The sequence below is a fragment of the Leptodactylus fuscus genome, chromosome 4 (genome assembly GCF_031893055.1).
Source record: "Leptodactylus fuscus isolate aLepFus1 chromosome 4, aLepFus1.hap2, whole genome shotgun sequence".
Classification (NCBI taxonomy): Eukaryota; Metazoa; Chordata; class Amphibia; order Anura; family Leptodactylidae; genus Leptodactylus; species Leptodactylus fuscus.
Window position 1 is genome coordinate 146,833,655 of NC_134268.1, and position 526,158 is coordinate 147,359,812.

Here is a 526,158-nt window from a genome sequence, read left to right on the forward strand (position 1 = left end):
TTCTGCACTCTACTCATTCTATCTTAGTGCTAGCTTTCCCTCCAGGCCACACAGATAGCAGTGACTGGTATCAGGACACTTACTATAAATTTAGGGGATCCAGTGGCCCACTAAGTAAATAGTATTGCTGTATTTCTCTGGATCACCCCCTCCTGGTAATCTATAGTGTTACTCAGAATGCGTCCTCATTCACACCTAACACGTATCAATATCAAGAGGGGCCAATGAGAATTGCATGTATAGAGGAGAAGAGTTTGTTAAGGAAGTAACAGTCTTCTCAGACAATTGATACCCCAAGGCACTCAGTAGTATATCTATATATTTGCCTGTAAGAGTCACCCAGTACATGCAAGAAGCTTAATATAGCTCATTTTATTTTTAATAAACTCAATAAAGATATGTTTCTAAAAAGAGCTGCACATGGCTTCTAGGTCTAGCTAACCACATACCCGGATCAAGAAAGATGCCCTATAGTTCATTAAGTAAATCAGTGTTGTCACACATATAAGAAGGTAAGGATACTTTTTAATATAACCTCCCCCAAAATTTAGCATTTAATTTTATTTAATTTTATTTATTTGAAGTTGCTGTGTGTGTTGGATCTGAAGAAGGGGTTCACTGTAATCAGTGTAAAAAAAAACAAAAAAAAAAACACGTTATCCATTTCATCTTTTATTTCAATAAACATTGCCTAGTGCCAACTTGAGTCTTGTATCCTGGTCTTTTTTAGAGTCTCAGCAAACTCCAAGACATATATGCACATTATTTACAACACCGATATATTCAGTTTGCCGAACGACAATGGTCGCTGCCCTCTACGTCTCTTGACATTGCTTTATAGTCACACGTTGTGACTCATTTTAATAGGAACAAGGAGCGCATCTTTCCTGTTTTTTTGTTTTGTTTGGAAATACCTACAAAAATTGAAAATGGTCATTTTTTGACTTTACAGCATTAAGGTATCACACTTACTGAAAACAAAAGCTATTACAATGAAAAACATCTTAACAGGCCAAGTTACATGTTAACATAGGACCTCTTCTTTGCTATCAGCTTCAAAATTCTGACATCGACTGAACTTGTGAGTTTTTTGATAATTTCTGCTTGCATTTCTTTGCCAGAATAGCCTAGCAGAGCTCTTGTTTTGACTCCCACTCTCAGATCTTTTACTTGAGGATACTTCAAAGCTTCTCAATATGGTAGCCACATTGTGAGTTTCTCTCCTTTTATGCCCATAGCAGTTGGTGGCTCAGAGGTATTCTTTGATGCATCAGATGGTGCATTGTCATGCATGTAGATGATTTTGCTATGGAAAGTACTGTTCTTCCTTTTGTACCATGGAAGAAAGTGGTCAGAGGTAATTTTGACACCTTGAAGAACCCTAAGGGCTAGTTCACACGTAAAAACCGTCCTGCCAGTTTGGTCCGGAAAAAAAACATTTCCTAATTAGGAAGCAGTTTTTTTACCTTGAGGCATTTTGTGGAGTGTTTTCTGGTGCAGTTTTTGGTAAAAACCGCTTCAGAAAATGCCAGGCGGTTTTCCCCTCCCCAGGTGAATGGTCTGTGATTGAATGTGAACCTGCACTAACAATCACTAGGATGCCCTGAGGCTTCTTTTCATATTTTCATATGCATGTATACCCTCCTGGTGTGTCGATTAGGGTGGGTGTGAATAGATGCCAGTGTATTGTTCCTGCAGTTCAGTGGCCGCAAGAAGCAAACACTTCTAGCTCCCACACCTCCAGCCTCATAGATAGTGAATACTCAGTAGTGTATACTAGTAGTAGTAATACTCAGTAGTAGAAAGTGGATAATCTTCTGTCAGATAGAGTTGGAATTACTGCAGCCTGTCTTAGCATTATCTAGAGCTGAGTGTTCACTATCTATGAGGCTGGAGGTGTCAGAGCTAGATAAGAGTGTTTGCTTATGTGGCCACTGAACTGCAGGAACAATACACTGGCGTCTATTCACACCCAGCCTAATCGACACACCAGGAGGGTAAAATACGAGCATATGAAAAGAAGCCTTAGGGAATCCTAGTGATTGTTAGTGCAGGTTCACATTCAATCACAGACTAAAAGTGAATGGACTGTAAAAAACGCTAGGCGTTTTCGGTCGCAGTTTTATGCAATAAAACGCTAGGCTTTTTTTTTACAACAAAACGCTAGGCGTTTTTCACCTCCCATTCACTTCTATTGCTTTCCTCAGGTGGAATCCGCGTGAAGAAAGGTGATATCGCTTCTTTTTTCTGCTATCAGCAAAAAACTGCTAGCAGAAAATTGTACGCTAGCAATTCACATAGGGCTCCATTGTATGGAGGCGTATTTTGAGGCAAAATCCGCTCCATTGGCCCCATGTGAACTAGGCCTAAAGGTTCCTATTAGCTCTCTCCCCATGATTCTGCCCCAAAACAAGACTCTGCCACCTCCTTGATAACGTTGCAGCCTTGTTGGGACATGATGCCCACCCACCAACCATCACCTACTCTATCCATCTGTACCATCCAGGGTTGTGTGGCACTCATCAGTAAAAAAGAGTATATCGATAGAAAGTTATGTGTACAGACCTGATCAGCTCACAAAATAAAATAATAAATTCTAGACTAAAAATTAATTTTCATTAATATGATCACTAAAAGTTACCTAATAAAAAGCTACTCTAAATTCCTGAGTGCTTTATATCATTGTGGGTCATGGGAGATGGAGACATACAAAATGTGTGGACCTAGGTAGTATCTGTGTGATTATTGATATAATGAATACAGTATAATAAGCAGTGTTGTAATTAGGTTCGACTTAGGGTACAATTCACACTGCAGTGCATACTACACCAGGATTTTAGCTGGCACACAAACACTCAAAGCTGGCTAAGGTCAGAAAAGGATGAATGCTAGATTTCTAGCTAGCTACTAACTTGAGTTAGTGTCTGACCATCACAAACACGCACGTATATATTGCCACATCTGTGACACACACATATACAAGTCCCCAGTTTAGTCTGACACATTTCAACTGAACATAGGCCAGTGCATCAGAGACTATTATGACTATAGCAGGGTATACAGGTGATATATATTCCTGCCGGTATTTTTTGGAGCATAACATGCTATGCAGCCCAGTCGGCTGTGATAAAAAAGCTGTGAGTGGCACCGCAAACCACTGGGGTTGATGTCTCTATGTTTTATTTTCAGTCTTGCTATTATTGCCTTATTGCCTTATACCCACTACTGTCTGATCGATAGCGTCCATTACAATTGTGGGAATTAGTGTTAGCTGTTAAATAGACTAACTCTAATAACCCATTGTTACCCTGGTAACCACCAACACCACCATGGGTGTTGGGGAGAGCTGGGTTTGGTGCAGTAGTAGCAACCATCTAGTGATCGTCAGGTACTGAGGTGGCTTGTGTTATTGGACCGGAAATACCCAAAAATTTAGGTTTTCCCACCCTGATATTGCCAAGCTTCTTCTGCTTTATAATATCTGGATGATTATGAGACCCCGCTATTTTTTCAATGGTTAATTTATTTATTTTAAAAAACATGTGTGCCACTTCATCTTGTATGTAAAAGAGAAAAAGAGAGACACCGAGTGCACTAAGTGCAGTATTACACTTTCGGGATAGAGCAGGTCTTGAATTGAATGAAAACGACCGATTGGCCTCTCACCTGATTGGGCCGTGACAGATCACAACACCCAAAATCTTGATTATATAATAGGTGGTACAGGCAAGAGTGGCAACGGCTCCTTCAGCAGACACCGGAGAACCGGGAAGCAGTCATGACAACAGGAGAAGAGGATCCGTGCTCAGAGGTCGTACAAAAAAGTTGGAGAGCAATCATGTAGATAAAAGAAGCTTTATTGAAGTGAACACAGTACATCCTCTTCTCCTCCTGTTGTCATGTCTTCATCCTGTATAACCAACAAGCAGTCTGGTATAGCGTGGACAGGAAGGCCCGTGGTTAATGGACTTAATAACACTACACAGTAGCTTACCATTACTAGATGGTTGGGTATGCCCAGCTCTTCCCAGCACCCCTGATAGCAGTGGGTACCAGAGTACTTATGGGGGTTAGAATTAGCCAATATAACAGCCAGTACTAAGCTGCACAAGTTCCACTTTAGTAAGTGGATGCTGATAGTTTGGTAGCAGCTACTACTAAGGCATATTGAAACAAAACACCCACAAACACAACCCTTGTTCACCAATTTATTAAAAATGTAATTAAAAAATCAGAAAAAAAACAAAGAAAAAACCCCAATAGTAAAACATATTCAATACCATTATCACACTTACCCAGCCTGGCCCAGTGTTCCGTCCTTTAATGAAGTAAACTAACCAGTCACATCTCTTTGGCAGGTGCACATTATGTGTTGTGGTTAACTAAAGTTCATTGGTCAATGAACTCTAGTAACCTCTTTTTGGTGCATGGACTCCTGAGTCTCTGCACTCAAGGGGGGTAATCAGCAGGAGTCCTGGAAAGAAGTAGTAGATACTGTTCACTGTTGGTCTATGGCCACAGTGGTTGGTGTCAGTGGGTTATGTATACACTTAAAAATAACAGTAAAATAACACAGACATTTATGGTATTCCCATAACGATTACAAAACACATAATGAATGTATTAAATTATTTATGGTGGTAGGTAAATGGTATACAAAATTGTCTGAAATGCTATTTTTTCTGCATTTTTTTCTTTACTAAAACTTATTCAAAATTAATCATTTAATTGTATGCAAAATGGTACCTCAAAAAATTTCCACTCGTCTCATACAAAGTAAGAACCTTTAAAGTTAATTTGATGTAAAACAGTTAAAGTGCATAAAACATTTATTTCTTTTTTCATAAATCAATAGTGCAGCTGAGAGGAAGAGACTTTGCAATATATTTAACTAAAGAAAAGTGCCTGTGATTATGTAGGTATTTCTTCTGTCTTTACATTTTATCTGATTCATTCTCTCCATACTTTGTACTCAAGCAGTCTCATTTTACAATGGAGGGGGAAGGTGGAAGAGGAGGCAAAACACAGAGATATGAGGCATCTTCAACATTAATTCAGTCATTTCTATCTGGCTGGCTATTAATTCATGACATCCCAGTGGTGTTATGAAAAAGAATTATCTCTCTGCATGAGGAGTTTTCTTCTTCCTCACCCTCCCATCTCCCGAGAGTTTTATTGTACAGATTTAGGATAAATTTATCTTCCCCTAAACTATTTAGCTGTGCATTGCAATCTCATGTGTATAAGTAATTGCTCTATAAATATTGCTTGTATAGTATGTTGTAAAGTATAGACAAAACTCAAAACTATAGGGGTAGACATCACAATAAACCCTGGTGCGTGAAGGGATTCAGAAGCCAGACTTATAAATTTAAAGATTCCAGTACGAAAAAATAGCTCACTGTAGATTTGGTACTTTTTCATTTTTGCATAGGGACCCTCAAGCTTCAGGTTATGTTTCCCTCAGACTGCCTACCTAACTATAATGTACATGTTTCCTGCATTTGACACTTGATGAAATAAATGATAAAGAATTGTTTTATTGCAATGTAAAAAACGTAAGTTATATTAAGTTCTATTTTTCAGACACTAGATGGCGAATATGAGTGTTGTAGAACATATAATTTATTGCACAATCTTCACTCAATGAAAAGCATATTGAAACATAAATACTATTTTACAGTTCATATATTAAATTAACTTACATAAATTATGTTTACAGACTGTATCGTAGCCCAGAGCTGTTTTGACAATTCTGATAGAATCTTATTCTTCCTTTTTGGTTCCATATTTGTACAAAGCTTGAAGTGGGAACTTGTATTCTGTGAAATGAAGCCATTTTATCAGGAACTTTACAGTAATCTGAGAAACCAACTGTCCAACTGCAATATGGGGTCTAGGAAAAAAGTAAAGCATGAAGGATAGGTGCCAAGTGATGGGGAAGATTTACTTTAAGGGTGGACTCATGTACACTTTTTGCTGAGCCTGAATGTCTCCCTTAGCACAGAGCTGTACATCTCCTGTACACTACTGTAATGATTTCATCAAGCTACAAGTAATGCTATCAATGGGGACTATCTCCATACTTGTACAGTCTAATAGGGCATGCAATAATATTTTTAGTTTTATTTGTACAAGTGCACCACTATGGCAGCCTTATTTCACCTCTGTGCAAATCAGAATTGTAAAAAAAAACCTGAGTCCTATTGGGAGGCTTTTTTTTGGAGACTGATTTTGAGGCGGATTCAGCGTCAAAATCTGTGCCAAATAACTCTGTGTGCACTGACCATTAAAGTTTATGTCCTTAGTCAAAACGAATTATTTTTCTGCCATATATGTAACAATTTTAATTGAATAAAATGTTAAAAAATATTTTAATACTACTTTAACCTCAAAAAGTTTACAATAAGTATTCCACGGGAATACGGCATGAAGGACATGCTTAGTTTCATTTCGTACAAAATGATAGAAATTTAAACACTTTTTGATAGTAAGTTTTTACTGCAAAGAAAAGGAAATCTAAACAAGTGAGCGCAGTGATGCTCAAACAAATTTCATTGAGATAGAAGCATTCGGTTGCATGGTGCACGTAGTAGAATTTAAACATATGGAAAGGAAAAAAACACATTATCATTATCAAGATAAAGAAGAGACTTTTAAGTTGGACCCAAATTTCCTGATAGGCAAGAATAGGTCTTTGGACTTGTTTTATGACCTTGACAATTATAAACATCTGTACAGCCAAAAGACAAGAAACCACTGTGAATATGATGCTAGAGAAGATATAGTTCACAATAACTACTGCGTTGTTCTTAAATACATCTTGAAATTGAAAACACTCTGTTTCATTGAGGTTTGCAGATTTTCCGTATTCGGTGAAAACCACGGGTAGGATTATAATGGATGTAAAACTCCACGTTGCCCCACTGACTGCCAATGAATGTAGTGTTCTGTAGAATTCAATCTTGTCCTTTTTCTTAAAGAAACTAACGTATCTCATGGACAACATGATGACATAAAATATGAAAGAGACATATATATGGATGTGTGTCAAGGCACTTACAGTTTTGCAAAATAAAGGTCCATAGCTCCAACTCCTTTGGACATAATATGCAATGCGAAAGGGTACAAAAATAAGAAAGATGCCATGGACCACCAGCAGGTTGATGACCGATGTTGTTGTCACTGACAGTTTGTTTGTACCAATTATCAAGTAGGTCATAAGACTTATTCCTGTCACTCCTCCAATGAAGATGATAATATACAATGTAATCAGAATGGGATGTGCAACACTGGGGTCTACAAAGCAAGACCCCAAGTTTTCCATATGGTCTTTTTCCGAAATCATCTAAAGAAAGAAAAAAAACAATGTACTGTAATAAATCAGGGCGAGAAGTAGGCTGGGTGAATTTTATTCTAAAGAACATTTCATTTGTTTTTCATATAATAAATTTGGGTTACTCACTGTTAGGTGACCCCTCTTCTACTGTTTGTAGGTTAGCAAGACAATAAGGCAGTGGGAATGGAGTAACACGTAATTCTCTGTTGTTGGATCATAAGTACTTTTGTCTGTCTTTTGTCCTGGGGTTATAGCAGATTTTTTTTCTTGGGTGTCTGCCCACTACTCCTTCTGTAAAGATAGTGCGTATTAAGTAGTTACGGTATATACCGCAGACTGAAAAAAGAAACCTGCACTACAAGGTCCTTCACAGGACCACCATCCAGGAGACCAGGTGAGCACCCATCCTCAGTGTAATGCCAGCACTCATAACCTATTGGCTACTTCTCTGCTGTCTCTTTCAGTAGAGTAGAGCAGAGTAGAGGTATATTTTATATGGCAGAGGGACTTTTGGGCCCCCCTCGGGGTCCAGTACCAGGTAAAGATTGAAACGTCTGCACACCCTATAGCTATACACCTGGTTATTTTCACAAAGTTGCTGACACAATAAAATATAGTGTCACATGGGGAAGCACGGTGGCTCAGTGGTCAGTCTTGCAGCGCTGGAGTCCTGGGTTCGACTCTCGCCAGGAACAACATACAAAGGAGTTTGTATGTTCTCCCTGTGTTTGCGTGGATCTCCTCCCATTCTACGAAAGACATACTGATAGGGGAAAAAAATGTACATTGTGATCCCTATATGGGGCTCCCAATCTACATTAAATAATATATATATATATATATATATATATATATATATATATATATGTCCCATCATTTCAACTAACATATTACATACAAATGAAAGAAAAAAGTTTATTCACCTACAGGCTTTAGCTTTATTGATGTCTCCAACTTGGTCCTCATCGCACCTCCTTAACGCAGATATTATCAGCCAAAGCTGGAATGGTGGAGTGAGGAGCTGACACCTCCATGCTGCACCATTGTTTTCAAGCTTTATCTAAGGAGGCAGATTGAGTTGAAATCGCTACCTGTTGCCTGATACAGTGAGACAGCACCTGAAAGGTAGGTACACCACTACCACAAGGCCCAGGGTGGATGCACCATTTAACTTATGGTTAAAGTGGTCCTGGACAACAGTCAGAGTTCTTTAAATTTTGGCACATAAAAAAATGTCAAAACCAAATCATACGAATGATTTCACAAATGTAGTAACGTTCAGCTTGACACTTAGCAGTCCATCTTAAATAAATAGTTGCAGAAAACTTTACCATATATATATATATATATATATATATATATATATATATATATATATATATATAGTATAGTGCACAACTTATGTAATCCACACTTGACTATTTCAATCACTTTTATAAAAACCTTGACCACATGAATGATATATTTGGTATGATATAAAATAGCATTTCATGGTACTTAATATTCTACAACCATAAATGTTGACACGTCTAGTTACCAAAATAAAAATTAATTTGGCCACAAAAAACAGACGTGCAGTTATTTATTATGAACAATGGAAAGTTTTGAGTAGTTCTAACTATTACAGATCTCATTTATGTTAGTTTAATAGGTGTCTCAGCCTTACCGTCCCAATGCGGAATAGTCTCTTGAGAATGCACTTATACAAAATCCTTAGGTCGGTATTATACTTCCTGAAGCAATGTAGTGATCCGTAGTCAACCACTCCAAGAAACAGATTTGTTTAAGTCAACAAAGCCAGTTCTACCAGTACTACCACATAGCTCTATATTTGATACAGATAAGCCCAGCGACAGCTAAAGAATACCAATTCCTATAGTGAATATCCACTAACACATAACGCAAAGAAACATAGCCAATAAATATATGATTAAAAGTAACTCAAGCATGAGAAACAAGATACTGTATAAGGGGCAGAGATCGCTGTACTCCAAGACAGTAAATGGATTCCAAAGTAAGCCAATAATCACAATTGTATCCAAAATTTATGATAGACTTTGTAAAAAATATCGTAAACATATATCGTATTGTAAACAATCGTAAAAAATATATAAACATATATGTATATAGAGTGACTCAATAAAGTAAAGTAAATGTAACCAGACACTAGTAATTCATAATAAGTAAATAAGAAATACCAAATAAATAGTTATTGTATATATCCAAGTATATCCAGTGCAGTTTATACACAAACAAAAAATTCCATGAGTATATAGTGGTCAGCTTAGTAACCGCTCCATAGACATCCCTGACTCAATAGGGCAGGTTAACACTAATAATACAAGGAGATAAAGCAGAGTATTGTAGAGATATAATGCAGTATCCATACACATAGAAGAATAAGGTGCCTGGATAGGGAAATTGTATCCAGAGGAGGAAAACGCGACCTCTACCTCCAGCCCCAACGCGCGTTTTGCCCCTGCTTCCTCAGAGGGCTGCGGTCCATCTCAGTGCAGTAAAGTCTTTGTGCTTATAAAAAATACCCAAGTCACTATTATACTTCCTGAAGCAATGTAGAAATCCATGTTCAACCACTCTAATAGACAAATTTACCGATAAACAGTCAACAAAGCCAGTTCTACCGCATAACTCTATATTTGATACAGATAAGCCCAGAGATAACTATCCACCAGACAACACCCCATTCCTCCTCTCTTTGGATCTATGGATTGTGAGTGTCACTTTGCGGCATATACTGGTTATTTGTGATTTTATATTAAAAGTTAAAGGATTTTTCCAGGATTTACAAAATTGAACCCAGAGCAGGGAATGACGTGAAATAAACAAGAAGCCTATATTTACCTCGCTGCTCCAGGGCTACTGTTCATTGGTACCTACTTATCTCTGTATGACTAGAGCCAATCAGGGGCACTAAACTGACTGCAAGATGGTGGAGAAAACTAGAACAGTGGATTACAGAGGTGAATAAGGTTGACTTTTTTTTTTTACTTTTTTTTATTTCATCCCATTTCCTACTCTGGACTATGTTTTGTAGATCCAGGTAACCCTTTCACAAAATGTTTCACATTTAGGCAAATGATGATACATTCAGTTCCATGCCGTAACGTTGTAAAAAGTTTCAATTTGCATAATATGTTTACTTTTTTATACTTTACTTTATACTTTATACTTTTTTACTTTCTGCACATTTTTTTTATATCAGGAGCTTAGACTTCAACACAGAGGATTCCCCCAAAATGAATATGTCTATATATTAGTAAATCAAAAAACAAAGCCGTTCAATAAATATAGTTTCAGGGACAACATAGTGGCTCAGTGGTAAATCTTGCAGCACTGGAGTCCTGGGTTTGAATCCTGCCAGAGACAACATCTGCAAGGAGTTTGTATGTTCTCCCCGTGTTTGTGTGGATTTTCTCCTATATTCCAAAGACATACTGATATGGGAAAATGTACATTGTGAGCCCTATATGGGGCTCACAATCTACATGAAAAAAAATATATATATATTTCTTAGCAACTGATAATGGACAACAGAATTCCCTTTTAGGCAAAGGTCCCATTTTCTCTTCTTCTATTAAATATATGGAAAAAATAAAAAAGAGCTAAAATTAACATACAGCTTTTTTAAAAATGCAGGCGTTTATGATAATGCAGATTTTCTGTTGCTCTTTGTCTCTGCAATGTGTGGATTAGACTAATGAAATCTCATTCATTTTGTTGATACTGTAAAACACTTTGGCATTTCCACCTTAGGCTGAGGTCCCACGTTGCAGAAACGCTGTGTTTTTTTCTAATGCAGATTTTGCTGCGTTTTTTTTAAGTCATAGTGGAGTGGCTTCAAAAGGAATTTAATATAAAGGAAGTGCTTAGATTTTCTCTTCTGTTAAATCCACTGCTGACTTTAGTTTTAAAAAATGCAGCAAAATCTGCAACAATATAAGCTGCATTTCTGTAACATGAGGCCTTAGCCTTAGCGAATCCCATCCACACATTGCAGAAAAATACCTGCAACGGAAATGCTGTGATTTTTAGAACCATTTCATTTTGGGAAATCGCTGAATGTCAGTTATGGCTATGGAAATGATGATGGTTTCCCTATAGGTATAATTGAAGCAGAAAGTTTATAGAGGAAAACTCAGCAGACTTTTCATGAAAAGCTTTGCAGGAAGAACTATGATGCACTTTTTCACTGCGGCCCACTATGTGGGGCCTTAATCTGTTTCTCATGTTGTTACAGGTGATAAACATATTCATTTTTTATGTACGGTAATGTGGTGATGTGAGATAAAGTAGTGACTATCGGGGCAGACCTTTGAAGCACACTTCATTGGCTATGTACAGCAATTCCTTACTCTTCTGTAAAGATCTGTCATTTCAGAGAAATTTTTCCCTATTGTAATGACTGTGCATCTTTCATGTTCCTTGGTCATCACTAAAGAAAGCATTCTTAATGCCGTGTTTGCATAACATTTAATAGCAATACATTTGTGTTTAGACTGTTTGTTCAGTTGCTTAGTAACTACATATTGATACAGTGTTAGAAGAAAGTGTTGTGTATTTTTTTTTATTATTCTTTTGATAGGAATAATATCTTGCCCTTTAACCAGAAGTGGTATTAAAAAAATGTTCTAATATGCAATGCTATTAACCCCTTGACGATCAATGACATACACCAATCACAGCTGTTAACGCTTTAAAGGGGCAAAATTATGTTGATAGAGCCCCACATATGCGTGAATAGCCTTTGAAAAAGCCTATTCAGGCAATGGTAAAGTTATATTAAACTAAAAACCCTAAAACGGAATATGTTCAACTTACCGAATGGGGGGCGGGCATTCAGGGTCCGACGTCATCTTCAGCCACGCCATCCTCTTCCAAATATTTATCCCATACAGTAAACATCTTAGTGGGGGGAAAAAAATCTAAATACTGAAATAGTGATTTTTTTTCAACACTTTGAGTCCTAAAAAATTGAATAAAAAGTGATAAAAGCACCAGACCTTCCCCCAAATAGCATCAGTAAAAACTGCATCTTATCCCACATACAAAGACACCTTAATCAGCACCATACACATAAATATGATTTAAAGGGGTATTCCCAACTGGCTTGTTCACCACCATGCAGGCTGTGTGATCTGTTCACTTCCTGGTTTTCTCGGTAAATTGGTGGGCGGGGTTCCACTTGCTGTCTCCCAGGCAAAGCCAGCTCTACTAGCTCTCTTTATAGCAGTACATGTTTGCGGTCAGTAATGAGGGATGGTTGTAAATAAATTAGCACAGTATCACTGGAAAATGCACAATATGAAGCTGATGTAGCAGAGCCGGATTTGTTAGGTAATGAGAATTCCAAACTTACATGCTACAGGACCACGAGTCAGCTTGCAATAAACTCACATTTAGGTCTGTGTGAGCTCTTTGTGAGCTTTACAAGGTTCAGGAGATTCTCCTGAAAATTATTCACCAAAATCTGATAGAGCTGCTTGTGCAGAAAGTTTCGACAAAAGAATCTCATTAATATACCAGTGGCTTTGGCACACGGGAGGGGAAGACAAATACAAGTCCATCATGTATCACATAATCCATGTATTGTGTCCCAAGCCGAAGATTCAATACTTCCTGTAGTAAACCAGAAGTAGGGTAGTGTCACATGAACAGTCATGTAATACATGCTTATAAAGAACAGTATTTACAAAAAAATCTAGTTACTAGCCAGATCGTCTTCATCGTGATAAGACAAGAAGATAATGGCATGTATAATCATGTAGCATATGTTCATAAAGACATAAGAAATCAATTAGGTTTGGATCCTGACTTAGTATTTTGTCAAGATCACAAGTTGCTCAAAGTATAAAAAAATTACTGAACAGTGACAGAATTGAACCATCCTGCTATTATAAATGTGAACGTTTGTGTGTTTGGATGTTTGTTACTCAGTCTCGCAAAAACGGCTGAACCAATTTGAATGAGTTTGGCACATAGATAATTTGCAACCTCAATTAAAACATAGGCTACTTTTTATCCCAGTAGATGGCATGGCTTCATGACTGTTATGAATTTATGTTCACATACTATGCAGGACAATGCTATTTGCACTTTGCCTGTTCTGTTATCTCTCTATGTAAACACAAAGATAACACTGATCATTCTCTGATCTGCAGAAGTCTTCTGTGTCCTGTTCAGCCAGAAGGAGGGGGGGGGACAAATACAGGAGGCGAGAAGCAGACACTCAAGGCAGTGTGTTCAGACACTGACCTGGAAAAACCCCTTTCATCCAAATTGCTAGTTCCTCAATTTTAAACATAGCGGGAAAACGAAAATCAAGTTTGTCGCTACATTTGCAAAAAACTACAGCTATGAAAGTAGCCAAAAGTCAAAGACTTCTCCTCAAGCAGATCTGAAGAGAATTGAGCAAGCTAGGTGTCAAGCAGCTCTTAGAGCTGACGGAACACTGGAGCAGACGCTAACAACACACTCATTATATGGTGTCCCAGTGAGCTGCTGAGATGCTGGAACAATGAAAGGCACGGCGCAAGGAACAAGTTCAGCAGCAGGCCAGCTTGAGAGCTGCCAAAATACCGGAGCAGGTGGATCTTTGATGCCAACAACAGGCTCTTCATTATATGGTGTCCCAGTGAGCTGCCGAGATGCCAAAACAATCATAGGCACAGCGCCAGATACAAGTTATGTGGCAAGCCAGTTTCAGAACAGACGAAATGCCAGAGTAGGCAGATCATCGACTCCAACAAGGCGCTCACTATATAGTGTCCCAGCGAGTTGCTGAGATGCCGGAACAATCACAGGCACAGCGCCCCAACTGTCACACACAGCTATACTCCAGGTTTCCATCACAACCCTGCTATTTTTATACACTACACCCATAGTAGAGCCGTGTGGGTATGCAGAGATATAGCAGGACAGTTGATACAATTTTTATCTTAGGGAACTTGTGCAAGATGATATAGTCATGCAGGTTACAACTAGAGATGAGCAGATTTTTCAAAAATTCGATTCAGCCTATTTGACGAATTTTCAGTATTGATTCGATCCAAATTAATTTGTGGTCAATCACATTAACCCCTTCACAACATCTGCCCTAATAGTACGGCACTTCCGGGAAGGACTTCCCACAAACCACAGCGGAAGCATGGTGCGGGAAGTCAGACACTGTGTGCGCACCCTGTTTTGCAGATGTAAGCCATATGTAGCTGCTAACACTGTCTGCTAACAACCCCGGTCACAGCTGAGCTACAATCACAAGTGTTAACCCCTGAGATGCTGTGGGCAAACATGATCGCAGCATTTCAGGGGTTTTATTATATATTGGGGTCTCGGTGAACTCCCCCGCGACCTTTTCGTCTGGTTCCGCTGCTCCTATTTGGCAGCCCAGGGTGTGACCAGTGACCCCAGGTCTGCCCCATTGCTGTCCCTCTGCAAATCTGGTTGATCCTGTCTTGAATAGAGACTGTCAGCCTATGCGTCAGCAATGCATGGGCTGACAGCCTCCTATACACTGTATTACACGGATGCCCAGGAAAGGTGAGTATAAGTGTTTGTTATTTTTAATAATTTCTCCTGGGCCACCGATTATCATACACTGGGGTCTGTGATTTTTGCCTGTTACATGTATGTCTTATTGGATCATTTGCTTCTGTAAATAAATGACCATGTCTAATATTTTGGACTCATTTGTTTATCTACTTAAGGGACTTGTGTGAACATGTAATGTAAATTTAGGTAAAATTTATGCAGAAATATAGAACATTTTCAAGGGTTCACAAACTTTCAAGCACCATTGTAAAGTCTATCAAAATAGATGTACTTTCTTCAGTCCTATCCTACTAATATTATAAATGTGAAAGTTTGTTTGTTTGTTTGTTTGGATATTTGTTCTTCAATCACGTAAAAACGGCTGAACGGAATGATATTTGGCACATAGATAGTTTGTAAACTCAATTAAAACATAGGCTACTTTTTATCCCGGTAAATGACATGGCTTCATGACTGTTATGAATTTATGTTCACATACTATATTAAACTGCTCTTGCAGCGGCTTATCTCAGGTTCTGATAAAGCCAAGTCTGTTATCTCTCTATGTAAACACTTAGCTAACCCTCAGTCCATTCTGTACATGTATTTGCATATTACCTGATCTGCTCCAGACAGTGCTGACACACTGGATGGGAAAACACCTTTAATCCAAATTGGCAGTTTGCTACTTTTAAACATGCCTGGAAAAAGAAAATTTTATTTGTTGCAAAATTCTACACAACGACAGCTATGAGGGTAGCCAGAAGTCAACAGAGTTCTCTTCAAGCGGAGCTGAGCGGGATCATCGACGCCAACAACACACTCATTAAATGGAACAATCACGGGCCCAGCGCGAGGAATAAGTTCAGTGGCAGGCCAGCTTAACAGCTGCTGAAACGCCGGAGCAGGCGGATCATTGACGCCAACAACACACTCATTATATGGCTATCTAGTTAGCTGCTGACATGTCGTAACAATCACGGGCACAGCGCGAGAAATGAGTTCAGCGGCAGGCCAGCTTGACAGCTTCCAAAATGCCGGAGCAGGCGGATCATCAACGCCAACAATACACTCAATAAATGGCGTCCCAGCGAGCTGCTGAGATGTCGGAACAATCACAAGCACAGCATGAAGAACAAGTTCAGCAGCAGGACAGCTTAAGAGCTGCTGGAGCAGGCAAACCATCGACAGTAGCAATTTGCTGAATATAGGCAGATCCTTGTTTCCAACAACACGCAGATGAAGTCGTGGGCAGAAGCTAGTAAAACATAAAGATATTAAAAATTTTCTCAATTCAGAAGAGGAGACTAGACTCAGCCCTTCAGATCACACACAATTCTCTCTACTATACAAGGCAGTTTGTCTCCTATTAATTTAATTAGGAGCTCCCTAATTAAAATCCTGAGTGAAATCTTGGAGTGTTTTACAGGATTTAGTATTCTACCTACATTCAAGTCATTATCAAATCCTGGACCCTAAAATCTTGTTCCTCCAGGATATATATCACTGAGAGTAGCAATCATAGAGGCACATCAACCATCCAGAAGTTTCCCTGTTGGCTACTGCAGTACTTCACATTTTTTTTGTACTTCTTATGTTCACTGACCTAGAATTTTTCCTCTATCTTCCACCATCCCTGAACAATAAGTGATGTTAGTTGGTGCCTGATATGCTATTTAGACTGACAGCTGGGTGGAGTCAGGCAGGCCTTGCAGTTAAGGGGTGTGGTTCTGATTTCTGACATTGTCCACCTCTGATTGGATCCTGCCCTGTTTCCTGCTCCTGCCTGACAGTGCCCACCTGACAGTAAAGAGCCTAAGTAGCATAGCAGTCACCAAAACTAGCAGCATGTATTGTTCAGGAACACTGCACGCTAGAGAAAGCATTCTAACTGCACAGGACTCAGTGGAGCAGAGCCTATTAACTCATGCTAATGTTGGGGACATTAAGGGGTCCCCATGATAGTGTATGTTGCTGAGTTCCAAATTAAATATCAGGCCTGAAGTAATTACGCCCATTATCAGGTCTGGAGAAGCCACACACACACAACTGATGGTGTATCAAGTGAGTTCTAATTTAATGGTGCACAAAGGTGGTTTAAATACAATACAGACAAGAGCAGGTTGGACTATTCTAATAACATAACATGGTTGGCATAAAATGATTGGTTATAAGATAAACCTGGCACATGACTATTGGCTGAGGCCTTATGTATTTTGCATATCATTACAGCTTAATGGACTTTGTACTTTGTCCTTAAACAAAGAAAGCTTCAAAAACACTTATGTGTGAACTAGCAGCTCACACTATGTCTATATGCATATATCATGGAAACAGAGATAAGATGTCATGTTGGTGCTAAATGAGTCTCAGTGACCTCCATATACCATGAAGATAAGATATACAAATAGCCAGCTGCGACTTACTTACACAGTTTATGTGTGAAAGGTTACAAGATGACTGACAAAATACAAAGATGGAGGATTTGACTCTAACATTCCCCCATTTTGAGATGGTTGAATACAGGAATTCATATTTAGGTACTTCAGTGACCTAATGTCTACTGCCGGACTTTACCAGATTCCCCTCATATGTTCCTGTATTCTAACCTAATCTCAATCATAGTTCTGGCCTTTTATATCTTGGTCTGCTCATCCTTTTGTATATGTTTTGTATTAAACAAACAAAATGAAGATAAGATTTTTACTACAACTTGCTGATATTTACTTGTTTATACTATGTATTGTTCCTAAAATATGAGGTGGTATCTTCTTAACTATATACTTCAAACATTTCCTGTTGCGTCAAAGAAACAGCTATATATGACATGACTTAGGCTAATATGGGGTTATGAGGACATATCCTACAATCTGACACATTCAGATCTTCGATCAAAATCATATGATGTTTAAGAAACTTATTGTCCCACTTCATTGTCAAATGTTCTATGCAGGCTTATCGTCAGGACCATCTGTAACAGCATTATCAGGAGAATCTTCATCGCTTTGTGTGTAGAGACTTTCTTGCAATATGAAGCATGGATACAATTAGGCTCTCCTTCAAATATCACAGAAGTACTGGTTATCATCAGCATTTGGAATGGACCATCAAATCTTGGCTCCAAGGTTTTTCTCACGTGTCTCTTTATCACCATCAATCTCTTGGTTCAAATGAATAGGTCCCGCCCACTAACTTAAAATCTGAGAAGGAGAGAAAACTCAAAACTATACATTAGTCAAATGTTTTTGCCAAGACATCACATAGTCAGTCAGTACACCATACCACATCTGTAGGAGTTGCCAAGAATACAACCCCCAAAGAAAGTTTGACATGGGCTAAAGCCAATTCTTCTCTTAGGAGGGTACCTTACAGAAAATACCAATACAAGTGACACACTACTTCTTCAGTAGCCATCTATCTGCAGCCCCGTTTGTGATGGCTTTCTTCACCAGATATGCCCCAGGCCATCCTGAAGATAGATAACTATACACACAAGCACGTACTTATACCGTCTCACCTTTAGTAACTGCATATAGTTAACCTGCAATCTCTGGAACGGGTACAAGGGCTCTGGGCCTGGCTCTGAGAAACTTTTCACTTTTTGGCCCACTTTGCATTTAACACATGCCATGCAGTGTCTGTAGTGATGTTAAATCCTGCAGCCGCCCATCCTCTGCTCACCAGGTCACACATGGCTACTTCTAAACACTGCTTTATGCCATCAGTGGGGACAATGCACTCAGTAAATATATTCTCTTACCACCAGAGATCAGGACTTGTACATCCTCTTTTACTGTAGTCCTGGACCATTTTTGGTGCCTCAGTGTTGTAAAACCTGAAAAGAGAACTAAAAGGGGGGTTTGGGCCTAGTATAGTGACCAATTATCAGTAAGGCATATCCCCTAGGCCTCTGCAACTGGGTTAGTGGCAGTGTCTGCCCACAAGTTACCTCTACTTTCTTTCATATCAGCCTTGATGTGTGCCTTCACTTCTGACTATACCCACCTGTGTGGAGGCAGCAGCATCACTACCTGAACAGCATGGAAATCCTTTTAGGCTTAACATTAACCCTACAGAAAGCTCTCGCTCTCCAGATTGGACCATTGTCTCACTATATCAAACACCTACCCTCAGACATTGTACCCTGTCTCAGTGATGGCTTCTAGTTCAACTTCATGAGCTGAGACCCATACAGTTCCATAATGGTTCTACTTTGTGCTTGGTTTTACCCTTGGTTTACCTCATATTCAGTGACCATGACATATCTGGTGCAGAATCCACCATCATTCCCAAATCGAGAATCATCTAAAATAAAAGAACTCTCATCAGAGTTAACAATAGATTCATCATTTACATAACCAAATCAGCAAAAGTAAAATTAATTTTAAGTTATCTGACTCTCCTTACTCCTCCCCTGAAACTATTGTTAACAGGTTAGAAGGGACTTGTAGTGCAGCACGGAATGCAAAGCTTACATTTAGAAGACATAGATAAGACACACTGCAGCCTGAGATATCCAGCCATTGTCATCTTTGTTTCCAATGCAAGATTTATTACCCCTTGTCTTATCATGGAAGCAGCTGCGCTGGCTCTCCCCACACTTGTCATAGCTGTAGTACTACATATCCCAGCAGACTTATTTATACAATCCCAAGTAAATTCAGTTCTCTAAAACTTCTAAACACTCCAAAAATTCATTAAGGTAAGTAAATACTCAACATATATCAGCAGAGAAGGCGGAAACCTTAAATTACAGAGCAGATATGTGAGTGACTTCTGATCTACTTACACAGCTATCTAACACCTTGTAGCAAACAATGACCCAGAAACACCACTTTAACTTTGTAGAACTGCAATTTATCTTTACCTGCGTGTACATGTTAGGGGCGTTCTGTGCCCCTTGTGGCAAGATAGTTCACATGTATTGCCTACCCCTATGGGGCCTAATCCCATATCAGAAGGAACATCTGAATAACTTTTTCACACAATAAATCCCGACTGTTAACATTCATGGATTTATAGTATAAACCCATAACAAATATTTATGTTACAAGTGTAAAGCCCATGTGATACATTTGATACACATACGCACCATTACACACTGAGTACATAATACATGTACATGGTATATCAAGTACATCTCATTTACACCAAAACACACATATATATTCAACAATGGAAAGAACTTTTATGCCTCCCTCTCATATCTACTTGTCACCACCCTCTGTGGTTATCAGCATTCAATATCTGCTTGCTGTGGAGACTGAAAATGTAACAATACAGACATGGACAAACAGAACATGTACACATAGCAGACACATGTAACATGTACATATAACTGACACACATATATGGGCCCATTCACTTTTCTGAACCTTCCATACAAACATGCAACGTCACACTGGAGCTCCAGACAAAACAAAACAAATGTCAATTAAATCAAAAAGAACTTGTCTGAACTAAAATAAAAATATTCATATATTTTGTACCGTGATATCACTTATTGTCTTGGGACGGCTTATTCCTACAAATAGGCACAGAGTTAGTTATAATTCCCGCACAGCTAAATATTGAGGAGAAAACAAACCAAAACATGTAAATAGTTGCCTTCATCTTCTTACCTCTTATTTGCATATTACTATAAAATAAACATAATAATGTTGATCTCATATTTATGCCATTTATCCATTTTTAAAAACATTACCATGAGGGGAGCATTCTCAAAATGGGAAACCTTTCCTGAATAAAAGGACACTATAGACATTCTAGAAATAACTTAATGTCCACCCCCAAGCCTATATACACACATATGTGTATACACATACCTACACTTAACCTGCAGTATCCTCACTACAAAACATATCATGTTTCCACTTTCCACTAACCAACAAACTAACAACACTAAGTGCCAAGCACATTAACCCTTTAGCTGGACTGTCAATGGATGCTCACTATACATTTCCTTACACTCAAAGCCTTTGTCCTTCGCTTAGGACACCAGCAATCTCTAGCCAAGTGTCCCTGGTTTCCACAATTAAAACACTTCCTGGTTACCCTCTATCCCTGTATCTGTCCTGCCTATTCTCCATTGGTAACTCCTGCTCTTTCTTTTTTTTTTTTTTTTTTTTTTTTTCTTGAGCGGCATCTTCTTCTCTCTCTCTCATTCCTATTAGTTCATATGGGGGTATACCCTACCTCAGAGGGTCCCTCCCCCATAATAGCTGATGGCCAGTCAGCCATGAGCATCCCACTCCTCTAGGGCAATTAAGACAATAGAGGGTCACTTTTGACTCACCTAGTGGGACCTCCCAAACAGTCACTCTGTTTTCATTGAACTAATCTCTAATGTGCATGTTCTGGCGTAGTGCTCAGGGCAAAACCCTCATTTGGTTTCCACAGACTCCACTTTGTCTGTGTCCCTCTATCGAACACCCCTGAATCATTGCATGTACTTACTCAGATTCTACTCAGTCCTTAGTGTCCAAAACAAGGACTTTTCAATCACTCAGTACTTCCACTCTCGCAACTCTAGGGATTAAGGATGAAGAATAACTCTCTATTCTGCACCGCTTTTTACACTCTATAACAGATGCAGCAACCAAATGACAGCATGGACAGTAGACAAAGAATGAGGTATAACATTTCCCACCCCACTACAGACAACATACTATTCAGGTTCTTGCACACTATATAATATGGCATCGATTGTTATAACATATGCAGCACTAATCTTCACTCACCGACACACAGGATCCGGAACACGTAGGAACTCAGATTAGTTATTTGGCAAGAAAAGGACTTACTGTTACAGCGCCGTTTTATTCATCTGAGGTCCTCCGGGCCCGTCTCCAAATCGGTTGGTGAGTGGATCAGTACACTATCGGCTGCACATTAAACGATTATCGATGCCCCACGTTGGGCGCCAGGTTCTGTTGGGGACATTAAGGGGTCCCCATGATAGTGTATGTTGCTGAGTTCCAAATTAAATATCAGGCCTGAAGTAATTACGCCCATTATCAGGTCTGGAGAAGCCACACACACACAACTGATGGTGTATCAAGTGAGTTCTAATTTAATGGTGCACAAAGGTGGTTTAAATACAATACAGACAAGAGCAGGTTGGACTATTCTAATAACATAACATGGTTGGCATAAAATGATTGGTTATAAGATAAACCTGGCACATGACTATTGGCTGAGGCCTTATGTATTTTGCATATCATTACAGCTTAATGGACTTTGTACTTTGTCCTTAAACAAAGAAAGCTTCAAAAACACTTATGTGTGAACTAGCAGCTCACACTATGTCTATATGCATATATCATGGAAACAGAGATAAGATGTCATGTTGGTGCTAAATGAGTCTCAGTGACCTCCATATACCATGAAGATAAGATATACAAATAGCCAGCTGCGACTTACTTACACAGTTTATGTGTGAAAGGTTACAAGATGACTGACAAAATACAAAGATGGAGGATTTGACTCTAACACTAAGAACTGGAGTTGGTGGAGGTGGTGAAAGGTCCTCATTAAATAAGTATAATAAGTATCAAAATGATGTTTGTATCTAGATGTTTACAGTAAGATGGCTGATATGTTAGTTTGAATGAAAATGAATGACTACATAACCTTCTACAGAATTTACATTTTTTTTATCGCAACCTCACACATGTTGCAGAGGAGGTGAGGAGGTGGTATTCTATTACAAAAATACATTTTGGCATATCATGAACCAGGTTTGCATATTTTACTTACCATATTTATAGTTTTAGAACACAGACCAAACACGTTACCCCCTCCACGATTAATAAATGTAACTTGGTACAAAAACCAGCGAAGGTATTTCTTCTAAATGTAGTGTATGTTCGCTAAATAATTATTATAGTCTTACTCTACATAGAAATTAGTCGTAAAATGGATTTCCAGTCAAAAATAATTACAGAGTTAGTGAAAAGTCTAGAAATACAGTAGGTAGAATGAAACACAAGTTCTAATAAATATATTGTGTTTAAAACAAATGGTACAGTCCTATGAAAAAGTTTAGGCACCCCTATTAATCTTAATCATTTTTAGTTCTAAATATTTTGGTGTTTGCAGCAGCCATTTCAGTTTGATATATCTAATAACTGATGGACACAGTAATATTTCAGGAGTGAAATGAGGTTTATTGTACTAACAGAAATTGTGCAACATGCATTAAACCAAAATTTGACCGGTGCAAAAGTATGGGCACCCTTATCATTTTATTGATTTGAATACTCCTAACTACTTTTTACTGACTTACTGAAGCACAAAATTGTTTTTGTAACCTCACTGAGCTTTGAACTTCATAGCCAGATCTATCCAATAATGAGAAAAGGTATTTAAGGTGGCCAATTGCAAGTTGTTCTCCTATTTGAATCTCCTCTGAAGAGTGGCATCATGGGCTACTTAAAACAGCTCTCAAATGATCTGAAAACAAAGATTGTTCAACATAGTTGTTCAGGGGAAGGATACAAAAAGTTGTCTCAGAGATTTAACCTGTCAGTTTCCACTGTGAGGAACATAGTAAGGAAATGGAAGACCACAGGGACAGTTCTTGTTAAGCCCAGAATTGGCAGGCCAAGAAAAATATCAGAAAGGCAGAGAAGGAGAATGGTGAGAACAGTGAAGGACAATCCACAGACCACCTCCAAAGAGCTGCAGCATCATCTTGCTGCAGATGGTGTCACTGTGCATCGGTCAACAATACAGCACACTTTGCACAAGGAGAAGCTGTATGGTTGAGTGATGAGAAAGAAGCCGTTTCTGCAAGCATGCCACAAACAGAGTCGCCTGAGGTATGCAAAAGCACATTTGGATAAGCCAGCTTCATTTTGGAAGAAGGTCCTGTGGACTGATGAAAGATTGAGTTGTTTGGTCATACAAAAAGGCGTTATGCATGGAGTCCAAAAAAAACAGCATTCCAAGAAAAACACTTGCTACCCACTGTAATATTTGGTGGAGGTTCCATCATGCTTTGGGGCTGTGTGGCCAATGCTGGCACCGGGAATCTTGTTAAAGTTGAGGGTCACATGGATTCCACTCAGTATCAGCAGATTCTTGAGAATAATGTTCAAGAATCAGTGACGAAGTTGAAGTTACGCCGGAGATGGATATGTCAGCAAGACAATAATCCAAAACACCGCTCCAAATCGACTCAGGCATTCATGCAGAGGAACAATTACAATGTTCTGGAATGGCCATCTCAGTCCCCAGACCTGAATATCATTGAACATCTGTGGGATGATTTGAAGCGGGCTGTCCATGCTCGGCCACCATCAAACTTAACTGAACTTGAATTGTTTTGTAAAGAGGAATGGTCCAAAATACCTTCATCCAGGATCCAGGAACTGATTAAAAGCTACAGGAAGCGACTAGAGGCTGTTATCTTTGCAAAAGGAAGATCTACTAAATATTAATGTCACTTTTCTGTTGAGGTGCCCATATTTTTGCACTGGTCAAATTTTGGTTTATTGCATAGTGCACATTTTCTGTTCCCTGTCGTCCCTACCAGCGGCACAATGTGGGGTATTTCGTGCCCCTGTGTGCTGGTAGGACAGGCGGAATTTTAATTAGCCATGTATTAATTTCACATGGCTTGTTCCCTTTAAGAGGGCACAGATACCTCCCCCCTGTGCGTTTTTTTCTGTCCTGTGTAAAGGATCGGACAGGTGGGGAGGACTCTGTGTCCTCCTAAAGAGAAAGAGTAAGAAGAAGTTTCAGGTACTTACCTGCTCAGACCTGTTCAGGTGTCTTCAATCATGCACTCTGCCCCTTTGGACTTCTGTCGGTCCTGCAAAGAGAATAGGTAAGATTAAAGTTACCTATTTTGCCCACCTCCCTCACGCAATCCTACCTCCTGTTCCCCGGCATCCAGTCCTGCTGGGCTTCGGAGCCGCGCGCAGCCAGCCGGCGTGTTCGCGCGGCTCCATGAGGGGAACTTCCGGTTTTCGCGGAACCTTTCCTCTGCGTAGGAGGGTTCCGGCCGGTCGTTTAGAAGTGTAACACCGGCAACTTCCGGTTTTTCGGCATTCGCCGCTCCGGGACCACGCGAACAGCAGCGTTGGACACTGGAGGTCCTCAGGAGATTAAGGTACGTGCCAATGTAGTTGGCTCAAGGGGGGAGCGTGACTTGAAGGGCTAGGAGTGTTATGAAGGGCAAAGGAACGGAGCTTTTGACTAAGGCCACGCCCCCTTCCGGATATGGGGCTGTAAAAAGGGGGCAGGTTGCATCCCTCATTGCCTGCTAGTCTAATCCCTAGCTGGTTTCTGCGCTGTGGCTTGTGGTTACCGCTTCAAACTGCATTTATTCTACTGCAAACTCTGCTGAAGGTTGGTAAGTGGTCTGCAGAAGCTGGGTGAGTCTCCTCATATGGTTCCTTGAATGTACTCCTCTGATGTTTCATATTCCATGCTTAGGTATCGCTGAAAGCTAGCTTCTATTTGTCATGTCTTCCTCTTCTACCCCTCCCGGGGATCAAGTAAGACGGAAGAAGTCTTCTAAAAGGAGACACCTGGCTTGCATTGATTGTGACGTTCCACTACCTGATGGTAGGTGCGTTTTTTTCGTCTGCTAATTCTCCCAATGGTGGGAGTATCCTGAATGTCATTGTTTTGCCTTTAGGCTATGACTGGTCACGCTGCCAGCAATGCAGGGGACCTCTGCGGGAGGAACCCGTTACCAGTGATATGGTAGCATGGGTCAAGGAGTACATGGTGAGTACGGTTGCCGCAAAGAGGGGAAGGGTCCCCTCCGGCTTCTAAGTATCCTTGTGTTTTTTGCAGGATGATTCTTTAAAGGATATCCGTACTTCACTGGCTCAGCTCACCAAGAAGCAGCGCGTGGAAAGGCGTTCTGCTTCACTGCCCTCCCTGGAGCGCCTCCAGGTGGAGGAGGTGTCCATATCATCGGACGATCAGTCCTCCTGTACCAGCAGACCAATTTTCCATCGGGAAAAGACTAATAAACTGCTGAAGGCCATCCGGTCGTGGGACCAGGTTGGCGAGGGGGAAGCCTCTGCGTCCACCTCTGGGAAGCGGAGGGTTTTCCAAGTGGACGCCTCCATGGCCAGCCTAATGGAACAAGAATGGAAGCAGCCGGAGAAGGCTTACGTCACCACCAGAGCTTTCAAAGCAGTGTATCCGATTGATCCCTCCCAGCTGGATCGCTGGGGTCCACCACCCAAGGTGGATTTAGCCATCTCTAAGCTTTCCCGTCGCACTGTCGTGCCCATCGATGACGGGTCAAATCTTCAGGATTTGCTTGATAGAAGAGTGGATTCAACGCTCAAGAAGGCGTATTCGTCTGCTTCAGCCCAGGTGACGGTGGGCATCGCCTCAACGGAAGTAGCTGATAAGCTTCAAGCCCGGCTGGACCGCCTGGAACGGGATATCGACTCCGGGGTTAACAGGGACGACATCCTGGCATCCATGGGGGAGATCCGTCTCGCTACGGATTTCCTGAGAGAATCGGCAAGACAGCAGGTGAAGCTGGCTTCCAAGGCCATGGCCCTCAATACCGCCGCCAGGAGGCCCTTGTGGCTCAAACCTTGGCGGGCTGATGTCGCCTCCAAGTTTTCTTTGTGTCCCCTCCCCTTTCAACCTGGGAAGGTTTTCGGCCAAGGGCTGGACGATCTGATGGAGGGATTGGCTGATGGTAGAGGGAGATCACTACCACAAGCAACCAGAGGAGGAAGGCCTCCCCCTTCTAGGGGTCGAGGCTCCACGTCTCAATACAGGCCTCAACAAGGAAGCCAGAGACGCCCCAGATACCGTCCGAAAGGGGCGGGTCGCGGGATCCCCAAGGAGGACCCTAAGAAGAAGGGGTTTTGAGGAGACGCCGCTCTCTGTGACCAGCTCTCCCGTAGGAGGGCGCCTTTCGAATTTCCTTGTGGCATGGCATCTTCGCATTCTGGACCCATGGGTCTTTCAAGTTGTTCAGCGAGGATACGCAATAGAGTTCTCCCATCCTCCGGTGGATCGTTTCATCACTACGCGGGTCTTACCAGCCCTACAACAAGACTGCCTGGAGGCTTCCGTCGCAGAATATCTCTTAAAGGGGGCCCTGGAAAGGGTCCCTCCTCCCGATGTGGGTCAAGGAGTTTATTCACCCGTGTTCTTGGTTCCAAAGTCCACAGGAGGGTGGCGGATGATTATAGATCTTCGGTTCCTCAACCTCTTCATAAAGAAAAAACCTTTCAGGATGGAGTTCATAGACTCAGTAACCAGTTTCCTATTGCGCAACGAGGTCATGGTCACCCTGGACCTGAAGGATGCCTACTTACATATCCCCATCTTCCCGCCACACAGGAAATATCTACGTATAGCCGTTCTTATGGCTGGTCACAGAGAGCACCTACAGTTCACTGCTCTGCCATTCGGCATATCGTCAGCTCCGTATGTATCCACCAAGATGGTCGCACCAGTTGCCGCCGCTCTTAGACTTCAAGGCCTCTTCGTGGTTCCCTACCTCGACGTCTGGCTTATAAAAGCTCAGTCTACTTCAATTCTCCATCACCACCTCCAGATAGCCATCGCCTTCCTCCAGGAGTTAGGTTGGCTGATCAATTGGGAGAAGTCAGAAATAGTGCCATCCACCCGGAAGGAATTCCTAGGGTTTGTTCTGGATTCCCAGAGCATGCAGATTTTCCTATCTCGTCCAAGGCGAGCAAAAATAGAAGCTTCGGTTCGGGGCCTCCTCAGGTCCCGATGGATCACCATTCGCACCGCCATGCGGGTCCTAGGCCTGATGTCTTCTTCAGCCAAGGCGGTCCCTTGGGCTTTATGGCACTTGCGTCCCCTTCAGATGGAAGTGTTGAGAGCCTGGAACGGATCTCCACGGGGACTGCACAGGAAGATCTGCCTTTCTCCCGGTACCCGTCTTTCCCTCAGATGGTGGAGACACCTGAAAGACGGAAGGTCCTCGGTTCAACCTCGTTGGACCCTGTTGACAACAGATGCGTCCCATTCGGGATGGGGAGCCCACCTGGACGGCAGGACTGTCCAGGGTCTGTGGAGGAATCCAGAGGTAGGAACCTCCAACCTGAAGGAGCTAAAAGCAGTGTATCTGGCGCTGAAGTACTCGCCCCCTTTCTCGAAGGGAAGGCAGTCAAGGTCCGGTCAGACAATATGACGACGGTAATATACTTGAACAAACAGGGCGGCACCAGGGTTCCAGCCCTACTGAGAGAGGCGAACTTGATCTTCACGTGGGCAGAGAAGAATCTGACCCACCTATCCGCTGTTCACATCAAGGGCTCCCTGAACATAGTAGCGGATCAGTTGAGTCGGGGTATCCCTGTATCAGGAGAATGGTCTCTCAATCAAGACATATTCCATCAGATTGTCCAAACATGGGGCCTTCCGGATGTCGACCTCATGGCAACCCGACTCAACGCCAAGGTGGAAACCTTCTGCTCTCTGTACCAGGAGGACAATGCCTTGGCAGTGGATGCCCTGTCCATCCCATGGAGGTTCAGGCTGATATACATTTTCCCTCCAGTTTCCATCATACCCAAGGTATTGATGAAAATCAGACAGGACCAAGTCTCGGGAATTGCCATAATCCCGTTCTGGCCGAAAAGGACTTGGTTTGCCCAGCTCATGTGGATGAGTCAAGGCAGGTATTGGAGGCTTCCCCCCCTCCCAGATCTGGTGACACAAGGAGAGCTGAGACACCACGATCTGAGGAGATTCAATCTGACAGCCTGGAGGTTGACCAGTCCCTATTAAGGAATAGAGGACTGTCTCAAGGCGTCCTAAGGACTTTAGCCAGCGCCAGAGCCACCTCGACCAATAAGAATTACCGTAGGATCGGTAATATTTTCCAGGCCTGGTGCACGGAACACGAAGTGGACTCCTCCGATCCCCCTGTGAGGGCGATCCTGGATTTCCTTCAGGACGGCCTAGACAGAGGGCTTGCAGCTTCTACCCTGAAGGTACATGTAGCCGCTTTGTCCGCCTATCTGGGGAGGCGGTTGTCTCAGGATCCTTTAGTGAGCACCTTTATCAAAGGGGCAACTAGGCTGAGACCAGCAGTTTCTGCTCCTGTCCACCAATGGGACCTCAGCAAGGTCCTAACGGCACTTTGTGTTGCTCCATTCGAACCTCTGGAGGAGGTGGATCTAAAGTGGCTGACCTATAAGGTATCTTTTCTCCTCGCTATCACCTCGGCAAAAAGAGTAGGGGAGCTTCAAGCACTCTCATCGGAAGCTCCTTACATTGCCTTCTTTGAAGACCGTGTTCAGTTGAGATTTCTGCCAGGATTCAGGCCGAAAGTTTCTTCTAGGGCGAATGTGAGTCAGCTCATTTGCTTGCCAACCTTTTTTCCCGTGCCCACTTCCCCTGAGGAGGAGAAGTGGCATACCCTAGATTTAGTCCGGAACCTGCAGATTTACCTTCAGCGCACACGCGCTTTCAGGAGATCTGAGAACTTGTTAATAAATTATGTAGGGGGCCATAAAGGCCGCAAGGCTTCTAAGACCACCATCTCTCGCTGGGTGAAGGAAGCAATCAAGTTGGCGTTTGTGAGTCAGAACTTACCTCCGCCGACCGTCCTAAGGGCCCATTCGACGCGGGCAGTATCGACCTCTTGGGCAGAGGTCAAGGCTCTCACCTTGGACCAGATTTGTGCAGCAGCATCCTGGTCTTCAGAATTGACCTTTGTGAAGCACTACCGACTTGATCGGTATGGCTCAGAAGCTACTGCCTTCGGGCGTACTGTATTACATTCTGCTTGTGTTTAATCTCCCACCCTTATGGGGATTACTTGCTATTTCCCCACATTGTGCCGCTGGTAGGGACGACAGGGAACAAGGGATTATGTAGATAATCTTGTTTCCCTTAGTCCTAACAGCGGCACAAGGATTCCCCCCCTATTGTTGTTTATTTTGGAATGTATGTATTATTACTTGTTATTTACGCACAGGGGGGAGGTATCTGTGCCCTCTTAAAGGGAACAAGCCATGTGAAATTAATACATGGCTAATTAAAATTCCGCCTGTCCTACCAGCACACAGGGGCACGAAATACCCCACATTGTGCCGCTGTTAGGACTAAGGGAAACAAGATTATCTACATAATCCCTTGTTAGTACAATAAACCTCATTTCAATCCTGAAATATTACTGTGTCCATCAGTTATTAGATATATCAAACTGAAATGGCTGCTGCAAACACCAAAATATTTAGAACTAAAAATGATTAAGATTAATAGGGGTGCCCAAACTTTTTCATAGGACTGTATATTATATGTATTAAAAAAAATACAGTTTAGAATGATCAGCTGCTCGACCCTAATATATACTTGAGTCTCAACACGTAGTCACAGGGTCCACTGATATATCTCTCAGTGGATATAAATTGCCCACAGCGCTGAAGCATTCAAAGCATTAGCCAGGAAGTTAACCCCAGTATAAATTTATGTCACTACGTGCTTCAGCACATTAAAGGGATCCTATCACTCACACACAATTTTTTCTAGGTACCACGTCGGAATAGCCTTAAGAAAAGCTATTTATACCTTTCGTCGTTTTCTCCGGGCCGCCATTCGCCTACAATCCCGGTTTCTCTCGGTTTGCTGCGAGAGAACTCTCTCCAGCGCCGCCTCCATCTTCGTCAGCAGTGTCATGTTCATCATCTTCATCTGGCGGTGGCTTGTAACTTCTAGGCCTCAGGCCTTGGGCAGAGTAGGCTGCGCATGCCCACAGGCCACGAGAAAATGGCCGCTTGCACAGTATTGTAAATGGCCATTTTCTTGTGACCATTTTCTCGTGCACAGGGAACATGAGCAGCCACCATCCAGTAACACTGCTCTATATTAGCTGCTGCTGCATCAGTATTTACACAGTCCAGTCATATAAATGTGACCACCGCCAACTTTTGACATCAACATTAAATAACCAATCACGGAAGGCACGTGTCATCAGCCATCTTGGTGCACTCATCATTGTGGGAGGCACGATGGATGAACACAAGTATGCATCTATCCTTGCGGACCATGGTCACCACTACATGTGAATTGTTTTTCCTCAGGATGATGGCATCTACCAGCAGGACCATGAGACGTGTCATAAAGCTCGCAGTGTACGTGCGTGCGAGGAGCACCAGGATGAGTTTACCGTACTCCCTTGGCCAGCAAATTCCCCAAACTTGAACCCAATCGAGAATCTGTGGGACCACCTCGATCGGGTTGTTCGCTCTATGAATGCTGAACCACGTAACCTAGCGCAGCTGGCCACGGCACTGGAGTCGGCATGCCTCAACATCCCAGTGAACATCATCACAACATCCCTTCTCTTTCTGCACGTCTCGCAGCGGTTCGCTCTGCGAGAGTGGTTATTCTGAATTTTGACAGGTGGTCACATTAATGTGTCTGGACTGTGTATGTGGCTGTATATGGCTAGCACCCTGCAACTCCTTATATCATCCTACAATGCGACCCCAGCTGCTTGAGTAGCTGGCAAATTCATATGTGTGGCATGTAAGTAATGCCCATCATTCGTCAACCAGAAGGGAGTGGTGGGACTCATTAGCTACTTGGGTTGTGAAGGAGAACCAAAGGCAACCCTAGACCCTTGTGCTAGCTGGCAAGGGAACAAGAACTGGCAGAATGGCCATACATGAGCAGAAGTGCAAGGGGGTGGAAAAATAACTAGCAAGCAATGCCAATTGAAGATCGGGTAAATACAAAGGCAGTGTTGCCGAGTGCAATAGCACAGAGTGGTCAGAATGGTGACTATTGCTGCCGTATACATATAAAGCCAAGGTAGTAGCGGTGTAACCCGGAAAGGGCAAATATTAAATGATGGCCTAGCATGGTGGTATTGGTATACACCAAGCTGGTAGGAAAAGAAAAATATTGGCCACAATCAGGGCTAGATGTGTAAATGACCCCTCAATATATGAGATGTATGATAAATGTAACCCTCCATGGAGACAAATATCGATGTCCTGTGGGAGTAACTAGTCCCCAGGAATTAGTTGCAAACCTTAATAAATAAAGAGCCTATGCGGTATATATATTTGATTGATGTGAATATAAAAATATATATGAAACTGGAGATCAAGTGCATTAAAATGGTCAGCAAAAAACAAGAAGATAAGGAAAGCACATAATCCCCCTTTAGTCCAGTGAAGACCACTCCTAAATAAGGGATTATAACAATTTAAAGGATAGCTTTTCATCCAGACCATAGTGTGTAGTGGTTTGAAGCCAAAAAATCCATATAGTCTCCTTCTGCAACTTTTTTTGTGAAAGTTTCCAACTCTCAGAGTGACAATGACCTGGAAGCTAATACACGAAGTGTCAGTGTCACCATTATGACAATCATTGCAATGATGCACCACCGGTGTGTCTTCATGTCTATTAATACCCCAATGTGCTCTAAGATCTGTCTACAGAATTCCCTTACCATCTTTCCAATATATTGCATACCAGATATGCATATCATGAGATAAATGACACTTTTACAGCAGCAGGAGGCCTTGGTGCACATTTGATATGTTTGTCTAGTTTGTCAATTATGGAACATATTACCGATGTGGTTAAAAGTTTATGGCTCACTTTACTTGAAGAGATATTTCCACAATAATAATCATATTTCATATAAAATATCACTGTCTGTCACTCATTGAAAGCAATTAGCAAAAGTGTACATTTCACTAGAAAAAGTCAATGAAATCCCCTTACCCCTATTACTGTTTTAGGGTGCTTTCACACTTGCACTCGTGCAGTTTGTGCTTTCCGCCGGGTTTCCATCTTCTGCCCCAGCGAAACTGGACAGGGGACGGAAACCCGGGGGTCAGTTTTCAAACCCATTCACTTGAATGGGTTTGCAAAGGTGACCACCCGTGTGCATCTTCTGTCTGTCTGCGGGGAAACCAGGTTTTTTAGCCGGACACAAAGTGCTGCATGTCCGACTTTGTGTCCGGCTGAAAATAACAGTTTCCCTGCGGACAGGCGGAAGATGTACACAGGCGGTCATCTTTGCAAACCCATTGAAGTGAATGGGTTGAAAACTGACCGCCGTGTTTCCATCCCTGGTCCAGTTTCGCTGGGGCAGAAGACGGAAACCAGGTGAAATGTACAAACTGGACAACGAGCACAGGTATGAAAGCACTCTAAGCATTGATGTCAATGGATTCGAACTGTAGTCCATCTTCATTCAGGACGAGCATGCTCAGTTTATGTCTTTAGGAAGGGCATGAGAGGATGTAACATTATCCGTATTCAGCTAAAGAGAGACATACCATGTAGTTATTAAGTAAAAGGAGCTTAAATTCACTTATAAAGTATATCAGACAATATATTAGAAGTGTTACACATCACCCTATGCATAACAATGATAAGGTCATAGTCTCACTTATGACTAATTGACCAATAATCTCGGGTAACTGTCGTCGTCCTAATTGATAAGGCTGAGGGCCGGCAGTCAAGAAATCACACCACTCTACAGTATGTTGGTATTCATTCTTCTCTCAACCAAAGAATGTATGCTGACACACTTTTTATTGAGACCACAGAGTTAAATAGTATCAGAGAAAGGAAGTGATATAACAACAATGTAAGTTTTCATATTCATTCCTGATTGGTATGGTACATCTCGATCAAATAGAAAAAGTTTAAGCAGTGCCATATATAGCCAGCTGTTCCCGGTCCTGCGTGGTCACCTTGGGGCGCTGTTTGTGGCAGCAAGCCAAGCATTTGTTTTTCTTGCACCCATCTTGGATACAGGCGCCATCTTATGATTTAACATTATACTAATTTTAAGCATAAGAAACTATATCTAACATTCAGCTTTAAAGTATAACAATGTTTTTTCATACATTACATAATTATAAACTTCACAGTCCCCCCTAAAAACATTGTTATACTTTCCCTAAGTCCCTGGGGCCTATCTCCAATTTGGACCCAGACAGATTTGGGGCAGGGGATTTCTTTATCAGGTTAAGACAAGCGACCCCTAATGGGCCACCCCCTTTATACTTATTCATGGTTCAGAAGCCTCCACTAACTGTTCCCTCCTACCTAATCACCCTTATATATTATAATCCCGGTAGTGTGTTGTGGTTCTAATAGGAGGAATTGTCCTGATAATCACAACATCCATTCTTCTCTCACTACTGGACTGTAAGCAGTGGCATAACTACCGCCATAGCAGCGGAGGCAGCTGCCCAGGGCCCAGGACATTGGGGGGCCCGGTGACAGCCGCTACCACTGCTATCATTATACTCGGGGGTCTTTTCGGACCCCCGAGTATAATGATTGGCGGACTGGGAGAGGTAAGAAACATAAAAAACATGTCACTTACCTCTCCACGATCCTGCCAGGCCTCCTTCCTGACGTCTCTGACGTCACATGAACCCGGTCTGCAGCCTGAAAAGACCCCAGAGTATAATAATTGTTTATGGGTGTCCACAGTGGGACATAATATTGTGTGCAGGGGCAACTATGGGGGATAATATTGTGTGCAGGGTCCACTAAGGGACATAATACTGTGTGCAGGGGCCACTATGGGACATAATACTGTGTGCAGGGGCCACTATGTTTATAGGTCTATGTTGCAGGGGCCACTAAGGGACATAATACTGTATGGAACGGGCCACTATGGGGATAATACTGTGTGTAGGGGCCACTGAGGGACATAATACTGTGTGCAGTGGCCACTATGGGGGATAATACTGTGTTAAGGGGCCACTATGGGGCATAATAGAACGCACAGAAATGCGTAGGAGGAGGTCGGTCGAGGTCTTCGGCATCAGTCGGGGGGGGGCCCATGTCAATCGTTCGCCACGGGGCCCCGCCATTCATAGTTACGCCGCTGACTGTAAGAAAATGCCCTTCTGATCTTACAATAAGCATATATATTGACTATTGTCAGACCAATAAACAGTATGAATGTAATAACTATAGACTGGAACATAAAATTTATAATCTATTTTGCTGAAGGAGAAAATCCAGAAAACATATCCTAGTACTGATGTGCAGTGAGACTCTATATGTCTGAGGCTAAATGTATCAGTCGTCTTTGGCCTATAACAGCTTGTTGTTTTACTCTTTGTAGTGTAGCCCTTAAATGCTTAATTGAATATATATTTCCTCATATTCACTTATTTCTCCTTCTCACAAATAGTACATTTCTCTACAATACATATGATCAGTCTGTACATTGTATAAAAGCATAACAGGAATAGGAGTGTAAATTGATCCAACAGTCCAACAGTCTTTTAGGTTTCTCCTCTCAGGATCCATATCCTCTAACAGTTTATTGTCCAGTTTGTCTTTAAGAACATTATCGAGTGGGCAAAGGTTTAAAGTTTTCCTTATAATCTCACAGCTGAACTGGTTATCAACAGGAACTGGAACTGACCATCAAATCTCATATATTTCTTTATAAGTTCCTTTCACTGACTTAGAATCTGGAGGGAAGGAGAAAAACTTGAGAATATACATTAATCACATGTTTTTGACAATTCATCACATAGTCAGTCAGCACACCATATTACCGTATTTTTCGGACTATAAGACGCACCCAGGTTTTAGAGGAGAAAAATAGGGAAAAAAAAATTTCAGGCAAAAAATGGTAAAATATTTAATATATGGGAGTTGTAGTTTTGGAACAGCTGCAAGACCACATTGACAGGTGACCCTGCAGCTGTATGGGGATGTATAGGGCGTTTTTTTGTGGGGCCAGGTGTACTTTTTAGATATACCATTTTGGGAAATGTTTATTGCTTAGATCACCTTTTATTTAATTCAGAGGCAAAACAGAGAGAAAAACCCGGCGGTTTAGCACTTTTGATTTTGACGTTCACTGTACATAAAAATATTAGTAGACATGGCATTTTCAGACACAGGGATACCTAATGTATATGTTTCACAGTAATGTTATACTTTTATATGTATTCTAGGGAAAGGAGGTGAACTTTTATTTATTTTATTTTTTATTATATTTTTTTAAAGTGTTTTTTTTTTTTTTTTACTATTTTATTATCCCCCGCCTAGGGGGCTTGAACCTGCAATCATTTGATTGCAAGTCCCATAGACGGCAATGCAAGTGTATTGCCGTCTATGGGAGATTCTATACATTACTATCGCGGAGGGTCATAGACCAGCCGCGATAGTAATATATATCTATGACAAGCCTCGGAGCCTTCATTAGGCTCCCGGCTGTCATCGGAACAGGTCGGCTCCTGCGGCCTCGCCGTGCAGGAGCCGGCCTGCATCACTAAAGGTATGGGGCCGGTGGGGGGGGCTAACTGACTGCCGGGACCTGCGGAGGAGGAGCAGATTTGCAGCATGGCCGCGCTACTGCCACCGCTGGTTTTCTTCAGCGGCAGTAGCGCGGCAATCTGCAGGCCCCGGCAGCTAAGACACTCCCCGGCATCCACCGGTCTATTACAGCAGATGCCGGGGACTGTCTTAGCTGCCGGGGCCTGCAGATTGCCGCGCTACTGCCACTGAAGAAAACCAGCGGTGGCAGTAGCGCAGCCATGCTGCAAACCCACATTCAGACTATAAGACGCACCCTCATTTTCCTCCGAAATTTGGGGGAAAAAAAGTGCGTCTTATAGTCCGAAAAATACGGTACTTCTAAAACAATTGTGAAAAATACAAACCAAATCTAGGGCTAAGGCTAATTTTCCTGTCTTTTAAGTACTTTACAGAAAATACAAATACAAGTGACCACTGATAAATACTTTCAATACTTTGGTGATGGTGTGGAGTAAAAACACTTGTTATATCCCCATGGTCTCCATTATTTCTCATTACCTGTCCTGTTTATGGTGGCTTTCTTCACCAGATATGCCCCAGGCCATCCTGATAAAAGGATATCAATACACACAAGCATGTACTTATACCGTCTCACCTTTGGTAACTGTATATAGTTAACCTGCAATCTCTGGAACAGGTACAAGGGCTCCGGGCATGGCTCTGTGAAACTTCTCACTTTTTGGCCTACATTGTGTTTAACACATGCCAAGCAGGCTCACATATATCTGACTGTAGTGATGCTAAATCCTGCAGCTGCCCATCCTCCGCTCACTAGGTCACACATGGCTACTTCTAAACAGTGCACTTAGGAATGAGCTGCTTATGCCATCAGTGGGGACAATGCTCTCAGTAATACTCTCTCACCACCGGCCATCAGGACTCGTACATCCTCTTTTGATCATTACCGTTTCCAAGTCTTGACCATTTTGGTTTTGCAATGTTTTAGAACCTGAAAAGAGAGCTAAAAGCTTTGGGACTAGTATGGAGACCATTTGTCAGTAAGGCAATGTCCCCTAGGCCTCTGCAGCTGGGTTAGTGGCAGTGTCTGCCCACATGTTACCTCTATTTTCTTTTGTATCAGCCTTGGTGTGTATCATGACTTTTGACTATACCCACCTATGTGGGGAGCAGCAGCAAGGTCTCTACCTTCCCAGAATAGCTTGGAAATCCTTTTGGGCTTAACATTAAACATACAGGAAGTTCTTGCTCTCTAGATCAGACCATAGTCCTACTATATCAAACACCTACCCTCACGCATTGTACCTTGTTTCAGCGATGGCTCTACTTGTGCTTGGATTAGCTCATATTCAATAACCGTGGCATATCTGTTGCAGAATCCGCCGTTGAATCAAAATCTTTCTCTCAGATGTCTCTTTAACTATAGGGAGTCACCATATAAAAAACTACTAACCACACATGCATTGGGATGTGTGACACATACTCAACGGTGTGTGTGCGTCTTGCATCTCGGGTCTCCCTTATCGATCATGCCCAATCCCACAGACAGTTAGCCAATTGCGACTTACAAACAAATCAGGTTCTTGGAACTACACAGTGGGGGCATCCCAGTCACTCAGGAAGACCCCAGGGGGTCGACAGAACTGTCCCCAGACTCACACAGGATTGTCCAATACACAGGTAAGCCACAGATTCATAGAATCAGCAGACTTACCGTGTTTCAGTGGAGGTGATCAGGCTCCTTAATTGGATCATCCAGGGTCATCCAAGTGGGCTTGGCGTCGGCCAGGGTGGTCTCTCGCCCCCTCGAGTGTAGCCCCACGTTGGGCTCGCCAGCTGATAAGGTCATATTCGCGTTTATGACTAATTGACCAATAATCTCAGGTAACTGTCGTTGTCCTAATTGATAAGGCTGAGGGCTGTCGGTCAAGAAATCATACTCCTCTATGTATTGGTATTGATTCTTCTCTCAACCAAAGAATGTATGCTGACGCACTTTTATTGAGACCACAGAGTTAAATAGTATCAGAGAAAGGAAGTGATATAACAACAATGTAAGTTTTCATATTCATTCCTGATTGGTATGGTACATCTCAATCAAACAGAAAAAGTTTAAGCAGTGCCATATATAGCCAGCTGTTCCCACTTCTGCGTGGTGACCTTGAGGCGCTGTCTTCTGGTAGCAAGCCAAGCATTTGTTTTTCTTGTACCCATCTTGGATACAGGCGCCATCTTATGATTTAACATTATACCAGTTTCAAGCACATACAACTATATCTAGCGTTCAGCTTTAAAGGATAATAATGTTTTTTTCATACATTACACAATTATAACCTTCACATCAACAGTTACTTTAAGGGCTAGTTCACACAGAGTTTTTTTGCAGGTGAATTTTGACGCGGAATCCGCCTCAAAATCCGCCTGCAAAAACGGCTCCCATTGACTTCAATGGGAGTCACATGCTTTTTTTCTGCTAGCTAATAGTGGAAAAAAGAAGTGAGATGCCTTATCTTTCCACGGATTCTGCGACTGATTTAGCCGCGTCGTCCACGGTTCGTGACACGCTCCTGTTAAGGTCCATTCATTCGGTCCTAATCAGGAGCAGAATGCCACGATGGAATGCCTATGTGGCATCGGCATCCCATCACGGCTAGCTGCGCGGAAAGATCACACAGCGGAAAAGGTTTGCGCAACCTTTTCCGCCGTGTGAACATACCCTTATACTTCACTTTAATGGAAAAAGAATTGTTCACAATAATAAGATGTGAATCACTAAAGATTTAATAATGTATAGAATCCTTTGTAATGGAAGAAAAGCAGTGTTCTTAACTTACTGTAAACAAAAAGGGTGGATTAAAGATCCATATATTATAAGATTGTATAGGATTCAGGAAGGGAGTTTAAAGGGGTTGTCCAGGGAATTGGATTGACTTACCTGGACTGGAGATGCTGATTATGTTACAGCCTTGTCAAAACCCCCTAACCATGTGATTGGAAGCCCTCCAACGTGTTGCTCCCTGGGTTTCTCCACTCCCACCTAATTTCCCCAATCACAAAAGTAATTAATTACATGTGCTATGAGGATTGGCTGACAATAGTAAAGGCAGCTACCATGGCACAGGAGAGGAGAGGGAAGAGCAACCCATGGATGGAGCTACTTGGGGGCAGTAGAACACATTGGTCCCCCTATCATCAGCAGAAGTCAATTTCAACTCCCTGAATAACTCCTTTAAGAAATATCTCTGATGTTTGTATCTTACTTCTCTCTGCAGGAAAAGATCACAAGTCGCCCTCAAACTGCCGAAGCAAGTATAGTCAGGGCAGGTTAAATACATTTTGCTTGGAAGTGCACAATAGAGTTGTGGTTAGACCTTTATGATAAAAGACAACAGCTTTTCTGTGAGTTTTTATTTAGCTTTCATGGCATTTCTATCATAGTAAATACTTGCAATAAAATACAATAAACTTTTCCCTCTTGTCCTACCAGCTGCACAATATGGGGTATTTCTGCCCCTGTGTGCTGGTAGAAATTTTAATTAGCCAATCAATTAACATGACTTGCCCTATAAGAGGGCACAAGGACCTCCCTCCTGTGTGTTTTTTTCTGTCCTGTGTGACCTGACAGGTGGTGGAGGCCCTGTGGCCTCCTCTAGGGGTTGGAAGAAAGTGTCTGTTAACCCTTCTTCTTTCCCTTTTCTTTCCCTTTTTCTTTCCCTCTTCTTTCTTTCTTAGAGAAAGATTTAGGTTTTGTCTTACCTGCTCTGCAGGGTGTTCTGATTTGTTCAGCTGTGCACAGCTCATTCACTGCCCAGTAAGGTAAGCTGAGTCCTTTCTAGCTTTCCTCTGTGTTTAGTGCAAACTAAAAGCACTGATATCCATTGATATGAGCACTCTGTCAACTTCCTTTCTGTTGTGTTTCTCAGCGCCTATGCACACTTATCCGTGCCACAGTGCAGCGTGGAATGTCTATTGCTATGGCCTGTGCATGCCTGTCTTTGTACAGGTATGGAAATTTTGGGAGCTTTCAGCTTTCTCTTTATGTCAGTGCAGAGTCTAAAAGCACTCATATCTGTTGCTGTAGCCTGTGGCCACCTGCCTGTGTTGCAGTCAGTTGTGGAAGTTGTGGGAGCTTTCAGCTTCCCTTTATGTTCAGTTCTGAGTCTAAAAACACTAATGTCTATTGCTATGTCCTGTGTGATTGCTTTGGCTTGTGCGCACCTGTCTGGCTGGGCTTCGCCCGCTGCCTTAAAGTGCATCTAATGTGAACAGCAATAAGGGCGATCTTGGATTTTCTTCAAAATGGACTCAACAGCAGGCTCGTTGCTGCCACCATAAAGGTACATGTAGCCGCTCTGTCCGCCTATCTGGGGAGGCGTTTGTCTCAAGATCCTTTAGTAAGCATCTTTATCAAAGGGGCAACTAGTCTGAGACCTGTGGTTACCAATCCTGTCCACCAGTGGGACCTCAATACGGTCCTTTTGGTACTATTCACAAAACCTTTTAAGCCTCTGGAGGAGGTCGAACTAAAGTTCCTGACCTACAAAACAGCCCTTCTTTTGGCTATAACATCAGCCAAAAGGGTCAGTGAACTGCAAGCTCTGTCTACGGAGGAGCCATATACCTCCTTTTTTCCGGATCGTGTTCAGCTTAGATTCCTTCCGGGCTTTAGGCCCAAAATTCCTTCCACCACAAACAAAAACCAGCTGATCACCTTACCGGCTTTTTTTTCCATCTCCTTCCTCGGTTGACAAGGAAAAATTTCATACACTGGACCTCGTGAGATGCCTGAAGATCTACCTCCAGCGTACACATTGCTTCAGGAAGTCCGAAAACCTCCTCATCAACTTCTTGGGGAGATACAAAGGACTTAAGGCTTCTAAAGCCTCAATTTCACGCTGGATCAGGGAGACAATTAAGATCTCTTATTCAGCCCAGGATTTATCATCTCCGCTTCTTCCAAGGGCACATTCCACGAGGTCGGTTTCCACCTCCTGGACAGAGATAAAAGCCTTGTCTCTGAGTCAAATTTGCTCTGCTGCATCCTGGTCCTCGGAGTCAATCTTTGTGTCCCACTATCGCCTGAACACTCGGGCTTCAGAAGCTACTGCTTTTGGTCGCACAGTTTTAAGTGCAGTTTGTGGTGAGGACCCGCCCTAGGGGAATACTCGCTAACTCCCCATATTGTGCTGCTGGTAGGACGACAGGGAACGAAGGATTATGAAGATAATCTTGTTTTCCTCAGTCCTAACAGCAGCACAAGACTTCCCGCTCAAAGAAATTTTGTCATTATAATTATTATATTGTATTACCTATGTATATTTGTATTACTCTTGTATATACTCGCCGGGGGAGGTCCTTGTCCCCTCTTATAGGGCAAGTCATGTTAATTAATTGACTAATTAAAATTTCTGCCTGTCCTACCAGCACATAGGGGCAGAAATACCCCATATTGTGCTGCTGTTAGGACTGAGATTATCTTCATAATCCTTCGTTTTGGTTTATGTTGTCTTGTCTCCTGTTATTCCTCCTAAAAGTGTATCAAAAAATTAATAACTGAAATTTATATGTGCTGGCATGGGGATAAGAACCCGCAAAGCTGCTCTGTCAATACTGTTACTGGTTTGGCCTTAATTTTTTTTTCGACCCTATGAATAAAATAAGACTCAATCTCCACCATAAATTTAATTCACACCCTCAAAGTTCATTCAGACAGCAGACCCCAAAAGATTATGAACTCAGAATGAATCTTAAAATCAATACACGATTCATAACAGGCTCAAAATCAGACTCAATAATCCTAATTCAGTAATCCAGACTCTAAAATTATTGAAACCCTAAACAGACCCTAAAATGAATACAGACTTCAGATTTCTAAAGGAATTCAGACCCCAGACCAAATTTTCTTGATACCCCAGACCAGATCAAGAACAAGAAAGATCTCAGACTATAGCTGAATTTAGATCACAATGTGTGTATATCTTCAGTTTGTTTAGTTATCTTATGTATCTTATCTAATTAAGAGTTCTAGAACATCTTGTGATTTAATGGCTTTTAGTCATAAGCAGTTGTTGTTAAAAGCTGTCCATCATTACTATTAATATTGGTATCAATATTAATATTTTTATTCCTTTATACTGTGTAGCAGCCACATGTTCTGCATCACTGTGAGGAGATTGCAGAGTTTGTCAATATTGCTTAATACTGCTTAATTGCTTAAACGGCTCCAATTGGCCTGTCTATTCAAATGTAGGTCAATAACCGCATGAAACCCATCCTGTGCCTGTCTAGCAGGGAGAGAGATGGCCGTGTTCAGTGCAGTAGCTACAGGTAGTGCCCTATACCTCCATTTTCTTGCCCACTAATCACCCAGGATCTGCTGCAATTATTAATAATTGGGGTGAATCTCCGGTGATCCATGCACAATTAATATGGTTCGGAATGAGTTACTCACACTGATGACTGTGAATTATCCGAACAATGTGATCTAAACCAGTCAATGACAGCTTAGGGTGCATTCACACTGAGTATACGCTCAGCTTATTCTGAACGTAAAACACGTTCAGAACGAGCGCGTACAAAGCAGATCCCATTCATTTCTATGGGAGCCGGCATACGTGTGCTCCTCATTGAAATGAATGGGAGGCTTTTTCGCCCTATTGCTTTCAATGTGATACGCGATCTGAGGCACACTTACAGCGTTATTGGCTGGTTTTATGTAATGTACAAGGAGTTTGCCAAGCATCAGAATTCCAGGGCGACTCCTGCGCCAGTCTGAGGCACATTAAGTATGAAAATTGGTGTTTATATGTTTACTATTGTCTTTTTGTGTGTCTTATTTTACAGGTTTTCATGAACTTGCTGGAAATATATAGAAAAGCATTGGCATGTACTAATTTGATTAAAGTTCTTTGGTTGTGATAGAAAGACTTTAATTCTCCTCCAGTAACCGTCTTAGCCTGGGTTTTTTTTCTACTTAAATCTTCAGTATTTCCCGTTACCCTGTCCCTTCTCCATAGACATACACAAGTCATCTGAGTCATGTGATCTGCAGATCTTAACCGGTTAAGGACCGCCGTACGTAAAATTACGGCCTGCGGTCCAGGTACCTAAAGACCGGACTATTGTAAAAATACGTCCTGTCTTTAGGTACCTATTTCGCGGGGGGATGGGTGCGGGGAGGACGGGGGTTAGGTGTTACTAACACCTAACCCCTTCCTCAATAACGTCCAGTCGGAACTGAGTCCGACTGGACGTTTTAACCCTTTCGATCGCGCCGTGAAACATCACGGCGCGATCGAAAGGCATCCACCGACAATTAAATCAGATCGGCACCCCCCGCGGCGAGATCGGAGGGTGCCGATAGCAGTAAAAGGTAGTCTGGGGTCTGGCCAGTGACCCCAGACTGCCCGAAGCCCCCACATACCTGGTGATCCTGCCAGGACCTTCTGATGTCAGGCTGTGCGTCTACACAGCCTGACATCCTGCTACGGAATGCCATGTGGGACACCTGCAGGCTGTGTCTCACATGGCATTCTATATCAGCAAAGTATTGCTGATTGAAGTGTCCTAAATGGACACATGAAAAAGTAAAAAAAAATGTAAAAAAAATAAAATGAAGTGTATGAAAAAAATTAATAAAGTTATAAAGCCCAAAAATCCCTTTTTCTCAATAGAAAATGAATTATATAAAAAAAGAACTAAAAAGTAATAAAAACAATGCATATTTGGTATTGTCGCGTCCGTAACAATCTGTACAATAAAACTGAAATAATATTTAATGTACACGGCGAACGCCGGAAAAAAAAAACGGAAAAAACTCGCCGGAAGTAATGATTTTTCGCCATCTCACCATACAAAATATGCTATAAAAAGTGATCAAAAAGTCATATGCATCCGACAACAGTACCAATAAAAAGCGCAGGTTGTCCCGCAAAAAATAAGCCCTCAACCAACTCTGTCAACCGAAAAATAAAAATGTTACGCCTCTTAGAAGATGCGATGCAAAAAACATTGATTTATGTCCCCAAATGTGTTTTTCCTCTGCAGAACTAGTAACACATAAAAAAATACTATAAATGAGGTATCGCCGTAACCGTACCGACTCGCAGAATAAAGGGAACATGTTACTTATACTGTACGCTGCATGGCGCAAAATTAAAAAAGTAAAACTCAATGCCAGGATTGATTTTTTTTTTTTAAATCCAGCAAAAAAGGGTTAATAAAATGTATTCAATAAGATGTAGACACCCAAAAATGGTGTCATTACGAAATGCATCTCATCCCGCAAAGAATAAGCCCTTATATGGCCGCGTCACCAGAAACATAAAGAAAATATAGCATCTCACAATGTGAAGACAAAAACCCTCAAAAATCGCCAAATTATTAGAACACAACTGGGTGCGTCATGTAGGGAATATATAAGCTGTGTGAGCGGATATCAGGGGACACCCCAGATTTACAGCTTATGAGGGAACAGACACCAGAAGTGACCCCTAAAGTGACCCCCAGAGTGACTCCCCCAATCATAGGAGCTACGGGGACATAGTAGGGAATTTGGTGTTTGCAATGTCCTCCGCACAGCTTATACATTCCCTCTTCGCCATCCGCTGTGCAGTCACGTCCGGGATACTAATACTCACTACACCCCCTGATAAATTCTTTGAGGGGTGCAGTTTTCAAAATGGGGTCACTCCTGGTACCCCATGGAATCCACTTTTCTGGTACCTTACAGGCTCTACAAACATGACATGGCGTCCAGATACCAAACATCTGAATCTGTGCTCCAAAAGCCGCATAGCGCTCCTTCCCTTCTGCACCCTGCTGTACGTCCAAACTGCAGTTTATGACACATGTATGACACATGTATGACACTGGTGTACCCCCGGATAACGGACATAATGTCATATGTGGGTATAAACTGATACTAGGGCACAGCCGGACACAGAAGGGAAGAAGGGTCATTTGGTTTTTGGAGCACAGACGGTTTGGTTTTTGGATGCCATGACACTTTTGTAGAGCTGAAACGCCAGTAATTTGGAATCCCCTGATAAATTACCTTATTTTGGAAACTACACCCCTGAAGGATTTATCCAGGGGTACAGACAGCATTTTTAACCCCCAAGTGTTGCTATAACTTTATATATATAACTATAACTGTAGTGGATTGTGAGAGGTGAAAATGACCATTTTTCCAGGAATACGTCCTTTCAGTGCCTAATATATTGTGCCCGACTTGTATCAGAGATGAACGCTCTAAAAGCTGTTGTGCCTGGGATACCCGTTTAACAGTTTTTGGAGTGTCTCTGCTGACATAAGTCGGGCACAACATGTTGCACACTGAAATGGCAAATCTGTAAAATTTTCATTTTTAACTTCTCTATCAGTTGCGATTTCATTTCTGGAAACTAAATAAATGCAACACTCAAGGGTTAAAAATTCTCGCTACACCACTTGATAAATCCCATCAGTGGGGTAGTGTCCAAAATAGGGTGACATGTCTGCGGATTCCACTTTATTGGCAATTCAGGGGCTTTGCAAAAGTGGCAAAAAAAACCAAACTGTGCTCCAAAAACCAAAATAGCGCTCCTTCCCTTCTGTCCCCGGTTGTGCCCAAACAGCCGATTCTACCCACATATGGCATTAAGTACGTTATCCGGGGTACACCAGTGTCATACATGTGGGCATACACTGCTATTTGGGTACCCAGCAGGGTGCAGATGTGAAGGAGCAATATGTGCTTTTGGAGTGCAGATTTAGATTCTTCGTTTTTGGACACCACGTCACATTTGCAGAGACCCTAAAATTGCCCCTACAAAATGGGGTCACTTCTTGGTGAATTCCAGTTTACTGGAACCTCCAGGGCTCTGCAAAAACATCATGGCGCCCAGAGGGTCCCTCTAAATCTGTATCCCAAAAGCTAAAACGCACAGTGGTCCTTCCCTTCTGAGCCCTGCTGTGTGCCCAAGCAGCAGTTTACACCCACATATATAATTTTTTGACCCCCGGGATGGCCCACTTAATAGTTTTAGGAGTGCAGGTCTCTGACAACACAAAGTGGGTGCAACGTATTGGGCACCGAAATGGCATATTTTTAAAAATTTCAATTTTCATTTTGTACATTAATTTTTGGGAAGCATTTTAGGCTCAAAATGATAATACCCCTTGATACATTCCTTGACAGGTGTAGTTTCTAAAATGGGGTCACTTTTGAGGGGTTTCCATTGTGTTGATACTTTAGGGGCTCTGCAAATGCGACATGGCACCTGAAAACTATTCCAGCAACATCTGCCCTCCAAAATCCAAATAGCGCTCTTTCCATTCTGAGCCCCAGCATGTACCCATACAGCAGATTTTGGCCACATATGGGGTATTGCCGTGTTCAGAAGAAATTGTGTAACAAACTGTGGGGGGCTTTTAATTCTTAAACTATTTGCAAAATTAAAACTATGGCGCTAAATGGACAATTTATTGGGAAAAAAAGTAATTTTTCATTTTCACGTCCCAATGTTAATAAAATCTGTGAAACACCTGTGAGGCCAAAATACTCACTCTACCCCTAGACAAATTCTATGAGGGGTGTAGTTTCCAAAATGGGGTCACTTATAGGGGGTTTCCACTGTATTGGTACTTTAGGGGCTCTGCAAATGCGACATGGGACCTGAAAAATATTCCAGCAAAATCTGCCCTCCAAAAGCCAAATAGCCCTCTTTCCATTCTGAGCCCCGCCATGTTCCCATACAGCAGATTATGACCACATATGGGGCATTTCTGTGTTCAGCAGAATTTGTGTAACGAACTTTATGGAGCTTTTTCTCCTTTATCCTCTTGTGAAAATTAAAAATTTGGGGCTAAATTGACAGTTTGTTGAAAAAAAAGTAATTTTTCATTTTCATGGCCCAATGTTAATAAAATCTGTGAAACAGCTGTAGGGTCAAAATGCTCACTCTACCCTTTAATATGTTCTGTGGGGGGTGTAGTTTCCCAAATGGGGTCACTTTTAGGGGGTTTCCACTGTATTGGTACTCTAGGGGCTCTGCTAATGCGACATGGCACCTAAAATTATTCCAGCAAAATCTGCCATCCAAAAGCCAAATAGCGCTCCTTCCATTCTGAGCCCCGCCATGTTCCCATACAGCAGATTATAGCCACATATGGGGTATTGCCGTGTTCAGGAGAAATTGTTTAACAAACTGTGGGGGGCTTTTACTCCTTTAACCCTTTGTGAAAATGAAAACTTTGGAGATAAAGTGACATTTTAGTAATTTTTCATTTACACATCCCAATGTTAGTAAAATCTGTGAAACAACTGTAGGGTCTAAATGCTGACTATACCCCTTGATGAATTCTGTGAGGGGTGTGGATTCTAAAATGGGGTCACTTTTGGGGGGTTTCCATTGTTTTGGTACTCTAGGGTCTCTGCAAATAAGGCATGGCGCTGAAAATTATTCCAGCAAAATCTGCTGTTCAAACACCCAGTGTCGCTCCTTCCCTTCCATGCACTGCCGTGTGCCCAAAAATCAGTTTACACCCACATGTGGGGTATTTCTGTGCACGGGAGAAATTGCACAATAAACTGTCAGATGCATTTTCTCCTTCAACCCTTTGTGAATGTGTTAATTTTGGGTCTAAATGAATGTATTAGTGAAAAAAAATGAAATGTCTAAATTTCACTGCCATATTATTTTTATTCTTATGAAATGCTTAAAGGGTTAACAAACATCCCAAATGCTGTTTTGAATAATTTGAGGGGTGCAGTTTTGAAAATGGGGTAATTTATGGGGGTTTCTATTATACAGGCCTTTATAATTACTTTCAGAACTGAAGTGGTCCCTAAAAAATTGGTTTGGAGAATTTTCTTGTAAATCTGGAAAATTGCTGTTACACTTGTAAGCCTTGTGACGTCCAAAATAAATTAAAATACAATCAAAAGATGATGCCAATATAAAGCAGAGATATGGGAGATAATATTTATTCATGTATTTGGATGGTATGACTATCCGCCTGAAAAGCAGAGAATTTCACATTTTGAAAATTGCAATTTTTTTCAAATTTCCATCAAATTTCCTAGTTTTTTTATAAATAAATGCAAAAATATTGATTAGTGTTTACCACTAACATGAAGTATAATGTGTTACGAGAAAACCATCTCAAATTCATTTGTGTAAGTTAAAGCGTCTCAAAGTTATTGCCATTTAAAGTGACACATGTCAGTTTTGAAAAAAGAGGCCTGGTCTTTAACATACTTTTGGGCCTGGTCCTTAACCGGTTAAGAGTGAAAGCTATTTTAGCAGAGGAACAGAAAAGAGGGAAAGAGCTTGATAAGAACAAAAGGAATTTTTATCTTCAATTAGATATATTACAAAGTTTCTTACAACCACTTCTACTATTCATTTAGTTTTGTTGAAATGGCAGGTCCTAATAACATATTAAGTTACTTTTTTGCTTCATAAATAAGTAGCATGAAAATATGTTTTCTTATGCTGAAGATGCAAAGTAGAGGAGAAGAAGGGGAATGGATGTAAGGATGTAGCTTCTCATTTTGTGAAATTGCAATTAGTAATGGGGAACAATAGTGTGTTAGGGTGTGTTAGCTTGTTTACACAAAAATATGGGATGTGTGGACAGTAACTCATTACAGCAATCTGTTAAATCTGAAAAATAGGCCCCTAACAATTCTATTTTCAGGGCCCTATGCTATGAATAAGAGCTCAAACATCAAGGCTAAGGTCTCATGTTGTGGAAACACTGTATTTTTTAGGTAGGGTGATTAGCCTGCAGGCTAGATAGGGAAACAGGTAAGAGGTGTGAGAAAGAGAGGGAGGGGGAGGGAGTGAGAGGGAGAGCTGAGTAAAGAACAATGCATCATGGAAATTGTAGGATTATCCTAGGCTTACACCTGCATTTGGGTCTCGATTCAGGAGTCCGCATGTGGACCTCTCATACAGAAACCTAATCGGCTTAAATTAGCGGTTACCTACGGAAAAAAAGCAAAAAATGCAGAGAGGAAAGCCCTGCTAAATGGCTAAATGTATTTGGGTGCCCACTAACCCACTAATAGTACTCACAGATTTAAAAAAAATTAAATAAATAAATAAACAAAATAAAAAACAAACATTTTTTTCCTGGAAAACCCCTTTAATTTTAGCTGAAGAATCACAAGTCTTTTGCCTCTGAATTTAATAGGGTAAGAAAAACACAGCAAAAACTCTAGGAAAAACGCTACAAAAAACATACCAAGTTTTTGCTGCATTTTTCTGCAGCATTTTGTAGCTGCTATTATGCTAAGTGGGACCTTAGCCTAAAAAAGTACATTTCGAAATAGTTAAGGGACTGTGTAAATGGAAATACACTTATTTTTTTCATACTTTATGCGTTTTGCTTTTTTATATTGGACTTACTAAGTTATCTTAATTGAAAGGTTTAAACAATGGTTAACCACAAACAGTAAATCTTTAAGAGTTAACTGGCAAACTCAGTGCTACATCCATACATAACCGAATAAACTGCAACTGCCAGCTATATATGAACATTTTATATTATGTTTTTCAAGTGTGTTCGCTTGCATTAGTACTTTCTGTTCACCACACCCAGGTATGACTCAATCTGAGTTTAGATTCTAGCTATAACTATGCAGCCAAATTCGGTTTTTGTGACATCTTCTAACAGCTGACTACTAAGGGAAGCAGTAACTATCAGACAACAATCCAGGCATGTAATCCCACTGATATCAACTCTATTGATCCATGATAAAAACAACAGATGACATCAGAGTGTCATCCATTTATCACGGACCCAGTTTAGAAAAAGAAGCAAGAAAAAAAAGTTAATGTGTTTTTCACAAACAGATCAACCACAGATAGCACACAAATCCGCATATAAGTAGGATGGAAAGTCACCCAGATGCGGATGTGTGAATGAGGCCTAAGGCTGGGCTCACACCAGCGTCCATCTCCGTTCTCAGGTTTCCGTCTTCTGCAGGCAGAAGACAGAAACCAGTCAGACCGCGCCGGTGTGCGTTTTGTGCTCTCCGCGGCACAAAAAATCCTGCATGTCTAGGGGCCACACAGTGGCTCAGTGGTTAGCACTGCAGCCTTGCAGAGCTGGAGTCCTGGTGTTCAAATCCCGCCAAGGGCAAAAAACCATCTGTAAGGAGTTTGTATGTTCTCCCCGTGTTTGCATGGATTTCCATCCCATACACAAAAGACATACTGATAGGGAAAAATGTACATTGTGAGCTCCCTGTGGGGCTCACAATCTACAAAAAAAAAAAAATCCTGCATGTCTGACTTTGTGTCCAGTTAAAAAAAAAACGGTTTCGCCGTGGAGAGCACAAAACCGGTGCTCACGGCCAGACACTTTTCAAACCCATTCAAATAAAAGGGTTTGAAAAATGCCTGCAGGTTTCCGTCTCTTGCCCAGTTTTGGGCAGGAAATGGAGACCTGAAAGCGGAGACCCTGAGTGCAGATGTGAAGGAGCCCTATCTCTGACATTAGTATTCACACAGTTTACTCAGTACTTAGTTCAAAAACCTTTAGGCTGAGGCTCCGCGTTACGGAAACGCAGCTCTTTCTGCTGTAGGTTATGTTGCGGTTCTTTTTAGCCAAAGCCAAAAAGGAATGGGAAATATATAGAAAGTAAATACACTTCTACCTTCTGTTCAATCCACTCCTGGCTTTGGCTCAAAATATATCAAAATCTGTAACAAAAAAAGCTGTGTGTCCGCAATGTGGGTCTTTAGCTTTAAAAGCAGCTATATCCTCCAGTCTTCTTGATTATGATGCCCCAAGGATTACACATTTGAATTTGGGGATTTTCTATTATTCTTCTCTGCAGATCCTCCCAAACACTGACAGATAGGATGGAGACAACGAGAAGTCGTTTTCAGGTTTGTCCAGAGATGTTCTATTGGGTTCATATCAAGGAAGATCATACATTCAGAGTACTCCAAATATATAGGCGTTTATTGCAACTCAGTACCGGGTAGTACTGTCATATACCTCATATCCAAATCTACCCAGATGTCCCAATAGTTGGACAACCAGGCACTAACAATGACAATGTATCTGGGTAAGCAAAAGAGTGACCCTATGTTCTCGTGAAAAAATATCAATAATACCTGGTTACACTTGTTCAGTTCATCAATGTATATAGGAACAATAGAATGGTAAATCAGAGCAACTCATGTTAGAATGTGAGTCGAAAAACAGTAGACACCCCAATATACTAAATAAAACCCCATCGCGTTTCCACCCCCTTCGAATTAAAAGTGAGGTTTATCTGGAGGTAAATGAATAATGCTGCAGAGAGTAGATACACCCTTCCTAACAGTAGCGCAGCGAAAACTGCACTTCCTGACTCCCTCATGGTGGGAGCCGGTGCTTAGTTTGGATACAAGTATGACAGTGTATGACAGTATTACCCAGTGCTGAGTTGCAATACAGCCCTTGAATATATACTCTTCCTACATTTTTTATATACTTGGGTACTTTCTTTTAGATTATTATTAAAAGTTAAGGTTTACACTTCCATGGTTTTACAATGATATGTTTTTGCGGGTGTGGAAGTATTTAGTGAGTCAATTTATGATCCAGCTGGAAAAATGTGCCAAACCAGTCCTGCACTTTATAATTCTGGAGAAACAAAGTTGCAAAATAGATTTGTCGTGACTTTTTGAGCTGATGTGCAAAAAATATTTCAACTTTTGAGTCACACTACATTTATGAGATGTAATTTTATAAAAAGTAAGTTTATAGCAATCATGTATATGTGTGTGATGGGGGGATTATGGAACCAGTAACATGAGTAACATCTCAGGACAGAAGTGCCAAACGTTTTGCAGGTTTTCCCATTTTTATGACACTCACTGTGCTTTTTAGAGTTGGGTTGGAAAGAGAGTATGGTTAGCTGGTCAAGAGAGTTAAGTGAAAATTTTTCAAAAGTAGCAAAAATTTGTAGTAATCTCACTCCAGAAGGGGGTGGCATAGAACATGGAGTAACATCTCAGGACTGAAATGCAACATTTAATAAAGTTGGTGCAGATTATGGCAACAGAGTAAAAAATTGCATATATGATTTTGTCACACATAGCTGTTTTTGGAAATATGCCAATGCAGTTTTTTGAGTAATGTTGAAATGAAGAGAAATGTAGTTTCTAGAGATGAGCGAACAGTGTTCTATCGAACACATGTTCGATCGGATATCAGGGTGTTCGCCATGTTCGAATCGAATCGAACACCACGTGGTAAAGTGCGCCAAAATTCGATTCCCCTCCCACCTTCCCTGGCGCCTTTTTTGCACCAATAACAGCGCAGGGGAGGTGGGACAGGAACTACGACACTGGGGGCATTGAAAAAAATTGGAAAAAGTCATTGGCTGCCGAAATCAGGTGACCTCCATTTTAGACGAATAGTGGATTTCAAATCCGGGTCATATGAGAATGTGAACTTTGTGACTATGAGACAGGGATAGCTGTACAGGCAGGGATAGCTAGGGATAACCTTTATTTAGGGGGGAATGTTATTAAAAATAACTTTTTGGGGCTCTATCGGGTGTTTAATTGTGATTTTTGTGAGATAAACTTTTTCCCATAGGGATGCATTGGCCAGCGCTGATTGGCCGAATTCCGTACTCTGGCCAATCAGTGCTGGCCAATGCATTCTATTAGCTTGATGAAGCAGAGTGTGCACAAGGGTTCAAGCGCACCCTCGGCTCTGATGTAGCAGAGCCGAGGCTGCACAAGGGTTCAAGCGCACCCTCGGCTCTGATGTAGGAGAGCCGAGGGTGCACTTGAACCCTTGTGCACCCTCAGCTCTGCTACATCAGAGCCGAGGGTGCGCTTGAACCCTTGTGCACACTCTGCTTCATCAAGCTAATAGAATGCATTGGCCAGCGCTGATTGGCCAATGTATTCTATTAGCCTGATGAAGTAGAGCTGAATGTGTGTGCTAAGCACACACATTCAGCTCTACTTCATCGGGCTAATAGAATGCATTGGCCAGCGCTGATTGGCCAGAGTACGGAACTCGACCAATCAGCGCTGGCTCTGCTGGAGGAGGCGGAGTCTAAGATCGCTCCACACCAGTCTCCATTCAGGTCCGACCTTAGACTCCGCCTCCTCCGGCAGAGCCAGCGCTGATTGGCCGAAGGCTGGCCAATGCATTCCTATGCGAATGCAGAGACTTAGCAGTGCTGAGTCAGTTTTGCTCAACTACACATCTGATGCACACTCGGCACTGCTACATCAGATGTAGCAATCTGATGTAGCAGAGCCGAGGGTGCACTAGAACCCCTGTGCAAACTCAGTTCACGCTAATAGAATGCATTGGCCAGCGCTGATTGGCCAATGCATTCTATTAGCCCGATGAAGTAGAGCTGAATGTGTGTGCTAAGCACACACATTCAGCACTGCTTCATCAAGCCAATACAATGCATTAGCCAGTGCTGATTGGCCAGAGTACGGAATTCGGCCAATCAGCGCTGGCTCTGCTGGAGGAGGCGGAGTCTAAGGTCGCTCCACACCAGTCTCCATTCAGGTCCGACCTTAGACTCCGCCTCCTCCGGCAGAGCCAGCGCTGATTGGCCGAAGGCTGGCCAATGCATTCCTATGCGAATGCATACTTAGCAGTGCTGAGTCAGTTTTGCTCAACTACACATCTGATGCACACTCGGCACTGCTACATCAGATGTAGCAATCTGATGTAGCAGAGCCGAGGGTGCACTAGAACCCCTGTGCAAACTCAGTTCACGCTAATAGAATGCATTGGCCAGCGCTGATTGGCCAATGCATTCTATTAGCCCGATGAAGTAGAGCTGAATGTGTGTGCTAAGCACACACATTCAGCACTGCTTCATCAAGCCAATACAATGCATTAGCCAGTGCTGATTGGCCAGAGTACGGAATTCGGCCAATCAGCGCTGGCTCTGCTGGAGGAGGCGGAGTCTAAGGTCGGACCTGAATGGAGACTGGTGTGGAGCGATCTTAGACTCCGCCTCCTCCAGCAGAGCCAGCGCTGATTGGTCGAGTTCCGTACTCTGGCCAATCAGCGCTGGCCAATGCATTCTATTAGCCCGATGAAGTAGAGCTGAATGTGTGTGCTTAGCACACACATTCAGCTCTACTTCATCAGGCTAATAGAATACATTGGCCAATCAGCGCTGGCCAATGCATTCTATTAGCTTGATGAAGCAGAGTGTGCACAAGGGTTCAAGCGCACCCTCGGCTCTGATGTAGCAGAGCTGAGGGTGCACAAGGGTTCAAGTGCACCCTCGGCTCTCCTACATCAGAGCCGAGGGTGCGCTTGAACCCTTGTGCACACTCTGCTTCATCAAGCTAATAGAATGCATTGGCCAGCACTGATTGGCCAGAGTACGGAATTCGGCCAATCAGCGCTGGCCAATGCATTCTATTAGCCCGATGAAGTAGAGCTGAATGTGTGTGCTAAGCACACACATTCAGCACTGCTTCATCACGCCAATACAATGCATTAGCCAGTGCTGATTGGCCAGAGTACGGAATTCGGCCAATCAGCGCTGGCTCTGCTGGAGGAGGCGGAGTCTAAGATCGCTCCACACCAGTCTCCATTCAGGTCCGACCTTAGACTCCGCCTCCTCCAGCAGAGCCAGCGCTGATTGGTCGAGTTCCGTACTCTGGCCAATCAGCGCTGGCCAATGCATTCTATTAGCCCGATGAAGTAGAGCTGAATGTGTGTGCTTAGCACACACATTCAGCTCTACTTCATCGGGCTAATAGAATGCATTGGCCAGCGCTGATTGGCCGAATTCCGTACTCTGGCCAATCAGCACTGGCTAATGCATTGTATTGGCTTGATGAAGCAGTGCTGAATGTGTGTGCTTAGCACACACATTCAGCTCTACTTCATCGGGCTAATAGAATGCATTGGCCAATCAGCGCTGGCCAATGCATTCTATTAGCGTGAACTGAGTTTGCACAGGGGTTCTAGTGCACCCTCGGCTCTGCTACATCAGATTGCTACATCTGATGTAGCAGTGCCGAGTGTGCATCAGATGTGTAGTTGAGCAAAACTGACTCAGCACTGCTAAGTCTGCATTCGCATAGGAATGCATTGGCCAGCCTTCGGCCAATCAGCGCTGGCTCTGCCGGAGGAGGCGGAGTCTAAGGTCGGACCTGAATGGAGACTGGTGTGGAGCGACCTTAGACTCCGCCTCCTCCAGCAGAGCCAGCGCTGATTGGCCGAATTCCGTACTCTGGCCAATCAGCACTGGCTAATGCATTGTATTGGCTTGATGAAGCAGTGCTGAATGTGTGTGCTTAGCACACACATTCAGCTCTACTTCATCGGGCTAATAGAATGCATTGGCCAGCGCTGATTGGCCGAATTCCGTACTCTGGCCAATCAGCACTGGCTAATGCATTGTATTGGCTTGATGAAGCAGTGCTGAATGTGTGTGCTTAGCACACACATTCAGCTCTACTTCATCGGGCTAATAGAATGCATTGGCCAATCAGCGCTGGCCAATGCATTCTATTAGCGTGAACTGAGTTTGCACAGGGGTTCTAGTGCACCCTCGGCTCTGCTACATCAGATTGCTACATCTGATGTAGCAGTGCCGAGTGTGCATCAGATGTGTAGTTGAGCAAAACTGACTCAGCACTGCTAAGTCTGCATTCGCATAGGAATGCATTGGCCAGCCTTCGGCCAATCAGCGCTGGCTCTGCCGGAGGAGGCGGAGTCTAAGGTCGGACCTGAATGGAGACTGGTGTGGAGCTATCTTAGACTCCGCCTCCTCCAGCAGAGCCAGCGCTGATTGGTCGAGTTCCGTACTCTGGCCAATCAGCACTGGCCAATGCATTTCTATGGGGAAAAGTTAGCTTGCAAAAATCGCAAACTGACAGGGATTTCCATGAAATAAAGTGACTTTTATGCCCCCAGACATGCTTCCCCTGCTGTCCCAGTGTCATTCCAGGGTGTTGGTATCATTTCCTGGGGTGTCATAGTGGACTTGGTGACCCTCCAGACACGAATTTGGGTTTCCCCCTTAACGAGTTTATGTTCCCCATAGACTATAATGGGGTTCGAAACCCATTCGAACACTCGAACAGTGAGCGGCTGTTCGAATCGAATTTCGAACCTCGAACATTTTAGTGTTCGCTCATCTCTAGTAGTTTCTGCTTTGACATTTCCCATCCCTTTTGATCATCTTCACTTTGGTTCAAAAAACTGAATGTAAATTTGCAACAAAAACTAATGTTTTTGTTTTTTTTTTTTTTTTTTTAAATGTTGTGTGCTTGAAACTACCCTAAGGCCAAAGCCCAGCATTGCGAAAATACAGTGTTTTACATTACCTGCATAGTGAATGGGATTCTGGCTAATTCCATCCTCACATTGCAGCATGTCAATTATACCTGAGGAAATGTGACGTGTTTCTGCCTTGTTTTTTTCAGCAACTTTTTTTTTTTGGCTGCGTTTCCCTACATAGGGCCTTAGCCTAAAAGTTACCCTCATGATTCACTACTCCATTTACAAGTAGGGAGGATTTATCACTCACTCAACACAGTTTACTGGCAGTAAGTTTTGTGGAAGAACCCCTTTTCACACTTGTGCTTTGCTATCACTTTTGGGAGGAACGTAGGCAGGGAGAAATATAGGAGCACAACTATAGCCATGGCAGCTGCTTAGGGCTTGTGACCTTAAGGGGCCAGGACACCCTCTGTTTTTTGGGTTTTTTTTTTAATAGGCCATTACCCACTAGAATACTCCAGCGGTAAATTTTCACTTACTTATCCCTGCTCCTGTCCATAACCTCTGCTGCTTTGACCACCATGGAGTGTTGCATATTACATCTTGGACATGTCGCAGCAAGATTTGAAAAAAAAAAAAAAACGCAACTTTTTTCAACATGGCGCCTTAGCTTTAAGCTGGCCATACAAATTCGATTTTAGACTGCCATTGAGTGTATGAAATGAACTGTTGTTGGTTGGTCATACAGCCAAATGTCCCAAACACATGAAAAACCATGAACTTTCCAATGAGGGCTCAACTACTCCAGACACTTGGAAAATTAATATATGAAAACTGTTGAATGCTAATGAAGTGCTGAAAACAGGAATGATGAATACTTTGTGGGTTTGTGTTAGTTGTACAAACACATGCCTACAATCAAAAATCATCCACCAGTCTGCCAGTCTAGCCCATACACAACAGATCATAGCAGACGGACAGCAGAAGAAAATCGAGCAGAACAGATTTCACACTCCCGTTGACTGAAATTTTTTACACGTGTAAAAAAACAACGCGTAACACGTCACGTTTTTGGCCCGTATTTTGATGCGTTTTTTTACACGTGTATTATGCTAAAGTATGCTCGGGTTAACTCCATGTGCACAAGCCCTTAGACTTCAGAAATGTAAAATCTAATGTGTTTTAGCTTTGACTTACAAATACTGATGCAAAATACTGACCAGAATACTGCCATGTGAATATGACATTTGGCAGCAGGAAGTGCTAGGATACTTCAGATAAGCTTGCAGGATTGTCACAAAACTGTTCTACATTTCAGAAAACAATGTAGTAATATATTATACAATCCTAATTTTTAGATTAGGATAGGGTTATACATTGCATATTTTTTATATTTTGTAAAGATTCTTGTCAGTTTTACTTTGTTGCTTTAGGGACCAAAATTTGAATGACTTAACATAGTACTATGCCAGGTTTAACAAAGGAACCATTGAATCATGAAGAATAATCTAGTTCTTCATTATATATCTGTCATGCAAGATATAATCATTACCCATGGGTATATTTAGTACAAAAATAGGTAATGCTGCACTGGAAACATGGAATTGTAGGCTGCTGTTTTAAATTATCATACATCTCCTGAACCAGTGGCAGTGTCAAGTGTTTTATATTCACAAGGTTGAATATATATATTATATATATCATTTATACATTAACCAGTAAAACCTGTTTTTCCTCTTCTTATATCACTTTATCAAAACTCAAAATTCTTTAACAAAAAATTCTCCGGCATTTATAAAACATCTGTTGATAATTCTGATGAGATTTTAGCTGCAAATTTTCCATTTACCTGCAATTTTTTTATTTTCGTTATTCATGCCCGACCTCCCAAACCCCATAACTTTGTTATATTTCCATTCACAGAACCATATGAGGGCTTACTGTTTGTGGGACAAATTGTTCTTTATCATAGTATCATATATTATTTTGTACAATGTACTGGGAAAAAAATTCAGAACAGGTTGAAATTGGAGAAAAAATGCATTTATGCGACTTCCTTATGTGCTCCGTTTTTACAGTTTTCACTATGTAGCCACAATTACATGTCACCTGTATTCTATGTTTCGGTATGATTCCAGGAATACCAAATTTATATAGTTTTATTTACATTTTAACCCCTTGACAAAAATCTCGCAAAAAAAATGTTTTTACTAAAAGTAGCCAGATTCTGAAACCCATAACTTTTTTTTATATTTCCATGTCCGGGCATTTTCGGACACAGGGATATCTATATGTGTTACAAAATTTTGTTACCTTAAGGCTGGGTTCACACTAGCGTAGGTGTCCGACAGCAGCTATTGTCCGCGCAAGATTTTAGCATCGGACACTAGCTGTGTCAGTTTACAATTTCCATTATGGGATATTATGTTGTGTCCTTTAGTGTCCATGTGTTTCCTTACGTGTCCGTTTACAACCATGTCTGATTTTTCAAGCAGACAGCAAAATCCTAAAATCTTGTGCAGACATTAGGTACAGACACTAGCTGTCAGACACCTATGCTAGTGTGAACCCAGCCTTATGTGTTACAGTTTTTATATGTTCTAGGGAAAGGGGGGTGATTTGAACTTAATACTTTTTTATTTTTTAATTGCATTTATTAGACTTCTTTGGGTTCTTGAACCCCAGGGGGTCTGATCACTAACGTAATGCATTGAAAATATCGGCATTTGTATAACAGGCTGCATGAAGCAACCTGCTGTAAGTGAATTGCTAGGACCACAATTTCCCAGTAACTATTTGAACCCTGGGACGGGACACAACAGACAGTGAGCCCTAAGCTGAAGCCCCCAACTTTCTTTTCCTATTGCCAGGCCCTAGCCTATGTAATAGGCGGCAACCACGATGACAGTCCCTTCCTGTATATGTGAGACACAAAACGCAGACAAGACAGACAACAACAAAGGGAGGTCAGCTAGCCAAGGGTCAGTAACAGTCGAGCGATGCAGTGCCAAATCGGAATCCAGAGAATAGTCAGTGAGGAAAGCCAAAGGTCAAGGATAAGAAAGTAAGCAAAATAGTGACAGTACGGAGCGAGTATGCACAAGGCAATAGCAAGCACTGGTGTGAATGAGAGCCAAGGTTAAATAGGGAGGAAGAACCTGCCCATGGAGTTGACAGGAAGGCAGTTGTCAATCACAGGGCAAGGCCAGAATAACCATTAGAGGAGCAGAGACAAACAAGGGCAGAAGACGGGTGTGGTGCAAATACAATCACAGCAGTAGAGCCGTATTCACACAGTGCGACCAAAAACTTTAAGCCATGAACCAAACTGCACCCGCCTCCTGTGCCGCAGCACGCGAGCACAGGGTGGTGCAGAGACCCGAACAGGCAGAGATGTTACACCTGCTATGAAAATGAATGACAAGTCTGGGAGCCTTCAATATGTAAATAAAATGCCAGCCCTGGATTTTGCTCCGGGTACTGGAGATGCCCAGCAAATGGCGGTGTGCAAGACACCGATTGTGAGCATTAGCGTCCAAGTGAGCATGAACGTTCAAGTGATTGGATATAAGGGGTAAATTGAAGGTCTGAATTAAGTATATCTACAAGACAGCATGCATGCACACTGAAATGGAAATATCAGGGTTAGGTCAGTTAGTAGATTGTGGAAAGAACAATCCTTAAAAGGTTAAGTTTTAGATAGAGATAAAGCATGACGTTAGAGACAGCAGAAAGACACTGGTGTTTTGAAGTCGTTCAAGGGTGATGGGGTTTATAGCGGGTGCCATCAGCATAAAGGTGGTACCAAAAATCAAATCCGCAAATTGTTTGTCCAATATGGGCTGTGCAGCGCTGTGCAGAATTTTAAAACAAAAGCTTTGGGAAAACTGTCATTGTGAGTGCCAGTTGAAAAATGATTTAAAAAAATGACTGTATAAAAAAAAATCCACCAAAAAATCATCCCTTTAGGGGAGCAGATGTCACATCTCCTTGATGCCACAGCAAAAAATTTGAAGAAAAATTTAAGGGCACACTGTCTGCGTGCATGGTCTGTCAGCTGAAAAAGCTAGAATCTCTTCCAAATTGGAATGGATTCTATAAGTGTGAGAACAGCTTGGGGTCGGTTTTATTTTTCAGGCACAGAATCTTTTCTGATTCACTCCAGGCAATCTTGTATAATGGTTACCCTTCTTTACGCCAAGGGGAAGGTGCTGTAGTGCAGCGGCTACCTCTGTGGGAGTAGGCATGCACTGTAGGTAGCCAAGTCGAGAGCATAGTGGCGACGAGGAGGTGGTAGGAGGTAGCAGGGCACTTGTCCCTGGTTCGGAGCTACGGTATGCCTATTTTCTGTCTCAGTGATGTCATCACATCATGTGACATAACCTATCGCTGGAGGCACGTACTGTAACTAAGGGCTTATTTTTTAAGTAGGGGTTATATTTCAGGCCTACACCACATACCCTGTATAATCAAGCTAGGGATTATTTTCAGGGAAGGCCTTATTTTGGGAGAAACAGGATATAATTTATTTATATATTTGATATTGTATATCAGAGGGATGACATCAATGATGCTGCAGTTGTCTGTGATGCTGACACATTTGGCGGCTGGAGACTTCTGAAAGGGCTTCAGGAGGTGACACACTTCCCTCATGAGGTTCCAATGGATTTTCTTATAAATAACATATTGTACCTGAGGCTTGCTGTATGCAGTCATTATTCACCACTTTCTGATGCTCAAACTGACATTCTAGCATGTGTCACAGTGTCATGCAATTTGCCCTTCACCTTACAGCCATGAAATGTGAGGGGGGTAGTAGAAGCAATGGCTTGCTCTGTTGAAATTAGGGGTGGGAAATACCCAGTGAGAAGGTACTGGAGGAGGCGGATGGGTCCCGCCTGGTGTAGAACCTGGGCCTGCACTGACGGGGTGGTGTAAGTACTTCTACCTGACCTTACTGTTAGAGATGAGCGAACACTGTTCAGATCAGCCGATCTGAACAGCACGCTCCCATAGAAATGAATGGAAGCACCATGTGACGCCGTCCGGCCGCCGGCAAAGTCAGCGTCACAGGTGCTTCCATTCATTTCTATGGGAGCGTGCTGTTCGGATTGGCTGATCTGAACAGTGTTCGCTCATCTCTACTTACTGTGTTTCTGGAGTTTGGAAAATTCAGGTTGAGGACAGGACCCCACATGGCATAAACGCCACAAATCCCATCCCCCTTTGCGGAAAAATATGCGCAGCGGACATGCTGCCATTTCCAAAAATGGTTTTGGAAATCGCACAATGTCAATTAAACCAATGGAAACGCCACCGATTTCCCTATAGTGGGAAGAACCATGCTACATTGCTGCTTTTCTGCTGCGGGACGCTACAGAGGGCCTTAGTCTGAAACTGGGTTGTTACAAATTGTTTTGCTCATCTCTAATAGCTGGTGGTCCACGTGTGTTTTTATAGTTGCTGCACATTACATACAGATATTGCCCTAAAGCTGCTGACTGGAGGTTTCAGCAGAATATGTGGTACTTATTTTATATATGGTATATTCCTGTGTACATGCTTGATGTTTATGGAGCATACAGTCTACTGTATGTACTAATGATGTGGAATATTTTGGTGCAGTAGAAACAAAGATAATATCTAAAATTCCATTTCTTTCTCCAGGTAACTAATAGCTTTCAATATTTACTTAAAACAAATAAAGTTCCCACTTCAAATGAATGAAACTCAAAATCAGATCTCTGTTTTACATTCCTTCAGACAATGCAAATAGCATCTTTATTTACTCCAAGGAGTTTCTGTAACATTGCAAGCCTTTGGACTGAATCCAGTCTTTTGACAGTTAAGTAGTGGTATTTCCCATTCTGATTCACTACAGCAACATCCTATCTGTAATTCTGTTATTTCAGTGATTAGAACAAATCCCCATTTAATAGGGTCAGGAAAGCACAGGATGCCCTGTCACAAAACAGACTGCTGTAGTTGCTTCAATGAAGGATTAAGGCCAAGTGTAAGCTTAACCTAAGGGCACAAAGCAACAGTCACTTCTTTCACTAGGGAGGCTGGAATATTCAGCCAAAACTTGTTCATTTAAATGGTGGAATAAAAACCCACATTGCTTTTATTTTGTGCCTGCACACTGCACTATCACTGGCAAGTACGTCCTATATGAAGTAGTATAGATGAAAGCAAACTAGATTGCTTCAGAAGAGGAAACAAAACAATACTTATATTGAATGGCTTGGCAACATTTACACAACTTTCACAAATTTGCTGGAAACAACATAATAATCCATTTACTAATATACACATTTATTTCAGCTCCAGAACTGACGTTACTATCTGAGCATGCCACCTCCCTTCTAACCCCTCGTTCACATCAGCGTTTGGATTCCGTCCGGGAGAGTCCGCATGAGGACCTCCCCAAATGGAATACCAAATGCAATTGCAGGTGCTGATGCAGTAAAAGCACAAGGACCCCATAGGCTATAATGGGGTCCGTGGGCTTACTGACAGATCTCTGCAGGAATCTTGTGGACAGGAAAGTAGTTCACAAGTATCTCCTGTCCGCATGATTCGTGCGGGCAGCGTGCAGCAAGCAAACGGACCCCATTATAGTTCATGAGGTCCGTGTGCTTTCACTGCACAGCACTTGCAATTGCGTTTGTATTCCGTTCGGGGGGTCCCATGCGGAATCCAAATGCTGATGTGGGCTTACAGAGGATCAAGTACAAAATGCTAAATGGCGTATATCTTTTGATTCTCGCTGTGACCCGGATCAGTTTGGTGCTCTTTTTATTACATCCATCCACATATTGATAAGATATGGCCCCTGGAAAATTATATGTAAAGTAGCTCTGATTGTCCATGTGGGTGGAAACATTTTTAGTCACATGCTGTACAATAGTGAAATGAGTCTCTCTAACTACAATTCATAGAGCTAGACTTCACTTGTTTTGAAAATATGTGCGACAGAGAATTAACATATGTAGGGGCCACACGGTGGCTCAGTGGTTAGCACTTCAGCCCTGGGGTCCTGGGTTCAAATCCCGCCAAGGGCAAAAAACCATCTGCAAGGAGTTTGTATGTTCTCCCCATGTTTGCATGGATTTCCATCCCGTAATCCAAAGACATACTTATAGGGAAAAATGTACATTGTGAACCCTATATGGGGCTCACCATGTACATTTAAAAAAAAAAGAGAATTAACGTATGTATAGTCATTTATAGACCAGGTTTCAGAGTCAGCCAGAATACATAATAAATAGTCCTCAGGTATTTTTGGCAGTAACGTAAATGCCACATGATTATTTTTCCCCTAGATCTTGTGAGCCTGTTTTGTAAGTCAGGAGCAGTATGTGGGAATGATGAGTCTGTTGATGGGGTTAACTGGCCCGGGTCCCCTTTTGTACCTGCAAAGTGGAATGAATTCTGACTAATCCTATACACATGTTGCAGAAAAAAATCAGCAGTTGAAATGCTGCGATTTTAAAAATGCTTTCATTTTTGTAAATCACAGCATGGAAATGCTCACGTTTTCCATATAGGTATAAAAGAGGCAGAAAGTCTGCAGAAAAAACTTTTTGGCTTTTGGCTGTAGCTCTCTAAGTGGGGCCTTAGCCTTAGTTTGTTTTTGATTACAGGTTTACAAATGCAGGCAGTTAAATAAACCGAGGGGGGGGGGAGAGAAAGGATGTGGAGAAGAACCAGATTTGGAGAGCATATTGCATCAAGGAAGACACAGAACCAGTCATAAAGTCCTTTATTTTGGCCAGGAAACAAGGACATGCATACGCAACTTCTGAGTCAGCCTACTAGCAGTAGGTTGTATAAGAGCACAAATGCAATAAGGTACACCCAGAGGTCTAGCATTCCTGATTCTACATGATTCCTAGTCATGAAAAAGAAGGAAATAATGTATATTAGTGTTACTAACTAGTCCACTAAGTCTCATAAGTAAAAGCTATGCAGAACGCTACTCTAAACGTATGTATTTGTTGGGTATGTGTGTGTGTGTTGAGAATACAATATGGCAGTAACATTAGGTCTTGATTCTCACTCATTGCCACTATTAGATTACAGATGGACTATTCCAGTGGTCCATTCTGAAGCTTTAACTATCAACTATGTTGATACTGGCAAATCAACCATAGGCATTTGCATGGTTTATAGCAAATCAAATCAAACAGGCTTTATTGGCACGTCCGAATAGATATTCGGCATTGCCAAAGCTAGTAAAGTGTAGGGGGGAGTTGGAGTCGGGGGGGGGGGGGGGGGGGTTATCTGGGGTATAACAGTCCGTGGCTGTCAGAAGAAATAAGCATAAAGATGCAGCTAGCGGCACAGTGACCAGTCCCATAGGTTACAGGGGCCAACGGGTCACTCTCACCACACTGTCTTAATAGATATCTTTGATCTCTTTTCTGATTTCCTCTGATGGATGGCAGCTTGTGCATGGGGAATTTATTACCCTCTGCTCTCTGGTGCACTGGAGTGAGACTTGGAGAGAAAATGTATCATATACAGCCTTTCACTGTCAGAATGCAGAAGGTAGCAGTTCTGTAGGGGGCACTGACAGGGAAAGGGGATTATAGGAAGCTTGTGTGAACAGACGTGTGGTCTGGTTCAGAAGGAGAAGGAAAGGGAAATGTAACTTCTGCTAAAATATATGGATGGGAATACAGCTGGTGTTTGTAAGGAGAAAATGAGCAAGGGGTTCCAAGCTCAGCATTAGTATTAGGGCCTGTGAGTTTTCAGTTACTCCTCTGGATCACAGCAGCAATGTGCGGGTACTCAGTCATCTAATATTAAAAAATATTTTAAATTGTACATGTGCATTAATCAAACATATTCATATCCCATTCATCCGACAGACTGAATGAGTGCCTTTATTATACATCAGTACACTTTTTTTGTTTTATGAAATAACAACGCAGACTGCACTATTCATTACAAAGGCATCCAGGAAAAAAAGGTTTGTTGCGCAGAATCCCATGGGTGACAGATGTCAGGGTATGACTATATAGTGGCAACCACTGGAGGTGTACATTAGGGAAAACATCCCCAATGGACAATGCAAATGTAGTGTAAAAGTAACCATATATGGATGATTTATATAATAAATGTCACATAGATACAACACAGCACACTCCCTGTAGGGCAAGGCCTCTAAAACACACTCACAAAAATTAGGGACCACCCACAGGCCTGAAACTAGGCATAATAATGCACTGGTACTCAGTGTGTGACTTTAACCATACCACCATGGGCCAGCTTCTAATATGTGTTATACATGTATCCATGTCTGAAACTAATGTACCAATCTTAAGTTTTTGAAATCAGAGTAACAGAAACACTTTTCTTCTGGGAGGACCATAAAAAAATGTCTACATTAAATATCAGCCATTAGTAATAGTAATAAATAAATAAAGACATTTTACAATGCCAGGTTATTAATTTATTGTATTACTAATAATACAATATTTGCTCTAAACACCTTTAATCATTTTATGACAAAATATGCATTTCAGTGCAAAATCTGTTTCCTTCTCCAATTATTAGGCTACCTTCCTCCTTCTTATCATGCTGTTTGTTTGCATAGAGTCTGTATCCAGCTATGGATGGGGGAAACAGAAGCTGTGCAGTGGTAGATTGTGGTCCTGAAATGTAGCAGTGTTCAAAGCATTCCCTGTTTTGCCAAGTTCTATAAATACGTTCTTGATATGTCTTTAAAGAAGGTCAGTCAATTAGGATATAACGCAATTTTAGTTACACTAGTATAATGAGAAGTCAATTATGGCAAAATGATCCTTCCTACTATTATAAATGTGAAAGTTTGTATGTTTGTATGTTTGTTCCTCAATCACGCAAAAACGGCTGAACGGATTTAGATGAAAATTGGCACCTAGATAGATTGTAACCTTGATTAACACATAGGCTATTATCCCGATAAATGACATGGCTTCACAACTGTTATGAATTTATGTTCATATACTATATAAAACTACTCTTGCAGCAGCTTATCTCAAGTTCTGATAAAGCCAGGTTGTCAAGATTTGAACCTACATCCTGGTGTATTGCTCTGTGTCTCCTTGCTTACTGAGCTATTCAGCTTGTTGAACAGTTGTCTGCTGGACTATTGTGTTGAACCTACTCCTTAGGCTCATCATCTGTTTATACTGATTAGAACCCACCCTGAATTAACCCTGATTGGACTGCCTATATATATGTGGCTCTGACACTTCCTGCTTTGTGTTGGTATTGTGTTCAGGCATCTGAATTCAAGCTGGACACCCAGGAGATCTCCTTGATGGTGATCTTCTCTAGTTCTTTGGAACTTCCCTCTGCTGGCTGCAAGCTCACTGTAGCTTTACTACAGATCCTGAGATACTACAGACTTCCACCTTGTCTTACGTACCTGCTCCTGGACTACTATCTCACCCCCCTGTGGGCTATCCATGTGCTGTCCCCAGCCTCCCCAGCCTTACCCGACTACTGGACTCCTGCTCCTGTATCACTAGTATTGTGACACAGGTCTGTTATCTCTAAACACACAGCTAACCCTGAGTCCATTCTGTCCAGCATTTGCATATTATCTTACCTGCGCCAAGCAGTGCTGACACACTGGATGGGAAAACACCTTTAATCCAAATTGGCAGTTTGCCAATTTTAAAAATGCTGGGAAAAAGAAAATCTAATTTGTTGCAAAATCCTAAAACAGCAAGAGCTATGAAGGTAGCCAGAAGTCAACAGACTTCTCCTGAAGCGGAGATCAGGGGGATCATCGATGCCAACAACACGCTCATTATATGGTATCCCAGTGAGCTTCTGAGATGATGGAACAATCATGCACATGATGCAAGGAATGAGTTCAGCAGTACGACAGCTTGAGAGCTGCCGAAACGCTGGAGCAGGTGAACCATCGACAGCAGCAATTTGCTGAATATAGGCGGATCATCGAAGCCAAAAACACGCAGATGAAGTCGCGGGCAGAGGCTAATAGTATATAAGTGATATAATAAATGAATTACAATTAATAGTGTGATATTGCATACAGCATCACCAGGAACTTATTATCATTATCTACCTAGAAAATCATCAGCCGTAGAAGCAACACCGTGAAGAGTATCCTCTTGAGCCCTCCTCAACTTCTTATACCCAGATATAAAATGGCTGATACATACTACTGTCACATAAGCTTGTACTGTGCAGGTGTTGTTTGTATACCTCATTCTGTATCATGGCCTGTTCCAAAACCTCAGATAAGGGAGACAAAATAACCTCCAATTAAAATGATAATAGGCTCCAGTGTAATAAACTGGGTGAGAAAGATCACATACATTTATTCACATAGATCTGTGAAAAAACAAAACAAAATAACTAAGTTATTGAATGTATGCAAGCCTGGGCAATTGTGTTGAATAACAAAATTCTTACAGCAAAGAAAAATTCTGCTTAAGACACAAATTGAAGTCATACAGTGATACAAAATGGAGACTATAATATACAGTGTTGGCCAAAAGTTTTGGCACCCCAGCAGTGTGCTGGCTTTCAGTCGCGGCTACCTGGTTTTTGGATCGGAAGCTGAGGTGGCCTCTATTGGGAGGCTTTTTTGGAGGCTGATTTTGAGGAGGATTCCTGACCAAATAACTCCGTGTGAACTCAGCCTTAGGCTAAAGCCCCATGTAGCAAGCTGTAGCAAAAAGCGCTGTGGGAAAATCCCTGGCGGGGCAACACATCAGTTTTTCCTGCAGCGCTCATTGCAGAAACTCCACAGAGGTTTCCTCTGAGGACTTTCTGTTTCCTTTAGGGTAAGTTCACACGGGGTTTTGTTTTTGTTTTTTTAAATGTAGATTGTGAGCCCCACAATGTACATTTTTTTTCCCCTATCAGTATGTTTTTTTGGAATACGGGATGGAAATCCATGCAAACACAGGGAGAACATACAAACTCCTTGCAGATGTTTTTTTTGCCCTTGGCAGGATTTGAACACCAGGACCCAGTGCTGCAAAGCTGCAGTGCTAAGCACTGAGCCACCGTGTGGCCCCTCACAGGGTTTTTTGTCATCAGGATTTTGAGGCCGTATCCACCTCAAAATCCTGACCAAAAAGACGACTCCTGTTGAAATCTATGGGAGCCAGCTTGTTCCGGCTCCTGGAAAAAGAAGCGAGATGCTCATTCTTCAGGCCATTTCGCCTCGCGATTCGGCCTGATGACAATCCCTCCTCCCAACTAGACCCATTCATTGGGCTTAATCCGGAGCGGAGTGCGCGACTGGATGCCGATGCACTGCACCTGCTTTCAGTCATGGCTACCTGGTTTTTGGATTGGAACCTTAGGCAGCCTCCGCCTCAGGTTCCGATCCAAAAAACCCTGTGTGAACTTAGCCTTATACCTATAGGGAAACTCCAGGTGTTTCTGTAGGTATAAGTGACATGCTGTGATTTCCAAAACCGCAACGGTTTAGGAAATTGCAGTGTTTCCGCCATGTGTGCTTTTCTGCAATGTGTGGATGGGATTGCGCTCACTATATACCTACACGCTCAGGCCTGGTTCACATCTGCATTCAGTAATCCATTCAGGGAGTCCGTATGGAGACCCCACCCAAACAGAGTGCCAAACACATTAGCAAGCGGTGTGCAGGGAAAGCACACAGACTCCATAGACTATAATGGGGTCCATGTGCTTTCCGCGCGGTGTCCGCATAGAACATGTGGAGAGAAAAGTACTTCATGATCTACTTTCCTGTCCGCATGACTTGTGCAGACTTTGCGAGGAAAGCACATAGACATCATTATAGTCTATTGGGTCCATGTGCTTTCACTGCTTGCTAATGCGTTCGGCAGTCCATTCGGGGGGAAGGGTTCCCATGCAGACTCCCTGAACGGATTACCGAACGCAGATGTGAACCAGGCCTTATACATATACCATATATACTCACACATATACATTATTATAGCATACATACTCACACATATACATTTATATACATTCACATACCATATATAAATCATATTACTTATATGAATGTATGAATACTATATATACTGAAATATATACATACGCTCACACATTATAGAATACTGTATATACTCACACATACCTGTATACTAACATACAGTATACAAGACACATACTTTACACAAATGTACTCATATATACATATTAAACATGCATATTTTACCAAAAGAATATACTCACATATTCCAGCAGTGAGGCATTGCAGCAGACTACTGTCTTCCCCACACGCTACGATGTGAGAGACAAGAGGGAGGGAGGAAGTCCGGGCAGCAGGGATGAGACTTCATAGGAAAGTGAAGAAAGCGTCCAGATAAGATAAGTGAACGAAGCGGCCATTAGTTGATGCTGAAGCTGCACATGGTGTCCTCCGATATGTACAGCTTCAGCATCAGCTAATGGAGGCCCCTGTGTGTTGAGGCAAATGCATTGGTGAGGTGACCGATTGGGCCCCGACCAAGGTGTTTGCATTGGTAAAATGAAAACTTTCAGTCAGGGCTTGGGGCCCACTGGAGGATTCACCGGTTCCCCTGTGGGCCAGTCCAACCCTGTACAGAAGACCTCTCTGACTCATTGCTCACATTTCCCGTCTCTTCCCTTTGGACCGCCATGACCACTTCTTCCAGCTGCGACTTGTCTTTGTAAAGTTTGCAAAACAGATATCTTTGACTCCTCACTTCTCCATGCACCGACCCACACAAACACACATATCTATCTATCTATCTATCTATCTATCTATCTATCTATCTATCTATCTATCTATCTATATCCTTCTAGTCATTTTAGTCCTTCTAGTTTAATTAACGCTTTTATAAATGTCCCTTGCATGTGGAATTATGCCCCACGGCTGCCCTTGAAGCCTCTATTAGGCCCCACAGCTGCTTCTGCAACCTCTATTATGCACCATAGTTGCATAATAGACTGTGGAGCATAATAGAGGTTGCAGGGGCCGCTGTGGAGCATAACAGAGATTGCAGGGGCAGTTGTGGGGCATAATCGAGGTTTCAGGGGCCACTGTGGGAGATAATAGATGTTGCAGGGGCCACTGTAGGACATAATAGTGGTTGCAAGGGCCACAGTGGCCCCTGCAAACTCTATTATGGCCTACCCAATCTCTATTATGCTCCACAGTTGTCCATCCAACCCCATTATGGCTAAGTCCCCATGTAGTGGGCTACAGAGAAAAAGTGCTGGGGAAACACATTGTGTTTTTTTCCCCCACGTTTTCTACAGAAAGGCTGTAGAGTTTTCCACTGAGGACTTTCTGCTTCAATTACACTTATGGTAAAACTGCTGGCATTTCTGTAGCTATAATTGACATGCTGCAATTTCCAAAACCATTGCAGTTTTGGAAATCGCAGTATTTTCGCTGTGGGTATTTTTCAGCAATGTGGACGGGATTCACTAAAATCCTATCCAACTTAAAGGGACTGTAAAACACTGTGGCCAAACTGCGGCATTTATGCCATGTGGGGCCCCAGCCTTAATTATTTATTCAGAATAGTATATATGATTACATTACTAAATAGGTTTGGTGGGATGATGTGCATACATTCACTGCTTTTATTATGTTTTTTTTTAAGTAATAAACTATCCAACATTTGTTTAAAGCTGGCCCACAGATGTGTTGTCTGAGAGTGTTTAACCCTTGGCATACTGGTGAGCTGTCTAAATAAAAGCATATGATGTCCCCTTGATGTTACCTTTGATGAGAGGTGAAAAAATTGTTGAAAGGCATGATGACAATCCATTCTAGGTGAAATATAACACTATATATTCCTGATAGAAATGCAGTAACTCTGGGGGTTGACTAAATGAGTTATATTTCTATATTTAGATTCTTTAGAACTATACATCTCCAAGCAGCCCAGATGGCAAAATATAAAGTATTTTGGGTGAATTATAAGCATAAAAAAATATATATAATATTTTAGTAATGTAGCAATAATAACAACATTTCATATATTAAGCACCAAATATCTCAATATATATTTTAGCTCACAATTTTACAATATTGCTATGCATGTATATACAGTCATAAAGACAGATCCAATTATGAGGGGTGGGTGGAAAGAGATGGTGTCATAGGCATTATATAAGATTATGAACGGAGTAGAGCCATTTTATGGAGATGAAAGCAAGGAAACAACAAGCACCAAGAGTGTGATGCAGCCGATTCTGCCCAGTTCTTCCAATCTGGTTGTTAAAAACACAGCAAGATCACAGAACCGGGGAGAAAAGAAGCCCCAGCCCGGATCTGATACTTGTAGGAAAGAAAGTCATAGGCTTCCTTCCCTGCCATTTCCCAGCTTTTAGGTCAGAGGTTACATTAGGCTTACAGCCACCAAAATGTGGAGCACGAGATGTAAATATCGGTGCAGTAAATACCTCTTCAGTACCTCCCCCTCCTTCCTGCTCCAGATACACATCACAGCAAAGTGGCTGAAGCAGTGAAAGAGTGGGACTGGAGAGATAAATACTAAGCTAATAACCATGTGTGATATACCTGTTACTGCAGTAAGCACGGCAGATTCAAAATCTACCTCCATAAACTTCTCTCTAAGTTCCAACACAGGGTCCATTCACACAGAGTAAACGTGCGCTCATTTTGGCAAGATACATGTGTAAAAATAAGACCCCTATTGACTTCAATGACTTTTTTTACACGTGTAAAAAAAACCAAAAAAACGTCAAAATACACATGTAAAATGTCATTGAAGTCAATGAGAGTCTTATTTTTACACGTGTATTTTGCCAAAATGAGTGCGCATTTACTCCGTGTGAATGGACCCTCAGATAGGTATGCCTTTCAGGAATCTGGGAAGGCTGAGTAATTTGCACAAAAGTAGATGAAAACAACAAGCAATCCTTCCCTTTCCCTGGTGTAATTCATGCTCTGGAGCTGCACTGTTTCCATTACACTCAACGGCACCACATTACATCATTATACTGATTGGAAACTAAGCCCACCCTCTACAATAAGCCCTGCCCCTTACAAACTTACTTTTAAGTCATGCTAACTTTATGACCAGAAACAGCTCTGTACCTATTCATATGAATGGGAGTGGGCCTGTAGTTTCCCAGTGCCATAACGACAATGTGAGATCACACCTTGGCCTAGGAGCCATGGGAGTTCGGTAAGGAGTCTCTTCCCAATATTTGGAGATTGCAAAGAGAAGCAAGCAAGAAGAGGGGAACCAAAGGATCAGACAACAGTTACAAAGTTAGCCGTCAAGGCCTCAATGGACACCCACTGGATAGCTGCTCCAGGCTAGTTGCTTGATAATATTGTGCAATATGAGTTATTCCCAACCTTCCTCTATGACATGCTAGATCCCTCCCATCTTCCCTTTGCTGACCATATAATCTTAAGTATTTATTTTTGCACATGCTTCAGTGTTGGCATAAGGACACGACTAAACATATAGAATGCATAGAGTAGTTGCAGTAATATATTCATCTTGAATGCGTGTGTGTGTGTGCACGTAAATATCTATCTATCTATCTATCTATCTATCTATCTATCTATCTATCTATCTATCTATAGACAGAGTGGTTGAGCATCCTGTGCTGTTGGTTGTCCAGGTTCGGTGACAAACTTAGAGGGTTATTCAACTCCTAGAAATGTGATCTAATTTGGTTAACTTGCTAAATATTACAAGCTGTAAGGCCTGACATGCCTTATCTTTTTCTATTAAAATAGACATTGATAGAACTATATGAATAGACTCATAGACACATGGCGGCTAGAGATGAGCGAACAGTGTTCTATCGAACTCATGTTCGATCGGATATTAGGCTGTTCGGCATGTTCGAATCGAATCGAACACCGCGTGGTAAAGTGCGCCATTACTCGATTCCCCTCCCACCTTCCCTGGCGCCTTTTTTGCTCCAATAACAGCGCAGGGTAGGTGGGACAGGAACTACGACACCGGTGACGTTGAAAAAAGTAGGCAAAACCCATTGGCTGCCGAAAACATGTGACCTCTAATTTAAAAGAACAGCGCCGCCCAGCTTCGCGTCATTCTGAGCTTGCAATTCACCGAGGACGGAGGTTTCCGTCCAGCTAGCTAGGGCTTAGATTCTGGGTAGGCAGGGACAGGCTAGGATAGGAAGGAGAAGACAACCAACAGCTCTTGTAAGAGCTAAATTCCAGGGAGAAGCTTGTCAGTGTAACGTGGCACTGACGGGCTCAATCGCCGCAACCCAGCTTTCCCAGGATCCTGAATGGAATACACTGTCAGTGTATTCCCGTATACCCGATATATACCCCGATACCCGTTCCAACGGTGTGCCCCCCCACCTTCACCCCAGAAATACCCTGCAAGTCCCCTAGCAATAGAATTGGGGCTATATACACCCACAATTTTTACTACTGGTATACAGTGCCATTGTCTGACTGGGAATTCAAAGAATATATTGGGAATACAAATACCCTCATTTCTTGCTACTGCCATATAGTGCCAGTTTCTGACTGGTAATTCAAAGAATATATTGGGGTTACGTGCACCCACAATTTTTACTACTGGTATACAGTGCCATTGTCTGACTGGGAATTCAAAGAGTATATTGGGAATACAAATACCCTCATTTCTTGCTACTGCCATATAGTGCCAGTTTCTGACTGGGAATTCAAAGAATATATTGGGGTTACGTGCACCCACAATTTTTACTACTGGTATACAGTGCCATTGTCTGACTGGGAATTCAAAGAATATATTGGGGTTATAAATACCCTCATTTCTTGCTACTGCCATATAGTGCCAGTTTCTGACTGGTAATTCAAAGAATATATTGGGGTTACGTGCACCCACAATTTTTACTACTGGTATACAGTGCCATTGTCTGACTGGGAATTCAAAGAATATATTGGGAATACAAATACCCTCATTTCTTGCTACTGCCATATAGTGCCAGTTTCTGACTGGGAATTCAAAGAATATATTGGGGTTACGTGCACCCACAATTTTTACTACTGGTATACAGTGCCATTGTCTGACTGGGAATTCAAAGAATATATTGGGGTTATAAATACCCTCATTTCTTGCTACTGCCATATAGTGCCAGTTTCTGACTGGTAATTCAAAGAATATATTGGGGTTACGTGCACCCACAATTTTTACTACTGGTATACAGTGCCATTGTCTGACTGGGAATTCAAAGAGTATATTGGGAATACAAATACCCTCATTTCTTGCTACTGCCATATAGTGCCAGTTTCTGACTGGGAATTCAAAGAATATATTGGGGTTACGTGCACCCACAATTTTTACTACTGGTATACAGTGCCATTGTCTGACTGGGAATTCAAAGAATATATTGGGGTTATAAATACCCTCATTTCTTGCTACTGCCATATAGTGCCAGTTTCTGACTGGTAATTCAAAGAATATATTGGGGTTACGTGCACCCACAATTTTTACTACTGGTATACAGTGCCATTGTCTGACTGGGAATTCAAAGAGTATATTGGGAATACAAATACCCTCATTTCTTGCTACTGCCATATAGTGCCAGTTTCTGACTGGTAATTCAAAGAATATATTGGGGTTACGTGCACCCACAATTTTTACTACTGGTATACAGTGCCATTGTCTGACTGGGAATTCAAAGAATATATTGGGGTTATAAATACCCTCATTTCTTGCTACTGCCATATAGTGCCAGTTTCTGACTGGTAATTCAAAGAATATATTGGGGTTACGTGCACCCACAATTTTTACTACTGGTATACAGTGCCATTGTCTGACTGGGAATTCAAAGAGTATATTGGGAATACAAATACCCTCATTTCTTGCTACTGCCATATAGTGCCAGTGTCTGACTGGGAATTCAAAGAATATATTGGGGTTACGTGCACCCACAATTTTTACTACTGGTATACAGTGCCATTGTCTGACTGGGAATTCAAAGAATATATTGGGGTTATAAATACCCTCATTTCTTGCTACTGCCATATAGTGCCAGTTTCTGACTGGTAATTCAAAGAATATATTGGGGTTACGTGCACCCACAATTTTTACTACTGGTATACAGTGCCATTGTCTGACTGGGAATTCAAAGAGTATATTGGGAATACAAATACCCTCATTTCTTGCTACTGCCATATAGTGCCAGTTTCTGACTGGGAATTCAAAGAATATATTGGGGTTACGTGCACCCACAATTTTTACTACTGGTATACAGTGCCATTGTCTGACTGGGAATTCAAAGAATATATTGGGGTTATAAATACCCTCATTTCTTGCTACTGCCATATAGTGCCAGTTTCTGACTGGTAATTCAAAGAATATATTGGGGTTACGTGCACCCACAATTTTTACTACTGGTATACAGTGCCATTGTCTGACTGGGAATTCAAAGAGTATATTGGGAATACAAATACCCTCATTTCTTGCTACTGCCATATAGTGCCAGTTTCTGACTGGTAATTCAAAGAATATATTGGGGTTACGTGCACCCACAATTTTTACTACTGGTATACAGTGCCATTGTCTGACTGGGAATTCAAAGAATATATTGGGGTTATAAATACCCTCATTTCTTGCTACTGCCATATAGTGCCAGTTTCTGACTGGTAATTCAAAGAATATATTGGGGTTACGTGCACCCACAATTTTTACTACTGGTATACAGTGCCATTGTCTGACTGGGAATTCAAAGAGTATATTGGGAATACAAATACCCTCATTTCTTGCTACTGCCATATAGTGCCAGTGTCTGACTGGGAATTCAAAGAATATATTGGGGTTACGTGCACCCACAATTTTTACTACTGGTAAACAGTGCCATTGTCTGACTGGGAATTCAAAGAATATATTGGGGTTATAAATACCCTCATTTCTTGCTACTGCCATATAGTGCCAGTTTCTGACTGGTAATTCAAAGAATATATTGGGGTTACGTGCACCCACAATTTTTACTACTGGTATACAGTGCCATTGTCTGACTGGGAATTCAAAGAATATATTGGGAATACAAATACCCTCATTTCTTGCTACTGCCATATAGTGCCAGTTTCTGACTGGGAATTCAAAGAATATATTGGGGTTACGTGCACCCACAATTTTTACTACTGGTATACAGTGCCATTGTCTGACTGGGAATTCAAAGAATATATTGGGGTTATAAATACCCTCATTTCTTGCTACTGCCATATAGTGCCAGTTTCTGACTGGTAATTCAAAGAATATATTGGGGTTACGTGCACCCACAATTTTTACTACTGGTATACAGTGCCATTGTCTGACTGGGAATTCAAAGAGTATATTGGGAATACAAATACCCTCATTTCTTGCTACTGCCATATAGTGCCAGTTTCTGACTGGGAATTCAAAGAATATATTGGGGTTACGTGCACCCACAATTTTTACTACTGGTATACAGTGCCATTGTCTGACTGGGAATTCAAAGAATATATTGGGGTTATAAATACCCTCATTTCTTGCTACTGCCATATAGTGCCAGTTTCTGACTGGTAATTCAAAGAATATATTGGGGTTACGTGCACCCACAATTTTTACTACTGGTATACAGTGCCATTGTCTGACTGGGAATTCAAAGAGTATATTGGGAATACAAATACCCTCATTTCTTGCTACTGCCATATAGTGCCAGTTTCTGACTGGTAATTCAAAGAATATATTGGGGTTACGTGCACCCACAATTTTTACTACTGGTATACAGTGCCATTGTCTGACTGGGAATTCAAAGAATATATTGGGGTTATAAATACCCTCATTTCTTGCTACTGCCATATAGTGCCAGTTTCTGACTGGTAATTCAAAGAATATATTGGGGTTACGTGCACCCACAATTTTTACTACTGGTATACAGTGCCATTGTCTGACTGGGAATTCAAAGAGTATATTGGGAATACAAATACCCTCATTTCTTGCTACTGCCATATAGTGCCAGTGTCTGACTGGGAATTCAAAGAATATATTGGGGTTACGTGCACCCACAATTTTTACTACTGGTATACAGTGCCATTGTCTGACTGGGAATTCAAAGAGTATATTGGGAATACAAATACCCTCATTTCTTGCTACTGCCATATAGTGCCAGTGTCTGACTGGGAATTCAAAGAATATATTGGGGTTACGTGCACCCACAATTTTTACTACTGGTATACAGTGCCAATTTCTAACTAGGAATTCAAAATGCGCAAGGCTCCCGGAAAGGGACGTGGACGAGGCCGTGGGCGAGGTCGGGGGAATGGTTCTGGGGAGCAAGGTAGCAGTGAAGCCACAGGGCGTCCCGTGCCTACTCCTGTGGGGCAGCAAGCATTGCGCCACTCCACAGTGCCAGGGTTGCTTGCCACATTAACTAAACTGCAGGGTACAAACCTTAGTAGGCCCGAGAACCAGGAACAGGTCTTGCAATGGCTGTCAGAGAACGCTTACAGCACATTGTCCAGCAGCCAGTCAGACTCTGCCTCCTCTCCTCCTATTACCCAACAGTCTTGTCTTCCTTCCTCCCAAAATTCCGAAGCTTTACAGAACAATAACCCAAACTGTCCCTGCTCCCCAGAGCTGTTCTCCGCTCCTTTCATTGTCCCTCAACCTGCCTCTCCACGTCACGATTCCACGAACCTAACAGAGGAGCATCTGTGTCCAGATGCTCAAACACTAGAGTCTCCTCCATCTCCGTTCGATTTGGTGGTGGATGACCAGCAACCCACCCTCATCGACGATGATGTGACGCAGTTGCCGTCAGGGCATCCAGTTGACTGGCGCATTGTGCGGGAGGAGGAGATGAGACAGGAGTTGGAAGAGGAAGTGGTGGATGATGAGGACACTGACCCGACCTGGACAGGGGGGATGTCAAGCGGGGAAAGTAGTGTGGATGTTGAGGCAGGTGCAGCACCAAAAAGGGTAGCTAGAGGCAGAGGCAGAGGTCAGCAGCTTAGGCGAAGCCAGGCCACACCCGGAATCTCCCAAGATGTTCCAGTTCGTACCCAGCCCCGAAAAACTCCCACCTCGAGGGCACGTTTCTCGAAGGTGTGGAGTTTTTTCAAGGAATGCGCCGAGGACAGATATAGTGTTGTCTGCACAATTTGCCTCTCGAAATTGATTAGGGGCTCTGAGAAGAGCAACCTGTCCACCACTTCAATGCGCCGTCATTTGGAATCCAAGCACTGGAATCAGTGGCAGGCAGCAACGGCAGGACAAAGGCCGCCTGCCGTTCACGCCACTGCCACTGCCTCTGCCTCTGCCTCTGCCACTGCCACTGCTGACTGTGCTGGCGATGCACTCCAGAGGACGAGCCAGGACACCACTTCATCTGCCTCCGCCACTTTGTTGACTTCTACCTCATCCTCCCCTGGTCCTGTCTTATCTCCTTCTCCTGCACCATCAAAGGCACCATCAGGCGTTTCTTTACAACAACCCACCATCTCTCAGACATTGGAGCGGCGGCAGAAATACACTGCTAACCACCCACACGCGCAAGCCTTGAACGCCAACATCGCTAAACTGCTGGCCCAGGAGATGTTGGCGTTCCGGCTTGTTGAAACTCCCGCCTTCCTGGACCTGATGGCAACTGCGGCACCTCGCTATGCCGTCCCTAGCCGTCACTACTTCTCCCGGTGTGCCGTCCCCGCCTTGCACCAGCACGTGTCACTCAACATCAGGCGGGCCCTTAGTTCCGCGCTTTGCACAAAGGTCCACTTGACCACCGACGCGTGGACAAGTGCATGCGGACAGGGACGCTACATTTCACTGACGGCACACTGGGTAAATGTAGTTGAGGCTGGGACTGCTTCCCAAACTGGCCCGGTGTACCTCGTCTCCCCGCCTAACATTCCTGGCAGGGACACGAGAAGAACACCCCCCTCCTCCTCCTCCTCTACCGCCTCCTCCTCCGCCTCCTCCTCCGCCACCGCCTCCTCCTCCGCTGTTAGATTGACCCCAGCTACGAGTTGGAAACGTTGCAGCACTGGCGTTGGTAGACGTCAGCAGGCTGTGCTGAAGCTGATCAGCTTGGGGGACAGACAGCACACTGCCTCCGAGGTGAGGGATGCCCTCCTCGATGAGACGGCAATATGGTTTGAGCCGCTGCACCTGGGCCCAGGCATGGTCGTTTGTGATAACGGCCGGAACCTGGTAGCAGCTCTGGAGCTTGCCGGACTCCAACATGTTCCATGCCTGGCCCACGTCTTCAACCTAGTGGTGCAACGTTTCCTAAAGAGCTACCCCAATGTTCCAGAGCTACTGGTGAAAGTGCGGCGCATGTGCGCCCACTTTCGCAAGTCGACAGTAGCCGCTGCTAGCTTAAAATCTCTCCAGCAACGCCTGCATGTGCCACAACACCGGCTTTTGTGCGACGTCCCCACACGCTGGAACTCAACGTTTCAGATGTTGAATAGAGTGGTTGAGCAGCAGAGACCTTTGATGGAATACCAGCTACAAAACCCTAGGGTGCCACAAAGTCAGCTGCCTCAGTTTCACATCCATGAGTGGCCATGGATGAGAGACCTTTGTGACATCCTACGGGTCTTTGAGGAGTCCACAAGGAGGGTGAGCTCTGAGGATGCGATGGTGAGCCTTACAATCCCGCTCTTGTGTGTTCTGAGAGAATCCCTGATTGACATCAGGGATAACTCAGATCACACAGAGGAGTTAGGGATAGCATCCGATCCGTCACAGCTGGAGAGTAGGTCCACACATCTGTCCGCTTCACTGCGTTTAATGGAGGAGGAGGAGGAGGAGGAGGAAGAAGAGTTGTCCGATGATGTGATGGTGATACAGGAGGCTTCCGGGCAACTTCGAATCGTCCCATTGTTGCAGCGCGGATGGGTAGACATGGAGGATGAGGAGGAAATGGAGATTGAACTTTCCGGTGGGGCCAGAGGAGTCATGCCAACTAACACTGTGGCAGACATGGCTGAGTTCATGTTGGGGTGCTTTACAACCGACAAGCGTATTGTCAAAATCATGGAGGACAACCAGTACTGGATCTTTGCTATCCTTGACCCCCGGTATAAAAACAACATCTCGTCTTTTATTCCGGTAGAGGGGAGGGCCAATCGCATCAATGCTTGCCACAGGCAATTGGTGCAGAATATGATGGAGATGTTTCCAGCATGTGACAGTGGCGGCAGGGAGGGCAGTTCCTCCAGTAGGCAACCAAGTTCTCACCGGTCCACACAAACGAGGGGCACACTGTCTAAGGTCTGGGACACCTTGATGGCACCCCCTCGCCAAAGTGCCGCCACGGAGGGTCCTAGTGTCACCAGGCGTGAGAAGTATAGGCGCATGTTGCGGGAATACCTTTCCGACCACAGCCCTGTCCTCTCCGACCCCTCTGCGCCCTACACGTATTGGGTGTCGAAGTTGGACCTGTGGCTTGAACTTGCCCTATATGCCTTGGAGGTGCTGTCCTGTCCTGCCGCCAGCGTCCTATCTGAGAGGGTGTTCAGTGCAGCCGGTGGCATCATCACTGACAAGCGCACCCGTCTGTCAGCTGAGAGTGCCGACCGGCTCACTTTGATAAAAATGAACCACCACTGGATAGAGCCTTCATTTTTGTGCCCACCTGTGTAAAGCACCCCAACATGAAACTCCATGTCTGTACTCAACCTCTCCAATTCCTCCGCATCCTCATACTCATCCACCATAAGCGTTGCACAATTCTGCTAATACTAGGCTCCCTCCAACATGATTTCCCCCAACTCTGCTGGTTAGAGGCTCCCTCCACCCTGATTTCCACCAACTCTGCTGGTTAGAGGCTCCCTCCACCCTGCTTTCCCACAACTCTGCTGGTTAGAGGCTCCTTCCACCATGAATTTGCCCAAACTGGGCTGTTTAGAGGCTCCCTCCACCATGAATTGGTCCAAACTGGGCTGGTTAGAGGCTCCCTCCACCATTAATTGGTCCAAACTGGGCTGGTTAGAGGCTCCCTCCACCATGAATTTGCCCAAACTGGGCTGTTTAGAGGCTCCCTCCACCATGAATTTGCCCAAACTGGGCTGTTTAGAGGCTCCCTCCACCATGAATTGGTCCAAACTGGGTTTTTTAGAGGCTCCCTCCACCATGAATTGGTCCAAACTGGGGTGGTTAGAGGCTCCCTCCACCATTAATTGGTCCAAACTGGGCTGGTTAGAGGCTCCCTCCACCATGAATTGGTCCAAACTGGGCTGGTTAGAGGCTCCCTCCACCATGAATTGGTCCAAACTGGGGTGGTTAGAGGCTCCCTCCACCATTAATTGGTCCAAACTGGGCTGGTTAGAGGCTCCCTCCACCATGAATTGGTCCAAACTGGGGTTTTTAGAGGCTCCCTCCACCATGAATTGGTCCAAACTTGGCTGTTTAGAGGCTCCCTCCACCATTAATTGGTCCAAACTGGGCTGGTTAGAGGCTCCCTCCACCATGAATTGGTCCAAACTGGGTTTTTTAGAGGCTCCCTCCACCATGAATTTGCCCAAACTGGGCTGTTTAGAGGCTCCCTCCACCATGAATTGGTCCAAACTGGGCTGGTTAGAGGCTCCCTCCACCATGAATTTCCCAAAACTTGGCTGTTTAGAGGCTCCCTCCACCATTAATTGGTCCAAACTGGGCTGGTTAGAGGCTCCCTCCACCATGAATTGGTCCAAACTGGGGTTTTTAGAGGCTCCCTCCACCATGAATTGGTCCAAACTTGGCTGTTTAGAGGCTCCCTCCACCATGAATTGGTCCAAACTGGGGTGGTTAGAGGCTCCCTCCACCATTAATTGGTCCAAACTGGGCTGGTTAGAGGCTCCCTCCACCATTAATTGGTCCAAACTGGGCTGGTTAGAGGCTCCCTCCACCATGAATTTGCCCAAACTGGGCTGTTTAGAGGCTCCCTCCACCATGAATTTGCCCAAACTGGGCTGGTTAGAGGCTCCCTCCACCATGAATTGGTCCAAACGGGTTTTTAGAGGCTCCCTTCACCATGAATTGGTCCAAACTTGGCTGTTTAGAGGCTCCCTCCACCATGAATTGGTCCAAACTGGGGTGGTTAGAGGCTCCCTCCACCATTAATTGGTCCAAACTGGGCTGGTTAGAGGCTCCCTCCACCATTAATTGGTCCAAACTGGGCTGGTTAGAGGCTCCCTCCACCATGAATTGGTCCAAACTGGGGTTTTTAGAGGCTCCCTCCACCATGAATTGGTCCAAACTTGGCTGTTTAGAGGCTCCCTCCACCATTAATTGGTCCAAACTGGGCTGGTTAGAGGCTCCCTCCACCATGAATTGGTCCAAACTGGGTTTTTTAGAGGCTCCCTCCACCATGAATTTGCCCAAACTGGGCTGTTTAGAGGCTCCCTCCACCATGAATTGGTCCAAACTGGGTTTTTTAGAGGCTCCCTCCACCATGAATTGGTCCAAACTGGGCTGGTTAGAGGCTCCCTCCACCATGAATTGGTCCAAACTGGGGTGGTTAGAGGCTCCCTCCACCATTAATTGGTCCAAACTGGGCTGGTTAGAGGCTCCCTCCACCATTAATTGGTCCAAACTGGGCTGGTTAGAGGCTCCCTCCACCATGAATTTGCCCAAACTGGGCTGTTTAGAGGCTCCCTCCACCATTAATTGGTCCAAACTGGGCTGGTTAGAGGCTCCCTCCACAATTAATTGGTCCAAACTGGGCTAATTAGAGGCTCCCTCCACCATGAATTGGTCCAAACTGGGTTTTTTAGAGGCTCCCTCCACCATGAATTTGCCCAAACTGGGCTGTTTAGAGGCTCCCTCCACCATGAATATGTCCAAACTGGGCTGGTTAGAGGCTCCCTCCACCATGAATTTCCCAAAACTTGGCTGTTTAGAGGCTCCCTCCACCATTAATTGGTCCAAACTGGGCTGGTTAGAGGCTCCCTCCACCATGAATTGGTCCAAACTGGGCTGGTTAGAGGCTCCCTCCACCATTAATTGGTCCAAACTGGGCTGGTTAGAGGCTCCCTCCACCATGAATTTGCCCAAACTGGGCTGGTTAGAGGCTCCCTCCACCATGAATTGGTCCAAACTGGGTTTTTTAGAGGCTCCCTCCACCATGAATTTGCCCAAACTGGGCTGGTTAGAGGCTCCCTCCACCATGAATTGGTCCAAACTGGGCTGGTTAGAGGCTCCCTCCACCATGAATTTGCCCAAACTGGGCTGTTTAGAGGCTCCCTCCACCATTAATTGGTCCAAACTGGGCTGGTTAGAGGCTCCCTCCACCATGAATTTGCCCAAACTGGGCTGTTTAGAGGCTCCCTCCACCATGAATTGGTCCAAACTGGGTTTTTTAGAGGCTCCCTCCACCATGAATTGGTCCAAACTGGGCTGGTTAGAGGCTCCCTCCACCATGAATTTCCCAAAACTTGGCTGTTTAGAGGCTCCCTCCACCATGAATTGGTCCAAACTGGGCTGGTTAGAGGCTCCCTCCACCATGAATTTCCCAAAACTTGGCTGTTTAGAGGCTCCCTCCACCATGAATTGGTCCAAACTGGGCTGGTTAGAGGCTCCCTCCACCATTAATTGGTCCAAACTGGGCTGGTTAGAGGCTCCCTCCACCATGAATTGGTCCAAACTGGGTTTTTTAGAGGCTCCCTCCACCATGAATTTGCCCAAACTGGGCTGTTTAGAGGCTCCCTCCACCATGAATTGGTTCAAACTGGGCTGGTTAGAGGCTCCCTCCACCATTAATTGGTCCAAACTGGGCTGGTTAGAGGCTCCCTCCACCATTAATTGGTCCAAACTGGGCTGGTTAGAGGCTCCCTCCACCATGAATTTGCCCAAACTGGGCTGGTTAGAGGCTCCCTCCACCATGAATTGGTCCAAACTGGGTTTTTTAGAGGCTCCCTCCACCATGAATTTGCCCAAACTGGGCTGGTTAGAGGCTCCCTCCACCATGAATTGGTCCAAACTGGGGTTTTTAGAGGCTCCCTCCACCATGAATTTGCCCAAACTGGGCTGTTTAGAGGCTCCCTCCACCATGAATTTGCCCAAACTCTGCTGGTTAGAGGCTCAATCCACCCTGATTTTCAAAACAAATGTTGGTGCCAACCTCAACTTACTACAAGGGCCAAATTCACTGCTGGTGACAAGCTCTCCTCACTGCAAGTGCCAAATACACATGTTTCAAGGTGTTTTCCTACTGTCAGAGAGGTGGTATTGAGTGTGTAAAGTGTGTAGTTGTTAGGCTGTGATGTTGGGGTAATAGAGGGTCTTTGGTGTGTTAGATGCCCCCAGACATGCTTCCCCTGCTGTCCCAGTGTCATTCCAGAGGTGTTGGCATCATTTCCTGGGGTGTCATAGTGGACTTGGTGACCCTCCAGACACGGATTTGGGTTTCCCCCTTAACGAGTATCTGTTCCCCATAGACTATAATGGGGTTCGAAACCCGTTCGAACACACGAACATTGAGCGGCTGTTCGAATCGAATTTCGAACCTCGAACATTTTAGTGTTCGCTCATCTCTAATGGCGGCTATTCACTGTCATCTGAAGAAGTCCCTTCCTTGGACTTGAATGGATGACACAACCCTGTCATGTGTCAAGTTCATTCCTGTCATATCAGTACTATGGAACCTCCTGTGATTTTTTTTTATATCACCAACATAAAGAGTTCATGGTTTCATGACCAAACTTGGGACAAGGGTTAGCCGCAAAACGAAGTTTCTAAGGGTATTATTGGGGGGCAGACTCAATGATAAACAAAATTGTGAATTATAAATATTATTTCATGTGAAAGGCAGGAATATATATTCATCCTTAATAGTACTATGGAAAATCAACACCCCCCATGTCCTGCAGCAATCGCTGACTAAAAAACGTTTTATATAGAAATGATGAGTTAGCCATATTCACAAAATATTTCCATATGTCTGTCCCCTCCAATAGCCAGAAAGAAAAGTATACGTGGAACTTACAGCAGCCAGGAGATTATTGACTTATTTTTGTGAGGTTTAGAGATTTCCAATTGGGGCGCCCCTTTTACGATAGTCATGATGTACCAGACTTTTGGTAAGAAAATCAGTTCACAAACTAGTTTTCCACACATACATTTAATGTAAAGTGTAAATGTAATTGTTTCCTCTTATTTGTGCTACTGTAGGCTCAGTTATGTGGTCTGCGCTGTGTTTTTTGTAGTCCCTTGAGTGTACTCTACCCAGTTTTGTAATAACTTCCCTTTGTTCCTTTTATAGGATTTCTAATTTTAGTAATTTGGAAGATTTGGAATTTCACTGCATTCCAGTAACAAATGGGTTCATGATGGATTTCATTCTGAGTAATGAATGTTAGTGCCTGTGACATAAGTGCTTTTAGTCTGAGACGCGTTGTACACATACAGTTAACACATGTCCATAAGAAGAAAGTCATCTGTTTATCATTGAGGTTAGCATACAATAAGACTTCCAGGAAATTTAAGTAGCGCCTTTCTAACCAAAATTACTGGAGAATAGCACTTTAACCAATCTATTGGAAAACAATGACACATACCTATTTATGTTTATAGAATTTCCAGTAATCTTGGAACTAGAATAGATGCAATGGAATATTCAGCTCTTATAAATGTTTTATCAAGCATTTTATCAATGTTTTTAGTTATTTATTACAATTGAAATGGACTCTTTCATTATGGACAAGGAATAAATGTCCGATCGTTGAGGGCTCAATTGCTCAAGTCCTCTATTCATCAGGGAATCAGGGGACCAAGAGTTCCCCTAAGGCCTCCTTGTGAATGGGCGCTTGTGCCTGGGTACTTGCGTGACATTATACCATGTGAAGGTGACCACTATGGAACATTATATGATGTGGAAGGGACGCCATTCTCCTGTGGTCTCTCCCATTCGGCCACTCCTTAAAATGGCTGATGGACACGCGCAGTTAGCGCTTTGGAACAACGAGAAGAGGAGCGCGTGAGAAGAAGGTGGAGGCGGAGAAGAAAACAGAGGCTGTCACTGGAGAGTTTTCAAGAAGCACTGGGGACGCACCAAGAGCTGCAAGGAAACTCATTTACATAAGGAAAAAAGAAGATATTTCTAAGGAACGGCGGCAGATCAGAATAATAGAGGTAAGAGAAGAATAGCCTTTCTTAAGGTTATTCCTACGTGTATTTAGTTTAAAAAGGGATTCTAATGATAGAATCGCTTTAAGACCTGCACTCCAAGGATGGGGTTTACATAATGAAGAGCAATTTTTTTTTCACAATTATAGTACTAGTGGCAAAACAAGCTCCTGCATTTTACCAAAAGACCACAGCCTGAATTTTCTATTTTGTTTTTATTTTTTGGATTATTCCAAGAAATCCACTCTAGCAGAAAAATGAACCCCTTGAAGTCAATGGGAGGCTTTTTTTTCAGCGCTGAAATTCTACACCAAATTCCTCACCATTTCCCTCTGTGTGAATGGACCCTAACACCTTCCCACCGCAGGCATTTAGAACTCTCCACGTTCAAAAAAACATTATTTTTTTTATTTTTCAATTCACAGAGCCATAGGACAGATTATTCTTCATAGTATAATTTAATATTCCTTTCGATGTACTGAGAAGCTGGAAAACATTTATGATAGGGTGGAATTGGAGAAAACTGTGTATGTGCAAGTTTCCTACAGGCTATGTATTTCCGGAATCCACTGTGCAGCCAAAATGACACCTCGCCTGTATTCTATTGGTCAGTACAATTATGACAAAACACATATACTGTTTTTTCACATTTTAGTCCCTTAAAATGTAAAAGAAAAAGCAAAACTTTGCAAAAAGAAAATTCTTGGGGAGTCACTATGTTCTAAAACCCATACCATTTATGCCTCCCTGAACGTGAAAAAAGTGATTTTTTTTTTTTAAATGTTTTTTTTTTTTTGCAGGGCCAGATGTGCTTTTTATTTATACCAATTTGTGGAATGTCGATGGTTTTGATCACGTTTTATCCAAGTTTTTATGAGAGGTGAAGCAGCGAAAAACAGCGGTTAGGCGCTTTTGATTTTTCTTTTCTCACTAGCGTGTTCACTGTTGGGAAAAATATTTTTTATAAGTGATACATAATATGACCCTAGGGGTCTTGATCACCAATACAATGCATTGTAAAATAAAAGCACTTGATTTACTTCATAGAGCAGTTTTTATTACAATTCTATGCTGGGCAAGCCTGGGAGCCTTCAGTAGGCTCCCAGCAGTCAAGGCAATGGTTTGCCAACCCCATATTTTCTTTTTGGAGCTGATGATCATCCCAAAATAGCTTTGGTCAGTGTTGATTTAGGTATCATAAGGGTTACTGCCTGCATAATACAGTGGATATCTGGCAGCTGTGGCGGCTGCTCAGCTCCTTTTTAAACACCCAACAACCGCCATACAATTACGGTGCATGTTGGGAAAGGGTTATTCCTGTTACGGCTACAGGTATAGGATATGCCATAAATGCCTGAGGTCCACCTCTGGGATCAGCATCTATCTCATAAACGGGGCTCCATTGGCAGTCGCAAGTGAATGGAAGGAGGCCGTACCTGCACAAATGTATAAAGAGACTTATACATACACAATCCTATCTCTATTTTCAAGACCTGTATCTACTAAGTATTTATGGCATATCCTATGGATATAGCCATAAATGCCAAAATGGAAGTACACCTTAAAGATTTATAAGAATAGCTATTTTAACAAGAGCATGCATTCTTACTATTTACGTACGATACATGAAACCTCTAAGAAAAACATAAAAACCATGTTGTCTCCATTGTCTGCAATTGAAACTTTCAAAGAAACATATTTCTATCATATGCCAGACAGCATGCATACATTCATCAGGCTAAGGGAAATGAATTAGTTCCTCAGTTTATCTCAAGTGACAATAACTTTTGAAGCTATGAAGAGCCAAAGCAGCTGAGTTAACAGGTAACAGGACTTAAATGAATCATGCTCAGTTCCTTAATCCTTTCCATATGTTTAAATGATCTTTTTGGTCAATTAGATGTTCTCATCATACAGCCATCCCCCCTCGCTGGCCTGTGCTGTAACGCTGCAGAAGATCATTTATCAGGATTCTGTATTTCTCGCTCCAGTTCCTTCATTAGAGATAGTAAAATTCCACTAATATAGTCTTTTGCTACTGAGTGTTTTTATTGTTCATGTTATTACTTACACTTGTGGTTTATGATTTTTCTCGGATCTTAAGAGATGTCATGGGGCTAGTATGTTAAATCTTGAGAGAGTTTCTGCAGGCATCTGGACTTCATATCCTCATTAGCATATATGCTAGTAGAACAATGATCTAGGCTTTGGCTCATCAGTACATTCATGTTTTCTTTTAGCTCATAGAATACTTTCGAGTAACTCCACATTGTAATCTCTGAGGACTCCATTGTTATATTTAAGAAGTGGCTTTCCTGGGTGGTATTCTAGAGAAATCTTTGGTGATTTGGCTTGGTTGCGAATATGCATCACCAAAAAATGTTGTGTATTACAATGCCTGCAATATGGATGAAATTTTGGCTATCCCATCCACACATGCGTTTTTGTAAATTGCAGCATGTCAATTATACCTGCGGAAATGCTGGCAGTTTCCATATAGGTATAATAGAGACAGAAAATCCACAGAGAAAACCTTTTGCGCAGCATTTTTTTGGCTACGGCTCACTGTGTGGGGACTTAGCCTAAAGGGGTTTTCTCATGTCAGACTTTTATAGCATATCCATAGGACACCCCATCCCACAGCCACTGAGAACAGAGAATGAATGGCCTTGAATGAACAGCTTTTTCAATTCACTTCTATCAGAGTTCAGAAAACAGACAAGCACGCTTATTGTGTTCTCAGAATCTGTTCTCTGTCTGCTGACTGTCTGCAGTATCCACTGGGGGAATTCTCTTCATATCTTAGGATAGGGATACATGGCAGCTTTGGCCAGGACTCCAGTCAAGCAAGAACAAAAACTTTTCCTCATTCTAATTGTTCATCATTCTAGGTCATATCACTGAAATAGAGGCCACAATTACTCAATGTTAGGTGAAGGATTGGTTCACTCCAGGACACAGAGAGGCCCAAGTGCTCTGTATATGATATACACTCACCGGCCACTTTATTAGGTACACCATGCTAGTAACGGGTTGGACCCCCTTTTGCCTTCAGAACTGCCTCAATTCTTCGTGGCATAGATTCAACAAGGTGCTGGAAGCATTCCTCAGAGATTTTGGTCCATATTGACATGATGGCATCACACAGTTGCCGCAAATTTGTCGGCTGCACATCCATGATGCGAATCTCCCATTCCACCACATCCCAAAGATGCTCTATTGGATTGAGATCTGGTGACTGTGGAGGCCATTGGAGTACAGTGAACTCATTGTCATGTTCAAGAAACCAGTCTGAGATGATTCCAGCTTTATGACATGGCGCATTATCCTGCTGAAAGTAGCCATCAGATGTTGGGTACATTGTGGTCATAAAGGGATGGACATGGTCAGCAACAATACTCAGGTAGGCTTTAGCGTTGCAACGATACTCAATTGGTACCAAGGGGCCCAAAGAGTGCCAAGAAAATATTCCCCACACCATGACACCACCACCACCAGCCTGAACCGTTGATACAAGGCAGGATGGATCCATGCTTTCATGTTGTTGACGCCAAATTCTGACCCTACCATCCGAATGTCGCAGCAGAAATCGAGACTCATCAGACCAGGCAACGTTTTTCCAATCTTCAATTGTCCAATTTCGATGAGCTTGTGCAAATTGTAGCCTCAGTTTCCTGTTCTTAGCTGAAAGGAGTGGCACCCGGTGTGGTCTTCTGCTGCTGTAGCCCATCTGCCTCAAAGTTCGACGTACTGTGCGTTCAGAGATGCTCTTCTGGCTACCTTGGTTGTAACAGGTGGCTATTTGAGTCACTGTTGCCTTTCTATCAGCTCGAACCAGTCTGGCCATTCTCCTCTGACCTCTGGCATCAACAACGCATTTCCACCCACAGAACTGCCGCTCACTGGATGTTTTATCTTTTTCGGACCATTCTCTGTAAACCCTAGAGATGGTTGTGTGTGAAAATCCCAGTTGATCAGCAGTTTCTGAAATACTCAGACCAGCCCTTCTGGCACCAACAACCATGCCACGTTCAAAGGCACTCAAATCACCTTTCTTCCCCATACTGATGCTCGGTTTGAACTGCAGGAGATTGTCTTGACCATGTCTACATGCCTAAATGCACTGAGTTGCCGCCATGTGATTGGCTGATTAGAAATTAAGTGTTAACGAGCAGTTGGACAGGTGTACCTAACAAAGTGGCCGGTGAGTGTATATACTGTATATGATGCAGTGCAGTTCGAAATACTAATAAGGGCGGGTTGACACCTGCGCCCGGTCTCCACTTTCAGGTTTCCATCTTATGTCCGAGAAACTGGACAGGAGACGGAAATCGGTAGTCAGTTTTCAAACTGTGTCCGCCAAGTCATCAAGTGTTCGCCCGTGAGTGTCTTCTGGTCTCCGTGGAGAAACTGATTTTTTTTAACTGAACACAAAGTCGGACATGAAGGACTTTGTATCTGGTTAAAAAAAAACGGTTTCGCTGCGGACACTAGCAGTCACTCACGAGCGGACACTGACTGCCGGGATTCCGTCTCCTGTCGGCAGGAGTTGGAAACCCACAAAGTGGAGATTGGGCGCAGATGTGAACCCGCCCTTAGCATCAAACATCTACAGTCCATGAGGGCTGTGGATGCCTAGTATTCCAAATGTACACAGATGTGCCAGTCACATAGTAAATGTGAGCTGCACTATACTGGCTTACAGGCTATTAGAGAAATCCATACTTTTAGGGGAGGAGTGCTGTCCCTTACCTGTATACAGTATGAGCACCCCACAAGCAAAAGCATGCCATTTTCCCTCGACCAACATAATAAGGCTGTATCCTTCAACAAAAAAAAAGGGTTAATAACCTTGAGGTATTAGGGTTAGTTCACACGACAGAAACCTTTTCTGCCGTGTAGCTTTTTTGCACAGCTAGTCGCGACGGGTTGCTGAGGAAGTCTTGTTCCACGGATGCCGCAGTTGACTCAGCCGCAGAATTCACATGAAGATAGGGCATGTTGCTTTTTTTCCCACTAGTTGAAAAAAAACACACTAGTGGAAAAAAACTGCAAGTGGCTCCCACTGAAATTAATGGTAGGCGTTTTTGCAAATGAATTTTGAGTCGGATTCAACGTCAAAATCCACCTGTAAAAAAAACTCTGTGCAAACATACCCTTAGTAAATATTTTGGCCTTGCATAATTTGCCAAAATATGGCACTTCATATAAGCCCGCAGGCTCCATCATATACCACTTGCTTCACCTAAAATCAGATAAAGATGGTGTCTCTTTCTTACTGTGAATAAAGGTGTTAATTCCTTTTATTTCTGAAAGGCACTAAAGCTTCATTTCTGTAAATCTTCAACTTGTTTTAGTCTTTTTATCAGCTTTAATGTTTGGTTTAATGTCCTTTCAAGGATTTTTGTACATAGGGAAACACAAGATTGCATACAATTTCTGAGTCATCTAGTTTGCTTCCCATTCCCTTCCTTCCTCCTTTTAATATGACCTTAGATGAAACGTAAGGACAGTAAATAAGATATTCTTAAATCTCTGAGAATCACACTTAAGCCAACTGCAGAATATCAAACCAAGGTCACTGTGCTCCTACTATCTGATGTAGTAATAGTAAACACCGTGTAAGTATACAGAGCATTACGCAGTGCATCACTTAGCCCCTTCCCACTGTGCGTCTTACAGGGGGTGACAGCTGTGTCTATTTCTTGACCACAGGTAATTTACCTTTCAGAACCTACTGATTGTACTTCTATACACCTTTCTAAAAAGATAATAATAAAGGGAAAAAAAAATCTAACTGGTCGTAATAAATCTCACAGACCGCTTCTCCATAGAAAGTCCCCCAAACCAGTGTTGTTCTTATTAGGGAGGATCTCGATCCTTGCAGTAAGTCCATCACCAATCTAGTGGATAGATGATTATTGTTAACAGTTGTAACATACCATTAAATATACAACAGCCATCTGTCAGGCATAAATACATTAGAATAAAACATGACTTTTAGTAGTAAATAGTATTACCCTCATTGTCATATCTAAAGGGATATCCAACTTCATGAACTTTTTTGAAATTGTCATTATTAGAGATAAGCGAGTACTATTCGAAACTCCCATTTCGAATAGCATGCACCCATTAGGAATGAATGAATGCAGCCGGCACGCAGGGGGTTAAGCGGCTGGCCGCGGGCAAAGTCTGTGTGCTGGCCGCTTCCATTCATACTTATGGGTGTGTGCTATTCGAAACAGCCATTTCGAATAGTACTCGCTCATCTCTAGTCATTATGCATCGCGACGTCGGCCTGGCTCACATGATGTCTGTACCAACAATAATGAGGGCTGAAAGCAGTGCGGAGTGCACTAGAGTCCAGGAGAGGTAAGGAACAATGTTTTTTATGTTTGTAACCTCCCCTGGGTCTCCAATCATTATACTCTGGGGTCTGACTTTTCACCCTGGTATACATAATAATGGTGGAAAGAGTGTTTGGAGCAGTAGCAAACACTGAGCCTGGTATACACATGGTGGGTGTTGAGTCATCGCATGTCCCTTGGGGGAAGTAAATACAGTGAAACAAATTCAATAAAGTTTTTACAAATATAAAGGGGTGACAGGCTATGGGCACCACCAATTGTGCGCTGCTCTAAAGCATCTTAAAACCTTAAGCAAATTTACAAATAGTAGTCTTATTGTCTATATTGTACCATCTTGTGTCTAAAGCTGTTATGCAAACTACATGTGTCTCCATCATTACAGACTACAAAGGAACACTGTGAAATGTGACCCTGCAGTAAAACTCCCTTCCATCTGTCCGCTACTTTCTAACATGCACATGACTACAGGTTCAGACTGTGTGTAACCATGGAGAGACACATAGCTGTGCAAATGAACTGTTCAGGCAAAATGTAACACATTTACATGCAAGACTATTTGCAAAGTAGCTTTATCATTTACTTTATTGCATCAATAAAAATACTAAATAATGAATGGAATGATCTCTCTGACTATCCAGTTGTTATCCAGAAGAATAACATATACTGTAAGCCAAAAAGTGCTTCCACCTTTAGCAATCTTCATTTCTCATAGAACGTTATTGGCACACAGTTTCCTTACATAGTAAAATGGACAGCCGGTCGTGGACCCACTCTGCTACCTAACTAGTCGCTCTTGTTACTCAATCAATCAATCAATATATATATATATATATATATATATATATATATATATATATACTGTATATATCGCTCCAAAAAAATAAAGAGAACACTCAAACAACACATCCTAGATCTGAATGAATGAAATATTCTCATTGAATACTTTGTTCTGTACAAAGTTGAATGTGATGACAACACAAATCACGCAAAAATCATCAATGAAAATCAAATTTATTAACCAATGGAGGCCTGGATTTGGAGTCGGCCCCAAAATTAAAGTGGAAAAACTCACTACAGGCTGATCCAACTTTGATGTGATGCCCTTACAATATGTCAAAATGAGGCTCAGTAGTGTGTGTGGCCTCCACATGCCTGTATGACCTCAGTTTGAGAGATCCTCAAACCCCTTGTGAGACCACCTTTATTGGTGGTTCATTAAAAATAGGTGCACAAACACAGAATACGGCCCCGATGCATAAAGCAGCGGGTATATACAGTCCTATGAAAAAGTTTGGGCACCCCTATTAATCTTAATCATTTTTAGTTCTAAATATTTTGGTGTTTGCAACAGCCATTTCAGTTTGATATATCTAATAACTGATGGACACAGTAATATTTCAGGATTGAAATGAGGTTTATTGTACTAACAGAAAATGCGCAATATGCATTAAACCAAAATTTGACCGGTGCAAAAATATGGGCACCTCAACAGAAAAGTGACATTAATATTTAGTACATCCTCCTTTTGCAAAGATAACAGCCTCTAGTCGCTTCCTGTAGCTTTTAATCAGTTCCTGGATCCTGGATGAAGGTATTTTGGACCATTTCTTTCTACAAAACAATTCAAGCTCAGTTAAGTTTGATGGTCGCCGAACATGGACAGCCCGCTCTCAAATGATCTGAAAACAAAGATTGTTCAACATAGTTGTTCAGGGGAAGGATACAAAATGTTGTCTCAGAGATTTAACCTGTCAGTTTCCACTGTGAGGAACATAGTAAGGAAATGGAAGACCACAGGGACAGTTCTTGTTAAGCCCAGAAGTGGCAGGCCAAGAAAAATATCAGAAAGGCAGAGAAGAAGAATGGTGAGAACAGTCAAGGACAATCCACAGACCACCTCCAAAGAGCTGCAGCATCATCTTGCTGCAGATGGTGTCACTGTGCATCGGTCAACTATACAGCGCACTTTGCACAAATAGAAGCTGTATGGGAGAGTGATGAGAAAGAAGCCGTTTCTGCACGTACGCCACAAATAGAGTTGCCTGAGGTATGCAAAAGCACATTTGGACAAGGCAGCTTCATTTTGGAAACAAAAATTGAGTTGTTTGGTTATAAAAAAAGGCGTTATGCATGGCGTCCAAAAAGAAACAGCATTCCAAGAAAAACACATGCTACCCACTGTAAAATTTGGTGGAGGTTCCATCATGCTTTGGGGCTTTGTGGCCAATGCCGGCATCGGGAATCTTGTTAAAGTTGAGAGTCGCATGGATTCCACTCAGTATCAGCAGATTCTTGAGAATAATGTTCAAGAATCAGTGACGAAGTTGAAGTTACGCCGGGGATGGATATTTCAGCAAGACAATGATCCAAAACACCGCTCCAAATCCTCAGGCATTCATGCAGAGGAACAATTACAATGTTCTGGAATGGCCATCCCAGTCCCCAGACCTGAATATCATTGAACATCTGTGGGATGATTTGAAGCAGGCTGTCCATGCTCGGCGACCATCTAACTTAACTGAACTTGAATTGTTTGTCCAAAATACCTTTATCCAGGATCCAGGAACTGATTAAAAGCTACAGGAAGCGACTAGAGGCTGTTATCTTTGCAAAAGGAGGATCTACTAAATATTAATGTCACTTTTCTGTTGAGGTGCCCATACTTTTGCACCGGTCAAATTTTGGTTTAATGCATATTGCACATTTTCTGTTAGTACAATAAACCTCATTTCAATCCTGAAATATTACTGTGTCCATCAGTTATTAGATATATCAAACTGAAATGGCTGTTGCAAATACCAAAATATTTAGAACTAAAAATGATTAAGATTAATAGGGGTGCCCAAACTTTTTCATAGGACTGTATATGTGTAAAATTGTCCAGTCCCGAGTAGTGTTAGGTATTTGCTTACTCCCCTCCCTATTCCACAACAAGGAGATTACTATAGGTAGTAAATAGAGTGTTTTAAGCCAAGATGTTAACATCTTGGCTTAAAACACTCTGTTTACTACTTATAGTTGCTTAAAACACTTTGTTTACTACCTATAGTAATCTCCTTGTTGTGGAATAGGGAGGGGAGTAAGTAAATACCTAACACTACTCGGGACTGGACAATTTTACACACATATATACCCGCTGCTTTATGCATGGGGGCCGTATTCTGTGTTTGTGCACCTATTTTTAATGAACTACAAATAAAGGTTAAGTTTTAATAATTTTTTCTAGTGGGGTTGCCCCTTTTCGTTGTTTACACGATAAAAGGATGTAGGGCAAACTCTCAATAACCACTTTATTAAGAATAGAGATTGAGTCTAGGTGCTCGCAATATGAATGGGCCTAGTCCTGTTTGCCTTTAAGGCAGGGTTCTGATTTAATCTATGGGACTCTGATTAGATGTCTTGGTATTGAAGGAACCTTGGAGTTTTTGTATTGAGGCTTTTATTTGATGTGCGGTTGGGCAGAGACCTGTGGGAGGATTTAAAGTGGTGTATATTTAGACCACACACACTATTGAAAGGTCCAGCCACCCACATTTTGGTGTTTTTAGGACATAATTTATCCTTGAATAAACTGTTTTAACATATCCAATAAAAGTTAAATTTTAGTTACTCCTTCAGTGAACTACTTTCTATAGAGTGGCAATCCCTCAGTGATATTCAATAGCCTAAAATACATTAAAATAAGTGACGGTTTTACTTGTGAGCTACTTTACAAGCATGACCTAAAATTATTTAGGCTTTCTTATTAATAGTAATTTTTATAGCATAATCAACATGTTCTTTCCAAAGCAATAATTCCCACTTTACATATGTTTTACTGTGTCAATGAGAGACGAAGATTTTTCCTTCATTTAGTTATATTAAATAGCATTCTATGTCAGTTATCTATAGGATTTCTTAAGGAGATTTTACTCTTAAAATTAGAAAAGCAATACCATTTTTAAAGGGGCTCTATCATTGGGAAAAGTCATTTTTAGCTAAGCACATCCTTGCATAGCCTTTAGAAGGGCTATTCCACGCATACCTTTTTATGTAAATCGCCTCAGTAGTTTTTGAATGAGCTCATTTTTATTCACATGATAATTAGCCTCCACCATGCACCCCAGAAGTATCTGTGTGCACCGTCTGCTATTCTCTATGTGTGAGAGAGCAGTGAGGCTGCTGATGACTCATCTCTCTGCTCTCACACAGACACTTCTGGGGTGCACGGTGGAGGCTAATTAGCATATGAATAAAAACATCTCATTCAAAAACTACTGAGGGGATTTACATACAAAAGGTATGTGTGGAATAACCTTTCTAAAGGGTATGCAAGTATTTGCTTAGCTAAAAATGACTTTGCCCAATGATAGAGCCCCTTTAAGAACCCTAGTGCCTAAAATAAGCTAGTGAATGTTAACCTGTAAGGTTTCCGATCTAAAATAACTGCCAGTTTTCTTCTATCATTTGTAAATATGTGAAAATATAGGCAGCACTTTGCTATTATAAAGAATATTTTACTGGGAAATCAGTCTGCCAAGAAGTAGAACAGCAGCTAGGAAAGGTATTGCAAGGTTACCTCCATTGACTTGAATAAAGGCATATAGACACCACATAGAGGAGACTCCCATTTGAAACCTCCCTACTAGAGATGAGCGAACACTGTTCGGAACAGCCGTTCCGAACAGCACGCTCACAGCACGCTCCTATAGAAATGAATGGAAGCGGTCGGCACGCGGTGGGTTAAGCGGCCGGCCGCCGGCAAAGTCTGCGTGCCAGGTGCTTCCATTTATTTCTATGGGAGCGTGCTGTTCGGATCGGCTGATGCGAACAGTGTTCGCTCATCTCTACTCCTTACCCCTTTATGGGTAAGCAAAGAAGGAGCTCTGTATAAACAACTGTTCTTACAGGCATGTATTGCCTTGTATTATAAGGACAGGCATTAACCCTTAAGTACTATCATGGTGTCTATCATACACCACTATCATACAAATAACATTATGATAGATACCATGATAATAATATTAATAATAATAATAATAATAATAATAAATTTTATTTATATAGCGCCAACATATTCCACAGCGCTGTATAATTTGTAGGGTTCAAATACAGACAGAGAGATACATTACAAAGAAAGTCATTTCACACAATGGGACTGAGGGCCCTGCTCACAAGAGCTTACAATCTATGAGGTAGAGGGGGGGACACAAGAGGTAGCAGGGGTGGTGTTGCTTATACAGGGTGTCAGATAATTCTGTAATAGAGGTGACTGTCATTACACAAATCATGATAGTACTTAAGGGTTAATCTCAATGGCCACCATGCAATACTACATTTCTCCTGTAGCTGGTCACTTCTTTGCCTAGGTGCATTTTGAAATGGCTTGTCTCTAATGAGAAAACCTGGTCAAGGCAAAATTAAGAATAAAGAGACAAAATACCAATTAGACAAGTGTGGTAAACGAAGGCAGATATGTACATAATAATAAGACAAGACCAAGCCAGGCTAAGGAGTAGTCAATCGGAAACAAATGGGCAAATCCAGCACCAAAGGTCTACACTGGAGAATTGTCAGAAATCAATGCTTTAGAATGGATACAGACTAGGAGTCTAGCTGGCACCAGACACATGTAATTAGCACATTTAATAAATGCAGGATTAATACTAATAGGCCGAGCAGCCGTTTCCAGTGCCCACACGTTGCCTGGCACTCTCTGAGTAGTAGCGTTGGTTACATCTAGAAGGTAAAACAAGCGAGGTGAGTTTCTTATGCTATGAAGTAGTGTAACAAATGTGGAAATGGAAAAATCACGACAAAGCCAAAAGTAGTTTTTTAAGAGTGATGTAAGCTTTGGAATTTCTTACTGTGGTGGAGTTTTCCTCATATCAAGCTCTTGTAAATGTCAAAGCTATTTTGTACAGAACTTTATAAAGTTTGCATCACATCACATTACATAAAGCACACTACGCTATAGTTCTAATGTAGATCATTTTTCATTTGTAGCACTGAGAAAAGCATGTATAAAGGAAGCCTGAATCCTCTATGCACCTAAAGAGGTATCATTTAGTTGGATCCTACAGTTCTATTGCTAGAGTTTTGGGCTCTAGATGATTAAATTGGTGTTGCAAATAAAGGGCTAAAATCCTAGAGAAAAATAAATATTAAATTGATATATTAAGATGATGTTAATGGTACAGAATAGCATCCAGAGCACAAATCATTTTCACACTGTGTCCCCAAAGAAGGCAACATTTCCAGAAGAAAGTATAATATTTTATTTGTATAAAATAATACAATTCTATGTAACTGGCCTAATACAAAGACTGCTATTGGACCCACCCATCTAGATGAAAGTAAACTCAACTGTGGACAGACATATATCAGTATTATTATTTTTTCAAACTATGACCCTTAAAATACCACCAAAGTTATAATCCACAGCCCTCTGACCTTATCTAATGTATGAGCTCATTTGTACAGTGCTTTCTCCTCTGCTTGTCATGTTTCATATCAATTAGTATCTATAGTCATTACACACTTAACTATCGGCTACATCTATTAAAGGATTTCCAACATGGTCATACGCCAAAAATAATGGATGGGTTCTCACTTTATTCAGTTGTGATAATGGTCACAACTACCTGCATGCAGAGAGCAAAATATTCCTTCCTGTGCAGGAGACAGCAGCTGGATCTGCACCATCCAAGGACGCCCTGTAGTGAACAAATCGGGAACCGTTTGCCATACAGGTAAAAGAAAAGAATCCATGCTTTCTCCTAGGATGTCAAGCAGAATTTTTTTTTATTAAGTCCAATACACATACAATACATGTTTTCAGGGTACTCAGGCTCCTTTCTCAAGTGCAATTTGGATGACAGATATAAAACATACGTACACTTTGACTTTTTATAGCAAATGGGGGAAGAGGAAGAAACACCTATGATGGGAGAGTTCCTCACCTCTCATACAAACACATCAAAGAATACTGACCTTGATATAGACAGTAGAGATGAGCGAACAGTGAAACATTCGAGATTCGATATTTGTTTCGAGTAGAGCCTCAATATTCGACTACTTGATTGAATATTGAATCCCATTTTTGTCTATAGGAAAAAATGCTCATTTCAGGGGAAACCACTATTCGACTAAAGGAGAGTCACCAAGTCCACGAGTAACAGGAGGAGAGTGTTTAGGAGGAGCGCTGTGCAGTTAAAGTGCACGGACCCCATTATAGTCTATGGGGTCCGTGCACTTTAACTGCACAGTGCTTGCAGTTGCGCTGATAAAAAGTAAGCTCCCTTGTAACCGCAAGCTGCCAGCTCTCCCGACTAACAAAGACGAGCCTGAGGCAAATCAACGCTGGTTCTGCAGCAGGCTCGTCCTTGCTAGTCGGGAGAGCTGGCAGCTTGCTGTTACGAGGGAGCTTACTTTTTCTCATAGGAATGAATTGACCAGCGTTGATTGGCCAGTGTACAGCATTCGGCCAATCAACACTAGTTCTGCCGGAGGCTCATCTGTGAGGAGGCGGAGTCTAAGATCGGACCACAATGGAGACTGCAGTATGGGAAACGTATCCTGATTTATTATCTAGTTCAGTTATATCAGACTGAATGGACATACCGCAACCGTTCCTCTATGTAGCGGTGACTCCTCCAATATATCCATATATATGTAACTGTGAGAAGGTGACAGGCAGAGTTTTGGAGAATTTGGATAGAGAAGGTGCAGCATCCAAATTCGTGCATATGCATCCTTCTCCCCAGCCATACACAGTGAAGTCAGGTGTACTAGCATAAGATTTCATATGTTGTGCCTCTGAAGGGAGACCTTCTGCCCCATGTAAGTATTACAATAATGGGCGTGATTAAAGCTGTGATTTCATCACTGTGTGATACCTGCCCCAATGACTAGATGGGGAATTTGATTATTGAATAAAAGTCGATAAAAGCATTACTAAGAGGTTGTTGAAGGGCATGTGTCACCAAAAAAAAAATATATGAAGAAGAGTATTACTTTTAGGAGTATTGGCATTTTTATTTTTGCATATTTATGGAAATTGTATAAACTATAAAGTAAATGTTAATATTTCCCATTGTTGGCCACTAGAGGGAAGCATCATGTATATAGTGTGTCAATTGATTAATAGTTGGTTTAGGACCACTGATGACATCATGATTAGGTAGGAGCAAAAGTCCTTGTCTAGTAAACTGAGGTGTGTGTGCTTATGTCGGCTGCATACACAACTCAGCTACAAGCATGAAATATACACAGCTCATCTACAAGATCTGATTATGGGGTGGTCTGACACCAGGGCCCCTGTCTAATCAGCTCTTTAGCTGTCTCAGAGCACCAGAAGCTTTATACATGGTATACGGACAGAAACAAGTTGGCTGCTGTACAAGTGAATGGGAGCAGAGCTGCAGTTCCCTGGGACAACCAGTACTGAATCATAAACTGTAGTGATGGCCAGTGGCGTAACTTCCGGGATAGCAGCTGCCACATGGCCCGGGACATTAGGGGCCCGGCGACAGCTGCTACCACTGTGGGTTTTTTTCCCTGTTACCAGCTGGAGTTACTCCAGCCAGTAACGGGCCCTATTTACTTATCGATCCTGGCAGTGGCCGGGATCGGTAAGTGATGCTACGGGCCCCACAAACATCATTATTATACTCTGGGGTCTTTTCAGACCCTCGAGTATAATGATAGGAGGTCCAGGAAACGTAAGAGGACATAAAAAAAAATGTTACTTACCTTTCCATGCTCTGGGCAAGTTCGGGCCTACTTCTGGACGTTCCCTGACTTCACATGACCTGGGATACAGGTCTCGATCAAGTGACGTCCTGTACATCATTGAAGAAGGCCAACACCACTGAGGACTGCGGACCCAGAGATAGGTATCCCCTCTTGGTCTCCGATTATTATACTGTGGTGTCTGAAAAGACCCCAGAGTATAATAAATGTTCATAGGTGTCCACAGTGGGGCATAATACTGTGTGCAGGGGCCACAATTGGGTATTATACTGTGTGCAGGGGCCACCATGGGGCATAATAGTGTGTTCAGGGGCCACTATGGGGCATAATACTGTGTGCAGGGGCCACTATGGGGCATAATAGAGCGCGCAGGAATGCGGGGGGTAGGTCGGTCGGGGTCTTCAGTGGGCATCGGTCGGGGGGGGGGGGGGGCATGCCAAAAGTTCACCACAGGGCCCCGCCGTTCCTAATTATGCCACTGGTGGTGGCACTGGGAAAATGCAGCTCTGCTGCCATTCACTTGAATAGTAGAGCTGGTCTGGCCTCTATACCATGCAGTGGTGCAAGGATCGTGGTCACAGGAGTGCGACCGTGCTTGAAGGGGTACGGGGCCCGTGGCCAGTTGGAAATGCTCACTTGTTCAGGCATGAACATCTGCTATGGGCCTCCTCCTCCTAAATCCTAGTGAGATAAGGGACCTTTGATGACATCATCAAAGGTCCTTTAGCCCACTAGGATATGATCAGATATGATCAGCAAAGCTATCTGGATTGTACAGGACAGAGCGCAAGTAAGGAATGAGACTGATGGAAGCTAAGGAAGAAGAGAACATGTGTGAGCAAGAGGAGGACATGGGGATGCAGACTGTGTGTAACCAAGAGGGGGAAATGAGGATGCAGGCTGTATGTGAGCAAGAGGGAGACATTGTGGAACAGTCTGTGTATGAGCAAAGGGAGGAATGGGGGCGCAGGCTATGTGTGAGCAAGAGGGGGGATGGGGGTTCAGGCTCTGTTGGAAAGTGGGAACTGAAAGCACATAATACTGTGTGGGGCCACTGTGAGCATATAATACTGTGTGCAGGCCACTGTGGAGCACGTAATACTGTTTGGGGTCCAGTGCGGAGCAAGTAATACTGTCCCAGTACTTTTACATGCCAGGCACTGCGTGGCTCACTCACCGTATTCTTGATAACTGCAGTTGTGGGTACTACAGCTGTACCCCTTTCAAGTATCAGAGATATCACTTCATTGCCTGTAACCGTAGCCACTATCAAGAATTCGCTCTAGGAAGGGGGTAAGGGGCCCTGGACAAAAGTTTGCTCCCGAGCCCACAAGGCCCACAATTGTTTATACTTCAATAGAATTTTTCGTGTACTGGGGCCAATGCTCTTCATGATGTCATTGCTAGAAGAGTCCCTTGTATAATCCAAAGACAAACAGAAGAATAAAATAGCTGATTTATCCAGATGTTGAGATTTTAGTTCTAACGCTACACAAACATAGACATCTACCAGATCACAATGTTGTGAAACATATTCAACTCTCTAAAGTGAAGAGTTGTTCCTGGCTGAAGGTGCTGTTGAAAATGACAGAGATTGCATTAAGTATTTCATTGTGGCTGTTGCATGATTTATATACTCTTCGCTCGCATATTAACCAAAAAGAACAGTCTGTTTCCTAGGGGGTTTTCATCTTATAATAAAGAATAGTTAAATAGTTAAATTTCTGGATAATTTCTGTTATGAATATTGAATTTATCTATGTCATTAGAATTCCAACAGAAAATATAACATGGATCATTTCATAGGTCAGTTACCATCTACTAAGTTCAGACATATGCAAAGAAATTAAGACAGCTAAATGTACAATATATTACCATTCAGTATATTGAATACATCTATACTATCTATGTAAACCATGTACCTTGCAAGGATGTCGAAACACTAAGTAATACCTAATTCGTGATAAATTTACAATACTAAGGGGCTAGCAAATTATACTGTGAAGAAAATGTTGCATTCCATATAAGATTCCAAAGGAAAATTATTAGGACGTTCCCTCAGAAAGGACAGCATGAGACTATAATGATAGGTTTCAGTATTTTATACTGCCCAGTCAGCACTTTCAATAAGACATCTTAAAGTTGGACATATTTATAAAGATTTGCATAGACCAAATGAAGATATCTTCTCATCCCTCAAGAATTGTTGGCTTGGAACTTCTTTCGTTATAAATTGGTTGGTACAAGTCTCTGGTTTCAGGTTTAATAATATGCAACTTGTATGGCCTTTGAAATATTTGTTATACCATATACAGTGAATTCTCCATAAGACATTCAGTTGTCATTTGTGGGGGTGGTCAATGATTAGATTGCTTACACCATACAATGCAATGCTACAATATTGCAATCTAAGGCAAAAAAAAACAAAAAAAAAAACATATTAATACTGAGTCCTGTCAGGCAAAGCTCTATAGTAAAGCTTTGATGGAAAGCCTGGAAAAATTCAGGCTCATTAGTGTCATAGCAGTCAGATAGCTTTCGCCATCTTGTCACAGGGGAACCATTCAGTGCAGCAGAAAAGAAGTAAAAGTGAGCCTGCAAATGCCACAGTAGCCAAGGCATTTGGGTTGGATTAAATGCCTTTGATCAAACATCTTTGACTGCACACATTGCTGCTGACTCTCTGCCGTGTAAGACATCAGAGACCCAATGGATATGGCACCATCTCTGACAAGTGCCTTGCAGCTGTTCATAATCTATGTAACCATATGAAACGTACATTTACACATGGCCAAACACTCCCTTTCTACAATGCTATAATTCCTTTCTGAGGATGTAAGTTTTCAACTCAAGTAAGTGACAGGATATTCTTCACCTTCAATTATTTGTGTAAGAATTGTGCCTAATCTTACATAAGAGGTGTCAGTCTGTACCACAAACTCTTTGGCATAATCGGGAGTAATCAAACTGGTTGTTTACAGCAGTCCAATTTCAACTCCTGGAAATCCTTTCAGCCCCTTCACTCCATTTGATCAGAGTAGATTTTCCTCCCTTGGTAAGGTCAGTGAAGGGAGCTGCACTAGAAGCAAAATTTGGAATTTACGATAGTACCTCATAATTTCCAGGAAAGCCCTCACTTTCTTTTTACTCACGGGAGAGGGCCAATGCTGAATAGCCTCTACTTTATTAACTTGGGGTTTTCTTATCCCACTTCCTATAGTGTACCCCAAATACTGGGCTTCTTCAAGTTAACTCGGCTGCCCAAAGGGAATTAAGGACAGCTTACACTTTCAGCAAGTGACTTTCCCAATCTGGACTGAAAATGACAATATCATCAAGATGGGCTGAAGAGTACCTGCGATGTGGCCTAAGAATTGTGTCCATCAATTGCTGGAAGGTTGCGAGAGCATCATAAAACCCAAAAGGCATAGTCATATATTGAAACACATTATCTGGGGAGACAAACACTGTTTTTTCTCTAGTGCTCTCTGTGCAAGGTATCTGCCAGTACCCTTTTGTTAAGTGAAGAATAGAGAAATACCTTAGCCTTGAGCCAACTGGGCTTTCGCCATATGCTCTTTTACAATTGGCATTACCAGCAAAATTCAGTCTTGCATTTGGGTGATGTAACAATAACACTTCGATAAGGAGTTTGTTCCTATTCCCAAGTTTCTTTAGCAATATCTAAGAGTCCCCATGGGTGTCTCCCATACACTAATTAGAACGGAGAGAAACCTGTGGAGGACTGAGGTACCTCTCGGATTAGATATGGCAGCAGACAATCCCAATACTTGCCATCTTTGCTAACCACCCATTTTAACATTCCATTAAGTGTTTTATTAAACCGCTTGATCAGGCCGTCTGTCTGGAGGTGATACACAGAGCTTCTCAGTTGTTAGATACTCAGGAGCTTACCCATCTCTTTCATAACTTTGGATATAAAGGGGTCCCCTTGATAGGTAAGGATCTCTTTAGGTATACCTGTCTGAGAAAATATTAAAAAAAGTTATTTTACAATGAACTTTGCTGAAGGATGTCTGAGGGGCACAGCTTCAGGGTATCAGGTACCGTAGTTTAATACACCTGGTATGTACTGATGTCCCCAGCCAGATTTTACAAGAGGACCCACTAAATCAGTGGCTATTTGTTCAAACAGCACCTCCATAATAGGCAGACAGCTGAAGTGTGTCAGTGGAGCAGGTAGTTGGCACACAGCTACAATACTCTCGTACATGTGTATCACCTCCTGGTCAATAAAAACTGTGTAATGTGTGTTCTTTGGTTTTCTAACAACCCAAGTGTCCCCCAGAACATGCTTATAGGCTAATTCCATAACCACTTTTTGAAAGAGCTGGGGTACCTCTAATTGTTCAATAACTTCACCTCTTACTTTGTTTACTCTTTACAATAATTCTTGATTCAAAGCAAAATAAGAAAACTGTCAGTCAGCCCCGGATATTGGGACTTACCATATATCGCTTTTACATTTTACTTTGCATGAGACAAGTTTGGATCTCTGAGTTGAGCTGTTCCAAAATTGTCATGGGACACCTCAACTCAGGCATCTTGGGACTTTGGTGTTGCCAGTTAACAACATCTTTTATACAATAAAGGGAGGTAAAACATTGAAAAAAGGCAGCTTGACTCTTATTTTTTACTGCAACAGCATTCACCATATGGGATATTTTTATATTTTTAAATATATTTTTATAGCTTAAAGCTTGAAATATCTTCCCAAAACACACTAATGTGCTGGTCATTCCCTGTTCCCAGGAAAATTCTATCTTTAGAAACCAGGATCAAGACAGGAGCAATAGTAGTTTACAAAACAGTGGTTACGGTGTCTTGTAGACTCAACCAACTTCTCCAGCTATTCTCCTGGTCTGATTCTCTAATTCTTCAACCCTCTTGAGTCAATTGGAAGTTGGAGTTCTATATACTTGTGACTAACTACTGTTGTTATTCCTGAAGATATGTTAGCAGGGGAGAATTAAAGGGGTTATCTGGTTTCAAACCTATCCGAGTGGTGAACCTGGGGCATGTGACATAAGCCTGAAGAGGATGCCTAGGGACCACCAGATGCTGCAAGTATGCCCAGGAGAGATGAGGCAAGGTGAATATAAGTGTTTGTTATTTCTCCTCAATTTCACTGGGCCTCCACTTATACTCTGAGGTCGGATAATAGCACTTCCAGTTCTATTGTCGAAACAAATCTCATGAGGTTTGCCCATCTCTAACTGTCAACTTTATTGTGAGGTAAAAAAAACATAACATTCTTAACTACAAAAACCAGCTTGTAAATTTATGTCTTATATACATTATACAATCAGTTTGTGTGACTTGAAGCTCCTGAGCCCTACTGCAAGGTCTGAACTAGTGTGCCCCAATGGTCATAGGCTAACATATACTTTACAGTCTTCTTATGAATCTGCATACGTGTGAAAAATGCAAGTTGTGGCACAAAATTTGCAGGTGTCTAAAAGGAGTTTGTCACTATATTAACAAAATGTAGCTCCTTCTGCTTGTTATGTTACAGCAAGGAAGCCCTTGATTTTCCTCAAATCTAGGGGGAACTTGCTATGCCCATATGGGATGTAGGATTGCAATTTATGAGATTAACGTGTAGGTCAGGGCTGCATCCGCCTGGACTGACTGACCGCGTGTAATAAGAAATTTTCTTTTTTTTTTAAATGTAGATTGTGAGCCCCACATGGGGCTCACAATGTACATTTTTTCCTATCAGTATGTCTTTTTTGGAATATGGGATGGAAATCCACGCAAACACGGGGAGAACATACAAACTCCTTGCAGATGGTTTTCTGCCCTTGGTGGGATTTGAACACCAGGACTCCAGCGCTGCAAGGCTGCAGTGCTAACCACTGAGCCACCGTGTGGCCCCCACGTAATAAGGAATTTTCGTAAGCCTTTAGCTCGCAAGTCTCAGGAATGATGTGCTCCTCTTGGATAAAACCGATCAACGCCTTGGGATGTATTAAACCAGGCTTTAATTCAAACAGTGTTTCGGGGTTTTACATGCGAATACAAAGTGTGCACCCCTTCTTCAGGTCTTATTAATTAAGCAGCGATGGTTAGGACAATGTGAAAATCAGCGGTAGTTCAGTTCAAATTGATGTCACTTTGAATCAAATTGAACGGAGCTACCGCTAATTTTGACATAGACCTAACCATCGCTGCTTAATTAAAACCCCGAAACGCGTTATCTGTTTGAATTATAGCCTGGTTTAATACATCCCGAGGCGTTGATCGGTTTTATCTAAGAGGAGCACATCATTCCTGGGACTTGCGAGCCAAAGGCTCACGAAAATTCTATATTAACAAATGTCATAGAACCCGATTATGGGATAATTTACTAATACATACTTGTTAGAAGACCCTTTATCTTTCTCAATGTACATGGCCTTCAAAGCTTGTACAGTATAATGTTCCTAAGCATGGCTAGTGATGGAGGGACCTGTTACCATATTAATCCATCACCCCTTTCTATTATAAAAAAAAAAAAGTGTTGAGCTTTAGCGTAAGTCCAAAATATATAGGTTCCAGTAGTTTGCATGACCCCTGCGCCGGAAGGCCGCTGGGGAGGTTTCCCGGCCCACCTTCTTAAAAATGCAGAAGGAGAGGGCTGCGGACAGAGAGAGGAGAAGGCCGGCAACCCCTGCATGTCGCCGCGGAGGTTCCAGCCCAACTCCTAACATGTCCATACCACTGGCTGTAGGACTGATGTGACATTCAATAGTGTAGACTTTTTCATGGTGTTGACCATTTGGTCTCCAGACCAATCTCCAGCTATCATTGCGCCTGAGACAAAAGTGAGACTTATTACTGAAGAAGAAGATAGACCTCCGCTCCAGCTTCCACTGCTATCTTGTAGTGCGCCATGGTAGCCTTTGAGAGCAGTAGGATGAGGTCTGCGGAACATCTGAAGCTGGATATCTGGATCATAGCCCTGTGTCATGTAAATGCGACCAATTTCATTTTAGTTCTTTGGTTAGAACTGCAGCCTTGCAGCGCTTGAGTCCTGGGTTCGAATCCCCCCAGGAGAAATATCTGCAAGGAGTTTGTATGTTCTACCCGTGTTTGTGTGGATTTCCTCCCATTCTACAAAGACATACCTAGATAAAAAGGGAAAAAAAATACATAGGGCTGACAATCTACATTTAATTAAAAAAAAAGAATGGGTCACAACAGATCTTAGCAGCACCTGCTACTTCCTGGATTTGCATAACCGTACAGTTTGTTCCTCTTGGTGTTGCAATATCAGTGTTTGGGGGTGTAGCTTGCATTGCATGAAACGTCATAGAACCTAGTGCTGTTGTAGAATGTGATCCCACACAACCCATCTATCTACATCTAGTGTATACAGTGGCACACAGATGTATTATTTGCACAGTGTAAGCATGAATAAATATAATTAGCAGTATAAAGACCTCCGTAAATAATTCATTGTAATAAAACAGAGAATTACACTTCCAGAAGTCTTATTTAACCAACCAAAAATGACACCAGTTTTATTCCAGTAAATGAATTACTGATGAGCTTAATAAAACATATGTAAATACATTGGCGGCACAGCTGGCGGGGAAAGGTCTTACACTAATGATGTTGGAATAGTTTTAAGCAAGGATTACTCCTTATCCTCTTGAATAACTGAGGAACCTCTAACTCTATTTAAAGAGAGCAGTTTGTGAACGTGACTCACAGTATGGAGCCTTTATGCAAATAATAGTATTAATATGTTACTTCAGTGTTCTGTACATCTGGTCTCAAGACCTCAACACAGCAGAGGTAATACATTTATTCCAAGTCTATGATCCTTTCTTCTGCTGTTTATCCTTTTGATCTGTGCAACAGATTGAAACATTATATAATGGAATGAAACAAGGCACAGTTAGATTAGTGTACTCCCTGGAAGACAGCATCAAAAGCTCTAACAAGTTTTTTTTATCTTTACCCTGATATTTCTTTAAATGTCAATTCACTGGGGAAAGGGCATCATTAATACCTCCAGCTAATTTACAGAAAACCTTCAAAGTGATGGAAAAAAATATGGAGAAAAATTCTAGAGATTGTAACAAAATGCGTAGGTATTTGTAACTTTTTGAGCTTGCTTGTACAAATATTTTGTAACAATTAACATATTTACACCACTCACTGTACTTTGAAATGTATGTGAGGAAGTGGCCATGGTCAGCCTGTCCTAATTTATCACCAGATGTAAAAAAAAAAATCATTAAAAAATGTTGCAATTTCATTCCAGTATGGTGTAGAAAAGAGATGGGCGAATTGGTTTGTACAGAGCCTTGCCCATCCCAAGCAGCCCACATTTTTTGCTTTTTTTAAAAAACCAAACAGAGGTTCATCTTGGATGAACTAAAATGGTTGCTGCATTTATAATTGGTGGAGTCCCAGGGCAGGTGAAAAAAAAAAAAAAAAACCCACATTCATAGTCATCTTCTTTTACCTGTTTTGGGCCTCCTTGAGGTGTTCAGTGCTCTCCTGGCGACGTCCATTTATATGTCATCAGCCCAGGATCAGTGCTGAGCCCTGGGCCGATGACTTCACAGAACAGCACCAGATGTGGTGAGGAGGCTCAAAAGAGGTAACGGAAGGTGAGTATGAATGTTTTGTTTTTTTACACCTTTCCTGGACCTCCATCTATTATTATATTCTGGGTCTCTTCAGATCCCAAGGTATAATGTCACTGCACCAATTTAACAAAAATCCATTTAACCACGCTAGCAATTTTCAATCACAGGGGATAACACATTGCACATTATATATGCACTGCATGGATGTTACAAACCTAGTGCAATATATAATGGACAGTTAGTCCTGGCAACCAGACTCCCCTGCACACCGAGGCAAAATAGCACTGAGCATTCAACGCTCTCCAAACCAGAACATGACCAGGCCCCAGAGGTCTTGAGTAGAGCTTCTGATGTTGGAGATGAACTGGTAAATTCTGGGAACCAGAACCACAGTCGCCTAGAGAGTGTCACATGCACAGCGCACCCCAAGTTACAGTGGAAAAAGAAAAACCAAAAACCACTCACCTAGAAGGGTGAAGAAACAGATGAAGCTGGTAAGCAGAGTTGAGTGCAGAAACGAACAATCGCCAGAAGATGGCGGAAGCAGGGTAGTCGTACAGGCTGGGTCGGTATTCAGGAGGTCCCGCAGTTTCCAGGAATAGTTGAACAAGTCAGGTCATACACTGGAGGTCACGTGGTATCAGAGGGTACAGCAGAAGGGTAATCAGACAAGCTGGGTCATACACTGGAGGACATGAGCTACAGAGTCGCAGGTCAAGGAGAGGTGGTCTAGAAAGCAGGCAGGGTCATACATGGAGGCCAAATAGCAGGAACAAAGTAGGAGGCAGGAAAAGCAGGTCAGGAAGGGACAGAAGCAAGGGTGAGCTGATCCCAGAAGAACTGAATAACCAGTGGCGGGCCGGAGCCAGAATCAGGCCTAAATAGCCTCTGGTCCACCGCCAACTCCCTGACCTCACAAGTCCTGGTTACAGTCCAATGAGGAGACTGGCAACCCATGCAGACTATTGCGGAGGTTTTAGTCCTCCCCCTGAAGGGACCGAAAGTGCCGGATACGGCGCAGTAAGCACAGCGGACCAGCAGACCAGCAGCCTCCATGCATCGTAGCAGAGACTCTGACCTGGGACCTAACAATGGGTTTCCAAATTTTTATTATTAAAAAGTAAATATAACTAAAAAAAAAAAAAAAAAAAAAAGAATAAATGATCTATTGTTTATTTATTTCCTATCAGTATGTCTTTTTGGAATATAGGATGGAAATCCATGCAAACACGGGGAGAACATACAAACTCTTTGCAGATGTTTTTTTTTTGCCCTTGGTGAGATTTGAACACCAGGACTCCAGTGCTGCAAGGCTGCAGTGCTAACCACTGAGCCACTGTGTGACCCCTTGATCTATTATTATTTTAAAAGAATGTCATCGGAACATGGAGGTTTTTTTTTTACAATTGAGTATTAGCATTGCATACCTTATTGGCAGCAGTACCAGACATCACATGACTGAAAAATTGGCCTCTCGGTTTGGAGCCAGTAAGTGTTTTTCCACTCTCAATGCAAAATGTGCCGCTTTGTTAAATTGATGTATTGATCTCTTGACATACACATTTAGAATTCAGTCTAAATAGCTGTCATTTCCTATAATGTAGGAAAACAAAGATAAGCCAGAAAATCTAAAGCTAAAAGCAGGTAATAACATTCATAGCTGAGAGAGGCACCATACATATTCTAATAATGCCACATTTCAAGACACAATAGATTGGAACTAAAACAGCATAAAAATCTCCAACAAAAGAATGGTAATTTAATTAAGGTTGGAGAGAGGAACAGGCATCTGCTCCTCATATCAGACATGGTGTGGTTGGTCCGGTCTATGCTACCACTCCCTTTATTTGAGTGTTGCTGTGCAGGAGTGCAGCTGCTATGTACCATGTTCATGTCTTCTGTTGCTTTGTATCATATATAATAAAGTACTCACTCACCCGAATGAGCTTTATTATGCACAGGGCAGGGGAGCAGGAGGCGAGGATATAACACAAAGCCAATTCAGGCTGCTTAATATTACTAACAGGACTGACTTGGCCTCATGAGCAGCACCCACCGGCCACCCTGATTCTAAGGCACAATGTAAAACAATTGTATTAACCTACATAGGAAATGTTAATGAGGAGTGATGTTTCTGTACTTGCCTGTCAGTGAATATTGTGAATAGTTTCTTAGATTTGGTTCTTTAATAAGTAAAGATAAATGGTGGTGGTGGTCTTGATTGATAGTGATTTTTCTCTTTGAAGATATATGGTGATGTTTGGCTATTCTCATTAATGAAGCTACTTGTCACAATGTCAGATAGTGTTGTCACTTATTTGTAGATCCAGAGATTATATATATATATATATATATATATATATATATATATATATATATATATATATATATATATGTAGTTGTATGTGTATGCCTCACAAACTAATCTAATTATTTAGCTCTACCCTGCTTGACCTCTCCCATCTATTTTTTGCTCTCGGTTAAGCTTCTTTACACCACTTTCACGCCACATTACGTTTTCTTTCAATTGCATGCGTGTCATTTAACCTCAATGACCTTTGTGTTCTTTTAACTCTGCCACCTACATTGCATTGTTGAGTTAGCATGTGTGCCATCTAATGATATCAGACTAATATAAAAAAAACTCCCATTATTTACATTGTGTAGATTTAAAGATGAAAACAAATTACAATAAAATACTACTGTTCGGTCCTGTTTCAAGAAATTGGAATTTGACAGTAATATCCTATAAATCAAAGTGTCATTAACTATGTGCATAACATTTATTCAATGAAATTAGTACCTTTATTGTGTCCCCATCTGCCACATATGCTGTGTGAATTGGAGCCTGTTGGGTGAATAGTATTGTCAGTGGACATGATGATCTGATACACGATCTCTCACGAGAGTCTATTTGCTATACTCCAGCTTTTTCTGTTCTATTCAACTACAGGATTTTACTATTATTTCCTGTTAAAAAAAAAAAGATGTCAACTTACAACAACCAGAGAACCATGTCCCAGACATATACTATCCTACAGTATTTATACTCTCAAATATTTGGGCTTGCTCCTTGTGGCCCCGCATTGCAGAAATACCGCTTTTTTTGTTGCAGATTTTGCTGCAGTTTTTTTAGGCAAAGTCAAGAATGAGTATAAGGGTGAATTCACATGGAGTTTTGTGGTGCTGATTTTGCCACAATAACTCGAGTAAAGAATCAGCTCTGAAAAAAAGACTCCCATTGACTTCAATGGGTTCCATTTTACGCGCGTATTGGTGCATTAAAAAGCTAAAGATGCTTTTTAACCCCTTACCGCCGATGGCACTTTTTGACTTCCTGACCAAACTCGATTTTTCAAAACTGACGTGTCACTTTATGTGGCAATAACTTTGGAACGCTTTAACTTACCAAAGTGATTTTGAGATTGTTTTTTCGTAACACATTGTACTACATGTTAGTAGTAAATTTTGGTTGATATGTTTTGTGTTTAATTATGAAAAAATAGGAAATTTAGTGGAAATTTTAAAAAATATGCATTTTATAAAGTTTGAAATGATGTGCATTGCATACAGATAGTCAGACCGCCAAAATTATATCATAAATCTCATGTCCCTGATCTCTGCTTTATGTCAGCATCAAACTTTAGTCATCCTTTTATTTTTTACGGACATTAGAAGGTTTACAAGTGAAACAACAATATTCAAAATTTTCAAGAAATTTCCAAATTTCCATTTTTTAAGGGACTAATCCAGTTATGAAGGGGTTTTGAAAGACCCTTGTATTAAACCCCCCATAAATCACCCCATTTTCAAAACTGCACCCCTTAAATAAGCCAAAACAACATATACCAAGTAATTTAACCCTATAAGTGCTTAACAGGAATTAATACAAAACGGAGGTGAAATTTTCAAATTTGATTTTATTTTACTAATATTTTCGTTTAGCCCTAGAATTTGCACATTCACAAGGGATTAAAGGAGAAAACGCATCTCACAATTATCAAAAAAGTATGATAGCAAACACGTGTTTTGTGACATTAACATTACATATTGATGAAATCATCACTACTTATAACTGATTAAGACACCAAAAACAACTATCAATACACAATTAGGATGCTATTCCTTCGTGTTAGTCACAAAAATTGCATTTTAATGATAAGATCCCTTTAAATCCTGAACATAATAATGCCTCTTAATTTCTCTTATACAGTATAAAAGATGTCCTTTTAAATTCTTACTGCTTCTTGATTATTACTGCCCATCTTATTTTAATAAGCTTCCCTTAAATCAGTATTGTCCCTGTATTAAGAAATAATAATAATAATAATAATAATAATGTCCCCAGAAGTGTGGGGAAAAAAAAATAAAATTATACTCACCTATCTCCGATCCCCTGATGTAAGGAGCTGGAGCTGCAGCTGTCCATGTCATCACTTCTCTTTCAGACCACAAGCCTACAAGGCCCCATGGTCATACGTCCACGTCCCAACACAGTGACTTCATCATGCGGGCATGTAACTGTGTAGTAGCTATGGTGTCTTTTAGGCTGCAGACCTGAAGCGGCCTGCAGTTTACAAGTTAACAGTGATAGAGGAGGAAACCGCTAATCCTTTTTCATCACTGGACAAGGAGGTGAGTCCCATGAATATTAATTGTTCCTGTTGTTTAATTCACCTCCTGTATGGGATGGGGTTGAAAAGTTTATTTGTCGGTTTATAACCCCCATATATGTGTTGTGCTGGCTTCAATGGAATGTCATGCATAAACCAGAAGTGACAAATCCAAAGGAATCCTACTAAGTGACCACAATTCTAACATTAGAGAAGTCAGCCCAGATGAATATTAATATTTTCTTCATAAAAATCCACAATGCAATCGCGCTGACAAGTACATACAGGTAGGGACTTTCACACATCACAGTGTTCAATTCCTTGGTAGTGTTACACGGGTGTCTCCACAGGGTCTCTTCATGGGAGGTAATACTTTGGGCTGCAGTCCAAACTTTTTGTGCAGCTCTGAGCATGGGTAGGAGTTTAGTTTGTACTTTTTAGAGTTGCTCCAACAGAGTCTGTTGGCAGGAGTTAGCAATAGGAAGGCCTTAGGCAACATGATAAACTTGTATATCTTCAACAGTAGCTTGAATCTACAAGCTGTACAATGAATATATGAAAATATTATGGGTGGATGTAAATAGTGTGCCCAACACGGAGTGACTTTTATGAATGACAGAAAAGGTGGTGCATTGATGAATCAGATGAGCAAGTAGGCTGCAGACTGATGGCCTTACTCAACATGTTGTTTATTGAAGAACGTTCATTGTAATGTGACAAGTATTATCTGTTCACCCTTAGCCAAGCAACTTTGCTCTCCTCTGTCAGATTTGTAGTATAAGCTGTTTCTGTTGTGGAGCAAGAGGTAGCCATATCTGACTCTGTCCCGCTCAATTTTCTCTTCAAATATGAGATAAAAGATTGTAGGCAGCCATACAGGTATGCTTTGAGTGCATCTCAGTAAGAAGAGTGGCCTTGGTTTTTGTCATTCTTCATGAGTTATACCTTTAGTTGATCTGGGATATTATCCATGGAAGAGATGAGAGTCAATCCCGATTGCATGTATCTTCCTTTGGGGGCAGTGTGGAGTTACATTTCCAAAGTAAAATCTAAAACCATTAGCAAGTGATGGGTGTCATTATTGATGGTGGTCACTGATAGGTAGTTTTTAACAGTGCCACATATGTAGTCAATTAGTGACAATGTATTAATGCCAGGGTTGTAGCAAGTGTATTCTTGGGTGGTAAAATGGTGCATTCTCTTGAAGCCTATCTCTTGAAGGAATTGAGCTAGAGAAATGGGATGTGACACAGATAGTGTGGATTGTGCACATTTTTAAACCCCATAGTATAATGGAGGTCCAGGGGATGCCTGACCAACGTGATGTCTGTGACATTACTACAGAGGCTGAAGATAGGATGGAGTCATTCTATAGAGGTAAGTAACACTGGTTTTTATGTTTACTCACCTCCTCTGGGCCTCCAATCATTATACGCTGTGATGGAACCTCCAGCAACTGATGAATCTTCTGCTGATCCCTCTACTTTTGTTTGCACAGTAAGTCAGGAGCAAACAACTCCCCTGCCTGGGGTTTCCCACTCAGAAACCCCTAGAAAGGCTATCTATTCCTCTTTTCATAGGTTGCTGAGGAGAGAGAGAGCAAACAGGAGATATCCAGCGAGGACGTAGCAGGAATCTGTCAAAATTCCTTACTGTGTTTGGATGAGCAGATGAATAGGAATAGGAGCAAGTAAGATTCTTTAGGAAATACTCAAATTCGAGAAATGTAGGGGGTTGGGTCATTGGATACTTCAACTATTTCTCAGTTCCTTCAGACTGGATGGATCCATCCCTCTGGATGGATCAATGGAGTCCTACCAATACGTACGTGTGTAGGGTCACTCTCATTCATGTGGTGTGAGAGACAAAATCCCAAGGTAGAGGGAGTTGGACATAAGGAGTTTGCATGTGCAATCCTTTACCCCAGCCTCTCCTGCTTCCTATGATGTGCAGAGAATTGACAGTACATCTGGGCAACAACAGAGGCTGGGTAAAGGAGCCACAGTCAACATTGCAGTGTAGTGAGAGTTGGGCATAAGGAGTTTGCATCTGCAGCCATGTGACCTCTGGGGCCCAATTACATGCCCCAGCAGTGATGTCTGGGGTGTGTTACCTCAGTCACAGGCAGGAAGAGTCCTGGAGAGGATGTCAGAAATCATCCGCGGCCCAGGATAGGAGAGTATAAGTTTTTCTTGTTTTTAGTCACCTCTCCTGGGCTGGCATCTTTTATTTGGCGAACCAGGCTTTCCCTAACCGTTATCATGGTGGTCTACGGCCTCGGCCATTTCCAGCTGGCTGTGGTACTCCGTACCCCTCTGGGTGCAGTTGTGGTCCGAGGCTGTGAGACCAGGAGTGACGTTATCCCCACAATCTGGTCTCACAGCCTCTCACTTAAACCAAATCAGTTCTCTCTGTGCTGCGCTGATGACGTCCAAAGAGACAGAAATGGTGCCGTCCGTAGCTGAGAAACTGATTTGGTTATAACCTCGCATCATGCAGCAAAGGCTTCTGGGAAGTCGGGCATGTTGTTCAGGGTTGCTTGCTATAGAGGGCAGCAAACAGAGGCACTGTCTCCCTGTTTACATCTTGGGAGACAGATTTGCATATTCTTCCCATGTTCCTTTGCAGTGGAGCAACTATGGCTATAAGTTTCCACACACCTGAGAAGGTGGTCTCTCCCTAAGGAGTGACGTTATCCCCACAATCTAACTACATCAGGGAAGACAGGATTGCACATTCCAGTGAGCGCCCTCTATTGGTTTGCAACACTGAGGCAGCAGCTGACTTCCTAATTACATCATGGAAGACAGATTTGCATATTCTTCCCATGGTCCCTTGCGAAGTGGAGTGCTAAAGGCTTAATAAGTCTCCACACACCTATATGGTGGTCTCCCCCCAAGGAGTGACGGTATCCCCTTAGCCCAGTGGAACAATGTAAAACAACTCCAGAGTCTGCTAAATCTTCCTGAAGGTCTTTGCCACTCTGGCAATCCTATGGGCTGATGTCTCTGAACTTTTTCTTGGTCTTCCAGATTTTATCTTGACCTCCACTGTTCTTGGTAATGAGCATTTCTTTGTTACATTTCGAACTGAGGAAAGGGCAACTTGAAAACGCATTGCTTCTTATAGCCTTTTCCTGCTTTGTGGGCCTCCTCCATTTTCATTTTCAGAATGTTAGGCAGCTGCTTAGAAGAACTCATGGCTGCTGATTTTTGGCACAAGGTTAGAGGAGACTGGGTATTTATAAAGCTGTAAAAATTTGCATCACTTGACCTTTCCTAGCAATAATAGTGAACAAGCCATAACCCTAATTAAGGTCTGAGAGCTTGGTCAATGTTATCTACAAGGGTTCCCAAACTTTTGCAAGGTACTCTTTTCCTTTTTCACTCTGTAAATTGTACTCAAAGATAATAATACACTGATACTGCTTAAAAATATAGGCAAGTGTGTTTAATCTTTAACTTTATGCCTTTTGAAGATTGTTTCATCTTCAACTTGCTTAACTTTTCACAATAGCAGTCACTTTAACCAATGGTGTCAAAACATTTACATGCCACTGTAGTATTCATATAAAAAGTAAAGATGAGGATAGGCATTTGTGTGACAATCCACTTTTTTCCATGAACTGCTTCATGCTATTTTACAGGGAAGTGAAAAAGTCACAAGACTTTTCCATTCATAAAAAAAAAAAAAAAAAAAAAATCACATGAACGTGAGACATTCAAGACATTTTTTCGTTTTTTTTTTTTATTCTGTTAGAAAAAAGTAGTTTAAAAAAGTGAAGTGACTAACTGTTACTGTATAGCAAGATGTTAGGGTCCATTCACACTGAGTTTTTTGATGAGGATTTTCGTGCTGAATCCGTGTCAGAATTCACGTGGAAAAATTGCCTCCCCATAGAGTTCTATGGGTTCCGCTAGCTTTTTTCCCGCTAGCGGAGAAAAGCTTCCTTCAGGCGGATACTGCCTGCAAAATCCAACGCATTCAATGGAAGGCGGAAAATCCACATGGACATGGCAAAAACCATGTGGGAAAAGGCTAGCGTTTTTTTTAAGGTCCATAAATTGTGCTGGAGGAAAAAAACATTTCCGAATTCCTGAAGCGGATTTTTTCCTCACCGAAAACAAAAAATGGTGAGGAATTTGGTGTGAAATTTTCCACACTGAAAAAAAAAGCCTCTCACTGATTTCCATGGGTTCTGCTAGCTTTTATTTCTGCTAGAGTAAAAAAAAAAAAGCTAGCAGAACCCATTGAAATCAATGGGAGGCTTTTTTTTCAGCATGGAAAATTCCACACCAAATTCCTCGACATTTTCCTCCGTGTGAATAGACCCTTAAAGGGAGTCTGTCACCAGTAAAAATAAATTCAAAGTAAGCAGAGTTCCTTGAAGGGCTCAAGGCACTGATCATAATGCTACACTTTGCAGGCAAATACTTTGGTTAATTTAGTAGGGATTCCATCTTTTATCCAATGCAAATCAGTCAAGAGTGCATGGGGGGTGTTTACAGCAATGGTGCACCCACGCTAAGCCAATTAACGACTCACTTACCCTCCCATTTAGCATGATGTCTGCTGTCTGTTCCTGATACTGCAAGTCTCCAAAGAGTAAGGCATGGTATGCTGCATGTGTGACTCACAACATCATATACCCCCCAAAAAAGCACTACAGGTTCATCGTGCTTGCTTTGAATTAGTTTTTCTTTAACCTACCTACTCAAGTTAATAAAATTATTAGTTTTTTTGTTCAAACAAAAAAGTACTGGTCATTAATGTGTTAATTACAGTTCCACAAAGTACCCACATACTGCATACCTCCCAACCGTCCCGATTTCCGCGGGACAGTCACGATTTGGGTGACATGTCCCGCGGTCCCAGATGGAGGGAGGCATGTCCCGATTTCAACTCAGATCTGCGTCCAGAGGACGCAGATCTGAGTTGAACACACATGCGGCTGAAGCGAGAAGCTGACACAGGTCAGCTCCTCGCTTCGCCGCTGCGCGCCTCTCTCGCTGACACATATGCGGCTGAAGCGAGGAGCTGACCTGTGTCAGCTCCTCGCTTCGCCGCTGCCGCTGGCTCCTGGCTTGTAGACGCGATGTGATGGGTCATGTGACACATCGCGTCTACAAGCCAGTAGCCGGCGGCGAAGCGAGGAGCTGACCTGTGTCAGCTTCTCGCTTCAGCCGCATGTGTCAGCGAGAGAGGTGCACAGAGAGCAGCGAGGGAGCGGAGGAGAAGGTAAGTTTAATGTGGAGGTGGAACGTGAAACTGAGGGCAGATGAAGGAGAGTACGGCATGACACTGGGGGCAGAGATGGAGAGGACGGCATGACACTTGGGGCAGAGATGTGGGGACATGAATCTGGGGGCAGAGATGTGGAGACATGAATCTGGGGGCAGAGATGGGGGACATGAATCTGGGGGCAGAGATGGAAGGGGACATGAAACTGGGGTCAGATGAAGGGTGTATATGAAACTGGGGGAGAGATAGAGGGGGGACATATAATTTACGGGTGACTGTAGGAGGATTATACTGTGTGCGGGCACATGAAAAATTAACGAGTGGGCGGAGTCAACACAAAAGTGGATGGGGCTAAATTTATGCACGCCGCACATTTTGTCCCTCTTTCGATTCTTCAAAAGTTGGGAGGTATGCATACTGTACAGTATGCATGTGCAGATACTCCATTTTAATTAGGTTGTATACTATGAGAAGAAGGGTAGTTACATGGTGTGTGCCACATGCAACAGCTGAACTCCTAGATTTGTGCCATTCCCCCTAAATACACATGCTTAGCATACAGATATAGAATAAGATTTATAGGGGTATTTAAGTGGATAGATGATAACTGATAGATCACTAGGGGTCCAACTGCTAGGACCCCGAACAAAGACAACAACAGGGGTCTCATGTTCCCAATTTCTGAACAGCATCTGACTATGTTTGTTAGTACCTTAGACTTTGAATGGAGTGGCAGTACGTGTGTGACCATAGCTCGGTTCAAAGATGGGATGTAGATAGGTAATCAATTCTTATTACAGGAATACCCCGTTAAGTTTCAATACATAGATATGCTGCTAAACCAAGCCTAGTGCATTGATAAAGTCATAAAAACAAACTCAGTTATGCTAAGTTCACACAGAGTTGCATCTCCATTGTTCGGGTCTGTCAGGGGACCCGAACAACAGAGAAGCAGACCACTAAAACAGCAGTTGAACACAGAGCATGGCAGACCCATTTGACTATAGTGGAGTCCATTGGGTGTCCAACTAGCAGAGGAAAAAGTCCTCCATGCAGGACTTTTTAAAGTACATTTTATCATGACAGGGCTCTTCAAATACATAACAACTTGCTGCAGCTTGATATCTTATCAAGTAATCACAAGTAACAATATACAAAGCATAGGCTAATAGGCCCAGCAAAGCCTAGCACAGCAAGTACAATCAGACCATGGGTACATATGAAGAGAAAAGTACGAGTATGAGAAATAGAGACATATGGTGTAATGGATCAATTGAGGATGTTCGAACTCAATAATGGTGTTAGGACCCATTTCCACATTATAGTAGTGAGTACCTGCGAATACAAACATGCGGAGTGGCTGATGTCTGCAGCTTGATGGGGAAACAAGAAAGGAGTAAAAATAGGCCCAGGACAGCAAGAAGACAAACAAACACACTGACATTACGGAGAAGTAAGGGAAGGAGATAGAAGAATGGAGGAAAGGAAAGAGCATGGCAACAACGGAAAGGGGCATGCATTCCAGTGGGTTATCCTGGAGTGAGCATGAAAATTCATGAGAGAAGATTAGAGAACTCCACGGACTCCGGAATTGACACCAACGGACTCAGAGAGCCTCGAACTTAGGTATGAGCTGGGTCCTCCGCCACCAGGGTTTCATGCAGAGAATCTCCTGGAGTTACTCCATAAACTTGCAAGTAATAGTGCTATGCCAATGTCTCGGAATGACTGATCTGTCATAAGGAAATGATGCAGAAGGTCACCCTTTATTTTGGAAATTTTTCTACGGATATGTGAGAAGAGGCAGAATCAGAGGAAGGCAATAGCAAGCGGCCACTAACCCTGATATACAAGTCAAATAGTGAGTTCCAGAAGGGTTTTATCAACCCGCAGTCCCACCAGATATGAAAGAGAGTCCCCCTCTCAGAGCCACAGTGTCAAAAGAGATCAGAGACACCAGGGTAGAACCTGTGGAGGAGGTCTGGACAGCGATACCAACAAGTCATTATCTTAAACTTCTTTTCCTGAGCACTGCATGGCATTGGCAACTTGTGAGCAAACAAAAATACCCTATCCTACTCACCCGGAGAAAGGAGTAACTGAAGGTTATCCTCCCAGGAGAGAACATATGGAGGACTACCTGGAGCCACTGCTTGGAGGAGTATATTGTAGGGTAGTGAAAGAACCCATGTAGGGTTCTGTACTTGCGAGAGAGGACCCTCTAGTTCAGTGGAGAGTAACTGAGGCTGGGTGAATTTGCAGAGGAGACTGAGCATTTGGTGTTATTCCATCAAGGACAGAGGGACGTTGGGTTTAGAAAGAGAAGGAAGAGAAATAAGAAGCAGGTTCCCTATTACTTGACCTAGCTGAATTTTGTCGTGGCTAGACCACCATAAAAATCTGTTAGCAGAGTATCCTGTACACATGTTAGTATAGATGCCACTGTTAAGGCCATGTGCGAATTGCCCCTTTTTTGTTCAAAAAAATGCAGAAAAAGTGCAATTGCCCCTTTTTATTGCTTTCTAACCTGACAGGATCTTTTACCCTGCCCAATGTGTTGTCAAAACATTTGCGCTTTTTTTGTGCCAAAAAGCAAAAGTGGCGAGAGCAGCATTACAGCCTGAAAAAAGGTGCAAATGTTTCATAAATGAAGTGCAGAGCAGAAAAAGACCTCAAAAAGGCGCAGTGTATGCAAAATAAAACATGTCAAGTGACATGGTAAGAAACTCTAGGAAGATGAAGATTCATGTCTGATGCAGAAATGAAAATGATATACAGTCCTATGAAAAAGTTTGGGCACCCCTATTAATCTTAATCATTTTTAGTTCTAAATATTTTGGTGTTTGCAACAGCCATTTCAGTTTGATATATCTAATAACTGATGGACACAGTAATATTTCAGGATTGAAATGAGGTTTATTGTACTAACAGAAAATGCGCAATATGCATTAAACCAAAATTTGACCGGTGCTAAAGTATGGGCACCCTTATCATTTTATTGATTTGAATACTCCTAACTACTTTTTACTGACTTACTGAAGCACAAAATTGGTTTTGTAACCTCAGTGAGCTTTGAACTTCATAGCCAGATGTATCCAATCATAAGAAAAGGTATTTAAGGTGGCCAATTGCAAGTTGTTCTACTATTTGAATCTCCTCTGAAGAGTGGCATCATGGCTACTCAAAACAACTCTCAAATGATCTGAAAACAAAGATTGTTCAACATAGTTGTTCAGCGGAAGGATACAAAAAGCTGTCTCAGAGATTTAACCTGTCAGTTTCCACTGTGAGGAACATAGTAAGGAAATGGAAGACCACAGGGACAGTTCTTGTTAAGCCCAGAAGTGGCAGGCCAAGAAAAATATCAGAAAGGCAGAGAAGAAGAATGGTGAGAACAGTCAAGGACAATCCACAGACCACCTCCAAAGAGCTGCAGCATCATCTTGCTGCAGATGGTGTCACTGTGCATCGGTCAACTATACAGCGCACTTTGCACAAATAGAAGCTGTATGGGAGAGTGATGAGAAAGAAGCCGTTTCTGCACGTACGCCACAAATAGAGTTGCCTGAGGTATGAAAAAGCACATTTGGACAAGGCAGCTTCATTTTGGAAACAAAAATTGAGTTGTTTGGTTATAAAAAAAGGCGTTATGCATGGCGTCCAAAAAGAAACAGCATTCAAAGAAAAACACATGCTACCCACTGTAAAATTTGGTGGAGGTTCCATCATGCTTTGGGGCTGTGTGGCCAATGCCGGCATCAGGAATCTTGTTAAAGTTGAGGGTCGCATGGATTCCACTCAGTATCAGCAGATTCTTGAGATTCTTGAGAATTCTTGAGAATCAAGAATCAGTGACGAAGTTGAAGTTACGCCGGGGATGGATATTTCAGCAAGACAATGATCCAAAACACCGCTCCAAATCCTCAGGCATTCATGCAGAGGAACAATTACAATGTTCTGGAATGGCCATCCCAGTCCCCAGACCTGAATATCATTGAACATCTGTGGGATGATTTGAAGCGGGCTGTCCATGCTCGGCGACCATCTAACTTAACTGAACTTGAATTGTTTGTCCAAAATACCTTTATCCAGGATCCAGGAACTGATTAAAAGCTACAGGAAGCGACTAGAGGCTGTTATCTTTGCAAAAGGAGGATGTACTAAATATTAATGTCACTTTTCTGTTGAGGTGCCCATACTTTTGCACAGGTCAAATTTTGGTTTAATGCATATTGTGCATTTTCTGTTAGTACAATAAACCTCATTTCAATCCTGAAATATTTCTGTGTCCATCAGTTATTAGATATATCAAACTGAAATGGCTGTTGCAAATACCAAAATATTTAGAACTAAAAATGATTAAGATTAATAGGGGTGCCCAAACTTTTTCATAGGACTGTATTTGTGGCTAAGGCCCCATATAGCAAAATGTTTTGCCAGAGTTTTCCTTTGCCCTTATTATGCCTATAGGGAAAACGCTGACGCTTCTACCGGTATACGAAAGCTTGTTGATAGATGGACAAGGTGAAAAAGCAAAGGAATACTGAAGACATTGAATATGTTGAAATATTATGCATTCCTCTTTACTGAAAGTTGATGAAAATAAATTCTACTGCCTGAATATAGAATAAGATATAGATTACATAAAATATGTAACTGTGATGCAAATAAAACAGGCTTAGTATGGAGAGAACAGAGGGATTTTTTTATTATATAAATGGTATTGCAAAACCCTCTTCAAGGCTAAAATGACTAAACCACTTCACATTCATATATTTCTACATCTGTAACAAGTATTTATTCAACCACCAAAAAATGGCATTTATGTCAAGCATTTTTCTGAAAATATGTGACTGTGAAGTGGTTAAGAGATTCCAGCAAGAGCATGTGACAGACTGAGACACGGGCTAATGTTAGAGGATACATAGTACTACAGTGAAATCTTTGACGCAACCACCCAAAATCGTCATTAAAAATGAGGGGTTAAACATGTCTAGAATGCTTAGTATAACATGGACGGAGGTATTTGGATCTAGAAAAAGGAAGGGATGGACTCCCACAGAGGTAGTCTTTTGGAGAGGTTTCACCACATTTGCTTTAATTTAAAAAAGTTTTATTTTATGTTTGCAAAACTCATTCATTACTATTAACTTGGGAGTTTAACTCCTTAATAACCAAGCCTAAACAAGCCTTAAAGGGGTTGACCACTTTCAAACCAATATTGAAAGACAAATGTTATGGTTTGTATAATAAAAAGTTATACAATTTTCCAATATACTTTCTGTGTCAATTCCTCATGGTTTTTGAGATCTCTGCTTATTGTCATTCATTCTGTTACTTCTAGTGGATAAAAATCTGACCATGGTCATGTGATATAAAGTCCATGGTCATGTGATGAGTACACAGGTGCTGCTCGTTATAGACACAGCACAGTAATCAGACATCTGCCTGGTAATTAGTTATGTACCTACGTGTTCATCACATGACCATGGTCAGACTTTTATCCATTAGAAGTAATAGAATGAATGACAGCAAGCAGAGATCTAGAGAACTGTGAGGAATTGATACAGAAAGTATATTGGAAAATTGTATATCTTTTTATAGTACAAACAGTAATATTTGTTTCTCAATATTGGTCTAAAAAGTGGTTACCTGGGAAACCCACTGACCCAACAGACTATAATGGGGTCCATGTGGTTTCTTCTCGAGGTCTCGGTACAAGCAGCACTTTTCTCTCCGCATGTTTTGTGTAGAAACCAAGCCGAAACAAAGGGACCTCATTATAGTCTATAGGGTCCGTGTGGTTTCCTTAGGTAGCCGCATTTTAATGCGTATAGGTTTCCCTTCACCAGGTCCCCAACTGATGAATATTGGGCCTAATTTTTGTTTCATGTTTTGCAACTTTTCATTAACACCTTTTGTAGAATTTTTGTTTTGTTTTTTCCAGGTCAACTATACCAAAAGTAAATATAAAACGTATATGTAGATAGATCTATGTAAACGTTTGTGGATGCAAACTGTCACAATAACATTCATCCAAGACTATACATAAAATGTATCAAAATATTTGTAATACAATAGGGAATCAGTTTGAATACACTAGTGTCAATTTGCGCTATATATATATATATATATATATATATATATATATATATGTTATTTTTTTAGTAATATTTTTTGGTTTTTGCAAATTGACAATAAGGACGGAGCCACACATTGCAAAAGCCGTTGCGGTTTTGAAAATTGCAATATGTCAATTTTACCTAAGCTGGTGTTTTCTGTATAGGTATAATATAAGGTATAATAGAAGCTAAAAGATTGCAGAGGAAAACTCTGCAGACTTTCTGTGAAAAGAGCTGCGAGGAAAACCACAAAGCTGCAACGTTTTTTTCCCAAAGCACTTTTTTGCTGAGGCCTGCTACGTGGGCCCATAACCTTAAATAGTGTATTTAAATAAGTTTCCTATTGTATTATGAATGTTTTGATATATTATACATAGTCTTGGATGAATGTTATGGTGACAGTTTACAACAACAGGGTCTTTTTAATACAATTTAGGTTTTTTTTATTTTTTTTACTTTTTTATATGTATTTGTATATGTAATATTTTTACATACATAACCTATGACATTTGGGAGACATCCACACTTTAAGGTTTATTTTAATTGCATTTTTCCATTGCAACTGGGACATCCATAAGAGCCCCAGTTTCAGGGCAAAATCTTTCATAACTAGTAGCCACTTTATGTTAGGTTATGCTCTAGCTTTACCCATTTTAGGCTAAGAGCCCACATCCAAGTTTTCCACTGCAGACTTTCTGCTTTTATTATACTTATAGCGTACTCATTTTTGCTGCAGATTATTTTTTGCAATGTGTGGATGGGATTAGCCATTATCCCAACCGCTTTGCAGGTAGTGTAATATGCAGCGTTTGTTTTTATCCACAACATGGGGCTACGACCGTTGTGGTTTTAGTGTCCACAAACACTGATGCAACATCAGAAGAAAACATTTCCAGATGCATCCAGAAAAAAGATATGCATGATCCCATACACTTCTATGTGCTGCAAATGTTGGCAAAAATAGGACATAAAAGTTGTGGCCCTTGTATTTGGCATGGACATAAGGTTGCCAAAAATTCAGTTGTGTCTGGACCCATGTACCCGTACTTTGATCTGCAAATGTGGAAGGGCTAAGCATCAGGAAGGGACAGATGAAGAGAGAGAATAGATAAAAATGTCAGGAAACAGGAAAAGGGGGTAGAGAACTTCATTGACTCCTGGAACACCACCCACGGCCACTAGAGAGCATCAATCTTAAAGGAGTCTTCAGAGTTCTCTTCAACCAAATTCTCCATTCTTCGTATACGTAGGAACTCCTGGAGCCACTCCATTAGTGAGGGAGAAGACATATTATTCCAATGTTGTGAAATAACTGCTCTGGTGACCGTGGGGAAGTGCTGCAGGAGATTTTAGTTAGTCGCATACACACATTGTGGAAAAAAAAGCTGCGGAAAAGCTGCTCTATAAAAAATGTGTGCATAAAAAAAAAAACAACAAAACTGTTCACATACTATACAGCTGGTCTTAAAAACATACACTTGTATTAGTGTATTTAGTAAAAAAAAATAAATAAAAATGATATGTTCCTGTGGAGCAATTATTTAAATGCTTTACTCAGCCTTATGCTCAAGCATCCCTTGCCTAAACCTAAACTCAACCTGTGCCAATAACGGTTAATAACAATCTTTGACAATTGTATATTGTTGTACACAGGATGGTACTTTACATTTTGCCTTCAAGGATTCTTTCTGGTAATCTTTGTAGCTGTTTTTAGAAGTTATGCAGACTACAAAGAACACTTGGAATGTGGCATGAATCTAGAACAGCTGATTCTTTGTATTCTGACGCTTCACTGAGTTTTGACATCTTTTTATCCATTACTGCACTCAATCTATTAACTCCTTAGCAACATGTGCCATACTGCTATTGCGCAGCCTCCAAGGTCTTAGTGCAAACCACCGAAATAGTAAGGCAGTACAATAAGCAGTCACCACTGTCCAATAACATGGTGACCAAAAGAAAATTACTGACAATCTTTGCAAATAGACTAGGGAGAAATTCTTCCCCTCATGTAACAGTGATCGCTACTTCTGGCCTATCGGTCTGATTGGTCAATAACAGCATTGTGGGCATAGATCCAATGGTCTGCACCCACAAGTTTGGTGTCCTCTGGCAATGAGCACCAATCACTATAGAGTATCAGAGTGGTGTACAGTGGTATTGATTGCCATCATTGCTCAGTCTGTCTAATTTAGCAGTAATCTCTCTGCCCACCAATTGGGAATGCGAACAGAGTGCTTCCTGACATGTTTTTTGCGTATTGTGGTCAGTATGTGCAGACAAAAAACTATTACAGATCTGTGCAGAAGGTCTTAGGGCAAGTTCACACGTACTTTTTTGGTCAGGCTTTTGAGGCCGTATCCACCTCAAAATCCTGACCAAAAAGACGGCTCCCATTGAAATCAATGGGAGCCGCTTAGGAGCGACATGCTCATTCTTCAGGCCGAGTCGCTTCGCGATTTGGCTTGAAGACACTCCTTCCTCCGGACTAGGCCCATTCATTGGGCCTAATTGGAAGCAGAGTGCGCGGCTGGATGCTGGTGCAATGCACTGGCTGCCGCGGCTACCCGGCTTTTGGACCGGAATCTGTTGTTTTCTACTCAATACATTTTTACATCTATATATAGATATGTTCAAGCATACAGATATGTTCACGCCAGACTTTCTAAGATAAAGTTTCAATACATGTGTGGGTCATTCCATGTCAAGTGGACCAGAGCTCCCCACTCGACCATCTCCGATTTTGCTGAAAATTTATAAGGATGTACATGTATGTTTGAAACGAGGTTCTGTAAATTTTTAGGGCCAGATATCAAATACCTGGGGCACTGTTGACCTTTCACTGGAGGTTCCACCAAGACCGCGGCTTCAGCTAAGACGATTTTGCAAACTTTGGCACATAGCCATTAGAGTTCTATACTGGCTATGATGCTGAAATTTGACATACTAGCTCAACTTTTGCTGCTAAACACGATAAAATTATTACCGGCTATAACAAAACAATATATCGGCCGCAATTTTGTGTCAAAGTAGCTTGAAAATCACGCCGCATGACATTTATGCCAAACTTTGCCCAAATATAACTCAAGACCAAAAACCAATAGTAACTGGTGCTTTGCCCTGTACACCAAACATCTAAGTGGTCTGGAATTGTTGCTGAATTTGCAACATAATCGGTTCAGAGAAGCTGTATTGTCGTCCCATTGCTGTTGCAGCTGGTGTTGGAAGTATTGCAATGATTGACTGCTCGGGAATCCAGCAGGTATCATTTCTCACCGGTTTGTGCCAATTGCAAACCTCCAGTCAGGGCAATACATTGCCTGCATTTACTATAGCAACTGGTGGATTGGAAATATTTCTGAAATTTCCAGCAAAATCGGAGATGGTCGAGTGGGGACGATTTTAAAAACTGGTTCACTTGATGTCGAATGGCCCGTGTAAAAACTCGACTCAAATAAAAAATGTCCTGTAGTCCCCAAAAATCCCAGAGCTCCTGAACAAAATGCCATCTCCTCAGATGTGTCCTCAGCTTGTGTCCTGAGATGTAAATGAAACAGAGATGAAGATATTTTGAAGTCTTGGGCTGCATATGGGCATTATGAGGAGACCAAAAATTAAACAGTATTGGAGTACATATGTTTTATGTATCACTCCAATCTATTGAATGGCAATGACCAAGACACGCTTTCAAGCAATCCTGAAGTTTCTGCATTACAACAAAAATACACAGTACCCGGCCTGAGATTCCCCCAATTCTGACACTTCAATGCCAAATTTACTGCAGCATACCAGAGGAGAACGTTTCTATAGATGAGTCTGTCATCAGTTTGAAAGGAAACCTTAATTTTCACCTGTCCAGTAAGATGGCAAGGTGTGGCATTAAAATGTATAAACTATATGAGAGCAGCCCAAGGTGCACGCACTAGTTTAGGGTTTATGAAAGAAGGGACACCAGAATTGAGCCCTCAGAATATTGAAAAGTCTTCTTTAAAGGGAGTCTGCCACAAAAACCCAGCATATTAATCCAACCCTGCAAATCAATGGGTTAGGGTCACCTAAATCAAATGATGTTTTCGGTGCCTCCATTGCTAAGAAATCACCTCTGTTGTCAATAAACAAATCAGCATTGCCACTTGTCTCTTTGGAGCAAAGACAACGTCCTTGTTGCTCCAAAGAACTTAATTGCCTATTAACATGAGAGGTGATAATTCAACAACTTAGGCACCAATTCACAAGGGGGAAACACTGTTTGACTCAGGTGACTGTAGCCTATCCATCTGCAGGGATGGGTTTGGGAAAGACTCCTTTTCAATTATTAAAAGCTATATGTTTAAAATAATTGAAGTAGGGTGGAGGCCAATGGGGCCCTTAGCAACAGGGGCCACATAGGAGAATGGCGCTATAATATATTTATTTAATTAATGTTCCACCCGCCACCCCCACCAAAAGGTCATGTGCCAAATTTATGTTGACAGGTCTCCCATGAAATTTTAATGTGATACTCCACATTTGGAAAGAAAATATAACTCATGTGAGCAGCTTTCCAAAGAAATCAATACAACCGGTTGCCAAGAAGTCTTGTCCAGCTTTTGTGCAGCCATTTTTCTTTCTGGGTAAGCACAATAAAATTTTCTTCTTTGCAATTAAGTGGTCACACTGAATTTCCAGTGATACAAGGGCTGTTACCTATTTTGTCCTGCATTGCCTGCTCAGTTTATGTAATGAACAAGTATATTGAATTTACAACAAAATCTGTTATTTCATGCAGCCATCATTGATTCTTGCAGTTGACATTACGATTCATCACAACATCCACTAAAAATTATAGTTTCCTCACAAAAAGCAAAACTGTACATCAAAATATTGATTAGAATAAAATTATATTGCATATTATTATTATCATTTTACTAATAATGCTGAGATTTTATTGATCTAATTATAACATGGCAAGTTAGCCCCTATCGATAGGGTAGGAGACAACTGTATTTAGTATCTGTATATTCATAGATACCAAGTGGTGATGGACTCATACAGTTTTAGTTATATGACCTCATTTATTAAAAGATGGCTGGACCATTGTACCAAACAAGCGCTCTTACCCCTTGTATCTCCCTATCTCCTCACAGATTGTAAGCTCACAATATATTGGTGCTATGTAAAATCATCATCATTATTATTGCTGTTGGTCTAACCACACAAACCCCCACCGATCCAGAGAGTGGAGTCTGATATATCCACTCCATTTATATCTCCAGAACTCCCATAGAAAATGAATAGAGCACCATGATCGGCTTGCCGCTTCATCAGGAAGGGGGTACCAGACTCCCGTTTTCTGAATTTGTGTACCTTACCGTTTTGATAGGGGATATCTTTAATGTTGGTGTAACACCTTTATTAATCATAGTGGGTGCAATTCACTACTTAGGGTAGTGTTTACCAATCTTTTCAGACTCAGGGCAACCCTGGATGAAAAAAATTCCCCTGGGCACCCCTACCAAATAATTTTTACCAAAAGACTAAAAACTACAGTTTTTATGTTTTGCTTTGTAGCTCAGTAATAAATTCCTACAGTGGCCCTTAGGCAAGTAATAATGTCCCCCAGTGGCCCCTTTAACCCAATAATGCTTCCCAGTGGCTCCCAGGCAACTAATAATGCTCCCCAGTGACCCTCACACAACTAATAATGCTTTCCAGTGGCCCCCACACACAACTAATAATTCCTTCCCGTGGTCCCCAGACACCTAATAATGCTCCCCAGTGGCCCCCAGGCAAGTAGTAATGCTCCCCAGTGACCCCAGACAAGTAATAATGTAGCCCAGTGGCCGCCAGACAAGTAATAATGTCCCCCAAGGGTTCCAAGGCAATCAATAATGTCCCCTAGTGGCCCCCTGACAACTAATAACTTCCCCCAGTAGCCCCTTGACATGTAATAATGTTCTCCAGCCAAGTGAGAATGTCCCCAGGGGCCCCATGAAAACTAATACCATCCACCAGTAGCCCCTTGACATGTAATAATGTCCCACAGTGGCCCCCTGATAACTAACAATGTCCCTCAGTGGCCTCACACTGTAAATGTGATGTGTAAAAAAAAAAAAAAAAAACACAAGCAAACAGCACTTATCCTTCGTCAGTCCCTGGAGCCCTGTGGATTCCCTTTCTCTGCAGATCGATGCAGCAGGTCTTCAGCAGACATCACTAGCTGATGCCTGGGTAATAGAGAAGGAAGCTTTTTCTATTCAACTACATCCTAAGTAAGCCAATGTAGTTAAAGGGATTGTCCAGGATAACTAGAAATCCCTGCACTAATCTAAACATCCTCCCCCCTCATAGTTTCTAAATAACATAATTTATCAAAAATGCTTAGTTACCCATATCCCCAGTGCGGTCACATGACCGCTCCAGGGACATTTTCTATTTATCCAGTGACGATCCGTTTCCATATTTCTGAAAACTGATCATCATTACTACTCCCTCCATCCTCCCCATTATACTTACCATCCAGTCTTCTTCCCGTGAGGCAGCTCCTCCCTCTGTAATGATTCTACAGGGTGCGCGCTCTTCTCCACTGGAGGAGGAGGGGCTGTCTCACAGGAAGAAGCATGAAGAGTAAGTATACAATATGGGTCAGGGTTTGGGCTGATTAGGTAGGGAAGTGCAAGATAGCTAGAGAGACAGGGAGGTGGTGTATGGGGGGAGTGAGAAAGGAGGAGGAAGAAAGGTGAGAGTGGTTAGTGAGGAAGTTACATAGCAGGAAGCTGAATCATGTAAATAAAAGCAGGAGATACCAGCAGCTCCAAGAGACACCCAGAAATTACTCAAAACACTGATAAAGGTACAGTCCTATGAAAAAGTTTGGGCACCCCTATTAATCTTAATCATTTTTTGTTCTAAATATTTTGGTGTTTATAACAGCCATTTCAGTTTGATATATCTAATAACTGATGGACACAGTAATATTTCAGGATTGAAATGAGGTTTATTGTACTAACAGAAAATGTGCAATATGCATTAAACCAAAATTTGACCGGTGCAAAAGTATGGGCACCTCAACAGAAAAGTGACATTAATATTTAGTAGATCCTCCTTTTGCAAAGATAACAGCCTCTAGTCGCTTCCTGTAGCTTTTAATCAGTTCCTGGATCCTGGATAAAGGTATTTTGGACAAACAATTCAAGTTCAGTTAAGTTAGATGGTCGCCGAGCATGGACAGCCCGCTTCAAATCATCCCACAGATGTTCAATGATATTCAGGTCTGGGGACTGGGATGGCCATTCCAGAACATTGTAATTGTTCCTCTGCATGAATGCCTGAGGATTTGGAGCGGTGTTTTGGATCATTGTCTTGCTGAAATATCCATCCCCGGCGTAACTTCAACTTCGTCACTGATTCTTGAACATTATTCTCAAGAATCTGCTGATACTGAGTGGAATCCATGCGACCCTCAACTTTAACAAGATTCCCGATGCCGGCATTGGCCACACAGCCCCAAAGCATGATGGAACCTCCACCAAATTTTACAGTGGGTAGCATGTGTTTTTCTTGGAATGCTGTTTCTTTTTGGACGCCATGCATAACGCCTTTTTTTATAACCAAACAACTCAATTTTTGTTTCCAAAATGAAGCTGCCTTGTCCAAATGTGCTTTTTCATACCTCAGGCAACTCTATTTGTGGCGTACGTGCAGAAACGGCTTCTTTCTCATCACTCTCCCATACAGCTTCTATTTGTGCAAAGTGCGCTGTATAGTTGACCGATGCACAGTGACACCATCTGCAGCAAGATGATGCTGCAGCTCTTTGGAGGTGGTCTGTGGATTGTCCTTGACTGTTCTCACCATTCTTCTTCTCTGCCTTTCTGATATTTTTCTTGGCCTGCCACTTCTGGGCTTAACAAGAACTGTCCCTGTGGTCTTCCATTTCCTTACTATGTTCCTCACAGTGGAAACTGACAGGTTAAATCTCTGAGACAACTTTTTGTATCCTTCCCCTGAACAACTATGTTGAACCATCTTTGTTTTCAGATCATTTGAGAGTTGTTTTGAGTAGCCCATGATGCCACTCTTCAGAGGAGATTCAAATAGGAGATCAACTTGCAATTGGCCACCTTAAATACCTTTTCTTATGATTGGATACATCTGGCTATGAAGTTCAAAGCTCACTGAGGTTACAAAACCAATTTTGTGCTTCAGTAAGTCAGTAAAAAGTAGTTAGGGGAATTCAAATCAATAAAATGATAAGGGTGCCCATACTTTTGCACCGGTCAAATTTTGGTTTAATGCATATTGCACATTTTCTGTTAGTACAATAAACCTCATTTCAATCCTGAAATATTACTGTGTCCATCAGTTATTAGATATATCAAACTGAAATGGCTGTTGCAAACACCAAAATGTTTAGAACAAAAAATGATTAAGATTAATAGGGGTGCCCAAACTTTTTCATAGGACTGTATATGGGGGCATTTATTAACCCATTAGTAGCACTAGCAGACTTTAAAAAAATTAAATAAAATTGCCCAGAAAACCCCTCATTCAGCTATTTCTCCACTATATTGTCACAGCAACCCAGTTGGGAATCACTGATTTTGGGTAACAGTAGCAGATGACATATACTCCTTTTTTTATTCTTCTCTCTAATGTAGAATGTAAGCCCCATATAGAGCTCACAATCTACATTTTTCCCAATCAGTATGTCTTTGTAGTATGGGAGGAAATCCACTCAAACAAGGGGAGAACATACAAACTACTTGCAGATGTTGTCCTTGGCAGGATTCGAACCCAGGACTTCAGTGCTGCAAGGCTGTAGTGCTAAGCACTGAGTCACCATGTTGCCCTTTTTAATCTCCTTTTCTTATATGAAAACATCAGAATTTTCTAAACAAGGATGACATTTTGAAAGTTCCATGTATTGATTTCTGGTTATTGTAACTAGTTTGCATTATGCTACCATTCAGGGGTATAAACATATGGTATTACCCTCCTGTATATGAATGAGGGTTGGCGTGACATAAAGCAGCAATGGGGGAAGGGGGGGAGTTGGAACCCTATATTGATTAATGCAATGGGACTCCCTTTCCTGTATATACATCCCTGTTAAAATATGGATTCACTACATCTTTGTCCTCTGCAAATGAGAAAGGCCAGGCAGATCTTCTAAAGGTCAAAATTATTTTGCACAAAACTTGTGCCTTTTGACACGTTGATCCAGGGTTTTTATAGTCACTGCCAGATTGGAGTTGAGCCTCATGGGGGTTTTTTTGCCTTCCCCTGGATCAACACTGTAGGGATTGTAGGGTTATAGGTTGGACTTGATGGACTGATGTCTTCATCCAACCTCATCTTCTATGTAACTATGGTATGTTTTCCTAGCATACATGGCATAATAAATCTGTCCCAGTGTTTTCCATATATAGGTAAATGATCAGCAAAATATAAAATAATATAAATATAGTGTTGAGCTAATAAAACCAGGGCAGTTTGAAAACAAGTATTTGTCATGTAAAAGAGAACTTGACAAGTGTATTTCTAGTCCTTGTAAACTGACTGTGAACAAATAAGTGTGCGATAATAATTATATAGAAACAAAGATTATTTGAGCGGTATACTAGAGCAGTGGGTGTTCTTTCATGCAGTGGAATACTGACGACAACATGGAATAAAAGTTTTCTCACAATAAGATCTTTCAAGGTCAGGAGCCTACACACATGAATTACACATTGTCATAGGAAGATACATTTTCATAAATTATACTGGATTAAAGTGAACATTACAGCAAAAAAATGTAAACCAATTCTGCAAAACATATTTCTTTGCAAAATGCCTTTCTTTAGTATCACTGTCATACAAGGTTTTGGTATCCCACTAGATAGCTTTAGCATTCTTAATAGAAAGGAGGGAAAGGGACTGCCTGCAACCTCATGTCCTACCAAACCAAAAGTGGATTTAGCTCTAAACTGCAGCTTTCTTGAATGTCATTTTTAAAAATGTGTTTTTCTGCTGGTCAAGCTATAAAACATGAGGAGGGTGAGCTAAAGAAGGATCTTTGGCATATATTAAATAATGCAAAAATAAAAGGTAAACAGTCAGGAGAGGGGATGAGAATAATGGAAAGGAGGCAATGCGTGTGTAGAAGGATGTACACTCACCGGCCACTTTATTAGGTACACCATACTAGTAACGGGTTGGACCCCCTTTTGCCTTCAGAACTGCCTCAATTCTTCGTGGCATAGATTCAACAAGGTGCTGGAAGCATTCCTCAGAGATTTTGGTCCATATTGACATGATGGCATCACACAGTTGCCGCAGATTTGTCGGCTGCACATCCATGATGCGAATCTCCCGTTCCACCACATCCCAAAGATGCTCTATTGGATTGAGATCTGGTGACTGTGGAGGCCATTGGAGTACAGTGAACTCATTGTCATGTTCAAGAAACCAGTCTGAGATGATTCCAGCTTTATGACATGGCGCATTATCCTGCTGAAAGTAGCCATCAGATGTTGGGTAAATTGTGGTCATAAAGGGATGGACATGGTCAGCAACAATACTCAGGTAGGCTTTGGCGTTGCAACGATGCTCAATTGGTACCAAGGGGCCCAAAGAGTGCCAAGAAAATATTCCCCGCACCATGACACCACCACCACCAGCCTGAACCGTTGATACAAGGCAGGATGGATCCATGCTTTCATGTTGTTGACGCCAAATTCTGACCCTACCATCCGAATGTCGCAGCAGAAATCGAGACTCATCAGACCAGGCAACGTTTTTCCAATCTTCAATTGTCCAATTTCGATGAGCTTGTGCAAATTGTAGCCTCAGTTTCCTGTTCTTAGCTGAAAGGAGTGGCACCCGGTGTGGTCTTCTGCTGCTGTAGCCCATCTGCCTCAAAGTTCGACGTACTGTGTGTTCAGAGATGCTCTTCTGGCTACCTTGGTTGTAACGGGTGGCTATTTGAGTCACTGTTGCCTTTCTATCAGCTCGAACCAGTCTGGCCATTCTCCTCTGACCTCTGGCATCAACAACGCATTTCCGCCCACAGAACTGCCGCTCACTGGATGTTTTTTCTTTTTCGGACCATTCTCTGTAAACCCTAGAGATGGTTGTGCGTGAAAATCCCAGTAGATCAGCAGTTTCTGAAATACTCAGACCAGCCCTTCTGGCACCAACAACCATACCACGTTCAAAGGCACTCAAATCACCTTTCTTCCCCATACTGATGCTCGGTTTGAACTGCAGGAGATTGTCTTGACCATGTCTACATGCCTAAATGCACTGAGTTGCCGCCATGTGATTGGCTGATTAGAAATTAAGTGTTAACGAGCAGTTGGACAGGTGTACCTAATAAAGTGGCCGGTGAGTGTATATACAGCTATGTACACTGATTCAGACATTCTTGTGATTCAGGAGGAGCCACGTGGTCTATGGTTTTCATTGAAGCTCCTGAGCATAAGTGCAAAATCTGTAATGGGTCCCATACCTACCTTAAAGGGGTCATCTGGGATAAATGGAAATCACTGCACTAATCTAACTACCCTACCCCCAACTGCTTTCTAAATAACATAATTAATCAAAAATGTATATTTACCCATATCCCTGGGGCGGTCATGTGATCACCTCAGGGATATGGGTAAGCCTAGAAGGAAGGAAGAGAGGTAAGTATATAATGGGGTCAGGGGTTGGGTTGAGTAGGTAGAGAAGGGCTAGTAGTGTGAGAGATAGCTAGAGATAAATGGAAGGGGTATATAGGAGGGAGGGAGAGAGGAAGGGGGGGTGAGGTGAGAAGGGTTAGTGCGGAAGTTACATAGCAGGAAGCTGAACCATGGAAACATATGCAGAGGATACCAGGAGTTCCCATAGAGACACCCAGAAATCACTCAAAACACGGCTAAAGGTACAGTATACGGATGGATGTATTAACCCAATAATAGCACTAACAGACATTTAAAAAAACAACAAAAAAACAACTTTTTTTGCCCAGAAAACCCCTTTAAGTCATTTAGAATAGTGGTATATTTTATGTGGCAGAGGTAGCCCCCACATGGTTCAGGAAGCAGTAGTGACTGCTACCGCTGCACCCCCTACAGTCATGGCCAAAAGTTTTGAGAATGACACAAATCTTATATTTTCACATGATCTGCTGCCCTCTGGTTTTTATGTGTGTTTGTCAGATGTTTTTATCACATACAGAAATATAATTGCAATCATATTATGAGTAAAAAAAGCTTATATTGACAGTTAGAATGAGTTAATGCAGCAAGTCAATATTTGCAGTGTTGACCCTTCTTCAGGACCTCTGCAATTCTCCCTGGCATGCTCTCAATCAACTTCTGGACAAAATCCTGACTGATAGCAGTCCATTCTTGCACAATCAATGCTTGCATTTTGTCAGAATTTGTAGGTTTTTGTTTGTCCACCCGTCTCTTGATGATTGACCACAAGTTCTCACTGGGATTAAGATCTGGGGAGTTTCCAGGCCATGGACCCAAAATCTCTGTTTTGTTCCCTGAGTCATTTAGTTATCACCTTTGCTTTATGGCAAGGTGCTCCATCATGCTGGAAAAGGCATTGTTGATCGCCAAACTGCTCTTGGACGGTTGGGAGAAGTTGATCTTGGAGGACATTCTGGTACCATTCTTTATTCATGGCTGTGTTTTTAGGCAAGACTGTGAGAAAGCCGATTCCCTTGGCTGAGAAGCAACCCCTTACGTGAATGGTTTCAGGATGCTTTACAGTTGGCATGAGACAAGACTGGTGGTAGCGCTCACCTCGTCTTCTCCGAATAAGCTGTTTTCCAGATGTCCCAAACAATCGAAAAGGGGATTCATCAGAGAAAATGACTTTACCCCAGTCCTCAGCAGTCCACTCCCTGTACCTTTTGCAGAATATCAGTCTGTCCCTGATGTTTTTTTCTGGAGAGAAGTGGCTTCTTTGCTGCCCTCTTGAGACCAGGCCTTGCTCCAAGAGTCTCCGCCTCACAGTGCGTGCAGATGCACTCACACCTGCCTCCTGCCATTCCTCAGCAAGCTCTGCACTGCTGGTAGCCCGATCCCACAGCTGAAACACTTTTAAGAGACGGTCCTGGCGCTTACTGGTCTTTCTTGGGTGCCCTGGAGCCTTTCTGCCAACAATGGAACCGCTCTCCTTGAAGTTCTTGATGATGCGATAGATTGTTGACTGAGGTGCAATCTTTCTAGCTGCGATACTCTTCCCTGTTAGGCCATTTTTGTGCAAGTGCAATGATGACTGCACGTGTTTATTTAGAGATAACCATGGTTAACAGAAGAGAAACAATGATGCCAAGCACCAGCCTCCTTTTAAAGTGTCCAGTGGTGTCATTCTTACTTAATCATGACAGATTGATCTCCAGCCCTGTCCTCATCAACACCCACACCTGTGTTAATGGAGCAATCACTGAAATGATGTTGGCTGGTCCTTTTAAGGCAGGGCTGCAATGATGTTGAAATGTGTTTTGGGGATAAAGTTCTTTTTCTAGGCAAATATTGACTTTTCAAGTAATTGCTGTTAAGCTGATCACTCTTTATAACATTCTGGAGTATATGCAAATTGCCATTAGAAAAACTGAAGCAGTAGACTTTGTAAAAATTAATATTTGTATCATTCTCAAAACTTTTGGCCATGACTATAGAGCTACACCACTGGTTCTAGTTATCCAATGAAATTCTATTACAATGTAACAGAACTTAACAGGACTTAAACAGGTTAACTGGGGACTTGTTTTAACTTAACAACCAGATTCTTTTCCCCCAAACCTTAGCCTCTGGGCTGCTTTGGAATCAGTCACTGCACCTCCTTCCTCCTCTCCCTTTTAATTTGTATTACGTGTACTATGGTGGGGGAAAAACTATCTCCCTAGGAAGTAAGTTAAAACAAGTCCCTGGATAACCCTATTTAGGTGCCCATACACCTTAACCTGCAGCTGATAGATGAATGCTTATCTGGCCAACCTGTGTTCTTCCAATCATTTCTGTGTTTTCAATAAGGAGAAGGGAGAAAGCTGATGCCAGATGCCTCTCAAGGTGGCTTATTTCCTGAAAGAACAAAGGATCAGGCATAATAAGATTCAACATGTCCGAACTTTCCTTTCCCAACATGTATGCAGGTACAAAGCCAGTTCAGTCATAGTTGGAAAGTTTAGCCATATACAGTAACTGCTGTTTGTGCAGTGGTTATTACTCTTTTAATATAGCTTTACTCAGGACTGTAACTACCATTAAAAAGAGAATTACTACTAAGAAACGTTTATACATGAAAGAAACACAAAAGCATCTTGTATGCAGATGGTGGTATAATGTTATGGAGAAACAAACATAACAGGCTGAGATAGATCAAGAAGAATAAATGGATTCCTGGCATTTTCCTCCTACTACTGACAAATCTGTAAACGATGTGTTTATTAACTAACTCTCCATTCTACATTAATTAGATGTTAACACAAGACTATGCATAAACAGGTTTCTTTTGTTTTATGCAACTTTTTCACAATTTAGATATGTTCTGTACTTTAAAGGTGCTCTGTCATTGGGAAAAGTAATTTTTAACTAAACACATCCTTGTATAGCCTTTAGAAAGGCTATTTCACACCTACCTTTTGTATGTAAAGTGCTTCAGTGGTTTTTGAATGAGTTCATTTTTATTCATATGCCAATTAGCTTCCAGCCAGCACAGGAAGTTCCCAGCAGGCCTCGTCTCTGCTATTATCTCCTATGTGTGTGCAGATAGGAAGCAGGAAGTCATCGACAGCAGCAGCCTGTGCTGAATACATGCATAGGAAAGAATAGCAGAGGGTGCACGATGAGACTTCCGGGGTGCACTGAGAGGCTAATTAGCATATTCAAAAAACACTGAGACGATTTACATACAAAAGGTACATGTGGAATAGCCTTTCTAAAGGCTATGCAAGAATGTGCTTAGTTAAAAATGACTTTTCCCAATGATAGAGCCCCTTTAACATAAATAATGTGTGTAAGGGGGTCAGACCTGAAGGGTAATTTAGCCCTTGACTTTGGGTTTGATGTGGGGGCCACTATAGGATGGAGCATTAACTTATCCCTACACAGCAGCAAATTTATTCAGGGTGAAGGCAATAAACACAGAAGTTATAGTCTCACTCACAGTGGGTTATACTACAACACTTCTTTACAGAAGTACAACACTTGGTGGTTACCCTTCTTGGCAGAACCACTATGCCTCGCGGTACACTGCTTAGCAGAGGCACTATGCTTGATGATACTACAACAACAGCAGTCCCTGTAATGTAGCTGTTTCTGGCAAATAAGTTGTCTCTAAAGAATAAATCGCATGTACTTCCTGTGCAATATGTCCCACATACATCCTCTTTTAGTACAGAGTGTCTCTGGGGGGGAAGGGGGGTTAATAGAGATTGTTCCCCAGAGTAAAGGAGAAGCTTGTATTTGTCATAACTGACAGAGACACTGTTGTTATTTAAACTGCCTCTCTGCATTCCCGCCATGTTATTACATGATAACACTACAGCAACCCATTGGAGCAGCGCCACACCTCTAATGAGGCAAGGTGAGGCAGCGGCCTCAGGCGGCACTACGGATGGGGGTGGCAACCGCAGCAATTTTTTTTTTTTTTTTTTACCTTTTTTCCCAAAATAGCACAGGAGAAGGCTGCTCTGAAAACAACTCGAGCGGCCTCTCTCCTGTGCAGAGACGCAGATATCTTATTGCCAGATGAAGAGGAGGCGTCAGCGGGAGCAGCGGCAAGATTGGTAAGTAACATACCTTTTTTTTTCATTTTATAATAGGCCACTACCTTCTTGAGTATACCCAGCAGGTAGTAGCCTATTTACCTACCTCCCTGGGCTGTGGAGGGCGGCAGTGAGCAGGCCCAGGCTGCGATCCCACTGCCGCTATTATTATACTCAGGAGTCTTTTCAGACCCCCGAGTATAATATTCGGAGCCTCAGAGGAGGTGAGTGAACATAATAAACAGTGTTCCTCACCTCTCCAGGATCCGATGTTAATCCTAGCAGGCTTCAGGTCTGTATGATAATGTCCCAGATGTCACGTGGTCTGGGATATTACCATATAGGCGCAAAGCATGTGATAGCAGTACCACACAGTCCCGAAGCCTGAATGGTACTGCAATTCCTTTACGCCATATTAGTCTATGAAGACAGACTATTATTACTTGCTTTTTTTTTCATTGCTAAGTTGTAGATAACAGGCTGTGAACATACCAAATGAGGCAATAAATCAATTAACAAGCCTGCAGGAGAATCTCAGTCCCTCTTTCCCACTCCATAGAGGTCTACCCTGTTTCCCCGAAAATAAGACAGTGTCTTATATTAAATTTTGGTCCTAAAGATATGCTATGTCTTATTTTCAGGGGATGTCTTATTTTAGTGTGCTGCTGCCACCGCTGTGCTACGCTGAGATGTGCTTGCTGCACAAAGACTGTATGAAGAAAAACATTGCAGCTGGCTGAACAGTGTGCGGTGCTCTGTGTGCACAGGAAAGCCGGCTGCTGCCGCTGCTGTGATACCGTGTGTTGTATCCACTTTTCTGGCTGCTGTGCAATGAGCTGGGAGAGTGGTGCTTAGTGTATACACAGTGGGCATCTCCCAGCTCATCCTACAGCAGCAGGAACAGTGTATACAACGTATCACAGCGGCGTCAGCAGTCAGCATACCTGTGCACACGGAACATCGCACACAGTGTTCAGCTGGCTGCAATGGTTTTTTTCATACAATCTTTGCATAGAAAGATTATTATTATTGGGGATGTCTTACTTTTAGGGGGTGCCTTATATTAGGCAACTCAACAAAACCTCTGCTATGTCTTACTTTCAGGGGATGACTTATTTTCGGGGAAACAGGGTATGTGTGAGGCTAAATAGGGAGAAGGATATAATGTAAATAAAGCAATTAGACTGAAGATAAGGAGCAGAAGAAAAGCTGAATAAGTGAATAAGGAAACAGATCTCCTTAATATGATGTATTATAAAGTATCTTATTGTCACCATGTAACATTCATTTATGAAAGGTTATTTATAACTGGAAGCACACTTTAAGGTTAAGACCCACATAGTGAAATGCAGCTTAAAAATATTGTTTTACAGCGTTCTCTGCTTTTTTTTTTATTACCTAATTTAATATACAGGGCTTCTGCAGCTAAAATTCAAATCCTGCGATTTTCAAGAATGCAAGTTGTTTGGAAAATACAGATTTCCCCCAACTTTATTTTTTCCTACAATGTGTGAATAAGATCAATCTCATTCACTTTGCTGGTACTGTGAAACGTAGCACTTTTTCTCCACTGTGTTTCTGCAGCAGCCAAAAGCACTGCCTTTCCACTACATGGCCTTAGCCTAAATGTGAAGAATGTATAGCAGTTTACTGTTTCTGTCAGCTTCTTCATTACAGTAGAAGAATCATTCTATATTATTTCTAGTGCACATTTCATAATTGCATTCAGTCTTAGTAAGAAAAATCCTCTTTGCACATTACAATAGTTTTTATTTTTATGGGCTTTGTCTTTACCCACAAATGAATCATACTTTGAGTGAGAAGTGAAACTTCAAGACGATATTGTCTGCTTACAGCCTGTACAGTTTATGCAAAACCCCAGGGATAATGCTGATGTCTGCATCCTTTTCAGGTGTATGCACTTTATATTCTTAGTATTATTTACCAATGCTGCTAAGTTGAGGTCAGAACTACATTATTGAAGAAAATAGCAGAAAAATGGATCCAAATGGTCATTGATGCACTAACGGTAATGGACCCCCCAAACTGAAACCTAATCCGCTTAAAAAAGTGGTTACCAGAGTACTATTATGTTGCGCTGAGCATATAGTTAACGCTCAGCACTGTAATAGTACAGCGCTAAAATGCCATAGGCACAGAAGCAATGCCTGTGGCAGTAAGAACACCCCTCACTGCCATGATAAGATCATGGGTTGAGATGGCCACAGCCTTCTGACTGCCTGTGAATAACTTCCATAGGAACTAATGTGAAATGTTCTGTAAACCTATGTCAACTTGTGGGACATGTAAAAAGTAAAAAGAAAATACACAAACACTTAGGCTAGGTTCATATCTGCGTTTGGGTTTCTGTTTGGGGGGTCTGCTTGGGGATCTACCAAACGGAAACCTAATCTGCATGAAAAAGCAATTACCTTAGGAAACCTGTCGACCCCACAGACTACAATGGAGTCTGTATGGTTTCCACTTGGTTTCCGCACGAAAAATGTGGAGAGGAAAGTGCTGCTGGCAGCGCTTTTCTGTCTGCATCTTTCATGCGAAGAAGGGAATGGAATCCCCGAACACAGATGTGATCCGAGCCTTAGTTAAAACACACAAACACAAATAAACAAATAATAAAAAGTTTAAAAAATCCATCTTTATATTTAAAAAATATAGAATGTAAACAAAAATAAATTAAAAATCATGTTAGGTATCCCCAGGTGAGTACAAGTCCACATTATCCAAAAATAGCATTCATTTTCCTGTATGGTGAACGCTGTAAAAAATAAATAAATACCACAATACTTGATCACTTTGCTTTTCCCAAAAAACAACAATAAAAAGTATCCAAAACGTCATACATAACAGACATTAGTACTAGAGATGAACGAGTACTGTTCGGATCAGCCGATCTGAACAGCACGCACGCATTGAAATGAATGGGAGCACCTGGTACTTCCGCTTTGATGCCGGTCGGCCGCTTAACCCCCCGCGTGCCGGCTACGTCCATTAATTTCAATGCGTGCGTGCGGTTCGGATCGGCTGATCCGAACAGTACTCGCTCATCTCTAATTAGTACCAATAGAAAGTAACTTGTCTGTCAAATAAAGAGCCCTGACATATCTCTGTCAACAGTACAGTAAAAAAGTTATAGATTCAGAATACGGTGTCCCCAGGAAAATAGTTCATTTTCAAAAAGTGGTGTTTTATTGGTAAAAGCAGTAAAATGTAATAATAATGAATTTGGTATCACCATAATGGTAATGACCAGCCAGACAAAGTTGCCATGTCATTTATAATGCAGAGTGAACACCTTAAAGTTATCATATCATTAGAATCCCTTTTTTCAGGCCTACCATATCGGAATAGCCTTAAGAAAAGCTATTCTTCCCCCTACCTTTAGAAATCTTCTCTGCGACGCTGTTCCAGTGATATTCCCGTTTTTCACCATATAAAAATAAGTCTCCAGATAGCACAGAGGGCGGTCCCCTGTGCTTCCTGCAGACTCTCCAGCGATGCCCTCAATCTTCTTCTTGAGATTGCCTCTTCTCTGTGTCTTCAACCGAAAGCGCTGACTGCGCATGTGCAGCAGCCATTTTCCTGTGGCCTCTTATGCGATTGTTCATTCGGCCACAGAAAAATGGCCATGTCTTGAACTGAACGTGTCGACTGCGCATGTGTGGCAGCCATTTTCCTGTAGTCTCTTACGCGATTGTCCGTTTGGCCATTACCATGGATCTTGGATTGAATACATATACGGTGAGCTGTATATACTGTTTTTCTAGCTTGTACTTTACTAAAAAGTAAACTTGGCCCCACAAAAAAGACATGGGTTATGCATTCCCGTACACAGAAACCTAAAAAAAAGTTACGAGCGTCAGAATATAGCTACTTTAAAGAAAAAATAATTTTTTTCAAAGATTTAGATTTTTGTTAAGGGGTTAAAATTTAAATAAAACTATATTAAAGGAGTTATCCAGGGTACGCTAAAAATTAATCCCTAAACTAAACTCCCTCCCCCCACCTAACTTCTAATTTACTTCAATTAAAAAAAAAATCTATAATTACCCATATCCATGGAGCAGTCATGTGACCACTCCAGGGACACTTTATGATAACCCAGTGACGTTCCGTTTTGCTGCTTCCGAAACGGAATGTCACCATCACTCTTCCCCCCTTACCTTTCCCCTACAATACTTATCAGCCTTCCTGTGTCTGGAGAATGGGTCTTCCCCCTTTTCCTGTCTTCAACAGTGGGCAGAATATCTTAGCCCAAGAGACAGGAGGATGAGTGGGCATGGCTAGTAGTGGGTGGGATCACTATTCTAAAGAGAGACATGGGATGGTGGGAGGAGTTAGTAATGGGCGTGGTCACTATTCTAATGAGAGACAGAGAGGAGGAGTGTAGGAGTGAGAGAGGAGGGAGGGCTGAGGAAGAAGGAGTTAGTGCAGCAGCTACTCCAGAAAGCAGAAAGCTACAACATGTAAACAAACACAGAGGCTGCAGGAGCAACCAGAGACACCCAGAAATCACTCCAAACCCTGCTAAATGTATATGGGTGCACTTCATAACCCATTACTAGCACTCTCAGACCTTTATAAAAAAAAAAAAAAAATCTAACTGGAAAACTCCTTTAAGGGGTATCTCCAGAATCGTAAAAAAAATTGAATACTGGTGACATGTCGTTTTGGCTGCAGAGTGAACGCTGTAAAAATGAAGCCTATAAGAAAGTTGCACAAATGCACTTTTTCTCCAATTCCATTCTCCCCATTCTGATTTTTTTCCCCAGTTTCCCAGGACATTGTACAGAGTAATAAATAGTACCATTATGAAGAATAATTTTGCCTGCAATCATTAATCATTAAGGCCTCATATGGCTCTGCATTGAAAAATAAAAAAGTTATGGGGTTTGGAAAGCAGGGAGTCAAAAACAAAAATTAAAAAATTCCCCCGCTATGAAAGGGTCAAATTAAATTTCCACCCGGTGACATGTGTGTGCCATCACCCTGTAAGCATATGTCTTTGTATGCTTATCATCTATTTTCTTTTACTTACTTGTGTTTTACATAATGCTAAAACATTAAAGCTCATCTTAATAATTTGTATTTCTACCAAAAGTGTAAATTTCCATGGTTTTCACTAAGATAAAATTGTACATTGGAAATACTTGGAATGAATCCCAGAACGTTTGGCTGGATGCCGTCAAGCTAACGCCTAAGGTGCTTCCTTTATTTTTGACCACTCTGTAGCAAAACAACATTTTTCATATGTCTTTCAAGGTAACTTGCAGCAGGTAGGCATACTTCCGAATCTAGTATAAGATTTTTGTATGAAATTATTTAGTACTTATTCAGAGCTGTAGCTAGGTTTTCCTTCATCGGGGTCAAAGACTCAGTTCACTAACTTTACTCTATGTCTAAATACATAAAGATAGCTTCTTGAGCAACTTTCCAACAACCAACATCATGTGGACATGCCTCATTTGCCCCCCTAGCTATACCCCTAATTTATGTTGATAACCTTGTACTGTTAGAGTGGGCATTCCTTCCCGCCCTGTGATGTCACAGACCTGTAAGGGTGCATTCACACAGAGTAAAGTGGCACTTATTCTGCCACAATAATTCGCGGCAGAATCAGCACTGATAAGAAAGACTCCCATTGATTTTAATATGTTCCGCGCAGAAGACGGAACCCATTGAACTCAATGGGAGTCTTTTTATCAGTGCTGATTCTGCCGTGAGTTATCGTTTCAGAATCAGCGCCACTTTACTCCGTGTGAATGCACCCTAAGAAACGCCTTCCCCCCCGACAATAAAAGGCTGTGAAAGAGTACAGTCGCGGGGTATTCGTCATAGCCCAGTGATGATACTAGGCTATAAGGTCCACCATTCTGACAGTGTGGAGATATCAGTGCTGAAATTAAAGGCACCAATATCTCCAGCAATGGGGCACATATCAGGAGAGCCAATAGTGTGCTGAATTCAGCGCATTTGGCAACTTTCTAGCAGTATATAACACAAAATATCGATGAAGACATGAAAGGTCTTCTTTAACTTGCTCTGTAATTTTTCTTTAACTTGATAGAAGTATCCTTCGGAGCCCAAAGAAAGTTGGGTAACATATCAGTCCACCTATATAAACCTCTTTCTAAGTTATGACACAGCTAGCTATTTTTACCTTTCGTGAATCTGGGAAAAATGAGTGAATTGCACAAAGTAGATGAAAACTATAAACATAGAATCCTCCCCTCTCCCAGGTATAATTCATGCTCTGGAGGTGCACTGTCTCCATTACACTCAAATGCATTCCCTTACATCATTAGAATGAATGATAGTTAAACCCCACCCCTCCAAAGCCCAAACTTCATGTGATACTGGCAGGAAGCACTGTCTGCCCAATCTATGTCTAAGATTTCTGCTAAACTGTTGAGTGCTGCAGTCTAGAAGTTAAAGCTATGGACAAAACTAGAGATTTAGTATATAGTGCATAAGGTTTACATTTTTTGTTTTTGGGTTTTAATGTCCCTTTAATGCAGACATCTGGAGAAAGCAGAACCATTAGAAACCTAAGCTTCACTACCACTGCATTCTAGTGATCAAAAAGAATAACATTAGTTGAACCACTGCCAATGCGACATCGATAAAATATATTAGCTATATGCCACTAATGTAAAATAGGAGCCATGTTGGGAAACGTTTTCAAAGAATTATTTATGTGTGAAATAAATGTGTTTTCAGAAACATTTAGGCAATGTTATAACAGTTGTACTTGTAGAATGAATGTAAAAACACTATCACAGAAAGAGGAAGTGCAGTCATTTTTTATATAGAAATATACGTCTGCGATTATGTGCTATTTTTGATATACAGTGCAAAATATACAGATATGTGCTAGACATACAGTGAAGGAAATAATTATTTGATCCCTTGCTCATTTTGTAAGTTTGACCACTGACAAAGACATGAACAGTCTATAATTTTAAGGGAAGGTTAATTTTAACAGTGAGAGAATATCAAAAATAAAATCCAGAAAATCACATTATATAAATTTATTTGCATTTTGCATAGAGAAATAGGTATTTGATCCCTCTGGCAAACAAGACTTAATACTTGTTGGCAAAACCCTTGTTGGCGCGCACAACAGTCAGACGTTTTTTGTAGTTGATGATGAATGTTTGCGCACATGTCAGGAGGAATTTTGGGCCACTTCTCTTTGTAGATCATCTCTAAATCATTAAGATTTTGAGACTGTCGCTTGGTAACTCAGAGATTCAGCTCCCTCCATACGTTTTCTATGGGATTAAAGGGATTCTACCATTAACACCTCTTTTTTTTGTGGAAAAGACATCGGAATAGCCTTTAGAAAGGCTATTCGTCTCTTACCTTTAGATGTGATCTCCGCCGCGCCGTTCCTTAGAAATACCGGTTTTACCAGTATGCAAATTAGTTCTCTCACTGAGATGGGGGCGTCCCCACTGCAGCTCGAGAACACGATCCTGCGACGCCTCTATCTTTGGCTGGATCCTCCCCTTCTCTGTCGTCTTCCTCCTGCGTCACCTCCGACGCCTGCGCAGTTGGCTTTGTCAGTGAGACACCAGCAGAGCCGAGCGCGAATGCCGGCCGGCGGCCATTTTTGGGAGGCCGCTCCTGCATTGAACTACAAGAGCAAGAGCGGTCTCCCAAAAATGGCCACCAGCTGGCATGCGCAGTCGGCTCTACTAGTGCCTCACTGGCAGAGCCAACTGCGCAGGCGTCGGAGGTGACACAGGAGGAAGACGACAGAGAAGGGGAGGATCCAGTCGAGTAGCAGTGGGGACGCTCCCATCACATTTTCAGGGCTGGGGCCTGCCCCCATCGCTGCCAGAGAACTAATTTGCATATTGGTAAAAAACGGTATTTCTAAGGAACGGCGCGGCAGAGATCACATCTAAAGGTAAGAGACGAATAGCCTTTTTAAAGGCTATTCCGACGTCTTATCCACAAAAAAAGAGGTTTTATGGTAGAATCCCTTTATGGTCTGCAGACTGGCTAGGTCACTCCATTATCTTAAGGTTCTTGACCTTAAGGAGACACTCAAAAAGGTTATATATATGTTACCTTTTAATGTTTGTTTTTCAAGTAAAGTTGTACTATGCTATACATCAGAAGGAGTTTAATTTTTTTTCTACTTTTCAAGTTGAAATGGCATAATTCAGAACTTTGACCCATAAACTCCATCCTGCACCCCACATCTCCTCACACACACAGTCCACCCTGCACCCTACATTTCTCCCCCATTTTATTAAGGAAAGTTGTAATAGCAGGGAACAGAGACTGGAGGAGGTGTGATTGAATATGACCACTTGTGCAAGTAGTAGGGCCACAAGAAAAAAGGAGATGGGAGACTAATCAGGAGCAAGGGAGGGAAGGGGACTGATACTGCTTGGAGATTGGGTAATCTCCTGACAGAGGTTGTTGATTTTGTCTGTGAAGTACATGGCCTAGTCTTCAGCACTGAGGTCTGTGACAGGTACCTGCACCTTCGGCATGAGGAGGCAGTGAAATTCTCAAAGAGTCATTTTGGGTTATTGGAAAGAGAAGAGATGAGAGAGGTGAAGTAGGTTTGTTTGGCGAGGTGAAGGACGCAGTCATAGGCCATGAAGCAAAGTGATCTAAGAACTGGTAGGGTGAGATAGGGGGTGGTAGACATACCTCCCAACTTTTGAAGAACTGAAAGAGGGACAAAATGTGCGGCGCGTGTAGCGCGCCGCGGCAAATTTAGCCCCGCCCACTTTTGTGTTGACTCCGCCCACTCGTTAATTTTTCATGTGCCCGCACACAGTATAATCCTCCTACAGTCACCCGTAAATTATATGTCCCTCCTCTATCTCTCCCCAAGTTTCATATACACCCTTCATCTTCCCCCAGTTTCATGTCCCTCTTCCATCTCTGCCCCCAGATTCATGTCCCTCCATCTCTGCCCCCAGATTCATGTCCCTCCATCTCTGCCCCCAGATTCATGTCCCCACATCTCTGCCCCCAGATTCATGTCCCACATCTCTGCCCCCAGATTCATGTCCCTCCATCTCTGCCCCCAGATTCATGTCCCTCCATCTCTGCCCCCAGATTCATGTCCTCTCCATCTCTGCTCCCAGATTCATGTCCCTCCATCTCTGCCCCCAGATTCATGTCCCTCCATCTCTGCCCCCAGATTCATGTCCCCACATCTCTGCCCCCAGATTCATGTCCCACATCTCTGCCCCCAGATTCATGTCCCTCCATCTCTGCCCCCAGATTCATGTCCTCTCCATCTCTGCCCCCAGATTCATGTCCTCTCCATCTCTGCTCCCAGATTCATGTCCCCCATCTCTGCCCTCAGATTCATGTCCTCTCCATCTCTGCCCCCAGATTCATGTCCCCCATCTCTGCCCCCAGTTTCATGTCCACTCCATCTCTGCCCCCAGATTCATGTCCCTCCATCTCTGCCCCCAGTTTCATGTCCACTCCATCTCTGCCCCCAGTTTCATGTCCACTCCATCTCTGCCCCCAGATTCATGTCCCTCCATATCTGCCCCCAGATTCATGTCCCCACATCTCTGCCCCCAAATTCCTGTCCCTCCATCTCTGCCCCCAGATTCATGTCCCTCCATCTCTGCCCCCAGATTCATGTCCCCCATCTCTGCCCCCAGATTCATGTCCTCTCCATCTCTGCCCCCAGATTCATGTCCTCTCCATCTCTGCCCCCAGATTCATGTCCCCCATCTCTGCCCCCAGATTCATGTCCCCCATCTCTACCCTCAGATTCATGTCCCCCATCTCTGCCCTCAGATTCATGTCCTCTCCATCTCTGCCCCCAGATTCATGTCCCCCATCTCTGCCCCCAGTTTCATGTCCACTCCATCTCTGCCCCCAGATTCATGTCCCTCCATCTCTGCCCCCAGATTCCTGTCCCCCATCTCTGCCCCCAGATTCATGTCCCCCATCTCTGCCCCCAGATTCATGTCCCCCATCTCTGCCCTCAGATTCATGTCCTCTCCATCTCCTCCCCCAGATTCATGTCCCCCATCTCTGCCCTCAGATTCATGTCCTCTCCATCTCTGCCCCCAGATTCATGTCCCCCATCTCTGCCCCCAGTTTCATGTCCACTCCATCTCTGCCCCCAGATTCCTGTCCCTCCATCTCTGCCCCCAGATTCCTGTCCCCCATCTCTGCCCCCAGATTCATGTCCTCTCCATCTCTGCCCCCAGTGTCACTGGGCACAGATCAGGAAAGCCGACAGTGCGCTGAACTCAGCGCACTGTCAGCTTTCCGGCATTATATAGAACTGCCTGTGGGCAAAATGGTGAAAAGTCCTCTTTAATGCATACTCTCTAGAAGTTGTCTTGTTGAATCAAATTGTATAGTGCCAACCCTCTGTAGCCACAATATGGCAGTAAGCGGTTGATATGACAATATTTAGTCGTGGTATAGTGGTCTTATTTGATAACTCCGTGTACATATGTAAATATTTTTGTGTGTAGGAAAAGACGTATGAAGAGATAAAGGTCACAAACAACTAGTTTGAGTATGCAAAAAAAATTCTATACATATGACACATTCCCCCTTGCATTTTTTGAAATCCCAGCCTGTCATTTATACCTATGGGGATGCTTACGGTTTCCTTGTAGGTGTAATTGAAGCAGAAAGCCTTTTCACTTTCAGTGAAAAGTGCTGCAGGAAAATCTGCAATGCGGTCCCACCGCAATTTTTCCTGCAGTGCTTTTTGGCTATGGTTCTGCTACGTGGGACCCTAGCCTAAGCCAGTTTCAACATCATTAAAGGGGCTCTATCTCTGGATTTTCGCTACTTTAGATAAACATATGCCTGAATTGCCTCTAAAATGGCTATTCAAGTCTTGCTAATCATTTGTTAAAAGACACCCCCCCCCCCACCCCGTTTTAATGAATTACCTTTTAAATGTATATGTAAATGCACTGTGGGCATTCCCATGCACCCCTCACTCATACTCTGTTCACACCCTCTTCTCTAGGTTCTTGTATGTAAATCACTCCTCCTGCTTTCGATTCACTGCCTCACAACTGTCTCTTCCCTGCTAGTGGCACAGGACCTGTGATGATGTCACTACTAGAGATGAGCGAACACCGTTCGATCAAATACATATTCAATCGAATATCAGGCCGTTCAAGGTATTCGATTCCAATCGAATACCACGAGGCAAACGCAGTAAAAATTCGTATCCCCTCCCACCTTCCCTGGCGTGTTTTTAGCACCAATAACTGAACCTGCTGCACACTCAGCTCTGCTGCATGGGACTGCTACATCGGACACTGCTACATCGGCCAGCACTGCTACATCGAGCCGTGCGCTCAGCTTGGCTACTCCGGAGTAGCCAGAGTTTGGCTCAAGAGTCTCTGTAGCTTTCAGTATAAAAAATGTCGGAAATCCGGCAGATCCGGGTGACCTCTGCTTTAGCGTAGCGGCTCTCCATTGTTTGGTTTACCTGGTGAACCCAAACAATGGTAAGTGTGACCCTAGCTTTATAGTATGTTTTGCTGTGGCAATTTTACACTGTGTTGCCTTACCCTATACTCACATGACAGTGAATATTAATGGTTATGCAGCCACATTAGTTCCACTTTCTGTAAAGGGGGGCTATTCACAGGACCAATATTCTGATGGTCCATTGTAACGGACCACCAAAATATAGGTCATGCTCTAATTTTGTTGGTGCAGTGTATGAGGGATAAGAGAAAACGGGCACAATCGGTCATCTGAATGTAGGCTAAGGGTGTATTCATATGAGTCATTTTATTGATCATTTTTGCTGATAATTGGTGCCTTAACTCTCTTCTTGACCCCTTACAATTCGGCTTCCGCACTCTGCACTCTACTGAAACGGCCCTCACAAAAGACTCCAATGATCTCCTGGCAGCTAAATCCAATAGTGACTTCTCTCTTCTTATTCTTCTGGATCAGCATTTGACACTGTTGACCATCAACTCCTCACTATGCTCTGCTCAGTCACCCTCAAGAACACCACGCTCTGATGGTTCTCCTCTTATTTCTCAGACCGCTCTTTCAGTGTATCATTTGCAGGCTCTGTATCTTCCCCTTTTCCATTTGCTTTTGGGGTTCAGTCCTAGGCCCCCTGCTCTTCTCTCTCTGCACAGCCCCCATTGGACAAACCATCCCTAGATTTGGCTTCCGGTACCATCTTTATGCTGATAACACTCAATAATAAACATATTCCTGTGACATCACCCCTGCACTAATACAGAACACCAGAGACTGTCTCTCTGCTGTCTCTAATATCATGTCTTTGCTCTGTCTGAAACTGAATCTCTCAAAGACTGAACTACTGCTGTTTCCACCATCTAATAGATCTGTCCCTGATATATCCATTGCTGTCTCCGGCCTTACTATAACTCCTAGGCAGCATGCCCGCTGCTTTGGGGTTGTGTTTGGTTAAGACCTTTCCTTCACCCACCCATATCCAATCACTCGCATGCTTGTGTCATCTCCACCTCGAAAACATCTCCAGAATACGCCCTTTGCTTACCAAAGATACATTATAGAGACTTATTGTTGCTCTGATTCACTCCCTCCTTGACTACTGCAACTCCCTTCTAATTGGTCTTTCCCTTATTAAACTCTCCCCTCTACAATCTATTCTGAATGCAGCAGCCAGACTCTTCTATCAGTCTAGACACCACAGCGATGCCACCAGTCTGAGTTAGTCACTACATTGGCTGCTTATTCAATAAAGAATACAATATAAACTTATCACTCTCATTCACAAGGCTCTCCATAATGCTGCCCCTCCCTACATTTCTTCTGTCTTCTCTGTCTTCACTCAATGACCTAAGACAAACATCCTCTATTATCAGAACTCCCAGACTCGTATACAAGACTTCTTCTGAGTTGCACCACTCCTCTGGAATGCTCTACCCCAGATAATCAGATTAGCTCCAATTTCTACAGCTTCAGGCGCAAAATAAAGACACATCTTTTCAGACAAGCCTATCACAATTCCTAATGTAAACCTTTCCGTACCGCAATTAGAATTCCTGAAACAAACCCTCCTCTGTTCATGCTCCCACATTACCCCACACAATATGATGCCGATTGAGACTAACTTTATATGTCCAGGCACCATCTGCACGTTAAAGGACGCAACTGGTGACGGCTTGTACAGTTTTATGCTTGTGTAATGATAGTAACCTCTATTACAAAATTGTCTGACTATATTTCAGAAAGCCTGTAAAGTGCTGGAAAAATTCAGCACCACATGGGCCCTACCCATCAACCAGAAGAAGACCAAAGTCATGGTATTTCAGAAGAAGGGCCACAACAAAGCCTCCACCCCACAATTCACACTGAACGACTCCACACTGGAGAAAACCAACAGCTACACCTATCTGGGGCTGGAGCTCAGCCAATCAGGAAGCTTTAAAGCAACAATAGAAACCCTGAAAGGAAAAGCCTGCAGAACCTTCTACGCCATCAGAAGACAACTGTACCACCTCAAACCACCGGTGAGGGTCTGGCTGAAGATATTTGACGCTGTCATCTCCCCGATCCTTCTCTATGGCAGTGAGGTTTGGGGCCCAGCCACCTACCCAGACCAGTCAAAGTGAGATTCCAACCCAACAGAGACCTTCCACCTGGAGTTCTGCAAGTACCTGCTCCATGTCCACCGCAGCACCTCCAACATGGCCTGCAGGGCGGAGCTAGGCAGACTCCCCCTATGGCTCACCATGCAGAAGAGGGCGCTATCATTCTGGACACACATACAGGGCAGCAGTCCTGGCTCTTACCACCACCAAGCCTGGCTGAGCCATAGAGCCCCGAGAAAAACTGATACCCCCCAACCAAGCATCAGCTATCTGCCAAGCCAAAATCCCCAACATGCCCTGAACAAGGCTCAAATAAAAGGAGTCATTGAGAGAGACAAAGAGTTGTACATCGAGGAATGGAGAAGCGCAATAAATAACTCCAAGAAACTCACCGTGTACCAGTCACTGCAAAGGGACTACACCATGGCCACCTACCTGGAGAGAATACGCCACCCCAAACACAGACAGACCCTGAGCCGGTACAGACTGAGCGCCCACAACCTGGAGATGGAGACGGGGCGACACAGGCAGACGTACAAGCCACTGAAGAACAGACTGTGCCAGCACTGTGACCAGGGTGCCCTAGAAGACGAGGCCCATTTCCTGCTACACTGTATCAAATACTCAGCTGTGAGGGCCGTCTACTACCAAAGACTCTCTGCCCACATCCCAAACTTCATATCTGCAGACGAGAAGAGGAAACTCTACGCCTACTGGGAGAAAAAGAGGCCACTGTGGAGATCGCTGCCCAATACGTGTCCAGCTGTCACCAAACAAGAAGTAGATGAGACTCCACGGACTGTTATACCTCAAACCACCCGCCCCACCCCACCTCCCCATATAGCGGCCACCAACTAAGAGGAAGATGAGACTCGACGGACTGTTATACCCCAAATCACCCCCACCACACACACACTCCACCCCCCCATATAGCTGTCACCAACTAAGAGGAAGATGAGACTCCACGAACTGTTATATCCCAAATCAGCCACCCTACCCCTCCCCCATACTCTCCCCCTCGACTCCAACTCCCCCCCCCCCCCACTTTACTAGCTTTGGCAATGCCAAATATCCATTCGGACGTGTCAATAATGCCTATTTGATTTGATTATTTTCTCCCATTCTACAAAGACATACTTAAATGAAAAATTAAAAAAAGTACATTGTGCTCCCTATATGGGGCTCACAATCTACAGGGCCCTCAGTCCCATTGTGTGAAGTGACTATTTCTTTGTATTGTATCTTTTTGTCTGTACTTTAATCCTACCAATTGTATAGTGCTGCAGTCTATGTTGGCGCTAGATAAATATATGTATTATTATTATGGTGGTTACCGGGTGACACTATTGGTGTGCGCTGCAGTGTTCGTGCTGGTAGCTAGTGCTCAGTATGCGGAGAATAAAGCCGAATATTTCTTTAGAAGTGGACACACAAATAACTGCGCAGTGTTAGTTTGCACCTCTTGATTTTGATTCAATTACCAACATGTGGCGAATACTCTTCCCATATACAGAAGTGTTTAAAGACTTGGGACTCCTGATAGGGAACGTTTGTTTGATTGCATCCCACTTGAGAAAAGGTAGTAGCCCAAAATGCTATACAGGTGTCATGTGTTGATATTGGTCGAAATAAAGCTTTGTGTGATTATTTATACAATTTGGAGTGAGCGCGGTGCTTCTTCGCTCTGGGCGTTCTTCTGCTGTATATCATCCTTGTGGGATTGGAGGGCTCCAGCTGCTGTTTACTTCAACATCTCATCACTACCCAAGTTATCCAGTGCTCTGGAAGACCTTGTGCTCGGTACCCAAAATTGCTGTGTATTTCTTTGTAATGTATCTTTTTGTCTGTACCCAAGATTGCTGTGTATTTGTTTGTAATGTATCTTTTTTTTTTTTTTAATGTAGATTGTGAGCCCCATATAGGGATCACAATGTCCATTTTTTTGATCATTTACAGTATGTTTTTGTAGAATGGGAGGAATTCCATGCAAACACGAGGAAAACATACAAACTCCTTGCAGATGTTGTCCCTAGCGGGATTTGAACCCAGAGCTCCAGCGCTGCAGTCCTAACCACTGAGCCACCGTGTTGCCCCTGTAATGTATCTTTTTGTTTGTACCTGAACCCTACAAATTGTACATTGCTGCGGAATATTTTGGCGCTAAATAAATATATGTACTATTATAATTCATGTTTACTTTTTGAGCACATTCATTCCATGTCACTTTACATAAACTACAAGTATGGTCCATGTGTGGGCTGTATTTCCCAACTGAACTGGGCTGTGTGCATAGGAGTCACTGCATCATAGTCTGTTATCATGCGGTAAGTTCCCGAATAGCCTGAAAGCTACAGTCATGACCTGATATCCTTATGTCAGTATATTACTGTAGCTATCAGCCCATTCATGATAACTGACTATGATGCAGTGACTCCTGTACACATGGACAGGTGTGAAAGGCCCCCAGCATACAATGGCATACAGGGCCCTGTTCACATGGACTTACCGCAGCAGTTTTCACAATATGGTTGCTGCAATTTCCAAATTTGTGGCAAGCACTACAGCAACCACTACCAAAGAACTTGTGTAGAAACAACCTAAGGATCAATGTATTGCTACATAACAGTCAAGTCAGCCAAAGCTTGTGAACTGCATGCTCAGAACATGTTACTGTGGCCATCTTGACTATCAGCAGCAGCTTTCTCAGATATAAGTTGATATAGGAAGACGTCTGGGGACTTTATTCTGTGAAAAAACATCTGAACTTCTCTTCAGAAAACTTTAGTGTAACAGGGAACAGAGTTTGCAGCGCAGTCTGATGTAATAGGGAAATATAAGAGCTTGCAACACAGAGCGGCAGCAGCAGCAGCAGCACAGGATGTGGGGGGAAGAGATATGTGACATGGGCGGACGTCCCATCACCGTGTGTCGCAGAGGGTATCACACACACAATCTGTGACAGACAGGAGAGCAGTGACCTCCTCACAGCATTAGGCGGGCACCAGCAGGATACTATCTGCAGACTCCGCCCTTCCTCTCTAGCCCCTCACACTCAGTCACAGCACCGAGTCTGCAGCTGCTCAGGCGAGGAGGAGGCAGAGACTAGTGCCCGGGAAGGAGCGCTGCCCTGCGCTGAGGTAGGACACTGCACGTTATCTGGATGCGGAGCCTGCGCTATAGAATGCTGTGGTGGAGAATACAATAACACGCTGCTAGACCTGAGGGGAAGGTTATCGTACTATGACAGTTGTTACACATAGTGCGGTGTGTACGCGGCACCGCTGCGATCTGTGTGATACACTGAGACAACTCCAGGACAAGGACACCGGCTGTGTGTGATGCCTGCACTATGCTGCTGCTGTGGCATGGGGGGCATGGAGGGCACACTGCCTACACTGGCTGCAAACACACTCATGGCAAATCAACTTTGCTGCTCTGTGCGGTCTCCAGGGGGGCAGAAGTTCCTGATCTCCTCACAGCAGCCCAGCGAGGGCACAGCTGTCCTCCAGTGCCAGGCCAGCCCCTACAGCATGCCGGGGCTCTGGTGTCTCCACACTGTAACCTTGTCTGTTCTCCGGCCAGGGCATGCTGGGAGCTGTAGTTCCTCTGCTGCTGCAGTACCACACCATGCACACCATTCTCTTTCTGTTAGGATAATGTGAGACTTTTAGTTGTGCCACAGGTGGAGCATCACTTGTTGGTCTATGGCCATGCTGGGAGATGTGGTTCCTCTGCTGCTGCAGTACCACACCATGCAGACCAGTCTCTTGCTGTTAGGATATGGTGAGACTTGTAGTTGTGTCACAGGTGGACCATTGCTTGTTGGTCTATGGCCATGCTGGGAGATGTGGTTTGCCACAGGTGGAGAGTTGGAGGTTGCAGACCACTCTTATGCTATCACACTATGCTTGCAGTTGTACTGTCGGACCAGCACTAGAGCACAGTTTACATTTTGCAGTTGCCTGCCAGTGTATACTTAGATGTGTCATTTCTCTACAGCTGCAAACCTGCTGGTTACAGACCAGTGTTGTGCTGGGTGATGTAGTTGTATCCCAGCATTACAGCCACATTTGTGACTTTTGGGGTCCTTTAGTTTTCTGGTGAGGTTTTTTGTTGCTGTAATGTAAGAATCCATCTGTATCTATTCATGGCCCCAATGATGGAACCTATTATGGTGTATAATCTGTAAAATGAACTGTAAATTTACCTGAATGCTGCAGTGCATGATAGGGGTTGTAGTTTCTATTATAGCTGGAGACCCTCCATGGTACAGTGCAGGTGCAAGGAAATCTTCCCGTCCATCACTTAGTGCAGTGATGGCGAACCTTATGAGCTCAGTGTGTCAAAATTCATGAAAACAAAACCCAGGTTAACTGGGGCGCCGAGTCACGTCTAGAAATATCCTAGTATAAGTTATATTTTAAATATGTATTTGTAGTTTATATATTTCTGGCCCATCACATGGTGTATGAACTTTTTTTTTTTGTCCTCCCCCCCTTTTTTTTAATTCTTTAATATTTAAGCTAACCCAGAGTATATGACTCTCTTTATTTTTTTCCCTACACAGAGTAGCGGCCGATAATTTTTACTCACCTCTCCATACTCCAGTCTTGGCTGCCCTCCACTGCCGCCTCCAGGGTGCCGATGCTGAAGAACGCAGGGACGTTGTTCTTTAATGTCATGATGTAAGTGTAGCACCTCCTAGAGGAGGCAGCGGAGGGCGACCAGGACAGGAGCGTGGACAGGTGAGTAAAAATATCAGCAGATGCTTATTGCAATAACACAAAAAGTAGCTGCTGATGTGTGTCACGCAAAATGTCTTGGAATGTCACCTTTGACTTGCGTCTCATAGGTTCGCCATCACTGACTTAGCGGATCATGTCTCCCAAATATTGAGCTTGACTCTTAGGCTAGGTTCACATGACTGGGCGGTACCGGCCGCCTGACATCCTCTTTTTTAATGGACATCACATGGCAGCATTAATTTTATGGTAAGTGGATGCGGGCTATTCGCATGACAACTATTTTGACGGTCCATTGAAAGGATCATCAAAATATAGGTCTTGTCCTATTTTTGGCTGATTTCAAAGATCCATCTATGCACTGAATTGTATTGGAGGGATCCATGAAACGGATGCCCCTTGGGTGCAAAATGGCCTTGAAAGATGGATGTTTTTTTCAGCCATTTGGTGCCTCTTTCATGTGAATGTAGCCTAAGGCTAGGGCTACATAGTGATTAAAAAGTTGCACAATGTGATTTTCCTGTTATATGGATGGGTCATATTGATTGCTTATTTTGGTTTTTTACATTTGTTTTCTATATTAAAGATTATAAATAAATCTGTACAAATACACATAAATAATAAGATGGATAGTAAGCAAGATTTCAGTAAAGATTGTAAAGACAGCAGTTGTAGTTGCACGCAACTCTGGATGCAACACAATTGCTGTCTAGGTGAGCGGTGTCACATGCAACATTGACAATTGATATAAAGTTGGACAAGTTTGTAGTTTTTTGGGGCTCTCAGCATGTCGCATGCAGAAACAAACACTCATTTAAAGGTGTAAGCTATCTTGGCATGCTTCTGCTTACATACGTTGCCATCCTGGTATACATCGTGTACTGGTACATCCCAGAGGGTATAGGAGAGTGTTGCAGTGTGTGGGTGAAACTCTTCAGCATTGTTGTTTTTCCTTAGGCTAAGGCAGAGAGTTTGCCTCTCACTTTTGACAGCGTGGGTGGAAGCAGGTGAAGAATTCCTTTAAGTTAAGCTCTAACTATCAACCACATTTTTAATGCCCAGTCTATTGGTACTTTTTTTTTCAATGCTTTCACATTTTAGTTTTTCCATTTTTACTAGGTAGTAATTGTATTTAACTGATACCTGCTACTACATGAGCACCTTTGTCTCCGCTCTGGGGTCATTGCATTGATATTGTTAACTATTCTCCTTCACAGCTGGACACAACATCTGGCTAATGTAGTTAAATACAGTGGTGGCAAAAATGTCACCTGTCACATCAGTCCCAGTTGTTCTGCTTCTCTTATGGTATATTCACATGGCAAAATCTGCCACTGATTCTACCTCCCATTGTTCTATCTTGTGGCAGAGTCCATGGCTGATTCGGCTGCAGGGTTTGAGACATCCGATGATAAGGCCTAATCAGAAGTGGAGAGCCATTTCAAAATGCTGAAGCTCAGTGGGGAGCCAGAGGGCGGGAAAATGAAGAGGCATGGTGGATGTTTGCCTCAAATTCCTCTTCATTTCAGATGTGTGAAGTAGCCCTTAGATAATCACAGAGCTGTCATAGAGCCCTGTAGTGAACTACGCCTTAGTCACATGTGCGCAGTTTTTGAATTTTTTTCGTCTTTCTGAGAATCAGTGACTGCTTGCAAACCTCTGTTCGTTTTTGACCGTAGCAAAAGACTGGAGACATGCTCTATTTTATTTCATTCTGCAAACCATAATACTTTATTAAAGTCTATAGATGTTTTATAGTATAGGAGAGTAATGTAACACCCACAGAGAACATATCACCCACAAATTGGCAAGGTGCAGTGTTGTCCATGATTTTCATGGACCTCATGTGCTGAGCTGTTTTAACACATTGGTGTGCCCAGTGCAAAGGTTTCATGAGTGGAGCCCTCTTCATCACCACCACTCAGAAATACCTGGCCCGCACAAATTATAATGTCCTCTCAGTGGCCCTCGCACTGTATGATGCCTTCCTAGTGGCCCCATAAAATATAATGCCCCTCAGTGGCCAATCACACAGTCATATGCCTGTGCATGCACCACACTTTAACCTGTAAGATGCCCCCCCACTCCAGGTTGCCCCCATTGTTTCATGTAGTCTTCCAACCTGCGTCCCTCAATTTTGAGTCCCTCCTTCAGTGCCCCCACTATATATATATATATATATATATATATATATATATATATATATTCTCAAACAAAGGAAAAAACTTAATACTATACTTTCCCTGTTCTTTTCTATGGTTCTGGAGTCTTCAGGAAACAACAGGCATGATGTAAGTGACGTCACTACACGCGCCTCCTGCTCCCAGGACACCGGCAGCCGAATGGTGAAGCAGGGAGTGGACTCCCCCTGCTTCTTCACTGTCTTCAACTCATCGCCACTGGCCAGGATAGTGGAGAGCAAATGCACGACTGTCCCACTATCCTAAGGGGCCTCCACAAAAATAGGACCCGATGCAAGTCCAAACCTGTGATTAAGGCCCAAGCTTGTTTTAGTAAAGCTATAGTTGAGACCCAGTGGTGTGACTGTAATATTTAATCTGAGATGTCTCATGACCAAGTGGAAATAATGTTTGTTTTATCTGAGGTGGTCATATTACTGTTCTGTGTAGACTCCAAAAATAGGATTGGATTCTGTTAACAGAATGCAGAAAATGATTTATAAAAATAAATGTAATTTAATCTTCTACACAATGTATAGCCCTTGCGTAACTGTGTCAATAAAAAAAAATTAATTTCACTTTTAAAGCAGACCTATCGCTACCTCTACCACTAACTCTAGTTCTTAGCATCTGTTAATAGGCGCCACTCCACTGATAACTGCACAGCTGCAATTTTTTTTCTCTAGCTCCCACCATTCCCGAGCAATATGTGCTGACAGTTTTGGTGCCTGTTAGGCTCTCTACTGTCAGGTGGGCAGTGTCAGTCTGGAGCAGGCATAGGGTGTGTTTCAGAGCTCCAGTCAGATGCAGCCAGTGTCAGAGCTCAGGCTCTCATACCTTACCTGCTCCTACCTGACACTGACCCCCTGACAGCACAGAGTCTAAATAGCATATGAGGATCCAAAACTAACAGCACTTTTTGGGAATGGTGGGGGCTAGAGATAAAATTCCAACTGTGGCAGAGTCAGCATTTCTAAAAGTTGTACAAAGAGCTGAACCTGCTGGATGTGGTGAAAGGTCCTCTTTAGGCTTATTCCCTTCAATCTCATGAATGCAGCTTTTTTATTACAGATTCAATTTGTTCAAATCCTTCAGGCTACATGCACAATGCCCAATATGAATACATTTCATTGACTATGCTGCTACTCTACATCACAGCAGGTTAGCTCCTGGAAGTCCTGTGTGAATCCAGCCTAAGTTTGGGACCACACACGCGGTAATCGCAGAGGCTTAGCTGCTGGTGGAGTCACCGGTGACAAACCCGCTGTGATAGAACTACCAGTGTAGTGGATGGGATGTAAACAAATGCTATAGACTCAATGCTGAAAACACTTTGAACCTGCAGCATATCCATTTCTTGCTTTAGGTTCAGCGTGGTTTTCAGCCTTTTCACTGCAAAAACTGAAAACTGGCCGTGAATGGATAAAACCAGTGACAAAAACCAGCCAATTTAAGCTGCATGATGATGCCCACACTATGTGTGGCCTCAGTCTAAGGCTGGTTGTAGACTACCGTAGCTGTGTTCAGTGTGCTATCTGTGTATTTCATGGCTAGCACACTGACCCATTCATTTCAGTGGGCCTGAACACAGAAGTTTTGTGGTCACGTGTGTGGGTTGTCGGGCCGCAAAATATAGAATAGGCCCTATTACTGTACTATTTTGCAGCCCTTGCTTTCATGGCTCCTATTCAATTAATGAAAGGAGCCGTGGAAATACAACCTGTACACATGCTACATACGGGGACATTCCCGTGTCGCCTGTGCTTTTAATTCATGGCCGTCCGGTTGCGTCATGGTCGTCTGCTGTCGGCCTGAAGTAATATTTCTGCTGCATACATGTTTAGGGTGAAAAAAATGAAAAAGACTTTTAATTTTGTGACTTCAATACAAATACAAAAGATGATACGCCATGCATACAGAGGCTGTAGTACACAAGTGGAGCAGTAGATCAATAGTAGAGAACGTTTCGGTCAGACGACCTTTATCAAGCTAGCGCTAAACGTGTACATAGAAAGGATAACAAGGTGTGCTACCATCTACGTCCTAATATAAAGGTGTTTTTCAAATTTAGGAAAAGATAGTCACAAGAAAGCAAAATAATTCCTGTAGTGATAAATCCCCTGCCTCTTCAGTATCTGTCTTCTACTCACTTGCAGCAATGACATACCTGTATAGCCGTGCGATTGCTGCAGCCAATCACTGACCTCAGCAGCGGAGTCCATGAGACAATGGTTGTTCGCTGCAGTCACATGGATATATGAGTACTTCTTCGCTGCAGCTAAGTAAACGTAGAGCATGGGGGGGGGGGGGTGACAGTATTGAAGTGTGCGGGGGAGGGTGAATGTATCAGTTGAGTAATTGTTCTTTTGTTATTTCACTTCCTACCAATCACCACCTTTTTCCTATACTCTGTAAACCTCTTTAATATGGCCCCATAGTCACACAGTTTCCCATGTTCTGCTGCCTTGTGTTTTAATCTGCATGTTGGATATATTGTCAGCATTCATTGACGCTACGAGCACTCCTGGGATATGGTGCATTCTGGTGAATACAGAAGAAGCAGTTTCCCGAGAGATAAATGATCCCTGCTCTAAATACCCACATTTGTGTCACCTGCTGGGTGAAGGCATCGGTGGTTGTTGACAACTCGGTGACGGCTGCACATTTCTGGCTTGACTTCGGTCAGAACTCAGAATACTTCCTTGAGCGTTTTTTTGTCGTAATCGACAGCATCCATTTGTTCCATGGACATTACATGATACTGATATTTGCAGCAGATGCTCTTTCACTACAGTGTTGCTAGCCCTGTAGTCGGATGTTCACACCCTACACTTTGTCACCACTGCCTTGCCTTCTGCTGCTGACTATTAAGGTTTCCGCTTGAGCACTGTATAGCTGGATGTTTAGCCAGCTACACATGTGGTTTCAGTATTTAGGTTGTCAGTGATGAGCTCCCACATAAGACACAGCAAAAAGGCAAATCAGCAGATCTGTACTTCAGCTGACAAGTTTTCATGAAGAGAGTGTAGGGCGGTTGTATAAGGTTACTATAGTTAAGGCCAGGGGCAGGTGCTCTATAAGGTGAAGCTATGGAAAAGACAGATGAAATAGAAAACTTTTCTTTTATAGGAAGGGGATATACTAAACAAGAAGACGTGATCATCTTTCACTTAGAACCTTGGAGAAAACAAAGTCCCTTATTCAAATATGACTAAATATAGGATTGAAAAAACATGCAGGGCACTATATTTGTTTCATCTATTATTACTACTAAGCACTGTATTGTCTATAAGAATGTTGTATGGCAGGTGAAGTATGTCAGTTTTTATTGTCACTGATTCCATGTAAAAGTGGAAACACTGATATATACGTTATAGGCCTATCATGATCAATAAGCCTCGTATGGGGGATCTCTTCCACTTGCACCCTAATATGATCATATACAAGCATCTCATGGCTGGGTTGACTAGCTATGGCTTTAACGTCTATAGAAAATTTTTGAAAAGATTACATTTTACAGGGCAAAGTACTGCAGAATTTCTATCAGGGAAGTTTTGCAGCATGTTCCTCTGCAAGCTGCCATGGCAAAAAAACCCCTGAAATTAGGTGATTTTTGCTGCAGCTCGCATACAATTTTCTCTGCGGGTCTCCCTCAGCTTTTAGCCTTTGTGTTGAAGTTTTGATAGCCATAGATGAAACCTGCAGCATTAATTGTCATGCTGCAGACGTAACACGCCAAGTGACTAAAGTGCGGCTTGTTCTTATGGCCTTTCTCCAAAAGACTTTGCTGTGGGTCTTGGAAAACATGTTACAAATGTCAAAATGAAAAAAATTCGAAAAATCATTTAGGTACAACACAAAGTTGAAAGAATAGAAGATTCAGGCTGAGGCCCCATGTTGCGGAAATGCAGCTTTTTTTTGTTGTTGCAGATTTTGCGATTTTTGAGCTAACGCCAACGATGGCTACTAAGGGAATGGGAAATATAAAGGAATCTCTTATACTTCTCCCTTCTGCTCAATCCACTCCTAGCTTTGGCTCAAAAAATGCAACAAAATCTGCAACAAAAAAGCAGCTTTTCTGCAACATGGGCCCTAAGGGCTAGTTCACACAGGGCAAGAGGAGCGGATTTTGGCGCGGAATCCACCTCAAAATCCGCCCCCTCACAATAGAGATCTATGTAGACCGCTAGCTTTCTTTTTTCCACTACCGGTTTGTTCTCGCTAGCGGAAAAAAGAAGCGAGCTGCCCTTTCTTCAGGCGGATTCCGTGGCTGATTCAGCCGCGACGTCCGCCTTGCGACAGCACCATCCATTCATTTAGGCCTAATCCGGAGCAGAAAGCCACAACGGGATGCCGTGCACTTCACTGGCATCCCACCGCGGCACCCGTGACGGAATGTGCACACGCGGAATCCCCGTGTGAACTAGCTCTTAGCCTCAAAATTGTTTTACTACGAGGAATACAGGTATTTACTAAAACAGACATGTCAGAAATGGTGACTGGTTCTGAGTATGTTCTTACTGTTCCAAAATAACTGAATTATTTGGGGGTTGAGTCAAACTTCATTATATAATAACCGCCCATGGTCTTGGTAAGTGTCTATTACTGCCTGATAAGGTATTGTATAACAGACTTAAGCAAGGCTAAAAGCATTGGTTTTGTGTGGACCATATATTATGTAGTACATATACACTGTCAGAATGTAATAATGTAAAATGTATGCAATACACCACAGTGACATTTTATTCATTTGGTTGTTATAGGAACCATGTTAGATGACAACTGAAGTGATTTCATATGCATTGTTTAACCCATCATACTGTATACATTTCTGCAGTTAATGGTATATCATTTATATAAGTGATATTGGAAATCTGTACTTTGTATAAATAGCTGAGCATTTCATTAGAAAAAAGTTTGACCTTTCTGAGGTGGGCCATCACTATCTAAATTAGGGCCAAACCGTGGCCTTTACACCACTGGGGCCCCAGCCTTATTCAGGAAAAAAGCCAGTGGTTGTAATAAAAAAGATAGAAGATAGAACAGTCATGGCCTTTGGATGAAATCAGACCAAATCAGAGCAGGAAGAAATAGAAGCTTCTTATGAGAACCTTCAACAACCTTGAAAATGAAGAAAGTTCTGGAATTTGTGGTTGCTTTGACGTATCAGTAATCTATTGGGGCCTTAAATTAATAGAACATAATATATTTATTATTATACCTGACTTAAAGGGGCTCTATCATTGGGAAAAATAGTTTTTAGCTAAGCACATCCTTGCATAACCTTTAGAAAGGCTATTCCACATGTACCTTTTGTATGTAAATTGCCTCAGTAGTTTTTGAATAAGTTTGTTTTTCTTCATATGCTAATTAACCTTCTCTTCTGCACTCAGGAAGTGTCTGCTATTCTCTATGTGTGTGAGAGCAGAGAAATGAGTCATCATCATCATCAGCCTCTCTGCTCGCACACACATAGAGAATAGCAGAGGGTGCACACAGACACTTTGTGAGGTCAAGGAGGAGACTAAATAGCATATGAATAAAAAGGGACTTATTCAAAAACTACTGAGGTGACTTACATACAAAAGGTATGTGCTTAGCTAAAAATGACACTTCCCAATGATAGAGTCCCTTTAAATATAAATATGACATCTATATACTCTGAGTCTGCAAATTATTTCCAACTCCTCTCTGAACCAGGGCTGTGGTGACTTAGTTTGAGTCTGAAAAAAGTTAAAGTCCCCGACTTCAAAATGATTATTGATTATTTTTAATTAGTGATTATTTTTAATTCTATTATACAATTATTTATATTGTATAATTAATTACATACATGGTTTTTTACATATGTATTTTCCTAGGGATATAACTACTGGCTTCTTAATGAACTAGAGGATCCTTATTATCATTTATGAAGGAATTGAAATTGGAGTAGGATTTTTACAGTGTCCTCCGGACTCCACAGCCCTTCCTGAACCTGGTTCTGACTCTAAAGGTAGGTTCACACATAGAAAGTTGCTGCAATTTGGGAGTGGATTCCACCCCTAAATCCATAGCAGATTCTGCTCTGAATTTGCCTCCCATTGTTTTGATTGGGAGGCATAGATTGCAGCAGGACGCTGAGTCAGTCGGAGATTCCGCGCCAAGAGTCCCATGCTGGTGAATGAGTAGGAACGGTATTTTTCCACTAGTTGAAAAAAAAAATCTGCTACTGCCTTCCAATGAAATGAATGGGGGGTACTAAATTTCTGTGTACCCTAACTCTACAACTATGACTTCACAGCCCTGGACTTGTCCTTAAAGGGGTATTCCCACCTCACATACTCATCAGTCTTTACTGCTGTAAAATCTTTTTTTTCTTCCTGGTTTCTTGCATCATTTGGTGGGCGGGGTTTCACATGCAACCTGCCGTTTAGCCCCACCCCCAAATTCACATGTAGCTCCGCCCACCCATATTGGACTATGAAGTACAGGCAGCAGCAACTCCATTCTGTGTTACATACAGAGACTGCCTGTATCTGCCATAATGAACACAATTGAATTAGCTAGCCTGATAACTGGGAGAACAGAAGAAATGAAAGCAGCTCCTCTCCTCTATCTGCTAACAGGAACCTAGGTCACATGGTGTAGACACAGGAATAGCTAGAAACACAGGCTCGCTCCCTGCACTTAGCCCCTCCTCCCTCCCCCCTGAGAGCAGCAGATACATGGCTTGACTTTTGAGCAGATAAGTCAGGGCTGTGGCCACAAAGAATTGAATAAAGTAAGATAGTGGACAAACAAAGCAGTTTTGCTGAAGCAGTGTATTTAGGAAAAGTCTTAAATCCACATAAGCAGTATAGATAGGATCCTTGTGATGGGACAACCCATTTAAGGCTAAGGCTCCACATTGCAGAAACATTGTGGAAGAATGTGCTTTGTTTTAGAGTAATAGCAAAGTATTTAAATACTTAAATGCAGCATTTTCCTTATAGACTTCTATAGGAGGGGACAATTTTTTATTTATTTATTGTTGCTGAGATTTTCTACATGTGTCCTTAGATCTGGTTCTTGGTATCCCTGTCAGACAACAGTCTTGGGGGAGTTACAGTTTCTGCATTATTGACCTAGGGTGCTGGGTTCTGTGGTGCTCAGTCTGCCATTCTTAGCAGCTGTCCCAGTTAGAGTGCATTCATGTCAGCATTGTTTAATTCATTCTTCTGGTGTGTTACAGACCCAGAGGAAAGGATTACACAATAGAGATGATCCTGGGGCACACCATTGACTATGATGGACTTCACCAGGTATTCCTTATCTTTGCACTGTGATAGGCAGACAAAAAAAAACTGGGCTTAGGACAGACGGATACTGACTTAAAGAGGACCATTCATCAGTCTGTCCCGGAACCGTAGCGCTTTACAGTCAGAAGGGCGTTTCTGACAGTCAGTCAGGTACGTCCTTCTCCACAGCAGCGTCTATTGTGCTGTACAGTGTGAGCGGGGAGGAACGTCACCCTCCCTCTGCTCACAGTGCTCGTCCATAGACGAGTATTATCAGGAGTGATCAGAGCCCAGAAGCGTCTGATATTCTGCAGACTGTTGAAACATGAACCAGTAAAGCCAGGTTCTGGTGTATGCCTCAGTTGTGCCATGCAGGAAAGATGTGAGATTTTCCATGCACATTATCTCGTTGACCTTCGAAATCCAGAGGGAGAGAGGAGGGGGTTCCACTCGCTTCCAAAAAAGCAGGGTACTAGCCTGGGCAGCGAGGACCAGGAATATGAGCAGGGAACGTTTAAAGACTTTTACGGAAGACTCACAATGATTGAGGAGGAACAGGGCAGGGCCCAAGTGGTGACAGGTTTCAGTAAGCTGGAGGTTTATCCGCTTGACCCCCTTCCCAGAAGGATGACAGGGCAGGACAGGACCAAAAAACGTGGAGCCTGGTGCCATCTTCCTTGCCATAATGCCATCATAACGGGGGGACCTGAGGAAAAATAGCTTGTACTCTTGTGGGAACCCTATACCATCGGGACAGGATCTTGTAGCTGGCCTCCTGGTAGCGGGAGCTTATAGAAGCAGTATGAGAAAGGCAAAAAATACACCAATGCTGGTCCTGAGAGAGGGAGAGGGATAGACCGTTTGTACTTTTCTAAGATAATAACAGGTTACCGTCCACTTGGACAATCAGAGCAAAGTCACCTATGACTTTCCAGAGGTCATATGTTTCGAACAGGTGGATAGATTTTAAAACACCAAATTGTTCATGGGCACAGCAGCAATGAAATGAGGGATGGGATTTAGCTCTTGGCACTTTGCGACAGGTCCTCTTTAAATGTGAACATAACCTTACTCCAGCCTTCCACAGACTGTTCTTCTGAATGTTTACATCCTATAACTAGTTGCTTCTTCACTGTTCTGGAAATAAACTATTATATTACATCTGCAAACAGCCATTTTATGGAATTAATTTTCTTATTTTAAAATCCTGAAACATTGGCATGGCTACATTCCTTACTGTAGTGTTGAGGACGTTGGAGACCATTTTAATGCTTGTATATGTGATGCACAATGAAAACATAAACTTTGCATCCATCCATACATTATGTGCTGCTTTTTATACACTGTATATCAGATTGTTATGTAAACCAGAGCACAGTATAGTGCCTAAGCATGCAGTGGAAAAGACGATTTGAGTGAAAACAGGGAAACTCTCAGAATGTATGTATTCTTGAAAGGCCAGTGCTATGTTAAACAATTTATATAAACTTTGGATAAGCAAACAACATCTGATGAAAATTTCTGAATGTAGTGCAGGTGCTGCAGTGACTTGTATAGTCAGCTAAAGCGCCCCAAACGAAATGCTCTTCTACATGTGAGAATGGGTTCAGGTTTGTGAGAATGACCTGATGATTGTGTTTGGGCCGAACACATCTGTAGTGGAACTGCTATTTCTATACTCGGGGGGTCTCTTTAGACCCCAGAGTATAATTAACAGAGGCCTAGGGTAGGTTACTCACCTCTCCCCTGATCTTATCCAAATATTGCAGAAAAAGCTGGGGAAAAGGTGCTTTTTCAAAAATTGAGATGTGGAATTGTGAGTGTTATCCCTATTGATTTAATGGTGAAAAGGAAGAGATAAAGTAAAAACTCAAAAATGCTATGGGGGAAAAAAACACAATGTGTTTTCATAAAGTTTTCTTCCTCAACTTTTTATTTGCGGTGTTAGTCTTTTTAATTGCACTGTTAGTCTTACAGTGATCAAATAGTTAAAAAAGGACAGCCATTGAATAGCTGCTTATACTCTTAACACACTCCTCTCAGTAATGTAGTCAGTATGGAAGCTATAAAGACCACGTGTTCTACAACTTTGTCAGGAATGAGCTGAATGCACTATGGAAATGTGACTTTGCATATACAATACTTGTCGTCTTTCTCCAAGGACAGAGTAAAGGATTACTTATAAGACAGTGTAAAACCACCTTGTGATGGTCATGTTTTTAACAGCCATCTCTCTGCCATTTTTAAAACAATGACAGCAAATGTGAGTATTCTTGTGTCATTTTTTTTTGATGGTCAGAAAATAACAGGCCATTAAAAAACGAACGTTCTACATTTGACACTCACCCATTAGAAATGAATGAGGGAGATTTCTGAAGACTGGCGATTTTACCATAGAATCCAGGTCTATTTAATGTGAGATTCTTACATTCCTGTACAGAGAATATCCATTGTTATTGCATTGTTATGTTTCATAGCTCACAGGAAGAGGATGCAAGGACAAATCTCCTGCGTGTCTTGCATAAATAAAGTTGTGCATTGTGTGTGTAGTTAGGCGCGCAGTATTTTTGCCCTTGAGGCTGTAGACCTGATGGTCTTTTATAAAGAATATGTCATGCCTTTGACATCCTTGAATTCATGGAGTCACGCTTTGGTGATCTATGGCTCCTGCGCCCCAGATTATGTCTTTTTGCGATGATTTACCTGTTATTGTTGCTAGTTGCTATCTATATAGCTATAATACTATTGGAAACATAACAAACTTCCAATGAGCATGGATTTATGGAAAAATGTCCTGCACATGTACCAGTGAAAATAGATTTTGCTGCACACACATGCTCACTAGTATATTTGGGTCGAAGGACCTTTTTTTACTAGCACCACATATAATTTTAGAGTGTGCGGTACCATTGACTTTTTTGCTGCACATGTACCAACTCACTTACAAATCCAGGGGTGTCCTAACAGGTTTAATACAATTCTGGTCCCTTGGGTAGATTCCTCTGCCACATCATCTGGAGTTATTGCTCCTTGACTGCACTTTTTTATATGACATATTCACTGTGTATACCTACTTTCCCTCTGGTTAGTCACAATCTGCCTGTTGGGAATCCTCCCTTTTATTAAATACATAAATAGCTGCATGGTTTTCTATACAGTTTATTGCATCACCACATATTTTGTTTATATCATTCCATAATTATGCGTCTGTGTCGTGCTGTACAGTGCTATTGCCTTTATTTTATCTTGTTGCTTGCTGAATAAACGCACTTTAAAAAAAAAAAAGTATAAGCTATGTTCACAAAAAAAAATTCAGCTGCCTTATTGTTGGCTTGTAAATCATGATGAAAAACACTAGAAGTTTATGGAGGTTATTTTTTGTAGTATTTTTGTGGGATTTCTCGTATTTATTACATTTGTAATGAGTATTTCTTCTATGGGAAAAAAATGCCATACACGGGGTATGCATCCAAACAAATGCTATGTCTGTAGTGTATTTCATAAACTTGGTTTTATGAGACTTGGTGATCTGTTAATATAGTAAGGAAGTAAGGTTCCTCTGCTACTTCCTTGTAGCCTGTCAGCAAATACCAGCTGTTTTACAATATCCTATGTCTGCTACATAATAGGCAGAACATGGGCTGCTGGAAGACTCTAAAGCCAGTCATACAAGATATATAGACTGAACTCTTTTTCCGCTGCCTGTGTCTGCCCAAGCTGTACAAACTTATTTCAATAGAGAGAGGAAGTGGCATCTTCCTTCTGAAGATAAGGATGTGGCTTGAGCAAGTCCAACATGCCCAAACCATGTTTGCCTTTACATCTGGAATCTACCAATATTACTCACATGTCAGTGGGCACACAGAGGCCCTGCGTAGGAATGAACTAAGCTGCATGTAGGATTGGGCGATTACGACCTAAATCAAAATGGCGATTAATTGGGTATTTTACCTCTGTTACTATTAATGATGATCTTAGGCCACACCCCCTTTAAAAAAACATGTCTCAGAGGCAGAGCATAATAAAGTGAAAGGTGATTTCATTCAGGAGGCCTGAAGAGGAGGAAGACCCACTCCAGAGCCCAGGGGAGGTGATCAAACATAACGTGTTACCCCCCCTTCCCTAGGCTCTGGAGCCTTGAAGATGCATCGAGTGACAACTTTCAGCACACGTCACTGTGCACTACAGGTTTTAGCATCCGCTTGTGAATAGGATTTGTTTCCTCTTACTTGCTATTCTGCTACTGCAGATTGCAATATGTCAGCTGAGCTCTAGTCGTGTGGCACTGACCTGGTAAATAATCTGAGATATCTACAGTGAGTGTGTATATATATATATATATATATATATATATATATATACACACACACATACTGTGTCTGCCTTATTTATGCTTAGCAAATGTGGGTATTTCTATTCTTTCGGACACCTATGAGTTATACACAACTGAAATTTATAGTGGAGATTAAGCTAGTTTTTGTTAAAAAATAAATAACATCCCATATCCACACACTTCATATTGTAGCAGGTTCTATTCAGAAAAAGTACTGTAATAGCAGCACTGATATGGGAGATCCACAAGATATACGTGTTAAATCCTATCCTCAATAAAAAAAATAAAAAAAAAATAAAAAGTATCAGTACCAATTAAATATTTGGATGCTTATCCTCCTGTGTTGAGGCTGAACCACTAATAAATATAGTGAAAAATATAGATTTAAGCTCACATAAGCAATGTTTCCATCCATGTTTATTAAATCTTTATCAAGACGTGTATGATACAAATGTAGCAGAAATAAATCTATAAGGGTGAATAATACCCCAGTCTGAATTTGTTACCTCTCTGGTAATAATCCGGGTACATCTCTGTGTCCGGAAGGAATTCTAGGACATTCAGGAACTGGCATAAATCTAAGGTGTAACTCCTAGCAGTTTTTTGTCTTAAATTATAGTAGATTCTTTAGAATGAGATGTTCCCACCCCGGCCTGCCTTAGTCTCTGCCTACTTTTTAAAAAAGTAGTAAGGCGACACAGAAAGAGGGGCAGGGCACATCTATGATGTCAAGAAGAGCTGTGCCATAACTATTCCAATCTTCACTAGAGATGAGCGAACACTAAAATGTTCGAGGTTCGAAATTCGATTCGAACAGCCGCTCACTGTTCGAGTGTTCGAATGGGTTTCGAACCCCATTATAGTCTATGGGGAACATAAACTCGTTAAGGGGGAAACCCAAATTCGTGTCTGGAGGGTCACCAAGTCCACTATGACACCCCAGGAAATGATACCAACACCCTGGAATGACACTGGGACAGCAGGGGAAGCATGTCTGGGGGCATAAAAGTCACTTTATTTCATGGAAATCCCTGTCAGTTTGCGATTTTCGCAAGCTAACTTTTCCCCATAGAAATGCATTGGCCAGTGCTGATTGGCCAGAGTACGGAACTCGACCAATCAGCGCTGGCTCTGCTGGAGGAGGCGGAGTCTAAGATCGCTCCACACCAGTCTCCATTCAGGTCCGACCTTAGACTCCGCCTCCTCCGGCAGAGCCAGCGCTGATTGGCCGAAGGCTGGCCAATGCATTCCTATGCGAATGCAGAGACTTAGCAGTGCTGAGTCAGTTTTGCTCAACTACACATCTGATGCACACTCGGCACTGCTACATCAGATGTAGCAATCTGATGTAGCAGAGCCGAGGGTGCACTAGAACCCCTGTGCAAACTCAGTTCACGCTAATAGAATGCATTGGCCAGCGCTGATTGGCCAATGCATTCTATTAGCCCGATGAAGTAGAGCTGAATGTGTGTGCTAAGCACACTCATTCAGCACTGCTTCATCACGCCAATACAATGCATTAGCCAGTGCTGATTGGCCAGAGTACGGAATTCGGCCAATCAGCGCTGGCCAATGCATTCTATTAGCCCGATGAAGTAGAGCTGAATGTGTGTGCTAAGCACACACATTCAGCACTGCTTCATCACGCCAATACAATGCATTAGCCAGTGCTGATTGGCCAGAGTACGGAATTCGGCCAATCAGCGCTGGCCAATGCATTCTATTAGCCCGATGAAGTAGAGCTGAATGTGTGTGCTAAGCACACACATTCAGCACTGCTTCATCACGCCAATACAATGCATTAGCCAGTGCTGATTGGCCAGAGTACGGAATTCGGCCAATCAGCGCTGGCCAATGCATTCTATTAGCCCGATGAAGTAGAGCTGAATGTGTGTGCTAAGCACACACATTCAGCACTGCTTCATCACGCCAATACAATGCATTAGCCAGTGCTGATTGGCCAGAGTACGGAATTCGGCCAATCAGCGCTGGCTCTGCTGGAGGAGGCGGAGTCTAAGATCGCTCCACACCAGTCTCCATTCAGGTCCGACCTTAGACTCCGCCTCCTCCAGCAGAGCCAGCGCTGATTGGCCGAATTCCGTACTCTGGCCAATCAGCACTGGCTAATGCATTGTATTGGCGTGATGAAGCAGTGCTGAATGTGTGTGCTTAGCACACACATTCAGCTCTACTTCATCGGGCTAATAGAATGCATTGGCCAGCGCTGATTGGCCAGAGTACGGAATTCGGCCAATCAGCGCTGGCCAATGCATCCCTATGGGAAAAAGTTTATCTCACAAAAATCGCAATTACACACCCGATAGAGCCCCAAAAAGTTATTTTTAATAACATTCCCCCCTAAATAAAGGTTATCCCTAGCTATCCCTGCCTGTACAGCTATCCCTGTCTCATAGTCACAAAGTTCACATTCTCATATGACCCGGATTTGAAATCCACTATTCGTCTAAAATGGAGGTCACCTGATTTCGGCAGCCAATGACTTTTTCCAATTTTTTTCAATGCCCCCGGTGTCGTAGTTCCTGTGCCACCTCCCCTGCGCTGTTATTGGTGCAAAAAAGGCGCCAGGGAAGGTGGGAGGGGAATCGAATTTTGGCGCACTTTACCACGCGGTGTTCGATTCGATTCGAACATAGCGAACACCCTGATATCCGATCGAACATGTGTTCGATAGAACACTGTTCGCTCATCTCTAATCTTCACCAGTTTTTGCCAGCGTAGAGGGATTAGCAACTCCCCCTATTATTTCCATAAGATAAATGGTGTCACGACTGCTCAGTATTCTATGTAAAGTGCAATATCTATAAGGTACCTCTTCTGCAGATGGTGACAAGGTAATGTGCCCTCGGTGCATATAAAAGCACACGCACCCTTGCCATTACTAAAGGGGTGTGTGTTAACCAGAATGTAAAGGGCAGAGACGAGAGATTCGCCAATACAGAATACAGTGTATAAAGCACCATGACCGTGATTCGGGATCCATGGTGCTGTAAAGAAATCACTATACCTGAGAGGTGTATGCTTCTGTATGAGGAATGCAGAAACTTTGATGGAAATCTTGTTTGAGTAGGGGGACAGACAAATCTGTGTGGCCACATGAGGAGCAGGATGTGACTTCTGGCAGGGTAGTGTCAACAAGTGCAAAAAAAAAAGTTTTAGTTAACAAAGCAGCATTTGGTGCTCTGGCTTTATTGCCTCTCACAGTATGGTTTCTTTCCAGTACTTACTCTGCTGTCTTGTGTAATAATAATTTGTGCTCACAATTTGTTTGAAATGGGGGAAATATTGCCAGTATTCTCTTGCCTGTGTTTTTTTGTAGCTCCCTTGTTAAAATTAACTTTTCATATAAAATTTGGTGTTTGATCTGCAGGCAGCATGTTAGAACATGAGAAGCTGAGCAGATGTAGATCTAGTTATGTAGAACAATTCTGTATACCTTGTTGTTCATTATGCTTTCCTTTAAATTTGTTTGCTTTGGGCATAGTATTACAGCGGATATTCTTATTGGTGATTGATATGCCTATAGAGATGCCTTCTAAGAGATGACTTCTAAGCTCAGTATAATAAATTCAAATAAAAAAAAAAAAGGTTTTTTTGTTAGACCCCCATGTACACGACCGAGTGTGCATCCAATCTGTGGCCAAGTTTGCATCTAGAGTGACATCCAACTGTCATCTTAGTGCATGCCGTCATGCTTTCATGTCTATAAAGGCTCCCATTCCCTTAATTTCCAAAGACAGGTGAGCAGGATAAGACCTGCCCTACCCTGGTCTGTGTCATCTATTTCCACTTCCTATAGCCTTACGAAGAATAATGTCTCTCTTCAGTTTGATCAGGATGGAATGAAGCCGGGCTCCTGCCAACAAGGGCCTTGTAGGAACTGTCAACTATTTCAGTGGCAAAGAATGGGGAGAAGATGGTTTTACCAAAGTCATTCAGCAACCACTGTTCACAGAATTCAGCAATAGCTTTACCTACTGACTTATCCGGGACATCCACAATTCTAAGATTGTTTCTGCAAAGTCTATTTTTTAGGTAACAGGTAAACATTAAGCAAGCATATCATGGCGGATTGATAAAATTTATTCTGATACTACCCACTATATGCGTAGTGGGGTTAGAATTACACAAAGCAATTCTCTTAGCATTTTGGGGTTGTGTGTTTTTTAGCTTTGACATATTTCTGCTGTTTTTCTCCATAGATGCCATACAAAAATTCTTCAAACTGTTGGTGCAGTTTATAAGTATTTTTAAATAGTAAATAAGAAGCTGAGTGAAGAAGGTTTACTCTATAAGCTACTTGTGTTCTCCTTTACAATGACTAGTAATAAAACCTATCAATGATAGGAAAATAAGCAGACAAATAAAATCTAATTTACAAGCCCTATGTTTCCTGAATGGGCTGAGTGTAGTAGCATTTCCTATAACCTGTAACTATGCATAGGCCTACCTACTTGCAGAGCAGTGCTTGTCTACGCAACGTGCAACAGGATTTCCTGACCACCGCTTGCCTTCTTTTTCTGCTGCTCATTTTTAAAGCTACACACATGTTCACAATGGAGTCACATTTGGCTCAGCTCAAATAGAAAATATAGGGTGCGGCTTGTGTTTTTAGCATCAGATTGTCACATTGCGCGCCAAACGACAGAAGGATAATTGCTACTGTGAGCAAAACACTGGCGAAATATAAAGAATTACGGGTTACATATTGAAGCCTAGATGAAAGAGACGGCAGACTACAGATAACAGGGCACAGCTGCATGTTATGCCTTTTCTAATTTACTATAAATAGGAGTGAATTCTTTTCCTTTTTGGTTTGTAGGACATATACAACTTTGTACAGTGGAGTATATTATATTATTACAACTCTGCTTGGGTTCTTTGGGATATTCTTCAGTGGGTCCAGATTCTGATGTAGGTTTTGTCATGAATCTGCAGTAAACTCTGCATGTGCTATATGCTGTTTTGTTACAGATTCGCCGCTGAGTTCATTATATACATTGGACAGGCTGATGTCTATGACACAGGGACTTCAACCCAGATGTGAATTGATCCACAGCAGTCTCATATCTGCTCATAACCAACACTGAAACTAACTGCATTGACTGCTCAGGATAGGTGGCACATAAAGAACAAATCCCAACAGCTTCAGAAACAGTGGAGGGCCCCCATTAAATGATGCAGGACCTCTTTAGTCAGGTTTATGTCGCATTCATGTAAATGTTATACAATATGTCACTGCACCAGACAGTTTGTCAAAAGAATCTGTCATTAGTTTTATACTTCCCTATCTGAGGGCAGTGTAAAGTAGTGACCTATACCCTGATTTCAGAGGCTTGACTACTCCTCCCCCCCCCTCCAGCCACTGTTTGATAACTATAGAGCTATTTCCCAATTTCTGTGCATATAAATACAGCTGTCAGTCTGGTGGACCTGGTTAGCCCCAGCTGATAAATACAGAGAACCCATCAGCATGTACATTGTGAGGACTTGTGACGCAGGCTAGGTTTACACTAGTGTTCGAACTACGTTCAGTATTTCCATCCCCAAATCTGCTTGAAAAATTCAGAGAGAAAAGTCCTGCAAGCATTATAGTCTATAGTCCACAGCTTTCTGTGGGTAACTGCTTTTTAAGCAAATTATGTTTCTGTTCTTCGGGACCCCAAGCGGACCCGATGAACAGAAAACTGAATGCTAGTCTGAACCTAGCGTCTTAGTACTTGGTAAATTGTAAAGTTAGTTGGATCAACCATGGACCGAATACGACAGGATTGAGTGTTGTCTGTGATTTGTACAAGCATGTATCCTGTAAAAGTGCACAAGTGAACAACATGTGTTATTATGCAACAGCCCTAGTGTGATATATAAAGATAAAAAAAGCAAGATCAAGAACAGGTGAGAGACTTACACATGACATATAATAATGAAACATATAGAAAACTTTAGCTTTAGGTGGAGTTTTCCTTTAATATTTGCAATGTAAATATAAAATGTTTTGTTTCCTTTCTGCTTCCTTTGTATCTATACATTGTAGAGATTTATGCAAGGAGATACTTTATGTTGGTGCTATTGTTGACGTTCTAGATGATCCAATTTCTAAACTCGCTGCATCTGGACGCCAGAGTTTATAAATACTTCATTAATGGAGACACAGACAATTTACGTTACATAATAAACGTTCCATTGGATTTATACACATGATATCCCCATTAGGAAAAAATGTGGCAATGTTGTAGTTTCGCTCTAGTATTGTGAAATGATGTCAAAATCTTGTGGTTTTACCGCACAAATAAGTCCCTACACTCTCTGTCCTTTTGCTTTTTAAATATAAAAGCAAGCACCACTCAACCAGCATGATGCTGATGATGCTTCAGGCCTTCTCATAGTGCAGATGTATAATAGGCTTAAAAGGGTTTTTAGCCCAAAATATTGAGTAGTCTGACAGTCAGCGCCCCCATTGATTAGTTCTCAGCAGCTGATACAGAGAAAATAGAAGAGGAAGACAGCTCTGTTCTCTGTATAGTGGTCAGATCGAGTACTGCAGATCAGAGTACTTAAATGTCACTGCATATCCATCCTGGAGATCAGATGCAGTCAATATCAAATTCTTAAATATTAGATTCAGTCTATCACCATTCACAATTCCCCACAGAACTCAGGGATTGGGGGGTGGGGTGGTGTTATACCATCTAGACCAGGGGTGGGCAATTAATTTTCCCATGGGGCCACATAAGAAATTGAAACTATGCTAGAGGGCCGCGCCACGGCAAATTTAACTCCACCCACTTCTATGTTGACTCTGCCCATTCCCAATCATCTTTCCATGTGCCCCCACAAAGTATAATCCTCCTACAGTCACCCGTACATTATATGCCCCCACATTATAATGTTCCCTTCCAACTGCCCCACAGTATTAAGCCCCTCTCCTGGTGCCCTAGTATAAACTGGTGGAAACTAGAGAGGACAAGAAACTGGAGCAGCTGGAGGGGGACATTAAACAGTGGGGGTAGTTGGAGGGGGGCAATAAATTGACAGCTGGAGCGGGACATGAAACTGGGGGCAACTAGAGGGGGACATTAAAATCTGGAAGCTGGAAGCAGACATTAAACCGTAGGGGTAGCTGGAGGGTGACATTAAACTTGGGGGCAACTAGAGACAGACAGGTCCCCCTCCACCTACCGCCACGGTTTAATGGCCCCTCCAGTTGTCCCCAGTTTAATGTCCCCCCAGTTTAAGTGCCCTCTTCATCTACCCCCAGTTTCATTTCCCCCCTCCATTTCTCCCTCAGTTTCATATCCCCCTTTATTTTCCCCGTTTCATGTCCCCCCCCCTTCATCTGCCATCTCTGCCCTAGTATAATATTCCCCTTCCATCTCTGCCCCTAGGTTACTTAGACACACACAGACAGACACATATAGACAGACACACACACACATACAGACAGATAGACAGACACACACACACACACACAGACATACATATACAGACAGACACATATAGACACACATACAGACACAGACAGACAGACACATATAGACACACACACACACACACACACACACACACACTCACTCACTCTCCACCCTGCATCTCACCTTACATTTCTCAGTACCTTATGACACACTCCACATGTCTCCATCTTCTGCCGGCACTAGGACACGCCTCCCTAGTCAAGCTGTGCGGGCCGGTCTGAATCATTCAGAGGGACGGATATGGCCCGGGGGCCGGGCTTTGCCCAGGTCTGATCTAGACCATGGCAATTTGTCTATTTTAGTATTTAGAAAGAGTGCTGCACTTCCTTCTAGTGACATCTCTGGAGAATTTACATTACTCCTACTCAAGTCTTTGGTCATTGGATTCTCGTGTGTAAATACAGTAGAGAATAAGGTATTCAATAGATCTACTTTTTCCTCATCTTCCTTCACCAGAATAATTTTCTTATATATGTAGTTGAAGTTATTTTTACTGTTCTTGGCAATTACCAGTATTCTTTCTGCATCCACCTTTGTCTCCTTTTTCGTCCTTTACATAATTTATTTTTCTCTTAACAATATTTTAATGCCACGTCACTACCTTCTTGTTTTAGTACTTTACATGCTCTCTTTTTATCAGCCATTGCACTACTTTCAGATTTAGTTAGCAACCTTGGTTTTCAATGCTTTATAGTTGTGTTTTACACATATGTGTTTTACACTGGCTCACGTTATGGTGAAAATTGGTGTTACTTATGTTTATTGTTTTTGTACCCCTTTTGGGTTTGGAGTTGAATTTGGAATTGGAAAAAATAACCGACTCCAGCTTTGCCTTCACAATAAAATGATTCATTATTTTAATTTATATTCTATAATTATCAATATTGTATAACTAATTACATGCCTAGTTTGTTGGATATTTACTTTCATAGGAATTCAAATGCTAGCTTTTTTTGTGAATTACAGAAACTTTACTGCTTTCTGACCCTGGCTGTCCACCATTTTGAAAGGAGTTGGGCTGTGGAAAAATAAAGCAATCTAAATTGGTGTTTTGGCCTACCAACTCAACAGTCCAGGATGAGGGCAACTTTCCAGTTTGAGCTCACCCTAACATTACAAACCACCTTTGACTTTGGCTTTAAAAGTTGCATCAAAGAAATTGAATTGAGTGAAAACATCCTAAGTTACATGCAATAAACATCCAGTGGAGTGCCACTATAGCACAAGAGATAAACATGTGAGGTTGCTCTACAAAAATCCCCCATGTTGTTTTAGCCTTGTGCTAGGTTAACACTAGTGTTGGCCTATCTGTTGTTCTCTTTTGTTGGAGGACCAGAACAACGAACAGGCAGACTTCTGTAACAGCAGTTATACACAAAGCCCAGAGGACCCAATGGGCTCAGTCATTTTGAAACTGAAACCGATCCGTGAAGGACATTTTTGTCCACTGATTTCAGCCGGACATTACAAGGTAGTCTCCAATGGAGACTCCGGTGCAGATGGGAACTTAGCCTTAATGGTAGTTTTGCTTCATTTATTAGGTGTAATTATTTCCAGTCTATTTATTTTAACATTGACATACTATAAGTAATGAAACCAAAGCACAATTTATTCAACTATTATGCCTGGTTGCAGGGTTAAATTTTGCTAGAAGTTCTAAGCCAAGAAATTGTTACAAGGAGACAGTAATTACTGTAATTAATGTGATAGGAAATGGGAACAGTAGACCACAGAGCTGCGGAGTTTACTTCATGAAATTGCAGACTGCACAATCCATACTGTATACGTACATGGAATATAGATGTGACATTTAAGTTGCGTCTCTTTGTTTCAGCTCCAAAACTAGGAAAACTCAGAAAATGTTTGGGATGTGTATATATAGACGTGCTGCCTCCAATGAAGCGATGCTATATGGATGTTTGTGGCTAAGGGCACACCTTGCCATTTTAAAAGTACCGTAAGATTTCTGTTTGTCAACTGAACTGCAACAGAAACTAAATTAAAACATTTCACCACTGTAAAACATATTATTCCCCTAACTCTGGGGGCCCACTGCTTGGACCCCCATTAATAAATAGGACATGGGTTCCCAGACCCCCCCCCCCCCCCTTTCTCCTCATCTGCTCAGCCATAGTGAGGAGGAGTTTGAAGAAAGTGGCAGTGGAGCATGCACATTGCTGCTCCAGTCACCTGATATTTATATCCAGGGTACTCAAGGCACAAGGGTACTCCAAAGCAACTGTGTTTTCCAAATTAAAAAGCAAACAAAAAGACATAAACATTAAAGGGGTTGTCCTGGGTATATTATAATATATATTTTTCTTGAAACAACTGAAAATCCTTCAATATAATTACCCAGAGTCAGATATAGATGAGTTTTGGGGCCCCTATATTAGATGGTTAGCAGATTTAGCTAACATTAGCCTGATGTGTAAGCCCAGCTTAAGAAAGTTCTACAGCATAATCAATTGCTTAAAGTGGTTATTGAGCACTATATTTGTTGCTATACAGCACCGCGCTGTACGTTGTATAGTGGCTATGCTTGGTATTATAGCTCAGCGCTATTCATTTGAATGGGACTGTGCTGCTGCATGGTTATGTGACTAATGGATGTGATGTCACTGACCTAAGAAGAGGAAGTGGAAATTAATATCATAGTCCTGGACAACCCTTTAATTTCTTTTTCCTTGTTGTTGTGAAGTTTACGTGTCTGATCTCAGGGATTTCTATTACTGAGAGACCCCCATTGATAATGAGGATGGAGATCCCCGAGTCCCCTGTGTAAGTGGACTGGTAGTGTGTATGTGTGACCATCCTTGTGATTATTTCCAGTCCCCAGTGTAAATGGTGCAGTAGTGTGCCTACATGACCAATGCTACAGGACTAACAGAAAGCTGTGCTTGGCTATCTCTATCAGTCCCATTCAAGTGAATGGTGTGGTGGTCACACATACAAACTAACACTCCATTTACACAGGAGACTCACGGAGCTCCATCCTCATTATCAATGGGAGTCTCTTAGTAGTAGGAAACAACATGGACCCCATAGACTATAATGCAGTCCACGTGGTTTCCTCACGAAACATGCAGAGAGAAAAGTGCTGCTTGCAGTACTTTTCTCTCCGGATGATTCATGCGGACTGAGCCGAAACCACACAGACCCCATTATAGTCTATGGGGTCTGTGTGGTTCTTAGCTAACTGCTTTTTAATGCGTATAGGTTTCCGTTCAGGGGGACCCCAAGCGGACTCCCTGAATGGAATACCAAATGCAGATGTGAACCAGGCCTTAGATGCCTTGTGTGAAAGCCATACGCAACTCAGCAGCCAGTGACATTTGTTAATAGTGTCACACTGATCATTTTTACACCAACATGATAATAAAAACAGTTTTTTTAGGTTCTGACGTCTTAGTGCTTTCATTGTATAGTATATGAAGAATATGCAAATCTGTCTTCCATGATGTTAATTAGGAAGGCACTGACTTCCTAATTAGATCATGGAAGACAAATTTGCATATTCTTTCCATGTTCCCTTGTACAGTGGAGCACTCATGGATTAAGAAGACTCCACACACCTAAATGGTGGTTTCTTCCTATGGAGGGACGATATCCCCCTAACCTTGTATAGTATATGTTATTTGAGAGTACAAGGCAAAGAGATTGGAAGTTTTACTGCAAAACTGTGGTATTCTTAAGTGGTTAATGGAGTAGGAACATCTAGAAGCAATGTGCCTTGTGGGTGCTTGTGGCTTTGTACAGTCAGCACTATGTTTATGATGTCATGGTTTTGGATACAGCATTTTGTGCTTTGTTGGCTGAAAAGCATATCCAATGATATATATTTCACTTGCCTGTTACGGCTTCATCTGAAAGCCATGCAAATTAGCATTACCCAAGTATGTAGAGCTTCAAAGCCATTGTACTGCTTTATTGTTTAGAGCCTTTCAAGTTGTAAATAACCATAGCCTTGTGGAACATGATAAACAATTATGCTGGAAAAAAAATTGTATATTCTAGATCCAGCAGAGCTAGCTAAAGATTACAAATAATAATACATGTATTGTACACACATGATGCCTCCAGTGCAACTATTAACATACGTAAAAGGCAACAAAACTACCTGCACTTTTTGCTTCGAAATTGTGGGGGCTACAGAAAAAAAATCCAACTGTGCCAGAGTCAGTGGAGCCGTGCCTATTAACAGATTCGAAGAACTAGAGTTGGTGGAGGTGGTGAAAGGTCCTCTTTAAAATCAACTGAATTTCTCTACTGTCTGAATTTGTTCCCTAGAGGCTGTATTATATAGCCAGATGACGGCCCCAGGAGTACCAGGCAATGGGAAACCCCTCGATCAGCACTTTATTATACTGGCCGATGTAAACTGATCGGGGGAGGGATGATTTCTGCTGTAATTGTCCTCCCCGGTGTGGATTATAGGCAGCACTGACCAGGTTACATATGGCAATGTACTGCCAATAATCTGCATGTTATCCTGTTTATATGATGCAGTCAGCCGACCAATGAGCACTCACTTGTTGGTCATCTGATTGGCAGCTCCATTAGGGCAATTATTGGCATTGGGCGATCCTTGTCTTACATATGGATCTGGGGAGTTGGTGTCGGGACACTCATCTGAACTTATCTCTGTGGTCAAACTAATGGGGTCTGTTCTGGAGTATGAACTGTTGTGGTCAATTTCCTCACTGTAAAGTCCTTATAGATCAGAATGTAAAGAAAGAATATTGAGAAGAACTTGATAACCTGCCCCATGAAAAGCCACCCCCGATAGACTGTAAACCATTCAGTCAACAGTGCTTGGGGGACACATTTCAGTGCATAGTGTAATGGAAACAACGAGAAGCTGGAGAATGAAGAGATCACTTCCAATTGTCCACAATTTATTTGCCAATTTGCCATTGTTTTTTTCTTTTGTAACTTAATACATTTGACCTATATGAGACCTGAGGATCCTCTTTAGATCAAAACCTTGTAGTAGCCTGAGGCAGTGAACCATGACACATACCCCACTGCTTTGTTAAAGCTTCTATTGCCTTTTCTGTGGTACATGTCATTTATATGGCTACATTATTGACTATACAGTTGCTATACAAATAAAACAACATCTATTGTGCATGTTTCTGAAGCATTTGATATCCTGGGCTGTCTTTACATTCTTTGCTTTTTAAATGTTACGTTCATGTTTCTTTTTTAGAAATTAAAATCCGTTTTATGGGGATATGGGGATTTTCTAGGACCATTGTATTGATTTATTGTGGCCTCTTCACTGCTTACAGCACCGTACAATGTATAATGGTTGTACTTGGTATTGCAAGGTATTTGAATGGGACTGAGCTGCAGCATGGACAATGGACATTATGTCGCTCACCTAAGAAGAGGAATTTATACTCCATATCATAGTCCTCAATAAACCCCCCAAGGCTGGAACCCCACGTGACGAAAACTCTGTGGTTTTATATATATGGTTATATATATGTGTGTAAAACAAACCGGTCCGCCAGCAACCTGCATGGTTACTGGAAAAAGCAGTACAGCACATATCAGTCCTCAACAGAACCTTTCTCAACACTAGAGAAAGGTTCTGTTGAGGACCGATATGTGGTATACTGCTGTTCCATTGGAGGGTCATTTTTCCATCCGTGCAGGTTGCTGGTGGACCTGATTGTTTTTTCTGTTGCGGGCCCTTTTGCCTGAGAGGGGTTTCTGCCGTGCGGTTTGTGGGATGAAGCCCAGATTTGCTGGTGCTTCTATAGTTCTATAGTCTATAGTCTTTAAAATAAATAAATAAATAAATAAATATATATTTTTTTTATCATAACTGGGGTAACTCTGCATTCTGATGTATAGTACATGTGGTTTCTCATGCTGAGCATGCATAGGAATGTATAACTGTATAAATTCTGAACTTCCACTGTTTAGCCCCAAACAGATTGATCTAAATGTGACTCAATGGGGCACATTTATTAAGCTACTTGCTCCTTCTTTTGGCGTCAGTTGTGCCTTTTCTGTGGTATTTTTCTGCCCTGTGCTTTATTTATGATGCATTTGTGCCTTTTTTCCCAGATGTTATGCTATCTTCGCCACTTTTTGTAAGGAAAAGGGAAGAGGCCTAAATGAAGATCCTTTTTACTTCTGTATCTATGACTTGTTTTTGTTTTTTGTTTTTTTTAAAAGGGAAAAAAAAAAAAAAAAAAAAAAAAGGAAAAAAAATGCACTCCAGTATATGAACAGTGTAAAAAAGCCTGTCAGGTCAGACAGTATTTATAAAGGGCAAAGTACACATAGTTTATTAAGGCGTATCTAAACTTACACATGCACAACATTTAACAAGAAGGTGCGTCTACATCATAAATGAACACCACAGGAAAACTAATTTACAAAAAGGTAGACCTGCGAAAAATTTGTCAAAAAAAGGGGCAGATGATAAATAACCCCCATTGTGTCTAATCATTTACACCTGTCATGAGGTAGAAAGGCTCCTATACACATAAGATCAGCAAGTTTAACCAACTTTGAAGTGTATGTCTTTGTGCCTTTTTATAGAATCTATATGTTTTGTTCATTTGTGTTTAGTGGAAAAAAAAAAGGCTCCTGCATAGTAAATAATTTATAGCGAATATAAGTGTCTTTGTGGAAAATCCTGACAGTGTTTGTTCAGTACTAAGAATAGCCTGCATATTCTGGAAGTGAAAGTGGACACATGTACAAAATTTATTTCCATGATTATGTAACCAGGTCTCTAAAGCCAGCCAGAGAATCGCAATTACAGGCCAGACTAAAGTGTCAGTGCTTAATCTGTGTGACACCATATGCATCTGTATACAAAATAATCATTCATTAAAAGCAATTAGAGAAAGTGCCGCTAATTTACATGGCCCTGCTTTATCCTCTGCTTCAGTGATTGGTATCTTCATAGCAAAGCCATGAACATTGTAGTGTAGGAAGAATTTGGTCAGGAAGAAAAATTCTGCTTCAGGAATGTAAGAATGAGGCCCCACATTGCGGAAACGCTGCTTTTTCTGTTGAAGATTTTGTGGTGTTCTTTTTGTGTACCAAATCTAATAGTAGCTACAGAAGGAATGGCAAATATCTAGGAAGCTCTTAAAGGGGCTCTATCATCAGAAAAAGTCTTTTTTTTTAGCTAATCACATACTTGCATAGCCTTTAGAAAGGCTGTTCCACACCTACCTTTTGTATGTAAATCGACTCAGTAGTCTTTGAATAAGTCTGTTTTTATTTATATGCTAATTAGCCTTCTCTGAGCACTCTGGAAGTGTCTGTGTCTGCTATTCTCTGTGTAAGAGAGCAGAGAGGATTCTGTGCTGATAACTCATCTCCCTGCTCTCATACACATAGAGCAGACAGTGCTCACAGACTCTTCTGGACTGCACAGAAAAGGCTAATTAGCATATGAATAAAAACGAACTCATTCAAAAACTACTGAGGCAATTTACATACAAATGGTAAGTGTGAAATAGCCTTCCTAAAGGTTATGCAAGTATGTTCTTAGCTAAAAATGACTTTTCCCATTGATAAAGCCCCTTTAAGGAAGCTGCACGTGACAGTGTTTCACCAGTAAAACTGGGTCATTATGTTAGCCAGATTTACTGGCTTGAACTACATGCTGGGAGCGGGACTCCTAGCAGTATAGATAACTAGGATGTACTTGATACGAGACAGTATGTTGCTGGGAGGTAGTGACTCTTACCATCAAAGATAACTAGTATGGTAGGAGTCCCGTTGTCAAAATGAAGTTGAAGCTGGTAAATCTGGCTAACACACAGACCTCATTTCATGTTTTCCATCCATCGGCTAACCTCAATGGGATTTAGTTGTTGCTTTCTGCTTCGGATTAGTGTCAGACGAATGGGCCTAATTAGCAGGGAGTCCTGAGCTTTGGAATCCGCGGCTGAATCAGTTGCGATAAGATCGAGTAGGGCACTTATTTCTTCATCATCCTGCTGTGATCTCTGCCTTCTATTAAATACAATGGGAGGCAGAATGGGGGCCGGAATCCGACCCTAAATCCGTAGCTAATTCCTCCGTGTGAATTTACCTTTATACTTCTCCCTTCTGCTCAATCCACTCCCGGCTTTGTCTCAGAAAACCCCCACAAAATCTGTCAAAAAAGCGCCACTTTTTCACATTGCGGAAATGCTGCTGCTTTCGTTGTAGATTTCCTATAGCAGCCAGTAAGTCATCTCTGGACTATTGCTGGTCATATGATACTGCCAGTTACTGGACCAAAGAACTGAATAAAGCAAAATAGAACTTGTGTTGAGTTGGGGTATAAAAAACATGTATTGCAATTTATTAACTTGCAAGGAGTTATCCGCATGTGGACAAAGGGCCTTTTACACGGGCTGATAATTTGGTGAATGTTCATGCAAACATTTGTTTCTGACCATTACCCCATGTGAACTTGCTCAAGATCAGCTCAGATACATTCTATTGGTGCATTCACACAGAGGAGAATCGTGCTGAATTTGGTGTGGAATTTCAGTGCTGAAAAAAAAGGCTGAAAGTCTGAAATTCCACACCAAATTCCTCACCATTTTCCTCCATTTGAATTGCTGGTTTATTGGCAGTTTTTTTGTGTGGGCATAAAAATCACTGGATGTTGAGAGCACCTCACCTCATGTAAGCAGGAATGTACTGGCAACAATAATCTAAATGTCAGAACAATTGCACTAATATTCATTTGGTCACATATTGTACAGTAGTGTTTCTCAACCCCTTCAAGGTAGGTACTCCCTAATGTCAAGAAGTTTCTATCTATTTACCCAAAGATGATAATATATTATAAATGTTAACAAAATAGGTCTATGCTCACACTTGCATCATGGGCTCAGTTTGGAGTCTCTGCTGGCAGTTCTTAAACATTTGACAAGAAGCCTATGTTGTAGCGTGCAGCACCATTTTTGCCGCTAAAGCAGCAGACACCAGCCTTATTGTGTGTTAATAGGGTCCATTGCTGGGAATATATTAGTCTCTTATGTGAGAAATCCAGCAATGTTTCATGACATCAAAACAGGGGAATAAAAAGTTTTCCCATATTAGACACAACCTCAACTGTCATCCTTTAAATAGCAGATTGTTCATATGACCCCAGTTAGCAGACCCCAAAATGAATACCGACCACAATATCCCCTTTAGGATATATTCACACTGCGACTGCTTGTCAATTGTTGTGATCTGTCAGACACTAAATGGAACATCTTGAGCATGTATCTGTTAACTTTTCTATCAGCCCTGCTTGACTTCAATGTTAAAATAAAAACTAAAAGTCCCTTCTATGGGGGCGTTCACACTACCGTCGGTGTCCGACAGGTAGTGTCCGCTCGTAGTGTCCGCTCAAAATCTGGCACGGACATTAGGAGCGGACACTAGCTGTGTCCGTGACACCTGTCATTTATTTAAATGGGCATCGGGTGCGTTCTTTTGCACTCCGTGCCCGTCCTTCCCCGTCCACAAGTGAAGATGTCCGACTTCTCAAGCGGACAGAAGAACCCTACATGTAGGGAAGAACACACAAACTCCATGCAGATGTTGTCCTTGATTGGATTTAGACCCAGGACTTCAGTGCTGCAAGGCTGCAGTACTAACCACTGAGCCGCCATTTTATTTTCTAAGAAGACACGTACACACATACATTTGTGCACATACATGATCTGAATAAATCTGCAATAAAGTGCTTAGTAAAGTTCACCGTACACATGAGATGGGTATCGGCCAAATACCTCTTTATTCTTCTTTGCTAAGAGCTAATCCTGTTGACCCTCCCCCATATAGGATGCCATCTCCAGTAGGGAGGAGTGAATGGGTCTGGATACCCCTTCCCTCCATACAGACTACATGGCTGACTGGGTCACCCAATATTAATTTTTTGAGTGTGACCACCCAGAATAAAATCAGAGTATAAATCCATTGAACATGTTTTCCTCATCCCGCAGTCATACCTTTTTCTGCAGATTCCATTACTCCCTGCTCTTTGAGTTCCATAGTGAGAAAAGTGCCTTACAAATGTTTGTCATTGCCATAACTTTGGTAACCATAGTCTTCTATGCGTCGTTTCTGCCTGTTGTGACACTTATCAGATAAACTTTCCATCCACAAAGATAGCAGAAGTTTAGGACAGAATACAGCCGGCAGCTCTGCCTGTCCTGAAGTTTGCGGAGTGAGTGTCATCCATCCTGTAATGTCAGTGACTTTGTGTAGGATGTAATCGGCAGAGAGCGGCAATGTCAGCTCCATTTCTGTCCTTGTTGAGTGACATTTCGTTTGCCATGTGTCAGCTCCAATGCTTTCTGTCACAAGTCTATGTGATTATGGCTTTGCTTATCTCCCATTTCTACCAAGGAGACATAGTAGAGCAGAATACAAATGTGACGATTTCTTGTCTTGTTTAAAGATCTTTAACTGTTAGTGTTGCTAGGAAACAGCGGTGAATAGACCCCATATCTCCATCTTTACTCTCAGCATTTAACCTTGCCATTTAGCTTTGTTAAGGAGGCGAGTACCGCTATTGTGTGAAGAGAGATGTCTGCATTTGTACTATAAGTGCCAGTGAAAGGTCCAGAGCTGTTTTATTTTGTCAAAGTCAATCTCATGACCACCGTGTGGACCACAAATGTTATTTTCTGTTCTGTTTTATTCATTTATCGTAGGGACATACAATAACATTCTGGGAGAAGTATTGGAGATAAAGTAATATTAGCCTTGTCATCACATCAGATGTCAAGATACGAGCAGCAAGGCACCATTGCAGTGTAACAGGGCAGTTTCACAGGACTGTGTTTGGTCCGGATAAAATCAGATGGATGTATCAGACCGGATGTGTCTAGGCTTAACTGGCCAGTAAATTCAGCTGATACATGGACAGGTTTTTTTTATTCATGGCCCTAAACCCCCTTGCAGATGACCGTGCGCTAGGTCATTGTGCTATCTGGGTTTTTCCTGGTAAGCACACTGACCCATTCATGTCTATGCACATAACGGTGAATATACACAGTCCGGTGTGCGGGCCAGCAGTCCAGACCACAAAATATGGAATAGGCCCTATTCATGTCTGATTTTGTGGCCGTGCTTCCACAGCTCCTAATTCATTGAATGAATGGGGCCACGGAAGCATGGCCAGTGCACTGATGGCACACAGATGACATACATTTGCCACCCGTGTGCCAGCCACGTTGTTCATTCATGGCCAGAACAAGGTCGTGGCTAAGGCGGAAACACATTTTTCCCCACAGCTTTGTGGACTTTCTGTCTAAAGTGCTATGGGAAAAAAAGAAATGTAATTCGGCCATGGTCTTTACTGTAGCGCTTCTTGTTTGCTATTCTCCAGCCAAAATTGACATTCTGTGTTTTTCAAAAACATGGCTTTTCCGCATTTTTTATTTTTTTTTGGTGGATGGGATTTGCCAAATTCTGATTCACTTTGCTGGCATTTTTTTCTACTTTGTTTCCCCAGAAGGTAAAAATGCTGCGTGTTTCCATGTATTTTCTCCCTGCCATGAAAACACTCATTGTGAACCGAGCCTTAGCCTTAACATATCAGTGTCTGTTTTGTCTGTAGAAAATTGATGAATGTCCGTATTTTTATCAGTTTTTTGTCCATATGTTGTGAAGGTTTTTTTTTTTTTTTTATCCAGAGACCATGATTTGGTTTTACCTCTGTTTAAAAAAGGAAGGTATAAAACACTGGAAAAAGTCACATGACTGCACAAATGCAATTTTTAGAGAGGCTCCTATCAGTGGTTTATATGTTTTTTGGTGCATTTTAATAAAATTGTTTAACAGGCCGAACCAAAAAAATGTGATTCGGGATGGAGCCTTCTGCATTTTTGGTGTAGTTTTTGTCAATGTTGAGGTCTGTGGGTGCAAAATGGCTTAAAAAATGCCTCACACAGAGCATATAAAAATGCAGCCAGAGACCAGCATGTTGGTAGATGCGGGGCAGTTATTACAGTATATGGTCACTAGCAGTTACATGCCTGTATGGAGAGTCAGTACTTCCAGCTTGTAAACCTAGATTGTCAGCGGATTGAGGTATTGGGAGAAGCTGGAGTACTGTTATTTGTCATTTTAGAGTACTTGCATTTTTTTCACCCAACTCCTAACAGTCCTATTAACTAAATTGTCACCATTCAGGTCTGTTTTAGTAAATAATTGTATTGCTCCTTCCATAGAATTTCTGCTTTTTGCAGTATGGAAAATTGTATTGCTTCCTCGTATCTCTTTCCAGTTAGGTATAAATGGCATTATAATCAATGTATTACTCAGTAACTCTTCCATCTTGCATGAGCATATTCCACTTCACTCTCTTGCAGTGGATACACGTATAATCTTATATGCTGAGCTAATGTTGCTGGGAAGTGCCGAATACTTTCCTCTATTCATCAGCAGACAAGCTATAGTTCAGTACTTGTAGATGAGTCACTTTGCGTATAACTGCAGCTGGTACTATCAGAGATACAAAGGGTGTTCTGTACGGCTTGGACCTAATATCTTTTGGCATAATCAATATCCTTGTATTACACAATGTATTAAACTGCTTTGGTCCATCATGTTCAACCTATAACCCTACAATCCCTACAGTGTTGATCCAGAGGAAGGCAAAAAAAAAACCATGAGGCTCATGCCAATTGCCCCATTTCAGGGGAAAAATTCCTTCCTGACTCCAATCTGGCAGTCAGTATAAAAACCCTGGATCAACGTGTCCTTAAAATCTAGAGTCCATAACCCAGAATAGTGTTCTCTTCAAGAAAGGCATCCAGGCCCTCTTGTTCAAAGAATCCACCATCACCACTTCCTGGGGCAGAGAGTTCCAGAGCCTCGCTCTTCTTACTGTGAAGAATCCCCTTCTATGTTTCTGGTGAAACTTACTCTACTCCAGACATAGAGGATGTCCTCTTGTCACTGTCACTGGCCTAGGAGTAAAAAGATCTTTAGAAAGTTCTTTGTATTGTCCCTTCATGTATTTGTACATTGTTATTAGATCTCCCCGTACACGTCTTTTCTCTAAACTGAATAACCCCAAATGTGTTAATCTATCTAATCATTGTGGTTGCCCTTCTTTGCACGTTTCAAGTTTGACTATGTCTTACTTGTATATTGGGGCCCAAAATTGCACACAATAGTCTAAGTGTGGCCGTACCAATGATTTGTACAGAGGCGTAACTATGTTCTTGTTATGAGAAACTATATTCCTTAGAGTGTCTTTGATAACTACTGAATGATCTGGTCTACATAGACCTGCTGGCAGTGCAATATGGATGGAGGGAGCAGTGTAACTATACCTAGGGTAAATGACCCGAAAATCCAACTCTTCACCACAATTGCAAGCTTCTTCATATGTCATGCCACTGCTCCTTCTACTTTGGATAATAGATTTATTCTGTGTGCTAAGTGCATTGTTAGTGGCAGGGTGAGGAGGGATGGGGTGCAAAGACTTTTAGCACAGAGAGTCTAGGGCAGTGCACATGAAATGGTGGATTCCTAGGCACCTGCAGTCTCAGTGCCAGGACAGTAGCTGTAAATACTCTCTCATGAAACTCATACTCTGAAGTATGTTTATACTGTTCTCCCCATTCTTTATATAGCACTGTCAGCAGTTTTGGTGGGTCAAAACTGGTGACAAACTAATTTAAAGTATTAAAGGGGTTTTCCAGGCAAAATAGACAGGGCAAGAAATGATTTCAGAAATCAAAATGAAGGCTTGCTTGTCTCTTCCCTCATTCAAGCCATTGTCCCCTCTGATCCCCATGTCACACGTGCCTTCTGTGACACCAAAAAGATATGGCAGTTTAGTAAAAGAAAAAAAAAATGTTTGACACATTTTTCACTAGTATGAAAAAACTGACTCAACCATGGCAGAACACAAAACCAATAGCACTGCGTGGTGCTTGTAGAGAACATGGACATCATATGTGCAGTCCCTGACGCCTTGCAGTGATGATATTAGTTAAGCTGCTACCTCCTACTATGGACAGCAAGTGTTTGTCACTGTTCCCTCTCAGCATGTCCTTTATGTATCTTCACATTGTTAGAATTGAAGCCATAGGTCAATTCTCTGAATCAAGTATATATTGTGGAACTCTTTACAAATAGAACAACTTTTCTATTAAGGATATATAAGCAGACTGTTTCTTGTGTGATAAATAGAAGCATTTACCAGTGTCCCGTATTCCTCTTGGAGCAGCATAATGTTGAATACAGCAGAGCCATTATACACATGGTAGATGGAGGCAGCGTCCTGCATTCTGAAACAATGAATCACATCCAATTGTTGTTTGTTATGCAGTTTTACATAAAGCTCAATGAGCTTGTCATGACTCTACGCCGGCACAGAGCCTGTGTGGTACATTGTATATTACCAATAGTATAAAATAATAACTATATAACTAGCTTGGTGTTTTCTTCTGTTTATACCATTACACTGGGATAATTCACTTTGTACAAATTTAGCGGCTGGTTTCATCTATTATATTGTAATTGACAACAATATTCATGTGTTGCTACATGTGGATTTATGTACAGTTTTTGTTGGGGTCCTCCTTAACCTTTTTATTTTTCCAGTGTTTAAAAGTATTATCTGTAGCAAAAATTATCTCCAGAATTTCTTCTGACAAGCTACAGATTCTGTTCTGCCATTTATCTTCTGGTTTGGCTGTTAAGGCCATTTCACACTGCGATTGTAGTCAACATTTACCATTTGTGTGAGACAGTTCCTGGCCCATACGTCAAATGGAGCGGTAGGACTCCTATTATACTGACAGGGCGGGTTCACACCTGCGCCCGGTCTCCGCTTTCAGGTTTCCGTCTTCTGCCTGAGAAACTGGACAGGAGATGGAAACCGGCAGTCACTTTTCATATCCATTTATTTGAATGGGTTTGCAAAGTGTCCGCCCGTGAGCGTTTTGTGGTGTCCGTGGCGAAACAGGTTTTTTTAACCGGACATGCAGAAGTTTGTGTCCAGTTAAAAAAAAACCAAAAAAACTGTTTCACCGCGGAGACTACAAAACGCTCGCGACCTACTCTTCAGACCCCAGATTATAATAAGCAGAGACACAGTTTGACCCTCTACTGTCTTCGGTGCTGTAGCTGATGTCAGGGACCGCTTTCTGGGCCTCAGCGTCACGTAGCATTGTGATGCATAGATGCAAGCTTGGCACCACCACATAACATCAGCTAGTTCCTGATGTCAGCTAGAAGTGCTGAAGACAGAAGGGAGTCATGCTGAAGCCTAGGGGAGGTTCATGGTCGCTCACTTTCCCTGGTCCTCTGCTTATTATAGTCTGGGATCTGAAGAGACCCCAGAGTGATATAGCAGTTTAGTTTTGGACATGAACTGCAAATATTATAATAACCAAATTGAAAATAATTAGTGTTGAGCAAATAGTATTCGTCGAATACCTCGCTGGCATAGGAATGCATGTAATTGGCCGAACACCAACAGGTTAAACGCATCGAATCTTCAAAGTGTTTAACCTGTTGGTGTTCGGCCGATTACATGCATTACTATGCCGGCTAGGTATTCGACAAATACTATTTGCTCAACACTAAAAATAACGGACTTAAACAAATGTCCTTTATCCTAGTTGATGTTCGTTTTCGATTAATCACTCAATCCTATTGCAATATTTATTAAATCATCACTAATATTTTAGACAACTTAGACTCATCATTTAAAAATGTGGCTAGAAAACCTCTAAAGTTGCTGTGACTAGTTGTCTCACGTCTATCAAATTAGCAGTTTGCTCCCTGCGAATTAGAGACGTTCTGTCTGTAGATCCCTTTAGATGGATTCATGAAGACATTCCACTGTGGCCATTATTCACGATTCTCTTCGGAATAAAGCATCACTGTGTTTTGATTTCATGCTATTTCTGACCTATAAACCACAAAATAACTTTAGACAAATGTTTTTATCCCAAAGGAAACATGTAATGTTAGAGCCTGCTGAGTTCATCTAAATTTTCTGCAGGTGCACAAGCCAGTGTAGGATGTAGCAGTTTGGTGCAACCAAGCCGTCCTCCATGCTCCAGTTTTCTCATTTGCATATTCTGAAATACATTAATATCTCAGCAATGGAGGGCTGAATTTTTAAGAGGAGAAAGGCGTTTCATTCAGGTGATCCTGACCTATCTAACTGTGTTGCTGGTTTAATATTCTTCATCCTGGTGACAGACTCCAGTGGAAAGTTCAATAATCTAAGCACTCACCTTGTTGACAGGACTTATATAAATATGAATGGCTTTGTATCAACCTGGGGAGATTGTGATAGACCAGCCGTAGTTGCCTTCCATTTTTCCAGTTACATGTTGCCAATACCACTGATCACTATCACTTATTAGGTAAACATGGCTGCAGATATAGGGTGAGGAGGTTGGAAGTACTTTCTATATGTATATCCATCTATCACTGATGTCATATGGGTCATCATAATGGTAAACCCCCTGATGGCCATGTATATGTGTTCTGTATTTATTAACATGCTCTTTAGGACCTCTATGTTTCTGACATAGTTGCTGGTTCTGGATACTTGATTCCACCCATCAGTTTCTGTAATTCTCACAGATTTTAATGTGGCCACGTGTGTGTGTGTGTGTGTGTGTGTGTGTGTGTGTGTGTATATATATATATATATATATATATATATATATATATATATATATATATATTTTTTTTTTTTTAAATAAAATTTGACTATGTAAATACTTCTATGTACTTAATGCATTCCCATGGTTCTCAATCTGTTTATGGCTTGTTCCTCCTACTTATTCCTAGACAAGGACACTCTATAGTAAGCTGTACAGGCAAGTCCATGGAAATAACATTTTAACCTGCAGTACTTGTTTTCTTTAGGAAGGGTTGATGGGTGATATGAGCTTTAACTGGCACTTTTAGCATATTGGGTCCTTTTACATGTTCTTTCTGTAACTCTCCACCTCTTTGTTTCTAGGTGTGGATGTTCTTGAGGGTGTTCTGAGTTGTGTCCAGCTCTTCTACATATTGTCAGAATGCCGCCTCCCTCAGATACAGTAAAGGTGGCCATTCAATGGCCTGGAGCCTTCCCAAAGTTAATGGAAATTGATCAGGTAGGTCTTGAATTAATATGCATGATAATGAAATAGTAGGTGGTGTCAAAACTGTGCAAAATATTTTCTAGGTTCAAACAACATCACAATATTCTCTTCTAAACCTTTTTATAGTATATGCTGCTGTAGGGGCTGTTAGTGGCATATACCCTACGGAGGGGACAATAACTACAACATGTTATATATTTGACAGGAATAGCGGTACAGGTATGCGCTAAGACACTAAATGACTTAATATCCATATTTTTTTGGTTAACAAGGATATTCATTTTACAATATACTGTAGTTTACATGCAATGAATTGATCTGCCATTTTAAAGGGTTGTACAAGTCACACATCAGATCAATTTGGATCTCAGGAATGAGCTACAACATTAGACAACCTGATGAAATTCCATTGCTGTCTAAAGGAAACAGAAAGTCCATGAATCCTTGTCATCAGGTGTCAACACTTCATGCTGCTGGAAGTACAGTAACGGAGTTTGAAGGAATGTTGTCTTGGCATACCCTGGCTCTCTGATACCGGGGATAATACCGTACTTCTGTGTACCATAATGAATCCCTACAACTTAGAAGACCAAAGAAGGTCCAGCATACAACTATATGGGTGCCTCTGATAAAGTAGCCACATAGTGTGTGTGGGTGTATGTATGTGTATACGCATGTGTGTAATATGTTGTGTCTTTTAGGTTTCTAGGCAAGGGAATTTCCTTCAGTAATCATTATCAGAAACTTCAATAACGAAATAACTATTTCTGACATTGTTCTGTCAAGATATTTTGGGGATTTTCCATAGTGAGAAAGATAATGTTGAATTTTACAACATAAAGAGGAAACCCTGTGAAGAAACCAGTAAACATTGTGTTTTGATATGTCACGCTGAACAGAAGTGCTTTATATAGCACTCCAGAAAAGCACATCTTACACATTATTCTGAGCAAAAGGCAATACATATCAACGACTGTTTGCTGAATAGAATATTACGGCATATTTCTTGAAACCTACTCCTGTTCTAAGTATTTTTTTTTTAAATAGTGTTAACAGTTTTTTTTAAATTACAATTAAATGAATGAACAAAAGAGAAAAGTAAATCAAATGAATATTTGGTGTGGCCACCATTTGGCAGAAAAGTACTGGAAGTGATGATCTGGTCCCCACAGAGCCCTGGTCTCCACATTATCAAGCCTGTTTGGGATACTATGAAGAGACCAAAATATTTGTTACAGCCATAGAAGACCTGCGGTTAGCTTCAAACAAGATGTTAGGAACAACTTTCCTGTTCAGTTCTTCAAAAAAATGCGTGCAAGTATTGTTAGGAGTATTTAGGTTCATTGCTTTCTTTCCTGGTTGATTAGTCTGTCCTCCCATTTGCACCTGGGAGGAGTGGTCTCTACTCTGTATTTAAACCCATGCCTCCCATGGTTCTGTGCTGAGTGTCGCTTTTACAGAGCTAGGCCTTAGCAGGAGGAGTAGGTGGTTATCTTGGATAGAGGAAGTTCCGTGGTTGGTTCTTGGGAGGTTTTGGGTGAACAAGTTGGTTTGTGTTTTCCCTTCTGTGTTCACCAATCCTCCCTCTGTGTATAATTGACTGTGTGAGTGAATTGCCTTATCCTTTGATTTCTACTCAGTTTCCCTGTGTTTGTTTCCTAGTGTAAAGTTCCTTCCCATATTGGTTTGGGGGAATTCTTTCCTACATGTTTCCTGTGTGCTGCTTGTGTTGTTAGTCAGCGCACACCCTTGTCAGTCCCTGTCAGTAGCAGCTTCACTAGTTCGTTAGGGGTGACCCCCTTTAGTCTCCAGTCCCTAGAGATCTTATAGGGCATTCCTTCTCCCACTTTCCTCTAGGCCTACGGTGTCAGTGAGAGAGGAGCTGTCGGGGTCAGGCTTAGCCTGAGAACAGCCGACCTACACCCGTGAGGCAGGGACCGGGTTAGCTAGTGGGAGTAGTGCAGGGCGAGATTCCCTACTGCTATCCCTTAGCCCCGTTGCAGCTACCTGGACTGACATAACAGTACACTCAGCCGGTAAAAAAAAAAAAAAAAAAAAAAAAAGGTTTGTTTGTATTATGACGGACCTGAAACAGTTGTACCAGGCGGTGCAGCAGATCTCCACTGAGATGGAGGGGATCAAGCTACGAATGGATGCCATCCAAGCTTCTGGCGTATCTCAAGTACAGCAGTTGGCTCAACACACAGCCTCTCAGGTGGAGGGCATACAGAGGCAGGTGAGTAGCGCCCCTGTGGGTCGGCCTCTGGAGCCAAAAGTCAGCTTACCTGAACCCTTCCGAGGTAAGAGGTCAGATTTTTTCCGATTTCAAAAGGACTGTCTTTTGTATTTCCGGCTACGGCCGTTTTCCTCCGGTTCTGAGGTACAGAGAGTTGGGATTATTATTACTTTATTGAGAGATGATCCCCTCATCTGGGCACATTCGTTACCAGCCGACTCAGCTTGCTTACTAACTGTAGAGGCGTTTTTCTCCACAATGGGGTTACTGTATGACGACCCAGACAGGGTACGCACGGCTGAGTATAACCTACGACGTGTGGTGCAAGGGGATCACGCTATAGAGAAATATTGCACGGAGTTTCGTAGGTGGGCAGCAGAAGTACATTGGAATGACCCCGCTCTACTTAGTCAGTTTGAGACAGGGCTCTCAGACCAGGTTAAAGACCATCTAGTTTCTCAACCTGTTCCGGGAGATCTAGATGAGGCCATGCAGCTGGCAATTAGAGTTGGACGGCGCCTCCGGGAGCGTGGAGACAAGAGTCCTGGGGGGCTTAACCCTCCTCAATTCTCCGTTTTTAGAGAGGACCCGGGGGACCAACCCATGCAGATTGGGGCCACTGTGCGAAGTGCCAGACCCAAGAGTGAAGGGTCCCGCACAGTACGCTGTTTTGTGTGTGGAGGGATGGGACATGTAGCAAGGGTATGCCCCTCCAGAGAATGGTTCGCCAAGGAGAGTAATAACCCCAGGTCTATTGAGGGTAAAGGGAGAAAACCTACTAAGGAGGGAGGTGTGCATATTTCCTGTACTCAGACTGCCGGGTTGACCCTTGAAGGATGGGTAAATGGGCAGAAGTGCCGGATTTTGGTTGATTGTGGTTCGGCAGTCAACCTTATTGACTCAGAGTTTTGTGAGCAATTAAGGGTGAGTCCTTTGGTCTTGGAGTCTCAGATACCGGTGTGGGCTATTGATAAGACCCCTCTACAGCAAGCTGTCATCTCCAAACAGGTGGAGGGTTTGGAGTTTATTGTGGGTGGCCACAGGGAAGAGATTGACTTGTTCTTGTTGTCTAAATTACCAGCACAAGTAGTGTTGGGGTGGCCCTGGCTGAAGCAGCATAACCCTATTATCAACTGGGAGACCGAGTCAGTAGTTTCTTGGGGGCAGGGGTGTAATGGTCGATGTCTGCCCATATCCGTTATGTCTTTGTCTATAGACAATTTGCCTCAAGAAATATGTGAGTTCAGGGAGGTCTTTGAGGAAAGGGCAGCCAAGACATTACCACCACATCGCACCTATGATTGCTCGATTAAATTTATACCAAATGCAGTGCTACCCAAGACACGATTGTACAATCTCACTATTCCGGAGAGGGAGGCGCTCAAAGAGTATATTGAGGGGAGTCTAGAGGTGGGGCATATTCGCCCATCTAAGTCCCCAGTAGCAGTGGGGTTTTTCTTTGTAAAGAAGAAAGATGGAGGGTTGCGCCCTTGTTTGGATTTTAGGGAGATTAACAAAATCACGGTGCGGAATCCCTATCCCATTCCGTTGATCTCGGATCTATTCAGCCAGATTACGGGAGCCCGCTGGTTTAGTAAAATAGATTTACGTGGGGCATATAACTTGCTGAGAATCAAGAAGGGGGATGAGTGGAAAACAGCGTTTAACACACCCCTAGGACACTTTGAGAATCTAGTGATGCCTTTCGGTCTAACCAATGCGCCTGCGTTTTTTCAGAATTTTATTAATGATGTACTAAGTGCCGTCATAGGGAGGGGGGTTGTGGTCTATCTGGACGATATACTCATTTACACCCCGGATTTGGAGACTCATTGGGAGAGAGTGAGAGAGGTTTTAGATCTCCTGAGGGTTAACCAATTAAGTGCTAAGCTGGAGAAATGTGTGTTCGCGGTCAATAAGTTATGTTTCCTTGGCTATATCCTATCGGACAAGGGGTTCGAGATGGACCCTGAGAAGGTCAGGGCAGTCTTGGAGTGGCCGCGACCCGAGAACCTAAAGGCGGTCCAACGGTTCTTGGGGTTCTCCAACTATTATCGCCAGTTTATCAAGGGATTTTCTGAGGTTGTGAAACCTATCTCGGACTTGACTAAGAAGGGGGCTGACTGTGCTAAGTGGTCGCCAGAGGCGCTGGCTGCGTTTGAAGAACTGAAGAAGCGATTCTCGTCCGCTCCCATTTTGAGACAGCCGGATGAGAGGTTGGCCTTCCGAGTGGAGGTGGATGCCTCCTCGGTGGGGGTGGGAGCAGTACTTTCTCAGGAGTTCGAGGAGGGTATGCATCCCTGTGCCTTCTTTTCTAAGAAATTCTCTGCCTCTGAACGGAATTATGACATCGGGGATAGGGAACTACTGGCAATAAAACTAGCGTTCGAACATTGGCGTCATTTCCTGGAGGGGGCCAGAAGGCCAGTCCAGGTATTTACTGACCACAAGAATTTGGTTTATCTTGGGTCGGCGAAGAGATTAAATGCACGGCAGGCCAGATGGGCTCTATTTTTTGCGCGGTTCCATTTTACCGTGACTTATGTGCCGGGTTCAAAGAATGTCAAGGCTGATGCTTTATCCCGGTATATGTCGACTGAGGAGGAACGAGAGGCGCCTGCCACTATTCTTGGGGATGGAGTGGTGGTAGCAGTATTGGGCGCGAAATTGGAGAAGGCCTTGATCGAAGCGCAACACGCTGCACCTTCCAAGATACCTAGAAACAAGCTTTTTGTCCCAACTACTCTCCGACAAAGTCTCCTGAGGGAGTGTCACGAGTCGGTTCTTGCTGGTCACCCGGGGGTTTCAGAGACCATGAGATTGGTGTCTAGGAATTTTTGGTGGCCAGGGTGGAGTAAGGATGTCTTGCAGTTTGTTCAAAATTGTTCGGTCTGTGCAAGAGCCAAGGCGTCGCATACCCGTCCCCACGGTCTTCTACATCCATTGGAACCTCCTAAGGCACCTTGGACTCATCTGTCTATGGATTTCATCACGGGCCTTCCGGTGTCTAAGGGTTTCACGGTCATTTGGGTAGTCGTTGACCGCTTCACGAAAATGTGCCATTTGATCCCGTTTTCCAGGCTGCCATGTGCCAAGACACTATCTGAAGCGTTTATTAAAGAAATTGTAAGGTTGCATGGTCTTCCTGAGGATATCGTTTCGGACAGGGGACCGCAATTTGTGGCTAAATTCTGGCGGGCTTTTTGCAGCAGGTTGGGAGTTACACTGTCGTTTTCCTCCGGGTTTCACCCAGAGTCTAACGGACAAACAGAGAGGAAGAATCAGGATGTGGAACAGTTTTTGAGGTGTTTTGTTCGAGAGAACCAGAATAATTGGGCTGCCTTTCTCCCCCTGGCAGAATTTTCCCTAAACAACCATGATTCCAATGCCACAGGTACCACACCTTTTTTTTGCTCCGGTGGTAGACATCCTGTTTTCGGAGTATTTTCTTCCATTTCTTCCCCAGTTCCGGAGGAGGAGCTATTTTCTAAAAAGCTGCAAGGGGTATGGTCCCGTATCCGAGAGAATCTGGTGCGGGCGTCGCACCAGGCTAAGGTCCAGGCGGATCGGAAGAGAGGAGAGTTGCAGTTCTTCCCTGGTGAGATGGTTTGGTTGTCCACCAAGAATATCAGGTTGAAGGTTCCTTGCAAGAAGCTGGGTCCCAGGTTTGTGGGTCCTTTTAAGATCATCAAGATGGTAAATGAAGTGGCGGCGCAGCTGCAACTACCTAAAAGGTGGAAGATAAACCGGGTGTTCCATGTCTCCTTGTTAAAGAAGGCCAAGAAGGGAACGTCTCCTGTTAAGGTTCCACCAGTTTCTGAGTCCGGGGAGTATGAGATATCCCGAGTTCTGGATAGCAAATATGTTCGGGGGAAGCTACGGTATCTGGTGGCATGGAAGGGATACGGTCCTGAGGATAATTCTTGGGTTCTGGAGTCGGATATGTCAGCCCCCAGACTCGTGGAGAAATTCCACAAGGAGTTCCCGAAGAAGGATGCTCCTAGAGAATCCGGAGTCTTCTCCTTGAGGGGAGGATCCTGTTAGGAGTATTTAGGTTCATTGCTTTCTTTCCTGGTTGATTAGTCTGTCCTCCCATTTGCACCTGGGAGGAGTGGTCTCTACTCTGTATTTAAACCCATGCCTCCCATGGTTCTGTGCTGAGTGTCGCTTTTACAGAGCTAGGCCTTAGCAGGAGGAGTAGGTGGTTGTCTTGGATAGAGGAAGTTCCGTGGTTGGTTCTTGGGAGGTTTTGGGTGAACAAGTTGGTTTGTGTTTTCCCTTCTGTGTTCACCAATCCTCCCTCTGTGTATAATTGACTGTGTGAGTGAATTGCCTTATCCTTTGATTTCTACTCAGTTTCCCTGTGTTTGTTTCCTAGTGTAAAGTTCCTTCCCATATTGGTTTGGGGGAATTCTTTCCTACATGTTTCCTGTGTGCTGCTTGTGTTGTTAGTCAGCGCACACCCTTGTCAGTCCCTGTCAGTAGCAGCTTCACTAGTTCGTTAGGGGTGACCCCCTTTAGTCTCCAGTCCCTAGAGATCTTATAGGGCATTCCTTCTCCCACTTTCCTCTAGGCCTACGGTGTCAGTGAGAGAGGAGCTGTCGGGGTCAGGCTTAGCCTGAGAACAGCCGACCTACACCCGTGAGGCAGGGACCGGGTTAGCTAGTGGGAGTAGTGCAGGGCGAGATTCCCTACTGCTATCCCTTAGCCCCGTTGCAGCTACCTGGACTGACATAACAAGTATAGGGAAACACGGTGGCTGAGTGGTTTGCACTGCACCCTTGCAGCGCTGGGGTCCTGGGTTTGAATCCCGCCAGGAACAACATCTGCAAGGAGTTTTTATGTTCTCCCTGTGTTTGCGTGGATTTCCTCCCTTTCTACAAAGACATACTGATAGGAAAAAAGGGAAAAAAATTTACATTTTTTGGGGATCACAATCTACATTAAAAAAAAAAAAAAAAAAAGAATAAAAATGTGTGCAAGTGTACCTAAAAGAATTGATGCTAAATTACAATGATATTCCCATCTCAATTATTCTACATTAGTACTGCTAGCTTATGTAAGTTCAAAAGTTTTCCTAAATACATTGCTTTAGCAATGCTGCTCCATTTGCCTGTTGTCCTATCCTTCCTATCCTACTAATATTATCCTATCCTATCCTACTAATATACATCGCGCAAAAAAGGCTGAACGGATTTGAATGAAATTTGGCGCACAGATAGATTGTAACCTCGATTAAAATATAGGCAAACAACGACAGCTATGAAGGTAGTCAGAAATCAACAGCTCTCCACAAGCGCAGCTGAGGGGGTTTATCAATGCCAACAACATACTCATTATATCGCGTCCCAGCAAGCTGCTGAGATACCGAAACAATCACAGGCACAGTGCAAGAAACAAGTTCAGCGGCAGGTCAGCTTGAGAGCTGACGAAATGCCGGAGCATGCGGATCATCAACGCCAACAACACTCTCATTATATGGCTTCCCAGCGAGCTGCTGACATGCTGTAACAATCACAGGCACGGTGTGAGGAACAAGTTCAGCTGCAGGACAGCTTGAGAGCTGCCGAAATGCCGGAGCAGGCAAACCATCGATGGCAACAATTTGCTGAATATAGGCGGATCATCGATGCCAACAACACGCAGACGAAGTCGCGGGCAGAGACACACACACACACAAACGACACACAAAATACACGAGTGCGAAGTCGCGAGCAGAGGCTAATGTGAAATAATTCCTCCCATTTTTTACACATCATTTTCAAAGCACCCATCCTATGTCTGATAAAACAGGTCAGAGGATTACTCCTTGCTCTTTGGGGGTGACTAAATTCTCTCCCTGCTCTGTGGTCTGAACAATCAGGTCAGCAAATTGCAATTTGCTGATAAAGACTCTAACAGTGTCTGTTATCTCTATGTAAAAACAAAGATAACACAGTTTACTGCATGTCCATTGTCAGCATGTTCTACATCCCGGTGTAATATAATATACGTTTACTGGGCATATTTGAGCTGTATTATAGATTTATAGAAATCATAATAAATAATCTCTCATGGTAAAGGCAATGTCTATATCTACTGAGGTACTTTATAGTGATCTGTCCATCAAACCGTCAAAGCCTACCCACCTGCTTATATACAGGAAGTCAAAAGTAGAGACAGCAGGCAAAGCTGATGAGAGAGGGAGATAAGAAAACCACCTCAGGCTAAGGCCCCACATAGTGAGCTGCAGCCAAAAACCTCTGCATGAAAAACTGCGTAGGTGGAATTGACATGCTGCGATTTACAAAAACGTTGTGCAGATTTTTTTTCTGGAATCCCATCCACTTTGCAGATACTGTAAAACATTGTGATTTTTGCTGCAGCCAAATTGTGGCATTTATGCTACATTGGGCCCTAGCCTTAATGTTGCTTAAAACTTTTGAGTTTAATGTGCATGTATTTCTGTGTGTGTGTGTGTGTGTGTCTGTGTCTGTGTGTGTGTGTGTGTGTGTGTGTGGATAGATGGATAGATAGATAGATAGATAGATAGATAGATAGATAGATAGATAGATAGACTGTATGTGGATATATATAATGAGAAGGTGATAAGCAGAGTGTTGGAGACCTGTTATATCAGTGGTCCAGAGTGGGTCTTGAATAGGCCTCAGCCCCAGGTGTGGGTCATACTCTTGTTACTGGGCTATAAACTGCTGCAGAGCCTGCACTTCAGAGCAGATCCTGGGGAGCGAGAGGAGGCGCCTGGGTCTGTCCTGACATTGTCAGGACATTGTCCTGTATTGTATTACTTTGTTTTGTTTGTGTGGTTGGTAGTACGCCACATGCCTATAGTTAGTTTTATATATGTATAAAGTCATGTCCATAAGTGTTGTCTCCCATGGCATTAAGTATTTCTCCCAGAAAATTATTGCAATTACACATATTTTGTTATACACATGTTTATTTCCTTTGCATTTGAAAAATAGTCAAAAATAATATAATTTCACACACAATTCAAGAAATAGGCTGGACAAAATTACTGGCATCTTCAACTTAATATTTTGGGTGCACACCCTTTGAAAACACAAAAAACTGAAAGCAATCACTTCCTATAACCATCAACAAGCTTTTATCACCTCTCAACTGGAATTGTGGACCACTCTTCTATTGCAAACTGCTCCAGGTCTTTAATATCTCAAGGGAAGAGTGCCTTTTCCCAATAGCAATTTTAATATCTCTCCACAGGTGTTCAGTGGGATTTAGATCCGGACTCATTGTTGGCCACTTAAGAACTCTCTAAAGCTTTATCTTGGTCCTATCTGTCCACAAGGCCTTTTCCAGAAGGACTTTGACTTACTCACATACATTTTGGCAAACTGCAGTCTAGCTTTTATATGTCTTTGTGTCAGCAGTGGTATCCTCCTGGGTCTCCTGCCATAGTGTTTCATTTCATTCAAATGTTGATGGATAGTTTGCGCAGACATTGACGCAACCTGAACCTGCAGGACAGCTTGATATTCTTTGGCACTGTATTGGGACTGCTAATCCACCATCTGGACTCTCATCAATATTTCTCTTCTGTCCATATCCAGGGAGATTAGCTATATTACCATGGGTTGTAAATTTCTGGGAGAAATACTTAATTTTCTGGAAAAATGTTTGAGGTGCCAACACTTACGGCCAAGACTGTGTGTATGTGTGTATGTATATATATATATATATATATATATATATATATATATATATATATATATATATATATATATATATACACACATATAGTATTATTTCTAAAGTGCATACTCACATTTCATGACCAAAAATAAAAACAATATATAGGTATGCAAGCAATGAGCTGACTGAGGGAACCCTGTCAGATTTCCTAGATGTCACATCCTTATTTACTGCAGCATCAATGGGAGTTCAATGACCGGGGTCGGAGAAAGCTGTTGTAATTCCACATTTATAGTATGATATAATTATATCTAAACAGACATACTAAAGTTACATTACACTTAGCTACTGAAATGAAACTGTTTCACTGCCCTTCTGTTGGGTGTGATCACAGGGCAGTTTTATCTGATTTACGTCAAGGCCTGCCACTCTCTTTCTCTTTTCCTTTATGCTATGAATGAGTAGCTTTGTTATTGTAAATGTTTTTCTTCTCAATTACCTGTCTTAAAAATTGTCTGTGTTTCTTTTCCTTCTAGAAAAAGCCCTTATCTGCAATAATAAAGGAAGTGAGCGATGGGTAAGCACAGATGACATCTTAAACAAGATGACTGCTATGTATTGTACATAGAAAATTACATCCCATGCATAGTATATGATTACGCTTACTTTCTGCCTCAGTATAAATGTGAATAATAATTGTCTTTGAAATTTATGTTATACTAGCAGGAGGACCCGGTTTCGCACGGGTATATTTCATTTTTTGTTTGTGTAGTGGCCACATAAAAATCACCCAGTTTTGCATCGGTGTATTTTGTATGTCGTTTGTGTGTGTCTGTCCATAAGTGTCATGTGATGACGTGTATCTCAGTTTGGATATCAGTGAAAAACCTGTGATCAGTTGTTATGGATACCTGGAGTAAAGCTATGTGAATGTGACCTTGTATAACAGTGTCATCCACAGCGCACTGCCCCTTTAAAGCTGACATACAGCAGTGAAGAAAAATAGCTGGGTTGCTATGGAAACTGGAGTAAAACTCTAATGCAGTGGTTCTTAACCGGGGTTCGATCGAACCCTAGGCCATATGCACGGTTCATTTTGTGTACCAGTAAAAAAAACATATACCTATGTCTTGAATTTGGAGAAAATCATATTTGATTTATCACTAAAGAGGGTTTGGTGAATGTGCATATCAAACTGGTGGGTTCGGTACCTCAAACAAGGTTAAGAACCACTGCTCTAATGTGTGGTACTTTGTGCAGAGGCGTGTATCTAATCCTCCGGCGTGTGGTACTGTGTGCTGAGGCACGTATCTAATCCTCCGGTATCTGGTTTTGTGTGCAGTGGCATGTATCTAATCATCCAGCGTGTGGTATTGTGTGGAGAGGCACGTATCAAATCCTCTGGCATGTGGTACTGTCTGCAGACACACGTATCTAATCCTCCGGCATGCGGAACCGTGTGCAGACACGCATATATAATCCTCTGGCATGTGGAACTAGGTGCAGACGTGCGTATCTAATACTCCGGGGTGTGGTATTGTGTGCTGAGGCACGAATCTAATCCTCTGGCATGTGGTATTGTGTGCAAACGCACGTATCTAATCCTCTGGCGTGTGGTACTGTGTACAGAGGTGTGTATCTAATCCTCCGGCATGTGGTACTGTGTGTTGACCTGTATAACTACTCCTCTAATGTGTGTATCTCAGTTTGGTTATCAGTGTTGGATTGTGCATGTGGAGTGACCGTGTGTATGGCAGTTGGAATATGAGTGAAAGACTTGCAGGTTTGTATTGGCTAATAGGGAGGTCTTGTTTAGGGATTGCTGTATCTCAGGAACGATACATCCGAGCGAGTTGAGGCCTCATGTTAAACCTTCCTGGGCACCTGAAGTATCTGTGTGCCAAATTTGGTGAAGATCGGTCCAGTCGTTTGGTCGAGCATAAAGAACAGACAGACAGAAATTCACCACAGAAAACCAATTGACCATTTCCAGCCATGTAAATTTAAAGGGTTGGTCCAGAGACTATATTTAACACATATCCACAGTAAGGTGATACGCCCACTTAAATGTGCATCTTTCCACACCAAAAACTGCATTAAAATCCACACCAGATTCGCTAATTCCGTTGCTCTCATTGCAATAGATGAAATTTACACAAATAATTGACTTCTTGTTGATTATATTCATACCATATTCTATATTACACGCAAAAAAATTGTATATGAGATTAAGAAAATCTCATTGATTAAAATGCCATAGTATTATGCTGGAGATTTTCTGGATGCAAGCCTCTTCATAAATGTCTTGTAGATTACTCCCCTTGGGGCTTTTATTAAGACTGCCATATGATACGCCAGTCTTTAATAAATCTGCCTCAGTGTTTTGAATGCATTTTTGAACCATATGCTGAAGAACTAGAAGGATTGTGACGTATATTTCCTGCTTTTTCTATTTTCCTTTCATTTCATTTCTGTTTATGGTTTTCTCTCTAAAAACTGCATGAAAAACTGACACAAAAAATGCTGTGAGTGAAACTGCCCTGATAAAGATAAATGTAACCTGAGTGTATATGGTCTTTGAGAAACAATATCAAAACTCTTTTCTACAGTCCAGGCTTATGCCTTGAAACTTTACAATAGAAAACATTAATCACCACAGTTCTTAAATTCTATTTTATACACGGACTATAAACACACAAAGACTGTTTGTTTCTAAGTGTTGTTTTAGTGATGTCAAAACTGTGTTTTATTCTTGGAACAGTAGTCTGTAACATACAAATCTAATTTGTGAAAATGACATGTGTTTTCGGGTCAAAGTGAAGAAGTTCAGTCCTTTTAGGTCAAGCTAATGTGGGTGTTTTTATGTTACACCCATACATTTTGTTCTACATTCGGTACAGTCATATCAGTCACAAATGTAGTGTAAAAAACCCTTTGGATACTTAAAAGCTGATGCACACTGTTACAATGAGGAGTAATGTCATAAGATAAGTCAAAAAGTGTCACCTTGGTTAACACCAAGCTTTTTACACAGTGTTTTTACTGTGGGGTAATAAGTGCTAAAATATAAAGAAAAAAAAAATCTAAAATAATGGACTATGGATAGGTGTCCACACCACTGCTTGGCTCACAGGCCCTAGTTGCAAAACAAAGGCTTCTTTTTGGAGTATCTGTGCAGTTTTGACATTTGGAAAAACGCTGTCGAGACCTGGAAGTCCTATTAGAGGCACAGTTCTTGTGCCAGACTATTTGAGCGCAGAGCGTTAACTAGTAGCTAACTAGTAGCTTAGCGCAACAAAATAATATGGTGCAGAGCAGGAAGAGGTTAAATCACAACAAATACCGAAGCAGCCCAGCAATCAGCCTTTAAGAGGTTTTCTGGGCAAACAAACGTTTTTTTTTGTTTGTTTGTTTGTTTTTTAAAAGGTCTGTCTGTACTATTAGTGGGTTAATAAGTGCACCAAAATACCTTTAGCTGTGTTTTGAGTGATTTCTAGGTTTTTATGTGGCTCCTGGCATCCTGTTTATATGGGTAGCTTCCTGCTGTCTTAGCCTACAACTACCATGATGCATTGCTGTTCACTCAGATTTCCCTCTCACTCCCTTACCCTCCCTCTTTCACACCACCTCCCTGTTTACATAGCTAGCCTGTGGACTACCGCACCTACCTACCTACCTAACTAACTAACTCAGCCTCCCTCCTCTACCCCATCATACTTACCTGTCTTCCTGTCCTGGAGATCACGTTCTCCTGTGCTACTATTTCCTGTGTTGACTTCTGCCCGCTCATGTGTGGGAGGCCGGATCCTTCTCATATTCTGCCGGCGTTTGTGCAATAGAGCCGAAGTGCACTCTGGCTCTTTTGTGCAGGCACTGGCCCCGCTAAGGGCTAGTTCACACGTGAGTAGAAGGGGAGGTTTTTGACAGCGGATTTCGCGTCCAAAACCTCCCCTTATAATGATGGTCTATGGAGACCGCCGGGCTTCTTTTCTCCGCTAGCGGCGGGCTGCTGCTAGCGGAGAAAAGAAGCGACATGCTCTTTCTTCAGGCGGAAGCCGCGCGGGCTGTGCCGCACGGCTTCCGCCCGGCTGCGTCACCCTCCGTGTTGGCTCATTCATTTGAGCCGACAGCGGAGGTGAAAGCCGCGACCGCGATGTGTCAAAACCCGCGCGGGCAGTTCACGTGTGAACTAGCCCTAAGGGAAGAGACGCTTCTTGCCCAGAAGAAGAGGACATGAAGACAGTTAAGATGGGGTGTGGTGGACGGGGTGATTAATATTAGTGACTCTCTGTTTCTGGTAAAGGGGAAATGTAACATCACCAGAAAATGTGCCTGGGACAGTCACATGACCACCCCAGTGATATAGGTAATTATGCTTTTTTTTTTTAAGAAGTTAGGTGGGAGGCAGGGTGTTTAGTTTAGGGTTAAATTTTCATTTTATCATTTTGTTCAGTTTTTCTAATGCAGTTTTTGAAGACAAAACCAGGAGTAGATTAAAAAAAAGACAAATGGTGCCTGTCTTCTATATGAGGGGTCAGCATCCTTCAGACTCCAGCTATTGTAAAAACTCCCATCATGCTTTATTCACTTCTGTGGGACTTCCAAGAACAACTGTACATGCTGGGAGTTTGCTTCACAATAGCTGCAGAGCCGAAGGTTGCTATCCCTACCATGTACCCCTGCTATGTACTTTCTCTCCTTTTATCATCCATATCTCATTTTGACTTCAAAATATCTAATCAATACCTGCATGTGAAAAAGCCCCCAGAATGTGCAAAGTGATGTACCCCCTGCAGGGGCCAAAGCAATTGAAATTTAGTATTACAATGTGTCCATTTGAATGACAGGCCAACAATGTAAGATGTGCAAAAAGGAGACCACATCTTTAAACTGTTAACATCTTTAAACTATTAAATGGGAATAGTCAACACTATTTTTCAACTAACAATAAATCAATTTACATTTTAGTTGGTCGATTATTCAAAATCATGAAGACCTAGCACTTCAATATGCTGATGGCTCTGGGTTTTATATCACAGAAAAGGTAAGTTTTTGACTTTATACATTTCACAACAGCTTTTGTTAACTTCCACATGATTTTGACCCTAACATACTGAAATTTTTTTTTACTTTTGTTTCTGATATGCTATATTTTTCCCTTTCGTTTACCTCTGTACTTTGCATCCAGGTATATCTAGTTTTAGATAATTTCTTATCTTATTTCTGCCCACAATACCTTATGGTGATTTTAGGCGAGCTCATTTTTTTTCATTCTTTTTGTGGTTTCCTTTCTAGAATTTTTTTCCGTATTTTTCGGACTATAAGACGCACCGGACCATAAAACGCACTAAGGTTTTAGAGGAGGAAAATAGGGAAAAAAAATTTCGACGCAAAAAAAAAAATTGTAAAATATTTAATAATATAATATTTCACCAATGTAAAAAGAACCAGGGGTTTTCGGACACAGGGATACCAAATGTGTATGTGTTTCAACAGTACTGTTTTTGTTTTATATGTATTCTAGGGATATGGGGGTGATTTTCAGTATACTGTGCTGTTACTATTTAGACAGTAAATAATGAAAAGGACAGAAATAATGCAGTGCATTAGCTAAAAAAACCTATTTGCCGTACCCACAAAATTTAGTTCAGAATATTCTCCTATATTAATTTTGCCTAATATGTATTTTTATCTGTACTGTCTGCACTGATTAAACTGTGAAATACATTTTTCCAGCCAACTGGATAAATGTGTTCAAGGTAAACATAGGAAAAAGGAACTTGTGGTCTGGTGCGGTTAGGAAATTTTGTTTTTCCACAGATAATGACAGTAGTAACGTCATCGGTTTCTGGAATTTATAATTCCCTCAGCCTGCGCTGATGTGTTGACTTTTTTAGGACAACTTCAGTCATTGCATTGCATTATTTTCCTAATGTTCTTTTAAGGTGTTAGCTGCAGGAGAGTAACTTTACGCTGCTAATGGCACAATGAATTTAAATAGGGTTGTCCAGCTGGTAAATTAAAAAATAAAATAATAATCAAAAAGGCATTAAAAAAGTGCTGGTCTCCTCACCAATTCCTTGCTGCTCCTCTTGCAACACTGCCTGGGTCTTCACTAGTTTCTACTTGCTGTTCTTTCTCGACACACTGAAAATGGCTGCCCAGTCTAGCACTGGCTGAGGTCCGTCACTGCTACAGCCAGTCACTGACTAATCATTTCCTGTGTTGAGAGGGAGCAGGAAGCTGTTAGAGGGAGGATATTACATTACTTAAATTTTTTCCCATTCTTAAAGAATTTTTACCACCTGCACTCTTTAAATAGTTGCTCCCACATATTACCCAAATCTGTAATACAGTAGGTGTAAAGCCACTGTACAGATTTGGCTTGGGACGACTCCTAAATTTTTTGTCTAAATGGTTCCCTAGTAGTTACTCTTAAACCCCTGTATTGAAACCTGGACTTTGTTTCTACAAAACAACCAGGTTGCTACATCTTGGAGGAGTACTGTCAGCATTTGTTTACCACAGGGGGCAGACAAAGGTCAGGGAAAGCAGCACAGACTCAATATGGTAACCAGCCAGAGGTCAGAACAGTTAGAATAGGTTCAGAGCCAAGAACACAAGCGGAAGTCAATCATGAGTAATTAACAGCTTAGCAGGGGGAAATGTGCCCTATATAGAAAGGGGTGTGTGCTGACTAGTGCACACTGACCCAGATTTATGGAGACTGGTGTTCCTCATGCCAGTCTTTATAGTCACTCCACCAGCGGAGTGTGTTCTTCATTATTGAGGGATCACATTCCTCCTCATAAATGACCCACACCAGGACTGATGGCCTTGCCCGCTATCGCCGCGCCTCCTTTTCGAGGAAGTGTTATGTTCGCAAGTTATAATGGTGGTCTTGAAGCCAATTAATATTGTAAATTGAAGGATCACTGTACTGTCAGAAACTCAACCTAAATCTGGGAACTTCGATTTAGAAGAAGTTAGTTATTATTCTTCTAACTCTAGCGTTTTAACCAATTTTATGTCTTATTTTATGTTGCTATTTTTTGTGAAATTCCAAATTACCCATTTCTCTAGAACTTTCCTATTACAGGCTGAATGTTACCCCATAGGGCCCCACATAGCAACTCACAATCCATTATTTATTTGTCCCTCTCTATATGTGTCATTATGTAAGAAACATCATGGAAGTGACACTTGCAATTACAGTTATTTGACATTGTCTTAAACACTGTTATCTTTATCTATATGATAAAATTGTCTATCATAACTATGCTTGTCAGTTTGTGCAGTCATGTGAATGTGTCATATCAGATGTGTAACAGTGTAAAACACCCAACTTATGGGAAGTATCATTTCTTTTCATCTATCTATTTGGCAGCATTGTGGATCATTGGTTAGCGCTGTTGTCACGCAGCATCGGGGTCTTCATTTTAAATCTAGTCAAGGACATCATCTCCGTGTTCTCCCCATTTTCATGGGTTTCCTCTGAGTACTATGCTTTCCTCCCACACTCCAATCAGTAAGGGAGCGTTCACACTACCGTCGGTGTCCGACATGTAGTGTCCGCTCAAAATCTGTCACGGACATTAGGAGCGGACACTAGCTGTGTCCGTGACACCTGTCATTCATCTCAATGGGCATCGGGTGCGTTCTTTTGCACTCCGTGCCCTTCCTTCCCTGTCCGCAAGTGAAGATGTCCTACTTCTCAAGCGAACAGAAGAACCCTACATGTCTGGTTTTTCTGTCCGCTTGAGAAGTCGGACATCTTCACTTGCGGACAGGGAAGGAAGGGCACGGAGTGCAAAAGAACGCACCCGATGCCCATTGAGATGAATGACAGGTGTCAAGGACACAGCTAGTGTCCGCTCCTAATGTCCGTGACAGTTTTTGAGCGGACACTACCTGTCGGACACCGACGGTAGTGTGAACGCTCCCTTACTGATTAGGACATTTATGAGTCTTACTCAAGACAGTGAGTGACGACAGTGTGCTATATAAGTGAGCAAATATAACATTAAAAAATAAAATAACAGATGATTTGTGTGGGAGTTTGTACAATATGTTTTGGAATGCATCCTCCTTCATTCGTTATTATCTTTGTGCATGTTTTGTTAACAGCCTTCAATCTATTTTACATACAGTGTATGGACAAAAGTCATGGTACACCTATACATTGCACTTTCAGGAGCTTTTATGACAGCCCATTCAATATCGTTAGGCAAGAATATGGAGTTGGTCCCCCATTTACAGCTTCAACAGGTTGGGGTTGAGGTTAGGCCTCTGAGTGAGCCAGTTTAAAGGGAGTCACCAGAACAGAGTATATCACCCCAGCCCCAAAATATATAGATTTATGTTACCTGAATCAAACTGTGTTTTACCCTTGTGAACAGGTGCCTCCAATGCCAATATATACCATTTACCTCTTTGGAGCAATGACAACACACCCTCATTCCTTTAAAGTACTCATCTGCATATCAACAAAAACAGCAATATCTTGGCACTAATTCATCAGGTGACCCTAACAGGGCTTGGTTGATATGCTGGATTCTGTTAATTCAATTTTATACACTTGAAAAAGGGCACTGTTTCGCACGAAACGCGTAGTGTGCTATGCTTTAATAAAGACATTTTTACTGGACCAGCACTGGCCTCCTCCGTTTTTTGTGGGCTTTATCCCATCATTGGATGCTGGATTCTGTTGACAGATGTCCTTTAAACTAATAAAATATATATATTCGGTTCACCATTGGTTTGGGTCCAGCGGAAAGCAGCCGTTTCGGTCCCTAGTCTTTCTTACTTTTGTGCACACACATGAGCGCATCAACCAATCAGTGACTATTGTTGCTCCTTTGGATTGGTGAATTGCTGCTGAACCACTGATTGGCTGTATCCCTCATGTGCGGATCTAAGGTCAGGAACATTGGGAGCTCAAGTAAAGATCCTTCTGCTGAATGCAGAGGTTTTCAGTGGCTTACCCTGTATCTAGTCCTCAATCCTATGAAACCCCTTATAATGAATTGGAACACTAGTTGCAAACTTGGCCCTCACCTTAGTGCCATTCTTCCTGTACTAACATAGATGAAAATCCAGTTTGGAGCTTGTGTAGAAAATGCATATGATGTTGTGAAGCAGACTCTGACCACAATGACATGTGGATTGCATGTGATGCTACTGTGTGTGGTTATTATTTGTATATACAGAGGTATAATAGTAATATGTCTTCATTGTTTTAGAATCGGAATGAGATTAAAAATGGAGCCATTCTACGGTTGACCTTCTCACCGGTAAGTATTTCTTTGCCAGAAATTCTAAAATGTTTAGAATCATTCAATGATTTTGATTCTGATGACTTATTAGGTTTCTTTATATTTAAAGGGGCTCTATCAGCAAAATCATGCTGCTAGAGCCCCACATATGCATGCATAGCCTTTAAAAAGGCTATTCAGGCACCGGTAAAGTTATATTAAACTACCCCCCCCCGTTTTAAAATAATAACCTAAAAAAGAATGTGCTCTACTTACGGATCGTGCACGCTGGGCGGGCATTCAGGGTGCGCCGTCTTTTTCTTCATCCACGCCTCCTCTTCCTCTGTGGTCTTTGGGTCCCGTCCTCCTCCGGCGCTTGCTCGCGGACACTGATAAAAAAAAATAGCCTGGGCGCATGCGCAGTAGCCGTATTAGAAGCCGCGTGCTACTGCGCATGCGCCCAAGCTATTTTTTTTTTTTTTATCAGTGTCCGCGAGCAAGCGCCGGAGGAGGATGGGACCCGAAGACATCGGAGGAAGAAGAGGCGGGGAAGAAGATGAAGACACACCCTGAATGCCCGCCCAGTGTGCATGTTCGGTAAGTAGAGCACATTCTTTTTTAGGTTATTATTTTAAAACGGGGGGGTAGTTTAATATAACATTACCGGTGCCTGAATAGCCTTTTTAAAGGCTATGCACGCATATGTGGAGCTCTATCAGCATGATTTTGCTGATAGAGCCCCTTTAAGTATTATTTTATTTATAAATCTGAGTAAAAATGTAATGTCTGTAAATGTAAGAAATTACTTACTTTCTATTGGTCCTGACTTAGAGCCAGTGCTCTAGCTCACAGTGGCATTAAGGTTTCTCCTGGCACCCATTGGAAACAGCTTGTTAACAGATATTTACCAAATATTTCTAAGCATTAGGATCCTTGGATTTGGAATGGACAGATCACTATACAGTGCCTGTTGAAAATAGTGCAGGACCTGAATGAGATTTCAGCTCATGACTGCAAAACACAACTCAAGTGTAAGGGTATGTTCACACTGAGTTTTTGGACCAGATTTTGACGCAGAATCCGTCTCAAAATCCGGCTCCAAAAACGTCTCCCATTGACTTCAGTGGGAGCTGTTTGCTTCTTTTTTCCACTAGCTACTAGTGGAAAAAAGAAGCGAGCTGCCCTATCTTGCTGCGGATTCCTCAGCGCGAGGCTCCTTCCCAATTCGGCCCATTCTTTGGGCATAATCCGGAGCGGAATGCCACAACAGGATGCCGGTGCATTTAGGATCAGTATAAGCGTATAAGGACTAGTTCACATGGGGCAAGTTGACAATGGATTTTGACGCAGAATCCGCCTCAAAATCTGCTGCGCTTATTGACTGCAATGGGAGCCGCTTGCTTCTTTTTTCCGCTAGCTTTTATCAGAAAAAAGAAGTAAGCTTCCCTATCTTGCCGTGGATTCCGCATCTGAATCAGCTGCGGCAGCTGCGGCGCGAGGCTCCGGCGCATTCATTTGGGCCTAATCCATCGCAGAATGCCGCGACAGAATGTGCACATGCAGAGCCCCATGTCAACTAGCCCTAAGTATTGTAATATGTTTGCAAAGTAAATCTATTTTGGTTTTCATTGTAGTTTCCTATATACATTACTAAAATGGTGACTCTTTCTGCTTCCAAAAATAAATTTATACTTTAAAATGTTTATGGTGGATTATTATTATTCAGTGCTTTAAAGTGGGTATTCCTATCCATTCCCAATAACCTTCACCGATTATGAGAAAGGTGATGCCATGTAGGTAATTGGGGCAAATTATTAAGGTGAGCTGCTCTGGTGTGTTCATAATTGTATGGTATGAGTACCCTAAGGGTATGTTCACACAAAGTTTTTTTTTTTTTTCCAGGCGGATTTTGACGTGGAATCCATCTCATAATCCGCATGAAAAAACACTTCCCATTCATTTCAATGGGAGTCAATAGTAGTTCTTTTTCTTCTAGCGGATTTTGTCAGCTAGCGGGGAAAAAAGCGACATGACCTATCTTCAGGCGGATTCCACCTTGAAAAACCCCTTGAAGTCAGCCAGTGGAAAACACGCGACACAGTTTTTGTCACGGTTTTTGCAAAAACCGCTAGCTTTCTTTTTGAAGAGAAGTTTCCAGGTCCATACTGTGAGCTGGAGCAAAAGAAAACGCTACAAAAAAACTTGACAAAAAAATGCATTATGTAAAAAAAAATGTAAAATGTGTCAAAAACCCATTTCCTTATTCCTGAGGCAGAATTTTTTCAGCATACAAAAAACTCAGTGTGAACATACCCTTACATTTGTACTATTGATTTTCTTCTTTCTTAACTTTTCCATTTTATATACTGGTCTAAAGACTGACCGTACTCACTTTCTCCATTAAAATCACTGAATAACACTTTTGGCCATTGGTTACCTGGCCCCTGTGATATGTTATGTACTGTTGTAAGGTCCCCAGTAAATACATTTATGTGAATAAAGATGTAAAATAACAAGACGTTAGCCATTAAAGGGTCTCTATCACTGGGAAAAGTCATTTTTAACTAATCACATGCTTGCATAGACTTTAGAAATGCTATTTCACACTTGCCTTTAGTATGTAGATTGCCTCAGTGGTTTCTGAATAAGTCAGTTTTATTCATATGCTAATGAGCTTCCAGCCAGCTCAGGAAGTTCCCAGCAGCCTCCTCTCTTCTATTATCTCCTATATGTGTGAGAGCAAACAGGAAGCTGAGTCATCATCATCATCAGCAGTCTCCCATAGGAAACAATAGGAGAGGAGTACACAATGTATCGTGCAACAGTCTAATTAGCATATGAATAAAAATGGACTTATTCAGAAACCACTGAGGCAATCTACATACTATAGGTAGGTGTGAAATAGACTTTCTAAAGGGTATGCAAAGATGTGATTAGTTAAAAATGATTTTTCCTAGTGATAGAGCCCCTTTAAAGAGGACCTTTCACCATTTTGCCCATAGGCAGTTCTATATACTACCGGAAAGCTGACAGTGCGCTGAGTTCAGCACACTGTCGGCTTTCCCGATCTGGGCCCAGTGTGAAGAGCTTACGGTCCGGTACCGTAGCTCTTCTATGGTCAGAAGGACGTTTCTGACACTCAGTCAGAGACGTCCTTCTGCCCAGCAGCGCCTATCGCGCTGTGCTGTGAGAGCCGGGAGGAACGCCCTCTCCATCTGCTCGCAGTATTCGTCCATAGACGAGCATTATCAGGGAAGGAGGGGGGAGTTCCTCCCGGCTCTCACAGCACAGCGCGTTTGGCTGTGCTGTGAAGAAGGACGTCTCTGGCTAAGTGTCAGAAACTCCCTTCTGACCATAGAAGAGCTACGGTACCGGACCGTAAGCTCTTCACACCGGGCCCAGATCTGGAAAGCCGACAGTGCGCTGAACTCAGCGTACTGTCAGCTTTCCGGCAGTATATAGAACTGCCTGTGGGCAAAATGGTGAAAGGTCCTGTTTAAGAGTTATTTTGTGATTACAGGTTTTATACATCAGGTTTTATATGTAATCTATTTATGTATTTGTTAAAAATCACATGCTGATGCACTGCTGTTTGTATCCATAGACTCACACTGCACAGCAGCTCCATGATAGGGTCCAGTCTTCAAGTATGGATGTCAAACTAGAAGCACTAAAGGATTTGGCCAGATTTTCACGCGATATTACTTTTGCTCAAGAGTTCATAAACCTGGATGGTATTTACCTTCTCACACAAATGGTAGAAAGTGGTACAGAGTAAGTTTCCATTGCTTTCCTTACAATCTGATGTTTTGTAAAAAGGACGGTTTTCCTATATACATTCAGTAAGCCTAATGTTTAAGAACTGTTCTAACAGAAAGGTTCATTTCTTGCTGTGATCAACCCCTGACACTTTTTGGTAGAGTAGTTATATGCACAAGGTCTACTAGGTTCAGATAACAGGACCCATAACAATGGTGTGCTGGCCTTGTTTATACTTAATTCTTACCATGTGTTAGTTTGGATTGCATTATATTTACTTGATTTGTAAGGACGATATTTTTTCTTCTCTTATGAAATGATTTTCCCATTTTTTGTATGTCAACAACATATAAAATGTGTTACCTCTGGAACCCACATCTATCTCAAGAATTATGGTTAATTTCTCCGTATTGCTGTGAACGAAGAGCCACGCATACCCACCTATATTTGTTCACTTCTGTGCCCAAAAGCCTACCATGCTTACATGCTGTTATCAGAACTCGCATAGTTAACATTTAGTGTTATCGTGAACTCAGGTCATATCATAACTAAGGACACTTAGACTACATTTCCCATATTACAGGTTCTTCTTAAAGAAAGTATCAACCATTTCATTGAATTTGGTCTCTGATACAATAGATATGATTAAAAAAAGCAAACAAACAAAAAAAAAAATAGAAAACTAGCCACTCTATCCTATAGAAACAATGCCGAGACCTGTCTTGAAAAGGGTTTTATGGAAAAACTGAATAAAATAAAAATACTGTATGTGTGTCTATCTATCTATCTATCTATCTATCTATCTATCTATCTATCTATCTATCTATCTATTCTATTTATTTATATCTTTTACCAGTTTTACCAGTTTAGCATTCACTTCTCTATTTGGTTGAAGTGGCTGCTTGTAGTGACATAAAGTGCGACTAAAATCCTTTTTGAGTTTCAAGTTCCTTTATAAATCAGATTAATCATTTGCATGATCCAGGCTAATGTCAGGCCAGCACTGCAATACACATAGCGTTGATACAGGATTAAAATCCCGCTCTAAGGATTTGTAATTATAGGAAGCGAAGATCAGGGAGCTCGGAGGATATAAATGTGATTACCTGCTAAAAAATAGCAGCACAGTGTTTGCACTGCAGCTTATTGTACAACACAACCATATAGAATTAAAAAGATGAAAGAAATAGGCTTTTAGTGCTGGAGTAAGCAGAGAGTTGTGTCTGACATTATCCCTTTTCCTTTTCTACCAAATTATACCTTTGAGAAAATGTAATTAAATGAAATGTGAACCACAGCCAAATCCCATTTACTGCAAGGATATAAAGGGAATACACAAGAGGCTGTGTCTTCAATTACTCTTTGCTTCTTTACACTGTAAGTTATGAGACTGTGGGGCATTGCTAAGATTGATTGTTTTAAAGTACAGAAAGACACTACGTGTTTAGGACAAAACTGCTAACTTTTTTTCTCCTTGCAAAGATTTGAGTTTCTTAAGACAGTACTACTTTCTTAATATTTGTTACAGTTTAACAGTATGTTTTTTGTAAAGATGATGAAAACTGTATGTTCTGCACGTGAACGCTTAGGATGTGCTTTCAAAAAGAAAAAAAAAAAACTGTAGAAAGAAAAGTGAAAATTCAACAAATTCAATGTGCTACTACATTTCCAGGCTACAAGTCTGAGGCTGACCTGCCTGCTGCTGAAAGTGGTATTGGGGACCTTAAAAAAAAAAAAAAAAAAAAAAAAAAAAAAAAAAAATTCAAACCAGAATTCTAGTTTTCTGTATTAAAGGGGTTTTCCCAACTCACCTGTTCACCAACCTGCAGGCTGTGTGCTCTGTTCACTTCCTGGTTTTCTCAATGAATTGGTGGGCGGGGTTTCACTTGCTGTCTCCCAGACAAAGCCAGCTCTGCTATCTTTCTTTATAGCAGTACATGTTTGCAGTTAGTAATGAGGGATGGTTGTATATAAATTAGCACAGTATTACTGGAAGATGCACAATATGCTGCTGATGTAGCAGAACTGGATTTGATAGGTGATAAGAATCCCAAATTTACATGCTACAGGACCAGGAGTCAGCTTGCAATAAACTCCATTTTAGGTCTGTGTTTTCATACAGAGGTAACAGACTCCCTGTCTCGGCTCTTATCAGCAAAATTTAATTAGCAGACCTGATAACTGGAAGAGGGAGATAATCAGCTCAGAAAAAGCAGCTCACTCCGAGCACTCAGCTCCCCCTCGCTTCCAGAGAGCAGGGAGCTACGTCACTTGTCCTGAGTGTAGAGATAAGATCATCCCCAGGTTATGGAAACGCAGTGTAAACAATGAAGTGAATAATCTCAGATAGCGGCCAAACAAAGCAGTTTTGATGAAGTAATGTATTTAGGACAAGTCTTAAATCCACATAAGCTAGCAGTATAGATGGGATCCTTGAGATAGGACAACCCCTTTAAGGCCTCCCATACATGACCTAGTGTACAGCCCAATGCTCCATTCCCATAATTATAGAGCAGATCTTATTCTGCTCCGTGACCACTCATTGAAATTAATGGAGAAAGGACTGCACTCAGAAGAATGTTATCCAAGTCCTTCCATAAAAAAATCCACTCAGTCAGCCCCTTGTCATGTACATGAGGACTGACAGTACTATCAAGTACACTTTGCCACGTGACAGTCACCACTTTCTTCTAATTGGTAGATGTGATATTGGCTTTAAAAATGGCCATCTAGAGATCACATGGCGGAAAATGAAGAAATATTGGAAGTGCACATCAGCAGCACAAAGCCACAAACTGTGAATTATTTATGATTCAAAACTGAAATAAAAAATAACCACAAAGCAAAGTCTTTAATATGTTCCAAATGGAAAGGAGTTTTATACAATTATGATTCAGGTTTATGTAACATCTTAACATTGCCTTTTTTTTCCCACTTAAAAAATGCAAAATACAATATAATGCAATACCCCCACAATATAGAGTCTTAGGCCGAGGCCCCACAGACCGGAAATGCCGCGATTTGCCCTCAGCGGAGATGCTGCGGGAAAAATCACGGTGTTGTACAGTGCAGGCAAAGTTCGCAGCGTGGGCATGCTGCAATTTGCAAAGCCGTGAACTGTGAATTTTCTCTTAAAAGCGTTGCGGAAAGAATCGCAATGCGTTCACGCAGCGGTTCTTCCAACAGCGTTTTAGTATTGCGGATACGGCCTGTGGGGCCTTAGCCTTAAACAGACTTTTAGTACTGGGTCTGTATGGTAACAGGTACTGTTTTACTGATAGCTTGGCATTGCTATATTAACAGACACTCTTTTACATTTGTAATAAAGAGGACTTATAGACTTACAGATATACAAATGCATGTGCTGAGCTGAAGTCTTAAAGCCCCACACCTAGTTATATTGAACACTGGAGTATATGGGGATATTTAATAACTCGGCAGCACGTGCTCATTTCTGCTGTCAGCTTCTGAGCATTGCCCAAAGGTGAAAGAAAATCAAAAATATGCAGCTGAGTGTAGCAAAGAATCTTGGCTGTCCCAGTGCACTGAATCTACAGGTTGCCAAGCACCCGCATAAATGCCAATATCTGCCAATAAACAGTGCTTTCCTTGGTGAATTACTTGAGCCAGTACACTTTATGTCCTTGGCAGAACCTCGGAGTTCTCTAAATTCAGCATCTATAATTTTCTTGATGGAATACTTATAACAGCTTTAAGAAGGATTTATGCATCTGCTTTTATCTTTTTTTTTTCTATCAGTCACAAGTGTCTTGGATCGTGGCACATATTGTTGAAATAAAGAGTCTAATTTGGGTGAATGTTTTGACGTACAGTGTTGGTTTTCACTATGTAATTTGATAATCTTACAGTTTATACCACAAATCCCAGAATCCTGTGCACTTATTATTATTATTATTAATAATAATAATAATAATTTATTTTTAAATAGGAGTTGTCTCAATAATTTAATTGGAGTCTATTAGTGAAGTGGGAGATTGCACTGTATGTTATATAGCACACTGAGACCCCACCCCAGACAAATTACAGTGTCACTGCCCACTTGACTATTAGGCCCTAATTTGCATAAACAAATACAGGACATTTATCTTTGGACAGGCTGAATGGATTTGTACAAACAAAACAGCAAAATGCTCAGGGTGACAACCTATCAAATTAGGTGTGCAATTGGGTAAATTGTCACCAAAACCGGGCATATCAATCCAGCCCAATATATTATGGTCACCTGAATCAAACAGTGATTCCCCGTTGTGTATCTATCTGCTGAGCTAGGCTAATACGCTGGGTTATGGTGATGGGAAACTCCCTTTAACTTACGGAAACAGGCCAGGCCTGATGATTTGTTTAGGCTCTTGATAGGATGACAACAAATGTATATATTTTATTTTTCAAGTATAATGTATTCCTCACTTCTTACATGTTTGTTTTACAGTAAATATCAAAAATTGCAGAAGATTATGAAGCCTTGGTAAGTATTTTCCTAGATCTCTATTTACTTTGCATGGCAGTCGCCATTTATTCACTATGTGTAGGAAGCCCCATACTAATGTCCCCCTGTTACTAGCTTAGACCCCATCTATGTGCTAGTACACAGAGCCTGCTCTGGCGGGCACAGCATGTCAATGCATTACATAGATGGCCACTTATCTGTACGTCTGGTGTGTAATTCGTCATCTCCTCTGTAGGGTAAAAGTATAACTAGATGCTGCGTGGTTGTGCTTGTCTTTTGGAATTGGATCAAGCAAGGACACTTTTATAAACTAGACTTTTGGGAGGGGTTTCCCTGCTTTGTTCTGTAGGATCTGATAATGATCCTGGGTGTAAATATAGGCTTACTATACAGATCCATAACATGACTGTATGAACATTGCTGCATAAAATCTGTTTGGAGTTTTTATAGATTACTATCTTTGCTGATTCATAGTTGCATTTTATTATTTTTATTTCATTTTATTTTATGTATTTTTTTATTTTTATTTTGTAACTTGCACCTTTTAAATGTTCTGTAAAGTCCATGAATAAAACTGAAATGCAGTGCCGGGCATAGCCACTAACAGGGCCATGGGCTGTGCTTGGTAAGCAATGAAGAGGCTATGAAGCTTGCCACAGTCACACTCCCATTGATCACATATTGATGTCTTTTCCTAAGGATAAGCCATCAGTATTACAGTTTTGGAAACCCCCAATTCGTCATTCAAAACCTACAGCTGCTTCCATTGTACAGTGTGTAAGCTCAGCCTTTGTTACGTATTTTTCATGATAATAAACTTCAGATCACATGTGTAAAACTGGCCCGCAGATGTGGGATCTGTTTGATATTAGCTCTTGGCAAACTGATGAGCTGTGTAAATAAAAGCCAGTGATGCCCCCTTGAAGGTACCTACAATAGGACAGAAAGGAATGACAATAACCCCTTTATTCTCCTAACTGGAACAATTACCAATCATGCATACATTTTTATTCTTTGACAAAGTGAAACATTTTTAAAGGGAATATGGATATATTTTTTAAAACTTTTTTTTTTATGTTAGTCAAACACAATGACTTGAACCTTCAAGAGATGAATTGTTCATATAATACACTGCAGTATTTCTATATTACAGTATATTTTGTCTTTACGTCACAGCCTTTGGCATGGCAGCGATCTGATTTGGGGTTCTAGTACATTTGTCAAGCCCTTATATTGGCGTTTAGGGAGTGAACAGTAGCAATCACATCTCCCACCCTGCTCGCTGCCCGCCACAGTGTCTGCCCTTATTCCAGGTAGTGAATAGAGGGAGAGAGTGGCCGATAAAAGTTTTAGCTCTACCAGAGGGCTTGGGATTGGAAGTTGAAGGGGGAAGCTAATAGGTGTTTTCTTAGCTCTACTTTATATATGAGCAGTGTCAGTGCATATTCACATGGAAGGGGTGCTATCTGGTGAACCTGCTAGGGGTTACAGATAGAATGCCAGTAGTCTGTTATAAATGGTGTATCCACATGTGCACACTTGCTAGAGCACTACCTGCAGTAGTAGTTATAAATGGGGTTTCCTTGCATGTACACTTGCCAAAACTCCAGATCTGAACATAAATGAACCATATATTGCCCTCTCCCGTTATGCTCTCATGGCTACATTATTGCTAGTGTGGTATATGAGTATATGGCATACGATATTCTATATTCTAAAATTTTATTTATTTTTATTGGTTATAAAGAAATTGTGTTTTAACCGTTCTCTTCTTTGGTGGCACTCCAGTAGAAGCCTGGCCTCACTATGCAGTAGGACAGATACATTGCCGTCACACCCCAATGATGAGATCTGAAAAGGCAGGGAGATGACTGGAAGTGATTACAATTACTTAGTTATGTAGTACAATGTCTGTTCTGTCAACACCAACAATGTTAGCAAAAGTCAGCTAAGTACTCCATTTTTTTTCAAGGCTACATTTTCTTTGTGTTTGGGTTGTCTCAAAATTAATATTACTATGTTAGACCACACCGAACATAAACTTTTTAATTGAAAACATTTTATTACCGGTAAATAGACCTTCAGTGGGTAACTATTGCTTAGTGGCGCCCTCTAGTGTTCTTTAGTTTCCCTCTCAGAAAAGGTGAAGATTAGTTATTGAGACCACCGAATGTTATGATTATTGTAGTGAAGTTATTAGTGATTTTCCTTTGTTATGTATAATGTGCTAAGACCAAATGGCAACATAAAATACTTTAATGTTTTGCGTAACAACTTTTAATCTGACAGTGGTTCTCAGATTTGTGCAGACAACGTGACTCTCCCTGGAGGAGCAGTTCTGTTCTGCATTGTACAGGTAACCCATTGGTCTGAATGGGCACTGTGTAATGCTTCATTTCTACTTTGGTGGAGCTGCTTGAATAGTAAATATTTACTGCCAGTTTCCCCGTAATGTATTTGTAGGGAGGGGGTTACAAGAAATATCTTTTGACTAAACACATATGGGAACTTGTATACAGTCATGGCCAAAAGTTTTGAGAATGACACAAATATTATATTTTCACATGACCTACTGCCCTCTGTTTTTTATGTGTGTTTGTCAGATGTTTTTATCACATACAGAAATATAATTTCAATCATATTATGAGTAACAAAAGCTTATATTGACAGAATGAGTTAATGCAGCAAGTCAATATTTGCAGTGTTGACCCTTCTTCTTCAGGACCTCTGCAATTCTCCCTGGCATGCTCTCAATCAACTTCTGGACCAAATCCTGACTGATAGCAGTCCATTCTTGCGCAATCAATGCTTGCATTTTGTCAGAATTTTTAGGGTTTTGTTTGTCCACCCGTCTCTTGATGATTGACCACAAGTTCTCAATGGGATTAAGATCTGGGGAGTTTCCAGGCCATGGACCCAAAATCTCTATGTTTTGTTCCCTGAGCCATTTAGTTCTCACCTTTGCTTTATGGCAAGGTGCTCCATCATGCTGGAAAAGGCATTGTTGATGACCAAATTGCTCTTGGACGGTTGGGAGAAGTTGATCTTGGAGGACATTCTGGTACCATTCTTTATTCATGGCTGTGTTTTTAGGCAAGACTGTGAGAGAGCCGATTCTCTTGGCTGAGAAGTAACCCCACACATGAATGGTTTCAGGATGCTTTACAGTTGGCATGAGACAAGACTGGTGGTAGCGCTCACCTCGTTTTCTCCGAATAAGCTGTTTTCCAGATGTCCCAAACAATCAAAAAGGGGATTCATCAGAGAAAATGACTTTACCCCAGTCCTCAGCAGTCCATTCCCTGTACCTTTTGCAGAATATCAGTCTGTCCCTGATGTTTTTTCTGGGGAGAAGTGGCTTCTTTGCTGCCCTCCTTGAGACCAGGCCTTGCTCCAAGAGTCTCCGCCTCACAGTGAGTGCAGATGCACTCACACCTGCCTGCTGCCATTCCTGAGCAAGCTCTGCACTGCTGGTAGCCCAATCCCGCAGCTGAAACACTTTTAAGAGACGGTCCTGGCACTTGCTGGTCTTTCTTGGGCGCCCTGGAGCCTTTTTGCCAACAATGGAACCTCTCTCCTTGAAGTTCTTGATGATGCGATAGATTGTTGACTGAGGTGCAATCTTTCTAGCTGCGATACTCTTCCCTGTTAGGCCATTTTTGTGCAGTGCAATGATGACTGCACGTGTTTCTTTAGAGATAACCATGGTTAACAGAAGAGAAACAATGATGCCAAGCACCATCCTCCTTTTAAAGTGTCCAGTGGTGTCATTCTTACTTAATCATGACAGATTGATCTCCAGCCCTGTCCTCATCAACACCCACACCTGTGTTAATAGAGCAATCACTGAAACGATGTTAGCTGGTCCTTTTAAGGCAGGGCTGCAATGATATTGAAATGTGTTTTGGGGGATAAAGTTCATTTTCTAGGCAAATATTGACTTTGCAAGTAATTGCTGTTAAGCTGATCACTCTTTATAACATTCTGGAGTATTTGCAAATTGCCATTAGAAAAACTGAAGCAGTAGACTTTGTAAAAATTAATATTTATATCATTCTCAAAACTTTTGGCCATGACTGTACATTCTGACATTAAAACTCCTAGACCTGACACCATTGGGTACCTTGCTTTAAGCTGTTTTTCTTTGCACAGTCAATCTTGTTTAAGTTAACCAGCAACCCCAGTGTCAGCTTACTGGTGACAGTAGGCAATAGCATCACCTGCTACCTCTTAAAGAAGTGTGTGTGTGTGTGTGTGTGTGTGTATATATATATATATATATATATATATATATATATATATATATATATATATGAGATCAAGATGTCCTCTGACTTCTCAGCACTTCATCTCCGTGAGTGGTAAGCCTGAGCTGATCCCATTCTATGAGGCAGAGCTAAATAGGTATTACTTGACAGGTATAGGTATTACAAGTTGTACTTGACATTTCCAGAACAAGTTCATTGCAGCTGCTGAACAATAATACCGTACAGTACACAGATGTAATTCGATGAAGCTTGAGTGTTTTATGTTCTAGTGAGGTTTCTAAGGACAAAAGACTTAATCTAAAGTGTTTTGTGCTGAACATTCTGCATAGAGGGTGGTACAGTAATAGCAGATGTTAGTGCATTGTGGTTCATACTGCTAGGCCCATGTATAGATTACATATATTCCACTGTCAATATCTATAAAACCAGGTCACCAATTAACAATAATGCAAACAACTACAACATCAAAGTCTCATACATACGGGTATATTATATTTTTACAGTGAAATATTTGGGGTGTGGTGCTGTATCCCCACATTCTTCTGGTATTATGTTCCCTATTAAGAACTATATAGAGTATTCAGGCAGTATAAAACTGTATAGAGCGCTTATAGTTCTGTAGGAGGAAGCTGCCAGAGATTTGTGTGCCTGCTTTCTGTTTACTGCTATTTGCCTATTTATATTTAATACGGCATTTGAGAAAAAGACTGTAGACATGGAATGATGCGTATTATTGAGATATATTGTATATATTATACAATTATCTAATAAATGTCACTGTTTCTTTTTTATTTACAGTGCCCTGGTCCATTTACATTTATAGCTGCCATTCTTGGATTTCTAGTGACCCCTAGTGTTAGAAAAATTAAAAGATCCCTAGAAAATTACTTTTCTTGGGTTTAATGTGTCATCCCACAATATTGCAATTTTTCACAGGCAAAATTTAGAATTTATCTTTGAAATTCATGTGGTTTATTCTATTAAGTAACATATTTTTATTTTATGCCTGGTGAATAGCTGTTTATGGGTGGTTGTGTGATAATACAGTCCTATGAAAAAGTTTGGGCACCCCTATTAATCTTAATCATTTTTAGTTCTAAATATTTTGGTGTTTATAACAGCCATTTCAGTTTGATATATCTAATAACTGATGGACACAGTAATATTTCAGGATTGAAATGAGGTTTATTGTACTAACAGAAAATGTGCAATATGCATTAAACCAAAATTTGACCGGTGCAAAAGTATGGGCACCTCAACAGAAAAGTGACATTAATATTTAGTAGATCCTCCTTTTGCAAAGATAACAGCCTCTAGTCGCTTCCTGTAGCTTTTAATCAGTTCCTGGATCCTGGATGAAGGTATTTTGGACAAACAATTCAAGTTCAGTTAAGTTAGATGGTCGCCGAGCATGGACAGCCCGCTTCAAATCATCCCACAGATGTTCAATGATATTCAGGTCTGGGGACTGGGATGGCCATTCCAGAACATTGTAATTGTTCCTCTGCATGAATGTCTGAGGATTTGGAGCGGTGTTTTGGATCATTGTCTTGCTGAAATATCCATCCCCGGCGTAACTTCAACTTCGTCACTGATTCTTGAACATTATTCTCAAGAATCTGCTGATACTGAGTGGAATCCATGCGACTCTCAACTTTAACAAGATTCCCGATGCCGGCATTGGCCACACAGCCCCAAAGCATGATGGAACCTCCACCAAATTTTACAGTGGGTAGCATGTGTTTTTCTTGGAATGCTGTTTCTTTTTGGACGCCATGCATAACGCCTTTTTTTATAACCAAACAACTCAATTTTTGTTTCCAAAATGAAGCTGCCTTGTCCAAATGTGCTTTTTCATACCTCAGGCAACTCTATTTGTGGCGTACGTGCAGAAACGGCTTCTTTCTCATCACTCTCCCATACAGCTTCTATTTGTGCAAAGTGCGCTGTATAGTTGACCGATGCACAGTGACACCATCTGCAGCAAGATGATGCTGCAGCTCTTTGGAGGTGGTCTGTGGATTGTCCTTGACTGTTCTCACCATTCTTCTTCTCTGCCTTTCTGATATTTTTCTTGGCCTGCCACTTCTGGGCTTAACAAGAACTGTCCCTGTGGTCTTCCATTTCCTTACTATGTTCCTCACAGTGGAAACTGACAGGTTAAATCTCTGAGACAACTTTTTGTATCCTTCCCCTGAACAACTATGTTGAACAATCTTTGTTTTCAGATCATTTGAGAGTTGTTTTGAGTAGCCCATGATGCCACTCTTCAGAGGAGATTCAAATAGGAGATCAACTTGCAATTGGCCACCTTAAATACCTTTTCTTATGATTGGATACATCTGGCTATGAAGTTCAAAGCTCACTGAGGTTACAAAACCAATTTTGTGCTTCAGTAAGTCAGTAAAAAGTAGTTAGGGGAATTCAAATCAATGAAATGATAAGGGTGCCCATACTTTTGCACCGGTCAAATTTTGGTTTAATGCATGTTGCACATTTTCTGTTAGTACAATAAACCTCATTTCAATCCTGAAATATTACTGTGTCCATCAGTTATTAGATATATCAAACTGAAATGGCTGTTGCAAACACCAAAATATTTAGAACAAAAAATGATTAAGATTAATAGGGGTGCCCAAACTTTTTCATAGGACTGTATAAAATATTAAATATATTCATATTCATTGCCATAAATAAGCATTTATCACATGTAGAGGCCCTGGCAGTCCTGTCTAGTGATCGCTCTCTGCCTAGGCGAGTAGGAGGGGGTTTCATCTTCAGACCACACACAATAAATAAATGTATGAAGGAGTCTTTCAAAATTGACTTGGATACGTGTGATAAAGCTGAGGCTGAAGTTTTCGGGAATTTTTGTGTTTTTTACACTATTATCAAATGTAAATGATGGAACCTGTCACTTAAGACAGGTACTGATGTTTTCTTATGTGATTGATAAGAGGCAGACAATACATTTTTTTGTAATGAGAGGCTTCATTTTTTTTTAATAGTATCTTAAGATCCATGCTTTTACACAAATTGCAGTATAATGCGAGTCACTGCAAAGCCCTTCTTTTGAATGTGATTTTTTTTTAAAGTAGTTAACTTTTGTATTTTTTTGTATTTTTTTTTTTTTATAGTTTTGGAGAAATGCTTTCCTATACATTGACAGCATTCGTTGAATTGATGGATCATGGTATTGTTTCCTGGGATACTTTCTCTGTGGCATTTATTAAAAAAGTGAGTATATCTATCTGTAATTTGATTCAATTGGATTGATTTCTGTTCTCATGACTTTTAACACCATATATCACAGAATCACATGAATCCTGACAGTAAAATTTCCTTAATGCAATGTCAATGGGACATGTGCTGGAGTATCAGATATTCTGTATTTTTAGACACAAACACTAGTGGTTCAGATCATTCAGAGTAAAAGTTCTGCATTATTTTCTAAAGGGGCACTTGTGGCCATTGTAACTCCTTGAGTAGAGCTTACAACCTCATGAGAATACTTTGAAAGGTTGTTTTCTCAATGCTGTCATCTTTTGGCCATAACAAAAGTACAGTTTTATTCAGTGTGAATGGTCCGACATAGTCATTTATGCCATTTCATATTAAAGGGGTTCTCCAGAATTAAGATTTTTATGGACTATTCTATTGCTAATATCCCCCAATAAAACCCTTTAGTCTCCCTTCCGCAAATTTTGCATAGCTGAAAAGGTTGGTTACAAGTTTAGACTTAGGACAAATCTAGGTGTGATGATGCCACAGTTGAAAATGATGGCACACACCATATTTGTACTAAAATGTGCAACTTTTCTCTTCTCTTTTGAAAAGCTTTGAGAAATGTAGGTGGTACTAACCTGTTGGTGAGGCTAACCTTATGGCCAGCAGCTTTCTAACAGATTTACACTACCAGTCTTAAAGACAAGATGTGGTTAAAATTTTCACACAAATCTACGTCTTCTCATAGCAAGCATAGGTTTAATTTTCTGTCTTTAGGATGGTGTGTGCTTAAGAAATCTGGCTCATTTTACTCCACACAGCAGGCTTCAGTTTAAGACTGTCATATAAACCATTATTCTTAATAAAGTACACCCCTTGGTCCATATAGAGCAGGGGTGCTCACACTTTTTCAGCATGTGAGCTACTTTATAAACTGACCAAGGCAAAAGATCTACTGCCCACTTCTTGTGGGCGGGACCGGGGCGTGTCTGTGGGCGGGGTCAGGCAGAGCGTGAGAGCAGGAGACAGCGGCGTTCTGTGGCCTCCCAGGGATCCCCAGTGTCTGCTTGCTCACAGCGCAGGCTGAGAGTCATCTCTGGACACTGGCAGGCTGGGGCTGCGGCAGCCCCGCCTGCCAGTGTCCGGAGAGGACTCTCAGCCTGCGCTATGAACAAGCAGCCCCCCGGCTCCCTCCATCCCTAAGAGCGGGAAGCGTGTCATCCCCCGGAGCTGCTGCTGCCCGGCCTGCAAGTGTCCGGAGTGCTTGTTCACAGCGCAGGCTGAGAGTGGACTCTCAGCCTGCACTGTGAACAAGCAGACACCGGGGATCCCTGGCTGTATCCCGCAATCGACGCATACGTCCTTTGCGATTGACCAGTAGATCGGATCGACGTATTAGGCACCCCTGATATAGAGATAGCTGTTCTTGTTTTTTTTTTGTTTGTTTGTTTGTTTTTAATTCCCTTAAATCCTATGTAAATGCCATATACTCCTACCTCGAAATAATTTCTAAATAACATGTTCTCTTTCTCAGATTGCAAGCTTTGTGAACAAGTCTGGCATGGATGTCTCTATTTTACAGCGATCTCTTGCTATTCTTGAATCCATGGTTCTCAACAGTCATGATCTGTACCAGAAGGTCGCACAAGAAATCTCAATTGGACAGTTAATTCCACATCTTCAGGGGTAAATAGAAAATATTGTCTTGTCACTAGAGATGAGCGAACACTATTCGAAACGAATGGATGTAGCCGGCATGCGGGGGGTTAAGCTGCCGGCTGCCGCTTCCATTCATTTCTATGGGAGCGTGCTATTCGAAACGGCTGTTTCGAATAGTTTTCTCTTATCTTTACGGTCACCACAGATTTCACCTGTCGCAGTGTTTGTGAAGACTTTGGCACTCTCGGTCATTATTCTAGAAGTTCTGCATCAGAAATACACCATTTGGGGTATTTTTCTTTAAACTGATTTTCTTGCAAGTGACTTTTTATGTACAGTATATGCTTTACCTATGATTGGTAGTGATGCAGTTGTTTTGGTATTGATCCTGAGAAAGGGGCGCTTGGTTTAGAAGAGGAAGAGAAACTCTTAGTGTACCTCTAGGTTTATAAAAAAAATAAAATAAATTAATATATTTAAGTATTTTCCAAAATAATCATTTTTCTATTTACTTTTGTTAGCTACTGGTTTTAAACAAATAAAAGTTATATTGAATCTTTTCCCACAAAACTTGATATAAATCTGCTCAGGTCTATAAAATCCTGCCAGGAGAGTGGACTGAATTTTTATAGTGATAGGTTCTCTTTAAATGTACAGATGTGTCAGCACGTGTGTTGTAGACTTTCCGTTTATTGTATTTTGATGTTTCATGTTTATTTTGCCCCCAGGACAGATCAAGAAATTCAGACGTATGCTATCGCAGTGATCAATGCTCTGTTTCTGAAAGCACCAGATGCAACAAGACAGGTATTTACAAGGAAATACGGGTGAATGTAATTATAAGGTGGGGAGGGGGGATGTAAGATTTAGGCTGAGGCCCCACATTGCAGATTTTGAGCCAAATTTAAAAATGAGAATGAGAAATATATAGTAAGTAATTCTACTTCTACCTTCTGCTCAGTCCACTCCTGGCTTCTGCTCAAAAACCTGCAACAAAATCATAGTGTTTCTTTTGTGTTTTTTTTTTTTATTTTTTATTTGCAACTTGTTCACAGTGAGTGGATTGTAAATATTCTGATTGTTTAATTGCGGTAAATGTATTATTAGACCTCATTGTTACTGCCTGCCGGATACAAAAATGTGAACATGTCCTTGCATATTTGGGGATTGTTTGTAACATCTTTCCTCGCCATTGTTGGCTGGACCAACCAACCATCTAATGTATATAGGGGACCCTTGATTTTGGAGGAGATGAATTTCAAGTGGATAATACTTTTGTCCTTAGGGAGGTAAGCCACCAATCAGCTTCCTGCCATCTTCCTTTACAGTAAACATGGACACTCATGTGAGCTAGGTGTTCGTATGAATGGGGGGATTGGTTTTGAATGAGAGGTATTTTTCTGTTAAATCCCTTCTAAAATGTAACTGCACCCTAATCTTACAGGAAATCTTTAGCTTTGACAGACTGTTTTTTGGTCTGCTCAGGGAACTTGCAGGATTTCAGTATTTAAGTTGCTGCCATGTATTCCTTCATGGCCAATCGGCCATGCAGGACTCTTTATTTGCATAAAAGGGAAAGTTTTCATCAAACACCTTGAATTGAAGCCGCTGTTGCCTTGTTTGTTTTAGTTCATCATTAGGCCTTGAAGCGTACCTCGAGTTCATTTCATAAATGAATAGTGCATTTTAATGTAGGAAACTTTGTAATATTTAATTATTAAGGCGATCTGTATCCTTCTCCATTTAAGTTGTTCTCCTGCTTCTTCAATCTGTGGTGTTTACATAAGATTGTGTTTCGTATCCATCTCTATGAAGAAGAGCGGGGTGGAGTAGGAGACTGTTGTGCCTAGTTAATTGATTTATTGCCTCATTCTGTGCACTGGTAGCCTCTTGAGTGTGGCAGTAGCAATTTTTTTTTTTTTTTTTTAACAGCCTCTTCCTTCACCTCCCCACCCCTCAAAATTGTGATTAATTGGGCATTTTACCTCAGTTATGCTTAACTGTGATTATTTAGGTCACGCTCCCTTGAAACCACATCTTTTTTAGAATACAAGTAAGTCCTGGGTGAGCCTTGCAAGATTTGTCTCACAAGGTGGTTTCATTCAGACTGAACAAATTGCTATTATATTCTGGCGTCTCCTGGACTCCAGCGCAACTCCCTGTCTTCAGCTCTTCTGACTGACATCAGAGACTGCTGAGGCCTGTGTTTGGACCTCAGTGGTCACATGAATCTCAGAGCATTATCACGCTTGTGTCTATACGTCATAATACCATGTGACCTGCTGAGGCTCAATCATAGACTTAACAGTCTCTGATGTCAGGCAGAGGCGCCAATGAGATCAGGGAGCTTCGTCGGAGCCCAGGAGAGGTGAGTAACACTGTTTTTTATGTTGGTCAGGATTATACACCGTTTTGTTAGTACATTCACCCTTTTCCATAATTTGTTAAAATAATATTTATCATTTAACATATTATAGTATGTTTAGATTTATAATAGTTGAACAATTCCTCTCTTTCCCATCCATTCTTAATAGTCTTTTGGACAGGGATTGCCTGTAGTCTGTAACCTTTGAAACACATAGACCTGTATATGAACTACATATATAAATTGTAGGGGATCCATAATCAAGACTATATCCAACATTGCTTAATTTTGTTTTGCTTTTTGATGAAATGGGGGGATAAATAAATTCCTTTTAGGGTACAGTCAGTTATTCTGGAGTGGATAATGTGTAAATACTCCTCAAATCTGTATTTCATTGTTTTCTATGGAAGTCTTATATTCAATGTGTCACACTATCAGATCCTAGAAATTCATATTGCATTGTATGTTCATGTATGAGGCGACACACTATCTTAAGTGTTCTCGCCTTCACTCCACCCTGACTTCTCTGCTATACAAGGAAGTCTTGATCTTTCACTAATGGGCATTTTGCATTGAAAGGGTTGTGCATTAGGGATCTGAAATCTGGCCCCTCTGCCGATTAGCTTTGCGAAGGGCAGCAGTGCAAGTGCCATAATATTTTCACTGTGTACTTTGCATGCTGTTTATTTTGTAATAATCGGGCAAAATATTTACAACCTCATCCCATTCATTTCTATGGGTCAAGCCTGTACCTACATTGCGCATCCAGTGTGAATCAGTTGGGGTGTGATGTAAACAGGGAAGAGGTTTTAGCACTTTCACGGTAGATTATCAGGGGTCCTGGTTGTTGGACTTTTACTGATATCTTATTGATGACCTATCCTGGAAATAGCTCATCAATGAAAATGGACAGCCCCTTTAATGTGGAAATGACGAGTTATAGAGATTTAATGGCTAGTTTATACTGTTACCATAATTTAAAGGGGGACCTTAACTTTGTATACCCAGCACTCTGGGACTTCTAGCTAGTAATGTTACATAGTTCAAATGGATTTTTGTGTCTTTCTATGGAGGATGTAAGCCTTGAAATGATAGACACTGCCCCGTCTCCTCTTAATGCTGCACTTGGCTGTAACCTTCTCAGCATTACATTGAAGACAGCATTGACATTCTTGATTTTCCTCTGAGTGTGAGTCTTTCATATTTTAATATCGAACGTTTTCTATGCATGCCTGTCTTTGGGATATGTGAGTGTTTTTGTATTTGTATCATTTTTATTTCTAGAATAAATTTCTTCACGCTTGCTTGAAAATTTATTGTGAAAATGTTGCCTTTTTTAGTACTATGTCCTGTGCCAGTTATAGTATATATTTATATAGAAGGACTTACAAACCTCATTGTCTGTCCCTAAGCTTGCAATCACTTACTTCAGATGATAATCATTGAACTAAAGTGATTGTCATTCTACTTCCCTACCTATGGTGAGGTAAATTCTGATGTGCATAAAAGAACTACTAAAACTCACCTATCTCCATTTCCTTGTGGTCCTCTCCCACCTACTAACTTTACACATCAGACTAGCACAATCTGACTAATACTTTCCCCTGGCTGTTTAGACCTGAACTGATAGTCAATATGATTATTGGACTGAATAATGGGATAAAATGATAAGTGGGGTTTTATTATTTGAGCCATTATGTTGGCTCAGCAGCGCTGGAGTCCTGGGTTTGAATCCGACCAAAGGCACCATCTGCATGGAGTTTGCTTATTTTCCCCATGTCTGCATGGGTTTCCATACACGGCAAAAAAATATGAATTTCCCATGAACAGTGTGGGTGTTGAGGATGAGTGCCGGTATGGAACCCACTGACTCCTCTCCACAACATTCCCTATGCTTTGAGTCTGTTGCTGCGAGAAAGTGCTTCACAAATGTTTGTCATTGTTTGTCATTGTCATTTGCCTGTCCAATTCCAGCGCTGTATGCTACCCTTTTCTCATCAGATTCAGCAGATTCCCCCAAGAGTCAATCCTGTAGGTATTGCTGCGGTGAGCTCACAATGTCTCCAAGTTTCATTTAGGGTGCATGCACACTACGTAACGCCGGGCATGTATGAGAGCCGTACACGCCGGCGTTACAGCAGACTGCCGAACACTTCCCATTCACTTCAATGGGAGCGCTCGTAACAGCGGCGTTTACGAGCGCTCCCATTGAAGTGAATGGGAAGTGTCCGGCAGCCCTGCTGTAACGCCGGTGTGTACGGCTCTCATACACGCCCGGCGTTACGTAGTGTGCATGCACCCTTACAGTGCAATGACGTCATCAGTAGTGTTGAGCGAGTAGTATTCGATCGAATACCTCGCCGGCATAGGAATGCGTGTAATCAGCCGAACACCAAGGGGTTAAACACATTGAATATTTGATGTGTTTAACCCCTTGGTGTTCAGCCGATTATAGGCATTCATATGGCGGCGAGGTATTCGATTGAATACTACTCGCTCAACACTAGTCATCGACAACATGTGACTGCAGCATTTTTTGATTGGCTGCAACAATTATGTTTATGTAGATGGAATTTTCTCGCTGTGGCCAGGAGAGAGCATGGGTATTTGAAGTTGGCCTGGTTAAACCATAATGAAAATACAGTATACCCAAACAATAAAGTAATATTGTCAATTCAGGTGAAAGTTAAACATAATTTTTTTTTTTTTTTTTAAGTTTTTTTCATTTTTTTTTTATTAAAATAAATACATTTCAACGATTGTACATCCGAAAATATTGTTTACAAATGTGGTCAGCTAAGAAATTGTTTTTAAAAAAATCTGTAAATCTCCTTTATCAAAGTAATGAAAAAAGAACAGCATTTTCACTTGTAGTATTTTTTTTGCATGCTAGCATATTTTTTTGTGCCAATTCCACCTTAATGGGTATAATGTAGATCATCTATTGCAATTAATATAGAATGTTTACACTTCTTTTTCTTTTTTTTTTTTCAAAACAGGAGATGGCAAACATACTAACACAGAAGCAGCTACGTTCTATAATTCTTACAGTAAGTACTGTCAGTAACTAAACATATAATAAAAGGATGTAATAAAGGGGGATCCCTCATTAGTGGCCCCGCTTTTACCCAAAGCAGAGGGTACCTCAGCGGACCACTCTTCCTTTAGAGCAGAGGTTCTCAAACTTATTTTGTCTACCGCCCACTTCGAGAATTATTTTCTAGCGCCCCCCAAATGCGCTTTTATATGAGGCAGCGGGTGAGCCTAGTACTTTCGAGAATGGACTAGAAACTTCTCGCTTCGCATTGGAGCTTACTGCCATCTATGGTACAGTTTGACAACTTTTGGACAGGAAATAGTTACTGTCTAGTCCCCTAGATGGCGTTACACGAGGAAACGCACGTTAAGCGTAAAGGAGCGGTAAAGTTTGTGTTAAAAGCAAAAAAACAATTTTAAAGGGGTAGCCTCATGAAGCTTGATCTGCCTTCTAAGCTGCCTAAAAATCTTCTTTCTTCCTGTTTGCGCGCGTCAATTAGCCCCGCCCCCAAATTAGCATGTGGCTCCGCCCACCACATAGCGTGATCCTATGGGATGACTGAAGGGCCTGTGATGTCATCAAAAGGTCCTGTAGACTTGGATTTACCTTGTACAGAGTTTCCTAAAGGACCTGGCTCCTCTGCCCACTAGCAGCCTGCTCTATATAATAAAGCTTTATCCTAGTGAACAGAGAGACCAGGTCCTTTAGCCCAGTAGGATTTAGACTGCTTTATATAAGAAAGCAGCACTTATTCCACACACCCCCCTCTATCTCACAGCAGGGAGCTAGGTGATGTGTATGTGATGTGTATGTGTGGTGCAGACACAGGCTGGCTCCGTACACTCAGCCCCCCCCCTCTCTCCCCCCACACAGCAGGGAGCTACGTCATGTGGCTCCCTCAGCAATGAGCAGGGGGCCAGGTGCTAGTGTCCATAATGAACTGAATAAAGTAAGATAGTGGACAAACAAAGCAGTTTTGCTGAAGCAGTGTATTTAGGAAAGGTCTTAAATCCACATTAACAAGCAGTATAGATAGAATCATTGTTATGATAACACCCCTTTAAATTAGCCATCGCCCCCCTAAACCACTTCAACGCCCCCCAATCTTCTCTGTGCCCTTTACTGCCCCCCTATAGGCCTCCAGCGCCCACAAGGGGGCGTTATCGCCCACTTTGAGAAAGACTGCTTTAGAGGACCAGGCTCAGACATGCATAACATTCACTATCCTTGATCTAGAGCAGTGTTTCTTAACCAGGTTTCGATCGAACCCTAGGCCCTATGCACCGTTAATTTTGTGTACCAGTAAATAAAACATATACCTATGACTTGAATTTGGAAATAAATCATAATTGATTTATCACTAAAGAAGGGTTCAGTGAATGTGCATATGAAACTGGTGGGTTCGATACTAGAGATGATGATTTCGAATAGCCACTCAATATTTGACTATTCGAACAAATATCGAACCCCATTATAGTCTATGGGGAAAAATGCTTTGTTTCAGGTTATCCCACCATTTGCCTCAGGAGAGTCACCGAGTCTACTATGACACCCCAGAAAATGATGCCAACACCCTGGAATGCAACTGGGACAGCAGGAGAAGCATGTCTGGGGGCATCTAACATGCCCAAGTCACTGTATTACGTCGGGATCCCTGTCAGCTTGCGATATGCGCGAGCTGACTTTTTCCCATAGGAATGCATTGACCAGTGTTGATTGGCCAGTGTACAGCATTCGGCCAATCAACGCTGGTTCTGCCAGAGGATGCGGAGTCTAACATCCGTCCACAGCAGTTTCCATTGTGGTCCGATCTCAGATGTAGCAGTTCTGACACAGCACTGCTACATGGAGAAGCAGCAGAGCTCAGCACACACAGAGATGCAGCAGCGCTGAGTATGCAGCATGGTTCAACGCACACTCAGCACTGCTGCATCTGATGTAGCAGTGCTGAGTGTGTGTTGAACCATGCTGCACACTCAGATCTGCTGCATCTCTGTGTGTGCTGAGCTCTGCCGCTTCTCCATGTAGCAGTGCTGTGTCAGAACTGCTACATCTGAGATCGGACCACAATGGAAACAGCTGTGGACGGAACTTAGACTCCGCCTCCTCTGGCAGAACCAGCGTTGATTGGCCAAATGCTGTACACTGGCCAATCAACTCTGGTCAATGCATTCCTATAGGACAAAGTCAGCTCGCGCATATCGCAAGCTGACAGGGATCCCGACCAGATAGAGCCCCAAAAAGCTGGGTGAGTAACATTCCCCCCTAAATAAAGGTAATCCCTAGCTAACCCTGCCTGTAGATCTGTACCTGTCTCACAGTCACATAGTTCACAGTCTCAAAGTAATCGAATGTTAAATTCACCATTCGTCTAAAGTGGAGGTCCGCAAGAAATGTGGAGGTCACCTGATTTTGGCCACCAATTCCTTTTTCTGATTTTTTTTTTTTTTTTTGATTCCTCCATTGTCGTAGTTCCTGTCCCACCTCCCCTGTGCAGTTATTGGTGCAAAAAAATGCGCCAGGGAAGGTGGGAGGGGATACGAATTTTTACTGCGTTTGGCTCGTGGTATTCGATTGTAATCTAATACCTCGAACGGCCTGATATTCGATCGAATATCTATTCGATCAAACGGTGTTCGCTCATCTCTATTCGATACCTCAAACAAGGTTAAGAACCACTGATCTAGAGAGAAAGTATCACAGTCATTGACACCATTCACAGGACCCGAGTAGAAGGACTTTCTGCAGTTGGTTCATTATTAGTGGGCTTTTGACATGGGTAAAAAGTATCCAACCTGTTCAAACTGTGTTGTGTCAAAAGAACATTATACTAAAAGCCTTCATAAAAACTTTGTTGAAATGTAAACATATTTTATGTAAACTTTCTTATACTTCCCACATATGGAGTATGACAAAAAAACTTTCAGACACAGGGATACCTAATGTGTATGTGTTTCACAGTATTTTCTACTTTTGTATGTATTCTTGGGAAAGGAGGGATTTAGATCTGTACATTACTATTGATTTACTCGAGTATAAGCCGAGGGGGGCTTTTTCAGCACAAAAACTGTGCTGAAAAACTCGGTTTATACTTGAGTATATATGGTAGTAGTTAATGTAGTTACAGTGAATATATAGTATAGCAAACTGTTCATCTCTTTTGTAGAGTGTCCCTTATTGTATTTATTTCTTTTATATAGCATGTAATAAGAGCACAGAATGCTATAAACAATGAGATGGCACACCAGTTGTATGTACTTCAAGTGTTGTACTTCAACTTACTGGAAGATAGGATGATGACCAAAATGGATCCTCAGGACCAAGTAAGTGTTTATGAATTGTACTGTATTGTCTTATTAGTATGCCGCGATCCGTGAATATACTCACAGGTGTGAACATTAGTATACACCTCTCTTCACACCTGTTTTGTCCAGCAAAAATAGTACCAGTACCTGATGATACACTAACTGTGCCAAATGGGCCCAATGGACTGTGATAGTGTCTGTTGGGTTTCCATCATTTCACCTGACAAAAAAAGCTGAACTATTTTAGATGACATCTTCAACAGATATGTAAACACAGCATTAGTTTATTTTACTTCATGTTGAGTGTTTTCTCATATATATATATATATATATATATATATATATATATATATATATATATAAACAAAACGGAAGGAATGGCTGGAAGTTCAGGATAAACCCTCAGTTACTCCACTCTCTGTGGCTCAATACAGTCTAGGTTTCTGCACAGTAAATGCCTACATGAATATAACACGTTTCTAAACCGGGATTACCTAGTGTTTCATCAGAGGTGCCACAACAACATTCAAGATATTTTAGTTTTCTCTGCTTTCCCCTCAGCAGTATTGCATTGCTGTGCGGGGAAACTGAGGTATCAGCCTTAAAAAGTGGAAGACACCCCCCTGAGATTGAAATTTTTTTTAACTAGGTAAGCAAATGTCATTCCCCACTACAAACCAGGCCGAGCGATGTAAGGGTGCATTCACACGGAGTAAACGCTGTGCGCAATGCGCCGCGTTTACAGGACGTTTGCGCCGCGCTTTTGACGGTGCATGTTTGCGATCGTGTTAACGCCGCGTTAACGCGACCGCAAATATGCACCGTCAAAAACGCGGCGCAAATGCACCCTGCAAATGCACCCTAAGAGTCAATGACACGGTCACTCTGCAATGACACAGTAAGGCCACATCATTATGTTGCTTATGGAATTGTATAGAATGTCATGCCCTTTTCCATCTCCTGGGTGAACTTGATGGACGTACGTCTTTTTTGAACTGTATTAACCACTATGTAACTATGTAATATTGATCTAACAAGGATAGGTCATCAATAGTAGAAAGTGTATAACCTCTTTAAATCTAGCTGAGTAAAATGATTTGCTGACCTCAGTGCCTTACACTAATGTGATTCCTGCTTTCTTTGCTGATCTAATTTTAAGTTCCCATCACTGCAGATTTCTGACTTATATTCTTACAAAGTTTAGTGTTTCATAATTTTATGATTTGGTGCATTTATGAATAGGGCACAAAATAATTTTATTTCTTGGTTTAGTAAGCTATACTACGTACTACAGCTTGTTTCTATGTATACAGCATGAATTAATGCTGTTATGCCTTCATGTATCCGTACTAATGATTATAATAGATAGATTCTGACATACTGAAATGTACTTTTATGTCATTGCCATCATCTTCTGTCCGTTTTTGATCCAGGCTCAGAGGGATATTATATTTGAACTACGTAGAATTGCATTTGATGTAGAACCAGACCAAAACAACCTTGGTGGCAGCATTGAAAAACGGAAATCTATGTATACCAGGGATTATAAAAAGCTGGGATTTACTGTGAGTATTTATATATTGGGAGTGTTCTTTTCAGTGAAGCCTATTTTACCATATTTATTTTGGCTTGCATATTATATGTATTTATCTAGTACGGATTATTGTACTTCATGTTTATATTGGCATGTTGCCCCCTAAGCTGATGATAACATAAAGCAGGACACACATAACAATCCTAGGTGCCCATAGCAAAAGTTATAGTGAGAGAGATGATAAATAATGGATTTATTGTGAAATTAGTATTCTCACAAATGTTATAACTGATCTTTATATAGGGAACTCTATTAATACTCTGTTAAGCAAATTATACACATTATGATGATGAATCTATCTCAAATTAAAAAATGCCAGGTCAGATCTTTACTAAGTAAAAAGTGGAGAGTTATCTTGTGTTCTTTGCTGAACATATGGCCTGAATACATCAGTGCATTTGGCCCATACACTTTATAATTCCTGTTTCCTGCAACTACCAGTATGAGGAGATCAGCGCTTATTGGTTTTATAGAGGTAAAATTGAACTCAATGGAAGCTGTAAAACTCTGTGTACTGACTCTCTCCTAGAGGGGTCTGTAAGGAATATTCTGGCTCTACCAAGAGAACAGGAGGGGTTGATAGCCAAACCAACTTGTGACTAAAGGATAGTCTGATTCTTTGCCTATGGGGACGATACATGACATGCTATGTTTAGAGTGCTCCTTTAAAAAACAGGAATGTGTGATTCCTCTCCTTACAGGGATATGCTCATAATAGAAATTCAGTGTGTAGGCAACTTAAAAACATAAAAGATGACTGCTAACTTGGAGAACAAGAACTAAATTACATTCAACCTTCCAGGAACAATACGTTTGGAAGGAGTGGCCGCATTTAAGGAGGGAAAAAAATGCCATATTGTTCAGGGACCCATCTGCAATCAAATGATGTATGTCATTTAGCATTTGTTTCTTGGTGACAGGTCCTCCTTAACAGTGTATACTTTAAAGGGGTATTCCCATAACTCTTGTTCTGCAGCCTGCAGGCTCTGTGCTCACTTCACTTCCTAGTTTTCTCGGCACATTGGTGGGCGGGGTTTCACTTGCTCTGCTGTCTGCTATGTTTGCAGTCAGTAATAAGGGATTGGTTGTAAATGCATTACCACAGTATGAAGCTGAAGTAGAAGCTTATGTAGCAGAGCTGGATTTGAGTCAGTTTGCATTACATAAAGAGGTACTGGACTCTTTATCTCAGCCCTTATCAGCCAAATTCAATAAAACTGGCTGATAAGTGGAAGAGCAGGAGATAATCTCGGAGCTCTCACCTCCCCCTTCCTTTATCTGAGGAGCTCCATTGCTTGTCAGACATACACAGCTCAGAGCTGCTAGTATTCCGTTCGGGGGGGGTTCTCCTGCAGACTTCTTCCAAACAGGAGGCAAGCGCTAATGTGAACTTACTCGTCCTGCAGAACCAGCATTGATTGGCCGAATGCTATACACTGTATAGCATTCAGCCAATCAACGCTGGTTCTGCAGCAGGCTCTTCTTTGCTAGTCAGGAGAGCTGGCACCTTGCGGTTATGCGCGAGCTGACTTTTTCTCATAGTAATGCATTAACCAGCGTTGATTGGCCGAATGCTATACAGTGTACAGCATTCGGCCAATCAACGCCGGTTCCGCTGGAGGCTCGTCTGTGACGAAGCGTAGTCTAAGAATGGTCCACAGTCTCCATTGTGGTCCGATCTTAGACTCCGCCTTGTCACAGACGAGCCTCCGGCAGAGCCAGTGTTAATTGGCCGAATGCTGTACACTGTATAGCATTTGGCCAATCAACACTGTTCAATGTAATCCTATGAGAAAAACTCAGCACCCGCATAACCGAAAGCTGCCAGCTCTCCTGACTAGCAAAGAGGAGCCTGCTGCAGAACCAGCGTTGATTGGCTGAATGCTATACAGTGTATAGCATTCGGCCAATCAATGCTGGCTCTGAATTGAATCTTTACTGCGAATAGGAGTAGTATTCGATCGAGTACGAATATTTCGAATACCGTAGTATTTTATCGAATACCTACTCGATCGAGTACTATTCGCTCATCTCTAATCTTAACCCTTTCCCGACATCTGCCATACTATTACGGTATTTAAATATGATGGCCTCTAAGGAGCTGATTGCCAGGTTTTCTCCAATTTTGCCCCATTCTCATTTTTTTTTCCAGCTTCCTAGTACATTGTATGAAATATTAAATGGTATCATTTTGAAGTACAAATTTGTTCCCTAAAAATTAAGCCCTCTTACGACTCTGTGAACAGTAATGTAAAAAAAACCAAACAATTATTTGAAAGGCAAGGAGTAAAAAATGAAAATTGAAAAATGACTACGGGTAGGAGGGGATAATATATCTTTACTTCAGCCATAGATCCATATTTCTGCATGTAGCCATCACTATAAGGTGTTTTACCCAAATCTGAATGGCGCAGGTGTTCGCACATGTTTCTCTATGCCATTCACTCGTATGGGTCTGTCAGAGATGGCAAAGTACAACAATCAGTTATCTCCAGCTGACTGTCAGAGAGTGAATGGAGCAGCGGTGTGCATGCTTGACCAGTCACTATGTTCTGAAAAGGGCTATATGAACACGTTACACATTTTTGAATGGTTGGTATTACAAATGAAGTGGATCTGAATGTACATTTTTGAAGATTAGAGTAATAGAAATAATACTAATTATAACTTCTGTTTGTAGAGGAAAGGATTCTGGAAATAACTGTGTGAAACAACGGTGCTCATAATCCACATCCCTAGTGTCACAATTCCAATGTCTCAGACTGGAGCTTGCCTTTAATATGTAGTTATTATTGTTATTTCAAGGCTAAAGTAATGAAATATTGTCATTTCTAGACGTCAATTCTAGTATAGAACACTAGGGGGCAGCATGTTTATACTTTTCTGCTATATCTTTTTTGCATTTGCGCTAATATGACTGATTTTAAAATAGTTTTATAATGTCATTTAATAGATGTTCTAGATTTGCATTCAGTAGTTCGCTAAAGTAATATATATTCCAAAAACTCAGATTGTTTTCATAAATTAATATTTTGCTGGTAGTTCAATTACTGTCCTTGTCAGTTTCTGACATGAATCATTACATTGTTGTGCTGTAGCACTTACCTCTGGGTAGATTTATAGTTCTAAATGTGTATTAAATATATTTTCTTGTTTAGTAACAAATAGTTTTGCACCATTAAAAGGGATTGCATTGCAGCGCCTATAGATTAAGATGAGAACGGTAGTAGCCTGTCTATGTAACCCTTTGCCACCGTGAGGGCCACAAGTAGAGCCTCATCCCATTACTGTAGAGTCCCATCCCATTACTGTAGAGTCCCATCCCAATCCTTACATACAAGGCTACAGGAATCAGAATCAACTTCTATCTTGGTTGGTTAACCCCTTAGAGTGCAAAGGGATAGGCAGAAAGATGTTTGCCCGTTCTTTTGTTTTTCTGGAAGGTAAGACTCCTGTTGGCCACTGAGTATTAGTCTTGCTTTCCAATAAGAACATATATACATTTGGCTATTCCAAGTCTGTGTGTGTGTGTGTGTGTATGTATGTATGTACCGTATTTTTCGGACTATAAGACGCACTTTTTTTCCCCCAAATTTGGGGGGAAAAGAAGGGTGCGTCTTATAGGCCGAATGTGGCGCCTGGCACCCGCTGTAATAGAGAGGCGGAAGCCGGCAAGGGATAGACGCCATTACAGGTGCCGGGCCTGCGACATCGCTGCGCTCCTATGCCCTGCATGAAGCCAGCAGCGGGAGGAGTGATGCTTAGATCCTCCGTCCCCCCGCCGCTGGCTTCATGCAGGGCAGGGCAGCGATGTCTCAGGCCCCGGCGTCTATCCCTCCCCGGCATCCGCCTCTCTAGTACAGCGGATGCCGGGTCTGCAGTCTGTCAGCGGCCCCTTCTCCCCCGAACCTGTGCCTCCCCCGTACCTGTAAAGATGCAGGCCGGCTCTTGCGCGGCGATATCGCAGGAGCCGACCTGTTCGGGTGACAGCCGGGAGCCTAATGAGGCTCTCCGGCCTGTCACTGCTGTATTAGTATTGCGGCTGGTCTCTATGACCAGCCGTAATACTAATAGACAGAATGTCCCATAGACGGCAATACAGTTGTAGTAGTAGTAAAAAAAAAAGCTCTAAAATAGTAAAAAAAAAAAAAAAAAAAAAAAAAAAAGCTTTAAAAATATATAATAAAAATATGAAATAAATAAAAGTTCAAAATCACCTCCTGTCCCTAGAATATATATATCTAAAAGTAGAAAATCATATATCATAAACCACCGGGTTTTTTTTCAATAAAAGGTGATCTAAGCAATAGATATTCCCCAAAATGGTAAACTAAAAAGTACTTCTGGCCCCGCAAAAAAAAAAACACTCTATGCATCCCGTACAGCTGCAGGGTCACCTGTCAATGTGGCCTTGCAGCTGTTGCAAAACTACAACTCCCATATATTAAATATTTTACCAGTTTTTGCTTCAAAATTTTTTTTCCCTATTTTCCTCCTCTTAAACCTAGGTGCGTCTTATAATCCAGTGCGTCTTATAGTCCGAAAAATACGGTATGTATGTATAGGGGTTTGGGAGGAATAACTGTTGGCGTCATGAGCATTTGTCTGACAGAGGCGTATGATATGAGTTATTTCTGATCCAGACTGTTCCCTGTTTATACCAGGATGATGGTGTAAGGCTCATCTGAAGTAATGATCTGTCAGATCTTGGTTTTTTTGTTTACCTGATTTCTGCTTGTTCACAACATTTATTTGATTTAAGGCTTATTTTCTAATAATGATCAATTTAAAATCAGAAACCCCGTAGAAGGAAATTTCACTTTCCGCCTTGAATTATTCATTGTGTTATTGATTCTGCCATTGGACACCTGCACAGGTCAGACTATTTAATGTATGTCTCTCTGGGGTTATGTCCATCTGCTTGCCATTCGGTCTTACAGGCCAACAACCTACGCTATCACAAGCTGTATGGATGAACTTATAAATGCCCTAGTGATTCTTTTCAGTGCATGGACTGCTTTGAGAAATATAGAATATTCAGTGATATCCTAATGCAGGGGTGGGCAATTAATTTTCCCATGGAGCCGCATAAGAAATTGAAACTATGCTAGAGGGCCGCGCCATGGCAAATTTAGCTCCACCCACTTCTACGTTGACTCCGCCCATTCCCAATCATCTTTCCATGTACCCCCACACAGTATTATCCTCCTATAGTTACCTGTACATTATATGCCCCCACATTATAATGTTCCCTTCCAACTGTCCCACAGTATTAAGTCCCTCTCCTGGTGCCCCAGTATAAACTGGTGGAAACTAGAGGGGACACAAAACTGGAGTAGCTGGAGGGGGACATTAAACAGTGGGGGTAGTTGGAGGGGGGCAATAAATTGACAGCTGGAGTGGGACATGAAACTGGGGGCAACTAGAGGGGGACATTAAAATCGGGAAGCAGACATTAAACCGTAGGGGTAGCTGGAGGGTGACATTAAACTGGGGGCAACTAGAGGCAGACAGGTCCCCCTACAGCTACCTCCACGATTTAATGCCCCCTCCAGTTGTCCCCAGTTTAATGGCTCCCCAGTTTAAGTGCCCTCTTCATCTACCCCCAGTTTCATGTCCCCCCCCTCCATTTCTCCCTCAGTTTCATATCCCCCTTTATTTTCCCCATTTCATGTCCCTCCATCTCTCCCCCAGTTTCATGTCCCCCCCCCTCCATCTGCTATCTCTGTCCTAGTATAACATTCCCCTTCCATCTCTGCCCCTAGGTTACTGAGATACACACAGACACATATACAGATAGACAGGCACATATAGACACACACATATATAGACACACACACACATATAGACACACACACATATATAGACAGACACACATATATAGACAGACACATAGACAGACAGACAGGCATAGACAGACACACATATCGACACACATATAGACAGACATATATAGACACACTCTCTCTCTCTCCACCCTGCAGCTCACCTTACATCTCTCAGTACTTTATGACACGCTCCACATCTCCATCTTCGGCCGGCACTAAGACACGCCCTCTAGACACGCCCCCTAGACACGCCTCCCTAGTCAAAGCTGTGCAGGCCGGACTGAATCAGTCAGAGGGCCGGATATGGCCCGGGGGCCGGACTTTGCCCAGGCCTGCCCTAATGGATACTAAGAACCCCTCATATTTTATGGTTCGCTAAAAATTGCATCTTTATCATAAGCCAATATATGTGTTCATGTTCCAACTTAATCTTCATAAATGTCCTCAATAGTATGTGCTAGAGAGCCTTTAAGTAGCTTGAATAACACTGGGCTGAAATATCAGTAATAATCCATGGACTGCAGTGATGGTTTTGGTATGTGGCTAACCTAGCTGCTAGGTCAGGATCACATGCTTATGGTAGAATGGCTTTTTTAATTATTGTTTCTTGTGGTAAAGGCAATTGGGTAATTCAGATGCCAAAAGCATCACTACCATCGGGTAAATGGTAGTGATGCAAGGAGGACTTTTCTTTCCACCGATTTCAATATACAACTGACGGAAACCCTGCAGACCCCATTATAGTCTATCAGGCCTGTAGCCTGCCATTTGCACACATATTCTCAGTATGTGTGACTTAAAGGATCCTATCATTAAAACATAATTTTTTCTGGTTGACACGTAGGAATAGCCTTAAGAAAGGCTATTCTTCTCCTACCTTTAGATGTCTTCTCTGTGCCCCAGTTCCGTATAAATCCCAGTTTTTGTCGGTATGCAAATGAGTTCTCTCACAGCACTGGGGGCGGGCCCCAGCGCTCAAACAGCACTGGGGGCGTCCCCAATGCTGCAAGATAACTCTCCAGTACTGCCTCCATCTTCTTCAGGAACGTTCTCTTCACGCGTCTTCTTTCGGCACAGGCTGTCAAACTTGTAGGCCTCGAGCAGAGCCAACTGCGCATGCCCACAGCCACAAGAAAAATGGCCGCGGGCTTTTTCTGTTCCAAATAGGGCCAACATCCTATATTGCATACTGCTCTACAGCAGTCAAATGGTTAACCACACAGTAAGACTATGGATTCTTAGGTCATACAATGGGAACAAGGGTTCTCGGGTATTTCCTATCCTGCAATAAAATCCAATGGACAGTTCAAAGTAAATATTATTACCAAATATGTAGAATCGTAACTTTTTTCATTATACTGCTGAATTGGTGGCACCCCTTGTGGATAAATGCTCAAATATATAAATAAAAACTACAACTTGCCTCACACAGGTCCATGAAAGTTATAGGTGCAAAAAAAGCCTGTGAACAGAAAAATTAAAAAGTTTTGGCTTTTCAGTGGCAGGGAGTGAAAAATGGAAAAGCTAAAGTAATAAATGGCTGCATTGACAGGGGTTAAAATGATGTGAAACAAGCTTAAAGGGTTTATCTGGGGACATTGTTTTACTTACCAGTCCTGGGTTATCGCAGCCATTAAACCCCTGGGGGTTCGGCCATGTCATGACTCCAAGCTCATGGGATCTGAGACAGCCTTCAACCTAAGGGTTGCTCCACCTCCAGGGCTGCTTCGTCACATCCTCCATCCTCACCTCACAGGTAATTATGCGAGATTGGAGGAGGAAGGGGCAGAGTGACCCCACAAATCTAGGTGTTTGTTTGCATCTAGCTATATTCAGACCACTACTAGAGTGGTGAACCCTATTTAGAATATATACAGTAATATGTCCAGTGATCGGCATGATAACATTGAATGTGCTTTGTCAAAGCCTTGAATGTACAAGTCTAGAATCTCCTCCCCATAGACTAATTCAGACATGACAACTCACACTACCATTGGTGTCCGCTTAGCAGTGTCTGTGGCTATTGTCCGTACAAAGTTTTAGTAACGGACACTCGCTGGTCCGTTTGCAATTTCCATTCATTTCAATGGGATTTTATCTTGTGTCCATAAGGGTGCATTCACACGGAGTAACGTGCCGCGTGATTTCAATGGGAGCCTGGATCGTATGCGCCGCGTTATTTTGCGGCTGTGATTTTGCGGCCGCAAAATAACGTGGCGCATAGGAGACTAACTCCCATTGAAATCAATGGGAGCGTATATGGCGCTCAAAATCTCACACGGCGTATACGTGCCAGGTCACCCGGCACGTTGCTCCATGTGAACTCCCCCTTAGTGTCCATTTTCAACCATGTCCGTTTTTTCAAGTGGACAAAAAAATCCTACATGCAGGACTTTTCTGTGCATTTGAAAAAACGGACAGCAAGTGCCCGTTATTTTTTTAACATTGAGGTCTGGGGAACGGATATATAACAGACTGTAACTGATAGCCATTAGTTACTGTCCGTTATTTTGTGTCCGTTTATGTTCTATGCATGCTCATAAAGCATAAACAGAAAAAAAAAAAACACAAAAAAACGGACACTAACTGATTCTAATGCCTGTTATGATACCTTCATAATGGAATCCAACGGTAGTGTGAACCCTGCCTAACTAAAATAGGACCATAAATCCTAAAATAGAGTATATATACTTTGAAGCTATGGTGACAGGATTATATCATGTTTGTTGAGAGCAGGTTGTTCAGTTCTAAACTTTATCCCGCTATTACAAATAACAGAGACTGTTTGTTTATTCTTCAGTAGTGACGAACATTGCTGCATGTGGACCTTGGAGACTCTGGCTTGGCTATGTCAAATAAAAGATGACATTCACTCGAGCTTTAGTAGAGCAGAATATGGACAGCTGTGGCTTGTGTGGCTCAGAACAGAGGATTCATCCAGACGGAAGATAATTTCTCAGATGAAGTAGTCGCAGATCCAGACTTGTTATACCACTAGAGGCTCTTTGTGTGGACAGATATCATCTAACCCTTGCTGGGCAGTTACATAGAACTTCTATAAAACAATATCTGCTCTTACTAAAACAAGGACATTTACATTCAGTATTTGTGTTCTTTAGCTTCCTAAATTCCTAATCTATTTTAGAGGCATTTGCCTCACATTTTTTTGGAGACAATTGGTGGAGATTTACCAAAAACACTTTAAAGGAAAAGTGGGATAGTTGCCCATGGTTCCATTCTTCCAGATGCCCTTCTTAGGGAATGCTGGGAATAATTCCCTGTTTCTATTGGTGTAGAAGAGTAGATTTATGTATAATATTGAAGACTGCATGGCAAAATATTCATATCTATATTTTTATTGAAATCTGATATGGAAATGTTGCCTACTTTAGATACGCATTAACCTGAAAAATATATTCCACTAGCATGCGCTGGAATGCTGCAGCATATAATACTTATTTTTATTTATTTATTATGCTTACTTGTATAGCACCATAATATTCCGCAGCGCTTTAAAGACATAGACGGTCACTGTCACATATAGGGCTGACAATCTACAGTCCCTATCAGTATGTCTTTGGCGTGTGGGAGGAAACCCACGTAAACACGGGGAGGACATACAAACTCTTTGCAGATGTTGTCCTTGGCAGGATTTGAACCCAGGACTCCAGCGCTGCAAGACTGCAGTGCTAACCACTGAGCCACAGTGCTGACAATACTTCACTATATGGTCATATTGTGCCACTTTGGATGATCGTGGTGTGTCTGCAGTGCGGTTTTGGAAATCGTGGCATGTCTTCAGTGAAGGTTTTACCGCAATGTGGGCATAGGATTCTCTAGAATCTCATCCACTTTGCCCATACTGTAAAACACTGCGATTTCTCTCGCAGCATTTCCGCCACGTGGGGCCCCGACCTAACGTATGTTTCTGTATTTTTCTGAATAAAGTAGTGTAATTCATTTATTGCAGCTTCTGCTGTATTGTCTGACCATCTTTGACATTATTTCTAATGTGATTTCTTTCTGGTGCGGTGGTTTGTAGGGAGACTGTTATTTTCCTCTTAATATAAGAGCATTTTAAAAGGCCAGTAGTAGTCATGGCTGAGAAAGCAGGAGTATTCTGCTGTGTCTAACTCTCGCTCAATACTCTGGAAATAATCATTTATCACCTTCATGAGTCTGAACTGAACTTGACTCTGTATAAACATTATCGATTTACAAATTTTACATAGACTGTTGTTCTTTGATGTGAGATCAGCAAGTTTTAAGATGGCATGCAGAACTGGATTTTATGATCTTGAAGGAACTATGCATAAACAATATATTAAGAAGAGTAGTGACGGACAGTAGTTTATCTGTTGTCCTTTCTTACAATACTTGCACATCATTGGCTGTTCCTAATCTTCAAGGATTATCTTGACAAGTACTGTATTGAAAGAATAAATTCTAATTTTTTGCAACCTTGACATTAATTATATGTTACTTTGGTGAGGTTTTTTTTTTTTTTTTTTTTTTTTTATATATTCATTTTGTCTGAAAGACCCGCTCTCAATAATAATTGTTGAGTACTCTCAGAATCTTTCCTTATCTTGTTTTCGCCTACTTAAGGGTGACCTCTTCGAGCATAGGTCTCAGTAAACTTGTCTGTCAGTATCAGCAATGGCAAATTTTGAATCCGTGTCAATGACTACCTTGTATAGCATTAAAGCAAAGATTGGTCTCTTTAAATCTCTAAATATCTGTTGTGCGACACTACATCCTTTTATAAAACATTACTGAAACAGAAGTGTTATCTCCTTTCTGTGCTCAATGTAAAAAATGTCTAAAAACTAATGTTACTAAAGTTACTAAATCGTCCTGTTGTTAAGTATAGGTTCTCTAATTTACAGCTATTCCTGAAATTAATTGGCTAATAATGCCTGTAGATCTCAGCAATTCCAGCACCTTCCCTAGAGTACAGATGCCTATGCCCGTATTACTGTAGCTTGTGAATTCAACAAGCAGGGGAGCTGTGGCAGTGGCTACTCACATAATAACTGTGTAATAAAAAATAAAAAAAAAAATTAAACGTAAAGAAAAAACACTCCGTGTGCTGAAGCCCATTCTTTAGAGCTTGACAGGATTTTCCAGGATGATAATATTGATTGCTGTGGGCTCTTCAGTAATTGCCAAGCACAGTACTGTACATCGTATACTGGCTGTGCTGAGTAGTAAAGCTCAGCTACATATCATAGTGTTGGACAGCCCCTTTAAAAATTATGCCAACACAAAGTATATGTAAAGATAATGCTAGTTTATAATTATGTATCTTGCATGCAGAACAAGTAAGGCCTGGTTCACATCTGTGTTCGGTATGCCGTTCAGGGATTCTGTTCGGGGATTCCCCGAACGGAATACTGAACATATTGACAAGCGGTCAGCAATGAAAGCACACGGACCCCATAGACTGTAATGAAGTACTTTTCTCTCCACATGACTCTCGTGCAGACACTGTGTGGAAAACACACGGTCCCCATTATCCTATCCTACTAATATTATATAGGTCAAAGTATGTGTGTTTGGATGTTTGTTCCTCAATCACACCTACACAGACGAATGGATTTGTCTGAAAATGCGCACATACATACCTTGGGTCCCGGATTGAACAATAGGCTACATAGAATTCCCGTACACCACCGCAATTCACTCCCGTGCCCGGTACTTCTCACGGTTCAATTCGCTGCAGGAACTGGCACGCTGTAGGACCTGGGATGACGTCATCCCAGCCCCTTCAGCAGCTCACCTGATTGGGTGCCGCTTCTCTATGTGGGCGGAGTTATCGTCCGATCGCCGTCCACGCCAACATGGCATCTCTGAGAGGTCCGGAGCGTCCTGCACAAGGGCCTCTACTCTGGGCCAGCGACAAGTCCATACGCTGCCCCACCTATGTGGCCTCACCACGGGACTGCAGTACTCTGCCGCGGCCGGACAGGGGGTCGCCTGTGCCACGCTCTGGAACGCCGATTTAGCCAGCTGTCCTGCAGCGTCTGCCGTCTCTGGACACTACAAGTCGGAATATCGGTGCACAGGAAGCCCAGAGTGTGGTGAGGCCGGGGCCACAGGTTGGTAGGGGGAATGGGGATACACGGTTGGCAGGGTCTGGTGGAGGGAAAAGGGGGCACAGGGTAGGTAAGACGGGGGAAGAGGGCACGGGGTAGGAGGAAGGAGTGACCACATGGGGAAGCTGGTAGGGACAAAGGGGGGTGGCGGGCGACAGGAGGGAGACCAGGTAAAGAGTTCCAGTGGGCCCACAGGGTGGGGGGCACGGGGTATGTAAGACGGGGGAAGGGGGCACGGGCTAGGAGGAAGGAGTGACCACATGGGGAAGCGGGTAGGGACAAAGGGGGGTGGCGGGCGCCAGGAGGGAGACCAGGTAAAGAGTTCCAGTGGGCCCGCAGGGTGGGGGGGCACGGGGTAGGTAAGACGGGAAGGGGGCATGGGGTAAGGGGAAAAAGGGGGCACGGAGCAGGTAACATGGGAGAAGGGAGCATGGGGTTAGGGGGGAAGTGGGCACGTTCCTGGGGGACAAAGAGGCACGGGGTAGGAGGAAGGAGTGACCACATGCGGAAGTGGGTAGGGAGAAAGGGGGGGGTGGCGGGCGCCAGGAGGGAGAGGAGGTAAACAGTTCCAGTGGGCCGCAAGGTGGGCCACGAGGGTCCATGGACCCACAGGTGTAGGAAGGGCCCGCTGCGGACGCAAGGCAAAGGAACAAGCCTGTGCACTGCTCCAGGTGGGTCCCGCAGGGGGTCAGGTTTCCACGGACGAAGTCGCGGGTAAAAGCTAGTAGTCTATGAGATCTTTTTAATCCATTCAGCATGTGAACCAGGCCTAACATTTTATAATTACTAATTTTTCAAAAAATGTTTAAAATTCACATTTTTTTATAAACCAAAAATGTAACAACCCAGGTTTACAACTTACACAAAGTACAAATACATTCATCCAAAACAATGGTTTTGAGAGTATCATCTTTCAAATTCCCCAAGATTGCAAGTTTACTTGTGTTATTTCCTGAGATATCGTCAGTTGAAAACAGCTGATATTGGCATAATTTTACATTCTCAATCCAAACTGTTTTCAACTGATATATTTTTTTCTATGACGCCAGAACCACCGATTCACTGATTCCAGATTGTAAAAGTAGCACAATATGAAAACATTTGTTGAGCACCTTCTGCAGTCACTATAAGTACTGTATATACTTTATAGCCACTCAGATTAGTAACTGTTTCAGACTAATTTAGATTACGAAGTATTTGTTACATTTTCAATGTAATAGAAGCATACAATATAAAAGATTAAATGATTTTGTACGTGAATTTTCATCATCATTTGTCTTCACTGTGGATTAACTTCGAAAATAAATTTACTAAATTGAATTATTATGCGGCAATAATAGTTTCTACAGAAGTCCAATTTAATTACAAAAAGTTACATTGGGTCATCCTTGTGTGTCTTAATTAGTTCTACAAATTTAATTAAAATCAGTATGGTTTGTAAAAAGCCAGCTAAAATTGTCTATTGAAAAAAAAAAAATTAAAAATATTGAGATGTGATCGAAATTAATATACTAGCTTTTCCTACTTTATCCCTTAAAGGTCTAACGCAAACTTAGTTTGTATTGTGCAAGTTGTATTTCTCTGAATAATGTCACCAGTGTAAACAATGGAAGTTTTCACTGCATGCACAGAATTAATACATAACATGAATAAGGGTTATTGCTAACATGCCTCATTTATTTCTTTGTTCACGTACCTACTAATAAATTTGCCGTCACTCAGGCTGCCCTTGTTAGAACATAAGTTATAGTAAAGCTTTCAGATTTCGGAGGCCACACCCCCTCCTTTAGCCTGAACCAATTACAGACAAGTTGTGTGCACAGCAGATAAATGGCCAGTGTGCCAGTATTTGGCATAAAGCCTTAAACTGTTCCTATCTGTGTCTTTATAATAATGTGTTCATAATAATGTCTGTGTGCTTTCTGTGCCAACTTGGAACAGTTCACAGATGGAATACTGAACTAGGATGCCCATTACACAGCGGACAGGCATGCTCTGAGAGAAAATCACATAAAATTCTCACTTAGATGTTAATTTCAATAGAGAAAAAATTGTACGAGAAAACACCTGCTTTATTAACGTTTAATTCTCTTTAATTAACATTTTAATTCTCTTTTCAGGACATATTTAATGAGTAGAAAGGGATCCTATTAAAATAGCTGATGCCTTGATGTGTGCCCAGCAGAGCACTTGCCACTTTTCAGCAACCTTTGTTTCTCTATTGAGAGCAATATCCTGCTTCACATTGTGCTTGTGTGTGATGCAGGGAAAATAAGGTTTTGGGGATCCTTTCAAACAGTTGTACTGGGCATCATAAAATTTAGAGAAGTGATTCTGGTGTTGTATGGAGGAGGAGATTGTCATCTTTCATATTACACCAGAGAAGTTAGATCTACCTGTTGTATTTCCAGAAAATCAGAAGTTTGAAAGGGTTAGATATGCTTTAAGATTAATCAGAAAGAACTGAAAATGACCATTTGTATTACCATTTAATTTCTAATAAGCTATCCAGGAAATATAATAAAATATCTAAATATGCACCTACTAAACATGTTGAAATTCATTTTCAGAACAATGTAAATCCTGCATTGGATTTTACCCATACCCCTCCAGGGATGCTGGCCCTTGATAACATGCTGTACTTTGCTAAACATCATCAGGATGCTTATATACGGGTAAGGATTGTTTCACCTTTTCTGCTCTAGATTTTATTAAACCACTTTTCTTCAGTTTTACATTTTTTTTATACTGTACAGTTTCTAGTGTTTGTTGTTAGTTGTCCGTTATCTTGTTTTACATGACTGCATTATAATGATTCTTTTATCTGAGTTTAGATACATTTTCTGAATTGTAGATCACACTAAGGGTCAATTCACAGAGCTGTGTTCATACTGTGACATCTCTGAGCCAAGTGTGTAAGGCTGCAGGTTTACTCTTCCATATTTCCAGCATCTTTTCAATATGAGACCATCCTTGTGTAACTCACAGCGTCATGCGTCACTTTCAGCCTTTGTCAGATAAGTGAGACCCTGAAACCCTTCTTCCACTGCGTAGTACTCCTCATCTTGACATGGGACCATTCTTGTTGGTTTTTCTGCTGTGAAAACCTAGGTATGAGCTGCCTTTTTAGTACTTGCTTTAACCTCGGTATTAAAGGGGCTCTACCAGCAAAATCATGCTGATAGAGCCCCACATATGCGTGAATAGCCTTTAAAAAGGCTATTCAGGCACCGTAAAAGTTATATTAAACTACCCCCCCCCGTTTTAAAATAAAACCCTAAAACAAATGTGATAAACTTACAGAACGTGCACGTTGGGCGGGGCATTCAGGGTGCGCCGTCTTCTTCATCCACGCCTCCTCTTCCTCCGATGTCCTCGGGTCCCGTCCTCCTCCAGTGCTCGCGAACTGACATTGCTTTAAAAAAATGGCCTGGGCGCATGCGCAGTAGCCGTAGTAGAAGCCGCATGCTACTGCGCATGCGCCCAGGCCATTTTTTTTAAGCAATGTCAGTTCGCAAGCGCCGGAGGAAGACGGGACCGGAGGACATCGGAGGAAGAGGAGGCGTGGATGAAGAAGACGGCGCACCCAGAATGCCCGCCCAGCGTGCATGTTCGGTAAGTTTATCACATTCTGTTTTAGGGTTTTATTTTAAAACGGGAGGGGGGGGGTAGTTTAATATAACTCTTACTGTGCCTGAATAGCCTTTTTAAAGGCTATTCACGCATATGTGGGGCTCTATCAGCATGATTTTGCTGATAGAGCCCCTTTAAGTGAGCCAGAGTGGTAAAAAACAGGTCCGGTCTGAACACTGCTCTCCTTATTGGCAGTCAGTATAGATGACAACGAGCAACATGAGCAGGAGAAAAGAAACTCCACAGTACCCAAACTGACTCAATCTGGTACTACACAGTGGAAAAGCAACTTATGAATATTGTGTCCATGTGCTTTTTATAGCATATATGCCAAACATAGCCTCAAGACTGAATGTGAACAGGGCCTAAATGAGCATTCAAAGAATTACACAAGAAGAGATACTAAGAGAAACTCTACTTACGTACTTAATTTGCTATCCATATATAACCAGCAGCACCGTGCTGTCACCAAAGCCCTATCTGTTTCATCAATGTAGAGGGGATAGTGTGACCCCTGCTCTGGATTGTTTCCAGAAGCCATACTTCACTTGTCTATGAACAATGCCTGATGTTGAACTGTTTTGTAAGTAATCCCTTTAGTTTGTACCCATTGAACTTGCCTGTGCAAAAATATACATGTATTACTTATTTTCCTTAACAGTAGGTGTATGCAGGTCACCTACCGCATGAAGCCAGATTTGTAGTTACCTGCATACAACATATTATTGAAGTTTTTTCACCCCAAGGTACCGGTATATTTTAAGCATTTTATCAGTAGGATTGCAATGCACAGCATTGTTCCTAAAATGCCTGGTGTGAGCAGCATATAAGAACGGAGATATACTATAATGTTTTTTTTTCCTGCTGTAACTGGCATTGAACTCCCGCAGTTACCTTTCAATCTAAGTGAAGCTTTTTGAACTGCGGAAAAGCTTAAGGGTGCATTTATAGCTGAATAGCATCAATAAAAATAGGCTACTTTCTGAGGATGACTGAGGAATGTCACATACAAAAGGTCTTTTTATAATCTAATAATAGCAAGTCTATGAACTGCACCAGAGCTTGTGTATATTTTCATTTAAAGAGGGGGGTGCAGTATATTCTGCATAAGTAATAAGGCTCCAGACACATGCATTTACCATTAACAGGATCACATGTGTACTAGGCCAACGTCTTCCATTATTTTATTTGTTCTTTTATCTTCTGTGTTTTTCCGCTTATCTCCTTTTCCACATTGCGGCAGTTATTGCTCAAAGCGAATTGTATCAGCTACGTAGACTAGCGTGAGCCTAAATCACGTAGCTGGAAGTGTTTTGCCAATTACACACACAGGCTTATACTTCATATCAGGTATGTGAGGTTATTGCATCAAAGGATTTGAGATAGAAGAGTGCTGAATAGTGTTCAGTTTCTAGAAGACTGACAGGGCAGGGACCGTTAGACTGGACTCATCTATAGTTGGCATTTGCAGGACTTGTGTGTATAGTAAGCTGTGATGTTGTGATTCAACACAGTGAGTATTATTAAGGACATCCAAAATCCAAATGTATTGGGATCCTAGTGATTGTTCTTTTGATTGCAGATCGTCCTAGAAAACAGCAGTAGAGAAGACAAGCATGAATGTCCCTTTGGTCGTAGTAGCATTGAACTTACTAAAATGCTTTGTGAAATCCTCAAAGTGGGGGAATTACGTGAGTACTCTTTCTTTTGTGTTACAGTAAATGACTTTTGATTTTGAGAACTTTTGTTTCAGAACTCTAAAACAGAAAACTAAACAGAATCCCCATTATATGTCATTGAGACTGTTTGGACACTGTTTAAGTCTATCTTTTGATGGAGATGGCATGATGGCTACCATTATTAACACAAGCACCCAGGCCTTAGGCCTGATTCACATCTGTGTTTGGCATTCCATTCAGGGAGTCCGCTTGGGGACCCCTCGAACGGAATACTGAATTCATTAAAAAGCAGTGAGCAATGAAAGCACACGGACCCCATAGACTATAATGAGGTCTGTGTGTTTTCCGCGCGGTGTCCGCACGAATGATGCTGAGAGGAAAGTAGTTCTCGAAGTACTTTTCTCTCCGCATGACTGATGCGGACACCGCACGGAAAACACACGGACCCCATTATAGTCTATGGGATCCATGTGCTTTCATTGCTCACCGCTTTTTAATGCGTTTGGTATTCTGTTCGGGGGAGGTCCCCAAGTGGACTCCCCGAACAGAATACCAAATGCAGATATGAACCAGGCCTTAGATATTTAATTAGGGACTAACATTGGGCCAAACAAGGCATCATCTTCATGCATTCAATATGTTATCATTCAGGTGAGTGTACGCCACAATATTCCTTAGACTCACCCGAGAAAACAATTCCTTGAGCTATCTGTACAAAAGATGTTCTTATTTTCTTATTTCATTGCATTATAAGTTTTGTTGTTGTTTTGCACACACAGGTCATCATGTGGTCTAATATCTGTTATTTGTCAAACAGTGCTTGTCTAGTGTCACAAAATAGCCAGCTTTATTTCCCACAGTCACTGAGTTGGAAGGGTTGGGAACGTTATAGGTAATCTCTTCTAATATGTGTAAATTATGTATTTATGTCACTTACTTATATAGCTTTCATTGAAGAAGCGTTCCGTTTTCAGGGGTTTTTTTAAGCGACACCCCCTAATTCAGCCTGCTTGTGTCCCTTCTTCTGCCTCATAATGTTTTCTCCATTAAAACACACTGCATATGCCACTTTTGCATCTGTGGGAATGAAATGCAGTGTGGAAGAGGCATGATTATGAATGTAGTCATGCGTCCCTCCATCTGCAGCCATCTTATGAATGGCAATGCCATCCAGTGGTGACAGAAGCAGGAGAAGCTAGAGGGCTCAAGTATTGGAGAAACCTGAGCACCGCTCCAATAAAGAATATATTAGTAAGTGGCATAAATACATAATTTCCATACATTAATAATGTTTGTAAAGAACTCTCCCCACCCCTTTTATATGAAGAATTTACTGTGAGGAACATAGGAACTATCTGTGTACTACTATATGTTGTTTTTGAGTAATGTTTTGATGAGTAATGTCAAAGTTGAAAGCTGTATGCAGAAGCCTATACATTCTTCCTAGTGCTAGCTGCAGGCTGCCAGAATGTGATTTATTTATTTATTTATTTATTTTTTTACTTTAAATAAGTGCTGTGAGCCTTATATTATTTCAGTTTTTATTTCTGATGCATTGGGACAACAGAAAATCAGCTGAAGTTACTTTGCAGATAGTCTTGACATATCAGAGTATTTTGAGGCTACAGTTCTTTGCAGGCCTATGTATCTTCATGGTAACAAGATACAAACTAATCCAATGATGTACAACTTTCGCCAATCTGTCCTCTTCTTGCTAACCTACTGAATGTACAATCATAAGATAACCTTAGTACACCCTTTTTGAATTTTACTAGTATAGTTTATGTACCAGGATTTAATAAAAACATCCGGTCCTTTAGAAGGTCTTTAAAGGGGTATTCCCACGTCGCATACTCACCAGTCTTCGTTGCTGTAAATTTTTCTTTCTTCCGGCTTTGTTGCGTTATTGGTGGGCGGGGTTACATATGCAAAGCCAGCGGCGAGATGCCGCTGGCCCTGCGTGCATGCTCATAGACCAGTCTAGCCTTCACAATGCGAATATAGACCCGGCATCCACCTCTCTCTATTACAGCGGATGCCGGGTCTGTATTTGCATTGTGAAGGCTAGACTGGTCTCACCATCTATGAGCGTGCACGCAGTGCCAGCGGCATCTCGCCGCTTGGCTTTGCATATATGAATACAGACCCGGCATCCGCTGTAATAGAGAGGCGGATGCCGGGGAGTGTAGACGCCTTCACAGATGCCTGCAACATCGCTATGCTCCTGCCCTGCATGAAGCCAGCAGCGGCAGAAGCGATGCTGTTATTCCGTTCCCCCCCCCCCCCCCCCGAATAGCAGCATCGCTCCTGCCGCTGCTGGCTTCATGCAGGGCAGGAGCGTAGCGATGTTGCAGGCATCTGTGCTGGCGTCTAACTGTCCCTTGGCATCCGCCTCTCTATTACAGCGGATGCCGGGTCTGTATTGGTGGCCCCTTCCCCCCAAAAGTGTAAACTACCTCCCCCCCCCCTCCAGGCTCGCTCCCGTGCACTTAGCCCCTCCTCCCTCCCCCCTCATAGCAGCAGATACATCACTTGACTTATGACCACATAAGGGATGTGTCAAAAAAAAAAAAAAATGAATATAGTGGACAAACAAAGCAGTTTTGCTGAAGCAGTGTATTTAGGAAAAGTCTTACATTCACATTAGCAAGCAGTATAGATAGGATCCTTGTGATGGGACAACCCCTTTAAAATCACTTTTATAGGCGCTGAGTTGTCTCTACATGGAGAACATGGCTATCTGCTTCAGGTTCTGTTCTCTGTACAGAGGCTGCTGGGACCAGCTGATTGACATGGCTCCCCAGTGTCAGACCCCCGCTGTTCTGATATTGATGACCTATCCTAAGTCTAGTTTATCAATATCATTTCCCTGAAAAACTCAAGATCAGCCTCTATTGCTTTCATTATTACTTCTTTAACTCTCAGGGACTGTATGGTACTGATCAATTTACGGTACCATTATATATACTGGGCTTAAACGAACAAGGGAGTGGAGGATACGTCTACTGTGGATTAATAGTGGTTCTATAACTCAAAATCGGCAACATTTCCTCAGCATAAACAGCTTACTCCTTTACATGCTTTAGAAATCATGATCCATGTATATCATATCATATATAGATAGTTTCAGATTTTTGGTGCACTTTCCACACTGAAAATGTGGTGTGATTCAGCATCACTTAATCACAAAGCAAAAGCGTTCAAAATTTTTTGAAATAGCATCTTTTTATAATAAATTACTATATAGCATCTTTTTTTATTATAGAATATTACATGGGATATTTTTTATTATAGATTACTACATAGCATTTTTTTTATTATAGATTACTGCATAGCATCTTTTTATTATAAAATACATGGCATGTTATGAGTTAAATGAGAATTGATTTGATTTTTTCTTAGATTACAAAATCCTTTTTGTGTAGATTGCATTTGCTTTAGGAAGGAGATGAACTTGTTCACAAGGTTGATAGTAGCGACAATTGTTATCATCTAGCGTCTTCAATAATAGTAGCACTGTGCTTGTGCACTTTTTGTTCATTGACTGTGTATATGAATGAATATTCAGTTTCTCCACTCGTAACATGGAGGCTCCAAAATCAATGTTATTCATATCTCTGTGCAGTCATATAATTAATATTCAGACATGTTCGTTAAAACAGCAGCTGCTTTTGTGTATTTTCTTGGGCTCTTTTTGGAAGTCAGCTGTCTGAGACTTCTGTGTTTATGTAGTATAATTACATTTTGTGTTTTCCTCATTTGTTGTGCAGTTTCTGTTTGCTATAATTATGTTGTTGTTTTTTAATATTAATTTGTACCAATTTCTTACATGTTTATTTACTTCATTATATTAAGAATATAAAGTGGCCATGTTACTGCATCTGAAGTGGTGGCCCAGAACAAAGAAAAGAGTCTGCTGTTCTCCCTAGAAACAGTGCGAAGTCTGTTCATCACCTGTGTATGGTATTGCAGCTCGGCTCCTTTCACTTAGAAAGAGCTGCAATACCTAACAAAGCTCATGTATGAAAGTAGTTCAATGTAGTTCACCTTTATTATTGCTTTCAGCAACACTCTCTGCCAAATAGGATATGCAGACGAGCTCTCTTTGTTTGAAACAAGTCACACCATTATAGCACATTTGCTTTCAATTTACAAGCAAGCAAAGATTCACAAATATGACAAATAAAACTTATTTAATAATCATCTAAAATATAATTAACCCTAATGAGTGGATGGTATGAAAACCGTAAAATAATTGGAACCCTCTGACCCGTTCGAGATGAAGGGTGTCATACTCCGCCTTTAGTGCAAGAATGTATCCAAACACAAAGGGAACCAAGGATGGGTGCAGGAGATTGACTGTATAACCCTGTCACCCAAGCATATTAACTCCCGCCCTTACAAGGGTGGTCCCAATGCTGACCCTAAAATTACTCTGTTATTATCTCCTCCTCTCCCAATGCATTTTTGCATCCAAAACACAAATGCTTCTCAAGGGATTGTTAGAAGATCACTTGAAATGACAAAGCATAGCAGAGCCTTGCCCCAAGTGTGGGTGAACTCCTGACAGTCTCACAGTGCTGTTGAGACTAATTCTATGACCAGCCTCAATAGCAGTGAAATGATTGCAGGTTCAAGCCACCAAGGGGACTAATAAAATAGATTAAAATTTTTTTTTTTTGAAAAACATAAAATTCAAATCACCCCCTTTCCCTAGATTTGAAATAAAAGTAAATAAACAGAAGAAATATAAACATATTATGCATCCCTATGTCTGAGATCATCTATTCTACAAACATATAAAAACAAATTCTGTAGCAGGGAAAAAAAATCTAACCGTTTTTTTCAACATTTCATCTTCCGTAAAAATTTTAAGAAAAAGTGATCACATTATCACACATTCTCTGTGCACGGAAATAAAAATAAAAAAAATCCAAAACATTGCAAAAATAAACCAAAAACATATTCTGTCACTGAAGTTTTTATTTTTTTAAATAAGGGGTTAAAACATAAAACAGCTATGTAAATTCGGTATTCCTGGAATCGTACCAAGCCACAGAATACAGGTGATAGGTCATTTCAACTTTATAGTGAGCGCCATAAAAATAAAGCCCATTAGAAAGTCATACAAATTCAGTTTTTCTCCATTTCCACTCCACTCCTACATATTTTCCCAGATACAGTACAACCCCAGTACATGCTGCAGAATATTATATAGTACCATTACAAGGTACAATTTTCCTGATAACATTAAGCCTTCAACTGGATTTGTGAACGAAAAAATATCAAAGTTATGGTGTTTGTAAGGCAGGGAGTCAAAAACGAGAAATGCATGCGGCAGGGCGGAGTTAAAGCCAATGTCCAATTTTTGGGTGTGCAATTTGGAGGTGTCTGCTTTATTTTGGGAGTGTCTTATTTTTTGGGGGGATGTCCAATTTTTTTGATGAAGTGCCTACTCTATCTGTTCTGCTGTATTTTTTCCCCTTTTTTTTTACCTGTTTAGCTGCCTGAACATCACTGTAGCTAGGGCTTATCTACTGAGTAGGGCTTTTATTTCAAGCATACGTTCAAAATCCTGATAAATGATGTACTGTAGTACAGGGCAACATGCACCAAGACTTTTCAATACTTTATGTAGCACACCCTTGGTCTCCTGATGAATCAAATACAGAGGAAGTGCGTAGGAACAGAATCGATAGGCAGGGAGATGCTTGTTTGTGAATTATTATCTTTTCTGTCTATCCCCGGAAAAGCTAGAGAACATATCAGCTGGGAGTGAACTTATGCTCTAATGAATATAGCAACCGCAATACTGACATGGTGGAACTTTGCATAGCAAACTGCCTGCTATAATGAATATAATGCACTAATGAATATAGTAACAGCAATGCTCATATGGTGGATTTTTGCATAGAATACTGTGTAATGTTCTAATGAATATAGCAACAGCAATATTTTTATAGTGGACCTTTGCACAGCAAATTGTCTGCTATAATGAATATAACACTTTAATATTTAAAGCAACAGCAAACAGTAATATTTATATAGTGGATTTTTGTACATCAGACTGTGTTCTATGGGGACTAATGCTCTAATGGACATATCATTAGCAGTACTTATATAGTGGACCCTTGCAGCGTAAACTGTTTGCTACCAGAGATGCAGTGAGGGAGTGTACATATCAGCTGCTCACCCCTCTGGGGCCCACATTTTCCTGTCTCTGGTGAACTGACAACATACTCAACAGCTCATATATATATGTGTGCAGCTCTGGAAAAAATTAAGAATCTACTGCAAAATTTTCAGTTTCTCTGATTTTCCTCTTCATTGGTATATTTTTGAGTAAAATGTACATTGTTCTTCTATTATATAAATTACTGACATGTCTCCGAAATTCAAAGCAAAAAATTTTGTATTTACTTGCAGCAAATGAGAAATCATCAAAATAATAAAAAAGAAGCGGCACTGTCAGACCTCAAATATTGCAAAGAAAACAAGTTCATATTCATTTAGAAGCAATGATACTAATGTTTTAACTCAGGAAGAGTTCAGAAATCAATATTTAGTGGAATAACCACGATTTTTAATCCCGGCTTTCATGCATTTTGGCATGCTTTCCACAAGTCTTTCACACTGCATTTGGGTAACCTTTTGACACTCCTGGCACAGAAATTTAAGCAGTTCTTCTTTGATGGCTTGTGACTATCCATCTTCCTCTTGATTAAATTCCAGAGGTTTTCAATAGTGTTCAGGTCTGGAGATTGGGCTGGCCATGACAGGATCTTGATGTGGTGCTCCTCCACACATTGATTGACCTAGATGTGTGGCATGGCGCATTGTCCTACTGGAAAAACCAGTCCTTAGAGTTGGGGAACATTGCCTGAGCAGAAGGAAGCCTTTCATCAATGAGATGCAAAGGAGAGCCAGGCTGAAGTTTGCCAAAGACCATAAGGATTGGACCATAGAGGACTGGAGTAAGGTCATCTCCTCTGATGAGTCTAATTTTCAGCTTTGCCCAACACCAGGTCATCTAATGGTTAGACTGAGACCTGGAGAGGCGTACAAGTCTTGCAGCCGCTGTGAAATTTGGTGGAGGATCTGTGATGATCTGGGGATGCTTGAGCAAGGCTGGAATTGGACAGGTTAATCTCCCTGAAGGACGTATGAATCAAGTTGCATACAAGGTTCTCATGGAAAAACACTTGCTTCCTTCTGCTCAGGTAATGTTCCCCAACTCTGAAGACTGGATTATCCAGCAGGACAATGCGCCATGCCACACAGCTAGGTCAATCAATGATCAATGTGTGGATGAAGGAGCACCACATCAAGACCCTGCCAGATATATATATATATATATATATATATATATATATATATATATATATATATATATCTGGCAATACACCTAACAGCCCTTGATTTTAATGATATAATTAAAAGTAGTCTGGGTGCCTATTCCTTGTTGGGGAAGTTCTTTTTGAGCAGTTTAGCATACCCTATATCACTGATAGTATGTTTACTATACCAATTACTTGCCCTACGTTAGCATATAAATGGTTTAGAAGGCGTTGGTGGATTCTAAAGTTTAGAAATTTGGCGAGACAGGACAATCTCGGACATAATCCTAATATATAGATTGGTGCTTCAGTACTTTCAACACCATTCAGTCCTTTCTGGTTATTGGTATGGTGCTGCATTATGGAGGTAATTTGTTAATTTTATTTGTATTCATAGAACCTTAGCGCACTGGGACATTCACTGATACAAACATAGTATTACATTGGAGATTCAATAGAAAGCAAGGAAAAAAAATATTACAACTAAATTTGGTGGATCATTTCCATAAGTAGTCACATTATTTTCTCCACACATCTGGTAACTTGCTCATTCAGATAATGGTTTTGCAGTCCCAAAAATGGATGCACAATCCGCTTGTATTGTTTATACATTGACACTTGAACAGCGAAGATCTCATCTGCCAATGTGGTCTGATGGGTTTCCACTGTTTTTGTGCTGAAATTGGTGAAGAGAGAAGTCCTTTGTGCAGGATTTTTCTCTCTGCTGTTTTTCAGTGGAATCTGCAGTGGAGTCTCATACTCAGATGTGAACCTACTCTGCACAGTTTTCTTAACAATACACTCTATTGGTCTGCTGACAGATCTTGCAGTATCGTTTATAAAAACGAGTCCATTGGACATATAGCAATAATGTGATCTGAAACCAGCAATGTTCTTCCACCTTGTGCAGACCAGAAAGAGAAATGCAATATAACATTTCTTTGAATAGCTGGCTTAGTTTAACATTCAAAGTGTTGACATTGCTTATTTTTTTTTCATTTCTGCACATTGAGTAGGTTGTGAAAAGTAATATTCATTTCTGACACCGACTATAACTATATTTTTGCTTTGGAGCAAACTTATGAATATAGAACGTTGCAAAAAATTTGCATACAAGTAAAATGTTGCCTCCTACCAAGCTTTTGCTTTTAATCATCTTACTCTAAAATTTGCATGTTAATCAGGAAGTTGCGAAAGTATTATGCAAATTGGGTCTAGTGCTGAATGCAATATTAATTCTACCAGCCTCAGAGCATAATTACAGGAAGCTGCTATGTAAACTAGGAAGGTGCGATTTTCATCTGATGATTTAAAGGATCATCGTTTCCTTTTACGTGAAATGTTTGCGCTCTATTGCTGAGTAAGGACAGGAGGTTTTAATGAAGTCTCTTGGGCCTTGGTATAAGGCTTTAGTAAGTTGTTGTTTAGAGTGAAAGTGGTAAACAATTGCTGCTCCGTCCTATCCATGCACTGGTTTCTATTAATAGCCAAAGGTATAAGTGCTTGTAATTGTGCAAGTATCTATAGAGATGCTGAGGCAGCACCATTCTGTAAGCTTACATCCAGCACTCACTTATGTGTTCTAGTTAATACTGCAACATAAAAAATATATTTTGTGTTCTGTTTAAATTGAAACTTAGTCACATAAGCAAAACATTTTATACAATTCCTAAGAAATATAAAGTTTTCCAATCTGTCACATAGTTTTAAGGTAAACTACTTCAGCATGGAAACACAATGATCCATGTAAGTCACACGCCGCAACCTGCACAATATCATTTCATAGATATTATAGCAACTTTTGACAAGATGCTGGCTAGCTAAAGTTCTCTAGGCATACCATTTGGATCAGAAAAGGTGTTTTTGTTTTTTTTTTCTGTAAAGAAGAATTCCGATAAAAGACTTTCCATCCCTGCATCCTCCACCTGATTGTCTATTACAGTTTGCACTTCTTTTATGCATACTAGTGTAACTTCTTACAATTCAGCTTCCTGTTTGCTTTTAATCAGACACCAATTTGATTATTACATTTTGGCTGCTTTCATTTCTGCTGTGCTTTGCTGTCAGTGCCACAATGCCTCACGATAACTTCTCATGGACAGCAGCAGAGACAGAATCATTTGTTTCTGTTGGGAGTGTGGTAACTGTGTGACAGAAGCTGTCTAATCATCAGTAGCCGTGAAGAGCCTGTCCAGGTTTGTCATAAATCAAGTTCTGGTGACAGTATGTGTGACTCTCAGGCCTGGTTCACATCTACGTTCAGTATTCCGTTCAGGGAGTCCACTTGGGGACCCCCCCCCCCAAATGGAGTACCGAACGCATTAAAAAGCATTGTGCTAAGAAACTATATGGGGTCCATGTGTTTTCCGCGTGGGGTCCGCAGGAATCTTGCGGAGAAAAAAGGTGCTGCTTACATGAATGGAATACCGAACGCAGATGTGAACCAGGCCATAGATCCCCAAAAATGTTTCACTGAATCCATATTCACACTATTGCTATTCAACAGCCCGAGTATTATCTATAGAGATAGAAGCAGCAACAAAAAAGTTCAGGTGACTGATATGTGGAAGGCATTAAAGGGGTTTCCACTTTCCGCAAATATATGTTACTATTTGTACATTGAAGTTATACAATTCTCCAGTATACTTTCCATATGAATTTCTCACAGTTATCTCTGCTCTGCTGTCATTCTTTTTTTTTTTTTTTTCCTTCAGTGGATACAAATAAGTCCACAGTCATGTAATATACAGTCCATGGTCATGTGATATACAGTCCATGGTCATGTGATATACAGTCCATGGTCATGTGATGAACATACAGGTGCACAGCTCGTGTCTGATTACTAAGCTGTGATTGTAATGAGCTATGCACCTGTGGCTTGCCCATCGCATCACATCACCATGGACTGTTTTAATTTTTTGGGGCATCTATTGGAAGTAAACAAAGAATGATAGAAAGTCTTTGGTTTTGGATAGAGTATCCCTTTAAGGCACAGGTCTCTTAATTTAGACTTTTAATTCATTCGAAGCCAACCCAGCCAACCTTTTCTTTGATCTCATATTATCGTTGATTTACTTGTATCACATGCTGTCAGTTTAGTACAGAATCTTATATCCTACTGTGCAATAGAGATTTTATTATAGACATTTATGATTGTTGTCTAGAATAAGCAGATCATAGCACTTATTTGCATGGAGAGATAATGACACATATAAAAACATTTGCATGCACGACCGTACTAAAACTTTTTTGCTCTCAGCTCCCAGCTCTCAGACTGCTGCTTATGCAGAAGTTAGCTTTTGTTTGTCACAAAACCCAGGGAAAATCAATATCTAACAGTGTGATAAGTTAGAGGATGACATAAATAGAGATCAATGAGCTATGACCATCATCAGTCCTGAGAATGCTGAGGTTATGTGACAAATGTACCAACAATTGAAACAGTTTCTGGTGATGTCAAAGAAACCATCTACTTTTAAATGGTTTTTGGCAAGTAAGGCTAGGTTCACACCAGCGCTTAAACTCCATTCGAGGTTTATGACCCCAACTTGGTCAAAAAATGACCAAAAAACTTGGAGAAAAAAAGTGCTACATGCAGTGCTTTTCTCTCTGCGTTTTTTGCCCTTTTCATGCGGAAGCCCCCCGGGCAGACCCCATTATAGTGTGAGGGGTCTTGGTGTTTCTATGGGTAATCGCATTAAGCAGATTAAGTTTCCATTCAGGGGGTCCCCAAGTGGACCCATCAAACGGAAAGCCGAACGCAGGTGTGAACCTAGTGTAAGATTCTGCTCATGCTAGTTAGGCTTGGTTTCTATTTATTTCAGGCAATCAGAATAGACCCAAAATTTTTATTTGGTAAATAAATTAAATAATTGCTCCATTTTTATTTATACAATTGAAGTGGCGTTCACACTTGCGCCACTGTCCACCCTGTGGGTTTCCATCCTTATCTCCAGAGAAACTGCATCGGGGACAGCTTGCAGGTGGTCAGTTTTAAAACCCATTTATTCGTTTTTGTGTCCATGCAAAAAAAAAAAAAAAAGCAGTTTCACCACGGAGAGGCTTTATACGGACACCGGCGGTTTGCTTTAAAAACCCATTCAATTGATTGGGTTTTAAAGCTGACCTCCAGCAAGCCGGCCCCTATGCAGTTTCTGTGGAGATTAGGATGTAAACGAGTAGGGGCACAGGTCTATACTTTATATATTGTGCTAACTCTTTTGTATGCTTTTTAAAGGGGCTCTATCAGCAAAATCATGCTGATAGAGCCCCACATATGCGTGAATAGCCTTTAAAAAGGCTATTCAGGCACCGTAAAAGTTATATTAAACTACCCCCCAGTTTTAAAATAAAACCCTAAAACAGAATGTGATAAACTTACCGAACGTGCACGCTGGGCGGGCATTCAGGGTGCGCCGTCTTCTTCATCCACGCCTCCTCTTCCCCCGATGTCCTCTGGTCCTGTCCTCCTCCAGCGCTCGCGAACTGACATTGCTTTAAAAAAAATGGCCTGGGCGCATGAGCAGTAGCATGCTGCTTCTACTATGGCTACTGCGCATGCGACCAGACCAATTTTTTTAAGCAATGTCAGTTCGCGAGCGCCGGAGGGGGACGGGACTCGAGGACATCGGAGGAAGAGGAGGCGTGGATGAAGAAGACGGCGCACCCTGAATGCCCGCCCAGCGTGCACGTTCGGTAAGTTTATCACATTCTGTTTTAGGGTTTTATTTTAAAACGGGGGTAGTTTAATATAACTTTTATGGTGCCTGAATAGCCTTTTTAAAGGCTATTCACGTATATGTGGGGCTCTATCAGCATGATTTTGCTGATAGAGCACCTTTAATACCGAGGTTAAAGCCAGTACTAAAAAGGCAGCTCATACCTAGGTTTCCCCCCCCGTTTTAAAATAATAACCTAAAAAAGAATGTGATCTACTTACGGATCATGCACCCTGGGCGGGCATTCAGGGTGTGCCTTCATCTTCATCCACACCTCTTCTTCCTCCGATGTCTTCCGGTCCCGTCCTCCGGCGCTCGCAAACGGACACTGATATAAAAAAATAGCCTGGGCGCATGCGCAGTAGCATGCAGCTTTTACTACGGCTACTGCGCATGCGCCCAGGCTATTTTTTTTTTTTATCAACGTCCGTTCGCGAGCGCCGGAGGAAGACGGGACCGGAGGACATCAGAGGAAGAAGAGGCATGGATGAAGATGAAGACACACCCTGAATGCCCGCCCAGCGTGCACGATCCGTAAGTAGATAACATCCTTTTTTAGAGTTTTATTTTAAAACGGGGGGGGGGGGGGGGGTAGTATAGTATAACTTTTTTGGTGCCTGAATAGCCTTTTTAAAGGCTATTCATGTATATGTGGGGCTCTATCAGCATGATTTTGCTGATAGAACCCCTTTAATGGTTCCAGTGATACCAGATATGTCTGTTACTTATGTTGTGTTTTGTGACGGTTATTTAATAAAGTAAAGATGATGATGTAAGTAAATTGCAGTGGGGATCCCCCGTCTAAGTTCATTCTTCTCTAGGCCTGTCCAGGATCTTCTGTATTGCAGACTCACTCCTTTACAGTTAGGATACAAACTTAATGGTTCTCGCTGACATTTTCTGTGTCTAAAAGCCTCAAAAATTTATTTCTTCTTTACATGCATAATGTCATGACTTATTGAGAGATATCTACCGTATTTTTCGGACTATAAGACGCACTGGACTATAAGACGCACCCAGGTTTTAGAGGAGAAAAATAGGGAAAAAAAATTTTCAGGCAAAAAATGGTAAAATATTTAACATATGGGAGTTGTAGTTTTGGAACAGCTGCAAGGCCACATTGACAGGTGACCCTGCAGCTGTACGGGGATGTATAGGGCGTTTTTTTTGTGGGGCCAGGTGTAGACCGGGCATTTTCAGACACAGGGATACCTAATGTGTATGTTTCACAGTAATGTTATACTTTTATATGTATTCTAGGGAAAGGAGGTGAACTTTTTATTTATTTTATTTTTTATTATATTTTTAAGTGTTTTTTTTTTTTTTTTACTATTTTATTATCCCCCGCCTAGGGGGCTTGAACCTGCAATCATTTGATTGCAAGTCCCATAGACGGCAATACAAGTGTATTGCCGTCTATGGGAGATTCTATACATTACTATCGCGGAGGGTCATAGACCAGCCGCGATAGTAATATATATCTATGACAGGCCTGGGAGCCTTCATTAGGCTCCCGGCTGCCATCGGAACAGGTCGGCTCCTGCGGCCTCGCCGTGCAGGAGCCGGCCTTCATCACCAAAGGTATGGGGCCGGTGGGGGGGGGGGGGGGGGGGGCGCTAACTGACTGCCGGGACCTGTGGTGGAGGAGTGGGTTTGCAGCATGGCCGCGCTACTGCCACCGCTGGTTTTCTTCAGCGGCAGTAGCGCGGCAATCTGCAGGCCCCGGCAGCTAAGACAGTCCCCGGCATCTGCTGTAATAGACCGGCGGATGCCGGGGAGTGTCTTAGCTGCCGGGGCCTGCAGATTGCCACACTTCTGCCGCTGAAGAAAACCAGCGGTGGCAGTAGCGCGGCAATCTGCAGGCCCCGGCAGCTAAGACACTCCCCGGCATCCGCCGGTCTATTACAGCAGATGCCGGGGAGTGTCTTAGCTGCCGGGGCCTGCGGATTGCCGCGCTACTGCCGCTGAAGAAAAACAGCGGTGGCAGTAGCGCGGCCATGCTGCAAACCCACATTCAGACTATAAGACGCACCCTCATTTTCCTCCGAAATTTTGGGGAAAAAAATGCGTCTTATAGTCCGAAAAATACGGTATATATACCAATACACTAAAAAAAAACTACAGCTGAAGCTTTTAGTCAGAGAAATCCTTTCATAGCGAATAGCCTGTGGCTCATGAACAAGACCCCTGATATGAAACCTAGGACAGACCTAATGAAAAGTTAAATAGAATAAGTCAGCCGCCTTGTAGGAGTAGCATAACCTCTTTACTATTTACACCGCACATCATTTGTTTCATAGCTGCCATGCAATGTAATTACAGCCTGGTGCCATTCTTTTCTATGGGATGATGCTGTACTTACATGAGGTGCTTTATGCCGCTATTAAACAGACATTGTGAGAAGTAAACAATAGTCTTCAAATTATATTTTCTCTCAGAATGACACTTTGGCACAACACAAATGTATCAGAAATGTGTTGTAGTTCTGCTACAGGCAAACTTTTAAAGGGGCTCTATCATTGGGAAAAGTCATTTTTAGATAAGCACATCCTTGCACAGCCTTTAGAAAGTCTATTCCACACCTACCTTTTGTATGTAAAATCGCATCAGTGGTTTTTGAATGAGTCCATTTTTATACATATGCTAATTATCCTCTCTGTGCACTCCGGAAGTCTCATCGTGCATTCTCTGCCTATTCTTTCCTATGGGTGTATACAGCACAGACTGCTGCTGCTGACTTCCTGTTTCCTGTTTGCACACACACAGATAGGAGAGAATAGCAGGGAGGAGAGAGGAGGCTGCTGGGAACTTCCTGTACTGGCTGGAAGCTCATTAGCATATGAATAAAAATCGGCTCATTCAAAAACCACTGAGACAATTTACATACAGAAGGTAGGTGTGGAATAGCATTTCTAAGGGCTATGTATGTATGTGCTTAGTTAAAAATGGCTTTTCCCAATGAGAGAGCCCCTTTAAGCAAGTGTGAACACAGCCTTAGTTTTATATTTGGAAGACTTGTAATGTCTTAGCTTTAGGCAGTAAGTAATGTCTGATTATAAGAGCGATGTCTCCTGCTACTGTATTGCAGTACTTACTGATATCACAAGCCTGCTCTTGTTGCATTGTCTTCACTCTGATGATCATCAGTATTTCTGTGTGGTTTTTTTGCTAGGAATGGTGCAGTCATTTGACAGATAAGACTGGGATTTTATCTTCCAAACAAAACATCTAATTTTGCTTTGTGTTAAAGATAAACTGTCAGAACACTGCTTATATATAATACATTATTGTTGAATTCGCATTGAGAGAAATAGAAAAAGTTTAAAGGGCACCTGTAGCCTTTATTTTGTATAGTATAGATTTTGGATAATTATATAACGTATCTACTTTTGCTTATTGTTAACATACATTACTAGAGCCAGTTTCTTAGGTAGCGAGTTAACCTATAAGATTGTGTTTGGATCATAAGAAGAAGCCTGTACAAAAACTAGGAGAACATGCACAACCAATACAGATGCTGCCTTTGGTTAGGTTTGCAACATGACCCCAAACTGAAGCAAGGTGTTACCCACTGAGCCTTCACACTATGCCCTAGCTATAATATAGATAAATAAGTAGATAAATGAACTGAGGCACCCCGTAAATTGTACGAGTCCCGGCGGGGTGCACGACCTTGTCTCCTCCGGGCTTAAAGAGGCATGTTTCTTGCTGAAGATACTTGAAGAAATAAAGCTGGTCCGCGCTTGTCCGAGGCTCAATAAAATTTAACTTTTAATAATCCATTAAAAAGATAGATACCATAAACTACAAAAGAGTGAAAAGTCAGAAAAAAACGCACATGGTGATTAAAATAAACACCAACGCGTTAGTCATGGCCATGACTAGGAGGTAGGGAAACCTCAAAACGCGTTGGCCTTTATTTTAATCACCATGTGACTATTTATGAAGAGTAGCTTTCATTTCCTATAGTGCTTTTGAAAACTGAAAGTCGTGCATGCAGGACTACCAATAACAAGAGGTGAATTTGTACCAAATGATGAATATAAGGTTATCTTGGAGTGTGCTGTGTAAGGTATGATGACGGATTTCATCTGTGAGGCCTATAGGATATTCTGAAGTTACCACATTATAGAAAATTTGCACAGTCCATAGAATGCTTCCTCCTTGCACCATATATTTCATGTTCCCATTTTTAGCTTAATATTCTATTTCCAATGTGTTTGTTGTATTTATATTTGCTGCTTCCCCGCTACATAGTAAATCATTCTGTGTATCATAAGTAAATGACATTACTAATAACATGGTGAATTACTTTATGGGGGTTTTTCATATCTTGTCCTGTCATTATTCATTATAGTGCAGTTGGCCTCCATAAAACCTGTCTAAGGAATGTTTTATCATTCTGTACAGAAACATTAGGTTCTGCAATAACTGTTTGTCATAGCTTCTTACTAAGCAAATTTTCTATATATATTGATTTTACCTTGGAGCTGCACATAAACTTTGTTCTAAAGAAACACTATTGCTTTGATTTTTTGATTTTTGCAGCTGTGTTCAGAGTTAGGCTTTGTTTTTACATTCAGTGTACGTACCAGAAAAGCAGTCCTTTTGGCATATGTTGAACTGTTATTTGTCGGCATATTGTTTTTTTTTTTCATTGTACAGGATAGAATAGTCTGCCCTGCGTTCCTATAAAGTGAGACACAGTAAAAAATAAATTGTATCGCATGCCTTGTTTGTTTGTTTGTTTGTTTTTTCATACAGTGGGGGGCAATGGCTGACATTTGCCACTGTATTAAAGTTGTATACACCTGAGGTATAAGTCAGAGAATATTCACAAATATATATTCCGACAGAAACATAAATAAATTGTTAGACTGCGACTCTAATTCTAATGCTAAAAAAAAAAAGACTGAAGCTGTCTTCCTTTTTTTGTCATGGTTTTAAATGGAAGAAAACTTGTTTTTTAACATTGGATTGAATGTTGATAGATGCAGACAGAGGGTGCATCCTTTATTCTGTATATGACTCATGTTGTGATCCAGCATAGGATCAGAACAACTGACTAAGTTACTGGGGGGTGTTGGGAACAAGGCACATTTTTTCAATTTAGTTGTTTCTGATGAGAGGGCTCCTATAATCATCACATAAAAGGATGCCCCTATCATGGTTATAAAAACACACACATTGATATATTTGTACTTTGATTAGATTTCCCCAACACCATCTTTTTTCAAATAGGGTAAACAAAAGTATGAGAATTTACTATTACATCTTATTTTTACAATTTATTACTTTGGAACTCCGCACTGCAACTATTCTAGCAGCTACCTTGCTCTTGTGACTAAATGTTACTGCTCACCAGTGTCCCCAAACTCTCAGCAGTCATGTGCTGTTTGAGTACAGATAATGGCTGAGGCCAGTGACGATTATATGTGAACAACAAGCCGGAGGAGTAGGAGATGAAAACCTAACCAGGGTCTGACATCTACTCCTGCAGCCGATAGGATGATTATAGAGGCTGCAGTGTTTAGGTGATTGCTGCAAACTCTTCAGTCCTTTTATACAGTGGCTGTGCTTGGTTTCACAGCTCAGACTATTCACTTGAACGGGACCGAGCTGTGATCAGGTCATGTGATCAATGAACGATACGTCACATAATCTGTAAACAAGAAGAAGCTGTTGGTTCAAACAGGTGCTCTATAGTGGTAGCAGGTATTGGATCCCCAAAGATCTTCAATTGATGACCTATTCTAAGGAGAAGTAATCCATCCTTTAGAATATAAGACCAACAATTACATAAATGAAGCCATACCTGAATGTTTTTTGTTCATAAAAAATAAGCAAATGCAAATAAGGAATTGGAGCTGCCCTGTCATTCACCTACTTCCCCCCCTCCCTTCCTTGAATGACAGGGCCAGTGAGCGAAGCTGAAATCTTGCCTGGCCTTACATGCTCGCTTTCACGCCATGTATTTCATCATTGGCATATGCAGAGAACCCCTCTGAACTAAAGCATCCTTCTCCTCTCTCCTCCCTATCTAATATGTCATGAATTTCCCAGAGCACACTTGTTTAGTGATGGACATGCTTTAGACACGTGGACAGGTTTTCTTTTATTTTTCATCATTCTTTAAATTTGAAGCTGAAGCTTGTCACCATAGACTAAGCAATGTTAGAGAAGAACTTATTCACTGCAAAAATCTTTTTCTATATTTATGTAAATATTTAAAATACTTTGTGATATAAATTGGTGAAGAATATACTGAGTGCTGAACTATAGCAAGTAGTTCATGTAGAATATTGCTCAAAGCAATAACTATGTAAACTGTGCTACCGCTTACTAACAATCCTGGTGTGTATCACTGAGTAAAGATGCATGCGTTGTGTACTCCTTGGACAAGTTTCTCAACCTTTTTCTGAGTGTCAGTGTTACTATGTATACTGTATAGTGTTTTATTTATTGTCCACATTTCCTGTTTTAGTTATTAAATAGTTGCCTTAGCTTCCACATATTTCTCTGCACATCCTTCTTTAATCTCTGTCTTTCTAGCTATTGCTTTGATTCCAAATTTCCCAAAGGATTTAACTGCAATGCTCTTATGCTGCTAATAGTAGGTGTTACATCTGTGTTACAAAGATTTTCCAGTATAACTTGATAAATGCTAAGAAAAGTGAACTAAAAAAATAATAAAACAAAGGTTATGCCTGTCACCTTGGTAATTCATCAAGAACTCATAACCATGTAGGCGTTATTTTATCTGGAGGCTTTTTAATAAAAACAGACTTTGGAGCAGAAACCAAAATACTCATGACTTGTAAAATTGTCTAGAAAAAGCCTAAAGGGGTCAGTTATACAGAAACTCGGAGATCAAAAAAGACATGTACATATTTGTCTTCACTGTGAGCATATATATTGAATAGAGGCTAACAAGATCTGCTGTGAAACTGAGATAATGATAGATATAGAAAAAAAATTGTGTTACGGATTAGTAGTGGAAAAAGATAATAGGTTGTGGGATACCCATTTATTATAATAATAATATCTTGCACCATAAACTTGCCTTAAAACTGTTTTGTAAAGTAATCCAGAAAAGGTGGTGTAAAGTTGGACAAAAGTGTCTAAACTGGCATGAGATGTATGATCCATTATGAGCCACTTTGGTTTTTGTGGCTCATCAGGAGACTGCTTGGTATAGGTTTATGATTATGGAAAAACAAAAAGTTGTCTCACTGCAACACCATTTTAGAAAATGTCATCCAAATAACAGCTGTATAAGCCATGAGTAAGGAGCCAGTTTTGCTCTGAAACGCGTAGGCTACTTCTTATTTCCTCTTCTTGGATCCTTGTACTGTATTTTATTTTATTTTTTTAGCTTTTTTTTATATGAATGAAAGGTTGATTATTTTATCGTATTGATGCTGGAATTTTACTTCATTTCTGCAATACGTTTATTAGGTGTAATTATTAGATTGGATAAGAAGATCTTACTGTATGGTTGGCACTTTTTGTCAAGCCCAGTTCACATCTGTGTTCGGGCTATTCCGTTCCCCTCTCCGCATGAAAAATTTGAAGAGAAAAGTCCTACAAGCAGCACTTTTCTCTTTGCATTTTTCGAGTGGAAACCACACAGACCCCATTATAGTCTATAGGGTCTGCGGGTTTCCTAAAGTAAATACTTTTTTATGCAGATTAGGTTTCCGTTCGGGGGTTCCCAAGCAGACTCCCAAACGGAAACCCATGTGCAGATGTGTACCAGGCCTCACTTAGTTTGCGAGTTATATTTTACAAGTTTCGCATTTCAGATCTGTTATAACATGTTGTTAATGTTCTCAACTAATACAAATAAATATGCAACTTCTGCAAAAATTTAACATAAATCTTGTTTGAGTGAAATGGCATCACATTAAAGAGAGTAGTAGCTTATAGTAAATCAATTTTTTGTATTGATTTCTTTATTATGATTAGCTTTAGCCAATGGTACCTGAGAAATAGGTTACAAGCTAGTTTACCTTTTTGGCATTAAACGGTATGGTAACTGCATCCCATGCATGTAAAAGTAAAGTTTATAGAAGTTATATTACCTTATTTTCAGAATAATTCTCATTATTCAGTAATAGTTAGTATTCAGTTATTTAATAATAATTAGTTATTCAGAATATTGACAGAACATGTAATTTGACACAAAAGAAAATTCTGCTAATCTGTACAAATCTGTATTGCCTTTTTACCTTTAGCGCTAATTTAACAATGGGGTAGACTGTATATGTGTGTGTGTGTGTATATATATATATATATATATATATATATATATATATATATATAGAGAGAGAGAGAGAGAGAGAGGTGTGTGTGTATATATGTGTATGTGTGTGTATATATATATATATACACATACAGTGTATATATATATATATATATATATATATATATATATATATTAAACTATAAGATAAATATATAATAGCATATAGTTTATATAGTAAATACATTTTTGTGTTTTTGCAAATTGTGCATTGCAATCTTCTACTCCTGCCTCTGAGAATTATCTATCATAACTCCTTCCTTGGGATGCCAAGTCTTGCTAGATGTATTGTGACAAATTGCCAACATTAATATCTCTATTTGCCTTCCACAGTCCACTTGCCAGAAGGCGTGTTCAAGGTCATGTTCAAAATATGCTCACGTATCTCTTTCAACTTTTTTACCAGTATGGAGGGGACGGCAGTATTATGAGCCACTGTGGGATGAAGTTCTAGCAAGTTATTTTCTTAATAGAAAACCAGATACCTTGCACAACCATGAGAAACGTCACTTAAGAAAATACACATTTTTTGATTTCTTTAGTGCTTAGAAATGTAACGTAATAAACTTTTAAAATAAAGTAATTCTGTTCCTATTATCCCTTTTGTGTAAGACGTATAGGTAATAGAAGAAGGGATGGATTGAAGGCAGTGACACATGACTGCAGGATTGGACCAATATTGTGAAAACGGACATGATAAACAGATGCCACAGTCCATGTTTCATGGCTTCTTTGCATTTATGTGTTACACCCATTTTTTGTGTCACCCATAATTTAAACACATTTTTTGGCCATCTGACAATTTTTCATCCATTTTTAATGGATTATCTGTCCTTTTTTTTTTTTCTTTTTAACTCAACCCACTTAGCTATGTGGCTGTTAAAATTACCAAAAATAGAAAATAGATGCGTGAATCGCCCAATTGAAATCTGTAGGGCAGATTTATAAAGACTGGCATTATTCACTTCAGTCTTCATGGCCCCAGAGCTGACATCCATTTTTTTTTCACATAGGTTGTGACTTCGTGTCTTTTGGTCACTTGGCCATGCAGCAGTTCATCCCCATTCATTTGAAGCAATGTCAAATTCTTCAGTGCTGTAACCAACATTTATTTAAAGGGATTTTCCTGGACTTTATCAATTAGTATATTTTTAGCAATGAAGCAGTAGCAGCATTTTATGTCACAGACTGTGTAAAGTCCTTTTCATCGGTCACACGGCCTGTTCATAGCTCAGTCTCAATCAAGTGAAGACGCCGCCGCATTCACTGAGCAACAGCTCCACTGCAGTCTCTTCAAACAGCTATGTATAGATCATTAATTGATAGGCCTGAAAGCCCCGATAAATCAAATCCCCCACTTAATGTGTTAAGAATGTGCCACCATCATCACCATCTGATATTATTAAATATTTTATACAAGTTCCAGCTATTAGTTACACAAGGTCTATTTTGGCCGCAGTAGAGTATATGGCAAGCATTATATATTTCAATATTTCTATTTCCTTATTGTGTGATTGTCATAGTAAGAGCTATTACACCTGTCAGGAATGTAAAGCTAAGAACTGTTAAGTAGAAATGTAAATTATATATGCCTACAACACACCTACCAAATGCTTTGACAAAAGTGGAGGAATTACAAAAGTGGTTAACAACGTCCTTTTCCAAACCTCTTTGCTCTACATGAGCTTTTTGTTTCTACTATTTTATCTACAATATCATTTACATCTAGAATAAAGGAAAAAGCTTATAGGCCAATTTAATGGGTTATAGCAATTTTATAATTTTATTTAGTTCTCTAACTATATGACTCACAACTTATACAACAGTTTTACTCTATTCATTTTTTGTATTTCACAGTAAAGAAGTTTTAGAGACTTCAGTTTTGATGACTTATTCTTAGATTTTTCATAGGATAAGTCATCAATATCGAAGCCCTAAGGGGTCTGGCTTTCAGCACCCTCCACATTCTGCTGATTGAAGGGGCCGCAGAAGCAGGCACAATCCCTACATTAATACTGACTGAGGTGTACTGCAGCCCAATACTATTCACCTGAATCTGAATGTGCTGCTTAAGCAACACAGCCACTACACAATTCCCAGAGCACCAAAGCCTTACCAATCTGGTGATTGTAGGGTTGTTGGGAGTCAGACCCCTACCAATATTTTATATTGATGGCCTGTACATAAATACAGGAAAACCCATTAAATCCTGTGCTGTTTTAGTGAATTGTTTGATGGAGACTAGAAAATATACCTATGGTACTTTTCTTGGACATAATTGATGCTTTTTGTTTTATAATCTCTGACAACCCTTTTACGAGCCGTACATCTTCTCAGATATTAGGTATTAGAGGTTTTTTTTAAAACTCTTGATGTGTATTTATCATATGCCTGTGATAGTAAAATCTTTCATGGAGGGAAAAAAAATCAAAAGTGCCAAACCATCATTTTTTCTCCTCTGATAAAAATTTTAATAAAAAGAGATCAAAGTAATAGACACTCCCCAAACTGGTATACTAAAAAGTACGCCTGGCCCCACAAAAAAAAAAAAAAAAAAGATGCACTACGCATGCCCGTACACGTAAATATAAAGAAGTTACTGGTGTCAGAAAGTGACGACTTTTAGAAAAAAATCTTTTTTGCAAAGTTTAACATTTTTGTTAAGGGGTTAAAATCATATTGAAACATAGAATCCAGGTGACATGTCATTTTGGCTGCACAGTGAACGCCACAAAAACAAAGCCTGCACGAGTCACAGAAATGCATTTTTTTATCAAATCCACCTCATTCTGAATCTTTTTCCAGCTTCCCAGTACATTGTACTGAACAATAAATGGTACCATTATAAAGAACAATTTGTCCCACAAACATTAAGCCCTCATATGGCTCTGAGAACGGAAAAATAAGTGATAGGGTTTGGAAGGTGGGGCGTCAGAAACAAAAATCAAAAAATGTCACCGGTGGGAAGAGTTTAAAGTGTGGTTTGTACCAAACTTTTTAGTCCCGAAACAAGATCAGCTGCCTAACCCAAACACAAAACAATTCTTGAGAGGTTCACTCATCTCAAGACATGACCTATGTTTTGATGGTCAATGACAAAATAACAGAAAAACAGCTCACCCAACTCAACTTAACTAAGCAGGAGGAAAATACAGCTGACCAAATTTGCATTAAATGTAAAAAGATTATTTCAAACTATTTCTGAAAAGCAGACATTTCCCTGGATCACCATTCTATATTATTAAAAGTAATTCTGTATATTGTGGCACAATACGATAAAAGGTATATAACAGTGGGGGCATGTGCCATAACTTTACAGCTCAGACAGTAAAGTAATGCTTCTGAGCATTGTGATCAAGTCCCACTTTTGTATATCTACATGCACTGACTAAGTATTCACTGTTCTGGTCCTTTATACAGGTTAGTGTACAATTAGTTCAATCCAAAGACACATATCTAATGGGCGTACTACCATCTCTCCTATGAAAGGCAGATACTTTTGAGGGAAAAAACTTCTGCTATGACTACGAGACAACTTGCCTTAAGACGTATAAGCAAGAAATTCACTACTGGCCTCTCTTTTTAGGGTGTTCTGTTTCAGGCATCAGTATTTGCCTGGACTGCTTTATATATTAGCAGGGTTAGCTGTAACTTTTTCATCTTTTTCTCATGTTTTTGGGAGCTCATATGAAGTAAAGTCAGTGGCTGTGCCTGAGTGGAATAGTAATACTTGATAATATCTCTGAAAATGAGGTGTACTCCTGCTGTTTACTGTCTTGCAGCCAATAATCGCATGTTGCAATAACGTTGCTGTTTTAATTTTCTGAATTTACAACAAAAATACAGCAGAATTGGAAAGGCCCCTTCTTTTCTTGTGGATTTTGCTGTGGTTATTTGTGTGAAAGTTAAGAGTGGCTTCAAAATTGAATGTGAACTTAAAAGGAAGCACTTAATGGAGGATACGACCTCAAAATCCTGACCAAAAATCTCCGTATGAACTTACCCTAAGGCTGAGTTCTCACGGTGTTATTTGGTCAGGAATCCGCTTCAAAATCAGCCTCCAAAAAAACCCTCCCAATAGAGTTCTATTGGGAGGCTTTTTTTGGAGAATGATTTATTTTCACTACATAGAAAATAGTGGTACCAGAAAGTAGGCAAATTTTAGTATTCTGTTACTACCCCTTTTTTATTTGTTTAGCTTTTGTTCCTACACATTTTTAATATGTAAAAAAAATTATATTGTTCATCTATTGTACATTATGGAAAGCTTCCAGACTTATTATGCAAATTCCATATTCCAGACTAGACCTAACGTTCCTGTTGTCATCTGCCCAGCTCCACACTACCACATCAAGGTCACTTTTCTTTACAAGGATTTTAATAATGCATATCTGAAATATTCATACTGACTCTGTCAGAGACGAGCTGAACGTTACTTTGCAGGAATTACTGATAAAGTGATTATAGAGATGAAAAGATCAGCCTATCCATTACTGTGAAAGTGATTGCTTTTACCTGGATGTTAAATATTCAGCTGTGTCACATCATTTAACTTTTCATTCATTACTTCTCCATTATCTGCTGTACGTCAGAAGAATGACTTCACTATACCTGCCAGAAGCTAAACGTCAATAGTCATATATGGGGTATATTACTCTTTAGTTATGTAGTATAGGGTTGTAAAAAAACAAACAAAAAAACCCTGGGTAAAAGTCTTCTCATTTATGTTATCATAATCTGATACATCATCCCAATGTATTTTCACCAATCACTGCCATAGGTCTTCAGGGACTTGCAAAACAATTAAATCTTAACTAAGTTAAACTTGATGTATAATTCCAAAATGCATGCTACGGAGGAGGGTAGACAATGATGACTAATATCAGCCATAGCCCAATAATCAAGACCCTTGACACCACAATTTAATAGTGCCATCTATCTCCTAGGTAATGGAAAAATTGCCTAACAAAAACTCAATCTCACTCAGTCCCTACGGTCAGCATTACTAGTATGAAGAATGACAACCTTACCCAGGGATAGTTGTGAAACTGCAAATGTCATTTACACTGGGGTTTAAGGTAATCGCAGGTGGGAAGATCTATACGGGGGATCCGGGTAAGCACAGATGGGAAGGTCTATACTGGGGATTCAGGTAAGCGCAGGTGGGAAGGTCTATACTGGGGATTCGGGTAAGCACAGGTGGGAAGGTCTATACTGGGGATTCAGGTAAGCGCAGATGGGAAGGTCTATACTGGGGATTAAGGTAAGCGCAGGTGGGAAGGTCTATACGGGGGATTCGGGTAAGTGCAGAAGAAGTTCTATACTGGGGATTCAGGTAATCGCAGGTGGGAAGGTCAATACTGGGGATTCAGGTAATCGAAGGTGGGAAGGTCTATACTGGGGATTCAGGTAATCTCTGGTGGGAAGGTCAATACTGGGGATTCAGGTAATCGAAGGTGGGAAGGTCTATACTGGGGATTCAGGTAATCTCTGGTGGGAAGATCTTCTAGGGATTGAACTTTGATATCCATGGATTAGCCTGTGGCCCCTATCAAGGTATGAATTTGCAGATCACCTAATCCCAGTAAGACCAAACCATTTATTGCATAGGTCCTCACATTAATGATTATTGTTGTGAAATTGAACTCATTTATCCTTTGGGTGTTTTTGGTCTTTGGAATAGCACTGTATAAATGGCACAGATAGCACTGGTATAAACTTGTGTTTATAATTCTTGGATAATCATTCTGTATGAGATTTTTAATTGTAAAATAAAGTTACATTTTAATGAGAAAGGTATTGAACTATGAATTCACTGTTTCTCCGTTTAGTCAGGGATACAAGGGACCTCTGTTATCCTGAATGGTAGGGTCCCTGCTCTTAATCAGCCACCAATATACAATGTATCCCCTGTACTTTTGAACTAATTTCTGTTATAAACAATGCAATGATGGGAACACTAAGATAAAAGGCTTCTCCAAACTGCACATACTTTCACAAAAGCAAGAAGCCCAGCAAGCAACCGATCATCACAGGATCAGGTAATACTGTTGGGAGAAGCTGCGGGCAGCCAATAATAGCCATATATAATGTAGGTCACCTACTGAGTATGCCTGGCCAAAGTGTGTGCTGTTCTCTGCTCCAGCTAATGCAATGCTAGTGTACACATCAACAGACGTTGTTCTAGAACATTCCCTGTAGGCCGGATTTACCCTATGCTTTTCTCCACAAAACCTCATGTGTTTTTGTATAAAAACCATACATTTCTGAACGAAGCATGTGCTTTTGAGAAGCTAACGTGGTTTTTCACAAATGTTTGCAGTCTATGTACAAACACACATATATTTTAGTATGCATTTTTGAGCAAAAACACCCGATGTAAATAATAATAATAATAATAATAATACATTTTATTTATATAGCGCCAACATATTACGCAGCGCTGTACAATTTGTAGGGTTAAAATACAGACAGATACATTACAAAGAGAATCATTTCACACAATGGGACTGAGGGCCCTGCTCGCAAGAGCTTACAATCTATGAGGTAGAGGGGGTGACACAAGAGGTAGCAGGGGCGGCATTACTTATACAGGGGTCAGACACTTCTGTAATAGAGGTGACTGTCATTACACAAACATAAAACTTTGAGCCGTCACCAGTCGTGTCCTGTAACATGTGGATGGAGCTTGGACCTATAAAGTTATCCTGAGATGACATCATATCATGTGGGGTAATGTGGGGGCGGGGACAGAGGAGGGTTAAGGGTTTACGTTAGACATTGTGATAGGCTTGTCTGAAAAGATGCGTCTTTAGTTTGCGTTTGAAACTGTAGAAATTGGGAGTTAATCTGATTGTCCGGGGTAGAGCATTCCAGAGAAGTGGTGCAGCTCGGGAGAAGTCTTGTATACGAGCATGGGAGGTTCTGATAATAGAGGATGTAAGTGTTAGGTCATTGAGTGAGCGGAGAGCACGGGTTGGGCGGTAGACAGAGATGAGGGAGGAAATGTAGGGAGGTGCGGCATTATGGAGGGCCTTGTGGATGAGGGTGATAACTTTATATTTTATTCTATATTGAATAGGCAGCCAATGTAGCGACTGGCACAGACCGGAGGCCTCGCTGTAGTGTCTAGCCTGATAGATGAGCCTGGCTGCTGCATTCAGAATAGATTGTAGAGGGGAGAGTTTAGTGAGGGGAAGACCGATTAGTAAGGAGTTACAGTAGTCAAGGCGAGAATGAATCAGAGAGACAATAAGTGTCTTTAGTGTATCTCTGGTAAGGAAAGGGCGTATTCTGGAGATGTTTTTGAGGTGGAGGTGACAAGAACGTGCAAGTGATTCAACATGAGGGGTGAAGGAAAGGTCTGCGTCAAACATAACCCCAAGGCAGCGGGCCTGCTGCCTAGGAGTTATAGTAAGGCCTGAGACTGCAATGGATATATCAGGGACAGATCTATTAGATGGTGGAAACAGTAGTAGTTCAGTCTTGGAGAGATTTAGTTTCAGATAGAGAGAGGACATGATATTTGAGACAGCAGAGAGACAGTCACTGGTGTTCTGTATGAGTGCAGGGGTGATGTCACGGGAACATGTGTATAATTGGGTGTCATCAGCATAAAGATGGTACCTGAAGCCAAATCTGGCAATGGTTTGTCCAATGGGGGCTGTGTAGAGATGTAAACCCATTCTTAGGCTAACCTGTAAAGATTCATTCCTACATCACAGTGCCTACTATGTGTTTTGTTCAGATTTTTGCATATTACATACCGTTAAATGCTTTTGTTATAAATACATGCATTAGTATGAAATCATAGGTTTCAGAACAAACCAGATATGAACATTTCAGCAGTATTTTCATAGTACCGGGGATTTAGATAATTGCCTTAATTGAGCTGAATAAAGAATCCGTATAAATGCCGCATAAAAAGGATGAACTTTTTAGATAATTAATTATTATTATGGATGACTTGCTCTGTAATGGATATTAATGGGTTTCTTGCCCTTAAAACTGACCATTTATGGTTAGCACAGCAATTTCCTTCTTGAGCTGGACTGAGGCCATCTCAGTTATTGAGCAGCTGAACTCCAGTATATTAAAACTACTCCTTTTAGTGTTCCAGATCCCCACAACATTCATAATGTTAAAGGGGTTGTCTGGGATAACTTGCAATCCCTACACTAATCTAAACACCCTCCTACTTTCTAAATAACATTATTAATCAAAAATGTATGGTTACCCATATCCCTGGGGCTGTCACCAGGGACATTTTCTGAATTATACAGTGACGATCCGTTTCCCCATTTCCAGAAACGGATCAACACTGCTACTCCCCCCATCCACCCCATTATACTTAACCTCCATACTTCTTCTGGCGAGACGCCTCCTCTTTTCGTAATGATTCTGCCGGGTGCACGCTTTTCTCCATTATGTGCACTGCTGCCAGTAATTCACCTCTACTGCACATCCTTGCATGCTCAGTAGAGGTATATCATCGCTGGAGAAAAAGAGTGAGCAAAGACTGAATCAGCACAGGAGATGGTGGGGCTGTCTCACAGGAAGAAGTGTGGAGGGTAAGTCTATAATATGGGTCAGGGGTTAGGCTGAGTAGGTAGGGAAGGGTGGGATATCTAGAGAGACAGGGAAGGGGTGTATGGGAGGGGGGATTGAGAAAGGAGCGGTGGAGTGAGGTGAGAAGGGTTAGGGTGGAAGTTACATAGAAGGAATCTGAAGCATGTAAATAAAAGCAGGAGATGCCAGGAGACACCTAGAAATCACTCAAAACACGCTAAAGGTATATGGGTACATTAACCCATTAGTAGCACTAAAGCACATTGTGGAAACATAACTTTTGTTGTTGCAGATTCTGTTGCTGTTTTTTGAGCCAAATCCAGGAGTGGACAGAGCAAAAGTTAGAAGTATAAGAACTTTATATACGGGTATATCTCCCATTCATCTTGTAGCCATTCTTGGCTTTGGCTTAAAAAAAAAAAAAACGCAATAAAATCTGTAATCTGCATTTCCGTGGGACCTTAGCCTAACAGACTTTAAAAAAATAAATAAATTAAAAAAAAAAAAGAAACATTTTTTGCCTGAAAAAACCCTTTAAATCCAGTGTATTCATGAGGGAAGCATTCTCCCTCATTCAGTGTCTTTTCACACTTTGTTGCACAATGTCCATTCCAATGGGAGGCTCTACTAACAGATACCTTGGATGTATAAAGAGTACCTCCAATTATAGATACACAACTTTTTATAAATGTATATTGTACATATCAATATGACACTTTGTATTATATCTTGTTAAAGAAGTCACTTTCTTTCTTCACTTATTATATTATCCTTCTTCTCTTTATCTTCACTCAAACCATTTATTTGTATAGAATTCATCTTCATACTCTGTTCATAAATAGAGATGAGCGAACACTAAAATGTTCGAGGTTCGAAATTCGATTCGAACAGCCGCTCAATGTTCGTGTGTTCGAACGGGTTTCGAACCCCATTATAGTCTATGGGGAACAGATACTCGTTAAGGGGGAAACCCAAATCCGTGTCTGGAGGGTCACCAAGTCCACTATGACACCCCAGGAAATGATGCCAACACCTCTGGAATGACACTGGGACAGCAGGGGAAGCATGTCTGGGGGCATCTAACACACCAAAGACCCTCTATTACCCCAACATCACAGCCTAACAACTACACACTTTACACACTCAATACCACCTCTCTGACAGTAGGAAAACACCTTGAAACATGTGTATTTGGCACTTGCAGTGAGGAGAGCTTGTCACCAGCAGTGAATTTGGCCCTTGTAGTAAGTTGAGGTTGGCACCAACATTTGTTTTGAAAATCAGGGTGGATTGAGCCTCTAACCAGCAGAGTTTGGGCAAATTCATGGTGGACGGAGCCTCTAAACACCCCAGTTTGGGCAAATTCATGGTGGAGGGAGCCTCTAAAAACCCCAGTTTGGACCAATTCATGGTGGAGGGAGCCTCTAACCAGCCCAGTGTGGGCAAATTCATGGTGGAGGGAGCCTCTAAACAGCCCAGTTTGGGCAAATTCATGGTGGAGGGAGCCTCTAACCAGCCCAGTTTGGACCAATTCATGGTGGAGGGAGCCTCTAACCAGCCCAGTTTGGGCAAATTCATGGTGGAGGGAGCCTCTAAACAGCCCAGTTTGGACCAATTCATGGTGGAGGGAGCCTCTAAAAAACCCAGTTTGGACCAATTCATGGTGGAGGGAGCCTCTAAACAGCCCAGTTTGGGCAAATTCATGGTGGAGGGAGCCTCTAACCAGCCCAGTTTGGACCAATTAATGGTGGAGGGAGCCGCTAAACAGCCCAGTTTGGACCAATTCATGGTGGAGGGAGCCTCTAAAAACCCCAGTTTGGACCAATTCATGGTGGAGGGAGCCTCTAAAAAACCCAGTTTGGACCAATTCATGGTGGAGGGAGCCTCTAACCAGCCCAGTTTGGACCAATTAATGGTGGAGGGAGCCTCTAAACAGCCAAGTTTGGACCAATTCATGGTGGAGGGAGCCTCTAAAAACCCCAGTTTGGACCAATTCATGGTGGAGGGAGCCTCTAACCAGCCCAGTTTGGGCAAATTCATGGTGGAGGGAGCCTCTAAACAGCCCAGTTTGGGCACATTCATGGTGGAGGGAGCCTCTAACCAGCCCAGTTTGGACCAATTAATGGTGGAGGGAGCCGCTAAACAGCCCAGTTTGGACCAATTCATGGTGGAGGGAGCCTCTAAAAACCCCAGTTTGGACCAATTCATGGTGGAGGGAGCCTCTAAAAAACCCAGTTTGGACCAATTCATGGTGGAGGGAGCCTCTAACCAGCCCAGTTTGGACCAATTAATGGTGGAGGGAGCCTCTAAACAGCCAAGTTTGGACCAATTCATGGTGGAGGGAGCCTCTAAAACCCCCAGTTTGGACAAATTCATGGTGGAGGGAGCCTCTAACCAGCCCAGTTTGGGCAAATTCATGGTGGAGGGAGCCTCTAAACAGCCCAGTTTGGGCAAATTCATGGTGGAGGGAGCCTCTAACCAGCCCAGTTTGGACCAATTAATGGTGGAGGGAGCCGCTAAACAGCCCAGTTTGGACCAATTCATGGTGGAGGGAGCCTCTAAAAACCCCAGTTTGGACCAATTCATGGTGGAGGGAGCCTCTAAAAAACCCAGTTTGGACCAATTCATGGTGGAGGGAGCCTCTAACCAGCCCAGTTTGGACCAATTAATGGTGGAGGGAGCCTCTAAACAGCCAAGTTTGGACCAATTAATGGTGGAGGGAGCCGCTAAACAGCCCAGTTTGGACCAATTCATGGTGGAGGGAGCCTCTAAAAACCCCAGTTTGTACCAATTCATGGTGGAGGGAGCCTCTAACCAGCCCAGTTTGGGCAAATTCATGGTGGAGGGAGCCTCTAACCAGCCCAGTTTGGACCAATTAATGGTGGAGGGAGCCTCTAAACAGCCAAGTTTGGACCAATTCATGGTGGAGGGAGCCTCTAAAAACCCCAGTTTGGACCAATTCATGGTGGAGGGAGCCTCTAACCAGCCCAGTTTGGGCAAATTCATGGTGGAGGGAGCCTCTAAACAGCCCAGTTTGGACCAATTAATGGTGGAGGGAGCCTCTAACCAGCCCAGTTTGGACCAATTAATGGTGGAGGGAGCCGCTAAACAGCCCAGTTTGGACCAATTCATGGTGGAGGGAGCCTCTAAAAACCCCAGTTTGGACCAATTCATGGTGGAGGGAGCCTCTAACCAGCCCAGTTTGGGCAAATTCATGGTGGAGGGAGCCTCTAACCAGCCCAGTTTGGACCAATTAATGGTGGAGGGAGCCTCTAAACAGCCAAGTTTGGACCAATTCATGGTGGAGGGAGCCTCTAAAAACCCCAGTTTGGACCAATTCATGGTGGAGGGAGCCTCTAACCAGCCCAGTTTGGGCAAATTCATGGTGGAGGGAGCCTCTAACCAGCCCAGTTTGGACCAATTAATGGTGGAGGGAGCCTCTAACCAGCCCAGTTTGGACCAATTAATGGTGGAGGGAGCCGCTAAACAGCCCAGTTTGGACCAATTCATGGTGGAGGGAGCCTCTAAAAACCCCAGTTTGGACCAATTCATGGTGGAGGGAGCCTCTAAAAAACCCAGTTTGGACCAATTCATGGTGGAGGGAGCCTCTAACCAGCCCAGTTTGGACCAATTAATGGTGGAGGGAGCCTCTAAACAGCCAAGTTTGGACCAATTAATGGTGGAGGGAGCCGCTAAACAGCCCAGTTTGGACCAATTCATGGTGGAGGGAGCCTCTAAAAACCCCAGTTTGGACCAATATATGGTGGAGGGAGCCTCTAAACAGCCCAGTTTGGGCAAATTCATGGTGGAGGGAGCCTCTAACCAGCAGAGTTGGTGGAAATCAGGGTGGAGGGAGCCTCTAACCAGCAGAGTTGGGGGAAATCAGGGTGGAGGGAGCCTAGTATTAGCAGAATTGTGCAACGCTTATGGTGGATGAGTATGAGGATGCGGAGGAATTGGAGAGGTTGAGTACAGACATGGAGTTTCATGTTGGGGTGCTTTACACAGGTGGGCACAAAAATGACGGCTCTACCCAGTGGTGGTTCATTTTTATCAAAGTGAGCCGGTCGGCACTCTCAGCTGACAGACGGGTGCGCTTGTCAGTGATGATGCCACCGGCTGCACTGAACACCCTCTCAGATAGGACGCTGGCGGCAGGACAGGACAGCACCTCCAAGGCATATAGGGCAAGTTCAAGCCACAGGTCCAACTTCGACACCCAATACGTGTAGGGCGCAGAGGGGTCGGAGAGGACAGGGCTGTGGTCGGAAAGGTATTCCCGCAACATGCGCCTATACTTCTCACGCCTGGTGACACTAGGACCCTCCGTGGCGGCACTTTGGCGAGGGGGTGCCATCAAGGTGTCCCAGACCTTAGACAGTGTGCCCCTCGTTTGTGTGGACCGGTGAGAACTTGGTTGCCTACTGGAGGAACTGCCCTCCCTGCCGCCAACGTCACATGCTGGAAACATCTCCATCATATTCTGCACCAATTGCCTGTGGCAAGCATTGATGCGATTGGCCCTCCCCTCTACCGGAATAAAAGACAAGATGTTGTTTTTATACCGGGGGTCAAGGATAGCAAAGATCCAGTACTGGTTGTCCTCCATGATTTTGACAATACGCTTGTCGGTTGTAAAGCACCCCAACATGAACTCAGCCATGTCTGCCACAGTGTTAGTTGGCATGACTCCTCTGGCCCCACCGGAAAGTTCAATCTCCATTTCCTCCTCATCCTCCATGTCTACCCATCCGCGCTGCAACAATGGGACGATTCGAAGTTGCCTGGAAGCCTCCTGTATCACCATCACATCATCGGACAACTCTTCTTCCTCCTCCTCCTCCTCCTCCTCCATTAAACGCAGTGAAGCGGACAGATGTGTGGACCTACTCTCCAGCTGTGACGGATCGGATGCTATCCCTAACTCCTCTGTGTGATCTGAGTTATCCCTGATGTCAATCAGGGATTCTCTCAGAACACACAAGAGCGGGATTGTAAGGCTCACCATCGCATCCTCAGAGCTCACCCTCCTTGTGGACTCCTCAAAGACCCGTAGGATGTCACAAAGGTCTCTCATCCATGGCCACTCATGGATGTGAAACTGAGGCAGCTGACTTTGTGGCACCCTAGGGTTTTGTAGCTGGTATTCCATCAAAGGTCTCTGCTGCTCAACCACTCTATTCAACATCTGAAACGTTGAGTTCCAGCGTGTGGGGACGTCGCACAAAAGCCGGTGTTGTGGCACATGCAGGCGTTGCTGGAGAGATTTTAAGCTAGCAGCGGCTACTGTCGACTTGCGAAAGTGGGCGCACATGCGCCGCACTTTCACCAGTAGCTCTGGAACATTGGGGTAGCTCTTTAGGAAACGTTGCACCACTAGGTTGAAGACGTGGGCCAGGCATGGAACATGTTGGAGTCCGGCAAGCTCCAGAGCTGCTACCAGGTTCCGGCCGTTATCACAAACGACCATGCCTGGGCCCAGTTGCAGCGGCTCAAACCATATTGCCGTCTCATCGAGGAGGGCATCCCTCACCTCGGAGGCAGTGTGCTGTCTGTCCCCCAAGCTGATCAGCTTCAGCACAGCCTGCTGACGTCTACCAACGCCAGTGCTGCAACGTTTCCAACTCGTAGCTGGGGTCAATCTAACAGCGGAGGAGGAGGCGGTGGCGGAGGAGGAGGCGGTGGCGGAGGAGGAGGCGGTAGAGGAGGAGGTGGTTGTTCTTCTCGTGTCCCTGCCAGGAATGTTAGGCGGGGAGACGAGGTACACCGGGCCAGTTTGGGAAGCAGTCCCAGCCTCAACTACATTCACCCAGTGTGCCGTCAGTGAAATGTAGCGTCCCTGTCCGCATGCACTTGTCCACGCGTCGGTGGTCAAGTGGACCTTTGTGCAAAGCGCGGAACTAAGGGCCCGCCTGATGTTGAGTGACACGTGCTGGTGCAAGGCGGGGACGGCACACCGGGAGAAGTAGGGACGGCATAGCGAGGTGCCGCAGTTGCCATCAGGTCCAGGAAGGCGGGAGTTTCAACAAGCCGGAACGCCAACATCTCCTGGGCCAGCAGTTTAGCGATGTTGGCGTTCAAGGCTTGCGCGTGTGGGTGGTTAGCAGTGTATTTCTGCCGCCGCTCCAATGTCTGAGAGATGGTGGGTTGTTGTAAAGAAACGCCTGATGGTGCCTTTGATGGTGCAGGAGAAGGAGATAAGACAGGACCAGGGGAGGATGAGGTAGAAGTCAACAAAGTGGCGGAGGCAGATGAAGTGGTGTCCTGGCTCGTCCTCTGGAGTGCATCGCCAGCACAGTCAGCAGTGGCAGTGGCAGAGGCAGTGGCAGAGGCAGTGGCAGTGGCGTGAACGGCAGGCGGCCTTTGTCCTGCCGTTGCTGCCTGCCACTGATTCCAGTGCTTGGATTCCAAATGACGGCGCATTGAAGTGGTGGACAGGTTGCTCTTCTCAGAGCCCCTAATCAATTTCGAGAGGCAAATTGTGCAGACAACACTATATCTGTCCTCGGCGCATTCCTTGAAAAAACTCCACACCTTCGAGAAACGTGCCCTCGAGGTGGGAGTTTTTCGGGGCTGGGTACGAACTGGAACATCTTGGGAGATTCCGGGTGTGGCCTGGCTTCGCCTAAGCTGCTGACCTCTGCCTCTGCCTCTAGCTACCCTTTTTGGTGCTGCACCTGCCTCAACATCCACACTACTTTCCCCGCTTGACATCCCCCCTGTCCAGGTCGGTTCAGTGTCCTCATCATCCACCACTTCCTCTTCCAACTCCTGTCTCATCTCCTCCTCCCGCACAATGCGCCGGTCAACTGGATGCCCTGACGGCAACTGCGTCACATCATCGTCGATGAGGGTGGGTTGCTGGTCATCCACCACCAAATCGAACGGAGATGGAGGAGACTCTAGTGTTTGAGCATCTGGACACAGATGCTCCTCTGTTAGGTTCGTGGAATCGTGACGTGGAGAGGCAGGTTGAGGGACAATGAAAGGAGCGGAGAACAGCTCTGGGGAGCAGGGACAGTTTGGGTTATTGTTCTGTAAAGCTTCGGAATTTTGGGAGGAAGGAAGACAAGACTGTTGGGTAATAGGAGGAGAGGAGGCAGAGTCTGACTGGCTGCTGGACAATGTGCTGTAAGCGTTCTCTGACAGCCATTGCAAGACCTGTTCCTGGTTCTCGGGCCTACTAAGGTTTGTACCCTGCAGTTTAGTTAATGTGGCAAGCAACCCTGGCACTGTGGAGTGGCGCAATGCTTGCTGCCCCACAGGAGTAGGCACGGGACGCCCTGTGGCTTCACTGCTACCTTGCTCCCCAGAACCATTCCCCCGACCTCGCCCACGGCCTCGTCCACGTCCCTTTCCGGGAGCCTTGCGCATTTTGAATTCCTAGTTAGAAATTGGCACTGTATACCAGTAGTAAAAATTGTGGGTGCACGTAACCCCAATATATTCTTTGAATTCCCAGTCAGACACTGGCACTATATGGCAGTAGCAAGAAATGAGGGTATTTGTATTCCCAATATATTCTTTGAATTCCCAGTCAGACAATGGCACTGTATACCAGTAGTAAAAATTGTGGGTGCACGTAACCCCAATATATTCTTTCAATTACCAGTCAGAAACTGGCACTATATGGCAGTAGCAAGAAATGAGGGTATTTGTATTCCCAATATATTCTTTGAATTCCCAGTCAGACAATGGCACTGTATACCAGTAGTAAAAATTGTGGGTGCACGTAACCACAATATATTCTTTGAATTACCAGTCAGAAACTGGCACTATATGGCAGTAGCAAGAAATGAGGGTATTTGTATTCCCAATATATTCTTTGAATTCCCAGTCAGACAATGGCACTGTATACCAGTAGTAAAAATTGTGGGTGCACGTAACCACAATATATTCTTTGAATTACCAGTCAGAAACTGGCACTATATGGCAGTAGCAAGAAATGAGGGTATTTGTATTCCCAATATATTCTTTGAATTCCCAGTCAGACAATGGCACTGTATACCAGTAGTAAAAATTGTGGGTGCACGTAACCACAATATATTCTTTGAATTACCAGTCAGAAACTGGCACTATATGGCAGTAGCAAGAAATGAGGGTATTTGTATTCCCAATATATTCTTTGAATTCCCAGTCAGACAATGGCACTGTATACCAGTAGTAAAAATTGTGGGTGCACGTAACCACAATATATTCTTTGAATTACCAGTCAGAAACTGGCACTATATGGCAGTAGCAAGAAATGAGGGTATTTGTATTCCCAATATATTCTTTGAATTCCCAGTCAGACAATGGCACTGTATACCAGTAGTAAAAATTGTGGGTGCACGTAACCACAATATATTCTTTGAATTACCAGTCAGAAACTGGCACTATATGGCAGTAGCAAGAAATGAGGGTATTTATAACCCCAATATATTCTTTGAATTCCCAGTCAGACAATGGCACTGTATACCAGTAGTAAAAATTGTGGGTGCACGTAACCCCAATATATTCTTTGAATTCCCAGTCAGACGCTGGCACTATATGGCAGTAGCAAGAAATGAGGGTATTTGTATTCCCAATATATTCTTTGAATTCCCAGTCAGACAATGGCACTGTATACCAGTAGTAAAAATTGTGGGTGCACGTAACCACAATATATTCTTTGAATTACCAGTCAGAAACTGGCACTATATGGCAGTAGCAAGAAATGAGGGTATTTGTATTCCCAATATATTCTTTGAATTCCCAGTCAGACAATGGCACTGTATACCAGTAGTAAAAATTGTGGGTGCACGTAACCACAATATATTCTTTGAATTACCAGTCAGAAACTGGCACTATATGGCAGTAGCAAGAAATGAGGGTATTTGTATTCCCAATATATTCTTTGAATTCCCAGTCAGACAATGGCACTGTATACCAGTAGTAAAAATTGTGGGTGCACGTAACCACAATATATTCTTTGAATTACCAGTCAGAAACTGGCACTATATGGCAGTAGCAAGAAATGAGGGTATTTGTATTCCCAATATATTCTTTGAATTCCCAGTCAGACAATGGCACTGTATACCAGTAGTAAAAATTGTGGGTGCACGTAACCACAATATATTCTTTGAATTACCAGTCAGAAACTGGCACTATATGGCAGTAGCAAGAAATGAGGGTATTTGTATTCCCAATATATTCTTTGAATTCCCAGTCAGACAATGGCACTGTATACCAGTAGTAAAAATTGTGGGTGCACGTAACCACAATATATTCTTTGAATTACCAGTCAGAAACTGGCACTATATGGCAGTAGCAAGAAATGAGGGTATTTGTATTCCCAATATATTCTTTGAATTCCCAGTCAGACAATGGCACTGTATACCAGTAGTAAAAATTGTGGGTGCACGTAACCACAATATATTCTTTGAATTACCAGTCAGAAACTGGCACTATATGGCAGTAGCAAGAAATGAGGGTATTTGTATTCCCAATATATTCTTTGAATTCCCAGTCAGACAATGGCACTGTATACCAGTAGTAAAAATTGTGGGTGCACGTAACCACAATATATTCTTTGAATTACCAGTCAGAAACTGGCACTATATGGCAGTAGCAAGAAATGAGGGTATTTGTATTCCCAATATATTCTTTGAATTCCCAGTCAGACAATGGCACTGTATACCAGTAGTAAAAATTGTGGGTGCACGTAACCACAATATATTCTTTGAATTACCAGTCAGAAACTGGCACTATATGGCAGTAGCAAGAAATGAGGGTATTTGTATTCCCAATATATTCTTTGAATTCCCAGTCAGACAATGGCACTGTATACCAGTAGTAAAAATTGTGGGTGCACGTAACCACAATATATTCTTTGAATTACCAGTCAGAAACTGGCACTATATGGCAGTAGCAGGAAATGAGGGTATTTGTATTCCCAATATATTCTTTGAATTCCCAGTCAGACAATGGCACTGTATACCAGTAGTAAAAATTGTGGGTGCACGTAACCACAATATATTCTTTGAATTACCAGTCAGAAACTGGCACTATATGGCAGTAGCAAGAAATGAGGGTATTTGTATTCCCAATATATTCTTTGAATTCCCAGTCAGACAATGGCACTGTATACCAGTAGTAAAAATTGTGGGTGCACGTAACCACAATATATTCTTTGAATTACCAGTCAGAAACTGGCACTATATGGCAGTAGCAAGAAATGAGGGTATTTGTATTCCCAATATATTCTTTGAATTCCCAGTCAGACAATGGCACTGTATACCAGTAGTAAAAATTGTGGGTGCACGTAACCACAATATATTCTTTGAATTACCAGTCAGAAACTGGCACTATATGGCAGTAGCAAGAAATGAGGGTATTTATAACCCCAATATATTCTTTGAATTCCCAGTCAGACAATGGCACTGTATACCAGTAGTAAAAATTGTGGGTGCACGTAACCCCAATATATTCTTTGAATTCCCAGTCAGACACTGGCACTATATGGCAGTAGCAAGAAATGAGGGTATTTGTATTCCCAATATATTCTTTGAATTCCCAGTCAGACAATGGCACTGTATACCAGTAGTAAAAATTGTGGGTGCACGTAACCACAATATATTCTTTGAATTACCAGTCAGAAACTGGCACTATATGGCAGTAGCAAGAAATGAGGGTATTTGTATTCCCAATATATTCTTTGAATTCCCAGTCAGACAATGGCACTGTATACCAGTAGTAAAAATTGTGGGTGCACGTAACCCCAATATATTCTTTGAATTACCAGTCAGAAACTGGCACTATATGGCAGTAGCAAGAAATGAGGGTATTTGTATTCCCAATATATTCTTTGAATTCCCAGTCAGACAATGGCACTGTATACCAGTAGTAAAAATTGTGGGTGCACGTAACCACAATATATTCTTTGAATTACCAGTCAGAAACTGGCACTATATGGCAGTAGCAAGAAATGAGGGTATTTGTATTCCCAATATATTCTTTGAATTCCCAGTCAGACAATGGCACTGTATACCAGTAGTAAAAATTGTGGGTGCACGTAACCACAATATATTCTTTGAATTACCAGTCAGAAACTGGCACTATATGGCAGTAGCAAGAAATGAGGGTATTTATAACCCCAATATATTCTTTGAATTCCCAGTCAGACAATGGCACTGTATACCAGTAGTAAAAATTGTGGGTGTATATAGCCCCAATTCTATTGCTAGGGGACTTGCAGGGTATTTCTGGGGTGAAGGTGGGGGGGCACACCGTTGGAACGGGTATCGGGGTATATATCGGGTATACGGGAATACACTGACAGTGTATTCCATTCAGGATCCTGGGAAAGCTGGGTTGCGGCGATTGAGCCCGTTAGTGCCACGTTACACTGACAAGCTTCTCCCTGGAATTTAGCTCTTATAAGAGCTGTTGGTTGTCTTCTCCTTCCTATCTAGCCTGTCCCTGCCTACCCAGAATCTAACCCCTAGCTAACTGGACGGAAACCTCCGTCCCCGGTGAATTGCAAGCTCAGAATGACGCGAAGCTGGGCGGCGCTGTTCTTTTAAATTAGAGGTCACATGTTTTCGGCAGCCAATGGGTTTTGCCTACTTTTTTCAACGTCACCGGTGTCGTAGTTCCTGTCCCACCTACCCTGCGCTGTTATTGGAGCAAAAAAGGCGCCAGGGAAGGTGGGAGGGGAATCGAGTAATGGCGCACTTTACCACGCGGTGTTCGATTCGATTCGAACATGCCGAACAGCCTAATATCCGATCGAACATGAGTTCGATAGAACACTGTTCGCTCATCTCTATTCATAAACAGAAGTCTATGAAGAGGTGAGGGGAAAATCTGTTAATTGATTTCTTGTATCATTCAGATCATTCAGTGCAGTGGTAAAGCCTTATCTTGAAAGATTTATCATCGTAGCAGAGTTTAGCAGCGGTATCTTTTTCAGCAGCCTCTTCACACTCCAATCTCCTCTTAATAGACTTCTATGTAAAAACTAACTCCGTCTGACACATACGTTGGGAAAGAAACATATTTGTTTAATATACTCTTAAATACTTCTTATATATTCATCAGTATTATTATGAAAAGTTGTATAATTGAAAGTATGTTTCAGCGGATACCACCCATGCTAAAAGATAAAAATTATTATATTAATATAAATGCATACTGTGCACTGTGTACATTCGGTTTACTGAATGCTATGGAAAAAACTAGTGTTAGCCATGAGACCCTATCATATATCTGCCACAGAGGACATCCTTTTAGCCTCCGTTGGTACAGTAAAGTAGGAGCCTATCAGCCCCTTTAAGGAATGCGCCAGGATCTTTCTTATCGTTTATGATAAATGTACACTGCTTACGCCATTTGAAAGGGCGATTATATGCTGTTTTTTTGCCACATATTTTCGCCTTTGCATGTTGCTATAGAAACCTGGTTAAGGCCTAGTATTATGTAAGGCCATAGGTTTCTTTCTGTCTATCAATCCACTTTGTACTTAAATTATTCAACAGGTTGGCAGTAAATCTGGGTGATAATGTAATGGGCGATTGTACTTTGTAGTGAAGAGCAGCCGATTACAATGCAGATGACTTAGAATTGGCATGCTCCCGATCTGATGGCCGAAGGTACTTTGAGGTCTTCTATTTATAGATGTGAATATGAAAGCCTCAGGTTTGTGACTGATGCGTGCACAGAATGTTTCCACTAATAAATCGCTTTGGAGTCACAAGGAAAACCAACAGATTGCACCTTACTGCCTGCAGGCCTTTGCAGGGCCTCATGTTTATTCATTTTTGACATGCTGTTGCAGGCTGGATTTCTGTTCTGAGGAGATTACAGTTAAAAGCTGAAACCCATTGCTGTATGCAAATGCAAATAAATCCCAAATGATGTGCCAATAATACATAACTAATAGCCACACATTCGGTTTTAGATGTTAATGCTTGTACAGTATATATCTTAGTTAAAGCAGACAAAAATATTATTTTAGTGGTTGACAAAATGAAGACATTTGCTATTGGTTTAATTCCAAGACATTATTATTTTCTGCTTGTATGTCTTACAATCTGCTGCTCCTGAGATCCAAAAATAACATGACAGAAAACTATAATCTCATATTTTTGGCATACATGCTTATGGTGTCTAGATGGTTTTATAAGGATTGTCTGACAGGTAAGAACAATTGTATAAAAGGGTCAGAATGGCATAAAAACAAAAGGGATACTGACCTCCAAGGAGTTAAAGATAAATACATGCATACATGAGCAAGACAATCTTTACACTCTTCTGTTTTCTTTACTTTCAGCCAGTGAAACCTGCAATGATTTTCACCCAATGTTCTTCACACATGATCGATCTTTTGAGGAATTCTTTTGTATCTGCATCCAACTTTTGAATAAGACTTGGAAAGAAATGAGGGCAACTTCCGAAGATTTCAACAAGGTAAGAAAAGAATACAAACTTCTACATAGATCAAGAAATATATAATTCTCTTCATTCCATCTAAGGGGGCATTCACACTTAGACAGACTCTATGTAAACTGTCTGATTAAACATAAGGAGGGGGAGAGCAGCCAAATAAATGTAGAAGGAAACATTTATTTAATAAGATATTTTACAAAGTTTCTTCTGCAAAGAATTACTTTTGGAAGTTAGGGGGCGTTCACACTACCGTCATTGTCCAACATGTAGTGTCCGCTGCTAGTGTTCGTTCAAAATCTGGCACGGACATTAGCAGCGGACACTAGCTGTGTCCGTGACATTTTTCATTCATTTAAATGGCGATCGGGTGCGTTCTTTTGCACTCCGTGCCTGTCCTTAAGTGTCCGTTCCTAAAGATGTCTGACTTTTCAAGCGGACAGCAAAACCCGACATGTAGGTTTTTTCTGTCCACTTGAAAAGTCGGACATCTTTAGGAACGGACACTTAAGGACAGGCACGGAGTGCAAAAGAACGCACCCGATCGCCATTTAAATGAATGAAAAATGTCACGGATACAGCTAGTGTCCGCTGCTAATGTCCGTGCAAGATTTTGAATGGACACTAGGAGCGGACACTAGCTGTCGGACAATGACGGTAGTGTGAACACCCCCTAACTTCCAAAAGTAGTTCTTTGCAGAAGAAACTTTATAAAATATCTTATTAAATAAATGTTTCCTTCTACATTTATTTGGCTGCTCTCCCCCTCCTTATGTTTAATCAGACAGTTTACATAGAGTCTGTCTCCATATTCACACATAAAAGTCTATGTAGGGGGGAGGAGGAGGCTGATGAGTGATTTATTGCAGAGTTAGAGTTTTACTTAAGACATAAGGGCTAGTTCACACGTAGTTATTTGGTCCGGATTTTGACGCGGAATCCAGGTCAAAAAACCACTTCCCATTGAATTGCCCAATATTGACGCAAATTCTGCAGCAGAAACCGCCGTGGAATCTGCGTCAAGACAATCCCTCCGGACTAGGCCCATTCATGTTGCAGGCGCATTTTGGTCCGGATTCTGACGTAACTTTCCGCTTCAAAATCCGGACCAAATAACTGTGTGAACTAGCCTTAACATTGTTAGAAGAGTTCCCTCACAGTATAGCTGCTACAGTTATTTGTTTTTTTCCCAACAACCTCCTCCTCCCCTCTCCATAGAAACTTCCTTCTTGGATTCACCTATACTGTTCATTTATGGTACTTTTTTGTTGTTTGTGTTTTTGTTATTTTTTCAAGAGTAGCAACTTCCATAAATGAAAACTTTTCAGTCTATAGTAAAATATTATTGGCTGTTATTGAGATGCTTTAACAGCCAAAATATTCATTAGGGCTGGTGCTTTTCATTTCTTTTGATCAGATGGAAAATGGACACAAAGCAGTGCTGCTGAATTTCTATTCACGTTCATAAATCTCTAGGTGCTGTGCAACGAGAATCTGCATCTCTCAGTAAATCACTCAAACGGCAATGAAATGTAAAATACACTTAATATGAGATGAAAGGTGCTACAAAATGATTACCAGCTCCATTCTGCTTCAGTTATCTCCTTGGGGTACATCTACAATATAAATTAAGGCTAAATTGTAAACCAGTGAAATGCACTTTGGAAGGAGCTGTTAGTATTTTTTTCATTTAAACCTTCTTTCTGCACTTGTGAGGATACCAGATGGTGCTTTTTTATAATTATTAACATTCATTTTCTAATCATGTGTGTGACCTTGAAATAGGGCAGTCCTGGCAATTCAGCAATCTGTAATGGAGATAAAATATTCCCTGTAGACAACTGGAAGATACTGTGAGCCTTAGAGCATGGCTTCTTTTATCTTTTTCTGCAGGAGTCTCACCATCCTGGACGAGGCACTACCTGAGCCTTACTATCTATTGTAGACGGTGGCCAATATTTTTAAAGTTTACCGTTATTTAGTTTGTTCCCTCAATATAGTAGAACATTAATCCTTATGTACTATCATGGTGTCTATCATAATGATATGTGTATGATCGTGGTGTACGATAGACAACATGAAAGTACTTAAGGGTTAAAATAAGCATAAAAATAGACAATATGGTTTACATGGTATGGTTTTGCCAGTTGGTGCACTAGCTGGCAAGCAGAGCAATTAACTACATTGCAAAGGTTAAAATGTAAACTTTCATACAACTTTAGATTTTTTTGAAGGCATTTGTATCATTAATACATTTTTTTTTTTTAACAAAATGTTGTTTCTGCGAAACCATGCTCTTGTTTTTTTCATTGTATCTCTGTTGGGAGGGGAGATTTGTACACTGCTTTTCACTGGAGTAGAGGTGTATGTCTGGATAATGCAGGGAAGCTGAGGCTGGAAGGGGGGGGGCACTTCATACCATGTAGTTGTATCTCAGGCATTATAAAACCTAGAACAGTGCTTTTGGTTTCATATGAAAGATGAGATTCACACCAAGATTGCCATTCTAGCATAACTATTTTGGGATTCGAAGAAGCTGCAGTTGCATATAAATATGCCAGTTCTTACTATGTGTTCAACTGTTGATTCCCCTGGAAACCTCAAAAGTTTAGGAACGGTTTAGGGTGGGTTCACAGCATCCTTATTTAATGTCCATTAATCTCATCCATCAGAGGATGAGAGCAATGGCCATTTAATGACAAATGCAGACTGAGCCCCCTCTGCTGGTATTTGTCTGTATTCACTCTGATGTAAAAAAAACAAACAAAAAAAAACAACATATATTTGATGTTTTCTTCCATCTTGTTTTGCTTTTTTTTTTACTTTTCTGACGGGATGCCTGACGTTTTCCTTTGTTACAAAAGTAAACAAATATGGATGGTAGAAAACATCTGTGATGTGTTTTACATTATAGTCAATGGGAATGGATGCAGAACAAGGGAGCTCCATTGGCATCCATCACTCTACTACCATTAATGTCTATTGTTCTCATCCTATGATGATTGACAGCAATGGACTATATTAACGGTAGTGTGATAATATTTTACAAATTCAGTGCCTGGACGCACTGTCTTGTTGTTCCCCTGTGAACGATTTCACTGCCTGTGCTTGTTTTTGTGAAGTCCTGACATAAGGAAACTGTTGTGCAGTATATTTCTTTTTTTCTTCCAACCTTCTAGCCAGTGAAAACTTATGCCACTGTATGACTGTTCAGTAGCCTACGTCAAACCTCTTGTTTGTGGCATACGTCAGTAAATCTTCACCACATAGTCCTTTGACAAAAGGCTTGAGTACAATGTGAGCAGAAACTTAATGTGATGCTTTCACTTGACTTTATATTTGTCTCAGTTTTTTGCTAAATCGGATGCAAGACTTGGATAAGAATGGTAATAAACAACATTTTTTATTCTTTTAAAAATCTAATCTCAAATTTACTGTAATCTGGTTTCCATTTCCTTTTTTTTTTCCATTTAATGTAAATATGTAATTCACCATTAGAATTAGAACCCTTCCTGGTTTATCTCTTCTATTACAATTGTTTTGTGCTTTAGATATTGTAGTTTAATTCTCTCAATATATTTAAAATGAAAAAATGAGTATGTTAACTTTATTCTAGGTCTTGAGTAAAACAACAGACAAATTCTGAGTGGCCTGACCCTATACTCATGTCCTTTTCTATCTGGCTATCAAATGTACTGTAAGTTAGCTCAAAACAGAGAGAAAATAGAAGAAATTATGAGTCTACAAGGCTGCACAATTATACTGCACAGAATTTTTGTAGACTACCTAAGAGCTGTAGAAAATCAAAATGAGAGGGGGGCAACACGGTGGCTCAGTGGTTAGCACTGCAGCCCTGCAGTGCTGGAGTCCTGGGTTCGAATCTCGCCAGGAACAACATCTGCAAGGAGTTTGTATGTTCTCCCTGTGTTTGCGTGGATTTCCTCCCATTCTACAAAGACATGCTGCAAAAAAAAAAAAGAAAATCAAAATGATAGAAAACATTTATTTTAGACTTACACAAAGTTCCTTCATGTTTCTTTTATATACTGAGGCAGCAAAATGGGTTGCAAAGCTTTATATAACTTGTAAAGATCTTTTACTGTAGCCCCGCCCTTTAAAACACACCAAGATATAAATTTTGACTAAAATTTCCAAAGTATTTAAAGAGGACCTTTCACCAGATTGGGCCCATGCAGTTCTATATACTGCTGGAAAGCTGGCAGTGCACTGAATTCAGCGCACTATCGGCTTTCCCGATCTGTGCCCGGTGTAAAGCGCTATCGGTCCCGGTACCGTAGGGCTTTACAGTCAGAAGGGCGTTTCTGACAGTTAGCCAGGGACGCCCTTCTGCCTAGCAGCGCCTATCGCGCTGTACTGTGGAGCGGGGAGGAACGCCCCCTCCCTCTCCTGATAATACTCGTCTATGGACGAGCACTGTGAGCAGAGGGAGGGGGTGTTCCTCCCCGCTCACACTCTACAGCGCGATAGGCGCTGCTGGGCAGAAGGGTGTCCCTGGCTAACTATCAGAAACGCCCTTCTGACACTATAAAGCGCTATGGTACCGGGATCGATAGCGCTTTACACCGGGCACAGATCGGGAAAGCCGATAGTGTGCTGAATTCAGCGCACTGTCAGCTTTCCAGCAGTATATAAAACTGCATGTGCCCGATCTGATGAAAGGTCCTCTTTAAGTGATCGGTCATACCTTTATAGAATTATTTTGTATATTTGCAAGGCTCGAAACATTGGCAGACATCAGAACCAGACATCACGTATTTTCTGAAGCTTACTGATGCAAAGTCTAGCCTGTCTTTGTAATAAACAACTTCATAGGGATTTTTATTCTCAAAAAATAACATTTCATGAAAAGAAAATGGATGCTTCATAATATGATTGCTGGTGACCTATGGATGATGAGTATTATGGATTTTAACTAGTACTGCCTTCATTTTAAAGGGGGGTTCTGATGGATGATTTCTCTGTCATGACACTACAAATCACTTTATAAATGTAATCTTACTTTTTTTCTTTCTACCTGATCTTCCTTATCCAAAAACTCAGGATTTGAACTAATGCCATGATTCCCATCTGTGTTAGTCCACAAATTACATCAGGTTAGTGGGCAAGATGATCGGGTGGACTCAGGAGGCTAGAGTGAAGAGGAGTGGGCAGGAATAGGACATGTCTGATGGGCCAGAGAAAATAATCATGGGGATTTTGTGTAAACGCACAGGAGATTACCACAACCGGAAGTAAGCAAACCCCATACACATTGTTTGATCAGGAGCCACAAGGGGAAGTCCAAAGTAAAGAATAAGGTATCTAAAGGGTTGAATTTTACCTCAGAAAACCCCTTTAACCCCCTAGCAATTAAGCCTTATATTTTCTTGTACTGACAACTTTAAAGTGAGTCTGTCACCGGGGTAAGCATATTAAAACTTATTTCACAATATGCAAATGAGCAGTTTGCCCCATACTTATGCTAGCCAAGAACACAGGGCCAGGTGAGATTTCAGCTGAGCTCCCTGGCCCCGTCACTTTAAGAAGAGGTGAGGGAAACAAGGAGTATTAATGCATCATGGAGCATGCCAGTTTGTAGAAATAAATCAATATCTCACCAAGGGTAGGAAGAATTTTCATGGGGAAAAATGGTGTTATGTTCAGGTGAGCCTGACCTATCTAGCTGTGGTGCTGGAGCTGGGTGATTATGACCCAAATCAAAATTGCAATTAATTGAATATTGTACCTTGGTTACAATTAATGAGCGATTGTTTTAGGACACTCCCCTTTTTCATGCCACATCCACTATTTATATTCCATGCCACTGAATATTGACTTTGGATATTCGCATATCAGCAGGTCTGATTGGATAACATACCATTAGTGATGTTTCTAGATTGTTTCCAAATATGGCCAAGTTGCATTATTCTGCAGCTCTGTTTCTTCTACAGTGCTTATAGATGCCCACACTACAAAGTAAAGCTATTTCAATGGGCTTTGGTGTTCAAATCCCTTTTGAAGGGGTTTGGCAAATGCAGTAATGAATGTACTGTGCATGACCGCTGACGTTATCCACCATCTGGAAGCTTGTAAAGTGGTGCCTCGCTATGGAGACTGAAGCAGCACTTCCGGATATTGGATGACGTCAGCGAATATGCACACTACATTCAGTACTACACTTGCCGAACCCTTGAAAAGGACTTTGAACACCAATGCCCTTTGAAAAGGTCTTTAGGGGTCTTTCTTCTACAGCGCTTATAGACGCCCACATGGCAAATTATGCCCCTAAAGTCCCTTTTCCACTCATTAGCATAGTTATAAAACAACAAAATTCTCAGGGAATGAGCAGCAGTCAAATACTGTATAACACAGACATATTTGGAAACAGTGTCATAAACCCTATGAAATGCTCTGAGTAGATTCATGACGATTTTAATACTGACAGGCTCCCTTTCACATGATTCACTCTGGTGACAGATTTCCTGCAAAAACATGCCCATATCCGGTAGAAAATTCCACGGCTTTCTTACTAAATTTTGCAGAATTAAACAGGAAATCCACCTTAATAAATAATCTACCAAAAGATTGGTAAAGGTCCAGCAGAAGTCAAAGTCTGGGTGTTTTGACAGCGTGTAAAGCATAGTAAGAGCTCCAGGGCTAGCTGCAGATTTCACTCACTGGAAATATAGCAGAAAGCTGAAACCATGGAAATTCTCTTTTAATATGTCAAGTTTCTATAGGTCTACAGGGTATGCAAGTGACATTTGGAACTTTTATTCCAAAGCCGTGCAAAGAAGACCAAATCATCTGTATCTAAATGACTTTTAGCTGAATACTGTGCAGGTTTTTATATGTAGGTCCAGGCATTGTTTATGCACCAGACTCCGTTTTAATGTTCATTCACCACAAATCCCTGTTGTGAAAGATTCTTATAAAATATACATCATGGTGCAAAATAAATATTTGAACACAACCCTTTAACCTAGATTTTAGATGGACATGGCTTTGACCTATTCTTAACACAAAGAGATGCAAATATTATACAGCTTGGTCTTGTCATCGTGTTGGCATTTCTACTGGGAAAGGCTGGGTACCGTTAGATACGAAATAAGAATGCAGTGCTATAACTAATGTTATGTTCGTAATGTTATATTAGTGTACATATTGCCTTATTATTTAATAATATTGGATGCAGTATATATCAGGGCTCAAAATATGAGATCTGTCTGTGTATGTTAATATAAAAGTCTGAAAATATTAGTGAACTCGGTGGGTTTTCGTGTATTTGGAGAGGCAGCTATTGAATGTTGTCACACATAAACGTTGTTTTTTCCCCACAAACATAGCCTTATTTAAATATGTATCAAAATAATTCTTAAACCCTTTTTGACAATATATAAATGAATAAAAAATTAGCAGATTAGCAGAACAGGTTGCCATTGGATACAACCATGAAAGCAGGAATTTTTTGATGGCCACATGTCAAAAACCCAGCCATGATTTCCTTATTGTGGCTGGGTTATTTTCTCATGCATGTAGTGTTCCTTACTGCTTCTGTGAGGAATAAGGAAATGACTAGATTTTTGATAAGTGTCCAAGCAAAGAAGGAAGGTTCCTGCAGTCCTGGTCATATCCATTGGCCACTGATCAAGACAAAAGGCTTATAGAAAATCTCTAAAATGGCTACATTGTTAATTATTTATATTTGCAGTAATGTTTAACTTTTAATTGTTTACAAACTTAAATATGGTTATGTTCATAGGAAAGCGTATTTCAGCATGTTAAAGATTTTTACTTGCTCTTAGAATTTTATTGTATAGATGTTTAAAGAGATGGCGTATGTAGGGTACCACAAGGTTTGCCACCTCATGCTGAGGAAATTACTCGATTGATGGGAAGTGCTGTGGAGCATACAGAAACAATTGTTCGCAGGTAAAAAGCTTTCGACTCCTTGATCCTTAAAATCCCTTATCATAACATATTCTCAGCAAACACTTAATCTTCATGTGTTTTCATATCAGTCCTTTAATGCACACTTTCCTAATACAGTCTAATCAGATGTGTGCGGCATATTGCTTTGGTTTGCTTGACTTACTGCTGATGAAAATGTCAGTGGGCATAATACCACATGTCCGCTTTGTAAACCTATTCCGTTATGAATTCAGGGATTTATATAGCATATACTGTTCCTAGACTTATGGGAGTTATCACAAAGGCCATGTAACCATGTTAATATTGTAAGGGGGTCCAGCTCACACGGTTGGGGTATGGCAATCGCACGGGTCAGACAGGCAGTAGGTATAAAGTCCAGAGTGTTTTATTTTAGTAGTTTCATTATAAATTATCGTCAGCAAAAAAAATAAACAAAACCTAAGCCTGTCCGGCTCTAACTGAACACCAGCATGCCTTTCTATGCTAAAGCAGGTCCAACATATTATCCAATGCCATGATGAAATGGTACATACCGTCCCATGTGGTGCTTTGTCTCACTCTGGCAGCAAAAGACATTCAGCCCTCCTTTTTACAGGCTTCCTTCCTCAGTAATGGCCATGAGGAAGCTTCACCTGTGAGCACCTGGGACGAAGGGAAAAACCCGTGGTGGAGTAGGGGTGTGGACTGGAAGGCTTCCACTACCAACCTGCTCTCCAGTCCAGAAAAAAACAGCCCATGTTATGGTAACCAAAAAGAGCCCTAGCAGACTGTTCTGCTAAAGCAGCACTTTTCCTGGGTTTCCTTCACCTCGCCTGGCTGAGGAAACCAGGCGAGATATACACCCCATCCACCCAACACTTTACCGTACACTTTACCACAATATATATTATATATTATTATATAAAGGGATTGTCTTTTAAAGAGGACCTTTCACCACTTCTACCAGTTCGTTCTTAGCATCTGTTGATAGGCGATGCTCCAATGATTCCATCACAGCTGAAATTTTCTCTATTTTCTCTATAGCTCCTACTGTTCCCGAACAACTAGAACAGATAATTATGGTGCTGATGTGCTATTTAAGCTCTGTGATGTCAAAAGGGCAGTGTCAGGCAGGAGCGCGTGATTCAGAGCTCCAATCACAGGCAGGCCGTGTCAGAGCGAACTAGACCCCTTGGCTGACACCGCCCTCCTGACAGTATAGAGTCTATATAGCATATAATGCACAAAAACTAACAGCATTGATTGCTCAGCAATGGTGGGAGCTAGAGAAAAAATTCCAACGGTTCCCGAATCAGTGGCGCACTATTAAATCATGTAAATAAGACTTCTTGGAGGTGATGAAAAGGTTCTCTTTTAAAGTCAGTGTCTCTCAAAATTGAAGTCGTGGGGCCATAAGCTGTTACCTCAATGGGAAGTGGAAGTCAGCCATATATTTTTTCCCTTTAGGAGTGACCGGCATGTATTATTAGGATGGGCTGGTTCTGTCGGAGTGATAACTACTCTGTTAACTCTTCTTTGCTCTGGCTAATAAAAGGGCAGAGACTCCCTTTTTTGATGTCTAGTGCCTTAGAGCAGTGATTTTCAACCTTTTTTGAGCCGCGGCACACTTTTTATACTTAAAAAATCCCGGGGCACACCAAAAACCAAAATGGCACAAAATGACACTAAAACAGTACATATTATACATATAGTTAATAATATAGATTCTAAATGGTTGATTCTTTGGTTGAAATAAACTGCAGCAAAATCTGCAACAAAAACGCTGCATTTATGCAACGTGGGGCCTCAGCCTTACGCCTCCTGCATACAAGTGGCACGCATGTGGTTTTCACTGATATAAACATTAAAAATTGACAGGGCCACAAATGCAGACAGATATAGGGTATATATAGGACAGATATAGGGTAGGTATAGGACAGATATAGGGTACGTATAGGACAGATATAGGGTACGTATAGGACAGATATAGGACCTGCTCTATAATTTTCAGCTCTTCAATTTGGCCCAGATACACAGCCACAAAAAGAATGGCTGTATATATGGGTCCTTAGAAATGTATAGGTCTGTACTTTTATCCACAGTTGTGTATAAAAAGTCTGGTCATGTATATTACAGGTTACAACTCAATGTGCCTCATATTAATAGCAGTGAACCCCATCATGTCTCTCACATTAACCCCCTGTGTGCTTTCCATAAGGGCTACTGATATGTGAGACATATGGAGGTAATAATTAAGTAAATATCTTCATTATATAGTACCCCCATATGTCACACATGTTATTAATAGAGATGAGCGAACAGTGTTCTATCGAACACATGTTCGATCGGATATCAGGGTGTTCGCCATGTTCGAATCGAATCGAACACCACGTGGTAAAGTGCGCCAAAATTCGATTCCCCTCCCACCTTCCCTGGCGCCTTTTTTGCACCAATAACAGCGCAGGGGAGGTGGGACAGGAACTACGACACTGGGGGCATTGAAAAAAATTGGAAAAAGTCATTGGCTGCCGAAATCAGGTGACCTCCATTTTAGACGAATAGTGGATTTCAAATCCGGGTCATATGAGAATGTGAACTTTGTGACTATGAGACAGGGATAGCTGTACAGGCAGGGATAGCTAGGGATAACCTTTATTTAGGGGGGAATGTTATTAAAAATAACTTTTTGGGGCTCTATCGGGTGTGTAATTGTGATTTTTGTGAGATAAACTTTTTCCCATAGGGATGCATTGGCCAGCGCTGATTGGCCGAATTCCGTACTCTGGCCAATCAGTGCTGGCCAATGCATTCTATTAGCTTGATGAAGCAGAGTGTGCACAAGGGTTCAAGCGCACCCTCGGCTCTGATGTAGCAGAGCCGAGGCTGCACAAGGGTTCAAGCGCACCCTCGGCTCTGATGTAGGAGAGCCGAGGGTGCACTTGAACCCTTGTGCACCCTCAGCTCTGCTACATCAGAGCCGAGGGTGCGCTTGAACCCTTGTGCACACTCTGCTTCATCAAGCTAATAGAATGCATTGGCCAGCGCTGATTGGCCAATGTATTCTATTAGCCTGATGAAGTAGAGCTGAATGTGTGTGCTAAGCACACACATTCAGCTCTACTTCATCGGGCTAATAGAATGCATTGGCCAGCGCTGATTGGCCAGAGTACGGAACTCGACCAATCAGCGCTGGCTCTGCTGGAGGAGGCGGAGTCTAAGATCGCTCCACACCAGTCTCCATTCAGGTCCGACCTTAGACTCCGCCTCCTCCGGCAGAGCCAGCGCTGATTGGCCGAAGGCTGGCCAATGCATTCCTATGCGAATGCAGAGACTTAGCAGTGCTGAGTCAGTTTTGCTCAACTACACATCTGATGCACACTCGGCACTGCTACATCAGATGTAGCAATCTGATGTAGCAGAGCCGAGGGTGCACTAGAACCCCTGTGCAAACTCAGTTCACGCTAATAGAATGCATTGGCCAGCGCTGATTGGCCAATGCATTCTATTAGCCCGATGAAGTAGAGCTGAATGTGTGTGCTAAGCACACACATTCAGCACTGCTTCATCAAGCCAATACAATGCATTAGCCAGTGCTGATTGGCCAGAGTACGGAATTCGGCCAATCAGCGCTGGCTCTGCTGGAGGAGGCGGAGTCTAAGGTCGCTCCACACCAGTCTCCATTCAGGTCCGACCTTAGACTCCGCCTCCTCCGGCAGAGCCAGCGCTGATTGGCCGAAGGCTGGCCAATGCATTCCTATGCGAATGCATACTTAGCAGTGCTGAGTCAGTTTTGCTCAACTACACATCTGATGCACACTCGGCACTGCTACATCAGATGTAGCAATCTGATGTAGCAGAGCCGAGGGTGCACTAGAACCCCTGTGCAAACTCAGTTCACGCTAATAGAATGCATTGGCCAGCGCTGATTGGCCAATGCATTCTATTAGCCCGATGAAGTAGAGCTGAATGTGTGTGCTAAGCACACACATTCAGCACTGCTTCATCAAGCCAATACAATGCATTAGCCAGTGCTGATTGGCCAGAGTACGGAATTCGGCCAATCAGCGCTGGCTCTGCTGGAGGAGGCGGAGTCTAAGGTCGGACCTGAATGGAGACTGGTGTGGAGCGATCTTAGACTCCGCCTCCTCCAGCAGAGCCAGCGCTGATTGGTCGAGTTCCGTACTCTGGCCAATCAGCGCTGGCCAATGCATTCTATTAGCCCGATGAAGTAGAGCTGAATGTGTGTGCTTAGCACACACATTCAGCTCTACTTCATCAGGCTAATAGAATACATTGGCCAATCAGCGCTGGCCAATGCATTCTATTAGCTTGATGAAGCAGAGTGTGCACAAGGGTTCAAGCGCACCCTCGGCTCTGATGTAGCAGAGCTGAGGGTGCACAAGGGTTCAAGTGCACCCTCGGCTCTCCTACATCAGAGCCGAGGGTGCGCTTGAACCCTTGTGCACACTCTGCTTCATCAAGCTAATAGAATGCATTGGCCAGCACTGATTGGCCAGAGTACGGAATTCGGCCAATCAGCGCTGGCCAATGCATTCTATTAGCCCGATGAAGTAGAGCTGAATGTGTGTGCTAAGCACACACATTCAGCACTGCTTCATCACGCCAATACAATGCATTAGCCAGTGCTGATTGGCCAGAGTACGGAATTCGGCCAATCAGCGCTGGCTCTGCTGGAGGAGGCGGAGTCTAAGATCGCTCCACACCAGTCTCCATTCAGGTCCGACCTTAGACTCCGCCTCCTCCAGCAGAGCCAGCGCTGATTGGTCGAGTTCCGTACTCTGGCCAATCAGCGCTGGCCAATGCATTCTATTAGCCCGATGAAGTAGAGCTGAATGTGTGTGCTTAGCACACACATTCAGCTCTACTTCATCGGGCTAATAGAATGCATTGGCCAGCGCTGATTGGCCGAATTCCGTACTCTGGCCAATCAGCACTGGCTAATGCATTGTATTGGCTTGATGAAGCAGTGCTGAATGTGTGTGCTTAGCACACACATTCAGCTCTACTTCATCGGGCTAATAGAATGCATTGGCCAATCAGCGCTGGCCAATGCATTCTATTAGCGTGAACTGAGTTTGCACAGGGGTTCTAGTGCACCCTCGGCTCTGCTACATCAGATTGCTACATCTGATGTAGCAGTGCCGAGTGTGCATCAGATGTGTAGTTGAGCAAAACTGACTCAGCACTGCTAAGTCTGCATTCGCATAGGAATGCATTGGCCAGCCTTCGGCCAATCAGCGCTGGCTCTGCCGGAGGAGGCGGAGTCTAAGGTCGGACCTGAATGGAGACTGGTGTGGAGCGACCTTAGACTCCGCCTCCTCCAGCAGAGCCAGCGCTGATTGGCCGAATTACGTACTCTGGCCAATCAGCACTGGCTAATGCATTGTATTGGCTTGATGAAGCAGTGCTGAATGTGTGTGCTTAGCACACACATTCAGCTCTACTTCATCGGGCTAATAGAATGCATTGGCCAGCGCTGATTGGCCGAATTCCGTACTCTGGCCAATCAGCACTGGCTAATGCATTGTATTGGCTTGATGAAGCAGTGCTGAATGTGTGTGCTTAGCACACACATTCAGCTCTACTTCATCGGGCTAATAGAATGCATTGGCCAATCAGCGCTGGCCAATGCATTCTATTAGCGTGAACTGAGTTTGCACAGGGGTTCTAGTGCACCCTCGGCTCTGCTACATCAGATTGCTACATCTGATGTAGCAGTGCCGAGTGTGCATCAGATGTGTAGTTGAGCAAAACTGACTCAGCACTGCTAAGTCTGCATTCGCATAGGAATGCATTGGCCAGCCTTCGGCCAATCAGCGCTGGCTCTGCCGGAGGAGGCGGAGTCTAAGGTCGGACCTGAATGGAGACTGGTGTGGAGCGACCTTAGACTCCGCCTCCTCCAGCAGAGCCAGCGCTGATTGGCCGAATTCCGTACTCTGGCCAATCAGCACTGGCTAATGCATTGTATTGGCTTGATGAAGCAGTGCTGAATGTGTGTGCTTAGCACACACATTCAGCTCTACTTCATCGGGCTAATAGAATGCATTGGCCAGCGCTGATTGGCCGAATTCCGTACTCTGGCCAATCAGCACTGGCTAATGCATTGTATTGGCTTGATGAAGCAGTGCTGAATGTGTGTGCTTAGCACACACATTCAGCTCTACTTCATCGGGCTAATAGAATGCATTGGCCAATCAGCGCTGGCCAATGCATTCTATTAGCGTGAACTGAGTTTGCACAGGGGTTCTAGTGCACCCTCGGCTCTGCTACATCAGATTGCTACATCTGATGTAGCAGTGCCGAGTGTGCATCAGATGTGTAGTTGAGCAAAACTGACTCAGCACTGCTAAGTCTGCATTCGCATAGGAATGCATTGGCCAGCCTTCGGCCAATCAGCGCTGGCTCTGCCGGAGGAGGCGGAGTCTAAGGTCGGACCTGAATGGAGACTGGTGTGGAGCTATCTTAGACTCCGCCTCCTCCAGCAGAGCCAGCGCTGATTGGTCGAGTTCCGTACTCTGGCCAATCAGCACTGGCCAATGCATTTCTATGGGGAAAAGTTAGCTTGCGAAAATCGCAAACTGACAGGGATTTCCATGAAATAAAGTGACTTTTATGCCCCCAGACATGCTTCCCCTGCTGTCCCAGTGTCATTCCAGGGTGTTGGTATCATTTCCTGGGGTGTCATAGTGGACTTGGTGACCCTCCAGACACGAATTTGGGTTTCCCCCTTAACGAGTTTATGTTCCCCATAGACTATAATGGGGTTCGAAACCCATTCGAACACTCGAACAGTGAGCGGCTGTTCGAATCGAATTTCGAACCTCGAACATTTTAGTGTTCGCTCATCTCTAGTTATTAACTCTTATGTGAGCCACACAGGGGTTAATGTGAGGGACATGATGGGGTTAATTGCTATTAATGTGAGGCACATGGAGTTACTAAAACTAAAGTAATAACCCCAAATGCCTGACATTAATAAGAATAGTTACTAACCTGGTGTTTTTTCTTACTTTCACTTTGTTCAGCTTCCTCTCCTCCTCTCCTCCTCAGGTCTGCAGACAGCAGGAGCTCCTCACGTGTAGCAGCAGGTCCAGGGAGCCCTTATCCTGTGCAGTGAGAGGCTCACCTCTGATTGGTGGGCAGGGAGAGAAGGGGGCGTGTCCTACACCTGAGCTCTAGCACAGCAGTGAAGGGACGCTCCGTCTACATTTACAAGTACACGATCGTCGGGGACTGGCTGCTGTGCCAGCAAAATAGGAACTTTCCCCAGGCACACCCGACCATGTGTCACGGCACACTAGTGTGCCGCGGCACACTGGTTGAAAATCACTGCCTTAGAGGGCTTATGGAAAGGGGTTGTTTCCATAAGACAGCCCCTATTTTTTGTAGATAATGTTTTATTGAATTTTTTAAATGACAACAATCTACATATATATATATATATGGCATTACAGAGAAAGACAACCCCTTTAATTAGCAAAATGTTTATGCCTGTACGCTTTTGGCACTTCAGGATATGGTACTAGTGGTGTGAGTCTATACAATGCAACATGGGAGGCAATTTAGTGAAAAACATAGTTTACATATCAACCCTGTATATTGTATCAGTGGACATGTTCTCAGTATGTACTCAACATCCTTATTGGGAGAACATTACAGTACTCTTATACTTATGTATATGGCCTACACAAATAATTTCTACCGATTCCTTGGGTTGTAAGACTTTCCCACTGTGACTATGTGTAAGACATTTGTTTAGGGTCTTTACCATGTCTGGAAATAAAAATCCCTAATATGCATCTTGGTAAGATTGGTGAAGAGGTTGTGCCCTTTGGAAAACTAAATGCTGTGTTTATTATACATGTTTTTTCTTCAAAATGTATCCATTCTGTCTGAAAAGTATAGGGCAAAGTATGGATCTTTTATATCAATTGGAAATTAGTGAGCCTGTTCTGTAGTATGTTTAATTTTCACTTTGCATTGCAATGTAAATATGACACAGTCTTGTAGGATATGAGAAGTTAATGCATTTGTATGTGTTAAACCTTCTAAGAGTTGGGCAAGCAAGTGTTTGTAGTGCAATTGCTATGTGTTTGTTGTTTTTTTTAGTTTTTTTTAGTTTTTTTTTTTTTTTCAAGTAAGCAGATGCCTTCAACTTTAGTACAGATAGTGGCAAGAACAGAAAAGCATTTCATTTTGAAATGGATTTTGCAATTACTTGGCTGCCGCTCACAACATATATTTCAAATGTCATAAATCCTCTTGTTTTCTTGAGATAGTGTGGGTGCACAAATCACTTTTGTTTAATTTATTTAAATTTTATGAAGTTATTTTTATCAGTGCATTTTTTATGTAGAAAGAATGAAAAGTTAGGCTAAGTTAATTTTTCAGCTATATTAAAGGGGTTTTTCAGCATCAGTGCCTAAATATGAATGACATCTGTAACTGTTCAATTTACTTGAATTAGACTTTGTTCACCAATTGGCATCTCTCCCCTGCAGTTATGTGATTCCACCTACAAAGAACTTTCCCACTTCCACTAACGTAACATACTTCAGCTTTCAGAGTACTCTTCCAGTCTAGTAAGTCTATGGGATGTCACTACTGATTTCAGGTACTTGGCTTGCTGGACGGGACCAAATACTCTTGCCTATCAAATGAGCATGCACAGTTGAACCACAACAAGTATGTGGCCTTTGTTAGGCCTCCAGGTCCTATAGCAGCCCCTCTGTTTCATATCTAATCTTAAATGCCATAAAGAACGCGAACCACTTAAATGCAGTATGGATCACAATATCTCAGGAGTTATTCTGCCAGAATTGGAGTTACCTTCACTCCAGGAGAGAACTGGAGCCCGCCATGGTACAGGCACAGCTGTATATATACCTCTTATAGGTACTCAAGTAATTGTCTAGTTAGATTCTGCAACCCAGTTAATAAGCATTATGTTCCTTTCCTCTGGCTACTTGATACGTGATACAATTGTGCCTGAATAGTCTAATAATGTCAAAAAAGTATTCTCCCTATTACTTAAATGTGATCTTAAGGGTGTCGACAGCAAACCCCAATCATGCAGAGAATAAAGCTTTCATCTTTCTGCTTGACGTGTTGAGATATGATGAGCTACGAGAAAAGACGAAAGGAGAAGCACAGAGCTGGCAGCCCTTATTATCATGTTATGCATTATCTCTTGTACGCAGCCGGCAAGATTAGAAGCTCCATGCTGGAAAGTTAGAATGCTGTGTGATAAGTGCTGGGGTTATTCTGAGCATGCCTCATAAAATGCTAGCTGCAGAAAATCAGCATCCAGGCAATGAGGATGGAAATGATCTATGCTAGGCCACTTAGATTAAGTCAATTCATTTCAGAATGGTTCTAGAATGATGAAGATGTCCTATTAAATGTACATGTAAATTTAAAATACACATTTTCAGTAGTAGATTCCTGTACATGGAAATATCATTTACCTTGACGTGTCACAATCTAGTGTGATCCATTCGCTATCTCCATTTCTCTATGGTTTTATTTTAAGTCTGTCATAAGAATATTCTGAATCGGCCGCGGAATCCGCCTGAAGAAGGGGCAGCTCGCTACTTTTTTGTTTGTTCCCGCTTGCAGAAGAAGGAAATGACTGGCTCTCATTGATTTCAATGGGAGGCGGCAGGATTTTGACGCGGATTCCACGTCTAAATCCTGACCATTGTGCCCCATGTGAACTAGCCCTTACAGAGATGATCTGCCCTGTTATTAGTTTAGAACGCCTCCCTGTTTAGTTCTGCCTCTTCTCATTGGCCATTGTATAAAAACTGAAAAGAAATGTATATCCACTATTTTTACTTATTTTTATTAAAACTAGATAGTGAAATGTGTAATTTTTTTTTTCAGAACTGCTTTTATTTTCTGATTGTAATTTTTTTTTTTTACATTTTATTTTCTGCATATGATTATGTGGCAGACCTCTTGTCTGACTTTTTCCTTCACAGCATTTATTGATATGTTTTAAAGCATAGTTCTGGTCAAAGGCATCATTAGTCCGCAAAGGATTCATTGACATATATGAGAGAGGTTTTTTTAGGCATGTTCTGTACAGAGAGGGGAGTAGATAAGAGGTGACGTCATCTATTGTCAGTACTGGATGTAATGATGGGTATTATTTAATGGCAACTACAACTACTTGTTATCTTCTATTCTAATGCTCATAGAGGTGTTATCTTGTATTGTAATGCAATCTGTCTTGTCTGTGATGTAAATGAGGTGACTGCTTCAAAGAAAACCAAGACAGAGTTGGCAAGTGTCAGTCTATTTGGATTACTGACAGAAGTATAATACTTTTCAAAATACAGATAGTGACATAAAAAATTGGGGAAAAACTTTATTAAGGAGGAGCCACGACAGTTGCTTTCAGTGCAACATTAATAAAAAAAAATCATATAGTAAAATTAAGTGACTAAGATTGCCTGTCCAAAATAATGTAAATAATGTACAGAGTTTACTGTTTTAGGCTAAGTTTAGCTATGTATACACTAAATAATTCAGTTTTATTATTGATCATAGGAACAGAACACTGAAAAATGACTAGATTGACTATATGACAGACCAGAGACCTCTAATGGACTCCATTGGCTTATAATGGGGCCTGCAGTGATTCTGTCATGGTGTCACTTAATCAGAAAATACAATGATGCAAGCTGTGCTATATTTTTGCTGAAGAAATCTGAGATGGAGTATCCAAATGAAGCCTCTTATGCAGTTGTAAATCTGGACTTGAAGTCCTTACATGTTCTCCAATGTGTTATGTTCCACTCGAAAGCCAACAGTGCCCTGAATTCAGCGCACTGTCAGTTTTGCTGGAATCTGCCCCAGAGATATTAATGCAGTTAGTTTTGGTAGCGATATCACTGCATTGTCAGATGGGGCAGCTTTAGGCCAGGTTCACATGGAGTATTCTGGCTCGTCATTTGGTACGTAGACGCCGTGGGAGGATTTGCGGGCCGTATACGCTCCCATTGTTTTCAATGGGAGCTGGTACCGTACACGCGGTGCTATTTTGCGGCCGCCGCAAAATCACGGCTGCAAAATAGTGCCGCGTGTACGGTATCGGCTCCCATTGAAAACAATGGGAGCGTATACGGCCCGCAAATCCTCCCACGGCATCTACGTACCAAATGACGAGCCAGAATACTCAGTGTGAACCCGGCCTTACAGTTCAGCATTATAGCTGGGTGGTGAGCAACGTCCGCAATTCATTTCAATTAAATTAACACATGGATAATATTTTTCCGTGTACTCTTTTGTTAAACTTAAAAATGGTACGCATTGGAGTTTGAAAAGACATCTATACTCTCATGATCTTTCATTTCATTATTACGACCTGATTTTTTGCTTTTATCTGCACTGAATATATTTAGTGTTGTATCATCAACATATTATTTGTGGACTTGTCCATGATTTGTGATTTATACATTGAATACATTGATCTGGTTCAGAGTGCCAGTATATTTTTCTTAAGTTGATATCCTGTTGGCAAGCTTTCCCCATGTCATTTTGCCAATTGTTTTGTTAAAGGGAATCTATCATTGTCTATAGTGATTTTTAACTAAGCATATATTTGTATAGCCTTTAGAAAGGTTATTCCAGACATACCTTTTATTTAGTAATCCTCTCAGCCGTTTTTGAATTGGCCCGCTTTTATTGATATGCTAATTAACCAGCACGGTGCACTCTGGAAGTTTACTGAGCACTGTCTGCTGTGTTTAAACGGGAGGTGAGAGCAGGGAATGCTGATGAGTCAAAAACCTGCAGCTTTAACACATTGTATTGCGTAGCATCTGTGTACATCTGACATGGAATACAATGATACTTTCCTATTAAATCATTGTCATGTTTTTAGTATCTTGTTGTGATCTAATTAAAGGGGCTCTATCATTGGGATAAGTCATTTTTAGCTAAGCATATCCTTGCATATCCTTTAGAAAGGCTATTCCACACCTACCTTTTGTATGTGAATTGCCTCAGTAGTCTTTGAATAAGTTCATTTTTATTCATATGCTAATGAGCTTTCTCCATGCATCGGAAGTGTCTGTGTCTGCTTTTCTCTGTGTATGTTAGCAGGGAGATGAGTCATCAGCACAACGGCCTCTGCTGTGCATTCACATAGAGAATAGCAGAGAGGAGTGCACAGTAAGACTTCCGGTGCATGAAGAAGGCTAATTAGCATATGAATAAAAATTGACTTATGCAAAGACTACTGAGGCAATTTACATACAAAAGGTAGGTGTGAAATAGCCTTTCTAAAGGCTATGCAAGGCCGTGCTTATCTAAAAATGACTTTTCCCAATGATAGAGCCCCTTTAATTACATTTTTTTTTTTAACAGAAAAAACAAATGTCACATCGTTTTCTAGAACAAAGATTTTTTTAAATTTAATTACATCTTTAGTATAATTTTTTTTAATTTAATTACATCTTTAGTATAATTTGTAGGTAAAAGATGCATGAACATTATTTTAGAAAGATGGCCTGAATCGATTTTTTTTTTATAAATAGGTTTGTCACTTACATTTTATAATGTTTACAATGCTTTGCTGTATGTTGTATTTTAGTAAATAATATTCATATTTTTATAAGTTTGCAGATCTTTCTTTCCTATTCTCCAACACGTGGCAGATTCTATGTAACAGTCATTAAAGTCTACCGTTCAAGGGTCTATAGGGACTGCAATTCTGCTTTCCAACAACCTTTGAATAGCTGAATATTATAGTCACTGCATTGCTTCATAAAGCCTTATATAATACCTTCACTTTTCTCTGTATTATAGCTTTGTGCGCTTTATTCTTCTTCGTTTATTCCTTTTGTATTTCAGGTCAGGGTGAATGATTGTAGTTCCCACAGAACATGCCTTTATTCACAAGCATTGGAAGGTTTTGTTTTGTTATATGAGCACTACTATATTAGTTATGTGACCTTTCGTGCAATATATGCTTAATATCAGATCAAAAACTATTCTGTTTTACTACGCAGTGAGAGGGGAACAGAAAATACTACTTACATCACTAAGGATGGACACATTAGATATAGCATGGACATTCAATTGACAAACTACTATCTCTCCTGATCCCCCTTCCAATACCCCCATACACATATACAATTGGATTGGCCGAACATACAGTATATAAGTCCGGAATGGGAATAGTGAAAAAATGTTGGACAACTTCTGGTGCTAGCCTATTTTTCAGAGAACAACATGCCTAACCCTTTTCTACATCTCAGTCATAGGGAAGAGTCAGGAGGACTCTATCTGCACTAGGTAGTTGGTTAGTCTCCTCAGAATTAGTGGGTTTGGCTGTCCAGTAATGAGGACTGTTTGACAACAAACCAAAAAATATGTTTAAAGAAGGGCAATAATTGTCATCAAGTCATTAAATATTCCTTCTGATCACTGGCACATGAGCAAGTACACAATAATAGACTTTTTTTTAACGTATATACTCGAGTATAAGCCGACCCGAATATAAGCTGAGGCCCCTAATTTTACAGCAAAAAAATGACTCGAGTATAAGCCTAGGGGGGAAATGCAGCAGTTACTGGAAAATTTCAAAAATTAAAATGGTCGGAGTTTTTGGGTGCAGTATTTACTGGGTGCTGGGAAAGGGGTGGGGGTGTTTTGGTTGTCTGTCTGCCGGTTCCCTGAGCTTGAGGACTGAGGTTTTTTTTTCCCCCTACTTGGAATTCAGGCTTGCTGAATATAGGGTATCTGCAGTGCTCCTAATAACCCCTGCAGATACCCTATCTGGTATAGGGTATTTTTTATTTATTTATTTTTCTTTTGCTTGACTCGAGTATAGGCCGAGGGGGGCTTTTTCAGCACAAAAACTGTACTGAAAGACTAGGCTTATACTCGAGTATATATGGTATATCGAAAAGTTGTTGACCACAGATGTGATGTGAGCAGAGCCTAATAGGTGTTGATATGGATGGAAAAACAAAGCCATATATACTATGAAATACTAGATTTATTGGTAAGTCAAGGGTAGAGGAAAGCGGAGTTTTGCCCACTAATGTGTCATGTAGTGATTTCTCATTAACAGGATACCACAGTAAGATTACTGAAAAATAGATAAATGAATGAACATCAAAACAATTTGCTTTAATTTTAGGGGATATAATCATTTGAGGACTAAAACTAGAAACAGGACGCAGCAATCTTCTACCTGAACTTCTTCCTCCCCTTAAATTCTCAGCCAGATTTACACTGCATCTTTACACGGTCTAGTGTAAGTTTATTCCAGCTATTAGTTGGATTACTTTGTGGTAGAATTTTAGCACGATTCTGGTACACACTCGCCCCCTTTCCTGCAGTCCATTCTGCTTTTCTGCTAAACACAAGCACATTCTGCCAGATGTTCTTAACAAAGTCTAATGGAGACCTAAATAGAATTAAAGACATTATTGATTATACTTTCTCTCCCTCTAAAGCCTCCGTCATATACTATTTTGTTCATGTAATCAAGCTTTTTTTTTAAATGTCATTTTATGTAAAAAAAAAATTTACAAGCTGTTTTGGTAGCGTTTGTGTAAGGATTGGAGTCAGGGTCAGGCAGTGCAAAGGGACACAGCTGGGAAAGCAACACTGTGCAACTAATGACAAAAGGGGTCGCAGGCCCTGCAGCTATAACTATGCTGTAATATCTGAGATGAGGCAGACCAATGCACTTCCTAATTGAAGTGCGCCTACCATGGCGCCTAACCTTCTATCCGGAGGCTAGGATAAGGGGAGAGGAGGCCCTGAAAGTCCTAGGGACTGGAGTCACGGGGGTCACACCTAAACAGAAAGCACAGTGTAAATGCAATGCAAAACAAAAGACTAAACAGCATGGAACCAGGGAGAACCACAAGTCCCAGCAAGACACAGAAGAGAAGGCGAGGTCAGACGAGCAAGAGGTCAAGCCAGGAGATATAATAAAAGGTACCAAATCAAAAGACAAGGGATAGTCAAAAATACAAGCCGGGTCTAAAAACCAAGAAACATATGGAATACAAACAGACAGGGAATCAGACTGAGCAGGGGGACCAGGAAACCCAAGTGAATGGCTGGCAAGGATCCATGCCTGGGTGGGGATTAAATAGCATCAGAAAACACACCTGATGGCTAACGGCATGGAGACTGAAGGCAAGGAAAAGATTAACCCTTAATGACCTAAGCACACCCAATAGAACTCCTAACACGTCTCCCAGGGAGACGCCGCGCAGCAAGGAGACCGCGGCAACTCCGTATCCTGACAGTTTGTTATTATTTAAAGTATACCTGTTGTTTCAGGTGACTCTTCAGGATAAGCTGCCATGTGTGTACATAAGACAAAGCATTATTTCTGACTGTAATATGACTTCTAATGATGAGAATTTGCAGTTGTTAGCACTTTTTTCACTGCTGGCTCCATCTGTAGTATGTGTTTTTCTCTGAGCTGATGGGAGGAGACTAGCTGGCATTTACTCACCAGATCAAATAGAGGAAAATCTGCTCCATAACTTCCATTCTCTAACATGAGCAATTGACTAAGCCTCTATCTGTGCTGCTTACTGCTTTAGCTCCTGCTCCTCCCACCCCTCTCTGTAGACTGCTATAGAGATATATAATCTGATATACATGAACTACAGGCCATCTCCAGATGCAAATAGCACAGATTTCAGAGTAAAGTTAGCAGAGGATAGGGGAAGAAAGAAAGGAGCATAAATAAAAGCAGGCAAAAGAATATTATTTTGACAAACATATATTAAAGAGGACCTTTCATCACTTGGGGCACATGTAGTTTTATATACCGCTAGAAAGCCGACAGTGCGCTGAATTCAGCTTTCACTTTCTGTGCTCTCGGTGAAGACCTATCGGTCCCGATACCATAGCTCTTCACCGTCAGAGGGGTGTTCCTGATAGTCAGGAACGCCCTTCATCACAGCAGTGCCTATAGCGCTATACTGTGAGGGCAGGGAGGAATGTCCCCTCCCTCTCCTCACAGTACTCATCCATAGACGAGTTCCTCCCCCTCTCACAGTACAGCGCTATAGCCACTGCTGTGAGGAAGGGCGTTCCTGACTGACTGCCAGGAACACCCTTCTGACGGTGAAGAGCTACGGACCCGGCACCAATAGGTCTTCACCGGGGGCACAAAACGTGAAAGCTGATAGTGAGCTGAATTCAGTGCACTGTTGGCTTTCTAGCGGTATATAAAACCGCATGTGCCCCAAGTGATGAAAGGTCCTCTTTTAAACATTTCTTATGTATATCTTTAGTATTGATTTATGCATACTTTTTCACAATATAAGTTGTAACGTGTTTTCTTACGCATTTGCATTCCAAACCCACAATGACCTCATTTAAAGCGAAAACCCATTTCATATAATTTTTACTTCATGTCTTCCACATCTGCATCATAGTAAATGATATCTCCATATTTTCTAGGGACAATATACCATCTGGTCATAATTTGATAATCCTTTTTTTGTTTTCATTCAGCGTTTTGATGAGTGACCAGATGCCGTCTTCAGCTCCATCTAATTATATTAGCATTGTTTTTCAAGCAGTAATACTTTTCTCACCACAATTTACAGCAATTGTTTTTTTCTTTGGTTAAATGTTGGCCATCTAACATAGAATAATATTATTTTCAATGATGTGCTTGTAGAAATGACCGTATAGGGCAATTGTTTGCCTTCCCTGCTAGGCATCTTTTAAAGGGATCTTTCTAGAACATTCAACTTACTGGCAATACCTGTTTTCTGTTGTATTCTTATCTTGCATCTGGTCAAAGCCTTATGCTAGTAGCTGTAGATTTTCTCCTGATTTCTGCCCCACATGGCCGAGCTACTTGGTAGTGTGCCTTGACCAGAGGTAAGGAACCTTCGGCTTTCCAGCTGCTGTGAAACTACAACTCCCAACATGCTCCATTCACTTCCATAGGAGTTCCAAGAACAGCAGAGCAAGTATGCATGCTGGGAGTTGTAGTTTTACAATAGCGGGAGAGCTGTAGGTTCCCTACCCCTGGCCTAGACACTGCAGTTACTCTCAGTTGTAACGAATTGGACTATTTCAAGGCTGCTGGTTACTGCATGTCCAGAGATGTACCAAAACTTATCTCCCCTCATTGCTTTGTGGTTATAAGGGTGCAGAGTGTATGCCAGCACACATACCGGGATGATTAAACAAATCCACAGATATGTATCTGAAACCTATAAAGCAGCAAATAAAAGTAGCATTAGTTGTAAAATTTAAATGATTTGCTTTGTTATATTCATCATATATTCATCAGTGCTATTTAAAACTTCAGGGGTGATTTTTGCTTTATTTGTCTCTGCAACTTCTATTGCAATAACTAATAGGGGAATAGGGATCCCTCAGCATTGTCACTGGAGTTTATCCTGAGGGGATTTGTTCACGTTTAATGTGCAAACCATTTCAATGCCTGTGTATTTAGAAGACGTTTTGAGAAGGCAGAATCCACTACCACCAGCAGCAGCACTTTTTCATTAAACCTTGTAAAGCTCAATGAGCCTGCAAAGCATCCCTTTCCCTTCCACCCTGTCAAGGCTCATATGGCACTGTAGGGGTTAATCTGGTGTCTATTTCCATTTACTGCCAGCTGTGTTACAGCAGATAAATTCACATGTAGTTTAGGAATTGAAGAGCTTTTGACTCCTTGCAGTTATTTCATAGTCTTCACTGTTTGCTGTCGTAAGATATGACACATGTAATTTTTATGAGGTTTCTATAAAGTGCCTATTAATTGATTTTTTTATTTATTTTTTATTTTTTTCTAAGTTTATAATTTTGAGATTTAATGTGGTCTTGTGGGCTTCATAGAAAAATTAAAATGCCCCCCACTGGGCATCGCAGCAACTGTGTTTTTTTTCCCTTCATAAAGTAATTGAATTAAACAGACCTGATTCTGGCACTGTTCCATTTTTTTTTTTTTTACTAGCCCCCATTGTTCCAATGTAATAATGTTATTTTATTTTGTTTATTTTTTTATGTAGATTGTGAGCCCCACATAGAGCTCACAATGTACATTTTTTCCCCTATCAATATGTCTTTGGAATATGGGATGGAAATCCATGCAAACATTGGGAGAACATACAAACTCCTTGCAGATGTTTGGGTTTTTTTGCCCTGGGCGGGATTTGAACACCAGGGAATGTAGTAAACTTACAGTATACTCACTGGTAAAGGCCCACTGTTCCTGCCAGTCTTGTTGATTTGTCTTGCAGCGATGATGTACTGAACATGCACACATGATGCTTCAGCTGATCACTGGGCTCATGAGTAATGCCTCCATGTACACCACAAGGCCACTGACTGGCTGCAGCAGTCACATTTGCATCTACAGCATGTCTTCAGTGCAGAACACTTATTTAAGTTTACCACCTTCCATGTTTTCAGCTTTTTTGGATTTTTTTGGTGGATGTAAATCTTGGAGAACTCCCTTCCAGGGATAGACCATATGCATTAAATGTGTTATCCATTTTCTAGGATTTATGGTCTACCCTTAGGGGCAAATCATCAATATTAAACCTGCAGGGGGTGACACCCAGGACCCATGCTGATTACCTGTAATGAGACAGCATGGCGCTTGATAATGTTTTCATAACAGGAGCTGTGATGCTCACTCGCCATACATACTGTAGAGGGGAGTGTAGATTTTAAAGGGATAGTGCTGTAATACCTACACTACAGTGAGTGTTTGTACATAGAGTGAGCGGCATGGGTATATACGGTAAACATTACCAAGAACCACACTGTCTTAGTACCAGTGATCTGCGGGGGTATCAGGTGTTGAATCCTAAAGGCCATCAATCCTAGAAACTGGGATAACCCTTTTAAGCGGAATTGTGTGTTTGTTTTCTGTCTAAGCAATGGCAGTTTTAATCAATGATGTTTAGAACAGAACACTTTACTGCAGAACCAAAGCCCCACAATGGATTAATCTCTCAGAATATTGCCGTTGTAATTTGGTGCAAAAATAAGATAGCTAGATAGATAAAAGTAAATAACAAGACAGAACTCCAAAAGATGGTATACTTTATTCACCTTTACCCCAACAATTCAGCTCAGACACTTTCTCTGCACCATCTTTTGAAGTTCTCCAAATTTCTTTTTACTTGTACATACAGTGACTATTGGTCTGTTCCCAGGGGCAATCACTTGTATATATTTTTTGTCTGATTTTTAAATGAATGGATATGACATAGAGTATATAGATGGAAAATCAATCAATCAATAGAAACGCTAAGTGTTATCGGATGGATGGATGGATAGATGGCTTTCCCATCTATCTATCTGGGGAAATAGACACAAGGAAGGAGGCGGCACTCTAATATCTCCAGTAAAATTCAAAAAGGATTCTTTATTCCATAGACAACATTTCGGTCCAGTACATATGGACTTTTTTAAAAACCTTTTGGGATTGATGTTCAAACTGGACTGAAACGCTGTTGTCTATGGAATAATGAATCCTTTTTGAATTTTACTGCAGATCTAGGAGCGCTGCCCCTTTTTTGTGTCTATGGATATAGGATTTCTGACCTGGATCCTTGTGTGGCATGCACACGGTTTATCTTATCGGTATTAGTCATATTTATGTGCTGATTTTGATTTAGATACATACATACATAAAAATATATTGAGCATATTAATATGAATTGTATGATGATTCAATTGATTGCAGTGTAATTGATTTCTTACACAGTATATGATGAATTTTCACATTTTTAAATTATATTAATTGGTTATGTCACCCAATCATAACCGGCCTATTTATACTTCATAGCATTGCTTGAAAAAGCTCTAGTGTAGCTGAAACCTTAGAAAGGGTTAATAAAGAGCTCCACTTCTTCAGTGGTAACTTTTGGAGTGTTATCTGGATTTTTTGATTAGATATAGAGAATTGTTGGGTGAGTTTGTCATGACTGTTGGTTTTGAAACCCTTATTTTCCTTTTCTCTTAATTTAGTTGTTTGGTATACATTCCCATGTATTCCCGGGTAACATTTTCCTGTTTACAATAATAGGGTTTCTTAGTTGAGTGTGATGCAAGCTGTCAGACTGAATGATAAATGGGTGATATGTGCTTTTTGCTGGTAAGATTTTGCATTCATTCTTGTAAAGGTGTTAATTAATTCATACATTATTTTCCTTTCACATCTACTTCTAGTAAATGAAAAAGAAATTGTTCAGTGTGCTAAGTGCCAGAAATGTTAGCACATAAGGAACAAATTGATTTGCACTTTTGTATACTGTGTATTGCATTGTGGCTTGGGGAAATCAGATACAGCGTTAGCAATGGATTACAGATTCCTATGAGCAAGAGCAATTCCAGTTACAGTTGGTGTTTACATCAATAAAGCTGTGAACTGGCAAAGTTAGAATGGAAATGAATGGAATATTTCAAATACCTCAGGGCAGACATAGCCTTAAATTGTATTTCTACTATGATATTTATTTTATTTTAGATGTCCATTCTGCATAGCGCTCACCTGAGTGGATGGAGGGGAAGTGATAACCGCTCAGAGCAAAAGGCTGTTTGGAGTTGAATATGTTTATATACCCATAATTCTATAAATTGCTACAAGCCAGCATATGACAATATTAAAGAGGACCTTTCACCACCTCCAATAAGTCCAGCTCTTTACATAAATTAATAGGTGCTGCGCCACTGATTCTGGCACATTTGTAATTTTTAGTCTAGCCCCCATCAATCAATGCTGTTAGTTTTGGTGCCCGATATGCTATTTAGGTTATCTACTGTCAAGAGGGAAATGTTAGGCATAAGCAAGCTAGGTGTAACTCAGAGCTCTGACATTGGCTGCCTCTGACTGCTCTGAATCACGCCCCCACCCCCTACCTAACACATCTGACATTACAGAGCTTAAAGGGGTTTTCCCATCTCCCTGCTGTTTTTTCTTACTTCCTGTATCCCTCCAGCTTGCTGAACAGAACAGTATTACAATACTTATGATTCCTAGAAATCTAATATAAATGCAGATCAGATAATATGCAGATGCTTGTAGAGCAGGGACTGAGTGTTATCTGTGTGTTTACATAGAGAGATAACAGACTGGGCTTTATCAGCAAAACTGCAATTAACTGAACTGATTGTCCTGCCAGCAGAGCTGTAGATAACAGTGAGAGCAGTGAGTGACATCACTTGTCCTATAACACAGGCCCGGCGTTAAGGAAATGCTGTGTTAACATTGGGAGGAAAAATTTCACATAGCAGGAAAGCAAAGCAGCATTTCAAAAGCGATATATTTAGGAAAAGTCTTCAATTTACATAATCTACAAGTATAAATAAGATCCTTGAAATGGAAATACCCATTTAAGTAGCACATCAGGCACCAAGGCTACCTGCACTTGTTGTTCGGGAACAGAGGAGGCTAGAGAAAATTCCAATTGTGATGGAATCAGTGAATCAGCAGCTACTAACAGATCCTAAGAACTTGGGGAGATGGTGAAAGGTCCTCTTTCTTCTATTCCTTTTCTGTGATAATTTTGAGCATAGTTTTACAAAACCATGTAGCTCACGCATTTGGTTTTTGGTTCCTGGTTCTTGGTACCAGTGGTTTTGTGAGCCACTGAATAGCAGTGCTGGAAAAGACAAGTGTCCCATATTTGCTAGGACTGTCACAAATTACCAGAAATAATCTTGGCAGATTTGGGTATGTCCCTGTCTCAAAAAAGTAGTGCCGCTTGGAAGACTCCACCTAAAAATTAGTAGCCTGGGGGTGTGGCTTCCCCATCTTATCAAACAAATTTTGATAGATGTGCAAATATGACTTAGGTGGGATGAAAAAAATTGCTATTGAAAAATTCATTCCATTTAAAAGTGGGTTTAAGAACTGTTTCATCAATGTCAGATTATTAGAGGAGTGGGAAATATAGTTGGTGTGGGCTTCCTGGGACTAATGAAGTCACTTGTCACCAGGGTTATTGTATTTGACACTATTCTCCAGCTCCTTAATGTCAGCATATAGCAGATGCTGACCCCTGAACTGGCGTCACAGCAATAACATTAACCATTACCACCTTAGTGTACAGTATACCCTTGGAGATTGGGAATACCTGTACAATATCATTACTACTATTATAGTACTATTGCATCAATGTCAGGGGCAAGACTATCATGGTCCTTGGCTGTGTGAAGACTGCAAATCCCCCCACCAGGCTAAAGTTTTAAGTGTCTTTTAAATGGGCTTATTATCAGTTGAATTTATATTGATAGAATTTATTACATTTATAGGAATGCTCATTCTTTATCAATTCCCTCTATTAGGTTGGGTTTATATATTAAGCATGCAACATGGCTCAAGGATGCCGCCAAACAAAGGGATCAGATAATTGTAGCTGAAAGCAATTTTATGTTTAATGCCATGGGGTACAGAATGAGGGAACTTCACACACTTACACTGTGATGATGCCCCCTTACTGATAAGAAGACTAATTGCAGTTGTGCATGTATTTAAACTTGCATGTAAAATACTGCCACCGCAATCCACTTCTAGGTGGCATACACTTGTTAAAGTTGGTGATGGATTTTGATGGCCATGGACAATGGAAGTAATGATATGACCCCCAAAAAGCCCTGATCTCCACATCATCCAGTCTGTCTTGGATTACATGAAGAGACAGAAGGATCTGAGCAAGCTTATATCCACAGAAGACTTCCTGCTGAGTTCCTGTAACCACTAAGTATGCAGGGTAGTTCTTACCTTATTGCTCAGCGACTTATTTCATAGTTTCCTTCGCCACTTTCCAAAACTCATAACTTTTTTTATTTTTCTGTCATTATAGGTAAGAAAGGCCTTACTCTTTGAATGACTAGTTGTACTTTCATTTTAACTATTATTATTAACCTGTGTTGCAGGAGGAACTGCAATGCATGGCCGATGCGGTTTTTCATGCAGCGCCTTTTTGCTGCAGGTCGCCAGCTGGGGCCTTAGCCTAAAAGTGTTCTTTTTTGCATATTAAGGCAAATCAGTTGGATCGGTGGTCTGAAATTATCTGTAGCAAAGTGATATGATGATCAATGTGATATAGCCTTTTTAGTATGATCCTGAATGGAGGGGTGTAAAAAGGGAAGACCTTGTACCAACCTTATTGATAAAAAAAACAAAAAAAAAACTAAGAAGCAAACTGCATTCTGTGAACCTATTTCTTTAAAAAGGCAAAGTGTGTCTTTGCATTCAAACGCCATTAACCAAATGTCAGTTGGATATGTCATTCAAAGTCGTTTTTAGATGCGGGTCTTATTTTTTTTTTTCTCAATTAAAGCCTTTCTTTAGTTTCCATCACAGACTGTCGGTTCTTGTTTTTGCTTCTAGTGAATCCGACACTGTGTAAATTGGAAGAATAATGCAGATCCTGCTGGCACAATCATGATTGATGACATGCTTGCTTTGATGCAGCAACACCTGAAAGATTCTTGGAAGCATCTAAAAAGTTTTGTATCCTGGTGCAACAAAGGCCACTTACTTTGATATTACATCATACAAATGCAGATGGGGATTTATATATTTATAGAAAGACAGCATCAATATTATGTCAACCCCACCTCAGTAAAAGAAGTTGTCAATTAGACAGTGGCCATTACTAAGGCAATAATAAAATATTTTAAATAGCACAGAAACCTAAAACATTTTTATTGAAATAAAAACTCCCTCAGCCAACCCTACTTAACCATTTTAATAATAATAATAAAAATTACACCCATCCCATCTCACTCCCCAGCCCAATTACATTGTGTTGGTAGGACTGGGGGGGAGGGGAGTAGGAGTGTTACGATTGGCAGGCTTGTTTTAAAAAAAAAAGCTAAAATAAAAGCCTGCGGAACCCACTGGGCTCTGAACCGCAGGGCACCCTGGTGTGAACAAGGCCCGACAGTTAACTTCACTGCCAAGTTTTACCACCAACTGAATGCTTCTCTGATACCTTCTCAGAGAAAGTTCTTATAGTTCAGAGCAGCCACAAATGAATTCTAAAGTCTTAGTTGCTGCACTGCAAGACTAACACAAAGTAACAAACTAAGATAGTGTGCACCCAGTAGCTCACTGGGCCACACCCACACCACAGCCGCCTGCAGCTGTAGTACCACAGGTAGCAGACTAGCTAAGTATACTTCCTGCCTGCCTAACTAAGGCAGAACTCTGCCACCTAATGTCTGCACAGACTTGCACACAATTGAGGTTTGAGGCTAGCTAGGTGGGAGTTCCCTGGGCAATTACTAGGGCAACAATACAAACTAAAGCCCTACCTAGCTAAGGCAGCTTACTGCCAAACTAAGTCTTGCACAGACATGCACAATGTGCAAATTGAGACTAGAGCACCCGACGGCCCAAAATAGCCTCCTTAAATGGAGGGAAGGCGGGACCAATCAGCAGCCCAGGTGCTTCAAGTAGGATGCCGATAGGCTAACACCAGTGTCAGTCAGCAGACTGACCACGCCCATTGGCTGCAAGGGGACTAACCCCATGCATGCTGGACTGAAATGTTACAGCGGAACAGGCTGCGAGCCTGATATCATGGCCACACCTACTGCACAGTGCTAACAAGGAGCTAATCAGCAATTCATATCAATTGCCAGGCTGCTCGTGCATATTTACAGGAGGTGCTGCCTGGCAATTAAATTGAATTGATGAGCAGCTCCAGCGAGGTGGAAGCGATACAGAAGCAAAATATTGTGGTTGCAGCACTCCTCATTTGGGCATTTTTAACGTATAACACCCACTACTTATTCAATATAAAGTTAGCACTTGCACAGCCCCACAATTTTCCCATAATGTTTGACCTAACAAATACTGAAGGGACCAAAAGAGATCCAAAATCTAAGCATCGCACGCACCCAACCAGGCTCAAACCCATTTTGTTCCTTCCATTCTCAGTTAGTTCCTTTTTGCCTATACATAGTATATTGCCCTTTTAGTGGTCCTACCACAGTGTAATCTCACTTTTGAGGGGACCCAAATACTACTACAATGTCCCCATTTTATCCCTAACACAGTATACTGTCCCCTTCTGGCACCCACACAAAAATGCCCAAAAAAGGAGTACTTGCCTCACTCTGTCCCTCGGGAGTTCACTTCGGCGTTAACTGTCTGCGACTTGAGAACAGCACACACTTCTTGCATAAGAGACAAGGGCTGAATGGTGAAGCAGTTAGTGGAGGGCTCCCTGCTTTACCATTGTGAAGACACAGGTAGAGTTGGAGCCGAGACATGCCTTTTTCTGCCCAGGACAGCACCAGAAATTCAGGTCTGTCCTGTGGAATCTAGAACAGTTGGGAGGTATGGTAACAGGGCTGGTCACAGAGAACCCCCCACAAATAGTTTTATGAATAATTGTGCCAGGCACACTAGGCTTCATAAGAACCAAACAGAGCTCCCATGACAGTGCCATGCACACAGTGTTCTCCATAACAGTATGCCATTTGCTTTTATCTAGCTCTGCTCCTTGCTTCATACTTGTATGTTCAAGGTCCTGCACTGACCCTTTACTGAAAAAAAAAACGAAAAAACAAAACAAAACATTCAGCGAGCACATTAGTAATGCAGATGCTGTAAATAGCATTGCCAAATGCCAAATCATCTGCTTTGTTTTGGTGCAATCTTATACTACATGAGCCCAGGGAAGTTAAGGTTTGGGGTGAGGCAAAAAAAAGGAGCCCATAAGTGTTCAGCTACGCTCCTGCAGACAAGCATGTCTGTGTCCTGATTATTGGGACTGCACAGAATGACATCACATACGGAATGTGCGCCCTTGATTCAAAAGGACTGAAATATAAATCTGATCTTGTTCACAATTTGGTATGTTAGGGAGCGTTCACACTACCGTCTGTGTCCGACAACTAGTGTCTGCTACTAATGTCCGTTCAAAATCTTGTGCAGACATTAGCATCGGACAGTAGCTGTGTCCGTGACCTTTTGCATTGATTTAAATGGACATCGGGTGCGTTCTTTTACAGTCCATGTCTGTTCTTAACTGTCCGTTCCCAAAGATGCACGACTTTTCAAGCGGACAGCAAAACCCAACATGTTGGTTTTTGCTGTCTGCTTGAAAAGTCGGACAAGATTTTGAACAGACATTAGCAGCGGACACTAGCTGTCGCACACCGATGGTAGTGTGAACACCCCCTTACTAGTCTATGGGAGTTTAATATAAACTGTTTTATAATATAAATATTTATGAAGTAGAAATATTACAGATGCTGAAACTGTGCAGTGTTTTCTTATCTGCCTATATTTATAAATCTGCACAAGTAAAATGTATAGGATTTCTTGTTAGGCTTGGGTTTGGAGCTGTCCGCCCCATTTCTAATACCTGTTGATGTAAATTTATGGCCATATAAACAAGTCCAAGTGCATAAGCTGTCTTTACATATCAGACTGAAATATGCTAAACCACCAACTGCTTCTTGATGTAATGTCAGAAAAATGGTAGGCATTGCAGATTTCACTGATGTGTTTTGGGCAGACACTGCACTTAGTCATAGCAACATTCTATAACTAAGGGCAGTTTATGCCCAAAATGCAAAAGCGTGCCTGAAGGTACCTGGTTATAATTGCCCCAGATACTCTCCATTTTTATTTCTGCGGTAGAGTTCCTCTGGAGACTATCGCAGAAACTGGCAGAGAGAAAGGTCCGTCATGGAGGGCCTTTCTCTCTGCTGGTTTCAGAATAAAAACTGAAACGTCTGGTGGGTCTCCATGGCACAAATGTGGGAATTACTGATCTACAGGTATGATGATGGGTGGTATGATGATGGGCAGTATAATGTCCCCCCGCTAGTTTGACATAGAGATTCCTGGTGCAGAGATTCCCTTTAAGCCATGTTCCTATTTCTACTATGTCACACCCCATTCCCCTAAGCCATGACTCTTCTTCTGTTGGGGTGCAAAAAGTATATAAAACACACACTAAATCTGGCTGCATACAACTTTTTTAGCGAAAGTGAGAGCATGCTAAAACATTTGGCTTAGCAAATCTGCCTCAGTGTAAACTGCTGTATAGTGTCAAAGGTCAAAGTAACTTCATTTATCGGAATGTTAAATTCTTTGCATTATACACTAGAGATAAGGGATGGTATCATAAAGCGTTCTGCATTGTATATCATGTGCTTTGGTACGTGAGGTGGTATGTACTGGATTTTGTGTGTGCTTGGCTGACAGACAGGGACACCCAGCTTGTTTCGGAAGTGCTGTGCAGGATTTAGAGGACGTGATAGGAAAAACAGAGCTGCCACATCAAATTGAAGTAATGAGGGGAGGGGAAAGATGAGATTGTAGTTGATTATGAATCTGGCAGCAGATGTTCTATACAAATCTAGCTCACTACATCCCGTCTGTTTCCATGGTGACAGAATAAGTAATTATTGAGCCCAGACGCTCCCTCTTCTTCCCCTCTCCCCAACAAGGTGAAAACTGGAAATGAATTTGAACTCTCTCCCTCTAAGCCGCTGTATGTCACATAGGGGTGGGGGGATACAGAATGGCCGTGGCACAGATGTAATTTAGTGTGTTCTGATCAGGGAGGAAGAACTGCTTTTTCTTTTTTTTTTTATTATGGAGAGGAAAAGGTCTCTGAGGATCCTAAACAAATAGGCAGGAATTTCCCTGGAATGGAAATAGCTTGTGATTGGGCCATGTAAGCGTGCCCCTGCCTATCACATCCCAGCTGCTCCAGCAGTACAATAAACAGAACCACGGCTACACGCTTGGCTTTCTCTACTTGAACTGGATTCCAGTTGTAGATGCACATAAAGGGGACTCCACATCACATGAGCCGGGATCTTATACAGCGGATGTGTATGCATCATTACTAGGAGGAAGATTGCGGCCACACTGCACTATGGATCAGTGGGATATGTGTAAGTACAGCACACATGCCTGCTAGTTTAGCTGCCAGAATCCGAGCAAAAAGAGAATTTGCCTTGGATGGAGCCAGAAAGTCCACAGCACCTTTTAAGCTTTGTATGACATGTAGTAGGGTATTTACAATGCTTTGATTGCATGAATTGCTAACGGAATATTTTATGTATTTATGCTACCTTTGTGCTGTGAACCATCAAGTGATTTGTGTATGCATACATTGTATTACACAATCCCAAATAATAAGTGTTATCTGCAGATCTGCTTATAGATGTGCCTGTCAGTCACAATCCCATTCCAGAGCAGGTGCTGTAGTATAGGGGAACATGTGGGCTCTTGGTACAACTTCTGTTTTATATCATGTTAGTGAAGCAGGCGACAAGACGGTAAAATAATATTCACTCCTTTATTATTCTTGGAGTATATACTGTATTCATTATATTGTATTCTGAATAAAGCTAATGTAACGTTGTACAATGAGTGAACAGCTATGCAGCGCTGGCTCTCTTTGTCTTGTCAGTAAAGCAGTGCCGGGCTTTGTTACCAGATCACCTATTGCTGATCTTCCTCTTATACCCCCTTTCCCTGCCGCTGTCATTCCATGGAAGCTGTTAACCCTTCCCAGCACTGTAAAGAAGTCTATCCCTATCTCATCCCTTTCTGTTATGATGACTTTGTTAGACTTGTGGTAATCTGTCCTTACAATACATTTCCTAGGAAGCAATTACAGATAAAAATGGAAAATGTTACTGTAGTTTTGCAGTGACTAATGATGCCATAATGATAGTTATCCTAAGATGTGGCAGGTGAAAAGAGGTGGAAAGATTTGCATGATGGGATTTCAGTTCTGTTCAGTAAGTAGATTATTACCTTGTGGTTTTGTAGGTTTCTTTTCAAGTATCTTTCACTTTGTGTTAAGAGCGCTTTCGGTCCTTAAGGGAATTGTGTGTGTTTGTGTGTTGTGTTGTTTTTGCTAGCTTTATGTAGTAATGTATCAAAGACATTTTCTGAAGATACTTTGAAGTTACAATTCCCCTAGCTTTGAATTTATAGTTTTATGGAGAACCTTGTCATATTTGTATCATATGTGTATTTTAATGTTATGGAGTATCCACTTTAAACAATAGACATATTGGGCAGGCATAAAATACAATATTATGGCAGGATTTTCTCTCATTGCAGTCTTATGTGGGTCAGGAGGGGTAATGTCTCTTATTAGGGGGAGACTGGGAGAGGAACTTATCAGACCATGTGTTCCCCGGATAAGGAATATGCAAATAAGAGAGGATCTGTCACCAATCCTGACTTGTCTGTTAAATGAAATAATTGTATTTTTCATGAAATAACAGTTCTCAATATATTTTCTTATCACTCTGCTTTGTACCATTTCTGGTATTCCTCCTAGAACTTTATGAATTATTTATTTATTTATTTTTTATGTAGATTGTGAGCCCCACATAGAGCTCACAATGTACATTTTTCCCTATCAGTATGTCTTTGGAATATGGGATGGAAATCCATGCAAACACAGGGAGAACATACAAACTCCTTGCAGATGGTTTTCTGCCCTTGGCGGGATTTGAACACCAGGACTCCAGCGCTGCAAGGCTGCAGTGCTAACCACTGAGCCACCGTGTGGCCCCCTTTATGAATATTTTGACAATTGGGTGTTGCCAGTTGGAGGGTATTTTTATATACAATCTTTCACTCTCCATGCTCTTTTGACATAAAATGAGTACACCCAAATTTCTAGTAGGAACAACAGAGGAACACTACGATGCAACGTGTTAAGGAAAGATGTTCCAGAATAATGGGCAATATGTGTATTTACAAATTTTGGCCCATAAAGGTGACAAGTCAATGCTGATTTGCAAATATTTGTGAATATTAAATAAATATGATATTTTCTTAGGTTATTTTCACATTACCATTATTAATTTCTATTGCTCTTATCCATCGTAGGATGACAGCAATGAACTGTAATGGTAATGGAGTGATGGATGAAGACAAAGTCCACTCCAGTCATCCCCATTCACCCTAAAGTAAATAACATGCTGGACTCTTTCTTCTGTCATTTTGTTTGCTTTTCTGCATACATGATTTTATTAAAAAAAAAAAAAAGAATTTCGGTTAGAGCCCAATGGAGGTAAGCTTCCATCATGTTTTCTACATTTGCGTGAATACAGACAGTTCTCCATCTGCATCAGTCATAATAGATTACGGACATTAATAACAGTACTACAAAAACTTTACAAATGTAAACTTTTATTATATATAGGCTTGGTTTTCCATTGTAGATAATGCCAAAAATTTATCAAGAAAACATGTTTTCACCACAATTCTCAACAAAAAATTTTTATATCACTTGTGGGCTGGAAAAGACAGTGGACCATGGATTATATAAGTATGGTGTGCAGTCCAAACACATCACACTGATTATAATAAGCCCCATTCTCTCCCCTCCTGAGCTCTACATTAATACTAAAGCATTACTTATTTATATAAATTTAGGTACTTGGCTCCTCAATTGAAAATATTCTATTAACTCATGTAGATGACATTTTTAAATACAACAAATAATATAGGACAAATATACCTGAGTTTTCCTGATTCTGTGCCATAAGGCTTTAAGCTGCACATGCGGTAACTAGATATTTACATTTTGTGCTGATCCGGGCTGGTTACCGCACTATTATTTTTTTACTTGAAGCTTGAGATTCTACTTGTCCTTAAAAGCCCAGGTCTGCAGACTCAAATAAAATAAGACTTCTGGCAATTGCGGTTTCATTTGATTTTGCCGGCGCTTGTAGGAAATTTTTTGTTGGGAAGTGCATCATATAATCTACTGTATACTAGCAGTGATCTACAGTATAAACAGTGTTTGTATTGTGCTAACTTTTTTCAAATCATGTGTTTTTCCTATAAGATTGGACTGTGATTAAGATCTATAGTTATAATATACATAATCTGGGGATGTTATACCTTGCTGGTCAGTGCTGATCTGACTCCGGACAGCAGTAGGACAGGTAAGTTGTGGACTTTCTCTAGTAGCCCTATTTAAATGAATGGAGCATTGTGGTGGCTGCTTGACTACCATGCCGCCACCACTCTACTGAAAACAGGAAACCAAATTCTTAACTAGCAGGGGTCTGAATGGTCAGACCTCCACCAATCCGCAGATGGAAAACCCTCTAAAGCATAACTGTAATGTCTAGTGACTTTTCAGGATAGGTGATTGTGTGTTCATGAGAAATAACAATATTTTTGGGCATTATATGTCTGGTATTCTACATTATTTCATCACCGCTGACTCCATGTTTAGCTTGCTGTTCTCTATAAGCCTTAATACTAGAGAATCTACTTAAATTTGATGCAATTTTTCAAAAACTCATGTATTGAAATTAGTTTAGTTGTATATCTATTCACACATCCTGATAAAACAGCTCCACTTGGTAGTTACTGTACGTGGCACATTTTATACCCTATCTCCTAACTGCACATCCCTTACCAACCCTACGTGCTCTAGCCTCGACTATATCTTCACTTCCTCTATTGTTATTCATAGGCAATAGTTTGAAGTCGAATTACAGTCCAATAGATAGACCAAGATCTTAGTTTTAACAGGCAGACAAAAAAAAAAAAAAGTCCAAAGTCAGTTTACCTCTCATTACGGGATGTTTCATGCACAGAGAGAGCTGGAGATGCAGTCCAAAGCCACCTAGGCGGCTTCTTGATTAAAAATTCATGTTTATTGTTAATCTAGGAAAGCAATATCCAACTCAATCCCATTCAGATGGCTTACTTGTTTCGGACAGAAGTAAGGTCTTCTGTCCAACATTTGTTAGCCATCTGCATGGGTTTGGGTTGGGCACTTTATTAGATTAACAATAACTATTATGGGTTTTTAATCAAGAAGTCCTTTTGCTGGATCTGAGCCCCACCAGATCCCTTTTCAGTCCATTTTTTTTCCAAGACCTTCTGTCGCACTTAAACAGGACACAATTTTTGCCAGCCTGGACACTGTTATTTTCTACAAGAATGCAGCTAAGGCAGTATAGCAGAGTGGGCTTCTGTACATTTTACTATGGACTATTCCAAAATGCCTACTTCACCTATATTCTAGACTTTTGCAGTCAGGCATTTCAGTTTGTGTATATAATATCACCAGGAATTGTTCTTGCAGCATTATTGCCAGTCAGTAAAAAGTTTTAAAATAATAATCTCCCCATTTAGGTCTCTGATAGGTGGATGTGTCAGCATGATCCAAAATATCCAGCACCAAAATACGCTTCACAGTAAAAAAGCATATAGTCCTTAAAGTGACCCTCCAGACTCTTTCCTACTTGATGTGGTACAATTTTAGCCAATTGTGTCAGAGCACCAAGTGGTGTCAAAAAAATGGGTGTTGTTTTGGCAGTATCACTTGTGCAGTTTAGGTATGTTCAAAGGTGTAATCCTTGTTCCTATCCTAAAAACCGGCCCTGGAATACCCACAGAAGAAAGCTGAACCCGAGTTGCACCCATACTTAGCTTCATATTGGGTTGGGCTAATCAGGCATGACTGTAATTCAGCCATAGTAACCATTGCAAGATTGAGTAGGATACTACTATTTTCAGCACGCTGAGAAAAAGCATCTGTCACTGCGCCCCATTAAAAAAAAAAAAGAGAGGCAAATTTGGGCCAGTTTTTGGAAAGGACATTGAGGCAGAAGACCACCTCAAATTCCTCTCCAATGTATGCCTGTCAGCATACTCTAACTAGAGGGCGCATTTTTTTTCCATTGTATTAAGGACCTACTTATTTGTCAGGGTAGAGAGTGAAAGAATCTTGAATGGCATGTCTCTGGTATGGTAGAATCTGATATGGTATGGTATGACTCTGGTATGGTAGAATCTTATATGGTATGGCTCTGGTATGGTAGAATCTGGTATGGTATGGCTCTGGTATGGTAGAATCTGATATGGTATGGTATGACTCTGGTATGGTAGAATTTTATATGGTATGGCTCTGGTATGGTAGAATCTGATATGGTATGGCTCTGGTATGGTAGAATCTGATATGGTATGGCTCTGGTATGGTAGAATCTGGTATGGTATGGCTCTGGTATGGTAGAATCTGATATGGTATGGCTCTGGTATGGTAGAATTTGATATGGTATGGCTCTGGTATGTGCATTTTACTGTTTATAAATACTGTACTTGTCTACAGCTCCTCTGACATTACATATTACATATATAATTATATATATAATTTGTATAGATAAGTATCAAGAAGACAGCTGAAATGCTAGGATAAAACATGTTGGGAGTAATTTGTTAAGACTGACTTAGGCCTCTTAATAATTCAAGTGCACTCCTGTGCGCCAGGATTGAAATCAACGCCAGTCAGAAACTGGCATAGATATAGGCATAATTCATGCATGTTTTCTGGTGTGGGATATGATGAATTTGTTTGGCCTAGGTGTCCCTGCTCTGGGCCACTTGGTCTCTACCCTTCTCCATCCAGTTACATCCATCTATGCCAGAAAACTGGTGCAGAAGGGTTAATAAATAAGTACATGCTCACAGTTGGTCCTAGATCCTGTTTGTCTTAGAGTTTTGTGTTGTAAGAAATTGCTGTAATTTCAGAATTTCTGGAACCCCGAATGCGGATCAAGAGGATGTTCTAGTATCTAGATCTTGACATAAGCTTAATCCAGGTCTTTTGCAGATCTGTATACAGACATGCTGCAATTTCCTTTTAAACCTAGTCTTGGCTGATTATCCGAAATATTGGAAGCTATTTGCGAACAATTCTCACATTTCAAAAGACACATTTTCATTCCTACAGTACGTGTTATTCAGTTATCTTTGTTGTCTTCTTTTGTCAGGTTTTCATAAAGACCAATTAATACAATAAAAGCAGCTGTCAGACATCTACATTTTCTATCTTTTCATGGACTGTTATTATATTGTTTGATGTAGTAGACGTGGTGTTTGTAACTGTGTAGCTGTCACAAATGTGTGTCATCATGGTACATATTGTCGGAGTTGGCAGATTTTGCTTTCTCCTGCAAATGTTTCCTACCTTTGTATTTCAATTGTTCGCCATGTTATGAAATATAAAGTAGAATATTTAACTGTTGTTGAAGTAGGACAGAGTGTTTTTTGCCTAATTTTTTTTCTAATTTATGGGCAATTCACAATTTTAATTCCAATTTTCGTGTTTTTGCTTAAACTAAAAGACATTTACAGAGTTAGCGCAAGTTTCCACAACCTACCTAACATCGATTTCATGATGAAAATCAGAATCGTGCTTCTTTGAAATGGTAGATTAATGGATTGCCCAGCCAAAGATGAAAAAAAAAAACAGGTTGGTCCCATTTGTGGCATACCTGAATAGTAAAGTGTGTGTGTGTTTTATAAAAATATATGTAGATGGATAGATAGGTAGTTTGGTTGCAAGACTGGTGCGGATCCAATCACTCAGAGACAGGGACATGATGTCTACTGCAACAGGTTTAGTTGGAAAAACTGTAAAAATAAATAAGCCTTCACATCAGGTGCAGAATAAGCAAAATAAAATATAGTCTTAACTTCAGACAAAACTAAGTTCAAACAAAACCCTGCTCATCCGAGTGCTAACTAAACAGTAAAGAGCTAACTATACATTTGTCTTACTACCAACCAACAAAGACTAACAAAGTAGCACAGTACAGTCTCACCAAACTCTCAGTATCTCAGGACAGACCCAGGCACCTCCTCTCGCTTCCAGGATCTGCCCTGTAGTGTAGGATTTGCAGCATTTTATGGCCCAGTAATGAGCACAGGACTCACACCTGGGGCTGAGGCCTACTCAAGACCCATCCTGGACCACACATATGACAGAAACCTGGGGACTCCCAAGAGTCTGCCTGTCACCATTTCACAATACATATTTATTTAATTTTTAAAGTTTGACAAGAGTTTTGTAGTTAAAAAAATAAAACTAAGCTCAGTGACGTTGCTGGGTGGACAGGAATGCTCCCCCGATGGTATACTTCCAAAGCCTTGTACTGTCGGGGGGCATTTCACAACACCCAACCATGATGCTGAGTTGTGAGGCCAACCCCTTTGACAGTGCAGTGATATCAGTGCCGAAACTAGTGGTACCAATAAATCTACAACAGCATATCGAATTCAACGTCAGCTTTCCAGCGGTATATAAGACCGCTAATGTTAGAGGACATGAAAGGAGCTGATGTGTAGTAATATGCGGTAGCTAGAAATCAATGAATTAGCTTCCAGTTTTCATACATCAAGCTCTGTGTAGTTTAACATTTTATCTAGCACTTTTACTATCTCTGTACAGCACTGCAGGAACATGTTAGTGCCATTTAAAGGGAAACTCTCATGTATATTTTGGACACTAAGTAATCAACAGGTTCTTATAGACTGGAGGTTTTGTATTAAATATCCCTATGACATGCCTATTTGTGACTGGCATACCTTTGAAAAAATGCCTTTATATTTTGTCATCTTTGGTGCTCCAGACCCTTGTGCATTTGTTCCCAAAGCTGGTAAGGTAAGCTTTGGCTTCACTGTGTTTGTATCTGAGGTCCAGTGCATGAGTAGTAAAGGCCAGGTATACAACTGTGAATGCACGAGATACTCATGCACGTTTTGTAAAAACCTGTTGTCTGTCGTGGCGCCTTAGTGCCCCAAAGGTACATGACTATTTACCTTTAAAATACAAACTGTAGTTTTTCCTAGATGTGGAAAAGTAATATGGTTCATTGACTGTGGTTCTCAGATATCTTTGTTGTAACTCATTTTAATCTTTTCTGACAATATTAAAATAATGGATGGCAGAGAAGACAGGAAATACATAGGACAATAAACCTTTTTTTATATCTCCAGACATCGGATTATGGACAAAGATAGATTAAAATGCATAAAATTAGGAACTCTTTCTATCCTGTTATGTATTGTAGGCTTGGTTTACAAGGAACGGACATGTATCCAGTCTGATCTTATATAATAATCACATACTGATCACTAAATGGATATCCCCAGAAATAGGATTGCTTCGAGTGGGCGCAGCCAGTTAGTCACCCTAGAGGAATAAAGGAAGGAGGGTGTTAAAGTAGAAATTCTACTCTTATAATAGAGATACAGCCATTCTGGTTTATAGTAGTCTAAATGATCCTAGGAGTGAAATTGAGCAAGTCACCCTTTACTGTGACTCACATACATACCCCATAAATTACCATCTATGATAGTGAGCTAGGCTGACAAAGAAATTGGAATGTGCCATTGCCAGCGCTCACAGAACAAATGAATCAAAAATGACTACAGGACAATGGATTTGCTGATTTGTGTAGTTAATGGAAAGAGCCAGATGATGCTCTGGGCTCATGCAGTCACACACATTCTCTACTGGTAGAACAGCATGAGTATAATGGAAATGAAACAGCAAGGAACCTCCTGAAATCAGCAAGACCTATTGATTAGCAATAATCTCCGCATGTGTCACATGGTAAGAATGTGCCTAACCTGAAAACCAGGAGAACTACCAGTCATCTTAGAATATATGCATCCCTGCTGATTCTCTGTATAAATGATGCATTCTCACTCCATGTTGTGAGCTCTTTGTTCTGTACCTGAAGACAGACTTATTTGGTGGTACTACCCTAGTGAAAGGGTCAGCAACCTGCAGTGGTCCAGATGTAATGAAAATACAATTCCCAACATCCATACTTTTTCTGTCTATCTTGGAACTCTCATAGAAGTGGACAAAGCATGCTGGGACTTGTTTTATCAGAGGACCTGGAGCGCTGAAAGTTGCTATCTAGTATAATATGCATATGTCTGTGCAAAGTACATAAGCATCTTGCTTGATATTTGAAAACGGGGGGAAGGGGGGGGGGGGGTCTTCATTCAGGACAATGACCACTTAGACACAGCAGAGACCTGCCCCCAGTGGCCTTGTTAAATTAAACCTATTCTTAATTGAGCTGTTGAAACCATAGATCAAGTAACTGGCATTTTATATGCATCCTCTATCTTACATAAGACCACACTGTTTGTATGTACACTGTAAAAGAACATTTATTCCTACACTTCTCTTCCCAATTCGTCCCAGTTAAATATATAAAAGTATATTTTAAAACAGCTGACATAACATAGAGAAAAGGAACCAGCTCAGCATTAGTAGTGGCAGAGAAAGCCAGAAATGATGTAACAGATGATCGAACAAGGCCAAGACTGACTGCTTCAGCACCTTGGACAGAAACAAAAAACTTCTGCTCAGCATTTCTGGTTCTGGTGTAATAAGGCATGTTTGGTGTTAGACAGGTTGGCCAGGAATTTTTCTTTCCATGGTCTGTTCTTGGGGTAGGTTATAAATATCTGGTCAATGTAGGGCAGAAAAGCTACTCTCACATAGATCAGCTGTATGGTCACTTCCAACACCCCTACTATACACAACACGTTACTGGAAGCTGTTGGCTTTGGTCCCTGTATAGTGCCCAGGGGCCAGTACTTCAGCTCAGATCCCATTGACGTCAAGGATAGTGACTGCACACGGCCACTATACAGAGCATGGAGTCCAGGATAGAGAGAAAAATGTACAGTGTGTTAAATATTTGGCTGAAGCTGTGCTATATAGTTGTTATTATGAGAAGCTGTTTGTAAAATCTCAGAATCTGCATGAATATCTGTTTTTAGTACAGCATTTCTGTTAGTAGCATTTTTGAAGAAATATGATGGCTAAAGGCTCCTACCTAGAAGTAAAGGCTTCATATGTATTTTTTAGATGCTTTAGTAGTAATAAATATGGTTTTGTGTAGGCTTCTTCACCATCCCAGAATGAAGCCATGTTTTGCTCAGCTTATTACGCCACAAAAGATGACACAGGGTAGCATACTAACACCTCTCTGTATTCAGACTCTAAAAACTTAAGTTATGGAGGTGAATGTCCACTTTCTAACTACATAGTATACAAACCAGTGTCCAATCAAATGGCCGTTGGCTGCCACTGTCCATTCACATTATGGATAAGCAATCACCGTCCAACCACATGAATATTAAGCAGCCATTGTGCCACAACCACTTACCAGGTAGACATCCACTGTGGTAACTTAACAACTAGACTTTTGCTTTAAGCCTTTGATGTAGCGTATAGCACAGAAAAAAGGAATGAATGATATTTTTTTCCTTATCACAATTATTATAAGTAATTAGTAACACATCACATTCCAGAAACTACTTTTATATTACTAGTTATTGTCTGTTTGGATGAACATAAACACATTATCTAAACTATATTCAATACATAGGAGACCATTTGTATCGATCAGTTCAGCAGTAGATGTAGGACATGTTTTGCTCTAGCTACTATGGGCAATTCTACTATTACCAAGATATCTGAGGACTACTGGACATGCCAGAAATTGAAGAAGAGAGTAACTGGAGATGCTACTTGATTTTCTTAAACAGAATCAAAGATGACAGCTTTTATTAAGGGGGGAAATTGTAAGGGGGTTATGGAACTGGTAACATGCTAAGTAGCAGTGTTCATCTCAGTTATACTACTAATGGTGACTTTGGCAAATATATTTCCAAAACATGTTTATTCAGGAGCCATTAACTTACAACTTATTTTTATATTATGCTGATCAGGTAGAATTGATGTCAAGTGCCGTTCGGTGATGCTGTCTGGTAGGGAGGAGGGGGGATTGGCGGTACCACACATATTGCATTATTATTGGGCTGCTCACTTGCGCTGCCTGCCATTTTGGACAGCCTCGCAGGCCTATATCAAATGGGTTGAGATAGAGAAACTCTGGTTAGCTCTGATACATCCCAATGTGTTTCTGTGGTCCCGTTCCTCCCTCCTTCCATCCATTCCCCTTTTGGGTCCTATACGCTTAACAAGGGCCATTTGGATTTGCTCTAAAATCTTTCCCCTGATTTCGTCCATGATTTTCTTTTTGTACCGGAGGGACTTACGTCAGCTTTGGTGCGACCATGGAGTAGGCTAGGCCTTTTCCGTGTCACTGACTTAATAGACCCGCTGACGTTGGAGCTCAGGCCCTTTGAGTATTTTGTGTCAGAACTGCATCTACCCACCACTGAATGGTTGCATTACCAGCAGATTGTCCATTTTGTTTTTACCCAGTTCGGCTCTCTGAAGGTGTCCCCACCGACTGTCTTTGAAAAACTATGTTGTGCGGGCACCTCTACTGCAGGCCTTATCTCTGGTATTTATGGTATCCTCTTCTACTCTGGACGGCAGGACCCCATATCGCAAAAATATATGGAGAAGTGGTCTGGGGCCTTGAACAGGCAGATCTCCCCGAACCAATGGCAAATTATCTGGTCCCGTGCAGCTAAATCCTCCACCTGTTACATTCCGAGAGACCCAGTACAAGCTACTTATGCACTGGTATCATACCCCAGCCTTGCTCCACTCCCGTAACCCTAATATCTCTTCCCTGTGTTGGCGTTGCCGGGCAGGAGTGGGTACTCTGTATCATTTTTTTTGGGATCCACCCTTTCTGGCTGGAGGTCAAGTCCCTTACAGACGCTCTATTTATCCAAGGTGTCCCTTTAGACCCCCCTCATCTATATCCTCAATCTCCCCCCTGCTCATCTGGGTAAACAGACCTCTAAATTGTTTCTATATCTCTGTACTGCAGCCAAAATGCTCATTGTTCTCTGATGGAAGAGTGCCTCTCCTCCCTCTGGTTCTGATCTTGTAGCCCGAGTTAAGGATGTCCGTACTATGGAGAACTTGACGGCCACACTTTACCATACTGTTGAGGCGTTCCAGGCTATATGGTCATCTTGGGACGCATACTGTATTTTGAATGGTCTCTGACTCCCTTCCCTCCCTCCCCCACCCCCTCATTTCCACTCTCAGGTTTTTGTGATGTGTATACATTCCCAGTCTACTTGACGGTATGTGCATTGCTTCACGTTCTTGTTTTTTATGTTTTCAACTCTTTTGTTATATTGTATTTTCTAAAAATTCTTTCAATAAAAATTACAGTTCAAAAAAAGAAAAAAGAATTGATGTCAAGTCGTATGACTAAATAAGCATTAGTGCACCATAGGAATATCAGCAAGGAAAGAGAAATTCAGTATTTCTTCTCATAAGTTTTCACTATAATTTGCTGGTTATTTGCCTCTACCCTCAGTTCACCTCCAGTCTCTTCTTTGCCTCTTTTCTAAGTTCCATATTTAGCTCTTAGATTGCCTTTTCTAACAGTGCACATTTCCTCTTCTTTCTTACGTTCGCAGTCTAATTCTGACACTTGATACATATCCCAGCGTCTGACTTATTATTCATGACACACTACTGCCACAGAATACCAGTCCTTGTTTTGAAGTACAGAAGTAGTTTCAAAATTCATGACATGTTTCCCTCGAAGGAGAATTTGTTGCTGAAAATCTGACCGTGCTTGCCATGGGTGACAGCACTTACACAAGCTTCTTAAGATTCAGCACTCCATTCCTCATATATAGATTACGATATATATAGATATATATTTCTAACAAAATAAAAATACATTTATTGGATATCAAATCTCCAAGAAGAATGTTGGTGTTGTAGAAACATTAATGGGTCTATTTTTCTGATTCTAAAATGCTTTATGTATTTCACATAGGTTTGGAAAGAGAGCTGTTCACACAAAAGAAATGCATATAAATGAGTAAAAATATGCAAATCCAGGCAGATCTAGCGAATTTGTGAAAAGTACCAAATGCTTAATACAGGTATTCAGTATAGGACTTTAGATGAGAATTATAGTACTGCTTGAAATTAGGTATACTGGAACAAACTTTCAGCCACTCTAGAAAACTTCAGTAATTTTTGGTAATATTCTCCATTACAAATATGGTGAATGAGTGTCATGTGTTTATGAAAATTACCGTATTTTTCGGACTATAAGACGCACTGGACTATAAGACGAACCTAGGTTTTAGAGGAGGAAAATAGGGAAAAAAAATTTTGAAGCAAAAACTGGTAAAATATTTAATATATGGGAGTTGTAGTTTTGCAACAGCTGCAAGGCCACATTGACAGGTGACCCTGCAGCTGTACGGGGATGCATAGAGCGTTTTGTTTTTGCGGGGCCAGCTGTACTTTTTAGTTATACCATTTTGGGGGATATCTATTGCTTAGATCACCTTGTATTGAAAAAAAAACAGGAGGTGATTTAAAACTTTTATTTATTTCATATTTTTAAAGCTTTTTTTTTTTTTTTTTCTTTTTTTACTATTTTATTCCCCCCCGGGGGCTTGAACCTGCGGTCACTTGATTGCAAGTCCCATAGACGGCAATACAACTGTATTGCCGTCTATGGGACATTCTGTCTATTAGTATTACGGCTGGTCATAGCGACCAGCCGCAATACTAATACAGCAGTGACAGGCCTGGGAGCCTCATTAGGCTCCCGGCTGTCACCCGAACAGGTCGGCTCCTGCGATATCGCCGCGCAGGAGCCGGCCTGCAACTTTACAGGTACGGGGCCGGTGGGGACCGGCCCCGGGGGAGAAGGGGCCACGGATACTGACCCGGCATCCGCTGTACTAGAGAGGCGGATGCCGTGGAGGGATAGACGCCGGGGCCTGAGACATCGCTGCCCTGCCCTGCATGAAGCCAGCGGCGGGGGCACGGAGGAGCCCCTGCCGCTGCTGGCTTCATGCAGGGCAGAGGAGCGCGGCGATGTCTCAGGCCCCGGCACCTGTAATGGCGTCTATCACTTGCCGGCTTCCGCCTCTCTATTACAGCGGATGCCAGGCGCCACCTTCAGACTATAAGACGCACCCTTCTTTTCCCCAAAAATTTTTGGGGAAAAAAGTGCGTCTTATAGTCCGAAAAATACGGTACATCAGTTTCTGAGTTTGGACTGTATGTGTAATAGAAATGTTACTGGCGAGGACACTTATCTAAAGTCTGTAATGGAGCCCTTACCTACCTTGTGTCATATTGAGTAATAGTTTAGTTTTTTTGTCAAGACATGACAGTATAAAGATAGCACTTGTATTTTTTTCTTTGTGCTGGGACCACGTCTGTCTGGTGCATCAACCATTGCAGTGGCGATATGTGACAGAAAACACGACAGAGCATACCCTATGACTGTGGTCACTAGTTTAGATCTTGGTTTGTCACATTTTGCTTTTTTCAGAAAAATAATATTTTACTGTTATTTTAACAACAACAAAAATGATTCTTTCAAAAAATAAAGCTAAAGCCAAACATGGGCCATCATTTAAGAACTGTCAATTTACTGCTGTTTACTGTTATGTCATTTTCTTTCTTTTTTAGAAACTTTGAGTTAAAAGGTTTTTCTACTAACAAAAATGTAGCTCATTCCTAAGAGCTCACTAAAATATTACAAAAATGTATTTCTATTTTTGAAAATGCATCTCTCTGAAGTTATTTTCTTAACAGTGACTCATGTCGAAATTGTGTTTTTGAAATCCGTGCTCAGGTATAAAGTCCACTTGCGGCAGCCCATACAGTCCCAAATAAATCTCTCTATGCCTGTTCTATACATAGCTTTGTAGTGCAAGTTTATGCACACATCGGTTCTCACTAAGGCACTTACAGCAGCATTACATCATACATAAACTATGGTCACAGTGATAACTATGTCACTTTAGTTTGTTGGATGGGATTATCCACTCAGCATCCTCCTCCATTATCCAGAGCAGAAGCGGCTGTACAGAGCCTCTCACTCTCACCCGGCTTGTCCTACTACCCAGTCTTTTGATTTCAGTAAGAAAATATGTGATACCCCTGTGATGCATGTAAAAATAAGACTGTGTTCCCATACTGGTTTCTGGCAATTGCTGGAGTCCAGCACCAAGACACCCTGTGATCTGTATATAAAAATTGAGCACCTGACATATCTTAAGAGTGGATATTCATGTGCAATTGATCTTTCTTTTGTTGCGGCCAGACACTTTCTGTACCTTCTCCCAGTAGATTTGTTAAGAAGTAAATATATTTTACAACTGTTCATAAAGCACGCCTAATTTTATTAGCCAGTTTCCTACTAGACAAAGTAAATGAGTCTTTTTACCTGCATGTTAAGTATGGGCATAAACTTTATCTGTAGCAAGAGGATTACATTTTTAATTGCCTCCATGTATCTTTCTTTTTTTAGTAGTGTCTGTAGTACCTTGGGAATCAATGTAATGACATAAATGCAAAGAGATAAGGGGTTAAATAAAAGTGTGACCATTACTGTTTATAATTTCTATGTAAAAAAAAGTTTCTGTACCTTCCATACATCAATATGGCATTCGCCAAAAGTCAGTGCAAATATATAGTGAGTTTTATTAATTCTAAAAAAAACCCACTTGTTACAACCGTTTGTATCCTGTGACTGGAACACCCGACCAGTCGTCATGGTCAATATCCTGGTAAAACCTGTGTTCCTGAAGGAATTTGGTAGTTTAGTAGCGCCCTTTTACAGAACTGTACAGTGCTACATGCCCTGTACTTGTCCAGGATGAGCTGCTCCTTTGAACCTCAGTGGTGGCTTCATTTTATCTTATGGAATATTGTGTACTATACAGTACCCTGAATCTTCTCTCCTTCACATAGAAAGTGATTTTCAGTTTCATTTTTTGTGACTGTTATCTGTTACCTGTTCAGTTTTCTTTAAGGGGTTGTCCAGCTTCAGAGAAATATTAAGAGACAAATGTTAGTGTTTGTGTAATAAAAAGTTATACGTGTTTCCAATATACTTTCTGTATCAATTCTTCACGGTTTTCTAGAGCTTTGCTTGTTGTCATTCATTGTGCTGACTTTCAGGGGATAAAAATCAGTCCATGGTCATGTGATTGTTTTACCTTACAGCAGTCATCCTGGAATGAATTACTAGTGTTACTTGAGGAGTTGCTGTACTTTAGTGCTTCAAAAACAATGCAAAAAATGGAAATGTCATTAAGGCCTCGTGCACATAGAGCCATTCTCACCATCTACTAAAATAAGGGATGCAGCCAAAATGGATTGGGCCTGATCCCAGGAACCCATTAGCTGCTACATAGTCTGCCCCAATAATACATACCTTGTGGCTTGTGGTCTGTTTTTTTTCTCCATATGTATATTGAAGATTTGTTTTGGAAAGAGTTTTCTTTGTCGGAATGCTTTTCTACCTGCATACAACTGTATATACTGTACCTTATGGTGGAGTTAAGGGCTACAGTTGGAGCCCTCACTATATGTATCAGGCTGACCAGCTTTGATTTAAGGTCCATTTACACTGTACATTTTTCTATGTGGAAAGAGCACTGAACAACAATATAGCAAGACAATAGGCACTTGTTTAGCTCCATTTATTTGAAGCAATAGTTTGGCGGTGTTCACACTGCTATTATTATTGTCCATTGCTGTCTTCCATAATAGGATGACAGTAACGGACATTAATCTGTGGCAAAGAATGGTCACAGCCCTGATTCTGTGTCCATTCTCATTTACACTAATGTAAAGTATGTAAAAGCTATCTTCAGTCACGTTTGTTTATATTTATAATGGAAGATGAGGTTGTGCATGAAGAATCAGTCTGTGACAAACTTTCCTATTCCACATCACTCCCTGCACTTGGAGTCCCTTAGTGTGAAAAGCGAATTACAAATGTTTGTCATTGTCATGGTCTTGGCACCTAATACTAGATGTCAGCAGAGGCTCATGGATGGATAATGTCAGTGTCTGCTCCTCTGCTTCATGTTACAGTGCTTACAAATAGAGGACAGTAAGGGCACAGAGACCCAGTACTTTAATTTCAATTATTCTATACATATAGAACTTTTTTCTAAATACCACTTGCAGTGTACAGCAGAACTCTTGCTCAGGGTACTGAATATCGGCTGTATGTAGTCTTCACAGCCCTGGACACATGTGATTGACAGTTGCTGATGTCCTGTGCTATGTGCCACATGTTGTTCATAAAACAGTGGAGTGCAACCCAGGCACCATCCTCAAGGCTTACTTACTATGAGGCTCTCAGTTGTAAAGACAGCCTCTAATTCTCCATACAAAGGTTATAAGTGAGAGTATATTTGCAAGTATAATAAAATGTCTGTACAATTTATTACCTATTATCTGCCTCAAAACAAGTCTGTAACAGGTTTGTGCATTGAACAGGAATGTTGCATTACAATAAGTGCATTTTTTTTATTGACTATTTTATTCCTTTTTCCAATAGTCATAACCACTGTTTCCGAGCACTGTGATCCATAACGTCTGCTAAAAGACTGCTATTCCGCACATAGAAGTAAGCTGATGGTCAGAATAGTGATGTGCTGTTTCAGCTAAACTAAGTGGTGCCTACCATTAATCTGCCGCACTACAATGTCCATCAGTCAGGCTATTTCATCCTCAGAAGAACTCTTAGGCTGAGGCCACACATCGTGGAAAAGCTGCTTCTTTTGTTGCAAATTTTACTGCGGTTTTTTTTAGCCAAAGCCTGGAATGAATTTAGCAGAAAGGAGACGTGTAATTGCTTCCTATATATTTCCCATTCCTATTGGAAAGAGCAAATAAATAAATGGGAGATTATACCAAATCTTTTCCCATAAAACTATATATCAGTCTGTTCAGCTCCTCATGCTTTCTAACATGATGCTTTGCGTGTTGCACAGCATTTTAATAGTGACAGGTTCCCTTTAAGATGTTTGCGTTGCAGACTGTGCCCTTTATTGCTATTTCTATCACTCCCGGTGTTCTTGTCAGCATACATTGTTCATCTGAGCTTTCATTGCATCTCCGCAGTCTTCATAGCTATTTATGGTAAACCCAATAGGACTACATTGTAAGATGTTGACTGTCTTCAGGCCGATCAGGTTGTGTCTCTGGAGAAATTATTGGGCACTTTACGTATCATGTTACTACAATATGTGTGACTCTCTGCGGTACAGATTACAAACAAGTTTATGTGCTGCTAAACCACTTAGCTGGAATATGGACTTGATAGATATTGATTTACAGTTTGTGTTTGGTGGCTCCGATGTATTCTCCATATTCTGTCATGTTGCTTCACCCCCATATCTATGAGGGCAGTAATAAGAATTTGATATTTGCATATAGTATTTTCATAGACTTTTTCATAAAGGAAAAACTGTGTTCTACTGAAATACTGTAGCCCTGTCATTAAACTGATCAGTGCAAAGTTCCTCTCTATAGAATACATTACAAGTGTATTGTGGTTTCTATCCTTTTATTAACATTAGATTTACAGTAGAATCTGAGGCTTTTACTGCCATGGATGTGCTAACAGACCACGTACAGATTGTAATTCCCTGTAGCTAATTTGTGAAGTATTCTATTTAGGTGGTGCCTACTAGGACAAATCTGAGAGTTAATGTTTTGTTTTGTTTTTCCCATACACTAAATTGAAATTCTGAATTATGGGACACTAGCATTTACCAGCGACTTCGTCCGTGGCTCGTTGTTGGTGGACAATGCTGCGGCACCTGCGGACCCCACACCCCTCTTTTGCGCCGATCCCTTTTGCATGGCACACCGTGAACTCCTCCCCCGCGGAACCCATCCCACATGGCGCTGTAGTACCCCCGGGCCCCCAAACCCCTCCTCTGCGTCCCCCATGCCCCAAAGCCCTGGTGGAGCACCTGGCTCCATACCCTGCACTTCCCCGGGATACTCACACAGAGCCGGCTCATCCGCTCCACGTGTGGTGTCCCGCAGATGGAGGCCGCATGTCCGCCTCGGACCAGAGCCGGGAGTGTCCGGCACCTTGTCAGGGGCACAGACTATCCCCAGCCGCTGGAGTTGCCGAGCGCCGTAAGGGTGATGCAGCATGGCAGAGTCGCGCTGGAGATCCCACACATGAGGCACCATCTTCTTTACTCCGCGCTGTGCCGGGCTGCATCCTCCCACAACATAGCGCACACCAATCGGCTGCGCTGCAAGGGCGTGTGATGATGTAATCTCAGTCCATGCAGCGGTGTAGGCCTGATTGAGGAACAAACATCCAAACACACAAACTTTCATATCCTACTAATATTATAAAGGTGAAAGTATGTGTTTGGATGTTTGTGTTTTTGGATGTTTGTTCCTCAATCACGCAAAAACCGTTCGACCGATTCACGTGAAATTTTCCACAAACATAGTTCATAGACAGGATTGAAAGATAGGCTACTTTTTGGAACAATCACGGACATATGTTCTTGGCAGGAGCCGCCGAAAACCAGAACTCATAGCAGAAGGTCTGCAATCCCACACACTTCTTAGCATAGCAAGCCACAAACTCCCTATTGCCGCCTACGGGCTAGCCCCTAACCCCAGGCAATAACATTTACATATGCTTTCACACTTCCCCGCTCATGTTAAGGTTACTCCAGCAGCCTACCTCTTCCACGCTCCAGACCCGGCAACTTTGCCGAACACCAGCGCAATCGGGATTCGCGACACCGCCCGGCCTGCCACAGCAACTACACTGTATTTGCAGGTGCATGCGCACATTGCCGACGTACACAACGTCTTCTGGGACGCCACCACTTTGCTTCCCGACCCTGCAGCTTAGCTATGGTGAGTACGCCGTCTCACTCGGCAGCAGGACAGTGCATGTGCCGGCAGGAGAGTTAGGAGATTTTGCGGAGGGGGGCTAAAAAGGGGGTTTTGGGGCGGTGCCCGACAGGTGGGGGCCATAGGAGGGGGGTCTGCAGAAAAAGGGGGGGTGGGGTGCTTGACCTGGGGTGCTGTGGGAGGGAGAAGGGGGTCCGGGGGGGGGGGGGGAGGGCCGCGGAGAGGATGGGGGCGCAGAGAGTGCTGCAGGGGTGTGGCCGGGGCCATGAGTGAGGCTGCGAGGAGCCAGGAGCAGATGGTAGGTAAAAAGCCTGCGGGGACAGGCGAGGAGCAAATGGGACAGGGGCGCACAGGAGTGGATATGGCGGCACATGGCGATTTATACCCAACGGTGAATGCTGAAATATCAGTGGCTCAGCGCCAACTCCAACCCGTAGACGAAGTCGCGGGCAGATGCTAGTTTATAATATTAGTAGGATACTGAAGGAAAATAGCACCTACCTGATCAGCTCCAAGTCTCAGTGAGACAGTCAGTCCTACAACCCATGCAGTGCACCTTTGTATGTGTAGTACGTAATAGCAATAGTAAGATCTGTCATTGCCAACTGGGTTACTTGCCAACAATTCTCAAATAGGAACAGGTCAACTCCTTCAACAGTCTATGATGTAAAGTGAATTCAGCTAATTGTCTGTCTGCTAGCCATGTTTATCATAGCTAACACACGGACCCATTATTTTCTGTGGCCCAATTTGTGTATTATTTTTATTGGCACTGAAGTATCCCTATCGTGTTTATGCCATGCTCCATTGCTGTAATGAATCTACAGTATTTCCATTTCCAGTAGTTACATGAGACAAGCAAGTACCCAGAGGGAAGAACATATTTTGTTGTCGATAAGAAATGACTTCTGTTTTAAAATGTTTGCAAACAGTTCCCATAGAATTGTTAAAATCTCTGTGCCAACAGAGCCGTATAGCTGTTACTTCTGCAAGTAATTGCCCAGAGCACGTAACCAGCTGATTAAAATAAGCCTTTGTTTTCTTGGATGCCGTATAATTCTCAAAGACAGCAGACAAGGCAAAATGTTGTCCTTCGACTGGTTTAGGGGGGAAAGAAAAAGATCTTTTCTCCTTCTCAGTAGAAACCTGTGTAGTCAGTGCTCCATTAAGAAGCCTCAATCAGTCTAGTATAGAATTGATGCTGACATTATCTCATTCTTACAAGGCATACCCTCAGCTTCCCCTGTGTTCACATTACTGACAAAAATGAGGTTTCGTAATATGCATGGCCTATCAGCTGTCCAATTATTTTAAAGATCCTGTCTCCATTACCTGAGATGTGCTTAGCTGTTTGCAGAACTACTTTATTCCTCAGTAATGTCGTGTTTCTTCCATTTTCTTCTGGATTTGAATAATTATTGTTATTCATGTAATCACTGACTCATAGAGAATCAGTTTTTACATTATATTGTGTACGGTGTATTTTATTATATCATCTCTGTCAGCTGAATTACTTGAATATGACTAACATGTATTTTTCGACTTGCATAACTAAATAAATGTTTTGGTAGATTGTGGGATTTAGGTTTCTTTGCTTCCATACAGATCTCAGCCTTTATATCTACATGGTAAATTTCCATTTGCCTTTCAGGTACATACTTGGTTGATTCTTAGTTTATTTAATTAATCAAAAAGTAGGTAATTGTTTGAGATGATGCTAAGTAGATGTTATTTAATATAGTTTTATAGAAAAGTACTCTGAACTTATTGGTGGAGACTAGCTGTATTGATGACTCCTGTGTACTGCACACACACAGAGAAGGGGTCCTTCTCTCCTATCTTTCTGTAGAACACCCTCAGAATAGCAGCATGGAGGACATTATACAGCACATAGTATGGAATAGTATAGTCAAAGCTGGTTCCAGGTGTGTTTGGGCCCTGGTGCAATAGAGTCTCATTGGGCACCTTTGCAACACAACTCATAGGTGGCTATGTATTTGTCTAACAGCCACCACAGCAGAAAAAAAACTGAAATCGGGCGTTTTGTGCTGTGGTACAAATGCTGAAATCACTGGTTTTCCGGAACTTTCAACGTTTGCATTGCATATGATCAAAATGATGGCCGATATCGGCAGCAATAACTCACAATATGCCTGTATAATATAATACCAATGTATTATTAAATTAGAGATGACATTTGAAAAGCGGACTTTGGATTCTTCATCCAATTCAATCCAACTGTTTGTCCAAAGAGAAGTTTTGATCTCATCCTTAACTCTAACTATATGCATTCTTCTCAGAGCCCCGTAGTCGATTATTTAAAACTTCTAACAAGCCCTAATAATTTTAGTTCTGAACTTTGTATGAAAAGCCAACTCTACCAGGTATAAAGCATAATCCTAAACTGCCTAATACTTGAGCACAAACTTGACAGGAACATAAAGTATAGATTAGAGCCACGTAAACTTCACCATGAATAAAAGCAGCATGGACTGTCAGTCTATATCAATCTTTTTAATTAACTGTTTTATTTTTGATTGGTTTATATATATCCGTTTTCCTGAAAAAGCCAAGATGCTAAAAATGTCATAAAATATGTAACTTGCAACATCTGGGGAATATATTTTAAGTAGGTATTAAAACATGGATGCATTATTAATTATCAGATTGAGTTTCACACCATCTGTTTGTATAGCAGAGTTTCTATGCCACAGATTGTCAGATTTTAATTTATTCATTGCTTAGCTTTACAGTAGCAAGATGGACAAACTACCATACTTAAAGACAGACTACAAGAATGCAAAGCATAGCACTTGGTAGAATTATATCCTTGTACAAGAAAAGAATATTGCCAATCAATCCTCCTTGTTAGATAGGGTAAACTTGCGCTAGCACCACCTGTAGAAAGGTAGCGCCCCTTCCAAAAGGATAGGGGGGTAGGATAATGGCTGGCTGGGTGAGATGTCAAAGCTGTGGGTCAGACGGGATACTGTGTCTTATTAACCCTTTCCCAACATCCTCGATAATAGTACGGCGGATGCTGAGCCTTTTAAGATGGTGGCCGTCTTAGCATACGGATCTCCACTGTGTTCTACAGATTATGACAATCATGGGAGATTACATGCTAAGGGCTCCTAGTGTTAGTTGAGAATGGTCTTGATCACAGACTATTATGAACTCTTTTAATAATGTAAAACCAAATAAACACATGTAAGATTACACTCTAGTTCCATCTGCATCTCTCCAGGTCCATCTATCTACATTGTACTTAAAACAAATTTCCTTAGTAGGAGAAGAGTTAAAGAATTAAAAATTCCCGGCCTGAGTTGTCCGATATGTGTAGTATCCTTTGTCTAGTACAATACCTATGATGACTCATAAACAAATAAACTTCCCTTCACTGAACAAAGCGCCCTAGCTCAAACGTAAATTGGGTTTTCTTAACACAGTCCATTGATTTAATGCGGAAGCTATATTTTGCCAAAGGCTTTGTCAGAAATCAGAGAAATAATTTAATGCTAGCTGACCATGGATTCAATTAACTAATAAGCAAGTTTATATAGGTTGTCATAGAAAATCACTCTGTACTGAGAGAGAGCTTTGTCTAATACAGTCACTGTCACACTGGCTTAGCTCACCCTAAGGGCATAGTGCGCTACAAAAGAAATATTTCCAAATACGGTTGACTATTATTTTGGCCTGATTTAAGTTATCGAATTATAGGTCGTGTATGATTGTTGTTTACCTAAAAAGTACAAGCTATTCCTTTGTCTGCATTTCTTAGGAATTCTGTGAACATTAAGTGTTCTATAAAGGAAAATGAGGATAGGCCATCAAATTAAAATGGCCAAAAATCGAGAAATTGTCCGGAAATATGTATATTACGGACTATCTTGCCGCCGTAGGTCCTGCATTGATCAGCTGTATAAAACTGATTTTGGCCCTGTGTTAGGTATAATATTGATGCTGCACAGCTGATCAGTGTGGTGACCACCGGGTGCCCCCCACTGCTCAGGTATTTATGGCCTATCCTTATCCATAAAATCCATGTTCCTGGACAACCCCTTTAATTTTTAGTTTTAGAGTTTCTTCCATGTTTTGGATGTAATATCTATGGAAGTACCTTTTTTTTCAGTTATGTTCATATATTATTATTAGAGTAGAGTGCGATGCAGTGAAATATATTGATATCATCTATAGAAATAGTGAAAGTTAAGGTCAGTCTTTTCCATTTTAAGGTTATAAATGCCATATTGTAATAAGAGAAAATGTCTATGAATATACATTATGCTTCTTGCTACTTGTGCAATTGCCATGGTCTTACGTTTGGTGCTTAGGGGTTTCAAGTTGTTAGTGGCTATAGGGTAGCATAATTTTGATGTGAGGACTTTCACGTACAACTCAGTCGGAAGACTATTGATAATATCAAGCCAGAACCAAAAATAATAATAATTCTATGATTCTTCTATTTTAGTGATTAAATTATTATTAGCTAGTATAACTGAAAAAAAATGCCCAAAGAGAAAACTATTCTTTACCACTGACCAGAATTAGCAGATTCACATGTTCTATGGCTCTGATGGTGCATAAATATGAAAATGATTGATTATTTTCAGTACATTTACAGTCATTGCACTAGTATAAATGTCCATCAGATACAATTGGTGTAAAAGAAAAATTGCAACAAGTAAACATACTGTACCTTAAAATGTTCCCTCTTTAAATCAACACTATATATTCAATCTATTGTATTGTTAATTACTGCAATCATTGGTGGAACTTACAAAGACCATTCCATAACTAGAAGCATTGCTACTGCTGGAAAATACTAACTTTGTACAGAAGACTGTAGTCAGCACATAAAGCTCTAAGTTCTACCATGTGCATGATGGGGCCTAAGCAGGAATCTCTCGACCAAGATGAGAGAAATATCCCCCTTCCCCCTTTTACAATGGCTCCACTAAAATAAACATCAAGGAGACATTAATAGTGGATGCCAGGTTAAAATAATGTCAGTAATAAAGACAGCAAGTACATGTCACTTCTTAAAGGGATTTTACATCCCCAAATTGACTTTTCATTCTAACCACCTATCCACAGGACTAGGTCGCAGAAGCTGGTAGTGGACCAACAGCATGTGCAGTGCCACTATGCTTCATTGGAACCACCACTATGCAATAAACGGGGCTGCCTCGTTTTTCCTATTACTTGCATAGGATCAACCTGTACATGCTCCCTGTCCAATAGCAGCTTCCGGCACCTGGAGGCTGCTAGAATAGTTGATGCAGGGTATTGGACCCTGACAGTTCAAATGCTGATGAGCTATCCTGTGGACGGTTCATGCATGGGTCACAATATGTGCAGGGTCTTGCTGAGCAATCTGTTCTATGACTGTCTAAGCCTTCACTCATGGGTGAAATTATGGCTGAAACACATTTGTCGTTCAGGCAGAGGGCAAGTTCAATAAGGAGCTATCTGCCCCCCGCCCCCCTCCCATCCATTGCCAATAATTTTTCTGCCATTCTGCCAGGAGTAACTATACAATTGCAAACAAATAGCTGAGAAAAGTCTAAATGACCATAATATAGCAGACCCTGGAACATAGATAAAGTATTCTTTTCATTGTTAATGCTGAAGTTGGGAAGTCAGTCCAGTCCTTCCATTATATAACATATCAATCATTTATCTCCAATAGGTTATGCAAGTTGTAAAAGAACAAATCATGAGAGCGCTCACAAACAAACCAAGTTCTCTGGACCAGTTCAAGAGTAGACTTCAGAACCTCAGCTACACAGAAATCCTAAAAATTCGTCAGTCGGAAAGGATGAACCAGGAGGATTTCCAGTCCCGTCCTATACTGTAAGTGATCAGTTTCTGTAATATATAGTTTTTGTGTCTGCGTCAGCATCACTTCTGGAAATCATGTTTGACTATATGTAATCAACAGCAACTAAATATTACTATATGGCTCTTCTGTGGCCTAGGAAAAATAAACCAAAGGGTATGTTCACATGATGGAATTTGGCACTGATTTTGAGACGGATTCCTTGTTAAAATCTGAATTAAATTCCATATTGAATTTGCTTGTCATTGCTATGGAAGGAAGAGATCAGAGCAGGATGCTAAAAAAAAATAAGCATCCTGCTTCCTCTTACCATTGATTCTGTGGCTGATCAGCTGCAGAACCCGCAGCACTCAAACCCTAGATGATCAGCTCGCTTTACCTGGCCAAAGGGCTGGAAAATGAAGAGTATGCTGAGGAGTCGTCAACCTCAATTCCTCTTCATTTTACGCCACCAAACAAGGCCTAAAGGCGTGTTCACCAAGTATTTTGTCTGTCAGCAAAAAAAAAAATCTACTTCAGATTTTTTTAGCTGATTTTAATCCTTTTTTTTTTTTCTTATGACGTTGTACGAAGCAACTTATTGACTTTATTTTTTAGCCTATTCCCCAAGAGCCCCTTCAAAGATAATAACTTTACAGTTATCACATGTCAATTTTCTGCTGTTTTTACAAACTTTATAAATATATATGTTGTTCTAGCAATTTGTTCTGTCGCAATGTAAACGACACCTATTTATGTAGAAATATGTGTGTATGAATAGTTTCAGGGCTTATAGCAACATTTGTATTCAGTATAGATTTTGAAAATACATTTAGTTTATTAAATATTCCCAGCTCTGAACACTCTGCCTTTTTGTCTGATGTGACCTTTACAAAGATCTGTATAATCCTGAAATCTTATTTGAAATATCATCCATTTTTCTCTGAGCAGAGCAGAGTAGATATTAAATTCATGTATAAATCTACTGTAGCCAGCATTGTAAATATATGACTATAGGAAGAAAAAGTGTACTTATTTTTTTACCTGATAATTTATTTTCAGCCATTTGAAGACTTACTTTTTCTTTGTTATCATTAAAGGTAGTCTATCATCAGGAAACCCAATATTAAACCAGTCACAATGTGTTATAGGGGCAGTCCAATAAATCAGTGGTCGCGCACTGCAGGGGGTGTAGGGTCCTGAGCCATCAATAGTAATTATGCTCTGCCGCACTACATTACACTCCTAATAGTATAGTAACAGCGGACAGTATTGGACCCTGGAAAGGTGAATAAAAATAACCCTTTATGCTCTCATCTCCTGGGCATCTGACAGCATCCACTTCAGGCCCCTTACTAACGTCACGCGCCCCTGGAATTATGTGAGACACGTTGATGTCATCACACTGAGACAATGCATCACAGCATCATGATGCTCCACATGACCACTAGGGCTCATTCACAGGCCTCAGCAGTGACCCCTGGTATCCAGCCGGGGGCCGCAAGGATTCCAAGGAGAAGTGAAGTAAGGTGAGTGTAATTGTGTGCTGTTGTTCCTGCCCTCCCCTCCACTTATTATACTCTGGAGTCTGAGGAGATCCCAGAGTACAATAATTGACCAAATGAACCCAGGGAGGTAAACCTCATGAATGTATTAAAACTAGAGATGAGCGAACACTAAAATGTTCGAGGTTCGAAATTCGATTCGAACAGCCGCTCACTGTTCGAGTGTTCGAATGGGTTTCGAACCCCATTATAGTCTATGGGGAACATAAACTCGTTAAGGGGGAAACCCAAATTCGTGTCTGGAGGGTCACCAAGTCCACTATGACACCCCAGGAAATGATACCAACACCCTGGAATGACACTGGGACAGCAGGGGAAGCATGTCTGGGGGCATAAAAGTCACTTTATTTCATGGAAATCCCTGTCAGTTTGCGATTTTCGCAAGCTAACTTTTCCCCATAGAAATGCATTGGCCAGTGCTGATTGGCCAGAGTACGGAACTCGACCAATCAGCGCTGGCTCTGCTGGAGGAGGCGGAGTCTAAGATAGCTCCACACCAGTCTCCATTCAGGTCCGACCTTAGACTCCGCCTCCTCCGGCAGAGCCAGCGCTGATTGGCCGAAGGCTGGCCAATGCATTCCTATGCGAATGCAGACTTAGCAGTGCTGAGTCAGTTTTGCTCAACTACACATCTGATGCACACTCGGCACTGCTACATCAGATGTAGCAATCTGATGTAGCAGAGCCGAGGGTGCACTAGAACCCCTGTGCAAACTCAGTTCACGCTAATAGAATGCATTGGCCAGCGCTGATTGGCCAATGCATTCTATTAGCCCGATGAAGTAGAGCTGAATGTGTGTGCTAAGCACACACATTCAGCACTGCTTCATCAAGCCAATACAATGCATTAGCCAGTGCTGATTGGCCAGAGTACGGAATTCGGCCAATCAGCGCTGGCCAATGCATTCTATTAGCCCGATGAAGTAGAGCTGAATGTGTGTGCTAAGCACACACATTCAGCACTGCTTCATCAAGCCAATACAATGCATTAGCCAGTGCTGATTGGCCAGAGTACGGAATTCGGCCAATCAGCGCTGGCTCTGCTGGAGGAGGCGGAGTCTAAGGTCGCTCCACACCAGTCTCCATTCAGGTCCGACCTTAGACTCCGCCTCCTCCGGCAGAGCCAGCGCTGATTGGCCGAAGGCTGGCCAATGCATTCCTATGCGAATGCAGACTTAGCAGTGCTGAGTCAGTTTTGCTCAACTACACATCTGATGCACACTCGGCACTGCTACATCAGATGTAGCAATCTGATGTAGCAGAGCCGAGGGTGCACTAGAACCCCTGTGCAAACTCAGTTCACGCTAATAGAATGCATTGGCCAGCGCTGATTGGCCAATGCATTCTATTAGCCCGATGAAGTAGAGCTGAATGTGTGTGCTAAGCACACACATTCAGCACTGCTTCATCAAGCCAATACAATGCATTAGCCAGTGCTGATTGGCCAGAGTACGGAATTCGGCCAATCAGCGCTGGCCAATGCATTCTATTAGCCCGATGAAGTAGAGCTGAATGTGTGTGCTAAGCACACACATTCAGCACTGCTTCATCAAGCCAATACAATGCATTAGCCAGTGCTGATTGGCCAGAGTACGGAATTCGGCCAATCAGCGCTGGCTCTGCTGGAGGAGGCGGAGTCTAAGGTCGCTCCACACCAGTCTCCATTCAGGTCCGACCTTAGACTCCGCCTCCTCCGGCAGAGCCAGCGCTGATTGGCCGAAGGCTGGCCAATGCATTCCTATGCGAATGCAGACTTAGCAGTGCTGAGTCAGTTTTGCTCAACTACACATCTGATGCACACTCGGCACTGCTACATCAGATGTAGCAATCTGATGTAGCAGAGCCGAGGGTGCACTAGAACCCCTGTGCAAACTCAGTTCACGCTAATAGAATGCATTGGCCAGCGCTGATTGGCCAATGCATTCTATTAGCCCGATGAAGTAGAGCTGAATGTGTGTGCTAAGCACACACATTCAGCACTGCTTCATCAAGCCAATACAATGCATTAGCCAGTGCTGATTGGCCAGAGTACGGAATTCGGCCAATCAGCGCTGGCCAATGCATTCTATTAGCCCGATGAAGTAGAGCTGAATGTGTGTGCTAAGCACACACATTCAGCTCTACTTCATCGGGCTAATAGAATGCATTGGCCAGCGCTGATTGGCCAGAGTACGGAACTCGACCAATCAGCGCTGGCTCTGCTGGAGGAGGCGGAGTCTAAGGTCGGACCTGAATGGAGACTGGTGTGGAGCGATCTTAGACTCCGCCTCCTCCAGCAGAGCCAGCGCTGATTGGCCGAATTCCGTACTCTGGCCAATCAGCACTGGCTAATGCATTGTATTGGCGTGATGAAGCAGTGCTGAATGTGTGTGCTTAGCACACACATTCAGCTCTACTTCATCGGGCTAATAGAATGCATTGGCCAGCGCTGATTGGCCGAATTCCGTACTCTGGCCAATCAGTGCTGGCCAATGCATTCTATTAGCTTGATGAAGCAGAGTGTGCACAAGGGTTCAAGCGCACCCTCGGCTCTGATGTAGGAGAGCCGAGGGTGCACTTGAACCCTTGTGCACCCTCAGCTCTGCTACATCAGAGCCGAGGGTGCGCTTGAACCCTTGTGCACACTCTGCTTCATCAAGCTAATAGAATGCATTGGCCAGCGCTGATTGGCCAATGTATTCTATTAGCCTGATGAAGTAGAGCTGAATGTGTGTGCTAAGCACACACATTCAGCTCTACTTCATCGGGCTAATAGAATGCATTGGCCAGCGCTGATTGGCCAGAGTACGGAACTCGACCAATCAGCGCTGGCTCTGCTGGAGGAGGCGGAGTCTAAGATCGCTCCACACCAGTCTCCATTCAGGTCCGACCTTAGACTCCGCCTCCTCCAGCAGAGCCAGCGCTGATTGGCCGAATTCCGTACTCTGGCCAATCAGCACTGGCTAATGCATTGTATTGGCTTGATGAAGCAGTGCTGAATGTGTGTGCTTAGCACACACATTCAGCTCTACTTCATCGGGCTAATAGAATGCATTGGCCAATCAGCGCTGGCCAATGCATTCTATTAGCGTGAACTGAGTTTGCACAGGGGTTCTAGTGCACCCTCGGCTCTGCTACATCAGATTGCTACATCTGATGTAGCAGTGCCGAGTGTGCATCAGATGTGTAGTTGAGCAAAACTGACTCAGCACTGCTAAGTATGCATTCGCATAGGAATGCATTGGCCAGCCTTCGGCCAATCAGCGCTGGCTCTGCCGGAGGAGGCGGAGTCTAAGGTCGGACCTGAATGGAGACTGGTGTGGAGCGACCTTAGACTCCGCCTCCTCCAGCAGAGCCAGCGCTGATTGGCCGAATTCCGTACTCTGGCCAATCAGCACTGGCTAATGCATTGTATTGGCTTGATGAAGCAGTGCTGAATGTGTGTGCTTAGCACACACATTCAGCTCTACTTCATCGGGCTAATAGAATGCATTGGCCAATCAGCGCTGGCCAATGCATTCTATTAGCGTGAACTGAGTTTGCACAGGGGTTCTAGTGCACCCTCGGCTCTGCTACATCAGATTGCTACATCTGATGTAGCAGTGCCGAGTGTGCATCAGATGTGTAGTTGAGCAAAACTGACTCAGCACTGCTAAGTCTCTGCATTCGCATAGGAATGCATTGGCCAGCCTTCGGCCAATCAGCGCTGGCTCTGCCGGAGGAGGCGGAGTCTAAGGTCGGACCTGAATGGAGACTGGTGTGGAGCGATCTTAGACTCCGCCTCCTCCAGCAGAGCCAGCGCTGATTGGTCGAGTTCCGTACTCTGGCCAATCAGCGCTGGCCAATGCATTCTATTAGCCCGATGAAGTAGAGCTGAATGTGTGTGCTTAGCACACACATTCAGCTCTACTTCATCAGGCTAATAGAATACATTGGCCAATCAGCGCTGGCCAATGCATTCTATTAGCTTGATGAAGCAGAGTGTGCACAAGGGTTCAAGCGCACCCTCGGCTCTGATGTAGCAGAGCTGAGGGTGCACAAGGGTTCAAGTGCACCCTCGGCTCTCCTACATCAGAGCCGAGGGTGCGCTTGAACCCTTGTGCAGCCTCGGCTCTGCTACATCAGAGCCGAGGGTGCGCTTGAACCCTTGTGCACACTCTGCTTCATCAAGCTAATAGAATGCATTGGCCAGCACTGATTGGCCAGAGTACGGAATTCGGCCAATCAGCGCTGGCCAATGCATCCCTATGGGAAAAAGTTTATCTCACAAAAATCACAATTACACACCCGATAGAGCCCCAAAAAGTTATTTTTAATAACATTCCCCCCTAAATAAAGGTTATCCCTAGCTATCCCTGCCTGTACAGCTATCCCTGTCTCATAGTCACAAAGTTCACATTCTCATATGACCCGGATTTGAAATCCACTATTCGTCTAAAATGGAGGTCACCTGATTTCGGCAGCCAATGACTTTTTCCAATTTTTTTCAATGCCCCCAGTGTCGTAGTTCCTGTCCCACCTCCCCTGCGCTGTTATTGGTGCAAAAAAGGCGCCAGGGAAGGTGGGAGGGGAATCGAATTTTGGCGCACTTTACCACGTGGTGTTCGATTCGATTCGAACATGGCGAACACCCTGATATCCGATCGAACATGTGTTCGATAGAACACTGTTCGCTCATCTCTAATTAAAACCAATCTTGTGTGGCTCTACCATCTCTACTAATGAAGTGACCCGAGGCTGGTGTGCATGTGAGCCTGATAATGTATTGTGAGACCTACGCTCACAGCTTAGTACCATGCAGCCATTGGCCCCCATCCTCAACACAAATAAGAGCAGATTCACACTGAGGACATGTGACAGACATAAAAGAGTCTTCAGATGCTGTGGTGAATGTTATGCTGCTTGCAACATCATCCAACATGACTGGTTGTACAAATACTAAAATACTACGTGACAGCCTATGGTAGCTCGACTGCTGTTAGGTGGCAGGATGACATCCTCAGTGCCATTGTTGGCTCCTTACTCTGGTGCACTGAGCCTTGAGTTCTGTAAGGTGCAAGGCAGTGCCAGATCTCATGTGACCTAAGTATGTACTGTAGACAATTCATCAATGAAGAAGGCATTGACTGTCTCTAGCTTTTCCCAGAGTCTAATCCAACTAAGAACCTCTGGGACATTATGAATCAGCACATCTAAAGCGACTATATAGCACAACAGACTGTCCATAGACTCTATGATGTCCGTTGCCCTAATCAAGGCCTGGGAGGAAATCTCCTAGGACACCATCTGCAGTCTCATCTGGTATGTGCCTAGGTGTTGTCAGGCGGGCCTACAGGCATGTGGGAGCCATACACACTACTGAGTCACATTATAAGGTGCAGTGGATCCATGCAAATTGGATCCATCTCTGATTTTACATTTTTATTTTCATTTTTTGGGAGTGGTTTGGAATTCAGCTCTCAATTGGTTGATAATACTGGTTTCCATCGACCATGTGTATGTCTGTCTATGTCATGTCAACTTTATCTCAGTAAAGACTTTCAACTCAAATCCTTTGTACGGATCTTATGTATGATTTAAGTGTTCTCTTATTTATTTCAGAATTGTATAAATGTGCAAAAGATAAAATAAAATTTTAAAAAAACCCTCAAAAACAGAAGTAAAGATTCTCATCATGCATTTTGTTTTATTATTATTGCATAGGGAGCTGAAAGAGAAGATTCAGCCTGAAATCTTAGAACTTATAAAACAGCAGCGACTTAACCGGCTGGTTGAAGGAACCTGCTTTAGAAAATTGAATAGTCGGAGACGACAAGGTATGTGTTATAATATTTTTCTAGACTTTTATTATATACAAATATAGAGCTCTATTCTCATGATGATATGTCCAGCCATTAGACTAATACATTTGTGTGCCAAAACAAGGTATATAGAGCAATTACAACTTAAATCGAGATCCATTTTACTTCAGTTATGATACTCTCCTTTTTACATGCCATGCCATCTATTTACAGGCCTCGACATGCCACTGAAAGTGGTGTCAGTTATTAACATATTAGCAATCCTGATTGGGTAGTGCACAGTTAGTGACATGTCCTTTAGCCAATGGCAGTGTGAGGCAGGATGGCATAGATGCACAATAATTGGTATGAGCAAGTTCACATTGTTTAATTGAGCTGACTTTCGATTATTTTTCAGTTATTTCCCCAACCCTAATAATAATTTTATTTCCCATGGCTATGGTGTTCACCATATGGGATAAACCATATGAACACCATAGCCGTGGGAAATAAAAAAATTGAATACCCCAATAGCTGCTTATTGAATTGCCTATATAAAAGGGGTATTCCAGTTGGTATTCCAGGATATCAGTAGGAGATCGGTGAGGGTCTGACACACCATCTGTTTCATGATGGCATGCAATTTAATTAAGCCTCATCCCACAGAAGTGAATAGTAGAAGGCATAACTTCCCACATCTGCTATAAAATAGGCAGCAAGATTTTTTTCCGCAGCATTCCTTAGCCTAAACCTGTATGAGCTGCTCAGTGCACCGCTGGAGCACCTACTTTCTCCTGTGGTAATTGCATATCAGGACCTGTTGATATTTACGTTAGGAAGGAAGTTGCTGGGTGGCATCCAAAGGTGAATGCGGGTACTCTGGAAGATGCATCCATGCCCTGAGCGCATCAAACTGTTTATTTGTAAACAATTTATTAGTTGGATTTTCTTTGCACCAAGATTGCACTTTGACATAAAAGGTATGTTTACTATACCAATAACAGCCTCTACAACAGTATGTAAGGGGTTTAACAAAGATTTTGATGGTGGTGATCTCCCTTTTAACCCCTTAAGGACACAGCCCAAAAGTATGTTAAGGACCAGGCCTATTTTTTCAAAATTGACATGTGTCACTTTAAATGGCAATAACTTTGAGACGCTTTAACGTACACAAGTGATTTTGAGATTGTTTTCCCGTAACACATTATACTTCATGTTAGTGGTAAACACTAATCAATATTTTTGTATTTACTTATTAAAAAAATAGGAAATTTGATGGAAATTTGGAAAAAATTGCAATTTTCAAAATGTGAAATTCTCTGCTTTTCAGGCAGATAGTTATACCACCCAAATACAGTAATAAATATTATCTCCCATATCTCTGCTTTATATCGGCATCATCTTTTGATTGTATTTTAATTTATTTTGGACATTACAAGGCTTACAAGTGTAACAGCGATTTTCCAGATTTACAAGAAATGTAACTGTTTTTTTGTTTGTTTTACACACTATTTAAAAAAAAAAAACAACCTTTTTTACATTTTTTTATTTGTGCTGCAAGCACACTAGAACCAGCGATCAGAGAGGATCGCTGGTTCTATACTAACTACAGACTGCAATACACGTGTATTGCAGTCTATAGAGGAAGCTAGCTATGCAGATGCATAGACTAGCTTCCTCTCGTCCTGGCATCCAAGGAGTTAACCCTCCCCCCCATCGGACCTCCCCCCCATCGGAGCTCCCCCCATCGGAGCTCGCTCCGATGGGGGGAGGGATTAAGGAGCAGCGTGTAGTTGTAAATTACAGCTAACACAGACTCCTTATGCAGCCGGCAGCATGCTTTATAGCCGGCCAAACCCCTAGGGTGCTATGATCACTATGGATCTTGGCACCTTAAGGGTTAAACAGCGGGGGTCGGTGCAATCACCGTCCCTGCTGCTACAGGGGAAGCCTGGCTGTCAGATACAGCCGGCCTCCAATTGAGATCGCACACGCTCTGCTTCTGAGCCCGTGCGATCTCCATCACGTACATGCACGTGGGAATGCGGGAACTAACCACATTCCCTGACGTACAGGTACGTGATTTAGCGTTAAGGGGTTAAAGGACTTTTCTGTAAGTAGCAACCTGTAAGTCTAATGATTGTATGGTGAAAAATTCTTCAGCTTTAATTCAAATTTTATAATCTTCTGTTTGCTTTTTGTGAATGTGAACATTAAGGGTGCATTCACACGATGTATTTTGGCTCGTAATCTGGCACGTCTACGCCGTGGGAGCTTTTGCGGGCCGTATACGCTCACATTGATTTCAATGGGAGCTGGGATCATATATGCGGCGCTATTTTGTGGCCGTGATTTTGCGGCCGCAAAATAGCGCCGCATATACGATCCCGGCTCTCATTGAAATCAATGGGAGCGTATACGGCCCGCAAAAGCTCCCGCGGCGTAGACGTGCCAGATTACATCGTGTGAATGCACCCTTAGGCAACTTAAAGGGGCTCTATCACTGGGAAACGTCATTTTTAACAAACACATCCTTGCATAGCCTTTAGAAAGGCTATGCCACACCTACCTTTAATATGTAAATTGCCTCAGTGGTTTCTGAATAAGTCCGTTTTTATTCATATGCTAATGATCTTCCAGCCAGCACAGGAAGTTCCCAGCAGCATTCGTCTCTTCTATTATCTCCTATGTGTGTGAGCAAACAGGAAGCTGAGTCATCAGCAGCAGCCTGTGCTGTATACAGCCATAGGAAACAATAGCAAAGGGGTGCACGATGCTTCGTGCACCAGTCTAATTAGTATTTGGATAAAAACGGACTTATTCAGAAACCACAGAGGCAATTTACATACTAAAGGAAGGTGTGGAATAGCCTTTCTAAAGGCTATGCAAAGATGTGATTAGTTAAAAATGACTTTTCCCAATGATAGAGCCCCTTTAATGCCATATTCACATCTGCGTTGGAATGTTTCCAGTGCAGAGTCCATCTAACATCACGGACAAAAAAAGCATAAAATACTTTTAAATGGATGGTCTTGTAATAGAACTCTATAGACATGAGAACACTACACCATAGACTGAAAAGGAGGGGGCATCCTATGAAACATGTTCAGTGTTTCTAGAATAAAATATGTATCTCTTCATGTTTATTTCCCTGTGTCTCCCTTGCCACTGTTAATCTGTCATGCTGGCTCTAAATAGGATCAGTCTGCTCCCCCCCCCACAGCTGACTGTATATTCCCTTTGTACTTCCCCCGCAGGTATAGGATCCAGAATAGTGAAGGTATACACAGTGTGACATCCAGATTATGTACTCCCTTACAAACCAAGCAAGGTAGAAATATGTAAAAGGACTCTATTTGTGGGTACAAATGGGTATACTCCAGCACTCAGCTCATTTGGTGGCAGTTCACGTTGACATGAACACCAGGTACCACCATACTATATAGGTAACTAACTGTTCACTAGATAGAAGAGCAAATACAGAAACTGCAATCATTTTCCATTTTATATGATCTATGAAGTGAATACGATATCTAGTGGTGGAACAACACATTTGCTTACAACATATTACAAAGTATAATGCACAATAAAATATTGAGTTCACTTAAAAAAAAGAATTTGGTAACACTGGTGAAAAGCTAGACTATGACAGCGAGTTACCAGTTCACGTAACTATAATGCATTGAAATTCTCCAACTTGGTGAATGAAAATATGTTACCTTGTCTAACTGTACATAGAAGTAGAAATTAAGTGCCCCCTCCTCTGTTTAGAGGAGGTATTTCAGGTACCGTATATACTTGAGTATAAGTCGAGCTTTTCAGCACAGTTTTTGTGCTGAAAAAGCCCCCCTCGGCTTATACTCAAGTCAAGAAAAAAAAATGTTGTTTTTTGTTGTTTGGTTGTTTATTTTTTTGTTTTTTTTTTTTGGGGGGGGTCTATGACCAGCCGCAATAGTAATGTATAGAATCTCCCATAAAATAGGGAGGAGGAAAAAAAAGCTTTAAAAAAATAAAATAAATAAAAGTTCTAAATCCCACCTTTCCCTAGAATACATATAAAAGTAGAAAATGACTGTTTAACACATACACATTAGGTATCCCTGTGTCTGAAAGTGCCCGGTCTACTGAATATAGGGGATCTGCAGTGCTCCTATTCCGTCGGGAAGGGGTTAATAGGAGCACTGCAGATACCCTATATTCAGCCAGGCTGAATAACAAGTGGTAGAAAAAAAATCCTAATCCTCAAGCACAGGGAAGGGGCAGACAGACAACCAAAACACCCCCTCCCCAGCACCCAGCAACTACTGCACCGAAAAACTCCGACCATTTTAATTTTTGAAATTTTCCAGTAGCTGCTGCATTTTCTCAGTTTTTTTTGTGGCAAAATTAGGGGCCTCGGCTTATATTCAAGGACTGTACATATGGTATACCTGCAAGGATAAGATAATTTTGGCTCTCAGAATATGACAACTGCGTTTGGAGTTAAAGAGGAGCTTTGACCACTTCCACCAACTCCAGTTCTTAGCACCTGTTACTAGGTGCTGCTCCACTGATTATGGCATAGTTGGAAATTTTTCTCTTGTCCCCACCATTACTGAGCAATTCGTATTGTTAGTCATGATACCTAATGTGCTATTTAGCTTCTGTACTGAGAGCGGTGTCAGGCAGGAGCAGGGACAGGGTGTGATTCTGAGCTCTGACACTGGCTGCCTCTGATTGGGGTTCTGAATCACGCCCCCCGTCTGTCACCACCCTTTTAACATTACAAAGCTTAAAGGGATTCTACCATTAAAATCGAATTTTTTCTCGTTGACATGTAGGAATAGCCTTAAGAAAGGCTATTCTTCTCCTACCTTTAGATGTCTTCTCTGTGCCGCCGTTCTGTATAAATCCCGATTTTCGTCGGTATGCAAATGAGTTCTCTTGCAGCAGTGCGGGCGGTCCCCAGCGCTCAAACAGCACTGGGGGTGTCCTCAATACTGCGAGAGAACTATCCAGCACCGCCTCCATCTTCTTTAGGAACAGCCTCTTCGCGCGTCTTCTTCCAGTGCTGGCAGTCAAACTTCTAGGCCTCGGGCAGAGCCGACTGCGCATGCCCGCGGCTACAAGAAAAATGGTAACACAGTAAGTAAGCGGCCATTTTCTTGTGGATTGTGGGCATGCACAGTTGGCTCTGCCCGAGGCCTAGAAGTTTGACCACCAGCACTGGAAGAAGACGCAAAGAAGACTCATTCTTGAAGTTGGAGGTGGCGCTGGAGAGTTCTCTCGCAGCATTGGGGATGCCCCTAGTGCTGTTTGAGCGCTGAGGCCCACCCCCATGCTGCGGGAGAACTCATTTGCATACCGACGAAAACCAGGATTTATACCAAATGGCGGTGTGGAGAAGACATCTAAAGGTAGGAGAAGAATAGCCTTTCTTAAGGCTATTCCTACGTGTCAACGAGAAAAAAAAACGATTTTAATGGTAGAATCCCTTTAAATAGCACTTCAGGCACCAAAAGTACATGAGCTTTGTTGCTCATGTACGGTGGGGGCTAGAGAGAAAATTCCACCTGTGCTAGAATTGGTGGAGCAGTAGATATTAACAGATGCTAATTACTGGAATTGGTAAAAGGTCCTGTTTAAGTGTAAGTTTATTTCAGTGTTTTTTGTTTTGTTTTGTTTTTACTATTTTGTAGGGTATCGTTTGGTGAACATTTTTGCAATATACTCTATTAACCTCAGTAACAGTACAAAGTATCATACATCTAACGGCACTTATTTCTCAGGAACAGTGGGGACTGGAGAGAGAATTCCAACTGTGCTGGAATCAGTAGAGCAATAGGGGTGAAGGGTTTTCTTTAAAAACCACCACAATTAGTATAATGATTGACAAGTATAAATCATAGAAGACCTAGATCTGTCATAACAGACATCAACAGCTCCCAACAAACCCTGCTGACTTTAATGGGGGTTGACAGGTTACTGAGGTGTCTAACAAAACCTCCAACAAAGATGTGAACAGAGAATGTGTTTTTGTTACAGTTAAAATAGCATATAGATGCAGCAGATGACCAAAAAAAAATAGAAATAGGTTTTTAGGAAACCTTTTTATATGAATCTAGTTGACTTATTATTTGTGCCAGCAGGGTACGGTAAATGCCCTTAATACAGCCACAGCAGTCGTGCGGCTTCCTTTCTTTGCTGTCCACATTTGGCTTATGGAAGCTTTTTTTCATGAATACAATGTACTTGAAATAATCCTCCAGAAAGTGTTTCAGACGAGAATAGAAGGCTTGAGTTTTTCAAAGACTGTATCACAGAATCAGAAATCCTCTTCTTTTACTTTTTCTTTTCATTGAAGTTGCAAAATGAAAAGAAAGCTGAATTGTGTTGAAGTTAAGATGCATTATAGTCTGTGACATGTAGAAACCAAGATGACTGCCTTTTTCTCTTTCTCTCAAGTACAAGGACTGTTTTTCTTTAATTAGAACTGGGTTGCTGGTACAGGAGATGACTGGCAGGTATATGGCCAGTGAGCTGATAAAGAAGACAAAAAATTGAATATCTCGTAAACTCCAAATAATAAAGCAAGCATCCGCCTGAAAAGAAGCATTATGTAGCTCTAAATTGATATGTCACTCTTGTCAACTGGCTGTATTCCCTAGTGCTGCAGATTGCACAAGAGTATAGGATACAGACTCACACGTCTGGACTGATAGTTGGATTACATTATGAAGTCAGCCATGTGAATTTACCTCCCAACTCCGGCGAAGCCTTGAAATGATGAATAGCTGCGATTGACACTTATTTTATTAAATATTTCAGAGCATGGACAGTCATGTCTGCCTCAAGAACAGCTGAAAAGTTGAACATTTACCGTAGATATAATGGTATAGATTTACTATTGAAAATGTGCCACAACTGTGGTACAATTTGCACAAAAAATATTTGATATTTGCTTACAGTTTCTGGATATTTAGAGTAGGTGAGCAGGGTTTGTTGGGAAATGGATGAGGCCTAATATACTACAGCATCCATCAAAAGTCTAAAGCAATCCCTCTATATCCGCATAAATAGATAGGTGCTTTAGACAATTATTATTTCATAGAAGGACCCCTTGACTTTGGAGGGACACTGACCTTATCGGCTTAATTTCTCGGCCGTGATCCTGAAGCATTACACGCTGAACATTTAAATCAATGGGCTATATGAGTAATGCAGAACAGGACAGGTCCCCCAGAATGAGTGACACAGATTTCCTTAATTCTAAAAGTTTTCCTTCTTGGTGTTGCAATTACAATAGTACTGAATATAACAATATCACTATAGCATAAGATATTCCTTTTTATATAACACAAGAATGGTTTTTCAGTTTGGTTTAGATTTTTCTGCCCATTAAACCATTCTGACCTAAAGGAATTGTTCTGTAAACAGCATTTCTCCGTAATCCGCTATAACCATAGAGAGAAATTATTTCATTTTGTGTTTCTGCAGTTAGGACTTATATATTGATTGTTGTGTTGAATGGGAGCCATATGCACCTTATGCTGTCTGCCAGCAGACTGAATATTATCTTTAACTTTTTATATCTTTGTGAAGGGAGTCAAGGAATTTAGAGCAGCATATCAGAAAAAATACAGCTCCAACCCCAACAAAGTCAGTCATTGTGGGGCTTTCTCCCTTAGTCTTTATTTACTCAAGGAAATGCTGATTGGTTTACAAATAACAAACTTATCTGAATTAGGCTTTTTAGACTTGCTATTACTAGAGTTGGAAGACTGAAATGTTTAGGCTGTATTATACAATTGCACTGCCATTGAGATAAGCAGATATAGATGAACCTGATATATAGAGATATACCATTTACTACACATAACTTGTGGTTCCTAGCTTCTGTAGCAGATAAAATGATAAAACCTTTGCTTCTTAAGTATTGCAATCCACATAAGTTGACTTGTGGTCTCGTAGTATTTGTCTTATGAGATCCTTGAACAGGGACATTATGCAGTATACAGAGTAGAACATATAATTTTGCATTCACTTGCATTCATTTGCATTTTCAACAAGGATGCCGAAACATGGGGTGGGTGGCAAACAGTGACAACACTGGGCTACCAGCCAGACATCTAGCTACAGATGTCCATTTACCAAACACCACTTCTCCCAAAGGCTGTTATAGTGCAAAAGAAGACATAGGATAGCCAGAGATTGGTTTGGAGATCACATATACAACAGGATATATGGCTCAGGATTATATTAATTTGGTCGTAAACCAGAGGTCTGACAATTTCTCCACTGTCCAAGGAGCCATTTTTCAATGCCAGGCCACATGTTTCTTGTGCTACTGTGAGCAGCCTATATTGCCTATTTGCATTACCATGGCCTGTAGTGTTTCTGAACTTGTCTCGCATCAAGCACATCTGGGACATTGTTGGTCAGCAATTGCAAAGGGAGCTGTCAGCAGCCAATATTGATGTTTTGCATGCCTAAGTGCATTCAGTGTGGTATAACATCCACAGACAACCATTAATAACCTCAATGATAGCATGCCAAGGCGTGTAAGTGTGTGTGTATTTCTGTGCTAGGCGATCATATTCTGTACTACATAAATCTTCTTCATGTTGCAATTTCAATGTTAAGGAGTGTAAATATCCACTAAACATTTATCCTCAGAGCTCATTTTATTAATCCATATTACCCAGATCTTATTAAACTTTATAAATGGCTGACAGCTGCGGTCAGTGAGATGCAGTAAAGATCCTCTAATTCTCTAAAAAGCCATTGATTGAATTCCTGTAAATATGTAACAAGCTATGTATCTACTTCATTATACAATATTAATAATTGTATAATATAATTAAAAATAATTAGTCATTTCATGTTAAAGCTGGAGTCAATAACCTCATCCAATATAGTTCCCGACTCAGTATCTCTGACTTCACAGCCACAGCCCTGGCTCTATCAATTTTTGGCTCCATCAGTTTTTGGCTCTAAGACCTCTCAAATAAAAATGTAATCTCTCCATATGAAATATTTAAAAAGATATCTGTCATTTATCCATATTACTTCTATCCAGTATCTCATCAATTTATGGCAGAGTTCATGGAACATTAATTAGGCCTTATTCACACAAAAGTGAGAAATGGTGGTGGCCATTTTTTTTAATAATTGGATACAAAACAGATGGCACTGGGCCTTCAAAAACAGACATGGAATAGATTCAAAAACAGCCAATAAAATAGGACTGATGTGTCAGTTTTTCACAACCATGACACACATATACAGTCCTATGAAAAAGTTTGGGCACCCCTATTAATCTTAATTATTTTTAGTTCTACATATTTTGGTGTTTGCAACAGCCATTTCAGTTTGATATATCTAATAACTGATGGACACAGTAATATTTCAGGATTGAAATGAGGTTTATTGTACTAACAGAAAATGTGCATTATGCATTAAACCAAAATTTGACCGGTGCAAAAGTATGGGCACCTCAACAGAAAAGTGACATTAATATTTAGTAGATCCTCCTTTTGCAAAGATAACAGCCTCTAGTCGCTTCCTGTAGCTTTTCATCAGTTCCTGGATCCTGGATGAAGGTATTTTGGACCATTCCTCTTTACAAAACAATTCAAGTTCAATTAAGTTTGATGGTCGCCGATCATGGACAGCCCGCTTCAAATGATCTGAAAACAAAGATTGTTCAACATAGTTGTTCAGGGGAAGGATACAAAACGTTGTCTCAGAGATTTAACCTGTCAGTTTCCACTGTGAGGAACATAGTAAGGAAATGGAAGACCACAGGGACAATTCTTGTTAAGCCCAGAAGTGGCAGGCCAAGAAAACTATCAGAAAGGCAGAAAAAAAGAATGGTGAGAACAGTCAAGGACAATCCACAGACCACCTCCAAAGAGCTGCAGCATCATCTTGCTGCAGATGGTGTCACTGTGCATCGGTCAACAATACAGCGCACTTTGCACAAGGAGAAGCTGTATGGGAGAGTGATGAGAAAGAAGCCGTTTCTGCAAGCACGCCACAAACAGAGTCGCCTGAGGTATGCAAAAGCACATTTGGACAAGCCAGCTTCATTTTGGAAGAGGGTCCTGTGGACTGATGAAACAGATTGAGTTGTTTCGTCATACAAAAAGGCGTTATGTATGGCGTCCAAAAAAAACAGCATTCCAAGAAAAACACTTGCTACCCACTGTAAAATTTGGTGGAGGTTCCATCATGCTTTGGGGCTGTGTGGCCAATGCCGGCACCGGGAATCTTGTTAAAGTTGAGGGTCGCATGGATTCCACTCAGTATCAGCAGATTCTTGAGAATAATGTTCAAGAATCAGTGACGAAGTTGAAGTTACGCCCGGGATGGATATTTCAGCAAGACAATGATCCAAAACACCGCTCCAAATCGACTCAGGCATTCATGCAGAGGAACAATTACAATGTTCTGGAATGGCCATCTCAGTCCCCAGACCTGAATATCATTGAACATCTGTGGGAACATCCGTGCTCGGCGATCATCAAACTTAACTGAACTTGAATTGTAAAGAGGAACGGTCCAAAATACCTTCATCCAGGATCCAGGAACTGATTAAAAGCTACAGGAAGCGACTAGAGGCTGTTATCTTTGTAAAAGGAGGATCTATTAAATATTAATGTCACTTTTCTGTTGAGGTGCCCATACTTATGCACCGGTCAAATTTTGGTTTAATGCATATTGCACATTTTCTGTTAGTACAATAAACCTCATTTCAATCCTGAAATATTACTGTGTCCATCAGTTATTAGATATATCAAACTGAAATGGCTGTTGCAAACACCAAAATATTTAGAACTAAGAATGATTAAGATTAATAGGGGTGCCCAAACTTTTTCATAGGACTGTATATATATATATATATATATATATATATATATATATATATATATATATATATTCTTTTTGGAAAACTGGGCATAATTTAATGCAAAACGTAGAAAATGGGCCTGACAAGATTGTTGGCACCTTTTCAAAATTGTGAGTAAATAACTTTTTTTCAAGCATGTGATGCTTCAAAATCACGTGTGGCAAGTAACAGGTGTGGGTAATATAAAAATCACACCTGAAAGTAAATAAAAAGAAGAGACGTTGATTCAATCTTTGTATTTTGTGTGTGTGCACCACACTAAGCATGGAGAATAGAAAGAGGAGAAGAGAACTGTCTGAGGACTTAACCAAAGTTGTGGAAAAATATAAAAATTTTCATGGTTACAAATCCAACTCCAGAGATCTTGATGTTCTTTTGTCCACAGTGCGCAACCAAATCCATGGCATTGAGTTAATCTCCTTGCATGTGGACAGAAGAGAAAAATTGATGAAAGGTTTTGACGCAAGATAGTCCAGATAGTGAAGCAGTCCCGAACAAGTTCCAAAGAATTTCAAGCCGTCCTGCAGGCTCAGGGTGCATCTGTGTCGACGTAAACTATCTGTCAACAGTTGAATGAAATGCTATGGCAGGAGACATAGGAGACCCTTACTGATAACACAGAGACATAAGCGAGTTCTGAAGTGACCAGCAATGAGTCCGGATCAAAATCCCAGTGAACACCTGTGGAGAGATCTTAAAATTGCTTCAGAAAAAAGCACCATTCAAATATGAGAGACCTAAAGCAGTTTGCAAAAGAAAAGTGGTCCAGAATTCCAGTTGAGAAGTCTAAGAAGCTTGTTGATGAGTATAGGAAGCGACTGATTTCAGTTATTTTTTTCCAAAATGCGTGCAACCAAATATTAAGTTGAGGGTAGCAGTAATTTTGTCCGGCCCATTTTTAGAGTTGTGTGAAATTATAATCTTTGGCATTTTTTTCTCAGTTTTTTTTTTTTTTTTTTTTTTTTTTTTTGCGTCGTTCTAATCCACACCAAGAAAATAAACGTGTATAACAAATTACAATAATTTGTCTCGGAGAAATACATTTTTGGAAAAATTTTAAAGGTTTCAACACTTTCGCACATGGCTGTAAATGACAAGAAATAATGTTACTCCTCTTGTGCAAATATATGACAAGTTATCCTGAAAAGTCACTTTTACCACCTCCACCAGTGCCAACTCTTTACATTCTTTAACCCCTTCCCGACATTCGCCGTAATAGTACGGCGCTGCTGGGAAGGGCTTCCCGCAAACCACCGTACTATTACTGCGGATGCATGGTGCGCACACAGAAATTGTGTGCGCACCATGCACAGCGGGTGTCAGCCGTAATACACGGCTGACAATGCCGGGTCCGATCGCGGGTGTTAACCCCTGATATGCTGGCAATCAACATGACCGCCGGCACCTCCGGGGTTCCGTTCTAAAATGGTGCCGATCGGCACCCCCCGCGCCAGTTTTGGGGGGGTGCCGGTGTTCGTAGGGGGCAGCCCGGGGTCTGATCAGTGACGCCGGGTCTGCCCCCTCACTTACCCCGTCCTCGCACCTTGCTGATCCTGCCGTAAATGAAGCTGTCAGCCTGTGCGTCTACACAGGCTGACAGCTTCCTATGCACTGCAATACACGTGTAACACGTGTATTGCAGTGTATCTCTATTGAAGCAGTGATCAGCCGATCACTGCTTCAATCCCCCATGGAGACAGAAAAAAAAAGTTGGACAAAAGTAAAAATAAAAAAGTTTAAATAAGTTTAAAATAAAATAGAAATAAATAAAGCCCCAAAAATCCCATTTTCCCCATATAAAATGTTTTATTATGTAAAATAAAGAAAAATAGAAAAAAACATTACATATTTGGTATCGCCGCGTCCGTAATAACCTGAACAATAAAATTAAAACATTATTTAACCCGAACGGCGAATGTCGTAAAAAAAAAAAAAAAAACGTAGAAAACCGCACAAAATAATGATTATTCACCACCTTTCCCTTACAAAATGTTCAATAAAAAGTAATCAAATGGTCAGCTGAAAACCAAAATGGTACCAATAAAAAGAAGAGGTCTTCCCGCAAAAAATAAGCCATCAACCAGCTCTGTCTAGTGAAAAATAAAAACGTTATGCCTTTCAGAAGATGGCGATGCAAAAATAATTGATTTTTTTCCCTGAATTGAATTCTATTCTGCACAAATAGCAACGCATTAAAAAATCATATAAATGAGGTATCGCCGTAACCGTACCAACCTGCAGAATAAAGGTAACATGTTACTTATGCTGTACGATGCACGGGAAAAAAAATAAATGCTAAAAAGCAATGCCAGAATTGATGTTTCCTTTTACATCCCACCCAGAAAGAGTTAATAAAATGTAGTCAATAAGTTACAGGGCCCAAAATGGTGGCATTGAAAAGTACATCTAATACCGCAAACACCAAGCCCTCATATGGCCACATTGCCAGAAAATAAAAATAAAAATCTACCTTGTACAATGTGAAGACAAAAACCCCAAAAGTCGCCAAATCATTAGGACATAAGTGGCTGCGACTAGAAGGAAATGTATAAGCTGTGCGAGCGTTTTCAGGGGACACCCTATATTTAGAGCTTATGACAGATAATACAGCAGAGCTGATCCCCCAGAATGCCCCTCTTCCCCGTCCGCATCATAGGAGCTGGTGGGAAAATAGAATGGGATTTGGTGTATCCAATTTACTCCGCACAGCTTACACATTCACTTCGGGGTTACTAATGCTCACTACATCACTTGATAAATTCTTTGAGGGGTGCAGTTTTCAAAATGGGGTCACTTTCTAGAGGTTTCCACTGTTTTGACTCCTCAAGGGCTTTGTAAATGCGACATGGTTCCTGAAACTGATCACAGCCAGATCTGCCCTCTAAAAGCTCTTTGGCGCGCCTTCCCTCCTGCGTCTCGCTGTGCGTCCATGTATTAGTTTACACCCACAAGCGGGGTACTATGGTAGTTGGGAGAACTTGCCTAACACATTGTGGGATGCGTTTTCTCCTTTAACCCCTTGTGAATGTGCAAATTCTAGGGCTAAACGAAAATATTAGTAAAATAAATTCAAATTTGAAAATTTCACCTCCATTTTGTATTAATTCCTGTTAAGCACTTATAGGGTTAAATTACTAGGTATATGTTGTTTTTGGCTTATTTAAGGGGTGCAGTTTTGAAAATGGGGTGATTTATGGGGGGGTTTAATACAAGGGTCTTTCAAAACCCCTTCATAACTGGATTAGTCCCTTAAAAAATGGGTTTTGGAAATTTCTTGAAAATTTTGAATATTGTTGTTTCACTTGTAAATCTTATAATGTCTGTAAAAATTAAAAGGGCTCCTAAAGTTTGATGCCGACATAAAGCAGAGATGTGGGACATGAGATTTATCATATAATTTTGGCGGTCTGACTATCTGTATGTAATGCACATCATTTCAAACTTTATAAAATGCATATTTTTCAAAATTTCCACCAAATTTCCAATTTTTTCATAATTAAACACAAAACATATCAACCAAAATTTACCACTAACATGAAGTACAATGTGTTACGAAAAAACAATCTTAAAATCACTTTGGTAAGTTAAAGCGTTCCAAAGTTATTGCCACATAAAGTGACACATGTCAGTTTTGAAAAATCGAGCTTGGTCAGGAAGTCAAAAAGTGCCATCGGCGGGAAGGGGTTAATAGCTGCTGCTGAGGGATTCAAAGAGTTGAACAATAAGAATGTCTAACTGCTTTTATACCACAACGATTTTAATTTTTAACTAACATTTATTTCAAACAAAATTTGCATCAAATATTTATTATATAAATTCTCTAATATTTTGTATTGAACTTTACTTATCTCTTCTACAGATAAGTTTTGGTATTGTCGCCTGTCACCCAATCATAAAGTTTTACACTATGGAGATTTAGAGGAGAGTCCTCAAGGAGAGGTTCCCCATGACAACTTGCAGGACAAATGTAAGTAACCTTTATATTTATCCCAATAGAGTTTTTATGTATAATTGGACCATGTGTTTGTTTGCTTTTGCATATTTCTGAATTAATGATCATTTGCTAGTATTTAGATTATTGTTTTTTGTGTTTTTCACCTTGAAGGCATCATCCTCTTAAGGATGTCTGTCCTTTTTCAACCTTGCTTAGTAGATATCTGAATTTTATCACTGTTCTTATGCTCTTTATTACATACTTGATGAACATGCATGTAAGATGCTTTTTGGGTTGGAGAATGTTATATTATTTGATGTGACTTGAATTTGGCTCATGAAAGTTTATTTTGCCTATATAGTGAATCATAAACTATTACTAAAGAATAATATTGAGAGACTTTCTCTCACATTGCACAATCTCTGTGATGTAGATGAAACTGTATGGAATAAATGCATTGTAGATTGTGCGAAAAGCATTCCCAGGCATAAAAGACATTGTAAATCCAGAGAGTATTAGTACTTTGCAGATAATCATTGTATGTACTCCCTTATAACATCTGCACTCATGGGCGCTAAGGCAGAAATGATCTTCAGCAATATTCTGTGTATGAAGAGACATACAAGAATGGAGCCTGGTCGCAGACTAGTTGTCACAAAGTTCAGTCTCCATGTGAATGTAGCCCCAGTGCACTTGTAGGATCTGGACATCTTTTGAAGGTATGGGGGTGCTGCGACTGCAATCTCCAGGAGCTCCAGGGAAATCATTGGAGCATCAGTCATACAAGCACACTGGCACTTATTTCACAAGGAGGATGTAGGGAGATTTCAGTCCCCATTCTCCTGTTACCTAGAGAACCCAGCAGTTGGACCCCATTAATTTGAACCCAGAAGGGCACCATGTGTTTACCCTTGCAGTAACTGATTTTCACACAGTTTTGAAGGTAGCACCTCTGTTTTACCTGCAAAATGATGTGGAATTTCATCTGTATGTAGCCACCTTAACATTAGAACATGGCCTCCAGGTGCTTTAACATAAAATCTCGTTTATTTGCCATAAAAATGCATTTGAAAGCACATTAGTTTTTTTGTTAGCGCATATGCACTTTACATTGAGTCACGAGAAACATGGAGTGCATGTGTCTTTTCTTTATATGTGTTTTTCACATACGCTTTTTACTGCAAATAAAAATACTTCCCTTATAGCACCCTTAATGTGATTTTTAATATCGCTATAATGCATTAGTGTCTTTATATGTGGAAAAAGCAAGATTTCACATGCTCTAGCCAGCTTCAGCAGTATTTCTAAGTGATCTCTGAGGTTTCCGTTACCAAACCAACACAATTGTGTTCATACTGTAAAAAGGAAGGGAGAGAACTGCAGTGACTATAAATGTGGATATAATGCATCCTAACTAGAGATGAGCGAACACTAAAATGTTCGAGGTTCGAAATTCGATTCGAACAGCCGCTCACTGTTCGAGTGTTCGAATGGGTTTCGAACCCCATTATAGTCTATGGGGAACATAAACTCGTTAAGGGGGAAACCCAAATTCGTGTCTGGAGGGTCACCAAGTCCACTATGACACCCCAGGAAATGATACCAACACCCTGGAATGACACTGGGACAGCAGGGGAAGCATGTCTGGGGGCATAAAAGTCACTTTATTTCATGGAAATCCCTGTCAGTTTGCGATTTTCGCAAGCTAACTTTTCCCCATAGAAATGCATTGGCCAGTGCTGATTGGCCAGAGTACGGAACTCGACCAATCAGCGCTGGCTCTGCTGGAGGAGGCGGAGTCTAAGATAGCTCCACACCAGTCTCCATTCAGGTCCGACCTTAGACTCCGCCTCCTCCGGCAGAGCCAGCGCTGATTGGCCGAAGGCTGGCCAATGCATTCCTATGCGAATGCAGACTTAGCAGTGCTGAGTCAGTTTTGCTCAACTACACATCTGATGCACACTCGGCACTGCTACATCAGATGTAGCAATCTGATGTAGCAGAGCCGAGGGTGCACTAGAACCCCTGTGCAAACTCAGTTCACGCTAATAGAATGCATTGGCCAGCGCTGATTGGCCAATGCATTCTATTAGCCCGATGAAGTAGAGCTGAATGTGTGTGCTAAGCACACACATTCAGCACTGCTTCATCAAGCCAATACAATGCATTAGCCAGTGCTGATTGGCCAGAGTACGGAATTCGGCCAATCAGCGCTGGCTCTGCTGGAGGAGGCGGAGTCTAAGATCGCTCCACACCAGTCTCCATTCAGGTCCGACCTTAGACTCCGCCTCCTCCGGCAGAGCCAGCGCTGATTGGCCGAAGGCTGGCCAATGCATTCCTATGCGAATGCAGACTTAGCAGTGCTGAGTCAGTTTTGCTCAACTATACATCTGATGCACACTCGGCACTGCTACATCAGATGTAGCAATCTGATGTAGCAGAGCCGAGGGTGCACTAGAACCCCTGTGCAAACTCAGTTCACGCTAATAGAATGCATTGGCCAGCGCTGATTGGCCAATGCATTCTATTAGCCCGATGAAGTAAAGCTGAATGTGTGTGCTAAGCACACTCATTCAGCATTGCTTCATCACGCCAATACAATGCATTAGCCAGTGCTGATTGGCCAGAGTACGGAATTCGGCCAATCAGCGCTGGCCAATGCATTCTATTAGCCCGATGAAGTAGAGCTGAATGTGTGTGCTAAGCACACACATTCAGCACTGCTTCATCAAGCCAATACAATGCATTAGCCAGTGCTGATTGGCCAGAGTACGGAATTCGGCCAATCAGCGCTGGCTCTGCTGGAGGAGGCGGAGTCTAAGATCGCTCCACACCAGTCTCCATTCAGGTCCGACCTTAGACTCCGCCTCCTCCGGCAGAGCCAGCGCTGATTGGCCGAAGGCTGGCCAATGCATTCCTATGCGAATGCAGACTTAGCAGTGCTGAGTCAGTTTTGCTCAACTACACATCTGATGCACACTCGGCACTGCTACATCAGATGTAGCAGTGCCGAGTGTGCATCAGATGTGTAGTTGAGCAAAACTGACTCAGCACTGCTAAGTCTCTGCATTCGCATAGGAATGCATTGGCCAGCCTTCGGCCAATCAGCGCTGGCTCTGCCGGAGGAGGCGGAGTCTAAGGTCGGACCTGAATGGAGACTGGTGTGGAGCGATCTTAGACTCCGCCTCCTCCAGCAGAGCCAGCGCTGATTGGTCGAGTTCCGTACTCTGGCCAATCAGCGCTGGCCAATGCATTCTATTAGCCCGATGAAGTAGAGCTGAATGTGTGTGCTTAGCACACACATTCAGCTCTACTTCATCAGGCTAATAGAATACATTGGCCAATCAGCGCTGGCCAATGCATTCTATTAGCTTGATGAAGCAGAGTGTGCACAAGGGTTCAAGCGCACCCTCGGCTCTGATGTAGCAGAGCTGAGGGTGCACAAGGGTTCAAGTGCACCCTCGGCTCTCCTACATCAGAGCCGAGTGTGCGCTTGAACCCTTGTGCACACTCTGCTTCATCAAGCTAATAGAATGCATTGGCCAGCACTGATTGGCCAGAGTACGGAATTCGGCCAATCAGCGCTGGCCAATGCATCCCTATGGGAAAAAGTTTATCTCACAAAAATCACAATTACACACCCGATAGAGCCCCAAAAAGTTATTTTTAATAACATTCCCCCCTAAATAAAGGTTATCCCTAGCTATCCCTGCCTGTACAGCTATCCCTGTCTCATAGTCACAAAGTTCACATTCTCATATGACCCGGATTTGAAATCCACTATTCGTCTAAAATGGAGGTCACCTGATTTCGGCAGCCAATGACTTTTTCCAATTTTTTTCAATGCCCCCAGTGTCGTAGTTCCTGTCCCACCTCCCCTGCGCTGTTATTGGTGCAAAAAAGGCGCCAGGGAAGGTGGGAGGGGAATCGAATTTTGGCGCACTTTACCACGTGGTGTTCGATTCGATTCGAACATGGCGAACACCCTGATATCCGATCGAACATGTGTTCGATAGAACACTGTTCGCTCATCTCTAATCCTAACCTAATAGCTGTTTTCTGAAAAACTGCTTGTAATTTTTTCTTCCCAAGTAAAGTCATTAGTGCGTGCTAAAATAAATAAATGTAGAGCTTTAATATGTAGATGTAAGGTGGCATTATTAGTCTTCTGTGGAATAGTTTAAAACAACCTAGCAGAAATCTCTTGTGTGTACTGCAAGGAAAACAAGGGTAGGAAAGGATCCCTTCAAGCCTTTATAACATGTTCCTGGTGGTGTATGAAAGAGGAGATGCATCTAAATATCCCAATCTTGGCTGTGTTGTCAACTGATGATATATCTGTTATATCCTGAAATAATACAGGTAGATCAGCACCCCTAGACTACATGCACACGAGAAAAGGGCACAGAAAAAAATGGGTCAGTTTGCCATTAAAATAGATAGCAGATAGCACACTGACAAAGCACTGGCATGTAGCCTAAGAGATGACAATCTCTGCTTTCATACCATACCAACAGCATGTTTCCATTTTTTTATCATTCGCAAGATATAACTGTGCAATGACCCTCCCCACCCTCATTGTCCCTACATTACACACAAACCTGTTCACATAGAGAAGCAGGATACAGTCCTTAATGGAAAAGAAAGGGAACAGGATTTCAAAGAAACACAAGTTTAGTTATGCTTAAAATCATTTACTATTTTAGACTTTTTTTAGGCTGTATTGGGGCAGGTATGTTGTTATTTTGTATTTTTTGCATTATATGTAATTGTACTGGTCATTAGACTTAATAAAAGCAGAATGTATATAGATTCAGTTTGTTACACATAACAATGATACTTTTATATTACCTTAAAGCGAAAAACTCGTTCAGAATGAGCGCGTGAAAACCAGATCCCATTGATTTCTATGGGTGCCGGCATACGTGTGCTACCCATTGAAATCAATGGGAGGCTTTTTTCCCCTATTGTGATACGGATTGTGATACGGGCTTATGCCAGCACCCATAGAAATAAATGGGACCTGGTTTTTACGCGCTCATTCTGAACGAGTTTTACTTTCAGAATGAGCAGAGCGTAACTCCATGTGTAAATGATTTCCTAGTGGATTTGTCTGCTTAAAATGTCGTTTTTACTATTGTGTATTGAGGGGTATGGTAAACATTTTTATAGTATACTTTATTATAATACTTTAATATGCAATTTTAGTTTGTTGTAGTAGAAAACTAGCTCTAAAGTTCTCCCTAGTATTGCTCTAAATAAGCATTGTTACACAGATCTGTCTCGTACTCACTGGTTTGTGAGGCTCTCAGCTTTCATATAAAACCAGAAGAACTTTAGTTGGTGTGGTACGAAGCCCGAGATACAGATGTCTGAAGTGATCTCCTACCTTTGGCAACTGCTATATCTGTACATACTTGCCATACATAGTAAATATGGGGGAACTCTAGAGCCTTTTTTCTGCTAAAAGGAAGTTAAATAAGTTAGTAAGTTTATTACAAAAATGTTCATGAATCACTACTCTACAGAATACTAAATTTAAAAAAAATAAGAAGTTATACAACATTCCGCTTTACTATGCCACATATAAAGAAAGCATACTAAGGATACAGGCCAAAACAGTCCGAAACAGCTGTGCCACTTTCCAGCTAGCAGCGCTGAAAAAGTACACTAGACCCATAGCTTGAGTCTGGCTGAATTCATGAGCGCAGCGCTAAATGGGATTGTGCTGCAGTACAAAGCACAGTCGCTAATAACAGAACTGAGCTGTACTAGTTAAACGTGTTACTTGTTTTAGTGTTGCAGTCCCTTCAATCAGTTGATTGTTGTGGGTGCCAAATGTCAGATCCCCACCAGTCTGATAACCTTTGTGTAGGTACTCTAAAACATGGGTGAAAGGTGTATTTTTTTTTTTAACCCTAATTAACTCTTGTATTAACATCTTTTAACTCTTTAGCTCATATAGTAATATCATTCGAGTAGATAAGCTTAACAAAAACAGTCATTATATTGTATACAGTATGTAGCTGTCAGGTTTTAAAATTGGTACATATTGTATTCTCAGCTTCATTTTTCTCATTGTTCGAGCAAATTTTACATTCTGTAGTGTATTACAGGACACTGATAAAATGAAAATGTTGTCACAGCCAGACAGTGCTGGTTTTAGCTATTCTTTATCTTATGCATAATGCATAATTCATTTTGGTTACAATAACATGTAAAAAGACTTGTTGTACTGTATAATCTATTTTTATTATTCAGCATGTAATATTTCTCCAGTTAAAACATGTCGGGGCTTATGAGGATAAAAATAAAAGATTTTCAATGGATTTCCAGCCTAATGTAATTACTGCTGAGAACTTGGCATCTGCTGTAAACAGAAATGCAGGTCCTCGTGCATGTAAAATTAATCTGGCTGTTGTTGTTGATTGAAACTATAGTGTATTGGATCTTAAATCTCGGAAATAAGTAATGGAAGAATATAGAATATTGCGTTCTATCCCCTACAGCCATACAAATCAGTGTCATTGTTCTTCAGGATTAATGGTTGTGAAAGAAGCTTATCTGCAATTAGTTCACAATAACAAATAATATTAGGCTTTGTAGACCTCCTGCCATCTATATTTTATACATAGTTACAATTCACTCCAACAAAGTATATAAAGTAGAACTGTTACAATTCTTCATACAATGGTCAAATAATTAACATAATGTGTATGTAATTTATGTTCTTTGGAGATGAATATGGGTTAGGTAATGTGTACTCAATGGCCAAGGATTTATGAAATATTTCCCTTATTCAAGATGCTTGTTTGGAAACACCATAAATGATTAAAAAAAAATAACTGCAATTGTCAATAGTCAAGCACTCTATTGTCACATTCCCAGGTCAGAGGAAAGTATATGTACATAAGAGTATGCCCTCCATCACTTTGTAAATGCATTACTTTTCTCTTAGGCCCGATTCACAGCATTCGGGCCATTCCCTTCCCCTCTACACGTGAAAGATGCGGAGAGAAAAGCCCTTCACTCTGCATTTTTCATGCAAAAACCACATGGACCCCATTATAGTCTATAGGGTCTGCCGGTTTCCTAAAGTAACTATTTTTTATGCGGATTAGTTTTCTGTTCGGGGGGTCCCCAAGCGGACTCCCAAATTGGAAACCTGTGCACAGATGTGAAGCGGGCCTGTATTATGGTTCAGAAAGCATTTACAGTTCTGCTATTGAAATATTCCACCATTGCAAGTGCTAAAGAAACCCACTTGAAACAAAACTGTATTATAAAATCCTCAATTAGCTGTAAGCAAGATTGTGTGTGTCTAAGTTTATAGTCATGTGTACTATTTACTTATGACAGATCTTTCACTTATCTACTATAGGATCCATGGCAGAAATTTGAGGCTGACACTTGGATTTCGGCCATGGACGTGCAAGGCTTATTCCCATTTAAAGGGGCTAATCCATACATGGTTAATCCTCCAGCTTTTCCTAGAAATATCTATTAAAGGGGCTCTGCAGCACAACATTGAGATATAAAATAATCACAGTACCTTGTAGGACTGTCAGCACAGTTTCCATTGATGTATATCTTATTCAGGACCGCTGATCCATTCATTAATCCATATGTAAATAAGCAGAAAAGGGCTTTAGGGGCATTACTTTGCATCAGTGGGCTCCTCTATCTGTGATGATGGCACATTGTACCCGGGAGTGAAGGAAGCTGGCTTCAGATGTGGGCAGAGTGTCATCATCAGACATGCACCATACAGATAGTGGGCAGAGCTGAGCAGCAGTTAGTGAAGCCCATTGATAGGCAGAAAAGAACAATTTTTACAAGAGTGAAGCAGTGTTCCTGAATAAGAAATACATCATTGTAAACTGTACTGACAGCCATACAAGGTACTGTGATTAGTTTCTATCTCAATTTTTTGCTGACAGACAGAATATGTAGAATTCTGCTAATTCACATGGAGCAGGTGAATGAAGTTACAAAAATCTCTTCTGCGCCAAAATCCGAGTCTATGAATCCACGTCTAAGTGACAACTCAATGTTCTTTTGATAATATGTATTCTTTGTTTTATATGCACAGTGCCTGTAGCAGACATTAAAGCAATAGTGACTGGTAAGGAATGTCCTCACATGAAGGAGAAAGGAGCCCTCAAGCAAAATAAGGTGAGAAGCCATAACTGTATATGTAATATTGGATAAACTGTGTTTTCCTGCCTCACTATAGTGATTCATCATAGCTCCTGGTGTCTTCCCAATGGCACAATTTCTGTCACTTTGTTAAGCAAGTCTATAATTAAGAGATGACGCGTGTGGTTGTCTTGAAGCTTTCATAGTCAGATAATTATACTGTGAGCTTCAAAGTGTCAGGATCCATGTTACTAATGGAAAGAGTACTTTTCTTGTATAACCAATCACTTTACATAATAATAATGAAACTAGCAAATCCAGGTAAGAATGAAATTGGCTCTCTTTACTGTTAATATGGGAATTATGTATGTGATTTGCTCCTGATGTGCTTGTAAGCAATAAGGGTCATACTTATTGCACATTATGGCTAGATAGCCTGTATGAGGCTGGAGGTTAATCATATAGGATACTGTCATTTCATAGACACGTCTACAGACCACAAACAAATTATGTCTATTAGGCTTTGTTCACACTGGTATACAGAGCCTCCACCAGGGTTTCTAGCACAATATTTGTCTGTTATACCCATCAGAAATGTGGAGTGTCAGGATCTAGCATATGGGGTCTATGAGGATTGACTACTGTACATTTATAAAATTGACATAGCTGTCATTAGAATGTTTTAAACTAAAGTCATGGCACAAGTGTGAACAGCACCTGGTGATGTTGTAACTCCAGTTACAGAGGTTTTACCCTGGTGGTGAGTTACCATAGGGTTCCATCCTCTGATAGGGCTTAAAGGGGTTTTGTCATTACAGACATTCACTTCTATGGAGCTTCCAGGACCGCAATATCCAGAAAACACATAGAATTGAATAAAGCAGTGGGTCAGGCAAGTGCAGTGGCGCTTTATTGGCATAGAGGATGCAAGGCGTTCCCGTTCTTCCTGGGACCTGACACTTATTCCCTATCCTGTGGAGAGTATCTGTAATAACAAAACCCCTTTAGTATAAAGAAGCCCCTGGAGCAGTACACTGAAGTGCTGACGTATTGCAGTGTATTGTACAAGTTATTAACAACTGAGTATTTAGTGCCCTTGGAAGTCTAAAAATAAAAGCCAAAACGAGGTAGATGTTTTTTAAAAAATAAAAGTAATTTAAAAAAAAAATGTAACTTGTATCATCACATCCAAAAATGTCTGGAACTACTGTATTTAAATATAAACTAATATATCCTGCATGGTAAATGCTGCAACAAAAGAAAAAAAAAAAATCACAATTCCTAAGATTGCTGTTTTCTGGCCTCACTATTTGAACTCAATATATCAAATAAAGAAAATCCGCAGATTTTACCTCTTGAAGGGCAGGAAAATAAACAATAAAATGGCTGTGTCATCAAGTAAAAGAAATCTGAAGCCATTAAAAGATGTAAATTTCACTGGAAAGGACTTTCTGGTTTCTTGTAACAATTATTTGTCTTATTCTTCATCCAGGAGGTTCTTGAGTTGGCCTTTTCAATCTTGTATGATTCCAACTGTCAGTTGAATTTCATTGCTCCCGATAAACATGAGGTAAGTGGTGAATCGTGTGCCAGCTTATCAGCATGTCACTTCTTTTATCGTATATCAGCAGGTGCGTTAGGCTTACCTTAGCTTTTATGGACTCTCTATGAATAGACATAAAAAACTGTTCATTTAAATTTTGACCTTATGTACTGTAAGTGGCTACATTATAGACTTCTATTTCTGCGTTTTTTGCCAGGAGGTTGTATAATTTATTCACTACACTGTCAGTAAAGTGTTTTATCACGGTCCCTTGTGTCGCCACTGCTTCAGTGCATGACCCCTCATTCAAGACTCTTCCATAATGCATCTCCCCAGGGTACCCAGCTCGAGCGAGCGTGCTGCCTTCCTTATCTATGGTACAAAGATAATCAGGGCCAGAGTTACATTTCCAAATAGAAATCAAACAATATGAGGGTTTAGAGCATGTCTCAGAGCAGATGAGGGCTGATCTCAGTATTGGATTGGCAATACCAAAACTGTGATATTATTGAGAAATAGTTACATTTACAGCTCAAGCAATCAATTCCCTTGACCTGAGGTCATAGTGGATGTCAAATGTGCAATTTATCAGTAAATAAGGAGTTTTTGACCTGTTCTTCAATAGGAAGTGCAGCCATAATGATTTTCACCCTTTAAATGAGCTTCTCTGAAACTCATGGTGACACAGGCATACATTAGCATGACATTTACTTAGTTTCTATACCACTGTAGGTGTATGTGTTCATTTAGCATTGTATTAACTATGCAATGGCCTAGTAAAACCAAAATATCCTATCCATTAGAGCAGGGAGGTTTTGTGAGGTAGCACTGCTGTAAGGAATGGACATTGCCATTGCTCATCTGTGATATCTTTCATTTCTCCACAGTATTGTATCTGGACAGATGGACTTAATGCATTACTTGGAAAGGACATGACCAGTGAACAAACTCGGCATGACATGGACACATTGCTTAGCATGGAAATAAAACTCCGCCTCCTAGACCTGGAAAATATACAAATTCCTGATGCCCCACCCCCTATTCCAAAGGAACCTAGCAACTACGATTTTGTATATGACTGCAACTGAGAATAATGGCCTAGAACTCATATCGCAACTGGAATTACTGGAACTGGAGACTGTTACAGGACATATTTCACTATCTGTCTAGTAGTTTCAACTGAGACATTCCCAATGTTCACTAAAGTCTTTCCAAATATGAGGCCATGTTAGTTGGCTGACATACTGCGCAAATTATACAAGTTAACTTAGTTTACATATCATAAAAGGCTAATGCCATAGAAGCTCTAGAAAAAACATCCATATTTATAATGCTTTAAATGACACGCCAACTATGACGGCACCGCCGAAATGTGGTGCCCTAAGCTTTATGTTCTGGAGCTATAAAGTGAACAGACATTACTGTCAATGCTGCTTCTCGTTCTGTTCAGAGATAGAGGAGGCACTAAAGAAGGCTACTGATGTTCTGAAAACCGCTTTGGCGTATTGAAATTTCTCCTTTTTTGTTTGCTAGTTTAGTAGTCATATCGCCAGCTTGACTTCATTCAGCGCAGTCATTGTGTCACACAGAGAAACTATCTTCCCTTTAGAAAGCCATGACTTCATGTCATAAACGGCTAAGATAGTCTAATATTTCTGAGATATATATAGAATCTCAGACTTGTCCCACAGAATTTGGGCAGTTGAATATCAGAGCAGTACACACTGTTATAACATATCATATGACACAGAATCAATATTATAAATGTAAGGTACATCTTGGGCTGTCCTAGATGTTTACACAATGCATATATTACTAAGACATGCTGGTCAAAGTGATAGAGCAAACGGAAGCTTTAGCTACTGGTCACTACAGCTATGTAGTCTGTATGTGGCAGTACATGGCGTTGTTATCCACAGCACATTTGTATGGCTTCTGGGCTCTAAACTCTACAATGTATAATAGGCTTCGATTTCAGGAAAATATTGTGCAGTTTGTTTAAATTCTAATTTAATAAAATATCGACTAACAGTAAACATGATAGTGAAGATCACTGAGACTTTTACTAACACACATCACATATTGCAGTCAAGAATTTAGGCTGGGTTCACAAGTAGCGCAATTGTTGCAGTTTTCTTTGCAGAACTGAAGATCCACAAGATGTACAAAGCAAAAAAAATCTGAGACTTTAGGGTAGCATTCTCTATGTTTAGTATATATGTGCTACAGATTTCTAAATGCATATCATGCATACATTTGCCAACACATACATAAAGAAAATTTTCTGCCACATATGTATCCATCCTTAATGGCGTTGTGTTTGGTTAGAGAAAAGATCTGTTTTTCCTTAGAAACAATGTAACTTTTATGCTTCACCTGGTATTGAAACTAAGTCGCCTCATTTAAATAAATGCAATACCAGACACAACCTGCAGGGGTGGCACTGTTTCTGGGGGAAAATGCAGACCATTTTTAGAACCTAATACAATTCTCTTAAGACAACTAGTTATACATTTTCCTGAAGGTTTAATTGAATATATAATGATCTACTTTAAAGGGGTTAGCCAGGAAATAATACCTTTGTGGAGGGCAGATGGGGAGGCCAGAACTCTTGTTCCCATTCCTCCTCCACTGATGCCCCATATAGAGGTCACATGATCATCTCTGATCAATCAACCCACAACCCGGGTAGAGCTGAGTCCAATCGACAGAAGAACAAGCTTTCCAGCCTTCGCAAAGATAATAAACAGGACTCTGGGGGACCGAGGTGTATTGTAGAAGTAAAGCTTAACCAGTACAGGGAATACACTGGTAAACTTTATGATTCCCCTGATAATCTATTTAAGGTGGATCATTATATGGTCAATTAAACATTCAGCAAAAGATATAACTAGTTGCTTTGAAACATCAGATGTAGGGTTGAGCCGATCTTGAGATTTCAAGATCGATTTTAAAATCTGATTTCCGATCATTTTCCTCCCGATCTCGATCGTGAAGTTTGCTCGATTGCCGATCGGAATCCGATCTTTTCCGATCCCGATCCTCAACCCTAGTCAATGCTTTTCTATGGGAAAAGTCACTTTTGGGGTTGAGCCGATCTTGAGATAACCTCCAATCTCGATCCCACTGGAAAAGATCGGGTTGGAATTCCGATCTCGATCGTGAAATTTACTCAATCGCGGATCGGAATCCGATCTTTTCCGATCCCGATCGCTCAACCCTAATCAGATGATATATCTTTACTACAATATGTTTCCAAGGCTCACATGATCCAGAAAGCCTTTCTTCCCATATGAATCCCATACAGTTTTTTCAATGATTCAAGAGAAATGTTTTAGTTTACTAACTGTATTTTTTCCAATGCAGGGCAGTGTTTTAATGCACAGAGGATGTATTAGATGTGTTTAGTGTGAAGATTACAAGGTTCACTGTACATTGCACTGTTTACCTTTCTGGATTTTCTATTTATTTAATATATGCGAGAAATTTCATTCAGTGACATGGAAAGGATGTACATATTTATCTCAATTCATATTAAACTGTATGTGGCTTTTCCTCTGTTTCCACTCCTGTCTGGTGAGTTTTTCACTTGTGCCGTATGAAGAACTTATGGAATGTGCTAAGCAAAACATATGGTGAGCCATCAGCGCTATTGCTTCTTCCCACTGTTCAGCTGTCTCTCAGTTTGTCTTTTCTACCTGTAACACCATAAACACATTAATGGCAGAAAAGGTTTTTAATATTATAACTATTAGAGATGAGCGAACACTAAAATGTTCGAGGTTCGAAATTCGATTCGAACAGCCGCTCAATGTTCGTGTGTTCGAATGGGTTTCGAACCCCATTATAGTCTATGGGGAACAGATACTCGTTAAGGGGGAAACCCAAATCCGTGTCTGGAGGGTCACCAAGTCCACTATGACACCCCAGGAAATGATGCCAACACCTCTGGAATGACACTGGGACAGCAGGGGAAGCATGTCTGGGGGCATCTAACACACCAAAGACCCTCTATTACCCCAACATCACAGCCTAACAACTACACACTTTACACACTCAATACCACCTCTCTGACAGTAGGAAAACACCTTGAAACATGTGTATTTGGCACTTGCAGTGAGGAGAGCTTGTCACCAGCAGTGAATTTGGCCCTTGTAGTAAGTTGAGGTTGGCACCAACATTTGTTTTGAAAATCAGGGTGGATTGAGCTTCTAACCAGCAGAGTTTGGGCAAATTCATGGTGGAGGGAGCCTCTAAACACCCCAGTTTGGGCAAATTCATGGTGGAGGGAGCCTCTAAAAACCCCAGTTTGGACCAATTCATGGTGGAGGGAGCCTCTAACCAGCCCAGTGTGGGCAAATTCATGGTGGAGGGAGCCTCTAAAAAACCCAGTTTGGACCAATTCATGGTGGAGGGAGCCTCTAACCAGCCCAGTTTGGGCAAATTCATGGTGGAGGGAGCCTCTAAAAAACCCAGTTTGGACCAATTCATGGTGGAGGGAGCCTCTAACCAGCCCAGTTTGGGCAAATTCATGGTGGAGGGAGCCTCTAAAAAACCCAGTTTGGACCAATTCATGGTGGAGGGAGCCTCTAACCAGCCCAGTTTGGGCAAATTCATGGTGGAGGGAGCCTCTAAAAAACCCAGTTTGGACCAATTCATGGTGGAGGGAGCCTCTAACCAGCCCAGTTTGGGCAAATTCATGGTGGAGGGAGCCTCTAAACAGCCCAGTTTGGGCAAATTCATGGTGGAGGGAGCCTCTAAACAGCCCAGTTTGGGCAAATTCATGGTGGAGGGAGCCTCTAACCAGCCCAGTTTGGACCAATTAATGGTGGAGGGAGCCTCTAACCAGCCCAGTTTGGGCAAATTCATGGTGGAGGGAGCCTCTAAACAGCCCAGTTTGGACCAATTCATGGTGGAGGGAGCCTCTAAAAAACCCAGTTTGGACCAATTCATGGTGGAGGGAACCTCTAAACAGCCCAGTTTGGGCAAATTCATGGTGGAGGGAGCCTCTAACCAGCCCAGTTTGGACCAATTCATGGTGGAGGGAGCCTCTAACCAGCCCAGTTTGGGCAAATTCATGGTGGAGGGAGCCTCTAAACAGCCCAGTTTGGACCAATTCATGGTGGAGGGAGCCTCTAAAAAACCCAGTTTGGACCAATTCATGGTGGAGGGAGCCTCTAAACAGCCCAGTTTGGGCAAATTCATGGTGGAGGGAGCCTCTAACCAGCCCAGTTTGGACCAATTAATGGTGGAGGGAGCCTCTAAACAGCCAAGTTTTGGGAAATTCATGGTGGAGGGAGCCTCTAACCAGCCCAGTTTGGGCAAATTCATGGTGGAGGGAGCCTCTAAAAAACCCAGTTTGGACCAATTCATGGTGGAGGGAGCCTCTAACCAGCCCAGTTTGGGCAAATTCATGGTGGAGGGAGCCTCTAAAAAACCCAGTTTGGACCAATTCATGGTGGAGGGAGCCTCTAACCAGCCCAGTTTGGGCAAATTCATGGTGGAGGGAGCCTCTAAACAGCCCAGTTTGGGCAAATTCATGGTGGAGGGAGCCTCTAAACAGCCCAGTTTGGGCAAATTCATGGTGGAGGGAGCCTCTAACCAGCCCAGTTTGGACCAATTAATGGTGGAGGGAGCCTCTAACCAGCCCAGTTTGGGCAAATTCATGGTGGAGGGAGCCTCTAACCAGCCCAGTTTGGACCAATTAATGGTGGAGGGAGCCGCTAAACAGCCCAGTTTGGACCAATTCATGGTGGAGGGAGCCTCTAAAAACCCCAGTTTGGACCAATTCATGGTGGAGGGAGCCTCTAAACAGCCCAGTTTGGGCAAATACATGGTGGAGGGAGCCTCTAACCAGCAGAGTTGGTGGAAATCAGGGTGGAGGGAGCCTCTAACCAGCAGAGTTGGGGGAAATCAGGGTGGAGGGAGCCTAGTATTAGCAGAATTGTGCAACGCTTATGGTGGATGAGTATGAGGATGCGGAGGAATTGGAGAGGTTGAGTACAGACATGGAGTTTCATGTTGGGGTGCTTTACACAGGTGGGCACAAAAATGACGGCTCTACCCAGTGGTGGTTCATTTTTATCAAAGTGAGCCGGTCGGCACTCTCAGCTGACAGACGGGTGCGCTTGTCAGTGATGATGCCACCGGCTGCACTGAACACCCTCTCAGATAGGACGCTGGCGGCAGGACAGGACAGCACCTCCAAGGCATATAGGGCAAGTTCAAGCCACAGGTCCAACTTCGACACCCAATACGTGTAGGGTGCAGAGGGGTCGGAGAGGACAGGGCTGTGGTCGGAAAGGTATTCCCGCAACATGCGCCTATACTTCTCACGCCTGGTGACACTAGGACCCTCCGTGGCGGCACTTTGGCGAGGGGGTGCCATCAAGGTGTCCCAGACCTTAGACAGTGTGCCCCTCGTTTGTGTGGACCGGTGAGAACTTGGTTGCCTACTGGAGGAACTGCCCTCCCTGCCGCCAACGTCACATGCTGGAAACATCTCCATCATATTCTGCACCAATTGCCTGTGGCAAGCATTGATGCGATTGGCCCTCCCCTCTACCGGAATAAAAGACGAGATGTTGTTTTTATACCGGGGGTCAAGGACAGCAAAGATCCAGTACTGGTTGTCCTCCATGATTTTGACAATACGCTTGTCGGTTGTAAAGCACCCCAACATGAACTCAGCCATGTCTGCCACAGTGTTAGTTGGCATGACTCCTCTGGCCCCACCGGAAAGTTCAATCTCCATTTCCTCCTCATCCTCCATGTCTACCCATCCGCGCTGCAACAATGGGACGATTCGAAGTTGCCCGGAAGCCTCCTGTATCACCATCACATCATCGGACAACTCTTCTTCCTCCTCCTCCTCCTCCTCCTCCTCCATTAAACGCAGTGAAGCGGACAGATGTGTGGACCTACTCTCCAGCTGTGACGGATCGGATGCTATCCCTAACTCCTCTGTGTGATCTGAGTTATCCCTGATGTCAATCAGGGATTCTCTCAGAACACACAAGAGCGGGATTGTAAGGCTCACCATCGCATCCTCAGAGCTCACCCTCCTTGTGGACTCCTCAAAGACCCGTAGGATGTCACAAAGGTCTCTCATCCATGGCCACTCATGGATGTGAAACTGAGGCAGCTGACTTTGTGGCACCCTAGGGTTTTGTAGCTGGTATTCCATCAAAGGTCTCTGCTGCTCAACCACTCTATTCAACATCTGAAACGTTGAGTTCCAGCGTGTGGGGACGTCGCACAAAAGCCGGTGTTGTGGCACATGCAGGCGTTGCTGGAGAGATTTTAAGCTAGCAGCGGCTACTGTCGACTTGCGAAAGTGGGCGCACATGCGCCGCACTTTCACCAGTAGCTCTGGAACATTGGGGTAGCTCTTTAGGAAACGTTGCACCACTAGGTTGAAGACGTGGGCCAGGCATGGAACATGTTGGAGTCCGGCAAGCTCCAGAGCTGCTACCAGGTTCCGGCCGTTATCACAAACGACCATGCCTGGGCCCAGGTGCAGCGGCTCAAACCATATTGCCGTCTCATCGAGGAGGGCATCCCTCACCTCGGAGGCAGTGTGCTGTCTGTCCCCCAAGCTGATCAGCTTCAGCACAGCCTGCTGACGTCTACCAACGCCAGTGCTGCAACGTTTCCAACTCGTAGCTGGGGTCAATCTAACAGCGGAGGAGGAGGCGGTGGCGGAGGAGGAGGCGGTGGCGGAGGAGGAGGCGGTAGAGGAGGAGGAGGAGGGGGGTGTTCTTCTCGTGTCCCTGCCAGGAATGTTAGGCGGGGAGACGAGGTACACCGGGCCAGTTTGGGAAGCAGTCCCAGCCTCAACTACATTCACCCAGTGTGCCGTCAGTGAAATGTAGCGTCCCTGTCCGCATGCACTTGTCCACGCGTCGGTGGTCAAGTGGACCTTTGTGCAAAGCGCGGAACTAAGGGCCCGCCTGATGTTGAGTGACACGTGCTGGTGCAAGGCGGGGACGGCACACCGGGAGAAGTAGTGACGGCTAGGGACGGCATAGCGAGGTGCCGCAGTTGCCATCAGGTCCAGGAAGGCGGGAGTTTCAACAAGCCGGAACGCCAACATCTCCTGGGCCAGCAGTTTAGCGATGTTGGCGTTCAAGGCTTGCGCGTGTGGGTGGTTAGCAGTGTATTTCTGCCGCCGCTCCAATGTCTGAGAGATGGTGGGTTGTTGTAAAGAAACGCCTGATGGTGCCTTTGATGGTGCAGGAGAAGGAGATAAGACAGGACCAGGGGAGGATGAGGTAGAAGTCAACAAAGTGGCGGAGGCAGATGAAGTGGTGTCCTGGCTCGTCCTCTGGAGTGCATCGCCAGCACAGTCAGCAGTGGCAGAGGCAGTGGCAGAGGCAGTGGCAGTGGCGTGAACAGCAGGCGGCCTTTGTCCTGCCGTTGCTGCCTGCCACTGATTCCAGTGCTTGGATTCCAAATGACGGCGCATTGAAGTGGTGGACAGGTTGCTCTTCTCAGAGCCCCTAATCAATTTCGAGAGGCAAATTGTGCAGACAACACTATATCTGTCCTCGGCGCATTCCTTGAAAAAACTCCACACCTTCGAGAAACGTGCCCTCGAGGTGGGAGTTTTTCGGGGCTGGGTACGAACTGGAACATCTTGGGAGATTCCGGGTGTGGCCTGGCTTCGCCTAAGCTGCTGACCTCTGCCTCTGCCTCTAGCTACCCTTTTTGGTGCTGCACCTGCCTCAACATCCACACTACTTTCCCCGCTTGACATCCCCCTGTCCAGGTCGGGTCAGTGTCCTCATCATCCACCACTTCCTCTTCCAACTCCTGTCTCATCTCCTCCTCCCGCACAATGCGCCGGTCAACTGGATGCCCTGACGGCAACTGCGTCACATCATCGTCGATGAGGGTGGGTTGCTGGTCATCCACCACCAAATCGAACGGAGATGGAGGAGACTCTAGTGTTTGAGCATCTGGACACAGATGCTCCTCTGTTAGGTTCGTGGAATCGTGACGTGGAGAGGCAGGTTGAGGGACAATGAAAGGAGCGGAGAACAGCTCTGGGGAGCAGGGACAGTTTGGGTTATTGTTCTGTAAAGCTTCGGAATTTTGGGAGGAAGGAAGACAAGACTGTTGGGTAATAGGAGGAGAGGAGGCAGAGTCTGACTGGCTGCTGGACAATGTGCTGTAAGCGTTCTCTGACAGCCATTGCAAGACCTGTTCCTGGTTCTCGGGCCTACTAAGGTTTGTACCCTGCAGTTTAGTTAATGTGGCAAGCAACCCTGGCACTGTGGAGTGGCGCAATGCTTGCTGCCCCACAGGAGTAGGCACGGGACGCCCTGTGGCTTCACTGCTACCTTGCTCCCCAGAACCATTCCCCCGACCTCGCCCACGGCCTCGTCCACGTCCCTTTCCGGGAGCCTTGCGCATTTTGAATTCCTAGTTAGAAATTGGCACTGTATACCAGTAGTAAAAATTGTGGGTGCACGTAACCCCAATATATTCTTTGAATTACCAGTCAGAAACTGGCACTATATGGCAGTAGCAAGAAATGAGGGTATTTGTATTCCCAATATATTCTTTGAATTCCCAGTCAGACAATGGCACTGTATACCAGTAGTAAAAATTGTGGGTGCACGTAACCCCAATATATTCTTTGAATTACCAGTCAGAAACTGGCACTATATGGCAGTAGCAAGAAATGAGGGTATTTGTATTCCCAATATATTCTTTGAATTCCCAGTCAGACAATGGCACTGTATACCAGTAGTAAAAATTGTGGGTGCACGTAACCACAATATATTCTTTGAATTACCAGTCAGAAACTGGCACTATATGGCAGTAGCAAGAAATGAGGGTATTTATAACCCCAATATATTCTTTGAATTCCCAGTCAGACAATGGCACTGTATACCAGTAGTAAAAATTGTGGGTGCACGTAACCCCAATATATTCTTTGAATTCCCAGTCAGACACTGGCACTATATGGCAGTAGCAAGAAATGAGGGTATTTGTATTCCCAATATATTCTTTGAATTCCCAGTCAGACAATGGCACTGTATACCAGTAGTAAAAATTGTGGGTGCACGTAACCCCAATATATTCTTTGAATTACCAGTCAGAAACTGGCACTATATGGCAGTAGCAAGAAATGAGGGTATTTGTATTCCCAATATATTCTTTGAATTCCCAGTCAGACAATGGCACTGTATACCAGTAGTAAAAATTGTGGGTGCACGTAACCCCAATATATTCTTTGAATTCCCAGTCAGACACTGGCACTATATGGCAGTAGCAAGAAATGAGGGTATTTGTATTCCCAATATATTCTTTGAATTCCCAGTCAGACAATGGCACTGTATACCAGTAGTAAAAATTGTGGGTGCACGTAACCCCAATATATTCTTTGAATTACCAGTCAGAAACTGGCACTATATGGCAGTAGCAAGAAATGAGGGTATTTGTATTCCCAATATATTCTTTGAATTCCCAGTCAGACAATGGCACTGTATACCAGTAGTAAAAATTGTGGGTGCACGTAACCCCAATATATTCTTTGAATTACCAGTCAGAAACTGGCACTATATGGCAGTAGCAAGAAATGAGGGTATTTGTATTCCCAATATATTCTTTGAATTCCCAGTCAGACAATGGCACTGTATACCAGTAGTAAAAATTGTGGGTGCACGTAACCCCAATATATTCTTTGAATTACCAGTCAGAAACTGGCACTATATGGCAGTAGCAAGAAATGAGGGTATTTGTATTCCCAATATATTCTTTGAATTCCCAGTCAGACAATGGCACTGTATACCAGTAGTAAAAATTGTGGGTGCACGTAACCCCAATATATTCTTTGAATTCCCAGTCAGACACTGGCACTATATGGCAGTAGCAAGAAATGAGGGTATTTGTATTCCCAATATATTCTTTGAATTCCCAGTCAGACAATGGCACTGTATACCAGTAGTAAAAATTGTGGGTGCACGTAACCCCAATATATTCTTTGAATTCCCAGTCAGACACTGGCACTATATGGCAGTAGCAAGAAATGAGGGTATTTGTATTCCCAATATATTCTTTGAATTCCCAGTCAGACAATGGCACTGTATACCAGTAGTAAAAATTGTGGGTGCACGTAACCCCAATATATTCTTTGAATTACCAGTCAGAAACTGGCACTATATGGCAGTAGCAAGAAATGAGGGTATTTGTATTCCCAATATATTCTTTGAATTCCCAGTCAGACAATGGCACTGTATACCAGTAGTAAAAATTGTGGGTGCACGTAACCCCAATATATTCTTTGAATTACCAGTCAGAAACTGGCACTATATGGCAGTAGCAAGAAATGAGGGTATTTGTATTCCCAATATATTCTTTGAATTCCCAGTCAGACAATGGCACTGTATACCAGTAGTAAAAATTGTGGGTGCACGTAACCCCAATATATTCTTTGAATTACCAGTCAGAAACTGGCACTATATGGCAGTAGCAAGAAATGAGGGTATTTGTATTCCCAATATATTCTTTGAATTCCCAGTCAGACAATGGCACTGTATACCAGTAGTAAAAATTGTGGGTGCACGTAACCCCAATATATTCTTTGAATTACCAGTCAGAAACTGGCACTATATGGCAGTAGCAAGAAATGAGGGTATTTGTATTCCCAATATATTCTTTGAATTCCCAGTCAGACAATGGCACTGTATACCAGTAGTAAAAATTGTGGGTGCACGTAACCCCAATATATTCTTTGAATTCCCAGTCAGACACTGGCACTATATGGCAGTAGCAAGAAATGAGGGTATTTGTATTCCCAATATATTCTTTGAATTCCCAGTCAGACAATGGCACTGTATACCAGTAGTAAAAATTGTGGGTGCACGTAACCCCAATATATTCTTTGAATTCCCAGTCAGACACTGGCACTATATGGCAGTAGCAAGAAATGAGGGTATTTATAACCCCAATATATTCTTTGAATTCCCAGTCAGACAATGGCACTGTATACCAGTAGTAAAAATTGTGGGTGCACGTAACCCCAATATATTCTTTGAATTCCCAGTCAGACACTGGCACTATATGGCAGTAGCAAGAAATGAGGGTATTTGTATTCCCAATATATTCTTTGAATTCCCAGTCAGACAATGGCACTGTATACCAGTAGTAAAAATTGTGGGTGCACGTAACCCCAATATATTCTTTGAATTCCCAGTCAGACACTGGCACTATATGGCAGTAGCAAGAAATGAGGGTATTTGTATTCCCAATATATTCTTTGAATTCCCAGTCAGACAATGGCACTGTATACCAGTAGTAAAAATTGTGGGTGCACGTAACCCCAATATATTCTTTGAATTACCAGTCAGAAACTGGCACTATATGGCAGTAGCAAGAAATGAGGGTATTTCTATTCCCAATATATTCTTTGAATTCCCAGTCAGACAATGGCACTGTATACCAGTAGTAAAAATTGTGGGTGCACGTAACCCCAATATATTCTTTGAATTACCAGTCAGAAACTGGCACTATATGGCAGTAGCAAGAAATGAGGGTATTTGTATTCCCAATATATTCTTTGAATTCCCAGTCAGACAATGGCACTGTATACCAGTAGTAAAAATTGTGGGTGCACGTAACCCCAATATATTCTTTGAATTCCCAGTCAGACACTGGCACTATATGGCAGTAGCAAGAAATGAGGGTATTTGTATTCCCAATATATTCTTTGAATTCCCAGTCAGACAATGGCACTGTATACCAGTAGTAAAAATTGTGGGTGCACGTAACCACAATATATTCTTTGAATTACCAGTCAGAAACTGGCACTATATGGCAGTAGCAAGAAATGAGGGTATTTATAACCCCAATATATTCTTTGAATTCCCAGTCAGACAATGGCACTGTATACCAGTAGTAAAAATTGTGGGTGCACGTAACCCCAATATATTCTTTGAATTACCAGTCAGAAACTGGCACTATATGGCAGTAGCAAGAAATGAGGGTATTTGTATTCCCAATATATTCTTTGAATTCCCAGTCAGACAATGGCACTGTATACCAGTAGTAAAAATTGTGGGTGCACGTAACCCCAATATATTCTTTGAATTACCAGTCAGAAACTGGCACTATATGGCAGTAGCAAGAAATGAGGGTATTTGTATTCCCAATATATTCTTTGAATTCCCAGTCAGACAATGGCACTGTATACCAGTAGTAAAAATTGTGGGTGCACGTAACCCCAATATATTCTTTGAATTCCCAGTCAGACACTGGCACTATATGGCAGTAGCAAGAAATGAGGGTATTTGTATTCCCAATATATTCTTTGAATTCCCAGTCAGACAATGGCACTGTATACCAGTAGTAAAAATTGTGGGTGCACGTAACCCCAATATATTCTTTGAATTACCAGTCAGAAACTGGCACTATATGGCAGTAGCAAGAAATGAGGGTATTTGTATTCCCAATATATTCTTTGAATTCCAAGTCAGACAATGGCACTGTATACCAGTAGTAAAAATTGTGGGTGCACGTAACCCCAATATATTCTTTGAATTACCAGTCAGAAACTGGCACTATATGGCAGTAGCAAGAAATGAGGGTATTTATAACCCCAATATATTCTTTGAATTCCCAGTCAGACAATGGCACTGTATACCAGTAGTAAAAATTGTGGGTGTATATAGCCCCAATTCTATTGCTAGGGGACTTGCAGGGTATTTCTGGGGTGAAGGTGGGGGGGCACACCGTTGGAACGGGTATTGGGGTATATATCGGGTATACGGGAATACACTGACAGTGTATTCCATTCAGGATCCTGGGAAAGCTGGGTTGCGGCGATTGAGCCCGTCAGTGCCACGTTACACTGACAAGCTTCTCCCTGGAATTTAGCTCTTACAAGAGCTGTTGTGGTTGTCTTCTCCTTCCTATCCTAGCCTGTCCCTGCCTACCCAGAATCTAAGCCCTAGCTAGCTGGACGGAAACCTCCGTCCTCGGTGAATTGCAAGCTCAGAATGACGCGAACCTGGGCGGCGCTGTTCTTTTAAATTAGAGGTCACATGTTTTCGGCAGCCAATGGGTTTTGCCTACTTTTCTCAACGTCACCGGTGTCGTAGTTCCTGTCCCACCTACCCTGCGCTGTTATTGGAGCAAAAAAGGCGCCAGGGAAGGTGGGAGGGGAATCGAGTAATGGCGCACTTTACCACGCGGTGTTCGATTCGATTCGAACATGCCGAACAGCCTAATATCCGATCGAACATGAGTTCGATAGAACACTGTTCGCTCATCTCTAATAACTATGTCTCTTTAAAAGGACTTGGCCAATTTCACCAAAGATATGACAAATGGTGTACACCAACATGCATGAGGAATTGTAATCCAGTTTAAAGAGGACCTTTCACCACCCCAAGCCTGTGCAGTTTTCTGCACCTTGTTACAGGTACAGCTGCACAGACTCTGGGGCACTTTGAATTATCTCTCTAGCCCCCCTCGTTGTGGAGCTCTGAGCCACGTTATTTCTGGCGCCCTGTATGTTAATTAAGCCGTTCAGTGTCAGAAGGGCGTTTCTGATACTGAAGAGAGCAGCTACGTCAGTCTTACACTGTCCAGTTAGCACAGGACAGTGTCGGAGCTGCTTCAGCAGCCTCATCTCGGGAGTTCTCGTGAGATCACGCAGCCTTCTCCTCACAGGACTGCATAGAAGACCCGGAGAAGCGATCCAGGCAGAGTATTGAAGCAGATGAAGGAGAATTTCAGTGACATCGCTACAGGTAAGTAAAGAAACCCCTAAGCAATGAGCATAAGTGCCCTGTAGCCCCTATACAACGAGCATTAACCCCTAATAGCCCCTATACAACGAGCATTAACCCCTAGTAGCCTCTATACAACAAGCATTAACCTCTCTCCCCCTCTCCTGCGCTGGTTCAAAAAAAAAAAAAATCTCCCAGGCTGCCACCCCCATTAGAGGGGTCCGGCTTGCCTGGCCCTGAATCCGCCCCTGAGTGTCAGACTGACGTAGCTGCTCTCTTCAGTGTCAGAAACGCCCTTCTGACACTGAACGGCTTAATTAACATATTGAGCACCAGAAATAATGGGGCTCAGAGCTCCACAACGAGGGGGGCTACAGAGATAATTCAAAGTGCCCCAGAGTCTGTGCAGCTGCACCTGTAACATGGTGCAGAAAACTACACAGGCTTGGGGGTGGTGAAAGGTCCTCTTTAAGGATTTCCTTAACTCACACTGTGAAGCCTCCCCCAGTGCCCCTGGATAACAAACCATGGCGTCCATGAGATAAGATGTTGACAGCTGTCCCCTCTACTGTCCTCCACTTCTAGTGAATCCTGTCCACACATTCAAGAAAAATATGCTCAGTAAAAATGCTGCAATTTCCAAAACTGTTGCGTTTTTGGAAATTGCAGCATGTCAATTATACCTACAGAAATGCTGCCGATTTCCCTATATTATTATTTATATAGCACCATTAATTCCATGGTGCTTTACATTTGGGGGTTTACATACGGTACATAAAATATACAAACAAATATAATACTAACAATGACCGACTGGCACGGTGAGATGGAGGGCCCTGCCTACGAGGGCTTACAATCTATGAAACCTATAGGTATAATAAATAGAAGGAAGTCCACAGAGGAAAACGCTGCGGAAAAAACGCAAAGTGTTTCTGCCTTGAGTTTTTCCACAGCGCTTTTTCACATGTCTTTAAAGTCTTTCATAGTGTCCACCTGATGCTTCTTGTCCTTCACGTAAACACATGGGTACATGTCTGTTTATATCTTCAGCAGGGTTATTACAAGAGGTCCTACCAAATATAAACCTCATAAGAAATCCCCATTGGGTAAGAAATACCACTACCAGATGCTTGTTTCCATGTGCACTTTGACAGCACATTATAAAAAGCTTTGTAGTTCCTCTATTCATTGTTCCAATATAGTTTTTACATTCTAACAGCTAATGGCTGATACATCCATGACATATTCTTTCCCACCAGAAAATGTCAGCCATATTTCATGTCTCCTTAACATTATACTGCCATGTCTCAGATGTAACAGAGTTAACCCGAACTTCTGCAATTGGTTAAACTGCTGCAGTGTGATATCTTATCACAGAAGACAATGTGAGATTTCAGGTACCTGAGATCCTTGACTTCTAGGCATGCCTTTACAACACACTCCAAGACATTTCGCCCAGTTGAGAGACTTTGGCTAAGGGCACACATAGCGAAATGCAGGTAATAAATGTCGGGGGCAAAAAGGCAGCAAAAACACATGCACTTTCATTGCTTTTCTGCTGTGTTTTCATTTTTTGCCCTGATTTAAGTCTATGAGGAAAATACAGTGTTTCTGCATTTTACAACGTGTGGATTTTTTTCACATTAGCTATCCCTGTGCTTGAAAATGGCCAAACTACAAACTTAGAAATAATTTTCCCATATGGTCAAGACTGTAGTGGGGAAAAAAAAATCAAAAGAGCCAAGCCAATGTTATTTAACCAATTTGCCTCCCATAAAAAATTGACTAACAAGTGCTAAAAACATAAGACATTCCCAAAAATGGTATAAGTAAAAAGTACATTCAGCCCAATAAATAAAAGACTCCTTATGCAGCCCCACATATGGATATCTAAAAAAAAAAAAAAAAAAAAGTTACAGGTATCAGAATATGATTATGTTTAATAACCATATACACTTGGTTTTGCTGTAATATTGGTAATGTAATTTTGGCTGCACAGCGAACGCCGTAAAAACATAACCTGTAAGCCTCATGGGGTTTTTTGCCTTCCCTGGATCAACACTGTAGGGGACTGTAGGGTTATAGGTTGGGCTTGATGGACTGATGTCTTCATCCAACCTCATCTACTATATAACTATGTAAGGGCTCGTTCACACTATGTAACGTCCCGCGAGATTTGGCACGTGTACGCCGCATGACCCTTTGCGTGCCGTACACGCTCCCATTCATTTCAATGGGAGTGGGGATCGTATGCGCCGCGCTAGTTTGCGGCCGTGCATTTATTCACGGCCGCAAACTAGCGCGGCGCATACGCTCCCCGCTCCCATTGAACTCAATGGGAGCGTGTACGGCACGCAAAGGGTCACGCGGCGTACACGTGCCAAATCTCGTGGGACGTTACACCGTGTGAACGAGCCCTAAGAAAATAGCACAAACTCAGTTTTTCTCTTATTTCCTCCCCATTCGCAGGACAACTTATAGAATATGAAATAGTACAATAACGAAGCGCAACTTACGCTGGGTTCACACCTGCGTTTGGGGTCTCCGTTCTATGGTTTCCGTCTTCTGCATGCCAGAAGACGGAAACCATAGACCGGGTCCGGCCGTGCGCGGCGGTGAGCGTTTTAGGCTCTCCGCCGCGAAACCGGATTTTTTTTATCCGGACACAGAGTACTGCATGTCCGACTCTTTGTCCGGATTATAAAACCCGGTTTCGCGGCGGAGAGCGCAAAACGCTCACTGCCGCGCACGGCCGGACAGCTTTCTCACCCATTCAAATGAATGGGTGAGAAAGTCTCCTGCAGGTTTCCGTCTCCTGCCTGTGTTTTAGGCAGGAAACGGAAACCTAAGTACGGAGACTGGGCCGCAGATGTGAACGAGCCCTTATCCTGCAAACATTAAGCCATGTGAAGAGAAAATTAAAGGAGTTATGGCTTTCTCAATGCAGAAAGTAAAAAATTTAAATCAAAAATGCCTGCAGGGGTTAATAATATATATAGAGAGAGAGAGAGAGAGAGAGAGAGAGTATTAATAAGCATTTTGTGCTCCAGCAAATCCACAGATAACTCTATATTTCAATTCTAATGAAGTATCTTCCACTGTGTAGGTGCCAGCCAGTGACTTGTAATCCATTAAACGTTTAATCTCCGTACACTTGATTCCATTTTCTGTCGGACTGCACCTTTATCTGACACTAACCACAGGGGTTTTCTTTCAAGTCTGATTCACCAGAGATATAGGACGGTGCATGTACTGAATTCTAATGCAGCGTTTCCCCTGCAGAGGCACAGTAACCTTCTAAAGCCACTCATTTATATTGGTGAACACCTGCATTGCCTTCCCTCTTCTGCTCCATAAATGAATAGTTCTGTATCTGGCAGGGAAATTCTCTAAGGCATTCTGATGCTTGTATGTGCTTTATTGGGCCTCATGTATATTGGAAGGAATCTCCACCAATGAACCAGCCACGGTGGGTAACCAGGTAAGAACTGCTTTTATATCTGAAGGAAAACATACTGAAATGACTACCGCTATGTAGTAGGTGAGAATAAGGAGCCATGCGGTATTACAGCTGTAGTCTTATTACGCTATTCATGACTATATTTCACGGTTGCGATTTGGCTCTCACCGGCAATCTTTTCCATCTATTGCATTTCTGCATATTTCACTTCAATGGCCTGTTAATATTTCCTATTGACTAAATTAGGATTTATAGAAATCTTTTTGTGCCCCTGCCCTTAGTATGATGACAAGTGGTACTGAATCTTTCCTAACTGATACACGTATTAGAGGAGTTGTCTAGTTAGGCCTCCAATGCTCATGACCTTTGGTGGTTCCCTTGGAAGACCTGGCGTGTACTCAGTCACTGATCATTCACTTCAGAGTTTTTTTTTTTTTTGTTTTTTTTTTTTTTTTGGGGGGGTGGATTCCTCTACCAAGTTTTTTGCATTCCCTATCTGGCTTCAGTTTCACCTAAGGCTATTCATGACTATATGGAGATTCTTCTCCATAAGTTACATTTCTCGTACGCTTTGAGTCAATAGTCTTTTATCTTTGCCAATGACTAAATTGGAGTAGACAGAAAACAGATGAACTGTATAGTGTATATGGGAAGAATATGCAAATCTGCCTCCCAAGATGTAAACAGGGAGACAGTGCTCTGTTATGCCGCCCTCTATGGGAAGCACCCTGAACATCATGCCCGACTTTCCCAGAAGTCCCCGCATTATGCAGTAAAGACTTCTGGGAAAGTCGGGCATGATGTTCAGGGTGCTTCCCATAGAGGGCGGCATAACAGAGGCACTGTCTCCCTGTTTACATCTTGGGAGACAGATTTGCATATTCTTCCCATGTTCCCTTGCAGTGGAGCAACTATGGCTGTGTAAGTCTCCAACTCCAAACATTTATGAATTTGCAGCATCTTCCACATCTTTTTTTCCTGCAATGTGTGGATGAGGTAAATCTGACTTAATTTCATTCACTTTGCTGGTTCTGTAAAACACAGAATTTTTTTTTCTGCAGTAGCCAAAGATGTTGTGTTTCTGCAATGTGGGGTTTCAGGTATTTATGGCCTATCCTGAGCATAGGCCATAAAAAAGTTTAACCTTGGACAACCTCTTTGATATAGAAAAAAAAAACCTCTTTGATATGCCCCACACAGTTTAACGCCCCCCTTCCGCACAGGATGTTACCCCATCACTGCTCCCACACAATATAATGGCCCCATCACTGTTCCCCATACATTATGGGGGACCAGTGAAGTGGCCATAAAAAATTTGGCCTAGACAACCCCTTAAAAAAGGTTGTCTATAAACTGTAGTGATCACTGTGGTGGCTGCCAGGGAGGTGTCCCCAGTCCCCTGTTGTCCCTCGTCTGTGTCTATTCAGTCTCATGGCAACACCTCATTTCTGGAAATCCTGTACCTAATTGGTCTTAGCAGTCACATGAGGTGCAGGACTCCCAGCAAGGAGGTGCCAACATGAGACTGAATGGACACTGGCAGCGGACAACAGAGCTCCAGGGACAGGTGAGTATGCTTTTTTATCTATTTGTTTTTTATTTTACACCTCCCGCCCTGGACAACCTCTTTAAGGGATTTATCCATCTTTCTAATATTGATGGCCTGTCCTTAAGATAGGCCATCAATATTGCATCTGCAGGAGTCTGATAGCCAGGACCTCTGCAGATCAGCTTTTCCAAGACAGAGCAGCTACAGGTAATGGTAACATTTCTAGGAGCCATACTGTTCACTTGCAATACAAGGTGTAGCAGTAGGTTTAGGTAGTGTAGTGGTGCACATGGTATAGTGGGTGAGTGGCATGGCTCCCGACATGTTATACTTTTAGCCATCGTATCTGGGTACCGCTGATCTGCAAGGTCCTGGCGTTGGACTTCACCAACAAAGAAATACTTCCATGGAGTGCCAAACAATTATCCCTGTACTGTACACATAATACCCTTCACCAGTGGCAACCAAATACTACAGAGCAGCACACACAATACCTGACACAACACCAAATACCATGCTGGAGCATTCAATACCTCCTCTGCCATATTAAATACACCACAGTGAAGCACAATATCAAAGCCAAACAAATAACACTGTGCAGGACAAAATATTTCTGCAGAAGTGCCAAACACAACAGGACTTCATCATTGATAGCAGCATTGCCCACCAACCTTCCCTGCACTTAATGGCAGGTACATTCCCCAATTCCACACCTCTGACATGGTCAGAAACATCTCCACAACAGACAGAAGAGATAAGAAAAGAGCCTCCTACCTCAAAGACCAGTCTAGGATACCTTTAACTCCAAATTAGTGCAGTCAGACTATGGACCTCGGGTGTTCTACTCAAGGGCTAAGAACTTGTGTACTCTTGGTGATGATGCCATGACAGGTTCGTCAGCCTTTCTAGTTATGGATACTGCACTGATAATGCAAGGATGGAATTATTAGAGTAGTTTCTGCATTACAGCCCGTTCCTTCTGTCAAAGTTCAATATAGCAGGGGCCTAAGCTTCACCAGCCAGTGAAACTCACCTCACAGTTTCCGAAGCAGTGGTCTAAAGGATGAGTTATTTTATTGTAAAGGTCAGGTATACTTTAGGAAAAAGTGGACAATTGCATTTTTTTCACTTTTTTAAAAAACTTTTTTTTTTCTAATTCCTAGTAGGGAACTACAGTACTATACTACTGTGTTGCAGTATATTATGAATACTGGAAAATTGACAGGCTCCCCATTGTTAGGCCCTTTGGCCACCATGGCAGTCCCTCAACACACATGCTCTTTGTATCTATTAATAGGTGCTGCTCCACTAATTCCAGCGCAGTTTGAAATTTTTCTCCCACTGTTCCAGAGCAATCAGTGCAATTATTTTTGGTGGCTAATATGCTACTTAGACTCTGTACCATCAGGTGTCCAGCTCAGAATCACACTCCTTGACTACTGCTGTCTGACTGTAGAGAGCCTAAATAGTATATGGGCCACCAAATCTCTGCTCTTATTGCTCAGGAATGATGATGATGGTGGTGGTATTCGAATACTACTCGCTCAACAGTAGTGCTAGAGAAAAACAAAATGTTGCAATGATGTTGTTAAATGATGCAAAGAGGCCCTTTCCTCTTGTTTTCCCTTCGATGTTTGTGTGTTCCCCGATGTCTCTTCGTCTCCTCCTTCCTTCTTTCTCTTAACCTTGTTCTTCTCCTCCCTTGCCTGTTTTGGACTTGTATGTCTACCAGCACACGCATTGTTATACACTGTCTACCAATATTTGGACACCTATGCAAATGAAGATATCTGCGGTCGTGATGTAAATAAGAAACAGCATTGGCATTAGTGCATTGGAATTAGTCGCATGCAAGATGCAACGAGGTGCAGAGTTGTGTGATTTCGAGAAAGGGGTAATTTTCGGATACCACAGAAATGGTCGATCCTTAAGGGACATAGCAAGCGAACTGAATTACCCAAAATCGACAGTGGCCTATGTGATTACAAAGTGGAAGGTGAATGGTGATTGTCAGAATCTGCCCCCAGACCCCCAAAACTGGGAGATAGAGACCGACGAGTTCTGGCCAGAGAAACCGCACCCAACTGATGGCTCACATACACCAAGAGTTTCACCAGGCATCCGGGAGTATTGTGTCAATCATTACCATCTGTAAGGAAGCATCTGCTGGGTTCTACCAACTATTGTCATACCTCCCAACTGTCCCAATTTCCGCGGGACAGTCACGATTTGGGTGACATGTCCCGCGGTCCCGGTTGGAGGGAGGTATGTCCCGATTTCAACTCAGATCGGCGTCCAGAGGACGCCGATCTGAGTTGAACACATACGCGGCTGAAGCAAGGAGCTGACACAGATCAACTCCTCGCTTCGCCGCTGCCCGCCTCTCTCCCTGACACATATGCGGCTGAAGCTGCTCGCATGCTCGCTTCACCGCTGCGTCTCTCTCTCGCTGACACATGCGGCTGAAGCGAGGAGCTGACCTGTGTCAGCTCCTCGCTTCGCCGCTGCCGCCGGCTCCTGGCTTGTAGACGCGATGTACAAGACAGGAGCCGGCGGCAGCGGCGAAGCGAGGAGCTGACACAGGTCAGCTCCTCGCTTCAGCCGCATGTGTCAGCGAGAGAGAGACGCAGCGGTGAAGCGAGCACGCGAGCAGCTTCAGCCGCATGTGTCAGGGAGAGAGGCGGGCAGCGGGGAAGCGAGGAGCTGACCTGTGTCAGCTCCTTCCTTCAGCCGCATGTGTCAGCGAGAGAGGCGGGCAGAGAGCGGCGAGGGAGCGGAGGAGAAGGTAAGTTTAATGTGGAGGTGGAACGTGAATCTGGGGGCAGATGAAGGAGAGGACGGCATGACACTGGGGGCAGAGATGTGGGGACATGAATCTGGGGGCAGAGATGGAGTGGACATGAAACTGGGGGCAGAGATGTGGGGACATGAATCTAGGGGCAGAGATGTGGGGACATGAATCTGGGGGCAGAGATGGGGGACATGAATCTGGGGGCAGAGATGGAGAGGACATGAATCTGGGGGCAGAGATGGAGGGACATGAATCTGGGGGCAGAGATGGAGTGGACATGAAACTGGGGGCAGAGATGGAGTGGACATGAAACTGGGGGCAGAGATGTGGGGACATGAATCTAGGGGCAGAGATGTGGGGACATGAATCTGGGGGCAGAGATGGAGTGGACATGAAACTGGGGGCAGAGATGGGGAACATGAATCTGGGGGCAGAGATGGAGGGACATGAATCTGGGGGCAGAGATGGAGTGGACATGAAACTGGAGGCAGAGATGTGGGGACATGAATCTAGGGGCTGAGATGGAGAGGACATGAATCTGGGGGTAGAGATGGAGTGGACATGAAACTGGGAGCAGAGATGTGGGGACATGAATCTAGGGGCAGAGATGGAGGGACATGAATCAGGGGGCAGAGATGGAGTGGACATGAAACTGGGGGCAGAGATGTGGGGACATGAATCTAGGGGCAGAGATGTGGGGACATGAATCTGGGGGCAGAGATGGGGGACATGAATCTGGGGGCAGAGATGGAGAGGACATGAATCTGGGGGCAGAGATGGAGGGACATGAATCTGGGGGCAGAGATGGAGGGACATGAATCTGGGGGCAGAGATGTGGGGACATGAATCTGGGGGCAGAGATGGGGGACATGAATCTGGGGGCAGAGATGTGGGGACATGAATCTGGGGGCAGAGATGGAGAGGACATGAATCTGGGGGCAGAGATGGAGGGACATGAATCTGGGGGCAGAGATGGAAGAGGGACATGAAACTGGGGGCAGATGAAGGGTGTATATGAAACTGGGGGAGAGATAGAGGGGGAACATATAATTTACGGGTGACTGTAGGAGGATTATACTGTGTGCGGGCACATGAAAAATTAACGAGTGGTTAGAGTCAACACAAAATTGGGCGGGCTAAATTTGTTGCGGCGCACGTAGCGCGCCGCACTTTTTGTCCCTCTTTCAGTTCTTCAAAAGTTGGGAGGTATGACTATTGTATATGTATAAATGTTGTTCTTCTATTCTATCACAGGTGTCCAAATACTTACTGGTAGACAGTGTAATGTTTGCACCATTGCCTGTATTTTGTACTGTGCATTTACCTGGTTTTCTTATGAAAAATTTAATCAAAACTGATTACACCTAAATGATGCAAAGAATTGACCATGGCGGAGGCGGTGAAAGGATCTCTTTAATCTACCTCCTTCTTCAATGAGTGGGAAGGGGTTGCAGAGGCCCCCTATACATTATAGTATACAAATAGTCCTGTAACTTCTAGTATAGACAACTAAGTAATATTGAGCTATAATTCTGTAGACTGAGTAGGGGAGCAGAACGATTTACATGTGTTTGAGCTTCACATAGAGTTTCATGTACTTATCTGTAGAAATCTTTGTAGACTGTACATATCATCAGGGGCTTTACAATGTAATGTCACACATGTATTCTCTACAGGTCAGTTTGGTAGCTTATGGATGAACAATCACCCAGACCACAACCATCAACCTTGAATCACTCAGTAAAATGCATATTCACCTCCTTGCTGAGCATGCGTGTTATTTCTGTGCATTAACCATTCATGTATAATAGTCACATCTGGGTCATAGAGCATTATTAGTCATGCAAGCATAATAGGCTGCTTTTCCACTTACTGTATCACTAATACTGGTCCTATTGCCTCTAAAATATTTTGCCCATTTCATTAGATATGACTTGTGAATAATGTGAATACATTAGTGGCTATATCTTGTCTATATATGTGTTTTAGTCCTAGACTGCAGCCACAATCCCTAAGTATATTTCAGCTTGACTGTCCATTCATCAGTCTGGCGGATTGTATGCTGCAGCATGCCCGGGCTCATCTGTACTGGAGTTTACACAAATCCCTTTTCCCAGAATACATTTTATGCACTGCCATGGTCCTAATCGTAACACTGAGTCAGAATACGGCTTAGTCTGGATTCTGGAAAATATATCATTTTAACACATAACATAAAATTATTATGGACCTCACATCTAAAAAGAGTGTACAATATTTCCCTTGTCAGTCTGTAAGCCACAGTAATCTCGGTCATATTTACATTGCTTCCTGCCCTAAATTCTGTACAGATCACTAGTGTGCAATCCAATCCTATACCCAAAGCATGAAATAATCATCTGAAACATCACATAGTGTATTATGTATCAGACTAAAACTGCCTAAATTATCACTTCTGTGTTTACAGTCACTGAGAACGAAGAGAGGTAAAAGCGGAGATGACAGTGGGAATACTGAGCTGCCAAGCTGCCCCGGAGAGGTAAATGTGACTCTCTGCCATCTGGACACATTTCCATCTCAGATTAGCTTTAACTAAAGAGTGTCCTTCTGTAGTGACATTACCGTTCTCTGGAAATCCACTACAAGCATCTAACAGTTTGCAAAATTTTGTTTTCTAAACCTAAAGGGAGGTCATTGCAAGGGTAAAGAACGTTCATCTGTCACTATCTGTCACATCAAAGGTTTACACAGATGAACGCCAGGTCATTGGAAGTATGAAAATAGCGATGAATATAATGCATAGCAAATCTCTACATGTAAAGCATTTAACACATAAAGCATTCGTTCCTGCTTAAAGAAAATCTGTCACATTTCCTAATATATATGACTTAGAAAATGTTAGATATCTTAGATACATAGGAGTAAATTGACAGCTGGAGTGTTCCTACTTTGACAACTTCCAAGCAAGGCAGACTGGTTCAGACTATGGATGGACATGTCCCACTGAAACAGAATGGTAACACCCAGTTGTCAATTGCACAACACAGAGTTCTAAGATAAAGCTATCCAGAATTTCTACTTCATGGGGAATACATGTACAGTATTTACTGGTAGAGAGATCAGGACCACTGATGGGTCCTCTTTAGTCTGCCAGAGGCTTTTGTCATAATTTTTTAAGCACATTTTTTTTCCATTTTCCTTAACATAGATATTTTATATTGTTGGAAATAAGGGATCCAAAAATAACCATTAAAATTGGTCAAATAACCAGACTTTACCAGAAAGTCTTTCAGATATTTTATGTTAACACACCAATGATGGCACCAAGTAGGGAAGTGTGTGGCTGTTGATGGAAGTAAGTTAGTCAGACTAGATACTAGTAAGCTAGCCACACAGACTGGATACTAATAAGCTGGCCATACAGACTGGATACTACACAGTCCAGTCACATTATGCACGTATCATCTGCCATCTGGGTACACTCATCATTGTGGAAGGCATGATGGATGACCACAAGTATGCATCTATCCTTGTGGGCCATGTTCACCCCTACATGCAGATTGTTTTTCCTCAGGATGATGGCATCTACCAGCAGGACAATGCAACGTGTCATAAAGCTCGCAGTGTACATGCGTGGTTCGAGGAGCACCAGGATGAGTTTACCGTACTCCCTTGGCCAGCAAATTCCCTGGACTTGAACCCAATCGAGAATCTGTGGGACCACTTCTATCGGGTTGTTCGTGCCATGGATGCTCAATCACATTACCTAGCGCAGCTGGCCACAGCACTGGAGTCGGCATGGCTCAACATCCCAGTGAACATCATTACAACATCCCTTCTCTTCCTGCACGTCTCGCAGCGGTCCGCTCTGCAAAAGGTGGTCTTTCTGATTTTGACAGGTGGTCACATTAATGTGACTGGACTGTGTATTTGGACCGATAGCTGTGCCATGTGTATGGCTACCTTTAAGCTGGCAAAGAAAACAAACTTGATTCCCCCATGTGAATGAGATGGCAAGTGTTCCCAAAAAAGGTAAGAGCTCTGTCCACACGGATACCGCAGATTTCCATAGGTCTTCAATCTCCCTAAGTTCTAATTGGTTTGTTGAGCATTATTTGTCGAACAATAGGAAATCCTGGCACCCGCCACTCATGGCAAAACTTTTGTTTTATTGCAGTACAAAGGACACATGTAATAAAATAAAAGTTTTTTTTCAGCAGTTAGGGAGTGTTAGGATTTCCTTTAGTAAAGCTATATGTGAACAGAAGCCATGTGCACATGTACTCCACGTGTATCCTGTTAAACACAGTGCAGTCCACACTGCTTTACTAATTCATCTGACAGACCAAAATAAGTCCATCAGACCAAAGATTGGTAGACTCTTGACAAATGTATACATGTTTGACCATTTGTTTGATTATAGCACCACACAACATGGTCTCTGATACAATTCTTACAATAGTCTCATTTTTTGTTCCAGTTTACTTGGCCTCACTAATCGAAAGACTGTGCAAAATCTCTCTCTGTCTTGGATTGGCAATTGTTCTAAAATATAGATACCTGCCCTTGTCAACCCTCGCTTAGAAGTATCTGTATTGGCTTAAAGAGGATGTACAGGATTAGTAAAACATAAATGCCCTCTTCCAAAATTGCACTGCATCTGGTCATAGGTTGTTGACCCCTTGATGAAGGCTTAGGGTGCATTCACACTACGGATACGGTGACTGAATCTGAACATTAAAACACGTTCAGAATCAGCACGTATAAAGCAGATCCCATTCATTTCTATGGGAGATGGCATACGAGCGCTCCCCATTGAAATGAATGGGCTGCTTTTTATTCTATGAGCGCTCCCATTGAAGTGAATGGGAAGTGCTTGTGTGTACTGCTCAGACTTAGCCGAGCACCGGGCACTTTCACATGGCGAGCCGTACACGCGAGCGCTTCCTATTCATTTCAATGGGAGCGCTCGTAGAGTAAAAAGCAGCCCATTCATTTCAATGGGGAGTGCTCGTATGCCGACTCCCATAGAAATGAATGGGATGTGCTTTATACGTGCTGATTCTGAACGTTTTTTAAGATTCAGAATCAGTCACCGTATCCGTAGTGTGAATGCACCCTTAGAGTGAAACGATTATTGGTTATATTACCTTTATTAGGGAGTTAGTGGTAATACTATGGCTTAGTATAGAGCATATTTTTGTCTGAGGTCTTTCCTCTCCTATTTCTTAGCCTCTATCCCCCTTTTTGTTTGGTATTAGACTACTGACATTTCATTATCCTTCCTTGGCACTGTTAGGGTGCATTCACACTGAGTAAACGCTAGCTTATTCTGAACGTAAAACACGTTCAGAATAAGCGGCGTCTAAAGCAGCTCCATTCATTTCTATGGGAGCGGGGATACGAGCGCTCCCCATAGAAATGAATGGGCTGCTTCTTTCACTCCGTGCAGTCCCATTGAAGTGAATGGGGAGTGCCGGCGTATACGGCAAGCTCTGCTCATGCCGGAGCGTACACGCCGGCACTCCCCATTCACTTCAATGGGACTGCACGGAGTGAAAGAAGCAGCCCATTCATTTCTATGGGGAGCGCTCGTATCCCCGCTCCCATAGAAATGAATGGAGCTGCTTTAGACGCCGCTTATTCTGAACGTGTTTTACGTTCAGAATAAGCTAGCGTTTACTCAGTGTGAATTCACCCTTAGGGTGCATTCACACTGAGTAAACGCTAGCTTATTTTGTAGAGTAAAATTACACTTGTAAATTTTGCTATCCCATTGACTTCAATGATATTTTTTTACGCCTGTAAAAATACGCCTGTAAAAATACGCTTGTAAAAATACGCCTGTAAAAATACGCCTGTAAAATGTCATTGAAGTCAATGGGATAGCAAAATTTACAAGTGTAATTTTACTCTACAAAATAAGCTAGCGTTTACTCAGTGTGAATGCACCCTTATGGTGCATTTCTTTGTATCCCTCATTTTCATGTATTTGTATGTCAAAGTGTTGTTTATGTTAATAAAATGAAATTATTTAATATATTCTTTGTGGTCATGGTGGTTTTGGTTTTGTCACTACAAATGAGTTAAACTGCATTACCAATGGACAGGTATTGTGAGTTTTGTTGCTTTTTGCTCCTTCATATAAAATATATATCAGTTCAGCTGAGAGATTACATTCATTTTATGGCAATTAGTCTTGAAACAGCCAAAGATGAATTTAGAAGATTATACTGTTGATAATGACACACAGAGCTCCAATTTAATACAACTCAGAACAAAGACACTAGATCTGTACGTGAGCACTCTGGAAATTTGCCAGGCTACGATAATGAGAATGAAAATACTTTCAGGCCGAGAAATGTTCTTTCTCCGCTGAATCGTAAACACATTAATAGCAGCTTTTCAGCTAGTTTAGTGTGACCAGTGCACACATTTGTTCCAGTGGAAAAAGTGTGTTTTATTATGTCAAAAATGTGATGTAACATATATTTTAACAACAGGAGTCTGAATCTGGCAATCATGGCTGGTCTGTCCGCTGAGAAAAGCACATGCTTGCTTGGTCGCCCTACTGTTTTTTGGCCTACATACTGAATTGTTCATCAACCTTATGAAACACATTCTCATGCCGTTAAGGCTGTTAGGTAAGAATTTATTTTAGTAAATGTCACACTTTTGGCCAGAACAGTGTGATTCTCTGATTTCAGGTAACCGGGGTACGCGGAGCTGATAAGAGTTGTTCATCCTCTAAACATCAGTTTATCTAATAGTCTGATAAACATATTATTTTTCTGTCAATTTTCATCCATTAAAGGCTAGAATAAATACTAACAACATTATGTTTTATAGGGAGTCTCTCACTTGTTCAGCTTTTCATGTCCCCCCCCCCTCCCCAGTATACGCCATCTACAGGAATGTATACAGTGGGGCAAAAAAGTATTTAGTCAGTCACCAATAGTGCAAGTTCCACCACTTAAAAAGATGAGAGGTGTCTGTAATTTACATCATAGGTAGACTTCAACTATGAGAGACAAAATGAGAAAACAAATCCAGAAAATCACATTGTCTGATTTTGTAAGAATTTATTTGTAAATTATGGTATTTGGTCAGTAACAAAATTTCATCTCAATACTTTGTTATATATCCTTTGTTGGCAATGACAGAGGTCAAACGTTTTCTGTAAGTCTTCACAAGGCTGGCACACACTGTTGTTGGTATGTTGGCCCATTCCTCCTTGCAGATCTCCTCTAGAGCAGTGATGTTTTGGGGCTGTCGCTTGGCAACACGGACTTTCAACTCCCTCCAAAGGTTTTCTATAGGGTTGAGATCTGGAGACTGGCTAGGCCACTCCAGGACCTTGAAATGCTTCTTACAAAGCCACTCCTTCGTTGCCCTGGCGGTGTGCTTTGGATCATTGTCATGTTGAAAGACCCAGCCACGTTTCATCTTCAATGCCCTTGCTGATGGAAGGAGGTTTGCACTCAAAATCTCACGATACATGGCCCCATTCATTCTTTCATGTACCCGGATCAGTCGTCCTGGCCCCTTTGCAGAGAAACAGCCCCAAAGCATGATGTTTCCACCCCCATGCTTTACAGTAGGTATGGTGTTTGATGGATGCAACTCAGTATTCTTTTTCCCCCAAACACATAAAGTGGTGTTTCTACCAAACAGTTCCAGTTTGGTTTCATCAGACCATAGGACATTCTCCCAATACTCTTCTGGATCATCCAAATGCTCTCTAGCAAACTTCAGACGGGCCTGGACATGTACTGGCTTAAGCAGTGGGACACGTCTGGCACTGCAGGATCTGAGTCCCTGGCGGCGTAGTGTGTTACTGATGGTAGGCTTTGTTACATTGGTCCCAGCTCTCTGCAGTTCATTCACTAGGTCCCCCCGCGTTGTTCTGGGATTTTTGCTCACCGCTCTTGTGATCATTTTGACCCCACGGGGTGAGATTTTGCGTGGAGCCCCAGATCGAGGGAGATTATCAGTGGTCTTGTATGTCTTCCATTTTCTAATTATTGCTCCCACAGTTGATTTCTTCAATCCAAGCTGGTTGCCTATTGCAGATTCAGTCTTCCCAGCCTGGTGCAGGGCTACAATTTTGTTTCTGGTGTCCTTTGACAGCTCTTTGGTCTTCACCATAGTGGAGTTTGGAGTCTGACTGTTTGAGGGTGTGCACAGGTGTCTTTTTATAGTGATAAGAAGTTTAAACAGGTGCCATTACTACAGGTAATGAGTGGAGGAAAGAGGAGACTCTTAAAGAAGAAGTTACAGGTCTGTGAGAGCCAGAAATCTTGATTGCTTGTAGGTGACCAAATACTTATTTTCCACCATAATTTGCAAATAAATTCTTACAAAATCAAACAATGTGATTTTCTGGATTTGTTTTCTCATTTTGTCTCTCATAGTTGAGGTCTACCTATGATGTAAATTACAGACGCCTCTCATCTTTTTAAGTGGTGGAACTTGCACTATTGGTGACTGACTAAATACTTTTTTGCCCCACTGTATATAGAGAGAGTTATCATAAAAGGAACTTTTAGAGTCTATATTGCTGTAATGTGTGACAAATATATTAAAAGTTGCACTATATCTAATATATGTGGCCATCTTTAAGTTTAACCCCTCAGTCCTGGGATGTTTCTCTACTCTCTACATTACTCTCCTACTGGAGTGACATTGAGACACTTTTTGTGACTTCTTAAATTTGGTATATATCTACTTAGCCATGCCTTCCTTCCATACACTTCAAAAGGCGAGGCAGCCTTGTTAGGGGGCATTCACACTACCGCCGCTCTTCGTATCGGGGTTTCCGTCCTAAACCCCAGGGAAACTGGACAGGGGGCATCTTTCCACCTCCAGAAAACCCATAAGACATGGCAATTGTGCTTCACAGAGCTGGGCAAGATGATGAAAATTAATTTAAAAAAACAAACATTTAAAGGGGTTTAAACTGAACTTTCTAATCTAAACTATACACCCACCCACACTAGCTCTATTATGCAGGCATGGGCAGCCAGCAGACATCAAGAAGAGGAGGTGCCGGAACAAATGAAGTTCCATGCCCAGAAGGTCCGGACTGAAAGACAGATAAGAATCATGGTGGGGGAGGGGTTGAGTTAGTTAGGAAGGGCTAGTAGTGGGGAGGCTAGTTAGGGAAAGTGAGGGTGTGATGGAGGGAGGGAGGTGGAGTCAATTTTGAGTGGCACAAGTCATTATGGTAGTTGTAGGTAAATAGAATAGGAAGCTTCCCATGTAAGCAAACGCAGAAAATCTCAGGAGCTCCAGAGAACCAGAGAAACCCAGAGATCACTTGATACACTGCTAAAGGTATTTGGGGCTGCACTTATTAACCTATTAATAGCACTAATAGACCATTTTTGAAAAGAGATTTTGACCGGAAAACCCTTTTAACCTCTCCCTGACAACTGCCTTAACAGTATGGTGGACCCCAGGTCTTTAAAATGGCGGCTGCTCTGCTGGAGAATGCCCGCCATAGCTACCATAGTTCACCAGCCTCAATAATAACATTGCAAATCTCCCATAGACTGCTGTACTGTTGTATTGCAGTCTATGGGGCTTGCAGTCAATTGCAGGTTCAAGTCAATCACCCCCCTTTCCTTAGAATACATATGGGTCAGGGGATAATCATACACATTAGGGAGAGTGTGTGTCTACATAGGAGTACGGAGACTTACAAGTCATTCCTGCTCCGCTAGGGATTCTGGGTAAAAAATATGCAAATCTATCCTCCAGGATGTAATTAGGAGAACAGTGTCTCTGTATGCCGCCCTCTAGAGGGCAGCCTCTTTAACATCATGCATGACTCAGTTAATAAGCCTACTATCATGATGCAGATTTAATTGCCAAATTAGTATTTGTATTCCAAAAGGAACAGATTCCCAGCATACAGAGGCACTGTTCTCCTAATTACATCCTGGAGAATAGATTTGCATATTTTTTTTACCTAGAATACATATAGAAGTAAAATATTACCTTGAAACACATTCACATTAGGTATCCCTGTGTCCAAAAATGCCTGGTCTACACATTTATAAAAATATTTTTCCCATACAGTAAGCGGCGTACAGGAAAAAAAAATCAAAAGTGCCATTTTTCCACTGTTTCACTTCTGATAAACATTTAAATAAAAAGTGATGAAAGCAATAGCAATTCCCAAAAATGGCATAACTGAAAAGTGCAGCTGGCCCTTCAAAAAACAAAAAAACAAAAACGCCTTACACATTCGAATACACTGAAATCTAAAACAAAGTTACAGGTGTCAGAATATGGCAACTTTTAGTAAAAAAAATTTTTGCAAAGTTTTAGATTTTTATTAATGGGTTAAAATGTAAATAAAACCATATAAATTTGGTATCCTTGGAATCGTACAGAAACGTAGAATACAGGTGACATGTCATTTTAGCTGCAGAGTGAATGCTGTAAAAATGAATCCCGCACAAATGCAGTTTTTCTGGATTTGGATGAATTTTAGCACATAGATAGTTTGTAACCTCAATGAACACCCTTTTTATCCTGGTAAATGACATGACTTTACGACTGTTATGAATTTATTTATATGTACTATATTAAACTGCTCTTGCCAGCAGGAAAATCAGCTAATTGGAGTTTGCTGATAAAGCCTGGTCTGTTTTCTCTCTATGTAAACATACAGATAATACTGAGTCCATTGTGTACAATTATTTGCATATTATCTGATCTGCTCCAGTGCTGAAACACTGACATGGGAAAACCCCTTTAATCCAAATTGGCTAATTTTAAACATGCCGGGAAAAAGAAAATCTAATTTGCTGCAAAATTCTAAAACAATGAGAGCTATGAAGGTAGCCAGAAGTCAATAGAGTTCTCCTCAAGCAGAACTGAAGAGGATTGAGCAAGCTAGGCGTCAAGCGGCTCTTACAGCAGCCGAAACACCGGAGCAGTTGGATCATCAACGCCAACAACACACAACATTATATGGTGTCCCAGTGAGATGCCAGAACAAACATAGGCATGGTGCGAGGAACAAGTTCAGCAGCAGGCCAGCTTTAGAGCGTCTGAAATGCCGGAACAGGCAGATGGACACCAGCAACATGCTCATTATATGGCGTCTCAGCGAGCTGCTGAGATGCTGGAACAATCATGGGCACAGCACGAGGAATGAGTTCAGTGGCAGGCCAGCTTAACAGCTGCCAAAACGCCGTAGCAGGTGGATCATTGACACCAACAACATGCTCATTATATTGCATCCCAACCAGCTGCTGAGATGCCGGAACAATCAAAGACACGGCATGAGGAACAAGTTCAGCAGCAGGACAGCTTGAGAGCTGCTGAAACGCCAGAACAGGTGGGTCATCGACGGCAGCAATTTGCTGAATATAGGCAGATCATCAATGCCAACAACATGCAGATGAAGTTGCAGGCAGAGGCTAGTACAACATAATAACACAGCAGTACTATACATAGCATGTGTTTTTTTGTTTTATGTTTTATTTTATGATTTCTTATCAGGGCCCAAGAGCTTCTAGTTAAACCTCTGATTCTAGATATCACTGTTTTTGATAAATAGGGACATTAGGTTGATAGAACATGACAAATATTTATATAATTGCAATTCTAACCGTACCTAAATTCCTACGTAAATGAATATGCAACAACTGCTGAATCAATTTTATATTACTTGATGTTTGTGAATGGATACAGCCATCAATGCAGGAATGTTCTATGGTCTGGAACTTGTCACCAGCCATGATTTCCATATTGTGGATAGGTTATCAGGCAGGGACACTATATACATGATAAGATAACCTGGACACGGCTGGGTTTATGACCGAGACCATAAAATATTCCTGCAGTCATGGTCATATTCATTGGCAACTGTTTAAGGCAAAAGGCTTTACCACTAAGATGGCTGGAGAACATCCTTTCAGCTCTGCAAAATGTAATTAAATTATATAATCACCTACAAATGTAACCCCTGAAAGAGTTGTGATACAATGCAGGTAAGCCATACTGCCAGGGGCGTAACTACCATAGAGGCAGTGGAGGCGGCTGCCACAGGGCCCGGGCCATTAGGGGGCCCGGTGACAGCCGCTACTGCTGCGTTTTGGTTTTTTTGGTTTTTTTAATAGGCCGTTACGGTCTCTATTTACTTGCCGATCCTGGCTGGGCCGGGATTGGCAAGTGACACCGCGGGCCCCACAAATATTATCATTATACTTGGGGGTCTTTGCAGACCCCCAAGTATAATGATCGGCGGACCAGGAGAGGTAAGGGAACGTAAAAAATACTGTTACTTACCTCTCCACTATCCTGCCAGGCCTCCTTCATACTTGTCTGACGTCTCTGATGTCACATGAATCCGGCATGCTTCCCGGGTCATGTGATGTCCGACGTTATTAAAGAAGGACGAGAGTGGCGGCCAACAGCATAGGAGCCGGGGAACAGGTAAGCAATAGAGATTATCGAACAGTGTTCTATCGAACACATGTTCAATCGGATATCAGGCTGTTCGAGATGTTCGATTCCATACGGACACCACTTGGCAAACTCCAAAAAAATTTGATTCCCCTCCCACCTTCCCTGGCGCTTTTTTTGCACCAATAACAGCGCAGGGGAGGTGGGACAGGAACTACGACAACGGGGGCATTGAAAAAAATCAGAAAAAGTCATTGGCTGCCGAAATCAGGTGACCCCCATTTTAGACGAATAGTGGATTTCAAATCCGGGTCATAGGAGACTGTGAACTTTGTGACTATGAGACAGGGATAGCTGTACAGGCAGGGATAGCTAGGGATAACCTTTATTTATGTGGGAATGTTATTAAAAAATAACTTTTTGGGGCTCTATCGGGTGTGTAATTGTGTTTTTTTGTGAGATAAACTTTTTTCCCATAGGAATGCATTGAGCAGCGTTGATTGGCCGAATGAAATACAGAAGACGTGCAGAGACTCAGCAGTGTTGAGCCAGTTCTGCTCAACTACACTGTGTGCCGGTCGGCTCTGCTGTGCGAGCTCGGCACACACTCAGCTCTGCATCACCGCTGGCATTGGCCAGCGTTGGTTGGCCAGTATGCAGAATCAGTATACAGAATCAGCAGAGCTGAGTGTGTGCCAAGCTCGCACAGCAGAGCCGACCGGCACACGGTGTAGTTGAGCAGAACTGGCTCAACACTGCTGAGTCTCTGCACAGCAGAGGTGAGTGTGTGCACTCGCTCAGCATGGCTGCATCACCGCATACGGTACCGCATTCAGCCAATCAGCGCTGGCTCTGCCGGAGGAGGCGGAGTCTAAGATCGCTCCACACCAGTCTCCATTCAGGTCCGACCTTAGACTCTGCCTCCTCCGGCAGAGCCAGCGCTGATTGGCCGAATTCTGAAGACTGGCCAATCAATGCTGGCCAATGCATTCCTATGGGTATGCTGATGCATTGCTGCCATGATTTTTTCCACTACGTGGGGCCTTAGCCTAAAGTCTGTTTTACTTTATATCACTGTCTCTCTGTTTTACCCCTTAACACTCTGTTACATATTATTATGTCATCTTCTATTGTTTCTGTGTTTTATATTTTTCACTATTATACAACTGGGATTTGGGATGTTGGAAAATGTTGGAAAATTGTCTTATTTAGGCATATTAACCCTTCAAATGCAATGCTCAATAGCAAACATGACATCTCTGAGTTGGGAGGTTGATGGACAAATTATGGCTCTAGCTTTGAGATAAAAAAGCAAAAACAACCATACAATACATAGATGTCATCAGTACGCTGTCTATGGTTCATCTGTTTTTCACAGATTCTTTGCTTGGTGATGATGAAAAATAATGAAGACCGCTTCTCATACAACATAAACAGATAATACATGGATGGGATATGGATGGCTCACCGATCAAACACAGACGTACACTCGGATTTACAACTTCCATTGTACCCGTATTTTACGGACTATAAGGCGCACTGGACTATAAGCCGCATTGCCCATGAGCGCCTTATAGTCCGTCTCGGTTCATATATAAGGCGCACCGGACTATAAGCCGCAGTCCGGTGCGCATTATATCTTATTGAAAGCGGCGGCAGGCAGACTTTGCCAGCGGCCGCTTAACCCCCCGCGTGCCAGCCGCTTCTATTGGAAGCGCTCGGCAGGCGAGGAGGGGCTCTATCAGCAAAATCATGCTGATAGAGCCCAACCGTAAACGTTAGGTTAAACTACTACACACCCCCCCCCCCCCCCCCCCCCCCCGTTACAGCAGGGCTGCCGGACACTTCCTATTCATTTCTATGGGAGCCGGCATGCGAGCGCTCCCTATAGAAATGAATGGAAAAAAGCAGTCCATTCATTTCTATGGGGAGCGCTCGCATGCCTGCTCCCATAGAAATGAATAGGAAGTGTCCGGCAGCCCTGCTGTGACACCGCCGTCCTGAAAGAGAACGTGAAACTTACCGAGCGGTGCAGGGTGGGCGGGCATTCAGGCCTCCTCTTCCTCCGATGTTCCGTCCTCCTCCGGCGCTCGCAAGCTGATAATGGCCAGGGCACATGCGCAGTAGAAGCATTATGCGCATGCGCCCCGGCCATTATCAGCGAGCGCCGGAGGAGAAGGACGGAACATCGGAGGCAGAGGAGGCCAGAATGCCCGCCCGCCCGCCCTGCACCGTTGGGTAAGTTTCACGTTCTCTTTCAGGACGGCGGTGTCACAGCAGGGCTGCCGGACACTTCCTATTCATTTCTATGGGAGCAGGCATGCGAGCGCTCCCCATAGAAATGAATGGACTGCTTTTTTCCATTCATTTCTATAGGGAGCGCTCGCATGCCGGCTCCCATAGAAATGAATAGGAAGTGTCCGGCAGCCCTGCTGTAACGCCGGCGTGTACGGCTGTGATACACGCCGGCGTTCGGTAGTGTGAATGCACCCTTACGGTGCCTTTTATGTATGTATGGAAGCGGCACGCAGTCTTTGCCGCCGCTTCCATCCATATATAAGCCGCATCGGACTATAAGCCGCACTTACGATTTCTGAGGAAATCGTAGGTTTTTATGTGCGGCTTATAGTCCGGAAAATACGGTATATAGCCCTCATGGAATGTTTGTGTGAAAGCAGCTAAAAAACTACAACTTGCCTCACAAAATAGACCCCTCACTCCAATACAACTCTGTCAAAAGTTATGGATATCAACTTTTTGTGAGAGTGGCGAAGGTGATGCAGATTTTAAAAAGTCAAATTTTTTTCCCGCAAAACCAAGAATTAATTAAAGAATTAATTAATTAATTTAATTAATTGAAATTTCCAAAGAATACCATGCCATACTGTATATTTAAAACAGTCATAGAGCAATCTCTTAATATGCAAACGGATACCATGATTGGAAGAAATGCCCTTTTAGATTGCCTTCATGCAGGGTCGCTTTCAACCAATCCATATGAAATAGAGGTTTTACTTTTGTAAGGTAACAGGTATTGGGTTTGCCCAATGTTGTACAATACTATTTCAAGTTGCACTAGCCCAAATTTCCATAGTGTATCTGTCTGTATTTTTTTTTAAAGTCCTTTATTTGCTTCTGCAATAACATAAAAAATCTCCCCTCAGGAATCAGATCTACATTAATGTTTAAGTTATGAACAAAGTAGTAACAAACTGAACTCCACACAAACTGTATATGAGCGCAACTCCAAAAATTACAGTAGATGTCAGAATTCATTTGGTGACATTTGTCACAGGAATACGCGGAGTCGACCAGTGACTGCATTAACAGTGTGACATATGTTCTAAGAAAGATTAGGTAAGTGCTGAGATATATTTGCTGAAGCTAGTCATGCCTTGTAATAAATCTGTTGTGGTAAGAAGTGATAGTCGTAACAGCCATTGGACAGTTCCAGTCAACAGAAGACCAATTAATACATTTTCTAATTCCCCTATATATATTACTCATGAAGGTCACCTTGGGACAAGATCTCTTGAAGAGCAGTGCCAACGTGTGTTCTAGGGAGAAATCAGGGAGATGGGAATATACGTGAGCTATATAATGTCATATTTGTAAATAGATAAACAGCATATGGCAGAGTCTTACCTTGAGAATCAAGTAGGTCAGCCAATAGATCACTGCTGTTACAAGAGACCATATATCTGCTGCCTGCCTTTCAAAAAGGAGACATTACCTGTAAAGTGATGCCAGAAAGAATAATGTAATATGCCATGTAACGCAACGCTTGGACCATAATAACGGATTCTCCTTGACCACAGTTGGAATATGGCAATACAAAGGTGTATACAGGTTTCTAATCGAAAGGGGTATGAACAATTAGGGCTAGTTCACACGTGAACTGCCCGCGCGGGTTTTGACACAGAGAGAGACGCGACGAGCCGCGTCTCTCTCTTGTCAAAACCCGCCCGCCGCGACCATCGCTGTCGCGGCTTAACCCTCTGCTGTCGGCTCAAATGAATGAGCCGACATAGGAGGGAGCTGCGGGGGGCGGAAGCCGCGCGACTGAGACAGCGCGGCTTCCGCCTGAAGAAAGGACATGTCCTTTCTTTTCTCCGCTAGCAGCAGCTCGCCGCTAGCGGAGAACAGAAGCCCGGCGGTCTCCATAGACCACCATTATAAGGGGAGGTTTTGGACGCGAATTCCGCTGTCAAAAACCTCCCCTTATACTCACGTGTGAACTAGCCCTTACTGTCCGATGGGACATTGGTAAAGTGTGAGGCACCTCTAAGCCAATTTGCCTCATATCATAAATGTGAAGCCAAAGAATAAAGTCTTAAATTTGGGAGATTAATAACTCCTTCAGATATCTTATATTGCTGTAATTTATATATAATAATGTGGTTAGACCAGCCGCCTTCCCATGAACATTCGAGCAGTAATTCTTCATCATAAGGTTTTAGCAAAACCGGGACTGCCTGCAGAATAAATAGGAGTTTGGGGAATAGAATCATTTTAATTAAGTGACAATGACCAGAATAAGAAAGGAAGACGTGTTTCCACTGGGACGGCGATGAGATACCAATATGGCCAATAACACACGTGAGATATAACTGATGTAAATTAGATGATACTTTACTTCCCAAGTAAATAAAAGGAGGTCATTTGCTGCCTAAATGGAAAGTTGGCATATCACCCCCTTCTGGTGGAACGAAATATCGGCAATGATTCAGACTTTACCAGAAACCCAACACTTTGCCAAACTCTCGCGACAAATACATTATATTAGGGAGGGCGAGTTTAGAGTCATAAAGGCAACACTGTAAGAGCCTGTAGAAATCGCAGAGAAGCTTGGCAATTTTTCTAATATTTGAAGTAAGGAGAGTAAAGCAATATTGAAAAGTAAAGGGGATAAAGGACATCCCTGACAAATCCCTCTACAAATGGAAAAGGGCCTGGAAACAAGAACATTTAACCATAATGTGGAGGTATCATCCTGATAAAGACATTGCAAAGTGGCAATAAATTCCCTCTGAAAGTGTCTAAACTTCAAAGTGCGGATTAAATGTGTCCAGGCTCTGTCAAAAGCCTTATCACCAACTAAACTGAACAGAATCACCTTCTTTCATTTCCAGGAGTGAATAGAGGCTATGGCCTCTATTGCAGTCCTAATATTATAAGTTATCGATTTTCTTTTTTGTGAAGGGGTGAGAATATCGTGAAGAAGCGACTGTAATGAAATCGCCAAAATATTAGTAAATAACTTTTGAATCAAGATGATATGTGAGTGATGTCTATAAGAGGTGAGCAATTCAGTATCTTTCTTTATATTCATCCCTTTGTGGTATTGAAAGCCTAGGAGGATCCGTCAGTGTTAAGTTTTTGACTAGATAATCCGGAGCATCCTGGTACCGATCCTTATAGGAATTGCGAAATTCTTCTATATTAAAGAAATTCTACCATTAAAATCAATTTTTTTGTCGTTGATATGTAGGAATAGCCTTAAGAAAGGCTATTCTTCTCCTACTTTTAGATGTCTTCTCTGCGCCACCATTCGGTAGAATTCCCGGTTTTCGTTGGTATGCAAATGAGTTCTCTCACAGCACTGGGGGCGGGCCTCAGTAACAAACAGCACTGGGGGCATCCCCAGTACTGCAAGAGAACTCTTCAGCACCGCCTCCATCTTCTTCAGGAACGGCCTCTTCGTGTCTTCTTCCAGCGCATGCCCGCAGCCACAAGAAATGTGGCCGCTTACACAGTAAGTAAAAAGCCAAAAGCTAACAATTCACCCGGGCCTGTCCTTATTTTTCACATAAGGATTTGGCTAACATAGTCATTAGTCTGCCCAGTTAATTTCCCCCAACAAACTAACTATTCTTAATATAATCCTGGGCCAATGTTTTAACAACTAAAACAATTTCAGGATGACATTTCCTAACTATCTAGATACAACAGGATTGAAAGGAAACTTCACTTTAAATCTTTGCCAGTAATAAGTGGCTTACTTTGGTAGGTTTCAGATTGTGCTGTTTTTTTCACACTTGATTTCTCCCTAATCTGCACACAGCCTTGGAGACTTCATTACATAGACCCCAAGGGGCATCACACGCTCAGTCATGATAATAATTAGAAGATGTTTTTGTTCATTAAACAAAAGGACATTTAAATTAAGAGCAATTAACATAAAGTGAATAGAAAGTGTCAGAGAATTCAGAGGAAATTTACCACAAGAGACGAAACCAGTTCATAGGGCATTAAACTGGAATCTTGAAATGTTTACAGACTCTAAATCATCAAGAAATGCCATGTCATGAAGAAGATACTTTTCTAGCTAAGTATGATTCTAAGAATTCATGTGATATGTGTAGCTCACTGGATATATTGGTCATAGGCCTTTCCAAAAAATCCATCTGAAGATTTGCCGGGTCATAACAAATGAACCAGGATCTGGAGGTGTGCTGTCAGAAGTCATGCGTCTGTACATTTATTTTAATTACCTGTGAGCAGAGATCAGAGACCTTTACAGAAGTGTTATACAATGAGAATACAATTGCCCTCCTGGGTAATGCATAAAAAACAGTGTGCTGTATGGGAGCATATCTTTGCATTGAATTAATAACACTATGTAACAATTTTTTGTTTTTGTTTTGTCTTTATTTTCTGATTATTTAGATCTGAAAAGATTATTAAACGCTAATTTCAACTCATAAACTTTGCTTTTGGTACCAGGACATCGATATTTTAAAATCATATATTTTAATTAACAAGCCTATTATATGTCTAGGTCAGTGGTTCTTAACCAGGGTTCGATCGAACCCTAGGCCATATGCATGGTTCATTTTGTGTACTAGTAAAAAAAACATATACCTACAGTGTTGGCCAAAAGTATTGGAACCCCTGCAATTCTGTCAAATAATACTTATTTTCTTCCAGAAAATGATTGCAATCACAAATTCTTTGGTATTAATTATCTTCATTTAATTTGTCTTCAATGTAAAACCACAAAAAGAATTGTCAAAAAGCCAAATTGGATATAATTCCACACCAAACATAAAAAAGGGGGTGGACAAAAGTATTGCCACTGTTTGAAAAATCATGTGATGCTTCTTTAATTTGTGTAATTAACAGCACCTGTTACTTACCTGAGGCACCTAACAGGTGGTGGCAATAACTAAGTCACACTTGAAGCCAGTTGAAATGGATTAAAGTTGACTCAACCTCTGTCCTGTGTCCTTGTGTGTACCACATTGAGCATGGAGAAAAGAAAGGAAGGAACCATGCAAAAGTAGCAGTTGGTTGAGTGGTCGGTAGGCTCTTGCCAAATTCTTGGAATAGCAAACTTCATGGCTCTTCCTCGCCCTCAGAACCATCCCTCAAGTGTTGTTTTTGCAGTTTTCACAACTGTGGTGAGGTGCCCAGGATTTGTCCTGGTCCCCAACCTGTACTCCGAAGTATACCTTATAGGCTTCACACATCCTAACCAATATTCTCATTGAATATTTCTTGGCTTGCGTCTTGATGAATTCGCCACATATGTAGCAAAACGAATCAGCAGAATGCTTACAGCCTCTTGATGCCATCTCTGCACTTAACTACACACTAGATTTCTCAGTCCTATTCAGTTTCTGCACTTTCTCTCACACTATATTGCTATCCACTATCACACTATAACTGCAATTACAATAAGTACTACTGTCCCACAGACATGCTTATATAGTAAACAGGCAGTCATCTAGAATATTCTACCGACGTCTAGAGATGGCTAGAATGATGTAGATGTTAGAAGTTTTCAGAACAGTCTCGAATATGTCACCAACATATAGACCAGTGGTTGTGAACCTTGTTTGAAGTACTGAACCCACCAGTTTCATATGCACATTCACCGAACCCTTCTTTAGTGATAAATCAAATATGATTTTTTTTTCCAAATTCAAGACATACAGTGTTGGCCAAAAGTATTGGCACCCCTGCAATTCTGTCAGATAATACTCATTTTCTTCCAGAAAATTATTACAAGTACAAACTTTTTGGTATTATTATCTTCATTTATTTTGCTTGCAATGAAAAAACACAAAAGAGAATGGAAAAAAAAAGTCAAATCATTGATCATTTTACACAAAACTCCAAAAATGGGCTGGACAAAAGTACACTGCGCACGGTAGACATTCAGGTCTTTGGAGATGGACTTGTAGCCTTGAGATTGCTCATGCTTCCTCACAATTTTGCTTCTCAAGTCCTCAGACAGTTCTTTGGTCTTCTTTCTTTTCTCCCTGCTCAATGTGGTACACACAAGGACACAGGACAGAGGTTGAGTCAACTTTAATCCATTTCAACTGGCTTCAAGTGTGATTTATTTATTGCCACCATCTGTTAGGTGCCTCAGGTAAGTAACAGGTGCTGTTAATTACACAAATTAGAGAAGCATCACATGATTTTTCAAACAGTGGCAATACTTTTGTCTACCCCTTTTTTTATGCTTGGTGTGGAATTATATCCAGTTTGGCTTTTTGACAATTCTTTTTGTGGTTTTCCATTAAAGACAAATTAAATGAAGATAATTAATATCAAAGAATTTGTGATTGCTATCATTTTCTGGAAGAAAATAAGTATTATTTGACAGAATTGCAGGGGTGCCAATACTTTTGGCCAACACTGTATGTAGTGCAAAATAAATAGAGGCTATCCCCATCAATACAGTTTCAGAAATACGGGTGGCATAATAGAATCTAAGTCCAAAATAAATACAGACCCATGAACCTAATATAAATTGTCCCTTAAATATACACAGACACCAGACTAGGCCATAGAACACAGATCTCAAAATAAATACAGACTATAGAATACATATTTATTCAGATCAAATATAGATTCCAGACAAGACCCCAGAATGTATTCCAAAATAAATACAAACTCCAGACGCAACAGCAATATACACAGACCCAGAAATAAATCCCAGACCAGAACCCAAATTGGATCAAACACAAAAAGATATAGAAACCGCAGACGAGCCCATAATAAAGACAGACCCAGATGAGGCCCCAGGATGAATAAAGATCCCCAGTTCAGTAGCTTCCTAAGAGCACACCTACAAATCTTGACTATTAATGAATAGAATCTACCTACCCACAAACTCTAAAGGAGCAAATAGCGCACCCTTCTGGAAATTACAACTTCATGTGGACTGGAATGGTGACGTGGTTGCAGAACATTCAAGGACTCGATATACCTGCGTTATTAACCATACTGGAATACTTAGTTAAGACTTTACTGTCTGCTCGATGTACTGAAATGGCTTCAAGCAGTGGCGTAACTACCGGGGTAGCAGAGGTAGTGGCTGCCACAGGACCCGGGACATTTTTTTTTTCTTAATAGGCCATTACCGGCTGGAGTAACTCCAGACGGTATTGGACCCTATTTACTTACCGATCTTGGCAGGGGCCAGGATCAGTAAGTGACGCCACGGGCCCCACAAACACTATTATTATACTCGGGGGTCTTTTCAGACCCCCAGGTATAATGATCGGAGGCCCAGGAGAGGTAATCAAACATAAAAAACTGTGTTACTTACCTTTCCACGCTCCTGGCAGACTTCGGCCTACTACTGTGAGGTCCCTGACGTCACATGAACGGGGCCTGCTTCCCGGGTCATGTGACGTCCGAATGTCAAGGAAGATGGCTGACACCACCGAGGGCATAATACTGTGTGCAGGGGCCACTATGGGGCATAATACTGTGTGCAGGGGTCACTATGGGACATAATACTGTGTGCAGGGGCCACTATGGGGAATAATACTGTGTACTGGGGCCACTATGGTGCATAATACTGTGTGCAGGGGCCACTATGGTGCATAATACTGTGTGCAGGGGCCACTATGGGGAATAATACTGTGTACTGGGGCCACTATGGTGCATAACACTGTGTGCAGGGGCCACTATGGTGCATAATACTGTGTGCAGGGGCCACTATGGTGCATAATACTGTGTGCAGGGGCCACTATGGTGCATAATACTGTGTGCAGTGGCCACTATGGTGCATAATACTGTGTGCAGGGGCCACTATGGTGCATAATACTGTGTGCAGGGGCCACTATGGTGCATAATACTGTGTGCAGTGGCCACTATGGTGCATAATACTGTGTGCTGGGGCCACTATGGGGCACAATACTGTGTACTTGGGCCACTATGGTGCAAAATACTGTCTGCAGGGGCACTATGGGGCATAGTAGAGTGCGCAGGAATGTGTGTGTGGGGGGGTTGGTCGTTAGGGTCTTTGGCCTCGGTCGAGTGGGGGGGCCTCATGTCAAAAGTTTGTCACGGGGCTCTGCCATTCCTAGTTATGCCACTGGCTTCAAGATACAAAATAAATCATACATATCCCCATTAAGAGGTCTAAAAATGTAAATCTTCCCACTGGATGCTTGCTTTAAATGTGGTGCGCCTGGAGCAGACCTGTATCATTGTTTGTAGGCTTGTGAGGTGGCTCAGTCTGTCTGGAGACAGGTGGAATCCTTTACCAATACACACTTAACTAACTTTATCCTATTTAAAAACTATATCTGTGATTGGGACCCTGAAAATAGCTACATCTAATACGTAAAAAGATTTTACAAGAGGGGATCACCCTACACCCACCCTCGAGACAGCTATTCTTGAATAAACCAACTTATTTAAAATGAATCGGGTGGAGCAGCTGTAATGAAAGAGGACAGGTGGAGAAAGTTTTTGTAGTTTGAGAATAATTTCTAACATTATTACCGAGTAGAAACAGAAACTTTGTGACATGTTTGGTAATACTACTTGGTACTTGAAGAGAATACCGATAGGGAATTCATCTATTTAAATGTGAAATTAACAGTGTTTATATGGAGCACTGGGGCTTACCGAATAGTACTTTCCAACCACCCATCTTCTCCTTTCCAGAATTCCCATCTCTGTCACAATTGTTTATTTCCTTAGATTTTTGTGACGCTAGGTTTACACTAGCGTTCGATCTCCGTTCTGTGGTCTCCGTCTTCTGCATGCAGAAGACAGAAAGCTGTCAGACCGGCTCCGGCCGTGAGCGCCGGTGAGCGTTTTATGCTCTTCGCTGCAAAACCATTTTTTAAAAATCGGACACAGAGTACTGCATGTCTGACTCTGTGTCCGATTTTTTTAAAAAACTATTTCGCGGCGGAGAGCATAAAACGCTCACCGGCGCTCACGGACGGACATCTTTGAAACCCATTCAAATGAATAGGTATGAAAGAGTCCTGCAGGTTTCCATCTCCTGCCCTGTTTTGTGCAGGAAACGGAAACCTGCAGAACGGAGAGAGAGCGCAGATGTGAACGAGCCCTTAGACAGAAAACAGTTTTAGTGATAATTGTAAGCTTTTCTTTCCAGGCTTTGTTACTAGACTTTAGGCTTTTATGTATGACATATGTTTTATGCCATACCTTTTACTGTGTTTGCATGAAAAATTTGAAAATCCTCAATGAATACAATAAATCCACCCCCATAGATGAAACCCAAAAAGAGTACAGACACAGCCTAAAATATAGACCCCAGAATAAAGACAGACTTAAGACCTGTTCAACAATAAACTCCATAAACTCAATATGCAAAGACCCTGGACATCAAATGAAAATGAATTTAGAACCCGGAGTAAATGTACTGTCATAGTGAAGGTGAGTTTTCTCCTCTTTCAGTGGGAACAATTTAGGAAATTACTTGGTTGTTAGAGTGGGGTGAAATAAGAAGGCTGGTGTAAGGTTTGGGTTGTTTTATGAGCCTCATTAGGTTTCAGCTGAAAAGGATCCCTAAGAAAAGAGTTTGTTAGGGTATGTTCGCACAGAGTTTTTTGGTCAAGGTTTTGAGGCCTTAATCGCCTCAAAAAACCTCAGGAGCTTTTTCCGGGAGCCGTTTCTTCCGGCTCCTGGAAAAAACAAGCAAGGTGCTCATTCTTTGGGCCAAGTCGCCTCGCGATTCCGCCTAAAGAAACTCCACCCGCTGGACTAGGCCCATTCTTTGGGCCTAATCCAGAGCGGAGTGGGCGGCTGGATGCAGGTGCAGTGCACCAGCTTTCAGTCGCGGCGACCCGTTTTTTGGTTCGGAGCCTGAGGCTGCCTCCGCCTCAGGTTCTGATCCAAAAAACTCTGTGTGAACTTACCCTCAGGCTTCACACATCTGGTTTTATATTCAGTGTCCTGTCTGTTTTTTTCATTGATAGACTACTGCCATGTTCTGGTGTTTGTTTTTACTGTACAAAATTTATCAGGCCTCTTACCCCTGGAGAAGAGACCGACCATATTTCCCTGAGATGACACTGTTGATATCCTGTGCAAGAAAAGTACAAATATAAGGCCCAATGCACACAAACATGAAAAACTGACATGTAATAGAAGTTTATCCATTCTACAAACATTGCATGTCTGTTTTTTAACTGACATTTCCAATGGACTGTTAAAAAATAGAACATTCTAAAGCAGCGTTCACCTACCACCGCTGTCCGCCCAGGGATTTCCGTCGTAAACCCCAGGGAAACTGGACGGGGGACGGTTTGCCGACGTTCAGGTTTAAAACCCATTCATTTGAATGTTTTTTTAAAGGTGACCGCCGGTGTCCGTATGTGGCTTCTCTGCCTGGAAACCATTTTTTTTTCAGGGACACAAAATCCTACATGCAGGACTTTGTGTCTGTGCAAAAAAAATAAGTGGTTTCCAGGCAGAGAGTCGGCATACAGACACCGGCGATCACCTTTAGGCTGTATTCACACAGAGTAACGCCAGGCGTTTTTTGTGTGTTTTTTGTACATAGCGTCGCATTAACGCCGCGTTAACGCCGCGTATATGCAGCGTTAACGCCGGTCAACGCCACAGCAAAATAGCGCCGCGTTAACGCCTCGTATATGCGGCACTACGCGGCGTTAACGCGGCGCTATGTGCAAAAAGCACACAAAAAACGCCTGGCGTTACTCTGTGTGAATACAGCCTTAAAAACCCATTCCAAAGAATTGGTTTTAAACCTGAATGCCAAAACATCCCCTGTTCAGCTTCCCTGGGGTTTACGACGGAAACCCCTGGGCGAACAGCGGCAGTAGGTGAACCCAGCCTTAGGTATGTTTTTAACCTCAATCAAAACAGATTTGCATCTGTTAGACAGTGTGAAGGATCGCCCTGCCTCACCAAACCGCTTGGCACACCTGCAGTTACCTTTCTTACCTTACTGTCCACTCTCATCCTGAGAGTGTCCGGGTCTTATAGAATAATACAAAACAAGCTTTATAAATTTTATATATTTATTAACCTCAAGTGGGTCGGTACTAGCCACAAACATACATAGAGACATATATTAGCGGAAGACAAGCAACTACAGTTGCAAAAGCATAATACAGTGCAATAAAAGAAAAGGAGCTTAAAAAGTTAGAAAAAGAGACCCACGTGGGTCTCTGTAGTTCGCTCTCATAAAATCCAGGGCACATTGCTTAGAGTCCTTAAGTAATCCTCAGGCTTTTGGGGTGGCATTCCCCATCAGTCGAACATTTCAGAACAGACCAAAGCACATGGCTTCTTTAGTCTCACCACATGGTATCCAAATCAAGCAAAAGCTCACAGTCCAGGTGTGGCACCTATGATATCCAGGACAACAGGGAACAGACAACATGTCCGCTTCATGGGAGACAATATATCTCTGACCGGCCCCCTCCCACAATGAAGTCACCAAGGAGAGAAGCTCTTGCATCTTACAACAAAATAACTATGAGCAGCCATATTTTTACTGTTGATTAGAAATGGATGAATTCACTGAAAAGTATCTGTACTAGTTTATGCTCTCCGCTACTTAACTCACTGACAGTACCAGGATCTAATAGCTCATTGGTCCTGGTATTGTAAGTTGTTAAAAATGAATGACAAACTGATGAAAAATGGGCATTAACCCCTTCCCGCCGCAAGCATTTTTTATTTTTAATTTTAACTTTTGACTTTCCGCCTTACAAACCCCATAACTTTTCTATTTTTCCATTCGCAGAGCCATACAAAAGTTCTTCGCAAAAGTGCAAATTAATATTCTACATAATGTACTCGAAAGCTGTAAAAAAAAAAAATCAGATTGGGGTGGAATTGGAAAGAAAGTGCACATGGACGACTTTAAGGGTATCGTTTTAATGGCATTCACTGTGCAGTGAAAATGCATCACTTTAATCGGTGCGCGGGGACGGGTGGTGCGGCCTGAAGGGCGGAGTTGAGGCGGGCATATGTCTATTTAAAACCCACGTCGGCAACGCACAGTGTCAATCCCAAACAAGTACTGGGGTCTACCACACAGGCCCTGGGAACTTAGTGGGTTCTTACTGCATGTTATCTGCCCACGGTGTGCTATTGTATAGAGCCTGCTGATGAGCCTGGAAGGTAGAAAGGTTGAGGAACAGTAATTTTAGGAAGGAGATAGTGTAGAAGTGCAGTTTATCCAGTGTAATGATTGTGGACGGCACTATGATTATGAAAGTGAAGGGAACCGTTTAGAAGGTGGGATATTGATCCGGCTAACCCCGAGTGTTGTCCGCATACACCTATACCAGCACTAATATGCTACTACCTGCACGAATAGCAACATGATTAGCTGAAGCACTGGGCTGAATATTAGATTGCTGGAACGATATGTGAAAAATGAGAACCCTAACCCTCAGAACTTACCACTATCTACTGAGCTGTAGTTAATTTAGGGATATCACTATACCGCATTCAGCAAATTTTTAACCCCTTCCCCAGGGGACTATATATCGGGAATTGAAGATTTTAATTGACATAATAAAAGTTATATTTTATAATTATTGGCATACAGTGGGGCACCCATATGTGCAGTCTTTAGATCAGTACCCTATACCCTATTTACTAGCTGTGAATGTCTTTCATGCAACCTAGGAGGTTAGCTCCTGTGGGGAGGGGGGTGTTAACTTGTTTCCAAAGCAGTACTATTAAGTTCTTAGCAGTGGTGCACAAATAAAGGAACAACTTATTACCTTGTCTCCTCTGGTGATTTTCTTATCTCTGCCCACGCCTTCATTCAAACCTTCCAAAGACTTAATCGCTAACCACCTCTTATCGGCGGCTAAGACTTTGATTCCTAGATTTTGGCTGCAGACTTTTGCCCCGCCCATATCATTGTGGTGGGAAAAGGTTCACTGACTCGATTTGAGGAACTCCTGAGAAAATCGCGCCGCAGGTATGACCTTTATACTAAAGTCTGGATGCCCTTCAAGGCCTATGTGGATTCTGAGTGATTAGTACCTTCCTTCTCTTCTTTTGTCGTTAGTACATCCTGTTGAGCCTCATACCCATCATCACCCTCCCAACCCCGTCTTCCCATACTAACATGCCCTCTTCCCCTCCTAATATCCGTTCCCCTTCTTCCTTTTCTCCTTATTCTCTGCTCCTATTCCCTTTAATTTTTCTTCCTCTCTTATTTTTCTTATGCTCTCTCTCTTCTCTCGCTTGCTTTCTCTTCTTCACTCTCTGGTTTCTGGTTTTCACTGGTCAACGAATTACCGTTTTTCGAAACTTGCCTATTTCTGAACTCACAGGAGCTGTTTTTCACCAATTCAGAGAGCAGATGATATGTCTGATTTGTACCTTCATGCTTATTTGTATTCAGTCCCTACCGTACTTCATGGGTTATCTCAACTCCGGTTAAGCTTTACTACATCTTCTGAATTGGATGTTGAACAGGACTTGGCAAATTTTGGACTTCACTTTCACGTATCAGATTCTGTTTCTGTTAGCATCGTTGTTTCTATATCTTTGTCTTTTGCTGTATGAATGAAATAATTTCAATAAAACATTTGAATTAAAAATAAATAAATAAATAAAGGAACAACCTAGAGGACTTCTTACCTAATTGTCTAGGGGGCAAATTAAGCCGATACGGGGAGGGATCTAACAAAAGACCTTTTATAAAAAGAGCACCAGTAAACTCCCTCACCTCTACCCAACATTCAGATGGTATCGTAGGATTTAATGAATGCTGCCATTTTTGTTGCACCAGTGCAATGGGTCTCCTGTTCCCCAGTTGATGGGCAGGCTGAGGAGGTGGGGGTGGCACAGACTGTGATCTCTGTCGCCAGGAAGCAGAGGATACCACCAGAAACAGTGGTGGTGAAGTGCTATGGCTGGATGGAGAGGAGGATGGGGTTGAGGACGAGGCTATTCAAGATGGTTGCCGCCACATGAGAGCCTGTGGGGGAGCAGATGGAGAGGTAATAAAGTCCCTTATTGAGCTCTCAGCAGTTCGGACAGTGGGGACAGGAATCCCAGTAGGGGCTTTTTTTGAAGAGTCTGTTGCCCATAGCCATGGGAGAGAATAGCTGGTTGTTCTCAGAAAGTGAGTGCAGGGAAGGAGCTCCAAACGTGTCTTACTCAATTAGGGTTCTGGCCACCAGTTTCATCTGTTTTTAATGTTGGTGTTCATTTAGCTTAACAAGTTCCTGTAAAAACTTTTAGGCTCCATTTAGATTACCCTTCGATCTGTTTAGCAGATCCATTCAAGGCATGAAAAAGGATGACCATCTGTTTACATAGAGATCATTGTGTGAAAAAAAGGAATAGGTGTTTGTCTGTTTTTTGGGCAGACACAAAAGTATGGGTTACTTGTATAATAAAAGTGGCTGAAGTCAGTTTAGGGGGCGTTCACACTACCGTTGGTGACTGTCATTAGTGTACGTAGCTATTGTCCATTACAGGATTTTAGCAACGGATACTAGTTGAACCGTTAGAAATCCGTTAAAATTTCTATTCAGTTCAATGGGATTTTATCTTGTGTCCATTAGTGACCATTTGTGTCCATTTACACCCAATCCATCAGAAGTCTGCTTTTTTCCAGCAAACAAAAAATCCTACATGCAGGACTTTTGTGTCCATTTGAAAAAACGGACGGCACGTGTCCATTATTTTTTTTACATTGAATCCTATGGGCAACGGATTTATAATATACAGTAAGGGAGGGTTCACACCAGCGCCCGAACTCCATTATGCAGGTTTCAATTTCCTGCCCGAAAAACTGGACAGGAGGCGGAAACCTACAGTCATTTTACAAATCTATTCATTTGAATGGGTTTGGTAAGTGTTCGGCCGTGAGCGCCCATGAGCGTTTTGTGCTCTCCGCGGACATCCAGGACATTGTGTCCGGTTAAAAAAAAATGGTTTTGCCCCGGAGAACACAAAACGCTCTCAGGCGCTCATGGCCAGACACTGTCTGCCAGGTTTCTGTCTTCTGTCGGCAGAAGACGGAAACCTGAAAACGGAGTTCGGGCGCAGGTGTGAACCTGTCCTAACTGATAGTTATTAGTTACTGTTCGTTATTTTGTGTCCATTTTTTTCTGCTACTGTTCAGAAAGCAGAAACAAACCAAAAAAAAAAAAAAAAAGGACCATATTAAAAAACGGACACTAACTGACACTAAGGGCGGGTTCACACCTGCGCCCAAACTCCGTTATGCAGGTTTCCGTTTTCTGCCGGCAGAAGATGGAAACCTGCATTCACTGCCCGCCAGTGAGCGCCCGTGAGCCTTTTGTGCTCTCCGTGGCAACACCGTTTTTTTTTAATCGGACACAAAGTCCTGCATGTCTGACTTTGTGTCCGGTTGAAAAAAAAACGGTGTCGCCGCGGAGAACATAAAAAGCTCACAGGCGCTGACAGCCGGACACTTTTCAAACCCATTCAAATGAATGGGTTTGAAAAGTGCCTGCCAGTTTCCGTCTCCTGTCCATTTTCTCGGGCATGAAACGGAAACCTGCATAACGGAGTTCGGGTGCAGGTGTGATTCCGCCCTGACACCAACTGATGCTAGTATGTCCATTTTTTAATTGATCCATTAAATAGAATAGTTAAAAAACTGACACATTAACATCAGTGTATCTATTAATGTCTATTATGATAGGTGTCCGTTTTTGGTTTTTTAATGAACACATTCATAATGGAATTCCACTGTAGTGTGAACCCAGCCTTAAAATGAAAAATCCTCCAACAACTGCTTTCAAAAAAAGTGTTAATATTTTTTCAATTAACAATGTGCAAAGTGATTGAGCAAAAGTGAAATCTGAATCAAATTAATACATGGTGTGACCATTCTTTGCCTTCAAAACAGCACCAATGTAATTTTAGAAATGTTCTGGTACATTCAGTTTTTTTTGCCTCGCAATTCTATTCCATAGGATTTGTTTAATGTGTTAAAATACAGTTTTTTGTTTTAGTACTTGGATTTAATATATTTGCTACTGAATATTCACAAGATATCAATATTCATAAGATGCGGTCTTTAGCACATATTAAGAATTAGTCATGCTTATGAATTACAGTCATTAAATATACATAAACAACAATAGCTGCTGGAAAAAGAATACTAATGTGAAAAATGAACCATAAACCCTTCAAAACACAGAATAGCACATAATATAGGGTTATCTAAAGGAAGGTGGCAACTATGGCAACTACCTGCACATGCCATGTCTTGGCACCTTTGAAGGTACTTTGTTTTTTTCCATACATGCAGACAGAAATAAGTTTCCCATATGAGTTTTCAACACAAAAAGACATATGCAGAAAAGGGAAATCTGAATCAAAGCAGAAAACAAGCCGGGTGCTATGGTAGGCATAGGATTATCACAAGGCAAAAAAACATATACATTTGCATACTGTAAGTTTATAGTTTCATTGAAGGGTGTTGGTCTAGGGCAGTGATGGCTAACCTTCTGAGCTCAGATTTCAAAATTTGCACAAAATAAAACTAGTAGAGATGAGCGAACAGTGTTCTATCGAACTCATGTTCGATCGGATATTAGGCTGTTCGGCATGTTCGAATCGAATCGAACACCGCGTGGTAAAGTGCGCCATTACTCGATTCCCCTCCCACCTTCCCTGGCGCCTTTTTTGCTCCAATAACAGCGCAGGGTAGGTGGGACAGGAACTACGACACCGGTGACGTTGAAAAAAGTAGGCAAAACCCATTGGCTGCCGAAAACATGTGACCTCTAATTTAAAAGAACAGCGACGCCCAGGTTCGCGTCATTCTGAGCTTGCAATTCACCGAGGACGGAGGTTTCCGTCCAGTTAGCTAGGGCTTAGATTCTGGGTAGGCAGGGACAGGCTAGGATAGGAAGGAGAAGACAACCACAACAGCTCTTGTAAGAGCTAAATTCCAGGGAGAAGCTTGTCAGTGTAACGTGGCACTGACGGGCTCAATCGCCGCAACCCAGCTTTCCCAGGATCCTGAATGGAACACACTGACACTGTATTCCCGTATACCCCATATATACACCCCAAATCCCCGTTCCAACGGTGCCCCCCCACCTTCACCTCAGAAATACCCTGCAAGTCCCCTATAGCAATAGAATTGGAGCTATATACACCCACAATTTTTGCTACTGGAATATAGTGCCATTGTCTCACTGGGAATTCAAAGAATATATTGGGGTTACGTGCACCCACAATTTTTGCTACTGGTATATAGTGCCATTGTCTGACTGGGAATTCAAAGAATATATTGGGGTTATGTGCACCCACAATTTTTGCTACTGGTATATAGTGCCAGTTTCTGACTGGTAATTCAAAGAATATATTGGGGTTACGTGCACCCACAATTTTTGCTACTGGTATATAGTGCCATTGTCTGACTGGGAATTCAAAGAATATATTGGGGTTACGTGCACCCACAATTTTTGCTACTGCTATATAGTGCCAGTTTCTGACTGGGAATTCAAAGAATATATTGGGGTTATGTGCATCCACAATTTTTGCTACTGGTATATAGTGCCATTGTCTGACTGGGAATTCAAAGAATATATTGGGGTTACGTGCACCCACAATTTTTGCTACTGGTATATAGTGCCAGTTTCTGACTGGGAATTCAAAGAATATATTGGGGTTACGTGCACCCACAATTTTTGCTACTGGTATATAGTGCCATTGTCTGACTGGGAATTCAAAGAATATATTGGGGTTATGTGCACCCACAATTTTTGCTACTGCTATATAGTGCCAGTTTCTGACTGGGAATTCAAAGAATATATTGGGGTTACGTGCACCCACAATTTTTGCTACTGGTATATAGTGCCATTGTCTGACTGGGAATTCAAAGAATATATTGGGGTTATGTGCACCCACAATTTTTGCTACTGCTATATAGTGCCAGTTTCTGACTGGGAATTCAAAGAATATATTGGGGTTACGTGCACCCACAATTTTTGCTACTGCTATATAGTGCCAGTTTCTGACTGGGAATTCAAAGAATATATTGGGGTTATGTGCACCCACAATTTTTGCTACTGCTATATAGTGCCAGTTTCTGACTGGGAATTCAAAGAATATATTGGGGTTACGTGCACCCACAATTTTTGCTACTGGTATATAGTGCCATTGTCTGACTGGGAATTCAAAGAATATATTGGGGTTATGTGCACCCACAAGTTTTACTACTGCTATATAGTGCCAGTTTCTGACTGGGAATTCAAAGAATATATTGGGGTTACGTGCACCCACAATTTTTGCTACTGCTATATAGTGCCAGTTTCTGACTGGGAATTCAAAGAATATATTGGGGTTACGTGCACCCACAATTTTTGCTACTGGTATATAGTGCCATTGTCTCACTGGGAATTCAAAGAATATATTGGGGTTACGTGCACCCACAATTTTTGCTACTGGTATATAGTGCCATTGTCTGACTGGGAATTCAAAGAATATATTGGGGTTATGTGCACCCACAATTTTTGCTACTGCTATATAGTGCCATTGTCTGACTGGGAATTCAAAGAATATATTGGGGTTATGTGCACCCACAATTTTTGCTACTGGTATATAGTGCCATTGTCTGACTGGGAATTCAAAGAATATATTGGGGTTACGTGCACCCACAATTTTTGCTACTGGTATATAGTGCCAGTTTCTGACTGGGAATTCAAAGAATATATTGGGGTTACGTGCACCCACAATTTTTGCTACTGGTATATAGTGCCATTGTCTGACTGGGAATTCAAAGAATATATTGGGGTTATGTGCACCCACAATTTTTGCTACTGCTATATAGTGCCAGTTTCTGACTGGGAATTCAAAGAATATATTGGGGTTACGTGCACCCACAATTTTTGCTACTGGTATATAGTGCCATTGTCTGAATGGGAATTCAAAGAATATATTGGGGTTACAAATACCATCATTTCTTGCTACTGCCATATAGTGCCAGTTTCTGACTGGTAATTCAAAGAATATATTGGGGTTACGTGCACCCACAATTTTTGCTACTGGTATATAGTGCCATTGTCTGACTGGGAATTCAAAGAATATATTGGGGTTATGTGCACCCACAATTTTTGCTACTGCTATATAGTGCCAGTTTCTGACTGGGAATTCAAAGAATATATTGGGGTTACGTGCACCCACAATTTTTGCTACTGGTATATAGTGCCATTGTCTGACTGGGAATTCAAAGAATATATTGGGGTTATGTGCACCCACAAGTTTTACTACTGCTATATAGTGCCAGTTTCTGACTGGGAATTCAAAGAATATATTGGGGTTACGTGCACCCACAATTTTTGCTACTGCTATATAGTGCCAGTTTCTGACTGGGAATTCAAAGAATATATTGGGGTTACGTGCACCCACAATTTTTGCTACTGGTATATAGTGCCATTGTCTCACTGGGAATTCAAAGAATATATTGGGGTTACGTGCACCCACAATTTTTGATACTGGTATATAGTGCCATTGTCTGACTGGGAATTCAAAGAATATATTGGGGTTATGTGCACCCACAATTTTTGCTACTGCTATATAGTGCCATTGTCTGACTGGGAATTCAAAGAATATATTGGGGTTACGTGCACCCACAATTTTTGCTACTGCTATATAGTGCCATTGTCTGACTGGGAATTCAAAGAATATATTGGGGTTACAAATACCCTCATTTCTTGCTACTGCCATATAGTGCCAGTTTCTGACTGGTAATTCAAAGAATATATTGGGGTTACGTGCACCCACAATTTTTGCTACTGGTATATAGTGCCATTGTCTGACTGGGAATTCAAAGAATATATTGGGGTTATGTGCACCCACAATTTTTGCTACTGCTATATAGTGCCAGTTTCTGACTGGGAATTCAAAGAATATATTGGGGTTACGTGCACCCACAATTTTTGCTACTGCTATATAGTGCCAGTTTCTGACTGGGAATTCAAAGAATATATTGGGGTTACGTGCACCCACAATTTTTGCTACTGCTATATAGTGCCATTGTCTGACTGGGAATTCAAAGAATATATTGGGGTTACGTGCACCCACAATTTTTGCTACTGGTATATACTGCCATTGTCTCACTGGGAATTCAAAGAATATATTGGGGTTACGTGCACCCACAATTTTTGCTACTGGTATATAGTGCCATTGTCTCACTGGGAATTCAAAGAATATATTGGGGTTATGTGCACCACAATTTTTGATACTGGTATATAGTGCCATTGTCTCACTGGTAATTCAAAGAATATATTGGGGTTACAAATACCCTCATTTCTTGCTACTGCCATATAGTGCCAGTTTCTGACTGGGAATTCAAAGAATATATTGGGGTTATGTGCACCCACAATTTTTGCTACTGGTATATAGTGCCATTGTCTGACTGGGAATTCAAAGAATATATTGGGGTTACGTGCACCCACAATTTTTGCTACTGGTATATAGTGCCATTGTCTCACTGGGAATTCAAAGAATATATTGGGGTTACAAATACACTCATTTCTTTTTACTGCCATATAGTGCCAGTTTCTGACTGGGAATTCAAAGAATATATTGGGGTTATGTGAACCCACAATTTTTGCTACTGGTATATAGTGCCATTGTCTCACTGGGAATTCAAAGAATATATTGGGGTTACGTGCACCCACAATTTTTGCTACTGGTATATAGTGCCATTGTCTGACTGGGAATTCAAAGAATATATTGGGGTTATGTGCACCCACAATTTTTGCTACTGCTATATAGTGCCAGTTTCTGACTGGGAATTCAAAGAATATATTGGGGTTACGTGCACCCACAATTTTTGCTACTGGTATATAGTGCCATTGTCTCACTGGGAATTCAAAGAATATATTAGGGTTACATGCACCCACAATTTTTGCTACTGCTATATAGTGCCAGTTTCTGACTGGTAATTCAAAGAATATATTGGGGTTACGTGCACCCACAATTTTTGCTACTGCTATATAGTGCCATTGTCTGACTGGGAATTCAAAGAATATATTGGGGTTACGTGCACCCACAATTTTTGCTACTGGTATATAGTGCCATTGTCTGACTGGGAATTCAAAGAATATATTGGGGTTACAAATACCCTCATTTCTTGCTACTGCCATATAGTGCCAGTTTCTGACTGGTAATTCAAAGAATATATTGGGGTTACGTGCACCCATAATTTTTGCTACTGGTATATAGTGCCATTGTCTCACTGGGAATTCAAAGAATATATTGGGGTTACGTGCACCCACAATTTTTGCTACTGGTATATAGTGCCATTGTCTCACTGGGAATTCAAAGAATATATTGGGGTTATGTGCACCCACAATTTTTGCTACTGCTATATAGTGCCAGTTTCTGACTGGTAATTCAAAGAATATATTAGGGTTACGTGCACCCACAATTTTAGCTACTGCTATATAGTGCCATTGTCTGACTGGGAATTCAAAGAATATATTGGGGTTGCGTGCACCCACAATTTTTGCTACTGGTATATAGTGCCATTGTCTGACTGGGAATTCAAAGAATATATTGGGGTTACAAATACCCTCATTTCTTGCTACTGCCATATAGTGCCAGTTTCTGACTGGTAATTCAAAGAATATATTGGGGTTACGTGCACCCACAATTTTTGCTACTGGTATATAGTGCCATTGTCTCACTGGGAATTCAAGGAATATATTGGGGTTACGTGGCACCCACAATTTTTGCTACTGGTATATAGTGCCATTGTCTCACTGGGAATTCAAAGAATATATTGGGGTTATGTGCACCCACAATTTTTGCTACTGCTATATAGTGCCAGTTTCTGACTGGGAATTCAAAGAATATATTGGGGTTACGTGCACCCACAATTTTTGCTACTGCTATATAGTGCCATTGTCTGACTGGGAATTCAAAGAATATATTGGGGTTACGTGCACCCACAATTTTTGCTACTGGTATATAGTGCCATTGTCTGACTGGGAATTCAAAGAATATATTGGGGTTATGTGCACCCACAATTTTTGCTACTGCTATATAGTGCCAGTTTCTGACTGGGAATTCAAAGAATATATTGGGGTTACGTGCACCCACAATTTTTGCTACTGGTATATAGTGCCATTGTCTCACTGGGAATTCAAAGAATATATTGGGGTTACGTGCACCCACAATTTTTGCTACTGGTATATAGTGCCATTGTCTCACTGGGAATTCAAAGAATATATTGGGGTTACAAATACCCTCATTTCTTGCTACTGCCATATAGTGCCGGTTTCTGACTGGGAATTCAAAGAATATATTGGGGTTACGTGCACCCACAATTTTTGCTACTGGTATATAGTGCCATTGTCTGACTGGGAATTCAAACAATATATTGGGGTTACGTACACCCACACTTTTTGCTACTGGTATATAGTGCCATTGTCTGACTGGGAATTCAAAGAATATATTGGGGTTATGTGCACCCACAATTTTTGCTACTGCTATATAGTGCCAGTTTCTGACTCGGAATTCAAAGAATATATTGGGGTTACGTGCACCCACAATTTTTGCTACTGGTATATAGTGCCATTGTCTCACTGGGAATTCAAAGAATATATTGGGGTTACATGCACCCACAATTTTTGCTACTGCTATATAGTGCCAGTTTCTGACTGGTAATTCAAAGAATATATTGGGGTTACGTGCACCCACAATTTTTGCTACTGCTATATAATGCCATTGTCTGACTGGGAATTCAAAGAATATATTGGGGTTACGTGCACCCACAATTTTTGCTACTGCTATATAGTGCCAGTTTCTGACTGGGAATTCAAAGAATATATTGGGGTTACGTGCACCCACAATTTTTGCTACTGCTATATAGTGCCAGTTTCTGACTGGGAATTCAAAGAATATATTGGGGTTACGTGCACCCACAATTTTTGCTACTGGTATATAGTGCCATTGTCTCACTGGGAATTCAAAGAATATATTGGGGTTACATGCACCCACAATTTTTGCTACTGGTATATAGTGCCATTGTCTCACTGGGAATTCAAAGAATATATTGGGGTTATGTGCACCCACAATTTTTGCTACTGGTATATAGTGCCATTGTCTCACTGGGAATTCAAAGAATATATTGGGGTTACAAATACCCTCATTTCTTTCTACTGCCATATAGTGCCAGTTTCTGACTGGGAATTCAAAGAATATATTGGGGTTATGTGCACCCACAATTTTTGCTACTGGTATATAGTGCCATTGTCTGACTGGGAATTCAAAGAATATATAGGGGTTATGTGCACCCACAATTTTTGCTACTGCTATATAGTGCCATTGTCTGACTGGGAATTCAAAGAATATATTGGGGTTACAGGCACCCACAATTTTTGCTACTGGTATATAGTGCCATTGTCTCACTGGGAATTCAAAGAATATATTGGGGTTACAAATACCCTCATTTCTTGCTACTGCCATATAGTGCCAGTTTCTGACTGGGAATTCAAAGAATATATTGGGGTTACGTGCACCCACAATTCTTGCTACTGGTATATAGTGCCATTGTCTCACTGGAAATTCAAAGAATATATTGGGGTTACGTGCACCCACAATTTTTGCTACTGGTATATAGTGCCATTGTCTGACTGGGAATTCAAAGAATATATTGGGGTTATGTGCACCCACAATTTTTGCTACTGGTATATAGTGCCATTGTCTCACTGGGAATTCAAAGAATATATTGGGGTTACATGCACCCACAATTTTTGCTACTGCTATATAGTGCCATTTTCTGACTGGTAATTCAAAGAATATATTGGGGATACAAGCACCCACAATTTTTGCTACTGCTATATAGTGCCATTGTCTGACTGGGAATTCAAAGAATATATTGGGGTTATGTGCACCCACAATTTTTGCTACTGGTATATAGTGCCATTGTCTCATTGGGAATTCAAAGAATATATTGGGGTTACAAATACCCTCATTTCTTGCTACTGCCATATAGTGCCAGTTTCTGACTGGTAATTCAAAGAATATATTGGGGTTACGTGCACCCACAATTTTTGCTACTGGTATATAGTGCCATTGTCTGACTGGGAATTCAAAGAATATATTGGAATTATGTGCACCCACAATTTTTGCTACTGCTATATAGTGCCATTGTCTGACTGGGAATTCAAAGAATATATTGGGGTTACGTGCACCCACAATTTTTGCTACTGGTATATAGTGCCATTGTCTCACTGGGAATTCAAAGAATATATTGGGGTTACAAATACCCTCATTTCTTGCTACTGCCATATAGTGCCAGTTTCTGACTGGGAATTCAAAGAATATATTGGGGTTATGTGCACCCACAATTTTTGCTACTGGTATATAGTGCCAGTTTCTGACTGGGAATTCAAAGAATATATTGGGGTTATGTGCACCCACAATTTTTGCTACTGCTATATAGTGCCATTGTCTGACTGGGAATTCAAAGAATATATTGGGGTTACGTGCACCCACAATTTTTGCTACTGGTATATAGTGCCATTGTCTGACTGGGAATTCAAAGAATATATTGGGGTTATGTGCACCCACAATTTTTGCTACTGCTATATAGTGCCAGTTTCTGACTGGGAATTCAAAGAATATATTGGGGTTACGTGCACCCACAATTTTTGCTACTGTTATATAGTGCCATTGTCTCACTGGGAATTCAAAGAATATATTGGGGTTACATGCACCCACAATTTTTGCTACTGCTATATAGTGCCAGTTTCTGACTGGGAATTCAAAGAATATATTGGGGTTATGTGCACCCACAATTTTTGCTACTGGTATATAGTGCCATTGTCTGACTGGGAATTCAAAGAATATATTGGGGTTACGTGCACCCACAATTTTTGCTACTGGTATATAGTGCCATTGTCTGACTGAGAATTCAAAGAATATATTGGGGTTACAAATACCCTCATTTCTTGCTACTGCCATATAGTGCCAGTTTCTGACTGGTAATTCAAAGAATATATTGGGCTTACGTGCACCCACAATTTTTGCTACTGGTATATAGTGCCATTGTCTCACTGGGAATTCAAAGAATATATTGGGGTTATGTGCACCCACAATTTTTGCTACTGGTATATAGTGCCATTGTCTCACTGGGAATTCAAAGAATATATTGGGGTTATGTGCACCCACAATTTTTGCTACTGCTATATAGTGCCAGTTTCTGACTGGTAATTCAAAGAATATATTGGGGTTACGTGCACCCACAATTTTTGCTACTGCTATATAGTGCCATTGTCTGACTGGTAATTCAAAGAATATATTGGGGTTACGTGCACCCACAATTTTTGCTACTGGTATATAGTGCCATTGTCTGACTGGGAATTCAAAGAATATATTGGGGTTATGTGCACCCACAATTTTTGCTACTGCTATATAGTGCCAGTTTCTGACTGGGAATTCAAAGAATATATTGGGGTTACGTGCACCCACAATTTTTGCTACTGCTATATAGTGCCAGTTTCTGACTGGGAATTCAAAGAATATATTGGGGTTACGTGCACCCACAATTTTTGCTACTGCTATATAGTGCCATTGTCTAACTGGGAATTCAAAGAATATATTGGGGTTACGTGCACCCACAATTTTTGCTACTGGTATATAGTGCCATTGTCTCACTGGGAATTCAAAGAATATATTGGGGTTACATGCACCCACAATTTTTGCTACTGGTATATAGTGCCATTGTCTCACTGGGAATTCAAAGAATATATTGGGGTTATGTGCACCCACAATTTTTGCTACTGGTATATAGTGCCATTGTCTCACTGGGAATTCAAAGAATATATTGGGGTTACAAATACCCTCATTTCTTTCTACTGCCATATAGTGCCAGTTTCTGACTGGGAATTCAAAGAATATATTGGGGTTATGTGCACCCACAATTTTTGCTACTGGTATATAGTGCCATTGTCTGACTGGGAATTCAAAGAATATATTGGGGTTATGTGCACCCACAATTTTTGCTACTGCTATATAGTGCCATTGTCTGACTGGGAATTCAAAGAATATATTGGGGTTACGTGCACCCACAATTTTTGCTACTGCTATATAGTGCCATTGTCTGACTGGGAATTCAAAGAATATATTGGGGTTACGTGCACCCACAATTTTTGCTACTGGTATATAGTGCCATTGTCTCACTGGGAATTCAAAGAATATATTGGGGTTACAAATACCCTCATTTCTTGTTACTGCCATATAGTGCCAGTTTCTGACTGGGAATTCAAAGAATATATTGGGGTTACGTGCACCCACAATTCTTGCTACTGGTATATAGTGCCATTGTCTCACTGGGAATTCAAAGAATATATTGGGGTTACGTGCACCCACAATTTTTGCTACTGGTATATAGTGCCATTGTCTGACTGGGAATTCAAAGAATATATTGGGGTTATGTGCACCCACAATTTTTGCTACTGCTATATAGTGCCAGTTTCTGACTGGGAATTCAAAGAATATATTGGGGTTACGTGCACCCACAATTTTTGCTACTGGTATATAGTGCCATTGTCTCACTGGGAATTCAAAGAATATATTGGGGTTACATGCACCCACAATTTTTGCTACTGCTATATAGTGCCAGTTTCTGACTGGTAATTCAAAGAATATATTGGGGATACAAGCACCCACAATTTTTGCTACTGCTATATAGTGCCATTGTCTGACTGGGAATTCAAAGAATATATTGGGGTTACGTGCACCCACAATTTTTGCTACTGGTATATAGTGCCATTGTTTCACTGGGAATTCAAAGAATATATTGGAGTTACAAATACTCTCATTTCTTGCTACTGCCATATAGTGCCAGTTTCTGACTGGTAAATCAAAGAATATATTGGGGTTACAAGCACCCACAATTTTTGCTACTGGTATATAGTGCCATTGTCTGACTGGGAATTCAAAGAATATATTGGGGTTATGTGCACCCACAATTTTTGCTACTGCTATATAGTGACAGTTTCTGACTGGGAATTCAAAGAATATATTGGGGTTACGTGCACCCACAATTTTTGCTACTGCTATATAGTGGCAGTTTCTGACTGGGAATTCAAAGAATATATTGGGGTTACGTGCACCCACAATTTTTGCTACTGCTATATAGTGCCATTGTCTGACTGGGAATTCAAAGAATATATTGGGGTTACAAATACTCTCATTTGTTGCTACTGCCATATAGTGCCAGTTTCTGACTGGTAATTCAAAGAATATATTGGGGTTACGTGCACCCACAATTTTTGCTACTGGTATATAGTGCCATTGTCTCACTGGGAATTCAAAGAATATATTGGGGTTATGTGCAGCCACAATTTTTCCTACTGGTATATAGTGCCATTGTCTCACTTGGAATTCAAAGTATATATTGGGGTTATGTGAACCCACAATTTTTGCTACTGGTATATAGTGCCAGTTTCTGACTGGTAATTCAAAGAATATATTGGGGTTACGTGCAACCACAATTTTTGCTACTGCTATATAGTGCCATTGTCTGACTGGGAATTCAAAGAATATATTGGGGTTACGTGCACCCACAATTTTTGCTACTGGTATATAGTGCCATTGTCTGACTGGGAATTCAAAGAATATATTGGGGTTACAAATACCCTCATTTCTTGCTACTGCCTTATAGTGCCAGTTTCTGACTGGTAATTCAAAGAATATATTGGAATTACGTGCACCCACAATTTTTGCTACTGGTATATAGTGCCATTGTCTCACTGGGAATTCAAAGAATATATTGGGGTTACGTGGCACCCACAATTTTTTCTACTGGTATATAGTGCCATTGTCTCACTGGGAATTCAAAGAATATATTGGGGTTATGTGCACCCACAATTTTTGCTACTGCTATATAGTGCCAGTTTCTGACTGGGAATTCAAAGAATATATTGGGGTTACGTGCACCCACAATTTTTGCTACTGGTATATAGTGCCATTGTCTCACTGGGAATTCAAAGAATATATTGGGGTTACGTGCACCCACAATTTTTGCTACTGCTATATAGTGCCAGTTTCTGACTGGTAATTCAAAGAAAATATTGGGGTTACGTGCACCCACAATTTTTGCTACTGCTATATAGTGCCATTGTCTGACTGGGAATTCAAAGAATATATTGGGGTTACGTGCACCCACAATTTTTGCTACTGGTATATAGTGCCATTGTCTGACTGGGAATTCAAAGAATATATTGGGGTTACGTGCACCCACAATTTTTGCTACTGGTATATAGTGCCATTGTCTCACTGGGAATTCAAAGAATATATTGGGGTTACGTGCACCCACAATTTTTGCTACTGCTATATAGTGCCATTGTCTGACTGGGAATTCAAAGAATATATTGGGGTTACGTGCACCCACAATTTTTGCTACTGGTATATAGTGCCATTGTCTGACTGGGAATTCAAAGAATATATTGGGGTTACGTGCACCCACAATTTTTGCTACTGGTATATAGTGCCATTGTCTCACTGGGAATTCAAAGAATATATTGGGGTTACGTGCACCCACAATTTTTGCTACTGCTATATAGTGCCATTGTCTGACTGGGAATTCAAAGAATATATTGGGGTTACGTGCACCCACAATTTTTGCTACTGGTATATAGTGCCATTGTCTGACTGGGAATTCAAAGAATATATTGGGGTTATGTGCACCCACAATATTTGCTACTGCTATATAGTGTCAGTTTCTGACTGGGAATTCAAAGAATATATTGGGGTTACGTGCACCCACAATTTTTGCTACTGCTATATAGTGCCAGTTTCTGACTGGGAATTCAAAGAATATATTGGGGTTACGTGCACCCACAATTTTTGCTACTGCTATATAGTGCCATTGTCTGACTGGGAATTCAAAGAATATATTGGGGTTACGTGCACCCACAATTTTTGCTACTGGTATATAGTGCCATTGTCTCACTGGGAATTCAAAGAATATATTGGGGTTACGTGCACCCACAATTTTTGCTACTGGTATATAGTGCCATTGTCTCACTGGGAATTCAAAGAATATATTGGGGTTATGTGCACAACAATTTTCGCTACTGGTATATAGTGCCATTGTCTCACTGGGAATTCAAAGAATATATTGGGGTTACAAATACCCTCATTTCTTGCTACTGCCATATAATACCAGTTTCTGACTGGGAATTCAAAGAATATATTGGGGTTATGTGCACCCACAATTTTTGCTACTGGTATATAGTGCCATTGTCTGACTTTGAATTCAAAGAATACATTGGGGTTTTGCTACTGCTATATAGTGCCATTGTCTGACTGGGAATTCAAAGAATATATTGGGGTTACGTGCACCCACAATTTTTGCTACTGGTATATAGTGCCATTGTCTCACTGGGAATTCAAAGAATATATTGGGGTTACAAATACCCTAATTTCTTGCTACTGCCATATAGTGCCAGTTTCTGACTGGGAATTCAAAGAATATATTGGGGTTACGTACACCCACAATTTTTGCTACTGGTATATAGTGCCATTGTCTCACTGGGAATTCAAAGAATATATTGGGGTTACGTGCACCCACAATTTTTGCTACTGGTATATAGTGCCATTGTCTGACTGGGAATTCAAAAAATATATTGGGGTTATGTGCACCCACAATTTTTGCTACTGCTATATAGTGCCAGTTTCTGACTGGGAATTCAAAGAATATATTGGGGTTACGTGCACCCACCATTTTTGCTACTGGTATATAGTGCCATTGTCTCACTGGGAATTCAAAGAATATATTGGGGTTACATGCACCCACAATTTTTGCTACTGCTATATAGTGCCAGTTTCTGACTGGTAATTCAAAGAATATATTGGGGTTACATGCACCCACAATTTTTGCTACTGTTATATAGTGCCATTGTCTGACTGGGAATTCAAAGAATATATTGGGGTTACAAATACCCTCATTTCTTGCTACTGCCATATAGTGCCAGTTTCTGACTGGGAATTCAAAGAATATATTGGGGTTATGTGCACCCACAATTTTTGCTACTGGTATATAGTGCCATTGTCTCACTGGGAATTCAAAGAATATATTGGGGTTATGTGCACCCACAATTTTTGCTACTGCTATATAGTGCCAGTTTCTGACTGGTAATTCAAAGAATATATTGGGGTTACGTGCACCAACAATTTTTGCTACTGCTATATAGTGCCATTGTCTGACTGGGAATTCAAAGAATATATTGGGGTTATGTGCACCCACAATTTTTGCTACTGGTATATAGTGCCATTGTCTGACTGGGAATTCAAAGAATATATTGGGGTTACAAATACCCTCATTTCTTGCTACTGCCATATAGTGTCAGTTTCTGACTGGTAATTCAAAGAATATATTGGGGTCACGTGCACCCACAATTTTTGCTACTGGTATATAGTGCCATTGTCTCACTGTGAATTCAAAGAATATATTGGGGTTACGTGGCACCCACAATTTTTGCTACTGGTATATAGTGCCATTGTCTAACTGGGAATTCAAAGAATATATTGGGGTTACGTGCACCCACAATTTTTGCTACTGTTATATAGTGCCATTGTCTCACTGGGAATTCAAAGAATATATTGGGGTTACGTGCACCCACAATTTTTGCTACTGGTATATAGTGCCATTGTCTCACTGGGAATTCAAAGAATATATTGGGGTTACAAATACCCTCATTTCTTGCTACTGCCATATAGTGCCAGTTTCTGACTGGGAATTCAAAGAATATATTGGGGTTACGTGCACCCACAATTTTTGCTACTGGTATATAGTGCCATTGTGTGACTGGGAATTCAAAGAATTTATTGGGGTTACGTGCACCCACAATTTTTGCTACTGGTATATAGTGCCATTTTCTGACTGGGAATTCAAAGAATATATTGGGGTTACGTGCACCCACAATTTTTGCTACTGGTATATAGTGCCATTGTCTCACTGGGAATTCAAAGAATATATTGGGGTTACATGCACCCACAATTTTTGCTACTGCTATATAGTGCCAGTTTCTGACTGGTAATTCAAAGAATATATTGGGGTTACGTGCACCCAAAATTATTGCTACTGCTATATAGTGCCATTGTCTGACTGGGAATTCAAAGAATATATTGGGGTTACGTGCACCCACAATTTTTGCTACTGATATAGTGCCATTGTCTCACTGGGAATTCAAAGAATATATTGGGGTTATGTGCACCCACATTTTTTGCTACTGGTATATAGTGCCATTGTCTCACTGGGAATTCAAAGAATATATTGGGGTTACGTGCACCCACAATTTTTGCTACTGCTATATAGTGCCAGTTTCTGACTGGTAATTCAAAGAATATATTGGGGTTACGTGCACCCACAATTTTTGCTACTGCTATATAGTGCCATTGTCTGACTGGGAATTCAAAGAATATATTGGGGTTACGTGCACCCACAATTTTTGCTACTGGTATATAGTGCCATTGTCTGACTGGGAATTCAAAGAATATATTGGTGTTACAAATACCCTCATTTCTTGCTACTGCCATATAGTGCCAGTTTCTGACTGGTAATTCAAAGAATATATTGGGGTTACGTGCACCCACAATTTTTGCTACTGGTATATAGTGCCATTGTCTCACTGGGAATTCAAAGAATATATTGGGGTTATGTGGCACCCACAATTTTTGCTACTGGTATATAGTGCCATTGTCTCACTGGGAATTCAAAGAATATATTGGGGTTACGTGCACCGACAATTTTTGCTACTGGTATATAGTGCCATTGTCTGACTGGGAATTCAAAGAATATATTGGGGTTACGTGCACCCACAATTTTTGCTACTGCTATATAGTGCCAGTTTCTGACTGGGAATTCAAAGAATATATTGGGGTCACGTGCACCCACAATTTTTGCTACTGGTATATAGTGCCATTGTCTGACTGGGAATTCAAAGAATATATTGGGGTTATGTGCACCCACAGTTTTTGCTACTGTTATATAGTGCCAGTTTCTGACTGGGAATTCAAAGAATATATTGGGGTTACGTGCACCCACAATTTTTGCTACTGCTATATAGTGCCAGTTTCTGACTGGGAATTCAAAGAATATATTGGGGTTACGTGCACCCACAATTTTTGCTACTGCTATATAGTGCCATTGTCTGACTGGGAATTCAAAGAATATATTGGGGTTACGTGCACCCACAATTTTTGCTACTGGTATATAGTGCCATTGTCTCACTGGGAATTCAAAGAATATATTGGGGTTACGTGCACCCACAATTTTTGCTACTGGTATATAGTGCCATTGTCTCACTGGGAATTCAAAGAATATATTGGGGTTATGTGCACCCACAATTTTTGCTACTGGTATATAGTGCCATTGTCTCACTGGGAATTCAAAGAATATATTGGGGTTACAAATACCCTCATTTCTTGCTACTGCCATATAGTGCCAGTTTCTGACTGGGAATTCAAAGAATATATTGGGGTTATGTGCACCCACAATTTTTGCTACTGGTATATAGTGCCATTGTCTGACTGGGAATTCAAAGAATATATTGGGGTTATGTGAACCCACAATTTTTGCTACTGCTATATAGTGCCATTGTCTGACTGGGAATTCAAAGAATATATTGGGGTTATGTGCACCCACAATTTTTGCTACTGGTATATAGTGCCATTGTCTCACTGGGAATTCAAAGAATATATTGGGGTTACAAATACCCTCATTTCTTGCTACTGCCATATAGTGCCAGTTTCTGACTGGGAATTCAAAGAATTTATTGGGGTTACGTGCACCCACAATTTCTGCTACTGGTATATAGTGCCATTGTCTCACTGGGAATTCAAAGAATATATTGGGGTTACGTGCACCCACAATTTTTGCTACTGGTATATAGTGCCATTGTCTGACTGGGAATTCAAAGAATATATTGGGGTTATGTGCACCCACAATTTTTGCTACTGCTATATAGTGCCAGTTTCTGACTGGGAATTCAAAGAATATATTGGGGTTACGTGCACCCATAATTTTTGCTACTGGTATATAGTGCCATTGTCTCACTGGGAATTCAAAGAATATATTGGGGTTACATGCACCCACATTTTTTGCTACTGCTATATAGTGCCAGTTTCTGACTGGTAATTCAAAGAATATATTGGGGTTACGTGCACCCACAATTTTTGCTACTGCTATATAGTGCCATTGTCTGACTGGGAATTCAAAGAATATATTGGGGTTACGTGCACCCACAATTTTTGCTACTGGTATATAGTGCCATTGTCTCACTGGGAATTCAAAGAATATATTGGGGTTACATGCACCCACATTTTTTGCTACTGCTATATAGTGCCAGTTTCTGACTGGTAATTCAAAGAATATATTGGGGTTACGTGCACCCACAATTTTTGCTACTGGTATATAGTGCCATTGTCTCACTGGGAATTCAAAGAATATATTGGGGTTATGTGCACCCACAATTTTTGCTACTGCTATATAGTGCCAGTTTCTGACTGGTAATTCAAAGAATATATTGGGGTTACGTGCACCCACAATTTTTGCTACTGCTATATAGTGCCATTGTCTGACTGGGAATTCAAAGAATATATTGGGGTTACGTGCACCCACAATTTTTGCTACTGGTATATAGTGCCATTGTCTGACTGGGAATTCAAAGAATATATTGGGGTTACAAATACCCTCATTTCTTGCTACTGCCATATAGTGCCAGTTTCTGACTGGTAATTCAAAGAATATATTGGGGTTACGTGCACCCACAATTTTTGCTACTGGTATATAGTGCCATTGTCTCACTGGGAATTCAAAGAATATATTGGGGTTACGTGGCACCCACAATTTCTGCTACTGGTATATAGTGCCATTGTCTCACTGGGAATTAAAAGAATATATTGGGGTTATGTGCAACCACAATTTTTGCTACTGCTATATAGTGCCAGTTTCTGACTGGTAATTCAAAGAATATATTGGGGTTACGTGCACCCACAATTTTTGCTACTGGTATATAGTGCCATTGTCTCACTGGGAATTCAAAGAATATATTGGGGTTACGTGCACCCACAATTTTTGCTACTGGTATATAGTGCCATTGTCTCACTGGGAATTCAAAGAATATATTGGGGTTACGTGCACCCACAATTTTTGCTACTGGTATATAGTGCCATTGTCTCACTGGGAATTCAAAGAATATATTGGGGTTACAAGTACCCTCATTTCTTGCTACTGCCATATAGTGCCAGTTTCTGACTGGGAATTCAAAGAATATATTGGGGTTACGTGCACCCACAATTTTTGCTACTGGTATATAGTGCCAATGTCTGACTGGGAATTCAAAGAATATATTGGGGTTACGTGCACCCACAATTTTTGCTACTGGTATATAGTGCCATTGTCTGACTGGGAATTCAAAGAATATATTGGGGTTATGTGCACCCACAATTTTTGCTACTGCTATATAGTGCCAGTTTCTGACTGGGAATTCAAAGAATATATTGGGGTTACGTGCACCCACAATTTTTGCTACTGGTATATAGTGCCATTGTCTGACTGGGAATTCAAAGAATATATTGGGGTTACAAATACCCTCATTTCTTGCTACTGCCATATAGTGCCAGTTTCTGACTGGTAATTCAAAGAATATATTGGGGTTACGTGCACCCACAATTTTTGCTACTGGTATATAGTGCCATTGTCTCACTGGGAATTCAAAGAATATATTGGGGTTACGTGGCACCCACAATTTTTGCTACTGGTATATAGTGCCATTGTCTCTTTGGGAATTCAAAGAATATATTGGGGTTACGTGCACCGACAATTTTTGCTGCTGGTATATAGTGCCATTGTCTGACTGGGAATTCAAAGAATATATTGGGGTTACGTGCACCCACAATTTTTGCTACTGCTATATAGTGCCAGTTTCTGACTGGGAATTCAAAGAATATATTGGGGTTACGTGCACCCACAATTTTTGCTACTGGTATATAGTGCCATTGTCTCACTGGGAATTCAAAGAATATATTGGGGTTATGTGCACCCACAATTTTTGCTACTGTTATATAGTGCCAGTTTCTGACTGGGAATTCAAAGAATATATTGGGGTTACGTGCACCCACAATTTTTGATACTGCTATATAGTGCCAGTTTCTGACTGGGAATTCAAAGAATATATTGGGGTTACGTGCACCCACAATTTTTGCTACTGCTATATAGTGCCATTGTCTGACTGGGAATTCAAAGAATATATTGGGGTTACGTGCACCCACAATTTTTGCTACTGGTATATAGTGCCATTGTCTCACTGGGAATTCAAAGAATATATTGGGGTTACGTGCACCCACAATTTTTGCTACTGGTATATAGTGCCATTGTCTCACTGGGAATTCAAAGAATATATTGGGGTTATGTGCACCCACAATTTTTGCTACTGGTATATAGTGCCATTGTCTCACTGGGAATTCAAAGAATATATTGGGGTTACAAATACCCTCATTTCTTGCTACTGCCATATAGTGCCAGTTTCTGACTGGGAATTCAAAGAATATATTGGGGTTATGTGCACCCACAATTTTTGCTACTGGTATATAGTGCCATTGTCTGACTGGAAATTCAAAGAATATATTGGGGTTATGTGCACCCACAATTTTTGCTACTGCTATATAGTGCCATTGTCTGACTGGGAATTCAAAGAATATATTGGGGTTATGTGCACCCACAATTTTTGCTACTGGTATATAGTGCCATTGTCTCACTGGGAATTCAAGGAATATATTGGGGTTACAAATACCCTCATTTCTTGCTACTGCCATATAGTGCCAGTTTCTGACTGGGAATTCAAAGAATATATTGGGGTTACGTGCACCCACAATTTCTGCTACTGGTATATAGTGCCATTGTCTCACTGGGAATTCAAAGAATATATTGGGGTTACGTGCACCCACAATTTTTGCTACTGGTATATAGTGCCATTGTCTGACTGGGAATTCAAAGAATATATTGGGGTTATGTGCACCCACAATTTTTGCTACTGCTATATAGTGCCAGTTTCTGACTGGGAATTCAAAGAATATATTGGGGTTACGTGCACCCACAATTTTTGCTACTGGTATATAGTGCCATTGTCTCACTGGGAATTCAAAGAATATATTGGGGTTACATGCACCCACATTTTTTGCTACTGCTATATAGTGCCAGTTTCTGACTGGTAAATCAAAGAATATATTGGGGTTACGTGCACCCACAATTTTTGCTACTGCTATATAGTGCCATTGTCTGACTGGGAATTCAAAGAATATATTGGGGTTACGTGCACCCACAATTTTTGCTACTGGTATATAGTGCCATTGTCTGACTGGGAATTCAAAGAATATATTGGGGTTACAAATACCCTCATTTCTTGCTACTACCATATAGTGCCAGTTTCTGACTGGTAATTCAAAGAATATATTGGGGTTACGTGCACCCACAATTTTTGCTACTGGTATATAGTGCCATTGTCTCACTGGGAATTCAAAGAATATATTGGGGTTATGTGCACCCACAATTTTTGCTACTGCTATATAGTGCCAGTTTCTGACTGGTAATTCAAAGAATATATTGGGGTTACGTGCACCCACAATTTTTGCTACTGCTATATAGTGCCATTGTCTGACTGGGAATTCAAAGAATATATTGGGGTTACGTGCACCCACAATTTTTGCTACTGGTATATAGTGCCATTGTCTGACTGGGAATTCAAAGAATATATTGGGGTTACAAATACCCTCATTTCTTGCTACCGCCATATAGTGCCAGTTTCTGACTGGTAATTCAAAGAATATATTGGGGTCACGTGCACCCACAATTTTTGCTACTGGTATATAGTGCCATTGTCTCACTGGGAATTAAAAGAATATATTGGGGTTATGTGCAACCACAATTTTTGCTACTGCTATATAGTGCCAGATTCTGACTGGAAATTCAAAGAATATATTGGGGTTACGTGCACCCACAATTTTTGCTACTGGTATATAGTGCCATTGTCTCACTGGGAATTCAAAGAATATATTGGGGTTACGTGCACCCACAATTTTTGCTACTGGTATATAGTGCCATTGTCTCACTGGGAATTCAAAGAATATATTGGGGTTACGTGCACCCACAATTTTTGCTACTGGTATATAGTGCCATTGTCTCACTGGGAATTCAAAGAATATATTGGGGTTACAAGTACCCTCATTTCTTGCTACTGCCATATAGTGCCAGTTTCTGACTGAGAATTCAAAGAATATATTGGGGTTACGTGCACCCACAATTTTTGCTACTGGTATATAGTGCCATTGTCTGACTGGGAATTCAAAGAATATATTGGGGTTACGTGCACCCACAATTTTTGCTACTGGTATATAGTGCCATTGTCTGACTGGGAATTCAAAGAATATATTGGGGTTATGTGCACCCACAATTTTTGCTACTGCTATATAGTGCCAGTTTCTGACTGGGAATTCAAAGAATATATTGGGGTTACGTGCACTCACAATTTTTGCTACTGGTATACAGTGCCATTGTCTCACTGGGAATTAAAAGAATATATTGGGGTTATGTGCAACCACAATTTTTGCTACTGCTATATAGTGCCAGTTTCTGACTAGTAATTCAAAGAATATATTGGGGTTACGTGCACCCACAATTTTTGCTACTGGTATATAGTGCCATTGTCTCACTGGGAATTCAAAGAATATATTGGGGTTACGTGCACCCACAATTTTTGCTACTGGTATATAGTGCCATTGTCTCACTGGGAATTCAAAGAATATATTGGGGTTACAAGTACCCTCATTTCTTGCTACTGCCATATAGTGCCAGTTTCTGACTGGGAATTCAAAGAATATATTGGGGTTACGTGCACCCACAATTTTTGCTACTGGTATATAGTGCCATTGTCTCACTGGGAATTCAAAGAATATATTGGGGTTACATGCACCCACATTTTTTGCTACTGCTATATAGTGCCAGTTTCTGACTGGTAAATCAAAGAATATATTGGGGTTACGTGCACCCACAATTTTTGCTACTGCTATATAGTGCCATTGTCTGACTGGGAATTCAAAGAATATATTGGGGTTACGTGCACCCACAATTTTTGCTACTGGTATATAGTGCCATTGTCTGACTGGGAATTCAAAGAATATATTGGGGTTACAAATACCCTCATTTCTTGCTACTACCATATAGTGCCAGTTTCTGACTGGTAATTCAAAGAATATATTGGGGTTACGTGCACCCACAATTTTTGCTACTGGTATATAGTGCCATTGTCTCACTGGGAATTCAAAGAATATATTGGGGTTATGTGCACCCACAATTTTTGCTACTGCTATATAGTGCCAGTTTCTGACTGGTAATTCAAAGAATATATTGGGGTTACGTGCACCCACAATTTTTGCTACTGCTATATAGTGCCATTGTCTGACTGGGAATTCAAAGAATATATTGGGGTTACGTGCACCCACAATTTTTGCTACTGCTATATAGTGCCAGTTTCTGACTGGGAATTCAAAGAATATATTGGGGTCACGTGCACCCACAATTTTTGCTACTGGTATATAGTGCCATTGTCTGACTGGGAATTCAAAGAATATATTGGGGTTATGTGCACCCACAATTTTTGCTACTGTTATATAGTGCCAGTTTCTGACTGGGAATTCAAAGAATATATTGGGGTTACGTGCACCCACAATTTTTGATACTGCTATATAGTGCCAGTTTCTGACTGGGAATTCAAAGAATATATTGGGGTTACGTGCACCCACAATTTTTGCTACTGCTATATAGTGCCATTGTCTGATGGGAATTCAAAGAATATATTGGGGTTACGTGCACCCACAATTTTTGCTACTGGTATATAGTGCCATTGTCTCACTGGGAATTCAAAGAATATATTGGGGTTACGTGCACCCACAATTTTTGCTACTGGTATATAGTGCCATTGTCTCACTGGGAATTCAAAGAATATATTGGGGTTACGTGCACCCACAATTTTTGCTACTGGTATATAGTGCCATTGTCTGACTGGGAATTCAAAGAATATATTGGGGTTTCGTGCACCCACAATTTTTGCTACTGGTAGATAGTGCCATTGTCTGACTGGGAATTCAAAGAATATATTGGGGTTACAAATACCCTCATTTCTTGCTACTGCCATATAGTGTCAGTTTCTGACTGGTAATTCAAAGAATATATTGGGGTTACGTGCACCCACAATTTTTGCTACTGGTATATAGTGCCATTGTCTCACTGGGAATTCAAAGAATATATTGGGGTTATGTGCACCCACAATTTTTGCTACTGGTATATAGTGCCATTGTCTCACTGGGATTTCAAAGAATATATTGGGGTTATGTGCACCCACAATTTTTGCTACTGCTATATAGTGCCAGTTTCTGACTGGTAATTCAAAGAATATATTGGGGTTACGTGCACCCACAATTTTTGCTACTGCTATATAGTGCCATTGTCTGACTGGCAATTCAAGGAATATATTGGGGTTACGTGCACCCACAATTTTTGCTACTGGTATATAGTGCCATTGTCTGACTGGGAATTCAAAGAATATATTGGGGTTATGTGCACCCACAATTTTTGCTACTGCTATATAGTGCCAGTTTCTGACTGGGAATTCAAAGAATATATTGGGGTTACGTGCACCCACAATTTTTGCTACTGCTATATAGTGCCAGTTTCTGACTGGGAAATCAAAGAATATATTGGGGTTACGTGCACCCACAATTTTTGCTACTGCTATATAGTGCCATTGTCTGACTGGGAATTCAAAGAATATATTGGGGTTACGTGCACCCACAATTTTTGCTACTGGTATATAGTGCCATTGTCTCACTGGGAATTCAAAGAATATATTGGGGTTACGTGCACCCACAATTTTTGCTACTGGTATATAGTGCCATTGTCTGACTGGGAATTCAAAGAATATATTGGGGTTATGTGCACCCACAATTTTTGCTACTGGTATATAGTGCCATTGTCTCACTGGGAATTCAAAGAATATATTGGGGTTACAAATTCCCTCATTTCTTGCTACTTCCATATAGTGCCAGTTTCTGACTGGGAATTCAAAGAATATATTGGGGTTATGTGCACCCACAATTTTTGCTACTGGTATATAGTGCCATTGTCTGACTGGAAATTCAAAGAATATATTGGGGTTATGTGCACCCACAATTTTTGCTACTGCTATATAGTGCCATTGTCTGACTGGGAATTCAAAGAATATATTGGGGTTACGTGCACCCACAATTTTTGCTACTGGTATATAGTGCCATTGTCTCACTGGGAATTCAAAGAATATATTGGGGTTACGTGGTACCCACAATTTTTGCTACTGGTATATAGTGCCATTGTCTCACTGGGAATTCAAAGAATATATTGGGGTTATGCACCCACAATTTTTGCTACTGCTATATAGTGCCAGTTTCTGACTGGGAATTCAAAGAATATAATGGGGTTACGTGCACCCACAATTTTTGCTACTGGTATATAGTGCCATTGTCTGACTGGGAATTCAAAGAATATATTGGGGTTATGTGCACCCACAATTTTTGCTACTGCTATATAGTGCCAGTTTCTGACTGGGAATTCAAAGAATATATTGGGGTTACGTGCATTCACAATTTTTGCTACTGGTATATAGTGCCATTGTCTCACTGGGAATTCAAAGAATATATTGGGGTTACATGCACCCACAATTTTTGCTACTGCTATATAGTGCCAGTTTCTGACTGGTAATTCAAAGAATATATTGGGGTTACGTGCACCCACAATTTTTGCTACTGCTATATAGTGCCATTGTCTGACTGGGAATTCAAAGAATATATTGGGGTTACGTGCACCCACAATTTTTGCTACTGGTATATAGTGCCATTGTCTGACTGGGAATTCAAAGAATATATTGGGGTTACAAATACCCTCATTTCTTGCTACTGCCATATAGTGCCAGTTTCTGACTGGGAATTCAAAGAATATATTGGGGTTATGTGCACCCACAATTTTTGCTACTGGTATATAGTGCTATTGTCTCACTGGGAATTCAAAGAATATATTGGGGTTATGTGCACCCACAATTTTTGCTACTGGTATATAGTGCCATTGTCTCACTGGGAATTCAAAGAATATATTGGGGTTATGTGCACCCACAATTTTTGCTACTGCTATATAGTGCCAGTTTCTGACTGGTAATTCAAAGAATATATTGGGGTTACGTGCACCCACAATTTTTGCTACTGCTATATAGTGCCATTGTCTGACTGGGAATTCAAAGAATATATTGGGGTTACGTGCACCCACAATTTTTGCTACTGGTATATAGTGCCATTGTCTGACTGGGAATTCAAAGAATATATTGGGGTTACAAATATCCTCATTTCTTGCTACTGCCATATAGTGTCAGTTTCTGACTGGTAATTCAAAGAATATATTGGGGTTACGTGCACCCACAATTGTTGCTACTGGTATATAGTGCCATTGTCTCACTGGGAATTCAAAGAATATATTGGGGTTACGTGGCACCCACAATATTTGCTACTGGTATATAGTGCCATTGTCTCACTGGGAATTCAAAGAATATATTGGGGTTATGTGCACCCACAATTTTTGCTACTGGTATATAGTGCCATTGTCTGACTGGGAATTCAAAGAATATATTGGGGTTATGTGCACCCACAATTTTTGCTACTGCTATATAGTGCCAGTTTCTGACTGGGAATTCAAAGAATATATTGGGGTTATGTGCACCCACAATTTTTGCTACTGGTATATAGTGCCAGTTTCTGACTGGGAATTCAAAGAATATATTGGGGTTACGTGCACCCACAATTTTTGATACTGCTATATAGTGCCAGTTTCTGACTGGGAATTCAAAGAATATATTGGGGTTACGTGCACCCACAATTTTTGCTACTGCTATATAGTGCCATTGTCTGACTGGGAATTCAAAGAATATATTGGGGTTACGTGCACCCACAATTTTTGCTACTGGTATATAGTGCCATTGTCTCACTGGGAATTCAAAGAATATATTGGGGTTACGTGCACCCACAATTTTTGCTACTGGTATATAGTGCCATTGTCTCACTGGGAATTCAAAGAATATATTGGGGTTACGTGCACCCACAATTTTTGCTACTGCTATATAGTGCCATTGTCTGACTGGGAATTCAAAGAATATATTGGGGTTTCGTGCACCCACAATTTTTGCTACTGGTAGATAGTGCCATTGTCTGACTGGGAATTCAAAGAATATATTGGGGTTACAAATACCCTCATTTCTTGCTACTGCCATATAGTGTCAGTTTCTGACTGGTAATTCAAAGAATATATTGGGGTTACGTGCACCCACAATTTTTGCTACTGGTATATAGTGCCATTGTCTCACTGGGAATTCAAAGAATATATTGGGGTTATGTGCACCCACAATTTTTGCTACTGGTATATAGTGCCATTGTCTCACTGGGATTTCAAAGAATATATTGGGGTTATGTGCACCCACAATTTTTGCTACTGCTATATAGTGCCAGTTTCTGACTGGTAATTCAAAGAATATATTGGGGTTACGTGCACCCACAATTTTTGCTACTGCTATATAGTGCCATTGTCTGACTGGCAATTCAAGGAATATATTGGGGTTACGTGCACCCACAATTTTTGCTACTGGTATATAGTGCCATTGTCTGACTGGGAATTCAAAGAATATATTGGGGTTATGTGCACCCACAATTTTTGCTACTGCTATATAGTGCCAGTTTCTGACTGGGAATTCAAAGAATATATTGGGGTTACGTGCACCCACAATTTTTGCTACTGCTATATAGTGCCAGTTTCTGACTGGGAAATCAAAGAATATATTGGGGTTACGTGCACCCACAATTTTTGCTACTGCTATATAGTGCCATTGTCTGACTGGGAATTCAAAGAATATATTGGGGTTACGTGCACCCACAATTTTTGCTACTGGTATATAGTGCCATTGTCTCACTGGGAATTCAAAGAATATATTGGGGTTACGTGCACCCACAATTTTTGCTACTGGTATATAGTGCCATTGTCTGACTGGGAATTCAAAGAATATATTGGGGTTATGTGCACCCACAATTTTTGCTACTGGTATATAGTGCCATTGTCTCACTGGGAATTCAAAGAATATATTGGGGTTACAAATTCCCTCATTTCTTGCTACTTCCATATAGTGCCAGTTTCTGACTGGGAATTCAAAGAATATATTGGGGTTATGTGCACCCACAATTTTTGCTACTGGTATATAGTGCCATTGTCTGACTGGGAATTCAAAGAATATATTGGGGTTATGTGCACCCACAATTTTTGCTACTGCTATATAGTGCCATTGTCTGACTGGGAATTCAAAGAATATATTGGGGTTACGTGCACCCACAATTTTTGCTACTGGTATATAGTGCCATTGTCTCACTGGGAATTCAAAGAATATATTGGGGTTACGTGGTACCCACAATTTTTGCTACTGGTATATAGTGCCATTGTCTCACTGGGAATTCAAAGAATATATTGGGGTTATGCACCCACAATTTTTGCTACTGCTATATAGTGCCAGTTTCTGACTGGGAATTCAAAGAATATAATGGGGTTACGTGCACCCACAATTTTTGCTACTGGTATATAGTGCCATTGTCTGACTGGGAATTCAAAGAATATATTGGGGTTATGTGCACCCACAATTTTTGCTACTGCTATATAGTGCCAGTTTCTGACTGGGAATTCAAAGAATATATTGGGGTTACGTGCATTCACAATTTTTGCTACTGGTATATAGTGCCATTGTCTCACTGGGAATTCAAAGAATATATTGGGGTTACATGCACCCACAATTTTTGCTACTGCTATATAGTGCCAGTTTCTGACTGGTAATTCAAAGAATATATTGGGGTTACGTGCACCCACAATTTTTGCTACTGCTATATAGTGCCATTGTCTGACTGGGAATTCAAAGAATATATTGGGGTTACGTGCACCCACAATTTTTGCTACTGGTATATAGTGCCATTGTCTGACTGGGAATTCAAAGAATATATTGGGGTTATGTGCACCCACAATTTTTGCTACTGGTATATAGTGCCATTGTCTCACTGGGAATTCAAAGAATATATTGGGGTTATGTGCACCCACAATTTTTGCTACTGCTATATAGTGCCAGTTTCTGACTGGTAATTCAAAGAATATATTGGGGTTACGTGCACCCACAATTTTTGCTACTGCTATATAGTGCCATTGTCTGACTGGGAATTCAAAGAATATATTGGGGTTACGTGCACCCACAATTTTTGCTACTGGTATATAGTGCCATTGTCTGACTGGGAATTCAAAGAATATATTGGGGTTACAAATATCCTCATTTCTTGCTACTGCCATATAGTGTCAGTTTCTGACTGGTAATTCAAAGAATATATTGGGGTTACGTGCACCCACAATTGTTGCTACTGGTATATAGTGCCATTGTCTCACTGGGAATTCAAAGAATATATTGGGGTTACGTGGCACCCACAATATTTGCTACTGGTATATAGTGCCATTGTCTCACTGGGAATTCAAAGAATATATTGGGGTTATGTGCACCCACAATTTTTGCTACTGCTATATAGTGCCAGTTTCTGACTGGGAATTCAAAGAATATATTGGGGTTACGTGCACCCACAATTTTTGCTACTGTTATATAGTGCCATTGTCTGACTGGGAATTCAAAGAATATATTGGGGTTACGTGCACCCACAATTTTTGCTACTGGTATATAGTGCCATTGTCTGACTGGGAATTCAAAGAATATATTGGGGTTATGTGCACCCACAATTTTTGCTACTGCTATATAGTGCCAGTTTCTGACTGGGAATTCAAAGAATATATTGGGGTTATGTGCACCCACAATTTTTGCTACTGGTATATAGTGCCATTGTCTCACTGGGAATTCAAAGAATATATTGGGGTTACATGCACCCACAATTTTTGCTACTGCTATATAGTGCCAGTTTCTGACTGGTAATTCAAAGAATATATTGGGGTTACGTGCACCCACAATTTTTGCTACTGCTATATAGTGCCATTGTCTGACTGGGAATTCAAAGAATATATTGGGGTTACGTGCACCCACAATTTTTGCTACTGGTGTATAGTGCCATTGTCTGACTGGGAATTCAAAGAATATATTGGGGTTACAAATACCCTCATTTCTTGCTACTGCCATATAGTGCCAGTTTCTGACTGGTAATTCAAAGAATATATTGGGGTTACGTGCACCCACAATTTTTGCTACTGGTATATAGTGCCATTGTCTCACTGGGAATTCAAAGAATATATTGGGGTTATGTGCACCCACATTTTTTGCTACTGGTATATAGTGCCATTGTCTCACTGGGAATTCAAAGAATATATTGGGGTTATGTGCACCCACAATTTTTGCTACTGCTATATAGTGCCAGTTTCTGACTGGTAATTCAAAGAATATATTGGGGTTACGTGCACCCACAATTTTTGCTACTGCTATATAGTGCCATTGTCTGACTGGGAATTCAAAGAATATATTGGGGTTACGTGCACCCACAATTTTTGCTACTGGTGTATAGTGCCATTGTCTGACTGGGAATTCAAAGAATATATTGGGGTTACAAATACCCTCATTTCTTGCTACTGCCATATAGTGCCAGTTTCTGACTGGTAATTCAAAGAATATATTGGGGTTACGTGCACCCACAATTTTTGCTACTGGTATATAGTGCCATTGTCTCACTGGGAATTCAAAGAATATATTTGGGTTACGTGGTACCCACAATTTTTGCTACTGGTATATAGTGCCATTGTCTCACTGGGAATTCAAAGAATATATTGGGGTTATGTGCACCCACAATTTTTGCTACTGCTATATAGTGCCAGTTTCTGACTGGGAATTCAAAGAATATATTGGGGTTACGTGCACCCACAATTTTTGCTACTGTTATATAGTGCCATTGTCTCACTGGGAATTCAAAGAATATATTGGGGTTACGTGCACCCACAATTTTTGCTACTGGTATATAGTGCCATTGTCTCACTAGGAATTCAAAGAATATATTGGGGTTACAAATACCCTCATTTCTTGCTACTGCCATATAGTGCCAGTTTCTGACTGGGAATTCAAAGAATATATTGGGGTTACGTGCACCCACAATTTTTGCTACTGGTATATAGTGCCATTGTCTGACTGGGAATTCAAAGAATATATTGGGGTTATGTGCACCCACAATTTTTGCTACTGCTATATAGTGCCAGTTTCTGACTGGGAATTCAAAGAATATATTGGGGTTACGTGCACCCACAATTTTTGCTACTGGTATATAGTGCCATTGTCTCACTGGGAATTCAAAGAATATATTGGGGTTACATGCACCCACAATTTTTGCTACTGCTATATAGTGCCAGTTTCTGACTGGTAATTCAAAGAATATATGGGGGTTACGTGCACCCACAATTTTTGCTACTGCTATATAGTGCCATTGTCTGACTGGGAATTCAAAGAATATATTGGGGTTACGTGCACCCACAATTTTTGCTACTGGTATATAGTGCCATTGTCTGACTGGGAATTCAAAGAATATATTGGGGTTACAAATACCCTCATTTCTTGCTACTGCCATATAGTGCCAGTTTCTGACTGGTAATTCAAAGAATATATTGGGGTTATGTGCACCCACAATTTTTGCTACTGGTATATAGTGCCATTGTCTCACTGGGAATTCAAAGAATATATTGGGGTTATGTGCACCCACATTTTTTGCTACTGGTATATAGTGCCATTGTCTCACTGGGAATTCAAAGAATATATTGGGGTTATGTGCACCCACAATTTTTGCTACTGCTATATAGTGCCAGTTTCTGACTGGTAATTCAAAGAATATATTGGGGTTACGTGCACCCACAATTTTTGCTACTGCTATATAGTGCCATTGTCTGACTGGGAATTCAAAGAATATATTGGGGTTACGTGCACCCACAATTTTTGCTACTGGTATATAGTGCCATTGTCTGACTGGGAATTCAAAGAATATATTGGGGTTACAAATACCCTCATTTCTTGCTACTGCCATATAGTGCCAGTTTCTGATTGGTAATTCAAAGAATATATTGGGGTTACGTGCACCCACAATTTTTGCTACTGGTATATAGTGCCATTGTCTCACTGGGAATTCAAAGAATATATTGGGGTTAAGTGGCACCCACAATTTTTGCTACTGGTATATAGTGCCATTGTCTCACTGGGAATTCAAAGAATATATTGGGGTTATGTGCACCCACAATTTTTGCTACTGCTATATAGTGCCAGTTTCTGACTGGGAATTCAAAGAATATATTGGGGTTACATATCACTTCAATTCCAGGGAGAAGCTTGTCAGTGTAACGTGGCACTGACGGGCTCAATCGCCGCAACCCAGCTTTCCCAGGATCTTGAATGGAACACACTGACAGTGTATTCCCGTATACCCCATATATACACCCCAAATCCCCGTTCCAACTGTGTGCCCCCCCACCTTCACCTCAGAAATACCCTGCAAGTCCCCTAGCAATAGAATTGGGGCTATATACACCCACAATTTTTGCTACTGGTATATAGTGCCATTGTCTCACTGGGAATTCAAAGAATATATTGGGGTTACGTGCACCCACAATTTTTGCTACTGGTATATAGTGCCAGTTTCTGAGTGGAAATTCCCCAAATAATTTGGGGATTCATTCACCCTACATCTCAGGCTCTTGCCATATTCACCCAGGTTGTCAGTGCTGCACCAGCTCGTTCCCAGACAGCTCGGCCCGAAAAACTCGTTACCTATATAGAGGATTTGGACAATGAAGACAACATGTTCTAAATCTAATGTCTGCACCTTCTCCAGAATTAAAATAAAGGCAGCGTTTAACTTTCAAATAGCACTGCACAAAGGAAGATCTTATCAGCTTGTCTCATGACATGCTACTAAAAAGTGTCATTTGTGTATCTTAATGTAAATATAGCTGTATAAGCTTTTTGGGTTTTAGGCACTGCCAAGTTATTTATTACCACCCGCTCCCTTATAATGATGATGACGCCAAAGTCACTGTGGGTGTTCAGAGCTCACAGCTTTGGTTGACATTTGTCTTGCTCTCTGTCGGTACCAGCTGTCTTTTTGGATACCGTAAAGTTATGTTGACTTTATTAACAGCTATAGAAGCTTTAGCCAGGTTGTGATGGTGTGTAACCCTAACAACACTAAGTGGGATACACATTAATAGTCAGTCTATGTACGCTAAACGTATCACTGAAGTAATTTTTTTTCCCTCTCCCCTAATATAAGAAAGGAACAGACATTAGACCTAGACCGGGGTTCGAGGCTTGTAAAAATCCAGTATTATTTGTTCTTCATGATGTGAAATATGTGTTGAAAAGCAACCCAAGATGAAGTCAGCCATGTGTGCCAGTGTGTTACTTGGCATGCCTTTGCTGGCCCCAACTGTAAGGGTCACTCTCCATTTCCTCCATTTTCCACTCCCCTTCACACCATTTGTGGTGAAGCAATGGGATGCACTGAAGTGCACCCTCTAGCCTCGTGTGGGACAGGGACATCAGATGCCACTCCAACCCCCTCGTCTTCCTCCGCCAGCCAACGGTGCGAAGATGAGAGGAGTGTGCTCTGAATGTTTTCTGCCTAGCAGAGGCTAGTTCTCACTTACGAAAATGGCCCCACTTTGACCTGTATATCAGGCACAATGGTGTAGGTTTCAAAGAAACATGGCACCAACAAGTTGGAAAACGTGGGCCATGCGTGGACCGTGTTTGAGTCTGGCAAGCTCCAGATCTGCTACCAGGTTCCAGCCATTATCACAGGCGCAAAAATGCCAGGCCCCAGGTGTAGCAGGGAAAAAAAAATGCCATCTCAGCCAGGATGGCATCCCTGACCTCGGAGGCACTGTGCTGTCTGTCCCCCAAGCTGATCAGTTTCAGCACGGCCTGCTGACATCTCCCCACGCCAGTGTTACAGTGTTTGCCGCTAGTAGCTGGGGTGGAGGTTGCAGCATCGTAGGGTTTCAGTCTACTCCTGCCATGAATTTTGGCCTGGGAGAGGAGATAGGCCACCCCAGTTTGCACCCGGGGACCAGACTCCACCACATTCACCCTGCCTGTCATTAAAGATAAGCACTGCAGCATCCCTGACCACAGGCGCTTGTCCATGTGTCGGTGGTCAAGTGGACCTTGCAGCAAAGCGCAGAGCTCTGGGCCCGACTGATGTTATGGGACACATGCAGGCGCAAGGCAGGGACAGCACACCAAGAGAAGTAGTAACGGCTAGGCCCAGCATAGGGAGGTGCCCCAGCTGCCATCTGCTGACGGAAGGCCTGGGTCTCCAGAAGCATAAACAAACACCAACATCTCCAGGGCCAGCAGTTTATCGATGAGGCTGTTAAAGGCTTGGGCATGGGGGTGGGTTGTGTTGTACTTCTGCCTGCAATGAAAAGCTTGGGAAATGTGGAGTGGCTGGGAAGAGGCGCATGATGGTGCAGGCCAAAAGGGCGCATGAGGGTGAACTCCCCAATGTGTCAGAGACAGATGTGTAGGTGTCCTTGCATCATATACTTGCAACATATTTGGCTTTGGAAGTTAATTTTGTGCCAAAAAGTGATTAAGACAGCGATCCCTCAGCTACTCCTGTTACACTGTCTAGTGAAGTTACCATCTGTGGAAGTGGACCACCACTTGTAAGATCCCAAAGGAAGCAGGCAAGAGATGTGCAGTGCAGAAAAAAAGATGAGAAAATAAGTGTAGGCTGTAGAGCACAGAGGGATCGGAGAGGACAGAGCTGGTGTCGGCCAGGTATTCCCACAACATGCGCCTATACTTGTCCCTCCTGGTGACACTAGGCCCCTGAGTGGCAGTAATTTGTCCAGGGGGGCCATTAACGTGTTCCAGACCTAGGAATAAGTCTTCCAACAGGGTAGAGTTTTGCATGCCTTTGCTTCTACCCACTGTTTTTGCTGCTTAGCTTCCCTCCACATCTACACTGCTTTCACCCCTAAACATCACCCCAGTTTATGCCTTTGCTTCTACCCTGTTTTTTTTGTTGAATTAGCTTCCCTCCACATCTACACTGCTTTAGCCCCTAAACATCACCCCAGTTTATGCCTTTGCTTCTACCCTGTTTTTTTTGTTGAATTAGCTTCCCTCCACATCTACACTGCTTTAGCCCCTAAACATCACCCCAGTTTATGCCTTTGCTTCTACCCTGTTTTTTTTTTGTTGAATTAGCTTCCCTCCACATCTACACTGCTTTAGCCCCTAAACATCACCCCAGTTTATGCCTTTGCTTCTACCCAGGTTTTTTTGTTGATTTAGCTTCCCTCTACATCTACACTGCTTTATCCCCTAGACATCACCCCTGTCCATGTGGGGTCGGTGGCCTCGTCATCCACCAACTCCTCTTCCAATTGCGCACTGGCCCCTTACTGCAAACCGCACATGACCACAGCTTGCCCTGATGGCAACTGTGTCTCATGATCCCCACTTAGGTCCAGACAAGTCGATGGCGGGTCCAAAACCCCAAAATTGGAAGGAAATGGCGGATGCTGCAGTATTTCTAACACCTGTTCCTGGTGCTCGGGCCTGGTCTGTGTTGTACCCTGCACCCTGCTTAACGCAGCTGCCATATCTGAAGTTGTGCTGAGCGCATGCTAATGTTTCGTGTCCAGTGCAATGGATGGGATTTCACATAAGTCTGCCACCCATGGCCACTCATGGTTGAGCAACTGAGGGATTTGACTTTGACGAACCCGAGGGTTTTGGAGTTGGAACTACATCAAAGGTCTGTGCTGCTCACACACTCTGCTCAACACATGATATGTTTAGTGCCAGCAGTGTGGAGACGTCGCACAACAGCCGTTGTTCCAGCAGGTACAGGCATTGTAGGAGTGCATAGAGGCTAGCAGCGGCAACTATAGACTTTAAAAACTATCCGCACAAGCGCCACACTTTCACCAGTAGCTCAGGAACATTGGGGTACCTTTTTAAAATGATTAGCAGCAATGAGTTAAAAACGTGGCCCAGGCATGGAATATGTTGCAGGCTGCCAAGCTACAGAGCCGATCCCAGGTTACGGCCATTATCACACATGACAACATGCCTGGGCCCAGGTGCAGTGGCAAAAACCACATTGCCGTCTCATCGAGGATGGCATGACTCACTTTGTAGGCAGTGTGCTGTCTGGCCCCCAAGCTGATGAGCTTCAGCACGGCCCGCTGACGTCTCCCCACACCAGTGTTGCAGCGTTTCCAGCTCGTAGCTGGGGTCAATTTAACAGCGGAGGAGGGTGGTGTTTCAGCCCTCCTCCCAGGAATGTTGTGTGGGGAGACAAGTCAGGCCACCACATTTTGCGACCCGGTCCACACCTCAACTACATTCAACCACTGTGCCAAAAATGAAAGGTAGCGTCCCTGTCCGCATGCACTTGTCCATTCGTAACTGGTCACGTGGAACTTTAGGGCTAAGCGCTGAATTTAGGGACCGCCTCATGTTTGGGGGAAAGTGCTGGTGTGGACGGCACAGTGCGGTGGCGCAGTAGACACTCTGCCCAAAAAGGGCAGAGTGTCCCCCAGCCGGGATTCCAACATCTCCTGGGCCAGATTTCTTGAGATGAGGCCGTTGAAGCCTTGGGCATGTGGGTGGGTTGCGCTGTACTTTAGCATGAAATGAAAGGCTTGGGAGATGGGGAGTTGCTGGGAAGAGGCGCATGATGGCGCGGGCAAAAGGAGAAATGGCAGGAAAAGGTGAGAATGAGGGTGAACTCCCCAAAGTGTCAGAGGCAGATGTGGAGGTGTCCTGGCTGCTGGTCTGGACTGCAGCGCCAGCCCTGTCAACAGTGGGAGAGGCAGTGGCCACCAGGCCAAACGACGATTATCCTGCGCTTGCTCTCACCCACTGAGCCCAGGGCTTGCCTTCCAAATGATGGCACCCGCAAGAGGTGGTGAGATTCCTCTCTGCAGATCTCCAACCCATCTTGGACTTGCAAATTGCACTAAATTTGTCATGTAACTGACATGTATATGATGAGTCTATCCATTGTCTGTTCATTTTGGTGAAAGTCAGCCTGTCAGCTGACAGACAGCTGTGCTTGTCAGTGATGATGCCACCGGCTGCTTGTACCCCCAGTTTTTGCTGCTTAGCTTGCCTCCACATCCACACTGCTTTTGCCCCTACACACAAGGCCGCTGATAGGGCAGTACTACCGCTACTGGCGTCAGGGGCCCGGCCAAATTGAAAAATTGGGGGGGCCCGGCCCCTGGCGCCAGCAGTCCAAGGGCTGGATTGGGGGACAGGGACCGATCGGGGCCCTGACATTTCGATCGGGCCCCCTGCAGTGCCCACTGCCCAGGCCCCAGGTCAGAGGAGGTTGTTTAAGCCAGTGTGCCGGGTGTGCCGCGGGGAAAGTTCCCCAAATGCGTGCCAAGATTGGCACGGGAGACCTACTGTATATTGCAGGCACAGCAGCCAGTCCCCGTGTACTTGTAAATGTAGACGGAGCGTCCTTACACTGCTCTGCTAGAGCTCAGGTGTAGGACACGCCCCCTTCTCTCCCTGCCCACCAATCAGAGATGAGCCTCTCACTGCACAGGATAAGGGCTCCTTGGACCTGCTGCTACACGTGAGGAGCTCCTGCCGTCTGCAGCCCTGAATAGGAGAGGAGGAGAGGAAGCTGAACAAAGTGAAAGTAAAAGAAAACACCAGGTTAGTAACTATTCTTATTAATGTCAGGCATTTGGGGTTATTAATTTAGTTTTAGTAACTCCATGTACCTCACATTAATAGCAATTTACCCCATCATGTCCCTCATATTAACCCCTGTGTGGCTCACATAAGAGTTAATAACATGTGTGACATATGGGGGTACTATATAATGAAGATATTTACTTAATTATTACCTCCATATGTCTCACATATCAGTGTCCCTTATGTAAAGCACACAGGGGGTTAATGTGAGGGACATGATGGGGTTCACTGCTATTAATATGAGGCACATTGAGTTGTAACCTGTAATATACATGACCAGACTCTTTATACACAACTGTGGATAAAAGTACAGACCTATACATTTCTAAGGACCCATATATACAGCCATTCTTTTTGTGGCTGTGTATCTGGGCCAAATTGAAGAGCTGAAAATTATAGAGCAGGTCCTATATCTGTCCTATACATTCCCTATATCTGTCCTATACAACACCTATATCTGTCCTATACGTACCCTGTATCTGTCCTATATATACCCTATATCTGTCTGCATTTGTGGCCCTGTCAATTAATTTTTAATGTTTATATCAGTGAAAACCACATGCGTGCCACTTGTATGCAGGAGGCGTAAGGCTGAGGCCCCACATTGCATAAACGCAGCGTTTTTGTTGCAGATTTTGCTGCAGTTTATTTCAACCAAAGATTCAACCATTTAGAATCTATATTATTAACTATTTGTATAATATGTACTGTTTTAGTGTCATTTTGTGCCATTTTGGTTGGTGGTGTGCCCCGGGATTTTTGAAGTGTAAAAAGTGTGCCGCGGCTCAAAAAAGGTTGAAAATCACTGGTTTATTGTCGCAAAATGAAGTAGTCTTAAAATGGTGGGGGGGGGGCCCAGACACTTAGGCTGTATGGGGCCCCAAAATTCCTGATGGCGGCCCTGCCTACACATCACCCCTATCCATGCCTGTGCCTCTAGCCATAAGTCTGCCACCCATGGAAACTCATGGTGCAGAAAGTGAGGGAGCTGACTCTGAGGAACCCTTGGGTTTTGTAGCTGGTACTCCATCAAAGGTCTCTGCTGCTCACACACCCTGCTCAACATACGGTATCTAGGGTTAGAGCGTTCTACATTGAACGCGTGGGCCAGGCATGGAACGTGTTGGAGGCTGGCAAGCTCCAGAGCCCTCCAACAAGACAAAAAAGCCTGGCCCCAGGGGCAGCGGGGATAAACAAATTGCCATCTCATCCAGGATGGCATCCCTGACCTCAGAGGCAGTGTGCTGTCCATCTCCCAAGCTGATGAGCTTCAGCCCAGCCTGCTGACGTCTCCCCACACCAGTGGTGCAGCGTTTCCAGCTCGTAGCTGGGGTCAATCTAACAGCGGAGGAGGAGGGTGGTGTTACAGCCCTCCTCCCAGGAATGTTGTGTGGGGAGACAAGTCAGTCCACCACATTTTGCGACCCGGTCCATGCCTCAAGTACATTCAACCACTGTGCCAAGATTGAAAGGTAGCGTCCCTGTCTGCATGCACTTGTCCATTCATAGCTGGTCACGTGGATCTTTTGGGCAAAGCGCTGAACTTAGGGACCGCCTCATGTTTGGGGAAAAGTGCTGGTGTGGACGGCACAGTGAGGTGGCACAGTAGCCAGCAGGCCCAAAAAGGGCAGAGTGTCCACAAGCTGGGACCCCAACATCTCCTGGGCCAGAATTTTTGAGATGAGGCCGTTGAAGCCTTGGGCATGTGGGTGGGTTGTGCTGTACTTTAGCCTGGAATGAAAGGCCTGGGAGATGGGGAGTCGAATTGCAAAGTGTGTAAACCACACTCAGTTTGTCCTCGACCTATACATTTAGAAATTATCTCCCCCAGCGAGGAACGTGGCCTCGATGGGGGAATTTTTCTAAGGAAGCTAGAAAAGAGGGCATCTTGGGCCTTGCTGGCTCAGGTCTAGCTTCTGTCATGCAGCTGTCTTCTGCCTCTGGACATCCCTTTGCCTCTAGCCACCTTTTTCCCTGCTTAGCTTGCCTCCACATCCACACTGCTTTTGCCCCTAGACATCACCCCAGTCCATGCCTTAGCTTGTACCCCCAGTTTTTGCTGCTTAGCTTGCCTCCACATCCACACTGCTTTTGCCCCTAGACATCACCCCAGTCCATGCCTTAGCTTGTACCCCCAGTTTTTTCTGCTTAGCTTGCCTCCACATCCACACTGCTTTTGCCCCTAGACATCATCCCTCTGCCTCTGCCCCTAGCCATAACTCTGCCACCCCTGGAAACTCATGGTGCAGAAACTTTGGGAGCTGACTTTGAGGAACCCTTGGGTTTTGTAGATGGAACTCCATCAAAGGTCTGTGCAGCTCACACACCCTGCTCAAGATATGGTATTGTAGGGTTTCAGCGTGTGTGAATGACGGACAACAGCCTGTGTTTGGACAGATGTAGGCCTTGCTAGAGTGTTTTTAGGCTAGCAGCGACTCCTGTACACTTGCAAAAGTGGGCGCACAAGCGCCGCATTTTCAACAGTAGCTTCGGTACATTTGGGTATGTTTTCAAAAAACTTTGCACCACTAGGTTAGACGTGGGCCAAACATGGAACGTGTTGGAGGCTGGCAAGCTCCAGAGCCGCTACCAGGTTCCAGCCATTATCACAGGCGCAAAAATGCCAGGCCCCAGGTGTAGCAGGGGAAAAAAAATGCCATCTCAGCCAGGATGGCATCCCTGACCTCGGAGGCACTGTGCTGTCTGTCCCCCAAGCTGATGAGCTTCAGCACCGCCTGCTGACGTCTCCCCACACCAGTGTTTTAGCGTTTGCCGCTAGTAGCTGGGGTGGAGGTTGCAGCGTCGTAGGGTTTCAGTCTACTCCTGCCATGAATTTTGGCCTGGGAGAGGAGGTAGGGTACCTCAGTTTGCACCCCGGGACCAGACTCCACCACATTTACCCTGCCTGTCCTTAAAGATAAGCAGCATCCCTGACCACAGGCGCTTGTCCAAGTGTCGGTGGTCAAGTGGACCTTGAAGCAAAGCGCGGAACTAAGGGCCCACCTGATGTTGAGTGACACGTGCTGGTGCAAGGCGGGGACGCCACACCGGGAGAAGTTGTGACGGCTAGGGACGGCATAGTGAGGTGCCACAGTTGCCATCAGGTCCGGGAAGGCGGGAGTTTCAACAAGCCGGAACGCCAACCTCTCCTGGGCCAGCAGTTTAGCGATGTTGGCGTTCTAGGCTTGCGTGGGTGGGTGGTTAGCGGTGTATTTCTGCCGGCACTCCAATGTCTGAGAGATGGTGGGTTGTTGTAAAGAAGCGCCTGATGGTGCCTTTGATGGTGCAGGAGAAGGAGATAAGACAGAAACAGGGGAGGATGAGGGAGAAGTCAACAAAGTGGCGGAGGCAGATGAAGTGATGTCCTGGCTCGTCCTCTGGAGTGCATCGCCAGCACTGTGAGCAGAGGCAGTGGCATGAACGGCGGGCGACGTTTGTCCTGCCGTTGCTGCCTGCCACTGATTCCATTGCTTGGATTCCAAATGACGGTGCATTGAAGTGGTGGACAGGTTGCTCTTCTCAGGGCCCCTACTTGATTTCGAGAGGCAAATTGTGTAGACGACACTATATCTGTCCTCGGCGCATTCCTTGAAAAAACTCTACACCTTCGAGAAACGTGCCCTCGATGGGGGAGTTTTTCTGGGCTGGGTACAAAAGGGAACATCTTCGGACATTCCGGGTCTGGCCTGGCTTCGGCAAAGCAGCTGACCTCTACCTCTGGACATGTCTCTGCCTCTAGCTACCCTTTTTGGTGCTGCACCTGCCTCAATATCCACACTACTTTCCCAGCTTGACATCCGCCTTGTCCAGGTGGGGTCGGTGTCCTCGTCGTCCACCACCTCCTCTTCCAACTCCTGTCTCGCCTCCTCCTCCTGCACAATGCGCATGTCAACTGGCTGCCCTGACAGCAACTGCGTCTCATCGTCGTCGATGAGGGTGGGTTGCTGGTCATCCGCCACCAAATCGACCGGAGATGGAATGGAGGAGACTCTAGTGTTTGAGCATCTGGACACAGATACTCGTCTGTTAGGTCCGTGGAATCGCGAAATGGAGGGGCAGGTTGCGGTACAGTCAAAGGAAGGGAGAACAGCTCTGGGGAGCAGGGACAGTTGGGGTTATTGTTCTGGGAAGATTGGGAATTTTGGGTGGAAGGAGGACAAGACTGTTGGGTAAGAGGAGGTAGAGGCTGACTGGCTGGTGGACAATGTGCTTTAAGCGTTATCCGACAGCCATTGCAAGACCTGTTCCTGGTTCTCGGGCCTACTAATCTTTGTACCATTCAGCCTAGTTAATGTGGAACTTTTGTGCAAAGCGCAGAACTTAGGGCCCGCCTGATGTTAAGGGACACACGCTGGTACAAGGCTCAACTCACCCTAAGTGCCAAAAACACTGCTGGTGCAAGGCTCTACTCATGCCAAGGGTCTCAATCTCTGCTGGTAGCTCAGCTTAAGGTCCTGTAACTTTGTTTATGTTGTTATGTTGTTATGTTCATGTTAAGGGCTAGAAAAGTGAATTTTGGAAGGTCTGACCACATCACACACACACACACACACTCAAAATGACAGTTAAGGGTGAGGGCTTTTGGATTTCCCATTGTCTATTCCATCCGTGGTTGTCATGGGGAACATGATTTAAAGGGGTGGTTGTTACTGTTTGTTGAGCTTAAATTGTGGTTTGTGTCCATCCATTTGGGGAGTAAAGAAGGTTTCCAGGTATTTTCCCACTTTGATAGAGGTTTTTTTGAATGTGGAAAGTGTGTAGTTGTTAGGCTGTGATGTTGGGGTAATAGAGGGTCTTTGGTGTGTTAGATGCCCCCAGACATGCTTCCCCTGCTGTCCCAGTGTCATTCCAGAGGTGTTGGCATCATTTCCTGGGGTGTCATAGTGGACTTGGTGACCCTCCAGACACGGATTTGGGTTTCCCCCTTAACGAGTATATGTTCCCCATAGACTATAATGGGGTTCGAAACCCGTTCGAACACACGAACATTGAGCGGCTGTTCGAATCGAATTTCGAACCTCGAACATTTTAGTGTTCGCTCATCTCTAAAAACTAGCTTACCTGGGGTGCCATGTTACTTTTTTTTTTACCCCCACGCAGTATTTTTGTGGCCCCCAATCAGTATATGAACCCCTTTTTTTTACACCCTTACAGCATATTGTCTCCCTATTGATGGCCCCCACACTGTTTCTGACCCCCTTTTACACCCATCCAAAACAGCATATGACCCCTAACTTTATTAGCAGCTGCTTATTGCAATAACACAATTGCCTCAGGTCACCTCATGTGCGTCCCTGAGACTGCCACTTGGTTCGGACAATGTGTGTCTTCCAAAATGTCTTGGTGTGTCACCTTTGACATGCCTGTCATAGGTTCACCATCTAGGTTACAATGAACCCAAATAAACTAAGACTTAGCTTTTAATTATAAACCATTAAAACCTTCAGATTATACCCTTCCACCTATTAAAAACCAAGGAATAGGTGGTGGGATCTATCCCCTTACTCCAATGCTGAGAGGAGGGAAAAAAGAGGTATTATCTAGTAAACTAGCTATCTAATAAATGTCATATCTAATCCAACTGTCTAGGAATTGTCATTCTGTTTGATTATGCCATTTCTGTACATTCCAACTGCTATTAAATAATTATATCTGGAGGCATACTAGAAATTATGGCAATTATTACCCTCTTTCTCCAAAATGTAAGACTTAGCCCGAAAATAAGTCCTAGCTTGATTTGCAGGGTTTTTTGGAGTAGGCTTGAAATATAAGCCCTAGTTACAGTCAGCGCTACTCTAGCGCTAGGTTAAAGGGATCCTATCATTGGATACCCTTTTTTTTCTGACTAACACGTAGTAAAGGCTATTCTTCTCCTACCTTTAGATGGCTTCTCTGTGCTGCCGTTTTGTTAGAAATCTTCGATATATAAATGAGTTCTCTCGCAGCACTGGGGGCGGTCTCCAGCACTCAAACAGAACTCTCCAGTGACGCCTTATCTTTTTCTGGAACACCCTCTCCCTGTGTCTTCTTCCATCCTGGGTTTCAATCTTCCAGGCATGCGCAGTCGGCTGTGCCATCGGGCCTCAGGCAGAGCCGACTGCACATGCCGTCGGCCACAAGAAAATGGCCGCTTACACCCGCTTACTGTGTAAGCGGGCACAAGAAAATAGCTGCTTACGCAGCTTACTTTAATGATAGGATCCCTTTAAGGAGACAGAAAAGGGGAGTAGGAATACTGTAGCTCCCAACTATCCTGAACAAGTGCCCCACTACCTCCCGCCATGGCAGGTGCAAAATTTACTCTCCCACTCTTTAGTCCCACTCCAGAGTCCCACCTCCTAAGTCTACCTTCCAGCCTATCTGACCAGACGTTAAGTTCCACCCTTGCTCACTCCCATAGACGCAGCCACTACACTACAGTACCTTCCGTTACCATAAAGGAAAGAAAATAGATAGGGAACGGTGCCACTGCCAAACAAAAAATTTAGAGAGAGTGCCAGTAAGTTTTTTAAAGACCCACTGACACTGCAACATCAATTGTGAATGTAAGTTAGGGTTACTATCCCTAATTCAAACCATTTTACAAGTTTCATCCGGAGCGAATCAGAATTATTCTTATTACTATAATAAGTGCTACGTAAGGGGATTTTTTTTTTCTTTGAGGAATATGATAATACAATGGCTAATCCTGTACCTATAGGCATTTGGTAGTTTAAATTGTTCTAGGTTATGGGCACAACTACATGTGAAACAAGTCATCTAATTGAATGGATAGGGCTGTAGATTTACACGGCTTCAAATATTTTTGTCAGCCAGTGATGTCCTCCATGTCAGGCAAGCAAACCATATAATAGTAGTAAATTGAGCTACCCGATGTATATTTTGCATACAACCTATATGTCTATGGCTAGAGTCACTCAATTCTGGCCAGGCTTTAGATATTTATGTCCTAAATGTGGGAATATCTCAGTGATGTTCTTTCGTCTTCTTTGGACATGTCCCATTGTGAGGGGTTTATGGTGATGATGTCCCTACATGATAAAATGGGCATGGTGGTACCAGATAACCGAAAACTTGTTTGCTCTGTATATATCTAGAGCTAGATCCTTTGATCATGCACAGGAACTTCTTGGCTGAATCTCTCTGTATTGCCAGGAAAACAGTTGCCCGGATGTCTTTCTGCGTCCCCATGGTTCAGGTCAGTCTATATGGCTTTGCTCCCTGCTCACTATTAGGTGAGGCGCAAGGATCAAGATGGTCTAGGGCTAGGACTTCTTGTACTGACAGATTTACTATAGCTCATGGCAGAATATTGGTGTGAGTTTTACCTAAACACTACACCCATCCCGAACTGGCATAGATTTCAGTTCTAGCACATGAGACCTCCCATAATGTGGCAGAATTATAAAGGATCTGATTTGTTGCAATTTCGACCTTAAGAATGTGTCTGAGCAGATGCTTTGTGTGTTAGCGGGTGGTCTTGTTTGAGGCCTGTATGTTTTAAATTGGTTTTCTGGGAATTAAATATTGTCAAGCTTAGGATAGGCCATCAATACATCAATATCTGATCAGTGGGGGTTCAACAACCAGGACTCTCAATGATAAACTGATTGAGATGTTGCTTCCACTTTACAGGCTAGGGACATCATATTCACTTGTCACGTGGTCCTTTGGAGCTCAGTACAATTTAATTGAATGGGGTTAAGCTACAATAAAAAGCACAGCCACTAAATACTTAATTTTCTTTCCAGGGTCTGCATATTTAAGGGGTCACTTCTGTATTACATGTAATTCAAATAATTTTTGCAGTTTTGCTTGTGAATTCTCCCATTTTAATGTCCTCTCAACTGATTCTGTGGCCCTTGGATATATTTTCTTTAGCCCCCACCAGTCCAATCAGTGGTGTTTAAGTACTTGCTATGTTACTTAGCCTGTCTACTATCAAGTGGGTGGTGCTGGGTGACATCTTGGGACCACCCACCACTCAGTAGAATGTTGTGGCCAAAACTAATAGAAATGATTTCTCAGCTATGAAACATTGGTGCAGGATTCCCTTTATCATTGCCATTTCCAGGTAGCAGCCTCATTATTGTCTATCATATATATTATTCTGGAATACATAAAAAGCAAATGGGAAGTTTTCTTGATACTAGGAGGTCTACATATTTCCATTGTGCATCAGTCTTAGATTTAACAGTCTCATAAAGGGACCACTCACTGTGAAGTCTCTATATTGTGTGAATTTAAAGGTAAAGATGGAACATGTGAAATGGGATCAATAAAAAAAAGTGGAAACTAGATTGAATCGAGCCCAATAAACAGCCTTATCTCAAACCCCGGTACACAATCTTATTGTAAGAAGCAATTTCATCCAGGGCAAAGAGCAGGGAGAGAGAGAGATGTTTTCTAAAGAGACCTGTGCAACTTCTCTTTTACTTCACTAGTAGAAAAACAAGATATGAACACAAAGACAAGATAAGACTAGGGAAGTGTATACATGATTTATTAATGTGCTGTGCAGATAAACTGTGCCATAACAATACCTCTAATATAAAGCTCTGGTGAATGTGAGCTTCTAATGGAGGTGATCCCTCCCAGAAGCAGCCAGGCATATACTTCAGTGCAGCATTTGTGATTGCATTATATTATTTCTTAGTAACCCATACACACTTTTCACATTGTCATCATTCATTTATAAGATCCGTACACTTTATATTCCACTCTTTTTCATATAAATGAATGGAAAACCATGGCACATTTGTAGATAGAAATCTGCGTAGTATTCTTTTTAATCTTAGGCAATGTCGTTCTTTAAAAATTGTATTTGAAAGATAAATGCTATATATTTGTGCCACCTGTGGGCAGGGTCACACAGAGGAATTTATAGAGGAACTTCAGGCAGTCTTTGACCCTTGGAACGTGCTATAGACGTCTGCTGCAGGTTCTCAGATACAATAGAACTAATCAGAGTGATCCTCATGTCACAGTCTCCGCGGCTGATTCATCCGTGGAAACTGTGACAAAATCAAGCTGATCTGTCTAACTCTGATAGTAGGTATTTAACCTCTTAGATGCCACCGACAATAAACACCATGGCATCTAATGGGTTGTTTAGTGTTGTAGCCCACCTCATCTGCCCCAGTGCCAAAACTAGGGAGTGGATGTGCTGGTAGGAGCTGCTGAATGTCGTCAGCTACATGTAGACAGCCAGAATACAATGCACACAAAAGTGCTGCAGTGTATTTTAGTAGGGAGCAAAGAGAACCAATAGTTTAATCTAATCATCTAATGTTACTGAATTATCAGCAGTAAATTAGTTACAAATCTGATCACAGTACCCAATAGAGGTTCAAATCAAATTCCACTGAGTGAAGGGTACCAAAGTTAGCGTAAATACACAAGAGGTCTCTCAATAGGACAAAAATAAAACATAACTTTTATTATTAGTTTTAAAAATATAGATCATATCTTTCCCACAATTATTAAAATCAGTAGTCTTGCCCCATAATAGTTATCTCTCAGCAGGGCAGTGAAAAAGACCAGTCTAGCTAGCAAAGGGGCTTAGCACAGGCAATATTTGATACAAGGTGTCAATACATAAACAAGTGCATATATAATTAGCCTAGTGTAAGCCGATGGCGGGTCAGATAATGGAGAGGGTGTACATCTCGCCCAGACTACTCAGGTGGGCGAGATGAGAAAAGTCCAGGAATGATTTGTTCTGCTGAGCATTTTGTTAAATGCTCAGTATTGGGCTGGATTTTTAGGAATGGCAGGTAGGTTGGCAGTGGGACCTGTCATTCCACTCCCCTCCAGTCCACACTTTGTGGTTGTTCCTGCAGCAACTCAGCTGCTGTGAGCTGTCCTTATTACAGAGGTTTAAGAGGTCAGCTCCAGCAGCAACACAGAGCTTGGCTGGAGAGCCAGCAAGAAGGTCGCACCATTGGAGCTGTGTCTTGTATCCTTCAATTTGCTATTGAATCTGTTATTATAGGTGAGGTAACCTATTTCTATGTTCAGTTAGAGCCTAGCTGGGCAGGCATTTATTTTTGCATTGTTTCTTTTGTTGCTGCATTATTTTTGGAGTGAAAATAAAACTATAATTTTTTTGGACTAAATATTTGGACTTGTGTCTATGCCACCCTACCAGTGGCGTAACTAGGAATGGCGGGGCCCCGTGGCGAACTTTTGACATGGGGCCCCCCCGACACCGAAGATCTCGACCGAGTCCCTCCTACGCATTCCTGCATGCTCTATTATGTTCCATAGTGGCCCCTGCACACAGTATTATACCCAATAGTGGCCCTTACAGGACTAAATACTGTCACGTCACCCGCTGACCGCTATACCAGGACAAATTGTGGATAAAAAATCTGGTCATGTGCATTACAATTTAGTAACTCCATGTGCCTCATATTAATAGCAGTTAACCCCATCATCTCCCTCACATTAACCCCTGTGTGCCTCACCATAAGAGTTACTGATATGTGAGAGACAGGGAGGTAATAATAAAGTATCTTCATTATTATTACCCCCATATGTCTCACATATCAGTAACTCTTATGGTGAGGCACACAGGGGTTAATGTGAGGGAGATGATGGGGTTAACTGCTATTAATATGAGGCACATGGAGTTACTAAAACACAAGTAATCCCCCCATATGCCTGACATTAATAAGTAACCCCAGTACGTACCTGTGTAGCTTTAGTTTCATTTTCCTTCTTCCTTTCTTCCTCCAGTGCAGGACGGCAGGAGCTCGGCAGGGATAAGCCCCGCCTCCTCCTCTCATTGGTGGGCAGAGGACAGCAGAGAAAGGGAGGGGGGAGAGAGGGGGAGCGTCCTGAAGCGCTGACAGGAGCCAGAGCTGCAGCTCCTGTGTCTCAGCCGTTGCTGCAGCTTCGGGGCCCCCTGTTGGTGGAAAGTATTCCACCAGCAGGGGTCCCCGATCATTATACTCGGGGGTCTGAAAAGACCTCCGAGCATAATGATAGCAGTGGTAGCAGCTGTCACCGGGCCCCTGATGTCCCGGGCCCTGTGGCAGCTGCTACCGCTGCTATGGTGGTAGTTACGCCACTGCACCCTACCTAGCAACCCCAGACCCTGACACTAGATACAATGCATCAGAGCCGGCATAGATGCAGAATGGTGCCATGATTGTATAGCATCACAGAGAATGGATATCGGGTGGTCAATCCGATTAGCTAGTATTCATTCCCCAAATAGTTCCATTTTTATAATAGGGATTTGCATATAAGCGTGAATTTCCTATACGTAACCTGGTCCTATATAATCTGTAAATCATGCCTCTACGCGTTTCCCTCATAGTGTTAGAGTTCATCAGGAGAGCTAATTCAATTAAAGCTTTCCTAGGCAACTGTATTGCGGTAAAAAACACAGTTCCCAGAGCCCGTGTGGTAGGCTCTGGTACTCATAGGGATAGTCAATCCCTAGGCTAGACTGTATATTGGATAAAGACACAAAATTGCTTAAATAATACAGATTTTTTTTTAGCTTAGTGGAGACTTCAATAATGTGTATATATGTACACCTGCACATAAAATAAGAAAATGCTTAAGCAATGAACATTTTTTTCAGATTAACAACATTCCATCACACTGTGCATTTGGTGACCAGAACATAAAAAAAAAACATTAAATGATAAAAAGTTTTTTTTTTAGATTAGTGCAGGCTAGACATTGTGTGAACACACACAAAAAAATGCTTAAATAAATTCTTTTCTTAGATTAGTGGAGGTGGCAGTACTATGTATATATGTGCACTTGTGCAGCCAATAAATGCTTAAGGGCTCGTTCACATCTGCGCCCCAGGTGTCCGTTCTGCAGGTTTATGTTTCCTGCATAAAACAGAGCAGGAGACGGAAACCTGCAGGACTCTTTCATACCCATTCATTTGAATGGGTGAGAAAGCTGTCCGGCCGTGAGTGGCAGTGAGCGTTTTATGCTCTCCGCCGTGAAACCAGGTTTTTTAATCCGGACACAGAGTCGGACATGCAGTACTCTGTGTCCGGATTTAAAAATCCGGTTTCGCAGCGGAGAGCATAAAACGCTCACCGCCGGACCCGGTCTATGCTTTCCGTCTTCTGGCATGCAGAAGACAGAAAGCACAGAACGGAGACCAGAACACAGGTGTGAACCTAGCGTCAGCAATGAATATTTTTCAGATTAGTCATCAGTACATCACACTGTATACTTCTTGACTAGAGCATAATTACTCCCCCCCCATTGAATAACAAGAGCTTTTTTTTCAGATTACCAGACTAAACTGTATATTGTGTCAAAACACCCCAAAAAAGTTTAAATAATGAAGATTCTTTTTTTCAATTATAATTATAGTATACATGTGCAGCCTAATAATGCTTAAGCAATTAATATTTTTCCATCACACTGTGTACTTGGTGACAAGAGTAGAGATGAGCGAACAGTGTTCTATCGAACTCATGTTCGATCGGATATTAGGCTGTTCGGCATGTTCGAATCGAATCGAACACCGCGTGGTAAAGTGCGCCATTACTCGATTCCCCTCCCACCTTCCCTGGCGCCTTTTTTGCTCCAATAACAGCGCAGGGTAGGTGGGACAGGAACTACGACACCGGTGACGTTGAGAAAAGTAGGCAAAACCCATTGGCTGCCGAAAACATGTGACCTCTAATTTAAAAGAACAGCGCCGCCCAGGTTCGCGTCATTCTGAGCTTGCAATTCACCGAGGACGGAGGTTTCCGTCCAGCTGGCTAGGGCTTAGATTCTGGGTAGGCAGGGACAGGCTAGGATAGGAAGGAGAAGACAACCACAACAGCTCTTGTAAGAGCTAAATTCCAGGGAGAAGCTTGTCAGTGTAACGTGGCACTGACGGGCTCAATCGCCGCAACCCAGCTTTCCCAGGATCCTGAATGGAATACACTGTCAGTGTATTCCCGTATACCCGATATATACCCCGATACCCGTTCCAACGGTGTGCCCCCCCACCTTCACCCCAGAAATACCCTGCAAGTCCCCTAGCAATAGAATTGGGGCTATATACACCCACAATTTTTACTACTGGTATACAGTGCCATTGTCTGACTGGGAATTCAAAGAATATATTGGGGTTATAAATACCCTCATTTCTTGCTACTGCCATATAGTGCCAGTTTCTGACTGGTAATTCAAAGAATATATTGGGGTTACGTGCACCCACAATTTTTACTACTGGTATACAGTGCCATTGTCTGACTGGGAATTCAAAGAATATATTGGGAATACAAATACCCTCATTTCTTGCTACTGCCATATAGTGCCAGTTTCTGACTGGTAATTCAAAGAATATATTGGGGTTACGTGCACCCACAATTTTTACTACTGGTATACAGTGCCATTGTCTGACTGGGAATTCAAAGAATATATTGGGGTTATAAATACCCTCATTTCTTGCTACTGCCATATAGTGCCAGTTTCTGACTGGTAATTCAAAGAATATATTGGGGTTACATGCACCCACAATTTTTACTACTGGTATACAGTGCCATTGTCTGACTGGGAATTCAAAGAATATATTGGGAATACAAATACCCTCATTTCTTGCTACTGCCATATAGTGCCAGTGTCTGACTGGGAATTCAAAGAATATATTGGGGTTACGTGCACCCACAATTTTTACTACTGGTATACAGTGCCATTGTCTGACTGGGAATTCAAAGAATATATTGGGAATACAAATACCCTCATTTCTTGCTACTGCCATATAGTGCCAGTGTCTGACTGGGAATTCAAAGAATATATTGGGGTTACGTGCACCCATAATTTTTACTACTGGTATACAGTGCCATTGTCTGACTGGGAATTCAAAGAATATATTGGGAATACAAATACCCTCATTTCTTGCTACTGCCATATAGTGCCAGTTTCTGACTGGTAATTCAAAGAATATATTGGGGTTACGTGCACCCACAATTTTTACTACTGGTATACAGTGCCATTGTCTGACTGGGAATTCAAAGAATATATTGGGAATACAAATACCCTCATTTCTTGCTACTGCCATATAGTGCCAGTTTCTGACTGGTAATTCAAAGAATATATTGGGGTTACGTGCACCCACAATTTTTACTACTGGTATACAGTGCCATTGTCTGACTGGGAATTCAAAGAATATATTGGGAATACAAATACCCTCATTTCTTGCTACTGCCATATAGTGCCAGTGTCTGACTGGGAATTCAAAGAATATATTGGGGTTACGTGCACCCACAATTTTTACTACTGGTATACAGTGCCATTGTCTGACTGGGAATTCAAAGAATATATTGGGAATACAAATACCCTCATTTCTTGCTACTGCCATATAGTGCCAGTGTCTGACTGGGAATTCAAAGAATATATTGGGGTTACGTGCACCCACAATTTTTACTACTGGTATACAGTGCCATTGTCTGACTGGGAATTCAAAGAATATATTGGGAATACAAATACCCTCATTTCTTGCTACTGCCATATAGTGCCAGTTTCTGACTGGTAATTCAAAGAATATATTGGGGTTACGTGCACCCACAATTTTTACTACTGGTATACAGTGCCATTGTCTGACTGGGAATTCAAAGAATATATTGGGAATACAAATACCCTCATTTCTTGCTACTGCCATATAGTGCCAGTTTCTGACTGGTAATTCAAAGAATATATTGGGGTTACGTGCACCCACAATTTTTACTACTGGTATACAGTGCCATTGTCTGACTGGGAATTCAAAGAATATATTGGGAATACAAATACCCTCATTTCTTGCTACTGCCATATAGTGCCAGTGTCTGACTGGGAATTCAAAGAATATATTGGGGTTACGTGCACCCACAATTTTTACTACTGGTATACAGTGCCATTGTCTGACTGGGAATTCAAAGAATATATTGGGAATACAAATACCCTCATTTCTTGCTACTGCCATATAGTGCCAGTGTCTGACTGGGAATTCAAAGAATATATTGGGGTTACGTGCACCCACAATTTTTACTACTGGTATACAGTGCCATTGTCTGACTGGGAATTCAAAGAATATATTGGGAATACAAATACCCTCATTTCTTGCTACTGCCATATAGTGCCAGTTTCTGACTGGTAATTCAAAGAATATATTGGGGTTACGTGCACCCACAATTTTTACTACTGGTATACAGTGCCATTGTCTGACTGGGAATTCAAAGAATATATTGGGAATACAAATACCCTCATTTCTTGCTACTGCCATATAGTGCCAGTTTCTGACTGGTAATTCAAAGAATATATTGGGGTTACGTGCACCCACAATTTTTACTACTGGTATACAGTGCCATTGTCTGACTGGGAATTCAAAGAATATATTGGGAATACAAATACCCTCATTTCTTGCTACTGCCATATAGTGCCAGTGTCTGACTGGGAATTCAAAGAATATATTGGGGTTACGTGCACCCACAATTTTTACTACTGGTATACAGTGCCATTGTCTGACTGGGAATTCAAAGAATATATTGGGAATACAAATACCCTCATTTCTTGCTACTGCCATATAGTGCCAGTGTCTGACTGGGAATTCAAAGAATATATTGGGGTTACGTGCACCCACAATTTTTACTACTGGTATACAGTGCCATTGTCTGACTGGGAATTCAAAGAATATATTGGGAATACAAATACCCTCATTTCTTGCTACTGCCATATAGTGCCAGTTTCTGACTGGTAATTCAAAGAATATATTGGGGTTACGTGCACCCACAATTTTTACTACTGGTATACAGTGCCATTGTCTGACTGGGAATTCAAAGAATATATTGGGAATACAAATACCCTCATTTCTTGCTACTGCCATATGGTGCCAGTTTCTGACTGGTAATTCAAAGAATATATTGGGGTTACGTGCACCCACAATTTTTACTACTGGTATACAGTGCCAATTTCTAACTAGGAATTCAAAATGCGCAAGGCTCCCGGAAAGGGACGTGGACGAGGCCGTGGGCGAGGTCGGGGGAATGGTTCTGGGGAGCAAGGTAGCAGTGAAGCCACAGGGCGTCCCGTGCCTACTCCTGTGGGGCAGCAAGCATTGCGCCACTCCACAGTGCCAGGGTTGCTTGCCACATTAACTAAACTGCAGGGTACAAACCTTAGTAGGCCCGAGAACCAGGAACAGGTCTTGCAATGGCTGTCAGAGAACGCTTACAGCACATTGTCCAGCAGCCAGTCAGACTCTGCCTCCTCTCCTCCTATTACCCAACAGTCTTGTCTTCCTTCCTCCCAAAATTCTGAAGCTTTACAGAACAATAACCCAAACTGTCCCTGCTCCCCAGAGCTGTTCTCCGCTCCTTTCATTGTCCCTCAACCTGCCTCTCCACGTCACGATTCCACGAACCTAACAGAGGAGCATCTGTGTCCAGATGCTCAAACACTAGAGTCTCCTCCATCTCCGTTCGATTTGGTGGTGGATGACCAGCAACCCACCCTCATCGACGATGATGTGACGCAGTTGCCGTCAGGGCATCCAGTTGACCGGCGCATTGTGCGGGAGGAGGAGATGAGACAGGAGTTGGAAGAGGAAGTGGTGGATGATGAGGACACTGACCCGACCTGGACAGGGGGGATGTCAAGCGGGGAAAGTAGTGTGGATGTTGAGGCAGGTGCAGCACCAAAAAGGGTAGCTAGAGGCAGAGGCAGAGGTCAGCAGCTTAGGCGAAGCCAGGCCACACCCGGAATCTCCCAAGATGTTCCAGTTCGTACCCAGCCCCGAAAAACTCCCACCTCGAGGGCACGTTTCTCGAAGGTGTGGAGTTTTTTCAAGGAATGCGCCGAGGACAGATATAGTGTTGTCTGCACAATTTGCCTCTCGAAATTGATTAGGGGCTCTGAGAAGAGCAACCTGTCCACCACTTCAATGCGCCGTCATTTGGAATCCAAGCACTGGAATCAGTGGCAGGCAGCAACGGCAGGACAAAGGCCGCCTGCCGTTCACGCCACTGCCACTGCCTCTGCCACTGCCTCTGCCTCTGCCACTGCCACTGCTGACTGTGCTGGCGATGCACTCCAGAGGACGAGCCAGGACACCACTTCATCTGCCTCCGCCACTTTGTTGACTTCTACCTCATCCTCCCCTGGTCCTGTCTTATCTCCTTCTCCTGCACCATCAAAGGCACCATCAGGCGTTTCTTTACAACAACCCACCATCTCTCAGACATTGGAGCGGCGGCAGAAATACACTGCTAACCACCCACACGCGCAAGCCTTGAACGCCAACATCGCTAAACTGCTGGCCCAGGAGATGTTGGCGTTCCGGCTTGTTGAAACTCCCGCCTTCCTGGACCTGATGGCAACTGCGGCACCTCGCTATGCCGTCCCTAGCCATCACTACTTCTCCCGGTGTGCCGTCCCCGCCTTGCACCAGCACGTGTCACTCAATATCAGGCGGGCCCTTAGTTCCGCGCTTTGCACAAAGGTCCACTTGACCACCGACGCGTGGACAAGTGCATGCGGACAGGGACGCTACATTTCACTGACGGCACACTGGGTGAATGTAGTTGAGGCTGGGACTGCTTCCCAAACTGGCCCGGTGTACCTCGTCTCCCCGCCTAACATTCCTGGCAGGGACACGAGAAGAACACCCCCCTCCTCCTCCTCCTCTACCGCCTCCTCCTCCGCCACCACCTCCTCCTCCGCCAGCGCCTCCTCCTCCGCTGTTAGATTGACCCCAGCTACGAGTTGGAAACGTTGCAGCACTGGCGTTGGTAGACGTCAGCAGGCTGTGCTGAAGCTGATCAGCTTGGGGGACAGACAGCACACTGCCTCCGAGGTGAGGGATGCCCTCCTCGATGAGACGGCAATATGGTTTGAGCCGCTGCACCTGGGCCCAGGCATGGTCGTTTGTGATAACGGCCGGAACCTGGTAGCAGCTCTGGAGCTTGCCGGACTCCAACATGTTCCATGCCTGGCCCACGTCTTCAACCTAGTGGTGCAACGTTTCCTAAAGAGCTACCCCAATGTTCCAGAGCTACTGGTGAAAGTGCGGCGCATGTGCGCCCACTTTCGCAAGTCGACAGTAGCCGCTGCTAGCTTAAAATCTCTCCAGCAACGCCTGCATGTGCCACAACACCGGCTTTTGTGCGACGTCCCCACACGCTGGAACTCAACGTTTCAGATGTTGAATAGAGTGGTTGAGCAGCAGAGACCTTTGATGGAATACCAGCTACAAAACCCTAGGGTGCCACAAAGTCAGCTGCCTCAGTTTCACATCCATGAGTGGCCATGGATGAGAGACCTTTGTGACATCCTACGGGTCTTTGAGGAGTCCACAAGGAGGGTGAGCTCTGAGGATGCGATGGTGAGCCTTACAATCCCGCTCTTGTGTGTTCTGAGAGAATCCCTGATTGACATCAGGGATAACTCAGATCACACAGAGGAGTTAGGGATAGCATCCGATCCATCACAGCTGGAGAGTAGGTCCACACATCTGTCCGCTTCACTGCGTTTAATGGAGGAGGAGGAGGAGGAGGAAGAAGAGTTGTCCGATGATGTGATGGTGATACAGGAGGCTTCCGGGCAACTTCGAATCGTCCCATTGTTGCAGCGCGGATGGGTAGACATGGAGGATGAGGAGGAAATGGAGATTGAACTTTCCGGTGGGGCCAGAGGAGTCATGCCAACTAACACTGTGGCAGACATGGCTGAGTTCATGTTGGGGTGCTTTACAACCGACAAGCGTATTGTCAAAATCATGGAGGACAACCAGTACTGGATCTTTGCTATCCTTGACCCCCGGTATAAAAACAACATCTCGTCTTTTATTCCGGTAGAGGGGAGGGCCAATCGCATCAATGCTTGCCACAGGCAATTGGTGCAGAATATGATGGAGATGTTTCCAGCATGTGACGTTGGCGGCAGGGAGGGCAGTTCCTCCAGTAGGCAACCAAGTTCTCACCGGTCCACACAAACGAGGGGCACACTGTCTAAGGTCTGGGACACCTTGATGGCACCCCCTCGCCAAAGTGCCGCCACGGGGGGTCCTAGTGTCACCAGGCGTGAGAAGTATAGGCGCATGTTGCGGGAATACCTTTCCGACCACAGCCCTGTCCTCTCCGACCCCTCTGCGCCCTACACGTATTGGGTGTCGAAGTTGGACCTGTGGCTTGAACTTGCCCTATATGCCTTGGAGGTGCTGTCCTGTCCTGCCGCCAGCGTCCTATCTGAGAGGGTGTTCAGTGCAGCCGGTGGCATCATCACTGACAAGCGCACCCGTCTGTCAGCTGAGAGTGCCGACCGGCTCACTTTGATAAAAATGAACCACCACTGGATAGAGCCTTCATTTTTGTGCCCACCTGTGTAAAGCACCCCAACATGAAACTCCATGTCTGTACTCAACCTCTCCAATTCCTCCGCATCCTCATACTCATCCACCATAAGCGTTGCACAATTCTGCTAATACTAGGCTCCCTCCAACATGATTTCCCCCAACTCTGCTGGTTAGAGGCTCCCTCCACCCTGATTTCCACCAACTCTGCTGGTTAGAGACTCCCTCCACCCTGCTTTCCCACAACTCTGCTGGTTAGAGGCTCCCTCCACCATGAATTTGCCCAAACTGGGCTGGTTAGAGGCTCCCTCCACCATGAATTGGTCTAAATTGGGGTTTTTAGAGGCTCCCTCCACCATGAATTGGTCCAAACTGGGCTGTTTAGAGGCTCCCTCCACCATGAATTGGTCCAAACTGGGGTTTTTAGAGGCTCCCTCCACCATGAATTGGTCCAAACTGGGCTGGTTAGAGGCTCCCTCCACCATGAATTGGTCCAAACTGGGTTTTTTAGAGGCTCCCTCCACCATGAATTGGTCCAAACTGGGGTTTTTAGAGGCTCCCTCCACCATGAATTGGTCCAAACTGGGGTTTTTAGAGGCTCCCTCCACCATGAATTGGTCCAAACTGGGGTTTTTAGAGGCTCCCTCCACCATGAATTTGCCCAAACTGGGCTGTTTAGAGGCTCCCTCCACCATGAATTGGTCCAAACTGGGGTGGTTAGAGGCTCCCTCCACCATGAATTGGTCCAAACTGGGGTTTTTAGAGGCTCCCTCCACCATGAATTGGTCCAAACTTGGCTGTTTAGAGGCTCCCTCCACCATTAATTGGTCCAAACTGGGCTGGTTAGAGGCTCCCTCCACCATGAATTGGTCCAAACTGGGTTTTTTAGAGGCTCCCTCCACCATGAATTGGTCCAAACTGGGGTTTTTAGAGGCTCCCTCCACCATGAATTGGTCCAAACTGGGCTGTTTAGCGGCTCCCTCCACCATTAATTGGTCCAAACTGGGCTGGTTAGAGGCTCCCTCCACCATGAATTTGCCCAAACTGGGCTGTTTAGAGGCTCCCTCCACCATGAATTTGCCCAAACTGGGCTGGTTAGAGGCTCCCTCCACCATGAATTGGTCCAAAATGGGGTTTTTAGAGGCTCCCTCCACCATGAATTGGTCCAAACTTGGCTGTTTAGAGGCTCCCTCCACCATTAATTGGTCCAAACTGGGCTGGTTAGAGGCGCCCTCCACCATGAATTGGTCCAAACTGGGTTTTTTAGAGGCTCCCTCCACCATGAATTTGCCCAAACTGGGCTGTTTAGAGGCTCCCTCCACCATGAATTGGTCCAAACTGGGCTGGTTAGAGGCTCCCTCCACCATGAATTTCCCAAAACTTGGCTGTTTAGAGGCTCCCTCCACCATTAATTGGTCCAAACTGGGCTGGTTAGAGGCTCCCTCCACCATGAATTTGCCCAAACTGGGCTGTTTAGAGGCTCCCTCCACCATGAATTGGTCCAAACTGGGTTTTTTAGAGGCTCCCTCCACCATGAATTGGTCCAAACTGGGCTGTTTAGAGGCTCCCTCCACCATGAATTTGCCCAAACTGGGCTGGTTAGAGGCTCCCTCCACCATGAATTGGTCCAAACTGGGCTGGTTAGAGGCTCCCTCCACCATGAATTTGCCCAAACTGGGCTGTTTAGAGGCTCCCTCCACCATGAATTGGTCCAAACTGGGTTTTTTAGAGGCTCCCTCCACCATGAATTGGTCCAAACTGGGCTGTTTAGAGGCTCCCTCCACCATGAATTTGCCCAAACTGGGCTGGTTAGAGGCTCCCTCCACCATTAATTGGTCCAAACTGGGCTGGTTAGAGGCTCCCTCCACCATGAATTTGCCCAAACTGGGCTGTTTAGAGGCTCCCTCCACCATGAATTTGCCCAAACTGGGCTGTTTAGAGGCTCCCTCCACCATGAATTTGCCCAAACTGGGCTGGTTAGAGGCTCCCTCCACCATGAATTGGTCCAAACTGGGTTTTTTAGAGGCTCCCTCCACCATGAATTTGCCCAAACTGGGCTGGTTAGAGGCTCCCTCCACCATGAATTGGTCCAAACTGGGTTTTTTAGAGGCTCCCTCCACCATGAATTTGCCCAAACTGGGCTGGTTAGAGGCTCCCTCCACCATGAATTAGTCCAAACTGGGTTTTTTAGAGGCTCCCTCCACCATGAATTTGCCCACACTGGGCTGGTTAGAGGCTCCCTCCACCATGAATTGGTCCAAACTGGAGTTTTTAGAGGCTCCCTCCACCATGAATTTGCCCAAACTGGGGTGTTTAGAGGCTCCCTCCACCATGAATTTGCCCAAACTCTGCTGGTTAGAGGCTCAATCCACACTGATTTTCAAAACAAATGTTGGTGCCAACCTCAACTTACTACAAGGGCCAAATTCACTGCTGGTGACAAGCTCTCCTCACTGCAAGTGCCAAATACACATGTTTCAAGGTGTTTTCCTACTGTCAGAGATGTGGTATTGAGTGTGTAAAGTGTGTAGTTGTTAGGCTGTGATGTTGGGGTAATAGAGGGTCTTTGGTGTGTTAGATGCCCCCAGACATGCTTCCCCTGCTGTCCCAGTGTCATTCCAGAGGTGTTGGCATCATTTCCTGGGGTGTCATAGTGGACTTGGTGACCCTCCAGACACGGATTTGGGTTTCCCCCTTAACGAGTATCTGTTCCCCATAGACTATAATGGGGTTCGAAACCCATTCGAACACACGAACATTGAGCGGCTGTTCGAATCGAATTTCGAACCTCGAACATTTTAGTGTTCGCTCATCTCTAGACAAGAGTTTATTTCAGATTAGCAAAGGCTAGACTGTATGTTGGGTGAATACACACACACAAAAATAACGCTTAAATAATAGAGAACCACTTTTAAGATTAGCAGAGGCTTCAATACTGTGCATATATGCAAAAAAATTCACTCGGTTTTCAGAGTAGCAACACTCTGTTACACCGTGTATCAGGTGACTAGAGCCTAACAAAAACCCATGAAATTACTAGTTTTTTTGTTTTTTTTTCAGATTTGTGCAGGTGGAATCAGTGGTTTGCTGTTAAAACAGCAGTATGTATTTAATGAAAAAATGAAAACTCTTGCCAAAAGTCCTTACCAAACATTTTTAAACACTATGTATATAGATGAAACTACTTTTTTGCACAACAGACACAATAAGATTATTGGCAATGAGAGAGTTAACTTTCCTGTATATGTATCTGTATAATTCTATATTTAAAGCAGGAAAGTAGAACAGCTATGCCTTCAGCCCCTCACTCCTATCCTATCTCTATTGATTTTTTAGCACTAATCTGAATTTATAATTGATTCTAAGTTATCCTAGTCTTCTAATTGCTTGAACTCCAATTGTTTTATCAGAACTGTGTCCTGTATGATGCAGTGAGATGCGTTTGTAGGAGGTCCTGAAGAAGCATTGTTGGCGAAACGTGTAGGGGTGTCCCTGTCTATATGTCCGTGCATTGGGCCTGTTAAATACATCTTCCATGGCTTCAGATAATATCTGATTCTTTACATGTGGATTACTGTGGTTGCATATATTGGGATCTGTGATTCTTATTGGCCACTTGTGGTTCTCTCTTTGATTCATGTGACTCTTTTGTTATTACAACATTTATTTATTATATGTCTGCAGCTTAGGCTGAATCAGTGTATAGTGTTACCTATACTTGAATCTCTCACCCTGTGGATATTGTGTAATATTTTGAAATCAATGCCCCTCTATACCACATGTGCATGTTACTTACCTGGCCTATTTATTAAATTACATATTATTGTATGATTATTTATATTACTTAACAGTGTAATTCTGCTTTCTTTTTTGCGTCCTTTTTGTCTTTGGCTTTTTACATCGGGCCCTGCTGTACTATTATGCTTTGTTTATATATATATATATATATATATATATATATATATATATATATATATATACCCTGTTTCCCCGAAAATAAGTCATCCCCCAAAAATAAGACATAGTAGAGGTTTTGTTGAATTGCCTAATATAAGGCACCCCCCGAAAGTAAGACATCCCCCAATAATACGGTAATAATCTTTCTGCGCAAAGATTGTATGAAGAAAAACATTGCAGCCAATGTGCGCAATGTTCTGTGTGCACAGATATGCCGGCTGCTGACACCGCTGCAATACGTTGTATCTACTGTCAGAGCACCGCACACAGCGTTCAGCCGGCTGCAATGTTTTTCTTTATACAATCTTTGCGCAATCTTAGCACATAAGACATCCCCTGAAAATAAGACATCGCATGTCTTTAGGACCAAAATTTAATATAAGACAATGTCTTATTTTCGGGGAAACAGGATATATATATATATATATATATATATATATATTCAATAAATTTAAATATTTTTATAGTAAATTGTGTTTTCTGATTTGGTTTATCTGACCAGTTCTTTTTCCAGATATTATATACACAGCTTTGGCCCGGCCATTTTTCATTTTTGTATTTTTGTTTTTCCCTCCCACATTCCAAGAACCATAACATTTTCATTTTTCAGTTCACATAGTCACGTGGTGGCTCATTGTTTGTGAAAAAATTGTACTTTGTAATGGCACCATTCAATATGCTGAGCAATGTACTGGGAAGCTGGAAAAAAACCTGAATGAGGTGCAATTGGAGAAAAAAATGCATTTGTGCCAAATTAATATGAGTTTAATTTTTATGATGTTCACTGTGTGGGAAAAATTACAAGCTACCTGTATTCTGCGGGTCAGTACAAACACGGTGATACCAAATTTATATAGTATTTGCAATGTTTTGATACCTTTTAAAAAATGAAAAACTTTGCATAATAGAAAAAAAATTGTGTCACTGTATTGTGACGCTTTATATTTAGGTGTATGAAGATGGTTAAGATGTCTTTTTATGCAGAACAAGATGACATTTTTCTAGATACCATTTGGGGAAAGATCTGATGGTTTGATCACTTTTTATTCAATTTTTATAGGAGGTAAAGTGTTGAAAAAATGCTATTTGATTTTTTCGCCGCTACGCCATTCAATGTATGGGATTAATATTTTAATAGTTCTGGCATATTGAAGCGCAGGAAGACCTAATGTATTTATGTTTACTTTTGTTTATTTATTTTTATATCTGATCTAGGGAAAGGGGGTGATTTGCACTATTATGTTTTTTTTTTTTTTTTATACTTTTAAAAGTGTTTTTTTACTTCTTTTACTTTTATGATCAGACCCCCTAGAGACCTTGAAACCTAGGGACTCTGATCGCTTATATTATTCACTGCAATGCTACTGCAGTGCAGTGTATTGCAGTGAATAGCAAAATGTCTTCACTGCTATTGTACGCTTCCTCTGGCAGCGTGCAATAGATCTAATGCAATGACAAACCTGGGAGCCTTCAAAGGGCTCCTGGCTGTCATGACAACTGATCGCCACCCTCCAATGATGTTCGGGAGGGCGACGATCAGTGAAAAATGGAGGCGCCAGTGGCAGGCACAGGTCCCATTTGACCATGGCAGCTAAAGGGTTAACAGCAGTTAGTGCCGGATCTTGGCTGTATTACAGAACTGGCATCCATCCTTCATGGAGAGAGTTCAACTCCTGAGCCATCTCCATGCATCCCCATGTGACCAACGACGCACAGCTTGTTAAGGGATTTCACCTTATTTGACAGGTGAGTCAAAATGAGTCAAAATGGGAAAGACGTAAAGGGAGTCTACTACCTCAGTCTAGCTTATTTAAATGTTACCACTTTATTACACATACCAGCGAGAAACAACACACCTTTTTTATGCATGTCACTTTTGTACATTTGAAGAAAAACAACTTTGAATTCTTATGCAGATGAGGCAGACGGTGCACTGGGGGTGGGGCGTCAGTCCTGGAGCAATGCTCATGCTGCTCAAATTGGATGAGTGATGTCATAATCATGAGAGGATCAACTCTCACTCCATTAGAGATGGTAGGGTCTGGGTGGAAATAGTAGTGTTCCCATGACTGAAAAACCACCCCCAATGCCTCATTTGCTTAAGGCTTCAAAGTTGCTTTTCTCCAAATCTACAAAAGTGACATACATAGCACAAGTGTATTGTTTATCACTGTAATGTGCTCTGTAACACAGTGGGGGCAGTTGAATATACTTGGGGAGGAGACAGAATCTCTATAAGATGCTACAATGTGTACCAGATATCTGTCACAAAGTAGCTAATACAGTAGTTGGTATAAATTTAGTGTAGACAATTTAAATATGTGCCAGATTGATCATTCAGAATCAGCCATTGTGGTAAATCTGGTGCACTGTCAAACTTCCTATTCTAAATTCACAGAAACTCTAACCTTATCTAAAAATAAAACAGAATTAGTAAATCTGCTTTACTCCGTCTCTTTTAGGGCTTGCACTGGCAGCCTACATGACCTTAGCCTACATGATATAATGTCTATATGTCAATGTGACTGTCACATGGTATTTTAAAGGTTACTTTTTGTTATTTAGGCTGCCTACGAGAAAATGTTAAGTATTCAATTTAGTGAATAAAAATAACCGTCCAAAAGAACAAAGCAATTTTCTGAAAATAAGAAACCAACTTATAAAGAAGCGTGACTGTTAGCATACCGATTGCAGAATTTGTGATTAGTCCCATTAATGGTTCATTAACTACATAAACACAGCGATAACTTGTCCAATTCCCATTATTATAAAAGGCTTTGGTGTCAATCCTTTGTGAGATTAAATAGATGCTGTTTCAAATTTGTGCAATTTAATCTTTTTAAACTCCACTGACAAAAAAAAATCTGCACAAACTTTAGAGCTTGATGCCAAAGCATTCTGCTCACCTAAATACCTAAAACAAAACTTTACAATATAACATATTACTGAATCACAGAGATATTGATATGACTGTTAGGGTATGCCCATGTCATGTTACTGCAATGAAGTGTGTATGTGAATGTTAAAGTGTATATGTGTAATTCTGCAACTATGCTATGTTAAATCCAAAAATTCATAAAACAAATTCATGTGTAATAGATACAGTCCTATGAAAAAGTTTGGGCACCCCTATTAATCTTAATCATTTTTAGTTCTAAATATTTTGGTATTTGCAACAGCCATTTCAGTTTGATATATCTAATAACTGATGGACACAGTAATATTTCAGGATTGAAATGAGGTTTATTGTACTAACAGAAAATGTGCAATATGCATTAAACCAAAATTTGACCGGTGCAAAAGTATGGGCATCTCAACAGAAAAGTGACATTAATATTTAGTAGATCCTCCTTTTGCAAAGATAACAGCCTCTAGTCGCTTCCTGTAGCTTTTAATCAGTTCCTGGATCCTGGATAAAGGTATTTTGGACAAACAATTCAAGTTCAGTTAAGTTAGATGGTCGCCGAGCATGGACAGCCCGCTTCAAATCATCCCACAGATGTTCAATGATATTCAGGTCTGGGGACTGGGATGGCCATTCCAGAACATTGTAATTGTTCCTCTGCATGAATGCCTGAGGATTTGGAGCGGTGTTTTGGATCATTGTCTTGTTGAAATATCCATCCCCGGCGTAACTTCAACTTCGTCACTGATTCTTGAACATTATTCTCAAGAATCTGCTGATACTGAGTGGAATCCATGCGACCCTCAACTTTAACAAGATTCCCGATGCCGGCATTGGCCACACAGCCCCAAAGCATAATGGAACCTCCACCAAATTTTACAGTGGGTAGCATGTGTTTTTCTTGGAATGCTGTTTCTTTTTGGACGCCATGCATAACGCCTTTTTTTTATACCCAAACAACTCAATTTTTGTTTCCAAAATGAAGCTGCCTTGTCCAAATGTGCTTTTTCATACCTCAGGCAACTCTATTTGTGGCGTATGTGCAGAAACGGCTTCTTTCTCATCACTCTCCCATACAGCTTCTATTTGTGCAAAGTGCGCTGTATAGTTGACCGATGTACAGTGACACCATCTGCAGCAAGATGATGCTGCAGCTCTTTGGAGGTGGTCTGTGGATTGTCCTTGACTGTTCTCACCATTCTTCTTCTCTGCCTTTCTGATAGTTTTCTTGGCCTGCCACTTCTGGGCTTAACAAGAACTGTCCCTGTGGTCTTCCATTTCCTTACTATGTTCCTCACAGTGGAAACTGACAGGTTAAATCTCTGAGACGTTTTGTATCCTTCCCCTGAACAACTATGTTGAACAATCTTTGTTTTCAGATCATTTGAGAGCGGGCTGTCCATGTTCGGCGACCATCAAACTTAACTGAACTTGAATTGTTTTGTAGAAAGAAATGGTCCAAAATACCTTCATCCAGGATCCAGGAACTGATTAAAAGCTACAGGAAGCGACTAGAGGCTGTTATCTTTGCAAAAGGAGGATGTACTAAATATTAATGTCACTTTTCTGTTGAGGTGCCCATATTTTTGCACCGGTCAAATTTTGGTTTAATGCATATTGCGCATTTTCTGTTAGTACAATAAACCTCATTTCAATCCTGAAATATTACTGTGTCCATCAGTTATTAGATATATCAAAGTGAAATGGCTGTTGCAAACACCAAAATATTTAGAACTAAAAATGATTAAGATTAATAGGGGTGCCCAAACTTTTTCATAGGACTGTAAATAATACGTGATCACATAACATAATGAAGGTGGGGAACTAATAACTACAGGACATACCACAATAAGAACTGTAGCAGAAGGACATATGAGGATGTAAATAAATTCCAACCATAAGGGGTAATGCACATGTAGTAAAGTGACTCCATGTATGTGTTATTTATCGAATACATTTGTGTTATTTGCTTGTGGGTATGAGTTTTTTGGATTTATATTAGTATACATACACCACTATTTTTATGCTATGTTGTAACATTTCTTATGTGAGAGAAATGTGTAGTGTGAATGGGTGTGTATGTCATTTAGGCCTAATGTACAACATGACTGAATGTCCGAGGTGGAGCCGATTTTTTTAATGGAATGCAGTTACACTGGGAGTGACATCTAAGTACGTTCCGTGATGCGCTCACCTCTATAGGGGATTCTGATTGTTCTGTTCTTATGACATGGGAGTAGAATAGAACCTGCTCTATATTTATCGGATTGGAAAGGAACATCAGGCACCCCCTTGGGGGAACCTCAGTCTGCACTCTCGGTGGTGTGCATTGGGCCTTACAGTTAGCCAACAGGGTGGCCACCTTCCTTGTGTGAAAATACACTTGCAGTTATGGACAGTATGTATGCTCTACTTACATGGGCTACAGACCTGGTCCTTGTCAAGGTCATATGGAGTATGCTGTACAGAAGTTGTGAAAGATGTGGACCTCCTGGATAAGTAGTGCTTGCATAGTCCTGCAGCTTGTGTGGGTCAGGTCACCGTTTACTGATCCAGGAGGGTGAACTACTTAAAGACAAAGATTCTGATAAGGTCAGACCTCCCATATAAACAGACTCATCATTTTCCACCATTGTGGCCAGAAAGGCAGGTTACCTTCGTGTAGTGAGACTTTCTAGGAACAAAGATAACGAGAATCCAGAAAGACATTGCTTCGATGCAGTATATAATGTGGTAGTTTCAGTGTATAGATCAATCAGAGCCAACTCTTGTAGATCCCATGTGAACTATTGGGTACAGGATGCAACACATTGCTATATTGGAAGAACTTTCTATCTTTCAAATGAGGACAATTACGGAAGCTGTTTACTTTGGGTTAATGTATTTTGTCCTTCATTTTTACTATGTAGGCCACTGAATGAAAACAAGATAAATAGGAACATTATAGAAGCGGTAGACTGTACAAATTGAACTTTTCCCGTCCAAAAGTTTTCTCACCATTGAGTTTTGTCAACTGTTATTTGTTTGCCTCATAGCTCTTATATTCTTTCTGTTAATTGGTATTACACCTAAACCTAATATATTTCTTTGCCAGTGCTATAATACTGATAAATGATTGCCAATAAAGCAGCCTCATGCACGAAACAATGCGCATTTAGATTTAAAGGAACTGCCATACGCTTGTAAATATTTGAGAGACTGTTTCCAATGCAGCCTGGTTAATTGGAAGCTAATTAACTGAGCAATGTATTCGCTCATAATAGAATTTACTTAATAATAAATCAGTACACAAACATTAGGCAACATCATTTTGTCTTCCTGCAGTAATTGGAAATAGCCTCACAATAAGCGGATATGGGCAAAAATATTATAGGAGGAAGGAAAGTTCACAAATCATAAATCAGTACTCCACAGCTAACTATTTCTTTTATTTATGTATTATGCTTACTTATATAGCTCCCTCATATTCCGCAGCGCTTTACATACATTGACAATCACTGTCCCATATAGGGCTCACAATCTACATTCCCAATCATTATGCCTTTGGAGTGTGGGAGAATATAAAACTCCATGCATATGTTGTCCTTGGGAGGATTAGAACCCAGGACTCCACTGAGCCACCGCGCTGAGAAAGCAATATGAGTAGTGGAAGCAGAAATAATTGAACCACACTAAGACTAGGTTCACTCCTGCACTCCTGCAAACAGGACTTTTCTCTCTGCATTTTCCCGCTGTTTTCAGGTGGAAACCAGGTGGAAAACCGGTGGACCCTATTATAGTCTATGGGGTCCGCAGGTAACTGATTTTTTAAGTGGATTAGGTTTTTGTTCATGGGGACCCCAAGTGGACCCCATGAATGGAAACCCACAAGCAGGTGTGAACCTAGCATTATTTACTAGATACTCTGATGAACCATGGAGACAAGTAAAGGTGGACAATCTTCTGTATTTAGTTTACCTCTCTATTATTATAATCTGTCCACAATAAGGAAATCATGGGGGGCCACACGGTGGCTCAGTGGTTAGCACTGCAGCCTTGCAGCACTGGAGTCCTGGTGTTCAAATCCCACCAAGGGCATAAAACCATCTGCAAGGAGTTTGTATGTTCTCCCCGTGTTTGCATGGATTTCCATCCCATATTCCAAAAAAAGACATACCGATAGGGAAAAATGTACATTGTGAGCTCTATGTGGGGCTCACAATCTACATTTAATAAAAAAAAAATAAAAAAAAAAATAAGGAAATCATGGCTGGGTTTCTGACAAGTCCCAGACGATAGAAAGTTCCTGCATACATGGTCATATTCATTGGTAACTGATCAAGACAATCAAGACAATATTCTCACTATTAAGATGGAGAAAATCTTTAAAATTTTGAGTTATTTATATTTGCAAAAATGCTTACATTTTTCTTGTCTAATAATTTAAATAAACATGGTTATTCTTCATGGGAAAGCCCCCCTAAGTTATAGCCTCATTTGTTCTGGTGATAACTATTCACTTGTTAGTATTACAACAAGCATCAACTAACAGAAACTAATGAGTTCCTGCTGAATCCAGAAGTAGGAGGGAAATGATCATTAACTCGTTTCTATCCAGGACACATTGTAACTATGCCAGGATGCATTGGCACTGTGGTAACAATCCCGGATTTGTTGTGTCATGCCATAATTTCCTTGAGCTAATTTAATTAATGAAAGCTGTCCTGATATTCAGATTTTGGCAACAGGCCTGCTGTCCAGAAAGCTCTTGGTTTGCTCTGACACAGACAGGGAGCTAGCTCTATTCTCTCTGTTTCAGTAACAAGATAAGACAGCTGACTGACTGGCTAGTCATTATCTAGGCCAACCCCATTCTCAGTTATGGCTGATGGAGAGTTCTGTGATATTTCTATCTATGCTATTTTGTGCTTCTATTAGTACTGTGATATATTGTGTTTTCTTTTATGTATTACTCTTTATATTCTGTGAATTAAAGAGATTTTCTAAGAACTCCATTTTTTTTTACAGATAGGCAATTATTATTTAATTATGATCACATAAAACATTACTGCCATTTACAGAGTTGTGTGAGTAACACAGTTCCTGTTCCAGTCACTTCCTTTATGGTCCCAATCATGTGCTGTCCATTCTGTATATGAGCTATTAGCCACGACCACCATGATTGTGATGAAAGCAGCATTTTTCCAAATTCTGTTGACTGTCAGAGCAGCCAGGAGGAGATGGGGACTGGTCCTGATCACCTGTTAAGCCAGCACATGCTTTATGAACACATTGCCTATATGATCACACCCTAAGGAGTGACATTATCCCCATAATCTGGTCTCTCAGCCTCTTACTTCTACCAAACCAGTTCTCTCTAGGCTGCGCTGATGAAGTCCAACCAGACAGAAACGGCGCCGTCCATAGCTGAGAAATTGATTTGGTTATAACCCTGCATTATGCAGTAAAGACTTCTGGGAAAGACGGGCATGATGTTCAGGGTGCTTCCCAATAGAGGGCAGCATAACAGACACACTGTCTCCCTGTTTACATCTTGGGAGACAGATTTGCATATTCTTCCTATTTGATCACATTGTGGGGATAACGTCACTCCTTAGGGAGAGACCACCTTCTCAGGTGTGTGGAGACTTACAGCCATAGTTGCTCCACTGCAAAGGAACATGGGAAGAATATGCAAATCTGTCTCCCAAGATGTAAACAGGGAGACAGTGCCTCTGTTTGCTGCCCTCTATAGCAAGCAACCCTGAACAACATGCCCGACTTCCCAGAAGCTTTTGCTGCATGATGCGAGGTTATAACCAAATCAGTTTCTCAGCTACGGACGGCACCGTTTCTGTCTCTTTGGACGTCATCAGCGCAGCATAGAAGGTGGTCTCTCCCTAAGGAGTGACGTTATCCCCACAATCTGGTCTCACAGCCTCTCACTTAAACCAAATCAGTTCTCTCTAGGCTGCGCTGATGATGTCCAAAGAGACAGAAACAGTGCTGTCCGTAGCTGAGAAACTGATTTGGTTATAACCTCGCATCATGCAGCAAAAGCTTCTGGGAAGTCGGGCATGTTGTTCAGGGTTGCTTGCTATAGAGGGCAGCAAACAGAGGCACTGTCTCCCTGTTTACATCTTGGGAGACAGATTTGCATATTCTTCCCATATTTGATCACAGTAATGTTTAGAGGCAGCAGCAGCTACAGTCAGACAAGCATATGTTTTAACTCTTCAAGCCTTTCCCCTGCCACCATTGTACAGGCATTCTTTCATGAGTGAGTGGGCACTGATGGGCTGGCAGCATGGTAGATGCATAGGAAGAGATGATCAACATGTTTTCCCCTGCACCAGATGTGAATGCTTGATCATGTAAAGTCCTGCTCAGGCTGCGTTTATACAGTGTTTTTGACCACAAAAATTGAAAACCTCATCCAGTTTTTAAAATTACATAAGCTTTTAAAAACACGTGTGGGTTCCAAAACTGCATGTGTTTATTAAAAAAATATATATGTTTTTTCTGATAAAAAAAAGGCATGCACAGTGTGAACACTATCTTCCTGGGAAGTGTTGCATCACGGTACCAGATTGTGTGACAAAGGCAGACAGACACATTATTTATTTGTTTATTTCTTTTACTTGTATAGCACCAACATATTCCACAGCACGTTACAGACATTCTCGGTCAAAACATATAAAGATATACATGCATATTTTTATATACTATATTTACACATATGTATACCGGGAAGCCTCTTCCTTTGATGCTAAACTACCTCCAATTGTCACATATGGTTCTTCAGATGCAGGCATAAACAGATTCCTGCAAGTCCTGGAAGACAAGTATTTGGTAAACTTCAGAATCGCTAAATGTGCATTGAGGTCTACCGCTGGAAAAGTCTGTGATTTTGAAACAGAAATCAATGAGTATGTAAGGGAAAGTACAAAATAGTAAATTGTATGCAAAACTGTTGACAGTAAAACACTGGAAGAAGAATTCAGGGTATGTGACATTACAGTTAGAGCAGAACCCACATGAACTAAAGCATGATCAACTAAACAATGAAGTGAAGGAATTGCAGAATAGAGTTGTAGCCATGGAACTCCAAGCTAGAATATGTAACCTGGAGAGGACACTAACATAGTCTTGCGAGGATAATGAAAAATTGTCTGTTTTGGTGCAAAATAAGGACAAAAAATTGAAGGATATGTCGACTTTCCATGCTCAGAATTTACAAAGATTACAGGGGAATCACAAAAAAGTTGAGAAAAAAACAGTGAAATCTGTGCAAATACTCTATGAGGACAGAGTCAATGCTTATGACAAGCTGAACAAGGCCAAGAGAGAATTGGACCTCTAGACATGAGGCTTCAGTTTGATTAAAATGTGTAATTTATCTGTTCAGATTGTCGATCTAAAGGTGCAAATGGACAAACAAGAGAAAGACCTGCAAGTTGTACTAGCAAGCACTGAGATGCAGAAGACTGTGGCAATGAAGAAAGTTCTGGACCTGAAACCAGAGATTAGTAATCTACAAAAAGCGATGTGAAAATCAGTCTTCCTCTTCCTGCCGTGATGTTTTAGGATATGCAAAACACCAGACACTAGTGGCCTAACCAGTGATGGTCATAACAATGATCAGATTATAAAGGAGCAGCATGATTGTGTAAAACTTCAGGTGGACAGTGGAGTTCCCCAGGAAGTGGTTTATAATATTGCAAGCTGAAAATGTCAATGAACAGCCAATTGGTATGGGGGAACTTTATCCTCCTCAGGTTCTTGATGTAATAATTGCTATAGGTGGAGTTCCTGCAGAATGTGATAAAGTGGCCAAAGAAGCTCCAGCAGAAGGAGAGACTGCACACTGCTTGTGGCAGAACTTGAAGCCAATGATGACAGAAAGGTCTGTTCTCTAATGTTAACGCACAAAAAGTAGTTGGAAGCATGACAGCTCCTAGGCCTACAAGGGTTAAAAAGAAAAATGTTATTTTTAAGGACAAGTGTTGCAGTCCTATGAGAGCAGTCAGATAGTAAATATGGAGAAGGTTCGTCAAAAGTGTGGAAAAAGAGTCAGACTGACCACGAGTGTATTGTTCCAACATATCAAGTGTTTAAGGCCATTGCGGATAACGTGTTTCTGTGCCTTTCTCTGGCCAAATGTCTGCTGATCAAATGGTGAATAATGTTTCCACGTTATCTGTGAAGTGGGAGTCAGGAAACAATACAATCAACTCAAAAAGATCAGAAGAGCAGAATAATATGCTGCTATGTCCAAAACTAATGAAAGTAACTGTGGGAGAGAAACTAACGCTGAAACCGAGCAGTGGTCATTGTATACAGAAGTAAGAGATGGTGAGATGTCAATCTACAGCTGCTGAGAACGTGGAAGTGATACCGGAACGTGGAAAATTAGACTGCCAGATCGGGGGATGTGTAGAGACACTGGACAAGTTTACTTGATTAACCACTTCCCATCAGAGAAATTTTTTGATTTTGACTTCCCACCTTCCAAACGCCATAACTTTATCATTATTTTTCAGATCAAAGAGCCAGAGCCAATGTTTGCGGGACAAATTGTTTTTCGTTATTCTGTACAATGTACTGGGGAAAAAATTCAGAATGGGGTGCCACTGGAGAAAAAGTGCCTTTGTACGACTTTCTTATGGGCTTTGTTTTGTATTCTGTATTGTCATCTGTATTCTATGTTTCTATACAATTTCACAGAAACCAAATTTATATAGTTTTATTTATATTGTAGCCCTTAAACAAAAATCCATAACTTTGCAAAACATTTTTCTAAATGTCACCCTATCCTGACACCCATAACTTTTTTATATTTTCATGTACAAGGATACATAGTGTGTCTTTTTTTGAGAGGTTAGGTGTAATTTTTAGATATACCATTTTGGGAAATGTCTATTGCTTTGATCACTTTTTAATAAAATTTCTATTAATGGTCAAAGAGCATAAAAACAATGGTTCGACACTTTTGATTTCTTTTTTTCCACTATGGCGTTCACCATACGAAAATTATTTTTATAAGTTTGTTGACTGGGTGTTTTAGGACACAGGGATAACTAATGTGTCTGTGTTTTATAGAAATTTTATACTTTTATATGTACAGTGTTGGCCAAAAGTATTGGCACCTCTGCAATTCTGTCAGATAATACTCGTGTTCTTCCAGAAAATGATTGCAAGCACAAACTCTTTGGTATTAATATCTTCATTTATTTTGCTTGCAATGAAAAAACACAAAAGAGAATGAAAAAAAGTCAAATCATTGATCATTTTACACAAAACTCCAAAAATGGGCCTGACAAAAGTATTGGCACCCTCAGCCTAATACTTGGTAGCACAACCTTTAGATAAAATAACTGCGAACAACCGCTTCCGGTAACCATCAATGAGTTTCTTACAATGCTCTGCTGGAATTTTAGACCATTCTTCTTTGGCAAACTGCTCCAGGTCTCTGAGATGTGAAGGGTGCCTTCTCCAAACTGCCATTTTGAGATCTCTCCACAGGTGTTCTATGGGATTCAGGTCTGGACTCATTGCTGGCCACTTTAGAAGTCTAAGGACAATTAGGTAGTCTCTGGAGAGGGACCAGTGATATCAGTCATATACTTCACCTCTCCCTCTCCTGCGAGGCTGCTTTTTGGCCTCATTGGTCACGTGGGGTGCAAGGGGAATGAGTCACGGTGTGTGAACAAAAGGGCTGCAGCAGCGGAGTCAAACGCTCCAAGGGAATATATTTTTCTTTTTTTTATGTTACACCTGCCCCAGGTTGCTCTGGAGTTTGTCCAAATCCTAAGAGTCTCTAGATTTAGCATAGCTCCCAACTTTCAAAGGACAGAAAGAGGGACAGGATGTGAGGCGTGCCACAGCAAATTTAGCTCTGCCCACTTCTATGTTGCCAATTCTCAACCAATTTTTTTGTGTGCCCCCACAAAGTATAATGCACCTACAGTCACCCTAACATTATTGCCCCCAACATTATAATGTTCCTCTCCAATTGCCCCACATTATGAAGTCCCTCTCCTCATGCCCCAGTTTAAACTCAGGGCAAATAGAGGGGGACATTAAACATTAATGTCCCCTTCATCTGCCCCCAGTTTAATTATCCCCTTTATCTCTCCCCAGTCTAATTTTTCCCCTGCTGCTTTGTCTCTTCTCCTGGAGTGTTAAGGGAGTAACCTCATCACATTGTGCATACAGCTCGCATATGGAGGGGAACAGTGGTGAAGCAAGAGCTGTCCTCAGGCAGCTCCTGCTTCATTATTGTATTAAACTCATCTGCGTCCTCTCCGAAAGCAGATGAGTTGAATCCTGGCATACTTCCCACCATGAGTAAGGGTCTATCCCGAAACGCGTAGGCTTCTGCTACTCCTATTGCTGCACACAGATTTTTTAATGTAGCAACTACAAGTCAATAAAAGTTAAGTTTTATTTTATACGGATACCTGACTGCAGTGCTGGATTTTCTTCAAATATACTTCCCACCAACTGGGACCGCGGGACAGGACCCACAATCCGAGACTGTCCCACAGAATCTGGGACGGTTGGGAGGTATGAAATTGAGGAGTCTGTGGACTATGAGTTTAATGGCAGCTTCTGCTGCACTAGCAGTTTAATTGCCTACTGCCTGTAACTTTACTTGTGTAGGACTGCTGTCTTTGCATAGAAAGTATGTAGCCCTGTGTAACAGAAATGGGGTATTAGTCTCCTTTATGGCTACATAGACTGTGAGGATGCAGAGGACATGATTTCAAAGGGAGAATATGACTACTAATGAAGTCTTAAAGGTATTCAGTGTCACAGAAAGGTAGGACACCAGTTCACTTCATGATGTTGTAGTGCTAAAGGCTCTCCCCTGTACTGATAGACGGGATATTGTCACCAAGGGCACAAGTGTCTATGACGGGGTAGGCAACCTTCAGCACTCCAGCTGTTGTAAAACTACAACTTCCAGTGTGCATACTTGCTGTGCTGTTCTTGGAACTCCTGTGGAAGTGAATAGACCATGTTGGGAGTTGTAGTTTCACTGCAGCTGGAGTGCTGAAGGTTGCTGATCTGTTGGTCTATGAGATACAATCTGAGGAGAGCAGATAAGCAGGAGACAGTGTTAGGGAGAGACTACCATATAGGTGTGTGGAGACTTATCAAGCCATTTGCGCTCCACTGTGAGGGATCATGGGAAGAATATGCAAATCTGTCTCCTATGATGTTAATATAGGGAGACAGTGCCTCAGTCATGCAGCCCACTAGGGAGTGCTCCCTTTAACATCATGCCCGACATTCCCAGAGTCCTTTGCTGCAATGATGTGGGATTTTACCAAGTCAGTCTCTCAGCCGAGGACAGCAGTTTCAATCTGATTGGATCTCTTCAGCCCAGCACAGAAAAGACTAACTTGGCAGAGGTGAGAGGCTTCAGACCAGGTTAAGGGGATATTGTCACTCCTTAGGGAGAGACCACTATATAGGTGTGTGGAGACTTATCAAGCCATTTGCGCTCCACTGTGAAGGATCATGGGAAGAATATGCAAATCTGTCTCCCATGATGTTAATATAGGGAGACAATGCCTCAGTCATGCAGCCCACTAGGGAGCGCTCCCTTTGACATCATGTTTGACCTTCTCAGAGGCCCTTGCTGCAATTATGTGGGATTTTACCAAGTCAGTCTCTCAGCCAGGGGACAGCAGTTTCGATCTGATTGGATCTCTTCAGCCCGGCGCAGAGATAGTCACACTTTCAGCCATTGACTGAAAGTTGCTGTTGTTATAAATACTGTTCAATGGGAATAAAGTGCGTCAGTGCAAGTATATAACTATTTGTTTACCTGGGTATTCAAGAGTCAATAATAATAATAATAGCTGTTAATAATAGCATAATAGGACCCCTGATCTAAACCATGCCCACAATGCAAGTTACTTTTAAGAAGATAAACAAAGAAGTGGGTGCCCTTAAAAAATGCTAAAATATAACTTTTATTGTTAATTTAGTTAAAACAAATGGGCGACAAACTCCATGAGTCATAGTGTGAAAGGATGCAAGTCACTACAATGTCAATGAATGTGAAAATAT

At 41.9% G+C, this 526,158-nt stretch overlaps 2 protein-coding genes across 4 annotated transcripts; one reads left to right on the top strand and one right to left on the bottom strand.

Annotated features, from left to right (window-relative positions):
- Positions 1–6,448: 6,448 nt before the first annotated feature.
- On the bottom strand, positions 6,449–7,545 carry LOC142201166 (putative G-protein coupled receptor 141). The gene is made up of 2 exons (XM_075271994.1): positions 7,466–7,545; positions 6,449–7,348 (listed from the first exon to the last, which is right to left on the bottom strand). Exon 2 carries the CDS (start codon positions 7,346–7,348, stop codon positions 6,449–6,451), a length of 900 nt encoding a protein of 299 aa, XP_075128095.1. The 5' UTR covers positions 7,466–7,545.
- Positions 7,546–158,482: 150,937 nt separating this feature from the next.
- Positions 158,483–400,992, top strand: ELMO1 (engulfment and cell motility 1). 3 transcript variants are annotated; one of them, XM_075271179.1, is made up of 23 exons: positions 158,483–158,533; positions 198,382–198,517; positions 208,931–208,971; positions 213,363–213,438; positions 217,637–217,687; positions 221,253–221,422; positions 225,858–225,893; positions 233,281–233,380; positions 234,903–235,054; positions 235,756–235,834; positions 238,537–238,581; positions 240,392–240,442; positions 243,630–243,752; positions 245,168–245,299; positions 259,825–259,929; positions 262,470–262,578; positions 304,786–304,922; positions 365,952–366,115; positions 373,328–373,440; positions 388,155–388,262; positions 396,322–396,404; positions 397,861–397,938; positions 398,799–400,992. In XM_075271179.1, exons 2-23 carry the CDS (start codon positions 198,440–198,442, stop codon positions 398,997–398,999), a joined length of 2,232 nt encoding a protein of 743 aa, XP_075127280.1. In that variant the 5' UTR covers positions 158,483–158,533; positions 198,382–198,439; the 3' UTR covers positions 399,000–400,992. The 3 variants fall into 3 exon arrangements, with proteins under 3 accessions (XP_075127280.1, XP_075127281.1, XP_075127283.1); XM_075271180.1 differs by lacking the exon at positions 238,537–238,581; XM_075271182.1 differs by lacking the exons at positions 158,483–158,533; positions 198,382–198,517; positions 208,931–208,971; ... (12 more) ...; positions 262,470–262,578; positions 304,786–304,922 and adding an exon at positions 340,440–340,730 and having other exon boundaries at positions 398,799–400,989.
- The last annotated feature ends 125,166 nt before the right edge of the window (positions 400,993–526,158 follow it).

Excerpts from the sequence above, each read along its gene's own strand:
- ELMO1 (XM_075271179.1), top strand. The coding sequence starts at position 198,440 with ATGCCGCCTCCCTCAGATACAGTAAAGGTGGCCATTCAATGGCCTGGA. Across the intron at positions 225,894-233,280 it reads CAGAAGATTATGAAGCCTTG|TTTTGGAGAAATGCTTTCCT; the intron begins GTAAGTATTTTC and ends TTTTTTTTATAG. Across the intron at positions 240,443-243,629 it reads TACGTTCTATAATTCTTACA|CATGTAATAAGAGCACAGAA; the intron begins GTAAGTACTGTC and ends TCTTTTATATAG.
- LOC142201166 (XM_075271994.1), bottom strand. The coding sequence starts at position 7,348 with ATGATTTCGGAAAAAGACCATATGGAAAACTTGGGGTCTTGCTTTGTA.